General features: G+C 32.7%; 2 protein-coding genes and 1 non-coding gene across 5 annotated transcripts; all 3 read left to right on the top strand.

The window, feature by feature from the left end:
* Window positions 1-52,803: 52,803 nt before the first annotated feature.
* Window positions 52,804-62,204, top strand: LOC143190795 (uncharacterized). Its single transcript, XM_076395364.1, has 6 exons — window positions 52,804-52,891; window positions 53,845-53,851; window positions 55,931-56,210; window positions 56,496-56,852; window positions 61,992-62,033; window positions 62,112-62,204. Exons 1-6 carry the CDS (start codon window positions 52,804-52,806, stop codon window positions 62,202-62,204), a joined length of 867 nt encoding a protein of 288 aa, XP_076251479.1.
* Window positions 62,205-63,148: 944 nt separating this feature from the next.
* Window positions 63,149-63,221, top strand: TRNAA-AGC (transfer RNA alanine (anticodon AGC)). The gene has a single exon. It is a non-coding gene; the product is annotated as a tRNA-Ala (tRNA).
* A 62,615-nt stretch (window positions 63,222-125,836) lies between these two features.
* LOC143191803 (BMP-binding endothelial regulator protein) lies at window positions 125,837-500,240 on the top strand. Of its 3 annotated transcripts, XM_076397185.1 has the most exons (13): window positions 125,856-125,995; window positions 126,055-126,113; window positions 169,727-169,808; window positions 243,985-244,069; window positions 433,983-434,083; window positions 479,867-479,960; window positions 481,829-482,005; window positions 490,094-490,252; window positions 490,315-490,604; window positions 493,292-493,442; window positions 493,691-494,194; window positions 496,911-497,163; window positions 498,243-500,240. In XM_076397185.1, the coding sequence occupies exons 3-13, from the start codon at window positions 169,740-169,742 to the stop codon at window positions 498,394-498,396; spliced, it is 2,037 nt and encodes a 678-aa protein (XP_076253300.1). In that variant the 5' UTR covers window positions 125,856-125,995; window positions 126,055-126,113; window positions 169,727-169,739; the 3' UTR covers window positions 498,397-500,240. The 3 variants fall into 3 exon arrangements, with proteins under 3 accessions (XP_076253299.1, XP_076253300.1, XP_076253301.1); XM_076397184.1 differs by having other exon boundaries at window positions 125,837-126,113; XM_076397186.1 differs by lacking the exons at window positions 125,856-125,995; window positions 126,055-126,113 and adding an exon at window positions 139,223-139,554.
* Window positions 500,241-500,484: the final 244 nt, after the last annotated feature.

Genomic DNA, 500,484 nt, shown 5'->3' with positions numbered 1-500,484 from the left:
AGTCGAATCTTTTTTGCAGAAGCCCTATTTTGCTGCTATCTGTGATACCAAAATTATTTAAGAGATTGATGATAAAACATATAAAACCATTTATACAAATAACAGATTTTGAGTTTGGATTTCATTATCACCATTGAAAAATCGACCAAGTGCACATAGTAACAGCGGTTGTTGAAAATACATTTGAAGAACAAAGAGCCTTGCTATATTCCTGGCTGTATTCCTCACAAGGTTTTGACCGCCTATGATATTTAGGATTAATCTACAGGATGAGCAAATTGCTAACGCAGAATTATCGTTAACTGCTGGAATAATATCTTTTCGAAAGAAAATGTAAAGTATGAAGGGTAATTCTCAACTCTTAAACATATTTCGAATATATCGACACTACTGATATCCCAACAATAAAAGAAACACTACTGGAGGCTTTGCTGACGACACTGTTATCAAGACAAAAGATCTCTATCTCAAAAGTCTGTTTAAATATTGTAAATTGAGATTGTACTAATTATATCTTATGTAAGATATAATTAATAAAAAGAATTAATATTTAAGTGGCAACGTGGCAAAATCAAAATTTAGTGCGCATGCCAGGCGTCCCTATGGGTGATGGTCCTTTTGAAGTGCTGTGGACAGTGTTCATATTTAAACCTTTCGATTAGTTTAGAAAAAGAACAGATAGTACCGTTAGAGCCTTGGTAGCTCCAGCCTGCTACCACGTCCTATTCTTGAAATAAATTTGTTCTGTACTTGTAACAACATACACAACAGAATATAAATAATAAATATGTCGTAAAAATTGATTACTGAAAATGGTTTTTTATATAATTATTTCGAATTAAATTTTGACAAGACTTATGACATCGTTATTATCTTAAACGTATGTTACCAGTTAATTGCTTGTATATGGTATAACATTATTTAGAAACAATAAAAACTGTAAATATTGAGTTGCGAATGACGTTTATTCCATTGTTTATTTAATTATAACAAGGTGCTTTGTAATTTCGATGTTCTATGAATGTTTCTATTTTTTGATAACTAAAAAAATTTAATAAATTGCTTCACTATCACTTTTAGAATTTTTTTTGTTTGTTTTGCTTTGTAGCGTTGAATTACTAGTCGTTTTGATTTCTTAATGGAAATTATTTTTGCACTTATAAATCGTAGTAGCCTTTATTATGAACTAGTAAATTATTCTGTTTGACCTTAAGACAACTTGCGAGTATATTCCAACTAAACAGTACAGTTATTTAATATGTTCAGCTTTTTGGTCCAGGATGATATTTCCGGTGTAATCTATGATCGGTGCGTATGCCGAGGTGGATTTTGCTGATTCGGTATGAGTTATTTAAAAGCTATTGACACCTATATATTATAAGTAGTTATATACTATAACTGTGTAGTATTTTTTCCTTTTAAAAGTTCAGGCCTGTAATTTCAGACCAAAACTTAATTAATAGTCACATCACACAGTCACGTTTTACATATTTACAGGTGAATTCAAAAGCTCCCGGCCTGACACATAGATGGTGCTACTAGAATTAAATCCATATGTTTTTTAGTTAGCACTGACCCTCAAAAGATACGTGTATAAATTTGACAGCTGTCTGATCATTAGTTTGTAAATTATAGCATCTTGAGTCAAGCAACTTTTGTTATTGTGAAAAAATTAATGAAAAGGAATTTCGCGTGTTGATAAAATATTGCTTTTTGAAAGGAAAAAATGCAGCTGAAGCAAAAACTTGGCTTGATGCCGAGTTTCCGGATACTGCCCGAGGAAAACCAACCATCAGGGATTGGTATGCTAAGTTTAGACGTGGTGAAATGAGCACCGAAGACGGTGAACGCAGTTTAAAAATTCACAAAATGATTTTGAATGACCGTAAATTGAAATTGAATGAATTAGCAGACACTCTAGCAGTCTCATATCAACTAAATGTGTACATCATATCATTCACGAATATTTGGGTATGAGAAATCTCTTTGCAAAGTGGGAGCTGTGTGAGTTCAATTTTGACCAATAATAAAGACGAGATGATTTGGAGCTGTGTTTGAAGCGTAATAAACCCGAGTATTTGCAACATTTTTGCGATTTGCGATATATCACAATGGATGCAACATGGCTATATCATTTCACTTCGAAGTCCAATTGACAACCATTCAAGTGAACTGCACACAAGGAACCCGCTCCAAAGCGTGGGAAAACGCAACAGTCGGCTGGCAAGTTTATGGGGTCTGTATTTTGGCTCGCCCCCAGCGACTATTTCCTGTTCTTATATCTCAAAAGAATGCTCACTGGGAAGAAATTGTTGTCGAATGAAGAGGTGATCGCCGAAACTGAGAGCTATTTTGAAGCAAAGGACAAATCGTATTACAGAAATGCTGTATTAAACAATATATTTTTAATGTATACTGAAACGAATACACATATATCCAGTGTAGACATGGGGTACATTGTATTGTGGTTATACTTTTACATTCTGATATAATTCAACCTAGAGGTTCTTGAGCATTAATTTTCAAATTTTTTCTCTTAAAGCTGGTTTGGTGGCGCAGTGGTAAACGCGATAGGACGGTCCTGTTGGACTTTTGCGATAGTCGCGGGTTCGAATCCTGCTGCGGCATGGTTGTAATTTATGATTGTTTAATATTTGTGATTGTTCTAGGCAAGACTGTAAAATCGGACAAGGAAAATCATATCAATCATGCCAGTAACCAGGCTGGGTAAGTCCGGATGTCTTCTGGGATAGTTTCTAAAGTTGGTCGCTCGCCAGTCGGTAGGCTTAATGCCGAGGACCGAGGTTCGGAGCCTACGTAAGGTTGTAGGTCCAGTCACTAAAATCCAAGAGGTTGATGTGACTAAAATCAATAGAACTTTACTTTTTGTTTTAGATTCAACTGATACAACTATAACAATACATTTATATAGACTATAAGTTTTATGTACGATTTACAACCTCGAAATGACTGTTTAATAAAGTGGCTGAATGTAAATGTTAAATGATTGAAGCAAATCATATTTTCAAACGTGCAATTAATTTATTGCAAGCTATAAATTAGTAATAAATTGCATGAATGACAACGAGAATACTTATATTCTAATAAATATTAATGTTTCGATTTGAACATAACATGCACACATATGCATAAAGCATGATGTTACGGAGATTATTCTTTGTTATTATTAATATTTGAATATTGAATAATAATTAAACTTATATATTAATTTGGTTTAATTTTTTTTATAACGTCTTTATTAGATATGTTTAGTACAATCTTAATTTACAATTAATGTATTACTACTTTTTCTATGTACTTGGATTTATTCACAAGCAAGATGAGTGCTAGAAAATACATCAGTATGTATTCCTCAGTTATAAAATTTTAATTATTAACTTATAGCTATAGTTTACACTACTATATAAGTTCGTATGGTTTTGTTCGCTTCAATCTCCTGACATCCTGCGCGCTGTCCAGCAGTTGTATTGCTTTCACGTTAGTACGATTTAATAATCTACTTTCGTGTTTCAAGGCGAAATCTTGGATAACTTCGCAAATCCATTTGATTTCCAGGTCATCGTGCAGTTCTGCATTGGTTACATAGCGATAGACATTGGTAATCAATCGAAGAACCTTGTTTTGACAGCGTTGTATGACTAGTTGATTTGAATTTTTAGTGCAACCCCATATTTGGACCCCTAGGTCCAAATTGGCTTTATAATTGTATTATCGATCAACCTCTTTGATTTTAGATCAAGTTGAGAGTATCTTCCAACTAACCAGTATAGTTGTATTATTTTGGTTCTAATGTGTTTTGCTTTTTATCTAACGTGATGCAATTTGGTTTAATGGCTTATTTTCCGTAATTGCTTTGAATTTTAATATAATAACTTTAAAAGTTACTTTTCCCTCTAATTCCTTTTTAGCTTTATCTTTCTATCTCTATCTGCTTCATTTCTAATCGATTTCAAAAAAGGATGAGGTTCTATATTTGATTGTATATTTCTCTTAATACATGTTCGTCGATTTCTCCGTCAGTTATGGATATATTTGGAAGGCGGTCAGGATATTTTGGGGGGAAAGGGGGAAAATCGAGGGAAACCCTCAAATTTCAAAGGCATGTACAAAGATTTCACATATTTTTTGTCTAAAATAATCAGATATTTGTGTATAATGTTATTGCTGAATTGTTGTGACAGAAATAGATCAGTGTTCTAGAATTTTTTTTTAGGGTTTTAAAGAAGTAAAAACTTTAAAGAAGTAATCTTACTTAAACACTGAAGTAGGTATGACGAAAAAATATCGACATATCGACATATCGATATTAAAAAAAAAACTATTTATTTTTGGCCGATACTTTTCGATATATTTAAAAAAAAAGCATAATTTTTAATAAAACTTTAATACTGGTACTTAATTTTAAAGCCTAATTAAAAATATCACTTCTTATTGAAATATTTAGAAAATTTAGTTACGATATTTCAATATTTGTATATATTTCTTAAAATTACTGATATATCTTTGGTGAAATATCGATATTTTTAATAGTTGCATGTTGCAAAAATATATCGACATTTTTCTTCTCTGATATATCGATGTTTTTTTTTCGATGACCCCTACACTAATGTATTCAAGAAAAGAAGAGGCGACTGGACGAGTTTGGCAGGCTAGTTCGGTTACACGTTCGTACTTATCAGACAGCATTGTGTCCCTATTTAACTAGAATAAAAAGAAAAGGAAAATATTGGGTAATTCTAAAACGAATTTAAAAATTACGACAGGCAATACATTAAACATCTTTATGGCACATGTACAAAATGATTTTGGATGAACTATAGTACTGTTGCAAATATCTAATAACATGAATTTGAAAATAATCCATATTTATCAGGAATTGAAAATTTGGCAGTGAAGCAAAATCCAAAAATTTAATTTATGAATCATTGGGCGTCCAATTATTCGACGTATAGAAAAGACCGCTCATTATTTTCCTAGTATAATTTATTCATCATTTCAAATCTAATAGATTCCAGTGACCGAGAATCGTTTTATATCTCAATAAAGCTTTAATTGCATATTCTTGTCATTTGACTCACGGCCCGAGATAATACATAATAAAAACGATTAGTTTTGTTACAGGCTTTTTTGCGCTTCATGCATACAAATACATAATTATGTTGTCCTACGTGGGTTACCGACAGATATGAAATGATTAAAACATTAGTGGTCTGTTTACTGTGCAAAAAATCAGTAGTCCGTTAAAACCAAGCATGAATTATGTGTCACAAGGGTAGTTGAAAGAGTTCTTTCTCAACATTATTTCAGTTCATATTAATATGAATGTAAATTTACATCCTTTCAAGTTGTCCGAATCTCTCTTAGCAGTAGGAGCTTTATAACTAGCATTGGAAATTATCGACTAAAAATAGTAGAAACAGTCGATAGTCGCCAAATAATTGATAGTAAAAAACTAGCGATTACATTATTAATTACTATTTCAGTCAAGTGTATGCTTCTATTGTTTTTTATTTGTGATATCAGACAGAGATGTACGAATGCGAGTTTGTAGTTGGTGCCGAACCCAAACAATACAAAAATAATAATAAAATTTGGTGACATATACACAAAATTAAATTACGAACAAAACAAATCTAATTTGTCGCTGAGTACCGACTTCAAAGTGATTAGTCGGTAGTAGTTAAAATAAAATTGTAAATAAAACAATTGGTTTAGGTAGGTATTAAGCTAAATTATGTATATATAGTGGAATATAATCACTACATAGTATAAAACAAAGTCGCCTTTTCTGTCCCTATATCCCTATGTGCGCTTAAATATTTAAAACTACGCAACGGATTTTGATGCGGTTTTTTTCAATAGATATAATACATGCATAATATACTAAGGCAACATTGCTAATTTTAGAGGTTTCTAACGTGATGTCGTAAATTAACCTATTTTTTTAGGCTTATTTAGCAATTAGCAAAAACGCTGCCTAACCCTACGAGTTAGATCAAATTAATGTACTACAGTATTATACACCATAAAAAGGTCTACAAAAAGTCCGGGATGGTATATGTTTATCTTTTAGGGATAACCCACATTAACCATTTTTATTGTTTACTTTTTACGAGAGAAAATGGCTTATTTACGAAGCTATTTTAAGCAATACGGCATTAATCCTTATCGAATTAAGTACCTTAAATACAGTGTGCAATTAATATAGATCAATATGGTTCCTTACAGCATGTAAATTAAACAAATATTTTCGGAGATATTACAAATTTAAAATTTGCGTTTAAAAATGTGTAATGTAATAAAAATTGTATGAATTTAGATATTCCAAAGATAGCAGGAAATCTTCATAGTAAGTATAGGGGAAGAGGAATTGTTTTACTCCAAATTTAATGCGTGCAGGCCAAGGGCAGTAATGAATGAACCAAAAATACTGGATCGATTTTAATCATGTTTTCATTGAGTGACATAGGCATATATATTTTATGCCCGTGCAAAGTCGGAGCGGGCCGCTATGTTTTTATATACAACGTTCATATTTTTTCTGTAGTGTATTTAATTTAGTATTAGCATTGCACCCGTGCGAAGCCGGGGCGGGTCGCTAGTACTATATATTATGTATTATGCTTGGGGGACTTGGGTAATATGGATGACTCTCCTGGGCTAATCCATCACTTCTTTCAGCATACACTTGAGTGGCTTTTGATACCTGATAATGTTTAAGTAGTCTAATTTCATTTTAATTTGGGAGGAAATACATGTTGATTTCTTTATCTCGCCCAATTCTTTCTTGAGCGTTGTTGCAAGTAATATATTAATAATGGTAGTAATATATTAATTTTTAAATTTATATTGTATTAATCATACCTAACGTAAGATGTAATAAAACGTACAAAAGGAGGAAAACAAGAAACATATTAACAAAGCAATAAACGAGTTAATAAAAAACTAAAAAAGCATAAAGACAAATATAAAAATGCTTCGCAAAGTGATCTAGTAGCTGAAAGGTTATATAATTTTTTATAACTTTTATTTATAACAATTTAATAAAAAAATAGCATTTGGAAAGTGATTGAAGTCATCATAATTCATTAAATTAAAAGGGTCAAAAGTTATAACGCGGTGGTACAAGTGGCAGAATAATCTACAAAGTTTCATCATAAAAAGACCAATGTTTATGAAATTTATCTAGTACAAAAAATATAACTATATATTAATCCACTTTGCGAAAATGTTGCCTCTCTTTTTGAAGAAAATGGAGGCGTGAAATTTGGCACAGTTAAAGCTTATATCGAGGAAGAATTTTTAAACCTAAAATATTTGCGTAATATGCGCTACAAAAATATATATACCTAACTCCTTTTATAGACCTAAGTTTTAAAAATTAATGGTTAATTTAATGATTGTGAATACAATACATTCGTTTATATACATTTTTAATTTGTAAAATCAAAATTATTTAATTGGGATCGTTATTGTTTTAATATACATGCAAAACTCAAATATCCATTTCAAAATTGTTTTATTCATATATTCATTGTTTTCACATACAAGCATGTATTATTTTATATTCCATATTTGTGTTTACAACAAGGAAGCTGTTACGACTCTGAATATAATCTTACTTATGATACTTTGTTATAATGTTGTAGTAATTTAAACTTATAAATGCCTAGAAGTTAGATTTAGTTAAATGACTTAAAAAAAAGTTACAGAGTGTCCCGGCCTGACACATAGATGGCGTTACTAAAATCAAACCTATATGTTTTTTAGTTAGCACTAACCTTCAAAATATGCGTGTATAAATTTGATAGCTATCGGATCATTAGTTTGTGAATTATAGCAATTTGAGTGAAGCAACTTTTGTTATTGTGAAAAAATGGATAAAAAGGAATTTCTCGTGTTGATAAAATATTGTTATTTGAAGGGGAAAATGCAGTCGAAACAACTTGCAACTTGGCCCTGGACACAGCCCCAGAAAAATAAACCATCAAGGAGTGGTATTTTAAGTTTAGATGTGGTGAAATGAGCACCGAAGACGATGAACGTAGTGGGTGCCCAAAAGAGGTTGTTACCAACGAAAACATTTAAAGAATCCACAAAATGATTTTGAATGACCGTAAATTGAAATTGAATGAAATCGCAGACACTCTAAAGATATCAACTGAACGTGTACATCATATCATTCACGAATATTAGTTACTGTTATTAGATAAATATTATTACCTTAATAGATTGTGGACGAATTTCGACCACAAGGTGATCACTAGTATTTATTAGACTGTAAATGTAAAAACTGCATGACCCTTTATTGCAGGCACCTTAAATAAAGAGAGAAAAAATCGAAGCAAAAAAACAAATTATACGACTAATGATTGAGTCGCCTTGATGTTGAGATATCATCAGCGTCCGCCGTCGAAGCCACTGGTAAAAAAACGGATGGACGACGTGAAAAACAAAGCGGATCGCGAACGCATTATCCTTCCAGCACTATAACGAACGCCGTAAAAGCGATCGCGACAAAGAGACTCATCAATTTAATAAATTAGAATGTAAAAAATCGGAACGGTACGCGCGGAACTGTTCCTGGCGCCACTTTCGAAAAAGGAAAACCTAATTACGGCACCGCGCAACACTGCACGTGAACGGTTCGTTTTTGCGACGCGTGTGCGTCATTCCAGTACTGCCGTCCTGCGCGTACCCGCGACTCTCGAGCTCAATTTTCTAATGTCGCCCATTAAAGGTAACGAACGATATTGTTTGGACGGTCGTTATGGCGATTTCTGGTTAATCGAGTCTGTGGCGGCGAGCTGTCGTCTCCTTTTTTAGCCATCTAGTGAATGAATGGATCGGACCGGGACGGTTTGCTGCCTGTTAGCGTTTCCGAGACTCCGTCCGGTGAATTGGAAGTGCACGAAGAACTTATGAATTGATTTAGGAACGTGCGTGGACTGCAGAATGCGGTTTATGCGTCGTTTATAAACACGCCGCCCTTTCGGCCGATTGGTCTTTTTGCATAAAGAATCGGTGACTGATATAACATTAATTATCATGGATTTGGAATACAATTATGAAGACGAACATCGAAAAGAACGGCGCTGAAATAAACATAGGAGCTATATACAGTCCACACAACAAAGATACGAAATAACACAACTATAATACATAGGTTTATTATTGGAGGGGACTTTTATGATAAACACACTGCTGGGCTTCACTATCAATAATACCCGGAAAAGAAAACAAATTACTCGTTATTAATATAATAAATTGTAACAGATCATTTGAAAAGTCCTCGGCCTGACACATAGATGGCACTACTAGAATTAAATCTATATGTTTTTTATATTGTACTGTTTTGTATTGTCCTGTTTGTACTAACTAGAATTATAACATTTTGAGTGAGGCAACTTTTGTTATTGTGAAAAAAATGAATAAAAAGGAATTTCACTTGTTGATAAAATATTTCTTTTTGAAGGGAAATAATACAGTTGAAGTAAAAACTTGGCTTGATGCCGAGTTTCTGGACACCGCCCCAGGAAAATCAACCATTAAGGATTGGTATGCTAAGTTTAGACGTGGTGAAATGGTGGACGCCGAAAAGTGGTTGTTACCGACGAAAACAATTTAGAAATTTAGAAAATTATTTTGAATGACCTTAAATTGAAATTGAGTGAAATAGCACTCACTCTAAAGATATCAACTGAACGTGTACATCATAATCCACAAACATTTGTGTATGAGGATGCTCTGTGCAAAGTGGGTGCTGCGCGAGCTCACTTTTCACCAAAAGCAGCGACAACGCGTGGACAATGATTCGGAGCAGTGTTTGAAGATGATCAAGCGTAATAAACTCGAGTTTTGCGTTGATATGTGACAACGCATGAAAGCTGGCTCCATCATTTCACTCCGAAGTCCAATTGACAGTCATCCGAGTGGCCTGCATACAATGTACCCGCTCCAAAGCGTGGGAAAACGCAACAGTCGGCTGGCAAGGTCACGGCGTCTGTATTCTGGGATGCGCATTGAATAATTTTGACCAAAATTGCCAAAAAAACAGCCGCATTTGAAGAGAAAGAAAGTGCTGCTTCACCAAGACAATGCATCGAGTCACAAGTCAGTGAAAACGATCAAAAATCGAGCAAAAATCCATGAATTGGGCTTCGAATGGTTTCCTCATCTACCGTATTCTTCAGATCTGGCCTTCAGCGACTATTTCCTGTTTTTAGATCTCAAAGGAAAGCTCGCTGGGAATAATTTCTTTTCGAATGAAGAGGTGATCGAAATTGGGGCCTATTTTGAAGCAAAATACAAATCGTACTACAAAAATGGTATAGAAAAGTTGAAGGTTCCCTATAATCAGTGTATCGCCCTTGAAGTGAATTATGTTGAATACATTTTTTTAAAAAATATGTTTTACTATGGTAGGCTAAGGACTTGTCTATTGACCTGTTAACTATCATACAGGGCGTGAAAACGCTTACTTTTACATTTCTAAATTCATTTCATTTACTTTAATAAAATGAGTACAAATCAAGAGATTATGAGAACCATCATCACACTCCACTAGGCGTGATAATTTTGAAAATATAAGGAAGCCTTATTTTACCAACAAATTTACAAGCTGTGACACGTTTAGACTTATAATGCAAGAACAAGTCAATTTAAACATAAGACTCAAAACTATAGACGATCTTGAGCTGCAAACCCGAAATATAATTAAACAAGTCTGTTTGGTGCCAAAGAAGCTACCCCGATATCAAGAGAGAAATCAGAATATGAGGTAAATTATCCCCTTGAAATTACGAAATTGACAAAAGACGGACGAAAAGCTGGAAGACTATGGCACAGAACCAGAAATGCTCTAGACCAAACAATAGTTAATAGAATTGGTACTCAGACAAATCAAAGGATCAAAGAACATAAACAGAGTTGCTTCGAAAGATATGTAAGTAAATAAGTCCGGAAGCAGACAAAGATTGTTCGCTATGGAAAGCAACTCGGAGATTCAAAATAGCAAGTATTAGAGTACCGCCTATTAAAAATAATTTATATGAATTGATTCGAAGCAAAAACTGAATTATTCGCAGTACTTTTAGCTAAAGTATTCCAACTGAATGATATAGAATCTACAGCAGAGATAACTCCTGTTTATTAGCTCGATGTAGCTGTAAATCTGACTTCTTCAATGAAAGTTGCCACAGAAATTGTCAACAATCTTGATCCAAAAGAGGCTTCTGGAATTGATGATATTTTACCTGGGATATTGAAAGAGCTGTCGCAAAAGTCTATAATCATGTTGGTATGTATATTCAATGCCTCTTTGATATTAAAGCATGTCTTAAAGTTGCACGAATAATTATGCTGAAAAACCTGACAAACCAGCAGAACAATTTGGACCTTACAGGAAAATTTCGATACGGGCTCTGATGCCTGCGATATAAAAAATATTTGAGAAACTGCTGTTTAAACGTATTAAACCATTTATAGAAAAACCATATTTCCAGTTTGGACTTCGAAATCACCACTCGACAATCGACCACAATGCACCAAGTGCACAGAGTAACGGCGGTTGCTGAAAAGGCATTCGAAGAAAAGGAATACTGCCCTATATTATTCCTGGATGTCTCACAAGTTTTTGACCGGGTATGGTATTTAGGATTAATTTACAAAATGAGCAAATTCCTACCGCAAAACTAGTGTCAACTGATGAAATCATATCTTTTACAAAGACAATTTAGAGCCTTGCATGAAGAAACATTGTCAACACTTAAACCTATTTCGGTTGGAGTTCCACAGGGTAGTGTTTTGTGACCACTCCTGTATCTGCTCTATACTGCTGATATCCCAACAACAAAACAAATAGAACTTGGAACTGTTTCAGACTAGAAAATACAGCTTAATAGCTCAAAATCTGTAAATGTTAATTTTGCATTGCAGCGAAATGACAAACACTAATACCTCGGAATACATCTCGATGGTAGGTTAAATTGGAAACAAAAACCAGTTCAGATTAGACTCAAAGTTAAGCAACTGTAGTGGTTAGTCGGACGATAGTCTCAACTTGACCTAAAGTTAAACAAATTCGTTTATAAGCCAACTATAAAGCCAATTTGGACCTGTGGGATGCACACTCAAACATCAAACCAATCAGTAATCCAACACAATCAGAACACATATCTAGGATTAATTAGTAATGCTTACCGCTACGTAAGCAATCAAGAGCAGTACGATGACCTCGAAATCAAACATACGAAGTGATCCAAGATTTCGCCTTAAAACATGATATAAGTTTGCTAAATCGTAGCGACGTGGAAGCAATGCAACTACTGGACGAAGATTGGAGCAAACCAAACCACACGGACTTGTTTAGTGTATAAGTGTATACTTAACTTTAGCTCAAGTAGTTTAGTTTTATTTTAATTTGGGAAATACAATAGAACATTAGTAATAAATTAACTTCAGAGTTAAAATTGTACTTAGGATAACTAATATAAGATGTAATTAATAAAAAAGCAAGGCTAATAAAAATATTTTTATTGATTATTTTCTATTATTCTTTCCCAACTAATATAATTTCTATGACTAATATAAATCTAATTAAAATCTAATCGGTGTGCTGTAATAAATCTCCAGCAGGTATTAAAGTAAATGCCAGTATGAGTGTATAAGAAGAAATTAATTAACCGTCGTCGATATAAACGTAATTTGCATAAGAATAACTGTGAGAGAGTTTAATTGAAACTATCGCTTTTTATAGAAAATAGGCATTAACATTTATATTGCTTAATAATTTCCATTATAAGGATTACGTTAAAAAATATATAATGTTGCACCATTCTTAACAAACACATTATTTACGATGATTATGTAGTACTGGCATTAACAGTGTTTCGTGTGATTTCATTTAATTATTGCATTAATCTTCATTGTCTTGATGTTATCTTTGTAAGTGCAATTGAAGAAACTAAAAATAAGGAAGATTTTTAAAATTGTTGTCTAGATATTGTAGATTCTATATCATTCGGTTGAAATACGTTAGGTAAATGTTGTGTTAATAATTCAGCTTTTTCATCATTGCGTCGAACCTAACTAATTCGCGATTTCTAATAAGTGGTCTTTTAAATTTTGGAGTTGCTTTCCATAGCGAGTAATATTTGTTTGCTTTTGAGCTTAATTCACTTACATATTTCTTGAGGCAAGTTTGTTTATATTCTTGAATCTTTTAATTTATCTGATTACTAATTCTATTAAATATTGTTTTGTCTACAACATTTCTGGTTCTGTGCCATTCTCTTCTAGCTTTTCGTCTTTCGTTTACCAATTCCCTCAATTACTTCATATTCTGACGTCTCTCTTGATGTTGAGGTAGCTTCCTTTGCAGCAGACCGAATTTGCGCAATTATATTTCGGGTTTGCAGCTCAAGATCACTTATAGTTTTGAGTCTAACGTTTAAACTGATTTGTTCCTGCATTATAAGTCTAAACGTGTCCCAGTTAGTAAATTTGTTAGTGAGATTAGGCATCTTTGTTTTTTTTCAGAATTGTCAGGCCTGGTGTTAACCATAGTGGAGTGTATTAAGATGATTGTTCGCACAAACTTTCGATTTGTATTTGATTGAATGAGATGGCATTCGAAATGTAAAAGTCCAGTAGTTCTGGTGCTTTAATACTGTCGGTGGGCCAGTAAGTGCCACCAGTAAAAATGTAGGGCTTAAGAATTAATAATTCATTGGAAACCAATGGTTAAAATCTTTTTGTATAATTAAAACTCAGAGTTTTCAGATTTCACATTTCACATTTTCAAACACTTAAAAAAATTTAGAGATTACCATGAAAAATAATTTCAAAAATAATGCATATTTTCTATAACAAAGGGTTAAATTTATAAAAAATATGCACTCATAATAAGATAAATTGTTATTTCTGTAGAGAAAGCAATTACTATCCTAGTAAGCACGAACCCTTCGTTACAAAAGGTAATCACGTCTGATGCTCTTGTGTTTGCAGATGCAGGTGCACTGTCGTACTTCTCATATAACTCAAGGTGTGGTATTAAAAGTCGGTAAACGAATGTCATTGTCCTATCTACATATACCAGTTACATTCAGTCCACTTAAAATATGTTGAAGACTGAATGACAATTGCAAGAACTTCGCTTAAATCGAATCGCATTACTGACCATTAATATTTAATTAAAAAAGAACTTTAAAAGGCTTACCGTATTCGCGTATGACGGGAATATTCAGCATAATTCAGATAATATCTAAAAATTACAACAGATTAACTTGAGGAAGGTAAAGTAAATCTTCTTGTTTAAGAGGATACTTCGTTCTAGAATTTTGAAAAATCAGTTTAGTTTGCAGTTCTTAAAGTTTTGATTAAAAAATATATCCTAAGAGAATATTTTAAAAATCAAATAGAGAAATAGAGATTTAACTTTATAGAAATTTTGGGGCAGTGTTTCGCGACGTCCAATATATAGATGTCACTACTTTTAACTTAATACTTATTTTAATCGCTATGTAATGAGCCGCAATGGGATTTGATTGGTTCACTTCTTCTTTACAGTGCCTTTATAGTTTATTTATTTCCGGCACCACTTTTCCCATGGCTCCAAGAAGTTTCATACCTCGGTCTCCAGTTCGACCGCAGATTCCAATGGTGAGCCCAAATACATTACGCCATTTGCAAAGGAAATGGCGTATACAGCCTGCTATTTCCATTACTCTGCAGAAAAAGCAAACAGAAAGCGACGCTGTATAAAATGATAGTCCGTCCATTCTGCTTAAACGGAGCACATGTGTGGTACAGGTATGTCTCGGAGAAACAACTTCAACTGCTACAATATTCCAATCCAAAAAAGTTCGCGCGTTACTCAAAGCCCCATGGTTTATGAGGAACGTCAATACACACATCGATTCAGGCATCCCGTTTGTGAAAAATTTCATAAACATGCTCAGTGTGAGCTTCTCCATAGGAACTTTAGAACACGACAATACCTTGATAAAATCCCTACCCGTCCACAAACCCCGGTAGTAAACAAACTACGACAGTCCCAGTAGTAACCCAGGGTCTCTGTCGCCCGAAAAACAAACATATCCCGAACATGAAGCGACATCAGCTGAAGACCATTTGGTTCTAGCTGGTCAATCTATTAAAAAAAAACACCACTTTCAGTGTACCTAACCTAAGGAGCAGTTCATTTAGATTTTTGTAACGTTTAGGAGGAGAGGTTTATAATGGAGATTTAAATTGACCAATCCAATTACTTGAATAGCCGATTTAATCCACATCTGTATGTTGGGCAAAGTAAAACTTTGCGCCAGAGTCCTCTATTGAGTTGTATCTCTATATATTTATGGTTTACAGTGTTAAATTCATCAATTTTTAAATATTGGATAAACGAAAATTTGAAGCACTGAGTGAGTGTTATACCATCAAGGATTTTTGATGAGCTCAGAAGGCTGATTGGACAATAGTAGGAGTAGGTTTGGTTTCCCTTTTTCGGAATAACGGTAATATAGACGAGTTTTTATATAGGACGACAATGGATTCGATTATTTCTTGATTGGAAAGATAACGTCGATGAAATTTGTGTGATGATACGGTAGCTATAGTCCGTCCAAAATAACAGTGAACTCATATCATCAAAATTTATTACAAAGTCGCAATCAACTTTGACTTATAGTTTGTTTTGGCTTTGACAAATAACAAAATTCTAATATAAATAAAATAATGAATTGATAATTTTATCAAATATCATTTATTTTAACATTATAGTAGATCTAATGCATATATTATTGAAGAAGTTCTACAGTTAATTATAGAGCGACAATAGTTTATAGTGTAGTGTTGTTTACTTTAAGCTCCTTTCCACATAACTATAAAAAAAACTATGACTATTCCCTGCCAATTTCTTCTTCTCTGTCTTGTCATCGAAACCGAAAGTGCTATTGCAGATAATGCTTCTTTCCAAAAGTCCAAATAACTCTTCATCATATATCCTTCTCAACCAGCATACTCATTATAATAATTCTTTGCCACTCCCCATAGGATTCGATATTTTAATATTTCGATAGGTATTTTAATATTTCGATAGGATTCGATAGGATTAAATATGCGATGAAGGGAGGAAAGGTGTAACATTACTCTGCGGCCATATTCGTTTCAATACATTTTCTAAAAAAGTAAATTACATAAAATACAAATATTTAATTTGTATTTATCGAGTAACAAAACATTAACTCCCGCATGAACATCTGCGATGAAATATTAAAACATATTATGTCTAACAAAACTTAATCAAATGTTGTTCTTATTTTTACATTTTTCATCAACTTTTGTTGTGTTTACGGTTTTTTTATTATTCTCTTGCCATGAGTGGCTCAATGTTCCAATTTGGAGTGTCCAAGTTTCATTCAAGAATGCGATATTATATAAGGAATCTTCCTTAATTTGATTATATACTTTTAAAAATTCGATTCAATTAAAAACAATGTCTGGAAGTTTCATCAATGTTTTCTATGTTTAGACCATTTAAAATCTATATCTTCTAATAGCGTATGAAGGGATGATCCCGATCCTTCAAAAAGCTACATATTTCATTTGGCTTTCTGAAAATACTTCACAGATTAATATTTTTTCTGAAATAATTGTATTAAATTATGATTATATTGAAATTACTATTCGAACAGCACAATATCGAACAAAGGAGATCTTGATTTTTCACATGTGAGCGATTTATCTTTGGTGAATCTAACAGTATATTGTTTCTCACTTTGGATATATTTTAGTCATATCGTTCAGTCTAATATTCAATGAAGCTGCGACACGCTAAATGTATTTCCAATAAAATCTCATTTAAAGTTGAATAGTATCAATACTCACCTCCCTAACGCGTTTTATTGGTAAGAGAAGGCCTCCCATTATATCTTGTCTCTTGGTTTATAATCAGTAATTGATATTTCGAAGAATTTCGCAGACATTTGGCAAACAGGCGAATTTTATAGCTGTTTTGATTACATGTTCGGACGTGTCAAGTAGCATTCTACCTCTTTTTAACTAGAATAAAATGAGAATGAAAATTTGCGGTCCGATTTTAAACGAACTTGCAATCGGCAATAAATTCGACGGTGTGATGACGTGAGTTCACTGCTATTTTGAACAAATTATATTTTCTTGGTCGTTGATATTTGTTCTTGGACGTAGATGAATTCCTACGTTAAGATATATACGAATATTCGCGAATATTTATTTTACATTATTGTTATTCACAATTGTGTCCTAAAAAGCGGTAACAGTTTTATAATAAAATGCGAACGAGTTATTTCTTCCATCAAATCCTTGCAGAAAGTTCACACAACACATTTACTGTGTACAAAATCTATGAGCAATAAGAGGAATTTCTGATGATAACAGTAATGCTAGCTAAGCTCAAAAGTTTCCTCCTACCTTCTAGTCTCACTCAAATCCTGAAACCAATAAAATGTAGTTATATCCCGTCCAATAAAACAGTAAATGCACGGCCAGTGACCAACTTAAAGATGATCCCAGAAGACATCTTGTCTTACTTAGTCTGGTTACTGGCGCGGCTGCGATCATATTTCTTGTTGGGTTTCCATTGTTGCCTCTAAAGACATTTGCAATTACAATCACAAACGTAAAGTACATTTATGTCCAAGCAGGATTCAAACCCGCGACTATGGCAACAATAGGAGGACCGTCCTGTTGCCTTGACTCTTACGCCAGCGAAGCCAGACCTTCTGTCCTTTTTATAATTAAAAAGAACTGAAATGCTCTCTGATGCATGTAACATATAACCGAACCAGTTTATAAAATTTGCTTTGTTTTGGTGCCCGTGAACCATATTGCCAAATGTAATATTCGGCAAAACATTAATAATACTAATTAAATTTCATCATAAATTTTGATAACGTGCATTGGGTGTTTTAATGGACGAGCTATAGAATAGAACAAACTGTTTATTTTTCCTTCTAGTTATATATCAACAATTTAACTCATATCATTCTGCCATCAATACTTCCCTGAATTGACTTCGTCGAATTTCCAACACAGTACCCTAAACCGCCAATACTCAAAAATCGCTTCAGGAACATTGCTTTGGGTCTATTGAAGATATTAATAGTTGACTCGATGATTTGAAAACAGTTATATCCTTAAAAGTTATTAAATTAAACAAGATGTTAACTTAATTTATTTTTTCGATGATTATTTGGCTACGTCATAAATGACGATGATATTAAATCACAGCAACTGAATGTGTTGTAGAGTTTTAATTACTTTACTTAAATATTACATTCTATATTCTACATAATCAGTTACAACGAAAAACCATACTTGTATATTTTAGGCTAACAGATATCTATAGCAAAGTCCTGAGAATCAAAACGTTTGGTTTTCCTATGGCAATATCAAGAATTGCAGCTATATTTTTTTATTCCCAGAATACACTATATGTTAATATTCTAGAATTTGCATTGAAAACCGCTGAAGTTGTTTGAAATTTCTCAATACTTCCGAGAATCTGTTTATTTAGAGTATTGATTATTGTATAATACATTAATTTACTAGGAAATGAACTAGGAAATAATGTACTCGGCAGTCTGCCGTTATTTCTAAACACTTTTCTCAGTATATTCAGCGATTTTTTTTTAATTTGAAACTCTCTCAGGAAAGTGCATCAAGTTAATAACATTCATATTTAATGTCATTCTAAGACTTACTAATTGCTTTCCTACCACTTGGAAAGTGGCTCAAATCATTATACCTGGGGAAAAATAAAATGACGTCTCTTCTTATCGCCTTATAAGCCTGTTACCTTTGATCTCTAAACTGTTCGAAAAACTATCCATTAAGAGACTCAAAATAATCGCAGAGGAGGTAAAAATTATTCCAGATCATCAAAGTGTCATCACTCTGTTCTTGGCACATTCTTATATCTATCGTATACAGCTAACCTACCGACCCCAAGAAGCACTACTGTTGTAATATATGCTGACGATACAGCGGTTTTATAATCACATGAGGGTCCAATATCAGTCACAAGAAACCTTCAACTTCATCTTAACAAAGTCGAATTGTAGTTGAAAATATGGCGTATCAAAGCAAATGAGACAAAATATACCCATATGTTATTCACCCTTTGTAGAAGAACATGACCCTCAGTAAAATTGAATAATCGTTCCGCAAGAGGACAACGTTAAACATCTGGGAATGCATTTTGATCGACGTTTGACATGGAAAAAACATATACTGACAAAACGCTAACAGTTTGGGCTTAAAGTAAACCAAATGTATTGGCTGATAGGGCGTAAATCTAATGTATCATTAGATAACAAGGTTTTGCTGTATAAGCCAATATTTAGGCCCATTTGGACCTATGATATTGAACTGTGGGGTACTACTAGCAAATCTAACATAGATATCCTCCGGAGGTTCCAGACTAAAGTGTTGCGAGTCATCGTCGGTGCCCCATATTACGTGTCCAACAAAGTGATTCAACGCGATATCCCTTTAGAACCCATAACAAGTGTGATTTGAAGTGCTAGTGCGAAGGATTTTGAAAGACTATCAGTGTATCCAAATTTACTCGTCAAACAGTTAAATGTCCGCTATGACAGTGAAGTGCGTAGGCTCAAACGCAAACTATCATACTAACTGATTAATAGACACATGGAGTCAGATTTAATAATTTCTAGAATATATTAGAATAGTCTTTAGAATAAGTTAGGATAGACTTTAAAATAAATTAGAATCGTATCTAGAATTAGACTTAGATTATAAATTGTACATCAGATCACTTACTGAAGTGATCTTCTACATGTTAGGATGGTTATATTATATAACGGAAATCATATAATAATACTTATTATACGTTCTAAGAGTTTTTTTTACATGTTCTTTTTAGCGAAGTTTTGCATCAATATTGATTCCGAGATATTTAGCGTTATTGCTATTTTTTACCTTACACCCAGCTGATTTTAAAAACCTTTGCTGAGTTCAACTGGAATTGCCGGGGGGTGAGAGGATTACGAATTTGTTGAAAAGATGGTTCACAAATTTCGGTCACTGGTGGGGTGTCTTTCTCTGTATGAATTTGGGAGTTTGCTTTTTGACTTGCTTTTTGACTATGCTTGGCGCAACGTAGCTAGACCAAGTGGTTGACCCGAAGAGGGCCGCTGATATGATTAAGCTCTTGTAAAACAGAACTTTTATCATTGGAGCAAGTTTGCTTCGACGGCATTGAAGGGGGTTCAGAACAGAGGTGATTCCGTAACCTTTCGATACAGCTTAATTTATTTGGGGTGTCCGGGTGAATCGGCTGTCAGAAATGAGTCCTAAATAAGTGGCTTTATCGCGCCAAGGGATTAATGTTTTACACACCTGGAGCTTGTGTATCCTGACATCTTTTTGTGGTGAAAAGGTCGCGGCTTGAGTTTTTTTGGGGGTTAATTTCTAATCTCCAAAATCTTAGCCATTTCACGGCTGCGGAAAGTTAACCTTGAAGTCTTGTGCGCCCAGTCTGGGGAACGTTTTTTTTGTTCTAAATATATAGTTTTTGTGGATAGTTTTAATGTACTATTTTCACGTGAAGAATCTGCCTGAAAAACATCCCGTTTTATTGGAAGTCTATGCAAATGCGTTGAAAATACTTTGTGTGTTGTAATAGTGTTCATTTTCATTTTTAAGCTAAGAAAAGACATAGTTTGGAGTTTGGAAGTCACAAATCTGTAAATACAACTTTGTATCAAATAATTGAATATTTGCACGTGTGCTAAATGTATTGTAAGTTTATGTCTAAATGCGTAAAAATCTTATCCAAAAACGATAATATTTTGAATAACATATTATTTCAGTTTCAGTTAATAAACCATTTTTATATTGGAAAACGCGACAAATTAATTAACTTCTACTATTTTTCAGTAGGAATAATTTAAAATAGTGTCCTATCATTCAGGAATAATAATTTAAACTAAAGTGAATCTAATGTTTGCTTTAATTTAGTTAATAATTAATATAGCTACATCTATATAAAGTACGTGATGAATTTAACTTAAAATAAAGATAGGGGTTACATTTTTTTGCAAGTTGGCAGACCGAAAGTCTAGACTTTGTGAGTTAATCATGTTTTGCATTCATGTCAAGGGCTCGTTCGATACAGAATAGAGTAGATTTATGACATAGCCGAAATAATTTGTAAGAGGAATAGGATTAAAAAATTGTTATGCTCCAAGGATTTCATATGTTATCGGGATAATGTTTTTTGACTGTGGGTGTAATTTGCGGGATTTCTCCTTTGTTTCTTTATGTTTTAAGAGAAACTTAAATGTTATTTTGGTGTTGATGTAATTATACATAGTCTGAAACTATTAGAAAACAAAATTTATGATTTTAGGATCAACATTTAGCTTTTCTTGTAAATTTCTTGTTAGAAAAATACTTTGCGTTTAAGTTATGTATCAGTGTATCAACAACGATATCTAATTGCGGTGGAAATTATTAATATTATCGATTTAGCTAAAAAACATTCCCTCTCCCTTAAAGGCGAAATTCCAGATATTCGAAGTAAATTTATTAAATTTGAATAAACTAACTTGAAATTGAAATAAATAGTATGTATTGACGAAGGTACGTCTAAGGAATAGATACAAATACAAGGACAAATAAGAAAGGAAACGAAGGAGGGGAGGCAAATGGATAAAACGGTAGATTCCTAAATTGGAAATCGGAAATTGATAACACAGGTTTATAGATTCTGGTCAACTTTTGGACCCGAGCAGGTGAGAACGATTCTTAATGTTATTTGATACCTTGAATTCAGATCAATCTGTGTGTTAAGATTGGTTCCAATTTCCAAATACATGCATGTTGGCGGCACCGCGCTGTTCTAACGGCTGTTAGCTGACGACGTTGCCTTAAAGATCACTTGGAACTTAGAAATGTGGAAAAATCATTAAAAAAATACCCTCAAATATACGTATTTGCATATTCATATTCATTACAGTTTATTGGTCTATTGGCTGAGATGCAATCTGGATTCACGAAAGTTTGCTGTTGTTTATGTCTGCAGTCGATTAATGTCGTTATGTAATAGATTATGTGGCGGAATCATATTTTCTTTAAATTAATCTCCTAGAACAATCTGCCCGTAGGAAATAAGTATTATTATATGATTTCAATTATAACATATAATATAACTATTCTGACATGTAGAAGATCACTTCAGTAAGTGATCTACTCTACAACTTATAATCTAAATATTATTCTAGATATTATTCAAACTTATTTTAAAGTATATCCTAACTTATTCTAAAAATTGTTCTAGTTTATTCTGGCGATTATTAAATCTCACTCTACGTGTCTATTAATCAGTTCGTATGGTAGTTTGCGTTTGAGCCTACGCACTTTAATGTCACCGCGCACATTTAACTGTTTGGCTAGTGCACTGGGATGCACTAATAATTTTTTAGAATACTTAGTACTAACACTCAGTTTAGAGTCAGTTAACACTCAGAATCAGTTTGTTGGACACGTAATATGGGGCATCGACGATGACTCGCAACACTTTATTCTGGAACCTTTTGATGATATCTATGTTAAATTTGCTAGTAGTACCCCACAGTTCAATACCATAGGTCCAAATGGGCCTAAGTATTGACTTATACAGCAAAACCTTGTTATCTAATGATAATTTAGATTTGCGCTTTATCAGCAAGTATATTTGGTTTAGTTTAATCCCAAGCTGTTTACGTTTTGTCACTAGCCAACAAAATGTGTTTATGTATCTTTTGTGAACTGGGTGTTACTAAGCAACTTTGTCCAAGCGCGTCATATGCAAAAATCCAAGAAGGAATTATTTTCGGACCCGAAAAATAATGATTGGTACAAAGTTTACAAAATGTTTAACGCATGCTAAAGTAAGTAATTGACAATTTGATGCAAAAATCCCACAAGAACTGTGCTCGAATGTTTCTTAAAATACCCTTATTACATACGCATATACACATTTATATATAGTCTTCTTCAGCATTTTAAAACTATATGCCAGCTAAGCCATGCTGGGTCGAAATTATTAGATCTAAACCAGCAGTAATAAGAAGGGTTAGCTGAAGACACCAGGTGGGGCAGAACTTTCCATCAGAGCTGAAATAATGTATCATTCAACATTTTGCAAGGTGTAGCCGAACGTTCTTATGCAGAAGGATTACTTTGCTTCTATTACTCGCTATTTATGGTCTTTTATGCAACAATATGTCGATAGACATCTTTTTTTTCCTGGTAAGCAATGAAAATTTAACAGTTAGATTAGATTGTTTAATAATTGTTTATATTGTGATTTTGCATTTTTGCCCATACAGCTCGCTGAAAATACATGTATTCATCTAATAAGTTGAATAAGTGAGGCTGTAATAGTTAATTAAAAAACAATATTTGGAATTAAATATCATATAGAATGAACGGTATCAATATCTTGAGAATAAAAGTCCAAAGGGTATGGAGATTCCAAAAAAACAAAAAAATTCCAACGTGTTTACAAATTCACAGAATTATTCAAAAAACCAAAGAGATATAAAACATCAATTGTTGCTATAATTCACCGTTGATGTTGATTTATTCGTACATTCTATTCCGAATTCCAATCGAATAAAGAATATAAATTATCGGCATTACTAGATTACATAATTCCTTTGCAGTAACTTGTCATTGCGGGCATTTTTTATTCCATAAAAGTACTGCCATTCGTAATTTATCGATACACAACACAACAGTGAAATGAAATATGGTCCCAGAATAAACCGATGCATTAAATATCCACATGATTAAGAGATAATTAATACTTTATATGACTAATTTATAATCATTTTCATGTTCTCCATGTAAAATTATGTTAATTTATTAAATTAAGTAAATTTTTGTGGATTTTTTTCATTGGATCTTATAATTTATTTGCAACGTTCCGCCATAATGTGTTGTAGTATCGGTTTCCAATGGTTTACAAGACGTTAGATACGAAATAAATACATATTTAGGTCAATTCAAATTTAAATATGAGTATTTATCAACTCCAGTACCCTATTGTGGTTTTGAATTTGTTTAGAGAACTGATCTAATTCGGATTTCGTTGGTAATTTAAGATTTTCTCATTCACACACTCATTTTAACACATTAAAATCTACTAATGCTAAATAATGGAATATTTATACTTGAATTTTATTATAATCGCCATCAAGAACTTAAGAATATGAGTAGTATTAAGATAAAGGATAGTTATTAATGGTAATTGCTGTTAGTTATACTAAATCTTAGAACTTAATAAATATTTAACAGCTCTTGAAATATTTTTATATGATTACCAATCATGTCCATGTGTTCTAGGTGTTCATCGTAATGGGTGGTAGTTGATGAATGATAATATAATTGGAAATAAATGTTGTCATTCGAGAAGATGTTTGTCGTTTTAATTTTCTGGAAATAGTTTTTTTTATGAACACGTGTAAAATGTTAATTGTATTTTTACACTTATTCAAATTTGACGTGTCATTGTTATTAGGAAAAAATGGGTATTCCAAAACACTTGTATATTATTTTTTAATATGACATTTATCAGATATATTTACTGTAATCTAAATAAAATCATAATTTATTACAATTTTTCACTTGTCACACTGAAAAATCCTTTGAGTAATTATATGTCAATAATATATGTTATAACAATTCAATTGAAAAGTCCCCGGCCTGACACATAGATGTCGCTACTAGAATTAAATCCATATGATTGGGTATGAGAAAGCTCTGTGCAAAGTGGGTGCCAAAAAGACCAAAAACGACGACGAGCTGATGATTCGGAGCAGTGTTTGAAGATGATCAAGCGTAATGAACCCGAGTTTTTGCCTCGATATGTGATAATGGATGAAGCATGGCTCCATAATTTCACTCTGAAGTCCAATCGACAGTCATCCGAGTGGACTGCATACGATGAACCTGCTCCAAAGCGTGGGAAAATGCAGCAGTCGGTTGGCAAGGTTATGACGTCTGTATTTTGGGATGCGCATGGAATAATTTTCATTAACTACCTTGACAAACACCATCAAGACAGTGCACCGTGACACAATATCATTCTTTAACGTGATTTCTTCAAAACTAATGTACTTTAAGCCATTCCTTAATTGCAACCTTTATTTATGCCCTTGTTGGGATCTTCTCCACAAGTGTACTATGATATGGTAAATTTTCCATAATAGTAACTGATGGTTCCTCCAAATCCTTTAAAAGCTGATTTTGAAACCACTCTGCTCATTTCAAAACACCAGTGCTCCGAATCATTAACTCGTCGTTGTTTTTGGTCAAAAGTGAGACGCGCGGCATTCACTTTGCACAGAGCTTTCTTATTCCAGATATTCGTGTACTATATGATGTACATATTTAGTTGATATCTTGAGAGTGTCTGCTATTTCATTCAAATTCAATTTACGTCATTCAAAATCATTTTGTGGATTTTGTTAATTTTGTTAATGTTTGGTCGTCCACTGCGTTCACCGTCTTCGGGGCTCATTTCACCACGTCTAAACTTGGTATACCCTTGGTGGTTGATTTTCCTGGGGCAGTGTCCGGAAACTCGGTATTAAGCCAAGGTGTTGCTTTAACTGTATTTTTTCCCTTCAAAAGGCAATATTTTATCAACACGCTAAATTCCTTTTTATCCATTTTTTTCACAATAACAAAAGTTGCTTCACACAAAATGGTATAATTCACAAACTAATAATCCAACAGCTGTCAAATTTATACAATATATTAGGATTTAGGCTAACTAAAAAACATATGGATTAATATATATGGATACATATAATTCTAATAGCGCCATCTATGTGTCAGGCCGGGGACTTTTCAATTGACTTGTTATAACATATATCATTGACATATAATTAATTAAAGAATTTTCCAAAATTCTTCTGATTTTTTTTTAACATAACAATATTGTTTCGAAAGAACAATGTTATTTTGACAGCTATATCATCATTATGGTACAGAAAACTCTTCTAGGCCGGCAATCAATTAACTCGCGACACTGGAAACGTTCGAAATATATTGGACCGCAAATATATTCAAATTAAAAGGCGAAATTAACGAATTAATTTTTTTAGAGGTAGCAGAATTGTTGGATGAAAATATATGTGGTGACAATATTATTAAGATTTTCATTGTTAGAATACATTTACTCAAATTGCAGATTCTATTTGCGGGTGCGGACTTACAACATTAATATTATTATAATAACATATACTAAAGCAATAGATATTTTAAATTATATCAACTACTATACTTTGTATTTAACTAAATAAAATTTTCATTAAAATTCAATACAATCTTTTCTGACTGGTTTGTGGTTCAATAGAGGGAGAATGAACAATATTTGTATATTTAATCTGACGCAAACTGTTTATAGAGCAACACATGTTTTTTTTTCTGAGAATATTCTGAGAATATATATAATAAGCGTGCGGAAGAACTTTAAACGCTTAAAATGCCAGTTTTCCTGACAAAATAGTACTAAATTTTAATAAATAAATTATGAACCGTTTGATATTTTTTGATTATTCACATATCTATAAACAATTAAATTCAAAAACTGCTGATTCTATATTTTATTATAGAACATAAGATGATAGAGCTTGAAGATTCTGGTAAAGGTATCTACTACTCATAAAAATGTATACTTGCTATACTTATATAAGTGTTAAAAACATATGTTTCCTACACTTTTCTCATTTTGCAAATGTCGGAATAAGACAACAAAGGACTACAATGAAAATTTAATTCGCTCTAAAAATCAACTATTTTAACATAAGAATGAAGAAATAAATTAATATATTTGAATATTATGTTCGTGGAATGTAGGAAAAGTATATTCAGTATGTTCATACATAACAACATGCAAATTTTAACGTCGAAAATTTAAATATTTGAAAGTGAATACGATTCGAGATCAAAATCATTTTTTTAAAAATAAAAAAAAATATACTCTAGCATAATCATAAATCATCGGAAATAATTTGCAATAATGGATCACTTTTTAATATACGTTTGTATTACCTTTTCTGGCAGAAATTGATTGAAAATGGAAATCTAACGAGATTGTGCGATGATTTATAAAATATGCAAATGCAGACGGAAAATATAGGACTGTCGTCCGTGAAAATGACATGTATCGTTTGTCATTACGATTTTACTATTTATGGCCGTGCATTTGCATCTGAGCAGAATTTATATTTATGGCCGACTATCCAAGGTTTTAGAATATATTGCTAATTATATTTTATGATCTAGGTCATCTCAAGAGCGCGTCTAACTATTGCATCTAACAAGCGCATTTATTATCGGCATCGTAGAATTACAACCGTTCAGGGGATTACACGATTGTATCCTCGATAATTTAAAAATCTAACCTTAAAAAGCCGAGTCCAATAGTTACGCTGTGTTTATATTACTAATGGCAAGATTGTCTTTTATATTTTTTTCATACCTCGGTCGAAAGTACGTACTTTCGTTCCTAATAATAGGGAAGAAAGTTAAATACTTACTCCCTGTGAGAAGTACACCCGAGCCCTCTATAACGGTGGGAGGAAAGATTCTAGTGCGTATTTATACTCGTAACTAGGGATTATTTATTCTGTCGCTACAACAAATTGTTTACCGCTTCCATTAACGTTGCTATCAACCTTAAAAATAATCATCAATGTTGTTTTGTCGTCACTCAATTCAATAATATAGAAAAAAAGAACAATACGTTATCATCTAATGAATCCACGGACGAGGAGGATGTTATACGAAATTTTGATGCAGAAGCGATGATACATTGCCGAAGAAGTCTATTGATGTCGGGGGCAGGTATCAATAAAATCTTCATCAAAATTTAAAGTGAAATTAATAATGTACTTTCGACCGGCTATGGAAAAAGTTCGTGTACCAAACGGGCTCGTCATGCAGAGCCGAAAATTCAACTTTCGGCCCTTATGCTGTAATATACTATTTTATATTCGTATAAATTTATGTTGCTATATGGCAACTAGATACTGAAACATCATAGCTGAATATCATCATGTTTTTATCCTCAGCTTACCTTTAAAACCGACTTAAAAAAAGGAGGAGGTTCGGCTGTATACAGATTTTTTTAACGTGTTCGCCAATTTCTCCGTTAATGATTTTTTTTCAAAATTCATTTGTTATTCGAAAGAGTGCACTTCCTATTGGAACCAAGTTAAAATCTGTTGGTGTGAAGGGGCGAAAATCGAGGGAAAACCTTATATTTCAAAGGCACGTACAATGTTTTCACATAATTTTTATGTAAAATAATTAGATATTTAGGTATAATGTTATTGCTGAACTGATGCGACGAAAAATCGGAAATAGTTCAGTGTAAAAGCCATTCAGTTTGCTTTTTAAGCAAAGCCTGTTTCACATAAGAAGTCGTAGAAATGTTATAAGCAACTGTTTCTATGGTGTAACTAAAAGTTCAAACGAGGAGGTCGCGTGTTCGATTCCCAACAGGGCAGCAACTTTTTTTATTCCAGTTGGGTTGGAACATTTGTCAAATCACCTAAACCACATACCGGATCACAGGACCAGAAATGTCTTCCAAAAAACTCCTTATTTTCCATCATTGTTTCTTTATTCCTACTTTTCCTTATGCGGGCTGTCATTTAACTTGGGCTATCTATTATAGTACTTAATAAATTAACAAAGTAATTTATTGAGTAAATATCTGACACTAAAAAGATAAAAATAATATATTTTTAACAAAAAAATTTAATCGACTTCAAAAATAATCAAACTTAACACAAAAAAAAAGTTTTAAAATAAAATATATACTTAATAATATTTGTAATAACTAAATAAAAATGAACAAAAAATGTATCTATCTACTACACGTAATTTATATTCTACTATATACAATATTATTTTAACTAATACCAACTGATCAGTTTGAAGTCGGTGTCGAGCCTAAACAATACAAAAATAATAATATATCCTTGTGACATATACACAAAATTATTATATGAACAAAACAAATCTAATTTGTTGCTCAAGTCGGCTCAATTTTTTTGTTAAAAATATTTTATATATTTTCATATTCGTATAAATTTATATTGCTATATAGCAACTACCTACTGAAACATCCTTATAGTTGAATATCATAAGGTTTTTACCCGCAGCTTATTTTATTTAAACTGCGAATTTTTCTTCACATTTCTGATCTTAAACTTTATTTATTTTAAGCTTGATTTATTTGATTTTTGAATTATTGATTCCATTTCAACGTACTATTAATAAGGTACGTAATATTAAAACTGCTATTTATATTAACACCAGAAAAGTTAATGGTTGGTTTCTTGTAATAAATACAGGTATATAATATTAGGCCCTTGCGTGTATTCTGATCATTATTTCAGTGTAAATAGGCGTTATTGAAATATATTGGCAATATATATATATATATATATATATATATATATATATATATATATATATATATATATATATATATATATTCTTGTCTTTCCAACAGCATGGTGATACTATGTACGATGTTGGTTTGGCAACGATACAATAATCGACATACCTTTTGAAATGAGGACAAGGTTTCAAACATTTCAAAGGATTTAGCGGTTAATATAGAACCCTATTCCGAAAGCTTTAAAGGTGATGGCTAGTTTTTTCAGTATAAAGGGCAGATCCAGGGTAAGGGTAGATAAGTTTCCAGCACTTAGATTAAACAAGATAAGTATGATAATCTCCCTTAGAGTATAAAGAGGATAGTTAATGGGAAGGGATGTAATAAGTTAACAAAAAAAAATCCAGGATAAAATGACAGGTTAGGGTGGAGTAGTGGAATTTGATGACCCAGGACAGGCGGATAACTCCAAGGACAGGTCAGATCTAAGGAGTGTAGAGAAACAAGAAATGTCTCAATGAACGTTGCCACATCTAATCGTTCTTGCTGTTTTTAGAGCACTTCATTATTTTATGATTCGTAAAAAGTTGCTGTAATATATAACTCCTTCATATCTCTCTAGAATCGAAGTACCAGTGCGAAGTACTCTGAAAGACTATTAGTGGATCCCAATGCACTCGCTAAACAGCTAAATGTGCGCGATGACAGTGAAGTGCGTAGGCTCAAACGCAAACTACCATACGAACTTATTAAATAAAAATTGGTATTTTAAGTAGAAAAATGTTAAAACTATGGAATTTAATAGTTGTTATTCTTCTACATGTTAAGATGGTTATATTATGTAATGGAAATCATATAATAATACTGCGCATTTTCACAAATAGATATTGCTGGATAGATCACTATAACAGACAATTGAAAATTTCCCGGCCTGACACATAGATGGCGCTACTAGAACTAAATCCATGTTTTCCATCCAATTTTTTAGTTAGCCCTAACCTTCAAAAGATGTGTGTATAAATTTGACAACTGTAGGATCATTAGTTTGTGAATTATAACATTTTGAGTGAAGCAACTTTTGTTATTGTAAAAAAATGGATAAAAAGAATTTTGCGTACTGAAAAACTATTACTTTTTGAAGGGAAAAATACAGTTGAAGCAAAAACTTGGCTTGATGCCGAGTTTCAAGACACTGCCCCAGGAAAATCAATCATCAAGGATTGATATGCTAAGTTTAGACGTGCTGAAATGAGCACCGAAGACGGTGAACGCAGTGGACGCCCAAAAGAGGCTGTTACCGACGAAAACATTTAAAAAATCCACAAAATGATTTTGAATGATCGTAAATTGAAATTGAATGACACTCTAAAGATATCAACTGAACGTGTACATCATATCATTTACGAATATCTGGGTATGATAAAACTCTGTGCAAAGTAAGTGCCGCGCGAGCCGAAACAACCAAAAGCCAAAAACCAAAAACAACGACGTGTTGATGATTCGGACCAGTGTTTGAAAATGATCAAGCTTAATAAACCTGAGTTTTTGCGTCGATATGTGATAATGGATAAAACATGGCTCCGTCATATCACTCCAAGGTCGAATTGTCAATAATCCGATTGAACTGCACACGATGAACCCTCTCCAAAGCGTGGAAAAACGCAACAGTCAGCTGGCAAGATTTTGGCGTCTGTATTTTGGGATGCGCATGGAATAATTTTTATTGACTACCTTGAAAAAGGAAGAACCATCAACCGCGACTATTACATAGCGTTATTCGACGGTTTGAAGGACCAAAATCGCCAAAAACGGCCGCATTTGAAGAAAAAGAATCTGGCCCTCAGTGTCTATATCCAGTTCTCAGATCTCAAAAGAATGCTCGCTGGGAAGAAGTTTTCTTCGAATGAAGAGGTGGTCGACGAAACTGAGGCCTATTTTGAAACAAAGGACAAATCGTACCACAAAAATAGTATCAAAATGTCGGAGGGTCGCTATAATCAATATATCATTCTTGAAGGGATTTATTTTGAATAAAAAATAATAATTTTACCAAAAAAATATGTTTTACTATGGCATATTACAATTGAAATTACAATTACAATTAAATTTTTACAATTCTGGTTTAATGATCGAATTTTTCTAATCTACCTTTGGAACGTATTATTTGTTTTGTCCATCGGAGTCGCCAGTTTAAAAAATGTTAATAGGCCATATCTATCGTTCATCATTTGTTAATAACCGCCGAACAACGATTTGGAATTTTTCTCGATAGGTGGAACAATAATTAGGCTTGTACGATTAAATTTTGATTGATTACAGCGGTCGACGACGAATCTGATCGCATCGTAAATTCAACCGAATACCGTTTCGGAGCGGATCCAACACCGGGGTCCCATATCAATGCCGCGCCCTTGAAATTTTAATATTAAATAAAATATTTCATCGGTACCGGGCCACCATTTGTCAATCGGCGATGCGATATTATATTACCTTCCTTAAGGCCGGCCATCCTATAAAACAGATTTTGGAATTAAAACCGCGATAAATATCTCAAAAATGGAATAGACAACAAAATGCTTTACATATATTATTTGTGTTAGTTTAAGTCCTACCAGTTTTAATCTGGCTGGCCGATGACATTGATTAATCTTTTTCGATATCGTATCGACCTCAAAGCATGCCACACGCGCGTTTCTACATTCCCATTATTTATTATGGTTGCACTTGCGATCTAGCGGAATATCGAGTTAAAGGGTAACTTGTTCGACAATGTATGCTGTGTTTGTTCGTTTGTTTTATTAATACTGTGGAATGTTCACTGCTCTGATTTATTATTGGTTGGATGTCGGAGGCTATTGATGTCGTGTTAAGAGCAATTTCTAATATTGTCGATTTCTATTTACGGCAAACTACAGCGAATCTGTAATAAAATATCAACATAATTATTTTAATTAATGATAAGCCTAGAAAAAATATTATGGTTTGTCATATCAAGTTCAGAAACGATCGAGGCAGATGTACCGTCGGTGATCGAGAGTACTGTCAGTACTGAAGAGATCAGGTAGGAAAAAAATTATATCAGGAGAAAAATATTTTCCGATATAAGAATCACCTTTATCACAAAAATTCTTACTCGTATAACACTTACATTGATATAACTGACATATAGTCTATTCAAACTAATAGTGAACTAACGTCATCAAGATATTTCATGTATTGCCTATCAAATTCCTTTAGAATCGGACAATATTTCCCTTGTCATGTTATTCTAGTTATAATGAGACTCAAATCTATCTGACAAAAGTCGTCTGGTAGTCAAACGTCTGCAAAATTCTAGCGGCAAACCTTGTTTTAACGCTTGCTGATAAATTTTAAATCGCTGCTTATTATTAGTCCGACTGAAAATGTCGAGGCAATGTGACCAATGATGGAATCTTGAACAAATGTTAGATAGAATCGAAATTGGCAGCTTAGTTATTTACTTCAATAAAACTTTCTGAATATGGGATTATGATTCATGATGATAATCTCCAAGACATGTTGATGTGAGTGGAAACAACTAAAGGTTATTATCTAATTAATATAGGATAACCGTAGGCAATGTTGTTGTAGAGTGTGAAAGATACATGTGCACAAACAAGCGTGTAATTGTTGACAATATATTTGAGCATTTGGTTAAAATGTGTGAGGTGGGAAAGAATATTAACTGTTTTGCATAAGGGGAATACAGTGATTAAATCTAGTTTTATCAAGATAGATTATAAAGATAGTAACAGAACACACTTAGGAGGAATGCAGTGATATCAAAATAGCTTTACACGGAAGCAGTGGCCCAAAAGAAACAAGAACTAAATGTAAAATGTAAATATGCTCTTTAATCTAAGTGAAACATATTACTTGGATACAAAATTGTTAATATATAAGCAAAACCAAAATGAACTTAAACTCAGTGTTGATGTGGCGATATTGCCATTGTTTTGACGTTATCAATTCATTTGACGTGAATTCACTGTTTCTATTGAAGTTTCTATACATTCCCATTATTTATTATGGTTGTACTTGCGATATAGTGGAATATCGAGTTAAAGGGTAACTTGTTCGATAATGTATGCTGTGTTTGTTCGTTTGTTTTATTAATACTGTGGAATGTTCACTGCTCTGATTTACTGTTGGTTGGATGTCGGAGGCTGTTAATGTCTTGTTAAGAGTAATTTCTAATATTGTCGATTTCTATTTACGGCAAACTACAGTGTATCGGTGTCATATCAAGTTCAGAAATGATCGAGGCAGGTGGTGAATCATTGTTTCAACGTCTCTACGTTCTGATCATACAATTTTGGTGATCAGGAGAGTACCGTCAGTACTGAAGAGATCAGGTTGGAAAAAAATTATATCAGGAGAAAAATGTTTTCCGATATAAGAATCACATTATTACAAAAATTCTTACTCGTACAACACTTACATTGATATAACTGACATATAGTCTATTCAAAATAATAGTGAACTAACGTCATCAAGATGTTTTATGTATTGTTTATCAAATTCCTTTAGAATCAGACAATATTTCCCTTGTCATGTTATTCTAGTTATAATGAGACTGAATTCTATCTGATAGGTTCGCACATGTAACTGAACCAGAATGCAAAAGTCGTCTGGTAGTCAAACGTCTGCAAAATTCTACCGGCTAATATAAGCTAATATGAGATTGTGATTCATCATGACAGTTTTAAAGATATGGTGATGAGAGTGGAAGCAGTTAAAGGTGAGTATATATTATTGTAGATTGGGAAAGATACATGTACACAAAATATGTGTGTAGTTGGTCAGAATATACATGAGCATTTGAGTAAAGTATATGAAGTGAGAAAAATACTAACTGTTTTGCAGGTATGTCAATTGCATTAGAGATAATGCCGTGATTAAAATTACTTTTATCAAGAAAGATGTATACAGGTAGTAATAGAACACACTTTGGAGAAATGCAGTGATATCAGAATAACTTTACAAGGAAGCAGTTTGCCGAAAAAAAAAACAAGAACTAGACGTAAAATATAAATATGCTCTCTAATGAGAGTAAGATATATTACATATTACCGAACCAGCTCGCAAAAATCATCCGGTTGTCAAACGTCTGCAAAATTCTTCAAAATATTAGTTATAATAACTATAGGTTATAAACCGGCAAAAGTTGTTTTAACGCTTGCCGATGACATTTCAAATAGCTGCTTATTATTACTCCCATTGAAAATACAGACAGATAGAACACATTGAGTCTCTAATCAGATACTCCGTATAAGAACGAAATAATAGATATCCGCTCTTGCCAGTAAAATTCATTAGAGAGGTAAGTATTTTTATTGTTAAATATTAAGTTGCTATGGTTACTATTGAAAAAATATAAAAACATCTAATAAAATCAAAAGCTATTATTTCAATTTATGTATTTAGATGAGACATAGGTATGGGATTAATATACTAAATGATCACTCATGGCAAGATGATAATCCCTCGATAATATATGCATTAGATGTACTATAACGTTAAAATTAATTATATTTCTTAAAAATATTTTTATTAACAAAACTAAAATGAACTTAAACTCAGATGTTGATGAAATAATGCATACAACAGGCATCAATAGGCGGGAACATTGCCCTTGCTTTGTCATTAATTCAGTTGACGTGTATTCACTGTCTTATTGAACTTTCTATACATTCCCATTATTTATTATAGTTGCACTCGCGATATACCAGAATATCGAGTTAAAAGGTAACTGTTCGACAATGTATGCTATATTGGTTCGTTTGTTTTATTAGTACTAGAAAATGTTTACAGCCCTAATTTTTGTTGGTTGGATGTCGGAGGCTATTGACATTTTAGAGTTAGTTATTAGCAATTTCTAATATTGTCGCCTCCTATTTACTGCAAATCATGGCGAAACTATCATAAAACATCGACATAATTATTTTAATGAAAGGAAAGTCGAGAAAAAAGTATTATGGTGCATCACATTAGGTTCAGAAATGACCAACGTAGGTACAGAAACATTATTTGAACGGCTTTACGGTCTGATCATAGAATTTTGGCGATCAGGAGAGTACCATCAGCATTAAAGAAAACAATAATTTACCTTGGTCTTGACAGAAACAAAAAGAAACCTTCGTATCTTTTTAGAAACAATCAAATAAACAGGGAGAGTATTTGAAACATAATCATTAGTGATCTACCTTTTCGCCGTTTAATTTCAATACCAAAAACAATATTTTTTAGTTCCTAATCTTCAGAATTTGTAAGAGACCTAGGAACATTCTAGGTCCTTCATTTTGTTTAAAATATTAAATAGAATATATTTCACACAAACAACAAATAATGACCAAGAATTACATGTGAATATACTTTTTTTTCAACAAAAGCTAGCTTTTCGTCAACTACTTATATATATATCTATCGAACATATTTAAATCTGGAGTTCCAAGGTAGTACCAACAACAATAGAAACAATCCTTGGAACATTTGTCGACCACACAGTTAATTTGGCAAAGATATTACTCTCCCTAAGGCTGTAGAAAAAGTACAGATGAGAGTTAGTAAGAACTACAAGTGGATTGGCCTTATTAACTTTGTGTTGTGGCGAAATGACAGAAACCTATTTACGAGATTTTTGTATATCGTTTGACGGACGCCCGGTTCCTCAAGAATAAGCGGCTAAATAATTTGGCATGTATTTTAATTGTAGGTTAGATTGGCAAAAAAGGTAAGTTTTTCATGAGTCTCAACTTTACGTGATGTGGTGGCAGAAAAATTTTATCACTAAGTTCTAAAGGTTTTTGAGAAACATTTTTAAGCCCCAGAGTCAAGCTTTTCCTTAATGGCCAAGTGTTGTAACGTTTTTATCTTGCGCGACTGTCTAACTCATAGAGGGCACAGCAAAACTTCGTGTATCGTCCTTCAGTAAGTATAGCGACGATTTTTAAATCAACACAAATATTCCATAAGTATAGAGAATATTTAATTTTTTCGAGTAACACCACCGGGTTTCCATAATTTTCTTTAATATTTGTTGCATATGCAAGGGGCACAGATGGGTATTTATTACCATTATGGGGCAAAACTTTCAAACTTATTTTTGATGCATCAATAAAAAATCTCCATACACCTGGAATTTTCTGGAAAACTCAGTTCTTGAAGAAGCACTGCAGCATCATTACAATATACCAAATCATCTTCTTTAAAAAACTGACTTGTAAAATCTTCTTGTCTTGTGCGAAAATATGAGACTGCTTTTATCCTACAAATTCCACTGTTTTAATCTTGATGCGACTCTAACAAGATCATTTAAGTCACCTTGTTTAAGTAGATAATGTTCCTTTGATGGGCCGAAGATCCAGATAAAGTGTATGAATATGAAAATGTACCAGTAGAAAGAAAACTTGGTTGAGACTGTAGACCAAAGATATTTTAATTTCCCAATTTTTCGCTTTATTTGGTGGAACTGGAGGTAAAGTGTCATCACCAGGAAGGAATCGGTCTCTTAGCAGATGCGATATTCGGGTACACGATCTTATTATTTCTTTTGAAAATCCTCGTGTTGATGCAAAAATATCAATCATTTTCATGACTTTGCGGTTCACTCCAAATCATTCGAATTGAAAACGGCATGGATTTGCGACTTCCCTCAAGCCAGCCTATCAATGTTCTTAAGCAACTATTGCAACATATATTTGGCAGCCAACTTATCTCGCTCATCAATAGAAAATCCAAAATACAGGTGATAAGCTATTTTAACAAGATCTGTTATCGCATTTCGCTGTATTTTTAGAGAACTCACCACAAATTTAACAAAAACTGTCATGTAGGCTCTGTTTATGAAATTCAAGAAGAATAGAGAATATGAACTTTAGCATATTTTACCAAAATATTTTATACAAAACGTAAACAACAAGCAAAACGAAACAAAAATAAAAGAATAGCTTTCAAATAACTTTTGTAAAGTTACAGCGAATACTGCGCATGTGCGTATATAGTACCATAAAAATCACATTCAACACTCTAATTCTTTCTCATACAACTACCCAAAACCTATTTTCTATGTGTATACTCTGTTTATGAAGTTGAAGTATAAAAAAAATTGAAAAAACCTAAATTTTTTAAATAAAAAAAAAGACATACAACGGGAATAGATTTAGAGCATTAAAATCTTCATATTTATGGCATAATTCCTTGAAGAAGGATTTCGTTGCAGACCAGTGATAATTAATCAAAAAGTTAAATATCAGTTTATGGAAAAGCTCTGAGGTATAACTATCACAATATATTTCTTCTAAACTTTTCGTCCTTTTGTGTTAAAAGAAATAAATCAGTTAATATTATAGAAAGATAAAAATGAGTAAATGTTAAGGTAATAGAGGAATTTAAAAGAGACCTTTTAGTAATTATCCTTTAGTCACACTTGAAATCGTTTTGGCTCAGTTTTTCTGAGAAATTTCCTTATTGTCAGTAATGGGCAGGTCGGTATCTCCATCGGCTTTACTAGGGATAAAAATGTAATACTAAGGGTTGAATGGTCGTGGGTGGCTCTGTCTCGATTGATCGATCGTCAGATTTAGGTCATTCTTAGTGGCAAACGTTATCGTGTCTTATTATTTACTAACCTATAATTTTGGGCCGTAAATTTACTTAAGTTATTTCGGGTTGGTAGAGTGTTTTTCGTGTTATTTTTTGTAATTCTTGGAAAACGTTTTAGGCGAAAAATTATTTTATATAAATAGTTTGCAAAACAGAAAAAATATCGAAGAAACTGATTCGATGGAAAAATTCGATTCGTTTCTAATAATTAAAGAACATCAATTTGTCATTGTAAAATTTTTGTGTTATTTTGTAAACAGTTTTGGGAAATGAATCATAACATATTCTGAAGCTCTGCTCTGCTTTCAATAACCATCAGTTTGTTATGGACAATTAATCGTACTATAGCTCACTGGCGGAAAAAGAACAAGTGGATCGGCAAAGGATGTGATTAAGAAATTAAGAAACATAATTTATGTTATATAGATACCATCTAAGAGAGTGAAATTTCAAAGTGTTACACGGTAAATATTAATTAAAATTTTAGTTGCAATTTATGCAATTTCCTTTTTTAGAAATAAACTTGAAAAAAGATACATGGTAGATACATCAGATGGCTCAATATGCTTACATAGTATTATTTCTTCTTCTCTATCACTCATATACATCAGTGAATTCGTCTATCATAGTATCCTCAAAACTTAATTCATGTTATGAAATCCATTCCTTCATTGCAGACTTTGTTGTGTTATGATATGGTGCATGGTCCAAAACAATAACTGATACTTCTTCCAAGTTATTTAGCAATTGATTTTCAAACCAGAGCTATGGTTATAAACCAAGCTATGGTTCATGTATCCATGGTAGCCTCTTGGACTTGGAAGAAAATCCAAATTCTGCTTCAGAAATAAAAGCACTCTTATTCGCTGCATGAATAACAATATATCTCCACTTAATTATTTAAAAAATATAGTCTTACTTTTTTCCATCAACTTTTGTTGTTTTTACAGTCTTTTAGTTAGGGTTTTGCCAAGAGTGGCTCAATGAACCATTGTGAAATTTCCAAGTCTAGTCAAAATACACAACGTCAAATAATATATCTTTCTTGAATTTACTGTGTGCTTTTAAAAATTGAATTCTTTTCGTGGCTATATCTGGAAGTCCCTCTTTGGGGGTTATTTTTACAGCATTTAAATCCTGCGTTCCCTAACAATATATGAAGAGATTACTTACATCCCTCAAACAGCTGCATGTCCCTAAGTTTTTATGTGTATTTTCCAGACTAAGTATTTCCTATGAAATAATTTTATTAAATTTTATGTTTATATCGAAAAAATTGGTTGTCTACTCACTGTTGTTATTCATTTCGTGTATTTAATCTCGGATAGAGCTGATATCAAGGTGGTTTTGATTCATCACCTACTTCGTATATAGACGGGTTTTCTTAGGTGAATCATATTCATATTCATATTCATATGAACATATTGTTCTTCATTTTGCTAGAGATTTTAGTCATAATACCCACACTAATATTCAGCGCAGCAGCAACACGCTAAAAACACTTTCAATAAAACTGCAACAACATATACTATTTAATATCATCAATATTCACCTCTCTAACGGAATTTGATGGTAAGAGGGGGCCTCCATTATCCCATTTCTGTTCGAAATAACTAATTAAAAAGGCGAAAAGAGTTGAAAGACGCAATCAGTTTATGATCCTGTATGATCTAGTATGATATATTACGCACGGATTTTAAATTTACAACTTGTACTAGTAACAACTAATATTTTGAAGGATTTTCCAGGATTTTCGTGTTCGAACATATCAGAGAGCATTTTATCACTTTTTAACTAGAATAAAATGAAAAGGAAAATATTGTCTCATTCTAGAACGAATTTACAAATTGCGGTAGGCAATATTTTAAACATATTGATGTCGTATGTTCGCAGTAACTTACAAACTAAGAGTATACAAACTATTGTGGCTGAATAATTAACTCTGGTTGGGTATTTGGATAGTATATTAATTAGATGTACCATAATATTAAAATAAGTAATTTTAGAATTTACGTTAGAATTCTGTCATTATTTTATTGGATAGACTAGGTGGATTATGGATGGAACATTTTGGTTTAATACCCCACGTCTGTTAATGAATATTCAGTACGCTAAATTAGTAATTAGCAAAGTTAATGAAGATTCTCATTATTATTAAAAAGTGTAGTTACTTTATAGGTTAGTAAACTATCAAATATTTGATATTTACGACTTCCGAGTGTTTTATGGCAGACTGTAGGCAATTTTAAGCTGTTAAATTCTATTCGTTGGCGCCTCTGTGAATTTAGTTAAAATATATTGCCGTAATAAAAATTTACATTTCTTTGCATCGATATATCGTTTATTGTTGAAAAGCCCTTCCGGCACCTCGTCCAATTGGTATATTACATCTCAGAGAAAAAGTCAAGGTTATATTATAATTCACCACAAGCGTTAATGAGTTTTCTATAAAATGGCAGATCGAAATTGCGCTGACAAAGTTTTACGGCTTTTATGTCAATTGCTTAAGGAATAATTAGTACAAATAATGTGGGTGATTTTATTGCTCTATTGAGAAACTTTTGCCAAGGTTAGTTGTTAATAATCTTCAGTATAACAAAGAGTATCACTATTTGTTCTACTGACATTTATTTTATTAATTTATTTTACGCTTATTATTTTACATTGTGCTTTAGTAATTTAATTACATAGATTTCTTGTTTATATTGAGAGAAAATATATTGGTTACAAGAAATAATTTCCATTTTATCCGACTCGGTGATGTAATGTGTGGTGGAGTTGTAGGTTTGTTGTATATTTATTTACAAACATTAATGTAACATCTATTTAGGAACAATGATCTCAGTTATGTTATTACGAGGGTTGCTATTTATATTTTGAGCTTTCGCGATACCAAGTGTTGTTTTGCTTCATCTGACGTTTCCTATTGGAAGTTTGATCTTAACAGCCATAATATTCTTCAAAACCTTTTGTCGCTTGAGCAATATTTGAGCAATGTTTACAGTGATCAACGAAGAATGGAATCAAGAACAATGGAATGGAACCAAGAATGGTGTTAAAGCCCTATTCTTGGCCACTGTGAAATGCTGCACGCGAAATGAAGTTGCAAATTCGTCGAAAGATATTTGCATGAAACTTTAGTTATAGTTTTGTCATAACAAATTTGTTCAAGTTAGGTCTCGCATAATTTGACAAAAGCTCAAGAAGGTCTTCGTTTCAATGGATGAGGTAATGGCCAAGAAATGCAAACGCGGTGTATCAACAGTAGTGTATAATATCTGAACATGTAACGAATCTTGGATCTATGCGTATAAAGCCCAAACAAAACAGCAATGCATTTGTAGCGACCTTGAGGCTTGTCGAATTTTACATCCTAGAATAACGGCCTACAAAAGACCCAAAAATATATTATCCCAGATGTTCCTGATGAAGACTTGCGGTGTGCCAGCAGTGTTGACTAATAAACGATAACGAATATCAGGCAACTCCGAGACATTTATGTGGGGTATTATTGAAGGGTACTTTCAATCATTCAGTCACTGACCTTAACAGTGACTGACTTAACACCGCTGCCATCACTATTATCTACTGTATTTTCGATATTTTTATTTTACCAATAAATAACGGTAACAGAATGTAAACACCATGCTTTCATTTCACTCTACCTCCATTCACCGACCCATATAATAAACATCCCTAAAGATCGTATGGGTCCTAGTACTAACATTTGCTTACCAGTGAAGGATCATTTTTCATTATGGCAACGATAGTTCTCACATGTCGGCTGAATCAACTATCTATTTAACTGGGCAAAATGTCGAATTGATGGGTTATCCTCCGTACAGCCCTGATATGGGTCCAAACGATTTTTTTATTCCCATATATCAATAATAAACTTTATGTTCAACGTTTTTCGACGACTAAAGTAGTCTTCATTCTTGCATCTCGCTGCATTTTTATAGAATAAAAGTTGTCAACCAGTAAATTGGTTTCAATAAGGGCTTAAAACTATTAAGTAACCTATTCTAATATTCTAAATTCGATGTTTTTGACAGTTCTCTAAATAAAATAGCAGCTTCCTATTTAGCTACCTATTTAAAAATAAGCTACCGAAGATCATCAACATTTTTAGGAATTTGATGCTGTTTAATCATATCCTAATTGTCAGTTTCAGTGTCAATAACGAAATAAAAGTGGCGATTTTGATGCCAATGGCAACGAATTACCTGGAGGAGAAAAATATTTTGAGGACCATGAATTGCAACATTTACCGGACGAATACCCATCTACAACTCTCAAATATGAATAAAGAATTCTATTGTTTATGTTTGAGAAATGTTTACGGTTACGATTGAGAAATGCTTACGTGCTTTGTAAAAGACCCAAAAGGGTATGAGTGAACAAATTTATTGAAAATGCACTTTGGAAGTGTTTAGAACGGGCAAATTCAAAAAGAATTTTCTGTAGGGTACTGTAACTGGCGATAAAAAGACAATGCTCAGCATTAAGCCATGTAAAAGACATGGGATAGTACAGAGAGTCATTCACATTAACACCTATGTGAAATGTTTAAGGCCATTAAGTCTTGTTGTGCATATGATGTGGCGTCTTTAGATATAAAAGGCTATTTAACTTATTCTATATTCCTTGGTTTTGATATCCTAGATCTATTTAGATATGCGGTAAGGGGCGGATATATTTCTTGTTCTCTGATATACCGATAGTTTTCCCTGCGTACAACATTCCTACTACAATGTTTATGAGCTACAAATGCTGAATGAAATTGTTACTGCAGATGTCTACCGAGGTCTGTAGATATCTACCGGACCCATTTTACTGATGAAACATAGCTCTTTATAATTATTACTTGTTAAAACCGAGAAAAGCCAAAGAAATACAAAAGTGGATCGGTGAATAGTACTGTCAGCTGTGATATCATTATTTCGTCATGACTCTGCCATGTTGCCAGATCGGGAAACGTTTTAGATTGAAAATATATTTTAACAATTTTTATCTAAGAATGCCCTTATAAAATGAAAAAGTGAACTTAATAAATGTAACGACCCAATATTATGAATGCAGTTATTCATAGTGGACATTTAAACTAATTGTACAAATAAATCATTTGAAGTATACTTCCTTAACCCCTTTGTAGCCATTAATTTGACGATTTATTATTATTATTCTTTCAGATATAATTATTGCTATTATTTCTGGAAACAAGTTTAATAACGATTCTATATCAGTTATATCAATAAATGTAATAATATCTAAACTTGAAATTGTTATTAAATGCCGAAAGGTTTTCTAAATTTTGTTTTATACAAATTACTTTTTTCGATAACCAAACTAGACAAAAAGAAACTTAACTTAATAAAAGATAAGTATAAATTATATAAGTTATGTTTATAATTGTTGTTACGAAGTTTTATCCAATGATAATCATTTCTAATATCCAGGATAACGATGGGGAACATTTTATTTATTATATTGAGATATGTGTACTGTAATTTAGTTACATAATATTATTATATCATTGAGTAAAAGTTATTTTATTTTGTGTAGAAATTTGAATTATTTCACAGTGTTACATTTAAAATTAATTTCTTCGAAGTAATGAAATAATAACTATTTAGCTAATAATTAAGTAATAAATTTGAACGTTTTGAAAATCTTTCCTTTTTCTCTGTTAAATTTCAGACATCTTCATCATTAGTAAATTAGAGTGAATGAGAATTCAATGAATCTTGTTGTTTTATTTTATGATTATATCTAAATTATGTCTCAGAAATTTTCATAGAGTCTTTGAATAGTGTCCAAAGCAGTGTTTGTCCCATTCGTGTACCAATATATCCACCAATTGCTTCAGTGATGTTGGAGATGGATATCTATTCCCCACTATCTGCTCGAAAATCCTCCATAGTGGTTTATTTATGTTGTGATTTGACGATTGTGTTGGCCAGCGAAAATGCTTGATGGTATGCTGATGTTCCTTAAACCAAGACCGAAATTTTGAGCTCTGCTTGGGCCCATTACCATCTTATGGCAGTATGGCAGTGTTTCGCAGATCCTAATCATCATAAGAGCTTCATCATTCAAAATACTAAGATATTCATAAAAATTTTAAGATAAGTCCCCTATGCTTGACTGTAGAAAGCAGACGGTTCGAATTGTAGGATTCTTTTGGGATTCTCCATATTATTAACCTAGTCGTTTTTGGGAAACAATGTAAACGATAATTTATTGGACTATAGCAGATTCTTAGTGTAGGTTTTATGATCGTTGCACCATTTCTTTCACAGCTTAGCGTTGGTTTTCGTTATAAAGAAATGAAAATGAGCCTTTTGGAACTCCCACCTATTTTCTATTATTACTATATTTGTTGTTGTTTAGTATTGCTCAGGCTATTTATTTCTGTTCTCACTTTTGCCGCGATAGTTTTATATTGTTTGGTCACATATTTTTTAATATTCGGCGGTCTCTGTCAGCTAACATTGGGTTTTGCTCACTGTTCCTCTTCACCGATGATGTTTTATCATGTTTTGTGGACGTTGTCATTACCGTGAATAATGTCACCCACGGAACGTTAAATAATATGTGAGGTATTACAAATTTGACCAATTACTTGTTTGAACAGTCGCAGAGTGTGACGTGTTATACGGTATAAGGACAAAGTTCGATATTTTAAAAATAAAACCACCAATTTCAATCCTGTAAACTGTTTTTAATTATTTAATGCATGATCTGATAATACACTAAAATATATTTAAGATATTTTACTTAATATACAGGGTGTCCGGGTAATGATATGAAGCGGCTATATCTCAAAGATTATATTAGCTCTAAATTATCCACAAAAAAATATATCTAAATCGGCCAAAAGGAAAACCCGGACATTATCTACAGTTTGCCTAATGTTCGCTAGAGGGTGCAGGACCGCGACCCATCACAAAATATTTTTTTGTTGTTTTGTTTTTTTAAGGTAGTTCAAAAATATCTGTATTTACGTAAGACCTAAGGGTTTGAGTTTATACGTGTAAGAGTTTGCAAGAAAAAAATTTTTCAATTACAAGTATAACAAAATTGTCTTAAGTATGTAATAAGTAAGATTTGATGATAAGGTATTGACTAAATATTGATAATATAATATTGAAAAGATATTGTAGATTGAACCCGATTACTTCCCGATATCACATGTGGAGCAGACTGTAGCTCCTCTAGAGTTCTGTCTACTAACTCAGCTGCGCGTCTTCTTTTTGTTTTAATTAGGTTGGTCTATATCCAAAGATGGTGTTTCTTGTAAATTACTTAAAGTCGCCTGTGAGAACGACATACTTTCTCATATTTAGTGGCCATTCTTAACCTAAAAACCTTACTAAAATTCATTATTTTATCTTTTAAAGGTTTTGAGGGTTGAAAAATCTTGGATGTTATGCAAATCGAATTTCTAAAAACTCTAGTAAAATTTAAAATGCTGTGAGATATATACAAATTTACACAAATTTACACAAATATTTCTAAAGTGTAAAAAAACTAACACAACTTCGGGGTAGGTTTTTTCTATAACAATATGAAGTACTTACGAACTTGAAAAGAAGCCATATTATATAGAGAGTACAACGCTTGATATAAGCGTGATTCTTGGCTGATGTTGACATGTCTTTCAGGTTTAGAAGCGTTGCTAAACAAAACCGTGGATAAGCAAGATTATGTGAAGTTGTTATATTATTTAGTGACAAATAGTACATCACATTGTATGTCGCAGAATAATGCCTATATAACTTAAAAAACTTGGCATGTAAACTGAGCAATACAAACGCGTTATATTATTTACATAGAAGCATTGTTGGTAACATGGAATGGTGTTAAAATTATTTTGCATATCCACTGTAGGTATTAAATTATAGTATCCCAGTAATAGGAAGCAGAGGAAGAACGAGATATAGTTGCTCTGGTCTATTAGAGTGTTTGACAGCATTATACTAATGCTCGGTAATTGCAAACTATTGATTCCTCGCTGGTAAAGGTATGGTTGTTTCAGGTTGTAGCCTTCGCCACAATATTTCTTCAAAGTAGAGCTGCGGAATGTTTTTTTCGTGGCTGTGAAGGATTGTTTATAACTGCTTGGAAGAATACCGATTCGTATTTATTTAGGAGTATTTGATGATACTTTTGTGATTTGGGAACCTAGATGGTTGTAATTTGGGTGTTATATGAGCGACCATGCGATGTTGTAAAGCTCGTTTTCATGCAGGGCGCAATGTGTGACGTCGCCAGGCAGCCTTTCTTCCGTACTCGTGTCGACACATATACCATCAGACACAATTCACAATAAAATTTTACATTATTTTTACACTATTAATCTTACAAGGAAACTAGAAAACTGTCAATTTTACTGCTATTTCCCAAATATGGTATCGTCATTTTATGGTCATCATTTTGGAATATCAATTAATACGTCATCTTTAGCAAGTATGCCAAATATAAAGTAGCCTTGACATTTTTCTGAAAATTTGTAGCTTTTTATTTATCTCGCTTAATAGTTATATAATTTGAATAACTACATTATTACAGAGCGTTAGTTTACAAGTTGGGTATTGCGTGAATATTGTGAAAAAATTGGGTGCATAATTAGTGTCAATGTGTTTTTAACAGTTTTTTACTAACTGATTCCATATGTTTTTTGATAAAACTTTAATTTCACGATAGGAATAAACAATAATAAAAGGAAGAGGGTATATGTGGTAATATTTACCACTATTTTACCCTATTGGGTAAAATCTCATATTTAGTTGAAGAAAAATTAATTTCGGTTTTACTTAATAGATAGACGTACTTATTCAATGAAGCCATAGTATAGCGTTTTTGAGATCAATAGTATACAATGTAATAACTTAAACAACTTACAAAAAGCTATAGAAACTATTTCTCTTCAAAATGATGATTTCGGATTCATTTTTGATTTCAGTCATTTTCGTCATATTTGTATTTTTTACTTTCGAAAACTCAAATATTACTCACTCAATGTCATTTTTGAAGATTTATGTTATTTCGCGACACTACCACAGAATTAAAGAGCAATTATATAGTACTTTTGAAACCAAGTAGAAAAGAAGTTTACCCAGGACCGAGTTTCCAAGTGAATCGCTGTTGAAACGAGACGAAATTGGACTTTTTTAAAAATTAGTGTTACAGATGACATGAAGATGAACGTTTCATAAATAAGATGAAATGCCTGTATTGACGCCCATGAAGGTGATTCTTCCTGTTTATTGAGATTGAAAAGGTATTATTCATCAACTGATATCATTGATCCCAGCTAAGCCATTGAATCGATACTCCACTCTTAAGAACCAATGTGATTGAAGCATTTGTTGTCCTCGATTACAACTCAATACAAAATACAGCTTTAGTTCCTTTTGCAAAATGAAGATAAATCAACTAGGACCTTTTTATCAGCATCGGAAAGATGCAGGCAAGCATCCACTGTATTGACCGGATCTTACTCCCTCCGATTACTATTTGTTTCGATCTCTACAAAACTCTTATTGATGTAAGGCATTTAGTTCTATCTTTCAACATCACAGGACAAAAGGGCCTCAATAAAAATGACTTATATATCGGTGTTTTGAATTTATATTAATAAACTTGCTATAATATATAAAAAATCGTTTTTTTTTTGTTACACTACTCGTTGTTAGTTAGCATAAGTTACATTATTATTGTATATTTTCATTCAAAAATCTTGAAATAACCTTAGTTTCTTATCAGTTAAGCTTAGTACAATGTTAATTTATAAAAGTAATTTATAAATTTTGTTGTTTTATAAGAAGTTAAATAAGATTTAACACTTATATTCTATATAGGTTCATCTGTTTATAGGTCAAGTTGCGAGTATTTTCCTACCAACCAGTATATTTTTTTGATTCTAAGTCTGTTCTGCTTTTTATCGAAACTGTTTCAGCTAAGATGTTTCGGTGATCCTGCTTGAGGAATCGAGCATCTGCCAAGTGATATAGTTAGGTTTTTGTTATTTCACCTCAACGAAAAATTGACATGGACAGATTTGAATATTTTACGCCGTATTTTATAGTCTCCCGTGTATAATTCTTTTAGGTATATAATAGATAAAATTGTGCAAAGGTTAATTATTATCACTACATAGTACAAAACAAAGTCGCCTTTTCTGTCCCTATATCCCTATGTGCGCTTAAATCTTTAAAACTACGCAACGGATTTTGATGCGGTTTTTTTCAATAGATAGAGTGATTCAAGAGGAAGGTTTATATGTATAATACATGCATAATATACTAAGGCAACATTGCTAATTTTAGAGGTTTCTAACGTGATGTCGTAAATTAACCTATTTTTTTAGGCTTATTTAGCAATTAGCAAAAACGCTGCCTAACCCTACGAGTTAGATCAAATTAATGTACTACAGTATTGTACACCATAAAAAGGTCTACAAAAAAGTCCGCGATGGTATATGTTTTAGGGATAACCCACATTAACCATTCTTATTGTTTACTTTTTACGTGAGAAAATGGCTTATTTACGAAGCTATTTTAAGCAATACGGCATTAATCCTTATCGAATTAAGTACCTTAAATACAGTGTGCAATTAATATAGATCAATATGGTTCCTTACAGCATGTAAATTAAACAAATATATTCGGAGATATTACAAATTTAAAATTTGCGTTTAAAAATGTGTAATGTAATAAAAATTGTATGAATTTAGATATTCCAAAGATAGCAGGAAATCGTCATAGTAAGTATAGGGGAAGAGGAATTGTTTTACTCCAAATTTAATGCGTGCTGGCCAAGGGCAGTAATGAATGAACCAAAAATACTGGATCGATTTTAATCATGTTTTCATTGAGTGACATAGGCATATATATTTTATGCCCGTGCAAAGTCGGAGCGGGCCGCTATGTTTTTATATACAACGTTCATATTTTTTCTGTAGTGTATTTAATTTAGTATCAGCATTGCACCCGTGCGAAGCCGGGGCGGGTCGCTAGTAATGTATATTATATTAATGTATTTCAACACTTGGTATAGCAATCACAGCTCAGCTAAAACCTGTGTTAAATATGACGCTTTAAATTTCGTGCCATCGTGTTAAGCAATTTCTATCACAATAAATGATCAATAAACATGTCCGACTGAAATTTATTAACTTCTTCCTTATAAAAGTGCGATACGCTTCAATTTACTGAATGTGCTCATGCAAGAAACGTGATATTGTTCCAACTAGGTGATTGGCATTCTCTGACAGCTCCTTGATTGGCTACAGTGAACCATTAGTTTTTTGACTTCCAGGTAACACTCCGTAAAAATTGCGAAAGAAAAATTAAAGTATCTAGAAATATATTAAGTTAAATTATATTACGTTTGAAATTTTATGTATTTGTATATACCATCGTGTGTGTTCTTCATTATAGATTCTTTCAGTCGACTATAGTGACAACAAGAAATATTATTTGGGCGTTTTGCATAGTTTGAGTGCTAATGCTTAGTTTCTTTACGATCATAATGTATTTTTGTACAAGCCGTATATGGGTTTTGTTTTCTAACATTTTCGATATATTTTGCTTAAATTATTGTCCATCGGTAGCCGCTAGTTTTTCCCATCTTTCAGGTTATTTACAGATTCCATCTCGAAAGAACGATATATCTTTTGGGGCCATCCGTGAAAGGACCAATTTTTTGATATCTTCCTAACAAGTGAGGTGCTGTTCAGAAAAGCTACAGCTCATATGTCGGAACAAGTAGGAACCAGAAGGATCAAGGACTGAAGAATACGCTAGATGGAGTAGCACTTCCCCTTTTAATGGTTTTAAGTATGTTTTCACCAGTTTTGCAACATGTGGCCCAGAGTTCTCATGCTTCAGAATAACATTGTTTTATTTTGCTCGTATTCCGACCACTATTAGATATAGTAAATTGCTATATGGACATACGGAGTTCAATTATGGGGATGTTCTGCAAGGAGTAACATAAATAAAATAAAACATATTCAGAACAAAGTCCTGAGAGGTATTGTGGGTGCACCCAAATACTATAGGACTGATTATCTACATGGAGACCTTCAAATACCCGCAGTCAGTCAAGAAATCAAGATAATTGCAAGGGGGCAAGAGGAAATACTCCATTCTCACACGAATATTGAAATATTACAACTATTGGATAACACCAGAAAATGACACAGACTTAAAAGAATCAAACCATCTGATCTTGTGTACTGTTGTGTAGTGAGGTGTATATATTAAAAAATTCAGCAGTAACTTGTATAAACATTATTTCATCAGAGACTGAGGCCGATGGGTCCTCCTAGTTATATACCTAGATTTAAGTTATCATAAAGACAAATTATAGGTTGGACGGAAACGACTAGTAACAATAAATTAATTAAATACCAAGTTCCAAGTACTGTTTCTTTTATTGTTCGCAAATGACAGATAATGCTCAAGCTCTTACACTGATAAAAGGATCTGAAAATGGTTGCTGAAAATTTCCCTTAAACCACTGTCTGAGATACCAGACATTCGTCCAATTAAACATTGAATCCTCCGTAATTAATTTACACAAAAGTTAAAAATTCAGTTTTAATCTCATTTGAAAACCATTAGTTACCTCTAGTCAAATGAGACAGTGACCGATGATGATTAATACAAATGCTACGTAATCAATGTTTACTATTTAAATTATACACATCGTTATATTTTAATTGTATAATCCTTCAAAATCAATTGTGAAAAATAAGTAGCTCACGCGAAAGGAAATGACTAACTACATTTTTCGCATAAAATATTCATTACTTTCGTGGAACCAAAATGTATCATAGGTTTGTCACAACAATATCCCACTACGGAGGTATCTTATTATAGCAATAAAACGGCATGTTTTTCCGTTACCAGAAATGTTTGCAGCAATTTATCAGCTGGGCTAGTGAGTCATTAAATGCCGCGTATTGTTTTACATCTTTGCGTGTCGGACGCTGACAAAAAAGAGTCCGATTTTTTTCGACACTAATTAATTAAGGGGTTAGTCAAGTCTATTTTCACTACTTTTTCTAAAAATGAATTCAATGTGTTGAGAAAATTGTGAGTGTTGTCTGACTTTTCATAGATAAAATTGTAGGAACGACTTTTATTTATTGATTCTTTCTCAATATTTTTTTACTATTAAAAGAAATTAAAAATTATTCCGGATAACTATGGTACTCAGAATGTTGGTTCCTTTACTTTAAAAAGGTTTGAACCATAATATAAAGGAACTAGGCGACATAGTGGCTTCTTTCTAATTGTAGAATTTGTCGCCTTCGCGAATATTGTGTTTGTTCACTGAGTATTCTAGTTTTCTGTTCTTAAGTCCCTTTATTATTTATTAAACCTCCTTTTATTATTATATTTGTATAATTTTCTATTTGCTGTTCTTTATTCATTATTTTCTATTGATTATACTTATTTTATTATTCTCTGTTCATTGACCTCTGCTTATTAATTTATTTATCTCTTGTTTACCTCTTGTAGTTGTTGTCTATAGCTCTTATTTAATATAATGTCTCATTGAGTATTTGTCAGAAATGTAAGTAGTATGAAACAAAGTCGCCTTTTCTGTCGCTATATCCCTATGTGCGCTTAAATCTTTAAAACAACGCAACGGATTTTGATGCGGTTTTTTTCAATAGATAGAGTGATTCAAGAGGAAGGTTTATATGTATAATACATGCATAATATACTAAGGCAACATTGCTAATTTTAGAGGTTTCTAACGTGATGTCGTAAATTAAGCTATTTTTTTAGGCTTATTTAGCAATTAGCAAAAACGCTGCCTAACCCTACGAGTTAGATCAAATTAATGTACTACAGTATTGTACACCATAAAAAGGTCTACAAAAAAGTCCGCGATGGTATATGTTTATCTTTTAGGGATAACCCACATTAACCATTTTTATTGTTTACTTTTTACGTGAGAAAATGGCTTATTTACGAAGCTATTTTAAGCAATACGGCATTAATCCTTATCGAATTAAGTACCTTAAATACAGTGTGCAATTAATATAGATCAATATGGTTCCTTACAGCATGTAAATTAAACAAATATTTTCGGAGATATTACAAATTTAAAATTTGCGTTTAAAAATGTGTAATGTAATAAAAATTGTATGAATTTAGATATTCCAAAGATAGCAGGAAATCTTCATAGTAAGTATAGGGGAAGAGGAATTGTTTTACTCCAAATTTAATGCGTGCAGGCCAAGGGCAGTAATGAATGAACCAAAAATACTGGATCGATTTTAATCATGTTTTCATTGAGTGACATAGGCATATATATTTTATGCCCGTGCAAAGTCGGAGCGGGCCGCTATGTTTTTATATACAACGTTCATATTTTTTCTGTAGTGTATTTAATTTAGTATCAGCATTGCACCCGTGCGAAGCCGGGGCGGGTCGCTAGTCTTGAATAAAACAAAGGAACATACATACATTTAATAATAGGGATAATTAAATTAACAATATATAATATATTGGCAATAATAATGCTTTGACAGATATGTCACTATTAAATGATTATTTTAGTTTTACAACTATACTCGGTTTTGGACCTGAGTAACCGTAACAAGCTGTTTATAAAATAATTGAGGTCTGAATCTCAGTCAGCATACCATATAAAAAAGGATGACTTATTTCACTTTGTTAGATGAGATTTGGATATTTCAGAATGGGACATTGGATCACTCATGGCAAGACGATAGTAAAGGTAGTGGTAAGATAACAAAAGTTAATGAAAAATGGTAAACATTGGAAATAATCTTCGGTTTGGATGAACTCGCCGTATGTCACTCAATTAGATGCATTGCAGAAAAATTTATGGAATCGTGAACAACTGTTAGATAATTAATAATGTTAGATAAATTAACAGCTTAGTTACCCACTTACTGTGGGATTATGATTCAATGTTGACAATTTCCAAGACTGGGCGATGAGAGTGAAAAATTAAGGTTAGTATACAATTAAATGTGAGTATATTATATATATGATAACTGTAGGAAATCGTATTGTAGAGTCTGAAAAAATGTATGTGTATAAATATATGTGTAATTGTTCAGAATATACATGAGCTTTTGGCTAAAATATATGAGGAAAGACGGCATATACAGGTAGTAACATAAAAAATGAAGGAGAAATACAGTGATATCAAAATGTCTTCACAAGGAAACACTGCGCGGAAGGAAACAAGAACTAAACGTAATAAGCAAATATGCTCTCTACTGAAAGTAAAATAAATTACTTAGATTTACAATTCTTAATTAGGTGGATTAGGCCTCCAGTGAATATCACTACATAAGAAAAGTGCCTAGAGCTCTATATATTATAATTCTGGCGCTTGATACTTGGAGACAAAGGGATATTATTAAAAATAAATATAATACAGAAAGTATTTAAACATAAAAAAGCTACTTTCAAGAATATATTTGTGCTAAAAATGTATTACTTGGATATTTTATCACTCATTCTATAAATAGGTATTAAAATAATGAATATAACATTGTTATAAGCCTGAAATATTATTTAGCCGTAATGGTAAATTGCAGTAAGCTGTGATTTTCCTCTATGGCGAATGTAATAGGCGCCAGTTAATCAGCTTAAGTCTAGATAACTAGCATTCTACTGTTGTACACCGTATAATTATCCTATTTATACGTATATGTTTAATAGTTGACAAGTAAGTGCAAAATACAGCAATCAGTGGTATTTATAGTTGAGTTTATCTACTATAAAGTAACGACAAAGTTGTAGTTTTATTTTTGATTGATATAAATCCTTGGCAGTTTTTGTCATTTGTTTTCAATTTTATGCCTGTATCTTGAACGCATTAATCATGTTACTATCAACAAAAAAAGTTATAAATTATACGTAAAGTGAAAACAAACACTTTTTCTGGATTACAAAATTTGTGTAGTATATTAGTGATCTTTGGTTATTGTGAAATAAAGCAATTGCCTTTACCTATATAGCTTCCCAATTATATTTTATTTCTTTTATACGACTTGTGTGCTTTGATATTTTTTAACCGATTTCCAAAAAGGAGGAGGTTTTATGTTCGGCTGTATATATATTTTTTTATGTTTTCAATATTCTTTTTTATTCGAAAAAGTGGACTTCCGAGGTGGTCTCATTGGAACCAAATCAGGATCTCTCGGGGGGAAGGGGGAAAATCGAGGGAAATGCTCAAATTTGAAAGGCGTGTAAAAAGCTTTCGCATATTTTTATCTAAAATAATCAGATATCTGTGAATGATGTTATTGCTGAGCTGATATGACGGAAAATCAGAAGTCGTTCAGTGTAAAAGCCATTCAGTTTGCTTTTTAAGCACTATAAATATAATACCTCGTAGAAATATTATAGACAACCGCTTCTATGGTGTAGTGGTTAGACCGTTCAGTTCACCGCGAAGTTCGCGAGTTTCATTCTCGGCGGTGGCAAAAACTTTTTGCTATTGATTAGTTAGAACATTTGTCAAATCACCTAGGCTAGGTAGCGGACCTCGGGGCCTGAAGCGCTCCTTATGTTCAATCATTGTTTCGTTATTCCTATTTTTCCTCATACGGGCTGCATATTTACTTGGCTTACTCATTGTAATATTTAATAAAATAACTGCTTGATTTATTGAGTAAATATCTAACACTAAAAGGAGAAAAATAAAATATTCTTACAAAAAAATTGAATCGACTAAAAATTAAAAAATAATCTAACTTACATTTTTAATACAGAAAAAAAACATTTTAAAATGCAATATGTACATAATAATCGTTGTAATCTTATATATAAAAATGAATCGCAAAATGTGTTGGTAAGCGCATAACTCAACAACGCCTGGACCAATTTGGCCAAATCTTTTTTTAAAATGTTCGTTGAAGTTCAAGGATGGTTTTTACGGCGAGAAAAATTAGAATTATTGCTGGAAAAACCCTAAAAATAGCCCTTTTCTTTTTCCCATACAAATGATTTGTAACTAAAACGTAAAGTAACTTAATAGTAACGTAGTAGTAACTATAACTAAAAAGTCAATTTGAGCTTTATTGCTATGGTATAAAGTTCATATTAAATTACAAGCACTCACTGTTGTCTAAGCAATGTAGGTGTGTTCCTAACGTCAAAGATCATATCTATCAAAACAATGTGCGTGTGTGCGTTGGAGCACAGAATACATAGTTGGAGGAGTTTAATGTCGCGTTCCGAAACTCGTGTTTCTTTTGTATTAGTTTCGGCACGCGAGATAAAATGCATCAGTTTCCACGTCATTACATCAGTCAAACAAAAATCGCGTTACCAACAGTGTTTTATTATTTTTAATATCCAAATTTTAAATAAATAAAACAATTCGTACGGCTTAAAAGGATTTGAGTTCAAGTCATATCAAATTTAAAAAAAAGTTGTCTGTTACAGATGACTTTTGACAGATGACAGATGAATTGTCAACTGATACACGAAACAAATTCGTATATCATGTTTTGTGCAGAGTGTTTAGTTAGTTAGTGTTTGTTTAGTTCGTGATTAGTGAAAAAATAATTTATATTTGATATGCCTCCTATAAGACGAAGAAATTTAGGTAGAAGAACCAGAAATGCTATAAACCAAGCTAATTACCGATCTAATCGTACTGCACAGAACGTGACGACGGAAATGAACGTGAAAGAATTCGGATATCACAAACGCGTGAAGCGCGAACGCGACATTCAACTAATAATCGCGCAAGTTTGAATCGAGCTGCTTTCGGTTACGATGTGTCAATTGACTACAGTAAGTACCAATGTGTTGTTATTGGTTCTATGAACTTGGTTTGCTCACACTGTAAGGCATTAAAATACAAAAAAGAAGCCAATGGATTGTGTTGCGCAAATGGTAAAGTGAAATTGATACCATTGGATCCACCACCAGAACCATTGTACTCATTGGTTTCAGGAATAGGAACAGATTCTATACACTTTTTGACACATATCCAACAATATAACAATTGCTTTCAAATGACTTCATTTGGGGCAACAAATGCAGTTCGGGAAAATTTTATGCCAACTTTCAAGGTATGTATTATAGCAGTTACTCATAATTATTTTAGCGAACAAAATTTTCTGTCACCAAAGTTAAGATGTGTTACTAATCTTCAATTTCTTAATCATTACGAAATATATCACTTAGTCATCATATTATATGGTGATTCAGTTTCAGTGACACTTTTATTATATTTTATATTTTATAGATATTAGTTAAAACTAAATATATACTTTTTAAGATCAAATATTATTTAAGTTTGATCACTGACAATCCATTAATTTATACCACACCATAATATTTTTTTTTATTTACAGATACAAGGGCAAATATATCACAGAGCAGGTTCACTGTTACCAGTGTCAGATAGCGACAACAAATTCCTGCAAATTTATTTTATGGGCAATTCACCACAAGAAATTGATCTGCGTTGTGCACATAACAATTTAGTAAAGAGGTCTATTGTAGAACAATTACAAACTTTATTTCATCAACACAATCAATTGATTATATTGTTTAAAACTGCCCTGGATCTGATGCCATCCGATAATCACAAAATTGTAATCAGAGCTGATAAAACACCTGCAGGTCAACATACAAGACGTTTTAATGCACCAACTATTGATGAAATTGCTATCGTTGTAGTTGGAGAAAATTCGGAATCCCGTGATATTGTTTTACATCGTCGGAATGATCAATTACAACGTATAAAGGAAACACACCGCTCATATGATGCACTGCAATATCCCATTATATTTTGGCAAGGTGAAGATGGCTACGATTTATCAATAAAAATGATAAATCCCATTACAAGTAACTAAAATATTAGTTTAGCTATGGCGATAATATCTCAGTCACTATATTATGTATTTGAATGTTATTAAAACAAAATCTGTTTACAGGTTCTGAAACCAACAAAAAAGTCAGTTCAATGAACTATTATTCATACCGCCTAATGATTCGGGAAAATGAAGATAATCACATATTGAAATGTCGGCGATTATATCACAAATATGTTGTTGACATGTATGTTAAAATTGAAACGGAGAGATTAACATTCATCAGGTTCAATCAAACCAAACTCCGATCTGAAGAGTATATTCACCTTCGAGATGCGATTAATACTGATGGAAATGCACAGAATGTCGGTCGGATGACTATTCTTCCAGCAACATACATCGGAAGCCCTCGGCATATGCACGAATATGCTCAAGATGCCATGTCGTATGTTCGTCATTATGGTACAGCAGATTTGTTCATCACATTTACATGCAATGCGCAATGGATAGAAATTAAGCAGGAGTTATTCCCTGGGCAATCACCCATTGATCGTCATGATATTACAGCCAGAGTCTTTAGACAAAAGTTGAAATCTTTAATGAATTTCATCGTAAAACATAATGTGTTTGGTGAGACACGCTGCTGGATGTATTCTGTGGAGTGGCAGAAACGAGGATTGCCACATGCACACATTTTGATTTGGTTGGTTGAAAAGATAAGGCCAAATGAAGTTGATGCAGTGATATCAGCTGAAATCCCTAATGTACAAGTAGATCCTGGATTGCATGAGGTAGTTATCAAAAACATGATACATGGTCCTTGTGGAACTCTTAATCAAAATTCACCGTGTATGATGGATGGTAAATGTTCAAAACGATATCCACGGACATTAATATCGGAAACAATTACTGGTAATGACGGTTATCCATTGTATCGTCGCAGATCGACAGCAGACAATGGAAAATCAACAATTGTCAAATTAAATTAACAAGATATTGAAATAGATAATCGTTGGATTGTTCCATATTCACCCATTTTATCAAAGACATTCAAAGCACACATCAACGTTGAATCTTGCCATTCAGTGAAATCGATTAAATACATTTGCAAATATGTAACCAAAGGGAGTGATATGGCTGTGATTGGAATTGGTGCAGAGAATTCTAATGATGAAGTTACCCAATACCAAATGGGCCGCTATGTCAGTAGTAATGAAGCAGTTTGGCGAATATTTTCTTTTCCTATTCATGAGAGACACCCTTCTGTTGTTCACTTAGCTGTGCATTTAGAAAATGGACAAAGAGTGTATTTTACAGCACAGAACGCATTACAAAGAGCTGCTCAGCCACCATCTACTACATTAACCAGTTTTTTTGAGACATGCCAAAACGATGATTTCGCACAAACATTGCTATATTCTTAAATGCCAAAATATTATACCTGGAATCAATCCTCAAGGAGATTTATACGACGGAAACAAGGAAAACCAATTCCAGGATATACAGATGTATATTCCACCGATGCGATTGGCCGGATTTATTCAGTACATCCAAGCAATGATGAATGTTTTTATTTACGACTGCTATTAGTCAATGTACGTGGCCCAACATCATTCCAACAGTTACGAACTGTTGATGGTGAATTGTGTGGATCCTACAGAGAAGCCTGTCAACGTTTGCAATTGCTTGAAAATGACGCACATTGGGATCAAACTCTCAATGATGCTGTAATATCATCACACGCTCATCAAATACGAACATTGTTTTCTATAATCATATCTACATGCTTCCCATCAAACCCAATTGATTTGTGGATGAAGTACAAAGATTATATGTGTGATGATATTTTGTATCAAATACGGAATAGAATGGGAAATCCAAATATACAAATCAGTGAAGAAATTTACAATGAAGCATTGATTTCAATTGAGGACATGTGCTTGATAATGTCAAACAAACTATTAATTCTATTAGGCCTGACCGCGCCCAATCGTCCAATGCATGACGCTTTTAACCAAGAGTTGCATCGAGAAAGACTGTATGATCTCAACGCTTTGAAAGAATTAATTCAAACAAATCTTCCACTGTTAAATGAACAACAGAAGTATGTATTTGAAACTCTTATGAAAGTAACAAATGATGAAACTGGAGGGATTTACTTCTTAGATGCAGCTGGTGGTACAGGAAAAACTTTTTTGATTTCATTAATATTAGCAACAATTCGCTCACAAAATAAAATTGCACTTGCACTCGCTTCGTCGGGAATCGCAGCAACTTTGCTTGAAGGTGGTCGAACAGCCCATTCAGCACTAAAATTGCCATTAAATATGCAAAGCAATGAAACTCCAACCTGCAACGTTTCGAAGAACTCTGCAATGGCAAAGGTTTTGCAGCAATGTAAATTGATTGTTTGGGATGAATGCACGATGGCACATAAAAAATCCTTGTAGGCTTTAGATAGAACCTTAAAAGATCTACGTAGCAATAATAACCGATTTGGTGGTGCAATGATTTTATTAGCAGGAGATTTTCGTCAAACATTGCCAGTGATTCCACGATCAACGCCAGCTGATGAACTCAATGCATGTCTAAAGTCCTCCAATTTGTGGAAACATGTCAAAGTACTTCATTTAAGCAAGAATATGCGTGTCGAGTTGCAAAATGACCAATCTGGAAACATATTCTCTAAACAACTCATTGATATTGGTAATGGCAAATTTCCTATAGACATATTGACTGGCTGCATTAACTTTCCTCAAAGTTTTTGTCAGTTAACTCGATCAAAAGATGAACTTATTCAGAAGGTGTTTCCAGATGTTTCTCAAAATTACAGAAACCATGATTGGTTGAGCGAACGAGCTATACTGGCTGCAAAAAACATAGATGTAAATGAATTAAATTTCAAAATTCAAGAACAAATTACAGGCGAATTGAGGATATATAAATCAGTTGATTCGGCTACTAATCAAGATGATGTAGTCAACTATCCACCGGAATTTTTAAACTCGCTGGATTTGCCAGGATTGCCACCTCACAATCTTCAATTAAAGGTTGGATCGGTGGTTATAATGTTGCGAAATATCAACCAACCGCGTCTTTGCAACGGTACACGGTTAGCGATAAAAAAATTACTAAACAATGTGATAGAAGCAACTATACTCAAAGGAAAGTATAAAGGAGAAGATGTTCTCATACCGCGCATCCCAATGATTCCGACTGATGTGCCATTTGAGTTTAAACGACTACAGTTTCCAGTGCGGCTTGCTTTTGCTATGACTATAAACAAGTCCCAGGGGCAATCATTAAGTGTTTGTGGTATTAATCTAGGAAACCCATGTTTCTCACATGGTCAATTGTATGTTGCCTGTTCCCGTGTTGGAAAACCATCAGATTTGTTTATCTATGCGCCAGGTAATCAAACAAAAAACATCGTATACCACAAAGCACTACAATGATAATAATAATAATAATTATGATTCACATGATTAACAATAAAGTGATTACTTACTTTTCAATCCTTATATATGTTTTATTTAATTATTTTTTATTCACAACGCCCTATCACCAGGGTGATGGTTCTGTTCAGGAGAATTTTTTAAAATACGTAGGCACAAAAACTGCCACATTACAAATCTTTTTGACAGGACGAAGTCTGTCGGGTCAGCTAGTAACTAAATAAAATCAACAAACCTAAACCTTAGTAGTGATTGGTAATGAAGAAGAGTTTATTAACTCAGCTGTGTATAATTTAGAAGAATCAGTGAAGCATTAGAAAATTAGAAACATGGAATCCAAGAGAATTACAATACTAGTGAAGAATTAGTAAACTAGAAACATGGGGTCCGACAGAGCTACAGGTAGGATAAAAAGCTCTTGAAACCAATGAAGAAGAGTTTAGTGACAAAGTGTTAGAATTTGATATCAACACACAGCAATCAATCAGAATATCAATTCAACACAACTGGATCTAAAGTGGAAGATAAATCGAATTAACCTTCGTTCATTTTTTAAATGGAAATATTGGACTAAAGATCTATATCAGAAAATCAGAGGGTTTAATAACCGAAATATGATACCAACAATTAAATCAAGTATTATTCGAGTAAACTCTATTTAAGAAATTCATCAACATGTTGGCACATAAGATTAAATGAAGTCATGAACAAGTTACAGTTGGAGAGATTGGATTATGATTATTGTTTTTTTACCAAAGGTAGTAATTATTCGGTTGTATTCAATGCTGATGCATAAATAGAAGTACAGGAAGAGCAAACAGTAGATTTAGTGGAAAATCTTTATGGAGTACAAAAGAAGTCGAATTTTTTCTTTAAATCGGAATAGAAAAGACAGAAAGTGGTTAACATTTCGTCATTTAATGACTGCTAGAGGAAATATAGAAGATGTAACACTGATTAAAATTAATTTTAACATCAGCATAAGTGGAGAAATAAATTAAAATATATCATATGGAAGATTCAAATGCAGTTTTATATAAGTTTTGTTAATTACGAGATCATATCTAAACAGATCAATTTGATACACCAATGGAAGTCAAATTTAATACAGATGACAGTGAAGAAATAATTAAAGTTGCACTAGAAGCTGTAGATAGATTAGAAGATATTTAGATGGTACGAAGGACTATGGGCGATAGTGGACTTGAAGGAATAAGTTCTGAAGAATGGTATGGTAACTAACTAGGAAAAGTTTTAATGGATTTATACCATTTTATAAAGGCAGTCCAGTGGCATGGAATAAATTAATTTGAATTATATATATATATACTAAATAATTGGTATTAAAAATAAACAGTGTTTTGGCGGCTATTTCTAGGATTGTTCAAAGAGAGGATTATGTCTAAAGAAGAAAATTTATTGTTACGTTTATTTATCACATAATTGTGCAAACTTATTACTCACTATGTAGAAATAGAATAGTTCTAAGTAATTTTTGTTTATAATGTTAATTAAGTTAATTGCTAGATACATTTAAATTGAGATGGGGTGTTTAGTATATGATTTATAACGATACAAGAGCCAGTGTAGAAAAGAGGAAGAAGAATTAGTGGAGGGCGCTGTAATTTGTATCGAGGCTGTTCAAAATTCCATAAAAGAGCAGAAATGTAAATAAAATTTCTCAAACAAACATCCGTAGATAATCAACTACGACAATCCCAGCCGCAACCCAGGGTTTCTGTCCCCGCAAAACATTTCACTAGCCCGAAGCCGAAGCGACATCAGCAAATGACCATATGGTTCTAGCTGGTCGGCTTGGAACAAGAAAAAATATTTCTCTTTTGTTCTAAGGCCATAAGTGGTGTTATCAATTCCGTCACGTCCCGAATCATAAGTGATTCGTAACATATATTTAGTGCTCTGACTACTGCTGTGAAATAAACTGTGACTATATATTTAAGAAAATTTAAAAAATTACCAATCATGGAAATACGATTGTAATCGAGAAATCTTGAGTGTAAGCTCTGCTGTCTCTCTCGATGTTGAACATGCTTTTAACATAGTATTGCATAAAGTCCTTCCATGTAAAATAAAGTCACTTATATATGAAGGAAAATACTCTGATCTGAAACCGATAAAGTCTAGCGTGCCTCAACGAAGTGGGTTGGGGCCAGTACCTTATCACCAGTGATCTTCCCACAACATTATATACAGCAATATTAGCATCAGCAAAGACTGTATAGAGCTCAACCCGGATGCTGCAAACTTCTCTTGATGAAGTTTCTATCTGGACTGAACAATGCTGAATCAAATCGAATGAAGCAAAATCTACATACATTGAATTCGCAAAGAGAAGGATCACGCCGCAGTTTGTCTTTATTAACGGTATGCAAGTACCATATGCCAACAAAGCTGAAATACCTTGGTATCACCCTGTACGCCAAGCTTAGATAGAAGGAGAATCAAAGCCAACACCGAAGCGTCCAGACTTCTAAATGTGGATACTGTCATTAAACGTCTCAAACGAAAAAAAACCTTCTGAACTTGCAAAAGTCTGGACACTAAGTGATTAAGTCGAAAATACATTAGTTGTAGTTGTTTACCGATAGGTTATGCTAGATTAATAAATACATTAAAGTTCTAATAAATACAATTAAAAAAACCTAAATTTCAAAGATATTTTGAATGTATTATAGCAAAATGAGATTATCTATAGTGTTGAAACCAAGAGGCGTCGGGGGCGTAGCTCAGATGGTAGAGCGCTCGCTTAGCATGCGAGAGGTACCGGGATCGATACCCGGCGCCTCCAATACATTTTTTAATTTAATATAAAAAAATTATAGTAATCTAGGAATGCCGAAAAATTATATATTTTTTTTCAAAAATATTAATGATGTTTATTAGCAATATAACAAATTAAATAGTTTTAAATCAAAACTAATGAATCATATGAGATATTTCTATAAATATATAGCAACATTATATGAACAGAAAATTTAGAATAACCTAACTACTAAATAACTAACATTATTTCCACTTTGAAGAGGAAAAAATTCCCGTCAAATTATCTCCTAAAGAGCATACTCTCCCCTAGAGACCTCCAGCTCTCAATAAAACGTTTATCTTTGAAGAAAGCTCCAGGTCCAGATGGAATCTCTGCAAACCATATGAAAAACCTCACCAGCAAGGGAGTTTCCGAGCTGGCCAATGTCATTAATTCAAGTTAAAGCATTCCCCAAATAATTGGAAACATGCGCTTGATGCTGTTATTCCTGCCAGTTAAATCCTTCCGAATACAATATACATCCATCAGTCTGATTAGTTTACTCTCTAAACTTGCCTAAAACTTGCACTGACGCGCGGTGCGCGTAAATGCTGATGAATAATCCGGTTTCCGTACCAAACACTCAAGCCTACATCAAGCTGCTTGCATCGTAGTAACCATCGATCAGGCACTTATAAAAGGTCGCTAGTTTAGAGCCGTCTTTATAGATGTATCCAAAAACAATACATAAAGAAATCAATTCTAAAAAAGGTCCTGGTTTAGACCTAATAACTGGAAGAATCTTAAAAGAGCTATCAGGAAACTGCATCAAATTGATAACATTCATATTTAATGCCATGCTAAGACTTAATTACTATCCTAGCACCTGGAAAGCGGCTCATATCATCATGATTCTTAAACCTGGGAAAAAATCAGAAGACGTCTCCTCTTATCGTCCTATAAGCCTGTTACCCTTGTTAGCCTTGTTACCTAAAATAATCGCAGAGTAAAGAAATATTATTCCAGACCATCAATTTGGTTTCCGTAATAAACATGGAACAACAGAACGAATACATAGAAGAGTCAACCAAATTAACAAAAATTTAAATGATAAAAATATTGCCCCGTTGCATTTCTCGATATTTCTCAGGCCTTCGACAACGCGTGGCACATTGAACTGCATGTTAAATTGAAAAAGATTTTGCCCCATACGCACTTCGAACTGCTGAAATCGTACCACAATCACAGACATTTTATTGTCAAATAGGGTGACGAATACACTGACCTACACCCAATATATTCAGGTCCTCCGCAGGGCAGTGTTCTTGGCCCATTCCGACCTCGAGAAACACTATTGTTGCTGACGATACAGCGGTTATATCATCAATATATCAGCCACAAGAAACCTCCAACTTCATCTTAACAAGTCGAATTGTGGTTGAAAACATGGCGTATCAAAGCAAATGAGACAAAATCTACCCATGTGACATTCACCTTTGTAGAAGAACATGTCCATCAGTAAAATTGAATAATCATGAACTTCCGCAAGCAGACAACGCTACATATATGGGAATGCATTTCGATCGACGTTTAACATGGAAAAAACATATAGTGACAAAACGCAAACAGCTTTAAACTAAACCAAAAGGCTGATAGGGCGTAAACCTAAATTATCATTACATAACAAGGTTTTATGGTAAGAATTAGTACTTAGGCACATTTGGACCTATAGTATTGAACTGTGGGGTACTACTAGCAACTCTAACATAGATATCCTCCGGAGATTCCAGAATAAAGTGTTGCGAGTCAGTTTCAATGCCCCATATTACGTGTCCAACAAACTGATTCAGCGCAATATCCTCTTAAAACCCATAAAAAGTGTGATACGAAGAATTAGTTCGAAATAATCTGAAAGACTATTAGTGCATCCCAATGCACTCGCCAAAGAGTTTAATGTGCGCGATGACAGTGAAGTGCGTAGGCTCAAACGCAAACTACCATACTAAGTGATTAATAGACACATAGAGTGAGATTTAATAATCTCTAGAATAAGCTAGAATAGTTTTAGAATAAGTTAGGATATACTTTAAAATAAATTAGAATATTATTTAGAATAAGATTTAGATTATAAGTTGTACAGTAGATCACTTACTGAAGTGATCTTTTACATGGTTCTATTATATAACTGATGTCATATAATATTACTTATTGCCCACGGGCAGATTGTTGACGTTCTAGGAGATTAATAAAAATAATATTACTGAGTTATTCAGGGTATATGAAGGCCTAACATACAATACTTGACATTCATTCATTCATTATTTTTGTCGTTTGATGTAGAAACTTATGGTAATATTCAACATCATATCCCAGTGTTGATTTTGATGACAAAGAACGGAGGGTGGTGAAAAAAGTTCGAAACAATGGCCAATCCTGCTCAAACTCTTAAAGACAGCTTATCAGCTCATGAGTTAACGGTTTTTTTTTCACGAATGACTTACTTGTCGAATAATTATTTTTTGTATTATACTTGTCTGAATTTTCACAGAATGAAAACTGTTGGCTTGTGCAGTATTTCTAGAACCATGACACGTGTGCTAATAATGCATTGGTATGGTGGATTTGTGATTGTTTATTTATTTGAACAATAAACAACACATTTTACCATTACAAAATTTATTACCTGTACGAATGCTGAGACTATATTATGAATCATGATAGTAAAGTGTTTTTTAAATAAGTGGTCATATAATTTACGACGACTAAAACAAATTAAATATTTTTATGTTCTCCATGAAATAAATACAGATTTTATGCTATGAGTTTGTGTGATGTATTCATATTCTAATGAAAATTATATAGCTTAGCTATAGATTATTTAAAATTCTTGCTTCGACAATGAATAAAAGTTTCTTTTATATTAGCATTGTTAAATATTCAGGTCTTAGAACCGGCCATGTTTTATTACAATATATCTGTTTTCTTGTGGTGCCATGATAGATATTTAGGGAATTAAGGTGACGTTATTTTATCAAGTTTTTTGGTTTGGATAGTGCAATAGTTAAAGAGTCTTGACAGTTATTTTACTGTGATAGTCGTGGGTTTACATAACCCCTCAGAGCATGTCTTTTTGTAATTTTTGTTTTATTTAACATCAATAGGTATGGAGGTAAAATTGGTACCAATCTAGTCACGCAAATAAATAAGACTGACTTCTTCTGGGTTAGTCTTTAAGTTCATTACTCATTACTTGATAGATGTAACATTGAGTACCGTGATTCGAAGGTTATTTTATGAAGTTGATTCAGTTCAGAGATCCTTTAGTTTTAGTTTAAAAAAATATGGTATAGTTTTATGGTGGTAGTAAAAAGATGCGCAGTCAAAGACTGTAAGAGTAAATAGTTGAGTTATTCAGTGAGCAATTACTGGTTAATTTTAACTGCATAGCAACTGAAATGGAGATCAGATGACTTCAAGCAATTCCTGGCTAATTTCTGAAAAAAAAAATGGAAAGATAATCAGAGAACTGGTTTATCCAGATCTTTCACACTCTACAATAACAGATCTTGCTTGTATATATATCCTTCCCGATCTGCATGTCCATTGTAGTAATTTGTTGCCAGGTAGGTAGGAAGACGTAACACTCTGTAGCCATATTGTTCAGCCATCTGATCTAACAGGTCAATTGAAAAGTTCCCGGCATAAAACATGACGCTACTGGAATTAAATCCATATGTTTTTTAGTTAGCCCTAACCCTCAAAAGATGCGTATATAAATTTGGCAACTGTCGGATCATTAGTTTGTGAATTATCATTTTGAGTGAAGCAACTTTTGTTATTGTGAAGAAAATTGATAAAAAGGAATTTTGCGTCTTAAAAAATGTTGCTTTTTGAACGGAAATAATACAGTTGAAGTAAAAACTTTTCTTGATGCTGAGTTTCCGGACACTGCCCCAGGAAAATCAACCATCAAAGATTGGTATTCTAAGTTTAGACGTGGTGAATTGAGCATATTTCCTGTTCTCAGATCTCAAAAGAATGCTCGCTGTTAAGAAATTTTCGTCGAATGAAGAAGTGATCGCCGAAACTGAGGCCTATTTTGAATCAAAGGACAAATCGTACTACAAAAATGGTATCGAAAAGTTGATAGGTCGCTATAATCAGTGTATCACCCTTGAAGGGAATTATGTCGAATAAAAAAACCTAATTTTGCCAAAAAAATGTGTTTTACTATGGTAGGCCCTCCGGTATGTCCGACTTTTCAATTGACCTGTTACAGTGTATCTTTTGTAAGACTATTTCAGAAAAGTAAATTACATAGAACGAAGCTGTATAATACTAAATTTATTTTAACCGTAATGTTGCAACATAATGAAGATAATTTTTACCCTGAACTACACAATTTAGCGAACAATTAAAGGATTTATCGTTAAACGTGATGAATTTAGTAAAACATAATATTTTCTGTCGAGCGTTTCAATTAATTGAAGACATAAAAAACACCACGGCGGCTATAAATGCATTATAAAATGACTTGCCATTCCCGACGGTATATATCAGATATTAATTTATTAATTATCATAACAATGCTATTTCCCGTCCATAATCGTTCCTATTGGAGAGAAGAGATAAACATAGGCGTGGTCTTTGTTATGCTAATGAACCGCGCGAGGTAAATGTTTTTGCGCGATAGTGAAAAATCATGTCCATATATCATAAGCAATAAAGATAAAGATATTTGTTTTTCCGAAGTATTTTGTCCGTCCGTACATGTCTACGAATATGGACCTATTCGGCTATATGCTTCGTCGTCTAAATTTATGGCGCACACAAAACATAGAGATATATTAGGCCTATAAATTAGTTCTAAAGGATGTTTTTTAATATGAAGCTTTCTTGTGAAAAATCGGTACGATGTATTTTATTCAAAGTATTGTCCATCGAGAGCGGTAACTTTTTTCATCTGTCAGGTAATTTACGGATTCCCTCTCGAACGATCGACGTATCCTTTGAAGCTATCCACTAATCGAACTTGATTGATATCTTCATAAGAAGTGAAGCGCTCTTCAGACAAGTCACGACTCATATGTCAGAACAAGTAGCAATCAGAAGGAGTAAGGTCTTCAGAAAACGCTGGGTGGGGTAGTATTTCCCATTTAAATGTTTCAATAGTTTTGCAAAGCGTGGCCCAACGTTGTCGCGCTGAAGAATAATCTAATTGTGTTTCTGATTGTACTCCGACAGTGTTTGGCTCAAATACATCAATGGTAGTGGATGACGATCTGATGATCCCCGGCCTACTATAGTAAAACACATTTTTTTTGGCAAATAATTTTTTTTACTCAACATAATTCCCTTCGAGGTCGATACACTGATTATAGCGATCCTCCAACTTTTAGATATGATTTTTGTAATAAGATTTGTTCTTTGATTCAAAACAGGTCACAGTTTCGGCGATCACCTCGAAAATTTCTTTCTAGCCAGCATTCTTTTGTGGTCTGAGAACAGGAAATAGTCGCTGGGGACCAGATCTGGAGAATAGGTTGGTTGAGGAAGCAATTCGAAGCCCAATTCATGGATTTTTACAATCGTTTTCACTGACATGTGACACGGTGCATTGTCTTGGTGAAGCAGCACTCCCTTTTTCTTCAAATGCGGCCGTTTTTCGGTGATTTCGTCCTTCAAGCGGTCCAATAACACTATGTAATAGTCGTTGTCGATGGTCCTTCCTTTTTCAAGGTAGTCAATGAATATTATTCCATGCGCATCCCAAAATACAGACGCCATAACCTTGCCAGCCGACTGTTGCGTTTTCTCATGTTTTGGAGCAGGTTCATCGTGTGCAGCTCACTCGGATGACTGTCAATTAGACTTCGGAGTAAAATGATGGAGCCATGTTTTATTCATTGTCACATATCGATGCAAAACACGGGTTTATTACGCTTGATCATCTTCAGACACTGCTCCGAATCATCAAATCGTCGTTATTTATGGTCAAAAGTGAGCTTTCGCGGCACCCAGTTTGCACAGAGCTTTCTCATACCCAAATATTCGTGAATGATATGATGTACATGTTCAGTTAATATCTTTAGAGTGTCTGCTATTTCATTCAATTTATTCATTCATTAATTTCATTAATTTAATTAATAGTATTCAAAATATATTCGTCGGTAATAATCTCTTTTGGGCGTCCACTGCGTTCGTCGTCTTGGGTGCTCATTTCATCAAGTCTAAACTTAGCATACCAGTCCTTAATGGTTGATTTTCCTGGGGCAGTGTCCGGACACTCGGCATCAGGCCAAGTTTTTGCTTCAACTGTAATCTTTCTCTTCAAAAAGCAATAGTTTGTCAACAGGCGAAATTTCTTTTTATCCATTTTTTTGCAATAACAAAAGTTGCTTCACTCAAAATGCTGTAATTCACAAACTAATAATCCGACAGCTGTCAAATTTATAAACGTATCTTTTGAGGCTTGAGGCTAACTAAAAAACATATAGATTTATTTCTAGTAGCGCCATCTATGTGTCAGGTTGGGGACATTTCAATTGACCATTTACCACACTAAGCTGATATCACCATATACAGTGTATTATCTTGGAGTTATGGATGTTAAGCTTTGTAGTCCATGTTGGCGCATATTGTGTGAGTTGCTCACCAATTTATTTTCATACGATACAAAATACCCTACTTTTTTCCATGTTCTTCAAGCAATTGTAATAAATTTCTTGTGTTACTTTCAACAATTCTGGATGTTATTCTTGCGTTTTACATGGATCATCATCGAAGATTGAAATCCTCGTCTTATGGTCAAATATTTTGGCTGTTCAGAACGTTGCCATAAGTTTCACATATCATTCGATGACCTTCAGCCCCCTTTTTCTTAAAATTGAAGTAAAGAGGTAAACATCTCGCAAATGCTGTTTACTTGAGCGGAGTACGTTAGTGAGTCTTCAACATGAAGTCAGATCCAATCGTACCCAATGTTGTGAATGCTTTAAAATTAATTTAGAGGCCTCATAGATGTCTTCTGGGATGATTTCTAAGTTGGTCACTCGCCTGACGGTAGTTTTAATGTCGAAGACCGTGGTTTGGAGTCCACATAAAACTGTAGGTTCCGTACAGATAAATCCTCGTTGGTAAAAGGAGACTTTTTACGGAGATAATTTTTAAACGATAATTTTTGAATGTTCGCCTGCAATAAAAATATTTTATTTAAATCAATTACACATTTTCATCACCAGTAACAATACGATACAAAAAACCTTACCGATTGTACCGTTGAAGGAGCATTTCATACATGATCAGTCCCCTTTCAATGTCTATTGGCTTCAATTCATACGGCACAAAATATCCGAGCTATTAAAGCATTTAAAACATTGCCATAAGTTTGACACATCATTCGATGTTCTTCAGAAAGTCAAAAGGTAAAACTTACATAACAGGTCAATTGAAAAGTCCCTGGCATGATACATAGATGGCGCTACTGGAATTAAATCCATATATTTTTTAGTTAGCCCTAAGCTTCAAAAGTTGCGTGTATAAATTTGAGAGCTGTCGGATTATTAATTTGTGAATTATAATATTTTGAGTGAAGCAACTTTTGTTATTGTGAAAAAAAAATGGATAAAAAGGAATTTCGTGTGTTCATAAAATATTGCTTTTTGAAGGCATTCACCAATATTTGGGTATGAGAAAGTTCTGTGCAAAGTGGGTGCCGAGCGAGCTCACTTTTGACCAAAAACAACAACGAGTTGATGATTCAAAACAGTGATTGAAGATGATCGAGCATAATAAACCCTAGTTTTTGCATCGACATGTGACAATGGCTCCATCACTTCACTCCGAAGTCCAATCGACGTTTATCCGAGTGGACTGCACACGATGAACTCGATCCAAAGCGTGGGAAAACGTAACAGTTGGCTGGCAAGGTTATGGCGTCTGTATTTTGGGATGCGCATGGAATAATTTTTATTGACTACCGTGATAAAGGAAGGACATTAACAGCGACTGTTACATAGCATTATTGGACCGTTTAAAGGACGAAATTGCCGAAATACGGCCGCATTTCAAGAAAAAGAAAGTGCTGCTTCACCAAGACAATGCACCGTATCACAAGTCAGTGAAAACGATGTCAAAAATCCGTGAATTGGGCTTTGAATTGCTTCCTCATCCACCGTATTCCCCAGATCTGTCCATCAGCGATAATTTCCTGTTCTCAGGTCTCAAAAGAATGCTCGTTGGGCAGAAATTTTCGTCGAATGAAGAGGTGATCGACGAAACTGAGGCCTATTTTGAAGCAAAGGACAAATTGTACTACAAAAATGGTATCGAAAAGTTAGAGGGTCGCTATAATCGGTGTATCACTCTTGAAGGGAGTTATGTTGAATAAAATAACTAATTTTTGCCAAAAAAAATGTGTTTTACTATGGTAGGCCGGGGACTTTTCAATTGAAATGTAATCTTACTTACTTATCTGACTTACATATAAAAAGAAAAGGAGGGTTGATAATCAAAATTCAAATACAATACAAATTCTTATATAGATACTATAAATTTCTCTCTTGTGTTTTTAAGTATAACATATTTTGGATTGGATTTTTATTTACGGTTTTTTGGTTTATAAATATTAAGTCAATAGAATGTGCAGTTAGAAAATAAAGGTTAACTAGTATTTAAATAAAATGTATTATTCGCCGGCTTGGTGGCGAAGTGGTAAAGGCGATGGGACGGCCCTCCTACTGTTGCGATAACCGCGGGTTCGAATCCTGCTGGGGCATGGTCATAAATTTATGTTTGTGATTGTTTAAAATTTGTAAATGTTCTAGGCAAGAGTGTAAAATCCGTCGAGGAAAATGATCTCAGTCACGCCAGTAACCAGGCTGGGTAAGACCGGATGACTTCTGGGATGATTTCTAAAGTTGGTCACTCGCCAGTCGGTAGGCTTAATGCTGTGGACCGTGGTTCGGAGCCCACGTTAAACTTTAGGGCCCAGTCCAGGTAAACCCATAGTTGTTAAAAGGAGACTTTAAAATATATTTATAAAAAAAGAAAATAAATTATTAAAGTAATTTTTTTCATTTTCGCCAGTAATAAAAATAATTTAATAAAATCCTTCTTTTTAATTTCCCCTCGTTGTAAATATTGCCACTTGGCCTTCCCTCTGGTGGTACAGACGTACAAAACATGGCTACAACTTTATACGTGGGAGATCGCATTCTATGTCTCTTTATTTTATGCTGGCGTATTCAAAACATCTGATGCACGAATATGGAAATAAATACGTAGCGAAAATAACACGTGCAAATTCTGTATATTTTATAGCGAGCAAAAAAGGTCACGATTCCATTTATTTACATTTTCCTCCTGTTTACAAAATCGCATATCGGTTGTTTTTATGTTAATTGTATGAATCGATGCATAGTTAAAAATAATCAAGCCTAGAATTTATTGTTTTCTTATGGCTAAAATTTCTAAAGTGAATATATACACGATTTCGCCCTTTATTTATTAGATTAATAGTCGACGGTTTGTTGGTTTAGTCAATCAAATATAAATTTATGGGGTATAAAAATATATTTTTGTGGATAATAAAGAAGATCAAAACTTCTACTCATTTTTGTTGATACTAAGTTTCACAATGTTGATAAAGAGATTGTTTGGAATATATGTTCAGGTTAAAGTGTTCTATATTTGGGAAATATTCTAATTTTTAAACCCTCTGACCTTATGGCATCAATTCTTACACAATGTCAACCACTACTTCTTCATTGGTGGCTGTACATTTGCCACATGTTGTATTGAAATGTCTTCTAATAAAAAATCTTCTAGTAAAATAATACAGGCCTGAAATATACCTGGACGCCTCACAAGCTTTTGACCGGGTATGATTTTTGGGATTAATCTAGAAAATTAGCAAATTGTTATCGCGGAATTACTGTGGACTGCAGGAGTCATATGTTTTCGAAAGAAAATTTTTCGCCTGAAGGGATATTTTCGACACTTAAACCTATTTCGGCTTTTTAGAAGTTTCCAAGGGTAGTGTCTTGAGACCACTCCTATCTGTTCTACAGTGCTGATATTCCAACAACAAAAGAAAATGTACTTGGAACATTTGCTGACGAGGCAGTCATCATAGCAAAAGATATATGAAGCTGTAGACAAGTACAAGTAGCAGTCAACAAGATCTACAATTGGACTAGACTAGACAGCTAAATATCTATATCTTGACATATAACAAAATGACAAAAATCTATATATATATATATATATATATAATATATATATAAGCCATAGACTGTCTTACACCAATTAATAGGCTAGATGATAGTAATATAGAATCATAAAAATATTGATTGAATATAATCATTATAATAATCTAGAATAAAATTATGTTGTAAGCATGAAAAAAAAAACTTCTCAGACCAACTTATTATCGAACAGTTTTAACCCAGATATACTGTGCCAGTGAATAGCAATAGAACAAAAATATTGTGACCTGTTAATCTAATTTAATTGTAATCATAGTAAGTCATTATAAATTAGAATTAAGAACATATGCATGTCAATGGATATCAACCGAATAATGTCATTCAATAATTAAAAGAACTATGTACATCAAAGCCTTAGCTTACAGAATCTTGCATTTCTAAATAAAATCACATTAAAAATCCTGTAATTGGAAGACAATAAAATGGTTCTAATCAAAACAAACACTACGCACAAAAGGCATCATTTACTTACGATACGTTGAACTTGTCCCCATATGCAATAAAACGCAAAGAAAAACTTATAACAACTTACCAGATTTATTAACGTTGTAGATCGAAGAAATCCGATTATGAACTTTCGACATATAAAATTGTTTATCAAATAGAACAACGGGGCATTAAAAGGTCATCTGTGTAATAAAAGTGTTTAATTCAATACCGACGAAGTTACATCTTGGCTCTTTAATGAGTCGTTCAGTGTTTTGCGACCGAACGTTAATCTGATTCGTGATAGCGTGTCCATTTTATTGTTTCAGATTTTGTTTTTCTCGATCGTTGAATATTCATCGAAACGGTGGGTTAGCCATTGTGGTTTTTTAATTGTTTTAATGGCTTCCTTTTGTAACATGGTAGAAAGTTATATAAGGTATCGATATTTCTTTTGATTTGCATTAGAATTGCTTTATAAAATTAACTAGATATATCCGGCAAAAATTGTAATGCCACGTAAAGTAAATAGAGTATGGCTGTATAGTTTATAAGTTTGCATTAGGTGCTGGAAAATAGCCCAAATAATAATGAGTAATGATCACCGAAATTCAACCACAAGAAAAATCAACAAGAAAAATTTAAAAATGATGTGTTACTAAAACTTGTTTTCACAGTATTTCCGGTATAACATCCAAAATATCTCACTAACTTTTACTTATATTAAGATTTAATAATCAACAAAGTATTAATAAGTTTAAATTACTTACCACTAATAAAAGTATCATTTACCTCTCATTATATTTATCGGTTAGATTATCTATTGACCAATTAAATTTAAAATAAAACCCAAAATAATTTTTCAAAATAATGTATTCAAATAAAATTTTATATTAATACAAATATTATAAAATATCATAAAGCTAAAATATAAGTATATAATGAATATATATATAAAGAAATATAAACATCTAATGTGAATATAAGAAATGCTGAAATCTACTTGAATACATAATGTGTCTCCTAGCAAATATAATCAAAATTGTCTATATCAATTTTTTCATTTTTCATATTTCTTTAGTGCTATCAATTTAAATAATATGTATTAAATCTTCTTGTTCCCTCATTCTGAAAGCAGAGCAGCACAGATAAAAGTCTGTACCTGTTTATATTTTACTTGCTTGTTGAACGCAAAAATTTATTGGGACAAGTTACAATTATTTTTACAATGTTATTGTGAAAATTGTGGAACGGATCATTTAAACCGTTAATTTGTATGATGCATTGTATATGCGACAAAAAATTAAAATGTATGATATATATTAAAATTATTGTTGTGCTCTTATTATGGTAAAATCGAGGAGTTAAAGAAGCTTAAAGATCTATTAACAATATAATAAGACAACCTATTGTCTATAAAATCAAGCTCATCTTATTGATAAACAAATTGTATAATTTTATATTGATGTATTTTTTTAACGTCTTTGTTGAATAGGTTATCTCGATTAAGGAGCATTAAGCTAAAATATTAATTATAACTCTCTTAACCAATATAGACTTGTTTCAAGTAAATGAACCCCTTCAAAATAATTAAGTTTTTAATTGATGGCACTTTACAAGCAACTTTTTAGAACGTAACAAAAATGTTTCATGTAGTATAATCACATTTACCTTCAATGTAATTTTGCCACCGCTCAATTTTTACACATTTTGATTTTAAAGGGCGGGTAATGTGTATTCCTATGAATAACAATATATATGAATACAAATGCTTTATATAAATAATTGTACGCATACCGTATTGTACAGGTAAAGGCAATGCTGAGTTACATACACATCCTTAATATAGCTAACTTGGGTTGTTCCGTCCTAGGAAAACTGCCTCTGGTTTTTTTTATTTCCACACATATACTGGATACACAACACTTCTCAGAATGAAGATACAATATAATCAAATAATAGTGATTATAATTTAAAATGCTCATCGTATTCAATATCAGACTTTCTATAATTCAGATTGAGCATATTCTGATTTCTCGGTCAATGATGGACCGATTTTGAAAATTCTTTTTTTATTCGAAAGGGTGCAGCTCCGAGGTAGTTCCATTGGAACCAAGTTAGGATCTGTTTGGGGGAATGGGGGGGAAATCGAGGGAAATTCTCAAATGTCAGAGGCACGTACAACATTTTCACATATTTTTAGCTAAAATAATCAGATGTTGGTGTATGATATCATTGGTGAACTGATATGACGAAAAGTCGGAAGTAGTTCAGTCTAAGAGTCAATCAGTTTGGTTTTTAAGCACTAACAATATCATTTGAGAAGTCGTAGAAACATTGTTAGCAACTGTTTGTACGGTATAATGGTTAGAACGTAAAGGTCACATGCGATGATCGCGAATTCGATTCCCAACAGGGCAATAATTATTTTGGTCTAGTTTGATTGGAACCTTTGTCAAATCACCTAGACTAGTTAGCGGACCCCAGGGCCTGAAACGTTCCTTATTTTCAATAATTGTTTCTTTCTTCCTATTTTTCTTCATTTCAAATAATATTAATAGTAATTATTAATTATATTATCAATAGTATTATTATATATATTAATAATATTATCGATAATTCATCGTTATGGGGTTATGATGCTTACTGGATACTACACCCTAGCGAACGAGCTCGAGGAGGAATGGCTTTAATAATTAAACAAAATATACAACATTTCGAACAAGAAGAGATTAAAAATGAAAAAATACAAGCTACGATAACTAGTACTGAAAAAAACGAGGTTGAAATAAATATTGGCGCTATATATTGTCCCCATTTACTGGCCCACAGACAGTAATAAAGTACTTTTATTTGGGCTATTCATTCACTGTAAATATCTAACACTAAAGAAAGAAATATAAAATATTTTTAACAAAAAAATTGAACCGCCTTTAAAAAATACATAAGGAATTTATTAAAAAGTAAAAAATAATTAAACTTAGATTTTTAACACAAAAAAAAAGTTCTAAAATAAAATATGTACATAATAATCGTTGTAATAACTAAACAAAAATAATCAAAAACCTTATTTGACCTATCTACTACACGTATTTTATATTATACTATATACACAAAATTTGGCTTAATACCTACCTAAATCTATTTATCTATTTACACTATTATTTTAATTACTATCAACTGATCAGTTTTGAAGTTGCCGAGGCTAAACAATGCAATAATAATAATATAATTTTGTGACATATACACAATATGAAATTACAAACAAAAGAGTTTGTTATATCTCTTATATCTGCTCTACACTGTTGACATTCCAACTACAAAAGAAACACTACTTGGAACCTTTGCTGACGACACAATTATTATGGCAAACGACATATCTCTGTCTAGAGCAGTAGAAAAAGTACAAGTGGCAGTCAACAATATCTACAAATGGACGAAAGAAATTCAACTTAATAATTCCAAATCTATCCACGTTAATTTTGCATAGCGGCGAAATAATAAAAACTTAATTATATCACTCAATGGATGCCCGATTCCTCAAACAGAATCAGCTAAATACCTCGGAATCCATCTTGACGGTAGATTAAATTGGAAACATCATGTTAGACAAAAAGCAAAACACATTAGAACCAAAATAAAACAACTATACTGGTTAGTGGGAAGATACTCTCAACTTGATCTAAAGTGAAAGAGGTTAATTTATAAGACAATTATAAAGCCAATATGGACCTATGGGGTGGTTGGGGTCATCCAACGCTGTCAAAACAAGGTTCTTCGATTGATTACCAATGCCTATCGCTACGTAACGAACGAAGAATTGCACGATGATCTGGAAGTCAACTGGATTTGCGAAGTTATCCAAGATTTCGCCTTGAAACACGAATCAAGATTATTAAATCATACTAACGTGGAAGCAATATAATTGCTGAACAGCGCGCAGGATGTCAGGAGATTGAAGCGAACAAAACACTTCAAACTTATATAAAGTGTATATCATTTGTGTAAACTATAGCTATAAGTTATTATAATATTATAATTGAGGAATACATATTGATGTATTTTCTCTCACTCGTCTTGCTTGTGAATTAATCCAAGTACAATTAAAAAGTAGTAATAAATTAATTTATAATTAAGAGTGTACTAAGCGTATCTAATAAAGATGTTATAATAAAATTAATACGTGACAGAGATATTATTAAAATTATTATAAATTGTTATTTGTGGGTTTTTACTGATGCAAATCGATGGCATCGAAATTTCAGCTGGCTAACGTCATAGGCGCATTCCCTGTTGGCGCCACTGTCGCTAAAACGGCAAAGGACGGCAATTTCTAATGAGCCTAGATTGCATGATTAGTAATTTAATTATTGGACATCCAAAGGGGTATGGTGCTGTTCGTTTTTAAATTCAAATAGCGCCTGCCGTCTTTGGTTTGGTGCACGATAACATCGCACTACGTGAGAGTCGTTTCAGTTGGCGTAGTAGGCTTTGTAAAAAATAATATTTATGCGATGCAACTTATTTTAATCGCCCGAGAGTGAGCATTTGTTTTTGTTACTTCTTTGAGAATTAATTAATCGTTTTTTTTTGTGTAAAAGTTAGTTTTATTTGTTTATATTTGTTCTATGTATTTTTTCTAAAATATAAACAAGTATATGTAGCATTCAAGGAAATCATAAATTGTTCCGAATATTATGGTACTTAGAATTCCACTGACAGATGGAACGACATTTTAGACCTTTTACTTTTGGATTAATTAAGGAGATTGTTAAAGAACTAGATGAGATTGCCGTTTCTTTTAATTGTGGAATTTGTCCCCTCTGCGAATACTTAGCGACAGAAATAATTACCATGAATGACAATATTGTTGATGTCTTTTCGGGCGTTGTATTTGACAGATGTGATATCTTAACACATCCTAGGGATGTTAGAACTTCATAAGAGTTCATTTCTCAATCCGCAACGTTCACAGTCACTACCTTTTTCGTATTTTACTATGTTTTGTGCCGCCCAACCTGAGGTTCATCAAATGGTCAGTTTGTTCATAGAGTATTCCAGTTTTCTTTTTTAATTCTCATTTATTCTTTATTAAATCTCCATTCGTTATGTTATATTTATTAATCTTCATTTATTATATTCTATTCTACTGGTTTCATTTTCCTCTACTGATTTATTTATTTATCCATTTATTGTTATCTATTTTATTCCAGATAATTTTATTATTTCTTCGAATCGTCGTATATTCTCAATAATTCTTAAATAATTCAAAGATAATAGTTTGCAATGTGTGTAGTGGCTGGATAATGGTTGCAACTGTAAATATGAATTGACACTATTTTTTTGCAGAAACTAATGCTAAAGTGGTCAGAGTTACTGATGAGTTACCGATAATGTGTAATTATGATCTATGGATAACTTGAAACATACATAAACTCCACCGAAAGAGGCTTCTGCTAGCTCTTGGTGGTAGAGTATCTATCATGTAACCTTTAATTTTTTTCCTTGTTGTGCATTATCTTCCCTTCGTACCGTGTGTATATGTCATACTTTATCATTGCTGTCAATTATCGTTATTATCACTATTATCCATTATAGTTTGGTTGTTGGTTATATGTTGTATTTAGGGTTTATTGATATTCTGTTATAATTTTACATCGTGGAAGAACTGTCTACCAAATACCCAGAAATATAATACCAGATGTTGAACACAGGTGGGTGCCGGCAGCGCCAACTAGAACACGATAATGAATAGCTGGCAACCCCGAGTCGTTTATCTGGGAGATTATTGAAGGGTACCTTCGATCAGTATCTGATATTCAGTAACTGATCAGCGCTGAGTTCAGACTTTCCACCATCGACTGTTTAAGCCTCGCCTCCAGGTAACACCGCATCCGTTTCATCTATTTTGTAAATTCAACTTTTTTATACAGCTGCAATAAATAATGGTCACAAAACGTAAACACCACTATTTCATTTCGTTTTACCTCCTTTCACCGAGCGAAATAACATACCCTGAACATAAAATTTACGTACCTAGCCTGTTGACTCTGGCTTTTTCCCTTGTACGTATTGCACGTTCATTACAGTCGGAATTAGGGGAAGTGAGTGCACAATTCCAACAAAGTTACTTTTTTGTATATTAGAGAGTTTAGCTTTACTCTAGCGAGTACTACTAATCCTAATGGCAAGATGTCGTGAATCTACTTCCCTTAACCACATTGCATGTCCATTATTGCTAGTGTTAGTGTTAGGGTATAAGCTGGTACGTCGTGCGTTACCTTCCCTTCGTACCGTGTGCGCATATCGTACTTCGTCCTAGCATAGTTTATCATTGATATCAGTTACCGTTATTGTTTGTTTTATAGTGATTGTCCATCAATGTTATTGAGTACTATAGGCTAACTTTGTTGTTAACCATCCTGGTTATTTCATCACTGTTATTGCCTACTGTTTTGATCGTCTTTCATTGAGATTATCAGTACAATCCATTATCAGTATTTGTCGATAAATGTATTTATCGATACCATTATTTATCAGTACTATGATCTGTCTGCATAATTAATTACCCATACGTTTAGCTGCCAATGCACTAAACCGAAACCGCCTTACAGTTGTCCCCTGTGGATCGCTACTGCTACTGCATTAAATTTGAGGATATGGTACCTGCAGATCGGGCAGCCGTTAAATAACTATTAATTCGCGAGCTTCAGTTAACAAACGACTGGAAACTGTCGTATGTCGTTTTACCTCCATTCACCGAGCGAAATAACATACCCTAAACATAAAATTTACGTATCTAACCTGTTTACTCTAGCTTCTTCCCTTGTACGTATTGCACGTTCATCATAGTCGGAGTTAGGGGAAGTGAGTGCACAATTCCAACAAAGTTACTTTTTTGTATATTAGAGAGTTTAGCTTTATTCTAGCGAGTACTACTAATCCTAATGTCAAGATGTCGTGAATCTGCTTCCCTTGATCACATTGCATGTCCGTTATTGTTAGTGTTAATGTTAGGGTATAAGCTGGTACGTCGTGCGTTACCTTCCCTTCGTACCGTGTGCGCATATCGTACTTCGTCCTAGCATAGTTTATCATTGCTATTATATTACCGTTATTGTTTGTTTTATAGTGATTGTCCATCAATATTATTGACTACTACAGACTAACTTTGTTGCTAACCATCCTGGTTATTTCATCACTGTTATTGCCTACTATTTTGATCGTCTTTCATTGAGATTATCAGTACAATCCATTATTAGTATTTGTCGATAAATTTATTTATCGATACCATTACTTATCAGTACTATGATATGTCCGCATAATTAATTACCCATACGTTTAGCTGCCAATACACTAAACCGAAACCGCCTTACAGTTGCCCCCTGTGGATCGCTAGTGCTACTACATTAAATTTGAGGATATGGTACCCGCAGATCGGACAGCCGACTGGAAACTGTCGTATGGGGGCAAAAGTTATGATTGTAGCGATGGATGAGGTCGTTTCAGCCTAGAAGTGCTAAGCTCTCAGCATGTCGACCAGCTCTCGAACAATCGCGTTTACGAAAGAACTTGAGCTGAGTTGTTGTTTGTGGAATGATTGAGATATGTATTGCATGATTTCTGGAATGTTTTCCTGAATTTGATTATTTCTGACAAACCATGAAGCGTATAAAATTCTCCTGAGGAGCTTAATTTGGAAAACTTGAAGCTATTTCACCTGATTGTGTTTAACAAACTTGACATTAGAACCATTGAGGAGTACGGACCGAATTAACATCCTGTAAAATAGGCATTTAATGGAGATGGGCAGTTTGCTAGAAGGGCAGATCAGAAAAGATAGCAGGTTTGTTAACCCGAACCTTTCTGGATTGCTTTCTGCATTTGGGAATGCCAACCAAGCCGTCGGTCGAAGTGGAGACCTAGAAATGTGACGTTGTTCAGCCATCGAATTGTTGCGGTATAGATCTTAAGTTGCGAGACGCGCATTGCGTAACGCTTCTTATGGCAAAAGATGGCCTGGGTTTTCAAGGGGTGGATTTGCAACCTCCAAAATTTAAACCACTTGACCGCATGATCGTATGTTTTATGTGTAATTCTAATTTCATCATCGTCATTGAAAATTGGTTGCTCAGGTAAGTTTTTATTATTATTTAGGATGTTAGATTGTTTTATTAAATATAATTTTTATTTTACTTCCTGTGTTTAAAATTGACCCTACATATAATGGATTAATTCTCTATTCTATTTTTTGTGACATATAGTTCCAAAACTAATGTAATTGTAATACTACTTAATTTCCGTTTTTCAAGAGTTAAAACGAAATCTCATTATTTTCGTTGGCTTCTCTTGACGTCAATAGTTAACGTTATATAGCGGGGAAATTGGATTCTCAATTATTTTTCTGAGTTTAATTCGGTGGGATTTATAGTAGAATCTATTGTTTATTTATTGCTAGTATATTTTTTCTAGTTATTCTCGATAGATATAAAATCACGTGACAATAACGAATATAATAATATTTAATTATCTATAAAGAACTTTTTGATTTTTATAGTAACCCAAGCTCAAATGATATTCCTGAAAATGAGTAGTTTTGATTCCAATCCTAATTTAAGTGTCTATTGAAGTGTTAACATGTAGATGAGATTATATATTAAAAATCATCGTGGTCCGGAGATACGGCCACTTTCGGAACTATTCGTATATTCGTCGGCGCAATCTACTCGCCGCAAGCCGAACTGCTAAAAGTCGATGTTGCCAAATTTACAGCTAGGCTATTTGCTTTATGGATGTATTTTAGTAAAAAAAAAAATATTTAAGAAGACTTTCTGACATTAACTTTTATATTTTGTTTTGAAACAAAAAAATAAGAGTACATACGTTTTTTTAGTATTTAGTACAATATATAGTCTTGCTCTTAGATTTGGCAATACTGCATGGTATTGCAAGCCAAGCTTTTCTCACAAGAAGTGACGATTTACTGTATTGCTTTGATTAAACGTTAGGCATTTATTTGTTTAACTATTAAAGTGTTTGGGATGGCATTTTAAAAGTTATATTGTGATTTTTTACTTAAAAAGAACATTAACAATTAACATTACAGCGTTTTAATAGGATTACAAATATGGAGAGTAAAAGGTAGGTTTAGTTTCAGTTGTTACAAATATGATACATTAATTAAATGACTTAAATTTTGCAATGAAGGTAAAAAAAGGCTTTGAATTTTGAAAGCCACAGGACGATAAAGAAAAAAAATGCTTAAAGAATTTCTTAGAAAACAAGAAGTCAAGAAGCTTTATACCACTGTATAAGGAGTTATCATCAAGGTAGTATTTTCCATAAAATTATTTATATGATTAATATCTTACGAATCAGTGGACCTAAAGTGTAGTGTCTCAAATACGTGTTTACGTGACCAGACAAAAGGACTGCATCTCATTTTTATTAGTGTTTAAAATTATTTCATCTTATTTTACAACAGTCCTTTTGAAATTAATTTATAGTATTTATAGTAAAAAACTAGTGCTAAAATAACATAAGTGAAAAATGAAGTGCGTGAAATAAACAATGTATTTATTTTATTTTTTTTTATCATCTGGAAGTAAATTAAATAAAATATTAAAATATTAAAAAATGGCAAACCATAGCGATTCAACCAAATCACCTGCACACTTTGATATAAGATTAGAACAAACAGCAATAACGCAAACTCCACCATCAGAATGGACTACAGTCATTAACAAAAAACGACTGAGAAGTCCAGAAGAAGAAATCGCGAGGAAACAAACAAGAATCAGTGACTATTGGTTGCAGAAACCGATAGAGACAAAAAACAGTTTTAGCAACCTGTCGGAAGAAATTGAAGAGAACTTACAACCAAGCCCTGAAAAAGTTGTTCCCAAACCACCACCAATAACAGTCTATAAGGTAGGAATAATAAAAAACATCCATGACTTATTGAAAACCATTACTACGAACTACACAATTAAAACAGTGAGCTATGAAACTATTAAAATCCAATTGTTCGAAGCGGATCACTTTAAAGTTCTTATAAAAGAATTAGATGAAAGAAACACCCAATACCATACATTCAGGCCAAAATCCGAGAGAACATTTAAATTCGTATTAAAAGGATTACATCACGGGACGGACTTTAACACCATCAAGGTAGCACTAGCTGAAAAAGGCCACGAGGTCGTAAATATTCACAATATACGACATCACACGACAAAAAAACCTCTGCCTATGTTTTATATAGACATAAAACCTAATGGAAATAATAAGGCGGTGTATGAAATCACCAAATTGGAAAATAATATTATTAAATGCGAACCACCACATATAAAAAGAATTATACCACAATGCACAAGATGTCAAGCGCACGGGCACACAAAGACTTACTGTCGCAAATCATATAGATGCGTAAAATGTGCAGGAGAACATAAGACAGGAGATTGTACTCGTAAAGTTCGCGATGAAAAAGTGAAATGTGTTAACTGTAACGGAAATCATCCAGCGAACTACAAGGGTTGCGCAGTTCACAAGCAACTACAGCAGAAACTCTATCCTGCCTTAAGGGAAAAAAGGCATCAACAAAAACAATCCACTACTACCAATCTACCACTACCCACCAGAACAAGTCAACCAGACATAACTTATGCCCAAATAGTTGAAAATGGTTCAGCACAAAAACGAGAGACAACATCTCAACCTACTGAAACTAGCAACATCTCAAAATTAGAAAATATGATGGCCAAACTAATGGATCAAATGAGTACGATGCTTGGTCTACTCACAACCGTCGTAAGCAAACTTGCCTAATGCCTGAAACCAATAGCTACAAAATCGCCGTCTGGAATGCCAATGGGCTCCAACAACACGCCAGGGAACTAAAAATGTTCGTAAATGAACAAAATATTGACATTATGATGGTTTCCGAAACACACTTTACGGACAAGAATTATCTGAAAGTTCCTAAATATAAGATTTATCATACAAATCACCCTGATGATAAAGCACATGGAGGTACAGCCATAATAATTCGAGATGATATAAAGCATTTCGAAAAAGAAAAATTCCGCAAAGACTACCTGCAAGCCACCAGTATAACCATAGAGGAAGCCCATGGACCATTAACAATTTCTGCGATTTATTGCCCACCCAAACATAACAACAAGGCAGAACAATTTCAAGAATTCTTCAGTACGCTAGGTAATAGATTTATAGCAGGAGGAGATTATAATTCAAAACATTTAATGTGGGGTTCAAGAATAATAACCTCAAAAGGTAGAGAACTGCTCAAAGCCATAAGGAAACATAACTTACAACATATCTCTACTGGTGAACCAACATATTGGCCTTCAGACAGAAATAAAAAACCAGATACAATAGATTTCTGTATTACAAAAAATATTGATCCAAAAAAGTGTCAGGCAGAATCATGTTTCGACCTGTCTTCTGATCATTCACCAATAATAGTAACAATTTCTTCAAAAATTACCATCAAAGATAAACCCCCTTCTCTGTGCAATAATAGAACTAACTGGCCCTCATTTAGAGAAAACTTAGACCAAAATATCTCTCTAAACTTACCGTTACAAACTGAAATGGATATAGAAATAGCAGCAATAAATCTTACAAAAAATATACAGGAGGCAGCATATTCCGCGACTCCCAACAGTGAAACATTTCCAAGAAAAAATACACATATATCATGTACAATACAGAAAAAGATAGCAGAAAAAAGAAAGTTACGACGAAATTGGCAACAGCAAAGGACTGAAGAGAATAAAAGAAAATTTAATAGGGCCATAAAAGAGCTGAGAGATCTAATTCAAATTGAACAAAACCAAGGCATTCAAGAATACCTAGAAAACTTGACATCAACTGAGGCTACAGACTATTCGTTGTGGAAAGCAACAAAAAAGCTTAGGAGATCCCAGCAGCATAACCCACCTATTAAAACAAGCGAAAATAATTGGGCGAGAAGCAATAAAGAGAAGGCCGACATTTTCTCAAAACACTTAAAAAATGTTTTTAAACCTTTCCAGTCTCAGCTACATAAAGATGACGAAAATAAAATTACTAGCTTTCTAGATTCGCCATTTCAAATGGATTTACCGCACGAGAAATTAACGGTCAAAAAAGTTAAACATACAATAATGAGAGAGATTAATATTAAAAAAGCTCCTGGTTATGACTTAATTACTGGCAAAATTTTAAAAGAACTATCAGAAAAGGCTATAAAACTATTAACATATATATTTAATGCTATGCTACGAATTAATTATTTCCCTAGTATCTGGAAAGTAGCTAAAATATTAATGATACTTAAACCAGGAAAAATACCAGAAGATGTGACCTCCTACCGACCTATAAGTTTATTACCAATAATCTCGAAAGTTTTCGAGAAGTTATACATAAAAAAACTAAACTATATAATAGAAAAAAGAAAAATTATTCCAGAACATCAGTTTGGCTTTCGCAATAAGCATGGGACTATAGAACAAGTGCATAGACTTGTAAACCAAATAAACGCTGACCTAAATGCCAAAAGATATTGTTCGGCTGCTTTCCTAGACATATCTCAGGCTTTTGACAAAGTATGGCATACGGGCTTGCAGGTTAAACTAAAGAAACTTCTCCCTCATCCGGACTATCAGCTATTAAAATCGTATCTCACTGACAGACATTTTATTGTAAATCAAGGCGATGAACATACCGAATTAAATCCCATATATTCAGGAGTTCCGCAAGGTAGTGTACTGGGTCCAGTACTGTATCTTCTGTATACGGCTGATCTGCCCACCACAAAAATAACTACTGTGGCAACATATGCAGACGATACAGCAATCTTAGCATCCCATGAAGATCCAGTCACAGCATCAATAAACCTACAAACCCACTTGGAGCAAATACAATTATGGTTGAAGACATGGCGCATTAAAGCCAATGAATCAAAATCCACGCATATAACGTTTACCCTGCGTAGAAGAACATGTCCACCAGTAAATATCAATCATCGTCAACTCCCCCAAGCAGAGCATGTTAAATATCTTGGTATGCATTTAGATCGACGCCTAACCTGGAAGAAGCACATACTCTCTAAACGGAAACAACTAGGACTAAAATTATATCAAATGTATTGGCTCATTGGGCGCAAATCCAAGTTATCATTAGATAACAAGGTATTGCTGTATGAGTCTATACTCAAGCCCATTTGGACATATGGAATTCAACTATGGGGTACCGCTAGCAAATCTAATATATCCATCATTCAACGGTTCCAAAATAAGGTGTTGCGTGCCATTGTTGATGCTCCGTACTATATTTCAAATAAAGTGATACAACGCGATATTCCTCTAGAACCTATAACGAGTGTAATCCAACGTGTTTGTGTGAAGTACTTCGAAAGAGTGTCAGTGCATCCCAATGTACTCGCTAATCAGCTAAATATGCGACGTGATAGTGAAGTGCGTAGACTAAAACGTTTAACACCACCTGATCTGATTACTGGACATATGTAGAGTTTAGAATAAGCATTAGAATAAGTCTAATTAATTAAGATAATATTTTATACAGAAGATTGCTTATTGAAGTGATTTTCTACATGCCATGTATATATAATATAAACAGAAGAAATACTTATTGCCAATAGGGCAGATTGTGGACTCACGAAGAGTAATAAAAAAAAAAAAAAAAAAAAAAAAAAAAAAAAAATCTTACGAATGAATTTTAGGTAAGGTACGATAATTCAAGAAGGGTTACAGGCAAAAAATTAATTTATGTCTGCCTATATAATTTTTTTTTTGTTAAGAATGTTATAAGACTGAGTATTGAAGCAAATACAAGTAGCCAATATAAATCCCAGAATAATATTTGACAATTCAATTTTAACAAGGTAATAGGGAATTGTACATTTAACTAATTTCAATTAATCGTCCAAATTATAGGCTTTGCAGAAGTGCAGGAAAATATTGCATACCATTAATCCTGAAAATGTAGCTCTTTAGAAATGGATTGTACTTGCTACTGCTATATGATTTGTTGATAAGGAAAACTAATCTGCCAAAAGAGAAAAGCAGATCTAATACGAAATAAAAGAAAATACTTGAAAGTTATATACTAAAAAAGCACAAAATATTAACATCGTTGAGTTTTTAGGTACTTGAGTCTTGATTTTATTAATTATGCTGGTGTTTTTTAGACGGTAAGCTATTTTTCCATGAAATATATTAACCTTGCCATTATTTGGAAATTTTCTATTGCAACTTTTATTGTATTGTACACTAATTAATAGTAATTGGTGTGAGAAGTATAAAGGACTGTATCTACAAGAAAGTTGTTATGAAATTTTACTTATATATAATTCATTTGTAGTATTGTATATTCAATAATTCAAAAAATAATAATAATAAATAATTTATGGCATATTTAGGGTTCACTGTTTCGTTGTTGGGGCGATTAAACCGCGATTTCGGTTCACCAAATTATAAACTGTATTTTGAACTGTTTAGTGACTTCATTCACTTATTTTAATTTGTACAGACTATATGTGTTACTTTAAACGTTTGTTCTTATTCAATTCTTCTTGTTCTATTTTTCAATGCTTACTGTTTTCTCACTTATATTCAAACTTAACCTAACTTTTCACAAATGTCAAATACTACAACTAAACACATCGATGACATCGGAACTACCTTAACCATCGAGGAAAGAAATATTGCCCATCGACGTGTAAATCATACTTAATTAAAAACGTCTTTACATATAAAGACGCAACAATATCCTCTAATTATTAATGTTAAATTTTAAAATATATAAAAGAAATAATATAAAAATTTATTATTATGCTGTATTTTTCTTTTTGCCTCCTCTAAATGTTTCGTAAATTAATGTCATGTTCTTATTGTTTTTAACGTCATATTTACTACATATATATATATATATATATATATATATATATATATATATATATATATATATATATATATATGTATTGTATATATGATGCTTAATATAAAACTTATGAACATTATTTTTTATTTTAATAATATACAGAGTATATTTTACGCCTTTACAATACTAAGATTATTCAAATATTTCTAACACTAGAGACACGCGCGCCAGCGCAGTATAGTCATTCTGCCGGACCACGATGATTTTTAATGCATCCTGCAGATGAGATATTTCGGTTCTCTCTTGCCAATGTTTCAATTTTCTATCAATTCAATCTCATTTTCTAAAACTTTTTGAATTTAAAGATGTCTATACTCTAAGATATTCATATTTGCATTAATTGTATCAGAAATTTCCCATTGTATCTCCATCTCAAATTTTGAAAGTTCATTATATGTGATTTAAGCAATAGAACTAATATAATTTTACTTGGAATACAGTTATGATTTGTATTCAATATTTTTAATAACATTCGGTACATACTGGTGTTATATTGCTCAATATAGTTTTATAAAATATATATATATTGAAATACAACTGAGTAAATGTATCGAACGTAGAACAGTAGAGAGAAGGATGGTTGAATTTTACTTTTCTGCTGTTGAAATTCTGTTTCTGTTACGTGAAATTATTCTTTTATCAAATAGTCTGGTGTTTAATTAAATGTATTGTTTTTCAAAATATATTTTAGGTGAAAATTATTTATAAAAAAATTATATTAATACATAAATGAAGTAAAATAGTATGAATCATTAACAGTAATTTGGTAAATATTTGGACCTCTGATAAATTACTTATTTTAGTTAATTTCCTTCCTTATTAGTGATAATTTAAGGAGTCTTAAACGTATTTTATACAACCATGAAGTAATTCTTAACAAGAAACAGGTACGAGCTTTTTACAGCAGCATAGAGCACTGCGGTCGAGATAGCGAAATCCTGACGTAATTCTATTCAACAATCTTCGCATGTTTCCTTATTCAATGACTCGTTATACCAAAAACGTCCCTGAGAAGACGAGGGATGCGGCGCAGAGAGCCGCGGCGAAAATAAATTTTGCATAAGCGGCGCTGTTTGAGAAAAAATGGCGAACATTTATTGCTCGCCAATTACACGGTCGATTTTCTTCGTATTTATTTCATTAGTGCATTTGAAAAAGCTCCGGGATCGCGTTTAATTAATGCTTGAACATTCGTATCGGTTTCACAGTCGGAACGACCACGACTCATTTTTTTTCTTTGGGTCTCTCTCGGCTAATGAATTGGAGAATAACGATCGTCCGCCCAGTATGTGCACAGAAAATCAACTAATGAAAAAAAATGCATTACTGGCTAGTGGGGAATCGATTTGCAGTGGTTTAGGAAATGGTTGTTTTACTCCATGTAATTATTTTAATTAATTTTTTTCGTTGGTGTGTACGAAAAAATGCTTTGATATGGATTCATTGGACAGCTGCTACTTGTTATCTTACTTTTATACTAATTAATCATATCTGACAGTGTATTTTTAAAGTTTTATGTAGGCCTGTCAAGTAATTCGAATTTGAAGCTTTTCAAAATAGTTTTCCGAAATAAAAAAGATATAATGAAATACAGTTGAGTAATCGAATGAAGAATAGTAGAGGGAATAGTGGTTGGAATTTTTATTTTATCTGCTGTTATATTGTGATATAAATACTTTCAATACTCAAGTTTTATATACTCGGCTCTTGGCTGCCTTATTTTGGGTACTATATCTACTTTTGTGTACTTCTAACGGGTCAATTGAAAAGTCCTCGGCCTACCATAGTAAAACACATTTTTTTGGCAAAATTAGTTATTTTATTCAACATAATGACCTTAAAGGGCGATACACTGATTATAGCTCCAACTTTTCTATTTTTGTAGTACAATTAATCCTTTGCTTCAAAATAAGCCTCAGTTTTGGCAATCACCTCTTCATTCAACGAGAATTTCTTTCTAGCGAGCATTCTTTTGAGATCTGAGAACAGGAAAGAGTCGCTGGGGGCCAGATCTAGAGAATACGATGAATGAGGAAATAATTCGAAGCCCAATTGATGGATTTTTGCCATCGTTTTCACTGACCTTTGACACGGGACACTGTCTTGGTGAAGCAACACTTTATTCTTCTTCAAATGCGGCCGTTTTCCGACAATTGCGTCCTTCAAACGGTCCATTAACGCTATGTAATAGTCGCTGTTGATGGTCCTTCCTTTTACAACGTAGTCAATGAAAATCATTTCACGCGCATCCCAAAATACAGACGCCATAACCTTGCCAGCCGAATGTTGCATTTTCCCACGCTTTGGAGCGGGTTCATCGTGTGCAGTCCTCGGATGACTATGAATTGGATTTCGGAGTGAAATGATGGAGTCATGTTTCATCCATTGTCACATATCGATGCAAAAACTCTGGTTTATTACGCTTGATCATCTTCAAACTCGTCGTTGTTTTGGTCAAATGTGAGTTAGCGAGTGAAAGCGCGGCACCCACTTTGCACAGAGCTTTCTCGTACCCAAATATTCGTGAATGATATGGTGTATACGTTCGGTTGAAATCTTTAGAGTGTCTGCTATTTCATTCAGTTTCAATTTGGTTATTCAAAATCATTTTGTTGTTCTTTTGTAATGTTTTCGTCGGTAACAAGGTCTTTTGGGCGTCAACTGAGTTCACCGTCTTTGGTGCTCATTTCACCACGTTTAAACTTAGCATACCAATCCTTGATGGTTGATTTTCCTGGAGCAGTGTCTGGAAACTCAGTATCAAGCCAAGTTTTTGCTTCAACTTTATTTTTTCCCTTCAAAAAGCAATATTTTATAAACACGCGAAATTCCTTTTTATCAATTTTTTTCGCAATAACAAAAGTTGCTTCACTTATAATGCTATAATTTACAAACTAATGAACCGACAGCTGTCTAATTTATACACGCATCTCTTGAGTGTTACGGCTAATGAAAAAACATATGAATTTAATTCTAGTAGCGCCATCTATGTGTCGGTGCGAGGACATTTCAAGTGACCTGTTATCGAGTTCAGTTATTAGGGTATATAGTATTAAAATATATAATATATAGAATTCACCAACAACCAAGCTGTTCATATACAAATAAATATCAATAATACCATTAGCTCATACAATAAAAAATGTACTTTCGGATGAATTTTGATTCAACATTTCGTTAGAAAGAAGATATCAGAAAGAAGAAAAAATGACTCGAATACAAAAACAAAAAATGTGTTGGCTATTTGGAAGGAAATCTAAATTATCAATTTATTCAAGCCGATACGAAATCCTGAATGGAATTCAGTAATGGAGATCTACTGCAAGAAGAATATTAACATAATACAAGTCCTGAAAAATATTATAGATATATACAGATACTTTAGGAACTATTATTTACAGCGAGATCCTCAGATTCCAATTGTCATAGAACACCGAAGTACTGAAACTCTTACATAACAGTGAACGAGGACCATAGTCAAGATAACCAAACCATGCGAACTTGGATAGTGGTGTAGTAATGTGCAATAAATGGTAAAAAAACTGAAACGTGCTATTAAGTTTTAATTTATTAGGGATTAAATAAGGGACAAAATCCAAGATATTGGGAAATTGGTAGTAATAATATGTTAATAGGTTAAAAAAATCTCTTTCATGATGTTGTTTGCATTGTAGAACCGTACAGATTGTAAATTAGTGAAGAAGAGATAATAGTATTAACAACTGAAAGATAGCAGGTTCTGGTAAATCAACGGGATGCAGTTAAAACAACTGCAGGAATTCAAATATTTGAGATCACTAATAGACGAAATTAATGATGTATCTTCTTCTGAAATAATAAAGCGGGTTGGTCAAGCTGAAGAAGTTTTTGCTTCTTCAAGATTGTGCATATGCAAGAAAAGAAATTTTACAATCAAGATTAACATCCGCCTTTTTCGAACAGTTGTCTTCCTTCTGTAAGCTTGAGGATTTTGGTGCGTCAGAAATGAAGTCGTTCGTTTTAGGATGCAACAATCGCTGCACAGTTTTGACACAATGACTTTGAGGTTACAATGACTTAGATATTTTTGTCCAATGAATAGTGGAGGAATTCTTCACAGCAGGCGTCTTTGACAAATATATGGATCTCATAGAGAGATCTGCAAAATAGGGATCTAATATTGTCCAAGTCCACAATGGTTATGGCATGTCACCAACTGTGGCAAAGTTTGGTGAAGGATATTCAAAGTCTTCCGGCACCAATAGCCGTGTATTTGATGGAAAGGGTCTAAAATATTTTCTCTTCAAGTGCCGGCTATGTATTGATGATGATGATGATCTTTTATGTCTTTCTATTTCCAATTCATTGCTCATTTTTATTTTATACTCATTTTCTGTTATAATTCGTGATATGTTTCATAATTTTATTATTTACTTGCATAATTTTGTCCCCATTTTCCTGATATCGCAATTTATGAATTTTCCACTTCTTTTAACTCTTGGTTTGCAAGTCCCATTATCTTTATTTATTTGTATCTACTAATTCTCAGCCTCTCTTTTTGTCTTTCTGATATCAATTGTTCATTTTTAGCTTATGTAATCGCATCTACAAATGCTATAGTTTATCCAAATTCGGATCTTAGTGTATGTTCTCTTATTTTATAGTGTTGTTGATATATTCACCCGCATATAGACAGAAGTTTAGAAAAATGGTTCTACTGAATCCATCTATGGGGTATTTTTCCAAATCTAATAAAGGCATCGTTCGATAGTTACAAAACAATATGTTGCTTGTTGTAGTCTATACTCCGCACTACGTTTCTAATGTAGTGATATAGTATGATATTTCTCTAGAAATCTTAACGACTATAATTCAACAAGTTAGTGTTAAGTAATTCTAGGTTTGTAAATTAAGATATTGTAAAATATAATTACTAAAAAAATATTCTTTTGAAACAGTCGAATTTGTGCCTTCAACTTTAAGCATACAAGAACAAGATAGTACAGCACTAAAAAGGCCCAGTACTAAGTGTATATGTGGTAATATACACCATGCAAGCAAGAATTATTACATATATTTTTATTATTATGCTGGTGTATTATCTGAATTTTATTTAACGGTATCAGGAACCTGCTCTAATTCATTAGTGTGTGAATCTCCAGACCTTTTTATATTCTAAAGTATCATTTTTACCAACGAGACTTTATCTGGACTGGACCTACAGTTTAACGTGGACTCCGAACCACTGTCTTCGGCATTGAACCTACCGACTGGCGAGAGACCAACTTAGAAATCATCCCAGAAAACATCTAGTCTTACCCAGCTTGGTTACTGGTGTGACTGGGATCATTTACCTTCTCGGATTTTGCACCCTTGCCTAAGGACAGTCATAAACGTTAAGCAATCACAATCACGGCTATCGCAACTTTAGGAGGACCGTCCTGTTGCGCCAACCAAGTCGGCAATCTCTAGACTTATTTATTAACAAAAGAGTGTACAAAACCAAATTTAACGGAGATTCTCATTCAGATATTATGTTAGTAAATGATACCCTTTATTAAATTAATTATTTGTGTGCAACATCCTGTGCAAGACAATAAAATAAGGAAAATAGTGATTAGGTGTTGCTTGTTCTGCATGGTTGCATAATATATATAAAAAGAAACACCAACCAAAATTCAAATATGTAATTGTTATACCCAGTAAATTTAATTCTTGTATTTGTTAAGTATTTGTTGTTGTTTATTGATGTATTTTTTAAAGCGTTTCGTACAAATATATAATATATTCCTATATTTTTAATTTTCCCTTGTAATAATTATTCCAGCTTGGCACGCCCTCATATGATGAACACGCACAAAATTTGTCTACAATTTAATATATTGGAGATCGCTGTCTATGTTTCTTTATTTGATAGATATAGTTAAACGTTACAGAATATTGCTCGTCCACCATATTTGGTATTGTGTGGCCAACAGTGATAAATTGAATAATATATATATTTTCTTCATTCAATTTGCTCTTAATATCGCTCATTAAGCATTAATTTTTGTGTTTCGTTTTATATATATGGGGCGATGGTATTTTCTTACTGAATATCGTTTAAACTTTAATTAGATAATATTTGTCATTTAAAATAATTTTCATATTAATATTATTATGTAATGGTAAAAGTATGATTCTAACTCTGAAAGTATACGGTTATGTCCTTTCATTTTTCTGTGCGAGCATTCTACAATCTATTGCTAAATAATGTTGATTAATTAGTTTGTATTAGTATACGTTTTCTATTTGATTTCCTTTATCGTATGTTGGTTTATTTTGCATCATAATGTTTATACGCTTACATATGGTCATGTAAATTTACCTAACAGATTCTCTAAGATTTAGTTCGGGCGTCATACCTGTGATAAAGTATTTCTTGGTATTCATGACTGAATGTATAATTATTTTATAAGATGAGGTAATATAAGTAAATTAAATCTCCAGAAGAGGAATGCGCTCACCTTAACACTGAATAATAATTTCAAAATGACGAACCGTTCTAAATCTCTGTATTCTATATTAATTCGTAATCGTGCTTTATACAAGGTAACACAATTTCAGCCATATTTACTTTGTGCTGAAATTAGTAAGGTTTCTAGTACAGCTAGCTAGTTTATATCCGATGTAAGCTATTATATAATTTAATTTTAATTTAATTTTGCCAATTTTAGATGTTGAAATAAGACTTCGGAGAAATATTTCTAGATATGCTTTTTTTCTATCCCTATATCCCTATGTGCGTTTAAATTCATTCGATTCAAGAGGAAGGTTTACATGTATAATACATGCATAATATACTAAGGCAATATTGCTAATTTTAGAGGTTTCCAACGTGATGTCGTAAATTAACCTATTTTTTAGGCTTATTTAGCAATTAGCAAAAACGCTGCCTAACCCTACGTGTTAGATCAAATTAATGTACTATAGTATTGTACACCATAAAAAGGTCTACAAAAAAGTCCGCGATGGTATATGTTTATCTTTTATGGATAACCCACATTAACCATTTTATTGCTTACTTTTTACGTGAGAAAATGGCTTATTTACGAAGCTATTTTAAGCAATACGGCATTAATCCTTATTGAATTAAGTACCTTAAATACAGTGTGTAATTAATATAGATCAATATGGTTCCTTACAGCATGTAAATTAAACAAATATTTTCGGAGATATTACAAATTTAAAATTTGCGTTTAAAAATGTGTAATGTAATAAAAATTGTATGAATTTAGATATTCCAAAGATAGCAGGAAATCTTCATAGTAAGTATAGGAGAAGAGGAATTGTTTTACTCCAAATTTAATGCGTGCAGGCCAAGGGCAGTAATGAATGAACCAAAAATACTGGATCGATTTTAATCATGTTTTCATTGAGTGACATAGGCATATATATTTTATGCCCGTGCAAAGTCGGAGCGGGCCGCTATGTTTTTATATACAACGTTCATATTTTTTCTGTAGTGTATTTAATTTAGTATCAGCATTGCACCCGTGCGAAGCCGGGGCGGGTCGCTAGTATGAGCATATGTCATCAAATTCATATATGCATTATTAAGTGTATTTTTATGTCTATCCATTACCATTAAAACTGAAAAAGAACTAATGAACTTTGATACAACTGAACATCTATTTTGAAATATAACATTGAAGGCCCTCCTTAGACCACCTTCAAGGTTGCAGATTGATAAAATGTTTAACAAATCCTGATTTGTGAGTCATGGGATGGGTTTTTATAAAACTAGAGTAAGAAAAGGGAAGAGAATGTGAAGAATACATTAAAACACATGTAGGAATAAATAATTAATTAAGTTTTAATTTATATTAAAATCATCTAGAAATATGATTCAAGCCAAATTAGCTAAGATTCCAATGAAGTACGAGGAAACTTAACAATAATGCTGGTTGTAATGGAGGAATGTAACATATAATATTCAGCTATCAAATAAATTGAATCCACAGGTATAAGGTATGAAATAGAGGCTACACATTTTGCTGCATGGTTAAACGAGACCAAATTAGTGGATTGTATACTCTTCTCTAAGTCACAGTCTTAGTTTTTGGTCATATAGTATTTTAATTTATTTTACTAATGTATATATGGAAATATAATTTTTGTTTGTTGTGTTTTTTTATTTATTACATTGTTACTAGTCGTTAAACGTCGACTAAACTGTAATTTATCTTTTCAATAACTTAAATCTAGGTATTAATCTAGAAAGATTCATTGACCCTATCTTCGTCTTCAATAATGTTTATGTAGTAACACTACTATTTACTACTATTAAATGCACCTCACTACACTACACTACACAAGATCAAATAGTTTAGTTTGATTCTTGAAGTCTGTGTTCTATTTTGGTGCAATACAAGCATTGTAACACTTCGATTTCCACATGAGAATGAAATATCTCTTTCATGTCTCCTTGGCGTCTAGGTACACCCTCACCAATATGTCTCAGAATTTTTTTTAATACTTGTATTGTTTTTATATTAGTTTCGGTTTCAATACTTGCTTGGATAATAACAATTTATTACGTACTGATAATTAATTATATGTAGGTATTAGTATTTCTCTCTCTATAAGTTGGTAATATCTTATTGGTATTAATTTAGTTAACTGCGACATTTTTCTATTCCTGAAAATGAAGAAAAATGTAAAAAGGGGACCATTTTGACCTTCTATTTTATTTTTTTATTATTTTTATTTAATTATAACAATGTTACTAGTCGTATCGCACAATTTGTCTTTATTATATATATCACAACACAAGACATAACACTACACAAGATCAGATGGTTTAATTCTTTTTAGTCTGTGTCCTGTTCTCGTTCTATCTGAAAATTGCAATACTTCAATATTCTCATGAGAATGGAGTCTTTCCTCATGCCCCTTTGCAATTTTCTTGATTTCTTGACCGACTCTGGGTATCTGAAGGTCTTGATGTAGGTAATCAGTCCTATAGTATTTGAGTGCACCCACAATACCTCTCAGGACATTGTTCTGAAATATTTTTATTTTGTTCATGTTACTCTTTTACTTTTTTTTGTTCGTTTACAGAACATCCCCATAATTGAACTCCGTATGTCCATATAGGTTTCAGTATTTGCTTATATAATAGCAATTTATTATGTGCTGATAATTGTGATTTCCTTCCAATTAGCCAGTACATTTTCCTATATTTCAATTCCAGTTTTTCTCTTTTTATTCTTTATATATTCTTTCCATCGAAGTTTTGCATCAAGATTTATTCCGAGATATTGTTGCTATACGGAATAATAGCATTATTTAATGTTATTTGTACTTGTAGAGTCTGATTGTAGGTGAACTGTACGTGCACATATTTAGATTCGTTATTTTTTATTTTCCAAGATTGTGTCCAATTATTTATACTGTCACTTGCCTATTGTAATTTTCGTGAGGCTTCTTCACTATTGTCTCCGATAGCTATAATCGCAGTATCATCAGCAAATATAGCCATCGTAATATTCTCCATTTGTGGTATATCCCAGGTGTAGAGTACATAAAGCCTTGGTCCAGTACACTTCCTTGTGGTACACCTGCTTTAGCTTCTTTTATTGTAGAATAAGCTTCTTCTTGTTTGACTCTAAACATTCTGGTTGTAATGTACGATTTTAATAGTTCTGTGTATTGTTTTGGTACCATTTTCTGTAGTTTAAGAACAAGGCCTTCATGCCAAACCTTAAAGCTTGTGCTACATCCAAGAATATAGCTGAGCATACGTTTTTACTTTCGTATGCGTTTTCAATAACATGTGTTATTCTGCGAACATGGTCAATTGTTAAATGCTTGTTAATATACCCAAACTGGTGTGTTGTTATTAGGTTTTTTCTCTCTATGATCGGTTTTATTCTTTTAAATAGGTTTTTTTTCAAAAATCTTAGATATTACTGGCTCAATTTTATTGAAAGAGAAAATTTTATAAAAAAGTTATGAAATAAATTTACTTGCTAATTACTGGTTTCTTAAAATTTGTTTCATTAATAATAGATAACGTATCAGAATCGATAATTTACATTTCTTATCCTTCAATGTAATCCTTCTTGGGTACAATGCCTTTACATCAATTCCTTTCTAGTCACACAAACAGTTGTAGTGGGTTGACGGAACAGCATTCGATTCGAAAGTTTTCTTCAATTCAGATCTGAAGCAATTTTTTGAGTTTAGGGAATTTTGTCAGAGGTTGCACGATAAATTAGGTGAATAAAACAGCTGTCAATAAGCCAAGTCAACCAAAATTATTGTCATCAAATCAATCATTGTTAGCAAGGAATCAATGCTGTGTGAATCGTGATGAAAAATTCAGTTTTTGAATGAAACGTAAAAAATACACTCATATTGATATAACACCATGATTTAACGTCTCACCATTTCTTGATCGTAGCAATACTTATTTGTTTAATTGTTATATCATAAACCGTTACATACTTTTGTAATTTTTTTAAACGCACTTTATGTTATGGGAAACAAAATGCAGAAACGCGAAACAAAGGAAACGGTACAAGCACATGAATTACACATCGTTATACGTTTTTTCTTTGTTTATCTTTATTATTATCAACATAATAAGTTCAATTACAATACGATAAACACCAATTAAAATAATAATAAGGAAAATTTAAATGAGAATACGCGAGAAACATTGTATTCGTCGCCTGAATGCGCGTTTATCTATAAAGCTGTTGCGATAAAACCTTGAGAAAATCAGAAAACGTATATGTGTGTATGTGTGTGTATGCTGGCATGAAAGACGTATTCCAGGTCAGTTTTAACCTAGAACGTATTATTATATCGTGCTTATACGGGATTAATTATTGTAATTTTAGTACGTGATGTGCTTATATATGATACCAAAGTAATCTTAATTAATATAGGTGTGAAGATAATTATAAAAATTCTTAGAAAAAATGTAAAAACAAAGCGCCACACTTATAATTCATTCTAATCAATGTATTAGGCGCTAGGTATGTATTCTGATCATTTTAAAAATTAACTAATTGAGAAAAATTTGCTCAATGTATATTAATAATAATATATAATTTACTATTTTCCATCATTCTCTATAACCTGTGTTTTACCGCGTCAAGGAAAGATGTTTGGTTTTGATCCAATCATCTATCCATTTTCGCACTTTTTCAGTCCTAATAAGTCCAATGATACTTCGCATTTTCACCGATAGATGTCATAGATATCTGAACAAAATACATACAAGTGCCTAATAGAAGAAATAAGTAGAAACGTATGTTGTACCGCATCGACAGTTTTTAGTTTTTACAGTCATAATAGTTTGCAGGTTAGGATTGAGTTTTATATTATATATATTTTACTCTTTTCTTCACCACCTATAACCTAGAGTTCTAAGCGCGCTTTTTATATAGTGTTTTATCTTCTGGAAATTCTAATTCATTTAATTGACAGTTATATATTCAAGTAATGTATCTTGCTTTCATCTTAGAGTATATTTATCCATTTTATTAGTTCTTGTTTCCTTATCAAGTCATTTTGATTACTGTAATTTTCTTTAGTTTATTTAGCACAGTTGTTGTACAGGTATGTATCTGAGAGACAATTTGAACTACTCGAAGCATTCCAATCCAAAAAAGTCCGAACGTTGCTTAATGTCCCATGGTTTATGAAGAATGTCAACACTCACCTCGAATAAGGCATCCCGTTTGTGAAGAATTTCACAAACATACTGAGTGTAAGGTTCTCCATAGGCACCGTAGAACACGACAAAACCTTCATTAAATTCCTACTTATACACAAACCTCGGTAGTAAACCAACTACGACAATGCCAGTCGTAACCCAAGGTCTCTGTCGCCCGCAAAACACTCAGTATCCTGAACCACAAGAGACATCAGCAAATTACCATTTCGTTCATTGGTTTACCTAACCTAATATCCTGTCCATCATCCCGTCGACCACATGTATCATTTAACCCTGAAATATACAAGTTTTTATACAGCCGGTGTTTTCTTCTTCACAGTGTCTGATGAGTTCTGTGGAGTTTATCCAAACCAAAAGTGTGAACAATGCTTCTTTCCACATATCCATGTAGTTCTTGCTTGTATACTTCTTAACTTGAATATCCGTTGAAATAATTATTTGCAACACCCCATATCAACTCGATGGGAATGAATATTCAGCGATAGGGAAGAAGACGTAATATTCTGTGGTCATATTATTCAGCCACCTGTTGTTACCATGTATATGTCAGGCTTATTTCTAAAAAAGTAAATTTCATAAACACAGCTAAACTTTTTTTTTGATAACATCTTTATTAGATATGCTTAGTACAATTTAAATTATAAATTAATTTATTACTACATTTCATTTATACTTGGAATAATTCACAAGCAAGACGAGTGAGAGATAAATGCATCAATATGTATTCCTCAATTATAAAATTATAATATAACTTAAGCTATAGTTTACACTCAAGGAATACACTTTATATAAGTTCGTATGGTTTGGTTCGCTTCAATCTTCTGATATCCTGCGATTTGTCTAGTAGATTAGTATGATTTTGTAATCTTCTTTCGTGTTTTATGGCGAAATCTTGGATAATTTCGCAAATCCATTTGATTTCCACTTCATCGTGCAGTTTTTCTTTGGTTACGTAGCGATAGGTATTGGTAATTAATTGAACAATTTTGTTACAGGTTTATAGGTTCAAATTGGCTTTATGATTGTCAGATAAATCAATCTCTTTGATTTTAGATCAAGATGAGAAAAACTTTCAACTAATCATTATAGTTGTTTTATTTTGGTTCTGATATGTTTTGCTTCTTGTCTAACATGTTGATTCCAATATAATCATCAAGATGGATGGCGAAGTATTTAGCTGATTCTGTTTGAGGAATCGGACATCAATTGAGTGAACAATTAAACATTTCATTTATATTTATTGAGTAATAATTGGAAGTCCTTGAACAGCTGATTTTCTAACTAGAGCAGACTGGCTTGTCCTTGCTGCATCGATCTTGATGCCATTAACCTTGAATTCAATTGTTTTCATTCAAAGGAGTCCCCTTGATTTTGAAATTGAATTTTATCACATAAATATAGTATAATGGTTTTATTTATTCCCGTAAACTCTATTAAAATATGCGAATATAAAACATCCGAAAATCTACAATATTTTTAGAGCTTATGTTCGTTGCATCATTAAACAAATATGGAAATATATTCGACTATTTTTAAATAAATTAACAGATATTACATTGGAGGCTATACGAGAGCGATTAAATTGAATGGGCAGAAATTAAAATTAAATTATTAGTAATTAAATTTTATTATCTATGCGTAATTATTTATTTTATTCGCTGTATATTATATGTTAGTGTACGTGTAATTATATGCAGTTATGATACTGAACTGATGATAGGCTTTTGTAATTAATTAATATGTCCTTGTATAGATAGATAAAAATTTAGTATACGATTGGCAAAGAACGGTTACACAATTATATATTTTTCATACTGCCTGCTTAGTTTCTGTTCTTTAAATGCTAATTTCTAATTTTTTCAGTTAGCAATGTGGCATCACACAATTTTTGAGGGCGATCAGTCATATCCAATTCAGATACCGTTTTATTAGGTATAATTCTGTGAACGTCTCTTGCTACGCTGAAAAATAATCACAACAATTATTAGAAAGCTTATTCACCGAAAAGCAACTGTTTTCGATGGTTTACTATCCGATACCTTTAAAATAATCTTCAAAGCTTGCTGAGGTAACTAATATCACAAATTATTTCTATCAATCCGATTTCAAACTTATCAGTTGGTTGTAGTTAAAATAATATTGTAAATAGATAAGTAGGTTTAGGTAGGTATTAAGCTAAATTGTGTGTATATAGTAGAATATAAAATACGTGCAGCAGATGGGCTAGTTTTTTGTTTATTTCATTTTAGTTATTATAACGATTATTATGTACATATTTTATTTTTAAAGTTTTTTTTCTATTAAAAATCTAAATTTAATTCCTTATTTACTTTTGAAGTCTGTTAAATTTTTTTGTTTTTTAGAATTGTCAGCCCAAGTAAGTACAGCCCGTACGAAGAAAAATAGGAATAAAGAAAGAACGATTGAAAATAAGGAACCTTTTCAGGCCCCGAGGTCCGTTACCTAGTCTAGGTGATTTGCCAATTTTCCAACCAAACTGGAACAAAGAAGAAAGTTACTGCTCCCGTGGGGAATCGAACCCGCGACCTTCGCAAATTATAACATTTTTTCTATGACATCTCATATGATATAACTAGTTTTTACTCAAAAAGCAAACTGAATGGCATTTACACTAAACCAAATATCTGATTACTTTAGATAAAAAATATATTGAAACTTTGTTCGTGCCTTTGAAATTTGAGCGTTTTCCTCGATTTCCACCCCTTCCATTTTCCCCCATCAGATCCTGATTTGGTTCCAATGGAACCACCTCGAAAGTGCGCTCTCTCGAATAAAAAAATTTTGAAAATCGGTCCATAATAGACGGAGAAATCGGCGAACATACATTGAAAAAATATATATAGCCGAACCTCCTCCTTTTCCGAAGTTGGTTAAAAAAGGAAGGTAAATCAACTACCGCCGGTCAGTCGGTCTTCCAAGTTTATTATCAAAAATCGTTTAGAGATTATGATTAATTAGGATTCCAAATTATAAAATAAAATGACCAGATGCTGCTCTCTTCCTGCCTTCTAGGTCGTCGAAAGACGCCTCGTCCTTCAATTTTTATGACTGGTAATCACAGTTTTTTAATTTTTTATGCAATTCACAGGTACGGTCTTCTTTCCTTGATCCAAACAATATCAAAAACTGAAACTGTTACAGATTAAGGCCCATGGTATTTCATAATCACTGGTGCTCAGTTTAATCTGATCCATTCCTTCAATTACACAATATGCCCACTAGTAATTAAGAAAGTCTCAAGTCTCAATATATGTTCGGAGATATCTTGACATCAACTTTTTTTTTTTATTACTCTTCGTGAGTCCACAATCTGCCCTATTGGCAATAAGTATTTCTTCTGTTTATATAATATATACATGGCATGTAGAAAATCACTTCATTAAGCAATCTTCTGTATAAAATATTATCTTAATTAATTAGTCTTATTCTAATGCTTATTCTAAACTCTACATATGTCCAGTAATCAGATTAGGTGGTGTTAAACGTTTTAGTCTACGCACTTCACTATCACGTCGCATATTTAGCTGATTAGCGAGTACATTGGGATGCACTGACACTCTTTCGAAGTACTTCACACAAACACGTTGGATTACACTCGTTATAGGTTCTAGAGGAATATCGCGTTGTATCACTTTATTTGAAATATAGTACGGAGCATCAACAATGGCACGCAACACCTTATTTTGGAACCGTTGAATGATGGATATATTAGATTTGCTAGCGGTACCCCATAGTTGAATTCCATATGTCCAAATGGGCTTGAGTATAGACTCATACAGCAATAACTTGTTATCTAATGATAACTTGGATTTGCGCCCGATGAGCCAATACATTTGATATAATGCTTCTTCCAAGTTAGGCGTCGATCTAAATGCATACCAAGATATTTAACATGCTCTGCTTGGGGGAGTTGACGATGATTGATATTTACTGGTGGACATGTTCTTCTACGCAGGGTAAACGTTATATGCGTGGATTTTGATTCATTGGCTTTAATGCGCCATGTCTTCAACCATAATTGTATTTGCTCCAGGTGGGTTTGTAGGTTTATTGATGCTGTGACTGGATCTTCATGGGATGCTAAGATTGCTGTATCGTCTGCATATGTTGCCACAGTAGTTATTTTTGTGGTGGGCAGATCAGCCGTATACAGAAGATACAGTACTGGACCCAGTACACTACCTTGCGGAACTCCTGAATATATGGGATTTAATTCGGTATGTTCATCGCCTTGATTTACAATAAAATGTCTGTCAGTGAGATACGATTTTAGTAGCTGATAGTCCGGATGAGGGAGAAGTTTCTTTAGTTTAACCTGCGAGCCCGTATGCCATACTTTGTCAAAAGCCTGAGATATGTCTAGGAAAGCAGCCGAATAATATCTTTTGGCATTTAGGTCAGCGTTTATTTGGTTTACAAGTCTATGCACTTGTTCTATAGTCCCATGCTTATTGCGAAAGCCAAACTGATGATGTTCTGGAATAATTTTTCTTTTTTCTATTATATAGTATAGTTTTTTTACGTATAATTTCTCGAAAACTTTCGAGATTATTGGTAATAAACTTATAGGTCGGTAGGAGGTCACATCTTCTGGTATTTTTCCTGGTTTAAGTATCATTAATATTTTAGCTACTTTCCAGATACTAGGGAAGTAATTAATTCGTAGCATAGCATTAAATATATATGTTAATAGTTTTATAGCCTTTTCTGATAGTTCTTTTAAAATTTTGCCAGTAATTAAGTCATAACCAGGAGCTTTTTTAATATTAATCTCTCTCATTATTGTATGTTTAACTTTTTTGACCGTTAATTTCTCGTGCGGTAAATCCATTTGAAATGGGGAATCTAGAAAGCTAGTAATTTTATTTTCGTCATCTTTATGTAGTTGAGACTGGAAAGGTTTAAAAATATTTTTTAAGTGTTTTGAGAAAATGTCGGCCTTCTCTTTATTGCTTCTCGCCCAATTATTTTCGCTTGTTTTAATAGGTGGGTTATGCTGCTGGGATCTCCTAAGCTTTTTTGTTGCTTTCCACAACGAATAGTCTGTAGCCTCAGTTGATGTCAAGTTTTCTAGGTATTCTTGAATGCCTTGGTTTTGTTCAATTTGAATTAGATCTCTCAGCTCTTTTATGGCCCTATTAAATTTTCTTTTATTCTCTTCAGTCCTTTGCTGTTGCCAATTTCGTCGTAACTTTCTTTTTTCTGCTATCTTTTTCTGTATTGTACATGATATATGTGTATTTTTTCTTGGAAATGTTTCACTGTTGGGAGTCGCGGAATATGCTGCCTCCTGTATATTTTTTGTAAGATTTATTGCTGCTATTTCTATATCCATTTCAGTTTGTAACGGTAAGTTTAGAGAGATATTTTGGTCTAAGTTTTCTCTAAATGAGGGCCAGTTAGTTCTATTATTGCACAGAGAAGGGGGTTTATCTTTGATGGTAATTTTTGAAGAAATTGTTACTATTATTGGTGAATGATCAGAAGACAGGTCGAAACTTGATTCTGCCTGACACTTTTTTGGATCAATATTTTTTGTAATGCAGAAATCTATTGTATCTGGTTTTTTATTTCTGTCTGATGGCCAATATGTTGGTTCACCAGTAGAGATATGTTGTAAGTTATCTTTCCTTATGGCTTTGAGCAGTTCTCTACCTTTTGAGGTTATTATTCTTGAACCCCACATTAAATGTTTTGCATTATAATCTCCTCCTGCTATAAATCTATTACCTAGCGTACTGAAGAATTCTTGAAATTGTTCTGCCTTGTTGTTATGTTTGGGTGGGCAATAAATCGCAGAAATTGTTAATGGTCCATAGGCTTCCTCTATGGTTATACTGGTGGCTTGCAGGTAGTCTTTGCGGAATTTTTCTTTTTCGAAATGCTTTATATCATCTCGAATTATTATGGCTGTACCTCCATGTGCTTTATCATCAGGGTGATTTGTATGATAAAGCTTATATTTAGGAACTTTCAGATAATTCTTGTCCGTAAAGTGTGTTTCGGAAACCATCATAACGTCAATATTTTGTTCATTTACGAACATTTTTAGTTCCTTGGCGTGTTGTTGGAGACCATTGGCATTCCAGACGGCGATTTTGTAGCTATTGGTTTCAGGCATTAGGCAAGTTTGCTTACGACGGTTGTGAGTAGACCAAGCATCGTACTCATTTGATCCATTAGTTTGGCCATCATATTTTCTAATCTTGAGATGTTGCTAGTTTCAGTAGGTTGAGATATTGTTGTGTTGATATTCTCGTTTTTGTGCTGAACCATTTTCAACTATTTGGGCATAAGTTATGTCTGGTTGACTTGTTCTGGTTGGTAGTGGTAGATTGGTAGTAGTGGATTGTTTTTGTTGATGCCTGTTTTCCCTTAAGGGAGGATAGAGTTTCTGCTGTAGTTGCTTGTGAACTGCGCAACCCTTGTAGTTCGCTGGATGATTTCCGTTACAGTTAACACATTTCACTTTTTCATCGCGAACTTTACGGGTACAATCTCCTGTCTTATGTTCTCCTGCACATTTTACGCATCTATATGATTTGCGACAGTAAGTCTTTGTGTGCCCGTGCGCTTGACACCTTGTGCATTGTGGTATAATTCTTTTTATATGTGGTGGTTCGCATTTAATAATATTATTTTCCAATTTGGTGATTTCATACACCGCCTTATTATTTCCATTAGGTTTTATGTCTATATAAAACATAGGCAGAGGTTTTTTTTGTCGTGTGATGTCGTATATTGTGAATATTTACGACCTCGTGGCCTTTTTCAGCTAGTGCTACCTTGATGGTGTTAAAGTCCGTCCCGTGATGTAATCCTTTTAATACGAATTTAAATGTTCTCTCGGATTTTGGCCTGAATGTATGGTATTGGGTGTTTCTTTCATCTAATTCTTTTATAAGAACTTTAAAGTGATCCGCTTCGAACAATTGGATTTTAATTGTTTCATAGCTCACTGTTTTAATTGTGTAGTTCGTAGTAATGGTTTTCAATAAGTCATGGATGTTTTTTATTATTCCTACCTTATAGACTGTTATTGGTTGTGGTTTGGGAACAACTTTTTCAGGGCTTGGTTGTATGTTCTCTTCAATTTCTTCCGACAGGTTGCTAAAACTGTTTTTTGTCTCTATCGGTTTCTGCAACCAATAGTCACTGATTCTTGTTTGTTTCCTCGCGATTTCTTCTTCTGGACTTCTCAATCGTTTTTTGTTAGTGACTGTAGTCCATTCTGATGGTGGAGTTTGCGTTATTGCTGTTTGTTCTAATCTTATATCAAAGTGTGCAGGTGATTTGGTTGAATCGCTATGGTTTGCCATTTTTTAATTTTTTATTTTATTTAATTTACTTCCAGAGGATAAAAAAAATAAAATAAATACATTGCTTATTTCACGCACTTCATATTTCACTTACGTTATTTTAGCACTAGTTTTTTACTATAAATACTATAAATGAATTTCAAAAAGACTGTTGTAAAATAAGATGAAATAATTTGAAACACTAATAAAAATGAGATGCAGTCCTTTTGTCTGGTCACGTAAACACGTATTCACTACACTTTAGGTCCACTGAGAGACGGATAGCCGCATCTGTTATGCGTTTTTAACACTCAATTAAATAACCGTAATAAAATACTGGGTTTTTTTAAAAGAAAGGTATCTTTTTATAGCTTGGACCGTATTGAAAATACGTCTTCACCCTACGAAGGTTGGAACTGAACTGATTTCAACTTGATTGAAAAAGGATTTCTCTTAAAACGCATAGTTTATGGTAAATTAATAACCCAACAGTATTACTATAATCTTCTGCTGATCAGCTGAACGTAAACTATTGTGAGCAGACCTAATTAACACATGGAAATAAATTTTTTTGATCATCTATCCATCTAATTAACTTTCATCTCAGTCTATTAATGTCTCATATATTTGAGCTATCCCACTGGTTGCTATCTTATCTCAAAAAATGTATTGTGGACTAATTATTTTTAGTACCATATATTTTGCAATACTGTTGCGATAGTCGTGGCTTGAAATCCTGTTTGGGCATGGACATACTTTGAGAGATGAGAGAGAGAGAGATGTTTGTGATTGAAATTGTAAGTGTCTTTAGGCAACAGTGGAAAATCCGACAAGGTATAACCATACCAGTCACGTCAGTAACCAGGCTGTATAAAACCGGATGTCTTCTGGGATGATCTCTAAGTTGGACGTTGGCCAGAGGGCCGTGGTTAGTGATATACTGTTTCACATTGTACATTGCGTATATGGTAGCTAACCGAGAACTTGAGTTGTCAACTAAGCGCAGAAAGAAGAAAGCGTCATTCACATAAAACGAAAATTTTACTAGATGATAACAGGCGGGATGGATCTGCTACATGACAAAGGATCACTGACCTGGATTGTGGCTTTGACTTAAATTTAGCTGTATAAATGTATTAGCTTACAAGATCTGTTAGCTGATCTAATAAGTACTATTTTACATTCTTTTTAATTTCTATAGTATTATACAACTTCGCGGAGATTGGTTCTCTTCAATATACACCAAAATAATATGTTGTTAGCGAGCGATGATTGGTTCTGTCACTTTAGTCGAACTACAAAAATTTTTATCCTTGGCATGGATTACAAAAGGATGGTTTTGGATCGCCAAGGACACATATCTCGGTACCACATCGTACAATTCATATCTCTCTTCTAATAACCATATCCCTCTTATTGTCTTAATATATTCTCCACATTTTCTTCACTGTAATTATTTAAATAATAGTTTTAATATATCTGTTAAACCCGCTAAAGTATTTTCTTTCCAATTTTTATTTCTAACAATAAAGTTTTTTGATATATTTCAAAATCATAAAGCAGAAAGCATCTAATAATATCAAAATATTTTCCCAACTTATTTCTAAAAATATATTTTTGTAATTAATGCTGGAGAAGTAACTGCAATTAATACACTTCAATTTCATTCAATAAACCATTACGCTATTATAACATAAAAAAATAACCTTTCATTAAAAATTTGATGTTTTTATTATGCCTGGAGGGTCATAAATTAAGAATGCATTAAAATGCCATAAAGCACTCGAACAGCAATAGGCCATGATAATAAAGCGGAACTAAATTATCCGAGTTCAAATCAATTGTTCGGCTACTAGTAACGGGTCATGTTTTCGAAACTTAAAACGCTTCAGGTAGGAGAAAATAGCTTTCGAATAGGACCATTGAAAATTGTTTATTCTTGTCTTTATATTTATATTTGATAATTATTTTATTTGCACTATTTAAAGTTGAGATAAAATAAACCTTTAATTTAAATTAGAAACTTAAAGGATTTACATAGGGTTTAAATAATGCATAGAGTATTAACACTGCCATCCCAGGTATCAAGAACGCTAAGTATCTTGGGATGATCTTCGATGCAAAACTCCTTTTTAGGGTGCACATCAAAAACTATAGAAACGAACTCGAACTAAAATATAAAAAATGTATTGGTTGTTTGGAAGAAAATCTAAATTATCTGTACATAATGTTTGGCAATTAACTACTTTTTACTATAGACTGTTTTAGTCGCTATTTTTGGTTCGACTGATTTTACTACCTTTTGCTAGGGATTGTTTCAGTCTACTGTTTTTAATCGATATTTTCGGTCCGACTGAATTTATTACTATTTCTATCGACTGTTTTAGTCGTGTAGTTTTGGTGATTTCTTTGGGTCCACTAGTTTAATTTGAGTGATTTTTAATCATATATAGATTTATATGTAATATATATACTTTTATAATTTTTTTGGTAGTTTTCTTTAAAATAACAATAGATTGTGTATTAATATAACAGCATTTTGGAACTCTATTTTTCAAGATTGTTAATGTGATAGGGTAAAAAGTTTAAAATTGTGAATGATAAATAGTAAAATACTTTTGAATGTTTTTATGGCAATAATAGTTTTTTTTTTGATTAACTCTTTGGTTTCAATCTAACTCACTCCACTTTCGTTCAAGTCTTTTAACTGTCAAAATTTTCTTAAAATCTTGAAAACAAAATTTAGATTCGAAAGCTTCCAGAAATTGAATCGATTCGAAAAGATTTGAAGAAGTTTTTACGGTAGCAGTTAAATTTCGTTTAAAATATTAACCGTAAAGAGGTGATAAGCTATATACAATATTTACTCTAAATATTTCTAATAAATACATTTTATGATAGGAAAACTCTTGTTTGATATTCCACAATCAATTCCGTCAGTAGGTAAGGCAGATAAATCTTTTTTACAATCTATTTTTATTATTTTATAGTTTTTCAGTAGAATGGTGCATTCAGCCAAACGTTCTATGGTGTGAGAATATATTGAAGGAGAATCCTCAACTTCTGCTGTCTCCAATCCTCGATTTAAATAATTAGAATTTGGTGCAGTACTACAACTCCAAATTCAAGACACAAATATTGACGAAGAATGAATTTCATTTGAAGACGTTTGGATAAAAAGCTAGCTAGAATGAAAGAAATAATTGCACTAGGTGGCTACAACAACTTTACTAATTAAGCTTACTATTAAAGCTCTATTAGTTATTGTGCGATCATTTTTAATTATGTTATGGATTAGTTCTTTTCTATGATTAGGTATATATTTAATTTTTATTTGGTATTTATGGTTATTGAATATCTTTCTAAATAGTTTATCGTTCTAATGTATTATTTATTCTAAATCCTTTAAAATGAAATTATTATTTGCATGCTAATAGTATTCGGTAATCATTTTTTTCCTAAGTTAATATTTGAAGAGATTTATACATCTTCGTCTAGCTTATACTATTGTTAGAAAATATAACTGCTACAAGCAATTATCTCTGTCCTTTCCTCTCTCACAAACTATAGAGTAAATGATTCATACATCTTCGTCTGATATCACGAATGGAACAAAAAACAGTCAAACCGTGCATTTTACTGAACATAGTAATTACTTATAATTAATTATTAAATAGTATTTTCTGTCGCTAGTTTTTTGAGTATCGACTGTTTCGACTGTTTTCAATCGATAGTTCCCAATGCTAATTATATTATATATAAGTTATTTATTAGCATTTAGCAAAAAATCTAAAATAAATAAAATAGTACCTAAATCACTGCCCAAACTCATGTTGATTAGGAAATATCTTGTGTTATTTGCAGTTGCTTAATGAATAATTGTATTGCTTGTGAAGTATTATTGAGTTATTCAGTGTATGTAGAAGCTAATCAAGAAATGCTCAAAATCACATATTAGACACTCCTTACTTTTGTTGGTTGAAAAAGAGGAAAATGGATATCACATGAACTGAAGTCTATCGAAACAGACTATCGACTGTTTCGGCTGTTTTGCGACTATCGACTCTTTTGAGTGTTTTCAGTCGATAGTTCTCAACACTGACTAAAACCTATTTGGACCTATAACATAACATAAGAAAGTATAAAGTCAGGAGAATTATGATGGATGAAGTCAAATACTATAGGAACGATAACTTACACACTGTTATACAAGTAATTAAATGACTAATGAGAAAATTAGTGAGGTTAAGTGTGCAATTTAAAAAAAATGGATCTGAAATATAAGGAAACATATTGGAAAAAATTTGGTGGTGGGATTTTGATCAGGATAGTTGATTAGTTGAGATACTTTGCGGTGTTGGTTAATTGGTATGCAAATACCCATTCTAGATATTATTTCATTGAGTTTATTTATTAAGCATATCAATTAGCTTTAAAGGATATTTTTAAATTTGAAGTTTTACTCCGACAAATGGTTATGAAAATTGTGATAAATGAAAGTGAGTAATGTATACTAATAATACAAAACAGTCCAGCTAGTTTTTATAACTTAATATATCATTTCATATTCAAATGAATTAATTGATTAATTGGCAAAAGTATGAATCAATTCTGATGATTTAATTCATGTTAATAAACAATTTATAATTATATTCCTATATAAAGCCTATCAAAAACTTTAAAAATATTGGGCGATATGTCATATTTTAATTGTCCATATTGGTTTCAATGTTTTAAAATGGTGGTAATTCGGATGCCAATGTTATTTGTTTAACACACTTGTTTTACATTATGTGACCGTTATTTATTGAAATATTATAAAAAATGTGGAAAATACAAAATAGATAAAACGGATGGCAGCGGTGTTACCTGGTGACGAGGCTTGGACAGTCAATGGTGGCATATCTGAACCAAACGATGGTCGCTTACTGAATGCTCGAAAATACCCTTCAATAACATGCCAGATAAAACGTCTCGGGGTTGCCAGCTATTCGTTATCAAGTGCTAGTTGTTGCTGCTGGCACCTCGGCCGTGTTCAACATCTGGGATTATATTTCCAGGTACTTTGTTGACCGTTATTCCACGATGTAAAATTCGACATGCCTCAAGGGCGCTACAGATGTATAGTCATACTTTTGCATGACATGATCGGCCACATTTTGCAAAAGTTGTGAAGAACATTTTGTGGCCATTTCAAAGGGAAATTCTGATGTTTTCTTTGATATAATGACTACTGTTGGGTTGTTTTCTGACTTAGAATTTGAAAAGATAAAGATAAATTAAATAAGAAAGATTAAAGATTTGCTTTACAAGCTACTTTTCAGATCCGTCATATTATATGGATCTAACACTTGGTATCAGTTTCAGGCCTGAACTAGTGGAAAAGCTTCAGGTTAGGCAAAATAAACTTCTCAGGCAAACTCTGAGCGCGCCATGGTTTGTCAGAAATACCCAAATTCATCGGGAAACTGACACACCAGAAATAAGACATTCTTATACAAGAAATTCCATGCAACCGAAATCAGGTAACCCCGAAGACTATCCCCTCTAAAGCGGTTCTTCATGCCGCCAAAGGTTCTTATACCACAAAATAAAGCGGCTTCACGGGCAATCCTCTCTTATAAATTGAGTTAAAATCAGCAAGGAAACCTTTCCAGCTGGTAAATCAAGCCCAAAAAGAAAGGTAAGAGAAAACATTAGCTGATTACGTAAAAAAAGTCTTGCGTTTGATGTTGCTTAAATATACTTAACTATTATATATAACATTAAGCTACATAATATACAGTGTAATGTTCACTAAGTGCTCGGCTGACTATTTTGGAATTAATTAGTTTAAAAGAACCATAAGCTATCCATATTTTAATTAGTTTGAGCTCATTTTAAGAACAAAACCGAATAATATCAGCCATTAACCAAAATTTATATTGGTTGGTTCCTAAGGTAGGTTTTGAAAATGCTTTTAATATACTAAATACTTTGTTATGAATTTCTTCTGCCGGTTTAGACTGTCAACGAAGAATATTGCTTGGGTATCATATGATTTTAGCGACACAACTGAAGTTAACTCGCAATCACTCTAGATTCATTTTTCAATAAACTTGTAGTTATCTTCTAAATTAAAAAATTTCTTATATCGGTACGTTTGGGACATCGAATTCAGCAACTGTTTCGAAGACTAGAAATAACGTTGGCACAAAGATAGCTACGTTTCAGAGTATGAGTAAAATTTGAAAAAATAATATATTTTATTTATTATTTCTATTAAGAAATAAGGACCACAATAGTGTATCGCCGTAGATTTTTTAAAAGTTTATTATACATACAAGTTCAGGGTTAATAAAGCAGCACCTATTTCTGAAATTAAAATAAAATTAAACTATTTAAGATTATGTTAAGAGCAACTCTTATAGACTATATAAGTTAGCGTAATTTAATTCGCTTCAATCTTCTAATTTCCTGCGTGTTTTCCACGTTGCTGTCATTTAGTAACCTTATTTTATATATTAAGGTGAAATCTTATATCACTTCATAAATCTATTTGATTTTGAGATCATCGTGCAGCTCTTTGTTAGTTTCATAGCGATAAGTATTGATACTTAATCAGAGAACATTGTTATGGATGCGTTTTATTACTAGTTGGTTTAATATTTTAGTGCAATCCCATATTTGCAACCCACAAAATCTCTTTAATATTAGGCCAAGTTTAGAGTATCCTCCGATTAACCGGTACAGTTGCTAGATCTTGTTGATAATCTGTTACTTATACTTTTTCCAACTTTGTCGTCGGCAAATTTTCCAAGTACTGTTTATTTTACTTTTGAGATATCAGTAGTGCAGAGTAGATACAGGAGCGGTCCCAAAACACTACTCTGGGGAGAGAATGCAACTGCATGCTAGACATTTTCGAAAATATATAACACCAGTAGTTGACCATAGTTCCGTGGTAGCAATTTGCTCAATGTGTAGATCAATTCCAAGAACAGAGCTTGTGATATGACCAGGAATATTGCAGGGCGCTATTTATTTTAAGTAGGGAAATATTTTCAAGACAGGTTTCGAATAAAACTAAAATTGAAATTGCATGTGATCCTTGAAATTTAGAAAATTTTATGGAAATTGGATGAGATTTTACACACATTTGAAAACCTAATGTCAATATTAAAATTGAATTTTAAACACACTAACACAAAAATCCGTTTAAATGAGGTCGATTTTACAATTAAAGATTTATTTATACGGTTGCAAACGTTATTTGCAATTGAAACTGAATCAATTTACGTCATAGAGTGACAGGCTAATTTATATATTCAAACACCATTATCAGATGGGACGCAGAAATTGGCCTGCAGTGACGATATACTGACGCAATAACAATTTTGTTATTTTTCCGTGTTTGTTTATTAGAATGTTTGTTCCGTTATGGTGGGTGTATGTGCATACGTTTGTGAAGTCATTTATCGTTATTTGGTGCCATTGGTCTACAAATACGTTGCGAGGGTTTACTTTTTAATGTTCGAAGCTTTGTTCAGGGAAATTCATATAATGTATTTTATTCAAAATATGTCTCTAAAGACAATAAATTTTCTAAATCTCTCTAAAATTTACTAAGAATCTAGTAAAAAATTATAACAATCCGCAATATTAAGTCAGTCGCTGATTAAAATATTATGGAATAATGATTTTGTTAACATTTATGTTAGACATTTACATTTTGTTATAACGTCTCTATTAGATACGCTTAATAAATCTTAATTATACATTAATTTATTACTATTTTTCATTTGTACTCGGATTAATTCACAAGCAAGACTAGTGCGAGAAAATACATCAGTATGTATTCTTCAATAATAAAATTATAGTAACTTAGAGCTATACTTTACGCTAAACGTATACACTTTATATAAGTTCGTATGGTTTGGTTTGCTTCAATCTCCTGACATCCTGGACGCTGTCCAGTTAGTTGTATTGCTTCCACGTTAGTATGATTTAGTAATCTTCTTTCGTGTTTCAAGGCGAAATCTTGGATAACTTCGCAAATCCATTTGATTTACAGATCATCGTGTAGTTCTTCGTTGATTACGTAGCAATAGGCATTGATAATCAATCTAAGAACCTTGACAGCGTTGTATGATTAGTTGATTTGATTTTTAGTGCAACCCCGTATTTGCACCCCATATGTCCAAATTGGCTTTATAATTGTCTTATAGATCAACCTCTTTGAATTTAGATCAAGTTGAGAGTATCTTCCGACTAACCAGTATAGTTGTTTTATTTTGGTTTTAATGTATTTTGCTTTTCGTCTAACGTGATGTTAGACGCTACATGTATTTTAATTATTGGTGAAGATGCGAGGTATTAATATAGACCATAGTAATAACACCTAAACCTAGCCAAACACTTTTATATTACTATTGATCGTCAAGTTGTCGAAGTTCGACCGTAATTTAGTAAGTGAATGTTCATATTTTTCTCATAATAAAGGTAATAATTTAAAAATTGTATGTTAATTGTTTTTAATCTTACTAGATCTTTTCTTACTTTCATGTTAAAGAAATATGGAATATTAAATGAATTAATATATGTTTGTATATTAAAATGATAATGAACACAATTAGATATTTTATGTTTTACAATATAGAAATTATATGTATTATACATTATTTTGTATTTAAAATCTTAAATGAACAATAATTTTTCAAAACTTAGATCTATACGGTAAATAAAGAAAAAATAAATAGTGATATATTTGAATATTTTATTGTGACAATCGTTAAACTTCCAAATATTCATCTGTGGTTTAAAATCTTTACTAAAGTACTTTTAATAATTCATAATTTCTTTTATTTTCCCGATGTGCTTTATATATGCAAATTATATAGCTAATTTCATTTCATCTGCATATTTTCATTGCTTTATTTAACAGGTCAGTTGAAAGGTCCCCGGCCTGACACCATAGATGGCGCTACTAGAATTAAATCCATATGTTTTTTAGTTAGCCCTAACCCACAAAAGATGCATGTAAAAATTTGACATCTGTCGGACCATTAGTTTGTGAATTATAAGTTTTTGCGTACATATGTGATAATGGATGGAACGTGGCTCCATCATTTTAGTCCGAAGTCCAATCGATAGTCATCCGAGTGGATTGTACATGATGAACCCGCTCCAAAGCGTGGGAAAAGGCAACAGTTGGCGCGTCTGTATTTTGGGATGCACATGGAATAATTTTCATTGATACCTTGAAAAAGGAAGGACCATCAACAGCGACTGTTACATACCATTATTGTACGGTTTAAAGGACAAAATCGCCGAAAAACGGCCGCATTTGAAGAAAAAGAACGTGCTGCTTCATTAAGATAATGTACCGTGTCAAAAATTCATGAATTGGGCTTGGAATTGCTTCCTCATCCACGGTATTCTCCAGATCTAGCTCCCAGTGGCTAGTTCCTGTTCTCAGATCTCAAAAGATTGTTCACTGGGAAGAAATTTTAGTCGAATGAGGAGATAATCGACGAAACTATTTTAAAGCAAAGGACAAATCGTACTACAAAAATGGTATCGAAAAGTTGGAAGGTCACTATAATCAGTGTATCACCCTCGAAGGCTGATACACCACCTTCAATTGACCTGTTATGTTATATGACTGTTTACATCATTCCTTACTTATTTATTTGACTGTTCAATCTTTTTTCACTGTAGCTATCATATTTTTTATGTCAGTATATTTATTTATCTCAAGCTATGATTTTATGTATTATTCTGGTATCTTGCCATTGGAGATAGCTCCCTTTGTCTTCATAGCTTTCGTTACTCTATCGCCGTTTACTTTGTCTTGTCTCCCATAACAACTCATCAATAAATAAGGAATTAAATTAACAACATTCATTCAACCTCCAACACATTCACTTCAACATACATTTTAATTCTAGAGAAAATAAAGAAGAAAAATTATAATTTATAAATAATGACTTTTAAAAGTGACGACTCTGATGTCAATGATAAAAAATGACCTATAAAACCCAATAAGTTTAGAGGGAATTAATTGCAAGATTTATTGATCTTGATGGTTTTGATATGATTATCTTAAACAATTATTGAAATGTGCTTAGAGGTATGTAATAAACAATCAATTGGTTTAAATCAACTTAAACTGAGTTAGAACATAATATACCGGCTAGTGAGTATAGAAATCGTAACCTATTAGTCATAGTAAAAAGTAGTTTCTAAAGTTATAAAAAAAATATTTAAAAAAGCCCCAGGATATAACTTAATAGTCGGAGATGTTTTGAAAAATTTACCAAAAAAGGCCTTATAAGACTCGTCAACTCGATAACACAGGCATTTTGATTAAAACATCTCCCGGGAAAATGGCTGAGATTATTCCTAAATCATGAAAACCCCCAAATGAAGTTAAATCTGATCGACCTATTTCAGTGCTACTAGTAATACCAATGTATTTGAAAAACTTCTGTTAAAAAGGTTATAATCAATCTCATATAGGAAAAATATATCCCTAATAACTGCACATCAGTTTGGTTTTATGAGCAACATTCAACCATAATCACGTACATAGATTCTAAGACATTATAGAAAAAGCTTTGTTCAGATATATTCCTGGATATAATTAGCTCAAGCCTTGCATGTATATAAATGACTCATAGATAAACCCCAAAAGATGTTACAGAGGCAATGTGTTGAACTTTTAAACTTATATCTCAGCCAGGATGTTTAGAATTAAACAAGAAGACGCTTGCTAAGCTTGCTAAGTAACTTGAGATCAATCTACTCTGCACCACTGTTCTTGATGCTTCACAATATTCAGAAACGACTGTTATTTACTCAACTGTAACTGATGTAACCAATGTCAGTGTTGAGTTACTCTCGAACGAAATTTTGACATACAAAGACGATTATTATCATTTCCTTGTCCTCGCTAGCACGTGAGGTAGCTTGTCGCACATTTTCCCTTTGGTATTGTTAATAATAAAAGTATTGAAAGTTCGCGCACATTAACTTTGTGATTAAATTATAACAAATGTGAAATATGAAATATATATCTACATAGTTATACACAGTGTTATATAGTTAGAACAAATAGTTATTTAACATATATTGGCACATTAACTATGCCTTTTAGTTAGTTTGGCTTAATATACAAGAAATTTATGATCTAAATAAAATAATTAAACAAAAATACTGTTATCAAATATAATTTTTACGTTATATTATATATACTGTATATGTTATCGAAGAACAAAACAACTACAATTAATTATACAGTTATAATAGTTTGTAGGTTTGGATTGTGCTGTACATTAAACTATTTTTCAGACCACTTATGAGTTAGAGTTCTAGGTGTGTTTTTTTTACTAAGATTTGCTTATATTTTTCCTCGATGTATTTAATCGAGTTTATCCAAACCGACGCTGTTATTTATCATTCCTGTTTCCAGCATGAAGAATAATATATCTGCAATAAATTATCACTAAATATTTTGGCTAATAATAGCATAATCAATTGTTATCCCAACGTTTATCTTTTTTAATTAACTTTTGAATTCTTAACACTATTTTAATTATCATCTTGCCATGAGTGACCATTGGGTACATTAGTTCCCTTCTGAAATATCCTTATCTCATCTAAATACAAAAATTGAAACAATAAGTCTTGATTTTATCATTATTGATTTTAGTATATGTTTTTAAAAATTGTATTCTTTAAAAATCAAAGTCTGGAAGTTCCCATAATTAGCCGGTTTAGACGATCCCGAGTTTTAGCGAGACCAACGAACAACAATTCATTTTTATGTTGTTAAAACAGTTAATTTTTCATTACTAAACTGGTGGTGCCATATTCTACTGAAGAGAAGATACTTATTTGTACACCTAATATATAAAAGCCACTGGAACTCGTATATTACACAAGCGATGTTTTAAACAATTTCTTTTGAAATAATTATATTAAATTAAGTTTATATTGAAAACACTGCTCACTGTTTTTATACATTTCATATATTTGTATCCGTTTCATATGTGAACGGTTTCTTTTCGGTTTTATTTTTTAATATATTTCAGTGGCCGTGTCCATACTAATATTTAGTGCAGCTGCAATACGCTTCTTCGGTTTCGTGTTCGAACGTATCAAACAGCAAAGTGTCTCCTTTCAAATAGAATAAAATGAGATGGAAAATATTGCACAAAAAAATGTGTACAAATTGTGGCAGGCAATACCCTAAACATCTTGATGACATGAGTTCACTGTTATTTTGTATACATTATATGATATTATTTTTCGTTTGATTTTCATGTTATTGAATCAAGGTACCAGTGGCACTTTGTTTGGAAAGACGAAGTGGTTGCTCTTACTATTTTCCTCGCAATTCTTCTATATTACCGCACTATCTAAACTTTACGTGGATTTCTGCAAACATTTTAAACCTATAATTAGCCAAATCGGTTTAGCCGTTCTCAAGTTTTAGCGAGACGAACCAACAACAAGTCATTTTTATATCGTTAAAACAGATAATTTTTCATTACTTAACTGGTGGTGTCATCTTTCACTGAACGGAAGATATTTGTTTGTGCACTTAATATATAAAAACCACTAGAAATCGTATATTACACAAGGGATGTTTTAAACGTTCAAATATAGTTGGATATAAACATAATTTAAACCGTATAGTTCCGGTCCTAAATAAAAATGATATAAAGCTCGGGGGTTCCACGGTGGCCTCGCACAGAAGATACACACATTCAGCTTGTTTAATTTATTACGGCTATACTGTAGTTGCTGCACAGTGTTTTATTCATTTAGTAATTCTGTTATTTATTAGAATGAAATATTGTGATGGTATTAGGCTCGCCGGAATAAAATATTACGCGCCTTTTTTGTTAGATACGGTTGTGTTATAATGTTCTACATTATAATACAGATAATTCAATTAGGAGTTTCTGGTAAAAATGTCTTGATGCTAAACTACTAAACTGGATAGAAAAACAGACATTAAACATCCGAGAGAGAAGACACCAAAAAAAAAATTAACGACAAATAATTTTGAAAACCATTGTTTGAATTAAATGTTGAAATAAATTCAATAATATAATGAGTAAATGGCTGCCACGGTACTACTGTCAAATGGTGGAGTAATATATTCTAAGTAAAAGATTCTACCAACGTTTAAATCTAGTGTAGTGTTTTGATATCACAACAATAAAGGAAACAGCACTTGGAACATTTACCGACGACACAGTTATCGTTGCCTAAGGCTGTAGAAAAAGTACAAGTGGCAGTCAACAAGATCCTACTAATGGACTAGAAACTGAAAAATATAGCCCAATAGCTCCGACTCTGTCCAAGTTAATTTTGTGTTTAACAAAAACCTAATTTTATCACTTAGTGGACACAGCGAAATACCTCGGCATCTACCGCGATGACAGATTAAATTGGTCAGTCCGGTGGTACCCCTATCTTGACTTAAAATGAAGTAGAATGGTTTATCAATCTATTATAAAGCATATCTTGCAATCCAACGATGATAAAACACTACGTAACCAAAAAAGTACTTACACGATGATCTCGAAGTCAAATGAATTTAACAAGTCATCCAAGATTTCGCCTTAAAGCATGATTAATGAATGAAATAATTATGAAATAAGATTAATAAATCATAGTAACGTGGAACAGCTATTGGACAACACGCAGGAAATCAGATGAAGCAAAACCAAATCACACGAATTTGTACAGTGAATGTTAATTGTTATAAGTAGTACTTTTTAACTTTAACTCGTCTTGCTTGTCTATTTATGAAAGTACAACAGAATAGTGGTAATAAATTAATTTGTAAATAAATATTTTTCTAAGCATATCTAATGTAAGATGTAACTAATTACAAAATAATGCAATGAGCTGAGAAAAAATAATTTCATTTTTTACCACCCTGTTCAAAGCGAATTTACTACTGTAAGTTTCGAACACTGATCAGTGACATGTGTTGATCTTTTGTCAATTTCCTGCTAAATACATACCTCCGGCACTGTGTAAATTTTGATCGCATTACGAGGGCGGTTCGATAAGTACTTAGCTTCACCGCCAAATGGCGCCATTATCGCAAGAGAAACTTACTATCATGTAGAAGTGGATGTATCCGTTGATTTTAGAAAAATGGAAAAAGTGCAATATCGGTGGGTAATTTGATTCTTATTTTTGGAAGAGAAATTGCGAAGCGAAATTAAAGAACGCTTGGATGCTGTGTACCGTGACTTTCCTCCGATGTGACCGTCAAAAATTAGTTTAACGAGTTTCAACGTGGCTGCACATCGGTTTTTGATGTGCCACGCCAAGGTGCCCTGAAAACGGCTACCACAGATGATCTAAAAATCCACGATCTCGTATTGGCGGACCGACGATTAAAGATACGTGATAGCCAATGCAGTAGCCATTAATAAGACCGCGTGGGTCATATATTGCATAACATTTTGACTATGAGAAAGCTGTCGTCGCGATAGGGTCGCGCTTGCTCACTCCCGACAATAAGCCCAACCGTGACATTACTTCAGAGCAGTGTTTGACGCTATTTAAGCGGAATCCGAATGAGGTTCCGCGTCGTTTCGTGACCGTCGACGAAACATCGATTCACTGAAACACACCAAGAGAGAGACCAAGGGATCGTCCAAACAGTGGATTTCACCAAGCGAACGTACTCCTAAGAAGGCGAATTCAATCCTATTGGCCGAATAGGTGATGGCCATCATAATCTGGAATTCGCAAAGTTTGATCTACATCGATTACCTATGCCGCATTATTGTATTTTTTAAGGACGCGGAATTGAGGATAGAAACGGCCTCATTTGGTGAAGAAAAACGTACTCTTCCACCATAACAACCCATCGGCTCACACCTTTGCACTCACCACGACCAAACTGGTCGAATTGGGCTACGAACTGCTGCCCCATCCACATCTGTATTCTACAGATTTGGCCTTGGGCAATTGGGTTATTCATCGGCATGACAACGTTCGACCAGAATTTGTAAAACTGGTGAAAACATACTTCGAAATATTGAAAAATACGGACCTGCCGTATTCCCTAGATCTTGCTCCTTCTGATTACTACTTATTCCGACATATTCAGAGTTGTGAACCTATCTGAGCCACATTTCTTATAAAGAGAGATATATAGTTCTTCCAAGATGTAATCCGTCAATTTCCTGAGAGTTGGGAAAAAGCAGCGGTTATCGATGGACAATCCTTTTCTTCACAATACATCATCAAATTAAAAAAAAAATCCTTTAAAACGAATAGATATGTCTAAGAATATATTGTTATAGTCATAACAACCTCTACCTTATATTATAATTTTATAAAAATAATCTTTTTATACTCGAAATGCACTAGTCACTTGTCATCACTGGTTTCTTTAAAAAATCACTGCATTTATTAATATCCTAAAGCTGAGACAGAACACTATAACGCTTTATTCGGGATGCTTTCTTTGTTCTTTTTTTTATTTGTCAGCAAGATTGCCGATTGTATTAGTTATAAAATAATATTCTCTAATAAAGATTCTTTAAACAATATACGACATCATTGTTGTCATTATACTGTTCCTGTTTATAATGCAGTAATTTAGATAAGACCATTTGTATTAATTATTTTAAGATAAGTGATAAGAGAAAACGCAAATGTCCAAAACCTGATTCATTTAAATTTTTGTTGTTGCAATAGCGCCTAAAATTCAACATGTAAAGTGCTATTAAACATATTTAAATTTATTATTCCATAATACATAATTGTATATATAATCAATAAAAATTCAAACAATCAATTTTTCAATATAGATCAGCATAATAAAGAATTATTATATTATACATGCATTAATTTAATTTTGAAATATATACAACAGATGGCGCAAGATAATCTGTATCACACATGAAGAAAACAGAAAATGATCTGTTATTCATTTAAGCAATAGTTTACGATATATATATATATATATATATATATATATATATATATATATATATATATACATTCAAGAGTACGTTGCAATAATAAAAATAATTTATTTATGGGGGGGGGGGATTTGGCGGTTGGCAAAACACATACAGTATTTGCACGCTAGTTGTGGCAGAATTGGAACATTTTTTACTACTCTTGAATAAGGAGGGATACTATTTATTATATGTAGTATTATATTTTACGCCATGAAGAAATACAAATTTCATCCGGTCTCACCCAGCCTGTCTACTGGCGTGGCTAGTATGATTTTCCTTGTTGGATTTTGCACTTTTACCTTCTGGACAATCACAATTATGTACAATCACAAACATAAATTAACCACTATCTCTCAGTAGGATTTGAACCCGCGCCAATCGCAACAGTAGTACAGTCCTGGCGCCTTGACCAGATTGCTTTGTCGCAACTTTATATATTACAGATCGCCTTCTATGTTTTCTATATTTTGTAATATCTGAACTAACACTTTAGCTTATTAATTTTTTTATTATTTATTATACATTATATATAATTAGATTTTATTATTTAATTTAATTTAATCTTTTTTGAGCTTATTAATGCAGAAGTTATTGGCTTATATATCAGTTTTAAAGGATTTTTTTTATTTGAAGCTTTATTGTGAAAAGTCGGTACAATGTAATTTATTCAAAGTATTGTCTATCGATAGCCGGTTCCAACGGTTTTACAACATTTGGTCGAGTGTTGCCATGCCGAAGAATAACGTTGTTGTGTCTCTGCTTGTATTCTAGCTGTTTTTCGCACACTGCTCTGATCAAACGCATCAATCGTAGTCCATAGTGATCCTCAACTATGTTTTCATTAGATTTTAGCTCCTGATAATATACCACACCAATTTGATCCCATCAAATACTAAGTATTAGCCTAGAGCCATAAATATTCGGCTTTGGCGTTGATGTTTTTCACTACAAATTACATACTGTATGTCCTTCAAGCGATTGGAAATAGTTTCTTGTGTTACTCGCAACAATTTTACATATTCTTCTTCTGTTTTACATGGGCCATCATCGAGTAGTGCCTCCAAATCGCCTGATCAGAGAGCTCTTTATATTCGGTGTATATACCCGGTGTTTAGATTTTGAAATCAATGGAGCATGTTTGCTTTAGGGTTCACATAGCATTCGATGACGATGGAAAGTGAATCTTCCACAAATGCGCTTTACTCGGTACAAATTCATATATTTTTAACGGACTGAAGGATTGTCTTGTTCATACTTCAAAAGTGAAGCTTCAATATGAACTTGGTTACAAATGTACCCCATGGGATTCGATACACAGTGACACACATGTGTTGTAAATCCTTGAAAATTAATTTTTATGCCAATAAAACTGAACATTAAAAAACACTTTAATATATTTGCTTGTAAAAGTTTTTTTTAATCATTTTCAGAGAAATTACAGAAGTTTCAAACATGTAAGTAAGAACGCTTATGTTATCCTTATTTTAAATGATCTAATTATTTTTCATACGACTAATACGGACTCTAAGGTTAACATATTAATACCGAAATTTTCTCTAGTATAAACAATAATAACTAAACAATATCAAGTCGTTTTATATGATAATGTTGTACTTGTTGAAGTATTTGGAAAGATTTCAATAATTTTACATTATTTGCGGTTAACTAGATTTAACAATTTTAATAAAACTTTAATTACAATTAATTTTTATTATAATTTAATAATTTTAATTCCGAAAAGATAAATTGACGCATAAACCCAAACCGGCAGTATTTCCACATGCGCTTTTATGCGAGACCAAACGAGAACTGAAGTCAGAGTAAGCTCCCTGCATTGCGTGGGCGTCTCTACGCCGGAGAGGGAGTCGAACGCCAGAACGTTATCCTGGACAGCGAGCAATCAAAGGATTTGCCGGTCTACATACGGTTCAATCCTTGCTGGTGGGGAAACCGCAACAGCAACAGACCTCCACAACGAACCGTTACCAGTTTCGGACGTACGACGCTGAACGTAGCAGCACATTGAGCAGCGTCAGTCTTTCGTTTTTCTGCGTGCGCGCTACACACGGCGACGTGATTTTTTTGGCGGGAATCTTTCGATTCACTCTCTCGTTATTATTTTCCCATCGATTCATCTCGTTTTCCAGTGGGTGACGTTGGTTTCAGTTTAATGTTTGTTTAGTTGACAAGTTTTTGTTTTTCTAGTTGGTTGACACCGTCAAGTTACGGCAAAAAATTGCCAAGACTAGTTCGTCTGAATTTCTGTAAGTATTCATTTTTAAATATCATTAAAACGATCTTTCAATAATATATATCCCCACCATTTGTTTAAATATTTATGAAATATAGTAAAATATTTTATACTAATGAATTATTATAATATATTAATGAAATCATGACTTTTATTTTTAGAATATTATCATCAATACAATTATTGTAATTATAATATATGAAACATGAAAGATAATTACAGACCTTCACTTAATTAAATATTAATTAACAATGGTATATCATTTAGTGATTATATATAAAAAATATATTTAAAAATCATTGTTTATATCACTCATAGATATTAAATAATAACGTAATTTTTTTAAATAATATATACTGAATCACTTATATATAAATATATTATTATTCTATATTACATAAATTATTATATAAATGTATAATGCTCTAGTTCTGTATACTCTTTGTATATTTTTATTTTGAAAATGATAAGTAATCTTCTAAATTTTAGCAAAGAAAAAGTAACACTAATATGAGAAGTTATCCCGGAACTTACAGATCACTATTCGGAAAATCTTCATTTATACCAAAAATTGACAAAAACATATAATATAAAAAAGTATTTAATGTCAACCATAGTTATTATATAGCAATGTTAATTTATTTAATTATATATTATTGTGTATATTGTTTATTCCATATATACATAAGTTCATTTTTACGAATATAATAAATAAATTAATTTGGCGTTATCTCGAGATTTATTGATCAATATTTTGAAAATCTTCTGGTACACGTATAATCACCAATAAAATTAACCAAAGCCATAATTTAAAGTAAACCCAGCAATATTGTAATACAGATTTATACTATTTATTAAATAATAATTTTAATTTTTTTAATCAACTATTATTACAAGTGTAGTTACAAGACAAAAAGTGGTAATTTGTAATCTTGGAACTTATAGACAAGCACTCATAAACTCCCTAAAGAAACGCTTACTCTATATGCAAACTACATCTGATATGTTTGCCAAATAATAAATAATCGGTTAATTTATAGCGAAAAACAAGAAGGTAATAACATGAGGACTAATCCCGGAACTCATAGATCAACATTCTTTCAATTTTCGGTTATACGAAAAATCACTATACATTTTTAATTTGTTTCCAATAAGAAATATCGAATATGTTTGTAATATCATTCATAATTACAAAATAATAATGTTAGTTGACTTACAATCAATTTATAGTCATTAAGAAAAGATAATTTTGCTTAAATATCTATTTTTATTGTATAAGCAAGGTCTGGTATTTATTTTGGAAAAATAATAAATAATTTCTACGGAAAAACAAGCAAGTAATATCATAAAAAGTAATCCCGGAATTTATAGATCATTCTCTGAAACTTTATTTGCACGCAAAACTGCTAAAAAATTAATACAATCGAAGATATTGGAATTATTTTTGTTTCCATTTATAATTATTAAATAATAATTTTAATCTACTTAAAAACAAACTATTTACAGTTACTAATCACAAAAAATATTATTTAAATATCTTTTTATCCTATATATAAACAACGATAAATTATCTGCTAATTTCTATGGAAAAAGAAGAAAGTAAATTCAGAAGAACTAATCCCGGAACTTATAAATCAACAAGCTCTGAAACTTTATGTATACGAAAAACTACTAAAAAATAGATAGAATAAAAAATATGTAAAAGTATACAAAAGTATTTTTAATGCCATTTTTAATTATTAAATAATAATATAAATCTAGTGAAAAATAAACTATTTACAGTTACTAATCACAAAAAATATTACTTAAATATCTTTTTATCCTATATATAAACAACGATAAATTATGAAAAAGAAGAAAGTAAATTCAGAAGAACTAATCCCGGAACTTATAAATCAACAAGCTCTGAAACTTTATGTATACGAAAAACTACTAAAAAATAGATAGAATAAAAAATATGTAAAAGTATACAAAAGTATTTTTAATGCCATTTTTGATTATTAAATAATAATATAAATCTAGTTAAAAATAAACTATTTACAGTTACTACTTCCACATTCTTTCACTCTTGGGTTATAGGAAGAATTATGAAAAAAATACGAAAAGAAAACAAAGTGCTAACTTGAGAACTAATACCGGAACTTATAGATCAACATTCTTTCAATCTCCAGTTACATGAAAGATCCCTAAAAAATCGATAGAATAAGATATATTAAAAGTATTAGTAATATCATTCATAATTACGGAATAATAAAGTTAGCCAACTTAAAAACAAACTATTTACAGGTACTAAACACAAATAATTTTGTTTAAATATCTATTTTTATTCTATATAAAAACTTCATGTGATATTTTTTGCGAAAATAATAAATAAATTGTTAATTTCTATGAAAAACAAGGACGTGATATCGTCATAACTAATGCCGGAACATATAGATCAACATTATCATAAACTTTATTTACGCAAAAAAACTACTAAAAATGATAGAAATATGGAAAGTATTTGTAGTGCCACGTATAATTATTAAATAACAATGATAAGCTAGTCAAAAACAGACTACTTAAAGTTATAAATTACAAATAATTTTATTTAAACCTTTATTTTTATTCTCTGTATAAGCTACACCTAATATTTTTTCGTGAAAATAATAAATTGCGAATTTCTAGAGAAAAACAAGAAAGTACTAACTTGAGAACTACTCCCGGAACTTATAGATTCGTTTAATCTTCAGTTATACCAAGAATTACTACAAAAATTAACGAGTTAGAAACAACGAAAGTGTTCGTAATATTATTATAAACAAACTATTTACGGTTAATAACATAAATAAGTTTATTTAAACATCTATTTCAATTTTTTATATAAACTACATGTGATATTTTTTTGAGAAGATAATAAATAAACTACGAATTTCTAGCGATTAACAAGAAAGTGCTAACTTGAGAACTGATCCCGGAACTTATAGATTAACATTCTTTCAATCTTCAGTTACATGACAGATCACTAAAAAATTGATTGTATTTGCAATATCATTGATAATTATGAAATAATAATGTTAAAAGACTTTCGAAATAAAAAACAAACTACAGTTATTAAACACAAATAATTTTATTTAAATATCTATTTTTATACCATATATAAACTACATCCGATATTTTTTTGCTAAAATAATAAATAATCTGTTCGACCGAAAAAAAAAAGAAATTGTTAATATGAGAAGTGATCCCGGAACTCATTGGTCAACATTCCGAAATTCTTCGCTTACGCTAATAGCGCCGCTGGGTATGCCCGGATTTTTTTAAAGTTGATGACCACTTACCAACCTCTAGGTCGAAATTGCTAAAATTGTACAAAGTAATCTATGTACGAAACAAGCTATATATAATGCAAATAATCTGAACAATCCGAGAAGAATGCTAAGTGAGATTTATTTATCAGTAGTCGATGACCCTAGCTGGATGGAATTAAACCATGAAGCGGTTGATCTATATATGTAAGTGTGGTATTAATACGTTCGATTTTTATTTATATTTGTTGATTTTTTTCTAATAAAACTCTCGATGAAAAAGATATTGATTTTTAATGTTAATCGATGAGATCTGATGTTATTTTTAATAGTAAATACGAAATTTCAATACGTATACAAATATATTCCTTTAATACGACTTAATTTCTTTTTATAATCTTTGTTTATTTATACAAGCTTTCTTATTTTAATTAATAATTTGTAAAATAATATATTTAATTTTTCATTATATTCCCTTTAGGACTAATTCCCTTTAATATGAATTGATTTCTTTTTATTCCTTTCGATTATTAATATTTACTTTTTAATTTTAATTATTAGTGTTATATATAACATATATTATAAAAAAGTTTATTATATTTTTTCTAAATAAAGCCTAGAAAACCATTTAAGTTACATTAAATTAAGGGTATAGATTATTTTTTATATCTATTTTATTCTTAAGTGATATAATAATTAATTAGAGCCGCCGGGGTGGTGTAGTGGGTAGACCAGTAGGTTCATCCACTTTGCTACTAAAACACTGATAGTTGAAATATGGCTTTGGTATGGTTTTTGGTGTTTAGTTGTAGAAGAAATTATAATATTCTCTTTATCAAGATTTGATTCTCTTAATAGTTAAACAACATAATATTAATTAAATTTATCTTCGCATTATAGTTAGTTTTTATCTATTAAAAATATTTTTATTTTTATATGTCTGACATATTTTCTTTACCAGTAATAAAATATATTAAATTGGTAGTTAAATAAGCATTGTATGCTATTAATATATATTTAAACATTAATAAATAGCAAGGAGATAATATATTTTGTTATCTTGTATATTAAGAATTATATAAACACCTACCTATTAGTATTTTCATGTTTACATTTTAATGCTTTAGTTGAAATAGATTTAATGATCATGTAGTTATAACATCCAACAAATGCAAAAAAATTATATAAATTATATTATTTTTATTATATTTATATATTAAGTTTTATTAATTATTTGATATTATAGTGTTTCGTTGACCTTGTATTGTTCTTTCTCACTAATTATTCTTCGTTTTGTATAGTTGTTGTAGAGTTCTTGGCCTTCTAATTTCTAATTATTGGAGTTGAGATAATTTTAGTGATTGTTGCTATAAGTTTCATTGAGTTTCGTATTACTGGTGATAAGGATATAACTTCAGGTAGTTCATTTACTTGTTTGTATTTCAGGTACTACTTCGTGTTTATAGTATCTTTTAATATCATATTTAATTTAAATGATATTTACTGATCCTTTGTGTGGGTATATTTACTTTATGAACAATTATATGTCACTAATTTAACTATAATTATATATGTAAAACAATAATCTTCTACGATAAGTAAAATACCGTTGCATAATTTTTTTAAACGATCTATGATCGTTCAGTGTTTATTTTTGGCCGTCATTACCATAAACACTAGAATCCAAATAACAATATAACGCATTTTTTTTTCTATGATATTTTTCCTAATTTGGTTTCATCATTAGGTAAATACACGTTAATTGCTTGTGCTAATCACGGCTAGAAGATATGTTTAAGTTACTTAACAAAAGGTTTTTATTGTTATTGAAAAGTTATAAATTATTTATATGTTTTTATAAGGTACAGCCGTAGATTAAGTGTACTTCAATAAAATTTGTAAGATGCTGCTAGATTAATTAAGCAATAATAGGGTACTGTTTGGTATTATATTTACTGACAACCATAAAAACAAATATTTACTTATATTTACCTCGTGTATGTACATGACGACAATATCAATCTAATTTAAATATAAATACAAATATAATTATACATAGTCATTATTTAAAACCGTAGTTGTGTGGATTATTAGGGGCTTTGAAGGAGAAGCCGTCATTAATTAATTATTTTAATTTATTTTAATTCCAAGCCATTGACTTTTATCTTAATTCCTTCTGATATAATTACATAAATATATTTTCAGTAGCAATATTCTAACGTTTACTATCAGTAAGTCGAGATATTAATTAAAAATGAGTTGATATATTACAGGGGCTTTAAGAGAAATACATGATACTGTATAGATAGACATATATTTTATGACTCAATATTGAATTGAATCAATTCTTCAATCAAATCTTCAATTGAATATTTTATTCTACAATTATCTCATTGAATCTCTAAATTTCTTTTTGTGCAATCACTGAATGCTAAATCTGATAATTTTAATAGAAGATATTGTTTAGTCAAACGTTTGTTTTCTATTACAATTTTTCTTTTATTTTTAAAGTGTTGTTATGTATTATCTGAAGGATTGATCTATTATTTATTGGTTCAAATGAGAGGTTCACTACATCCGCAATAAATTATGGCTCCTTATTTGAATTACCTAATTTATGCTTAAAATAATCACACATACCTGTTTGTAAACTGATTTTAAAATTACAATTTGTAAATATTAATGTTTTCCAATAACCAAATGCCTGATATTGGTTCTTTTTATTAACCAAATAGTGGAGATTAGTGTTTTTATTTTCTATAGCGTTTTTAAAATGTATTAATAGAAATAGTGTATCACTATCAAAACAAAATATTTTGGAAATAATTATAAAATTAGAACATATTATTTTATTTTATGTAATAAAAACTATAATTTATGAAGATAATCTAATAAATACGACTCATGTGATATTTATTACTATATTTTTGTAAATAGATAAATACGTTTAGGTAGGTATTAAGCTAAACTGTGTGTATATAGTAGAATATAAAATACGAGTAGTAGATAAGTTAAATAGGGTTTTTGTTTATTTTTTTTTAGTTGTGACAATTATTATGTACATATTTTATTTAAAAACATTTTTAAAAAACGTTTGATTATTTTTTAGTTTTTAGTGAGTTCCTTATTTATTTGTTGAGGTCGGTTCAATTTCTTTGTTAAATATGTTTTATTTTTCGCTAGTTAAAGTTAGATATTTATTCAATAAATTACGCAGTTATTTTATTTAATATTTCAATGGGTAGGCCAAGTCAACGTAAAGCCCGTCTGAGAAAGAATAGGGATAAAGAAACAATGATTGAAAATAAGAAGTGCTTCAGGACACGGAGTCCGCTACCTTGCCTAGTGATTTTAAGATGTTCTAACTAAACATTAACCAAAAGTTATTGTCCTTGCCGGGAATCGAATTCGCGACCTCCGTTTGGAAGCTAGATGTTTTAACCATTACACCATGGAAGCAGTTTTCCACAATATTTCTACGGGGCCTTATATGCTACAGTTAGTGCTTAAAAAGCATACTGAATGGCTTTTGTACTGAACGACTTTCGACTTTCCGTCACATCAGCTCAGCAATAATATTATTGCACAAATATCTGATTATTTTAGATAAAATTAATAGTCTTAATTAAAAGTAATAGTCTTTCGTACTCTACACACTTCGAATCATACCCGTTATGGGTTCTATGGGGATATCTCGCTGAATCAGTTTGTTCGACACTTAATATGGGGTATCGACGATGACTCGCAACACTTTATTCTAGACCCTCTGGAGGATATCTATGTTAGATTTGATAGTAGTACCCCACAGTTCAATACCATAGGTTCAGATGGGCCTAATTGACTTATACAGTTAAATCTTATTATCTAATGATAATTTAGATTTACGCCCTATCAGCCAGTATATTTGGTTTAGTTTAACCCCAACTGTTTGCACTTTGTCACTATATGTTTTTCCATGTCAAACGTTGATCGAAATGCATTCCCAGATATTTAACGTTGTCTGCTTGCGGAAGTTCATGATTATTCAATTCTACGGACGGACATGTTCTTCTACAAAGGGTAAATGTCACATGGGTAGATTTTGTCTCATTTGCTTTGATACGCCACGTTTTTAACCATAAATTGACTTTATTAAGATGAAGTTTGAATTATCTTATGGCTGATATTGGATCCTCGTGTGATGATAAAACCGCTGTATCGTCAGCATATGTTGCAACAGTAGTATTTCTTGAGGTCGGTATGTCAGATTTCGGATTATAGGACGATAAGCGGAGTCGTCTTATGATTTTTTCACAGAATTTTTCTTAAGAATCATAATGATTTTAGCCACTTTCCAATGGCTAGGATATTAATCAAATCTTAGTATGACATTAAATATTAATTAATTTGATGACTGTAGTGGTTCCCCAATATATATATTTATATTATTTATTTAACTCAATATTATTCTTAACGTTTAAGAAAAGTTTTCATGTTTTTGCTAGGTTATTTTATCCAGAAATTATTAAAACCCGTTAACTCATGCATTGGGTTCGATTCCAACTAGTAAATTGCATACTCCAAGTCTGAATAAAAAGATTGAAAACAAAAACTTATGAGTAATTAGAGAAGTCATCCTATTTTTTTTTGAATAACATAAATGTGCCAGAGAGCAGCTACAAAATGTTGTTTATATTATAAATTCTTGTTTAATTAACTCTATCTGTTGTTAAAATATATTCTAGCTAAAGGAATACTACTTTACCGAACACTATAACTGAATTGATAACAGATTTATTTATAAATTTAGAACTGATAGGGGTCACGAGGATATGTGGCCATATACGTAACTTAAAACCAAGACATTGTGTTAAACATTAATTTTTTTCGTAAACCGTTTATTAGTTTATTTGTTTTTCTTTTACTGAGTTATATTTGCCGACTGTGTGCTTGATTAAATGTACAGCTGTTGTGTCCAATTGAAGGTTATGTTTTATTATAACACTGGTGTTCATTTTCAAATATATTGTGTCTAGATGGAATAGGTCGCCACATACTGATGCTGATTTTTGTATTTATTTGTAACAATAACCAAACCTTCCGAGAATCTGTGCTCTATTTTTTTTTGACATTTTTATTGCTTCTTTCTTAGTACTAGTACTTTCTCTAGACCTCCCAGGCTTTTTTTTTTAAATTTAATATGGTTGGATTTGAATGGTAAATTATATAATGCCAATAAAACTGTGATATTATGTGAACAACCTTATATTAAATAAATGAAGCCCCAAAAATATTCTTATGAATACTTAAGAATAAAATGTTAAATTGCATAATGTTATTTATTGCAAAAATGCATTTGCATTTCTCTCAATATCAAGTTTGACAATGTCGATAATTGATTTGGTTCTAGCCCATTTTTTATTACTCTATTTGCATATATTGCCTAGAATATGTTTTAGCTGCGATAGTGATTATAAATATGTTCACTTTCGGTGTGTATGCTTTCGTCTTATATCGTTATCTAAATGTGCTTCGTAAAAAAATCTGCTTTAGCCAGCTTCCTCTAACTTATAAACACCACTTACAATACTGGTGTAGCGAATTGAGGCATGTCGAATTTTACATCGTGGAATAACGGTCTACAAAATACCCAGAAATATAATCCCAGATGTTGAACACGGGCGGGGTGCCAATTGGAACCCGACACCGAATAGCTGGCGGCAACCCCGAGACGTTTATCTGGGATATTATTGAAGGGTATTTCATTCATTCAGTGCTCAACCCTCGTTCGGTTAAGACGTGCCACCATCGACTGCCCAAGCCTCGTCTTCAGGTAACTCCGCTGCCATCCTTTTTATCTTTGTATTTTTCTCATTTTTTATATTGTCAATAAATAACGGTCACATCATGTAAACACCACTGTTTCATTTCGATTTACCTCCATTCACCGAGCCACATCATTTACCCTAAAGTGGTGACCCCGACGTGATCTTTCGGAAAATTGGGTTTGGACTCGTGAATGGAGGGTACGTGGAACATGGTGTTTGGTATGTATTTTACGTGGCCGTTATATTTTTTTTTGTTTCAAAATTTTAAATATTTTTAATTCGATTCCTTTTCAATTTTACCTTCTAGATTCATTTTCATTTTATTCCGATTAATTTCATTATTTCCAATTCATTTTTTTAAATTTTTTTTTGTCAAAATTTTATTTCACAATCTTTTGGAATATATTTACGTCACTGCTTAATCATCAGCGTCTCGGCTAAACATTTCTTTCGGCGCTATGTTTAAATCATAATGTCTTCCTTCGCTCGCCGTCTCCGTCATAATGGCAGATATTTTGATTTAAAAGGCTTTGGGCAGCTTCGGTCGGATACCGTCGTTATTTGTTTTTTATGAATTAACCTAACGTATGTGACTACGGATTAGTCACAGAGCAGCTCCAGAAGCTAGGTACCGATTGCAGTCACCGTAGACTCGTCATGTCTTCGCCGAAGTACCAGAATTGCTAACGTCTCGTCGTCGAAGAAAATAAGCTACCACGTCGTCGAACAGTCGATCCTCCCACAGCGTCGATTACGGGAGCCCTGTCTGAAGAATAGCTTGTTTTCAACGTCGTCGATGGACCACATTCAAGTGCCAAAGCGACGATGATGCAACGGTATCTGTAGGACCGGAATATATCAACAGCCGTACCAGATCACAACCATTTCGAACTATCATATTTTTTCAAAGCCCAGTTTACACAGCACATTTTTTTTGGTATATGTTTTTTTTTTGTATTTGATATTTTTTGCAAACATTTTTGTATTTTTGTTGAAGTAATTTTATGTAAAATTCTGGCAGGGGAGTATTGTAGCGAATTGAGGCATGTCGAATTTTACATCGTGGAATAACGGTCTACAAAATACCCAGAAATATAATCCCAGATGTTGAACACGGGCGGGGTGCCAATTGGAACCCGACACCGAATAGCTGGCGGCAACCCCGAGACGTTTATCTGGGATATTATTGAAGGGTATTTCGGTCATTCAGTGCTCAACCCTCGTTTGGTTTAGACGTGCCACCATCGACTGCCCAAGCCTCGTCAACAGGTAACTCCGCTGCCATCCTTTTTATCTTTGTATTTTTCTCATTTTTTATATTGTCAATAAATAACGGTCACATCATGTAAACACCACTGTTTCATTTCGTTTTACCTCCATTCACCGAGCCACATCATTTACCCTAAACTGGCATTAGAAAATTTTGGTCATTAGTTATCATCGTTCATAAAATACGGAATTGGGTGCTATTGTTGAATCATTCTTTTTAAGTTTGTCTAAAGGAAGTAATGGTTTACCTTAGGAACTTGATTCACATAAATCCTTTCATCCTTAATTAACCTTATGGTTATTTCCATATTCTTCTTATGTATTCTATGTATGTCGTCTACACATTATAACGTTTAGGTGAGTTTCTTCCATGTCACCCGCAATAAAATCTAAAATCTAAATAAAGTTCCTGTTTGTGTGCTCATAATACCATAATATTATCATCTATAACGATTACAAAAGCTATATCATAAGTAAATCACGACCAATTAATTTCAAATACTAATAAATACATTTTGTCTTTTGAGCACAACGATTCTTCGAACCATTTTCTAACAAGCCAATGAATCAAAATCCACGCATATAACGTTTACCCTGCGTAGAAGAACATGTCCACCAGTAAATATCAATCATCGTCAACTCCCCCAAGCAGAGCATGTTAAATATCTTGGTATGCATTTAGATCGACGCCTAACCTGGAAGAAGCACATACTCTCTAAACGGAAACAGCTAGGACTAAAATTATATCAAATGTATTGGCTCATTGGGCGCAAATCCAAGTTATCATTAGATAATAAGGTATTGCTGTATGAGTCTATACTTAAGCCCATTTAGACATATGGAATTCAACTATGGGGTACCGCTAGAAAATCTAATATATCCATCATTCAACGGTTCCAAAATAAGGTGTTGCGTGCCATTGTTGATGCTCCGTACTATATTTCAAATAAAGTGATACAACGCGATATTCCTCTAGAACCTATAACGAGTGTAATCCAACGTGTTTGTGTGAAGTACTTCGAAAGAGTGTCAGTGCATCCCAATGTACTCGCTAATCAGCTAAATATGCGACGTGATAGTGAAGTGCGTAGACTAAAACGTTTAACACCACCTGATCTGATTACTGGACATATGTAGAGTTTAGAATAAGCGTTGGAATAAGACTAATTAATTAAGATAATATTTTATACAGAAGATTGCTTAATGAAGTGATTTTCTACATGCCATGTATATATAATATAAACAAAAGAAATACTTATTGCCAATAGGGCAGATTGTGGACTCACGAAGAGTAATAAAAAAATTTTTTTTTTAACTTCTTCGAAATTGGCGAAGTGCTGCTCTGCAAGCGTATATCCCATTGATGCAAAAGGCGGACGGATCAAAGTCTAGGGAGTAGGCGGGTGAGATAATATGCTCCATCTAAGTGCTTTCAACGTTTCCTTGACTGGTTTTGCTTTATGTAATGGCATGTTATGTGTGTGAATTACTTTATCGTGTCTCGGACAAGCCTTGGTTTAAATTGATCACTTGCTACTGACAAAGCAATCACTATTTTGCAGTTGTTCGTAGTACACCACACCACTTTGGTACCACCAAACACAGAGCATTGTCTTGCAATCAAAACGATTTCGCCCTGGAAGCGATCGGCCGTCTTCGCCAGGTGATAACCGCGATTTTTTGCACATGGGGGTTTCAAAATAAATCCAATTATCATCACCCGTCACTATTCGATGTAGAAATTACTTCCGATCATATCTTCGAAGCAGCATTTCATAGACGATTTTCGGATTTTGCATTTGCCTGTCACTCAATTGATGTGGCACCCTTCTTCATTCGATTATCCCAATTGCTCGTAATCAATCACCGGCAGTTTGGGTTGGGTCTTAACACAAGACCTCTTGAAGTTTCGCATCTTTAAACTACTAAACTACCAAAAGATTGTTTGTCTTACACACCGAAATCACCATTTTCGAAACCACGCCCCGCATGTTTTTAATATTGCATTGCTTTACTATATATATATATATATATATATATATATATATATATATATATATATATATATATATTCACTATATATATATGGCTCGGTGAATGGAGGTAAAACGAAATGAAACAGTGGTGTTAGCATTATGTGACCGTTATTTATTGAAGTAATATAAATATATGGAAAATACAAAATAGATAAAACGGATGGCAGCGGTGTTACCTGGAGCTTGGGCAGTCGGTGGTCGATGGCAGGTCTAAACCAAACGATGGTCGGGTACTGAATGAATGGAAATACCCTTCAATAACATCCCAGATAAACGTCTCGGGGTTGCCAGCTATTCGTTATCGGGTTCTAGTTGGCGCTGCTGGCACCCCGCCCGTGTTCAACATCTGGGATTGTATTTTTGGGTATTTTGTAGACCGTTACTCCACTATGTAAAATTCGACATGCCTCTATATATATATATATATATATATATATATATATATATATATAGATTATTTATTATCTATAAATTATTAATATATCGTAATAACGCGGCCAGTCAGTTTGCTTTGCTTTACAACGTGAAAGCTTTGATCTTCAAAGGTGCCGCCGATCGCTTGGTCTTAGTTTATATTAACATAATCATGCATCATTTTCATATTATCTTACATAAAACTACAAATGTTGTTTGACCAAAATCGATTGCATCAGCTGCTTCTGGTCGAACAACGAAAACAAAAATCTTTTCTTCTCGGGCCAAGCCAGCGTTTTTCTTCTTCGCACAAACGATATGGCGGGGATACGTCGATGCGCGTTTGTTTTTCCGTTGTGCTTGTTTCGTATGTTACAATGCAGATACGATGAATGTGGTTTTACGTAATTTTTTAGGATGGGCGTTGGAATAATAAATTAATTATCTGAACGCAACGGATTCTTATCTCGACTTTGTCATTTATTAATTTTCTACGATTGTGTCGATACATTATTAATTGTGTGACAACTTTCTTGTTAAACGAAGTGTTTTGGTAGTGGTATGATTGGTATGGTTATTGGTGTTAGCGTAGACTATTTTTGTCGGGATTTAAATATAGGTTGCTGTATTTCCTAGGCCCAGTGAGTATTTTACAACAGAATTTTTTTAAAATAATTTTATCTTACATTAGATATGCTTTCAACAGTCTTAATTTAAAGATTAATTTATTGCTATAGTTCTCTTGTGTTTTCATCAATACGAGCAATGTGCATTTCCCAATTAAGAAGTATAAAATAAAACTAAACTATTTAACTTAAACTTAAGAATACACTTATAAACTAAACAAATTCGTGTGGCTTCTTCGCTTATTCACTTCAAATTCCTGATTTCCTGCGTTTTGTCCAGTAGCTGTATTGATTCCTTTGCTAGGACTTCTTCGTGTATCGATTTGATTTCGAGGTCATCGTGCAGCTCTTAAGGCTCTTATAAGTATTGGTAATTAATCCTAAAACTTTGTTTTTTTTGGCTTTATCTTCTGTCCAGTACAGTTGCTCAACTGGACTACTGGTACAGTTGCTTTGATTCTAATCTGCTCTGCTTCTTGTCTAACGTGATGTTACCAACCTACCATCGAGATGTATGCTGAGCTAATTTTGCTTGAAAAATCGAGCATCCATCAAGTGATATAATCAGATTTTGTTATCTCGCCGCAAAATTTACATGGACGGCAGGATACGTGAAAAATGTAACTTTAAATATATATAATTTTTAAGAGGGGAACTATTTTTGTTTTTGACCAATATATCGCTTAGAAATGTTATTATTTGAGCCAATGCGTGAGCTCTTGCTTTATCGCCTTGGAGATTATTTTAATCTAGTTGTATGATTGTTTGCGAACATTGTTGGCAAATAGATGCGGACGAAACGGGCTACTGAGCTAATTTTTCTCAATTTCAATTGAGCAATTTCTTGATTCTAATGTGCTAATTGTTTTTACGGTCAAATAATCATATAATAACTGATGGGTGCTTGTCATATTGATGCCAAAAATGCCTCGATCCTACTATATGTCATATGATGATTTTTGCTTTATCAAATTGAGTACAGCCTCGATTTTGAATACAAATATGAACACAACCGAAGAGAACCTTATCTCAACAGGTCATACGTAAGTTAACCGATTTGCAACGTAGGTGGGATTAATAACTGATGTTGATGACTTAACTTATAACCATGACTTTCTACGCTTGCAGTTATTGTAAAAGATTCATTGTTCCCTAACAGTAACAACAGATACAAGATTCTATTCCATTTTGTCCCTGGTTTTAATTTTTTTTATTTAGAAGGCACATGCCACACATGTTACATACAACTAACAGGTCAATTGAAAGGTTACCGGCCTATCGTAGTAAAGCACATTTTTTTGGCAGAATTAGTTTTTTTATTCCACATAATTCCCTTCACTGATTATACCGATCCTCCAAATTTTCGATACTATTTTTATAGTACGATTTGTCCTTTACTTCAAAATAGGCGTCAGTTTCGGAGACCATCTCTTCATTCGACGAAATTTTTTTCCCAGGGAGCATTCTTTTGAGATCTGACAACAGGAAATAGTCGCTGGGGTCAGATCTGGAGAATACGGTGGATGAGAAAGAATTTCGAAGACCAATTCATGGATTTTGCCATCGTTTTCACTGACTTGTGACACGATGCATTGTCTTGGTGAAGCAGTACTTTCTTTTTCTTCAAACGCGGCCGTTTTTCGGCGATTTTGTCCGTCAAGCGATCTAACAACGCTACGTAATAGTCGCTGTTGATAGTCCTTCGCGTTTCAATGTGGTCAATGGAAATTATTCCATGCGCATCCTAAAATACAGACGCCATAACCTTGCCAGCCGACTGTTGCCTTTTCCCACGCTTTGGAGCGGGTTCATCGTGTGCAATAAACTCGGGTAACTATCGATTTAACTTCGGAGTGAAATGATGGAGCCATGTTTCATTCACTGCCATATATCGACGCAAAAACTCGGTGATCGGGCGCTTGATCATGTTCAAAAATTGGTCCGAATCATCAACTCGTCCTTGTTTTTGGTCAAAAGTGAGCTCGTGCGGCACCCACTTTACAGAGAGCTTTCTCATACCGAAATATTCGTGAATGCTATGATGTACACGTTCAGTTGATATCTTTAGAGTGTCTTCTATTTCATTCATTTTCAATTTACGGTCATTCAAAATCATTTAGTGGATTTTTTTAATGTTTTCGTCAGTAACAATCTCTTTTGGGCGTTTGGGCTATTTTCACCGTTTTCGGTGCTCATTGCACCACGTTTAAAGTTAGCATACCAATCCTTGATGGTTGATTTTCCTGGAGCAGTGTCCGGAAACTCGGCATCAAGTCAAGTTTTTGCTTCAACTGTATTTTTTGCTTTCAAAAAGCAATATTTTCAAACACGCAAAATTCCTTTTTATCATTTTTTTCACAATAGTAAAGTTGCTTCACTCAAAATGCTATAATTCACAAACTAATGATCCGGCAGCTAACAAATTTATACACGCATCTTTAGAGGGTTAGTTAGGGCTAACTAAAACACATATGGATTTAATTTTAGTAGCGCCATCTATGTGTCAGGCCGGGGACTTTTCAATTGAAATGTTATTACTTAAATTTTATTTCAGTTGAAAATATTTTTACATAAATTTTTTTCGTTTTATACAAATAATAGAAACAAATTATAACGCAATTAATTTACAATACTAATTGTGAAGTGACAAATCATATATTTTGCGTTATTTTATTTAAATAATGTAATTTCCCAGAAGAACTGCTAGAATAATATATTATTAAACATACTCATACTTTATTATTTGGTGAAGCAACATTTTTCAATACAACACTTTTATAAATAGATGATTTCATCAAGTGTGTATGATTATCCGAAAGAGCAAATTTATCCTTAGTCAAAACGCCTGGCCTTTCCTGCGCCAACTTCAATTTTACACATCTGGAAAAGTTTAATTATTCTAGTAACTAAAGATGAAGGTTATCCTTGGAGGTATTAATTTATTATTAATCATGTTGTATATGCACAGATGGCAATATGCGTATAAACCTTTAGTTCTGAAGATATCATGACATATTCTCAAATAGTGCCAATTTTGGGAAAAGTGGGTACAACCCCATATGTCTGATTATTTTATGCAGAAATATTTCATTATATGTTGACAGAACAAATTTCCTTCCAAAATAGCCAATACTTTTTCTAGTTTAATATTTAATTTTATTCTTCGCATGAGCTTTCCAGGATAGCTTCGTGTTCAATAGCATTTCAAAATAGTTCGCTGTGTAGGAATCAAGTAGAAAAATTATATGATAGTGGCATAATGTCGTTATCTTTTTTTACTGGATTCAGTAAAGTGGAATTTCAAATAAACTGGAAATTACCGGCAATAAGGAGCTGGTAAGGTGAAATTTTACTTGAGAGCTTTTCGTGTTTGTCATTTCAATGTCAGTTCCATAATGGGATATATATCAATGATTACAAGCTAAATCGAATCTGGATAATTTAAGTTCATTACACTTTTTTTTAGTTTTATGAACACTAGTTCATTTTTCATAAATACTATTCTTTCATCAACCAACTATGTATTATTAAATTCCAAGTTGTTTATTCCTTTCTTATGTTTCCTGTAAGACCGAATTAGGAAAATATTCTCATATCCAACAAAAATTGTCCCTGTTAAGGTGACGCATCCTTTGATAACATTTTATGCATTAAGTCCACGAATATATCACACATAATAAATTAAATTTCAAATAAATAATGCCTGATTAATGCAATAATTCGATTGTTCGGTTCTTAAAATTGATACCAAAAAGCTTTATATGAAATGATTCATCCAGTAAATACTATAACTAATCTACACAGGAATTATTTTATTGTTTTTTTTTTGAGTGAGACATTGCATGGAATTCATTATTTGTTCTTTATGAAATGATTTAAACAATGAATAGTTTTACATGTTCAAATAATAATATATTGGTGTTCATATATATAAGTTTTAAGTGGGTTTTGAGATTATTAGTCGTATTATTACTTTTTTTAAACTGTGAATGGTAACAATATTATTATCAATGGAGTACTGTACAAAGACTTGCTAAATAATGTTTTTGCCGCTATTAGATTAATTAGATGTGGATCAACTTTAGTACTGTAGGAATGTTCGTCGGGTCGGTCAATCGGAGAAATATGTGGCTGCCGCTGGGATTATTTGTCAGAACACTCACTACTATTTTTGGAAGGAATTTGCACGAGAACTGAAAACACTGGTTGAAGAAATACTGTTTATTTTAATATTAAATTATATATGTGGTCGACGGGAGAATTGAAAGGATATTAGGTTAGGTATAGGAAGTACGGTAGCGCTGTGGAAGTGATACTATTACAAGGGGATGGAGAAAAGAAAAGAGCGCGAGACGTCATCGTGATGGTCTTTTATAGCCTGGAACTGCATGGTACCAATTCACCGGCGTTGCTAACCTTTGTACTTGTTGATGAATTCTTGGTGGCCTAGAGGGTCGTGGCGGTTGCCACAGTACTAACGGAATTCAACATTAAACGAGTCACTAAATTCAATAATGCTGAAGTTCGGTAGTTATTATCAGTTGTTTTGGAGAAGTTCATTGATCAGTGCTTGTTTGCTATTTGGGTTATTTTTATTCGAAATATTGAGGAACTTCTGGCTTTAGTGATAGTTTAATCTGCAAACTTCAAGATTGAACAACAAAGTATAGATATTACTATGTTAAGAATAAACGTAATTTCAATGGTTTAAGCACAATTGATCCATTAAATGAAAATAAGTGATTTGTAAAAAACAAGAATGTACTTCAACATTTGTTTGATGTAGTTTCAATAGTATTATTAACTGATGTCCCATCCTATTTCATATGTTAAACGTAGTTATATGTAGTTAATAAAGTCGTATTAATTTGAATACAAATATTTGGTTAGTTTTATTTTATAGAATATATTGTGTTTTAGTCATATATAGTGAAAACAAATTTTCAGATGTATTTATTCACGTATAATATTATATGTATAATACAATTAACATAATTCTGTTTAGAATAATTTATTATTTAAAATGTTAAAATAAAAGCTGATATATATTACGAAATATGTATTTATTTTGGATGTGTTATAACCGAACAATAACTAGAATAAATGGGGAATGTAACTTAAAATACATGTGACCTAATTTTATTTGTTGTTAATTGGTGAACGTAAAAAAATCTTTGAGTACCAATGAGGACTGTACGGCGGGTGATCAAGTCGATATTCTGTTTGGTTAAATATTCTATTATTTGAGCCAATGGGTGAGCTCTTGTATTGCCGTGGTGGAGAATAATTGGAATCTTCTTCGACTGTTTGCCAATACAAGGGTAATCATCGGTTTCGGTGTGATTCTTCTTCAATGAACTTTTGTTGGGTTTAATGCTCGTCGTTGAAAACCTACACTGTTGATTTTTATTAGGTTTCGGGCTAACACGTATATATTGATGATTCGTCATCTGCGTAAATGTTATACACAGCTGTTGATACACTTTGGATGTGTATTTTTAACATTTCTTTGCGTCAATCGACATGAGCAAATTTTTAAGCTGATGTACAAATAATCATGCAGTTTCTGATCGATGCTTGTCATATTCATGCACAATAATGTCTCAATCTGACGGTCCATGTCACATGATGATTCCTGCTTTACAAATTTGCGGACAATATCACTTTTTTTGTAATTACTTGATTATAGCTTTATATAAACATAAGTGGGCGCACAAATATGCAATTTGTTATGAACACTCGAGCTATCAGGTGAAATTAAGTAGGTTTAAATTGTGCGAATTAAATGGATTTAGATACGCTCACCTACTAAAAGGTACCATCCTGGACGTGCAAAATATATTTTTAAACTTTGTAGTTGTGGCGGCAATATAAAGGGTTGAAGGTGCTTCTCTATCCATTGGTTAACATTTCAAGTACTCTGAGATACTAACGAATATAGCACTCTGTTCTGCGAACAACATGCTCTTAGTAGAAAATAAATCTACAAAGTTCAGTTTTAAAACAGTTCGTTAAATAAAACAAAACAAATAAATTTACATGTAAAAATGACTTAATTGCTGCATTATCACATGAACAATTAGTTGGAAAATATTAGATATTACATTAATTTTAAAATTTCCTTATTAAATATGGATTCCAGTCACAGCATCAATAAACCTACAAACCCACCTGGAGCAAATACAATTATGGTTGAAGACATGGCGCATTAAAGCCAACGAATCAAAATCCACGCATATAACGTTTACCCTGCGTAGAAGAACATGTCCTCCAGTGAATATCAATCATCGTCAACTCCCCCAAGCAGAGCATGTTAAATATCTTGGTATGCATTTAGATCGACGCCTAACCTGGAAGAAGCACATACTCTCTAAACGGAAACAACTGGGACTAAAATTATATCAAATATATTGGCTCATTGGGCGCAAATCCAAGTTATCATTAGATAACAAGGTATTGTTGTATGAGTCTATACTCAAGCCCATTTGGACATATGGAATTCAACTATGGGGTACCGCTAGCAAATCTAATATATCCATCATTCAACGGTTCCAAAATAAGGTGTTGCGTGCCATTGTTGATGCTCCGTACTATATTTCAAATAAAGTGATACAACGTGATATTCCTCTAGAACCTATAACGAGTGTAATCCAACGTGTTTGTGTGAAGTACTTCGAAAGAGCGTCAGTGCATCCCAATGTACTTGCTAATCAGCTAAATATGCGACGTGATAGTGAAGTGCGTAGACTAAAACGTTTAACACCACCTGATCTGATTACTGGACATATGTAGAGTTTAGAATAAGCATTAGAATAAGTCTAATTAATTAAGATAATATTTTATACAGAAGATTGCTTAATGAAGTGATTTTCTACATGCCATGTATATATAATATAAACAGAAGAAATACTTATTGCCAATAGGGCAGATTGTGGACTCACGAAGAGTAATAAAAAAATGGATAATATATAGTCCTTCCAATAAAATAACCAATGGGCATCAAGATGACGTCGAACATAATGCCAAATACAGTTCATAAAAATGCATAATTCGTTTTAAACTCGCATGGTATATTTCCTTCTCATTTCACCTTACTTAAAAAAAACAGACTGCTCTCTGATACGTCAGAACATGTAACAGAATCAATCTACGTATAAAATTCGATTTCTGTTGGTACTGGTCGACAGTATTGTCAAATGACTGCAAAATTTTTTTAAAATATTAGTGATAATAATTAGAGGTTACAATTATCGGCAAATGTTGTAAATCAAAATTGTAAGTTAATTATCTAATATGTTTTGATGATGTGCATTGAAGTTGTGTTATGAAGTTATTGTTTAGATTCTTTAACTATCCTAGTTTAAAGGTACGAATTTAAGGTATATTTTCGAATGAAATTAAAAGAAAGAAACAACCTTTTTATTTTAAATTTTTTTGTTGTTTAATATTTATAGAAAGTTTAAAAGAAAGAAAAGGGAAAAAGATAAAAATCTCAAAAATTACTGGCTGGTAATGTGGGTGGTGAAAAAATGGGGCTCCGTCGTTATTAGGATTGCAACCTTTTTACTAATCTAACAGCAATAACCAAATTTTTAATCTAGACAAGTGCTGCTATCATACAAAGTTAAACAATTTTTTTAATCCGGCTTAGTTGGTGCTGTGGGAAAAGTGACAGGACGGTCCTCTTTCTGCTGTGATCGGGAGTTCGAATCCTGTTGGGCATTGTCGCAAATTCATGTTTGTGATTCTTGGTTAATCGCCAGTCGGTAAGCTCAATGCCAAGGACCTTGGTTCGGAGCCCATGTATAATCTAGAGTAGTGCTTCTGAAAGCCTAGTTAGAAGTCTAGTTGAAAAATATTGGTAATGGTATATCCCTAAAGGGTTAAGAATAGTAATAAAAAGAGCAAAAGAGCACAGGTCCCAATTGAAAAGTCCCCGGCCTACCATAGTAAAACATTTTTTTTTGGCAAAATTACTCTTTTTATTCAACACAATTCCCTTCAAGGGTAATACACTGATTATAGCGACCCTCCAAGCTTTCGATACCATTTTCGTAGTACGATTTGTCCTTTGCTTCAAAATAGACCTCAGTTTCGGCAATCACCTCTTCATTCGACTTAAATTTCTTCCCAGTGAGCTTTCTTTTGAGATCTGAGAACAGGAGATAGTCACTGGTGGCCAGAACTGGAGAATACGGTAGATGAGGAAGCCCATTTAATGCATTTTTGTCATTTCTTTCGTCAAGCCTTTTCTTTTTCTTCAAGTGCAGCCTATTTCGGCGATTTCGTCCTTCAAACGCTATGTAATAGTCGCTGTTGATTTAGTTACCTTCTTTTTTCAAGGTAGTCCATGAACGCGAGTTCATCGTGACTCGCATCGGACTGCATCCACTCGGACGACTGTCGATTGAACTTCGGAGTGAAATGATGGAGCCATGTTTCATCCATTGTCACAAATAGATGCAAAAACTCGGGTTTTTTACGCTTAATCATCTTAAAACACTACTCCGAATCATCAATTCGTAGTTGTTTTTGGTCAAAAGTGAGCCCGCGCGGCACCTACTTTACACAGAGCTTTTCCATACCCAAATATTCGTGAACGATATGATGTACACGTTCAGTTGATATTTTTAGAGTGTCTGCTATTTCATTCAGTTTCAATTTACGGTAATTCAAAATCATTTTGTGGATTATTTTCGTCGGTAACAACCTCTTTTGGGCGTCCACTGCGTTCACCATCTTTAGTGCTCATTTCATCACGTCTAAACTTTTTTAAAAAACACGATTGCTTCAACTGTATTTTTTATTTTTCTTTTTTCCTTCAAATATATTTTATCAAGACGCGAAATTTCTTTTTATCCATTTTTTTCACAATAACAAAAGTTGCTTCAAAATGCCATAATTCACAAACAAATGATCCGACAGCTGTCAAATTTATACACGCATATTTTGAGGGTTAGGGCTAACTAAAAAACATATGGATTTAATTCTAGTAGCGCCATCTATGTGTCAGGCCGGATTTTTCAATTGACCTGTTAATATATAACATTGCCACTGTTACAGTACAGAAAATGAATAAAGCAGTTGATTACAATAATCTCTAGAACATATCTTTTTATCTTTTTATTCAATCTTTTTTTTCTAATTTCTTTTGTTAAATCTTATTAAATATCGAAGGTCGATCCAAAAGAAAATCCAGAAATAAAATAGATGATTTACTGAATGGTGTTTAATGATGACTTGAAACAAACTGACTGCATAAAAGGCAAGTTGCATATACGCCCCGCTTCCCCTTCACATCGACCTAATCAAAGCCTCCTTTGATGTACTTAGACAACGGAGCGTTAATTCGTAATTTCGACCTAGTCATTGTGAGTGCGTTTCGCTCGCCGGAGTAACGTACACGTATTTTCAAATATTTCGCAACGTTGCCATGGCATTGCGTATTACCATAAACAAACGAAACGAATCGTAACAAAAGAACGAGTCCGTACATGATTCTATAAGTAATCGACACATGATAACGTTAATATCGCGAACAATACGTACGGATTGGACGAAAAAAAATATCTACGGTTTCTATACCAGAGGCGCTTGTCGTCGTCGCGAGATTACCGCGACCATCTGTCTCCGTTTCCGATTTGCATAAGTTAATAATGATTCACGCTTTATTTTTTAATTGATTCCTGATGATAACGAGCATATTTGGAATAGTTGTGATCCGCGCCACCATATGTTTTTAAAGTGTTTACGTTCCTATTTTCTTTATGCTTTTTTAATTTGATTTAATTGTATGTTGATAAACTCGGATCTCTTTTTATCGTCTTTTGTTGTATCTAAAATGGATTGTATAATGCGAGGTGTGTGACGAATATGTGGATGTGTTCAATTTCATTCCTTAAAATCTTTTAGAATATTCTTTCATATTATTTTTTTATATATATTTTAAGTTCTCCGTTTACCAACTAGGGTTTCATATGGACTAAACCTACAGTTTAGCGTGGGCTTCGAACCACAGTCTTCAGCATTAAGCCTACGGACTGGCGAGTGACCAACTTAGAAATCATACCAGAAGACATCCGGTCTTACCCAGCCTGGTTAGTGGCGTGGCTGGGATCATTTTCCTCGTCGCTGTTTGCACTCTTGCCTAGGACAATCACAAATATTAATACCGTCCTGTCGCCCTTGCCGGTGCGCCAACCAAGCCGGCTTTATTTTCTTTAGTTTATTATTATTTTTAAAGTCATAATAATACTAATTCAAAAAAAACATCTGGCACTAGGGGTGTCTGCCACCGAGAAAAGATCGATATTTTTTTAAAAATAGGGATATATTTATTTATTGGAGAAAAAAATATCGATATTTTTTAATAAATCCTTACAATTAAGTAACAAGATATATTAAGCATTAAAAATTAAGTGCCAACATACACTAAACCTATAAAATTAAGCACCAATTCCACTATAATAAAAAAATTTAATAATTAAATGTTTTTTTTTTGTAATGTTTAGGAAATATATATATTTACTTTTTAAATATCGAAATTAGATATTTCGGCTTAGAAAAATATCGATATTTTTTCGGCATTCCTATCTGGCACGACGTGTGCAACTACTTATTAATATACCGATAGTCTATACAAATCTTGTATATCTTCGTAAATTCCTTTGATTTCGAGGTCATCGTGCAGTTCTTCATTGGTTACGTAGCGATAAGCATTGGTAATTAACTGTAGAACTCTGTTTTGGCAACATTGGATTACTGATTGGTTTTATGCGTTAGTGCAAACCCATATTTATACCTCATAGGTCCAATTTGGCTTTATGATTGACCAATTTCTTTGATTTTAGGTCAAGTTGAGAGTATCTTCCGACTAATCAGTGCAGTTTTTGACTTGACTTTGAGACTTTGACTTTGAGACTTTTTAAGACTTTGAGTGTAATTTGCCCTGCTTTTTGCCTAACATAATTTTTCCAAATTATCTTAATATTAATAATGGATGTTAAGGTATTCAGCTGATTCTGTTTCAAGAATGGGGTATCCGTCAGCAGTGTTATAATTAGACTTTTACAATATTAAATTAATGGACTGATATGCTGTATGATATGGTGAATAAGCTGTATTTTCCCATTTCTAGTCAATGTGTAGATTTTATTCACTGCCACTTGTACTTTCTCTACTGCTTTAGGCAGAGATATATCTTTTACCATAATAACTATGTTGCCTATAAATGTTCCAAGTACTGTTTCTTGTGTTGTTGGGATATCAAAGTTGCAGAACTGATACAGGAGTGACACCAAGACAGTACCCTGGGGAACTCCAGTTGAAATAGATTAAGTGTTGAAAATGTTGATAAAGATGGGTAGCAATTTGTTACAGATTAGTGTCAAATGTCATACCCGGTCAAAAGGTTGTGATATGTGATTTTCCGAGAATATTGCAGGACACTATTTCTTTTCTTCAAATGCCTTTTTAACAATTGCTCTTACTCTGAGCACTTGGTCGATTGTTTAGTGGTAATTTCGAAACGCAAACAAGATCTGCCATTTCTATAAATATACTTTTTAACAGCATTGATTTGATATCGCGGGTAGGTAAGTAAGGTAGGTAATGTAATTAGGCCTGCAAGATCCAACGTGTTCAGCCAGTTTGTCAGGTTTTTTAAACATACTTGTTTGAACATTATTTTCTGTTATAAATTTAATCAAACTTCTCACTACCTTGTAGGGGAACATTGCCTTATCCCATATATAGACTATTCTGATCTACTTTCTACAGAGTTTGTATATATGATAAGGTAAACCCAATTTACAAATATTTGTCAATATCCAACTGGCTGACAGAATGCCGATATCATTTATACAGACATAAGAAATACTTATTGCTAATAGAGCAGATTGTGCAATCACGAAGAGTAATAAAAAAAACTGTTTAGACCCGGTACGGACTTCAAACTGATTTTTATTTAGTTATTACAACGATTATTAGGTAAATATTTTATTTTAAAACGTTTTTTTTATGGTAAAAGTTGTTTATCTTTTACATTTTAGTGAGTTCCCTATTTATTTTTTGAAGCCGGTTAAATTTTTTGTAAAACATTTTATGCTTTTATTAATTGGTAATACAATTTTCAGGTAAAGATTAACTTTGTTGGAAAGAGACAACTGATTATTGGCTTACTTTAAGTACCTATTTTCAAAATTATTTACAATTGGTCTCAAAATATTTGAATGCGTTAGGAACATTTTATCGAATATGAAGGTTACATAATTTCAGATACAGCTCTAGTATAACTGAAAATGTATCGACTCTTAGATTGCTTCAATGATATGTCGTCATTTCATGTAATGTGATATTTGTGTGCTCCCTCAATACTCAATGATTATGGTTTTATATAATCGTTAAATGAGGTAATAATTTTTCAACAACAGCCAAAATACCAATAACATATTTTAAATATGAACTATTTTTTCTAAAGACTGTATAACAATAACACATTAGACAAAAAACAGAGCAGATCAGACTCATAATCTAAGAAATGTACTGGTTAGCTAAAAGATACTCGCAATATCATCTAAAATTAGAGATAATTTGGACTTACTGGTGCAAATATGGGGTTGCACTAAAACAAAAAACCTACTAGTAATTCAACGTTGCTAAAACATTAAAAGATTAATTACGTAATCAACGAAGAACAGCATGATGACATTGACATTAAAAGGGTTTACAAAGTTATCCATGATTTTGCATTAAAATATGATATAAGGTTACTAAACCGCATATTTTACCTAACCTATCGAATATAAGTTGTAATAAAAAAAAGTGATTTAAATTCCAATTATTTTAACGTAGGATATATTTTCTATTTTATATTATAGAAGATTTGGGAAAAAACACTTTTATGTATTTTTGTGAAATTTCGCAAACTGACAGTTTGTTTAGTAATCTTGACATGAACACACGATTTACCATTATAACGTGCAAAAAAACATCGAATAGTTACGTCCACTCTAGATTTAATCGAATAAATGTTTTGAAATTTCTTATTAAAAGTAGGAATCGTCGAACTATTTTAACACATGAGAATATATTTAATATCGGCACTTGATATATTTAGAATGTATCCAGCTGTTTTACTTTCCATTAGGCGCTAAATCAGAGCAGGATAAACTAAAAAGGCTGGTTATCGTTTGGTATTGATTAAAATTTTCAAATGTGAATCATCATCAGCCAATGCGAATTAATGTAAGATTATCTGAATCAGCTGACGACAGAATAAATAGATGGAGCAGCGTGAGATTGATCGCGTACTGAGCAACATTTATTAATATATACGTGTAAGTCATGTTGCTAAAGACCAGCTTGTATTACATAACGGTTTGGGTATGATAAATTGAATGGTGGTTTAATTAAGAAATATATTAGCGTTGGGAACTATCGACTGAAAACAATCGAAACAGTCGATAGTGAAAAAAAAAACTAGCGACTGAAAATAGTAATTACTATTTTCAGTCAAATGCACGGTTCGACTGTTTTTTTCAATACGTGATTTCAGATGAAGATGTTCTAACCCTTTCCTGTATAAATTATGAGATAGGGAAGGACGGAGATAATTGCTTGGAGCTTGGAGACGGAGATATACATATTCCTTCACGTACTAACTTTAAAAAAGAAAAGGAAAAAATATTTACTGAATACTATTAACATGCAATTAATCGTTTAATTTTAAACGAAGTAGGATTAATTTTATATTTGAATGTTCTGTAGATCTGCAAAAAGGATTGGAATTTTTCTACGGAATAGAATAATACCCCACAAATGGTTTATCGTATTTTAATATGTTAATAAATTAATCATTTTTTAATAATATACTACAATAAATATAGAAAATACAATAGAACTTAAACGAAACCTAAAACCTAAGGATGTACAATAACCATAAATACTAAATATAAATTAAACATGTACCTAATCATACAAAAAAAAATCATGACAAAACTAGAAATGGTCGCACATTAACTACTAGAGCCTCTTTAAATAACGTAAATGCTTTATATATTATTGAACGGAAATATTTTTTAACAATAATCGAGAGAGTAATCCAAATATTACCTATTATTGGCATAAAAACAATCAAAAATATTTTACTATTTATCATTCACAATTTTAAACTTCCAAATTCGTTCCAATATGCTACTATATTAATACACAAATAAGCAAATGAGCAAACTACCAAAATATATATATATAAGTAAAAAAATATATAAGTCAACTAGTAGATCTAAAAATAGTAACAAAAAGTACACGACTGAAACAGTCTATTGCAAAATAGTAACGAAATCAGTCGAACTGAAAATAGCGACTGAAAACAGTCGACTGAAACAGTCGATTCTAAAAAGTAGTCAATTACTAAACAATCGATAGTCGATTTCAGTCGATAGTTGCCAACACTAAAATATATCATACTTTTTGTGTTGTGTATTGAGGTTTCAATAAGTTGACTGTGACTTGTTTATATTCAATAAAACTATAATAAAAAATTAAACATCTTAAATAATTAAAAGCAGAGGTCAAAATAAATGATATAACAACTACTTACTCAATATATAAATTTTTTGATAACATCTTTATTAGATATGCCTAGTGCACTCTTAATTATAAATTAGTTTATTACTACATTTCATTTATACTTGGACTAATTTACAAGGAAGACGTGTGCGAAATAAATACATCAATATATGTTACTTAATTATAAAATTATAATAACTTAAGCTATAGTTTACACTAAAGGTATACACTTTATATAAGTTCATTTGGTTTGGTTCGCTTCAATCGTCTGATATCCTGCGGGTTGTCCAGTAGTTGTATTGCGTCCACGTTAGTATGGCGAAATCTTGGATAACTTCGCAAAACCATTTGATTTTTAGGCGGTCGTGCAGTCCTTCGTTGGTTAGCCATTAGTAATTAAACAAAGCATTTTGTTTTGGCAATATTTGCCCCCCACAGGTCCAAATTGGCTTTATGATTGATAAATCAATGCCTTTGATTAAAATTAAGTTGCAAGTATCTTCCCACTAACCAGCAGAGTTGTTTCATTTTGTTTTTAATGTGTTTTGGTTTTTGTTTAACATGATTTTATTCAATAAATGGCAAAATAAATAATGCAAATAAGTGTACGAGATCTTGAGGTCAAGGTATTCAGGTGATAATTCTGCAAGCATAATAAAAACGTACCTGAGCAATCAATTTTCAATGACAAGGATGAAATCAAAATATAATTGGAATATTACGTAGATAGATCCTTCATCATCATACTGGATCAAAATACTGGTAGCTATAATAGTACCCATAATAATAGTAAGGATAGATTAATATATCGACAAATATTGGTAACGAATGGTATTGATAATCTTAATAAAAGACTATTACAATGGTAGGCCACAAAATGATTGATTAACCAGGATGGTTAGCAATAATCTTAGTGCATAGTAGTCAATAATTGACGGACAATCATTATAAACCAGATAATACTGGTAATATAGAGTATAAAATAAGTGTATTAGATAGTTTAAATATATTTTTTGTTTATTTTTATTTAGTTATTGCAACGATTATTAAGTAATATTTTATTTAAAATGTTTTTTTTGTGACATGATTTTTGAACATTTCAATTTCTTCGGCCGATGAAAATCATTGACCACGTAGTTTATTCTTCAGTGATGGGGACAAAAAGAAGTCATTGGGCGCCAAATCGGGGCTGACCGGCGGATAACCCATCAATTCTATGGTTTGAGTGCTTAAATAGTCTCTTTTTGAGTGCTCACATTGTCATGTCATTTGTTTTCCTTATTTCACCGAAGATTTCTGGTGAACAAATGGTTGTGTAATAATCAGAATTTACTGTTCTGCGATCCTCTAGAGGCACAACATTTCTTTGCACTATTCGACACGAGCCTTTTTTTGTGCGATTGTCAAATTTTGTGGGATTCAACGCGAACATAACATTCGCACAGCTAAGTGTTCATGTAAAATCGCATATATGCAGGTGGAACTAATGCTTAGGGATGCCTCAAACTCACAATAGGTGACATGACGATCTTGCTTAATCATTTTGTACACAGTATCGATGTTTTCGGGCTCAACAGCCGATTTTGGACGACCTTCACGAAACTTGTCGGACAGCTACGACTACGACTGAATTCACTAAACCAGCTATACATGGTGGTTTTTGATGGAGCTTCATTGCCAAAAGTCCAAATTAAGTTGATTGATGCACTCTTGTTGTGATAATCCATGTTGAAAATCATAGCACGAAAATGTTTAGGGTTCAGTTCCATTTTTTGTCGAAACGAAACTTTTAACTAAATATAAACTTTATTCTGGAACAGTCAGATGGACTTGCAGTCGTTGAACAGTGTTGCCTATTCCCGAAATATAAATAGTGACCTTCCTATATATATATATATATATAAAAATATATATATATATATATATATATATATATATATATATATATATATAATGTTCCACAGACTATATTTAATATATAAATAATACGAATAATGATAATACTTTAATGAATTGGCTATCGGGGTATTACGAAATAACATTTTATGAATGCACTAACGTTGTATGGGGGGAGATAATGTAAGTATCAACAGCACCAGTCACCAAGTTGTTTATTTTGCACACACAATTTTTCTTATAGTTCGGTATTATTCAACTCTACAATTAATTAAAATTGATTAATTGTTATTTGGACATAGTTGCTGTTAAATACATTTTAATACTATTATAAAATTGTAATCGATGGTTATTATTAATGAGTATCTAAGAGCGATGTGGCCAGCAGTAGTAATACACCGATTTGACGATTTAAAACGAAAATGTGATGAAACTGGGAAGTGGTTAAATGTAATACACTTTAATTAATCGAGATAATTGGAATGGTAACGTCGAATAGTAATTTGTCATTTGATAGACGTTATTAGGTCGCAGTCTGATGTACATGTAACCTTTCCATGATCTATAATTAATAGGGAGATAACTATTAATATGAAAAATGAAATATTCCTGGTAGATTTTTTTTCGTGATTGGATAACCACCCACTAATACGTTATTTTAATAAAGGCACATACATTTAAGGGAATTATTTTTAATAATAATTTAGTCGTCTGGTTTAAGATGAATTGTAAAATTTTGTTCCTCTATATTTAATGTTGAAATTAGTGTTGGGAACTATCGACTGAAATTGATTATCGACTGTTTAGTAATTGACTACTTTTTACCATCGACTGTATCAGCTGCTATTTTTGGTTCGACTGATTTTATTACTTTTTACCAGTGACTGTTTCAGTCTACTGTTTCAATCGACAGTTTTAGGTCCGACTGATTTTGTTACTATTTACTATCGTCTGTTTCAGTCGTACTTTTAAAATTAGGTTTAGTCGTTTTTTTAAATAAAATAACTGTACCGGCAAATCGGAAGATACTCTCAATTTTACCTAAAACCACCTATCAGTCTATGATATATTTGGCAGTCTCTCAATTATGCAGCTGAACTAAAACGTTAAACCAACTAGTAATTCAACAATGTCAAAATAAAGTTTTTCTTTTAATTGCAAATGGTTATCGCAACGCAACCAACTAAGAACTACACGATAACCTCGAAATTGCAGACATACATAAGTTAATAAAATTAAAAACATGAAATAAGATTGCTAAATCACAGCAATGTGGAAGCAATACAGCTACTGACAACATACATAAAATCAGAACATTGAAGCGAACCAAACCATATTAACTTGTATAATGCATAATTATTTAATCTTAATTTAAGCTTAAGTATTCTAATTTAATTCAAATTTGGAAAATACATGCTATTATATTTATCCCACACTCACTCTGATTGCATATTTATGTAAGTGCCATAGAACAATAGTAACAAATTAATGTTATACATTAAAATTGTACCAAGCATGTTCAATGAGAGATGAAAATTAAAAAAAAATCTAATAATGTTGGTATACTGTATAGCCTCTTAATACTGTAATTTTTTTCTAACTTTTCAAAGAACAATCATTCTTTATTCCTAAAAATAAGAACGTAAATCCTAACTTATCCGATTATTCAATTTCGAAAGGCCCAGCATCCAAATTAGTCCGTATCATTTCAGCTACGAATAAAATACAAATTCGACAAACCATGAAAGAAACTGTCCCCACATGACAATTCATCATGAATACATAAATAACGGATTCATTTTTTCGGAATCGGATCCATTTATCTTTGTCACCCTGGGTTCCTCATACTTCTTTCCAACGTTATGTAAGCAGTTTCTTTAATGGAAACCTCTTTCTGTCAGCGTCCAGCATAAAAAAAGAATGGAAATTTATTATGTGCTAACACAATGGCTAACAAATGATAATAGACTGTTTCAGTCGACTGTTTTCAGTTCGACAGTTTTAGGTCCGACTGATTTTGTTACTATTTACTATTGCCTGTTTCAGTCGTACTTTTAGTTACTATTTTTGGTTCTACTTGTTTCATTCGACTGATTTTTAACTTTCTGGCCCTGTCGTCCTAGCCGCGACCTTAGTTATAAATGTACCCAATTTATGCTTGCATAAATTTATATGTAATATATGTAGATTTATGATTTTTATGGTTGTTTGCTAGTAAATAACAGTATATCGTATATTAATATTATAGAATTTTGGTACGATATATTTCAAGATTGTTAATGTAATAAGATAAAAGGATTAAAATTGGGAATAATAAATAGTAAAATGACTGTTTCTATGGCAATAATATTTCGATTACTTTCTGGATTTTTAAAATTTACATCTCAATTTCAATCTCAGTTTACTCTCAAAAATATTTCAACGCTAGTTAAAATATATTTGGCCTATAAATTATACTAAGTTCTTTTGTGATTTGAAGCTTTATTGTGAAGAATTGGTACAATGAATTTTATTCAAAGTATTGTTCATCGGTAATCCTTACTTTTTTCCATCTTCTAGGCAATTTACGGATTCCATCTCGAAACAACGATGTATATTTTGAGGCTATCCACGAATCAACCCAATTTTAGGTATCTTCATAAGAAATGAAGTGCGGCTTAGGCAGTCACTTCTCTTATATCGAAACAAATAGTAATCAGAGGGAGCAGAGTCTGGGGAATTTGGCGGGTGGGGTAGTATTTAAAATTTTAATGTTTCCAAGCATATTTTAACCAGTTTTGCAACATGTGATCAATTTGCGTTGTCATATTGAAAATATGGCATACAGTGCATCATCGAATGTATAAATTGGATTTCAGAGCATATTCTGCAGGTAACTTTAATTAACGATCTTTTATTCTTATTGAGTTTTTTCGGATTTTATCAAATTTTGTGGTAAATTAGTCAATTTGTACTATATTAACACGTACCACATGTGCACATGTATCTTAAGTTATTATAGGTGTTACATAAGTCTTAAATTAAGTTATGCCGCAATCCATTTTAGGTACATGGTATCAAAGTATGATTATTTTTATTTAAAAAATGTAATTTTCAAGTAGCATGGAGATATATCTCTACAAGTTGTTCTTTTTAGTTCAAATTACAATTTATATCCTTCTATGTATGTTTAGAACAAATTACTTTCTGGATTCAATTTCAGTCTATATGGGTAGCTAATTGTTTGTATTGTAACTTTATAACTTAAACTTTAACGTAAACTTTTTGTTTTGTCCTATATATATTTCAAACTTGAAAAAAGTAATAGATGGCTATGGAAAGTATATAAAGTATGTTTCAAGTTTGTAAAAAAAAACCGTTAGATCAAATACCGATAGGATCTAGGAATTGATATAGGTGTTAGCATCAGTTTTTATGGAACCTTGTTCATCATGATTTCCATAGTCGTAGAAAAAAATTAAAAAAAAAAAAACAAAAATCATTCTAATCTGTTTAATAAGTTGAATATAAATTAGACCTCTGGCGTAGCTATATATACACTTTTCGCCAGATTTATTCCTTCTTTACCACCTGTACGTTATTGTGAAAATAACAAAATTTGTTTTACTTAAACTACTGTAACTTTTAAAATAAATGCCAAATTTTTATGGCACTTCATCAATGGTTGTTTGAAGATTAGGATTATAAGGCCTCTTTTATGAATGCTTCTGACGTCATCTATATATCTTTACTCAGCCATTTCCGATGACCATTTATTGAGATCGATGTTGAAGATTGAAGTACTGAATAAGTATAAAAATGGAATGGTTGGATTGCTGTCAAGTTAGGATCCTTGCTGAAAAGTTGCAGTACATGATAATATTTTGGTTAATATATACATTACCATTTTTTCTTAACAAATGCTTTTTTTTAAAGAGAAAAAATGATTGTATTATAATGCAATCACCCACATAACAGATATTTTGGTTTATTTTAAACATTAGTATAATGCAATAAAGTCCCCTGTGATGTGTAGCGTACGAATCACACGTAGACAAATAAAAATCTAGTTCATTATCATTTTTATTAGCTCATATATTTGAACTTCTATACGTATACATGCAACGCTTCTTACATTATTCATGGAGGCAAAAGTTCTTTTTATTTATTTCCTAATTGCACTCCTTGTAATTTAATGTTTCCTATATAGAAAACCGCATTATTACCATTTTATTGCACAAAATAACTCCGCATACGTTAAAAAACCTATTACAGAATCAACAGCTTCGTATTAACAATAAAGGAATAGGTTAAACACAGCGACTATTATCATTTGCAGCGCCATTGTGTTAGCAGATAATAAATTTCCATTTTTTTTTATGCTGGACGCTGGCAGAAAGAGGTTTCCATTAAGGAAACTGCTTACATAACGTTGGAAAGAAGTATGAGGAACCCAGGGTGATAGAGATAAATGGATCCGATTCCGAAAAAATGAATCCGTTATTTATTTATTCATGGTGAATTGTCGTGTGGGGAAAGTTTCTTTCATGGTTTGTCGAATTTGTATTTTATTCGTAGCTGAAATGATACGGAGTAATTTGGATGTCTTTCGAAATTGAATAATCGGATAAGTTAGGATTTATGTTCTTATTTTTAGGAATAAAGAATGATTGTTCTTTGAAAAGTTAAAAAAAGACAGTTTTAAGGGGCTATACAGTTTACAAACATTATTAGATTTTTTTAAAATTTATATCACTCATTGAACATGTTTAGTACAATTTTAATGTATAACATTAATTTGTTACTATTGTTCTATGGCACTTACATAAATATGCAATCAGAGTGAGTGTGGGATAAATACAATAGTATGTATTTCTCAAATTTGAATTAAATTAGAATACTTAAGCTTAGATTAAGATTAAATAATTATGAATTATACAAGTTAATGTGGTTTGGTTCGCTTCAATGTTCTGATTTTCTGTATGTTGTCAGTAGCTGTATCGCTTCCACATTGCTGTGATTTAGCAATCTTATTTCATGTTTTTAATTTTATTAACTTATGTATGTTTGCAATTTCGAGGTTATCGTGTAGTTCTTAGATGGTTGCGTTGCGATAACCGTTTGCAATTAAAAGAAAAACTTTATTTTGACATTGTTGAATTACTAGTTGATTTAACGTTTTAGTTCAGCTGCATAATTGAGAGACTGCCAAATATATCATAGATTGATAGGTGGTTTTAGGTAAAATTGAGAGGATCTTCCGATTTGCCGGTACAGTTATTTGATTTTAAGTCTGATCTGCTCTGGTTTTTGTCTAACGTGATATTTCCAATTTAAACTTGCATCGAGTTTGATGCTGAGGTATTTTGCTGATTATGCTTGAGGAATCGGGCATCGGCTAGATGATATAAATAAGTTTTCTTTATTTCGCCGCAACGCAAAATTGACTTGGACATTGACAGATTTGGAACTATCAAGTTCTATTTTCCAGTCTCTAGACCATTCGTGGAGAAAGAAAAACAGCAATGAATGCAGAATAAGTGTCAAAAATGGCTAAAAAGGAAATTTATGAAAAATAGTTCCATAATGTACGAAAACAATTAACTGATTTTTTTTGTTGGAAGTGTTAAAATTGTAAAACACAGTATTTTAACTATTTTTATTCCAAATACAAATTACAAGATACGGTCAAGTGTTAAGTTATGTAAGTAGACTTAGTTAAATTCGAAAGTCGGTTAGAATAACTTGTGCTTGGTACTTGCATGTATTTTGATCAGCTATATCTATTGGTGCGAAATATCAATGTAAACAAGTATTAAATAAAGTAACCTTATTGTTAAATTCGATGGTTTGTTATTTTTTATTGATGAATCGATAATTTCCATGCATTTACATGCGTTGGGAAAGATCGCGAATTCACTGGAAATATCGTTTCGAATCATTTCAACATCGCTGATTCGTTTTTTGCCAGGTAAAAAATAATTTTCTGTGGCGTATTGTAACTGGCGATAAAAAGTGACTTTACTACGGAAAAACTAAGAGCAAAATGTTATGGGTTTATCCAGGAGATTTATCCACATCGAGAACGAAGCGAAATATTCATTATCCTAAAATATTTCTGTGTATATAGTCGGATTAGCAAGGCGTAGTGTATTACGTGCTGCTAAACCCGCATGAAACTGTTATTGCAGATCATCGACGTCAGTGGTACATATAGAACGACGTATAACAATAAGCAAAAAAATACCTACAATAGGGAGTAAAAGACGTAACCGTCTTCGTGAATGACCGAAGGTTTCAAGAATTGTGATAAATACACTGTTGCAGCTCAAATGGGTATTTCGGCAAGCATCGCTATTTTGACAGAAAGTTGAGAGAAAGTTGTAAGTTTTCTTTTTTTGAAGCGAAAAACTGACCAGAGTACCTTTATAACATTCAATCCAATACAAACCAGGAATTCTTAATAAGAAACTTTTAAGATGAAATACCATACCTTCTAGTAAAAATTATACAGAGACCGTATGTTACAAAACATGTGTATTATTTTCTATTTTCAGAACATAAAGTGTTATGGTCCACCTCGGGAGAAACAGTATCCAATAGGAGTGGCTTAATTAGGTTAAGGAAATAACTTGACAACTGAGTCAACACGACCAAATCAACGAACACCAGACATTCCGTTTGTTCGAATGCCAATTTTAGATTAATATTATCCAAACAGATAGACTCTATCGACATAAAACATCTAAATGAATCACACTTCACGCGCGACCTGCGGTGAATCGATGTCTTTGTTTCCGTAGGAGAGATGAACTACGTAATAAGCAACTTCAATGATATCATTTAAAGTAAAGGCCAATAAATGGAACGAGAGCCACATATATAGGCGCGTTGAATCACTTAGACGGCGCCATAAATTCATTTCGGTTCGCGGAAAATCGGCATATACATCTAATTTGTTCGATTCAGAATCGATATATATATGTAGCATTATTTAATGTCAAGGACAGTGAAATAATTTCCCGCTACGGTCAATAATAGATTGTCGGCGGACGTATTTCAATTAATTTTATCACCTTTGTCATCGAAGCGCATTTACAACAACTGTAATAAATTCCGTTTTAGTAGTAATGCGTTTTTTTTATCGAGTAATATATCTTATGGAATAAAGACTAATATAGAGTAATTAAAATAATTACACAAATATAGACGGTTTTGGACTGAGCCACTAAAAGCTTTTTATGCCGGCTTGGTTGGCGCAGTGGTTTCGATAGTCGCGGATTCGAATCTTGCTGGCGCATTATCGTAAATTTGTGTTTGTGATTGTTTAATACTTGTGATTGTCCTTAGACAAGAGTGCAAAATCCGACAAGGAAAATGACACCAGTCACGCCAATAACCAGGCTGGGTAAGACGCGATGTCTTCTGGGATGATTTTTAAGTTGGTCACTCGCCACCTAGTTGGTAAAAGGAGACCTTAAAATATATAAAAAGCATTTATAACGTAAATTGGGGGACTGAGTCAAAATCAGCTACACGTTTTTTCAAACTTGATCTAGTTTTTTAAATATTAATTCATTATTTTACTAGTTTTGGGCATTAATGGACATTTATTTAAAGTATAATTAATATCAGTAAAACAGAAATGAACAGAAGTTGAATTGAGTCTTCTAACAGATCAAATGAAAAGTTCCCGGCCTGACCCATAGATGGCGCTACTAGAATTAAATCAATATGCTTTTTAGTTGGCCCTAATCGTTAGAAGATGCGTGTATAAATTTGACAGCTGTCGGACCATTAGTTCCTGAATTATAGCATTTTGAGTAAAGCAACTTTTGTTATTGTGAAAAAAGGATAAAAATTAATTTCGCGCTATTGATTGTGACATTGCTTTTTGAACGGAAAAGGTACAGTTGAAGCAAAAACTTGGCTTGATGCCGGGTTTGCGGACACTGCCCCAGGAAAATCAACCATCAAGGATTGGTATGCTTAGTTTAGACATGGTGAAATAACAGCCGAACACGGTAAACGCAGTGGACGCCCAAAAGAGGTTGTTACCAACGAAAACATTAAAAAATCCACAAAAAGATTTTGAATGACCGTAAATTGAAATTTAATGAAATAGCAGACATTCTAAAGATATAAACTGAAAGTGTTCATCATATCATTCACTAATATTTGGGTACGAGAAAGTTCTGTGCAAAGTGGGTGCTGTGCGAGCTTACTATTGACCAAAAACAACGACGAGTTGATGATTCTGAGCAGTGTTTGAAGATGATCAAGCATAATAAACCCGAGTTTTTTGGGTCGATATGTGACAATGGATAAAACATGGCTCCATCGTTTATGGCAAAGTTATGGCATCTGTATTTTAGGATGCGTATGGAATAATTTTCAATGACTACCTTGAAATAGGAAGGACCATCCACAGCGACGATTACATAGCGTTATTTCACCATTTGAAGGAAGAAATCGCCGAAAACCGGTCGAATTTGAAGAAAAAAAAAGTGCTGCTTCACCAAGAAAATGCTCCATGTCACAACTCAGTGAAAACGATGGCAAAAATCCATGAATTGGGCTTCGAATTGCTTCCTCATCCACCGTCTTTTCCAGATTTGCCTCCCCAGGGACTATTCCTGTTCTCAGATCTCAAAAGAATGCTCGCTGGGAAGAAATTTTCGTCGAATGAAGGGGACAAATCGTACTACAAAAATGATATCGAAAAGTTGGAGGGTCGATATAATCAGTATATCACCTTCGAAGGGAATTATGTTGAAAAAAAAACTAATTTTGCCAAAAAATGTGTCCGGGGATCATTCGTCAATTTCTTCTTCAATGTGCCTGATCGAGTTTATACAAAACGAAGGGGTTATTTTAGGCAATGCTTCATTTCAGGCCTATTTCTAAAAAAGTGAATTATATAAAACTATTCCTCTTTCCAGCATGAAGAACAATATATCTGCAATGAATTATTGATAAACGTTGTGGCTAACAAAACTTAATTAATTGTTACTCCAATATTTACCTTTTTCCATCAACTTTTAGTGTTTTTACACTAAAAGTACTATCATCTTTTTATGAAACCCAATCTCCCATTTTGAAATATCCATATCTCATCTAAATATACAAATGGAAATAATAACCTTAGAATATAAGTTACTATAAACGTCTTCGTGATTTGTAATTGCGACACTAAATCCTATATCACTCAACTGTGTATGAAGAAATGTTCTACATCCCTCAGAGAGCTGCATATCTCTAAGCTTTCTATGAGTACTTTCCAGGCAAACAAACCGTTTCTTCTGAAATAATTGTATTAAATTATATTTATGATGAAATAACTACTCATTATTTTTATACGAGTACATTTCATATGTTTGATCTCGGATAGAATTAGCATCAAGCTGATCTTTATTTACCCGCTTCGTTTGACGACGGTTTCATCTCGGTGAATCTAAGATTATATTGTTTTTAATTTTTTTAGATTTTTTAGTGACTTTGCCCATATTAATATTTAGTGTAGCTGCAATACTCTAGACATATTTTCAGTAAAAACCTCTGCAACTTAATATTTGCCACTAAAAATGCTTACCTCACTAACTCCATTATCTCGTCCTGTTCGAAATAACTGATTAGAGACACAATCTGTTTCTGACTCTGACTATCTAATGGCTTCGGCATTTTCAACCATAGTAATAATAAGTAGCGATTTGATTTATTAAAACAAGCAAAGCGCTAAAACAACGTTTACCGGTTTATTACCTGTAGTTGTTATAACTAATATTTTAAAGAATTTTGCAGACGTTTGGCAATAGGACGACCTTTGAAGACTAATTCTATTACGTATTCGAACTTATCAGACAGCATTGTATCTCTTTTGAACTAAAGTAAATTAAGAAGGCAAATAATGTCTGATCTTAAAACGAATTTACAAATTGCGACAGGCAGTAAATTAATATCTTATTAATACATAACATCGTGAGTTCACTGTTGTTTTGAATAGATTATAGCGATGTGTATAATGTGTATATAAAAGAACTTTAAAATTAATTTACGTTCGCACGGTATATTCGATCGAATCGAATCCAAAATATAATCGTTGATTTTTTTCCGCGTTGCCAAATCCATTTTTTCCCCCCACCAGTTCCTTATAAAACGACCAAACCGTTTAGTTATTCGTTTGGTTGACTTTCAGCGCTTTAAAACTTAATTGTGCACGTAATATATTTATAACCAATCTGAATGTGTATAATTAATAGTAACTAATAAATGCAAAAACCGAGAACCAGTTTTTATTTAACATTTAAATGTAGTTTTAGGCACGTGAATTCCGAGTACCAGCCGGAGTACCTATTTAAATTTTTCTAGCGAGTAAAAACTGAATAGTTCGAAAATAAATGTTGGTCGCTTGAATTTTAATTAATATTTCGTAGCTCGTACGCATTTTATGTGGAAATATACCGGGTCTTCTAATGTCTAACGGTACGCGTATTATTATTGGATTGGTAGTATTCCTATCGGTTTAATAGCTGAAGATTGAATTATATTTTTTAGTATTGATGGCAGCAAACATAATTAATAAATTTCCTAAATGAAAATTAGGTACAGCTTGATATAATCCTCTGTAGTCTATCAAATATAGCAGTGAACGTCATCTAAATTCGTCAAATAACGCAAAATGGCGCAATGTTGCCGCATCAACTTTGAATTTAAGTTCACTTTGGCTTAAAAATTACATATAACAAAATTATGATGTAAACAATAATGTAGAAAAAACAAAGTTATCAAATATGATTTATTTTAATATCTAATGCATATATTATCCAACAAGTTAAACTTCGGTTAATCATGCACTCACAATACTTTGTAGGTTAGAGTTGTTTTATTATATTTAAATGGCTTCAAGCTTTTTCGACATAACCCATGTGGTATATTCTACCACATGGGTTATGAAAGTCACCTTACTTTCATCAAAGGGCATATTTATCTTTATCCCTTTTCTTCAACCAATTATTAGGACATTTTTGTTGGATTCATGTTTCTAGTATGAAGAGTCTACATCGTGTTTGAAACGAATTATTAAAAAATATTATGATATACAAAATTTACAACGTTAATAACAGTGTTTGTATCCTAGTGTTTGTAGTTTATATCCCTCAAAGTTACTTATACTTAAGTTTTGTATGGATACTTTCGATACTAACAGTTTTCTCTGAAATAAATGTACAGCGACCTTGAGGCATGTCGAATTTTACATCGTGGAATAACGGTCTACAAAATACCCAGATATATAATCCCAGATGTTGAACACGGGCGGGGTGCCAGCAGCGCCAACTAGAACCCGACGACGATTAGCTGGCAACCCCAAGACGTTTATAGACGTTTATCTGGGATGTTATTGAAGGGTATTTCCAATCATTCAGTACTCGACTATCGTTTGGTTTAGACGTACCACCATCGACTGCCCAGCCCTCATCAACAGGTAACACCGCTGCCATCCGTTTTATCATTTGTATTTTTATATTTTTATATTAATTCAATAAATAACGGTAACATATTGTAAAAACCACTGTTTCATTTCGTTTTACTTCCATTCACCGAGCCATCTAATTTACCCTAAAAATGTATTAAATTATGCTTATATACAAAAAATACTCGCTGTTTTTATATTTTTCATAAACTTAATCTTAAATAGTGACATAAAGGTATGTAGATACTTCGGTGAATCCAAAATTATTTTATTATATGTTTTTCTTTTTTTGAGATATTTTAGTCATACTGCCCATACTAAAATTCAATGCCCCTGAAACACGGTAAAATATTTCTAATAAAAATCGCAGCAGCTTAATATTTAATAGCATCAATACTTAACATTCTAAGACATTTTACTCGTAAGGACGGACCGCCATTATCTCGTTTCTGTTCGAAGTTATTGATTTAAGACGTAATGTGTTTCTGTTTTAACTGACTGTTATACAAATATTAAGCAGCTATTTGAAATTTACCAAAACAGGGAATTCGCCAAAATGTTTACCAGTTTATAATCTGTTATTATCACTAATGCTTTGAAGAATCAAACAGCATTGTATATATTTTTAACCGGAATAAAATGACAAGAAAAATACTATGCGGTATTAAAATGAATTTACAAACTGTAATAGGCAGTACATTATAAATCTTGATGACGCGAGGTCACTGCTACTCTGGATAGATTATATTAACCTAATAAAATAGCTACTATTAAATGTCTATCATCGCATATTTTATTACCCTTAAGAATAGATGACAATAATTTAATGTTGTCAAAAAAGTTTCATTGGTGAGACTTGAGAGTTCAGTGATGAAATGTGGGACGAATTATTCGGTGAAGAAGTATGTTAAGAAGGCTTTATTGTCTGAAACCTTTGGAGTTGATTTATTGCGAATGATAAATAAAGAAGTACAAGTACAGTGAAACTGAACCCTTGTCCGACTTGAACCCAAGGCCGCTATGAAGAGTTGCTTTCACTTCGCAGGTGGTAAAACATGATTCTTTTACGATAATCTCAAGAATAAAAGTCATCATCAACTGCATATGATAATATCAGAAGAGTGAACCGCTGTGGGTATCGACTAACCTGAAATTTGTTTTTACAATAACTTCGGTCTTCTTTTTAATCTTTATAGTAATTATTTTTATATGTTTATTAATACTACAGATTTCTTCTTGAAATATTCACTGCATTACGAGATCAAATAATTTCGCTGTTTTAAGCCTGTGTCCTTCTACATTTTATTTAAGATTTGCTTGGGTATTAACACCAGAGCCTCTGTTTCTATCTTTTTCCCATTCTTTATTCATTGTTGTTGTTGTATGTGTAATTTGATTGTAAGTAAATTCAATGTGCACCAATTTGGTTTGGTCAATTTTTATTCTCCATATTTTGGTTCAGTTATTTATACTATTACTCACCTATTGTAACTTTCTGGTTCCTTGGTATTTTGGTTAGAGTAATCCAGTTGCGGTTATCACATATATGTAAATTAGAAATATGAAACTATGCTTGTTGCATGTTGACAAGAATTATGACAATGCAAAATAACTTTGTCGCTTGTTATATAGCAAGCTTTTTGTACCAATGTTCAATGAACTCCCATGGTGGTTTATTTCGAATGAGCTTCCAATTTTTCAAAATGAATCGTGATTCAATTTCTTATCGTAAAAATATGAATTATTCGTATAATCAAGTGTTAAACAACCTAACCTAATTGTTAAGTTAGATTGTTTTGATATTTCTCTATATAAAATAATAATTTTTCTTTAATAACAATGAAATTTTTACAATTCATAAGCCCAATACTTTAAGTGACTTAATTTGAATTTTTAATCTTTTTATTGGCAAATATATTTTTCAAATATGTAGAAATTACACGAAATTAAATAATTGAAATAATTAATAATTTAGACAAAAATATTTGGTAAAATGTTAATATCAGTAGAATAATAATTTAGTTAGAGTTGGTTGGATCATCAAGCTAATGTTATCATCAAGGATCTCATTATTCATCATCGTGTATTAGATTCTCCAATTAATGTGCTATTATTAGAAAATTATTCAATTTTTAACCATCCCAATAAAATTAACTTTATTTCTTATCTTGGGTGATTGTAAAATATTTTGAAAGTAGTATTCTAATTTGGTTATCGATTGATTGCATTTTTCAATTCAAGTAGCAATATATCTCATAAATTATTTTTTTACAGGTCAAATGTTTCTATGATAACGACAAGATCTTTATCAACGAGTCCTAGATTTTGCGTGAACAGTTCTGATAGAAATCTTAACGTAAGTAACGACATTTTATTATCAAATCCTTAGATATAACTAAATTATACTGTAATTCGATGAAAAAATAACATGAATACTTATACGAATTATACACAAAACTATAAAAATAATTTCTCTAATCTGTCGTAAAATTATACGGATGCTTACAAATTCCATAAAAATAAATAATCATATACTAGCGCGGCATTTCTATTTCAAATTTAAAGACTCATATTATATATTTACACGTTTTTTTAACTAGAAAACGTTTATGTGTCACATTATAAATGCTTAATGTATTCGGTCCGTGGATGATCACCTTCTACGACAGATACTATTTTACTTATACGCCTATTAGAGCAAAGAATCATGTGCATTTTTACATATTCATATGGTTTTTACGACTCTCTGATAAAGCTATTTAAATAATTGGTTATTAGTGGAGTGCAATAAAATAGTATACGTAATATAAAACTGATTTTATTTGACAAGTTGCGAAATCTGACAGCCAATATCATCTGGTCAGTAGTTTAAACCAATAAAAATGGAATTAAAAGTTTATATGTTATATGTTGGAAAGTATAACGTTAAAAACTATAATTAATATGCCATAAAATTTGATATTTTAAAAGGGAAATACAATAAAACGATTTTAATGTGCTTAATGTTAGATTCGAAGATGTTTAAATTGATATTAAATTATACTGATAAGTGGTGAAGAAACAATACTAATGTTAATATTATTTTAATGAGGTTTATCTTATGTTTTGTGAATAACATTTTTTGTAACAGAAGAAACGATTCAAAATAAAATGAAAAGTAAATAAACTGCTTGTTTATTTTACTTATATTTCATTCAAGTATTTTTCTTAAAAAAGCTTATAAAGCTGTTTATAAAGATTTCTGATCAGAGTCCACATTTCATTTAAATGTGCGCATTGTCAGTGAAGCAGAAGAATACAAATTTGGCATTCAAATATCATTCAGCTCAAATCCAGAAGTTGGAACTGTCTTTATTATTATATAGTGCAGCTTATGTGAAGTAAATAAAATTATTAAAATGACTTGAATTATTAAAATGACTTCCAAATGATTTCTCCAACTTTAGATTACATTAAGGCTACAATTGTTATTAAGGTAAATTCAGTATTATAAGTACTAGTGAACATTTTGTTATTTTATTTATATGTTTCTTTATTTTGGTGAGCAAGGACAGTGACCAACATCAGGCGTCAAAAATGCATATAGAGTTGTCAGATTATTATCTTTGTATGCTATTCAAATATAAAAAATGTGATCATACAATTTAATATAAGCTGGTGCTCACGTGTTGAAATATTGTTTTCTTTTACAGGTTATATTCATTCTCCAACAAGTGTCTGTTTGTCAGATAGTATATTTGTAAATCTAGTAGTTCTGTTGTTTTTACATAGACTAACCGCTCTATTTTCTAATGTGCATTTTGTATTTTAAATAAAAATAGTTAAAATATATTATTTTATATTTTATATCTCAAATCCACTATAACAATATTTTGTATTATTTTACATTATTAGATTCATTTTAAATACATTCGATATAGTATTTTGTAACTTTTATTTTAATTAAAGTAAAACATGAATTTTGCCCAGCTTTTCATAATTAACGGATAGATAGAATAAAATAGAATAGCCTTTAGAATAAAATATAATAGTAATTAAATTAACTAAATTAAAGTAATAATCCCAATACTATTATGTGTGTACAGGAAATCACTTAGTGAAGCGGTCTTCTACGTATATGTACTATATAGACGATTATCTATATTGAAATATAAAATAAATTAATAAAAAACCACTACAAAGACGGGTTTACTTTATTTGGATGCCTCATTATTGTAGCTAAAATAATGAATATTAAGAAATACAAAAACTTAGGGCAGTGGTAAAGGCGACTGGACGGTCCTCCCACTGTTGCGATAGTGTCGGGTTCGAATCCTGCTGGGGCATGGTCGTATATTAATATTTATGATCGTATAACATTTGTGATTGTCTTTAGAAAAAAGTGCAAAATCCGACAAGAAAAAATATTCCAGTCACGCCAGTAACAATTTGTGTGCAACTTAATGCTGTTTATGTAAAACATATAAAATTCTGTCGATTGAATATTGATAATTTTAAAAAATCAATTTAATCTGAGAAACTATACAAAATTATTCTCAAAAAAAAAATCACTCCATAAAAATACCATCTAAAACAAGTACGTTTCTTTTCAAAAGTATAATATGTCGATATAATGTTAATAAACTCTAATTGATGAGTTCAATTACTTCATTTTAAATCAAAGAAAACACGACCCGAACTTTTCCTGTAAACAAGCGAAAACGAGACGTAAAAATTTAATTTACGAACGTATGAGAGAACAGAGGAATTTTATGGTCCGAGCTGTCGAGATACGATCTCTACCTGAGAAAACAATTAAATGCACACATTAGTAGCGACATCGATTGGTGATTAATATCGGAAAGTAATCTCATTAGGTGACGTTTATTGGCAAGGGATCCGTCGTTAAAATTAGAAATAGTTTTTGATGTGGAATTCCGCGTTATTTTTATTTACATTATTTATTGGGTTTGAGAATTTCATTAACAGCGTTCACGTAGGACATTGTCACGTTTGTGCGAATCAAACACAAATTAAAAGTATATTTTATGAGAAACAAACAATTCTGTTTAATTACACAAGTATACAGAATAGAAAGTGAAGGATTAAGACTAAAAAAGCGAAATTATAGATATTTGAATGGAGTGGGTGATGTCTGAGGGAATCATTGGAGTCTGTGGTAAAAGGACAACTTCACTTTGCCTTCACTTCAAACATGCCGTTCAAAACTGTAGCTTTAAGAACATTCCCCATGATTCCTTTTTTTTCAACAATCGCGTGACATTGTATTACTTTTGTCCATGTAAATGTTGAAGTAAAGTTATTGGTGAATCAATCTTCAATACTTACAGCCCAATGTACTTACCATTTAGCTAAATGTGCATTGTGAGTAGCCTAAATCGTTTACTATATAATCCAGTATGATTAATATATACTTTAGAATAATTTAACTTAATTAAGGTTTCGGATGTGATATTCTCCATGTCATGTGTATAGTAATTGCACAAATTAATATTTATTTCCCACTGAACAAATTGTTGTATCACTAAAGAAAAAATTTAGTATTTTAACTTCTTTGTGCCAATAACGAGTCCTCAGTATCCTCTTTCATGCCTAGATATGATGTCAATATGTGGTATATGGTTCTTCTTGATGATCGGATAATATTATATATTTTTACTTCAATTTCAACATCTGTGATGTGATCATTTGGTTAGCCTAGTTTTAACGCTGCTTGATACCAGATATAATAATTTTGTTGTATTTGAACTGTTAACAATCATTAGCACATATAACTTGGTTTTGATATTAGTTGAACCCAGTCCTATAAAGTAAAAGTTGATTATTACAGAAATATAATTAAAATTTTCCATGTTTACAGATTTGCATAAAGTGTTTGTTATTGATCCTCGCCAGACAAATATATGATAAACAACTATGTGCCTTGATGATCGCTGTTTAATAAATAGGTCAGCTACATAACAGAAAGTTGCAATGACTTTTTTTTTTAAATTCAAACTCATCTTACAGAAATTCCATTCGTAAAACGGTGCATACACTATATATATTTATATATATATATATACATATATATATATGTATATATATATATATATATATATATATATATATATATATATATATATATATATATATATATATATATATATATATATATATACTAGCGACCCGCCCCGGCTTCGCACGGGTGCAATGCTGATACTAAATTAAATACAGTACAGAAAAAATATGAACGTTGTATATAAAAACATAGCGGCCCGCTCCGACTTTGCACGGGCATAAAATACATATGCCTATGTCACTCAATGAAAACATGATTAAAATCGATCCAGTATTTTTATTTCATTCATTACTGCCCTTGGCCTGCACGCATTAAATTTGGAGTAAGACAATTCCTCTTCCCCTATACTTACTATGAAGATTTCCTGCTATCTTTGGAATATCTAAATTCATACAATTTTTATTACATTACACATTTTTAAACGCAAATTTTAAATTTGTAATATCTCCGAAAATATTTGTTTAATTTACATGCTGTAAGGAACCATATTGATCTATTTTAATTGCACACTGTATTTAAGGTACTTAATTCGATAAGGATTAATGCCGTATTGCTTAAAATAGCTTCGTAAATAAGCCATTTTCTCACGTAAAAAGTAAACAATAAAAATGGTTAATGTGGGTTATCCCTAAAAGATAAACATATACCATCGCGGACTTTTTTGTAGACCTTTTTATGGTGTACAATACTGTAGTACATTAATTTGATCTAACTCGTAGGGTTAGGCAGCGTTTTTGCTAATTGCTAAATAAGCCTAAAAAATAGGTTAATTTACGACATCACGTTAGAAACCTCTAAAATTAGCAATGTTGCCTTAGTATATTATGCATGTATTATACATGCAAACCTTCCTCTTGAATCACTCTATCTATTGAAAAAAACCGCATCAAAATCCGTTGCGTAGTTTTAAAGATTTAAGCGGACATAGGGATATAGGGACAGAAAAGGCGACTTTGTTTTATACTATGTAGTGATATATATATATATATATATATATATATATATATATATATATATATATATATATATATATATATATATATGCATATAATCTATGATCTCGTTGATCTATGATCTATATATAGTGCATAGATCATAGCATTAGTGACATTTTACTATTTGCCATATAATACATATAATGCCAGCTTGTTCCCCGTTTTTGCTCCCTTCAGATTTTATTTTCTAGATTGAACGAGGCTGGGATACAATAAAGTAAAATTAATTCGTCTTTTATTATCTTTAGGCTTAGAAATATATATTACACCCAGAAAAATGACAGGCGTTATCTCCTATAAATCTTTTGAAATAATCTATAGTATGGATTATAGTATGGATTTTTTAAAAAATTTAAATGAAATTGTGAATGATAAAATTAGAAATGCACTTTGAATGGGAGAAGCTGTACAAATGAGGAGCTGTCTTAAAATATATTTAACAATTCAGAAAAGTAACAGCTGGTTCTGTGTTTATAATTCAAAATGTATTTAAGCTTTTTAATGCCATTGTTTCAACATTTCTCTCATAAATAGGAATATATTCATTCTTTATACCGAAGTAATAAAAATGATAGTTTTCTGTTATAGTTATAGTTTTACTATTTTATTGCCGGACCATTATTTTGCATGCATAAATATCCAATAAATTCAAAACATATGTACAGACGATTGGGACATATGTATTCACGGCATTCAGTAGTAATAATATTGCTCGTTGTTATCCCGGATTAAGGACTATATTTGAAAAATCACAGAGACCCAGATGTATTGTATATTATTTAAATGTAAAGTTTATTGTTTTTGATTATTCAACATAACGATGGTAACAAACACAATTTAAATAAGCGAATAATTTAAATAACTAATCATGTTATGATGTTATGATAACAATGGGTATAAATATATGTAGTTATTTTCGAATACCATGTTTTCTGCTTGTTGATATTAATAGCTAATAAATATACGTGTCGATTAAATTCCAGATAAAGGCGACCTATGAGTTATTAAAATTCTAAACATTAAAGAGACAATGCACGTATTCATGATCACTTATATAATTAATAGAATTCTCCTTAGGAATTGTTAAGATATCCATATTAAGACGGTTTTTTTGTAAGTGTTGTTATTCTGTTGATATCAGACTTGGTAAAACAAATGTTGAGTTTGTTATCGTTACTATATTTCGAATGTTTTTGCTTTATTGTGCTATGTTATTTTTCTTGCTATTTTTAGATAAACTTAAAAGTAGCGTTGGGAACTATCGACTGAAAAATGTCGAAACAGTCGATAGTTAAAGAAATAGCGACTGAAAATAGTAATTACTATTTTCAGTCAAATGCACGGTGGACTGTTTTTTTTCCATTCGTGAGGTCAGACGAAGATGTACGAATTCTTGTCTGTATAAAATGTGAGATAGGAAAGGACGGAGATAAATGCTTGGACGAGTTAAAGTGTCTTTATATTCTCCAATGGTAATATAAGCGAGACAGAGATGTATATATATTCATTCACGTGATAACTTACTTATTCACGTAAATATTAATTTCTATTATCATGTAATAAATAATATAATTTTAAAGAAAGTAGGATTACTTTTATACTGAATGTTCTGTGGATGTGTAAAAAGGAATGGAATAATATCACCACAAATGTTTTATCCTGTTTTAATATATTAATTGCTATTTTTAAATAACATAGCATAATAAATATAAATAGTACAATACAACTTAAATGAAACCTAAAAACTAAAGATTTTCAATAACCATAACTACTAAATAAAATGTAAACATATCTAATCTGTGATGAACCTAAAACTACCAGACCTTTTTTAAATAAAAGTTTTATTTATTTTTGAACGGAAATATTTTTAAATTACTGTAAATATTGTCATGTTCAACTTTTCTCCCGTGAGGCGATTTCTTTGATCGTTAATTATTTGCCACGATTTTGAAAAAACATGTTCCCAGGGGACAGATGTTGCGGGTATAGAGGAATATTTTACGTGTAACTGACATAATTCAGGTAGTTTCATTTTATGGGTTTTTCAAAAATCCAATGGGTTTTCTAAACGCCCAATAAATAGAATTTCCCAATACTGCTAAATCTGTAAAGTTGCTGCAGTACTTGGAGTAATTACTTCTTTCATTCTAGCCATTTTTTATTAAAATATCTCCAGATGTCAATACATTCTTGGTCAGTAGTTCTTGAATTTCGAGTTGTGGAACTATATTTGTATTTTTTGAAGTTAGAATGGAAGATACATCTTTTATACGATAACTTTTTGTATTATTTGCAGTACCAAATCCAGTTTTTTAAATCTAGGATCTAGAAATGCAGATTTCCCGCATAACGTATTCATTTCTAAAATTGCCAGTCTTTATTGATGACATCTAATAGACAATTTTCAACAATAAAAAGAACAAACCTCGTATAAATCTAACAAACAACGTAAGTTAACGACATAAAGACTTCCAAACTACATCCTGCATCCTATCTGTTGCAGTTTATAATCATTATCTATATTAGAGGCATTGATAAATAATTATCGACGAAGTGCCTGTTGCTTCAACACTTAAATTAATTAAAATTCCTTTGTCTGCATTATGTGGAGGTAGATAAAGAGAGAATCAAGAATAAAATCGCTACTGGTTTTATTATTATGTAAAGTTAGTTTCACACTAGAAAAATAATGACGTCGCCATTAACAAATTTTGATTAATTTGTAATAAATAAAACCAAAAGATTTATGGTTATTTCCTAATTAGATATTTTAATTTAAATGCAACATAATTAAGCCACAAAGAACTCATAAATTAGGAGCCCGAATATATTTTTGGGCAGCTTATTATACGTGTGGGTTAACGAACTATCCAGAGTTTTGTCGCAGCTTTTTTCCTTTTCTTGATTCGCATGTCAAAGCATTATATTTCCCCTGTTTGTTGTGTCTGAGAAACGCTATACAGTCACTCTAATCGTAAGAATAAAAATGAAATAGTATTGGAGTATACGATATACGAGGGTTATATAATTAGTATTTGGCATTTGTAAGGAAAAACAATTTTGTGATATAATATTTTGCTTTTTCGTTACAAGTAATTACATTCAGGCAAAGATAATGTATTGTGTGTTTTTTATCTTTGTTATTCTTTTATATCATAGCTCTTGTTGTTCAAGTGCTCGTTATAAGCTATTTCTTAATATAATTATTGATTGCTAAAGTCTATTCAAAGTTACTTTGTGCATACGTCATCTAAATTTGTGACGGTAAAACGTCGCAGTGTTGCCGCATCAACTCTGAGCTTTCGTTGAGTTTGGCTTTGACATACAACAAAATTATAATCTAAATAAAATAATTGAACAAAAATGTTATCAAATATAATTTATTTTTTAATATTATAGTACATCTAAAATTACAGTTAATTATGCAGCCACAATAGTTTATAGTTTATTTATTTCAATTATTTCGTCACTGCTCTTTTAATTTCCTTCTTTGTTGTAAAAAAATATATTTTAGTTTATTGAAATGATTTTATCAAATAAACCACACAGCGAGCAGCACTACAAAAACACAAACTAGCAGCACTACATCTGACCTAGGTCAGACATTTATCATACAGACCTTGTATTACGAGAAAAATATTGATTCTTTAATTACAATTACTTTGACCGACACAAAATTTTGTTTTAAATTGTGAAACAATATTTCCGTTAGACTTTATTAAAATATTTTTTAGGGTAGAACATGTTAGACAGAACATTTTTTATGGCTGTAGTTCATAACATGAAAGTTAGGATATTAGTAATATAGAAAGTTAAATAAAGGACAATCTTTATAACCTTCTTTAATGTTCTATTTTTCAGATTGTTTTCGATGATATTTATCCCTGCCTGTTTGTCTGTTTCTATCCAAAACATGGATTTGGTCGGAGAAATCTCTGAGGAATTAATTGAACAGATATGTCCAAACCTTTGTCATCTGCATCTCTGGTTTTGTTCCTCAACAGTGTACTTATTGTCGCATCTTAAGGGAATGGCTTCAATTTTAATACAATCTGGATGGGAACATGAAGAATATGTGTTAAGTATGGAATTTGAAAGATCTTGAACTTACTGATGTAACAGTGACTAAGTGTCGGAGTCATATTTTGCCCAGATTGACAGAATAATTGTTCCAAAAACGCGGATTTTATTCTTCATTGTAATACCTCCGCGCTTCCACATACGTTTGCAGCTTAGCCGACTTAACTTACTACTCCAGCGGTCTAGGCCAGTACTTTTCAACGTACTTACAGTACTTGCTCCAACTGGGTTTGCTTGAGATTTAAGATAGCAGGCAATCAGTCAATTTTCAATATTTTAGTTTTTTCTTCATTAATTTTCAAGCCAATAGCGAATCTAGCGATTTCTGTTATGAAAAATGATAGAGCTTTAACATCTGTATCAGCGAATATAACACTATCCTTAGCAAATATTAGATCAATAAAGGAGATTGTATCATCATATGATCCCCATGTCTGAAAAGCTGAGGAGGGCCGACATCTCCTTGACGAACATTGTTAAAAGTATATATTCGAAATGTATATTTCAAAATATATTTCCTAAACTTTTTGGTACTACTGATATTTTTAAATTAACTATTTGTTGAATTATTAGTACATAACTGTTGTTAGATAAGAAATATATTGTTATTTCTAAATACACAACATTTCTTTAACAAAAAAGAAATGCTAAAACTGGCCCTAATCATTTGTGAAAGGTTATGATTTAATTTCAACACCAATTATTTTCGTAAATTATCAAAAATATTGTTTGTAAAACCAACAAAGAAACTGACGTCCTGAAATTTAATTTTCGATTCTACTAAACTTCGGTAAGCATTTAACGATATATTTATCTAATACTTGATGAAAAAGAATCTAGAAAAAAAACAAGGCTCAAGAAAATTTATGTGTTATTTACATGTCAATAAATGATTTCTAATGTGAATTATAGAATGGGCTATTATCTCTATAATTGAATGTTTTTTTAACCTTTGAAATCGAAGACATTAACAAATTGTATTTACGGATTTTTATTGCTGTTCACTCTTTTGAATGAGCGTAGGTCAAAGGCGACAGGGCGATATCGCAAAAATGAACTGTTGCGAGATATGCCATTCACAAAAAAAACAATTTGAAACTTCAACTATATAAACAACTTGCATACTAATTTATAATAGCGTTAATCAAATTGGAATTGATTTTTGTAACGGTTTGTCATCCGTTGAACAACAAACCTATTTTGATTCTAGTTGTTTTGACTTACCCCAAGGCATGGAAAAGTTTAATTGATAATATGTTTTTAACGATGTTAAGTCATAATAGTTTCTATTAAAACATTCCAGAGGTTATAAACGAATGACCAGCTAATTTGAATAATTCGTTTTTAAATATCTGTCTCAAACCAATTAATTACATATTGATTATCGATATATCGATATTTTCAATCCTACGAGGGTTGTCTTTTATATTTCGGGACTTTCACCACAGGGTGTTTATTATTTGGCACTGTATTTTCTTTGAAGGTCAATTATCTAAAACATTAAATCAATTCAAATTCGTATCAATTTTCGAATTAGTCTTACTATGAGTTTAGAGGAAGGAAGAAAGGAGATAGTTAATAAATAAAACTTAAAATATATAAACAGTTTTTATAGTCAATCTGGAAGTTTGAAAGAAAACAAGGCGGCGAATGACCAAAAATATTCGTCTGAAGAAACAACTAGTCCTCAAGAAAAGTAAAACTAGAACATTTTCATCACATTTTGTACTCTTGTTGGATTTGGTTTATCTAGGAAATATACGATTGATTAATTACATATTATGATGTTATAGACGCGTTTAAAAGCCTATTGTTCCAGTTTTTTGATGATTTCCTTTTTACTTTTTAAATATTGATTGAATTATATTAATCAAATAATTCTTCACGAGATCTCCAAAACTACTATCCATATTTTTAGTAAATACATATGACTGATAAGTTATTAATTTCAAAGTCTTAGATATATTTAGGCACAATTTTTGATGAAAAGAAGGACTTGCAATGATGTATTTGCCTAATTTATGTTATTTCGGTTATTACACATTTAAAGGAAGTGATATTAAGGTATATTATTAAAATATGTATTATTATTACGATATTAAGGACAAAAAAACCGATAATTTCAATTTTATCAAGGTGCCAATCTTTCTAGGGGTTGTTTATGTAGACACTTATCACAACCAACACTTAGATTATGTTGTTTATTAGTTATTTACATTAATATTTCGCATTCTCATAAATAGATGTTAGTGATTAAAACATACACAAGTACCTAATAATAAGCGTTGGGAACTATCGACTGAAAACAATTGATAGTTGCAAACAGTCGAAACAGTGGATAGACAAAAAACTAGTGACTGAAAATAGTAATTACTATTGGGTCCGGTTCGACTGTTTTTTTCAATTCGTGATATCAGACGAAGATGTACGAACCCTCTCATGTAAATATTCCTTCGCGTCCTAACTTTGAAAAAGAAAAGGAAAAATATTTACTGAATACTATTATCATGCAATTAATAATTTCATTTTAAACGAAGTAGAATTACTTTTATATTTGAATGTTCTGTGGATCTGTAAAATGGAATTGAATTTTTCTATGGAATGGAATAATCCCCCACAAATGTTTTATCGTATTTCAATATGTTAATTGCTATTTTTAAATAATATACTATAATAAATATGGGTAATACAATAAAATTTAAACAAAACCTAAAACTATATATGTACAATAACCATAAATATTAAATAAAAATTAAACATATAACCTAATCATGGAAAAAAACTAATTCATGTGATAATTTAAAATGATTGCACAATAACTACGAGAGCTTTTTAAATTAAAGTAAATGCTTTATTTATTATTGGACTTATCGTTCCAAAATGCTGCTATATTAATGTCCAGTAAATTATTATTTATAAGAAGACTACCAAAAAAATCATAAAACTATGTATATTACATATGAATAGATGTAAACATAAATTAGGTACATTTTTGTCAAGGTTGAGGCTAGAACGACAGAGCCAGAAAGTTAAAAACCAGTCGAATGAAACTAGTAGAACCAAAAACAGTAACTAAAAGTACACGACTGAAACAGTAAATAGTAAATAGTAACAAAATAAGTCGAACCGAAAATAACGATTGAAAACAGTCGACTGAAACAGTCACTACTAAAAAGTAATAAAATCAGTCGAACCAAAAATAGCGACGGAGACAGTCGATATTCGTTTTCAATCGATAGTTCCCAACGCTACTAATAATACTTAATGTGATATTTAAAAAATAATTATTTGACTAAATAATTATTGTTTTTTTATTGACCAATCTACTCAAGGCAGTTAATTCTGAAAATCCTTTATAATCTTAGTATTACTGAATGTATGATGATTGAACTCAATAGTCAGTCAGTGTCCCAAACACAAAAAATAAGCGAAATATAATGCTGTGACAAAACACTTGGTGGTTCGTTAACCCCCACGTACAACAAGCTACCCAAAATGTATTTTAAGCTTTTAATTTATGGACTCTTTGTGGCTTAATTATCTCTTGTTGAAACCAATAATTTCCTTCGAAAATGTGAATTTTTGTGTTAAAAAACTTACGTCGAGCTAAATACAAACAACAATGTGTTTTTATTAAAGCAAATCACAGGTTATTAACAAAGTAATCAGATGGAAAATGATTAATGTACAACGAATTGTTACCAATAATTAAATTGTCTTTATTACTGAGAGACCATTTAAAATAAACAGCGCCCATATATTTTTCTGATGTGAAACTTACTTTACGTAATTACAAAACCAGTAGCAGTTTTTTTTCTTGTCTCGCTCTCTCTCTCTATCTATCTCGAGATAAAGCGGACAAAACAATTTTAATTAATTTATCCACTTGTTATCGGATAATAAAATTTCAATTTTTCAATGTCAGAAAAATCCTTCGGCTTGGAACACTCTTTGTTTTCGTTTTTGTTTGCTCCACTATACAATAGCCGGCTAATTGTCCGAGATTATATCTTGCGTATAATGTAAGCGTATAAACTCTCTAGCGTTTATCAAGTAAAGTGTTGAAGCAATAGTCATTACTTTGATAATTATTTATTTATACCTATAATATCGGTAATGATTATAAGCTGCAGCGGATAGGACGCAAGGCGAACTTTGGAAGTGTTTATAACGTTAACATGTGCTTTTATTTATTAGTTTTCTACGAGGTAGGTTGGTAAAATGGGTTAGTAGGAAGTGTTAATAAAAAGTGTTAATTTAAGAGATGTTTTAAATTTGTGCTTGATTACGACCATAATTTGAATGAAAATTTATTAAATACAAGCGGTGGGGATGCTATTAGTAACAGAATATATCATAGGGGATTTGATGCTTTCAAAAATGATATTATACTGTTGGTCAGCTTTAAGACCAGAATTTCGAATATTAAATTAAACAATGACATCATAGAAGATAGCTTATGAACTCGTTGCCCATTATATATCTTTCATGATCTTTTTTTGCGTTTAAAGAAAGGCTTGCTAAAATATTGAAAAGAAAAGAGAGGAGAGCATTTAAGATAATATAATAGTTATATTTTATGTTTATGTTAACGAAACATGCCTGCTCAACATTGTATGTTTCTTTTATCAGTAGCTTACTAGTTAAACAATTGAATTGATGATATGGAATATAATATAATCTATGAATAAAGTAAATTATAATTTATATTTAGGAGCACATATCGAAAAAACCCGTTTTTTTTCAATTATATATATATATTTGTATTGAAGTGTACTATTAAATGTCAAAAGGAGCACCGAAATCACATATATATGTCGTCTACAGCACATCGGTTATCTAATAACGAGACGATTGTTAATAGTATGGCAAATCCATCACATTAGAACAAGGATAAACAAAACAGCTGGCCTCTCGTTTAATCTAGCCGGCTGTGTTTATGGCGAGGATTCGAATTCGTTCAAGGTTTACGACTCGGGAAATATCCTGAAATTGTGCCGGCATGGATTGCACTAATTCTGGGTCTCAGTTGGCGCTCTCCGACGAACTCGTGTTTATCGTTATCACAGATGGTAGCCACTTTTTCCGAAGCGCGATATAATAAAGGAGAGAAAGGCGTAACATCGTGTCTGGAGTCGTACAATTTGCTTGATTGATGCCGAACCTTGTTATAGGCGACGAGGGATTTATCCTCGAATTTTTCTAGTTTCATTTGATTTGTGTTGATTCAATTTTTTTTACGAAATTGGCATCAAAGCAATTCGTTTCATTTCATTTGTTTTCCCAACATCCTTGTTCGTAATATTTATAAGTATTGGACTATTTTTTATTAGTGTTCCTTTTGTTGTTTTATTACCTGATGGCAGATTGTTTCATTTTAAATTTGATTTAGATGGAGGCTGATAAGTTTCGAACATACAAGAACTGCGAAATGTAAATTCAAATGTATACTTTGATAAAAAAAATTAAGATGTTATAACCATAAATGTTACAAATAGGGTTATACCTTCTTTAGTTAAAAGATTTATCCAGTCTGGTGTTCCATAAGGTCCTCCACTCACCCATGGACTATTGAATATACTGGTCACAATACACTTCTCTGTGGTGCTCCTGCTTGTATTTTCCTCAAGTCAGAAGCGGCATCTCGTTATTTGAGTCTGAAGTATCTATCAGTTATGATCCTAAAAGTTTTGAATATTGGTCAGGGTTTGGGCTTTTAAATCTTATGCTTGATACTAACGTTGGAAATTATGGACTGAAAACAGTCGATACTAATAGTAATTACTCTTTTGAGTCGCTAGTTTTTTGACTACCGACTGTTTTACGACTATCGACTGTTTTCAGTCTCAGTAATTACTATTTTGAGTCAAATGCACGGTTCGACTGTTTTGTTCAATTCGTAATGTCAGACGAAGATGTACGGACCCTTTCCTGTATAAATTGTGAGAGAGGAAAGGACGAAGATAATTGCTTGGACCAGTTAATTTTATATGTGCTTATATTATCCAACGGTAGTATAAGCGAGACGTAGATGTATGATACATGGCTGATGTATGAGTTGAAACAGTAAAATACTAAGAACCAAACGGCTCAAATTTTGGTAACTGCAAATTAATCAGTCAATTTGCAATCACAGATCTGAAGAAGGTGGGCTAGCATCCAGAAATCTTCACCGATTCCGTTCAATTTTTTTCCAAATTTCGTGTATTCATGCCTATTATTTCTGTGCCTAGTTTCTTTAATTTGTTGTTTACATTATTGCTGGACTTGTTTATATAATTATGTATTATTTGAAAGAGAAAACTAGCAGCAACTAAACAATATGCGTGTAAAGTATGAAGTCTAAGAAGGAACAAAAGTTAATTTATGTTAAAAAATATGACATGACAATGTGACGTAGTTTCGGTAACTGCGATATGGGAAAAGATTGCCGAGCAGGATAGTGCTGCAATTGAAAAATTTTTTTAAATTTATATAATTGTCAGTGCCTTGAAAATAATATCAAAGGTATAATGTGTAAACATATTCAGGTGGTCTGTTTTTTTTATAAGAGAAGCAGCCTTACCACAGCCCTAACAGCAGAAATGTGAGTGTAATTTATAAGCAGTACTGGATATATATGGCATATATATATATATATATATATATATATATATATATATATATATATATGATATTACTATAGCGTTTCTGCGTTAGACCATTTTTATAAGATGGCCCAATCGTCAGCTTTTGATCATAATACCACGCTTTTGCATATAATTTAATAATTTGCTTGATCAAAACTTTGTCCGATGTCATTTTGCAACCATCTTATTCATCTATTTTGGTTTCGTTAGACTTTCCCATACTAAATTAAACCGAATCGAAGAATATTTTAAAGGCTACTCTTGGAATCGAATTTGACAACTGTTGCAAAGAGTGGAAATCACGTTGGCATACATGCACGGTATCCAAGAAAAATTATTTTTAAAACGATGAAATATATTTGGAAAAATAAGTGAAAACACGTTTGAGTCTTTTTGCGAAGGATACATGATTTTTACAGTATGGCTCATCATTAGAATACTTTTGTCGTCTTTTTATTTCATCCTAATTTTACTGATTTTCCTATATCCTCATAATAATAAAAGTACACTTCAATGAGCAACCGGCTTTAGAGATAATGCTTAGTAATCATGGATAATAAAAGTCTATCTAAATTTTAAAGTATTATTCGATTACTTAAATCGATTTTGCTTAACACTATGTGTTTTTTCAATGATCAGATCGAAAGGAGTCAGATTCTTCCGACAACAATCTCTTGATAAAAGCTTCTGATAAATCGGTTCGATTTTTCGGTTCATTTCTTAAGTTTTTGTTAATGGCGTTCACTGTAACATTTTAATAAAGCTCAATTTAATATTTTAAATCGGCCGGCTTGGTGGCGTAGTGGTAAAGGCGATGGGACGGTCTTCCTACTGTTGCGATATCCGCGGGTTTGAATCCTGCTGGGGAATGGTCGTAAATTTATATTTGTGATTGTTTAATATTTGTGATCGTCCTAGGCAAGAGTGTAAAATCCGACAAGGAAAATGATCCCAGTCACGCCAGTAACCGGGCTGGGTAAGACCGGATGTCTTCTGGGATGATTTCTAAAGTTGGTCACTCGCCAGTCGGTAGGCTTAATACTGAGGACCCTGGTTCGGAGCCCACGTTAAACTTTAGGCCCAGTCCAGATAAACCCATAGTTGGTAAGAGCAGACTTTAAAATATATATAAAAAAAATTAAAATATTTTAAACATATTTTTCAAATAAAGAAGAATTATATCAGTAATATTATAATTTTGGCACGTAATTCAATATGAAATCCATGAAAAAATTCCTCCTGTAAAATGCAAAATACATCACAAAATTATACGATACATAAAATCATATAAATTTTGCAGTTTATTTATATTTTATGAATCACTTGCTTAGCTTAACTACCAAAGTGGTTATTTAATGTCTTTTCATTACAATCGGCCTAGCTATCTAGTAGAGATTGATTTATGAATCAACTATGTATAAATGCTTGTTGTACCGAGTCACTGTAACAGATAATTTTATATTTTTATAGCAGTATTTTATTGGTGTATGTGTTCATTGTACACTCTTCAGTATATCAAAATATGTATTAATAAAGTCGAAGCAGTATCTAGATAGAAATTTAAATAGATAGCGCCTAATACTTATAGAAATATGTTACATTAATGACCCTGAGATGAGTAACTGGATAACTTCTCGGATGGCCTCTGAGTTAGTCGCTAGCCAGATGGTGATATTAGGTATAGCCCACCCTGAAAACTCAGCTCTTAAGTTGTTATCTGGATTAACAAAATAACAAATTTAATTAAATGAATCATAGTCGACACATAATAATATGATCATTAACGGCATGCAAATTCCATATGCCAACACAGCAAAATACCTTAACCATGCTCAGTTGGAAGGAGCATATAAAAAAGAAAGGACAAACTCAACATCAATTACAGGAAAATGTATTAGTTTCTTACTGGAAACTTGTAATTTATCAATTTGCAAGAAGCTTACTTTATATAAGCAAATACTAAGATCAGTGTGGAGCTATTGAATTCAGCTGTGGAGCTGCACTAGTGACTCCAATATTTAAGTGATAGTGATTCAAATAATTGAAAAAAAAAATGTGATGTTTTCAATGTATGAGTACAAAATGATATAGGTTGGAACATATTAGTTGCAGTTATTTGTTAACATAATATAAATATATACCGTAAATATAAAAATATCTTTAAATTGAGAACATTATTTTAATTTATTATCATCTTGTGTCATAAATATGTAAATCAGAATGTTATTATTGATAAAACATCGAAGCAACTATATCAATCTGTTTTGTGGTACTAGCCGCTAGTCGCTAAATTAAGAAAGATTAATATATTATGTTCTAAATTATTATAGTACGTAGACAATCTGCTGATCGTCTGTCGTCATAGATCATGTGTAGTTTAGGACGTATATACTTTAATATCGCGCTATTTTAACACTTTCAATTTTTTATTTTAATATTTTTAAATATTTAAAACTTTGTTTTAGTGATGGTAAATATTACATTTCTGTAACAGAAGTGTTGCTAAAAAATAACTAAGCTAATGAAAAACTTATTTAAACATTGTTAAATATGATTTTTTTTGGAATGACGTGAAATTCTCTTTAATTTTGGTGCATATTCATTTACAGATGGATAGAAAGCTATAAAGTGTTAGACGATGCTAATAATCTGGTGAAATCTAATACATTTTGAATCTTATTTTTACATTACTAAAGTCTATTTCTCTTCAGTGCATGTTCTTTTATTTAGAAGATATTACCCTATTTCTAATATTTATGATTAATTGTAAATATCGATAATACTTATTAGCCTAACGATTACGATGGATAACCAGAAATCAAGTTCATACCATTGTGGCGACCGCCACGACCCTTTAGGCCACCACCAATTCACCATCAATAACTACAAAGGTTGGCAACGCCGGTGGATTGGTACCATGCAGTTCTGGAGTATAAAAGGCCATCACGACGACGTCTCGCTCTCTTTCTTATCACCGTCCCCCTGTAACAGTACCACTTCCACAGCGCTACCGTACTTCCTTCACCTTAACCTAAGATCCTGTCAATCCTCCCATCGACCACATGTATCAATCGCAAGTTGAAATAAACAACTTTGATTCAACCAGTGTTTTTAGTTCCCGTGCAAATTCCTTCCAAAGATAGTAGTGAGTGTTCTGATAAACAATCGCAGCGGCAGCTACACATTTCGACCGACCGACCGACCCGACGAACATTCCTACACCATGGATAATTCAATTTTATTTATTCAAAGTATTAGCCATTTAATTCTATACATTTTTCCATCTCTCAGATTTATCGATGTCATTACAAAAGAACAGTTTCTCTCTTTAGCTAATTCGAGGCATTTTTAACTTCATCAAAATCGGGGAGGTGCTACTCTGTAAGAGTGTGCCCCATGGATGAGAAAAGCTGGGTGCTGGGTGGTGCCAGGTTTGGAAAGTACACGGGCACTATAAAAATATTTTTGAGTGGTTTTGCTGTATGATACGGCGCATTGTCTTACTGCAAAATTACCTTACCATGTATTCGAAGATATTGTGGAGCATTTTCGATCAATGTGACTATTCAAATTGACTATTTGTTTTCGGTAGCGATTAATATTAGTATTTCTCCAGGCTTTAGCAGTTGCGATTTATTATTGCAGATGTAATATACGACACTGTGTGGAATGTTCGCCAAGTCGGTCGGAATATATGGCTTTCGATGCGATTTCGCACGAGAACTGAAAACACTAGTTGAATAAAAATTTATTTCTTAATTGAATGATACATGCGGGCGACGGGAGAATGGGCAGGATATTAGGTTATGTAAAGGAAGTACGGTAGCACTGTGGAAGTGGTAGTGTTACAAGGGGGTAGAGAAAAGGAAAGAGAGCGAGACGTCGTCGTGGTTGTCTTAAATAGCTGGGAACCGCTTGTTACTAATCCACCAGCGTTGCCAACCTTGAACTTGCCGTAGGTGAATGCGTGATGGTCTAAAGGTTCGTAGCTGTCGCTACAATACTAAACAGTCTTTCACTGGCGAATTTTCGATTTTCTGATTACCCGTTATTCAATTCATGTGGCATCCATCTCTCCATCTTTTGGATCTTTCTCATCGCTTGTAATCGTTCACAAACTGCGATTCCGTTCACATTCAACTATTCTGCCAGTTGTTTTAGGTTTGTGTTAGGTCTTCATCCAATAACACCTGTAATTCCCCATTATAAACCGTTTTCGGCGATCTTTTAATGTGTAGAAATTGTTCGTCGGGCCGGTCGGTCGGTCGAAACGTGTGGCTGCCGCTGCGGTTATCTATCAGAACACTCACTACTATTTTTGGAAGGAATTTGCACAGGAACTAAAAACACTGATTGAATCAAAGTTGTTTATTCTAACTTACGATTGATACATGTGGTCGATGGGAGAATGGACAGGATATTAGGTTAAGGTGAAGGAAGTACGGTAGCGCTGTGGAAGTGGTACTGTTACAGGGGGACGGTGATAAGAAAAGAGAGCGAGACGTCGCCCTGATGGTCTTTTATACCCTGGAACTGCATGGTACCAATCCACCGGCGTTGCCAACCTTTGTAGTTGTTGATGGTGAATTGGTGGTGGCCTAAAGGGTCGTGGCGGTCGCCACAAATGAAACAAGCAAAGTAACGTGTGCCGCAAATGCACGTTTTCAGGTTTTCAAAGCTCGATATTTTAAAAAATGTATAAATATATAACTCTGTTGTTTTGGTGGAGCGTAACCTGTGTAGCTTTAAGATTAATGTTAATAGAATAAAATAACATATATCACACACATTATAATTAGGGAAATATCTTGGAGGACCACTACACTACACATGATCAAATGGTTTTATTCTTTTGAGTCTGTGTCCTGTTGTGGTGTTATCCAATATTTATATTATTAGATATTGACATGATAATGGAATCTGTCCCCATGTCTTCTTGCAATTCTCTTGATTTCCTCAGTGACAATCGCTGTCTCAAGGTCTCGTTGTAAACAATCGGCTCATTTACAGGGCTTCTCAGCACTTTGTTCTGGAATATATTCGTTGTATTTATATCTACTTTGCATAAGATTAACATAGTTGAACTACATATGTCCATATAGGTCTCAATACATGCTTGTATAATAGCAATTTATTATGTACTGATAAATGTCATTTTATTTCAATTAACCAATACATTCTGTATCCTATATTCATTCTTATATTTTAACTCCAGTTCTTTCCTTTTCTTTTTTACACGTTACATGGTCCTTCCAGCGCAGTTTTCAATTTGGATTAACTATCGAAATTGGGTATGTTTAGGGATTTGATCAGCTTATTTTCATGTTGTAAGGTGCCAAGGGAGAACCTCACCTGAGCATGCTCGTAAAGCATTTCACAAACGGGATGCTTGATTCTGGATGGATATTTGTGTTCCTCACAAATCATGGGGTATTGAGTAACGCGCGGTCTTTCTTGGATGTTAACACTTGGAGTAGTGCAAGTTGTCTCTCGGAGACGTACCCATACTACACCTGTGCTCCGTAGATGCAGATTGGACGGACTAGTATACTGTACAGAGCCGCTTTCTGAGGGATTGGAATGTTGCTTTTTCTGCAGATAAGTATGATACCATCTGGAGCCAGGGGATAGGGACTTTTTCAAGTAGGAGGCGGTATGCGCGGAAGTTATTTCGACGAAGGAACAGAATAGCCTGAGTTTTGTTCCGGTTAATCTGTAGTCGCCAGAATTTGTACCACGCAATTGCTTAGTTGAGTTGGGCGTGAAGTCTGTCACGGACGGCACCTGAACTGTAACCGGTGGTAAAGAAACCTGCGTCGTCTGCATAAAATGCTGTGTTTGATTGCTTGTGAAGTGAAAAATCAGCCATCTACAAGAAGAACAGGGCTGGGGTAAGTGAAGTTCCTTGAGGGACTTCTGCAGATATTTGTTTCCGAGAGGAGACCGCATCGGCGATCTTTACTTGAAAGGATCTATCATTCAAGTATGAGTGGATTATAGAAATTGGGCCATCCAGTAGATCAAGTTCTTTTGCTGTGAGGATTATACCGTTCTTTCACACTTGGTCGAATGTTTAGAAATATTGCTCCAGTTGTGCGATGTAGTACGTGATGGATGGTGTAGAGTAGATAAAAAATTGGCCCCAGTAAACTTCTTTGTGGTACACCAGATCAGCTGCTTTTATTAATAATATAATATAAAGAAAAATGTATTTATACCCTTCTATATTATACTAATATCCGAAGACCAATACCGTAATATTCGGTAATATTGGAAGATGGATATATAATAAACGATTTTTTTTATTTTGAAACGTATATATTTTCAATGCCTGTTAGTAACTGAAAATAATTTTAGATCAGGTCTTATACCATCGCCGCTCACCTATTAGAAACTATACTAATAATAATCATAGCACAGAACCGCAATGCAAATGTTTGTAATTGTACAATGCTATTTGAAACGACGTGGAAATATTAATTATGAACGTTACAACGTTACGACGCTCGTGCCGCTTTTCCATGATCGTTAAAATATATATATGAAGCTGGCATCCTTTCGAATTCCGTACGATTTTTAAATTAATCGTCGCTTTCAAGGCTAATAGATACTATTTTTATATTATCAAGCTTATTATTTTGCTATAAGCGTATACATATTATTATAGTTTCAATTTAAACATGTACCTGTTCAATGAGTAGTTAGAAAAAAGCACCCAAGGAGACAATAATTATTTTAATTTGCTATATATATCAGAAATTAAACTAGTTTATTATTTATTAAATTATTTCGAGGAATATAATTCATTGTTTTATATATAACAGGATATATTGAAAAGTAGTGCATCAGGAGTGTCACCAAAATTACCAAAGTTGACCTACAAGATCCTACAATATTTTTTTAGTAGGATTTTTGAACAATCTGGTAGGTGGTTGAACAATCTTCCTAATTCAAAATAAGTTATTTTCAGTGCAAAATATGTTATTCTAAATATTGCTCCAAAGTCTATATATGTTAATTAATCAGATTGGATGGTGTTAAACGTTTTAGTCTGCAAACCTCATTAGTCACTCACATTTAGCTGATAGGCAAGTACATTGATGTTCACTGACACTTTGTATTATACCCGTTGTGGATTCTAAAGTTCTTTATCTCTTTACATAGTATGTAGCTTCACTTTGTTTACAATTATGGCCAAATTAGATTTACAAAAGTGCCCGATAGGTGGATTCCATAGGACCATAGGAATAAGCATAAGTATTGATATATAGAGATTTGTATTTTGTTGTCTAAAGATTACCAAGTTTTAGTTTGATTAGTTTAGCAGGCATCCATACAGAATATTTTTTCTATTAATTACATCTTACATTAGACATACTGAGCTCAATCTTAATGTACAAGTTAATTTGTTACTACTGTTCTGTTGTACTTGCATTAGTAGACAGGCAAGGCGAGATGGTATTAAATAATACATCAGTATGTATTTTCCAAATTAAACGTAACTGAAATAAAAAACTACTTAAGCTAAATTTAAGAAAAGAAAGCTAAAGTTGGTTCGCTTCAATCTTCTGTTTTCCTGCGTATTGTCCAGTTGCTGGATTTCATATATTTTTATTATTCTTCTAAGTTGCTGTGATTTAGCAACCTTATTTCATGTATTATGGTGGAATTTTGGATAACTCTGTATATTCATTTAATTTCAAGGTCATCGTGCAGTTCTTCGTTGGTTACATAGCGATAAGTATTGGTAGGTTGGATTACTAGTTGGTTTGATTTTTTAGTGCAACCCCATATTTGTACCCCATAGGTCTAAATTAGATTTTCACTATGAAGCTCTATTTTCCAGTCTCTAGTCCACTTGCAGATCTGTTGACCGATATTTGTAATATTTGTAAAGCTTTAGCCTTTATTTATTCTTCACTCATCTTTGGTATTTAATTTTAAATGTTTAGTATATTTTGGTATTATATTATAGGGGTTATTTATGATTTTTTTGTTGTTGGTTCTAACGAAGTATACGGCGTTGATTGGTGGAAGGTACGGACGTTTCCATACAAGTCGCTGCATGATTACTTCGGCGTCTAGCTTCATATTACATCAATCCCACATTTACCATACATCAGAGCAATACTAATATGTTAAATTGTAAAACAAGAACATCAAATGTAAGATATAAAGAGAGAAAAATGAGTGTTTTATACGATTTTAAAAAATCGAAATCGATTTACTACGACAGCGCGTGACTCATACTCGACGAGCGCTGGAATTAAAATGACGCTCCGCGGTCTGAGTCTGGTGCTTCATTTGTTATTCGTCCGTTGTATAATCCAGTTGGACATGATCGCTTATCCCGACCAGCGTTTTTCGCTGTGCTTTTTTTCTCGCTCTCGCTCGTCTTTTGTTTGCGACATATCGCGTAACGAATTATAATTACGAGGAAGGGATTTGAATTTCTTGTCTGTATATGTATGCGGAGATCGGCAGATATTTGCATGTCTTTGTTTTTCTCGCGCCAGGTGTGCGCGATCGGTTCTCTACCGAACGGAAAAAAAGGACTGTCGGAGACTGGCTCGGGGAAAACGTGATCCATATAGATGTTTATTCCGGTTTATTGTTTTTCGAATGATATTTTGTCTCACTTTCCAGTTTATTATGTACCGATTATCAAAAAAAAGTTTATTCGAAAGAGTGCACTTCCGAGGTGGTCCCATTGGGACCAAGTAAGGATCTGATGGGGTGACGGGGGGAAATCGAGGGAAAACTTCAAATTTCAAGGCCACGTACAATAATTTCACATATTTTTTTATCTAAAATAATCCGATATTTGGGTATAATATTACTGTTGTACCAATGTGACGAAAAATCGGGATTGGTTTAGTTAAAAGTGAGTTATTTTGCTTTTTAAGCACTTACCATATCATTTAAGATATCGTAGAAACGTTGTAGGCAACTGCTTCTATGGTGTAATGGTTAGAACGTCACGCCCACACGCGGAGGTGGCGGATTCGATTCCCAACATGGCAGCAAATTTATTTGTTCCAGTTTGATTGGAACATTTGTTAAATCACCTAGACTAGGTAGCGGATCCCATGGCCAGAAAGGTTCCTTATTTTCAATCATTGTTTCTTTGTTCCTATTTTTCTTCATAAGGGAACTAGTTTTACTTGGGCTATCCTTGGTAATACTTATTAAAATAACTGACTAATTTATTGAGCAAATATCTAACACTGAAAAGAGAAAAATAAAATATTTTAAACATAAAAATTGAACCGACTTCTAAAAATAAATAAAGAACTCACTAATAATTAAAAAATAAAAAAACTTAGATTTTTGAAACAAAAAAAACATTTTAAAACCTTTTAGACCTCAGTTTCGGCGATCACCTCTTCATTCGACGAAATTTTCTTCCCAGCGAGCATTCTTTTGAAATCTGAGAACTGGAAATAGTCGCTGGGGGCCAGATCTGGAGAATACGGTGGAGGAGGAAGCAATTCGAAGCCCTATTCATGGATTTTTGTCATCGTTTTCACTGACTTGTGACACAGTGCATAGTCTTGTTGAAGTAGCACTTTATTTTTCTTTAAATGCGGCCGTTTTTCGGCGATGTCGTCTTTCAGTCCTCCTCCAGTCGTTCCTTCAGCTATGTAACAGTCGCTGTTGATGCTCCTTCCTTTTTCAAGATAGTCAATGAAAACTATTCCATGCGCATTCCAAAATGCAGACGCCATAACCTTGCCAGACGACTGTTGCGTTTTCCCATATTATGGAGCGTGTTCATCGTATGCATTCCACGCGGATGACTGTAGATTGGACTTTGGAGTGAAATGATGGAGCCACGTACCGTCCATTGTCGCATATCGACGCAAAAACTCCGGTTTATTACGCTTGATCATCTTCAAACACTGCTCCGAATCATCAACTCGTCGTTGTTTTTCGTCAAAAGTGAGCCACTTTGGGCCGAGCTTTCTCATACCCAAATATTCGTGAATGATATCATGTACTTGTTCAGTTGATATCTTTAGAGTGTCTGCTATTTCATTCAATTTCAATTTACGGTCATTCAAAATAATTTTGTGGATTGTTTAAATTTTTTCGTCGGTAACAACCTCTTTTGGGCGTACACTACGTTCACCGTCTTCGGTGCTCATTTCGCCACCTAGCATACCAATCCTTGATGGCTGATTTCCCTGGGGAATTATCCAGAAACTCGGCATCAAGCCAAGTTTTTGCTTCAACTGTATTTTTTCTCTTCAAAAAGCAATATTTTATCAACACGCGAAATCCCTCTTTATCCATTTTTTTTTTACAATAACAGAAGTTGCTTCACTCAAAATACTATAATTCAAATTTATACACGCATCTTTTGAGGGTTAGTGCTAACTAAAAAACATATGGATTTAATTCTAATAGCGCCATCAATTTGTTAGGCCGGGGACTTTTCAATTGACCTGTTAATAATTATTGTAATAACTAAGTAAACATAATCAAAATCATTGTTTAACCTATGAACTACATGTATTTTAATTCTACTATATACACACAATTTAACTGAATACCTACCTAAACCAATTTTTCTATTTACAATATTATTTTAACTACTACCAACTGTACTACCAATACACAACTTTGTTGGTATCAGTATATATAAATATATGGTTTATATTATTAGATACCTTTCTTACTGGCATAACCTTAAGAAACAGAAGATAAAACTTGAATATCATAATTTTAACTCAGTAAATCCAACAACAATCCTTCAAACTCATTCAATTTTCAACAAGTCAAAGCAATTTTTTTGAAATTATTTTTGAGAACAAGAAAATCACTCACGTTATGTTAGGCTGGTACGCTGCTTATTACTTTAATACGTTCTTAGTACCACTTGGTCTTAAAAAAGAGACAAAAATATTGAATTTCCGATGATATTATTTACGGTAATTGATTACACGAACTAATGTGACGATATTATTAATTTATTCAAGCGAGACAATCTTCAGTAGCCGCACAAATATTCAATAATTCGAATTAAATCTTAAAAGGCAACAAGCTATCGTATTACCAATGATATCGGTTTCATCTGTTCAGCTTGTTAATTGGAATTCTATGAGTGCATAGTAGCATACTATTTGATAACATATGGCATATTTAATTTAGCATTAAGATTCATTTAAATCTAATATATAGCGCGATGAGGTTGAGCGTAAAAATATTAAATAGAAACTGCCTTGATCACCTAGTTAGACTGTGATTTGAGTGATAATTATTAATAGTACATTATTATTTAATTAATTCTGTAATTGCTTTTAGTGCGCATTCGATAAATAAGTTAAGCTTAGAAATCACTACATAGTATAAAACAAAGTCGCATTTTCTGTCCCTATATCCCTATGTGCGCTTAAATCCTTAAAACTACGCAACGGATTTTGATGCGGTTTTTTTCAATAGATAGAGTGATTCAAGAGGAAGGTTTATATGTAAAATACATGCATAATATACTAAGGCAACATTGCTAATTTTAGAGGTTTCTAACGTGAGGTCGTAAATTAACCTATTTTTTTAGGCTTATTTAGCAATTAGCAAAAACGCTGCCTAACCCTACGAGTTAGATCAAATTAATGTACTACAGTATCGTACACCATAAAAAGGTCTACAAAAAAGTCCGCGATGGTATATGTTTATCTTTTAGGGATAACCCACATTAACCATTTTTATTGTTTACTTTTTACGTGAGAAAATGGCTTATTTACGAAGCTATTTTAAGCAATACGGCATTAATCCTTATCGAATTAAGTACCTTAAATACAGTGTGCAATTAATATAGATCAATATGGTTCCTTACAGCATGTAAATTAAACAAATATTTTCGGATATATTACAAATTTAAAATTTGCGTTTAAAAATGTGTAATGTAATAAAAATTGTATGAATTTAGATATTCCAAAGATAGCAGGAAATCTTCATAGTAAGTATAGGGGAAGAGGAATTGTTTTACTCCAAATTTAATGCGTGCAGGCCAAGGGCAGTAATGAATGAACCAAAAATACTGGATCGATTTTAATCATGTTTTCATTGAGTGACATAGGCATATATATTTTATGCCCGTGCAAAGTCGGAGCGGGCCGCTATGTTTTTATATACAACGTTCATATTTTTTCTGTAGTGTATTTAATTTAGTATTAGCATTGTACCCGTGCGAAGCCGGGGCGGGTCGCTAGTAAAATATATAAATGCGTTGTTAATATTTTAGCGTACAGGTGCGGTTAGATAAAGACAATATATTCGGCGATTTATTTCGGTACAAATGGAATCTAATTATATGCAGAAGAAATATTTATTTTTAGACGAACAGATATTAAAGATATTAAGCATTAAACAAGATCACAGTAAAAGATTTTAAAAAGAAAGAAATTCGCGTTGCAGGGTTACCTTCAGGTGTTACGAACAGTGGACACGTCTGATCACTCTCGAGAGTCAGGAACGGAAATCACCTCGAGGCGTCGCGTCATCCCCTAGCTTCATCACCCGAGGTTGCCACGTCGTACCCTCTGTCAGTACCACTTGTTGCCACCTCACCGTGGGTGCTAACTTCAGGTATGTGCAACGCCTCGAGCGGATCTGTGGGCTGCTGAGAACTGCGGGAAAATTCGAAACATCTGAAGGTCGCTACAATATAATTGGTACTTTTTTATAATAGCATGATTTTTTTAACTCAGTGATATATTCATACGACGAAATACGAAAACAACTTGTATTATTGCAATGTAAAATATATTTAAAAAATCATCATTATCATCAATAAAGTGCGCGTGCTCAAAGATGGTGAAAAGTCTCCGACCTGACACATAGATGGCGCTACTATAATTAAATTCATTTGTTTTCTAGTTAGCCCTAGCTCTCAAAAGATGCATGTATAAATTTGACTGCTGTCGGATCATTAGTTTGTGAATTATAGCATTATGAGTGAAGCAACTTTTATTATTGTGAAAAAAAATGGATAAAAAGAATTTCGCGTGTTGTTAAAATATAGCTTTTTGAAGGGCAAAAATACAGTTGAAGCAAAAAGTTGGCTTGATGCCGAGTTTCCCGACACTACCCCAGGAAAATCACCCATCAAGTTTAGACGTGGTGAAATGCGCACCGAAGACACAAAATTCATAAAATGATATTGAATGACCGTGAATTGAAACTGAATGAAATAGCAGACACTCTAAAGATATCAACTGAACGTGTACATCATATCATTTACGAATATTTGGCTGAGAAAGCTCTGTGTAAAGTGGGTGTCGCGCGAGCTCACTTTTGACCAAAACAACGACGAGTTGATGATTTGGAGCAGTGTTTGAAGATCATCAGGCGTAATAAACCCGAGTTTTTGCCCGATATGTAACGATGGATGAAACATGGCCGCAGCATTTCACTCCAAAGTCCAATTGACAGTCATCCGAGTGGATTGCACACGATGATCCCGCTCCAAAGTGTAGGAAAACGCAACAGTCGGCTGGCAAGGTTATGGCGTCTGTATTTTGAGATGCGCATGGAATGATTTTCATTGACTACCTTAAAAAAGGAAGGACAATCCACAGCGACTATTACATAGCGTTATTGGACCGTTTGAAGTTGTTGAAAAGCACATGCACCCTGTCAAATATCCATGAATTGGGCTTCGAATTGCTTCCTCATCCGCTGTATTCTCCAGAGCTGGTCCCCAGCGACTATTTCCTTTTCTAAGATCTCAAAAGAATGCTCCCTGGGAAGAAATTTTCGTCGAGTGATCGACGAAACTGTGAATACATTTTTGAAATTTGAGGTTTCCCTCGATTTTCCCAGTTTTCGCCGTTAGATCCTGACTTGGTTCCAATGGGACTACCTCGGAAATGCACAAAAAAATTTGAAAATTGGTCCATAATTGACGGAGAAATCGGCGAACATACAAAAATATACAGTCGAACATAGAACCTCCTCCCTTTTTGAAGTCGCTTAATAAAAGAACTTTTCAGTGTTTTGGGCATTTAATATACTTTTGCTGCACTTCGATGTTTTCATGGAAGTGGAGTCTTTCTGCATATCTTGTTGCGAATCTTTTAATGTCCTCTATGACAGAGGGTATTCGAAGGTCTCGTTGTTAGTTCTAGTTCGTAGTTAGTTCTCGTTGTTAGTAGTGTTAGGTGTTCCTAGAGTATCTGGGTGCATCTACAATTGAACTGAATGAATTTCATAGGTCCATATAGATTTTAGTATTTGCTTGTACGTCAGAAATTTACAATGAATGGATAATTTGCATTTTTTTTGTGTTCTACTGTGTATAAGCACTTAGCGATTAAGGAAAACTTTAGAATTTTTCTTTGATAATTACTTATTGTTTTAAGAGATTAACATTCAATGTCAGTTTTCAGATATCAAAATTCATGATATCAATTCAGTCCAAAAAGTAATAACCCACTTGTTTTAATAAAAACTCTCGGTCTGTTGAAATGGAGAGCAATCGCTGATGACTACGGCATATGACTCAGCTTGGGAACTTGACACTGAGCCAAGTATTTGTTGGTGAGTGACCTGCTGGAACGATTCCACTATAATGTCTTTAATATAGTAAATTTAATGCTCTATATTTTCGTTTTATTTTGGCTCCTAAACGTCCAGCTTTGTTTTCCGAATCAATTGAACACTTGTTACGTCTAGACCAATATATAATTTTTTCTCGGCTTTTTATTCAATAAAATATGTCCGTGTTACATCTGGCAGACAAATATTTCTACTGGATATATTTCAAATATATAAATATATATATATATATATATATATATATATATATATATATATATATATATATATATATATATATACATGAGCTAATGGTTTGACCAGGTTGGAGCAGCCCATTACTTTTACCTTTATTTCGAATTACGAGACCATACAAGTATATCACCTTCCTTTAGCGTAAATTTGGGTTTTGCAACTGTTTATGAAACTTCTCCGAGCTTCGACGATAATCATTTTCGTGATTTACTTCATTGTCTATAATTATTCATTTAAAAAATGGTTTGGTTTCGTTTTTTTTTCAGTAGCGATTCGTAAAAAGAGTATAGGAAGTGTGAATATTGTCATACGTACCAAAAATATTGCAATGTTGCCAATCTTTGACAAATTGTGTGTATACTTCAATATTATAATAAACCACATAATAGAATTCCTAGAATTGCAAATTACCGTAAACTTTCTCTGAAATATTTATAAATTTACGACTATGCCCCAACAGGACTAACTCGTGACTATCGCAACAATATGTGGGCCCTCCTGTCGCCACCACCACTACGCCAACCGAGCCAGCTGAAATACTATTATAAAGCAAGGAAGGATTTAAATTTGCAAAATAAAGTTAACAAACAATTCTAAATGAAAGCTTTAAGATCAAAAAAATTAATATTTAAATTTTATTTATGCATTATAATCGTGTTAAATAAGAATTTTGCTAAATTTATTTTTAGAAATGTGATCTATAATTTATCAGAAGCAATAGCAATTGTTAAATATCGGAATGTAAGAAAATATTTTTTAATGGAAAACTAGAAGAAAATTAAATACGATGTATGATAAAACTGTGGCAGATTCATCAATATATAAACATTAGAAGAACAAACAGTTGACGTTTGTTTCAAATGTTACCTACCATCGAGATGAATGCATAATGTGTGGCATCTTAAAATATCCTGGAACATGCTTCAACCTTTAACAATAGCAGACATTAAACATATGTGAACATGCATATATATGTAAACATCATGACCCTCAATAAATATTTAATTCAATTTTAAACGTCTTTTACATTTTTTGGCTTCTATTCCAAAAATTGTGCATTTCATAACGACCACAGATTGTATTTTATAAATAATATCGAGGGGATTTCTAAACATTGACTAATTCGTAGAATTGTTATTAATAACCGACCGATTAGTGTTATTGCAACATTATAAGAAAAAACAAATTCTTAAAAATGTTTGAGGTCCAAGTACGTCGGTGTTGCCTCTTACGGAAAATGCCATTAATTGATCGATAATTCATAATGTCGAAGATAAATTGACAATAAACTAGTCAAGGGAGCTTGCCATTTGACCCGCTCGATGTAAACAAATCACCATCGCTCTGCATTTAATGAGGTCGTAAGAAAATAATTCGATTTCAAATAGTCGTACTCGGCAGTTATCTCTGTCTCATTCCCGAATGGACCAGTATTCTTATATATTATTTATATGTTATCAGGGTAGGGCTGTACTAATTATTAAAAAGATTCTGACATATTAGTCGTTTTTATAAAAATGATTTTACGGGAAATGATTTTTACTAAACGAAGATATGACTGCACCATAAAATAATTTCCATTACTTTTGGAAAACAAACTACTAACGATTTTTTTTCTTTGTTATCCTCAGTAGTTCAAAAATACACCCAGTGGGCAATAAGAATTGTATATATATATATATATATATATATATATATATATATATATATATATATATATATATATATATATATATATATATGACATATAGAAAGTGACTTCATCAAGTGATCTGTGCAAAATATTATCTTAGTTTATCTTATTCTAAATGTTGTACTAAATTATATATATGTCCTATGACCAGATCGGATGGTGTTAAATGTTTTAGTCTACGCACTTCATGATTACACATTAGTTGATTAGCGAGCACACTGGGGTGCACTAACACTATTTTAAAGTACTTAATATAAAGATTGTGATTTAGACTCTTATGAGTTCTAGAGGGTTATCGCGTTGTATCACTTCATTTGAGATATTTATACTACGGAGCATCGAACACTTTCTTTTGGAACCGTTGTATGGCGGCTATAAAAAACTTCCCATCAACAGGCCATAGTTGCATTCCATATGACCAATAACAGTAATAAATGAATGATTGGTTATAGTTATTGCTTTCTTCTGTTTCTAACTTATGTTATTCCTTCACAACCTCTTGCCCTTGTAACTAGTTACTACGATTTTGTTTTTTAGTTATTTTTGTCATCTCCAATCATATCTGTCTTTCCCCGTTCTTTTGCCTCTATTTAAAATTTTATTAATAACAGTCTGACCTCTCTTTATTATGATCTTTTTTACTACTTATTATATATCTTTGGTAGTATAAGTGTATTGAATTTAAGAAATATTATATTAAATTATAAGACATGTTACAAGTTATACATACATTTTCACGTATCTATTTCAGGCGACGCGACAGTTTACCTACTGTTACGATAGCCGAGGGTTTGAATCCTATTGAGACATGGTCGTAAATGTATGTTTGTCATTGTTTATAATTATGATTCTCGAAGAGGCAATAGTGTAAAATGCGACAAGAAAAATGATGACAGTAACCAGGCTGGGTAAGATCGAATGCCTTCTGGGATGATCTCGAAGTTGGTCACTTGCTAGTCGGTAGGCTTAATGCAGAGTATAGTGGTTCGGATCCCACGTTAAGCAGTAGATCCAGTCCGGATAAACCCTAGTTTGTAAAAAGGAAACTTGAATATATAACAAAAGAAGATATTGTAATATCATGAAAAACTTCTTTCTTTTTTCTTATCTAAGATCATTTCAGATCTGAAATCAATAATATTATTAATATATAATTAATATTAATAATGAAATATAATCATATTTGAAAAAATAATTTAATAAATTAAGTAAAAATATATAAATAGAAAAGGTCATATAAAACTTACTTAACTATTAGTTTTTCAGAATAGGTAGTAAAAAAAGTTTTATTTGCTTTTAAACTCATACATATATCAACATATTTTTCAATAGCTGGGTACTGTGCCATACCCATGTACCACGTACCTTGTATAAAGTCTGTTAGTGAACGCATTATCCATTCAATCAATAAAATTGGCCTAACTTGTGTTCAAATTACTTCCTTTATAAGAAAACGCAACTTCCCATGTTAGGCATCTCTCGAGACTATATATTCCATAATACAACTAGCTGAAACAATTGATAGTTAAAAGTTACCTGGAGATCATTTCTCCTTTAGGTAGTAAATTCAATTTTAATTGAATTTATTAGAATTGCACTGATACAAAATTTGTTTAGTAATTGTACCGTTTTGTTAGATTTTTGATTTAGAGAAACAATCAATATATAATAATAGCCTTAAATCTATTTTTTTAATTACTAAGGACTAATTAATTAAGTTATAAACATTCAGCAAAACTACTTAATTTATTATTCACATTCAAGAAAACTTACCTGACAAACCTGCAGAACAAGTCGAATCTTAAAGGCCTATTTCGCTACTACCTGCAATATCAAAGCTATTAGAGAAACTGATATTTAAACGTGTTAAACATTTGGTAACGATACCAGATTTCCAGTTTGGTTTTCGAAATCACCATTCAACAATCGATCAAGTGCACAGAGTAACTGCGGCTATTGAAAGGGCGTTTGAGGAAAAGAAATACTGCCCTGCAATATTCCTGGATGTCTCACAAGTTTTGATCGGGTTTGGCATTTGGGATTAATCTGTAAGATGAGCAAATTGTTATAGCGTAACTATTGTCAATTGCTGGGGTCATATTTATTCGGAAGAAAATTTAGAGTATCGCACGAAATGGCGTTCTCGACATTTAAAAATATCTCGGCTGGAGTTCCACAAGGTAGCGTTTTAGATCCTCTGCTGTATCTGCTCCACACTGCTGACATTCCAACAACAATAGAAACATTTCTTGCAACCTTTGGTAATGACACAATTATTATGGCAAAAGATATATATCTGCTATATACATTTTTTGCTAGCAACGTTATGTAATGTTAGCGAAAATGTAAACTTACACTTAAAGAACAGTAAATAAGATGGAATTAAATTACGTCAGAACGATGTAATATTTTGAAATAAAGCAATAAAATTGGGTAAGATCGCATAAATTGTTATGAGACAGTATATGCATATGCTGGAAATATGCAAAATGTCGGTGTCTGTCTTTTATAACTACCGTATTCTGATGATTGGACATGAATTAATTATTGATATAATTAAACAATATTTATGACACGCTAAAAACTTCTTTCAACGTTAATTAATGACGTGATCAATCTGTTCAAGAACAATAGTATAAAATAACAACGTGACTACCGTTATTAATGAAAAACATAGATAAATCAATGTGATGTGACAAACATTTCATATAATGTTATACACTTTAAAAACAGATATTTTATGGTTAATAAATGTAGTGAAAATAGACACCTAATATGACGCCTATAAATTAATTATAAAGATTTTTTTTAATATGAAGCATTATGTGTTGCTTTATGAAGTGCAAGACGGGTGTTAGTATATTTTATTCAAAGTACTGTCCATCATTAGCATACTATATCCCGTCTTTCAGGCAATTTTTTTAATTCCATCTCGAATGAACCATGTATCGATCAACAAACTTGATTTCAATAATAGTGATTTAGCACGTTTAGAATTTTCTATTTAGTATTTTAAAAAATCTTATAATTTAATTTTGTAATTATATGAATTTTTGATTTAAGTCACTGAAAAGTGCTGAAGAAACCTAACTAACACCATAAGAAATTTATGATGAACCATATTTAATTACGTAATTACAGGGGGGTCACTAATTATATTTCGGGAATCGGGCAACATTGTTGTCATGTGAGTCCATCTGACGGTTCCATTGTAAAGTTTGGCATTTGTGACGATATACGTACTCAGAACATATTCTCGCACGGACGCTATTTGTTTATTTTATATTTAGTTGAAAGTTTCGTCTCAGCAAAGAATGGAACTGAATCGTGAATATATTCGTGCCATGATTCTTTACGATTTTCGACGTGGATTATCACAATAAGAGTGCATTAATCAACGTAATTTGACTTTTGGTGATGAACCTCCATCAAAACTCAGCGTGTATCGCTGGTTTAGTGAATTTAACCGTGGTCTTAGTTTGCTGTCCGACCAGCTTCGTGAAGGTCGTCCAAAATTGGCTATTGTACCAGAAAACAACGATGCTGTGTGCGAAATGATTAAGCAAGATCATTATGTCACCTATTGTGAGATTGAGGAGTCCTTAAGCATTATTTCCATCAGCATATCTGTGATTTTACATGAACACTTAGCTGTGCGAAAGTTATGTTCGCGTTGGATCCTACACAATTTGACAATGGTTCAAAAAAAGACTTGTGTCGATTGGTGCAAAGAAATGCTTAATAAATTCAATCGCAGTGCTTCGAAAGACGTTTATAAAATCGTGACAGGTGACTGGTACACAACCATTTGTTTGTCAGAAGTCTTCGGTGAAATAAGGAAAACAAACAAGAGACGCCGGATTGTTCTACATCATGACAATGAGAGCTTTCACACATCGGCTCAAAGAAGAGCCTATTTGAGCACTCAAAACATCGAATTGATGGGTCATCCTTCGTACAGCCCTGATTTGGCACCCAATGACGTCTTTTTGTTCCCATTCGTGAAGAATAAACTGCGTGGTTAACTATTTTCATCACCCGAAGAAGCAATTGAAGCGTTCAAAAATCATGTTTTGAAGATAATTCATTCGGAATGGAATAAATGCTTTAAAAATAGGTTTAAGCCTATGCAAAAGTGTATCGATCATCGTGGCCAGTACTTTGAATAACAATAAAAGATATTCGCAACGTAACTATTTGTTTTTATTTCCTATTCCCGAAGTATAAATAGTGACCCTCGTACTAACACTTGCATAATTTTCACTTACGATCTTAATTATTTAATCGCAAAGAATGCCATAAATACATTAGAAATTATATATCAACATTAATTAATACTATAGACATAATAAATTATATTCCGATATCTTATAGACATAATCATGGCGAGTGTTCAAGAGGTACTTGTTTATTTTAAACAAATGGCAATCGTGTCGAACGCGGTGATTCATCAGAAGTGATAAATGCCTCATTACCAGCACCACTCGAGGAAATCATTTATTTCCCCATCAAATATACGATTGCATATTTATATACAATTACATTTTCAACATATCAAACAAAATGGAATAGTAATAAAGAGAAAGTTCTATATATGAAAATGTGTTTTATTAAAATGAGTGAAATGTGCTGATGTCAAATATTCTATAGCAATTTCCAGAAAGTATCCAGATATTATTAGATACTCGTATGTATTTTTATCAACCAGATATATTACCCAGCGGCTAGATGGTTTGCTGGCTAAGAGTCTAGCTCGCCGACAATAACGTACTAAGTTTATAGCAAATTAACACACTACAAGCACAGCTATAGAAACTACAAATGGCGTCAAAACCTCGAAAGCGATAAAAAACACACATCTATTGGCGAAATATCAATGCAATTAACCTAATTGTTAATTTCAATGGTTTTGTTATTTCATAGAATTTTTTGTCATATTATATTCAAAATCACAAAACACTGCTGCCAGTAATATCTAAGATTTTTGAAAAACTCCTGTTGAAAAGAATAAAACCGATCATAGAGAGAAAAAATCTACTACCAACACACCAGTTTGGGTTTATTAACAAACATTCAACAATTGACCGGGTCCACAGAATAACAGATGTTATTTGAAAAGCCTACGAAAGTAAACAAGTATCCTCAGCTATATTCTTAGATGCAGAACAAGCCTTCGATAAGGTTTGGCATGAAGGCCTTGTTCACAAACTACAGAAAATATTACCAAAACAACACACCGAACTACTAAGATCGTACATTACAACCAGAATGTTTAGAGTCAAACAAGAAGAAGCTTACTCTATAAAAAAAGTAGCCAAAGCAGGTGTACCACAAGGAAGTGTACTGGCGCCGATGCTTTATCTACTCTACACTTGTGATATACCAAAAATGGAGAATATTACGATGGCTATATTTGCTGATGATACTGTGATTATAGCTGTCGGAGATAATAGTGAAGAAGCCTCACGAAAATTACAACAGGTAAGTGACAATATAAATAATTGAACACAAGCTTGAAAAATAAAAATGAATGAAAATAAATCTGTGTATGTGTATTTCACCTACAATCAGACCGAACAAGCCCCAATAACATTAAATAATACTTCCATATAGCAACAACGCTAAATATCTCGGAATGAATGTTGATGCAAAACTTCACAGGAAGGAATATATAATGAAGAAAAGAAAATAACTATAAATCACAATTATCAGTACATAATAAATTGCTTTTATATAAGCAAATTCTGAAACCTATATGGATATACGGAGTTCAATTATGGGGATATTCTCCAAAGAAAAACATAAACAAAATATAAATTTTTCAGAACAAAGTCCTTAGAGGTATTGTGGGCGTACCCAAATACTATAAGACTGATTACCTACATCGAGACCTTCAGATACCCACAGTCAGACAAGAAATCAATAGAATTGCAAAGGGGCATGAGAAAAGACTCCATTCTCATGACATTATTTAAGTATTGCAGCTTTTGGATACCACAAGAACAGGACAAAGACTCAAAAGTATCAAACCATCTGATCTGGTGTAGTGTTGTGTAGTGAGGTGCATATAATAAAAAATGCAACAGTGATATGTATAAACATTATTTCACCAGATTTAATTTTTTATAAAGACAAATTGAGTAACCTAGTCGGAATCGACTAGTAACAATGTAATAATTAAATAAAATTATATTCAATGTAACAGACGCGCATGAATTGAATTATTAAATTTGCATTTTCGACATTACTTACTTATATTGTTTGATTTCAGGAAACCCATCAAACACTTTTAGAAGGTTACGGAGTTATTAGTTAATAGCTGTAAAGCTTATGGCAAATAAACTCTATCGATTTCAAAATGTGAATACTGATTTCGACGTTTTAGATGTGGATATTTTGACACCGAAAGCAGAGAGTTTGCTGGACAGCTAAAAAAATTTTGAAGACGAGGATTTGAAGGAATTACTCGCTGAAGATTCGTGTAAAACAAAAGAGGAATATGTAGAACTGTTGGGATTAACACAACAAATCGTTTTCAAGCGTTCGAAGAACATGAGCATGACTCAAAAACTTGGATATTTTGTGGGGACCACCTGGTAATGCATCATCATCAACAGCAAAACCGAATATCCATGGTTCCAACCAATGCCCCGTGTTTGGTAAGATCAGGATTATATGATATTTTATGAGCTATTAAAAGCTAACGAAACCATCAATGGGGTTCACTATCGACTACGGTCACCTGTCGTATTCTTCAGAGCTTGTTCTTTTTGATTATTAGTTGTTCCGACATAAGGTGATAATAACAATTTTTTAATAGCGATTTTTCACAATGAAGTTTGAAATTAAAAAGAGTCATTTAAAAATAATTTATAGACCTAAATATTTATAGATATATTGTGCGAATTTTTCACAATAAATGCTTTTCTTAAGTAGACACTTAATCAGAATACATGCAAGTATGTATACCGCTAGCAAATCGAATATATCCATCATTCAACGGTTTCAAAATAAAGTGTTGCGTGCCATTGTTAATGCTCCGTACTATATTTCAAATAAAGTGATATAACGCGATATTCATCTAGGACCTATAACGAGTGGAATTCAACGTGTTTGTGTGAGGTACTTTGAAAGAATGTCGGTGCATCCCAATGTACTCGCTAATCAGCTAAATATGCGACGTGATAGTGAAGTGCGTAGACTAAAACGTTTAACACCACCTGATCTGATTACTGGACATATGTAGACTTTAGATTGAGACTAATTAATTAAGATATTTTATACAGAAGATTGCTTAATGAAGTGATTTGCTACATGCCATGTATATATAATATAGACATAAGAAATACTTATTGCCAATAGGGCAGATTGTGGAATTACGAAGAGTAACAAAAAAAAGTAAGTATATCCATAACTGCAATATTGTTTTAAATATGTAATTTGGACAAGAACGTTTAGATAATTAAGAGTTTCGTTCGAGTGAATATCAACTAACATGTTAATGGTACACAATATTAACTAAAATATTTTATTTGTTATTGTCGATTAATCACCATAACTGTCACCGATTGTTGACATAACTTTTCCCACGAAATTCAATAAATCAATTCTCTCTTCGTCCAAAACGTTAATATTTTTGTTTGTTTGATATTCATACACGGATAATTACTTCGTACTAATAACCGAGACGTTTATTCAACGTTACTTAACCTTCGCACTTATCTAATTTTTATATAAATAGTGAATTTATTGGCTTGAGGTCGACGAGATAATTATCCGCCAGCGATCATCCATCCAGCAACGGTCGTCGAGCGTATTTTGTTTCGCGCCTTTGATCGAACATTCCATCACCCGAAAAAAAAGAAAGTAGCGCTTACCAAATCCGAACCTGCTTTTACTTTTTATTCAAAACATATTGACCTTAATAATTGCAGTTATATCGAGATTGTTTTTATCTAACGGGTACACGTCGAAGAACGACGAGTCGTTCTTCCGAGCATTCTTGGAACGCCGCTCGGTTTTTGTTAAGATTCTAACCTTTTTAGTACCACATAGTGGTGTAATTGTGTGTTTATTTGTGTAGGTTATGACTACTCTGGTACTTCTTGCTCCACGTACTAATTCCTTTCGATTTTTTGGCTTTCCTGCTTCAGCTGATGTTTCGACTCTATTTTGAATTATATCTCTAATACTATTATTATATGATACTATATAATAGGAATTATTTTGAACCCAGGAAAGTCTTAAATACTTTATTCAATAATTAACAGGTCAATTGAAAAGTCTCCAGCCTGACAGATAGATGATGCTACTAGAATTAAATCCATATGTTTTTTAGTTAGCTCTTACACTCAAAAGGTGCGTGTATAAATTTGACAGCTGTCGGATCATTAGTTTGTGAATTATAGCATTTTGAGCGAAGCAACTTTTGTTATTGTGAAAAAAATGGATAAAAAGGAATTTCGCGTGTTGATATAATATTGCTTTTTGAAGGGAAAAAGTACAGCAAAAACTTGGCTTGATGCCGAGTTTCCGGACACTGCCCCAGGAAAATCACCCATCATGGATTGTTATGTTAAGTTTAGACGAGGTGAAATGAGCACCGACGACTGTGAACGCAGTGGACGCCCAAAAAAGGTTGTTACCGACGAAAACATGAAAAAAAGTCATAGAATAATTTTGAATGACCGTAAATTGAAATTGAATGAAATAGCAGACACTCTAAAGATATCAACTGAATGTGTACATCATATCATTTATGAATATTTGGGTATGAGAGAGCTCTGTGCAATGTGGGTGCCGCGCGAGTTCACTTTTTACCAAAAACAATGACGAGTTGATGATTCGGAGCAGTGTTCGAAGATGATCAACCGTAATAAACCCGAGTTGTTACGTCGATATGTGATAATGGATGAAGCATGACAATGGATGAAAGCTCCATTATTTCACTCCGAAGTCCAACAGACAGTCATCCGAGTGGACGGCACACGATGAACCCGCTCCAAAGCCTAGGAAAATGCGGCAGAAAGAAAAATGTCGGCAGGCAAGGTTATGGTGTCTGTATTTTGGGATGTGCATGGAAAATTTTTCATTGACTACCTTGAAAAAGGAAGGACTATCAACAGCGACTATTACATAGCGTTATCGAACCGTTTGAAGAACGAAATCGCCGAAAAACTGGCCGAACTGACGGAATATTTTAGTTATAGTTTTAGGAAATATTCAATAAATTAATTTGTTTACTATTCCGGACTTTTAACGACCATTTATTAAATTAAAAAGTATAAATCAAAGATAATCATAATATGAACTAAGTCTCTTGCTCGGGATCTTAGGCATTAAGGTCCAACAGTAATCACTCATCGTGCCTTCGTCCCAAAATCCTTGGTATGGCCTTTAACACATGGGTTGAAACTTCCCGAGCGTAACAAAGAAAACGCCTTTTTTTCATCAATCGTCGTCAAGAGCCGCGCAATCATTCCAGCTCTAACATTTCATTTCCACTTTTGTGGAACGATTTATCTCTTGCTTCAAAATAGGTCTGTCACCGGTTCTAATCCACTCAACTGATGATCATTTTGATAATAGATCCTGGTTTTCACACATCGACGCAAAAATTGCGGTTTCTTTAAACATGATCAAGCGCTGCTCAGAATCATCAATACGTTCTTGTTTTTAGCCAACAATGAGCTCGCGGCACCTACTTTGAACAGATCTTTCTCATAGTCAAATGCTCATGTAATATACAACCAACACATTCTTTTGATATCTTAACGATGTTAGCTAACTCACGCAACTTCACTTTTCGATAATTCAAAATTATTTTGTAGATTTTTTAATGTCTTCTGGTATTTCCACCTCATTTGGACATCTACTGCCATCTACATCATCATTATCTACCACGTTTGAAGTTAACAAACCAACAAACAAGAAACAGCGTAAAATTAAAACACGCAGTTGTTTTTATCCACTCTTTTGAAAATAACAAAACTCACTTTTAGCACAATAACACACAAATTCAGGAATAGAATATCATGGAATTTTAATTTTAATTGAGGCTTTGAGAGACATACGAGCTCCAATCTTGGAGTAATTTTGCAACAAATTATTGATTACATCCTTGTAATTAGGTGATTTTGTCTAGAAAGTTGTGAACAATACTTTGAAATGATGCCCATGCTTGATCAGGCCTTAAATATTTTGTAAACTCTGCATTAAACCATTAGTTTTCGAATATCAGGTCCGATACATTTATATAATATAATTTGTATCTCGACATATTGGTAATGTATCACTTTCCGTAACTGGAACTGACTTCTACACCCCTTCATTCTTCTTCTACACTGCTTTTGTTGAAGGATTCAGGAATATTTAGTTAATGATATTAAATTAACATAAACAATAAAAAACATAAAAATAAAATGACGGATAATAAATGACCATTGTTATACAAATGTTAAATAGCGTCATTTAAATTTAGGATATCAAAACGTCGCAATGTTGCCGCATCAACTGTGAGTTTTAGTTCAGTTTGGCTTTGACATACAACAAAATTGTAATCTAAATAAAATAATTTCAAAATAATCATAAAAATGTTTTCAAATATAATTTGTTTTAACATTATAGTATATCTAAAAACTATAATTAATTATGCAACCACAATAGTTTATAAGTTAGAGTTAAAAACTCTTATCACTATTGCTTTCAAGAATTTTGCATACATCTGACAATCAGACGATTTTGACAGGCTCATTCGTTTGAGGCCTAACTAATCAGACATTTTATCTCTTTTAGACTGGAATAACATGAGAAGGAAAATATTGTCTGATTCTGAAACGAATTACATTACATTAAATATCTTGATGACGTATGTATAAAAAACTTTGAATCAACTGTATATATATACTACGTGGATAATATTTTTAGATTAGAAAATATTCAGGAGAAGAAAATGAATTATTTTTGTAGAATAGTATTATATCAATTATTGTAACATATTTCTTATACCTGACATTATAAACGATAAATGTAACATATGCATATAATAAAATCTTTAAAATATATATGTATATAACGATGTTCGATGACACCGTCATTTAGAATTTCAAATAATAGTGTGCCATTAAAAGTAAAATATGATCAAAACTGATCTATTTTTTAAAAATCTGATTCAATAGTTTATATAGACAAGTCATCGCCTGAACATTTGGCTTATGACTAAAGTATTTAAAATGTAAATGAAATACATTTTTAGATTCTTTGGGTATGTTCTACTAATACCTGTAATATGTAGGTAGGTCTATAGGATGTGTCTTGTATGGTTGTTCATTTTAATATTCAGTACCCGTATTGGCCAACAGTTAAGAGTAATAATGTTATATTTCTTAAGAATTTAAATATTTATTTCTGTAGAAGAATAAATTGTTTATGCAAATATATACATAAGATTTTTTATATTGTATCTTATGTTCTTATGTTAGATATGTTTAGTATAATCTTAATTTACAAATTACTTTGTTATTATTGTTATATTGTACTTGCATTAATATGCAAGCAAGACGAGTGTAGGATTAGTACATCAGTATGTTTTTCTGAAATTAGAATCAAATTAGGGTAGACTACTTATGCTGAAGCTAAGAGTAACATATATTATATAAGTTCACGTAATTTTGTTTATTTCGATCTTCTACGTGTTCGCCAGTTGCTATATTGCTTAGACTTTGCTATGATTTAGTAATCTTATATCATGTTTCAATGCGAAATATTGGATAACATCGTAAAGATATTTGATTTTGATCATATTATCTTCGTTCGTTACGTAGCGACATGTCTGGATAATTAATCGAAAAACCTTGTCTTCACAGCGATAGATTAATAGTTCCCAACAAGTAGATGGTTTGATGTTTTAGTGCAATACTATATTTACAACCCATAAATATAATTTTCTATATAATTGATTGTGATTTATTTGATTTTGAGTCTTGTGAGTTGTCTAATGAGTGCCTATTTAGTTATAAATATTGAAAAACATATACGACCTAAATTGATTGCATTTTGATTCTTTTCATGAAATTGCTTCCCAGGTTAAATCAGGTTGCATTTAATGTAGTGTTTAGTATGTAGTAGTAAATAGGTCTTGTTTGTTTTTCTTATTTCACCGAAGACTTCTGGCAAATAAATGGTTGTGTGCCAATCAGAATTAACTGTTCTACGATCCTCTAAAGGTACTATTGCAATACGAACAGTTTTCCCGAAGAAACAGGCTACCATTTTCTTTGAAGAGCTTCGTGCGCGAACAACTTTTGTTGGATTTGGTTCATCTTAGAACACCCATACAGTCGATTGCTGCTTACTTTCGGGCTCATACGAATATGTCCATGATTCGTCACCTATCACGATTTTATAAACGTTTTTCGAAGCACCGCGATTGAATTTCTTAAGCATTTCTTTGCACCAATCGACACTAGCGTTTTCTTGAGGGATTGTCAAATTGTGTGGGATCCAACGCGAACATAACTTTCTCACAGCTAAGTGTTCATATAAAATCGCAATATGCTGGTTGAACTAATACTTCGGGATGCCTCAATCTCATAATAGGTGACATGACGATCTTGCTTAATCATTTCGCATACAGCATCGATATATTCTGGCACAACAGCCGATTTTGGACGACTTTCACGAAAGTCGTCGGACAGCGAACGACCACGATTGAATTCACTAAACCAGCGATACACGGTGGTTTTTGATGAAGCTTCAGCGCCAAAAGTCAAATTGATCGATTGATGCACTCTTGTGATAATCCACATTAAAAATCGTAAAATATGATCGCACGAAAATGTTCACGGTTCAGTTCCATTTTTTGCCGAGACTAAACTTCCAACGTGTCCGTGCGACAAAATGTTCTGAGTACGTATATGCGTGCAGTGCTGCCAAATCCCGAAATATAAATAGTGACCCTCGTATTAAGTCTTTCTTTCTTTAACTAAAATATCTGTGGCAGTACTTATTCAACGAGTCGATACTATAGTGCATTTGAAAAGCCATAGAGTCTTTCAGATATAGAAGTAGTAACACTCGACAGTTCATTTAAACTATCATATAAGCCACATTACTTTTTCTCAAACTGATTATATAGAAAATTTATTTCAGTCCTTCGAAATTCGAAATGAATAATCGTTTTCTGTTAAAAACTAAATATAGATAAATTGTACAGTAATTTTTACTATTGCGATTAAGGAAATTAATCGGACCACTCTGTAAGTTTCCAAGTCAAACTGTCTAGCTACTCCTATGATACTATAAAACTGATTGTTTGTTTAATAGTATTAAAAGCCACACTGATAGATATATATGTTAAACACGGTAGTTTACTTAGAGTTTTTTTTGCCAACTCGAAACGTTCCGAATTATTTTTTCAGTCTCGCTAATATTAGTCTATTTAACCTGTTCACAAATAAAATAATTGTCGACTATTGGCTGGCTAGAGAGAAGACTGGTATAGAATATAGGGAAGTGAACAGGATGTAGTATGTGATTGGTTCGTTATGTGCATGCGCATTAAGGCAATATGCATCTGATTTAGTTTATTATTTTTAGCGTTGGGAACTATCGACTGAAAACAGTCAAAACAGTCGATAGTCTCAAAATAGTCGAAACAGTTGATAGTCAGAAAAATAGCGACTGGAAACTGTAATTACTATTTTCAGTCAAATGCACGGTTCGACTGTTTTTTTTTATTCGTAATGTCAGACGAAGACGTACGAATTCTTGTCTGTATAAATGTCTGTTTGAATGGAATTCTTTTCAAATTACTGTTCAGGAATATTACCATTTTCAACTTTTGTCCCGTGAGGCGATTTCTTCGATCGTTAATTATTCGGCCAGATTTTGAAAAAACTCGTTCCGAGGGGATAAATATTGCCGGTACAGAGGAATATTTTACGTGTAAGTGATATAATTCAGGTAGTGTCATTTTATGGGCTTGCCAAAAATCGAATAGGTTTTCTAAACGTCCAATAAATAGCATTTCCAAATACTGCTTAATCTGTAAAGTTGCTGCAGTACTTGGAGTAATTACTTTTTTCATTCTAGTCATTTTTTAAAATCAAAATATTTTCAGATGTCAATATATTCTTGATCAGTAGTTGTGTCTTGAATTTCGAGTGGTGGAACTATATTTGTATTTTTTGAAGTTAGAATGTTAATATCCTGGATTTGATGGAATGTTACTCTTACTAACGATATAATTAAAGATATTGTGGGATGTCTTTCACCAGATATCTCGATAGTCATTATTTCAATGGGCTTTAGAAGTTAAATACATTCTGTTAAGATAGTCCATTCGTCAACAAATAATAACTCTGGTGCTCTTCTTAATAGCTATCAAAATAAATTGTTGAAATTATTGATTAACGTAAAGTTTTCCTATCAGAAAATGTATTTATTACAAATATTTAATATACTTTAATCAACAACTGCTACTGCAAAAATTTCTTCAAATCTTTCGGAATCGATGCAATTTCTGAAACCTTTAGAACCTAATTTCAACCTTAATTTTAGTTTTCAAGATTTTAGGAAAAAAGTTTTGATAAATAAAGGGCTTGAACAAAAATCGTGAAAGTTTATCGAAAAATTATTACCTGTTATACCAGCCCAAAGTATTACCTATTATGCAAGTCAAAAGTATCTTACTATTTATCATTTAAAATTTAATTTTTTTGCCCTCGAAAACTAGCGCTCCAAAATGCTGCTATATTAATTTACAATATATAGTTATTCACAAGCAAACTACAAAAAAACATAAAACAACATATATTATATATAAATCTATATAAGCATAAATTCGGCGTATTACATTCAAGGTCGCGCCTAGGACGACACAGCCACATTGTTAAAAATCAGTCGAATGAACTAGTAGAACCGAAAATAGTAACTAAAAGTAAACGCTGAAACAGTCGATAGTAAATAGTAATAAAATCAGTCGGATCGAAAATAACGACTGAAAACAGTCACTACTAAGAACAGTCGAACCAAAAGTCGATAGTATAAAATAGTCAGTTGCTAAACAATCGATAGACGATTTCAGTCGATTGTTCCCAACACTAATTATTTTCTAATTCAATGGTTAGGTTTTCACGTTCTTTTTTTTGTTTCTTATATATGGTCGTGAGAATTTAATTAAATTCAGAAAAAAAATAATAAAACACTTTTTTTTATTGGTAATTTAAGATATGAAGAAGTTATAGTGAAGCTGAGAAGACGAATTGATATATTCTAAGTCCATAAGCCCAAATTGGCTTTATGATACACACTACAGTTGCTGGACTTTGAGTCTAATCTACTCTGCTTTTTGTTTAACATGATGTTTCCACTTTAACCTACCATCGAGATATATTCCGAGGTATTTTGCTGATTCTGGTTGGTCCTGGTATGTCATTTCGCAGTTTTCGCAACGTCTCCGCATTGATTTATCTTGACTTTAACATATAATAATATTCTAATATAAATGAAACAATAAAACAAAAATAACGTTATAAAACGTAATTTAATTTAACATTATACTGCATCTAATGCATTTATTATCTAAGGACTTATTTTGCCATAATAGTTTGTAGGTTAAAGTTGTCTTATCTGTCTTGTATTTACATTAAACTCTTATTCACACCCCTTATCAGCTAGAATTCTAGATTTTCTTTTTTTACTACCTGTATACATTTCTCAGGCAATATTCTACCGACGATTTTCTCTGTAACTTCTGACTTAATTACTGCATTTACCTCGTATCTTTTTTTCAGACGAAATATTTATTTCTACCGAGTAACATTTTAAAATAGTTCTACCTGATGTTCCTGATTTTTCTGCAAAAAAATTCCCAGATTTACAGTGCCTTTTAAAATAATTGTATTAAATTATGATGATATCGAGAACAAAATCTCAAAAAAAACAACTTACTTTTTATAAAAATTTCATATATTTGATACCGCTTCGTATGTGGACGGGCTCTTTGATGAATATAACTTTACATCTTTCTTTACTTTTTTAGGGATTTTAGTTACAGTGCCCATACTAATATTCAGTGCACTTGCAACACATATTATATATATTTCCAATAAAAACTCGTCTGATTCTATTGTATCTTTAGACATTTTGTTCTGTTTTAGACAGCATTGTATGTCATTTTAACTAGAATAAAATGAGAAGGAGAAATACGATCTGATTTAAAACTAATTTACGAACTAATTGGTAATGGATTTGACGTCGTGATGACATAAATTCACAGCGATATCGGACAGACTACACGTCACAGGATCGAACGTAAGCGAGTGTCAGTAACTGTTACGGAATTTGACGCAAACCAGACTGGCCGAAAGTAAAAATTACTCAGCGTCGATGTGTTCTAACGTCGGAATATTCGATTTTGCTCGAAACGTAAATAATCGTAAATTTTCGCGTTTGTTTCGCCCGTAGACGGTGTGGCGTGTATTTATAAACATTTCAATAAAGCACAATAATTTGTTACTCTATTAAAATTATTTTGAAGCGTAACCTGCAGATATTTCAGTCTGACTCAAAACATTGTTCGCGGAGTAGCTACGTGACTTACATTGTAATGTTATCATTTTTTTTCTTCTTAAAATTAGCACACGTTTTAAATATAGGGTGGATCCTCTCTTGTTAAGATTTTTATTATTATTTAATTAATATATTGTTACTAATCGTTTCCGTCTAACCTACAATTTGTCTTTATGCTAACTTAAATCTAGGTAAATATCTAGGAGGACCCATCGGCCCTATCTCAGTCCCTGGTGAAATAATGTTTATACATGTCACTGCTGAATTTTTTAATATATGCACCTCACTACACAACACTAAACAAGATCAGATGGTTTGGTCCTTTTGAGTCTGTGTCCTGTTCTGGTGGTATCCAAAAGTTGCAATATTTCAATATTAGTATGAGAATGGAGTCTTTCCACATGCCCCCTTGCAATTCTCTTGATTTCTTGACCGACTGTGGGTATCTGAAGGTCTCGATGTAGGTCTCGAATCAGTCCTATAGTATTTGGGTGCACCCACAATACCTCTCAGGACTTTGTTCTGAAAAATTTGTATTTTATTAATGTTACTCTTTGCAGAACATCCCCATAATTGAACTCCGTATGTCCATATAGGTTTCAATATTTGCTTATATAATAGCAATTTATTATGTACTGATAATTGTGATTTTCTTCCAATTAGCCAGAACATTTTCCTATATTTCAATTCCAGTTCTTTTCTTTTCTTCTTTATGTGTTCCTTCCAGGGAAGTTTTGCATCGAGATTCATTCCGAGATATTTAGCGTTGTTGCTATATGGAATGATGTGTTATTTAATGTTGTTGGTGCTTGTACGGTCTGTTTATAGGTGAAATGCACATGTACAGATTTACTTTTATTAATTCTTGTTTTCCAAGCTTGTGTCCAATTATTTATATCGTCACTTGTCTGTTGTAATTTTCGTGAGGCTTCTTCACTATTGTCCCCGACATGTATTAAGATAACAAGATAAATAAAAAAGAGAAAAATGTGTACAATATATATATATATATATATATATATATATATATATATATATATATATATATATATATATATATATATATATATTTAAATTCCGAATAGATATGAATCCAGCAATTGTTACGTGGTAACAATTTGCTCATATTACAGATTAATCCCAAATGCCAAACCCGACCAAAAGCTTGTGAGACATCCAGGAATAACTAATTTTTATATGACTAATATTTATGCTTTAGTACCATGAAGTGAATTCTCTTGAATGAAGCAACAAATGGTTTACACTATATATTATTTTTCATTACCGCAATGGCTCCATTGTAACCATATTTTTGTCATATTCTGGAGGGATTTTTTTTATTTGAAGCTTTATTATGAAATATCGGTACAATGTATTTGACTAAAAGCATTTTCTATCAATAGCCGATAATTTCTTCCATATTCCAGGCAGTTTACTGATTCTCTTAAGGACTATGTATCTTCTGAGGTTATCGACGAATCGAACCATTTTTGGGATCGTCATAAGAAGTAAAGCGCTTTTCAAACAGGTCACGAGTTATATATTGGAGCAAGGTCTGGTTAATACCACGAATTGGTTAATACTTCCCATCTTAATGTTTTCACCTTTTTTCAACTTGTAGAATGATATTGTTGTGTTTCCGCTCGTATTCTGGCCATTTTTGGCATAATGCCATGGATCGCGATCCTTATTAATAATTTCATCCAGTAATGCCTTCAAACCTCGTCTTCAAATTTTATTGGTTGTCCAGAATGCTCATTGCCTTCGATGTTAAAATTGGTACTATTAAAGAGCATTCAATGACCTTCATGCAATGGCTGTAAATGTGATTGGATACTTCTCCTTACTTGAAACTTTTAGGTTTTGTTTCACTGGTTTTGTGTCCTATATAGAAATTATATGACAATTATATTTGTCTTTTTGCATCCTTATTATTACAGACATTAAATAGAACACGCGATAAAAAAAATAAATAAAAACAGAGCGCGTTCTGTTCAGTAAGTTAATAATTGTAACGGAAGGATTTAGGTACTTTTTTGTGGGGTTGTACCTTTATTTCACCTGAATCTGCTTTTGGCAAATCTGAGAGAGAAACTTAGATTAAGCTTCTATAGGAGTTCTAAAATTTCCATTTTTTGTCCATTTCCGCGAATAAATTAAATAACCGAATTTATTTACGTTTATTCTATTACTGCTAATTAATAACTGTCCGATTTATATATATTGAAATGAAATAACTTTTAACTTATATCAGTTTTTAGCAAACTCCAATGAATTTCGAATATTTAGATTATGTAGTTCCATGTGTTAGTTCTTGATAAAACATCACTGTCTAAGACATCAAACGAGGAATCTCGACGGTTTTTAATTTTCAACAAGTGCGTTGGATTTCAACGTCTGTTTACGTCTCTCCTAGTCTAAACTAAAATTGCGGTAAGATATTGGTAATTATAGATTCCCTATAACAATTATTACGCATGGTTTTTTGGGGATTTACTTTCTGAATTTATATCCAAAATAGCAGTTAATCTTGTTAACGACAGATGATAATCCAACTTTCGATGTTAGATTTTTATTTTCTCTTAATACCATAAATTACACAACCTTATAAACACCGATCAACTTTTGGACTAGACCGAATGAGAATGTCTCTTAACTTTATTTGATGCTCTTAACATTAATCCGTGAGTCAACATTAGTTCTAGTTTTCGACTTCACGCATAGTGGCAACACTGCGCTCTTTTATCGGCACGTAGCATTAAAAATCCTTTGAAACTTGTTGTTGTCCTGTGTTTGTGTTTTGGAAAGTGTGGAAATGCTGAGACAATCTTGCTAACTATTTCTGTTTCATTTTGTGTATGTAATATACTCGATAAATGTAGAAAAATCATTACAAATGTAATGTAAAAGATTGGAGCTCGAATGTCCCTCAAAATATTTTTGCCAAAGATTTTGGGACGAAGGTATTATGCGTTGTTAGTTTTGGATCCTAATGCGTGAAATATATTCCAAATATTATAAATGACTCAGTTCATACCTTTGTTCGTTTCGGGTTTAGACCTTTTAATTCGATATACATCCAATAACGGTCAAAAATTACAAAATACTTTGCAAGATTTATCGAATATTTCAAAAACTAGAACCAATTTAGAAAATGTACTGCTGATTTGGATTCATCCTCCCAATTTACCTTATAAATAGATTTTGCGTGTTCAGGCCCATAGCATAGGTTACACTATTGATTTGTTTTATTAATATTGATTGATCCGTCGTATTACTAAATGTAGATAGATTATTGACCTAAATTACCTTGAAAGAATAGACAATATGGTATTGAGATATCTATCTATATCTGCTGCACGTATTTTGCATTTTACTATATACTACCTAAATTTATTTATCTATTTACAATATTACTTTAACTACTACCAACTGATTAGTTGCCGAACCTAAACAATACAAAAGTAATGATATAATTTTGTGACATATACACAAAATAAAATTACAAACAAAACTGATCTAATTTTTTGCTGGGCAATGTTGTAAAGTCGATTCAAAGTGTTTCTGTTTTATTTTGTGTATGTTATATGCTCGATAAACGTAGAAAAATCATTACAAATGTACTCAACGATGCGCACTTGCAGTACATTGATTCTTTTACTGTAGTAAACACTGAACATGTGATTTCTTTAGGGAAGGAAGGTATTTAATTTATTGTGGAATATTTGTCGGACCTCATATTCGAAAACCAAGGGCTAACGCAAATTTTACAAAATGTTTAACGCCTGTGGTAGCAGCATGGGAATCGTTTCAAAGTGTTATTCACAACTTTCCCGGTAACAACTAATCACCAGTTTACAAGAACGTAATCGACAAGTTCTTGCAAAATTACCAAAATATTGGAACTCGAATATCCCTCAAAATATATTTGGCAAAGATTTTGGGACGAAGGCATTATGCGCGGTTACTTTTGGATCCTAATGCGTGAAATATATTTCAAATAGTATAAATGACTCAGTTCAAACTTTGCTCATTTCGGATTTAGACCTTTTAATTCAATAAATATCCAATAACATTAAAAATTAATAATTTGCAAAATGTATCGAATATTTCAAAAACTAGAACCAATTAAAAAAAGTCTCTGCTGATTTAGATTCGTCCTCTCAATTTACCTTATAGACAGCTTTTGTGTGTTTAGACCTAAAACCGTGTGTTAACCTTTTAATTTGTTTTATTAATTTTGATTTATCCATCATATTACAAGGTTTGCATAGGTTATTGACATAAATTACCTTGAAATAATAGACAATATGGTATCGAAATATGTACCTTGTTTTTTTCGTATGAAGTTATTATTATATATTAAAATCACCGAGACCGGACATTTTTTTTCATGTGTATAAATTCAATGTTAATATACCGCTTTGTTATTATTAAATTATTATAACGATCACACGAATTGAGCCAGAATTATACCTATAATATTACAAATTGGTACCTAATAGGCTATAAATTTGATACTTTATATGCTAAATCCGCAATAAAAAAGGTTTTAGTATAAGACGAAACCATTAATTTTGAAATTGTTGTTTTTCAAAGGCCTATAAACTTGTTGTCGTTGTAATAGTTCTAATTAATTGCGATTAGAATTATTTTTTTATGAAGTTATTATAATTTTTGGTGGAATTTGCACATTTCACTTTTGTATTTACTTCAAGTTAGTGTTTCCACTTATAGAGTATATTTTCAATCATCAATCAACAATTATCAATATATGACATCTTTCAATAAAAATATTTCAAATTGACATATATATAAACAAACGTTGTAAAATAAAGTAATAATTAACTATTTAACAACATAAACAAAATCATTTTACCGTTAATTTTAATTACGAAAATAAACCATCCATCAAATAATTTGCGTTTATTATTTTTATGCAGTTATTCAATTTAATAGTCTACTATAAATTTACTATTAAATGGCTGACTGGTTTTTTATTTTAGCTAATAAATAATTAGCAATAATTAGCATAATATACATAGAGTGAATATTTGTAAACCTAACATTCACAACAAAGAAGAAATGTAATTATTGCAAGTGTTTTTTCATTTAAAATTAATCTGAAACTTATTAACTTTTTACAAAAAATTTATTTGCTTATTAATTACATAATATTCCTGATATAGTTTAGTAGTACAAACAATTTGATATTCTAATTAAATAAAAATGTTACATATAGAATATGAATAATAATGATATGCAAAATATATGTTGAGACACAATCACATGAATATTTTTGTTTAAGAAAAGCTGATACTATTTTTAATGATAATTTTGGTTTCTTTTGGCCCGAAATCAAGCCATGAAAGTATATTGCCTGAGGGATTGGAAGATACTGCCTCTTAATGATCCAAAATGGCATATAACATTTTCAAATACTCAAAAATACAATATATCAGATATGCTCATTATTTAACTTCTTAAATTGTCAGTAAATAAATAATTCGCTAGCTTATTTCATTTCTCTAACTATTTTGATCAAAACTTATATATAGCGATATATGGAATAAACCTATTTTTCATGTTTATGTTGTTACTCTTTATAGTATGTCCATCTTATTTACATATTTACATATTTATCGATGATATAATATGGAGAATCCTTATATAGCATAATAATGTCGTAAAATCTTAAATCATAACATTTTAATATATCCTGTATTTATATAATTTAACCATTAGAAACATGTGACAGGTATTTAAAAATTATAAATATTGGGAAGCATGAATCAACAACAATTAATTCAATTTGATAAAATAATAGGTGAATTGGAAAGTCCCCGGCCTACCATAGTAAAACATATTTTTTTGGCAATTTTTTTATTTAACATAATTCCCTTCAAGGGTAATATACTGATTATAGCGACCCACCGACTTTTCGATACCATTTCTCTAGTACGATTTTTCCTTTGCTTGAAAATAGGCCTCAGTTTCGTCGACAACCTCCTCATTCGACGAAAATGTCTTCACAGCGACCATTCTTTTGGGGTCCGAGAACGGAAAATAGTAGCTGGCGGCCAGATCTGGAGAATACAGTGGATGAGGAGGCAATTCCAAGCCCAATTCATGGATTTTTGACACGGTGCATTGTCTTGGTGAAGCAGCACTTTCTATTTCTTCAAATGCGGCCATTTTTCGGCGATTTCGTCCTTCAAACGGTCCAATAACGCTATGTAATAGTTGCTGTTGATGGACCTTCTTTTGTCAAGGTTTTCAATGAAAATTATTCCATGCGTATACCAAAATACAGACGCCATAACCTTGCCGACTGTTGAGTTTTTCCACGCTTTGGAGAGGTTTCATCGTGTGCAGTCCACTCGGATGACTGTCGATTGGACTTCGGAGTGAAAAGATGGACCCATGTTTCATCCATTGTCAGATATAGAGGCAAAAACTCGGGGTTATTACGCTTGATCATTTTCAAACACTGCTCCGAATCATCAACTCGTCGTTGTTTTTGGTCAAAAGTGAGCCCGCGAGGCACCCATTTAACACAGAGCCTTCTCGTACCGAATCGTACACAATAAAAACAAAATACTATAACAGAAATTAGAATAATTACAATTTATTTTGATATAGTTTATCTAACACAATTTTTATAAAAGGGAACAACTGTACATAAATATTGATCAACAGCAGATTGTTGCATTGTATTTATATCCTTATTATATAATTAGATGAATATTAATAGATCTTGATCGATGATATGAAGATATCTTAATAGATGAATAGGTTTAGGTAGGTATTAAGCTAAAGTGTGTGTATATAGTTGAATTTAAAATACATGTAATACATAGGTTAAATAAGGTTTTTGTTTATTTTTATTTAACTATTACAATGACTATTATGTACATATTTTATTTTAAAAATGTTTTTTTTGTGTTAAAAAACTAAATTTGATTTGATTTTTAACTTTTAGTGAATTCAGTTGAGTCGTTTTAATTTTTATTTAGAAATTATTTTGTATGTTCTAAACCCGTTGCCATTTTATAAGTTATATAATGCTGCAGAAATCTATTCATTTACCGAAGGATATTTTTATATATAATACGAAAATCATTGAAACTATTATTAATTTTATTACTATTCTATGAATATACATAGACATATTTATTAGTTATGTTGTTTTATATTAGAAATGTCTTCCTGTCAAAGCAATAATAAATCTTTTGACAAATTACAGTGTTAAGTATTATAAATTGTTTTTACTAGCAGTTGTCCAAAATCGGCGTCTTCTTTATGGCGGTACGCGTTGACAAATGACACATATCCACTGAAAGAGTGTCTTCGCCCCGGTAACAAAAACCGTCAAAATCTCAAGGCTACATCATACGCAGTCAATAAAATAAACCGTTCAGGTCGAAGAATGATAAATTTTCATCGACTCCGTTCGGAACGCAAATATGATTTATGAACTTTTCGCACTATAAGGAGGTGTTAAATGGCATTCAGAGAGGCGTTTTATAGCAGGGGCAATTAACGGACGATTTTATGGATAGACGAAATGAGATCGTGTTTATTTGGTCGCGTGGGACGTTCCACATTTTTTCCCATGACCAGAAAAAATATTTTCGGCCGTAATTTTCCCGATTAGTTCATTACTATATTTAATTTTCTACAATGAAGTCGAATTGGACCACTTTGAAATTTGCCGAATATATTCGTTAACACGCAGACAAAAGAGATGAAGTCATTTAACTTAAACGAAAACTTCATGAACTCAAATTACATTTTTGCAGACGTTTTCTTTTTTCTAAAATTCAACATAAAAATTAGTAGATTGCTAAAAACAATATTAGATTTAGAGTTTAACTATTATGCCTTAACCATTCCTAGAGACGTGAAAAGTAGTTTAAGTTTAAGTTTTAAGTTTTTTACTTTAAGTATCCTATTAAATTTTTATTTTTTTATTATTATGTGGTACGATATTTGTGTTCTCTTAAATCGATACAACTTTGTTCCCACCCAAAAGATGTTACTTACAATATCACTGAAATCTCTTTACTATTACTTACTATTATTTTTTTACTAAATTGACATCCTCTACTAGTAACTACATAAGTAAAATATTCATAGAATATAGGTTCTGTCGCCAATGAGGTACATCCTATACTATAATTATTAATCTTCCTAATATTCTGACAATCTAGCAATCCAGTTACAGATACTGCGTAAACATATCAAAGTTATGTTCACGGTTCCCCATAGTTTGATACAATCACCATTTCAGATTGAATGAAATATAATCGATATAATTAACTAAGTACAATTAACACTAGTTATGAGTTGTTACTAGTGAAAAATTCATGTATCCTAATGCTTTCGTTCGAGCGCTGAATTTATACAAATAAGGAAGTCTACAGAACCAGCTACATTGAAAAATGGTTGATTATATGGCAAGGGACGACCAAGAACTCGTACTCCACTCCCCATATTTGCCAGGTTTTACTCCTTTCGAATAAATACTTCTCATATATTCTAATTCCAATATATTTTGGCGAAAATGTAAAGTATCAATGCAACTGATACAATCACCACCTTAGGTTTAATTAAATCTAATCGATACAATTAACTAAATACAATTGACATTATGTTCTTGTTACTAGTGAAAAAATTAATGCAACTTAATGATTTTATTCAAACACTGAATATGTTAAGATTGAAAGAGCAGAAAATTGTTCCCAACGAATCGTTAGGTATTTTCGTTAAAATAACATAGTTTTCATTGAAAATAAGAGTTTTTACTTTATTTGATGATGATATACGATGAGTTCTCCAAACCAAAGGAAAACTCTCTTCAGGGTAGAATATCATGGTACTTCTTGGCATATTAAGATGCTCACATAATCATGTAATATATATTTTTAATTATCAGTAGAGAAAGTACTCGGTACTGCAACACACTTTTGTTTAAATTTAGTTGCTTGATAATGCCTTTTTTTTGTTCTGGCCTAAAAACCAGGCGGTGGAATGCATGACGCATACCTGGTCGCGGAGACTTGCCCTGGAGTGACAAGTTGGACCGGGTTATGTGGGACTGCCTCTGGGCTTACCAATACACTAAACCGAAACCGCCTCACAGACTTGACCCCTGTGGATCGCTACTGCTACTGCATTAAATTTGGGGATATGGCACCCGCTGATCGGGCAGCCGTCATTGGGCACGAGGGCCCGGCGATTCTATTGATTCGCGAACTTGAGTTAACACGCGACTGGATACTGTCGTATGGGGATAAAAGTTATGACTGTAGCGACGGATGAGGTCGTTTCAGCCTGGAAAAAAGGGGGAGCTTGGCGGTGACGCGGTGCTAAGCTCCCAGCATGTCGACCAGTTCGCGAACAAGCGCGTTTTCAGAAGAACTTGAGCTGAGTTGTTGTTTGTGGAATGATTGAGATATGAAGTGCTTGATTTCTGGAGTGTCAGTTTCCCTATGGATTTGATTATCTCTGACAGACCATGGAGCGTTTAATATTCTCCTGAGGAGCTTATTTTGGAAAACATGAAGCCGTTTGACCTGGTTGAGTGTAACAAACTTAAAGTAGACATTGGATCCGTAAAGGAGTACAGACCGAATTAATGTCTTGTAAAATAAGCATTTGATGGAGATGGGAAGTCTGCTAGAAGGGCAGATCAGAGAAGAAGGTTTGCTATCCCCGAACCTTTTGGATTGCATTCTGGATTTGGGAATGCCAACCGAACCGCCGGTTCAAGTGAAGACCTAGGTACGTGACGTTATCCAGCCATGGAATTATTGCGGTTCCGATCTTAAGTTGCGAGACGCGCAGTGCCTAACGCTTCTTATGGAAAATGATGGCCTGGGTTTTCAGGGGGTTGATTTGCAACCTCCAGAATTTGAACCGCATGATCGAGCTGCTTCTGTAAACGTTCATGAATTGTAACTTCGAACCTGGCGGCCGTGAAGAAAGCAGTGTCATCGGCGTAAAACGAGATTGAGGTATGCCAGCATCGATTTGTTTATGACTGGAAAGTGATTCCTTGATCTTGACCTGGAAAGATCTGTCCGAGAGATAGGACTTGATGAGGGCGGTTAGGTCTTCTGGGAGGCCTAACCGCACGCTCTTTGCGATCATTCCGTCGTGCCAGACCTTGTCGAGGGCATTGGTTAAGTCCAGAAAAACTGCTCCAAGCTTTTTACGTTGGGCTTGACGATGCCACTCTCATTACTAAATTATATTTATCTATGACTCCATTCTACGTGGAGTTTTTCCAAAAAATGTAGTCAGAAACTACTGTATAATTTTAGAGTTATGTCTGTAAGAAACTGAGGTGTGCTGCTATTTGCTGTATAAACATGCGGAGCATATTATTGATGAGAACATTATAATGATGCCAATAAAAAAAAAGTTATAGCTAAACAGTTCCACGAATATGCCTGTTTTATTTTTAAGTTTGATTTATTTAAGATTGGTTATAAAAACGAAAATAAAATAACTATTACTTTTTTCTAGCTAACATATTCGACTCCTGTTGTTTTATTAGGTATATTTTATATGATTTTTACTTAGAAACGTTATAACATTGAATATATATCTTACCGTTTCTTCCCAATCCTCACATAGTCACCACATTTCGAAGATTGATTTCTGTCTGTATTTTATTATGTTTTACGTACTTTCATTCTCTTATGTAATTTCTTTATTGGGTGAAGATAATTTTCATTCAAACTATTTGATATTAAATATTTTAATAGAGAACATGGACATACGACCTTCGATATTATAATATATATTATAAATCCTTATAATTAAGTACCAAAATATTGTAAACTTTTATTTATTTTATTTTTTAATATTTCAAAGTCTCCTATTTATCAATTAGGGTTTGGGTTTATCTGGACCGGAACTACGGTTTAATGTGAGCTCCGAACCACGGTCCTCGGCATTAAGCCTACCGACTGGCCAGTGACCATCCCAGAAGACATCCTCTCTTACTCAGCCTGGTTACTGGCGTCACTGGCATCATTTCTCTTGTCAGATTTTGCACTCTTGTCTAAGGAAAATCACAAACATACATTTACAACCATGTCCCAGCAGGATTCGAACCCGCGACTATAGCAACAGCAGGAGGACTGTCCTGTCAACTTTACCACTACGCCAGCCAAGCCGGTTATAAAACATGTTTTAAATTATTTGAAAAATATTGATATATTATCCAAAAATATCGATATATCGATATATCGATATTTTTCCGTATCCCTACCGTGGCATTCCAAAGAGCAAAACTAACTTTATAACAACTTAATGATAATGTAATATTTTATATATGTTATAGTAGAAGTACTGGCCTAGACTATTCAAATTCACTGAATATAACATGTTTATATTGAATTACCAGCAGCTGCAGCATCAATATTGATAATTAACGATAGAAAATTGTATCTCCTTAATTAAAATATCAATTGTTTATCAATATTTGATCTGCGAAAAAGCTCGTGTAGCTTTTTATGAAATTGTTTATATTTTTTATAAAACTTTTGTTTTTTAAATATCAACATTCTCCCTAATTGTGGAGACTATTTTGCCATTTTTTGAATAAAACCGTGATTATATATTGGACCTACAAAATTAATTAGTTTTAAAGTATTTTTAGCTTTATTGTGCGAGATCATTACAATGCAGTTTAATGAAAATATATCTGTCAGTGATATTGGGAAAGATTTTATAACTTTCGTCTGAAATCCAATATTTACAACCTTACTTTGCTTGGTATTATCTTATTTCTCCTATAGTTAATCATTAGGCCAATTATTTGTGCTGTTACATGTTTCATTAGTTAATTAATTTCATTATTAGCTGATAAAGAAAAGATTAAGATTTTGAAAGACGTAAAACAAGCGGCGCGAAATAAAATTCCATACAATAATCCTTAAGATTCTCGCTCGAACATATTTCCATTTATTATTGCTTACGCGATTGAAACAATACACAGATCGTGAGTACTGTTCTAGTGGTGATGTGATTGAAAGGTGTTGTCTGAAACCGAACCGATGTATTTTAAGAAATTAGAATGGGTAATTATAACAACCAGCCCACCAGCATTTATCTTAATTACCGTAGGAAAATATACGGCGCTATTTTCCTATTTTTATGGCTGAACACTTAATATGTTATTCAAGTTTTTAATATTGTTGTGATATGAAGCATTAATTACTAAAATGAACGTTTAAAACTATCAATAGAGGGTTTATTTCGGTGATTTTAATTAACCTCATATTTTACCAAGATTTTTCATAGGAAAATACAATAAAAATTCCTGATATCGTTTATCACCATCAATTTATTTATGCAATAATATTGTTGTTGGTATATAATACTCAATACATCAATTTATATAATTTGACATGCTTATATATATTCCCAAAATATTATTTTTTATATTTATACCATCCAATAATCAGGAGAATGTTTTCATTCTATGCGGGGGTTGCTGTTTATATTTCGGTACTGTCATAAACTAATGTTGCCCTTTGTTTATCGATTTTTCTATCCTATTTTTATGAGTGAACGGTTAATATGTTATGCAAGTTTCTAATAGTGTTGTGAGATGAAGCATTTATTACTGAAATGGGCGTTTAAAAATATTAATAGAGGGTTTATTTCGGAGATTTTAATTAACCTCATATTTTACCAAGATTTTTCATAGGAAAATACCTGATATCGTTTAATACCATCAATTTATATATGCAATAATATTGTTGTTGGTATATAATACTCAATACATCAATTTATATAATTTGACATGCTTATATATATACCCAAAATATTATTTTTTATATTTATACCATCCAATAATCAGGAGAATGTTTTCGTTCTATGCGGGGGTTGCTGTTTATATTTCGGTACTGTCATAAACTAATGTTGCCCTTTGTTTATCGATTTTTCTATCCTATTTTTATGAGTGAACGGTTAATATGTTATGCAAATTTCTGATAGTGTTGTGAGATGAAGCATTTATTACTAAAATGGGCGTTTAAAAATATTAATAGAGGTTTTATGTCGGTGATTTTAATTAACCTCATATTTTACCAACATATTTCATAGGAAAATACCTGATATCGTTTAATACCATCAATTTATTTATGCAATAATATTGTTGTTGGTATATAATACTCAATACATCAATTTATATAATTTGACATGCAATATTATTTTTTTGCTGTTTATATTTCGGTACTGTCATAAACTAATGTTGCCCTTTGTTTGTCGATTTTTCTATCCTATTTTTATGAGTGAACGGTTAATATGTTATGCAAGTTTCTAATAGTGTTGTGAGATGAAGCATTTATTACTGAAATGGGCGTTTAAAAATATTAATAGAGGGTTTATTTCGGAGATTTTAATTAACCTCATATTTTACCAACATTTTTCATAGGAAAATACCTGATATCGTTTAATACCATCAATTTATATATGCAATAATATTGTTGTTGGTATATAATACTCAATACATCAATTTATATAATTTGACATGCTTATATATATTCACAAAATATTATTTTTTATATTTATACCATCCAATAATCAGGAGAATGTTTTCGTTCTATGCGGGGGTTGCTGTTTATATTTCGGTACTGTCATAAACTAATGTTGCCCTTTGTTTATCGATTTTTCTATCCTATTTTTATGAGTGAACGGTTAATATGTTATGCAAATTTCTGATAGTGTTGTGAGATGAAGCATTTATTACTAAAATGGGCGTTTAAAAATATTAATAGAGGTTTTATGTCGGTGATTTTAATTAACCTCATATTTTACCAACATATTTCATAGGAAAATACCTGATATCGTTTAATACCATCAATTTATTTATGCAATAATATTGTTGTTGGTATATAATACTCAATACATCAATTTATATAATTTGACATGCTTATATATATTCACAAAATATTATTTTTTATATTTATACCATCCAATAATCAGGAGAATGTTTTCGTTCTATGCGGGGGTTGCTGTTTATATTTCGGTACTGTCATAAACTAATGTTGCCCTTTGTTTATCGATTTTTCTATCCTATTTTTATGAGTGAACGGTTAATATGTTATGCAGGTTTCTAATAGTGTTGTGAGATGAAGTATTTATTAATAAAATGGGCATTTAAAAATATTAATAGAGGATTTATTTCGGTGATTTTAATTAACCTCATATTTTACCAAGATTTTTCATAGGAAAATACCTGATATCGTTTAATACCATCAATTTATTTATGCAATAATATTGTTGTTGGTATATAATACTCAATACATCAATTTATATAATTTGACATGCTTATATATATTCCCAAAATATTATTTTTTATATTTATACCATCCAGTAATCAGGAAAATCTTTTCATTCTATGCGGGGGTTGCTGTTTATATTTCGGTACTGTCATAAACTAATGTTGCCCTTTGTTTGTCGATTTTTCTATCCTATTTTTATGAGTGAACGGTTAATATGTTATGCAAGTTTTTAATACTGTTGTGAGATGAAACATTTATTACTAAAATGGGCGTTTAAAAATATTAATAGAGGGTTTATTTCGGAGATTTTAATTAACCTCATATTTTACCAAGATTTTTCATAGGAAAATACAATTAAAATTAATAATATATTATAATACCATAATTTTATTTATGCGGTAATATTTTTGTTGGTATATAATATTCAATACGTCCATTTATATAGACATGCTTATATAAATTCCCAAAATATTATTTTTATATTTATACCATCCAGTAATCAGGATAATATTTATATTTCGGTAATGTCATAAATTAATGTTGCCGTTTGTCTATTGGTCTTTCGGTGATTTTTCATGGCATTTGTTATCAACACATTTCAAGAAGCTAATATTATATGTTTTATTTTCAAGAATTATTCTTAAGAAATCACCGTTGTTGATTAATTCAAAACAGTACTTAGAAGCTTAATTTGGATATAAATTATGATATAAATGATTATTATTTACGAGCTTATTCAAGCAGGTAAACTTTAGAGCAACCCAAAGACATTTTTTGAACGTTGGATTCAGTCTAGGTATTACTTTTTATACTTTTTGTACTTATTCTATGGTTTTTAACTTTAACCCAAATGTTAAGTTATATTATTTCTAATTTATTGCCCTATCAGATAATATAAACTTTTAACTTAGTTATAAACTGTGCACAATATTGAAACACAATTATGTTTTTAATTTAACAAGGAAATCAAAAATAAAGAGAAAGAAATGTTTAAATATAGTAATAGTGCTGATGTATTAGCAGAGTATGGTAAAAATTAGATAATTGTAACTACGATTCTATTGTGGTTCTTATATAAATAGAATACATTAATTTGTTTACACAATGAAATATAAATTAATTATAATATATAATCCTTCTATATATATATATATATATATATATATATATATATATATGTTTTTTAACTCAGTTAATGATGTTTAACTGTATCAAAACACTATTCTATAGTGAAATTTATCAGATTTTCTACATGAGCTTGAAGCTTTGATGAGTTTATATTTATATTAGGAGTTTGAATGTAAATATTAATAAGCTGTCTAATCTGTTTATAAATATATATGTATATATTTTCGTGCTTATATTTTATTTATTAATACTAATTTCTCTTCCTTCATTGTATAAGTTAAGACCTTATATTTATTTTTGTTTGATACATCTTAAAAGCCACTTGAGTCTAATGGGTTGGTATTTATATAATTGCTAATTAGTTTGTGTGTGTTGAGCAATTTTTTTGTATCGTTTTTCTCTTGTCTTTGTATCGATTTTTAACAAGTGCGATTTTTTGACAGGAGACTTTTTAAAAAAGTGTTTTCATGATTTTCAAGATAATTTTTCTGAAAATTAAAAATTTTTTCCGCAGCAATTGGTACTTGAAGAACAATTTAATATTTGAAAAATTGGCTTCCGGATTAGAGTCGCGTTTATTGACCAAAAACGCTGAAGTTTCCCAGTCGTTACATATTGCATCTTCAGATGATACTGAAACTAAGCGAGTAACTGTCTCGGCTGACTAGCCAGTCTATATGAACGCAATAGTTTCAAGTTTACCTCTTAACTTCGTTTCATTTTTCAAGTATGTACTTCTTCCAACTTGGGCATTCGTCTAAATAAATGCCAAGATATTTAGCATCCGCTGTCTAGGGTTAGTTGACAATTATTAATATTCTCTGGTGGGCGTGATTTTCTATGTGGAATAAAAATTACATCTCTAAATTTTCTTTAAGTTTCTTTGATTTGCAAAGTTTTCGACAGTTTTTTGTGATCGGTAGGTCAGCTGTATATAGGAAATACAATATCACTTCTTTATGGAACTTCCGAATATATTTACTCAATGTAATTAAGTGAATTCGTCCTATCTCTTGGGAAAATATCTATTCGTGAGATAAGATTTTACCGACTGAAAATAAGGACCACAGAAGTTTCTTTAATTTAATGTATCTGTAATTAACTATTTACCAAAGAGAACCTGTCTATACACTTGTTCTATAGTTCCATGCTTATTAGTAAACCCACATTAATGTTCTGAAATAATATTTCCTTTTTCTAAGTTTTATGTATGATTTCTCAAAAACTTTAGACATTATCTATTGTTATACATATACATACTTTATATACTTTATACATTTATACATTGTGAGAAAGGAAAGGACGGAGATAATTGGTTGGAGCAGTTAATTTTATATGTTTTTATATTTTCCAACGGTAGTATAAACGAGACGGAGATGTACATATTTCTTCATGTACTGACTTTAAAAAAGAAAAGGAAAACAGGAAAACGTAATTACTGAATACTATTAACATGAAATTAATAATTTCATTTTAAACGAAGTAGAATTACTTTTATATTTGAATGTTCTGTGGATATGTAAAAAGAAATGGAGTTTTTCCTATGGAATGGATTTCCCAAAAATGTGTTATCGTATTTATATGTGTTAATAGCTATTTTAAAATAATTTACTATAATAGATATAGACAATACAATAGAACTTAAAGAAAACCTAAAAATTAATACGAAGTACAATAAACATAAATGCTAAATATACATTAAACATATAGATAATTATAGAAAAAAGAACTAATTGATGACATAATTAGAAATGATCGCACAATAACTACTATTGCTTTTTTTAAATAAAGTAAGTGTTTTATTTATTATTGAATGGAAATATTTTTTAACAAAAATCGAGAGAGTAATCGAAATATTACCTATTATTATCATAAAAACAGTTAAGAGTATTTTATTATTTATCGTTAACAAACTTTTTACCCTATTGTTAATGTAATCTTGAAAAATATCGTTCCAAAATCCTGGTATATTAGTTTACAATATATCGTTATTTACAAGCAAACTACCAAAAAAATCATAATAAAACTATGTATATTACATATAAATCTATGTAAGCATAAACTGGGTACATTTTTGTCAAGGTCGCGGCTAGGACGACAGAGCCAGAACGTTAAAAATCAGTCGAATGAAACTAGTAGAACCAAAAATAGTAACTAAAAGTACACGACTGAAACAGTCGATTGTAAATAGTAACAAAATCAGAACCGGAAATAGCGACTGAAAACAGTCACTGGTAGAAAGTAGTAAAATCAGTCGAACCAAAAATAGCGACTGAAACAGTCGATAGTAAAAATAAACAGTCGATAGTTTCCAACACTAATCGTAACTATTGAATATCTGATTTGGAAAAGAATATACCGTTTTTATTTCCTCGTTAAATCAAACTGCCAACTTTCGTTGCACATTACCGTACCGAAACAAAGTCAACAGAACGTAAAATACAGATCGTGCATAAAAGATTGAGATTCGCGCAGGGCCAGTGAATTCCCTTGGCGAACGAACCGTATTGTTCGGTAATGAATCCGGCCCGAATGAGAACCCGTAAAATACGACTTACTAATGACGCTCTTTCTTCCCGACCGAACCCTTAAATTATGGTTCGTTAGGTTCGCGTGCAGGCCGGTCAAATAGGATACATTAAAAATCATCGTGGTCCGGTAGATTGAATATACAGCGCCGGCGCGCGCGTCTCCACTGTTAGAAATATTTTAATATTCTCTGTGGCTTGATACGTCGTATTATTTCTCAAATTAAATGGGTAGCTTTCTGTAGTTTTCTGTGTGTTTCTGTGTTTCTGTGAAAATTACTGCATAATATTAAAATTTTAACTATAAATTCCATTCAACTATCAATCAAGTGCACAGAGTAACTGCGGCTATTGAAAGAGCTTTTGAAGAAAAGAAATACTGCCCTGCAATATTCCTGGATGTCTCACAAGCTTTTGATCGATTTTGGCATTTGGGATTAATCTGTAAGATAAACAAATTGTTACCGCGTAACTATTGTCAATTGCTGGAGTCATGTTTATTCGGAAGCGTCTTAGGACCTCTCCTGTATCTGCTCTACCTTTGCTGATGACACAGTTATTATGGCAAAAGATATATCTCTGCCTAGGACAATAGCAAAAGTGCAAGTGGCAGTCAACAAAATATACAAATGGACAAAAATTGGAAAATTCAACTTAATAGCTCCAAATCTGTCCACGTTAATTTTGCATTAAGGCGAAATAATAAAAACTTAATTATATCACTCAATGGATGCCCGATTCCTCAAGCAGAATCAGCAAAATACCTTGGAATCCATCTTGCCGGTAGATTAATTTGGAAGCATCACGTTAGACAAAAAGCAAAACACATTAGAACCAAAATAAAACAACTATACTGGTTAGACGGAAGATACTTTCAACTTGATCTAAAATCAAAGAGGTTGATCTATAATACAATTATAAAGCCAATTTGGACCTATGGGGTGCAAATATGGCACTAAAAATTCAAATCAGTTAGTCATACAGCGCTGTCAAAACAAGGTTCTTCGATTGAATACCAATGCCTATCGCTATATAACCAATGAAGAACTGCACGATGACCTGGAAATCAAATGGATTTGCGAAGTTGAGCAGGATTTCGCCTCGAAACACTTAAGAAGATTACTAAATTATACTAACGTGGAAGCAATACCACTGCTGGACAGCGCGCAGGATGCCAGGAGATTGAAACGAACAAAACCATACGAACTTGTGTGAACATTTAGTGTATATTATTAGTGTCAACTATAGCTATAAGTTAATAACTAATAAATAATTATAATTTTATGATTGAGGAATACATACTGATGTATTTTCTCGCACTCGTCTTGCTTGTTAATTAATCGAAGCACATAGGAAAAGTAGTAATAAATTAATTGTAAATTAAGATTGTACTAAGCGTATCTAATAAAGGAGTTATAAAAAAACTATAAATTAAAGGATAAAAAACAATGAACATTAACTATGCCATAAACCATTTACTAAACTACCACATATTAGTATAATACATATGTATTATATATAAGTAACAACTTCCTTGTAGATCCATTCCAAATGTTTCAATAAAACTTTTTTCCAAATAAAGGTAAGGTTAATATATTTTATTGAAAAAAAGGCTTACCCGCTAAAAAAAGCAGCACCATACTTAATGAAGTCAAGACTCAAATACCTAAAAACTCAATGATGTTAATATTTTGTGTTTTTTTTTAGTATATACCTTTCAAGTATTTTCTTTTATTTCTTATTAGATCTGCTTTTTTCTTCTTTGGTATTTTGGCAGATATACAGCTGTAGCAAATGCAATACTTTCCCAAATAGCTACCTTTTCAGGATAAATGCAATCTTTTTCTGCACTTAATTGAAGTTACTTAAATACATAATTCCCTATTACCTGGTCGAACTTCAATTGTGGCATATTATTGTGTGATTCATTTTGGCTACTTGTACTTGTTTCAATGTTCAGTCGTATAGCATTCTTAATAAAAAAAACTTATATAGGGACTCAAATTAATTTCTTGTCCATAACTCTTCTTGCCATATCTATCTAAAATTAATACATAAGATAATAATCACATCAATACTTTTATGGAAATTACTACCTTGACAATTACCCCTTATACAGTTGTACATTAAACTTCTTGACTTCTTGAAACTTCTTGTTCTCTGAAAAATTCTTTATGCAATAATATTTATTCTTTATCGTCCTGTGGTTTCCAAATTTTAAAGGCTTACAAATTCTTATAATATAGATTAGATTATTTAACATCGATCCGACAAAGATGCTGCCGAAATTCAGTATGTATGGATACCAGAATTAATAAGTTGAGGACACGGACAGGGCAGATGATCCTTTTTGTCATCGGTTTTAGTTGTGCAGCAAGCTCATGCTGAAATTTTCGTACATGTCAGTCTTTTTCTCTTGCTTCTAAGTATGTCTTATTACAAACTTGACATATTAATTTACTTTGACTGCAAAATTTTAGTTATTTAATTTATCCTATTTGTAACAGTTGAAAGTAAACTTACCTTTGATTCTCCATATTTATAAAACCTGTTAAAATGCTGAAGTATTAAATTAAAAGGCGTTCTTCTTAAGTAAAAAGGAACATTAAAAAATAACTGTATAAAAATTTATAATAATGTTTAATAGTTAAACAAATAAATGCTCAACGGTTAATCAGAGCAATACGTATACATATTTCTTTGGTAAATTTGATATATTGGTACATTTGGCAGCATGGACTTTTACCATTTAGTAGTCTAAACAAAGTAGTCTAAACTCTGCACCACGATGATTTTTACTGTATACTCGCGCTAACAGATACGCGATCGTCGTGTAATCTGGCCAGATGCAAATGAATATTTTACGTAGAATAAATCATCCGACCATTACCGCTATAAACACGAGAAATCAAATAGGAGTCGATTCGCGGCTATTTATTACGGCTGCTATCGATTTATCAAGGTGGCCATTCCCGGCATTACGGGAAACAGTACGGGACAAAGAAATATATTTGCTGCCGGTATGTAAAATGATTATTTCTTTATCCAGTTGGGGAATGCAATATGTAATCGGACGTTCATGCCATTTGTTAAGGCGATATCTCAACGAGGTGGAAGTGCACAAATAAGATTCCGCCTTTTTAAGTATTCGAAGTATTATCCATCGATATTGACTATGTCGATATCAACGATATCGATATCGACGACATTAATATGAGGTATAAATATATTTTTCCCAACTTTCATGCAATTTACGGATTCCATCTTGTAAGAACGATGTATCACTTTAGGCTATCTACGAATCGACCAATTTTTTAACCGACTTTGGAAAGGAGGACATTAATGTGTGTTCGCTGATTTCTCCATCAATTGTGGGCCGATTTTCAAAATTCTCTTTTTATTCGAGAGGGTGCACTTCCGAAGTGGTCCCATTGCAAATCGGGATCTGTGGGGGAAGGGGGGAAATTGAGGGAAACGCTCAAATTTCGAAGGCACGTACAAAGTTTTCACTGATTTTTTTTAAAATGATATTTGGATATAATATCATTGCTGAGCTGATGTGATGGAAAATCGGAAGTCGTTCAGAGCAAAAGCCGTTCAGTTTGCTCTTTAAGCACTAACTGCAGCATATAAGAACTCCTAGAAATATAGTAAACAACTGCTTCTATAGTATAGTGATTAATGCATTTAGCTCCTAAACAGAGGTTCCGGGTTCGACTCCCGGCGGGGACAATAACTATATGTTGTTGTTTAGTTAGAGTATTTGTCAAATCAATGGGTCAAACCTGGGGTCTGAACCGTTCTTTATTTTCAATCGCTATTCCTTTATTCCTATTTTTCTTCATACGGGTTGCACCTTTACTTAGCCTAATCATTGTAATCCTTAATAAAATAACTGCGTAATTTATTGACTAAATATCTAACGCGAAATAGAGAAAAATAAAATATTTTTTATAATAAATTGAACCGACATTAAAAAATAAATAAGGAATTCACTAAAAATTAAAAAATAATCAAACTTAGATATTTAACACACACAAAAAAACATTTTAAAATAATAGATGTACCTAATAATAATCAAAAATGTAATAATAATCAAAACTTTTATTTAACCTATTTACTACACGTATTTTATGTTCTACTATATACACACAATTTAGCTTAATACCTACCAACATCACATCTCACTCACTCACTCTCAACACATCATCACTCACTCAACAGCATTCTACACATAACCAAATGCCTTTCAATATCGCTTGACCTTAATTGATATAATACGAAATATCGAAGCTTTTCGATGATTCCCATTTTCTTCAAGCAAATGTAAATGGTTTCTTGTGTTACTATCAACAATTCTGGAGACTCTTCTTTCATTTAACACTTTAATTTAACACACATTAACGGCATATTTTGCAAATATTTTAATATGAATTTTTAGCCCTTATATATATTTACACAATGATTATGTATTTAGCTGGAATGAAAAGAGGCAAATACTGAATTAATGGTTGAATTAAATTTCTTGAAATCCGCTTGATTCGGTTTTATTCTGCTCAATTAATTCAAAATGATATCCTCGGAACATTTTGTTTTATTTAAGAAATAGCTAGAAGCTCAACGGTGTTTGATAAGACAGGGGAACTGATCGAGCCGACTGGTGTTCAAAATGTCAATGTTTGGTCATATTTTGTTACCGCTACCTGGCCTCTGGCTTACTTGAAATATGGAAAAACTTTTATAATTAGTCATTGATTAAGAGAGAAAATGATTTGCAAATACAGTATATTCTCAAAGTAGGCGTGACATATATGCCACCTTAAACAGGGTGAATCGAGGTGTTCTAATTCGTTTACTTAAATTAATTCCATTCACTAAATTCACTAAACTCACAATTCATGATAACTCGTGACTCAGAGCCGAAGCCACTTTCTAAACAACATTTTATTTAGATGACACAGCTTGCTTCAACACTGGTTACAGTACCCCCGCCACCCGCGAGAGAATTCAAGTCCAAATGAATCAGGCGACTGTTTGGTACAAATTCTAGTCCACCACAGGAAGGGGTTTCACGCCTACCGCCTTCAAATTGAAAAAGTCGTTATCCCCTGGTTCCAGAAGGTATCGCATCTCGGTCGTCAATTCGACCGTAGGTTCCAATTATCAGCCCAATTCCAATACACTATTTACAAAGGCGATGATGTGTACAGCCTACTATTTCCACCCCTGCTTAGAAAAGGCAAACTTCCAATCCCCCAGAAAGCGACTCTATATAAAATGCTAGTCCATCCAGTCTGCCCCTACAGAGCACAGGTATTGTACAGGAACGTCTCCGAGAGACAACTTGCATTACTCCAAGGGTTCCAGTCCAAAAAGTCCGCGTGTTACTCAATGTTCCATGGTTTATGAGGAACGTAAGCACAAATCTAGAATCAGGCATTCCGTTCGTGAATAGCTTCACCAACATGTTCAGTATGAGGTTCTCCCTTGGTGCCCTAGAACACGAAAACAACCTGATCAAATCCGTATCCATCCATAAACCTCGGCAGTTAAACCAAATACGATAATCCCAGTCGTAACCTAGGGTTCCTGTCACCCGCAAAACCTTCCTATCCTGAACCGGAAACGACATCAGTAAAATACCATTTAGTTCTAGCTGGTTATCCTGGAAAAAGAAAAAAATGTCCAGGGGGGCAGATAGAAAGACCCATATTAAAGATCGCCTTGATTCACTTAAATTGTAATTAATAAAGCAAATAATGTAATTATTGCAAAGTAAATGTATTTCGTTAATTCTCAACAAATAAAAGGGCTCCAAAGGCGGTACGCTACGAGAGCTATCGAAGAAGTCCAACGACGAAGAGAGAACTAGTTTTCTTATGAACAACTGACACGAGTTTGATTAATGACGGAAGTTGGTTTTCAGTTGCAGTTGGCAGTTGGTGTCTGCGGACGAATCATACTGAATAAAACCATGGTTTCTGCGTTCTACTATTTTTAGATTACAATAGTATATCAAGAGATATTTCCAAACTATGAAATAGCGTTTTCCTTTTTCGAGCGTCGAGATTTAATGAACAACCTTGTATATTTATTTGCATAATAATTTACGTGTTCTAATAGAGACATATTTCAAGCAATTCTGATAATAGTATAGAAATGTAAAAGGCATCTATTTTTAGAATGACCGACATATGTACATAAAACATTTTATTCGCCATAGGTGCTAATATACATACTATTTCGGAATACGTGTAATATTTCCGCGAACATGTACGTTTTATTTCATGTTCTCTTAACGCGAAACAAAATATCATTCGAACGAAACGCCATAAAACCCGTACAACCGACTAATTCCCCGATTTCGTACTTTCTATTTTATTAACGGCCGAACGATCTCCCGAAAAGAGTAGCCGTGGCAAACAAAACAACGATCCGGTGTCACGCGGCCCATAACCCACCCCCGCACACCTTGACTACTAAACTATATTTCTAGATTTAACGATTATTTTATTCGCTCCGAGCGTTCGGAGACGATTATCCGATAAAAAATCGCTTTGCAGTTTATAAGCCTGTCAATAAATCCGGATATTCCCATCCGAATATATGCTAATTAACCGATTCAGTAACACAGCCATCTAGATGTTTTATATGGGCGTTTTCGGGTATCGGAGAAATTTTATTTCGGTTATTAAATATTCGATAAATCATTAGCGGTTTTAATGGATATCGACATAAAAAGAAGTATATCACTTCTTAAATAGTGTCACAGATGTGTGATTTTTTAAATTAAAAAAATATAAAAATGTAAACTTAGATAAACATTACAATAAATACAAGATCTATATTATATTTTGTTATGCTCTATTTAGAATAAGTTTTAGAAAAGTGAAGCCTGTAACTCAGGCTTCAACATGAAGTTGGTTACAAATGCACCCGATACGATTTCATACGAAGTAATACATCTGTTTCAAATGCTTTAAAAATTTAATTTAAAAGCCGTATAATATATTGGGATAAAGTAATTTTTTAACAAGTATGTTGGTAGAAACATCATGTTCTATAATACACTAAAATATCAAGAGCTCTTTATAAAAAATATTAATTAATAAAATTGTTATAAAAAAACTATGTAATATGTAAAATAACAGATACATTAAAATATCAAGAGCTATTTATAAAAATAACTAATTTTAAAATATTTTTATATATGAAAAAAACTTTAACAGATACATTTTATTTATCAATATATACATATTATATTACAAAGTGGACAAAAGCAATATAAACATACAAGTCTCATACAAATATAATTAATTTTAACAAATCGAAAGGTTAATTTTGCTTAGGCTATCATGATCTTGTTCTAAACAAATTTGTATTGAAACTTTTTCTCTCTTTTTTTCCTTTGAATTATTTCCCAAGTTTGTAAATATTTTGGAAAGAATTCAATTAAACAATAAATAATTCTTTCATTGCTTAAACTTTTGCTGATTTTTTTATAAATTATAATCAATGAAATGTATTTAAAAGATCTTTTGGAATAACATGAGATAATAAAATTTGGGTAATGAAAATCTTATTAAAGTTTGCATAAGCATAGCAGATATATTAGCTATGTCTACTGAAAACTAGGTAGCATTCATGTTGTAGCCTTAATATTTCAAAATTGGTATTATTTCTTATTTAAAAATTTGATATACTTTATACAAATATTGTAACATACATATGTTTTTTGTTACAGAAAATGGATTTTTTAAGGAAGCGCCTATTTCTTCATACAGTCACATTTGTAATTTTCGTGACTCTTGCAGATGCCTCAAATATAGGTAAGTTTATAAGTTTAGGTGCAATAACTTTTAAAAGAATCTCAATAATTTCTTTAATTAATAAACACGTATGTTATTTTATTGTTTAACATATGGTTTTAGTTACAAAGTTTTACAATTTTATAGTAACTAACTTTTACATATGAAATATATTGACCAATCAGAATTTCGTAACGATTGCATATAATAAAGAAAAAGTGAAAGCGCACACTGAAGATATCAAAGAATATTTACCTACCTTTACGCATTCTAATTTGGTTTTTGTGTTGCTATACACACAGTACAAAAATATTTGTATTAATTTTGTAAATATTATACACAAACTAGAATCAGCCATTTCTAAATATATTAAAGGACATTTCAATTCAATGCCAAGAAAATTTATTTAAAAAATAATTTAAAAAAATTCTGTACAGATCAACTTATATTTGACATTAATGATATTTAGTGCTGCCATAATATATCGATTTTTTTTAGATGAAGTTATGACATAAGTTGGAAAATGGCTCAGTTCTATGGTTCGATAAAAATCAAATAGGTACCATGTATACTATACGTAAACTTAAAACATAAAATATAAAATAACAATGAATATAATTAGGTATGCTTAGCATAATCTAAATTTATAAATTAATTTATTGCTATATTTCTGTTGCACTTGCACCAATACACTAAAAAGAGGAATGCTTGAAAAATGCATCAGTAAGTATTTGCCACAAGAATAAGACCCACAAGAATAAGACCACAAAATATAGATATATTAGAATGGTATCTCCCATGCATTACCTGTGAACAAGTTTAGCGTTCATTTGCAACCAGAGGGAGCTATTGAAAATATGAATAGCGGGAAGTTTAAAATATTTTAATAACAATTACTGCAATTACTAATAACAATAATAATAATAATAATAGTAAAAATAAAAATGCAAGAAAAGTTTAAGTTTAAGTTGGGTTCGACGCCGACTTCAAACTGGTCATTTGGTAGTAGTTAAAATAATATTGTAAATTGATAAATAAGTTTAGGTAAGTATTAAGCTAAATAGTGTGTATATAGTAGAATATAAAATACTTGTAGTAGATAGGTTAAATAAGGTTAAGGTGTTAAAAATCTAAGGTAGATTATTTTTTATTGAGTTTCTTATTTATTTCTTGAAGTCGGTTAAATTTTTTGATTAAAAATATTTTCTTCCATTTGAGTGTCAAAATTACATGTTTTAGAAAATGTTTTATAAAACTTATGAATTGAAATTTTAAGTTAGAATTTCGGTTAAGTTATCACATGTTCAATACATTTCTGCATATTATCGTTATATGAGACGCAAAGCAGCTGTTGTATCGTAGCATATTTTATTGCTGAATTATTGTTAATATCTATCGTGGCTATTAAAGGAAACTAGCTACAGAAATCGCATTTTATGTGCGCGCATTGATAGCCTCGTCCGCTATCACCAGTTTTCCACTCAATTGGACTGTAAAATATTTTATGCTTTACATTAATAGGCGAAATAAATTGTTATCTGGCTCTTTGTACTCTGCACGAACTGCAACTTTGTACCGTTGTATATACATGATATTTTCAAAATTTAGCTAGAAAAAATACATTTTATTTTAAAAAATTGGTATATCGTATATTATTCAATATGTTTTCTATCATATTGTACAACTTTTTCTCATCTTTCTGATAACATGACAATACTGCCTAGAAAGAATAATGTTTGTTTATCAGCGATTCCATCAACATTCAATTTTCATACTTCAGCATTTCGAAGCCATCTTGGCTAAACCAAGTTATGATTAGAAGACGTTACGTCTGGTGAGTACATTGGACGAAGCAGAACTTCTCATTCGTGTTGCAACATATATACAACAAAATATAATGGACGTAAATATGTATACCCTACCAAACTTATAACTAGTTACATTATAATTTGTTCATATCTTCCATTGCTAATATAAAATTAGATATTGAATTTTTTTTAATTTCATTAAATGTTTATAACCTCTTATAAAAATTTAACAAATAAGAGAAAACATAACCGCTTCAAACATACTGCTTTTGCTGTCGATGGGGTAGAATGTTCTTCACCAATTTCTTCACTTTATCATTCTGGTTTCAGATAATCTCGATCACCTACTTTGTTTTTTTTTGTCTATGAAAGAAAGCTACCAATTTGTTTCATCACGTAATATTTAAAGGATATAGGTGTTTTGAGAACACAATTTAAATATGTTTGACGAAAATAAATTCAAATTGTCTATTTATATGAACTTTGCTCCGAAAATACAACTTACAAGTTACATCATGAAATGAATTATATGGTATTTGACGCGAATTATAAATGATACGCCAAATCGTAGCATTAATCATTGTTACTACATTTTTTTCGAATAAACATGCACGCCAAGGAATGCTCCTTCAACATTTGTTTTTACTTTTTTTATATATATAAATTCTTTCATTGTTTGTATCGGCTAGACAGTCTATAAATAAAAAATAATTATATAATCTTTAAAGAAGACAATAATAATTTCAAATTTTACTAATAGACGTAATGTTTGTAACCATAAAATGTTTCTGGTTGAAAAGTGTCCATCCCGTGGCTACTTCATTTTAATCTCTGTATAGGATGACCAGAACAAATCCACTGTGTAAGCCAGTGTGAAGGGTTATGGTATATCAAGAGCATTGATAAATTTTGTAAAGTTCTTTCAGCGAAATTTTGCATAATTATCTCGATATATTTACGAAATTTATGATGCCGAAAAATTTATTTATTCTGTGTTCGCATCGTATACAGATGCAAAAAGTATGTGATTGTCATTTTTATCGCCTTTTATTCGGATAAGATGGTTAAATCAAATCCAGTAAGCCATAGCCAAACGTTATTACGTATCGACAACACTGTTGCCTCTCCTGTGTAGATAAGGTAAACTATCGACCAGTGAAATTCTTGTGAATCACGCAGTAGTACCTGATAAACTTGCAGAACAAGCTGGATCTTACAAGTATATTCCGCTTCTACCTGCAATATCAAAACTACCTCAGAAACTGCTGTTAAAACCTATTAAACCCTTTATAGAAAAAACAGATTTTTAGTTTGGATTTCGAAATCATGACTCGACAACCTACCAAGTTCGTAGAATAGCAGCGGTTGCTGAAAAGGCTTGGCAGAAAAAAAATACTGCTGTTTTACATTCCTGGATGTATCACAAGCTTTTGACCGGGTGTGATATTTGGGATTAATCTACAAAATGATTATTGTCGATTGGTGGAATTATATGTGTTTGAAAGAAAACTTAGATACTCTTAATATTCCAATAACAAGAAAAACAGTACTTTTACGAACATTTACCGACGACATAGTTATCGTGGTAAAATATATTTCTCTACCTAAGGCTGTAGAAACGGTACAATTAGCATTCAACAGGATCTACAGATAGACTAGAGACTGAAAAATATAACTTAATAGCTCCAAATCTGTGGCATACATCTCGATAGTATGTTAAAAATTGGAAACATAATATTAATGTAAAATTCAGAGCAGACTAGACTCACAGTCACGCAACTGTACTGATTAGTCAGAAGATACTCTCAACTTGACCTAAAATCAAATAGATTGATTTATTAGTCCATCATAAAGCCAATTGGGATCTATGGGGTGCAAAGATGGGGTTGCACTAAAACGTCAAATCAACTAGTAATCCAACGCTGGTCAAACAAAGTTAAGGGATTTTGGACTAGAAGTATATTCAATGTTTAACAAACATATACAAGATAAAGTAACTTTATGAAATGAATTTCGGTCAGAATTGAGAGAACAAGTGAGCCTTAGTGCAATTGAAGTAATATTTCTCACTCATTCATTAAGAATCAAGCCTTTTGCTTTAGTTCAGCGATATTACCTGTAGGAGAACAGATCACTGCAGATTTGATCTACAACACCACCTGTATATATGCATATCTAAAACTCAGGTAAATAATTTAAAATTTATTATCATCTGAAGGAAAGAACAAACAATCTTGTTCGCTCTTAAATGCGAAAACCTTGTTTTTCTTATCCATGACGTTATCTTCGGAATACCATAAGAGCAAACAGTGACCGCTTCCCAGAAGGTTAATCTCGACGGTCTTGCCGGAAGGATATCGAGACCAACCTTGATTAACCGAAGAAAACAAGCGTCACTCAAGAGTCAAGAGATTTGTTTTGATTCGAATGCAAACATTCGACGATTTTCATCTGTTTTTCTTGCGTGACGTGCAAAACAATGCGTTCTTTGTTGGATCCCGGTTTCGTAAACATAATCCACGGTACATAATTAATCAAGTACGATAAAAGCGCCCTTCACAATTATTTAACATACGACGATGAAGTTATATAAGTTTGTACTTAAAATTTGATGAATAATTTATGAGAACTCAGTAGTTTATCAATGAGTTAAATAATTTTGTTTTGTTTTTTCAAAGCACTTTACCATAACAAAGCAATGTTAAACGGTGGAAATTTAGTAGTTCTTACATTGTATAATGATATCCTAGATTTTTATTTTAAACAGCTTGTATGTAAGATATGTTACTTTAACTTTTGGTAATGCAAGAATATTTTTTATAATTGCTATACTGTCTTGTGGTGACAAGTGACGATTCTATGTTCAAGTTTGTAATATTGGATAGTTTATCTACTACGGAATAATTTGTGGGATATTGTTTGTATTCGACCTTTTAACTCTTTGCGGCCTAGTGTGCTCGTGGTGAAGCCGCTTGAAAACAAATTTATTTCAAAATGCCTGATGTTTTCACCGCCAGGACACCTATTGTTACATGTCTATCGGTCCGCCCTACCGCTACCCTCCGGATGCAAAGGGTTAAAGGATTTTTTTTCTAAATTTTGAGTTTTAGGGTGAAAAATCGATACAATATATTTTCAAAATATTGTCCATCGATTTTTTGGTATCTCCATAAGAAGTGAAGAGTTGCTCAGATAGGTCACGACTGTAACCAGAAGAAGCAAGGTCTGGAGAATACCCTGGAATGTTTTCTCAAGTTTTGCAACAGGTGGTCAAGCGTTGTAATACTGAAGAATAACATTGTTGTGTCTTCACACGTTCACTTCAATGCTCAATTTAAACACATCTATTGTAGTCGATAGTAATTCTCAATGATGGTTTCATAGAGTAATATCTTCAAATCCTCATTTTAAAATTTTGTGATTGTCCAGAACGTTCTTTTTCTTCGGTGTCAAAATCACCACTTTTCAAACAAAATCGATAAAGCATGGTTGCCTACACACCATTCGAAAGCCTGCAGTTACTTTATTCTTCAAATTGCAGTAAAATATTTCGTTCGATACAAATTCAGACATTTTTAACACACTGAAAAATATTTTTTCACAGTACGACGAAATGACACATACTAAAAGGTGAGGCTTCAACATGAAGTTGGTTACAAATGTACCCGATGCGTTTTAATACAAAGTAATACTATCTGTTCTAAATCTTTAAAAATAATTTATAGGCCTGATATTTACAACCGATATATTGGGTCTGCGAAGAGTTTAGGAACATTTGTCTTGTTTTATTATAATTTGATGGGGAACTTACTTAAACTAAACTTCTTCCATTATTATCAACAAAGTTTCACAGGCTTAGCTCCATTAGGGTAGTTCTGCAGTGATCAGGATAGATGATCATTAGAGGGTTATTTCCTATCTTTTTGCTGATTAAGAGGGGAGTTTGATACGTTAGTGTCTTTTTGAATGATTTTTTTCGCCAAAAAGTGTTTTATTTCTCAGCATAATCTCCTTTTAATTAGCGGTTTATAGGTGTTTTATTTCCAAGTTTTATCATAGTGTCTAACTAATTTCTACAGATTTTGATTGATGTAGCGTCATGTGTTGGTCATGGATTTTTTTAAACAGATAATTTGAGAACCTGATGACTGAGAATCAAGTTCTTTCATCGTTTAGCGATAATTCAACCATTGTTTGGAAGAGAGATTTAGATTTCAAAGTTTCTATGAGGCTTTTCTGTGAGAAATTAAGGTGTTAAAAGCAAATAGGTACGTTGATGTGCGTTGATATATCGTAGTCCAGTAATACCTCTGTGAATTGTTTGATGGGTTTTCCTCTGGCGAGATTTCCATCTCTTTTTTGTCTTATTATCGCTCCTTTTTCAACAAGTCAACACATTTGACACATTTTTTCTTTTATGTATTTCCTTAAGGCTTGAGCTTCTTCATTCTCTCGGCAAATCGTGATGTTCTTCGGATTGGAATGTCAATTGACGCCATTTATCTAGGTACATTATAATATTTTGATGAATAAGTGTACTGCTCACAAAGGGATAACAAGGATATTCTGCCAAACCATGTGGCAAACTTGCCTCTATAAATTGAAATACTAATATTTGCAACTGTTATTTTAGGGACTGTTTCCACATTATAATAAAGTGCATTCATTAAAACTTGGAACAATGTATTGATTAGCATGGTTCATTGCCAAAGATTTGCGCAGATGTGAATGACTCCATATGTTTCTGTAAAAGCTGGAATTATAGTCCACATTTTTGGCTAATGATGGTCCATATTTCATTTCTCTCAAGCTCACCTGTAAACTGATAGTGCGTTCTCCAAAAAATAGATTCAGATTCGTAAGAAACATTTAATTTCACTTTTATTTTGTCTACTTTATTTATTTTACTTTGTGTACTCTTTTACCCTTTGGCATTTTAGCCCTGATATTTTATTTAAATGTATTCTATTTTACAATTATTAATTTCTTTATTTGTCATTACTGTCTTTTTTACATTTTATATTAAATACGGTTAGAATAATCTTAGTATATAAATTAAGTTGTGTGTGTTGCTTCCACGTTACTCTGATTTAATAGCCTTCTTAGATGTTTTACAGTGATATTTTAGATAACTTCATAAGTCCTTTTGATTTTGAGATGATGGTGCAGTTATTCGTCGGTGACTTAGCGGTTATTAATTGATTAACTTTGGTTTGGAAGCGTTGGATTACTAGTCCGTTTGGTGTTTTAATGCAACTCCATATTTGCACCCCATAGGCCCAAATATGCTTTATTATTTATTGATATTTCTTGTATTATTGTGTTTTCGCTGATATATAAAGCCGATCTGAATAGGTTTTGAGCTATTAAACTTTATTATCCAATATCTAGTCCATTTCTAGTTCGATAGCTCTCGAAAGAAATACTTTATTCTAATATTCTTTTGTTGTTGGGATATCAGTAACCTAAAGTAGATACATTATTTTTTAATTAATTGGTTACATTGTTACTAGTCGTTGCCGATTAATCTACAATTTTTCTTTGCAACAACTTAAATCTAGGTACATATCTAGGAGGATCCAATGGCTCTATCTTAGTCTCTGGTCTAATAATATTTATCTATTAACACTGCCGGTTTTCTATTAAATGCACCTCATTGCACTACACTACACAACTACACACTACACAAGATGTAATGGTTTGATTCTTTTGAGCCTGTGTCATATTCTGGTGTTAACCAAGAGTTGTATTACTTGGATATTGACATTAGAATAACCACTTCCTGTACAAAAATTTGTTAATAATATTAAATCCGTGAATTTATAAATTCCGAAATGAATTTAATTCTAAAAATGTCTATCTATTAACACAGCCGGTTTTCTATTAAATGCACCTCATTGCACTACACTAAACAAGATCTTAATGGTTTGATTCTTTTGAGCCTGTGTCATATTCTGGTGTTACCCAAGATTTTTTTTATCAAGTATGGGATAAATATATCGTTAAATGCTCACCGAAGTTTAATAGAATCGAAAATTAAGTTTCAGGATGCCAGTTTTTTTTTGTTGGTTTTTACAAACAATATTTTTGATAATTTATGAAGATAATTGGTGTTGAAATTAAATCATAACCTTTCACAAATGATTAGTGCCCGTTCTAGCATTTCTTTTTGTTAAAGAAATGTTGTGTATTTAGAAATAACAATATATTTCTTATCTAACAACAGTTATGTACTAATGATTCAACAAATAGTTAATTTAAAAATATCAGTAGTACCAAAATGTTTAGGAAATATATTTTGAAATATATATTTCGAATACAATGTTCGTCAAGGAAATGTCGGCTCTCCGCAGATTTTCAGACATGGCGTTTTAGCATTTCTTTTTTGTTAAAGAAATGTTGTGTATTTAGAAATAACAATATATTTCTTATCTAACAACAGTTATGTACTAATGATTCAACAAATAGTTAATTTAAAAATATCAGTAGTACCAAAATGTTTAGGAAATATATTTTGAAATATATATTTCGAATACAATGTTCGTCGGAAAACAATGAAGGAAATGTCGGCTCTCCGCAGATTTTCAGACATGGCGATCATATGATGATACAATCTCCTTTATTGATCTAATCTTTGCTGAGGATAGTGTTATATTCGCTGATGCTTGTTAGATTCGCTGACAGATGTTAAAGCTCATTCCATAACACATTCCATCATTTTCCATAACATAAATCGCTAGATTCGCTAATGGCTTGAGAATTAATGCAGGAAAAACTAAAATATCGAAAATTGACTGGTTGCCTGCTATCTTAAATCTGAACAAAACCCAGTTGGAGTAAGTACTGTAAGTACGTTGAAATAATTGGTATCATTAATACAAGTGCAGTGGCCTAGACCGCTGGAGTAGTAAGTTAAGTCGGCTAAGCTGGAAACGTATGTGGAAGAGCGGAAGTATTACAATGAAGAATGAAATCCGCCTTTTTGGATCGATTATTTTGCCAATCTTGGCAAAATATGACTTCGACACTTAGTCACTGTTACATCAGTAAGTTTAAGATCTTTCAAATTCCATACTTAAGACATATTCTTCATGTTCCCATCCAGATTGTATTAGAAGTGAAGCCATTCCCTTAAGATGCGACAATAAGTACACTGTTGAGGAACAAAACCAGAGATGCAGATAACAGAGGTTTTGACATATTTGTTCAATTAATTCCTCACAGATTTGTTATCCAAGAGTTGTATTACTTGGATATTGACGTTAGAATAAAGTCTGTCCTCATGTCTTCTTGCAATTCTCTTGATTTCTTGAGTGAGAGTCTGTATCTGAAGGTCTCGTTATAAGTAATCTGTCCTGTTGTTTCTGGGTACATCTATAATAGTTTTCAGAAATTTCTTCTGGAAAACTATGATAATTGTAATTTTCTTCCAATTAATCAACATATTTTCCTATATTTTCGCTATAGTTTCCATTCTTAAATTACATTTTACATCATGTTAAAAGGGTTATTTGTTCTGTTAACTGAGTTTGAAAACAAAACTTTCGTCAAAGCACCATCAATTAATCTAACCTGGCTCAAAAAATTGGTATAAAACTCTAAACAGCAGCCGCGTCAACGTATTTCGACGATGTTCCAGCCTCACATGGAACATAATTTTGATTCTTCATCAAATCAATGATATTTAATGGTATTTAAGATTAAAAACCCGTTCCAAGATCGAAAAAAAATGCCATTTAAACTTCTGCTATCAAACTCCGAATAAATACTCGTAAATATTCGACGGCTATGCAAATTTTATTTAACCACTTCCTGTATAAAAATTTGTCAATAATATTAAATCCGTGAATTTATAAATTCCGAAATGAATTTATTAGCGATTGCGTAATTTTTTCATTCGCTCCGGCTGACGATCGACTGGTTTTACAATTTAATTTATCTATATCGCCGATAAAGCTGATCTGCGATAAGGCGTGGTTTAAATTTCAGATGATGTGACAACTTACGACTTATGTGCTTCACATTAGAAATTATAAGATTACATAGAAAACGCTGTAAATTGTTTTACTTTTTTCTTTTATGGATGGGAGTGGAAATGAATTTTGTAGTGTCTTGTTTTAGATTAATTATTTTAGAAATATTTTATATAAGGCATTATATTAATTTATTTTCGTTATTTCTAAAGTGATTATATTTATTAAGGGATTACTAATTATTATGTATTAAGGTTTTGGAGGGTTTTAAAAACTAAAAAGTGTATTTTTACAATTTTTTTTTCGTCATTAAGCCTATAAGGATTTTTTTTATCTTTGAAGCTTTATTATGAAAAATGGATATCAAATGAAGGTCTGCTACTTTTTCCCATCTCTCAGGCAATTTGCGGACTCCATCTCGATATAATGATGTATCCTTTACGGGTGTCCACGAATCGGCCCATTTTTTATTATCTCCATAAGCAGTGTAGCGCTGCTTAGACAGGTTACATATCAGGTTATATATCGGAATAAATAATAATCAGAAGAAGCAAGGTCTGGAGAATACGGCGAAGGGGTAGCATTTCCCATTTTAATATTTTGAAGTAAGTTTTCACCAGTTTTTTGAAAAGGTGGTTGAGCATTATTATACTGAACAATTATATTGTTGTGGCTTTGCTCATTTCCGACTGTTTTACGCGGAGAAGTCGGTTCAAATGTATGAATTGCAGTCGATAGCGATCTCCATTGTTGGTTTTATCCGATAATACCTTCAAGTCTTTGTCTTGGGTATCAAAATCACCATTTTTAAAATATAGAATCCACTATTGTGCACCACATGAGCTTTTTCTTCAAATTCAAGCAAAAAGTAGAATATGTTGCAAATACGATTTACTCGATAACAATTTAGATTCAGAGTGAGAGAATTTTTAATACACTAATTTTTTTTGCTCACACTTTGACGAAATTATACATACTGATACATACATACAGTGAGGCTTCAATATGAAGTTGGTTACAAATGTAGCCGATACGATTATACGATAATATAGCGTAATACCATCTGTTGTAAATTCGTGAAAATTAATTTATAGGCCTGATATGTAACAGGTCAATTGAAAAGTCCCCGATCTACGATAGTAAAATAAAAAATGGGTAAAATTAGTTTTTTTTATTCAGCATAATTCCCTTTAAGAGTGGTATACTGATTATAGCGACCTTGCAACTTTTCAATGCCATTTTTGTAGTACGATTTGTACTTTGATTCAAAATAGGCCCTAGTTTCGTCGATCATCTCCTCATTCGATGAAAATTTTGAGACCTGAGAACAGGAAATAGTCGCTGAAGACCAGATCTGGAGAATACGGTGGATGAGGAAGCAATTCGAACTTTCAACACTTTCTTTTTCTTCAAAAGCGGCCATTTTTTGGCAATTTCTGTAATATATTTGAATAAAGTCAATCATTTTTAGCAGAAAATGTTCAGCTTCCAGTACTGCACAATTTTGATTTTGCTGCAATTGCTTTATATCTAATTGTTATCATTATTACATTTGACACCAGGTTTTGATAAACTACCTTGACTGCACACTTACTATATGTTTTATAAGCCATACAAATATACAGAGGTTTTAATGCATTGCCCTAATAATATGCGATATTTAACGTAATTTTTCATTATTTTTCTTTATTTTTATACTTAAACAATTAAGACTTCAGTAGCTATTGGATCAGTTTACATGCTTGATTGTGAAATACATTTTTGAGCGAACAGTAACAGGCTTTGTGCTTCTGAATAATTTGCAGCTAACGCCATCTATAGGGACAATAACGCAAGAACTATTTCCTAGATTTTAAGTAAAGTTTTTTTAAGGTAAAGGCAACAATAAATATGTATATATATATATATATATATATATATATATATATATATATATATATATATATATATTTATATATTTATTTGTTACATAATTTACATTTCCTGATTACATATTGGCTTCTTATCTACCATTGTATGGGTTATTCCAAACATTATACATTGTTCGTAATCCCTTAGCAACCGGTTCTTTTAATGTTCAGGACATGTGTCCCATTCATATAAAACTACAATAGTATATTTGATATTTATTAATTAGATTCTGTTATAACGCATGCCGTGAAAAATATTAAGTCGTTTCATTTACATTTTCTTCATGCTGTTCATGTTATAAAAATTATAATTTAGGGTCTGCATATTTAGTATTGGTCCTTAAACTTTAGGTGGTTTAAATACCTTATACTCATATATAACATATTTTATGTTTGGAAGACGTAGTAGACGTAGTTTAGATAGTTCAGAATAATCACTCAGAAAAATACGTTAATTGATCTTTTAAATCTAATTACATTTATATACGAAATATTATAAATTGTATTTAATTTTAAAAGGTTTTTTCAAAAAATTAATAAATTTGTTTATTTGTCAGAAATTACATTTGTTCAGTTCTATACTGACAAAAATTTTAGATCTACTTTATTTTTGACTGGTATTCAGCTTTAGATTTACATCTATAATAAATAAGTTGTAAAGCCTTTGCGGAAGTAAGTTTCTAAGTGCATCTAGTGCATAAGGCGGATCCAGTTTCTGCAGTCGATCTCCTTTTTACCAAAGAGGACTGGACTTACTATTTAACGTGGGCTCCAAACCAGGGTGCTCGGCATTAAACCTACCGACTGACCAGTGACCAACTTAGACACTATCCCAGAAGGCATCCGGTCTTACCCAACCTGGTTACTGACGTGACTGGGATCTTTTCCTTTGTCGGATTTTGCAGTCTTGCCTAGGATAATCACGAATATTAAACAATCACAAACATAAATTTACAACCATGCCCCAGCAGGATTCGAACCCGCGACCATCGGAAAAGTAGGGGGACCGTCTTGTCGCCTTCAACACTGCGCCAACCATTCCGGCTCGACTTTTCTTAATAAACCATGTTATGTTTAGAATTGGTTTTAGTTAAACAAAATTTATTTCCGTTATATTTGAAGCACAGGTCATAAATCAAGAGTTTCCGTCAGTATTTATTTTAGTCAGATCATGTGGTATTTGTTTTTTCTTTTATCCAGATCACTATAATGGTTTTCTCTCTCTTTTGAGCTACTTTCTGTGGAATATTTATTTATATTGTCAAGTAAATCGGGCGAATTTTTATTTTTCACAACACCAATAATGTTAGATAATTAACTATTAATCGAAGTGTCAAAGTATTGAGGGTCGCTATTTTGACTATTACCATTATCACAAAACCATTTTTTCCATTTTGTATTATTGAGTTATTCAGTGTAAAATAAGTAATGTTTGTTTATCCATGGAACGGTCAAAATTGCGTTTCAGTATTGAAAACTTATGGTAATGCTGCTCCATCATGTTTCAATCGTCGGTTTGGTTTGAACGATTTAAAAGTGCTGATATTTATATTAATGACAAAAGCAACCAGATAAGTTAGAATACAATGAATTGCAAGACTTATTGGATGAAAACTCAGCCAAAATTTTAAACAAACTTTCAGATAGCTTAGCAGTTGATGAATAAACTGTTTCCAGGTATTTACATGTGACGGAAAATATCCAAATAGAGGAGGAATGGTTACTACACGAGTTGACTCAAAATGTTATTCAAAATTTTATTAGTTGCTAGACAAAAATAACATCGATGTTGCCTGAATGTATATTCTACCAATTTTTTTCACAAATGCTTTTATTAGGACCTAATATAACGATTTAAGATAATTATGTCTCAACAAAGATATAACCGTCGTGTTTTCTTCAACTCTAGCGAATATTGGAAACTAAATTTATCCGATTAAGTTTAAAATATTATCTCAGTTCTGCTAATTTCAACTTACTATTTTGAGTCAGTTAATAATATCTTTTTCTTGTTTTCATATTGGTCGAAGTTTATCTAATTACGTCAGCAACTTTCTGATTTGGTGGAATTTCCAAGAGATTGTTGTGTTAAAATTACAAATTTTAATAGACAAAGAAAAATTACCGATATATCATTAGATCGTTTCGACATTATAATGCGATAAATAATAAAATTACCATTTTTTATGGTTATAAGTCAAATCGCATGTCGAAATCATTTTCATACGTCCGAAACATTAGCGTATTTTAATTATATATGTTTTCTGGGTACAAAAATAGAATTAGCGTAGTTCTACACATTTAAGGAAATGTTAGACGGGTTCTTATCACATTCCTCGAATGACGATTCCGTGAAATATTTTCACATTGTGTTTTTTAATGTAGATAATTAATGCCGGGGAAACAAAAATTCTGTACAAATATATTTTCGAGAATTGCCGCCATATTATTGCGATTTTGTAATCTCTGGTTTTTTTTTGAGATTTCAACAGTAACATTTTTAATACCGTTGGGAACTATCGACTGAAAATAGTCGATAGTCCCAAACATTGGAACTAGTTTATATTAAAAATCTAGTGACTGAAAGAAGTAATTACTATTTCAGTTAAATGCATATTTCCGTACTAATTTTGAGGGAGGAAAGGACGTATAATAATGAATAATTATATTTAATAATATTCTAATATAATAAAAGTATTTTTTTGTTTGCTAACAGTTTCATTTCGAATTAGATAAAATTATTTTTGTATTTTATATAATTGACTGGATCTTAAAGGTGAATTGAGTAATGACCACTAAATATTTGTATCTAATCTGCTCAATCAATCTTTATCAACTATTTATCTATGGCACCCTTTTTAAACACAATAATAATTTAAGTTATCCTTAATAAGGAACATCTTATTATCAAGAATATTATAATTCGTTGAAACTTGAATGAAAGAAATTTTAACATTCAAGAGGCTTGAACAAAAATCCAGAGACTGAGAAAATTAGAAAAGCCAATCAAAGACTCAATAGTTGCTAAAATAATATAAAAACAGACAAAATTATTTTTCTATTTATCAATCGAAATGTTGTTCTTTTTCCATATTATATTAATAAGTAATCTTAAAAAACCTGCTTTTTAGTCCCTTTATTTCTGTTTCTATTTTGCAGGTACCGTAAACTTTCTCATAATAGGTTCTGGGGGTTCCAAATTTCGTCAAACCCCTAGTGTTGTTTTTATAGTCAATTTATACAGAACAATCATTAAATAAAATGCTAAAATGATTCACTTTTACACGAATTGTAGAAGTTATTAGCGGCGGTAAAATTTGAATATATTACAAGTGGTAAACGTGCAAATCCGACATTGATGACTCGACATGGTCATGTTAGAATTGGGGATGGGCAAGTGGTATTTGTAGTAAAGGTAAATGAATGATTAATGTTTCTTTCGAAAGAGCGATGTTAATAGGTTATGGATATGGATGAAAACCTAATGTAATCTTAATCCAATAAGAATTGAGCCCTTATTAAAAGCTTTGTGACTCTATAACTCCCTCGTGACCGTTGGGTCTTCCAGGAATATACAACCCTTATTTGGAAGGACCATAAAGGAATAAGGTATACCATAAAGGTATAAGAGGTCCGATACTTATTATTATTATGATTAGATTTGGTCCTGTTAAAAGGTGTATGCTCATATGCATGAACGATAGGTGAATTCTCAAACTATATATGAATAGTAAATAGTAACAAAATCAGTTCGACCGAAAATAGCGACTGAAATAGTCGATAGTAAAAAGTAGTTAATTACTAAACAGTAGATAGTCAATTTCAGTCGATAGTTCCCAACACTACCAATGTTGTTTTACTATCGTTTATCCGCAATGGTGTCATATCCCACAAAAAGTTAGAAGTAAACCAAACCCTGCTTTTTAGTCCCTTTATTTCTATTTATACTTTGCAGGTACCATAAACTTTCTCATAATACATTCTGGGGGTTTCAAATTTCTTCGAATCACAAGTGTTGTTTTTATATTCACTCTGTACAGACCAATTATTAAAATAATATACTAAAACTATTCACTTTTACACGAATTTCAGAAGTTATGAGGGACGGCAAAATTTGAATATATTACGTACGTACGAAAGTGGTAAACGTGTAAATCGGACATTGATGACTCGACATGGGTATGTTAGAATTAGGGATGGAAAGGTGGTATTTGTAGTAAACATAAATGAATGATTAATATTTCTTTCGAAAGAGCGATGTTAATGGGTTATGGATATGGATCAAAACCTAATGGTATCTTAATTCAATAAAAGTTGAGCCCATATTAGAAGCTTTGTGACTCTATAACTCACTCGTGACCGTTGGGTCTTCCAGGAATATACAACCCTTATTTGGAAGGACCATAAAGGAATAAGGTATACCATAAAGGTATAAGAGGTCCGATACTTATTATTATTATGATTAGATTTGGTCCTGTTAAAAGGTGTATGCTCATATGCATGAACGATAGGTGAATTCTCAAATTATATATGAATAGTAAATAGTAACAAAATCAGTTGGACCGAAAATAGCGACTGAAACAGTCGTTGGTTAAAAGTAGTAAGATTAGTCAAACCAAAAATAGCGACTGAAATAGTCGATAGTAAAAAGTAGTTAATTACTAAACAGTAGATAGTCAATTTCAGTCGATAGTTCCCAACACTACCAATGTTGTTTTACTATCGTTTATCCGCAATGGTGTCATATCCCACAAAAAGTTAGAAGTAAACCAAACCCTGCTTTTTAGTCCCTTTATTTCTATTTATACTTTGCAGGTACCATAAACTTTCTCATAATACATTCTGGGGGTTTCAAATTTCTTCGAATCACAAGTGTTGTTTTTATATTCACTCTGTACAGACCAATTATTGAAATAATATACTAAAACTACTCACTTTTACACGAATTGCAGAAATTCTTAGGGGCGGTAAAATTTGAATATATTACAAGTGGTAAACTTGTAAATCCGACATTGATGACTCGACATGGGCATGTTAGAATTGAGGATAGGCAGGTGGTATTTGTACTAAACGTAAATGAATGATTAATGTTTCTTTCGAATGAGTGATGTTAATAGGTTATTGATATGGATAAAACCCTAATGGAATCTTAATCCAATAAGAATTGAGCCCATATTAAAAGCTTTGTGACTCTATAACTCACTCGTGACCTTTGGGTCTTCCAGGAATATACAACCCTTATTTGGAAGGACCATAAAGGAACAAAGTATACCATAAAGGTATAAGAGATCCGATACTTATTATTATCATGATTAGATTTGGTCCTGTTAAAAGGTGTATGCTCATATGCATGAACGATAGGTGAATTCTCAAATTATATATGAATAGTAAATAGTAACAAAATCAGTTGGACCGAAAATAGCGACTGAAATAGTCGTTGGTTAAAAGTAGTAAGATTAGTCAAACCAAAAATGGCGACTGAAATAGTCGATAGTAAAAAGTAGTTAATTACTAAACAGTCGATAGTCAATTTCAGTCGATAGTTCCTAACACTACCAATGTTGTTTTACTATCGTTTATCCGCAATGGTGTCATATCCCACAAAAAGTAAGAAGTATACCAAACCCTGCTTTTTAGTCCCTTTATTTCTATTTATATTTTGCAGGTACCATAAACTTTATCATAATACGTTCTGGGGGTTTCAAACTTCTTCGAATCACAAGTGGGGGTTTTTATATTCACTCAGTACAGACCAATTATTAAAATAATATACTAAAACTATTCACTTTTAAACGAATTGCAGAAATTATTAGGGGCGGCAAAATTTGAATATATTACAAGTGGTAAACGTGTAAATCGGACATTGATGACTCGATATGGGCATGTTAGAATTGGGGATGGACAGGTGGTATTTGTAGTAAACGTAAATGAATGATTAATATTTCTTTCGAAAGAGCGACGTTAATAGGTTATGGATATGGATCAAAACCTAATGGAATCTTAATCCAATAAGAATTGAGCCCTTATTAAAAGCTTTGTGACTCTATAACTCCCTCGTGACCGTTGGGTCTTCCAGGAATATACAACCCTTATTTGGAAGGACCATAAAGGAATAAGGTATACCATAATGGTATAAGAGGTCCGATACTTATTATTATTATCATTAGATTTGGTTCTGATAAAAGGTGTATGCTCATATGCATAAACGATAGGTGAATTTCCAAACTATATATGAATAGTAAATAGTAACAAAATCAGTTGGGCCGACAATAGCGACTGAAACAGTCGTTGGTTAAAAGTAGTAAGATTAGTCAAACCAAAAATAGCGACTGAAATAGTCGATAGTAAAAAGTAGTTAATTACTAAACAGTAGATAGTCAATTTCAGTCGATAGTTCCCAACACTACCAATGTTGTTTTACTATCGTTTATCCGCAATGGTGTCATATCCCACAAAAAGTTAGAAGTAAACCAAACCCTGCTTTTTAGCCCATTTATTTCTAGTTATATTTTTCAGGTACCATAAACTTTCTCATAATACATTCTGGGGGTTTCAAATTTCTTCGAATCACAAGTGTTGTTTTTATATTCACTCTGTACAGACCAATTATTAAAATAATATACTAAAACTATTCACTTTTACACGAATTTCAGAAGTTATGAGGGACGGCAAAATTTGAATATATTACGTACGTACGAAAGTGGTAAACGTGTAAACCCGACATTGATGACTCGACATGGGCATGTTAGAATTGGGGATGGACAGGTGGTATTTGTAGTAAACGTAAATGAATGATTAATATTTCTTTCGAAAGAGCGATGTTAATAGGTTATGGATATGGATCAAAACCTAATGTAATCTTAATCCAATAAGAATTGAGCCCATTTTAAAAGCTTTGTGACTCTATAACTCACTCGTGACCGTTGGTTCCTCCAGGAATATACAACCCTTATTTGGAAGGACCACAAAGGAATTAGGTATACCATAATGGTATAAGAGGTCCGATACTTATTATTATTATCATTAGATTTGGTCCTGATAAAAGGTGTATGCTCATATGCATGAACGATAGGTGAATTCTCAAATTATATATGAATAGTAAATAGTAACAAAATCAGTTGGACCGAAAATAGCGACTGAAACAGTCGTTTTTTAAAAGTAGTAAGATTAGTCGAAACAAAAATAGCGACTGAAATAGTCGATAGTAAAAAGTAGTTAATTACTAAACAGTCGATAGTCAATTTCAGTCGATAGTTCCTAACACTACCAGTGTTGTTTTACTAACTTTTATCCGCAATGGTGTCATATCCCACAAAAAGTTAGAACTAAACCAAACCCTGCTTTTTAGTCCCTTTATTTCTATTTATATTTTGCAGGTACCATACACTTTCATATAATAGGTTCTGGGGGTTTCAAATTTCTTCGAATCACAAGTGGGGGTTTTTATATTCACTCAGTACAGACCAATTATTAAAATAATATACTAAAACTATTCACTTTTACACGAATTTCAGAAGTTATGAGGGACGGCAAAATTTGAATATATTACGTACGTACGAAAGTGGTAAACGTGTAAACCCGACATTGATGACTCGACATGGTCGTGTTAGAATTGGGGATGGGCAAGTGGTATTTGTAGTAAAGGTAAAGGAATGATTAATGTTTCTTTCGAAAGAGCGATGTTAATAGGTTATGGATATGGATGAAAACCTAATGGAATGTTATGACTCTCTCGTGACCGTTGGGTTTTCCATGAATATATAACCCTTATCTGGAAGAACTATAAAGGCATAAGGTATACCATAAAGGTATAAGAGGTCCGATACTAAGGTGTTTAAATTTGGCCCTGATAAAAAAAATTCGGATTTGAACCAGGTCCAGCGACCATCAAAAATTACTTTATTGTCAATTTGGCCAACTTAAAGAATAAACTCAATTATTTAAAGGCAATTTCGTAATCGTAACCGTTGTAAAGTCGCATGTAAAACAGCGCTCTCCGTACGAAACTCGTTTTAAAATATTTCCCTTTATAAAATTCCAATCCGGTCCGTGGATATTAAAGGACGACACGGCGATGCACTACATTCAGCAATTACACTTTTATCGGCGAGACGATGATTATTAATTTTTACAGCCGACCAATCGACCGGCTCTATTTAAACGAATAAAAAACCTGAATTACAACTCTACGATGATATGCCAAATTTGTTAGTATAATTTAATTTTAATTTAGCTACTGGTATTCGTTTTCGAAAATGTTAGCAACCTAATTAACTATAAGAACTGTTTATGATTGTTTAATAAGATAACATGTCGCTGAACTTGCAGCATTAATTTACGGGCTACGGAATTCGGTAATGAAAAAAAATTGTGTTACACAGTGGAAAATTATCGTCTCCCATTATAGTCGTTATCGTTTTTTTATACGTAATGGCCTTTTTTGTATACGGTATAACTTACAAAAATATAGCTTGCTGTAATGAGATTTCATAAATTATACTTTCATTGGGTCTTCAAGTGCTATATGTCAAACCAACTTCGTTTTTTCGACATGATTTCATCATGTTACCAGAAAAATGGACAAGAGTTGTAGATAGTCATAGGAAATATTTTCATTTATATTTTTTGTACCGATTTTTCTCGTACTAATATAAGAAATGCTGCAGGTGGTAAAAGAAGCTCTTCAGAATGTGGCGGTTTATCCACCTATAATATCATGCAACCGTCTGTTTTAAGACTCATTGAATGATGAACGAGTGAGATAGGTTTGGTCTGCTTTTTAATAGGTAAAAACCTTCACTTCAACTTCACAAGTCACTTCTTCTTTCCTTGAATATAACAGTTTTTAAACTATATTAATAATTTTTATGTTCTAAATTTAGACATATTTCAGTCCTTTAATAAAGTGCGCCACACATGATTGCAGGTTAAATTAAGAAAACTTCTCCCTAATCCGGATTATGAGCTACTACAATCTTACTATTAATTAATTAATCTAATCATTTTACTGTAAAACTAGGCGATGAACATACCTAATCACAATATATTCAGGAGTTCCGCAAGGTAGTATACTGGGTCCAGCAGCATAGCTTCTGTACACAACCGATCTACCTACAAGAAAAATAACCATTGTAGCAACATATACAGACGACACTGCAGTTTTAGCCTCTCATGAATATACAGCCATAGCATCAATTAACCTACAAAAACACTTGAATCAAATAGAAATGTTGCTGAAAAGATGGGATTTAAAAGCCAACGAAACAAAATCCAGTCATATAACCTTTACCCTCCGTTGAAGAACATGCCCTTCAGTCTATATCAAAAATTGTCAACTCCCACAAGCAGAGGATGCTAGATATCTTGGCACATAGATCGACGCCTAATTTGGAAGAAGCACATACTCGCCAAACCGAAACAACTTGGACTTAAACCTTACCAAATGTATTGGCTTATCGGGCGCAAATCCAAGTGATCATTAGATACCAAGATATTATTATATAAATCTATACTCAAGCATATTTGATCATATGAAATCCAACTATGGGGAACCTCTAGTAAGTCTAATATATCCATTACACAACGGTTCCAAAATAAAATGTTGCGTGCCATTGTCGATGCTCCGTACTATGTTTTAAATGAGGTGATAGAAAGCGATATTCCTTTAAAACCAATAACGAGTATAATTCAACGTTTTTGTGTGAAGTACTTTGAAAGAATGTCAGTGCATCCCAACATACTCGCTAATCAGCTAAGTGTGCGAAGTGACAGTGCGGTGCGTAGACTAAAACGTCTAACACCATCTGATATGATTATTGGACATATATAGGCTTTAGAATAAGCTTTAAAATAATACTTATTAATTGAAATAGTATATTGATTCATTTAACCGGAATCAAATCAATTATCAAGAAAAGAGGATGCCTTAGATTGGCAATATTTTCGCAGTTACTCGAAGAATTTCTTTATGTAATTAAGTGAAATTCGGGTAAAAGTGTCGCAGCTGAAGCTGTAATGTCACAAAAGGTAGGTTAGAGGTATTCAGGGACCACTAGCCAGCATTAAATGCTTTACCGTTCAAGGTGTGAGGCCACCAAATATGGACTGAAGATGATGTAAATCAACATAATCTATAGGAATTTGGGCACAAGCCTGCAATTCCGGGTAAACAGTCACTAAAAGTTGATTGTAGTAACTCAGTTTCTCAACCGTTCATTACTGGAATTTGCAGTCAACAAAACTTACTATGGAACTTTAGGTAGATACAGTGACATTTCGAAAATTTTCAAAGATAAACTGGGAGACGAAGCTACAAGCGATCCTGAAAAACAATTTTACAACAACTATAATTTGTATACGTTACATAGACCACGTATGTCCCTGTTTGGTACATTTGGTCCCTGTTGAGTACATGGCCGTTTCATTGCAAGGGTCAATTGTTTTAAGATTGGCTGAGTGATAAATGGGCAAGATACGTTTGGGCTGTTTTCTGGTAAAAACCTTTGCATATGACTGAATCATCTGTGCCTGCCTTGTATTTGGTTTTCGTTTATAAACTGATCATTGTTACAATGCTCTCGGGCAATAACGAATTTAGATTTTTAAATGTAACCAAAATCTGGATCCTAGATTAGGTTTTAAAGTTTCATATATTTTGAAAATCTGTTGTTAAAGCTTATGCTTTTTATGATAACGAACATGTTCTTGAAGGTCTTTACAATACATATTGCAACATTTTTACAATTATGTGCTTGTGTTAATTGTACATTAATTTTAATATACAGTTCAAATGGCATCAAGTTCTTCGGGCTACATGTCCACTAACACAAGTTGCATTCAACATTGCGAATGCTCATTACCGAATCTTGATTGATTGGTCACAGTGATTTGTAAAGGCTGAATATTTTTATAATTCGATGTTTTGGTTGAGTTTCAAAAATGTTGTTCGTTGATTAATCTTAGCTGTTGACTTTCAGCCTAATATCAATATCAATGCTTCAATAAGCAATAATATATGTTTCCTATCAGAGTATACGTGTTATTGGTCTAAATTACCACTATCATCTTAGAGTATACATCTTTGCAGTAGAAATCTAACTCTTCGTTTTTGATGTATTATCCGTTAAGGAAATTCGTCCGAAGTTTTACGGTGATTCTGTATCTTTCACGTTAACCGTTAAAAGTGGGTGGCTGACTTTCACATGGAGAACGAATACAGACAGAGCAATTAATTAATAATTGAATATTACTCCAAACTTCTTGACCAGGTGAATGACAGAATTCGCGTAAAGAAGCTTGAGTTGAAAGAGAAACAAATATTCTGTGAAAATTGCGGGATTTGGTGCGCGGTATCACAACTATATCCCTATTTCGTTTTGACTTGATCGACTGCACCGATCGACTCGAAAAGGGTGTACCGCCATAGAAAAGGAAGACAATATAGTTTATTTTTTCCATGGTTTATTCCGTACAGGAGAGTGCGCATGCGCCAAATTCGGAGGTAGTTGTGAAGTAACGTATCCTGCTGTTGCCTAACATTATAATATTTCGCTCTGATCCGCTGAATAAAAATTCATAGTTCAGGAACTTCTTGGAAAACCCATTACCTAAAAAATCCACAACTGCAAATAATGACAAACTGAAGTTAATATATACATAATCTGATTATCATTGATATTCTGTATATATATATATATATATATATATATATATATATATATATATATATATATATATAACTGTTGGTTAAATTGAATTAAATGTTTCAACATGATAAATATTGGTTAGAATAAATATCACCTTTGGTTATAGACCAAAAGACCAAAAGCAAGGTTAAGAGTTATATAATTTGTAATAAATCCTTTTTAATAATTCCTTTTTGGAAATAATTTTTTTATATAAATTAAATAATGGAAAGGTGTTTAGATTATTTTAAACGATTTCTTAGCTCAATATGCAGGAGATTCTACATCCTTATGGTATCATCTAGAGATGCCGAGAAAATCCCGATATATCGATATTAAAAAAAAATTAAGAAAACTAAATATGTTTCTTCAACATTACAAAAAGCCATTTAATTATTTGTAATGTATAATTTAAATTGGTACTTAATTTAAAAAAAGATTTAATATATTTTGGTATTAGGGTTTATTATTTTGTTGATATTACAGTTAACAAAAATATCTTAATCAGCGCGATTTATAGATTATTATGCGGCTTTCGATGCGAAATCAGAAAACGAAGGCATGGCCGAAATAACGAAACTTGACCCTGATCCTGAAATATAGTTATTGCTACGTAGTAAAACTAGAAGTTAAATTGCAAATCATAAAAAAATGTAAACCACGAAAGGATTAATATATTAGCAGGTTGGCCATGGACATGGCGGATGACAATAAACACACACATAAATAATTTGGTGTAGAACATAAACGATATGTTCTTGGTCAGCATAATTAGTTTTTTTCCCATTCATAGTTTATTAGTTCGTTACGGATTTTATGAAGTAATAAATCGGTTATTATTCGGTGCAAGAATATTGTATGGGATATACGAAATAGCTTATTAATTTTATTAAATTATGTTTTATTATTATCAGATCGATCATTATGCAGCATCATGCAACTGGAATAAAAAAAAACAGGAGGGTTTCTGAAGCAAAATGTGATTTTCGGTTATTTGTCAATCTCTAGAATTATACAAAAAAAAGGTGAACATGTGCTTGATTTTTCTGCGGACCTGTTATGGTTTTTTGATTCGAATAACTTTCACTAGGATACATTACTCAACAAATATCTCCGGATTTGGCACATGCGCTTACTGGGCTCCGTTTATTTTTGAAACAGAGAATAATTAAAGTTTCCCGCATGGGTATATACAACTTCTTTTATACTTACTCCTTTTTATATATAAATTAATTTTTTAATAAATATACACAAATTTGATAAATAATTGATTTAATGTTGAAACTATATAAATGGGGGGAAATAAACATGGAATTTTACCGACTTGGTGGCGCAGTGGTAAAGGCGATGGGACAGTCCGCCTACTGTTGCGATAGCCGCGGATTCGAATCCCGCTGGGGCATGGTCGTAAATTTATATTTGTGATTGTTTAACATTTATGAATGTTCTAGGCAAGAGTGTAAAATCCGACAAGGAAAAGGATCCCAGTCACGCCAGTAACCAGGCTGGGCAAGACCGGATGTCATCTAGGATGATTTCTAAAGTTGGTCACTCGCCAGTCGCTAGGCTTAATGCTGAGGACCGTGGTTCGGAGCCCACGTTAAACTTTAGGCCCAGTTCAAATATTCCATTTTTAAAAAACACTAAGTTTAAATTAATTTACATATCGGAACAATTAACATGAACTCCAAGAACCAACTAAATAAACATTACCATAAAAAAGACCAAAATCGTTTAGATCAAACACAGCCAATATAGTTAAAACCAAACCAAAAAGCCACCACTATATATAAAAGCAGTGAAAATCTCCCAAAAATCCCAAAATATGATCAACAATGATCGCTACTGTAATTTTTGCCACTCTTCTTAATCCACAAACCCAATTTGACTGCCTCGAGCTTTCGATTAACATATTGTACATTTGCTAGGCTAAAACGAATGGATGATCGTATTTTAAAGCTGAAACAAATCTTAGTCAACACATTATTTTTACAAAACAATAGTTTATTTACCCTTACTCATATATAATAATGCATTGTATTTTCCTTGTGACTAGATCATTAGGGTATCGTTGATAGTTTTTTATTTTGTTTATTTGATTCAGGTCTACTTTTGTTAGCAAATTTAATTATTTCATAGTATCACTGTACACTATTCTTACATGTTAGCAAAATGCTGTTTAATTCTTTCTTCTCTGACTCTCTGAATTTCACATTCTTCGACTTCCACTCTCAACAAATTCGAGCTACATTTTACCTATAAAATAAAATTTATAAAACGTTATTTAAATATTATGTTTAAAATAAAAGTCTAATTATTACCAGTTACTACAATTTTTGCTACTATTCTTGATAGATAAACCTCATTAATGACTTGAGTACTTCCAAAACAACTAGAATCACTTTCTTCTCTGTTTTTATTAATAAATTTTGGCATATGTTGATATCTATTTGATGTGAGGTACTGAACTGTACTTAACTGGGGTACTGAAAATATTAACGAAAAAGAAGAAAGCAAAATAAAGTTGTCAAATATATTTCAACACTGAATATGACACTCGTAAAATTGATGTATTTTCCCTTTGCATTTCGGTTTTTTTCACACCACCAATGTGCTCTAAACGTACCTGTATGCATGGATGCTTCTCTAGTAAGCCTATTTTTCATCTAGTAACGTCTACGTCTTATTTGCGTACTTCAAACACTTGTAACATTGTGTAACAGTGTTAGTTCCCGTTCCTAATTATATAAAAGTGATAAGGAACCATGATATTATTACTGATATATACATATTTAACAAACCCTGTCAAACAGTGTTCGATAAAGAGTTACATTTTACATTATCTGTCATTATATGAGCTTTGAAAACATCACTGAACAATAGAACAATAACATAAATTAGTCAACCAAATTAATAAAAATTTAAACGATAAAAAATACTGCTCCGCTGAATTTCCCGATATTTCTCAAGACTTCGACAGAATATGGCACACTGGACTGCATGTTGAATTAAAAAAGCTTTTGTCTCATAAGCATTTTCAATTGCTGAAATTGTACCTCACAGATAGAGATTTTATTGTCAAACAGGGTGACGAATACAACACTGAATATGACAATCGTAGAATTGATGTATTTTCCCTTTGCATTTCGTTTTTTTCACAACACCGATGTGCTCTAAACGTACCTGTATCACTGACCTATACCCTATATATTCGGGTGTTTTCTGCAGGGCAGAGTTCTTGGCCCATTGTTATATCTTATTTATATAGCTGATCGACCTCCCTCAAGAAACACTACTGTTGCATGCTGACAATACAACGGTTTTATCATCGTACGAGGATCTAATATCAGCCATAAGAAACCTCCAACTTTATCTTAACAAAATCGAATTTTGGTTGAAAACGTGGCGTATCAAAGCAAATGAGATAAAATCTACCCATGTGACATTCACTCTTTGTAGAAGAACATCTGCAGTAAAAATTATATTACAGTACATTCAGTAAAATTGAATAATTATGAACTTCCGCAAGTAGACAACGTTAAATAGTTGGAAATGCATTTCAATCGACGTTTGACATGGAAAAACCATATAGTTACAAAACGAAAACACCTTGGGCTTAAACTAAGCCAAATGTATTGGCTCATAGGGTGTAAATCTAAATTATTATCATTAGATAATAAGGTTTTGCTGTATGAGTCAATACTTAAGCCTATTTAGACCTATGGTATTGAGTTGTGGGGTTCTACTAGTAAATCAAACATAGATATCTTCCAGAATAAAGTGCTGCGAGTCATCGTCGATGCCCCATATTACGTGTCCAACAAACTGAATCAGCGTGATATCCCCTTAGAACCCATAACGAGCGTTATTCGGAGTGTTAGTGTGAAGTACTCTGAAAGACTATTAGTTCATCTCAATGCAGTCGCCAAACAGTTAAATGTACGCGATGACAGTGAAGTGCGTAGGCTCAAACGCAAACTACCATATGAATTGATTAATAGACACATAAAGTGAGATTTAATAATTTCTAGAATAAGCTAGAATAGTTTTTATAATAAGTTGGGACATACTTTAAAATAAGTTAGAATAGTATCTAGAATAAGATTTTGATTATAAGTTGTACAGTAGATACATGTCAGGATAGTTATATTATACAATTGAAATCATATAATAATACCTATTACCCACGGGCAGATTGTTGACGTTCTAGGAGATAAATAAAAAAATACGTTTTGAAATGTGAAGTTTGAAGAAAGAACTTTGTCCAACATAGTGATGTATGATTGTGAATTTATGTGAAAAGCATTTGGCAAGGGACATGACATCCTTTATGGTGCTACATATTTTTTAATCTATCTGATATAGAGTGAATGAATTCCACACCATGGCATAATCGAGCTTTTGAATGGAATACTTAACAAGAAGTTCCCAACAAACATGTACTGATATTATTGACAATTGTCTAACTGAGTGGGTCTTCAACAATGAGCAATATGAATAAAACAACAAAAAAAGTACAAAGTTGAAGAAAGCATTCTCATTCATAAACAAAAAGACACTGATTCTTGTTTAATATTGAATGCATTGATCATCTCTTTGTTTTTCATGAAGTTTATTATCAAGTATGCCTCGTAAATTTTAACTGTGCTATGTTTATACGTCGTTACAATTCATATGGATTTTCCAAGACAAAAACGATGTTATCAGTTGATCTTAAGTGATTCAGGTAATCACCATCGATTCTTATTCCAATTATGAAAATGTTAAGGACACCAAGCCGGAATAAATGATAATAAGTAGACAAAAGCGATTTTGTATTCGATATAGAACGCCGAATATAATTAGACTTATCTATCGACCACAATAAAAAGAAGAAACCGAATTATTTTAATGAATATTAGATTGCCGAATGACCTTGCTCCTTTATATCCGATACATATTTCTCGAAACTTTTATTCAGATACTACACGTTATGTCATAGATTGAGTTAATTATATTTTAAATAAGATATTTTTTTATTTAAGCGCCTACTGGCGCTAGAGCACCGCGGTTAATCTTAAAAGTCAGATTAAGAATGAATTTATTTTTAACAACTATCTTAAGGGTTTAATTATAATGACTTAAAGACTGAAAAAAACGAACTTTTTTCTGGGAATTTATTCTTCAAAAGTTTTTAAGAGCTATTTGGTTTTTGTGACTTAATCTCTATTTTTTAAGCATGCTGAACCCAATTTTTTAAAATTCATTACATCTTACATTAGATCTTTAGCTTTGTACAATTTTAGAAGCTTTGTACAATCTTAATTTACAAATCAATTTATTACTACTGTTCTGCTATACTTGCATTAGTACACTAGCAAGGCGAGTACGGGATTAATACACCAGTAAGTATTTCATAAATTAAAATAAAACTAATCTACTTAAGCTAAAGTTAAGAATACAATTTTACACTAAATAAGTTCGTGTGGTTATCCTGTTGCTGTATTATTTCTACGCTGCTGTGATTTAGCAACTTTATTTCATGTTTTAAGGTAAAATCTTGTATCACTTCGTGTATCCATTTCATTTCGAGGTCATCGTGCAGCTGTTCGATGGTTACATAGGAATAAGCATTGGTACTTAATCGTACAACTTTGTTTTGGGTGCGTTGGATTTGTGTTGGTTTGGTAGTTGGTTCAATGTCTTTGTGCAACCCTATATAGTGCCTGATAAACCATTCTCTTTGACTTTAGGTCAAGTTGACTGTATCTTCGGACTAACCAGTACATTTGCTTCACTTTGAGTCTAATTTGCTCTTCTTTCCATCTAACATGATGTTTTCAGTTTAACCTACCATCGAGATATATTCCGAGGTATTTGGGAATCCGAAAATGACTTTGTTTGTGTCATATAACTACAGGTCTCTTAACAATAGGCTAGATAACTATTTTCGAGAAACTGCTTTATGGCATTTCTACGTATTTACTTTACCTGAAATAAGAGTTATTTGTGCAAAACTAATTGTAAGAAAAATTAATGTTTGAAGCAACGAAATTTTAAATGTACACTAAAACGCACCAAATCTGCTCGTAGTTAACAAATGTTGGTCACACTGGACGATTTTTATGGGTACAGATCTTATTGTGCATATGAGTCTGTAATAATTTTGTTCTTTTTTCAGTTATAAAATAATATACAAAAATATATTCAATATAATGTGGCTAGTTTAGTCGTACAAGTGTGCATGAAGTCAATACATTTTTCTCTGAGTTTCGGGTGCCAGCTAGAGAGAAGAAAATGGGTTTCTAGTTGAACTCACTGAACATTCGCTGTTGTTCATTACTGGCCATATGTTCTCAAAATACAAAGAAATATATTAATTTAATTCAAGTCTTCAAGAAGTGTCAATCAAATCTCATCATGGTTGGGTTAGGAAAGGCCAACATCAAACATTGAGTTTTTTGTAAATGAAATAGTTGGTGGAATATATTTAATAGAATAGAAAAGTAGCATATATTTGATTCAACAATGTGATTTTATCAAGTTCAGAGCTACATCATCAAACGTATATATCTTAAACTTGCTTTTGTGTTGGAGTAAATAACACTTTTCATAACATTCGAGGTTGGACTCTCATTTGTTTAATTTATTGTCTTTATGAGTAAAAATTAATATTCTGGTAGCGCTGCCAAATACATTTGCATCTGTATCGTTCGGTAGGTTAGCCATCGAAACAATTTTGATTTATCTTTAGCAAATATATAGCATTTGTTTTCAATAATACTATTCTCACAGTTCCAAGTGGCGATTGTGCTATCATTACCTAATCTTTTCTTTACGTAGGTTGCACAAAACCATTTTTTTAACTATGATAAATAAGATAAATAATCCAAATAAAATTGAAGAGAATAGACTTTACTCACATCTTGCAAGCTTAAGCTGTCAGGAAAATAGTCGAGATGAATATCAGTAAAATATGAAACCTAAAGCTTTAAATGCTTTTAGCATTCTTTTCACGATTTGTTTATAATTAGGCTTTTTTTGATTGGCTAAAAATATTTGTATGGCCTCTTGAATAGCAACTATGTTTTGGCAATTGATTTTACAAATTACTTCGTCAATTCTGACTATATAGGCCGCGGTGAGAAAAGAGCTAATTCCAAGTTATTGTAGGTTTCTTTGAGGTTTTTGAGATGCTGAACTGCTTTAATATTGTATTTTCCTGACGACCTGCATATCAAAATACATAGAAAAAAGTTTAAAATACTCAAACAGCTTCATAAATTGTATTGAGTAAGCATAAACATACTCGAATTCATATTTAAAAATGCTTTAAAAAATAAATGAGCATCGAACTAAAAATCGAAGTAGAAACTAAATCTCAATTAACATTTTTAGATATTACTGTGTTATGTATGTTTAACATTACGGTATTCACAATTAAGTAAGTGTTAAATAATGTAGTGGGGAAATGAAAAAAGAAAACTGTTCAACGACTGCAATATAGTCACGGAAACGGTAAATCAATTGAAAGTTTTAATAACGATCGGTAGGATAATCTAAGTTATATTTTACGACTTAATTGGATTTTATTATCAGCCGATTCAGAAATAAAGTACTGCTTGTCGTTATACTCATTTAAATATGTTCGTATGTTGTTTATAACAGTATTTCTTAATAAGGGCTCATCGATATCCATCATATGTTTTAATATATCCTTAATCATCATGCCTAAGTAATTGAGATATTATAGAAAACTGTACTTAATGAGGTAATTAATTATTGGTTTTATTCATAATATATGCTTCCATATTAATATATTTTAGTTTGTTTCATGACTTGGGTTGTTACATACATATTATTATATAATGTTTTTTTTTGTAATTTTAATAGTGATGTGTAAGTCTGACACCTTTTTCAATTTTGAACAGTATATTTTCTTCGAATGAATATTATAATTTTCGTTCAGATTTAAATGATTTACAACATATGATGTTACTGTGTATTAAATCCCATCGGGTATATTTGTAACCAACTTCATGTCGAAGCCTCACTGTTCTTCACTTTTAAGTAGGTGTCATTTTGTCGAAGTGCGTTCAAAATGTATGAAATTGATACCAAGTTAATCGCATTTGCGAGAAGATTTACTTTTTTTACTTCACTTTGAAGAAAATGGCGAGAGAAGGTCGTAGAATGCTGTGTGAAGCTTATTTCAACCATGCTCCATCGACTTCAACATGTGAATTGGTAGTTGGTTCAATGTCTTTGTGCAACCCTATATAGTGCCTGATTCTCTTTGATTTAGGTCAAGTTGAGTGTATCTTCGGACTAACCAGTACATTTGCTTCACTTTGAGTCTAATTTGCTCCATCTAACATGATGTTTTCAGTTTAACCTACCATCGGGATATATTTCGAGGTATTTGGGAATCGGAAAATGACTTTGTATCATATGACTACAGGTTTCTTAACAATAAGCTAGATGACTATTTTCGAAAAACTGCTTTATGGCATTTCTACGTATTTACTTTACCTGAAATAAGAGTTATTTGTGCAAAAAACTATTTGTTTAATAATGTTTAATTAATGTTTGAAGCAACGAAATTTTCAATGTTCACTAAAACTTACCAAATTTACGCGTAGTTAACAAATGTTGGTCACACTGGACGATTTTTATGGGTACAGATCTTATTGTGCATATGAGTCTGTAATAATTTTGTTCTTTTTTCAGTTATAAAATAATATACAAAAACATATTCAATATAATGTGGCTGGTTTAGTCGTACAAGTGTACATGAAGTCAATATATTTTTCTCTGAGATTCGAGTGCCAGCTAGAGAGAAGAAAATGGGCTTCTAGTTGAACTCACTGAACATTCACTGTTGTTCATTACTGGCCATATGTTCTCAAAATACAAAGAAACATATTAATTTAATTCAAGTCTTCAACAAGTGTCAATCAAATCTCATCATGGTTGGGTTAGGAAAGGCCAACATCAAACATTGGGTTTCTTGTAAATGAAATAGTTGGTGGAATATATTTAATAGAATAGAAAAGTAGCATATATTTGATTCAACAATGTGATTTTATCAAGTTCAGAGCTACATCATCAAACGTATATATCTTAAACTTGCTTTTGTGTTGGAGTAAATAACACTTTTCATAACATTCGAGGTTGGACTCTCATTTGTTTAATTTATTGTCTTTATGAGTAAAAATTAATATTCTGGTAGCGCTGCCAAATACATTTGCATCTGTATCGTTCGGTAGGTTAGCCATCGAAACAATTTTGATTTATCTTTAGCAAATATATAGCATTTGTTTTCAATAATACTATTCTCACAGTTCCAAGTGGCGATTGTGCTATCATTACCTAATCTTTTCTTTACGTAGGTTGCAAAACCATTTTTTTAACTATGATAAATAAGATAAATAATCCAAATAAAATTGAAGAGAATAGACTTTACTCACATCTTGCAAGCTTAAGCTGTCAGGAAAATAGTCGAGATGAATATCAGTAAAATATGAAACCTAAATCTTTAAATGCTTTTAGCATTCTTTTCACGATTTGTTTATAATTAGGCTTTTTTTGATTGGCTAAAAATATCTGTATGGCCTCTTGAAAAGCAACTATGTTTTGACAATTGATTTTACAAATTACTTCGTCAATTCTGACTATATAGGCCGCGGTGAGAAAAGAGCTAATTCCAAGTTATTATAGGTTTCTTTGAGGTTTTTGAGATGCTGAACTGCTTTAATATTGTATTTTCCTGACGACCTGCATATCAAAATACATAGAAGAAAGTTAAACATACTCAAACAGCTTCATAAATTGTATTGAGTAAGCATAAACATACTCGAATTCATATTTAAAAATGCTTTAAAAAATAAATGAGCATCGAACTAAAAATCGAAGTAGAAACTAAATCTCAATTAACATTTTTAGATATTACTGTGTTATGTATGTTTAACATTACGGTATTCACAATTAAGTAAATATTAAATAATGTAGTGGGGAAATGAAAAAAGAAAACTGTTCAACGACTGCAATATAGTCACGGAAACGGTAAATCAATTGAAAGTTTTAATAACGATCGGTAGGATAATCTAAGTTATATTTTACGACTTAATTGGATTTTATTATCAGCCGATCCAGAAATAAAGTACTGCTTGTCATTATACTCATTTAAATATGTTCGTATGTTGTTTATAACAGTATTTCTTAATAAGGGCTCATCGATATCCATCATATGTTTTAATATATCCTTAATCATCATGCCTAAGTAATTGAGATATTATAGAAAACTGTACTTAATGAGGTAATTAATTATTGGTTTTATTCATAATATATGCTTCCATATTAATATATTTTAGTTTGTTTCATGACTTGGGTTGTTACATACATATTATTATATAATGTTTTTTTTTGTAATTTTAATAGTGATGTGTAAGTCTGACACCTTTTTCAATTTTGAACAGTATATTTTCTTCGAATGAATATTATAATTTTCGTTCAGATTTAAATGATTTACAACATATGATGTTACTGTGTATTAAATCCCATCGGGTATATTTGTAACCAACTTCATGTCGAAGCCTCACTGTTCTTCACTTTTAAGTAGGTGTCATTTTGTCGAAGTGCGTTCAAAATGTATGAAATTGATACCAAGTTAATCGCATTTGCGAGAAGATTTACTTTTTTTACTTCATTTTGAAGAAAATGGCGACAGGAGATCATAGAATGCTGTGTGAAGCTTATTTCAACCAAGCTCCATCGACTTCAACATGTGAATAGTGGTTCCGACGTTTTAAAAGTGATGGGTTTGACACCGAAGTCAAAGAGCATTCTGGACTGGCAAAAAAATTAAAGATGAAGATGTGAAATCATTACTCGATGGAACCATTGTAGTGACCATGAAGCATGTTGAATTTTACATCGTGCAGTAGTACAGGATAACGGATATCTTGCAACCCCAAGACGTTTATCTGAGAGATTATTGAAGGGTACTTTCATTAATTCAGTGACTGACCACCGTTCAGTTCAGACGTGCCACCGCCGACTGCCCAAGCCTGGTCTTCAGGTAAACTCAGCGCCGCTACCTGTAATGTAGTTGTATTTTATATAACTTCAGTAAAGTAACGGTCACACTAACAACCACTGTTTCATTTCCTTTTACCTCCATTTACCGAGCCATATAAATACCCTCAACCATCAATAGAGGTTACTATCGACTACGATTGGTGTGTTTGAGTCGTGCATTATGCGAAAAATAACCGGAATATGAGCAAAGGTAGAACAATGTTATTGTTTAGCATGACTACACTCGACCACATATTGAAAACCGATGGAAACATTAAAATGGAAAGTGCTATCTCGCCCGTTGCATTCTTCAGATCTTGTTCCTTCTGATTACTACTTCCGACATATGAATCGTTATCTGTCTATCTTCACTTCTTATCAATATAACAAAAAATGGGTAGATTCTTGGAGAGCCTCAAAAGATAATGGAAGCTGGGAAAGAGTAACGGTTATCGAAGAACACAACTTTGAATAAAAGTCATTGTACTGATTATTTGCAATAAAGCGTTAAAAATCCCTTATAACTAATTTATCAGCCTAATGAGGCCTAACTGACAGCCCTTTAAAATAAAAGAATATTGAGAAATTAGAAGAATGAAAGGAGAAACAGTAGGTATTGAGACTATCTGAATCAGTGTATAGATAACATCATCAATAAAGTAAGCTATAACAAAGTAATATTCAAATTAAGTTCTACAATTTAATGTGGGAAAGAAAGGAATATCTTCAGATAAGTACACGGTATGTGTGCTATTTGGTTACATTATATGCTAAATAGTACATAACATTGTAGCAATATTCCACGCAGATTGCTTATCCTTGAAAATAACAGTTAGGAAACAACTAAAACATCCAAGAGCAACATTATAATAAGAAAAAAGTAATTTACGATGAACTACCCGAGTTCCGGAAGTCTCAACATAGGAAAAATAACGAAATAGTTCGGAGAAACAACCATAAAATACAGTACGGCAACATAAAAATAAAACCAGGGAGATCAAATGTGTACAATCATTATTTTTAAACTAGTAATTCGTATGCAAATGACAACGGAAGATATTTCCAACTAAATCTCGCATAAATAATAATTAGATCTATGCAAAATAAAATAAGATATTGCTAAAAAAATCGCTGTGTCTCCTTTCACTTCTTTGGCCTGGTATTATTGGAATCTTTTTTATATTATGTGTACCAAGAATTTATATTAATAACTCTAAGAAAAAATATTGATATTTTATATCCACTGAAACGAGATAGGTTATCTTTAGCAATAAGAATTTGCCATTGTATTAAGCTCCATTATATTTTTTCGGCATGTCTAAGTATATAAAATAAATAATAATATAAAAATATTTTCAACAAATGGTTAAAACTAAGATCTTATTGTCTTATATAGAGTAATATTTTGCCTTTTATATAATAATATAACAGATCAATCGAAAAGTCCCTGGTCTGACACGTAGATGGTGCTACTGGAATTAAATGAAGTTTTTTAGTTAGCCCCAAGCCTTAAAAGATGCGTGTATAAATTTGACAGCTGCCGGATCATTAGTTTGTGAACTATAGCATTTTGAGTGAAGCAACTTTTATTATTGTGAAAAAAATGGATGAAAAGGAATTTCGCGTGTTGATAAAAGATTCCTTTTTGAAGGGAAAAAATACAGTTGAAGCAAAAACTTGGCTTGATGCCGAGTTTCCGAACACTGCCCAAGGAAAATCAACCATCCAGGATTGGTATGCTAAGTTTAGACGCACCTAAGATATCAACTGAACGTGTACATCAAATTATTCACGAATATTTGGGTATGAGGAAGCTCTGTGCAAGGTGGGTGCCGCGCGAGCTCACTTTTGACCAAAAACAACGACTACCTTGAAAAAGGAAGTACCATCACAAATCACAATGCACCATGTCACAAGTCAGTGAAAACGATGGCAAAAATTCATGAATTGGGCTTCGAATTGCTTCCTCATCCACCGTATTCTCCAGATCTGGCCCGCAGCGGCTATTTCCTGATCTGACATCCCAAAAGAATGCTCACTGGGAAGAAATTTTCGTGGAATGAAGAGGTGATCGCCGAAACTGAAGACTATTTTGAAGCAAAGGACAAATCGTACTACAAAAATGGTATCGCAAAGTTGGATGGTCGCTATAATTAGTGTATCACCCTTGAAGGCAATTATGTTGAATAAAAAAAAACTAATTTTGCCAAAAAAATGTGTTTTACTATGGTAGGCCGGGGATTTTCAATTAACCTGTTACTCATCGGTGAATATTACTGTGTTAATCAAATGATACTACAAGATCTGTGACACAGAAAAACAGCAGGTCATCTTTTAATTACTGATAGTAAGTAAGGTATAGCCACAATGAAGCAACTTTTTCAAGCAGGCTGAAGATTGGATCATCGCAAGTGTCATTAATATTATAATATAGAATAAAGACTAACCAATTAACAAAAATGGAATATAGTTAACAATCTTTTGTAATATTTTCTACAAAGAAAAATATAGATGTGGAAATTTAAATGTATTAGTATTATTTTATAAGCAAGTGTTATGAAACAATCCTCTGAATTTTATTTATATTCACGCACTCTCATTACTCTATACCATATAGCCATATTGGGAATTGGCATTTTGGATTTTCTTCCAAGAAGCCAATATAGCTGTTTATATTTTAATTTGAGTTCGGCTAAATTTTTTTTGACTTGCCCCTTCCATTTTTAATTCCGACTTCAAAAAAGGAGGAGGTTTATTTGTTCGGTTGTATTTTTTATAATGTATGTTCGCAGATTTCTCCTACCTATACCGATTTATCTATTTATAATATTGTTTTAACCTCTACCAACTGATGATTTTGAAGTCAGTGCCGAGCCCAAACGATATTACAAGAATAATATAATTTTGTGACATAAACACAAAATTGAATTACGAACAAAACAAATCTAATTTGTTGCTCGTACCAATTGCAAAGTGATTAGTTAGAATATAGTAATTATGACATCTAGTCATGCCTAGTTATTTAGGACTATTTACATAAGGTATTGGTCTAGTCTATTAGGATTTTTATTAGGTTTTCTTGGTTTTTGACCTAGTGCTGTACCATCTCCAAATGTATCGTAATTCCTTCGGATTGTGGTATGTGATTGGTACAAAGCAGACAAAGGATAAGTCCAGGACGCTGCCTTGTGGCACTCCTGCTTGTATTTCGTTTAGTTCAGAATATGATATTATATTATGATATATATTAATATACCTACATATAGCTTTGGCGGCATTTTGTTTACTTAATATATCAATACTAAACCTTATCGAAGGCTTAAGCTATTTGTAGGAAAACTGCAGGGTATTTTTTTTCTTCCAAACGCTCTATGACATCCTCTATCTGTTTCTCAGAATCCAAACTGATAGTCTGGAATGGCGTTATTTTTTTTATTATTGGACTATATGGCTATATGAATATATAGATTTATGAATATCTTCAGTATTAATAGTAGTATATAAGATTATATGTCAGACTAATGAGACTATCGATTATTTTCGAATATCTTCATAAGGGAAATATTGCATCAGTGTATTCCATGGCATAAAACGAAACAAATTATATTGATAGTCACAAGTGAAATAGGTTTCCACACATTCTGTAAAATGTTAATGCAAAATTTCTACTTTATACCACCTGGCTGGTCATGGTTAATGCAATTGAAAATAAATCAAATAAAACTCTTCTAAAAGTAAAGGCGTACTAATGAGTCCTTTGACATTCAAAAGAAACATTTTATTTAACGACTTCACAATTACGGCTATAAATTAATATTACTAGTATTTAAAATGCTTATTGAACATTTATTATTTATCATAAACTATGTTCGGTTAATTGTGCAATTAATAATCCTGGGGATGTGTATAAGAGCCATATTCTATCAAGGTTGAATCTTACTTACATCCAATAAAACGACAGTAAGCTTTTAATTTATTAAAATTGAGTCGGCAATCGTCAACACACTTATTAAAATGGATACATTTTTTTTAAAACAGTTATCACCCAATAGATTGTCATTTATGGTAATTATTTTTAAAGGATTTTTAATAAGATCTATTTCATACTAAACTTGTTGAAATCAATAAAGTTTGAATAAAGGAGCAATATTTGTCTCTTAATCAAAATAAATACAATATAGGTACAACACTGACTGAAAATGTTCTAGGAAAGTGGAAAATGCCAGTGTTTTTTTAGTATTTTAATTAAGCATCAGAAAAATTCATTGCTCCGAAGGAATATCGATGTATCGGTCAAAATATCAATATTCTCTATTTTGAAGACCATAAACAAAAATAATTAATTTCTGGGATATTAGGTGCTTGCATGTATTAATTTAAATTAATTAATTATAATTCAATTAATTATAATGATTAATTCATTTAAACCCGAAGTGGATGTCTCCTGCATTCGAACATGAAACCGAGTCAGCCTATAAAATTCGATTTGGATTGACATTAGTGGACCATGTTGCCTGACATTTTGATTGTAAATAGGAAAATAATTTAGAGTGCATTTATGTTATATACTTTCTTAGTACCTCGATGCATGTTCAAGCCTTTTGAGTGTAAAACTGCTTTCATTGAAACTACTATGCGACTGTTAAATATTTGATAAAGATTGATTTGAAAAAATACGACATAAATATTAAATGATCATTACGCCATTCCTCTGTACAATCAAGTCAAATATATAAAAATTTATAACATACTTGATACAAAGGGAAACTATTCTTTCGGACATATTAGATTACAGCAATTATCTCTTTCCTTTTCTTTCACAAAGAAATCTCGATAGGGAATACATACATCTCCGTTTTACTTATGACACGGTTAAAAGAAACATTCGTAATCACACGTTGGAAAGAAATAGATATAAACAAATTACTTTTATTTTATTATGTCATTGTTACTTTCCAAACATTGAAATACTATAAGACATGTTTGGGTTATTTATTCTGTTCCTTTTTTCACACCATCATTTATCAATTCAAAATAACTTAAAGTATGTAATCTATAACATACAGCAGAAAGAATCAAAAAATTATCATCGTCCTTTCCTTTCTCAAAGTTAATACGGAAAGGAGTTAGTAAATCCCCATCTGTTATCACGAATAGAAAAACAACCGAAGCGTGCATATAAATGAAATAGTAATTACTATTTTTAACCGACTTCGAAAAAGGAGGAGGTTATGTTCGGATGTTTTTTTTTTAATGTATGTTCGCCGATTTCTCCTTCAGTTATGGACCGATTTTCAAAATTTTTTTTTATTCGAAAGAGTGCACTTCCGAGGCGGTCCCATTAGAACCAAATCAGAATCTGTTGGGGGAAAGGGGGAAATCGAGGGAAACGCTCAAATTTCAAAGGCACGTACAAAGTTTTCACATATTTTTTTATCTAAAATAATGAGATTCTCCTTCATAATGTATAATATTGTGAGCGAATGTGACGGAAAATCGTAAATCGTTCAGTGCAAAAGCCATTTACTTTTTTGTGAAGCACTATCCATAACGTATAAGACCTCGTATAAATATTATAGAGAGCTGCATCTATAGTGTAATGGTTAGAGCGTTCTACTCCCAAACCGGGGTCCTGAGTTCGATTCCCGGAGGGGACAATAAATTTTTGAAAATGTGTCAAATCACCTAGGCTAGATATCGGACACCGGAGACTGAAACGCAACTTATTTTTAGTCATTGTTCCTTTATTCCTATGTTTCCTCATGGGCATGGTCGTAAATTTATATTTGTGATTGTTTAATATTTGTGATTGTTCTAGGCAAGAGTGTAAAATCTGGCAAGGGAAATGATCCCGGCCGCGCCAGTAACCAGGCTGGGTAAGACCGGATGTTTTCTGGTTTAGGGTAAAATGATGTGGCTCGGTGAATGGAGGTAAATCGAAATGAAACAGTGGTGTTTACATGATGTGACCGTTATTTATTGACAGTATAAAAAATGAGAAAAATACAAAGATAAAAAGGATGGCAGCCAATTGGCACCCCGCCCGTGTTCAACATCTGGGATTATATTTCTTGGTATTTTGTAGACCGTTATTCCACGATGTAAAATTCGACATGCCTCAATTCGCTACACTGGTATGATTTTTAAAGTTGGCCACTTGCCACTCTATAGGCTTAATGGTCCTGTCCAGATAAACCCCTAGTCCGCAAAAGGATACTTTAAAATATACAAAAAGGAGAAAAATAAAATATTTTAACAGATAAATTGAACTGCGTTCAAAAAGTAAATAATGAAGTCACTAAAAATCAAAAAATAATCAAACAGATTTTTAACACACAAAAAACATCTTCAAATAATATATCAGTTCAGTTCCAACCTTCGTAGGGTGAAGACGTATTTTCAATACGGTCCAAGCTATAAAAAGATACCGTTCTTTAAAAAAAAACCCAGTATTTTATTACGGTTATTTAATTGAGTGTTAAAAACGCATAACAGATGCGGCTATCCGTCTCTCAGTGGACCTAAAGTGTAGTGAATACGTGTTTACGTGACCAGACAAAAGGACTGCATCTCATTTTTATTAGTGTTTAAAATTATTTCATCTTATTTTATAATAGTCCTTTTGAAATTCATTTATAGTATTTATAGTAAAAAACTAGTGCTAAAATAACGTAAGTGAAAAATGAAGTGCGTGAAATAAACAATGTATTTATTTTTTTTTATCATCTGGAAGTAAATTAAATAAAATATTAAAATATTAAAAAATGGCAAACCATAGCGATTCAACCCAATCACCTGCACACTTTGATATAAGATTAGAACAAACAGCAATAACGCAAACTCCACCATCAGAATGGACTACAGTCATTAACAAAAAACGATTGAGAAGTCCAGAAGAAGAAATCGCGAGGAAACAAACAAGAATCAGTGACTATTGGTTGCAGAAACCGATAGAGACAAAAAAGAGTTTTAGCAACCTGTCGGAAGAAATTGAAGAAAACATACAACCAAGCCCTGAAAAAGTTGTTCCCAAACCACCACCAATAACAGTCTATAAGGTAGGAATAATAAAAAATATCCATGACTTATTGAAAACCATTACTACGAACTACACAATTAAAACAGTGAGCTATGAAACAATTAAAATCCAATTGTTCGAAGCGGATCACTTTAAAGTTCTTATAAAAGAATTAGATGAAAGAAACACCCAATACCATACATTCAGGCCAAAATCCGAGAGAACATTTAAATTCGTATTAAAAGGATTACATCACGGGACGGACTTTAACACCATCAAGGTAGCACTAGCTGAAAAAGGCCACGAGGTCGTAAATATTCACAATATACGACATCACACGACAAAAAAACCTCTGCCTATGTTTTATATAGACATAAAACCTAATGGAAATAATAAGGCGGTGTATGAAATCACCAAATTGGAAAATAATATTATTAAATGCGAACCACCACATATAAAAAGAATTATACCACAATGCACAAGATGTCAAGCGCACGGGCACACAAAGACTTACTGTCGCAAATCATATAGATGCGTAAAATGTGCAGGAGAACATAAGACAGGAGATTGTACTCGTAAAGTTCGCGATGAAAAAGTGAAATGTGTTAACTGTAACGGAAATCATCCAGCGAACTACAAGGGTTGTGCAGTTCACAAGCAACTACAGCAGAAACTCTATCCTGCTTTAAGGGAAAAAAGGCATCAACAAAAACAATCCACTACTACCAATCTACCACTACCCACCAGAACAAGTCAACCAGACATAACTTATGCCCAAATAGTTGAAAATGGTTCAGCACAAAAACGAGAGACAATATATCAACCTACTGAAACTAGCAACATCTCAAAATTAGAAAATATGATGGCCAAACTAATGGATCAAATGAGTACGATGCTTGGTCTACTCACAACCGTCGTAAGCAAACTTGCCTAATGCCTGAAACCAATAGCTACAAAATCGCCGTCTGGAATGCCAATGGGCTCCAACAACACGCCAGGGAACTAAAAATGTTCGTAAATGAACAAAATATTGACATTATGATGGTTTCCGAAACACACTTTACGGACAAGAATTATCTGAAAGTTCCTAAATATAAGATTTATCATACAAATCACCCTGATGATAAAGCACATGGAGGTACAGCTATAATAATTCGAGATGATATAAAGCATTTCGAAAAAGAAAAATTCCGCAAAGACTACCTGCAAGCCACCAGTATAACCATAGAGGAAGCCCATGGACCATTAACAATTTCTGCGATTTATTGCACACCCAAACATAACAACAAGGCAGAACAATTTCAAGAATTCTTCAGTACGCTAGGTAATAGATTTATAGCAGGAGGAGATTATAATGCAAAACATTTAATGTGGGGTTCAAGAATAATAACCTCAAAAGGTAGAGAATTGCTCAAAGCCATAAGGAAAGATAACTTACAACATATCTCTACTGGTGAACCAACATATTGGCCTTCAGACAGAAATAAAAAACCAGATACAATAGATTTCTGTATTACAAAAAATATTGATCCAAAAAAGTGTCAGGCAGAATCATGTTTCGACCTGTCTTCTGATCATTCACCAATAATAGTAACAATTTCTTCAACAATTACCATCAAAGATAAACCCCCTTCTCTGTGCAATAATAGAACTAACTGGCCCTCATTTAGAGAAAACTTAGACCAAAATATCTCTCTAAACTTACCGTTACAAACTGAAATGGATATAGAAATAGCAGCAATAAATCTTACAAAAAATATACAGGAGGCAGCATATTCCGCGACTCCCAACAGTGAAACATTTCCAAGAAAAAATACACATATATCATGTACAATACAGAAAAAGATAGCAGAAAAAAGAAAGTTACGACGAAATTGGCAACAGCAAAGGACTGAAGAGAATAAAAGAAAATTTAATAGGGCCATAAAAGAGCTGAGAGATCTAATTCAAATTGAACAAAACCAAGGCATTCAAGAATACCTAGAAAACTTGACATCAACTGAGGCTACAGACTATTCGTTGTGGAAAGCAACAAAAAGCTTAGGAGATCCCAGCAGCATAACCCACCTATTAAAACAAGCGAAAATAATTGGGCGAGAAGCAATAAAGAGAAGGCCGACATTTTCTCAAAACACTTAAAAAATGTTTTTAAACCTTTCCAGTCTCAGCTACATAAAGATGACGAAAATAAAATTACTAGCTTTCTAGATTCGCCATTTCAAATGGATTTACCGCACGAGAAATTAACGGTCAAAAAAGTTAAACATACAATAATGAGAGAGATTAATATTAAAAAAGCTCCTGGTTATGACTTAATTACTGGCAAAATTTTAAAAGAACTATCAGAAAAGGCTATAAAACTATTAACATATATATTTAATGCTATGCTACGAATTAATTATTTCCCTAGTATCTTTAAAGTAGCTAAAATATTAATGATACTTAAACCAGGAAAAATACCAGAAGATGTGACCTCCTACCGACCTATAAGTTTATTACCAATAATCTCGAAAGTTTTCGAGAAATTATACATAAAAAGATAAACTATATAATAGAAAAAAGAATATTCCAGAACATCAGTTTGGCTTTCGCAATAAGCATGGGACTATAGAACAAGTGCATAGACTTGTAAACCAAATAAACGCTGACCTAAATGCCAAAAGATATTGTTCGGCTGCTTTCCTAGACATATCTCAGGCTTTTGACAAAGTATGGCATACGGGCTTGCAGGTTAAACTAAAGAAACTTCTTCCTCATCCGGACTATCAGCTATTAAAATCGTATCTCACTGACAGACATTTTTTTGTAAATCAAGGCGATGAACATACCGAATTAAATCCCATATATTCAGGAGTTCCGCAAGGTAGTGTACTGGGTCCAGTACTGTATCTTCTGTATACGGCTGATCTGCCCACCACAAAAATAACTACTGTGGCAACATATGCAGACGATACAGCAATCTTAGCATCCCATGAAGATCCAGTCACAGCATCAATAAACCTACAAACCCACCTGGAGCAAATACAATTATGGTTGAAGACATGGCGCATTAAAGCCAATGAATCAAAATCCACGCATATAACGTTTACCCTGCGTAGAAGAACATGTCCACCAGTAAATATCAATCATCGTCAACTCCCCCAAGCAGAGCATGTTAAATATCTTGGTATGCATTTAGATCGACGCCTAACCTGGAAGAAGCACATACTCTCTAAACGGAAACAACTAGGACTAAAATTATATCCAATGTATTGGCTCATTGGGCGCAAATCCAAGTTATCATTAGATAACAAGGTATTGCTGTATGAGTCTATACTCAAGCCCATTTGGACATATGGAATTCAACTATGGGGTACCGCTAGCAAATCTAATATATCCATCATTCAACGGTTCCAAAATAAGGTGTTGCGTGCCATTGTTGATGCTCCGTACTATATTTCAAATAAAGTGATACAACGCGATATTCCTCTAGAACCTATAACGAGTGTAATCCAACGTGTTTGTGTGAAGTACTTCGAAAGAGTGTCAGTGCATCCCAATGTACTCGCTAATCAGCTAAATATGCGACGTGATAGTGAAGTGCGTAGACTAAAACGTTTAACACCACCTGATCTGATTACTGGACATATGTAGAGTTTAGAATAAGCATTAGAATAAGTCTAATTAATTAAGATAATATTTTATACAGAAGATTGCTTATTGAAGTGATTTTCTACATGCCATGTATATATAATATAAACAGAAGAAATACTTATTGCCAATAGGGCAGATTGTGGACTCACGAAGAGTAATAAAAAAAAAAAAAATATAATATATGTACATAATAATCGTTGTAATAACTAAATAAAAATAAACAAAAACCTTATTTAACCCATCTACTACACGTATTTTATATTCAACTATATACACACAACTTAGCTTAATACCTACCTAAACCAATTTATTTATTTAGGATATTATATTAACTACTACCAACTGACTACTATGAAGTCGGTGCCGAACCTAAAGAGTTATATTAATTTAGATTTGTTTTGTTGGTAATTTAATTTTTTGTGTTGTTTGGGCTCGTCACCGACTTCAAACTGATCAGTTAGTACTAGTCAAAATAATATTGTAATTTGACTATCGACTGTTTCGACTGTTTTCAGTCGATAGTTCCCAATGTTAATTTTTTACATTTTTCTAAGCGCTTGCTGATTGAAACCAGTGCAGCTCACCGTAAATAATGCCCTTCTTCCTTTTACACGACTCTTTTGCATATTCAAAGCTAGTCTGGGATATTTTAATTGTTTGTTTACTGTTATTTTCAGTGATAACCGGTCGACATGGAATATTCTTACTATTTAACATATAATGTAACAAAATAGCAGAAACATCTCCTGAACCCGCTTTATAATATCGCGTTATCCATCTCTGCGGTTTCCTTCACGGTAATGTGAATATCATTGTACCTAACCGACTTCACCGGCATTAATATGTATCGATCTTTTCGCATGATAGTAATATTTGAAGTCGGAATAGCGATCTTACCTTCCGCATACTAATTCGCGTGATTAAGTGCGCCGATATGCTAATACGAGATGGGTATTTTGTTAAACGCGGGTAAATTTGCATGCCCACCATAAACAGATAAGGAAAACATTCGTGAAATTGCCGCGATCGTTCATCGGGCCCCATTAAGACCATCAGATGGGAACATTAAGAACACATTATTTCGCAAAACGACCTAAGTAGTTTTATCTGGGCGCCGATAGGAGCAGGTCACCGGTTGATGGTCTTCGTATTTTTTTACTGCCTTTATTATCCGACGGTCTGTCCGGCGCAATGACTTCTTTTGATCACGTCTCAACCCAGCAACTACCTGTTGTGTGGGAATTGTCCCATGGGCAACAGTTCTTGTTAGCCGAGAATAAACAGTCGATAAGAAGACAAGGAACTTCTTATGGGATTATAATAAAGATATCCATATACAAAGGTCAGTTTATGGGTTTCGAGTGTTGTTTATCATCGGTCGGGTTACAGGTGCTGGGCGGTATAAGCTGTCAACCTGAAATGGTAATTAAGACGGGAAAATTTTTTAATTAGTATTCTTCGAAATGCGAGCATAAAAGTTGATTATTAATTAACAAAATGTAATATCAAAACTTTTCGAAAAATTATACATTAAGAGATTAAAATTAATCGCAGAGGAGAGAAATATTGTTCCAAACCATCAATTTGGCTTCCGTAATAAACACGGTACAATAGAACAATAGAACAAATACATAGATTAATACATAGATTAATCAACCAATTAAAATTAACAAAAACTTAAACGATAAAAAATATTACTCAGCGGCATTTCTCCATATTTCTCAGGCCTTTGACAAGGTGTGGCACACTGGACTGCACGTTAAACTGAAAAGGCTTTTGCTCCATACGCACTTTCAATTGCTGTAATCGTACCTCTCAGACAGACATTTTATTGTCAAACAGGTTGACGAATACACTGACCGACAGCCCATATATTCGGGTGTTCCGCATGGCAGTGTTCTCGGCCCATTGTTGTATCTTATATATACAGCTGACCTATCGACCTCACGAAATACTACTGTTGCAACATGTGCTGACGATACAGCGGTTTTATCATCACACGAAAAAAATCCACAAAAAACCTCCAACTCCATCTTAACAAAGTCGAATTGTGGTTGAAAACGTGGCGTATCAAAGCAAACGGTCCAAAAGTACGGTCCAATAACGCTATGTAATAGTCGCTGTTGATGGTCCTTTCTTTTTCAAGATAGTCAATTAAAATTGGTCCATTTGCATCCCAAAATAGAGACGCCAAAATCTTGCCAGTCGACTGTTGCGTTTTCCCACTGCTTGGAGCAGGTTTATCGTGTTCAGTCCACTCGGATAACTGTTGATTAGACTTCGGAGTGAAATGATGGGACCATGTTTCATCCATGACACTGCATGATCCAATACTGCTCCGAATCATCAACTCGTCGTTTGGTCAAAAGTGAGCTCGCGCGGCACCCTCTTTGCATCGAACTGTTAGTTGATTTTCCTGGGGCAGTGTCCCGAAACTTGTCACCAAGCCAAATTTTTGCTTGAATTGTGTTTTTTCCCTTCAAAAAGCAATATTTTATCAACACGCGAAATTCCTTTTTGTCCATCTTTTTCATAATAACAAAATTTGCTTCACTCAAAATGGTATAATTCACAAACTAATGATCCGACAGCTGTCAAATGTATATACGCATCTTTTGAGAGTTAGGGCTATCTAAAGAACATATGGATTTAATTCTAGTGGCGCCATCTATGTTTCAGGCTGGGGACGTTTCAAGCTAGCATTCAAAATAACATAATTTCATATAACATATTAAACATACCGCGGATATCTCAACCTATATCATATAATATAATAAATTAATTATATATACTTAAGGATTCTTGTGCCCGTATAGAATATCAGTTCTGCCGAAAAATTATCACAGGGCATGCCTTTCAGACGACGATCGAGACCCTCCTTAATATCCACGCCACACTGTAATAAAGCTGTAAATTCACAAACCATCTCGTCGCGTTCCTTTGCCATTTAATGATGTAAATAGCAAATTATACTAATAAGGCCCTATTCGACGTTATGTATTAGCGACCCCCCTGAAAAGGCATTTTTGAACAACATAGTTATGAGTGTTTCATTGAATGAAAATACAGTGGCGTAGTTAATATATTTTATTATTAGTCGCTTTGATGATTTCGGTTAAATAAATTAGTTGTTATATAATTGTGGCTAGTTTCTATGGCATTTATATTAATGAATAATTGTAATAATACAAATTGTAACTTAATAGTTGTTATTATTTCTTAATATAATTTATATATTTTCTTTAACTCTGCAGCAGTCAAATACCTCGGAATATATCTCGATGGTAGGTTAAACTTGAAACATCATGTTAGACAATAAGCAGAGCAGATTAGACTCAAAGTCAAGCAACTCTACTGGTTAGTCGAAACATACCCTCAAATTGGCCTAAAATCAAAGAAATTGGTTTATCAGTCAATTTTAAAGCCAGGTTGGACCCATGGGCTGCAAATATGTAGTCCCACTAAGAAATCAAATCAACTACTAAACCAGCGTAACTAAAACAAAGTTCTACGATTAATTATCAATGCTTATTGCTACGTAACAAACGAGGCGCTGCACCATGACCACAGAATTAAATGGATACACGAAGTGATCCGAGATTTCACCCTAATAAATAACACAAGGTTGCTAATGCACAGCAAAGTGGAAGCAATACATCTACTGGACAACATACAGGAAATCAGAAGATTGAAGCGAACCAAACCACACGAACTAGTTTAGTGTGTAAGTGTATTTATAAGTTTAGTTTTAAGTAGATTAGTTTTATTCTAATTTGGGAAATACATACTGGTATATTAATCCCGTACATGCCTTGGTTGTATATTAGTGCAAGTACAACAGAACAATAGTAATAAATTAATTTATAAATAAAGATTGTACTAACAATATTTAATGTAAGATTTAATTAATGAAAAAAATTAACTCTGCATTATTATTTATGAAGCGATTAAAAAAAAATTTTTGGTTAACGATTAACTCTGAAAGGAAAGATTAGCAAAGGATTTAATTCAGAATATCTTAACGTTGCTACAAAAATGAAATGTTAGAGGTTGATCATAATTGCCTTTTGGCAAAGTTATTGAAATTACACGTACACTTTTTTGAAATTTGAGATTTGAAAGAGTTCAGATACTTATAAAGAAAGCCATTCCAAATAAATTGAAACATATCCTAATCGGTTTGGCAGTAGCCTAACCCATAATAATTTTCCTAAACATTCATCACTTCAGAAGGCAGTGCTATAAAGCTATCCCACAAAAAATAAGTCCGAAAATTGCACTTATGTGTGTGTCAGTGGCTTTTAAATCGTTGAAACAAAAACTGATTTCGGAATTCGGATTGACGGAGTAGTGTTATCATAAGTTTCTAAAAGTACTGAATATGGTTCTCCGGCATATTTTCTGATATAACAATATTTAATAACATATTAACATAGTTTTTGGAGAATTGCGACATGATTCCTCACATCCTTTCTTTTTTTCACACAGCACAGTCCTTTTTTTGAAATGTGTTGTATTGAAAAGTTTCCAGATATCCTTTCTGTCGCCCCTGGGTTATTTATTTTCAGCGGTGTGAGATTTTTTAATAGACTTCTTTTGAAATATCGCATTTTAATAAGTTTGGTACATCGGGTTCATAGTTTTGATAAGAGGTTCATAGATTTGATAGAGGAATACTTCGCACTAAAAGTACTAATATTTTTGTTGGAAAAGTCCAGATTTTAACCCCAAAAAATCTGCATTGATGATAGTGTTTCATTAATGTGATACATTATATTGTGATACGAAAATATCTGGACCAGTTTAACTTAATGTAACATTTAATGTTTTATACTTATTCTATTTAAATTAGTAGAGAATTAATGTCGGCCATCAATATGATTAGTTGACAATCCCCTTATCGTAATCATTAGTGTATTCTTTAATAGTCAGCAAATTAATAAAACTAAATTTAAAATCTTTTTAGACAATAAAAAAATGTTTAGCCCTAGGTCATTACTATACAATTTTGATGCGTCGCTTTCATTTTAGTTGGGGTGAGACATCTTGGCCCGTAATCCCGCTGTTTTGCGCATAATGCTTGGCTCATATGCATCAGTTGTAGTCGATAGCGACACCCATTGATGGTTTCATTAGGTTTTTGCATCTTATAGAATACCACATCAAGCTGATCCTACTAAATACAGAGCATTAACTTGGAACTGTGGACTCGGCTTTGTCGTTGATGTTGATGACGGATGATCCCCATGATTTTATTCACTTTGGAATATCTTAATGAATACACTTTTCATGGCCAGTAACAATTTCGATGCAAAAAACAATTCCGATTTTGCCGCTGACCCGGCATTTTCACTCATGACCAAATGCATTTCAATGTTTCCTGGCGTTAATCTTCCAGCGACTTTAAATACTATCTTTTGTTGATCCCAACAATTCTTCTTAATATTCATACGTTTTACACGAATCATCATCGAGTGATGCATTCTAATCTTCACATGTTTTTAGCTTTCTAGAACACTCTTTGTGTTCGGTTACAAAATTTAGGAAGTTTTAAAATGTTGAAACCAATATTTACATGTTGAAATCGATGGAATATGACCGCCAAGAACTTCACATACCATTCGATCAACTTCCACCGTCTTTTTCTTAAAATTGTAATAAAAAAGTAAAACTTCTCGCAAATGCGATTTAGTCCGTACAAATTCAGATGTTTTTTTGTTCTGGTCTAAAACAGGAATGCGTGACGCATACCTGGTCGCGGAGACTTGCCCTGGAGTGACAAGTTGGACCGGGTTAAGTGGGCCTCTAGACTTAACAATACACTAAACCGGAACCGCCTCACAGTTAACCCCTGTGGATCGTTACTGCTACTGCATTCAATTTGGGGATATGGTAGCCGTTATTGGGCACGAGAACTCGGTGATTCTATTCTTCTAGAAATGAGATCCATTTCATCGCTTGCCAAGTTGAGACGGCCTTTACCTCCTTGCATACTCTGTTCACCTCCCTTTTGTCAGCATCATTAAGAGTGAATCGAGCTAATCTGTATAGACCATTTTTGATGCGATTTTTAGGTTTAAGAGAAGCGGGAAGGTTGTTTCTCCACAGTTGGGATTGTGATGAAATATCGATTGTCGCAGATTCGTGAGCAGACTGAATATTATGAGTTAGCTTGAGTACGAATTCCTCGAGCTGTTAATCAAGGTGGAGTGTTAATTTTCGGAATTGGATCGGATTCCATAGGAAGAGATTAGTAGTTCTTCCAATCGGTCTTCTTCTTGAATCTTGTGAGTGGAACTTGAGTGGTGGCGCAGTTTCTGAGTTTGAGAAGGACCGAAAGATGATCAGAGTCTAGTTCATCAAGGACCCGAACTTCGAAAGGGCGATTTACGTCTTGAAGAATAAAGAAATCAAGAACTCTGCTCAAGCTGCGCCTTGAGAAGCTGAACTGGGGTGATGGGTTCACCTGGCAGGGCAAGGCCGTAACCCAGACCTGCACTTAGAGCTACAATATTCAGATGTTTTCAACAAACTGAAAATTTCTTTATTCATCCTTCGGCGAAATGACACGTACTAGAAATGAAGCTCGGTTACAAACGTACCCGATGTGATTTAATACACAGTAAGACCAATTATTGTAAAGCCTTTACAAATAATTAATAGGCCTAATAAAATCGATGGTATTTGAAATGTCGATTTTTTTAGAGAATTCTAATCATCCAGTCTTCAAAAAAATATATCTCGAAAATTAGGGCTGTTGCAAGTAAATATCGATATTGTAAAAAAAGTATCGATATTCCGTGGGACTTTTGTTCTAGTGGGAGACCATTGAAAAAAATCGAATACTGAATGAAAAGATTAAATGTACGCTACTGGCAAGGAATGGTTTAAATGTTAATTGAAGAACAAAAAGAATTTTTTGGGATCTTTTTGTACCTCTCGCGATTCTCCCAGGTGGTCAAGCAGTTAATATTGTGTCTAATGGACATCGGTCCGGCTCGGGTTTCGGTTTTCGGCCCCCGTTCCTTTGTTCTTATTGCTTTATAGCTTCCCTTTTTAGAAGTTTTGTTTATTTGCGGTTCGGATTGTTAAAATATTTACATGCTCCTTTAGTTCGCTGGATTATCGCGGGCGAGTTTTTCACAGCTGATTATCGGCTAGAAGAATGTCGAAAATCTTTATTGGATTCCGAGGGAATTTCTCGGATCGCGAGTTTATTGCGCCCATTTTTCATGCCAGGTGTGATTCTTTATCAGCTTATAAACAGATTTATGTTTATTCTAAATTATGTTGTAATATCAGCATTTTGGATTTATGGCAGTTAATCTCTGTGAATCACTGTTGGCCATAATAAATTTGATTTCTTTCATTAACATATTTAGCTGGGCTAACGTTTATGTGATTAAAACATCATTGCTAGTCGTTGCCGATTGTTTTTAACAATATCTAAAACTAGATATTTATCTAGGAGGACTCATTGATTCTTACTAAGTGTCTAAATAAATAAAGCTTTCTTGCGTATTAATGAATGCATTGCTGTACATTTTCTATGAAATATGTCCACTAGATAAGTTTTTTTTTTGTTTTTTATTAATCGTCAACAATCTGCCCTTACGCAATAAGTATTATTATATGATTTCCGTTATATAACATAACTATCCTGACATGTAGAACTTATAATCTAAAACTTATTCTAGATCCTATTCTAACTGATTTTAAAGTTCATCTAACTTATTCTAAAGACTATAACTTCTAGAGATTATTAAATCTCACTCTATGTGTCTATTAAACACTTCTAATGGCAGTTTGCGTTTGAACCTATCGCGCACGTTTAACTGTTTGGCGAGTGCATTGGGATGCACTAATAGTCTTTCAGAGTACTTGGCACTCACACTTCCAGTCACACTCGTTATGGGTTCTAAGGGGATATCGTGCTGAATCAGTTTGTTGCACACGTAATATGGGGCATCGACGATGACTCGCAACACTTTATTCTGGAACCTCTGGAAGATAGCTATGTTAGATATGCTACTTGTACCCCACAGTTCAAAACCATGGGCCCAAATGGGCCTAAGTATTGACTTATACAGTAAATCCTTGACATCTAATGACCATTTAGATTTACGCTAGTACATTTGGTTTAGTTTAAGCCCAAGCTGTTTGCGTTATGTCACTATGTGTTTTTTCCATGTCACACGCCGATCAAAATGCATTCCCAGATATTAAACGTTGTTTGCTTGCGGAAGTTCATAACTAATTAATTTTACCGAGGGACATGTTCTTCTACAAAGGGCGAATGTTACATGGGTAGATTGTGTCTCATTTGGTTTGATACGCAACGCTTTCAACCAAAGTTCAACTTTGTTAAGATAAAGTTGGAGGTTAGTTGTGGCTGATATTGGATCCTCGTGTGATGATAAAACCGCTGTATCGTCAGCATATGTTGCAACAGTAGTGTTTCTTGAGGTCGATTAAGTCAGCTGTAAAACAATTCAATTTGTTTCTTTATTGTTATTTTTAAAAAGCACATGATACACATATTACTGCTAGTATATACAGAGGATGAACACTATAATATGAACAACTGACAAAAACACACTAGTTATTTATTAATAAAGTTTTGAGTCACCATTTGCTTCTAAAACAATTGTAATTCTTCGCGGAATAGTGTCTGAATGTTTTCCAACGGAACGTTTTCCCATTCTTGTACCAAAACATCCTCCAATTGCTTCAATTATGCTGAAGATGGAAATCTACTCCTAATTATCTGCTCTAAAAATCTCCATAATGGTTCAGCTATGTTGAGATATGGCAATTGTGCCAGGAAAGATGTTTGATGCCATTCTGAAGCTCCTCAAGCCAGGACTGAAACTTTCTAGGAGTTTATATTATCTTCTTGGAATATAACAGGGTTTGTTGGCCATATACTAGTCGTAGTACGAACTTTATCATTGAGAATGTCGAAATATTCATTCGTAATAATCCGGCCCGTGATTTGAAGGAGTGAACCAGCTGAGTACCACGATATTGCCTGTGGGAAGTAGAGTTAAGATCGTAGGTTTCTTTTAGTCTTATTCATACATAAACCCGACTGTTTGTTGGAAATATTGTAAACGATGATTCATCTAACCATACCATATATTTCTAGTCATCGAATGTTCAACATTTATGATCGTTTTATTATTTCTTTCTCAGCTTAGCGTTGGCTTTTGTTATAAGTGGTTTCAAAATCGCAGCTCCTCCATGACTATTTTGTGCTTTATCGAGCTTTTGTCACACTGTTTTTATCGAAAAAGTACTACTCAAATGATTGTTGAGTTTTGTCGTCACTTTTGCGTCGGTAGTTTTACGTTGTCTGGCTACAATACTTCCTAATATACATAAGCCTGTATAATTCATTTCACTCACTTTTTCTCATCGCTGATTATGTTTTATCATCTTTTTTTGTACACTATCATAAAGAACATCTGAGAGATCACACATTTCACCGGTTGCTTGTGTCAACTATCACAGAACAGAACGTATTATACACTAAAATATAACCCATAAAACTTGGCATGTAAACTTAGCAATACATACGCATCGCATTATTTCACGGAATCAATGTTGCTAGCATACAACAAAATATCCTGTATTATGTGGGGTTCATAGTATTTTATCTGCATTGTAGCAATTCATTATCTAGTGTTTTTTTCTGAATATTTATACCGATATGCTAAGATTTCAAACCCAAACCTAATTGGCATTTGACTTTTAATCTCCCCATTTGTGCACTCCATATAGTTGATTCCACAGTTTCTCAGTTATTTTAATACGGGCCTACTTTTAAAGAACACGTCTTCCTACAGCTGATAAATATAGACACATATTCGAAGTAAATTATGTTTTGTTATCAATATTTTTGGTTTTATAGTAAATCTGTATGAATCATTATTAACCACAGTTTAACAAGTTTTAATCTTTTATCTCGTATTATGGTTTGGCTTCCTGTTTTGGCGATAAAACATAATTTAAAGGAACAGCCTAAATTGATTGCCAAACGATTTAATTATAGGGTTATTGTACTCGGTTTTACATAAACCCCTTAAAATTTTATATTTTAACGATTAAGTACTATAGTAAATTAAAAGTGTACTACATAATCATTGACATGTTTACCTTGCACATTTTTCGTATTAACAATCACTTGGTTTCTTTCGCCTAAATCCTGAAATAGCAATCTCTATTGATTGAGGTATATTAATTAAAAATAATTAATCTTACTAGGTATATCAAACATTTTTTGAAATTATTTTATTCATAACGATTTTTTTTTGTTACAGGTAAGGCGATTTTGAATTAATTGGTGATATTTATTTAGATTGCAAGAAAAATATTAAGTTAGGAAGCAGGTAAGTTAATCCATTTTTCTTAAATGAAATATGTAAATTCGCACAACTGTAATGCAAAACATCATTTTAATGACCGAAAACACAAATTGATGTAGCTATGGGAATTGGAGATTCTATTAATATTTGATAATATCTAAAGTATTCATCATCGAGGTTAATTGATAGCACAATTAAATTTTGTTGTATCAGTTATATTAGTGAGGCCTATGTTAAGTCACTATAATGTAGTCAGTGAAAAATATATTTTTGGAAAAAAAAAGAGTTGACAACACGAAAGTTACGGGAAAAAATCATAAGAAATCTCAGTTGGTGTTAGTGTATATTAATTTGTAGGTATGTTCGTCTGGTCGGTCGGAATGTGTGGCTGTCGACGCAATTGTTTATCGGAACACTCACTACTATTTTGTGGAAGGGATTCGAACAAGAACAGAAAACACCGGCTGAGAAAAAACTTGTTTATTTCTTTGAACTTAATGTAAGTGAATACGTGGTGGCCTAAAGGGTCGTAGCAGTCGCTACATTACTTCCCTCCTAGTGGAGCTGTCATGGAACGTACCTCCATGTGGTGTAGGTTCCTGAGTACACCAGTAATAACGCAATCAATCGCCCAGGGACTGCTTATGAGATGGGGATCCAACCTTAGTCAAGAGTTTTACGGGATCAGCTGCCATAGAAGGAGTAACAGGACGTAGTTCGTCTTGGGGCATTCTGATTTGATCTAAGGTAGCTATCAGTGTGCTGCCTTACGTGTTCCCTTTCGTGCTGTAAGGGTATTAATGCGTTGATGTCATACATTATGGGCTTCTGTGGTATTCCTCTATCGTGTTAGTCTCGTAAGTTAACGTCGACCACATCATGGTGATGGGTTCCTCGCGCTATCCTTCTATGAACGTGTCGAGCACCTGTCGAGTGGATCCTGTTGAGCTGGTTTGTCCGTTAGGCACTTCGATCACGTCGGGGTCACCAAATGTAGGAATGTTCGTCTGGTCGGTCGGAATGTGTGGCTGTCGCCGCGATTGTTTATCGGAAGGAACACTTACTACTATCTTGTGGAAGGAATTTGCACGAGAACTGAAAACACTGGTTGAAGAAATACTTGTTTATTTTGATTTAAATTGATACATGTGTTCGAAGGAAGAATGGACAGGAGATTAGGTTAGGTGAAGATAGAATGGTAGGATATTAAGTTACAAGGGGTAGAGAACAAAGAGAAAAGAGAGCAAGACGTCGTCGTGGTGGTGTTTCATAGCCGGAAACCGCATGGTACCAATACACCAGCTTTTCCAACCTTTGAACTTGATGTGGGTGAATACGTAGTGGCCTAAAGGCTCGTAGCGGTCGCTACAAATTCGTATCTGGTACATTGTAACCAACTTCAGGTAGAAGCCTCACTGACAGATTTCACTTTTAGTATGTCATTGCGTCGAATTGCGAATAAAAACTTTTTTAGAATGTCTAAATTTATACCGAGTAAATTGCATTTGCAGGAAGTTATACTGTTATGTTGAATGTTGTGCGAAGCTTGTGACAACCAGGCTCCATCGATTTGAATATGTTAATACTGGTTTCGATGGTAAATAAGGCTTTGAAAGTGGCGATTCTAACACCGAAGACAAAGAGCATTCCAAACAGCCAAAATGGAAAAATCGAAAACGTTTGGTGATCCATTGCGATAAACAAAAGCGATAATTCTGGTTATGTATCAATACCAACGACAAAGCCGAATATATTATAAAATATGTATTGTATTTGGTGGGATGAGCTTGGAGTGGTGTATTATTAACTGCTAAAATATAATGAAACCATCATTAGGGATCACTGCGCGAAAAATGGCCGATACACGAGCAGAGACACAACAGTTTTAGTCTTCAGTATAATAATTCTGCACCACATGTTGCAAAACCGGTGAAAAAATTGGAAACATCTATGGATGGAAGGAGCTACACCACCCGCCGTATTCTCTTGATCTTACTCTTTCTGATTACTACTTGTTCGGACATATCATGACAGAGTCCAGACACGTTCTTGCAGCGCTTCGCTTCCTATGGAGTTATTAAAAAATGGGTCGTTTCATCGTTTTTTCGGGATGGATCTGCAAATATCCAGAAAGATGCGAAAAAGTAGCGTAGTAGCTGTCGATTGACAATACGATTGCAAGTAAAATATGCTTAAGATCTGATCTATAGGCCTAATATGTTTCACTAGATAACTACGTCAATAACTAGTAAATAAAAAGTCAAAAATTACATCTAAGGTAAATTTAACACGATCGCTGCTAATCTGTGATCAAATACTTACCCTAGAAGCCGACTACGTTTTTACTGTTTACAACAATTAAATATTCCTAATAATGTTTTTTAACGTGAGTCCAGTGTAGATTTTCATACTTAAAAATGTATATATTTTGTTTCACGCGCAAGAGCGTGATCGGCACAGAGGTGAAATAATGTTACCGATGGCCGCATAGCGAATGAAAATGGACAGAATAAGAAAATACATTGCTGATTAGAACATATAATTTAATATACCCTAGCTTAATTCTATATATAATGAGAATGAATCAACTACGAAAATAAAATTTTAAAAAATTCAGCAGAAAAACGAGAGAAAACAACTAAGTAAATGTTATTACAAACAAACAAAATATTTAATCAAGTAAATTGAGAAGTCAATAGAAATAAATGAACGACCATAAGCTAATACACATTTTCACGAAAACTCACAAAATAAATAAAAACCCTATTTAGATAAATCATAAGAGGTCACTCAATGCTAATTCTTGCGCAGTCCAAACAGTGACCAGGATATGCAGTACCAAGACATGCAGTGCATACATATACAGCCTCTTTTCTGTTTTTTGTAACTAACAATTTTTACATTGCTTTCTCATTAGCTTTCCTGCATTTTTCTCCTCTCGTATTTGCAAAACATATTCGCCGATAACCGCTCTGGAAGTAGATTTGAACGGAGGCTTTAGTAAGTTTTTTATGACAGACCGACGAAAGTCGTAAATTGGAATACGATTGCCTAAATATTTATTGTAAAGTTAGGGCACGTTTCATATTTATTTTTCCACTTTTAGGACGAAAGAACCTTGACATATCTATATTTCTTCCGCCATATGCAATTCTGTAATACAAATGAATCAAAAAGGAAAAATAGAAACTGCAGGTACATGACTCTCCTATGGTCTTCAGAAAATGCCAATACAACTGTACGAGTACATTGATAATGCCGAACTAAATACAGGGCTTAAAAAGACCACCGCACATCTAACGCGCCGGAGCGTAATTGGCGTCCAATGAAAGCATCACATTACGCGATAACGCGTTATAGTAGCGAACGTGTTCAAAGAAGTATTATAATGTTTATATTAAATCTCAAAGATATTTTCCAAATGTGTATTGTACTTTGATTTGAATTAATGTATTATATAATAGAGATTATGGTTTTTACTATATGACAATGACAAGGTACATTTGATAAAACGTTTAAAAAAATCACTATCTTAATTTTCATTATGAGAAACTTCACTAGGCATTTTAGCATATATTAATAACCGGCTTCCTCGCTATAATAAAAAAATCAAATTCATTATGTCCATGTATAAGCTGAATAAAACACTGTTTTTAATATTCCATGCCGTATCTATTTTTACGTCTATTCCGTATAAACGACACGGAACACGTCATTAGTTAAAAGATAGTATTTAAATTTCTACTTAATTAATTAAACTGCTTTTTTTGAAAAATTACTTACATGGTATTACTGCCTATAACCTTCGCTCATCATCCGAATCCAATCTTCGAATAAATTTTTAGCGATGACGTCAAATATTATAGTTTGTTTTTTAAGCGTCGTTCGTGTCTTCTCTCCGTGTGTATGTTTTTTTTCACGTTTTCGGGAATTTATTGATGTTTTCTTTCGGTGGGTTGCGATTTCGCGTGTTTTAAATATTCAAGTCCGCTTATATCGAGTGGTTTTTGATTGATATGCGAATGAATTGTTTTTTTTTCGTCGATCGGTTTTTGGTCAGGTATTCGGTTATTTAAATGCGATTGGTGGTTGTTTGAAATGCGTGTTTTGGTAGAAGTCGAGGTTAGTTTGTTGGTAAACAATTGGACCATTTTAATTTATTATTGGTTTGTTTTCTTGTCATTTATGCAACAATACGTTGTCGAATTGGCGTCAATGGACCTCTGCATTAATGGTTTTAATTCGGTTTTAGCAGCTCGTATTAACTTTTATAGTATTTTCTAAATAACAGTAAACTAACGTCATCAAAATTAAACAAAATAAAGAAACAAAAATAGTGTTATCAATATAATTTCTCTTATTATAGTACATCTAATACATATATTATTGGAGGGCTAAAACTACAATATACGACAACAATCTATTGAGTAGGGTTGTTTTATTATATTGACATCTCTCCAACTGTCGGACGGGAAGAAAGTTTCCCACCGCCCGTGAAGAATAATTCTAGGCTTGTTTTTTAAGTAATGGTATCCTCTGGCTGCCTAATCTCCCTAATTAACAATTATATATCCAAGTAATGTGTTCTACTATTACTAGAGCTCATATCTTTTAGCTCTTATCTCCTTCGATGGTGTGTTTCAACTCAGTTTGATATCACTGTGTTTTTTTATTTCTTCTGCTACTATCTGTATACATCATTATTGATAAAATTAATCACTGAATTCTCCCTAATGCATTTGCCATATCTTCAAAAGAGTTGATCTTTTTTCTTCCCACATTTTGACCAAATACTCATGTATATTCTGAACAATTACTCACATATTTACTGGACATAAATCTTTCACACTCGTAGAGTACGATTTGCTACAATTATCGTATATTAATACACACCTTCAGTTGTTTCCACTCTCATCACCTTCTCTTGGAAATAATCAGCATTGAATCATAATTTCATATTCAGAAAGTTTCACTCAAGTGAATAACTAAGCTGTTCATTTTCAATCTATCGAACCTTTGTTCACGAATTCATCATTTCTCAATTTCTTCTTCAAGATGTCTGAGGTCATTCAAACCAAGGGTAGTATTTATAGCCTATTTACCTGCTTATATATATATATATATATATATATATATATATATATATAACATTAAATCTAATAATCACGATAAAATGTAAGTAAATAAAGCTGTATGTATGCATGCGCCAAACTCGGATTATTCTCTATTTTACCATTAAATGGAGCTCAAAATGCGCATGAGTCAAATTCAGAAATAGTTGTGGAGTAACGTATGCTCAAGACAAGAGAATATGTATTCCTCAATTATAAAATTATAATATCTTATAGCTATAGTTGACACTAAAGGCATAATACACTTTATATAAGTTCGTATGGTTTGGTTCGCTTCAATCTTATGACATCCTTCGCGCTGTCCAGCAGTTGTATTGCTTCCACGTTAGTATGCCTTAGTAATATTCTTTGGTGTTTCAAGGCGAAATCTTGGATAACGTTTGCAAATCCATTTTATTTCCAGGTCATCTGCACGATTCTTCGTTGGTTACGTGACGATAAGCATTGGTAATCAATCGGAGAACCTTGTTTTGACAGCGTTGGATGACTAGTTGATTTTCAACCCATATTTGCACCCCATAGGTCCAAATTGGCTTTATAATTGTATTATAGATCAACCTCTTTGATTTTAGATCGAATAGAGAGTATCTTCCGACTGTAGTTGTTTTATTTTGTTTCTAATATGTTTTACATATTAACATGATGTTAAGCAATACATATGCGTCGGCTTATTTACAAGGAAACAATATTACCAATATGCAACAAGAACAACAAGATATTAATATTGAATGGTCTGTATATATCTGACCTAATGAAACCAACTTTTTCTCTAAGAGCCACGTCGTGTTACGACAAATGACTCGTTTCAAATTATGAAACAGATTGTTTTTTAAAAACGTTCTACATGTTTACGAGACGAGAGCGTACTAATAACCTTATCCATTCTTCCGATAGCAAAAGTCAAATTGTTTAATAAAGAACGTCCTTAAAGATAACATCGACATGTCTCGGGGTATATTTTATGGTGTTTACCAATCTCCGCCACTTGATAGTACAGAATGTATCGTGCCCATGTCTTAAGTGTTTTCGTTTTATCGCGAGACAACGCGAACCATAACAGTAAAAGAGATTTATACGCTTTAATTCGGCTGATAACTTAAATTGTCTTTCGGATGATTTTTTAAAAACGCTCATAAATTCTCCTCCATTGTTTTTCCCCGAATGAGTATGCGGAGCGTCCTTGTCGCTTATCCGAGACGATCTGGTGCTTTGTTTTGCCCCCTATATATTCCGGCCGGTCATCTTATTAAGATGAATTCATTGTGGGTCATTTTTGCGGATATTTACGTCGGAATATTCTAAGTTTATGGTGATTAGAGTATGTTATTATGCGAATGAGGGATGCATCGCCATTTTGGACTAAGAGTTGGTATCATTGTACTGAACTGCCACAAGAAATTTGGATAGATTATTTTTTATTTGGATTAATTTCAACAATCTGCCCAGTGGCAATAATTATTTCTTATATATATTAGTGTATAAGGTAAATTAGGAAGCTGAATATAAATCAGCACTCATTATTTTACTATTCTTGGCCATTAAAGGCCATTAAAAAATGATGAATTAAAAACTATAAATCAGAAATGAACAGAACCGAGTCTTTTATACTGCTTAGGATCTGTTTCACGCCTTTCGGTTAAAACGACAATCAAGATGTGGATGCAGAAAATGTATTTTGAGGACATTCTATATTACCGTGCTAAATATTTTATTATTAATCTTTCTCTAAAGTCTATGTGAGCATCCATCCTGTATCAGAATAATTAGCGATAACAACAAACTGAATTGACCTTTGTAAATAGAGTGGTATTCCCCAGGAGACAAAACGATTTTACAGAATTATGGAACTCCCAATACTAAAAGAGAACCCGAAAAACCGGCTGTAAACTAGTTCAAGAGATCCTACTGAAAACAGGTCCAATTCCCAAAATAAACAACCGCGAACAAATTAAGGAAGCAATTACCAAGCTCACAAATGATATTCAAAATACTCACAAACAGGCAACGGTCACAATTCCACCTCCGCAAGGCAATTACAACACTGTGGGACCCACTCTTCAAAGACTTGACGCGCCCGCAGACATATGGAGAATCTCGAAAAGTCTAGTGGGGATAGTCAAAAAATTCCCCCCCTGAAATCTGAAGGGTCAGGTAACTTCGTAGTCTCAGACAGCGAAAAAGCCGAGCTTCTGGCCGACTTGTTCTAAAAACAAGTGGAATGCCTACCTTTTAAAAAGGGAAGTGGCGCCACTCGGAACCAAAATCGTCAGAGAGGCCAACAATTTAGGGAAAATAGTGCCTCCAAACTACCTCCAAAACTATCTACTTTCACCAAAGGTGTTACAAAAAATCATCAGCCATCTTAAACCTAAAAAAGCACCTGTATTCCGAAAAAAGGAGCAGATTCTTCGCCTTCAGACTACAGGCCCATCAGCTTGCTTAGTTCAATGTCCAATATTGCTGAAAGAACGATCTTTTTGCAATCAACCGGTTCACTGAGCAGAACCATATCATACCAGATGAACAACACGGATTCAGAGCCAAACATTCATGTGCACATCAAACTACTAGATTGGCCGCAGAAATTCACTTCGCCAAAGTTTGGCACGACGGCCTAATACACAAAGCCATCGAAGCAGCTTTACCCGAAGACCTGACAAAAAGCCACATATCTCGGCCTCATCTTTGACCGTAGATTCCTATGGTCATCACAGATAAATAAAGCAATCTCCAAAGGCTACGGTGTCGCCACAGTGCTTAACCCTCTCATCTATAGAAAAAGTAAATTGTCTCGGATGATTAAAGTTTTGCTTTACAAGTTGCTTATCAGAACTAGTGGAAAAGCTTGGTATCGGTTTATCAGGCCGGAACTAGTGGTAATGCAAAATAAACTTCTCAGGTAAACTCTGAACGCGTCATGGTTTGTCAGAAATACCCAAATTCATCAGGAAACTGACACATCAGAAATAAGACGGTTCGGTTTCTCCTTATACAAGAAATTCCGTGCAACTTCAGCTCTATTCACCAATTCCCATATCAGATCCCTGCCAGAAGCGTTTCCAATCAGGTAACCCCAAAGACTATCACTCCAAATGCGGTTCTTCATGCCGCCAAAGGTTCTCATACCCCTAAATGAAGCGCCTTCACGGGCAATCCTCTCTTATAAATTCAGTTAACATCAGCAAGGAAACCTTTTCAGCTGGTAAATCTGGCCCAAAAAAAATTCGACGCTCTTTTCTTCTCCGGGCTCTATCAAGTAGCTGCTTCGTCAATTGTAAGTTGTTAAACACTCGAATAAACCATAAATAATCCCGTTAGTTTCTATCATTTTACCACGTGCTCATCCTCAATTCTCACATCTATATCTGTCCTATGCACTTTACTGTCATCATGCACATTTCACTTGCATTAACAGTCTTTCGAAGTACTTAACGCTAACATTTTGAACTACACTACTTATTTAATTGTTGAATGATGACTCTATTAGATTCAGATTTTCTGGACTGTTTCTAGAAACAAAATAGAAAAACTTTCGTTCGAGGATCTAGGCGTATTTTACATTTAATTGTTATATCGAGTAGTCGTACGATTATAATATTAGTGCTAACGTTTTCAACATGAAACACATTTGGGGAAATATTTTTTAAACAGAAAAAAAAGTAATTGGGGTTGGTACTGAAATCACATGATATAACTCCACGTGATTTATTCCTGCCTTTCTGGAAGTTAAAGCTACTTCTTCTCGAATGTTTTTATGAATAAATAAATATTATAAAGGAAAACCATAGAGTAACTGAACATCTGCTTTGAAAGTGATAATTATAATTTTTTATGTGTTACTCAATAAGTGTATACTTTTAACACAGGATATATGCTGAAGAGCTTTATGTAAAAATGCAATGCTTGGCTAAAAAATATAATTACAAAATACAGAGAGGATAATATAAATTCGTTGAGATATATTTAAATTAATTTTTCCTGATTTCTTTTCCCATCTTTCTGGTTACGTCTTGAAAGAATAATTTATCTTGAGATACTCTAACCTTCGGTGTCTTTAAACTAGATAACAAGAAGTGGAACTATAGCTGGTAAATGCGGCCTCTTGGATAAATAATTGCATTATATAGGTTTTAAATATTTTACATATTATCAGAGTATTTATGTTCAAAAACTGTTTTAGTGATATCGGTCTTATAATCAATGTTGATATTCAACTATTATAAGAAACAATGTTATTATTCTTCTCGACTATTCTTTACATTTGGGACATTTGTCATGTATTAATATTTATTGCTAGTGTTGTAGGATGCATAAACCTTTGCTATATTTTGATCTTGCAGTAATACTTGAAAAAACACACGTCAGCTTAAAATAATATTGTGCACTCAATTGCTTTCTTTCTAGATTATATTCTTTATTCTTTTTCTTCTTCTTCCTCTTCTTTTTCATTTACATTTTTATCAACTATGGCTTTTTTGGATTGAACCTACTCTTTACTGTAGGCTCCGAATCATGATGCTCGGTATTAGACCTAGATTCGGTCAACGATCAACTAGATGAAATCTAGTCTAAGCCAGCCCAATCACTAGTGTGGCTGGAATGTTGGTAATGTAGATTCATCGATATATCAAATTTACATGCAATCTATTCGGATTTTACACAGTTTTACTATTACAATCGCAAACATGTATGTAACATGTAGTATGATAACATATTTGTTTGGTTTCTTATCCCCTATATGGACACACAAAGGCAGTAATTCCATGCCGGATTATTGAGCAAAGATAAAATATGTTGTTTACCTTTTGGCAAAATAGCAAATAATGAAAGAAACAAAGCCTGATGATTTTTCTTCTCTTTCGTATTAGCGATATATACTATTTACTACTTTCCAGTAGAAATTTATTTTCTTTCTCTATGAATGGATATTTTTGACCGAATGGCTCTTTGTTCACTACTGTGTGGGCGAGAACAGTAATTGATTCATAATTTTCCGTCTATCTGTCTCTATTTTTGGGACAATTCCCCATTACTAATAATAGTTTTTCGAATATTAATGTTTTATTTAATGTGCCTCGGTCTGACGATAATATTTCTCAAAATGTAGGTCACCTAACAAAAGGCCTAAAATGAATGGGTAGACAATGTTATTTTCTTAAAGGCTTTTACAAAGTATAATAGATAAATGATTTGAATCAATGACATTTACTACCAACATTAACAAAATTAAATTTATATGTCTTAATCTTAATTATTACTAATACTTATTTACTAATTGACTAATTGATGTTTAAACGTTTATTTTATATTTTTTAAAAATGTGCTATTTGTAACAGTTTATTTGTTACAAACCAATACAACAAAATATATTTTATGCTTGCATGTATTTTGATCAACGGATATGCTGGTGAAATGCGAACTGTTAAACAACCTAACCTAGCCGTTAAATCCGATGTTTCTAACATTTTTATACATAAAATAACAGTTTTTCATTTAGTTTTATTCAGTTATTCAGTGAAAACAGATACTAATCATGGAACGATCAAAATTACACTCTTGGCGTCTCCGTCATACACCAGTTAGCGGTTTTGGTGTCTTAATGATCTGAAGGTAGTGAAAGACGAAAGAAGAATTGAAAAAAGATGAATTAAGAATTGACGAAGAATTGGGAAATAATGAATTTCCACATGATTGAATGACAATATGGTCAGAAAGATCGGAGAACATTGTAGAAAATTCGAATATTTTGATTAATTTAAGAAATTATTCTCAAAATCCTTGCTATTAAAGTGACATAATGGTCAGAATAATGCAAGTACGTAGCAGTGTCAATTATAATTATAAATAATATTTTAACACAATTTTATTAACAGATAATTTGAAAAATCTACCAAGAAAAATATATTTTTTTGGCAAAATTATTTTTTTTATTCAAAATAATTCCCTTCAAGGGTGATACACTGATTATAGAGAGCCTCCAACTTTTCGATACCATTTTTGTAGTACGATTTGTCCTTTACTTCAAAATATACCTCAGTTTCGGCGATCACCTCTTCATTCGACGAAAATTTCTTCCCAGCGAGCATTCTCTTAAGATATGAATACAGGAAATAGTCGCTGGGGGCCAGATTTGGAGAATACGGTGGATGAGGAAGCAATTCGAAGCCCAATTCATGGATTTTTGCCATCATTTTCACTAACTGGTGACACGGTGAATTGTCTTGGTGAAGCAGCACTTTCTTTTTTTTTCAAATGCGGCCGTTTTTTGGCGATTTCGTCCTTCAAACGGTCCAATAGCGCTATGTATGATTTTTTTAATGTTTTCGTCGGTAACAACGTCTTTTGGGCGTCCACTGTGTTCACCGTCTTCGGTGCTCATTTCGCCACAACTAAACTTTTTGCTTTTTGTATTTTTTCCCTTCAAAAAGCAATTTATCAACACGCGAAATTCTTTTTTATCCATTTTTTCGAAATAACAAAAGTTGCTTCACTCAAAATGCTATAATTCACAAACTAATGACCCGACAGATGTCAAATTTATACAAGCATCTTTTGAGGGTTAGGGCTAACCAAAAAAAAACATATGGATTTAATTCTAGTAACGCCATCTATGTGTCAGGCCGGCGACTTTTCAATTGACTTGTTATAAATACAAAATGTTTGTCGGTAAAAATTGGTTATATCGTATTTAAAAAAGAATATTAAAAGGTTTTTCACAGTTTTAACAGACACAATAAAAAATGGAGAGAGAAGCATTAAGCGCCCACCTGGCATAGGACGCAGCAGGATTGACGATGACAGCGAGGAAATCCCGTGAGCTTGGTCGGATGATTTTTCATCGTGTCATACGCACCATATGTTCCCGTCGACGACGAGATATACTCCGGACTATTCGGGATCGAGTTAATCTGAATGACACAAGTCGAGCTTCGGATTTTTTCATGATGTCACGGGAGATTTATTTCGTACATTCGTTAAATATTACGGCGCTTTCGCTGAATCTGGTTTAATATTATTGCCCTATTTATTAAAGGGGTACAAGATTAATTTGGTTATCAAATTTTATTATACCGTCCGCCAACAACTCCATACGGATCGTTACAGTTAATTTATAATCGTAGAACTTTCACCATCATATGCTCAGTCACTGATTCTTTGTAGATCATTACGTGCCGCATTATTTTATTAATTAATTTAACTTAAAAAATAACAGTGATTAAAACAACTTTTTTTAGATTACATCTTATTTTAGATGTGCTTAGTACAATATTAGTTTATAAATAAAATTATTACTACTGTTGTGTTGTACTTGCATTTTATAGTAAAGCTAGTGCGGGATTAATACATCAGTATATGTTTCCTATATTGAAATAAAACTAAACTACTTAAGCTAAAGTTAAAAATACACTTATACTCTGAAAAACGCCACGAACCGTTTAGTTCACTTCAATCTTCTAATGTCCAGATGGTGTGTTGTCCAGTGGCTGTACGTTGCGGTGATCTAGCAACCTTATTTCATGTTTTAAGACGAAATCTTAGATCACTTCATATATCCATTTGATTTCGAGGTCATTGTGCAGCTTTCCGTTGGTTATGTAGCGATTAGCATTAATAATTAATCGTAGAACTTTGTTTTGGGTGTATTGGATCACTAGTTGGTTTGATCTTTTAGTGCAGCCCCATATTTGCACCCCATATGTCCAAATTGGTTTTACGATTGGCTGGTAAACCAATCCCTTTGATTTTAAGTCAAGTTGAGAGTATCTTCCGACCAACCAGTACAATTGCTTGAGTTTGAGTCGAATCTATTCCAATTTAGCCTACCATCAAGATGTGTTTCCAGGTATTTAACTGTTTCAGCTTAAGGAATCGGACATCTGTCAAGTTATGGTTATGATAAGGGTTTCATTGATCGATGTATTTCTTATTTATTCAATCAATTCTTTGGTATTCTTTGATTGATTACATGAGTACATGACTATGATGATTACATGTTGTTAACATTATGTTGGATTATACATTTTGAAATAATGGAAGTATTAAATAATTAACTATTATATAATTGTTATAATAATATGTAATTAAAAATATAAATAATTTTGAAATATATGGAAAATGTAATATGTAAAGGGGAGGGAGACTAATTGAGGAACAAATAGTTGTCCATGGGAAAAAGAAAAATAGAATTGTATAAAAGAGCGCCGAAGAACCAATTTATGTATTACCGATTCTTTCATCAATGCCTATTTTTAAGTTATTACGGCTCTTTGTGATGTCCAATATCGGCGAGGTTATTTTATGGTGGACCACCCGTACCCCATCATTAAGTAATCAGGGGCGGGCTGGCAGGGGGTTAAGAGAGTATGGACCGCCTGCCTGGCCTGTTATACCTTTCTTGTTAAGCTTTTTTCTACAAGGTGAAACATCTTTTTTAAATTTACGCTTTTCACAATTAATTGAAAATAATATGAAATGGATTTCAGGATAATGCCATTATATACAAATAATAATATTTTTTATTATTAGAAATGTAGTAAATTAACACTAATTAGCTATTTGTTTTTATCCTAATTTTAACAATTTTCAAATTACAAAGTACTTATTATGCGATAGATACTTTGGTGTTAATATCTATGTCACTATTTTTAATGTACACTGAGTTTTACTTATAACTTCACTGAACTAGCTGAAATGGTTTTACTCTTTTTGATATTCTGACTAAACTAGCATTATCTAGTAAAACTTCGGATGGGCTGTCACTGGGCATAGTCCTTGATAACGTTATCGATTGTTTCTACCTTCAGCCCCTTATACAGATTGTCGTTACGAATGTACCATGGAGCATCAACAATACCTCCCAGTACCTTTTTTTAAATCTCTGTATGATATTTCGATTCCTTTCGCTGGTACAATCCTACAATTGTCAACAACACCATAAGTTATATTGGTCAAGCAATACTGGTCAAGGAGAAGAATTTTGATCGTATGCTTTAAAGCCTTTTAATGCCAAACTTTATGGAAAACTTGAGCAACTTCTAAAATTGCAGAACAAAATTTATTTCTTTCCAGTGATTTTTCTATGGCATTGGTGGTTCAGTGAACCTGATCAAATGTAGAATGAATTGCTGTTTCCGGAAACCAAATTGATGATTCGGAATGAGATGCTTTTCCCCAATGATTGGTTTTTTCCTTTTCAGTAGATGAAGTTTCACTACTTCCATTAAAGTTCGAGGTCATCAATTGGAGTTCCTCGTTGGTTACGTAGCCATAAGCATTGGTAATTAATGGAAGAACTTTGTTTTGACAGCGTTGGAATGCTAGTTGGTTTGATGTTTTACTACAACCCCATATTTTTATCCCATAGGTTCAATTTGGTTTTATGATTGACTGATCAATCTGTCATCTGAATTTAGGCCAAGTTCTAATTCCGAATTTGGTCTGCTCTGCTTTTTGTCTAACACGAATGAATTGATGTCGATAGGATCATAACTAGTTGATAATTTAATATAAAATAGTAATAAGCTTGTAAAAATATTATTTATTCTTGTTCTTTATTTAAATATTTAGAATTAAAGCTGTAAAATCGAGTTTGTTACTAATGCCAAAGAGAAAAAGTGGATTACTAACAATGATTTTAAACATTTATATGAAAATAAATTAGTTGTTCAAAATCTAAGGAGATCAGTACTGAGTTTCTTGAAATTTGTAGTAAATCTGGTTTTATTTTGTTCTTTTATTTTTATTTATTTTATTAAAACAGCTAGATGGATTATAATTTGTATGGAATGAGAATCTTTCGTTTTTTATTTCTCCTGAGATATATAAGATAAAGATAAGAAAAATATTGAGAAAATGTAGCTATAATAAATTATTTTTCTATTTAATTGTTAATTAGTGTTTTGAACCCTTTTTTCGCTCAAGGTAATATCTACTAAAGAATTCCAATAGATATTCACATTTTTCTTAAGAAGTTCGGTGACAATTTGGTATAACTGTGGTATAATCCGAATAATTTAAATTTTATCGTCTTAAACGACGATTTTCGGTTAACTGGGGTTTTTAGAGGCTGTAGTTATATTTGCTTCATATAATTTCAGTGGTCAATTAACATTATCTTTATTGCAATAACTAGTCCAAGGAATATACCACTTTTTTCTGATTAATCAGATGAAGTTCCTGTATTAGTTCAACTTATGAATTATTTTGGTGACCTTATATACAATATGTCTTCAGAAATAAATAGCCATGTTGTGATAGTCTAAATTATTGTGAACATCGAATATTTAACATGTATTAGCCATTACTAGCACTTATATATTTTTATCTTCAGCTGAACTAACTTTTTCTAGTAAAATAATACAACGTTTCTATATTACATATCAATTAATTTTCATGAAAACTATACGTAGTACTTATAAAGTGCGTAGATTTGAGAAAATTCAGAATATCATCTATATTATCTTCAAGAGATAAAAATATAGCTTCATTAAAAATATCTCCTAGGTATGTAGCATATTACTTCATAAGAAAAGGTGCTTGTTCATCATAAAATATAATATTTATTTGAAGCCGTACCTGAGAACCAGTCAACGGATCACCCTGTAGAGACCACTTGAATGAAACTGCTTCCAGGGGTCCTTGACGTGTCGGCACTAAAGAAGATGTTGTGACCATTTCAACGGTTTTGTTCTTTGTCTAGATGTTTGTTTAGATAACGTTAATGTTTGAGAAAGGTTTACTCCCATGGAGAATGTTTTAATCGATTTCTGAATGGGAGCAAGATGCTTTTAACATTAAGCAAACACTAACAGGTATACTGGAATCTCTTAAGTAGATGTTGACATATTGATAATGACTAAGGCCGTACCGATAGAAGGATTTTGGGTGGTGGTTTCGGAGATTTTTTTGACTTGATTTATTGTTTCCGAAAAAATTGGTTTGTTCTTGAGAAGTACTAATGATAATGCATTATTTACATAGTTTTGTGACCGTACATTAATACATTTTTTAATTTTAGTATTTTAACGTGACTTTATAAAAGGAATTAGAGTGACATTGTATCGATACTTGCTTGTTTTTGTGTTCAACTCTAACTTGCTAGTCATTTACTTATTATGTATTGTGAAATTATTTATTATTTAATTATGAACTAATATTACTTATAATGAACTTATAACTATTAACTATTTTTTAATTATGAGCTAGATTCTCTAATTGATCCGCTTTTCATCGCCATTAACAATACGATGTAGGTATGGAATATATGATGGTACATCCATATCCATATTTATATAAATATCCAAGCTTTTTGATTATTCTCATGTTCTTCAATTAATTCGAAATAGTTTCTTGTGTTACTCCCCACAATTCTGCATATTCTTCTTGAGTGTTACACGAATCATCATCGATTAATGATTCCAAAACCACAATCTTAAAAAATTACTCTTCAAATTTGTTTGGCTTCCTGTTAGAAGAAGGTCTTTTGTTTTCGTTATCAAGGTTACCATTTTTAGAATGTCGAAACCAGTATTCACATGTCGATATCGACGGAGCATGGTTGCCGTAAGCTTCACGCAGCCTTTTATTAGCTTTCCTTGCTTTTGTATTCAAATGAAAGTAAATCTTCTCGAAAATGTGATTTACTTGATGAACTTGTACCGAAGTTAAGATATGTTCAATGTACTGAATTTTTTACTGACACTTCGACGAAATGACACATAGTGAAAAGTGTGACAAGCTTCACTTTCCAATGAGGCTTCAAGATGAAATTGGTTACTAATGTACCCGATGCGATTTAATACACAGAAACATCATCTATTGTAAATTCTTCAAAATTAATGTATAGTCCTATATCCAAATACAGTCGATATTGATCTAGATTTGCAGGTTCAAGAAGAACAACATTAAGAAAATACATTTACCACAGGACACAGCCCAATATTAGGGCACTAGATTTCGATTTATAATAATTACTGAAAAAGGAGTAATTATGTTCTCATTTAGTATGTCAAGTTTAAGCAAATGTTCCTATGTTGTGTTTGATTTTCAGTTGGCCTAGAACAAGTAGCAAGTTTTTTTCATATATTTAATATAATCTGACTAATATTTTTAAAATACTAAACTATCTATAAATAATAAAATAGTCAGTAGTATTATACTATAATAGTTGTGAAATGTTCCTTAAACGGCCACGTCCAGCATATAAATGTTGGTTTTTCAGAAAATTAATATTAAAATATCATTTTCAAAACGAACTTTATTTATTTACCAATACAAATTAATTTATTTCCAAATCTCATTTGCATATTTTATTATTTATATTTATAGTAGCTCGTAAGTTAAGTGCTTACTTCTAAGGTAGAATAGCACGTGCTATAAAATTACCAAATTTGCATGGAGGCATAAGAAACGACAAGATTATCGTTCATAAAATAAGATGTTTACTATATTATTTAGGAATTTTTATAAGAGTGGTTTTATGTTACAACTTTTCTCTGGGGAAATGTCCATAGTCTCAAACATATTTTATTGAAGCTGCCAAGCAGTTTAAACAAATAAAAATTATTTTATAGATAGAGTTATGCAAGTAATTAAATTGTACGTGTAACGTATTCATTGTTGTTGTCTGTTTTACGTGCTAAACGTCTCCCTATTGCATAGTTTAGATCTTTAGTCGTTTACTATGTGGTTGTGAATGACAATATCTGCTGTTTTTGTTAATTGTATTTTGGGGTGCTCTGACACTTTACAAAAAATTTAATAGAAACATTACACAGATCTGGAATAAAAAGACTCTTTGAGTATTTTTAATTCATTCGTATGTATTTTGGTATGCTGAAAACAAAAATAATATGGAAAACAATTCTAGGGGTAAGGATTTTCAGTCAGAATAAATTGGTCTATTGCACCAATAAAGAAGATCTGATTGATGAATTTAAGATCCAATTCGATACGGCACAATGAAGTACTTTCATTGATTCATCAAAAAGAAGCCTTGAAGGATTTCTACTTCATAACAGCAGTTTTATTGCTTGCATTCTTGTAGATTACTCTGTAAACTTCAAAGAAACCCACAAGAACTTAAAATATGAAGGCCCTTGCTTTTTGTATCTATTGTATAGTAGAGACCGAAGAAATTACAGAACCAAAAAGAATTGACCGCCATGGTAGTTCTAAAAGTTCTAAAAGTTTAAATTTATTAGGGTTACTAATTTACTTGTGGATAGTTCTTTTACATTCCAATGACACTTGTTAAGATTCATTGTCATTTATAGTATGGAAAAGTGTATGTTCAAAAAAAATACGAAAAATATCTCCAGTAAAATTATTTAAATTTTTTCAAAAGTATTATTAGTCAAAGAAATTATAAATCAACACTAGAAAAATATTATATTTCATAACATTAAAAGTATTTTAAATACAAACTTCTATATAAAACGAATAAATATATTAGCGAATGTGAATATAACTGTATATTTGTATCTTAAAAAGATAAGAAAACTATGGAGGCTTTTATGAGAGAAAGAATTTTACAATTAATGTTGAAATTGCATTTATCCAAATTCAATTTGCCAATCCTTGAAATCGGATACCTGTAGATCCGAGAGAACTATTGTAGCATGGAACATTTCCATTCATAACTTGCAGCCAGGACAATATATTTAAAAAATTTACACATAATCGCATTAAGTTCATTTTAAATCCAATCGGAACCCGATTTGCAGCGAAAATTTTATTTCGATTTAACGAGCTTTTCGCGTGTTCGAAACCTGTCGTTGACCTGTCATGACTACCTGTCGACGTGACACCCATTTTAATTTATTCCTCACGCAATCAATTTAATAATTTTCTCTCCAGCCACTGGCTAAAAGGTACTGATTACAGAAAATGTTCATCTGAATTACTCAGTATAATTCTGATATTTTTTATATACATTTTAAAGTCCCCTTTTAACAAGTAAGGGTTTATCTGGACTGGACCTACAGCTTAACGTGGACTTCGATCCACGGTCCTCGGCATCAAACCTACCGACTGGCGAATGATCAACTTAGAAATCATCCCAGAAGACATCCGGTCTTACCCACCCTGGTTACTGGCATGACTGTGATCATTTTCCCTGTCGAAACTCTTGCCTAGAACAATCACAAACATACATTTACGACCTATATCCATCAGAGGAATGTGATAACTGATAATGTCTGTTAAATAATACTTGTTTATACCTTTTAGTAGACAATGTTAAAGAGGCAAAAAATCTTGGTTAATGAACCACAAGACAAATTTATTATTGTTCTTCGGCAAATCTCAATCCAGTTCAACCAGATGATTTATTTTCGTTGTAGGTCAATATAATGTGGTAGAATAGGGACATCTTTGCCATTTAGAGCGACATCTTTAGCTGCAGAGTCTATTCTCTATTTTCTTTCTATACCCATATGACTGGAGACTCAGAAAATCGATAATTTTCGCTTCCATCCAATGATAATATGGTAGATGTTATAGATACGAACGATAATAGGGTGTCTGAAAGATGCATCTTCATAATTGCCAGAATAAAGCTCAGGCAATAAATACAAGTCAAGCAAAGACCGGATTCAATCTCCAGTACAATTTGCCGAGCCTTCCAGATAGCTGCTAATTCTGCCGAAAGTATGGATGAAAATTCATGAAGCTTCTCAGTTTTTTTTTATAGAAAATTCAGCAACAGCTCTTCCTACTCTCTTGAGCGACTTCGAAAAGATTTTTGACGAAAATTCGGCGTATAAAACTTGGTAGCTTGGATCAAAATTATCAGTACTGAGCTGCTAGGAATCTAAGGTAACGATGGAAAAATTTATAATGGAGATAATCTGAAGTTGGCGTCAAGTTTGTCTATATCAAGGTCGATCAGTTCTGTAGTATTAATGAACTGAGTTTTAAAATATGGTACCCAACATGATGCTGCAATGGGTCTGCTTCTAGTTAACAGATTTATTATGTTATTACTTGATGATGTAGATCAAAGACTGTATTAGGCATATGTAATAAAAGTGTAGTAATAAGTGTTAAGAAATGTTGTTTGATATAGAAAATGTTGTCCATTAATTAGGTCAAATCTTTTAAATTTTCAATACTTTGCGAATATTCCAAGGTTCAGTCCTGAAATACCTTTTATCTTATAGTAAAATAATTAGAAGAGCAGCATAGGTAATAAAAACTGTAAAAATATTTCCGTAGCTTTTCTTTAAGGATTAATTAAGAAAACATTAGCATTTCCTTCGGGCGAACACATTTCCACTCGGTTAATTAACCGCCTCACCAATTATAATACTTAATTCTTCTTCATACACCATGCGGAATCGTAGATTTGCGATGTCGACTTGAACTAAATGAAAACAACACCTGGACGGTCTGTTATTACACCCGTCTGGCGCGATCTTAAACATAGCTGAGTTATGTCAAGAGTGCAACTAACCAGTAATTATGCAAATAACCGTACGAATAGGTTTTTCTTTTCTCCCCGCGTCAGCCCGATACTTGCCCACATGTCGGACCGTGAAACGTACTCGAACGCGGACTGACAGTCCGACCAGATACGAGCATCTAAAGAAGGTCATTATCGCGATATCTAGTAAATGGGAAAAAGTCGATTGGTCGGGATTATTTGTCGACTGACCGCTAATTGTGCTGATCAGATAGGAAAGCATTCTTCCGATCGTAAAAGGAGTTAATTGAAATTTACGTCGATCCTCTTACGTCCTTGTTAAATAAGAAAAATTCACTATATTTATTCGACTGACGACGAACTAATTGGCCTCACGAATATGGCCATCTTCCGATGGGTTTTCGTGTAACTTGATCAGCTTCGGATTTGTTTAATTACTGATTTTTTGTCAGTATAAATTTAGGGTTACTATGTAGTTTTTCAGGTATCTGTTTAACTTGTTTTTTTTTATTCGGTCTTCTTGTATACAGCTGACCTACCGACCTCAAGAGCCACTATTTTTCTATTTATACATTTTTACTAAAAATACAAAATAGAGATCCAGCAAGCAGCTGCTGAACTAAGATGTCGTTACATGTTAACTGGAAAACCAACTTATTGGCCGACTGGTCAAGAGAAAACCCCAGACCCCTTAGATTTCTGCAAAGTAAGAAACATAACATACAACTATATAAAAGTCGAAGAAAATTTTGAGCTAAGTTCGGATAATACGCCAGTGATTTTGACATTGAGCGAAAATACAATAAAAAAAGAAAGAAATCCAACGTTAATAAACAAGAGAACAGACTAGGAAGGGTTTGATGAATATTTGAAAAAACGAATTCAACTAAATGTACCTCTCAAGACAACTGAACAATTATATTTTGAAGCAGAGAAATTCGTACTAGACATTCAACAAGCTGCTTGGAATAATACTCCAGAAATTAAGAGTACAATTAATAAACGAATTAATTTTCCAAAAGAAGTGAAGAAAATGGTAGCTGAAAAACGAAAATTATGAAAAATATGGCAAGAAAACAGAACATCTGAAAATAAAAATACTTTAAACAATATAACCTAAAGACTGAAAAGGGAAACACGGGAAGTCCATAAACGACTATCTCAAAAATTTAACAGATGATAAAGAAACCGATTATTCACTCTGGAAAGCCACGAAATATCTAAACAGCTCATGTCTACACAGTCCACCTATAACAGAACTATGTGGAAATTGGACACCTGACAATCACTAAAAAAAACAGAAGCATTTGCTGAATATCTAAAAAAAAACTTTCAAACCAAACGAAACTAATATTTAATATAATTTGCCGGACATAGAAGCCGAAAATTCGATGATTGAATTAGTCACACCGAAAGAACTAACCAAAGTTATTAAAACTGACATTAAACCCTGGAAATAACCAGGATACGATTTAATAACAGGAGAATTACTGTAAAAACTACCAAGAAAGGGATTTATGAAACTCACCAACTCGATCAATACAGCATTTAGATGTTTTAATCTAGGCAATTTAATATTCAAGGCATTTGGAAGATGGCGGAAATTATAATGATGTCAATGAGGGAGGTATAAATGACCGTGTTACTCTCACAAAATATAACCCGCATAGCTTTGAAGCTTGATTTCAGCAGAATAAAATCACATATGTATCAAATCTTAACATATACATATATATTATAGAATTTTCAACATTATAGAAAAACCAGTAATGACTTTCCGGCTCACCTACTATATGATGTACCATAACAAAGTCTCATACAGCAAAACTAATCAAATAACTGTTGAAATTACTCGGATGGGAAGATTCGTCACTCCTGTCGTAGTGTCCAGACCTGTCTCCATCCGACTACCACCGATCGATGGGCCTCGCGCTTGCAGAACAGGACTTCGACGATTTCGATAAATTAAAAAATATCTCGATGAATGGCTTAGCTCAAAGGAGAGACTGTTTTTTGTTGTAATGGCATCGATAAATTGCCTGAAAGATCGGTGTTTCAAACCAATAAATCTTCTTTTTCCAAGACAAAACTTATTGAACAACTTAAATTAGTGTTTTGTTTTGTAAGTTATTTTTAGACCATACAATATTTTAACATTTTTTATATAAACAAATTATACATCATTGGAGATGAAATCGGCAGCATTTTCTAAACTAAATCAATCGAAAAGAAATATGCTTGGAGATGTTTTTTTGGCAAAACAAGCTGTGTTGGCTCGTAAATCGCAAAAGAAGAAAGGAACGTAATAATTTCGCTATTTCATTCGACAATAATTCTATATCAGCAGGAGCTCTTTATGTAATGAAATGTTATAAACAGATCGTCGATTCAGATTTTTCCAAGCCGTATCAAAGGCCCAGCTTTCAATATAATTTAGTAAATGTTAACAGTTGTTTTGATCATAATTTTTTGTTTGAATCTTTGAACCGGATAAATAAATAAGTGCATTCGGTTGAAAGGTGTTGATTTTGGTTAGTTTCATTGCTTGTTTGCTCGTACTAAACTGGAAAACAGTATTTTGAAGGTTGTTAAATTTAATGGCTGTTTTATTACTTTGGATTGGAATGGACGCGTTGGTGAGGGTATCAGTTACATTTTATATACTGTTTGATACTTAATAAAAGTAAATCTTCAGTGATTTATTTAGACGATGGGTTTTAAAACCAAATTAAACCAACCGTTGCTTCATATCTTAGTTTTGATATATTTTATTAAAACTTTTGTTGTAAAATATTACTAGATGAATAAATGTTAAAAAGAATAGGAAAGAACTGGAGTAAAAATATAGGAAAATGGATTGGTTAATTGGAAGAAAATTACAACTCTTAGTACTTAGTAAGTTACTATTATACAAGCAAATGTTAAAACCTATACGAATCTAAGTAATTCAATTAAGGAAATGTCTTACGCGACATAGGATATGCATCTAGATATCATAGGACTGATTACTTGCACTGAAATCTTCAGATTGTCACTCAGAAAATCAAGGGAATTGCAAGAAGACATCAGGGGAAGCTCAATACTCTCATGTTAATATCGAAAGTATTGCAACTATTGGATAACACCAGAGCTAGATACATACTCAAAAGAATCACACCATTTGATCGTTTCTGGTGTGGTGTAGTGGGATTAATTTATTAAAAAACTACAGCGTTAAATCATAAGCATTACTAGATTAGTGACCCAATTGGGAGCGACATATAGAGATAGATATATACCTAGATTTAAGCTATTGTACAAAAAATGTATAAAAATAACCAACACAAACACTGATTGAAAATATATCTGATTAAGTATTAAATAAGTATTTTATATAAATAGGATATGTAAATGAGAAATTATATATTGTTAAGAAAAAGAGATTCTTTCTTTTATTCGCTTCGCAATTTATTACTGAAGATCTAAGAAGTTTTGTTCGATTTTAGTAAACAAATTTAAAAGGAAAGTAAAAATTCCTGCAAATAATATTGGTCAACTGTGGTTTTATTGCTTTTGATGTATGAGTGGTTTACTTTAGTTCTTTGGTCCGAATAATTAATTTTTGAATCATCATTCTCATATTATACTGAAAAAATCATAAAATATGATAAATAATATTAAATAATAAATAAGCATATATTCAAATAGCAAATTATTACTGATATCACCTTTTTTCAGAATACTGTGTGAATTTGTGTTCATATTTACTCTAAATGTTTTGAGACTTGCCAACATCTCTTGTATAATTTCTTCATAATTTGTTTGTTAGCGTCACTTTCAGATACTTTCGACCATAGTTACTTAGTTATTCATCACAAACAGTTAGTAAAACTAAGTTATTTAAAGAGCCTATTTAAATTGTTAATTATTTTCAATATAAAATACGCTGAAATTGTAAAAACTAGAGCAAATTTAGTAATTTCATGAACATATTCGAAAAATGTAGAAATCTGTAGACGTTCAGGGCAAGTAGACTTGTTTCTGTTGAGGTGTGTTATGTTTAATTGGATTATAATTCAACATCTTTGTAACTGACAAAAATGCTAAGTATCCGGTGTTATAGATGAAATTAGAGCAAATACGACTGCTGCAGTGCTGGAGTAATAAGCCGAATTGGGGAAAACTATTACAGTCTAATTTATATAGCCTAAATTATTCTAAATCCTATGGCTGCAAATTATGTGTTTTTTTTTCGAGATCGTATTAAAAATAAGGTTATTTAATTAGTTTTAACATTTAAAACTCTTAATAATGAATGTCCAATTTAAAGAAAAATTCACAGATGCAAATTGCAATGGTTTGTTATTTACAACATATTTGATAATTTTTTTTTGTAACATCTTTATTAAATACGCTTGGATTAATTCGATATAGCTATATTGGTTATAGGTTCGCTTCAATCTCCTGATATCCTGCGCGCTGCCCAGCAGCTGTATTGCTTCCACGTTAGTATGATTTAGTAATATTATTTCGTGTTTCAAGGCGAAATCTTGGATAACTTCGCAAATCCATTTGATTTCCAGGTCATCGTGCAGTTCTTCGCGCTGGTTACGTAGCGATAGGCATTGGTAATGAATCGAAGAACCTTGTTTTGACAGTTGATTTAAATTTTTAGTGTAACCCCATATTTGCACCCCATAGGTTCAAATTGGTTTTATGATTGTCTTATAGATCAACCTATTTGATTTCAGATCAAGTTGAGAGTATCCTCCGACTAACCAGTATAGTTGTTTTATTTTGGTTCTAGTGTGTTTTGCTTTTTGTTTTACATGATGTTTCCAATTTAATCTACCGTCAAGATAGATTCCAAGGTATTCAGCTGATTCTGCTTATATTCGATAAATAGACAGTTCTGTTGGGCGACTGGTTGAAACATACTAAAGTCAAAAGTACTGTTTAAGTTACATGAACAAATCTGAAAAATACGACTTACAGAAATCCACGTCCTGCGGTAACAATAGTAATTTATTAATTGAGTGGTAGATATTCTACCTTCAGCCTTCTGAAGCCTTCAAACCCTTCATGAGAGCCAGTAAATATTTCGATGTCTATGAATCCTGAGTTAATTCGATAGATAAGGGAGACTGTAATAATAATAGAGGGATTTATATATTGTGAGCTCAGTCATGAAGCAATAAACAAAAAAAATGAACCGAAAAATTAATAAGGAACTCTCTAAAAATTAAAAAAGGATCAAACTTTGATTTTTAACACAAAACTAATTTTTAAAATAAAATATGTACATAATAATCGTAATAATTAAATAAAAATAAACAAAAACCTTTTTAAAGCTATATACTACACCTATTTTATATTCTACTATATACACACAATTTAGCTTAATACCTATCTAAACATATTTATCTATTTACAATATTATTTTAACTACTACCAACCGATCATTTTCAAGTCGGTGGCAAACCGAAACAATTATATTAATTTAGATTTGTTTTGTTGGTAATTTATTTTTTTCTATATGTCAAAAAATTATATTAATTTAATTTCATTAATAATTATATTGACTTTGGGGCCTCTGCATCCACTTCAAAGTGACTATCGAATGATCTAGTATTATAGATTTATACTTGGACGGTAGGTCCTTTCAGGACCTTTTCTTCCTCTCGTAAACAAATCTCCGCAGGAGTCCCGCAAGGTGCTCCATTAGCCCTAGCTCTACAAACTTTCCCACACAGCATTTTATGCAGATGATAAATAAAGAAATAAAATAAAATAAAGTCCTTATCCCATGGCTCCAGAAAGTTTCGTACCTCGGCCTCCAGTTCGACCGCAGATTTCAATGGTCAGCCCAAATACAGCACGCCATTTGCAAAGGAAATGGCGTGTACAGCCTACTATTTCCACTACTCTGCAGAAAAAGCAAACCGCAATCCCACAGAAAGCGACACTGCATAAAATGCTAGTCCGTCCAATCTGCCTAAACGGAGCACAGGTGTGGTACAGGTATGTCTCGGAGAGACAACTTGAACTGCTACAATATTCCAATCCAAAAATGTCCGCGCGTTACTCAGAGCCCCATGGTTCATGAGGAACATCCATACACATCTCGAATCAGGTATCCTGTTTGTGAAAAATACGTGAAACATGCTCGGTTCTCCGAGGTTCTCCATAGGAACTTTATAACACGACAACTCCTAGATAAAATCCCTATCCATCCACAAACTGCGGTAGTAAACAAACTACGACAGTCCCAGTCATAACCCAGGGTCTCTGTCGCCCGCAAAAATCAGTTACCCCGAGCCTGAAGCGATATCAGCCGAAGACCATTTGGTTCTAGTTGGTCAATCTGAATGGGAATAAGTGTACACAAATCCATCCATTTAGTATCAGGAAATTAATGGAAAAAGTTACAAAACTCTTCTCAAAACTCTGTCTTTATAGTGACATCTTTATATCTTCAATATAGTCATAAACGAGACCTGTCAGGCTCGACAACAACATCTCCAACGCCGCTAATTTTAGACGACCGCTGGAATTTTTCACGCCTCCCAGAAACACCTGTACGTCGTGTCAAACGCGCTCCTCGACTTCCCAGTGAAAGTTCGACCGGAGGCAATCGACGAAACAAAAATACCAACCGTAGGAAATCTTATCTCGATGCAGCTCTTTTGTCTAACCGTAATTGAATAATGGCCGTTCTGATACGCGCAATTAACCTCGCCCAGAAGAGATCCGACGATCGACCGAATTCGAGGCGGTTTTTGTGGGTTATCCGATCTGGGGGGAACCAGAAGCCGACTGGGTCGATGCTATCTGAATTGAAATATGACCGTTTTGTATGGCAATGCTCGAAAAGTAACACGTTCGTTATTGCAGGTGTTGTTTCTGTATACCTGTTTGGAGATTAGCTGCGTTAGATAATTTGTATTTTTCGCCACTTGCGTGAAAGTAGTTGTTGGTGAACGACATGATTTATGTGCTTTTTTGTATGCTTGTGTTGGTAATGGGACAGTGGGTAATAAGTTAATATAATAGGCGTGTAAAAAATTACACCACGTTTTTATGTTTCAATATAAATTGTCATAATTTTCTTATATTCACCCCAGTTAGATTATAATAAATTTTTGCTTCATCAACAAGTCTTCAATCCAGTGTGGACTGATATTGTTCAACTCTAAGGTTGTACCAGCCAAAGCAATATGAATATCATCTAAAGATTTCAAAACACGGTGCTGCGAAGTATTGTTGATGCCTCATGGTACATTCGTAATGATATCAGGACCTGAAGATAGAAATTGTCAATAACATTATCAAGGATTATGCCCAAAGATATGAACAGAGGCTCCGTCAGCACGTTAATGTTGATTTTCTCCAGCACCTAGATCCTAATAACTCAATCACAAATAAAGTAAAACTACTTGATTTAATTCAGTGAAATTATAAGTAAAACTCAGTGTACATTAAAGCAGTGACATAGATATTAAGCCCAAAGTATATATTGTAGAATAAGCACTGTAATTTTAAACCGTAGCAAATTAAAACAAATATAAATAGCTTACTAGAGTTAATTGACTGGATTGCTATAATAAATAATTTAAAATATATTCTCAAAAAAATCAGAAGCGGATACAGGATTTTGGTTTAGGTAGCTTGACCACGCCATGTTGTATGAGGGTCAACATTAGAATAACTAAATCACGCCTTAGCTTCATCTATTATCTAAAAATCTATAACCTCGAATTTTCCTTCTTCTTTTCTCATTTTAATATAAACATTACTTAAAGGGAAGCCACTAGGGAAATACTAAATTAAATCAGATTCCTGTGATCAACTTAAATCAACAGATTATCACTAAAGAATACAGAATAGCCTTGGTCCTATAGAACCACTCATGTGCACTCACCTCCAAGACAAGCAAATTATCTCCGATGATTAATATTCTGCTTTACAGGTCGTTAATAAGATCTGAATACCGAGCAAATGAATTAAACAAGTGGTACCGATATATTGGTTCCGCCCAAATGGAAAAACTTCATCTTCGTCTCATTATTCAGTTCAAAAAAGTCGAGGTTTTAGCCTTTTCATAAGGCCATTTTGAGAAAAAAATGTAGAGGATTGTGATTTTTAAACATCAAAACAACCGTAGCATAGTTGGGGAATGAAACGAAATGAGTCACTGAAATTGCAATGGTTTGGACATGTCTGTCGAATGAAAAATGGAAAAGGAATTACTGGAAGGCTTCTTTGACGATACCAATGTTTTGGATGAAATATACAGTATAGTGAACAGCTCCAAAAAAATAGCGGCCCGCTCCGACTTTGCACGGGCATAAAATATATATGCCTATGTCACTCAATGAAAACATGATTAAAATCGATCCAGTATTTTTGGTTCATTCATTACTGCCCTTGGCCTGCACGCATTAAATTTGGAGTAAAACAATTCCTCTTCCCCTATACTTACTATGAAGATTTCCTGCTATCTTTGGAATATCTAAATTCATACAATTTTTATTACATTACACATTTTTAAACGCAAATTTTAAATTTGTAATATCTCCGAAAATATTTGTTTAATTTACATGCTGTAAGGAACCATATTGATCTATATTAATTGCACACTGTATTTAAGGTACTTAATTCGATAAGGATTAATGCCGTATTGCTTAAAATAGCTTCGTAAATAAGCCATTTTCTCACGTAAAAAGTAAACAATAAAAATGGTTAATGTGGGTTATCCCTAAAAGATAAACATATACCATCGCGGACTTTTTTGTAGACCTTTTTATGGTGTACAATACTGTAGTACATTAATTTGATCTAACTCGTAGGGTTAGGCAGCGTTTTTGCTAATTGCTAAATAAGCTTAAAAAAATAGGTTAATTTACGACATCACGTTAGAAACCTCTAAAATTAGCAATGTTGCCTTAGTATATTATGCATGTATTATACATATAAACCTTCCTCTTGAATCACTCTATCTATTGAAAAAAACCGCATCAAAATCCGTTGCATAGTTTTAAAGATTTAAGCGCACATAGGGATATAGGGACAGAAATGGCGACTTTGTTTTATACTATGTAATGATAATACTATCGTAAAAATGTATAACACGATAAAAAACAATAATACCCTTTCTGACCATTAATTCGCGTTTTATTTTATTGTTTGCATTCATTACTGCAACTTCTAGCATCTAGTTTATTTATGTTATAAAAGAGTCAAGTTTATTGTCACCAGTTCCTCTTTCCTATTGAATATTTTTCATTGTGTGTAAATTTTAGAAATTGATTTGTTCGGTTATTTTAAGTTGTTTACCAGCTCGTTCGTATTGTTTAAATACAAGAACAAGGTGATTTATTCATGAGGAAATAGTGGAACAATATTTTGGACGAATTGACTAGTAAAATAACGAAACTCTGTTAACATTTTGGTTTTGAAAATATTGAGAACCAACATGTTATCATCTAAAATCCATGACATACCACAACAAAAAATATTACTATGGCTACAATTGCTGATGACACTCTGATACTTGCTATTGAAAACAATAGCAAAGAAGAAACCGGGTAACTGCAACACGCAAGTAGTAATATAAATAAGTAGACTCAGATATAGAAAATAAAGGTGAACGCTTATTGAATAATACTGAATTTTCCTATAACCAAACTGTTCATATATCGATCTCAAAAAATAAATTGGGAACTCAGTAAAAATCAAAAAATAAACTTTTTAGTTAATGATTTTTAACACAAAAATAAACATTTTAAAATAAAAATAAAATAAACAAAAGCCTAATTTAACTTACCTACTACACGTATTTTATATTCTACTATATATACACAATTTAGCTTAATACCTACCTAAGTCTATTTATCCATTTACAATATTATTTTAACTACTACGAAGTGATCAGTTTGAAGTCGGTGCCGAACCCAAACAATTGTGTTATTTTATATTTGTTTTGTTGGTAATTTAATTTTTTGTAAATGTCATAAATTTATATTATTATTTGTGTATTGCTTGGGCTTTGGCACCGACTTCAATAAGGCCTCGGGGTCCGCTAGAACAACAAAAATTATTGACGGCGCCGGGAATCAAACCCGCGACTTCCGTTTGAGAGATAAACGCTTTAACTATTACACTGTAGAAGCAGTTAACTACAATATTTCTACGAGGTCTTATATGCTATAGCTAGTGTTTAAAACGAAAACTGCTTGGCTTTTGCTCTGAACGACTTCCGACTTTCCGTCACATCAGCTCAGCAATAACATTATACGCAAACATCTGATTAGTTCAAATAAAAAATATGTGAAAACTGAAACAAGTCTTTGAAATTTGAGCGTTTCCCACAATTTCCCCCTTTCCACAACCGATCTTGACTTGATTCCAATGGGGCTACCTCGGAAATGCATTCTTTCGAATAAAAAAATTAACGGAGAAATCTATGTTCGCCTATACATACATTAAAAAAATATATACAGCCGGGCATAGAACATCCTCCTTTTTCCAAGTCGCTTAATAAGTATGAATTATACTATTATCCCATATAGTAGCAACGGTAATTGTAATGGTATGAATCTTGACGCAATTTGAAACTACATTGAAAGGTGCATATCAAAAAGGAAAGGAAACTCAAATGAAAATATAAAAAATGTATTGATTATGTTGAAGAGCATTTAAATTAAATTAAATTAATTTAATTAAAAAATCCGTATATAGTAAATTGCTGCTATACAAGCAGATACTAAAACCTATATAAATTTACTGAATTCAACTGTCGAGATGTTGTGCGAGAAGTAATATCAACATAATAAAAGTATTTCAATAAAGTTTTTAGAATATTGTGGATTCCATGTGCTACTAACTCTATTTTATTAGTGTCCAAGTAAGAGCCAATGATTTAATGAAGACTAATTATAAGTTAATCAGCAAAGACTATTAATAATATATTAATAAAATTTTGAACAAATACATACTAAGTAGCTACTTATTGAGAAGATATGCTTTTACAGAATTCCAATTTCTTTTCGTAGGAGGAAGGAAGGTTCAGATATTACAAAGATTTGTAAAAATGTACATGAGAACGTTTATATGATTAGTAATAATAGTCATATAAATCTTAGCCATAATTGCTGGTCAACTAATTATATTCCTTACCACTAGATATATTTAGAAAATAAAGTGGATTTTTATTGTATTATAACCTATTTACTTATAATATCGCCCATATTTTTGAGTTCAATAGTCTTGTTTGTCTATATTTGATCATGTGTATAATCCTTGGTAAGATATGGACTTTGCTAGGTTCTATTCTTGTATTAGTTTTAATTTTTTCTCGTAGTTATGAAACATCAATGACCCGCTGTTGTTCATAGTTTATATTGTAGTGATTGTAACAAGCATATATTGCGACAAAAGGTGGTTTCTTTGAATTTATATTGGAATATTGGTGATCTAGACACAACAAAATAATTGTAAAATATGAAACAGTACTTTTTTTAATAGTAATGTGAATGTCAAAGCAATTGGGATACCGATTCGTAGATTATATTCAAGGCGATAACACAGACGTTCATATATACTGGTTCTGATTGTAAAATTATTTTTCTTCATGTAATTTCGATTTTTTTATGGAAAATATTATAGCCTATCTTGACATCAGCTATATTTTTAAAAAAGTTACTTATATTATGTAGAAATTCTGATTTCTACTTATAAGTATCGATACATTGATTTTGATGAAATACTTTGTGTGATTTCGAGTTAGTCCCAAGAGAGTTTAGATTTACAACTGAGCCTGGTAGCGGGCGTTGCGATAGAGTTCCAGTAATATATTTTATATTATCGATTATAAAACGATCCCATCCAATTTTTTTAAAGTAATAGTTTGCATATTCTCTTGACAATCTTGAATTTCGTAATGTCATCATTATGAATTTCATTAATTGGATGCCATTGTGAATTTATAATTGTGACGATCTCACGATATTTCTTTTATATTCCAATTAAATTGTTCCATCTAAACGAAAAGCCAAATATTCGGAAGGGACCAAGTAAGTCTTGAATGAAGTTGTTTTTAATTTTGTTTCGTTTTTTAATAATTAAGTGTTTTGTCATAAAGCTTTCAATAGTTGCCATTTATGGGCTAGAATTAAGAGTAGAACTAGACTTGGCAGCAGATTGATATATATTAGGACAGAGAACTATTAACTGAAAATTATAGAAACAGGCGATAGTCGTGAAATAGTAAAAAACTCGCCACTTAAAATGGTATTAACTAACGCAGGTTTCTATTCGCTTCTATTCGGTGGTGGTAACGCAGGTTTCCATTCCGACGTAAGACGGGATGGGGATTATTGTTTGATATTTTATGCTGTACATATCAGTTCATTTTAAATTATTTTAATTTAAAATTAAATAATGTAATAATTTAATTTATCCCAAATAAAATTAATCGTATTTTAATATTCTGAAAGTAACAGTATATATTTCTTTCGAACTTGAGAACAAGAGAAGAGAAAATTGCTGTAATATTTTACCTTCACAATAACAGTGTAATTTTGAATGATGTAAAGTTATTTTTATATTTTATATATTTAACTTGATTGTAAAGATAAGCGGAGTGATGACCTATAAATATTTGTATTATATTTTCTCAATCAATCTTAATCTGTCTTTTTAACGCCTTCTCATACTAAAAACGAATGACAATACGTTGCGCTACGGCAGTCGGCACTTGACGTTCACTCATGGTCGTAGCAGGCGAGTGAAACATGCCACACTGTTCGTAAGGGACCCAGCTATCACATATTCAAGCAACGACTACCAAAACATACCTAAATTTGACTCCGTCATATTTGAACGACCCTCGTAGTATAAATTCGGCACAATCCTCTCAAGGACGCGACTAGAACGGCAAAGCATGAACGTTAAAAATTAGTGGAATGAAACTAGTAGGTCCGAAAATAATAAACGAAATTACACCACTGAAATAGTCGATAGTGAAAAGTAGTGAATTACCAAACAGTTTTCAAAATATATAGCTATAATATTTCATAGTTAGTTTCATAGTTGAGTATTGATGTCCAATATTTTTGACTGTACCTCCTAAATTGTTCCTTATAAGATAATCGACATATATTCACACAAGGAAGACACAATACCGTTTTATTTTTCTTTTTTAACTGCTTTCTGATCAAAACGAGCCCCATAAAATGAATGAACGCCGTACAATGCCAGAGGCTGCGTTATTTATTGTTTCCTTTACCGTATTGGCAGCGAACGACAATACTTACTGTTCGATGGCACATTTTCCTAACGGAATTTCCCTCTTAAATTAACCACAGTCCGGCGCGTAGTCGTGGAGATTTATTGCCTGGTTCTCGGTAGAGTCTCGATTAACCCTAGAAATCAATTGTTCTGTAGAGAAATTAATTGGTGCCCAGTAATTATTTATCGACATGTGCGAGTTTGGTCTGAACAACACAAGTGTGAGCACCCAAAAGCTGTTTATAAGTTAATTATGAGGGCCGAATAAAAATCAGAAACCCGCTCTTTAAAAGTTATTATAAATATATTCTAAATATATTTTCTAACTATTCACTAAACTCGTTATTTTACTATTTTTTACTATTAGTGGCTTTTTATTGAATTAAAAAGTATCATAAGTATCAGTAAATCAGAAAGAAAAGAAGTTGGACTGAGTCCTTTATCCTGCTTGCGATATTTTTCACGCATTAGGGTTCCACAGTAACATGTCAATTAAAAAGTCGCTGGCGTGGCACATAGATGGCGTTACTAGAATTAAATCCATATGTTTTTTAGTTAGCCCCAACCCTTGCAACACGCGTGTATAAATTTGACATCGCCTCGGATTATTAGATTGTGAATTATAGCATTTTAAGTGAACCACCTTTGTTATTGTGAAAGAAATGAATAAAAAGGAATTTCGATAAAAAAGGATTTGATAAAACATTGCTTTTTGAAGGGAAAAAATGCGGTTTAAACAAAAACTGCCGGACACTGCCACAGGAAATCAACTATCAACGATTGGTATGTTAAGTTTAGACGTGGTGAAATGAGCACCGAAGACGGCGAACATAGTGGAGGTTGTTACCGACGAAAGTATTTAAAAAATCCACAAAATGATTTTGAATGACCGTAAATTGAAATTAAATTGAACTCTTCCATCTTTTTCCTTTTTCATGTTTGTTTAGTGTCATCAATTTAATAGGATCTATCAGAGTTCTGTCTTTTTGTTTGCTTATACTGAAAGCAAACTTTGAGTCTTTCGCTCTTAATATTATGCTCACCTGTTTTATTCAAAAGTATATAACACACCTTGTTCTCATTTTAATATATTATCTGAAAGATCATTATGGAATGGACAATTGAAGGGTTTTTAATTTACTTTTTTTAAAAATATTTGGCTAAAAATTTTATATGTTATCGACGTGGTAGAATCGCTGAATAAAATATGGCTCAAAGACTTACCGATAGAATAATAAAAAAAATTTTTGGAGTCTGGTGCACGAGATATTGCCTTGTCTCTATAGAATCAGTCTTAATTTGTGGGTCTACTGATTTATTCGTAATTGTATTTGTAAACAAAAATCACACTCAATTTCTTTTTTCAAAAGTTTTACTAAATAACCTAGATGTACGACTATGGTACAACGTATAACTTTGTTTGCTCTTATAGGAACATCTCGACTGAAGTTATAGAGTAAAGTAAGTAACGGTAAGAATGAGCAGAAAGGGGTATACTGGTTGAATGAATACAAACTTTACTATTACCTTCTGGAGTGTGTTCATATGTCGAAGATACTTGCTTCGAACACCTTGGTTGTGGGCCTTAAATGATGGAAATAGGCACTATAAATATAATAAGACAGTTTAGAAATTAATGGTAACAATTATGAACATAAATGTGACTGACTCCTTAAATTTACCTTCTATGTTATTTTGATTTTGATCCACTTCCATTTGTACATATTCTGGGCTTGTGGTATTATTTTCGCCATCACTAAATTGTTCATAACTACTTAAAGGAAAGTTTAAATGTATCAGTAAAATGTCTGACATGGTAACGATCATAAATCTGTTTCATGTTTAACCCAACCAGTTTAGGATTTTTAATGTTTTCTACTCATTTCTTAAAGATTCCCAGGTACTTTTTCAACAGAAAACGATAATGCATTTCCTCACAATCTGTGAATCCGGGCACACAACAATTCCTAGAACGAGAATGTATTTGATCTACCAACTTGTATATACTAATAAAATAAAATAATAACTTAATGTATAAATGTTATAAAAAGCTATCCACACTATATTGGGCACATTGAAAATGGCGTACAAAATAAACAAACCATAGAAAGAAATGAACCAAACACATCCCGTCGCGGCTCTTATCATAGCGAATAAAACAAGTAATATGTCAAAGGTAGCGACATCTACATGTTGGACGTCGCGAAACATTTCCCCAAAATTTCCTATGAAGTTAAATTCTTATTTCTCTATGAATATAGTTTCATATAGTTTTTTTATGTTTTATTCTATGCGGGAGGGTGCGCATACGCCAAACTCGGAGATGTTGGGGAATAATGTATCCTCATTAAAGTAGGTAGGTATCATATACCTTGAGAAATAACGAATTTATTAATAAAACAATCAAAAGAAACGACGGGAATAATTTCGATATTTAACATCAATATAATAATAAGCTGAAATAAAAGTTAACATTATATATGAAAAATGGAATCTATTAATATGGAAATGACTAGTTAAGGATTTGATCGTGTATATTAATAGAAAAGTATTTTTGTATAATTTGAATAATAATGCAGTTGATTACATAAATTACATTCAACGGCGATATTAATAAATAAAATATGTGTATTTGAATAACGTGTTTATTATTACGAGTATAATTCCTTTGTGACAAAAATGATTTAATTTAAGACTGTTTGGTAACGGTAGTCTTTTGTGCTCGTCTCACATACGTTTTCGTAAATATCTAATATATGTATTGATATAACAAAAAATGTTAAATAAATTAATTAAATAATGGTTATAATGATTTAAGAAGGTCAGAGGTGTCATTATAACACTGCCATCCTCCGAAAAAATGCCAAAAATTTGTAGATAGTTTGATAAACAGAATCGTAAAGATGTTAAATCTGAAATTCCGTTGTGAAGGAGAAGATTCATGACGCCAAAACTCATTAGATATTTAAATAGTAACCACCCTTTCAATTTTTGGTAAAATTGCATGACATTAGATAGCAGCATCAGTTAGATAGTCTTCAAAATAACCGTTTTGATCTGATTTTCTGGAATGTACTTTCAAACGCTGTTTGTTTTGGTATTAATCGCGTCAAAGCGATATCATTGACGAGATATTACAAGATTTAGGTATTAGAAGAAGTAGATTTAGTTCCCTAGAGTATAAACTCTAGTGTTCAAGATATTTTAGTTGGAATAAAAAATATGTAATAAATATTTAACACATTGGTATATGATTTTATTATTTTTACTACATTGCTTATTACAATAATCAACAGAGCCGGCTTAGTGGCGCAGTGGTAAAGGCAACAGGACGGTCGTCCTACTGTTGCGATAGCCGCGTGTTCGAATACTGCTGGGGCATGGTCGTACATTTATGTTTGTAATTGTTAAATGTTTGTGATTGTCCTAAGCAAGAGTGTAAAATCCGACAAGGAAAAGTCACTCCAGTAATCAAGCTGGTTAAGACCGGGTATCTTCTGAGATGATTTCTAAGTTGGTCACTCGCTAGTCGGTAGGCTTAATGCCGAGGACCGTAGTTTTAGCGTATTTTTTGACGCTCATATAATTGGTAAAACATCTCATACAAGCTTCAATGGTAAACAATGAACATCTTTCCCTCGAACAGTTGTGTGCTATTTGTACTTTGGGTCACAAAGCATATTCAGAACATCAGATTGCATAAAAACGTTAGAAATTCATATAAAGATTTACATTAATTAACCTAATCTTCAGCGTATAAATCAAGACTGGAGATCTGAACATACCATATCTACAACAAAGATAAGCTTTTGTAGTGTTGCCGAAAAGCTCAACGCTTGGGTCAGTATATTATCCTTACATTAAATGAAATGTCAGTTTCCACTACAACTCTAAAAGGCTATCACTATCTGCTGGCCTAAGAAGATGCTTAGCAGCCAAAAAGCCGAGTGGTCATAAGAGAAATTGACTGAAGTAGCTAAACTAAATAAAAAGTGGATAAAAAACTGGAATAAAAGGTACAATAGATAAATGAGACCCAATTTCGAATATTTGGACCTATTAGAGGTATTTTAGTGCACCAATCAAAAAGTGAGCTTCAGAAGCGTGCATTGTGTAGACTATTAGTCACAGCATGATGGTTTGTGGATATGCCGGCAATAGTAAGTCCAGTCATATGATTAAAATTACCGACTGGCGAGTGACCAACTTAGAAATTATCCCAGAAGACATCCGGTCTTACCCAGCCTGGTTACTAGTTTGACTGGGATCACAAACGACCATGTCCCAGCAGGATTCGAACTCGTCACCAAGACCTTATAGTTGTACATGAACATTACTACAGGTCATTGGACCCAAACCACTGCGCTTCACCAAGAACCATTTCAAATAACGTCATTTCATAATTGATTAATTTGCACAAAATCACAAATGTGGACATAAGGAATTTAATTATGGCGATATTCCGCAAAATAATAAATAAATACAATACAAGTTTTCCAGAACAAAGTCGTGAAACATCTTGTAGGCGCACTCATATACTACAGGACTGATTACTTCCACAGGGACCTTCAGATACCGACTGTCACTCAGAAAATCAAGGGAGTCGGAATGATTAATGAGGAATGTACTTGGAATAAATTTAAACTATATAATAATTAATAATAATTTAAGTCAAAACCGTCTTTATCAGTAGTATTTGAGAAACTTTGTGTACTTTAAAAAATGGAAAATAATATTTGTACACCAAATATATCATTGTATATAAGATATTGTTAATAAAACACACAAAAAACGAAAATACAATAAATTAAGCCTTATATAATATACGATTCTCCACTCTCGGCACGTAGCTGTCAATCAGTGTTAATCAATGACATATTTACAACTCAACTGTTCTTGTTTTACGAGGAAGTTCATCTTAAAAATATCTAATTACACAGTTTCTCAGTAAAACATAATAACATTATGGCTTTCAAAATTACTAACCAGGTGCTTTTTGACCATATTATTACTAAACATTATGTTGATTTTTTTTTATTGAATAGAGATAAAGAATGATAGATACCTCCTTGATAATATATAATATTAGCAAATCATACGTTTCTTAAACTAAACCTAGTTTATATTATATGTATAAAAAAAGAAAACGTGGAATATAAAATCATATAATTAATGGTTATAAAATATATTGCTATTCAGAATGAAATGTATCATTTATAGTTATAGAACCTGATACATAATTATATTATTATAAATAAAATGTGCAAAAATAACATTTAATGTCTTACAAATTATATATTGTTCATTGGTCTATAAAACGAAATGAGATAATATTAGGTATCCTGTTTATTTTTAAAGGTTATCTTACTAGAATTACTATTGATTATTGTTGAGAAATTCTATTTCTTTCAATCAAACTGTCGTTATTTCTATAGGATTCTATTGTTCTATAATATTTTATGATGTTAGAGGATTTTATGATTAAAATGTAGAATATTCATTGCAATAATCCAATCTTTGGCTCAATTTTCAGTTCGAATAGTTCTGTATGGGCAGTATTTGTCTATCTCTACCTATCTAGGTATATTTTTTATATTAATAAATTGGCATGGGTATAAAACTCACCGTAAAATACGTTAACGTCAACATATACATTTTGCTTTGTTTACAATGGAATTTGGTTTTTTAACCAAAAGGAGGAGGTTCTATGTTCGACTGCATAACACATATATTACTATAATGTATGTTCTTCGATTTCTCCATCAATTATGGAACGATTTTCAAAATTCTGTTTTTATTTGAAAGGTTGCACTTCCGAAGTGGTTCCATTTTCAACTAAGTTAAGATCGGTTGGCAGAAGGTGGATATCGAGGGAAACCATCAAATTTCAAAGGCCCCTACAAAATATTCACATTTTTTTTTAATAATCAGATATTTGTGTATAATATTATTGCTGAACTGATGTAACGGAAGACTGGAAGTCGCTCAGTACAAAAGCCATTCAGTTTGCTTTTTTAACACTAACCGTATCATATGAGAAACAGTAGAAATATTTCAGGCAACTACTACGTTCACGGCGGGGGCGACGAGTTTTTATTTTTTTTCTAGTTTGGTTAGAGTATTTGTCAAACCATCTAGGTTAGGACCCCGGGGCCTGAAACGTTCCTTATTTTCAATCATAGTTTCTTTATTCCTATTTTTCCCCATTAGGGCTGCATCTTTGCGTGGCCTACCCATTGTAATACTTAATAAAATGCGTGTTATTAATAACTAATTGAGTAAATATCTAATTCTAAAAAGAGACAAATAAAATATTTTTAACAAAAAAATTGAACGAACTTCAAAATATAAATAAGGAGCTCACTAAAATTAAAAAATAATCAAACTTCGATTTTTAACATAAAAAAAGCATTAAAAAATAACATACGTACATAATAATCGTTGTAATAACTAAATAAAATAAACAAACACCTTATTTATCCTAACTACTACACGTATTTTATATTCTACTATATACACACAATTTAGCTTAACAACACTTTAATTGAATGATGATTCTAGAACTAGTCCTAATTTTTTATTTGCACAGTAATATTTTGTTAATTATCTACCTGCATCTGGTTTATTTTAAGTCCAAGTAGTTTTCGTGAAAAGGCATGTGCTTTTTCTAATACCTACGACTGATAGAGTTGACAACTATTAATATTCATTAGTGGACATGTTTCTCTACGCAATAAAGCATTTAATGTGTTTTTACAAATATATTGAAGGTAGTTCGGAGCGTTCATTATTTTATTTTTTATATAACATTTCATTGGATGAAAGTGCAAATAAGTGAGAATCTTCTTTAACTAGCAGCTATATTAACTGTACATGCCACACTTTATCAAGAACCTGAACTATCATAAATCTTTGTAAATGTATGCGTGTAAGTACAAGTGGCAAAAAGCTTTAACTTGACTGAAGCTATTCGTCTATTACATAACAGGAAGAAAGACCCACTAAATTATCCCGAAAAAGCTTTTTTATCTCACGGCTTTAAACGTTCCAAGCTCCCAAATTTTATTATGGTCGACTGGCCTAGATCAAAATTTTTACCCGCATATTTTTTTCGGTTTTATTTTATGGCTAGAGCACCAAATCGATTTCGGTAATTTTATGGTTTTGTCGAGATTCTAACGGAACAAACATCTTAATTCTTTGAGATTTAGGGTGGATAAATATTTTCCTTGTTCCGTTTTCGAACAATCGCTCTTGTCTGCTGCAGTTGGGAGAGGCAGACATTACGGCTATTCGGTTTGTCTGTTCCAGACAGATTGATTCCAGAGAATTTAATTTACATCGGTTATTTATAACATCAATTTTTTAAAATTAATTACATCTTACAATGGATATGATTAGTACAATCTTAATTTAGGAATTAATTATTACTTTTGTTCTGTTGTATTTGTATTAATACACAACCAAGGCAAATACGGGATTAATATTTTAGTGTGTTTTGGTTCGCTTCAATTTTCTAATTTCCTGCGTGTAGGTCAAGTAGTTATATTACTTTCGCGTTCCATATCCATTTGATTTCAAGATCATCGTGCATCTCTTCATGGGTTGCGTAGATATACACATTGGTTTTGACTGTATTTGACTAGTTCCAATTTGGTTGCATAATTGACTGAAAAACCAATATTTTTGACTTTAGGTCAAATTAAGAGTTTCTTCCGACTAAACAGTAGAGTTGTTTAATTTTGAGTCTAATTCTAATTAAACCTATCATCGAGATGTATGTAGAACTGATTATACTTCACGAATCGGTTCGGTCACGTGATATAATTAGGTCCTTACTATTCAATTCGATAAAACCAAAGTCCTAGCCAATAAAAAAGATTATTTGAAAATAATAGTATAATTTGTAGAAATAAACATCTGATATTACAACAGCTTTAATAGCAGATGTTTTAATACCATCGTGAAAATGCAATATGTAAGAATATTTTTTTATTGTAAGCTATCAAAATACGGACAATAAAAATATTGTTTATTAATAATTTTAATTAATATAAAATAATATACAATATTTTAGAGTAAAATTAAAATTTCAACAGTCTTTACTAGTGTTGGGATCTATCGACTAAAATCGACTATCGACTATTTTGTAATTGACTACTTTTTACTATCGATTATTTCAGTCGTGTACTTTTAGTTACTATTTTTTGTTCTATTAGTTTCATTTGACTGATTTTTAACGTTCTGGCTGTGTCGTCCTAGCCGCGACCTTGACAAAAATGTACCCAATTTATGCCTACGTAATATTTATATGTAATATATATATAATTTTATGACTTTTTAGTTTGTTTCCTTGTAAATAACAATATATTGTATATTAATATAGCAGCATTTGGAACGATATTTTTCAAGATTCTTAATGTAATAGGGTAAAAAGATTAGAATTACGAGACTTATTAGGTTACAGGAAACGAAAAATATTTAAAAGCAGAGAAAATGTCCACCACATGAATTGATTGATAATACCACTTCAAACCGTTTCAACATTAACGTTTTCGTTGCTTGCCAAGTCAAAAATGACAGTTTCCAGTAGCGTATTGCTACTAGCAATGAAAAGTGTATATCGAAGTATACACCGAAGCGGAATATTCATAATATTCATTGGAGCTGTTGATACCGAATGAAGCTCTTGCCGCAAATATCGCCATGTTGCCAAAAATATTTCAAAAATTGATAGAAAATTATTAATAACATTTTGGTAAATGTTTATCGAAGTTCAGTTCCAACCTTCGTAGGGTGAAGACGTATTTTCAATACGGTCCAAGCTATAGAAAGATACCTTTCTTTAAAAAAAACCCAGTATTTTATTACGGTTATTTAATTGAGTGTTAAAAACGCATAACAGATGCGGCTATCCGTCTCTCAGTGGATCTAAAGTGTAGTGAATACATGGAACAACCGACCTATAAATTTATTACCAATAATCTCGAAAGTTTTCGAGAAATTATACATAAAAAAGCTAAACTATATAATAGAAAAAAGAAAAATTATTCCAGAACATCAATTTGGCTTTCGCAATAAGCATGGGACTATAGAACAAGTGCATAGACTTGTAAACAAAATAAACGCTGACCTAAATGCCAAAAGATATTGTTCGGCTGCTTTTCTAGACATATCTCAGGCTTTTGACAAAGTATGGCATACGGACTTGCAGGTTAAACTAAAGAAACTTCTCCCTCATCCGGACTATCAGTTACTAAAATCGTATCTCACTGACAGATATTTTATTGTAAATCAAGGCGATGAACATACCGAATTAAATCCAATATATTCAGGAGTTCCGCAAGGTAGTGTACTGGGTCCAGTACTGTATCTTCTGTATACGGCTGATCTGCCCACCACAAAAATATCTACTGTGGCAACATATGCAGACGATACAGCAATCTTAGCAGCCCATGAAGATCCAGTCACAGCATCAATAAACCTACAAACCCACCTGGAGCAAATACAATTATGGTTGAAGACATGGCGCATTAAAGCCAATGAATCAAAATCCACGCATATAACATTTACCCTGCGTAGAAGAACATGTCCACCATTGAATATCAATCATTGTCAACTCCCCCAAGCAGAGCATGTTAAATATCTTGGTATGCATTTAGATCGACGCCTAACCTGGAAGAAGCACATACTCTCTAAACGGAAGCAACTGGGACTAAAATTATATCAAATGTATTGGCTCATTGGGCGCAAATCCAAGTTATCATTAGATAACAAAGTATTGCTGTATGAGTCTATACTCAAGCCCATTTGGACAATGGAATTCAACTATGGGGTACCGCTAGCAAATCTAATATATCCATCATTCAACGGTTCCAAAATAAGGTGTTGCGTGCCATTGTTGATGCTCCGTACTATATTTCAAATAAAGTGATACAACGCGATATTCCTCTAGAACCTATAACGAGTGTAATTCAACGTGTTTGTGTGAAGTACTTCGAAGGAGTGTCAGTGCATCCCAATGTACTCGCTAATCAGCTAAATATGCGACGTGATAGTGAAGTGCGTAGACTAAAACGTTTATCACCACCTGATCTGATTACTGGACATATGTAGACTTTAGAATAAGCATTAGAATAAGACTAATTAATTAAGATAATATTTTATACAGAAGATTGCTTAATGAAGTGATTTTCTACATGCCATGTATATATAATATAGACAGAAGAAATACTTATTGCCAATATGGCAGATTGTGGACTCACGAAGAGTAATAAAAAATGTTTATCGATTGTAGCATTTTTCTCATTAAATGCATCTTTAAAGTGAACAAATTACCAGAATAAGTTCAAATATCTATAAATGATAGAATGTATTGAGTAATTAATATTATTACATGATCCTATCGACTATTTGATGATGATTGATGACGTTTGAAACCGGATACCATATATCAATCTCCGTAACCGATAATTTACTGGAATATGTTTCGTATCATCCTCGAGCGATACCCCAACAAACCCGTATATTACGGAATTCGCCTAGGAGCAACCCAATTTCATAATTTATCTTGTCCTAAACGAGAGACACTTTGAATTGCAGAACGGCATCTTTTCCTGTCATTACGGAACCCGCCTCTCTTCTTTCCCTTTCGCGCGCGTTTTCTACTAACGTATAAATCGCGGAGAGTGCCGTGATCTAGTCGGGCTGACAGGCGTCAGAACGGGACGAGCCGTAGGTCCGTAACGCGTATCCATTTGCATGATAAATAGATAAGCGGGCACTGCCGCGGTATAGAGATATTTCACAATTTTTTCGAAACATGATACGCCGACTGAAGGAATAATTTGCGCCCGTTTATGTTCGGAAAACGCGTAGATTTCTTCCAAGAATAAGTGGTGTTGCATTAGTGTGGTAGGCGTGTAATAAATCTATTTCTAAGTGAGCGACTATCGCTCGTGGATGTCCTGACTTATCTCTGTTCCATACAAAAGTATTATTCGAATTCGAACAGGTCCATTGAAAAGTCCTCGGCCTACCATAGTAATACCGAATAATGTGTTATTCGGCAAAATAAGTTTTTTATTTAACATAATTCCCTTCAAGGGTGATACACTGGTTATAGCGACCCTCCAACTTTCGATAACCATTTTTGTAGTACGATTTGTCCTTTGCTTAAAATAAGCCTGAATTTCGGCGACCACCTCTTTATTCGACGAAAATTTCTTCCCAGCGAGCATTCTTTTGAGTTCTGAGAACAGCCAATAGTCACTGGGGGCCAGATCTGGAGAATACGGTGGATGAGGAAGCAATTCGAAGCCCAATTCATGGATTTTTGCCATCGTTTTCACTGACTTGTGACACGGTGTATTGTCTTGGTGAAGCAGTACAACCTTTTTCTTCAAATGCGGTCGTTTTTCGACGATTTCGCCCTTCAAACGGTCCAATAACGCTACGTAATAGTCGCTGTTGATTGTCCTTTCCTTTTCAAGGTAGATTATTGCACGCGTATCTCAAAATACAAATGCCATAACCTTGCCAGTCGACTGTTGCGTTTTCCCACGCTTTGGAACGGGTTCATCATGTGCAGTCCACTTGGATGACTGTTCATTGGAATTCGGAGGAAATAATCGGCATTGAATTCATGACCCCATATTCAAAAAGTTTCACTGAAGTGAATAATAACTAGGCTGTTTATTTCGCAATATCTTTTTCAATGTGTCATAGAAGTTATCCAAACCGAAGGAGCTATTAGCCTTTCCTGTTTCCAGCATAATATATCTGCAATGAATTATTGATAAATGTTATGACTAATAAAACTTAAGCAATTATTATTCCAACGTTTACCCTTTTACATCAACTTTATTTGTCTTAAAACTATTTATATTATCATCTTGCCATGAGTGACCGTTGAATATATTGGTCCCATTCTGAAATAATGTCTCATATAAATGTACAAAATAATTTTTTTTATTTTGTTATTATTTCGTTATTTAATTTATATTTGGTCAGTTTTTAAATATATTTTACTATATTTATACATTTTTAAATCGTTATCGCATTCATTTTAATATACTCCTAATATCTAAAGATTTTTGAGGGGAGGGCATCCAATAATAATATTTCATCCCCATTATATCTAAAAATATATCAAAAGAGTGAAATTAACTTGAATAAATTGATAGCGGCTAATAGTGTTTTGTTGACTTGATTCTATATCTATGGTGATCTACTATTATCTATATTGAACTGCATCTATGTTAAGTAAAATATATAAAATACCTAGCAAAAATTTGTAGTTCTTCTTCTTTCTACTTTCGCAATTTCGTTATTTAATTTATATTTGGTCAGTTTTTAAATATATTTTACTATATTTATACATTTTTAAATCGTTATCGCATTCATTTTAATATACTCCTAATATCTAAAGATTTTTGAGGAGAGGGTATCCAATAATAACATTTCATCCCCATTATATCTAAAAATATATCAAAAGAGTGAAATTAACTTGAATAAATTGATAGCGATAAGTGAGATTGTTACTTGCTAATAGTGTTTTGTTGTTGATTCTATATCTATGGTGATCTACTATTATCTATATTGAACTGCATCTATGTTAAGTAAAATATATAAAATACCTAGCAAAAATTTGTAGTTCTTTTTCTTTCTCCTTTCGCAGTTTTAATCTTCAGAAAGCAAATTCTTTATCTGGAGATTTATTTTTATCATATCGGATTTGTAATTTTAGTTCTATGTAAATATTTAAAACACTTATTTTAATTTAAATTGTTGCTCTTGTGCATTTATTAACAATGAAGATGGCTACGTTACTCAGTTATTTTAACGACTGAACAGAAATCCCTGCCTTAACAGATTTACTTAATAATCCAATAATCAATTGAATCCAATGAGTCAGATAACAATTTCAATAATGAGTAACCTTAAACAAGGGCATTTAATAATATCAATTATATTTACCTGATGTGTTTACAAATCAAATTCGTTGGAAATATGGTATGTCGTCAAGACATTTTGTATACGACAAGTGATTCATTAGTTATAATTCCCCGCTAATAATAGCAAACAAATAAAGATAATGAACTATGCATGTGATCTTCATATATGTGACATTGCAATACAATGGAACGTTTAAGCATGGCCTGCAAAGAATCCGTGGAAGGTCGATGACTTAACATCTTCAGCTTGAGCCATTGCACGGCGTTGCCAACGTGTCTCATTTTACCGTAAAAGAAAATCTTAATTAACCGTGATTGGTTTGTAATAAGTTAGTTAGTATGGGCGATGTTCGTTTTGTTTTCTCTCTTCTATATTACGGGGATAATGTTACTTAGTTGTATCCGACACCTCCAACCACAATGATTTAAAAAAAAACGTGTTTGTTTTGTAATAAATCTAGTTAGTATAGTATAGATATATGTATCAGTACCAGTATAAAGATAATCTGAATTAATAGGAATCATGATATTCTGTAATTTTGTTATAGCAATATGAATCCTATTGCTTTGGATTTTTAGAAATTAAATACATTAATAAAATAAACCACCAGCAAATTTTTAACAGGTAAAAGAAATTTAACGCCTTATAAAGTCTACTTACAAGTATTATTTTGGTATGAAGGTACAAGAATTTTGAAAATAGTTAAAAGATATAAAACGACAAATAGCTTTTACTGGGTGAGAGATTTGGCGAGAACATATATACTTTATAACTAAGTGTTTACATAACCTTTTTTTTGGTTTAAAAATGCATTTATTGATAAAAACTGGTACAATATATGTTAACAAATATTTTCTAACATCTGTTACTGTCTATCGCTGGTCTTTCCTGGAACATCCCGTTCAATTGGTTTAATTGGCATCGGTAAAACTTGGTGTAAGAATTTCATTACATTTTAGCAGATGGTAATACACCACACCTAGCTGATCCCATTACAGCACAACATGATTTTATGGCTATGAATATTCTTCCTCAGTATTGACGTAAATGACTATCCTAAATTACCCCATGATTTTTTACATTTGGGATTGTCACCCTATATTCACCTTTCATGACGTGCCACAAAACATCACAAAAACTCTTCATTTTGTCTGGTAAGCGATGAAACCGCGATTAATTTTATGACGATTGATTGATTTTATCTTATCCATCGCATTTAAAATCGCATTCTTAAAATGCTGAACTGTCTGAAAGCTATTTGAGAATTTGAGCTGCATTTTCGACCAATAATTTTTCGCCATTTCAAAATCCTTGGAACCAAAACTGATAATTAGGATATGCTAGAACGGCATCACCGTACATTTTTAAAAGTGTTTGATGGGCTTCGGCATCAGATTTCTGCAAATCAAACAACAGAAGTATCAAGTAACAACTAAAATGAAGTTGTATATTTAGTTGAATATGTAGTATATTGTTGATTTCTAATGAAATCATTTATATCATATAAAATGTGTTGAAAATTAAAAAGAATAAGAAATTATTAAAAACAAAGTAGCTCATAAATCAATTTAAGTATTGGCTATATGTTAGTTAGAATTCAATATATAGAATAATATGAATGTTCTTCATTCCATGGTTTTTATTTCTTCTATTAACTATGACTAGAATTACATTAGATTGTGTTACTTTGTATTACATTGGATACATTTCACCAACTACATGTTGAAGCTTCAGAGGTTTCCCACTGGGTAAATCGACTTAGTAAATCGTGTTTTCTGGAAGTTTTATATTTTTGTTTAAAGAAAAAGGCATCTGTAGGTCATTGAAGGCTGTGTGAAGCTTATGACAACCATACTCCATCTATTTCAATATGTGAATAATGATTTTGACGAATTACAAGGAATACTTTTGATACTGAAGACAAAGAGCGCACTGGATAGCCAAAAAAAAAATAAAGCCCACAATTTACCCATTGCTCTAACTGAGGAATACCAAACATCATTATAACTGTGATAACTCATAGACTAAGTAAAATTAGGCAAAAAATTGATATTAGTCAGTAACTTGTTTTTCAATGAAAATTAAATACATTTCTTGCGGACTTCTATGACGAACTCGATTTTGTTAATGGAGGTTTGGCATATGTAGACGGCTCGGAAGCATTAAAATGGGAAATGATACTCCACCTGCCTTATTCTCCATATATTACTCCTTCTGTTTACTACGTGCTCCGACATATGTGTCGTGACTTATCAAGGTAACGTTCTTTCGAGATCACATTCCTAAATTACCTGAAAAATTATAAAAGTAGCGGCTATTGCACTTTGAATAAAATACATTATTCCGATTTTTCACCATAAAGCTTCAATTAAAAAAAAACTTTAAACCTATTTTATAGACTAATATTTAACCTTATTGATTTAGTGCTATTTTAATTAGTTATATGCTAGGAATATATTCTCCACAGCTCTTTACACTGTATTTTTTATTTATTTGAATTTTAAGATCGTATCTGTTGTGTAAAAGCCATTTTGTTGGCCCGAGAAATGTCTTGGGCGACCTTGAGATTCGTGTCACCAACGCCGCCCACGATCCGTTGCATAATCGACCCAAATTGCAGAAAAGGAAATGGACACGAGACCTGGCCGTACATCAGTGCCAAGCCAGTCCAGAACAACTGTTTTCAAACAGCTGTTATCATTCGATTGCATTGCTGTCAGAGTGCATAGGCGTCGATCCCGCCGCTATAGCGACAATGTATCGCGGTGTAAGTTTTTTTTAACTTAAATCTCAAGGTCGTTCCGATGATATTTTAATTGTCTCGTACCAACTGATATTCCTTCCGATATATTGTAAAAAATAAAGGATATTTAAAGTGATATATTTTTTGTTAATTGGCTAGATGACTATTTTGAAGAACTACTTTATTTACTTTACCTGGGATAAAAGTTTCTTCTGCAAAATATGAATTTGAAAAAAAAGTTGACGTTGGAAACGCCAAACCGAATCTGCGTGTGACATAGTTGTTTTGGTCGTACTGAACGGAATTACATGGGTAGTTTGTTCGGAGCAATAAGATCATTCTAATTTAATTAATTTAATTATTCTAAGTACCTTTAATTATGTCTAAAATGTACCTTTAATTTAATATCGAGATATACATCATTGTTGATAACAAATGAGGTTAGACCTCATTTGGTTTGTTAATTGTGTACCTGAGTTCTTAATTATGTTGTTTTTTTTTTTCGGATATTAAATAATATAGGACATTTAATATTATTTGACTGATTGAGTCGTATAGGTGTGCATGGGGTCAGTATATCTTTCGACAAGATTCGAATGCCAACTAAACAGAAGAAAATGGGCTTCTAACTGAACTCACTGCACATTCATTACTAATCATATATTTTCAAAGTATAAAATTTCAAAAACATCCTTAACCATTAAACGTATATAATTTAAACGTTATATTTGTATTGTAGTTGCTATCGACTATGTAAAATGAATATCTTGGTAGCCCTCCCAAGTCAATCTGCATCTGTATCTTCACATTTTTTTAATAGGTTTGCCATAGATACAATTTCAATATTTCTTAGAAAATATAGGGTACTTGTTTCTAGTAATACTATTGTCATAGTTCCCAAGTAACGATTTTGCTATTATTAAGCACTCTTTAGAATTATTAACTGCATTTATTAATTTTCTTGCCAAGTGTTATACTGATAATATTTTTATTTTCTTCTATATTTTATCATATTTTATGGTTAAAGTGTCTGGAATACTCACTCAATCGTGTAAGAGTTTTAGTATATTTTTTAAACTATTATTTCGGTTACGGTCGCACAGTACTGTCATTATCAACGAATATATAGTGGGCAAATTTAGGTTATTTCTCTTGATAAATTCCAGTTCAATCTTTTCGATTATCTTGTCCCTCCGTTGATGACACAAAACCAATATTTTAATTATGCTCATTACTTATAGCTAGCTCTATAATACAGCCAATTCAGGTTCTCTTAATGCATGACGTCAGAAAGTTGCAACAAAATACTAATATAAAAAAAATAATGAAACAAAAATATAATGTTATCGAATTTAATTCATTTTAACACTATAATACAATTTAATTCATGGGTTATAGAAGGGCGTAAATTACAGTTATAATGCCACAATAATTTGTAGGTTTGAGTTGTTTTATTATGTCTATATTGAACGCTTTTCCACACTACCCGTGGAGTAAAGTTCTAGGAGGCCTAATCCACCTAACTAAGAATTGTATATCCAACTAATGTATTTAATTTTTATTGGAGTATATTTTACTTTTTAGGTTTAGTTCTTGTTTCCTTAGTTACTGAGTTTCCATGTTACAGTTCCTCATTTTAAGTATTTTTAATATTACGGTATTTCTACGTATCTTCTCCTATTACTACCTGTATACATTTATCTGTGTTCATCTGACTATAGGCCCATCAGCTTGATTTGTTCATTTTTCAAACTTGCCGAAAAGCGATATTACACGCTTTAAAGAGTTTCACAGACACGCACCAGATAATCCCAAACGAACAATTTGGTTCCCGCTCCAAACACTCGAGCCTTCATCCAGCTTCTCGCGCAACAACCATCCACCAGGCATTGAGAAAAGGTCCCAAAGCTGGAGTCATCTTTTTAGATGTTTCCAAAGCTTCTGAGCAAGTGTGGCACAACGGTTTCTTCTTCCAAGCAAACCAACTTCGTCTACCGAATGACCTAATCTCACTAAGTTATTCACACTTGAACGGTAGATCCTTTCAAGTGAGGATCGGTGACGCAGTCTCCTCGAAAACAGATCTCCGCAGGAATCCCGCAAGGTGCTCCATTAGCACCAGCCCTGTTCCACCTTTATATGGCTCATTTCCCTCTACACAAACATTCTCACACAGCATTTTATGCAGATTTCACAACTTTCCTTACCACCGGTTACAGCTCCGACGCCAGCTGCGACAGACTTCAAGCCCAACTAAACCAGGCGATTGCCTGTTACAAATTCTAGCGTTTGCAGATTAACCCGAGCAAAACTCAAGATATTCTATTCTACCGTAAGAAGAAGTTCCGCGTTTATCGCCTTCAAATCAATAAAGTCCTCTGGCTCCGGAGGGTATCATAACTCTCAAAGGAAGGTCTCTTGTTCGACCGCAAGTTCCAATGGTCAGCCCAAATCCAGCGCGCTATCTGCAAAAGCAATGGCATATACAGTCTACTCTTCCCACTCCTCTGCAGGAAAAGTAAACTCTCAATACTCCAGAAAGCCACACTCTGTATAAGATGCTAATCCGTCCAATCTGCTTCTACGCAGCACATGTGTGGTACAGGTACGTCTCCTCCATTACTCAATCCTAAATGGTTTATGAGGAAGGTCAACTCTCACCTTGAGTCAGGAATCCCTTTCTTGAGGAGTTCCACGAACATGCTCAGTGTTAGGTTATCCCTAGGCGCGTTAGAGCACGATAACAACTTGATAAAATCCCTACCCATCCACAAACCCCGGTAGATAACCAACTACTACAATTCCAGTCGTAACCCAGGGTCTCTGTCGCCCCCAAAACACTTCTCTATTCCGAACTCGAAACGACATCAGCAAAAGACCATTTGGTTTTAGCTGTTCCTTTTGGAATAAGAAAAAAAAACATTTCTCTTAATTATATTCGATTTTCCTCTACATCTTCTCATTTAGCCACTGTATTCCGTCTGCATCCATATCATCTGCAGAAAATTTAATTACCATTCACTTTTACTTGTGCTGCGCAAGTGCTTCGTCATTTCATAGCACCAAAATTATTTTATTTTTATAGAATAAAATTAGTGATTTTAAATGTTAATATTCATATTTTACATCAATTTTTACTGAAAATGAAAATGTCGAAACATACAAAACACAACTAAATGAATATAAATAGAAGCATAACGACAAAAGAAAATGTAACATAGTTTGCTAGTCTAGGTTAAGACACATAAATGTGTTTAATAATAGAATTAATGGACATAATTGATAGAAATTATGGCGTTTCGCGTGAACGTTTTCAAATTGCTTTAAATATAGTTGTTTTTCCTTCGTTTCAATGCAAACAAGTTATTTCGTTTTTGCACTATTCGACATAAAGTTATTTCGTTATTTTTTTGCTCTGTTTTTGTTTACATAGGTGTTGGAATAGAATATATTAATTTAATCTACTTTTTTTTTGTTTCAGGTAAGATTCGCAGCCATGTTCCACATTGTTTTATTGGTAATGTATACTTTATCACAATAATTTGTAAATGAACTTTAAAATAGCCAACTTTAAAATATTTTTGCTTATAGAAAACCTTTTAGATTGATATTTTTATAACTATTTAATAAAACACACAATTCACTGTGGAGAAAATTTCTAGAAAATATCATAATTTAATGTACTATTGGATGTTTGCATGTTTTCTGATTTTTTTTACATCAAAAAGACATTTATTGAGATAATATATTATTTTGATTTAGTCAATTCACATCCTTAAAAATCTATAGCAATAGTTTCATTCGGTTTTAACATTTCATTTCGGTTTTTTTTTCAGCTCATAACATAATACACTATATCTCGCTGCACTACTTACAATACCTATATTGTATATATGTCAATATGGATAGCTTTCCCGGACTTATCCAGGACTTTTTGCTCTAAAGATTCACGCAGTATGCCACAGAAAGCTGTTTTTTAGCTTGGAAAGCAATGAATCGGCGATGTTGAAATGGTTCGACGTGACATTTTATTTTATTAGTCAATCCGTATCGTATTTCTCTCCTTTTGAAAATTTCTCATCGCATGTAAACGTCTGGAGATATTTGCTCTACGAACTGCCAAAGTTTCTGGAAGTTCTTGATCTGGGTTTTCATCTAATAAGTTTCGTAGTTCGTTATATTCGAAATTTTTTGATCTTTGAGACCAATCTTTGTCAATAGTAATACCAAAAGTCTTGCTGTAAGTAATACTAGGCACTTGATTTTTATATTTCCTTGATTATAACTGCAAAATTATAACTGTTTTTTTATTAAGTTAAGACTTTCAATAAGTTTTCTATGGTAGTTATTGTTTTATTTTTAAGATTGGAAAGATAATATGCCATTGGGTTGACCCAATTTTGGATATTATCATAAAAGTGGACATTTTTCTCAACTTTGTTATATAGAATCGATCAAATATGGTAACCATTACTACGAATAGCGTCCTATTGTCTTTACTACATCTAATCAAGCTCTGTCAAATCACCAAATTAGTTAAACAACTATTAAAGCTCTTCTCAATCACTTCAATTATAATTCACAGCGATCTCTCGTGATATTTCATGTTCATTTTGACCTGCTCATTGTAAACCACGCCAAGTAATAGAGGAATTGAAGCATTTTCTGAACTGTCTTAACAGTTGTATCTTTATTTATAAGAGAGCATGGACACATCAACTGTTGTGGTATACCTTTGCAAACTTCCAGTTGCAGATTTTCTTTAAATGGAGTATATATAGCGATATAATTTCTCTGAAAACAAGTGTATTGCTCTACGGGGAAATAGTGTACATGCACACTGAGTATCAAGCTATGTATATGATTTGTATATGATTATATTACCTAATTATTTCAAAATAACCAGAATATGCAATCCTATATTTTATATTTAAACCCATTAAACATTATTAATATTTACAGTAAAAGTTTCGATCAATGTTGGAAGGCTATATGTTAAAAAATATGTATACAGATTATGATCTTTGTTGCTTGAATGCCTCAATAAAACGAAATACACGAATAATAAATATTACATTATCTCGTATTGCTTAAACTTTAACACAACACGACTCAAATGTGGTTTTCGTCATTATTCTCATTTTGCGTGTTTACGATACGGTCTATTTCTTCCTAATATAATTATAAAATTTCCTGACGATGATTATCTTTCTATCATTCTCTTTATCATTTATCTTGCCCCATCAAACGATTGCAACTGTAGTATAAGATATTTAGTAATATTCCTATGTTCAGGTTCATTTGCATTTAAATAATCCTGTGCATATTTTTTAAACTCATATCAATTACTACGACAAAAGTGTTGGATATTTGCATTAAGCACACATAATGATGTATAATTTTGAAGAAACGCTAATGCTGTTATAAAGTAATGATGGCATTGAGGAAATATTGAAAAATATTGGAAATAATATATTATGATTTTCTATTTTAGGTTAATAAGTAAATATTTTCGATATATTATGATAAATACTATAGTTTTGTTTATATAAAAACCACAAAACACATATATTACGACTTGTTTTTAACTATTTATCACTGGTGCACTTCACATAAGTAAAACTCAGCACTTTTTTTTACACGTATTTTAAGAATTTTCTTCTTTACAACTTCTTGGTACGTCCACTGTTATCAAGTAGCTGTAATGCATTTTTATGTACTACGATGTTTTTATGTTCTAGCAATCTTACTTGGTGTTTTTGGCAAAACCGTTTAATTTGTTTGCCGACGGTAGCTATCCCTACCTTATCTTGTTAGTTTTTATTTCTTATATATCATAGGGTGGTCATAATGATACGAAGAAATGATAATTTGGATTCGATGAGCCTTATACAAAGTTATTGCTGAACGGATGTGACAAAAAATCGGAAGTAGATAATCGGAGGCAGTAAGCTTTTCTGTTCTAGATAGATTGCAACATTTGTTAAATCACTTAGACTATGCAGCAGACCAAAGGACCTGAAACGTTCCTTATTTTCTATGATTATTTATTTGTTCCTATGTTCTTTGTTCAAAGAACTTAATCTATACAATAAATTAATTAAAGTTTTTTCTAATAAATTGCATTTATTTGTTGCGTTTTTAATGCGATAAAAATTCTGAATGTTTGTTTTTATATTCGGGATCTAGCCCCCAGCGAATATTTCCTGTTCTTAGATCTCAAAAGAATGCTCGCTAGGAAGAAATTTTCGTCAAGTGAAGAGGTGATCGCCGAAACTGAGGCCTATTTTGAAGAAAGGGACAAATCGTACTACAAAAATGGTATTGAACAGTTGGAGGGTTGCTATAATCAATGTATCACCCTTGAAGGAAGTTATCATATAAAAAAGCTAATTTTGCAAAAAAATTTGTTTTACCTGGTAAACCGGGGACTTTTCAACTGAACTGTTACATCTAATGTTCAAACAATTTCGGAATATATCTAACGTCCCCGGTATGTCGACATGTAAAAGATCTAGATCGCTGCTTCTAATGAATAATTAATCTATTGATAATCAGGTGATAAATCAGGATCACTAATTAAATGCGATTTGGTAAACGTATTAATTAATATGGCGGCAATTAGGTATTTGTCATTGCCTCCATCGCTATCAATCAATACCATACGAACGACAAAAAAATGTTAACAAGATAAAATTGGATAGCGGCAGTTCAAGTTGTCACTTGGTCGCCTTTTTTTACCTGCATTCCTTCAATAACACACGATAAAACAATGTGAGCGTAATTAATGTCAAATTCATTTTGTGCCTGTGATAAGAATGTCCAGTCGGGTTATTTATTTTTGATCTCTCGGCGGAGCGGTGTAAGGCAATGGGTGTAGAAAGCGTTTATGTTGTTATGAATAGTTGAATAACGTTGCATAGTGGACAATAATAATTTCAGTTCGACATAAATTTAGAATATTTATAAATAATATATTGGTTATCTTGATTTGTTATTACTGCGTAATCTTCTAAACTAACAAACTGAAGAATCCTTTACCATGATCCATTTTGGTGGAGAATTTTAGTTTACTAATAAAAGGCGAAACATAACATCAAAACCTTGGCATATTTGTTTTATTAAGGGAGCATTCTAGTTAAAAAATTGAATTTTTTATGTTTTCAAAGCCCCTAACCTTTTCATCAGAATATACTATTAAAAGGATTTTTCAAAATTTAAATGATTTTTGAAGATATAGCTGTTTTAATGGCGCGGTATCTAACCGGTTTCCTAGTTAACTCGAATCTTGAGGGGATATTCTGAGGCTAAAAATTTGCAAAAGACCATTTTTTAAAAATTCCTTCAAAGCTTAATCCCTTAAGAATATGGCCTTAAGGGATTTTTTCAGAATTTAAATGATTTTCGAGGATATATATGTTTTAATGGCGCGGTATCTAAACGGGCTCGTAGTTAACTCGAATCTTGAGGGAATATTCTAGCCTAGAAATTTGTAGAAGACCATTTTGTAAAAATACCTTCAAAGCTTAATCCCTTAAGAATATGGCCTTAAGGGAATTTTTCAAAATTTAAATTATTTTCGGAGATATAGCTGTTTTAGCTACACGGCATCTAAAAACGAAGCTTTAAACACGTTTTTCTCGAAACTACTTTTTCCGAGTCAATTAACATGATATCTCAAGCTCTATTGTACCGATTTAGTTGAAATTTGATGCTAGCCTTCCCCATACATTATTCTAAGCATGGAAGTAAACGAAACTGTGAAACAGGAATTTGTTAATATTATTATAACCCGATTTTTCATTGTGGATTAAATAAAGTAAATTTAATGAAAGTGTAGGTGTAATTGATCAATCAATCCAAGAAATTGAAGAAAATCGTTTTTAATTTTCAAGTGACTTAGATTGAAACCTACTCAAAACATTTCATGTCAACCGTTTGTACTGTCCCTACATGGGACATTAAACTATAATAGAAGCAGAAATACGCTAGACTTATTCTTCAACTTGACAATACTCTTATTACATTACAAATACTATTGTTTAGCTAGGCAACTTTAAGAAAGATCTTCAAAATTTTTAGGAAGAATAATTGTTAGCAGAGCATATTAGACTTTTTTTTTTATTACTCTTCTTGAGTCCACAATCTGCCCTATTGGCAATAAGTATTTCTTCTGTTTATATTATATATACATAGCATGTAGAAAATCACTTCATTAAGCAATCTTCTGTATAAAATATTATCTTAATTAATTAGTCTTATTCTAATGCTTATTCTAAACTCTACATATGTCCAGTAATCAGATCAAGTGGTGTTAAACGTTTTAGTCTACGCACTTCACTATCACGTCGCATATTTAGCTGGTTAGCGAGTACATTGGGATGCACTGACACTCTTTCGAAGTACTTCACACAAACACGTTGGATTACACTCGTTATAGGTTCTAGAGGAATATCGAGTTGTATCACTTTATTTGAAATATAGTACGGAGCATCAACAATGGCACGCAACACCTTATTTTGGAACCGTTGAATGATGGATATATTAGATTAGATTTGCTAGCGGTATCCCATAGTTGAATTCCATATGTCCAAATGGGCTTGAGTATAGACTCATACAGCAATACCTTGTTATCTAATGATAACTTGGATTTGCGCCCAATGAGCCAATACATTTGATATAATTTTAGTCCTAGTTGTTTCCGTTTAGAGAGTATGTGCTTCTTCCAGGTTAGGCGTCGATCTAAATGCATACCAAGATATTTAACATGGTCTGCTTGGGGGAGTTGACGATGATTGATATTTACTGGTGGACATGTTCTTCTACGCAGGGTAAACGTTATATGCGTGGATTTTGATTCATTGGCTTTAATGCGCCATGTCTTCAACCATAATTGTATTTGCTCCAGGTGGGTTTGTAGGTTTATTGATGCTGTGACTGGATCTTCAGATTAGACTTAAAATCAAAGAAGTGTACATCTTAGTTGGAAGATACTCCCAACTCGACCTAAGATTAAACACATTTCTTATCAGATAGTTATAAACCTACTTAGACCTATGGGGTGAAAATATGAAGTGGCACTTAAACATTAAAAGAACTAGGAATTCAACGATGCCAACATAAATGTATTCGAGTAATTGTCAATGCTTGTTACCATTAACCAGTGAAGAACAGCTCGGCGACCTCGAAATCAAATGGATCAACGAAATTGTATATGTTAGCAGTATACTAAATAGCTACTGGATAACGCCCAGGAAATCAAAAAATTGAAGCTAACTAAACCACACGAACTTTTATAAAACGTTTCTCTTAACTTAAAGCTTTAGTACTACATACTTAACTATCCCGCTACTATAACTACTCGCTTTGCTTGTATGCAGGTATAAGTAAATAATCAGAATAAATTAATTTATAAGTTAAGATTGTACTAAACATATCTAATGTGAGATGTTTTTACAGGCCTTTAAAATAAGTATTAAAATTACAGAAGTAGTGCCTCAAAAATAAATTGAATAAATTGATTCCAAATTAAAACAGTTTTTATTATTAGACTAGATAGTTTTCAGCCAATTTAATAGTTGATACAAAGCCTAATTAATTATAAAACGAGAAAGAAAACTATAGTGTGGTTTGTTAATATTAGAGGACACATAAAGGAAGGAAGTGTCATCAATTGTTATATTAGGAAACATAAAAAAGAGGTCAATATCATGAGATGATAAATTTCAGGAATATATCACGGTTCATTATAATTCTCATAAATAGACTTCCGCTTCTAACGACAACCGACTTGACTTTTAACGTCGCCTATTTATTAATTTTGCAATGCAGTTTCTAATTTTAGATACCGTATCGGCTTGCACTATAAGGTTAACCACTTACAAGAACAGCATTTAATTTACCTTTCATCAGTTCCTGAGGTCGTCCGTCTGAAACCAGATTACCGCTAATAATTTCAGATTAAGAGCTATAATTTTCTCGAAACTGTGCAAGATCCGCGGGGATTTCCTCGTACTCGCCCGGTGATTAGTCACCGATGAAATGTGGCTAAACCAATCTGGGTTATTGATCTGCTGGTCGTGATGAATCAACATTGCACTTGGATATCCTCACGCCAACCATCCGTCCATAAAATTGGCTTCAGTTGTTTTAGATGGAAACCTTCAGTCTTTATACTGATTGTTACAATTTATACAACAATAATTGTTTAGCTACTTAACAGGTCAATTGATAAGTCCCCGGCGTGACACATAGATGGCGCCATAAGAATTAAATCCATATGTTTCTTAGTTAACCCTAACCCTCAAAAGTTGCGTGTATAAATTTGACAGCCGAATTGACAGAATTGACAGTCGAATCATTAGTTTGTGAATTGTAACGTGAAGCAACTTTTGTTATTGCGAAAAAAATGGATAAAAAGGATTTCCCGTGTTGATAAAACAATGCTTTTTGAAGGGAAAAAATACAGTTGAAGCAAAAACTTGGCTTGAGGCCGAGTTTCCGGACACTGACCCAGGAAAATCAACCATCAAGGATTGGTATGCTAAGTTTAGACATGGTAAAATGAGCACCAAAGACGGTGAACGAAGTGGACGCCCAAAAGAGGTTGTTACCGACGAAAATATTTAAAAAATCCACAAAATGATTTTGAATGGCCGTAAATTGAAATTGATAAAATAGCCGACACTAAAGATATCAACTGAACGTGTACATCATATCATTCACGAATATTTGGGTATGAGAAAGCTTTGTGCAAAGTGGGTGCCGTGGGAGCTCACTTTTGACCAAAAACAACGACGAGTTGATGATTCGGAGCAGTGTTTGAAGATGATTAAGCGTAATAAACCCGAGTTTTTGCGTCGATATGTGACAATGGATGAAACACGGCTCCATCATTTCAATCCGAAGTCCAATCAACAGTCAACTGAGTGGACTGCACACAATGAACTCGCTCAAAAACGTGGGAAAACGCTACAGTCGGCTGGCAAGGTTACGGCGTCTGTATTTTGGGAAGCGCATGGAATAATTTTCATTGATTACCTTGAAAAAGGAAGGACCATCAACAGCGACTATTCCATAGCGTTATTGGACCGTTTGAAGAACGAAAAGTGATGCCTCACTAAGACCATGCACCATGTCACAAGTTAGTGAAACCGATTACAAAAATCCATTAATTGGGCTTCGAATTGCTTTCTCATCCATTGTATACTCCAGATCTGGCCCTCAGCGACTATTTTCTGTTCGCAGATCTCAAAAGAATGCTCGCTGGGAAGACATTTTCGTTGAATGAAGAGGTAATCGCCGAAACTGATGATGTTTTTATGTCTTTATCTTATGAAAAGGGATTCGATTCAAAATTATATCTAGGTTAGTCTGAAACAGTATGACGTAGTTTGTTCTTCTCTGTTATATCTTAATATATACAACACAGAAAATAAATTGAAACACCTGGAAAATCTGTGAGCTTCCGTTTATTTCGAAATCGCGGTAAGAAAAACTCGTTATGTTAATATTTAGACATTTTAATTTAAACAGATAGGCTAAAAGAATCGTTAATGATCTTTAATTGGTTTCTTTTTGTTTTAAATATTCATATTTTATAGGATAAGATGGAAAATTATTTAGAATTAATATATTGAAACTATACGTTGATAATGTTAAAAATTATGTAATCTCGTAAAATTATATATTATTAGTTATAACATTAATAAATAGATGCGTTTATTATTATAATAATCAAAATAAGGACATTATTTATTTTGGAAAATTTTTATGGTACGATTTATGACTCTGTATTCATTTTGGAAAGATTTTCTAGATATTCAAGGATCTATTGTTTATAAAGGTTTACATAATTATCATATGATTACTATTGAGTAATGCCCATCGCTATTCACGCCACTATTTGTTTTTCCTTTCTATTATATATTCTAGAACTTCGATCAAGTTAAACGATCCAGTGCGAGAAGAAGCTTTATGGTTACGAAAACCATAGAAATTGTTTAAATTTTAGTGGTATTGATCACTTTGTCTTGTTCCTTTTTTTAAATGACAGCTTTCCTGAAATGATCTTCATGTGTATCAATTATAATTGGTTTTTGTTTTTTTTTTGATGAATTATTTTTGTTCGGGCTTCGAATTAAGTACTTTTATACTTTAAACTGATTAACCTGTGTCAGTTGTATAGGAAATGAGCTTCTTTTATCTTCTTTCTATATTGATATATAATAGTACAGTGTTTATACGAAGGGGACGAGAACATAAACGTATATTTAAAATAATACATTAATAAAGAAATTAAATTAATAACAAAAACAGGGGGCTAAAATTATAAATACTGTATGTACAATTTAAAGATGAACACCAATAAAGGACTACAAACACAACCACAACGAAGTAGCACACATCTGCACCCATAGGGAAGTGGTAATTGTTATTTGGTCAGTAACACTTAACTTAGGATGGGCTATATTCTATGGAGAAAATCAATTTCTCGTAGAAATCCGAGGAGTCTGTCTGTATTTTCTCCTGTTCAGGCCTTTCTACAATTTTGTAGCCCATACTTAGTTCTAATCTGAGTCGTGGACAGTCGTTCAGTATGTGGTAGACTGAAATAGGGCACGCTGACAAAACTCACAGTGAGCAGGTGGGTTTGAAGTCATCATGGGACCATGCGAGAGACGACAGTGGCCCAACTTCACTCGATTCAAAGCTTTAACCTCAAAGAGCCTTTTATGGTTGGCCTCCTGGGCCCAACTACCTGTATGGACACAAACATTCTGAGAGAAGGCTGCCGATTTAGACGCACTATCCGCGCGCTTATTTCCCTGATCCCATTCAGATAGAGTACGGATGATTGACAGTGAGTCGGTACCAGGAGATGGTTGAACTTCTGTTCCTGGAAACATTCGAGAGCATTTCGATAGGCGGTCAGGATTAGCCATTCTTTGAAGGATTGTATGGTGATGTAGTATAAAGCTTTGAATATCGTGAAGAGTTCAGAGGTCAATACTCAACCATGTTCAGGGACCTTGAAAGGGAATTCCCGGTTGTCTGGTATATAGATGCTTACGGTCAAGGTAAGGAGTTCACAGAACTTGGACCGAATAATGTAAGGACAATGCTCTCTTTTATAAAATTGATATAAAAATGTAAGTTTATGAAGGGGGTAGTGGAGGTTTAAGGGGGAAAATTGGTATAGTGGACAAGGAGAGGATGCAACAAGCTAAACCAATTGTTGAATTATGAGTTGAAAATGGGTTTTAAAATGTTTTTTTTAAGCTTTCCTTTTACTTTGTTAAATTTTGAGTGAGAAGGAAATAGTCTGGAGACGAAAAACTGAGCTTCTTGGTACAAAATCATATTAACCAATGAACAATTTGGGCATAGTGTAAAACAGAGTAAATATTGACATATGTTTTGGTTTCGAGAAAATAACCCTATTTTTTCCTTGCAATTTATTTATTACTACAAATATTTGGAATGATAAATATGTGTTTAACAAATTGAAACAACTCAGTGTCATATTACTATTAACTTTATTTAATTCATGGGACAATGTAAATATTTCAAAATGTATTAAAGGCATCAAACATAAAAATATCCAGCCATACTGTACCACACTGTACTCTACAATTAGATTTTTATCTTATTTTCCATTCGTATAGTTACACAGATATTTAGTCCGAAAGATCTTTGGACCTTTATCATATTTTCTATCTAAATATAGAGTAAAATGCATGAAATATCGAAATTTTTAGAAAAGAATTACTTACCTACGTTATTCTTTAGGCAGCCTCTATCACTTCACTACTTATTTTTTCGAAAACCTATCCCTATGTGCTTGTCAGCAAGATTATTATTACATATTTACATTTATTTTTATTATTTTATTAGTTTATTATTTTAAAAGATGCTAGTATAATATTTTCATATTTGTACTGTGACTCTTCTAACTAAATCTTCTTGTAATCAATTTTCAGTTTTTTTTTCATATTACTTGTGTCTGATATGATTTCAGCACAATTAGCAAGCGTTTCACCTTACCTTTAAAACAGTGATCTATCTATATAATTCTTTTTTCTATCCTAGAGGAATGAATTACTTGACGTCTATATTTATGAGCTAGTGCCATCTAATGGAAGTAATATTTTTAATTTATATTTTTACTGTCCTTTCCATAGCGAAATTTCCACATATGGAGCTGGATATGTATTCTGATGGTTTTCAATTATTTTGTGATCATTAAAAAATTGTAAATTTCTTCAGAAATCTAGAAATAGAATACTAAAGTTGTATAAACATGAGAGTTTTATAAGATATTTTTACCATAATCTTCAAAGGAGTTGTATTTCAATATTATTAATATTATCTTCTTCCTTATCATAACTTTTATTGATATTCTTTAAAAATCGATCAAATAGTACATGTTATTTTGGCTGTAAACATTACTTTGCAGAAAAAGAACACTGTACACATATCCTCGAATAACGATTTACAAGATATTTTATTTTGTTATGCTATTGTGCGTTTATGGTTGTAACAAAAGGATACCAGCCTCCGAACCAAACAATGGAAATCCTCAACAAATTTTTGGAGACCGGAACTTTCCGAAAGGAACCGAACGGAAAGCGGTTGAGCATCATCCCCGAATACTCCCGTCTGGTCTCGCACAGAGTTAGAACCATAGACTTCGTTCATATTTTTACTCGCCATAAGAAGAATAAAATGAAACTGAACACTAAATAAGCTGAAACATATGGCCAAAATCCGCATCAGTAATTCAATTCGTTTCGAACGCATTGGTGCTGGTAATCCTCAGCATATCTCCGTTTAATTCCGTTTCACTATCCCGAAGTCGCACACCTGCGCTGCACAGATGTATCGCTCGCGACGTGCCTTGCGCGTTTTTTTTTCATTTTATAGCATGCCTGTTACATTTGACTTCGCAGTGTCAATTGGGACACCTAATGAGGATGATTCTTCGGGTTTTTGGTTCTATTTTTAACTATAGATCGAGTCTATATTAAGATTTGGAATATTTTTTTTGCTTTTGGTTATCTGAAAGGGATATTTTATTTAAAAAAAAAGTTTAATTTGTTTATAGTATATTGGTTGTAGCATGAAAATCCATGTGTATCGATATTAATGAAATTCATTATGATTTGTTCACAAATAGACCGAAAATATATTTGGTTAATTCATGAAAACACCCAACCAACATGTTTTTTTTTTTATAATAACTTCAAAAATGTAAAAACATGGAATGACAAATTTGGCTTACTACGTCCTTACTACTTTACTACTTGGTAGAGTCATTTCCCCTAGTGATTAAATTTATTTTTGTTTCTGCCTTTTTTCTTTCCTTCTTGGGCTAATATTCCCTCATCAAAATAAATCATTATAAATCATAAATATTATTTCTAAACTGTTGGTCAATTAGTCTTCTTTAATAAGATGGAAACTAATTAAACTCTGATGAAACATTGTTGAGTAAAACTTATTTTAAAGTAAAATATATCTTATGTATAAACATCTAACGTTATACATGCTTAGTACAATATTCATTTACAAATTAATGTATTACTATCGTTCTGTTGTACTTAAGTCAATGCAGAAAGAAATAAGACGACTGGGAGATAAGTACATTAGTACGTATTTCGCAAAATAAGACTAAATAGGGCTACTTAAGTTAGAATCCTGAGTATACAGTTATACACTTGTGTACAAGTTGATGTGGTTGGGTTCGCTTCAATCTTCTGTTTCATGCGTGTTGTCCAGTAGCTGTATAGCTTTCTCGTTGCTATGACTTAGTAATCTTATTTCATGTTCAGTGTCAGATCTTGTATAACTTTGTAAATTCATTTGATTTCGAGATCATCGTGCATTTATTCTTTAGTTATGCAATAAGCATTGGTAATTAATCCTAGATATTTGTTATGGATTAGTAGTTGGTTTGATATTTTAGTGCAATCCTATATTTAAGTTGATAGCATCTTCTCTGTTCTGTGATCTGCTCTGTTCTTTGGTTAATGTGATGCTAAAAATAATGGCGTGATATAATTTAACAATAGATTGAAAACTACTGAGTTTGAACACTAGTTATATATATTTTATCAATTAAGTTTTGCTTCGTAATCTGTATAATATATATTATATGAATAATAAGTATGGGATATAATTATGATTACTGCAACTAAACCTTAAAAATAGTTTACTGCATTTAAGTATTTTTTTAAGTAAAATAATACAATTTAAGAATGTTTAACAAAAGGATCCAATAAGATTTATTTCTAGTTACTTCAAATAAAAAGCTTTTAATACGTTCAGTTGGCGTTTTCTATGAATTCGTCTGCTATATTCAAAATTTTCTGGTTAAAATTTTGCTGTATATAAAATTTTGAATAACATTTTGAAAGATGATGAATTATCATTAAGAAGATGTTTCAGAAATCAGTCCAAAAGGAGGCTGTTGAATTGATCTTCCTATTGGTATATTGGCAGCGAAGAAACATATCGATATATGGTTTTTCTAAATATTGATATATAGACTTTATATTTTTAAGAAACTATCGATATATCAAAGAATAAAAAATATCTATGTTCCTTTTTAAATAAATATTGATATAACGGCCCAAGATATATTGATATTTTTCAAATATTCTAAAGATTGTAGCGATTTCTTTGAAATTATTTAAAAAATTTGTTTAATTTTTTAAAATTTTAATATATCGGGCAAAAAATATCAGCCATAAATCAATCATCATCAATATATTTTTCATATATATTCGAACACGCGACTATCGACTAACAGCAGGTGGACAGTCATGTCGCCTTTACCACTACGCTAACCAAGCCGGCATATTTATTTTTAATATGGATATATAGATATTTTGTCGGCATTCATGCAGAATATTTTAGAAAACAATAAAACTATTTTATAGGTAATATGTTTATAAACATGTTTATGTTCTTTAATATTATGGTCTCGTAATAACAAGGGGCCTTTTGTTTATGTGACATAGTCATAATAAATTATGTTACAATAAATAAAACAGACTGTATTGTAAAAAAACTAAATCGTCAAGGTTGTGTGTCTGGAATACATATCTTTTAACATCAATCTTTTGAAAATCATATTCAAAAGAACCAAAATGTTACCTAACGCAATACACTGTATATGTTGCATAGATTTCTTTTATATTAACTGATAGATTGCCTTAGATTTTAATCAAGCCTTGTTCAATGTATCTTGGCACAACTTTTTTTTATTATAATTTTGTGTTGTGATTAAAAAAATACAACTCACAAGGTATGAATCAATCAATTTAATTGAAAGCACGCACTTAAATTAACATGTTCTTCAGATATCTGGAATGTCATATAGTGTCTTTTTTTTTCGAGGTTTTTAAAAGAATTTTCGAAATTATCGATAATCAGATTAATCCATAAGGAGAGATATACAATAATAGATCTGCAAATATTATATTAACAATTGACCTTCCTAGAACAGTATCACTGTCATAATTAATTAAATATCGTTATCGTTATCGTATAAATTTTAGAATATCGTTACTTTAAAATTCTCATTAATACAGCTCTGCAAACACTAAAAACGTTCATTTTTCACAGCGGGGTTTCTCTTTCTATATTTTTACTGGTGCGAAGGATCTGAAAGGTAGCTCTGAAGCGTTGAACAGTAGTCTAGTATCATTGAAGCACTCAACGATCCTTGGTATCTCTCCTTCATCTTTTGGCCATGTCCTGGTCAATTCGCCCACCTTGCTCTTCATTCACATCTCGTAAATTTTATGCAAAGTAGTCGAGATAAAAATGTACTTTGGGATTAATTAGGTTATGTTTGATATATTTTAGCATTTTTTTGACGACTTGGGTAACGGGTTAATTGAAAAATCCCCGGCCTACCATAGTATAACACATTTTTTTTGGCAAAATTATTTTTTTTATCCAACAAAATTCCCTTCAAGGGTGATACACTGATTATAGCGACCCTTCAACTATTCGATACCCTTTTTTGTGGTACGGTTTGACCTTTGCTTTAAAATAGGCCTCAGTTTCGGTCATCATCTCTTCATTCGACGAAAATTTCTTCCAAGCGAGCATTCTTTGGAGATCTGAGAACAGAAAATAGTCGTTGGGGGCCAGATTTGGAGAATACGGAAGCAATTTATAGCCCAATTCATGGATTTTTGCAATCGTTTTAACTGCCTTGTGACACGGTGCATTGTCGTGGTCAAGCGGTGTAATGTAATAGTCGCTGTTGATGGTCCTTCCTTTTTCAAGGTAGTCAATGAAAATTATTCCATGCGCATCCCAAAATGCAGATGCCATAACCTTGCCAGCCGATTGTTGCGTTTTCCCACGCTTTGGAGCGGGTTCATCGTGTGCAGTCCACACGGATTACTGTTGATTAGACTTCTAACTGAAACGATGGGGCTATGTTTCATCCATTGTCATAAATCGACGCAAAAACTCGGGTTTATTACGCTTGATCATCTTCAAACACTGCTCCGAATCATCAGTTTGTCGTTTTTGGCCAAAAATCAGCTCACAGAGCTATCTCATACCCAACTTTTCGTGAATGATATGATGTACATGTTAAGTTGATATTTTTAGAGTGTCTGCTATTTTATTCAAATTTAATCATTTTGTGGAATTTTTAAATGTTTTCGTCGGTAACAAGGCCTTTTGGGCATCCACTGCGTTTACCGTCTTCGGTGCTCATTTCACCACGTTTAAACTTGAAGCATACCAATACTTGAATGTTTGGGGCAGTGCCCGGTAACTCGGTATCAAGCCAAGTTTTTACTTCAACTGTATTTTTTCCCTTCAAAAAACTGTATTTTATCAACACGCGAAATTCCTTTTTCACTCAAAATGCTATAATTCATGAATCGACAGCTGTCAAATTTATACACGCATCTTTTGAGGGTTAGAGATAACAAAAAAACATATTGATTTAATTATAGTAGCGCCATTTCGAGCCCGTCATGGTCATGATGAATTATAGGTTAAATATCTGAAACTAAAGAATATATAATATCTTCCTGTCTTTTGCTTTTCCTTCACTATATCTTCTTATAAAATATCTTCCTTTACTCTTGCGTCTGAGGGACTTTAAAACGTTGAAGCGATGTCATATGACTAATTTATATATATTAATATTATTTATTATATGAAGCAGTGGTAAACGAACTTATGAGGAGGCATCAATCTTTCTTGGATAACAGTCTTTTCACAAAATTTAAGCTCCATTGCCAGCTAGACCTTTTTGGTCTTTTTCGTCAACCATGGTCTTCATAGTTTTATTCGGAGAACCAATCCTATGTTCTTGAAGGTTTTTTTTAAGGTATACGAAAGAGTTTCTACTAAACCTCGCTATGTTTTGTTATTTATTGTACCTTGTTGTAGAAATCTAGGAAGAAGTTCTTGATTGCTCATTCGTAGGCCAATTCATTGTAATCTGCGTCTTTCATATGTGCTTCTGTTGTACTTAACAACTTGATTCCCTAATTTGTTGTAAGAGGTTACTCAAATGACTTCATTATAAGAAGTTTAGGATACAAGCATTAAAACCCTTATCTTCGTAGATATTGATACTAAATATTCGAATAGTGGTGTATTCCCTATCTCTATGTGGTTACTATTTGTAGTAACCTTTTTGTTATCAATATCTTGTTAGTTTGTCTAATTATCACAGATATTGTTCCTTTTATTAATTCATATGTTAATATCCTTGATAATACCAGCATTTTTGACGTTTTATATCGGTTCCTGTGATGTAAATATGATGGTGATGATAATAAAAGAAGAAACTGAATAAATACCGAACACTGTTGATAAATGGGTCAAATTTGCCTGACTAATGCGGGAAAACCTCCACAGTCGTCCAGGAATCCAATATCTAAATCTCTTCCCGCCAGAACCAAAGCTTCCAGTTCCGTAAATACAGAAGACGTTTAAATACGCATTTCGCTTGCCAAATCCCCCATATGTCTCCATATTCGCCTACATTAAGTTATTAATTTTCGGGAATTCCCATTTATTCAGACGGTTATTAATTTAGATCAAATCTAAAATAGATACGTGGAACGCAGAGACGGGGCGCGCAGCATTAGACAAAAGTAGAGTGGCAAAAATAGTTTTTGAATTGGGTTATCCATCAGCAAGACCTATTTTTATGGTCACACTCATTTTGCAGAATTAATGAAGAACTTATGTCAGGCATCTTCGCTTTGTAGGTTTATAACTGGTCATGGAATAATATTAGAATCAGGAGATGAAGTAATTAGGTCCGTGAATTCATTGTTACAATTTTTTTATTTGAATTTACCAAACATTGTGACTCAAAAAAACATTGAAACATTGTGAATCAAATTTGTGACTAGATATTCATTTTAATTACGATATTTGTTAACTTATAACATACGTAAATTATTAACTGAACACTAACAGTTAGAACACTTGTTTCTCAGCGATAGGCAATAAGATTTTTTCTATTTCTTTCTCATCTTTCTTCTGCTGCACAAAATTTTAGCTGTAAAATTAACATATTTGTATCTCTGTTTTAAAATTATCATCATAAAATGTTGCACTAGGTTTGGCATTAATACAATTTTCAAGAGTTTTAGTCTCACAACTGGTGATCCTGCGGTTATTGGGAAGTCTTTAGGCTTATTACCTGCACTTATTAATTGTCTTTCAAAGTGTTATACAAATAACATTTCGAACTTCATCTTCTTCAATATACTTAATTACTAGATACATCACTATAGTATAGCGACCTTGAGGCATGTCGAATTTTACATAGTGGAATAACGGTCTACAAAATACCTAGAAATATAATCCCAGATGTTGAACACGGGCGGGGTACCAGCAGCGCCAACTAAAACACGATAACGAATAGCTGGCAACCCCGAGACGTTTATCTTGGATGTTTTTGAAGGGTATTTCGAGCATTCAGTAACCGACCATCACAGGTAACACTGCTGCCTTCCGTTTTATATATTTTGTATTTTCCATATTTTTATATTACTTCAATAAATAACGGTTAGATAATGTAAACAACACTGTTTCATTTCATTTTACCTCCATTCACTGAGCCATATCATTTACCCTAACGTGATCTTTCGCAAAATTGAAATTGGACTTATGAATGGAGGGTACGTGCAACATGGTGAATTTTACGTGGCCGTTACATATTTTGTTTCAACATTTTCAATATTTTTAATTCGATTTGTTTTCGATTTTAGTTTTGTTCCTTTAACATTACATTCGTTCAAACAATTGTTCCTCATTAAATTTTATTTTAGTGCTGGAACAATGAACCTTAAATTTTATTTCTTTCACAATCATTTGAACTCTAGAAATATTTACATCACTCGGATCGGATACCGTTGTTATTTGTTTTTTTCTCAATTACCGTAACGTATGTGACTACGGATTAGTTATAGAACAGCTCCAGAAGCTAGGAAGCTAGGTGCCGATTGCAGTGACCGTAGACTCGTCATGTCTTCGCCAAGGTACCAGAATTGCCAACGTCTCGTCATCGAAGAAAACTATCGAAGCTACCACGTAGTCGAACAAGCGCACCTCCCACAGCGTCGATTACGGGAGCCCTGTCCGAAAAATATCTTGTTTTCAATGTCGTCGATAGACCACATTCAAGTGCCAAAGCGACGATGAAGCAACGGTATCTTTAGGACCGGAAGATATCAACAGCCGTACCAGATCGCAACCGTACCAACCACAACCATTTTCATTTATCAATTGTAACATATTCAAAGCCCTTTTCATGCAGCACGTTTTGTTTGGCATTTGTTTGGTTTTGTATTTTGTATTTGATTTTTTTTTCATACATTTTTGTATTTTTATTTGTTTAAAATAATTGTATGTAAAATTCTGACACGGGAGTATTGTAGCGATCTTGAGGCATGTCGAATTTTACATAGTGGGATAACGATCTACAAAATATCCAGAAATATAATCCCAGATGTAGAACACGGGCGGGGTGCCAGCAACGCCAATAAATAACGGTCTCATAATGTAAACACCACTACTTCATTTTGTCTTACCTCCGTTCACCGAAACCCTAAAATAGTATACAGGGATTAATATATCTGTATATATTGCTCAAATTTACTTAAGCTGTAGTCACTAAACCAGTTTGTGTGGTTTATTTCGCTCAATCTTCTGAATTTCTACGTGTTATCCAGTAGTTTTATTGCTTCCACATTGCTGAGATTAACAATCTTATTTCAGGTAAAGTGAAAACTTGTATCACTTCGTAAATCCATTTTATTTCGATATCAAAGTGCAACTCTTCATTGGTTACGTACAGATAAGCATTGGTAATAAATCGTAGAACTTTATTTTGGTTGCATCGGGGAACTAGTTGGTTTGATGTTTTAGCGCAACCCCATATATATACTCCACAGGTCCGAATTGGCTTTATGATTGACTGATAACCAATCTCTTTGATTTTAGTTCAAGTTGAGAGTATCTTCCAACTAACTAGTACAAATGTTTTCGCCTAATCTGCTCTGCCGATTACATGAACATGATATTTCCAATTTTACCTACCATTGGTAAATCGGGTATCTGTCAAGTGGTATAATGAGGTTTTTATGATTTGCAATGCAAAATTATCGTGGACCGATTTGGAGTTATTAATAGTCCATTTGTAGATCTAGTTGACTGCTACTTTTAGTTTTTCTATAGACTTAAACTTCTCGTTGTTAAATGTTCCAAGTGCAATTTCTTTATTGTTGAGGTATCGGCAATGTAGAGCAGATATAAAAGTGGTCCCAATACTAAGTGTTGAGAATGCTCCTTCATGGGAGTTTCTAAATTTTCTTTCAAAAAACCTGATTCGAACAGTTGACAATAATTCAGGGATAGACATTTTTTCATTTTATATATTAATCCCAGATTTCATACCCGATCAAAAGGTTGTGAGATGTCCCGAAATATTACAGAGCAGTATTTCTTTTCTTCGGATGTAGTCACTTGTGGACAATAAATATGCCTGATAATAGAAAATTCATATTTAATGTTCTTTGATCTTCTATGTCTTAAGCATAATCCCATCCAGTTAGTCCGACTGTTTTGTAAGAATTAATAATAAAGCTGCTGTGTAGTATGGCCGAGTTATTTTAACTATTTATCTTATAAACATTTTTTATTTTAACTAAATAAACATAAAACATCGAAATATATTTAACATTGCTCTCCTTCGGAAATATTTACATTCATTTACATTTCAATATAGTTTTAATATGATTCAAGTTATAAAACGTTTTTACTACTTTTTCTACATCATTTCTGATGACGTAAGACGAGTTGGATATAGTAAACACCAGACCATAACTGCATCTTCAAGCAAGCCTATTTGTTACACCGAATCCAATATAATTAAGTAATTTTTCTTTAATTATGATCAAATAAATGTTGACTATTTTCGATATTTTCATCCGAAAATATTTACATTAATTTACATTCAGAAATTGTTATTAATTTTTATATTTCGAGAAATGTGGTTCAACGACTTGGGACATAAACACACCCAAGTAACAGGTTGTAGATAGATCAGTGCTTCTTGAATTCCCCGTCATTAGCAGCGTTTTATCAACAATACCTTTATGGTGATATTAAAATTATATTTGTGGAATTTTATCGTGATCCGTATCTATTATATAAGGTTAAAACGGGCGGAATTCTTTGAAAGTGTTCTATTTAATTAGACTGCGTCGTTCATTAAGTAACAGAGAATCCGTTAATTGTTATTGAAATTGTCGTTAAAATACTATTGCGTTATAGAGGACATTCCACTGAAGTTAACATGTCCAAGTTAGTTATTCGATATTCTTGAACTTTACCATATTCAGTAAGTTCCTACCTGGTTAGGCAGTATTCAAATAAAGTATTTGGAGAATTTGTTAAGAAATATACTACATTTGAAATGATATGTAATTTGATCAAGTTGTTTTGTAGTGAATGTTGAACTATTGAGTGAATAACTAATATATTATCTCATAATAAATAAGCAGAATTGTTCCTCCCTTCTATTTATTTCCATTGAACTTAGATGATGAGGATGGCCTGAAATATTAAGGAATTATTAAATATTACATTAGGTACTCAGACATACTAGAGTGCTAAACAAATAACTCTACGACAACCGTTATTTTTCAAGAAATTTTACATCAAATTATTCAAAAATATTAACATAATAATGCGAGTTTATTATTTAACTAGTTCGGAGGGTTATATTCCAAAATATTAATGGTAATACGAACTGGCTTCGAAGCCGTTGAGCTTCATATCATCTCCTAGCTTCTTGTTCAGTTTCAGCATCATGGCGGCAAATCCAAGTCTCACAAAAGCCTCATGGCTGTACTGCTGTCAATTAGTCACAATATGTCTCTGACATAGAAAGCAATTTTCCATATAGAAAGTTGTAAAAAAAGTTTTGCATTTTGGAAGCACCAGAGTACGCGACAAGCATTTACAATTACAAATTATTATCAGAAAATTTAACATAAATAATTAAAAATAACACTGTATAATAATATATAAAAACTGATTTAACACTTGAATACAAAATTCAAACAACACTTAATTATTATTACCACATATACACTTAGTTCTTGCTCACTTAACTGTGGTATTACGTGGTTTCTATTTGCTTGAAGTTGAAGGCAAAGATTCATTTTCTTTCAAAAGAGTCTATGGAGAAACATATGTAATAATTTTTAGTTTTCTAGTATCTCAAGCTACTTCTTTTGAAACAAATATTTTTACTTACTTCTGGTTCTTTTTGAAGATTCTAATATGAGCTGTACAACTTCTGCTGACGCAACTATTGAACTCGGGAGTCTATATTTTCCTTTTCGATAGGTTGAAGTAAAGCATTTTATGTATTTTAATTCAATGATGTATATCAAGTTTGATGAAAGTCTTACTATTTAAATTTTAATTCAGAACACCATTTTAGTTAACCAATGTTAACATTAGAGTATCGCACGAAATGGCACGTTCTCGACATTTAAAAATATCTCGCCTGGAGTTCCACAAGGTAGCGTCTTAGGACCTCTCCTGTATCTGCTCTACACTGCTGACATTCCAACAACAAAAGAAACACTTCTTGGAACCTTTGCTGATGACACAGTTATTATGGCAAAATATATATCTCTGCCTAGGGCAATAGAAAAAGTGCAAGTGGCAGTCAACAAAATCTACAAATGGACAAAAAATTGGAAAATTCAACTTAATAGCTCCAAATCTGTCCACGTTAATTTTGCATTAAGGCGAAATAATGAAAACTTAATTATATCACTCAATGGATGCCCGATTCCTCAAGCAGAATCAGCAAAATACCTTGGAATCCATCTTGACGGTAGATTAAATTGGAAGCATCACGTTAGACAAAAAGCAAAACACATTAGAACCAAAATAAAACAACTATACTGGTTAGTCGGAAGATACTCTCAACTTGATCTAAAATCAAAGAGGTTGATCTATAATACAATTATAAAGCCAATTTGGACCTATGGGGTGCAAATATGGGGTTGCACTAAAAATTCAAATCAGTTAGTCATACAGCGCTGTCAAAACTAGATCCTTCGATTGATTACCAATGCCTATCGCTATGTAACCAATGAAGAACTGCACGATGACCTGGAAATCAAATGGATTTGCGAAGTTGTGCAGGATTTCGCCTTGAAACACGAAAGAAGATTACTAAATCATTCTAACGTGGAAGCAATACAACTGCTGGACAGCGCACAAGATGTCAGGAGATTGAAACGAACAAAACCATACGAACTTGTGTGAACATTTAGTGTGTATTATTAGTGTAAACTATAGCTATAAGTTAATAATTAATAAATAATTGTAATTTTATAATTGAGGAATACATACTGATGTATTTTCTCGCACTCGTCTTGCTTGTTAATTAATTCAAGCACATAGGAAAAGTAGTAATAAATTAATTGTAATAATAATAATAATTAAGATTGTACTAAGCGTATCTAATAAAGATATTATAAAAAAAAATGTTAAGATTTAAAATCCAATTTGAAATGCAAGCCTTCTTGTACTTAGGTAGGAGCTTACAAGATTCCTCATTAATTTCGTTAACCGGCTTCAAAAAAGGAGGAGGTTCTATATTCGGCTGTATATTTTTTCCAAAGTTAATTTTTTATTCGAAAGAGTGCACTTTCCAGTTAGTCCATTGGAACCAAGTTAGGCTCTGTGATGGGAGGGGAGGGGACTGGTGGTTGGGAACCGTGGGAAAACCTCAAATTTTAAAGACACGTGAAATGAATTCATATATTTTTTATGTAAAATAATCAGATATTTCTGTATAATTGTTATTGCTGAGCTGATGTGACGAAAAATCGGAAATAGTTTAGTGTAAAAGCCATTCAGCTTGCTTTTTAGGCACTAACCATATCCTATGAGAAGTCGTAGAAACCTGATAGGCATCTGTCTCTAGAGTGTAATAGTTAGAAAGTTAAACTCACACACGGAGGTCGCGGATTCGATTCCCAACAGGAAAGGAACGTTTTTCTTCTATTTTGGTTGGAACATTTATCAAATCACCTAGACTAGGTAGCGAATCCCGGTGCTTGAAGCGTTCCTTATTTTCAATCATTGTTTCTTTATTCCTATTTTTCTTCATACGAGCTACATCTTTACTAGGCCTACCTATTGTAATACTTAATAATATAGCCGCGTAATTTAATGAGTAAATATCTAACACTAAAAACAGAAAAATAAAATATTTTTACAAAAAAAATTGAACCGACTTCAAAAAATAAATAGAGAACTCATAAAAAGTAAAAAATAATCAAACTTAGTCTTTTAACAAAAAGAACAACGTTTTAAGATAGAATATTAATAACTAAATAACAATCAGTTTGAAGTCGGTACCGAGCCCTCAAATAGTACAAAAATAATAATATAATTTCTTGTCCTAAACAAATAATTAAATTAGGAACAAAACAAATCTAATTTAATATAACTCTTTGTTTAATGTAACTGGCTGCAAGTCGATTTAATTTTTATTTTGTAAAAATATCTTATTCTTTACATTTTCATTAATTTCTGAAAGTAAGTTTAACCCTCATATCACGACACAAAATTTTTCAATTAATCGAATTAAAATATTTTCTCCAGTATACAAAAGTGTCTTTATAAATATATATTTCATTAAAACTATTCACAAAAAAAAAACTCCAAAGATTTCAAATATTTTAAACATTTCAGACCTAAGCCTAAAACTAAAAACAGTAAATCTGTTAATTCTTTTTTGCTTTTATACCTGCGGCCCTCTGATGGTTTCGAAGCATAACCTGAACATGTTAACGATTGTTCTCATTTTATTTTCCTCTCTACGTCTTTTACTATGATTTCAGTTGTTGGAAAGATCAAGAACACCTTGATAGTACGAAACTTTTTATCTATTTTTCTCAATGTAGGAATATTATACTTAGGAATAATATTCTTTTCAATATCTAGAAGATAAGTTTAAATTTAAACTGATTTTTATTGCTAGCTTCGACCATAAATAACGTTGATAGCAAGATTTCTAAAGATTTTTGCTAGGTAAGTTATATCTTAACTTAAATAACTTATTTAGGGTTTAAAAACAAAAACGTTATTTTAGTTTCAAACCATTTTATTTAACTGAAAAAAGAGACGATTTATTGTATTGGTTTAATGTAGATGAGATCGTTATAATGTAGAATAACCATGTCACTAAATAGTAGAGCGATTTCTTATAAGGGAAGGAAGGGCTAGAGGGAAGTAAGGGGTTACATTTTTATGGTATACCCTGTAGTAATTACTTATCCAAGATATATTGAATCCAATTTCTACTCAACAGTCTACAGCTGAGTAACTGAGCTATTGCAATCCACATTTCGTAGACGTTCGGTTTCGGTTCGATACCGTCTGTTTAGTCCTATTCAAATATAAACGAAGCACTTATAGTAGCAAGCACGTTACTGCACACATCATATCACTTCACTAATCCCCATAGTATTTTAGAATATGCAGTACCGTACCAGGCACCAGGTACGGTATATCACTACATAGTATAAAACAAAGTCGCCTTTTCTGTCCCTATATCCTTATGTGCGCTTAAATCTTTAAAACTACGCAACGGATTTTGATGCCGTTTTTTTCAATAGATAGAGTGATTCAAGAGGAAGGTTTATATGTATAATACATGCATAATATACTAAGGCAACATTGCTAATTTTAGAGGTTTCTAACGTGATGTCGTAAATTAACCTATTTTTTAGGCTTATTTAGCAATTAGCAAAAATGCTGCCTAACCCTACGAGTTAGATCAAATTAATGTACTACAGTATTGTACACCATAAAAAGGTCTACAAAAAGTCCGCGATGGTATATGTTTATCTTTTAGGGATAACCCACATTAACCATTTTTATTGTTTACTTTTTACGTGAGAAAATGGCTTATTTACGAAGCTATTTTAAGCAATACGGCATTAATCTTTATCGAATTAAGTACCTTAAATACAGTGTGCAATTAATATAGATCAATATGGTTCCTTACAGCATGTAAATTAAACAAATATTTTCGGAGATATTACAAATTTAAAATTTGCGTTTAAAAATGTGTAATGTAATAAAAATTGTATGAATTTAGATATTCCAAAGATAGCAGGAAATCTTCATAGTAAGTATAGGGGAAGAGGAATTGTTTTACTCCAAATTTAATGCGTGCAGGCCAAGGGCAGTAATGAATGAACCAAAAATACTGGATCGATTTTAATCATGTTTTCATTGAGTGACATAGGCATATATATTTTATGCCCGTGCAAAGTCGGAGCGGGCCGCTATGTTTTTATATACAACGTTCATATTTTTTCTGTAGTGTATTTAATTTAGTATCAGCATTGCACCCGTGCGAAGCCGGGGCGTGTCGCTAGTAACATATATAAGACTCATCAGCATTAAAAGATACAGAAAATATTCTCACGGAAACAGGAAGATGCGTAAAACAAGAAAAAATCTATATACGTTTTCATGCAGTAAAATTCTCGATGAAGTTGGCAATTAGAAAATTTTCTGTTTTAAAAATAGCTACACCTAATTACATAAAGGTAGGTTTCAGAACAATGGTTTGAAGAAATGCTGACTGGTAAAGAAACGCGAGACGCAATCCAAACAATAATGCACAATTATTTATGAATAGAGAAGCAGATGCAATATTTCAGAGTTCGGATGTTTTAACAGCGGCTGTTGCAATTGTTCCTAGCCGATAAGAATGCGAAAATAATTACAATTAATTAGGCAAAGGTAATAAAACGAAATGCCATTGTGTTAGGAGAAGAAACGCACCGTTAGCAAATAACGTTCGGTTGTATTGTTTCGAAATTGGTTACGTTGAATTTGTTCGTTCTATGCATGCTAATAATTAATAATAATTTTCAAGCAACTATTGGAAACCTTCCTTGAATGTATATGGTGGAAAGTTTCGAGTTCCGAGAATACATTTTAATCCATCTAGTAGACCGGTATTACAGTACGTGAGGATATTTTACACAATAAAATATGTTTAACAAAAAAGTGAACCGACTTAACTGAATAAATTGAATAAAAATGAACAAAAACCTTATTTAACCTATCCACTACACGTATTTTATATTCTACTATATACACACAATTTAGCTTAATACCTACCTAAATCTATTTATCTATTTACAATATTATTTTAACTACTATCAACTGACCACTTTGAAGTCAGTGTCGAGCAACAAATTAGATTTGTTTTGTTGTATTAATTAATTTAATGTTGTGTATATGTCATACGATTATATTATTATTTTTGTATTGTTTGGGCTCGGTCGGTTTAGTATCAATAGATAAGTCGATGGATAGATAAGTTCTTAAGATAAGAGATTAATAAAAAATAATTGATAACTGTGAATGATGAGTGTCTTGGATGCAAAATTATTTAGTTACCATATATTGCAGGACCTCAAACATTGTTTAGAATTTATAAAAAAATGTTGATATTTATCTGAAACAAACATCGATGCCAAAACATCGAATAAATTATAAATCGAAATAAATTCTAGTTCGATTAGATGACACAGAGGGCAGATAATCCTTTTTGTCATTAGCTTTAGTTGTACAGCAAGCTCAGAGTGAAATTTTCGCATGTTGGTTTCTTTGTCTGGCTGTTGAGTTGGCAAAAGTTTGCACTGCAAAATTTAGGTCATTTTATTTATCCTATTTGTGATAACTGAAACTAAACTTATCTTTGACCCTCCATATTTTTATTCCTATTAAAACGTTGAAATGTGAAATGTTATTAAAAGGCGTTCTTTTTAAATAAAAAGGAACGTCAAAAATAACTTCAAGCAAAAAAATCCATAGCAAAGACTTTAATAATAAAAAAATTAATCAGAGCAATTCCACTTCTTATTTGAGAAATCGCTTAGCTTGCGGTACTTCACAATATTGCCAAATCTGAACGCAAGGACTATAGATTTATGTACTATATATTCAAAAAACGTATCTACTCTATTGTTCTTTTTTGTTCCAAAATATTTGTCAATTTCAGAAAGTTAAATAAATTTGCCGCCAAAAATGTTTCGCCTACCAATATACGAATACTGCCGAAAGTAACCGAATCTCCGGACCACGATGACTTTTAATGTACCCTCTTACCGATTCCCAGGAAAATATCGCTCTTATTCCACTCTGTATTTAATGCAAAGTAGCAGGTGTGCTGTCGTGTACGTAGCGTAGAGCCACGCTGCCTAGCCTATGTCGAGCTTAAAATAAAGTGCTACGGTTTGAATTGCGAGCAGCGGGAACGATCACAATAACAGTGTAAATAATGTTGGCTGCAGGAACTAGATGCGACTTTTTGCCGTGCCATTACGGCGCATTGAATCTTATGCCGATGTCCCCGTCGGCTATTTTTTTGCGGAACCGACGGTTTATCGACGACGGCCGGGGTTCTTTATTGTTTCCGTTCTTTTATGTTGGCGATTAGAAACTTTTTCACTTATACGCATCGATCACGTATCGTATCTCGAAGAGATAAGGCGTGTTTGTAGGAATTCTTCGTGCATTAACGGGCTACGATTTACATCGAGACTGTAGTCGAGTCCGTGGTCGAGCCAGTAGTTATTGAAAATGATTCTTTAACTAGTATATATTTATACAGAAGCGAATCTCGTATTAAAAAAATATATGATGACATGAAATCGATTCGTCACAATTCCAAACCAAGCGGATAATATTCTACCATGCCTCAATCCCAATAACTGTTCTGAGAAGATTGCAAAATAGTTACTTCTAGGGAAGTTCCGGATGATTCCACTTTTGATATGATTTTGTTACTAGGGAAATTCTTAAAAGATTCCCTTGTTTAATTCGATTAAGCTTGTAGAGTTGTTTTTAAACCAAGGGCGTGAGATAAAATCATATTTTATAAAAGAATATAAAATTATCAGACATCTTAGATATATAAAAAGAGATCAAAATTAATGATGTAAGAACTACTTACTCAATAAATGACAAACTAAACAATGCAAATAAGCCTGTGAGATCTTGATGTTCGAGGTGGTCGGGTGATAATTCTGCAAACACAATAAAACAGTTTTCAATGATAAGGGTTTACATACAAATACAAATGACAAGTTTTAGGTCTAATTGTGATGACCAAGATAACAGTTTGATTTTTTAGAAAAAACATTAAAAGTCGAAACATCAATTGATTGATTTAATTAAAAAATTATGACACACTAATGTAATAAAAATGATTCATTAATTATAATACAAAAAAAGGCCATTTAAATAAAATGGATGGTCTAACGGTTTGCTATTATACTTGGCCCGAAACACTTTGAAAAGAAATGCAGAATAAGTCTTCTGTTTGAACTTTACTTCTCTTAAGAGTCACCCAACTTAGCCTAAGATCAAGAAGATTGGTTTAGCGGTCATTTTAGTAATCCAGTGCCTTCAAAACAAAGTTCCTTGATTAATTACTCGTGCTTCTGGCTCTGTAAACAAAAAAGAAGTGCACTATGACCTCGAATGCATAGGGATCTACGAAATTATCCAAGATTTTGTCTTAAAACATGAAATAAAGTAACTAAATGACATTAACGTGGAAGCAAGACTACGTGCAGGATATCAGAAGATTGAAGCGAACCAATCAACTTGTATAGTGCCTGTGTAAGTGCTGCTCTTAACTTTAGCTTAAGTGGTCTAGTTAAGTTGGGATCCAGATGTTGAACACAAGTAACAGTTTTCTAAAATAGTGACATTTGCTGACATAACATAATATCCAGAATTTTCTTTAAATATGCTTTAAATATGCTGTAATCTTTTTATCAGCGGCACTCTAGCGGCTTGGCAGTACACTGAGATCTTTGCTACAGGTGTGCCCATTTAAGTTCCCATTCTATATTTCACTTTTTTTGTGTGTAAGATGGTATAAAATATTACATATAAAGTAGAACGGATCGTAATTTATTTGATAATATTGTATATTCATTGTTTGTCTTAGCTGCCGCTCAGATCTCAGTATAAACCATGATAGATTACAAACCATCGTGGTCCGGTAGATTGACTATACTGCGCAGGCGCACGTGTCTCCAGTGTTAAAAATATTTGAATATTCTCGGTATTGCTTGGGACATCACGAGTGGGGTTGTTTTTTTATCTATAACCAAACTTTTGATATCGGCATAGTGTTAGTCTTCGAGATGTAAAATATACTCCGTATTAGTAGTTAAAATAAAGGGTAATGTTCCTAAGTTTTGTATTACCTTGTTTAAATGATCTTTAAAAAAGCAGTAAGAATATGACATTAGTTCACGAAATATTTTAGAGGAGGTAAAAAGAAAAGTACAGCATAATACTAAATTTTTATATTATATTAATTTATATATTTTATAAAAGTTATTATTAATTTTAAATTATAAATTAGTGGATATAAAACAATGAGTATTAACTATGCCAAAAACTATTTGCTAAATTACCACATATTTGAATATACAATACTACAAATGTATTATATATAAATAAAACTTTATAACAACTTTCTTGTAAATCAGTCAATCCGTATGTAGCTAGATCAGACACTCCTTTATACTTCTCACACTAATTACTAATTAATTACAAAACAATAAAAGTTGCAATACAAAACTTTTCCAAATAAAAGCAAGGTTAATATATTTAATGCAAAAAAAGGCTTACCGTCTAATATCATACAGCTGTAGCAAGTACATTATCCTGTCCTAAACAGTTACATTTTCATTTAAGTAAATAGCCTAGCTGTAAATTTGGCAACATCGACTTTTAGAGTTTCAGTTTGCGGCTAGTAGATTGTGCCGACGAATATACGAATAGTTCCGAAAGTAGTCGAATCTCCGAACCACGATGTTTTTTAATGTATACTGTATAAACCGCGTCAGGAAGATGCAGTGCAAGAAATATATGTTTACCCGTATATCGTGCTATAGAAATAGGTATAGATAAAGTTAATATGACCCAATTTCTGAACTGTTCCTTCAGGATAATCAGTTCGTTATCAAACAGGTCACGATTCCGCAGCATCAACTTTATATTTCATTTGTAGTTTCCTGCAACGACCCGAACTATTATACCGGGTCTATTTTAAGCACGGAAAGTTTTTCACTTCGCAATTACTATAAAAAATAATAGCCAGTTAGGTTTTTACGGCCTTTTTCGATAGATTCAGAACGGGTGCCAACAATATAGTAATTTTCCCAATCGTTCGTTTGTAAACATAGAAAATTAATTTTTTCAGCGTTGATGTGGTTAATTTATGGTATTTATTATGATGCCGTGTTATTTATTGCTTCCTGGTGTTGATTTAATGAAAGCCGTGAGGTGATTCTGATATTTTCATTAATTTTATGGTCTTATTATTTATTCGTTTTGTTCGAAAGCAGTAGCTTTTGTGTAAAACCATATTAATGGCTGTTATCGCTTTATTAAATATAAATAATATTTCAACGGTTTATGTGTATGGATGATATCATCTTGAAGGCAATATTTCTTCGGTGCTGTGTTTTACCATGCAGTAAAATGTGCTATAGGATGGATGATGCTATTTTATTGATGTTATGGTTGGATTTGTCATTTGTAGTAAATCTGCTTTACATTTTATCAAAAACGGTATCGGGAATAGTCAATAAAGCACAAAATATTATAACAGTGAATAATCAAACTGCCAAAATAATTTTGAATGCATTTCTCAGAATTGGTTTTAGTTCTTAGCATGAGTTCTATTTTATATCCTCAATCGACTGATAACGTGCACCTAGAATAGGTCATTTGAGTTATGGAAAGTGTAGTCGAACACTAAGTAAGGGTTTTCTTTTAGTTTCTGAACTTTTCGACGAATTTGTCCTCTTTTTCAGATAATTTTTGGACTTTTTTAGTCATTTTAGGCTTTAGTTGAAGATGTTGATGGCCACTTAGAGCGACTCTGCGGGGTTTCTGCAACATTTTCAACTTTTGTTTCATTCGAAATTCCATTGGAAATGATGGCTTTATGACAAATTGTTTGTTCGATGTTTTTATCTGTCTATCTATCCATCTATATATATATATATATATATATATATATATATATATATATATATATAAAGGCATGTCCTTGAGGCACGACCTTGAGGCATGTCGAATTTTACATAGTGGAATAGCGGTCTACAAAATACCCCGAAATATAATCCCAGATGTTGAACACGGGCGGGGTGCCAGCAGCGCCAATTAGAACCCGATAACCAATAGCCGGCAACCCCGAGACGTTTATCTGGGATGTTATTGAAGAGTATTTCCAATCACTCAGTACTAGACCATCGTTTGGTTTAGACGTACCACCTTCGACTGCCCAAGCCTCGTCTCCAGGTAACACCGCTGCTATCCGTTTTATCTATTTTGTATTTTCCACATTTCATTTTTATATTACTTCAATAAATAACGATCACATAATGGAAACTCCACTGTTTCATTCCGTTTTACCTCCATTAACCAAGCCATCTAATTTACCCTAAATATATATATATCTGGTGGTTTAGATGCAGTATCATTAAAAAAGGTGCTTCTTCGAATATAGCTTAAATTTTGGAAAAACAGGTAGAGTGATTTTGTCAAATTTCTATATTATATCGACATCCACTTAAGTAACAATTATAGGGAATAGAGTTTTGTTATAACAATTGAGAAATTTAACATTACAAAATATTTATTAAAAGTAGTATATAAAAAGTATCTAATTTACTAATGAATACCCTGCCAAGTTTTGGTAGGGCCCATTAGCTAAAAGCCTCAATAAGATATGGATGCTAAACTTTATATATACAGGTCACCTTCTGAATACACTGTTTGTAATAAATGTTCAAAACTACTGTACCTTCTTGGTTAAAACTCTTTTAATTTCTTCTTTACCATATATGTTTGCAAGGCTGTCTTCCAGAAGGTTTTCATTTTTGCTACGTCATAATACATTATTATTAAAATTATATGGATCGACATGGCTAGTAGTCCTATTTATTATTGGTAAATTTGATTTGATGCCACCTTTGTTTGTCTGATTGGTGTCTAGGTGATATTATTGGCAGGGAAGTTTTAAATTTGTTTGTCTTTGGTCTTAGTGGTTGGTGCTTACTAGAGAGTAAAGTATAGATACATATTAGCAAATACAGTATATTGTTGAGATATTGCTGATGTAAAACTAAGAAGTCATAGTCTAATATAGATCATCGTAGATCCCAACATTCCATGTATTAAACATCACCATTATCATACGTCTGTATGTTAAAGACATTAACCTTTGGACAGGACTTATTGGTTGGTAACGATGGTTGTTTTATTCGTTTATATATTGAATTAATTCAGAAGAGCCATTCACATAAAGTATTGCTGTGTATGTGGTGGGATTAGCAAGATATAGTATATTACATGCTGCTAAAACCGAATGAAACTGTTACTGCCGACTAACATCTACCAACGTCAATAGAAATAATTGAGTAAAGCATTGTTGCAAGAAAGACCAATTATAATAAGTAACATAATCAAAACTATTCTCTTACTTAACGCTAGGATACACATTACATGTGTTGTGATAGATATATTGATGCAGCTTGACTGGAGAGTTCACTCATCAGACATTCTACTTACCATTTATTATTTGCTCAGATCGATGCAGAATAGCTTAGGTAGCTCATTGTTTAGAAGAACACTGAATTGCACTGAATAATATCAAATTAATATCGTTCTTTCGACACGGTATATTGCCAGAAAGATGGACAAAAGTTGTACATAATTATGTAAAACATTTTTATTACCTAATATATATTGTACCAATTTTTATTAGAAAATTAAGTGAAAAAACAAAAAGAATACATGCAAGAACATTGATGAATATTGAAAGATTACGACAGCAGATAGCATTATTGGAATTTGAGTATATCGAATACTGCATGCTAGCTGCGAATCTGTTCATGATAAACATATGATACATTTAAGGAAAATATCCATCAACTATGCTGCAATTTTAAGAGGATGATTACTATAGTAGAATTAAATCAACTCTAGCTGAGCTTTTCATACATAAGTGATAATGTACTGTATTTTTAGATATGTTAAATAATATCATCGATCTAAAAAGTAATTTTAAAGGAGATAGTGTTACTACTTCATGTTGAAGCCTCACTGACATACTTCACTTTTCAGCATGTGTCATTTCGTGTCTGAATTTGTACCGAGTAAATCGGATTTGCGGAAAAGTTTTACTTTTTTACTTCGCTCTGAAAGAAATTCCATCCATCGATTTCAACACCTTTATGGTGGTTTCTACCTAAAAACAGGTTGTTTTGACACTGAAGATAAGGAATATTCTGGACAGCTAAAAGATTTGAAGGCATTACTCGATGAAACCATTGCACATACGACATTAAAAGTACCCACCCCCGTATTCCTCAGACCCTATTCCTTTTATTTTTTACTTGTTCCTTTATATGAGTGGTGGCCTATCTGAACAGCGATACACTTCTTATCAAAACATCAAAAATCGGGTGGATTCATGAATAGTCGCAGAAGATACATCGTTCTTTCGAGATAGAAACCATAAATTGCCTGAAAAATATACAAAAGTAGCGGCTATCAATGGACAATATTTTGAATAACGATTTTTCATAATAAAGCCTAAAATTAAACAAAAATATCCTTTAAAACTAATTTACAGGTCTAGGAAAACGATATAAATTATATGTTACGTTTTATAATTTGAATATATAGGTTCAGACACTAAGATCGAAAGTTAACATCCAGACCGATCTTAATCCAAAAAATGATTTTAAAAATCATAAACCAGTATATTGAAAACATCGTTTCACGCGGGGTATCAAGTTTTACGCTATGCCAGACGGTCTACATGTTTCGGATGGTTTATTTTTTCAAAAATACTGATGTAAATTTATGTGAGACTTGATAAAACATTTTGGCGAATCAAGGCTAGAGCTCGGCCCACTAAGTGCCAAAAATAGATGGGGGGATAGAAAAGGAAAATTAATGTTGCGTATAATTTTTGTTGTTTTCCGATAATAGGTTTTGAGAAAAAAATGCTTAATGAGTACCACAAGACATTTTTACTTTAGAATTACTTCTTTATATAACGCTTTCATTAACATAGAGGATATATAGTTTATCTAATAAACAGTAGTAAGTAACAAAATGTACCTTCTTAATAACAATCAGTGATCGTACTGAGATGGAAATTCGACCACAATTTATGAAGTTAATTAGGTTAATCATTCACAATAATTAATAATTAAGTTAATCATGTTTCTCTGTAAAGAGAAATACTGGAAATAAAAAACAAAACCATAAATGACTATCTCAGAAATTTAACAGATGATAAAGAAACTGATTATCCTACTGGAAAGCCACAAAATTTCTAAAGCGCTCATGTCTACACAGTCCATCTATAAGAGACCTATGCGAGAATTGGACACGTGACAATTGCCAAAAAGCAGAAGCATTTGCTGAATATCTAGAAAAAACTTTCAAACCAAACGAAGCTAATTTGGAACATAATTTACCGGACATTGAAGCTGAAAATTCGATGATTGAATTAGTCACGAGTAAAGAGTTAACCAAAGTTATTAAACCTGACATTAACCCCGGAAAATCACCAGGCTACGATTTAATAATAGGAGAATTACTGCAAAAACTACCAAGAAAGAGAATTATAAAATTCACCAACTTGATCAATACAGAATTTAGATTAAAACATGTTCCAGACAATAAAGATGGCGGAAATTATAATGATCCCAAAACCTGGGAAGTCACCAAACGAAATAAAATCCTATACACCTATATCACTGCTGCCACTATTATCTAAGGTTTTTGGAAAGCCCCTGTTGAAAAGAATAAAACAGATCATAGAGAGAAATAAACCTAATACCAATACACCAGTTTGGGTTTATTAAGAAACACTCAACAATAGGCCAGGACCACAGAATAACAGATGTTATTGAAAAAGCCTAGGAAAGTCAAAAAGTATGCTCAGCTATATTCTTAGATGTAGCACAAGCCTTCGATAAAGTTTGGCGTGAAGGCCTTGTTCATAAACTACAGAAAATGCTACCAAAACAACACATCGAACTATTAAAATGATGCATTACAACCAGAATGTTGAGGGTCAAGCAAGAAGAGGCTTACTCTACAATAAATGAAGCTAAAACATGTGTACCACAAGGAAGTGTCCTGGGACAATGCTTTATCTACTTTACACTTGTGATATACCACAAATGGAAAATATCACGATGCCTATATTTGCTGATGATACTGCGATTATAGCTGTCGGAGACAATAGTGAAGAAGCCTCATGAAAATTACAAGAGGCAAGTGACAATATAAATAATTGAACACAAGCTTGGAAAATAAGAATTAATGAATGTAAATCTGTATATGTGCACTTCACCTATAAACAGACCGTTTAAGCACCAATAACATTAAATAACACTATCATTCCATATAGCAGCAACGCTAAATATCTCAGAATGAATCTCGATACAAAACTTCGCTGAAAGGAACATATAAAGAAGAAAAAAAAAGAACTGGAATTGAAATATAGAAAAATGTACTGGCTAATTGGAAGACAATCACAATTATCAGTACATAATAAATTGTTAATATATAAGCAAATATTGAAACCTATATGGACATACGGAGTTCAATTATGGGGTTCAACAATATGTTCTGCAAAGAGTAACATCAATAAAATACAAATTTTTCAGAACAAAGTCCTGAGAGGTATTGTGGGTGCACCCAAATACTATAGGACTAATTACCGACATCGAGACCTTCAGATACCCACAGTCAGTCAACAAATCAAGAGAATTGCAAGAGGAAATACTCCATTCTCATACTAATATTGAAGTATTGCAACTTTTGGATACCACCAGAACAGGACACAGGCTCAAAATAATCAAACCATCTGATCTTGTGTAGTGTTGTGTAGTGAGGTGCAGATATTAAAAAATTCAGCAGTGACATGCATAAACATTATTTCATCAGATACTGAGTTAGGGCCGATGGGTTCTCCTAGCTATATACCTAGATTTAAGTTAGCATTAAGACAAATTGTAGGTTAGACGGAAACGACTAGTAACAATATATTAATTAAATAATAAAAAAAAAATTTTCTCTCATTACGCAGTAAAAGGAATAAAAAAACTAACAATAATCCCAAGAACTAACACTAATTAACATTTTGACATAAATGGCATTTAATTAAATCTACTTCTAATTTCTATTTTCAACTTACATTTCAATAAGCAACAAATTATTCATAGGATTTGTAGTGACCTTGAGACATATCGAATTTTACATCGTGGAATAACGGTCTACAAAATACCCAGAAATATAATCCTAGATGTTGAACACGGGCGGGGTGCTAGCGGCGCCAACTATGAAATGATAACGATTATCTGGCAACCCCGAGACGTTTATCTGGGATGTTATTGAAGGGTACTTTCGATCATTCAGTAACCAACCATCGTTTGGTTTAGATGTGCCACCATCGCTCAAGCCCAAGCGTCGTCAACAGGTAAACCCAGCGCCGATACTTTTCATTTATTTATTTTTCCTTAATATTTTATATCGTCAATAAATATCCGTCACATAATGTAAACACCACTGTTTCATTTCGTTTTACTTTCATTCACTGAGCCATATTATACCCTAAAGTTTAAATCACTATACCACTGAACATTATACACAATATCATAAGCAAGATTATTTTCAGAACTGTAACAACTTCAGAGCATCAAATATAAGTACACATGATCTTTCTTTACTTTCATGTTATAAACATAAATATTGTATTAAAACATTGAATATATGAATAGTACAATTTTGAAGTTAAATATTAAGTTTTCAAAACTTTGGTTATATTTCTATATTTCATCCATATTTCTCACCGAAAATATAACACACCAGGCGGATTAAAATAATAATTTCTTTAAATACATTTTTAAATAATGCATCATTTTTGGTTATATATTCTTAGCCTTCTTTCTTTTATATATTGCTTTCTACTTTGTCTTCTTGGCCCACGTAGGAACTAACAACTCACTAACCATATTTTTATAACATCTTTATTAGATACGCTTAATTATAAATTCATTTATTACTACAATTCATTTGTACTTGGATTAATTCATAAGCAAGAATTCACAAAAAATACATCATTATGTATTCCTCAATTATAAAATTATAATATACTATATAATAAACTTATTATAGTTTACACTAAAGGTATACACTTTATATAAGTTCGTATCGTTTGGTTCGCTTCAATGTCCTGACATCCTGCGCGCTGTCCATCAGTTGTATTCCTTCCACGTTAGTATGATTTAGTAATCTCCTCTCGTGTTTCAAGGCGAAATCTTGGATAACTTCGCAAATCCATTTTATTTCCAGGTCATCGTGCAGTTTCTCGTTGGTTAAGTAACGATAGGCGTTGGTAATCAATCGAAGAACCTTGTTTTGACAGTGTTGAATTACTAGATGATTTGAATTTTTACTGCAACTCCATATTTGCACCCCATAGGTCCTAATTGGCTTTATGATTGTCTTATAAATCAACCTCTTTGATTTTAGATCAAGTTGAGATTATCTTCCGACTAACCAGTATAGTTGTTTTATTTTGGTTCTAATGTGTTTTGCTGAAACATGATGTTTCCAATTTAATCTACCGTCAAGATGGATTCCAATGTATTTAACTGATTCTGCTTGAGGAATCGGGCATCACTAACAAATGAGGAATTAAAATGAAGCTATTTTATAATTGCTGATATTCTTTGCAACATTCATTTTAACTCTTGATGCACAAATTAACGTATTTATTACCTGTAATATTCAGTTAGTAGTTTGTTAAGAAATGCACCAATAAAATATACAGAAAACTCTTAATAACTTTTAGAGATATCTTTATCACAATTCTTTACTTTGTCTCCAGAACCATATTATTTACTATCAGTGCTTAAGCAAGAACAATTTTTATAAAGTTCCGTATTTATGGTCAAATATTTGGCGAACTTCTTGGATTGGAAATATAAGAAATGTGGAAGAGTAGGAGTCCCAGAAATCAGAGTAACTGACTCAGATAACTCAGAAACCATTGGATGTCAGTCCTAGCAAAACATATTGGCTATGAAGTATACACTCTCTTCAAGATGATTATATGTAGTGATAATCATAGTACCAGATGCACCGGAAAGTTATTACCGGTTTTTCTGACAGATGTCGCTAAGCTTAAGTACACAGTGTTATGATATGATACATATGTCATTTTATTCTACTGACATCAAGCTTCAAAGCTGTACAGGTTCTATTTTGTGAAAGTAACACCATCATAGATTTATGCATGTCTGAAAATGTTAAGTTTCGCGCCTGAAAACGTGTATTTACTGCAGGTAATTTTCTTATTTAATCAAAAGAAAAAAGCGTCTGAAAGTCATCGTTTGTTGGTAGAAAATTACGGTGAACATGCTCTAACCTTAAAGACTATGTGCCATCATCGACTGCCCAGGCTTTTTTCAGGTAACATTGCGCCGCTCCCTTTTATCTATTTATATAACGGCCACTTAATGTAACCATTACTATTTGATTTAATTTCACTTTGATTCACCGAGCCATATAATTCCCAAAACAGGATTCATTTGAATTAGGCATTAATTGACATTAAGTGAATTAATGGTTAAGTGATTTTACAGTACGATAACGCGCCGTCTCAAAGCAAACCAGTCAAGGAGGCCTTGAAAGCACTTGGATGTGACGTACTATCGCACCCGCCGTACTCTCCAGACCTCGTCCTTCCCGTTTTGTACGGCAGCACTTCGCCATTTTCGAAGAAATTAGACAAAAATAGGCTCAATAAATGGTATTGCTCGAAGGACAAACAGTTTTTTAGGAATAGAATCCATAAATTACCTGAAAGATGGACAAGATGTATAGAATCTGGCCAAAACTTTTAATAAACAGTTATTTCCATTTTCTTGAAAATTATGTAGTTTTTTTTTTCGAAAAAAAGGGCAATGACTTTTCGGTACACCTGGTAATTATAACTTTAATAAAATTTATTATTAGAAACTTTTTTATATAACAATCACTAAACCGAAAATTATTTATTGCGAACCTTATAATAAAGAAACTAACCTAATTTATGTAAAAATTATTGAAAATCCTACAACTATTTTTATGATAATAACCACTTAATTTATTCGAACGTTATCTAATGTTTACATTTTATAACATATACTTAATTGTTTTCAATATGATCTTTACACAATATTCAAATAACAGACCAAAACGTTTTGCTAATAGCAGCGATTTAGCGGAATTATTCCACCTAGAATATACGGCATGTTACACCATATAAATATAAATCCTCCTCCACTACCATTATTTGGTGACATTTCCAATTTTGATCGCTTGTTATAAACGGTAAAATTAGGAGACAACTAATAATACCGTCACCTCCATATACGTAAACTCGCACGAATTACCATAATGTTCTCCTCGCAAGTCCGGGGAAACAATAAGATATGATCGCTGCATAATTTTTTCTTGTAAATGCTATCCCACGCCAACTAGGAAATGTACTTTCAGACGTTTCGACTCTACTATTTATAATACCCGGCTGAATCCAAGTGGTTCACTGAAAACCAGAACCAAATAATGAACAATGAATAATTACTTCGTATACAAAGGCTTCGGGATGTTTTTTTCTTTCACGTAATATATTATTGCTATTTAAAATTCAGGTATTGTTCCGCCTTATTCCGAACTTATGCCGGTTGCCCATGCGTAGTATTCGAAGTGACAATTAATTTGATATGGCCATTTTTGGATTTATTCCGATTTACGTGACCGTAAAATGACAAATGAGTGAAAAGCTTTTAAAAAACATTGATCGATTATTGGGCTTCGACGGTCTATACGATACGATTCGACGATTGATTGTTTATAACAACGATTTCGGATACACGACAATGACCTATAAAAAATTTCGAGGAAAAACGATAATTATTTTTGTGGAGTCGTTCGATTGCTACCGCTGATTTAAATCTAAAATTAACATAATTGGACCTCCAGCGTCTAATATATAGCAGAAAGTTAAATGCCACAACTTTGTAAAATATAAATATGATATTATCGAAGAAAAGTACTCACTAGTTTGAATTTTAAAACAAAAACTTATCTAAGAGAACATTTAAATTGAAACTTATATTAAGGGTGATAGAATATAATATATAGTCTGTACAAATCAGCAGTGAACTCACGTCATCTGAATTGATGATGCAACGTTGCCGCTTCAACTCTGAGTTTTAGTACATTTTCACATATAACAAAATTCTAATCTAAATAAAATAATTAAACAAAAACACGGTTATAAAATATAATTTATTTCAACATTATAGTACATCTAATGCATATATATCGATACACACCACCTATGAGGTAGAGTTCCAGGTGCGTTTTTTTATGTAGTGGTATCCCCCGAAGGCCCAAGCCACCTAATGAACGATTGTATATCTGAGTAATGTATTTTATTTTCATTAGAGAGCATATTTAATCTTTACGCTTAGTTTCTGTGCCCCTCGATACAGTGTTTCCTTGCAAAGACATTTTGATATCACCGTATTTCTCATTATTTATTTCTGTTAATACCTGTATACATCTTTCTGGGTAAAACTAAATTTAATCACTGCATTCTCTTTAATGCACTTGCCATATCTACAAAACAATTAGTATTATTTCTCCCTCAATACATTTTAAACAAACTTTCATCAATTCATTTGGTTTTCATTTTCATCATTTCATTTAACAATAAAAGAGATTTACACATACAGTTAAAGTATGTTAATTATATACTGACCTTTAGTTATTTCCTCTTTCATCACCCTGTCTTGGTAATTGTCAGCATTGATTCATAAACCAACGTTCATTAAGTTTTATTCAATCACTGTCACTTTCAGAATCACTACTCAAGTGAATAACTAAGCTGTGTACGTGTACATCATATCATTCACGAATGTTTGGGCACGAGAAAGCTCTCTGCAAAGTAGGTGCCGAGCGAACTCACTTTTGACCAAAAACAACGACGAGTTGATGATTCGGAGCAGTGTTTGAAGATGATTAAGCGTAATAAACCCGATTTTTTCCGTCGATATGTGACAATGGATGAAACATGGCTCCATCATTTCACTCCGAAGTCCAATCGACAGTCATCCGAGTGGACGGCACACAATAAACCCGCTCCAAAGCGTGGGAAAACAGTCAGGCAAGGTTATGGCGTATGTATTTTAGGATGCGCATGGAATAACTTTCATCGACTACCTTGAAAAAGGAAGGACCATCAACAGCGACTATTACATAGCGTTATTGGACCGTTTGAAGAACGAAGTCGCCGAAAAACCGCCGCATTTGAAGAAAAATAATGTGCTGCTTCACCAATGCACCGTATAAAAAATCCATGAATTGGCCTTCGAATTGGTTCCTCATCCACCGTATTCTCTAGATCTGGCGCCCAGCGACTATAACCTGTTCTCAGATCTCAAAAGAATGCTCGCTCAGTGGAAATTTTCTTCAAATGAAGAGGTAATCTGCGAAACTAAGGACTATTTTGAAGCAAAGGACAAATCGTACTACAAAAATGGTATCGAAAAGTTGGAGGGTCGCTGTAATCAGTCTATCACAATTGAAGGGTATTATGTTGAATAAAAAAAAAATTGACAAAAAATTTTATTTTACTATGGTAGGCCGGCTGCTTTTCAATTGACCTGTTATGATGTGGTGCATTGTCCATAATACTATAGATGGTTCCTCCAAGTTCTTTAGAAGTCGATTTTCGAACCACTGCAAAAAAAGTTATGGTTCATTTCTCCATGATAATCAGTGTTATACTTAGAGGGAAACACTAATTCATCACCAAGAATAAAACTATTCCTGTTTCCAGCATGAAGAACTATATGCCTGCAATGAGTTATTAATACATTTTATGAACAAAACTTAATCGATAGTTTATCTTTTTCCATTAACTTTTGTTGTTTTTACACTATATTTATTATCATCTTGTCATGAGTGACCCAATAAACCATTTTGAAAAATCCATATCCCATCTAAATATACAAATTGATATAATGATTCCTCCCTGATTTCATTATAAGTCTTTAGAAATTATATTGTTTTAAAAACAATATCTGAAAGTTTCATTAAACCCCTTCGTGGGTTATCTTTACACCACTTTAATCCTATATTACCCAACAGTGTATGATCCACATGTTCTACATCCCTCAAATAGCTGGATAATTTTCAGCTTTTTATGGACACTTTCCAGACTAACCATTTTCTCTGAAATAATCGTATTAAATTATTAATTATTTAATGAGCTCCAGATTATCCAGCTACCAGATTTCTTCTTCAACTCAACCAACAAATGTAACCAAATAACTGGATAATACCACATTATGGACAGACTTAGAATGCAATCACAGTTATTATGGTAAAAGATGTATCTCTGTCTAAGGCTGTAGAAAAAGTACAAGTAGCGCTAAACCTGATCTACAAATGGACTAGAGACTGGAAAATATAACTTAATAGCTCCAAATCTGTCCATGTTAATTTTGCGCTACAGCGAAATGTCAAAAACCTAATTATATCACATGACGGATGGCCAATTACTCAAGCAGAATTAGCTAAATACCTCGAGATATATCTGGATGCCGGGTTAAAATGGAAACATTTTGTTAAACGAAAGGCATAACAGATTAGGCTCAAAGTCAAGCAACTGTACCGGTTAGTCGGAAGATACTCTCAATTTGATCTAAAATCAAAGAGATCGGTTCATCAGTCAATCATAAAGCCAATTTGGACCTATGGGGTATGGGGTTGCAGTAAAACATCAAACGAATGCTTATGGCTACGTAACCAATGAAGAGCTGCACGATGACCTCGGAATCAAGTGGATATACGAAGTCATCCAAAATTTCGCTTTAAGCATGAAATAAGTTTGCTAAATCACAGAAACATGGAAGCAACACAGCTACTGAACAAAACAGCAGAAAATCGGAAGATTGTAGCAAACCAAACCACACGAACTTGTTCAGTGTATAAGTTAAATAAGTTAATTTGGCAAATACATACCGATGTCGTAATCTTGTACTCGCCTTGCTTGTGTATTAAAGCGAGTACAATAGAACAGTAGTAATAAATTAATTTGTAAATTAGGATTGTATAAGCGTATCTACTGTTGTAATTGACAACAATAATACGTCTAGAGAGAGCTTCGCTCATAAACACAAAATATAACCACAAATATCTCCTTAACTAAATTTGAAATCAAAAGATGGAAAATAAATCTGTCATCTTTTTACCAGCGACCGTCTGAGTCAGTAGAGACGCACAGTAAGAACATGTTTAAAGGTTTTTTTTTTTGTTCTGGCCTAAAAACCAGGCGGTGGAATGCATGACGCATACCTGGTCGCGGAGACTTGCCCTGGAGTGACAAGTTGGGCCGGGTTATGTGGGACTGCCTCTGGGCTTACCAATACACTAAACCGAAACCGCCTCACAGTTGACCCCTGTGGATCACTACTGCTACTGCATTAAATTTGGGGATATGGCACCCGCTGATCGGGCAGCCGTTATTGGGCACGAGAGCCCGGTGATTCTATTGATTCGCGAACCTGAGTTAACACACAACTGGGTACTGTTGTATGGGGGCAAAAGTTATGACTGTAGCGACGGATGAGGTCGTTTCAGCCTGGAAAAGGGGGAGAGCTTAGCGGTGACGCGGTGCTAAGCTCCCAGCATGTCGACCAGCTCGCGAACAAGCGCGTTTTCAGAAGAACTTGAGCTGAGTTGTTGTTTGTGGAATGATTGAGATATGAAGTGCTTGATTTCTGGAGTGTCAGTTTCCCTATGGATTTGATTATTTCTGACAAACCATGGAGCGTTTAATATTCTCCTGAGGAGCTTATTTTGGAAAACTTGAAGCCGTTTGACCTGGTTGGGTGTAACAAACTTGAAGTAGACATTAGATCCGTAGAGGAGTACGGACCGAATTAACATCTTGTAAAATAAGCATTTGATGGAGATGGGAAGCCTGCTAGAAGGGCAGATCAGAGGAGATAGCAGGTTTGCTATCCCCGAACCTTTTTGGATTGCTTTCTGGATTTGGGAATGCCAACCGAACCGCCGGTCGAAGTGAAGACCTAGGTACGTGACGTTATCCAGCCATGGAATTATTGCGGTGTCGATCTTAAGTTGCGAGACGCGCAGTGCGTAACGCTTCTTGTGGAAAATGATGGCCTGGGTTTTCAGGGGGTTGATTTGCAACCTCCAGAATTTGAACCACTTGACCGCATGATCGAGCTGCTTCTGTAAACGCTCATGAATTGTAACTTCGAACCTGGCGGCCGTGAAGAAAGCAGTGTCGTCAGCGTAAAAGGCGACGTCAATATGCTCTTTTCTCGGCATATCTGAAATAAAGAGATTAAATAAGGCTGGGGCCAGCGGGGAACCTTGAGGTACGCCAGCATCGATTTGTTTACGACTGGAAAGTGACGCCCTGATCTTGACCTGGAAAGATCTGTCCGAGAGATAGGACTTGATGAGAGCGGTTAGGTCTTCTGGGAGGCCTAACCGCACGCACTTTGCGAACAATCCGTCGTGCCAGACCTTGTCGAAGGCTTTGGTTAGGTCCAGAAGAACTGCTCCAAGCTTTTTACGTTGGTCAAGAGCATGATGGATGTGTGCAGCCAGACGGGAAGCTTGATGGACGGATGAGTGGTGAGCGCGAAAGCCGAATTGTTCATCTGGAATGATGTTGTTTTCCTTTGTGAAAGAGTTGAGAGCGTAGAGTATTGCCCTCTCGGCAAGCTTCGAAATGGCGCTGAGAAGGCTGATAGGCCTGTAATCAGATGGAGATGATTTTGCTCCTTTCTTGGGTATAACCGCTATATGTGCGTGTTTCCAAGACGCCGGGAAGTGTTGCAGTCTCATGATGGAGTTAATAATGTTTGCCAGTTCTGCGAGTTGCTTATGCGGGAGCTTTTTTAACTGGGTAATCGATATTCCATCGAAACCTGGAGATTTTTTGGTTTGAAGTTTGCCGATCATAGTCTGTAGAGACTTTGGAGATACAAAATGGTTGAGAAGAAAGGCGGGGGTTACTGGTCTTTTGACGGAGTTGGATTCGTTGATGACAGTGTCAATGTCTTTAGTTTTAGTGTTCTGTGCGGGTGGGAGGCATTTCATTTGAGCTTCGTAGGTCTCTGCAAGGAGCTCGACTTTTTCTTGGTCAGTGACTGCAAAATTTCCTGTAACCGCTGACTTCAGGGGAGGGATGACATTGTGCGTCTTCCCCACGAGGCATTTGGAGACACGCCAGAAGGAAGGGGGGCCATCCAGCCTTTGGTCCGCGAGAAATGAGTTCCATTTCATTGCTCGCCAAGTCGAGACGGCCGCCCTTACCCTCTTGCATGCTCTGTTCGCCTCCCTTTTGTCTGCAGCATCAAGGGTGAATCGAGCTAATCTGCATAAACCGTTTTTGATGCGAATTTCACGTTTAAGAGAAGCGGGAATATTGTTTTTCCACGGCTGGGGTTGTGATGAAATTTTGACTGTGGAAGATTCGTGAGCAGACTGAATATCGCGAGTTAGCTTGAGTACGGCTTCCTCGAGGTGTTCTGATGTGTTAATTTTCGGAATTGGATCGGATTTCAGGAGAAGAGATTGGTAGTTTTTCCAGTCGATTTTTTTCCTGAATCTTGTTAGTGGGACTTGAGTGGTGGCGCAGTTTCCGAGTTTGAGAAGGATCGGACGATGATCAGAGTCTAGTTCGTCAAGGACTCGAACTTCGGAATCGCGATTTACGTCTTGAAGAATAAAGAAATCAAGGATTCTTGCTGCGCCTTGAGAGACTGTACTAGGGTGATGGGTGGGTTCATCTGGCAAGGCAAGACCGTAGCCCAGATCTGCACTTAGAGCTACGATGGCGTTACCTGCGGGATTCGCTCTGGAGCACCCCCAGGTGGGGTGGTGGGCGTTGAAGTCGCCACCTATTATTTTCGGAAATTTTCCTTCGACGAGTGATCGGTATTCGGCATAGTTGAATGCAGAAGATTTCCTGTACAGGGATGTAATCACGAAGGGACGTTCTTGGATATCGATTTTAATGGAGGTTGTTTCGAAGTTGTTTACTGATAACGATGGAAGGAGCTCGTGTTTGACTCCTTTTCTGACGAGAATGGCGGTTCCACCGCCTCGACCCGGAGTTCTATCGTTTCTGTAGACAAAAAAGTGTTCGAAAGAGAGACGATGCGAAGGTTTCAGGAAAGTTTCCTGGATGAGCACGATGTCGACGTCATAGAATGTTATGACGTCCTCCAATTCCGCTTGCTTTCCGCGTAAGCTATTTGCATTCCATGTCATCAGTATAAGAGATTTCGGAACAGCCATTTCGAAGAGTTAAAGGCTGCTGAAAGTTATAGAGACAGGTAAGTGTTACCGCTTAGGCGGCGACATTTGGAAAAAGACGAGCAAGTTGGTGAGCCAGGGCGATCACTTGTAGGAAAGCCTGCGGGTCAGTAAACGCCTGCATGGTGGAGTTAAGGTCCGGTGTATTGGTTGGAGCAGGAGTTTGAGTTGGAGCAGGCTGGGTAGCGCTGGCTAATTTTTGGGCTAGCTTTCTGCCACCTTGGTTACTCCATGCAGAACCTTGTGGAGGTCTGGTTTCGGTCGGAATTTTTGGTTTTCTTGGAGCAGGACGGCAGGTGCATCCGCTGAAGTTTGCGGTATGAGTTTCACCGCAGTTGCTGCACTTTGGAGGTGCTTCTGGGATTTTGGTACAGGATCTAGTGTCGTGATGCCCGGCACATTTGACGCACCGTGGGGGGGCTCGGCAATATGAGCTGGAGTGCCCGAAAAGCTGGCAGTTGAAGCACTGCACTGGCTGGCCGTTTCCTCTCTGGACCTCGACCTTCACTGTGATGACGCCGAGTTTGGTCATATATATGATCTGTCGCTCTTCGCGAGGGACAACTACCTGAACAATTGGTAGTTCTGTCCCGGATTTTAATTTCCATCTTTGCACAAATTTGGGATGGAAGCCTTGATCAAAGAGAAGTTCACGTACTTCGTCAATGCAGAGTGATTCTGGGATGTTTTTTATTATTACCCGGAATGCTCTCTCCTCCGGATGACAGAAGGAATGGTAAGGGTAATTCCTTTCCTCGAGCAGGGTAGTAAGTTTACGGTAATTGTCGCTTGTGGCGACGAATAAGAAAATGCCGTCCTTTTTATTTCGGGTTATAATGTCTATTGATTGTGCCTTAGTAATTCTAATGAGCTCCATGAACCTCTTCTTATCACGGAGCACTATAGGCGGAATTTTTTCCTTTGGGGGACTTTGAGAAACAGTCGCCGAAACGGTTGGCACTGTTTTTGCTGTGGAGGTTAAGACTTGTTTAGTGACCTGGCTACTTACCTGCGCAGGCTGGTCTTGGGTTGGTCTTGTGGTAACTTGTTTCGGTACTGGCTGTGGGGCCGTCTTGGTGGTCGGCTTGTTTTGCACTGGTCTGGTGGCAAATTTTGTAATCGAAGGCTGTACGTTAGCCTTGGCTTTCGATTGGGTAGATTTAGTGGCTGGCTTGGCTACCGGATTGGGTTGTGATTTGGGAGCCTGTTTTCCCTTGTTGCCGGCCTTCGGCAGCTGGCTTTCCTGAGGTGGAGTGACGGGCCCTCTTTTCCTTTTTCCCACCAAGGTGAAACCGTCTTCTGAGTCTTCAGTTTGGTCTAAGTGTTGTGTCGGTTTAGCTGGTGTCTGGGACTGAATTTCTATGGCAGCGGGAATCTTTACTTCCATGGCATCTCTTTGATGCTTCATGAATTGTGTTATCGTAGCTGTGAGAGTTTTTATTTCTTCCTTGAGCTCTTCGGAAGCCTTTTCTCTCTTTTCCAACTTTTCCGTCTGTTTGTTCAGGGCGTCTGTTTGGGCTTTTGCGAACGTTTTAAGGTCAGCTATCTGCTTTCGCAGGTCTTCATTCTGTTTTCTCAATTCCGTTATAAGCACTTCTCGGCTGTCTTCTGAAGATGGTCCATTTGAATTTGAAACACTGGGATTATGTTCAGGAGGCGACGTCGGCTCTGACGTACATGACGCCATTGCCTTGTCTGTAAAAACGCCTTTTCGGCGCTTACAGACGCTTTTTTTTTTTTACGTAGGCACTGGTGAAACGTGATAACGGGTCGACCGTCTTAGGGAAAGTTTCGGGTAATTCTCGGAAGCGCAGGTAGGTTCGGCGGACCGGACACGACCGTTCTCTTCGAGAGCTAGCACGGAACTGTTGTTTAAAGGTGTGGTCATTTGAGTTCCCATTCTATATTTCTGTTTTGTTATAATACTAAAAAACTGTTACTTTATGCATAAAATGTCAAACCCGTCGAATTTATCAGTTATGCTAGATTGTTGTTGTATGTTAGATTGGAACAGTTGCTTTCATTAATACATCCTATTTTCATCAATAAATATCGTAGTTCAAAAACTACATTGAAGTTAATATATAATGGGCATATCCAGCTATCTCTCGTATCCCATTTTTCTGTATTTCTTGGTTGATCATAGTCCATAGGGATAACTTAAGTTGGGATAATAAACAATTTAAGTTGCAAAAAAATTGATTTCAGTTTTAAGTAGCCAAAATACTTTATATTGAATTATTCACTCCTAATTTTAAAGGGAGACATCGGAGACTGCTAACAATATAATAATTATACATGATGGTGCCTTAAAAGAGGCGACCATTCCATGGAATAAATCTGTCAGGAAAATACAAATAAACTGAAGCAGAATATCCATCGAATTATCGCAAAATTATATATCTAACACCACTACAATCAATAAATAAATTTCCAGTTAATTTTTTTCGTTTTCGGTAAATATTTTTCCAGTGAAAGTACTGATTCATCATCGCGGTTTCGTAAAAATAATCAAACGCTTTATATTATTTAATATGATAACAAATATTAAGCAGAAACTAATATTTTTCGAGTTAATTTCGCGGTTATTATGGTTTGGTTTCCTTCGCAATAATATTGTCCTGATATATCTTCTTTAATTACGAGGGTGGTCTGATAAGTATCTGGTCTAGATACTACTAGCTAATAGCTATATACTAATAGATAGTAATATAATAGATACTAATAGCTATATGATAGCTATGAGAGCTATGATATTATCTGTGGAAGTTAAATAGTCTGTGAATAAGTTTTTTAAACAATTTCCTTATTAAGCCTTTAAATTAGTTTCAAAGGATTTTTTTGTATTAGCCATGTAATTTTTGAGCCATATTAACTAATCTGTAGGGTGACCCATAAATTGTCACCGCTTTACTTTCTTCAATATTTCTTAAGATTGGAGCCGAACCTCCATAATTTCAGCTGCATTTCAAGTTCATAATATGTTTGATTTTTAAATACTTAATTCTTACACAATACTGTAAATGTATCAGGTCTATACGTACCTTTTAAATGATTTCTAACAGATGGTGTTATTGTGAATTAAATCACATCGGCTGCATCTATTAACGTACGTCATATTGCAGCTTCACTGACAGTATTCGCGATTCGGCGCGTTCAGCGCGTTGAAAATGTCTGAATTTATACCGAGTAAAAACTTTTGTGGGAAGTTCTACGTTTTTACATAAATTTGAAGAAAATGTCACCTGGAGCTCTGCGAATGATGTGTGAAGGGTATGGCAACCATGCTCCATCGATTTTAACATGTGAAAACGGGCTTCGACGTTTAAAAAGCGGTCAATTTGACACCGAAGACAACGAGTATTTTGGACAACCAAGAAAAAATTTAAAAATTGCCTTCGAGTACATTTCATACCTTAAATCCGAGCACTGTGTGAAAAATGACCGTAAAACGAGCAAGGGCACAACAGTGTTATTCTTCGGCATGACAACGTTCCACCAAATGTTGCAAAATCGATGAAAACATGCTTGGAGACATTAAAATGAGAAGTTCTAATCTACCCTTAGTATTCTCCAGACCTTACTCCTTCTTATTACTATTTGTTCCGATATATGAGTCGTGACTTGCCTGAACAGCTCTTTACTTCTTATGAAGATACAAAAAAGGATCGATCCGTGGATAACCTCAAAATGTATATCGGTCTCTCGAGCAGGAATCCGTAAATTGCCTGAAAGTTGGGAAAGAGTTGGGTCTATCGATGGAACAGGTCAATTAAAAAGTTCCCGGCCTGACACATAGATGGCGCAACTAGAATTAAATGCATATGTTTTTTAGTTAGCGCTAACCCTCAAAAGATGCGTGTTTCCGGACACTGCCCCAGAAAAACCAACCATCAAGGATTGGTATGCTAAGTTTGGACGTAGTGAAATAAGCACCCAACACAGTGAACGCAGATGCCCAAAAGAGATTGTTACCGACAAAATCATTTAAAAAACCCACAACATGATTTTGAGTGACCGTAAATTGAAATTGAATGAAATAGCAGACGCTCTAAAGATATCAACTGAACGTGTATATCATATCATTCACGAATATTTGGGTATGATAAGGCTCTGTGCAAAGTGGGTGCCGCGCGAGCTCATTTTTAACCAAAAACAACGAGTTGATGATTCGGAGCAGGGTTTGAAGATGATCGAGCGTTATAAACCCGAGTTTCTGCGTCGATATGTGACAATTGATGAAACATGGCTCCAACATTTCACTCCGAAGTCCAATCAACAGTGATCCGAGTTGACTGTACACGATGAACCCGCTTCAAAGCGTCTGAATTTTGGGATGCGCATGGAATAATTTTCATTGACTATATTTAAAATGGAAGGATCAGCAACAACAACTATTACATTGCGTTATTAGACCATTTGAAGGACGAAATCGCCGATAAATAGCCGCATTTCAAGTAAAAGAAAGTGCTGCTTGACTTAGACATTGCACCGTGTCATAAGTCAATGAAAACGATGGAAAGATCCATGAATTGGGCTTCGAATTGCGTCCTCATCCACCGTATTCTCCAGATATGGCCCCCAGCGACTACTTCCTGTTCTCAATTCTCAAAAGAATTCTTGCTGAGAAGAAATTTTCGTCGAATGAAGAGGTGATCGCCGAAACTGAGGCCTATTTTGAAGCAAAGGACAAATCGTACAACAAAAATGGCATCAAAAAGTTTGAGGTTCGCTATAATCAGTGTATCACCCTTCAAGGCAATTATGTTGAATAAAAAAAACAAATTTTCGTAAGCCGGGGACAATTAACCTGTGAGAATAAAATACATTGTACCGATTTTTCACAATAAAAGTTTTGAAAAAGCCAAATTAAGAAATTATATTTTTATTTTCTAGAACAAAACTTATTAAAGAATCTGGAGGATATTATTACACTATAGAAAATATATACTAATTTTTAAAATAGCCATTTTTTAGTGGCGCATAAAAAGCTGACCTAGTAAAATATAATACACAGTAACGTAACTGTGAACTTTTAGAAATACACGTACATAAAATACATGAAATATTATATTCCTTTCTGTTTCTACTGACTAATAAAACCGGGGTAATTTAATTTTATTAATTTCATTATGAGCACAAATAACTTTAAGAACGCAATATAAAATATTTAACGATGTAATATTTATTCCTTGCTTAACTCGATCTGGGATAAAGCTGAAAAAAAGAGAAGCAGCCGCGCTTGCGACACAAACCGAGATTTCATTAAAAAGATACCCGCGATCGCCATCTCCAAGGTAAAATTCGTGGGTACGTAGACCGGGTTGAATGTACATCCAGTCGGCTGTGATTCGCGGTGGGTATTAGTGAATTATTGTGTTCTATTGTTCTTGGAAAAGAGGAAGTAGTTATTTTTACCACTGCCATTCAAGAAGCTGCTTGGAGGAGTATTCCTTTTATTGGTCTAAAAGAAATTAGAGGTCTGATACCCGGAAAAATTAAACTTGAAGTAGATGGCATCAATCCAAAAACCTACTTGGTAAAACCTTGCTTAATAGGACTACAGAGCAACTAATTAGTTAAGGAAATTAAATAAATAAAAATTAGCCTCAAACGCTGTATACCTTTCAAAATTCTCTGTGAATAATAATGCAGAATATTCATTCTGGAATGTTATAAACCTTCCATAGCTTAAGTGCCTCCTCTTAGAAAGCCTAATCGAGGTTGGGCTCGAAATAATTTTGATATATTTGCAAAATATCGGTAAGAAAAAATCCTTCCCTACCAAGAGAGGAATTATTAAGAAATTGATTGTAAAATGCCTCAAACCTATTCTCGAGCAAAGTAAGCTGGTACCATCTAACTGGTTTGGTTTCCGAAATGCCCAATCCTTGGTCAAGTATCCTGATGTGTTTCTTGATGTTGCATAGGCATTTGACAGAGAATGATATAAAGGCTTTCTATATAAAATAAAGCCACTTATCCCTAAGAATTTCTACTTGCTATTAAAATAGTATTTGATTAATTGATACTTCCTTGTTAAACATGAACAAACTTATTGCAATTTCAACTTGATAAGGGCTGCCGTCCGTCAAGAAAGTGTGTTGGGACCATTACTTTATCTCCTTTACCTCAGTGATATCACCACAGTATTATATAACTGATACGTTTGCTGATGATACAGCAATATTTAGCAGTAGCAGGGACTATCAACCCATAACAAGCCTATTTTATATCAGCGGATACTGATACCAGTATGGAGCTATGTAATTTTCATTTGCGGGGTTGCCCCATTGATTCCAATGTCAAAGTAATTCAGAGGCTCCAAAATAAGATGCTGACGTATATTATGAATGCCTTGACATGTTCGCGTTTGTGACCTCCATTGCGACCTAGAAATTGATATGGTTGCTCACCACGTCAACACGGAAGTATCCAGACTTCTAAATGTGGATAATATCATTACACGTTTTAAACGGAAAAAACCTTCCGATCTTGTAAATGTTCGAACACTAAGTGATTCAGTGGAAAATATATTAGTTGTAGTTGTTTATTATTATATTATGTTAAGTCAGAATAAAGTTAATTGTCTGCTGTATTACTGGTTTTATTAAATGAAATAGTAAAAACAATAAAAAATAAAAATAATTAGATTTTTTCATTAATTACATAGCGGCAACTATTGGTAATTATGTATAAACTTTGTTTTGCCAGCATTGGACACTAGTCGGTTTAATGTCTTAGTGCAAATAAACTTTATTACAGACTGCTAAATTAGTTTATTTAATCTTGGTCCAGTTTGGAGGCTTTTACCACTAACCCGCACACACCCAACCAGGTGAAACGGCTTCAAGTTTTCCAAAATAAGCTTCTCAGGACAATATTGAACGCTCCAATGGTTTGTCAGAAAGAATCAAATTCATAGGGACACTGACACTCCGGAAATCAAGCACTTCATATCTCAATCGTTTCACAAACAATAACTTAGCTCAATTTCTTCTGAAAACGCGTTGGTTCGCGAGCTGGTCTACAGCACGGCGTCACCGCTAACCTCACCCTTTTCCAAGCTGAAACAACCTCATACGTCGTTGCAGTCAAAACTTTTGCCCCAATACGGCAGTATCCAGTCATGTGTTAACTCAAGTTTGTGAATAAATAGTTAGTTTCACTATCTGTTATTTCGCCGACTCCTTGTGCACAACAACAACTGCCCGATTAGTCGGTGCCATATCCCCAAATTTAATGCAGTAGCACTAGCGACCCACAGGGGTCAACTGTGAGGCGGTGTCGGTTTAGTGTATTGGTAAGCCCGGAGGCAGTCCTACATAACCCGGTCCAACTTATCACTTCAGGGTAAGTCTCCGCGACCAGGTATGCGTTCATGCATTCCACCGCCTGGTTTTACGCCAGAACAAAAAAAAATAACCGGTACAGTTATTTGATTTTGGGTCTGATCTATTCAGTTTCTTGTCTAACCTGATGTTTCCAATTTAAACTATCTTCAGGATGAATTCCCAAGAATTCCTGATTCTGCTGCTATTAACCATGTTTTTTCTTTTTTCCGCAACGCAGTATTAACACGGGCGGGTTTTGAACTATTTAGCTTTTTTTCTAGTCTCTACTTCATTTGTGGATCTTGTTGACTTTCATTTGTAGTTTTTCTATAGCTCTAGACAGAGATATGTCTTGATCCAGAATGAATGTGTAATAAATTGAGATGCTCCAAGACACTACCCTGTGATACTCCACCCGAAGTAAGTTTGAACTTTGATTATAATTAATTAAAGCTATATTTATGGCGTAGGTACCGCGTCTGCTAACAGTAGAAGGAAAACGCATTCAAATGGGACTTCAAACCGAATTTTAAAGATTTGGCCCATCGGTTCTTGCCTATCGATGAACTGTGGACGGATATTATTGTAACTGTTTAATAATTAAAGTATGAATTGTTTTGACGTTTGACGTATGAATTGTTTTAGCTCCCTACGATTTTTCAGACCTCTCAGACATCAAAGAAGAACTATTTCCTTCGGACCTACCTTTAACAAAGCAAGAAGAAATAATGGCCGATTATGCAGTGAAAATTAGAGAAATGTACACATGAAATTAATTAATTTTATTCCATCACGGATAAAGAAGCAATAATCAAGTTTGTATAACGCCAACTCCCAATAGGCTCTTCAGAATTAAACAAGTAGAAGAATTATCTGAACTAATAGAAATACAAGCGAAAATGTCGAAAGGCAGCGTTTTAGAGCCCATCCTCTATCTGCTTTATATTAGTAATATGGTGTTATATTAGGGATATATGATATAGTGCGATGGCTATATTTGCAGATGAATCAGCACTGTTAGCAGTGGGCAAAAACCAAGAAGCATCCATAAATAGACTACAGGAAGCTAGCAATAAACAAATAGATTGGACCAAAGAGTGCAGAATATAATAAAATTAACTAAAATATGTTTCTATTAATTTAACCAACAAGAAACTAAACAACCCACCAGCCTAGAAATTGAATAGTGCTGTAATACCATTTGTAAATAGCAGGCCAAAAAGAAATTAGCAGAACTAAAAATAAACTATAAACAGCTATATTGGCTCCTTGGAAGAAAATCCAAAATGCCAATTCACAATAAGATACTGATCTATGATCAAGTGTTCACACCAATACGACTACATGATATAGAGCTATGGAGTGTACGCGGGATAGCAATATAAAGAAGGCACCTTGATATGTACGCAATGAAGATTTGCACCGAGACCTGGAAATTCCTACAGTCAAGGAAGAAATTAAAAAGATCGCTGGGAAGCACGAAGCCAAGCTACACCTCCATGAAAACCCAAAGGCGCTTCAGTTGCTGCATGGACGATACTCTAGTCCTAGACTAAAGAGGAGTAAACCTTGTGTGATAGCGCATGAGTGAAGGGATGTAAGATGTTAGAACGTAACTAAGAATTGTCGCTAGATGGATTATAGTGCGTAAATTGTAATAATAATTGTTAGCAATAAATAAATGGTTGGTCTATGAGACTAGTTTTAATAATAAATAAATTTAAAAATATATATAACGCAAACTATCTAATCGAAATTCATTTCTTACGTCCGATATCGCCGAATTAAAGAGAGAACAATTCGATTTAATGATCTCACACCCGAAAGATTTCGAAGTCGAAGTAGAAATTTGGTTAGGCGTCAAATATGTATATGATATGTAAATATATTCCGTCATATTGCACACCTGTGAATACTTTATACTTTGCCCGTCAACTGATAAATGTAAAGTTAATTAAATCTCTTGACACAATTATTTTTTTTACCTCGGTGTAATTAAATTAATATCCGAATGTTTATTGTGGATTTTGAAATTCATAATGTTATTTCTTTCCCGTCGGAATGCATTAAACTGTCAAAATGTTCGTTAACCCATTTGACCGCTACATTAATTATCTTCTTTTTGTTTCGGTTATATTTGTACGTGATTTACTTTCACTTAGTATTTTTATCACGTAATGTTATCGAATGTTATGTGTCACTTCGTTTATAGATGGACTCAAATGGAATTTGCACAGAAATATCAGCAATAAGTTGCATTTTTTCGTGTTTCCTTTTTATTTTCTGTTGTTATACTTTATATTCTTGCATCAGTAAGCGTTTTCAAACATGTTTCAATAAGTTACATCAAAAAAATAATTATATAATAATTATTATCCGATACAGTAACAATGCTAAGTACCTTAGGATATATCTTGAAGCAAAACTTCATTGGAAGCAGCATATCAGCAAGAAAAGAAAAGAACTATAATTAAAAAGCGAAGAAATATAATGGTTATTTGGAAAAAAATCAAAATTATCCACTCATTTTACTTTATTAAAGACTAAGCAAGGGCCGATGGGTCTTCCTAAAAAAATGCCTAATTTTATATACAGCAGAGACAAATTATCAGTTAATTAACAACGACTGCTATTAGTACATTAATAAATAAAGAGATGGTTCTTATGAATTAATGTAGTCCAATCTTAACGAATATTGACTATTGTTATCGACTATTGACGAATAGATGATGATGCACGAACTTATCGACTAATCTGTAATTTCATAATAAACACGTATAGTTCGATCATACTTGTTCTATAAAACATACTTAACATTTGCCACGTCAAAGTCGTCACATCAATTAATTTTCGTGAATATCTGCGGTTTATAATACTGATTAATATCTTCTTTATTATATATTATAGTTTTTTTTAAGTAATATATAAATATGCGGAATATTTGAATAAGTCTTTTGGTTCTTAACATATATTAAAGCCAAACCTTTTGATAAACAAATCGATTTTAATTTTATATTTTACTGATTTCGTGCGATATTTTTTTTGAATAAAAGCGAATAAATGTTTTCTAAAAAATAAATATACGAGGGTTATCTTTTATATTCCGAATCGCTGAACAGGAATTGGGTTTTTAATTTATTGTTATATTGTTACTAAAAGTTTGTAGCACTTTTCAGTATTTTTGCCATTTAATACACTTCACTGCACAACCAAACAAACTCAGAGATAAAAGTTTTCGTTTATGACAAGAATCCGAAGGACTCGTAAGTAATTGTGCCTATACCACCTGCGTGAAGAATTGTGAAATCTCCTCAGGACATTATCCTAAAATACTTATGCTGTGTTGATATTATCGTCATAATTAAATACCATACAGGCCTATACATGTTTTAGTATTTGCTTGTACAACTGCAACTTGTTATGCACGAATAATTTAAATATCTTTCAAATAATGATTACATTTTTTGTATTTTATTAGCTGAAAAGTTCATATTAGAAGTATAAGTTTACCACAAAATTCATCGATCATAGTAGTCATCAATTAATGGTGATTATAGTGCTGATAATAAACATATTCTAAAAAACCAACAAGAAAACCATCCCGTCACATAAAGCAGCACGCTAGCAAAATATGTGGCATGAAGCTAAAGCAGGCGTACCGTAAGGAAGTGTACAGAGCTTCCAATCTTTATGTACTTTACACTTGTGATATACCACAAATGGAAAATATTACGATGGCTACATTTGCTGAGGATACTGCGATTATAGCTGTCGAAGACAATAGTGAAGTACTTAAGTTAATAGTGAACAACTTAATACACTTCACTGCACAATTAAACAAACTCAGAGATAAGAGTTTTCCTCTATGACAAGAATCCGAAGGACTCGTAAGTAATTGTTCCTATACCACCTGGGTGAAGAATTGTGAAATCTCCTCAGGACTTTATCCTAAAATACTTATGCTGCGTTGATACTATCGCATAAATGAATACCATACAGGCCTATACATGTTTTAGTATTTGTTTGTACACCTGCAACTTGTTATGTACGAATAATTTAAATTTCTTTCAAATAATCAACAAATTTTTTGTATTTTAATTCCAGTTATGTTTTTATATGCTCTTTCCAACAAAGTTTTGCATCGAGATTCATCCCACGAAAATATTATGAACCTCTATTGACCACGATTCGACGGCGAAAAACGCCATAATACGAGCAAAAATACAAAAATGCTTTCTACCAGCCATATTCTTCAGATCCTGCCTCTTCTGATTACTACTAGCTTCGACATATGAGTCGTGACCTCACATTCGTTGATGGCCTTAAAAGATATACTGTTCTTTGCAGTTGGAATCCTGAAATTGCCTGAAAGAAGGGAAAAAATATTAACAATATTTTGAACAAAAACATTCCACAATAAAGGTTCAGGTTTAAAAAAATCAAAATAAAACTAACTTCAACATTGGATAATGACTGATTGCAATATTACATAGAATAAAATCAAGAAAAAGCACTGTTCAAACCTTTCAATAAAAATAGGTATATGAAAGAATGAAAATTGGAATTTGCCACTTCCACAATAAATATAGTAAAATCTCCAGTATTCCCTTATTATTAAAGTTTCACTTTGTATTTACATATATAATTTACAACCTATATTCTGATTTAACTATAGCCTAGATTTAAGTGCTGCTATTATGGTTTTTAAGTTATGTAAACAAGCAATTTACATCTACTACCTAAAGTGGATTTATATACCGCTAAGCAACCAGCGGAGTAATAGGCATCAGCTCCGGTGTTTGTTCGTTTATTTTCAGCTTCCTTGTTCTTTTTTTACAACGGGCATCTACTACGAAAAGCAAACTACGTCCGCACCAGAAAAACTTCATGTGCAGTCATTTATTTCCACTTTAATTATCAGAGAGTAGAAAATTAAATAACCATTACCCATGAAAACAATTATTTGTACGTATATTTATGCTCAGAAAAACCCCCGTGTAAAATAAAACCGGACAAAAACTAATTCTGTGATATCCGCAGCGGCAAAAGCTCCAGACGCAATAGTGCGTCTCCTAAATTAGTATCAATTACCTCTTTTTCGTGCAAGAGCTGCAATTGTGCAGGGTATTTGTCTTCAGGGGCCAATCCTTTCAAGAAAACTTGCTCTCGGTACGTGCAATTTGCCAAATGGCGTTCGTCAATCGCACTGGTCATCTAGTTCGTAAATAAACCCTCAGGAGATGAGATGTCATTGTATAACAAGAGCTTACTCTACGGTTTGGACTTTTTTAGATCCGATTGGGTTGGATTTGGTTTGTTTTTTTTATGATTTGCAGACATATTCATTAAAACATTATACTTAGTTAACAACATTGTTTCTACTATATTATTAAATAAATTAATGTATTCAGTAAGTATTAGATGCCACACACACACACATATATATATATATATATATATATTTTTTTTTTTGTTTCTTTTTTATTTTAAAATATCATTTTAGAGAAAAATTGGTACTATATTTTCTAAAAAAAATATTTTCCATTGTTTTCTCACTTTTCATATATAATAGGTTTCTAACAACATGGTGATAACACGTCGGAAGGACTATGTTTTTTTTTTGGCAGCGATCCTACCATAAATCAAATTTGGCACTTGTTCTTGTACTGTTCATATTTTGGTTATAAATGGTAGGCAATAATGAATAATTCATTGATTTGTGAATACTGTCAAAATAGCTATTATAACACTTTTAATTTGAACACACATAATAATAGGTCATTACATCCAGGGGCGCATCCATATATACTAATTCTTATTTTGCAAATTTGATTCAGTTCTATACCAAATTTATTGTATTTTAGGCATAATTGACTCTGTGAAAGTAGAAATACAGATAAATATGACTTGATGTCCTTGAAAATCACAGCTCGATTAAAATTGAACAAGAAATATTGAATCACTTATAAAAACTATAAATTTCCTCATTTTTTCTTTACAGAATTATTTTAAAATGAAAGATGTATATAAAATGTTCTTTATATTACATTTTTTAATATTACAGATGACGAAAAATATATCCAAACATTTTTATTTGGGTGTTAACAGAAATTACAGATAATTTATTCTATTTGTATTATATTCCTCAAGTATACTTATAATTTTCAACAACTGGCAAATTCAAATGCTTGTGCGCATGCCAGGATTCTTCAGAATTAAGCTCTTATGTTGTCATATAATAAGACGACTTTATGACTGTAATCGCTATTGTTGGTCTTTTTTGCAACAATAAGTCGTTCAATTTATTCAATTGTCATTGATGGACATTGGTAGACATTTGTTTCATTCGGTTGTAACATACCACACCTTGTTGTGTGTGTCTCGTATATGGCTCTCCAAGACCAACCCATAGCTCTTTGCACTTAGTATTGTCAAAACAGATCCACTTTCCATCGCCACTCACAATACGCCACAGAAAATTCATCTTCTCTTGTGCGGAAACGAATTAAACCTTTTGAAGTGAAACTTTCAGTCATCATCACATCTTTTAGATCCCATTTTGGTGATTCAGCAACTACTAACTGTCTGAAACCTAAGATTTTGATTGTCTTCAATTTTTTTTTTGACATCAGTGACATCAATATTACAATTAATTATAATATATATATATATATATATATATATATATATATATATAACTTCAAAACTATACAAAAACGAAATGAAACAGTGGTGTTTACATTATGTTACCGTTATTTATTGAAGTAATATAATAATGAGGAAAATACAAAATATATAAAATGGATAGCAGCGATGTTACCTGAAGACGAGGCTTGGGTAGTCGATGGTGGCACGTCTAAACCAAACGATGGTCGGTTACTGAATGATCGAAATACCCTTCAATAACATCCCAGATAAACGTCTAGGGGTTGCCAGCTATTCGTTATCGTGTTCTAGTTGTTATTATATTGATTATATTAATTATATTTCTGGGTACTTTATTGACTGTAATTCCACGATGTAAAATTCGAAACGCCTCAAGGTCGCTACAACTATTTGTAAAATAGAATTTGCTTTAATCATTACGTTTGAAAGAGCTCGATCTAACAGTTGTGAGACTTCAACAGTGTTCAAGTATCGCAGGCTAACATAAGGATTGGCAGATAATATTTCTTTCGAAAGAGGTGGATTTTAGTCTTCATTGTAATTTCCTCTCTTCGTCTCCTCTACAGATACCATTTTCCCAGTAAAAGTTCCTGCAACTGGGCCGATTTCGCTTTTTTACTTCGGAATCAGATGCCGCCTTCTTCTTCAATATTACCGAATATACTGGCAAAAACACGCACTTAATTGTGCAACGGTGACTCATCCGGATTATGAGCTTCTATAATCTTGCCTCACAGATCATCATTTTACTGTTAATCAAGGCGATGAATATACCGAATTACATACAATATATTCAGGGGTTCCGCGAAGTAGTGTACTGAGTCCAGTACTATATCTTCTATACACAGCCGATCTGCCTACAACAAAAATAACTATTGAGGCAACGTACGTAGACGACACAGCAATCTTAGCCTCTTATGAAGAGCCAGCCATTGCATCAATCAACCTACTAACAGCCAACGAAACAAAATCAAGTTATATAACTTACACACAGAGTAGAAGAATATGTCCACCAGTCTATATCGATAATTGCCACTATAATCGATACTTCTGCAAGCAGAGGATGCTAAATATCTTGGTATGTACCTAGATCAATGCCTAACTTGGAAGAAGCACATACTCGCCTAACAGAAACAACTTGGACTTAAACTGTACCAAACGTTGCCATATCGGGCGCAAATCAAAGTTATTATTAGATAACAAGATATTACTGTAGAATCAATAACGAGTCTAATTCAATATGTTTGTGTCAGTGCAGCCCAATGTAATCGCTAATAAGCTAAATATGCGATGTGAGAGTGATATGCGTAGACTACAACATATATAGAACTTAGAATAAGACTAATTAATTACAATAGTATTTTGCACAGGATATCACTTAATAAAGCGATTTTCTACATGCAACGTATGTATAATATAAGCACATCAAATACGCATGTCCCTCTGGGCAGGTTGTCGACCTACTAAGAGTAATAAAAAGAAACAGTGCAACGACTGTGAAAATCATTTGGCATAGTTCTTAGCTGAAAGGTTCGTGTTAGAAGTGTAAGTTTGCCACAAAATTCATCGATCATAGTGGTCATCAATCGATGATGATTATAGTACTGATAATAAACATATTCTAAAAAACCAACAAGAAAACCATCCCGTCACATAAAGCACCACGCTAGCAAAATGTGTGGCATGAATCTAAAGCAAGCGTACCGTAAGGAAGTGTACAGAGCTTCCAATCTTTATGTACTTTACACTTGTGATATACCACAAATGGAAAATATTACGATGGCTACATTTGCTGAGGATACTGCGATTATAGCTGTCGAAGACAATAGTGAAGTACTTAAGTTAATAGTGAACAACTTAATACACTTCACTGCACAACTAAACAAACTCAGAGATAAGAGTTTTCCTCTATGACAAGAATCCGAAGGACTCGTAAGTAATTGTTCCTATACCACCTGGGTGAAGAATTGTGAAATCTCCTCAGGACTTTATCCTAAAATACTTATGCTGCGTTGATACTATCGCATAATTGAATACCTACAGGCCTATACATGTTTTAGTATTTGTTTGTACACCTGTAACTTGTTATGTACAAATAATTTAAATTTCCTTCAAATAATGATTACATTTTTTGTATTTTATTAGCTGAAAAGTTCATGTTAGAAGTATAAGTTTACAACAAAATTCATCGATCATAGTGATCATCAATCAATGGTGATTATAGTGCTGATAATAAACATATTCTAAAACACCAAAAAGAAACCCATCCCGTCACATAATGCACCACGCTAGCAAAACAAATAGTTGTTGAAACAAAACAAATAGCTGTTGAAACAAAACTAATAGTTATTTCGGCATAATCCACCGTATACATAACGTTTCAAACATAACAATACACTTAAAACTATTGCGCAATTAGATGGAAGCATAAAAATCTTCCGAAAATGTCAGATCTTACCAAAATATATAGATCCCAATGAAAATAATCAGAGATAAACGACTCGTGCGCTCAAATTCGAGGCACAACCGAAACGTGATCGCAATAACAACGAAAACATCAAAATATTGCCAAACCGCGCACATCTGTCCGATTTCGTTGAAATCGCAAATTGCAAGCGTATGGTTAGTTAGTTGTACTATATACGTATGTATAATTACTAGAACACAACAATTCACTAATACCTGCCAAGTATCGTAGTCGACTGGATGTATAGTCCATCCAAAATAACAATGAACTAACGTCAACAAAATATAAGATGTCACAACGTCGCTATGTTGCCGCATAAACTATGACGTTTAATTAATTTTGGTTTTAACATATAACAACATTCTAACGCAAATAAAATAATGAAATAATAATGTCATCAAATATCATTTATTTTAGTGTTAGAGTACGTTCATCGTAGAGGGACTTATCCAAGTAATGTATTTTATTTTCATTGGAAATCGTATTTACTTTTTTACGTTTAGTTCTCATTTCCTTCATTGCTATTATTGTACTTCACTTTACCTTATCAAATGATTTTTGATATGAGCATATTTGTATATATACCATATATACCATATTTGTATAAATGTGTGAACTGTTAACAATTAAAATTTTTCGTTCTAATTTTCATCCATTTGTTCTAGCTATCTGATTTAATTACTGCATTCGCCCAAACACATTTTTCATTTAATCTATAGAAGAGTTAGTATCCATTCTTTACACCTACATTACAACCAACTGCTCATTTATATCTTAAACAACTACATATATATCCATGCACTAAATTACTAAATTGTTAATTTCTATCAATAATTTTTTCACGATTCCACTATTTGTTAATTTCTTCTTTTTTTCTCTGATGGAGTTTATTCCAACCGAAATGGTTATTGTAGATAATAACCTTTTCCACATGTTCACACAGTTTTTCATTGCATATCCCCCTCGACCAGAATGCCCATTATAATAATTCTTTTCCGCCTGCCATAAAAATTAGATACGATTAAATGTGCAACAATAGTCAGGAAGACCTATTTCTTTGTGGTAATATTTTTCTATCATCTGATCTATGTATAGTGAATGATGATTTAGTGCATCAAGTTTATTTATAAAAAAGTAAATTACATAAAACCCAAATATTTAATGTATATTTACCGAGTGACAATTTGAAATAGCTCTCCTGCGAAAACAAGCATATTCATTAATTTTATGATAATACTTCCCAGATTAACAGTGTACATATATTGAGAACACAATAACGAAAAAAACAACTCTCTTTTTTCATATATTTCATATATTTGATTCCGAATAAAGCCAACATCAAGGTGATCTTGATTCGTCAGCCACTTCGCATATGGACGGTTTCTCTTTGGAAAATGTAATATTACTTTGTTTACTTTTTGAGAGATTTTAGTCACAGTGCCCCTACTAATATTCAGTGCAACTGCAACACGATAAAAATATTTATAATAAAACCGCAGCAACTTAATGTTTAATTGTAGCAATGGTTACTTTTTTAAGGTATTTTACTGACAAGAAGAGGCCGCTATTATCTCGTTTCTGTTCGAAGTAACGGATTAGAGACGCATTCTGTTCATGGGAGATTACAGGGAAGTGAAGAAGATGTAGAATATGATTGGCTCGTTCTGCCCATACATATTTCGATAATCTACATCAATTATTGTTTACTATTTTACTATCTGCTAATTATAATTATAATGATCCCACAACCTGGGAAGTCACCAAACGAAATTAAAGCCTATAGACTTATATCACTGCTGCCAGTAATATCTAAGGTTTTTGAAAAACTCCTGCCAAGAAGAATAAAACCGATCATAGAGAAAAAAACCTAATACCAACACACCAGTTTGGGTTTATTATGTTATTGAAAAAGCCTACGAAAGTTAAAAAGTATGCTCAGCTTTATTCTTAGATGTAGCACAAGCCTTCGATAAGGTTTGGCATGAAGCTAAAGCAGGCGTACCATAAGGAAGTGTACAGAGGCCAATGCTTTATGTACTCTACACTTGTGATATACCACAAATGGAAAATATTGCGATGGCTACATTTGCTGAGGATACTGCGATTATAGCTATCGAAGACAATAGTGAAGAAGCCTCACGAAATAATTGGACCCAGCTTGGAAAATAAAAATTAACGAAAGTAAATCTGTGCATATAAAGTTCACCTACAATCACAAGTACAAGCACCTATTACATTAAATAATACTATCATTCCATATAGCAACAACGCTAAATATCTTGGAATGAATCTTGATGCAAAACTTCGCTCGAAGGAACATATAAAGAAGAAAAGAAAAGAACTGGAAATGAAACATAGGAAAATGTACTGGCTAATTGGAAGAAAATCACAATTATCAGATATATAATAAATTGTTATTATATAAGCAAATACTGAAACCTATATGGACATACGGAGTTCCATTGTGGGGATGTTCTACAAAAAGAAACATAAACAAAATACAAATTTTTCAGAACAAAGTCCTGAGAGGTATTGTGGGTGCACCCAAATACTATAGGACTGATTAGCTACATCGAGACCTTCAGATATCTACAGTCAGTCAACAAAACAAGAGAATTGCAAGGGGGCATGAGGAAAGACTCCATTCTCATACTAATATTGAAATATTGCAGCTTTTGGATACCACCAGAACAGGACACAGACTCAAAAGAATCAAACCATATGATCGTATGTAGTGTTGTGTAGTAAGGTGCATATAATAAAAAATACAGCAGTGACAGGTTTAAAGATTATTTCACCAGAGAGTGAGATAGGGCCGATGGGTCCTCCTAGTTATATATCTATATTTAAGTTATGATAAGGATAAATGGTAGGTTAGTCGGAAACGACTAGTAACAATGTAATAAAAAAATTGTTAATTATATGATTAAGCATTTTTGCACTTGTTAAAAAAAAACACTGGATTTTTATTGGTGTTGATATGGAGTATATGAATACATATTAATTCCAGTATCTGTTTGTATACTATATATTACCAATACAAGATTCTTTCAGAAACGTAATTGTAATTATATCAAAAAAATCAACAGAATAGAGGAATTTTCAAAAATTCACATAATGGCCGAGAATGTAAAAAGTAACTAGTTATCTAATACTATTTAGTAGGATATGTTGAATTTGTATATATCAATGTTTTAATTTAGAAAATACGTTCTGAAGAAATATAAAATCTTTTTGGAAGTGCTCTCATGCAGGATGAAATACTAAAATGGCTTCCAATTTTGAATTTTATTATTCTACAAAAATAGACTATGCTCTATACACTTATAGTTATTCTGAAAAGGACAGACAAATCCGTCAATATTAAATAAAATTCACTGTTTCTATGACATAAACTTATTCTTAATTAGTATAATAACAATAAATATATTACGTTAAAGGAAATTCGAAGCCAACATCAAAGTGCCAATAATATTTAATAATTTGCTAATGTTCTTGGAGAATAAATAGCTCTCCAATAAATTCTAGACGTAGTTTCGAAAACAAACATCGAAATATTGTACAAGAAGCAATTAGGAAACCAAACAAAAATTGTAGCGAGCAATCACGCCACAACTTTAATAGACCTGATGCAATAATACGTGTTAATGCACATTTACTATTTATTTAGTCTAGGATTATAATTTTCAGAACTGTTTGTTTTTCCTTCCCGGTTAACGGTTAATTTACCCGGTGTGTAGACACATGTAGTCTAGGACAAGCGATTTTCGAACGTGTAGATTTATTGTTCGTCCTATTTCTATTAATTTCTTGTTTAACAACTGATGGTTGGTCCGGTTTCGTAAATGGTCATTATATGACCATTTTAGATACTTATGTGATGGCAGTTATTGATGCCGATGTTGAATTCAACACGGAAAGAATTCCTAAAAAAGACTCCTTGCATTGATGATATTTCGCTTGGATTATTGAAAGAGCTGCCTACGAAAAGCAATCGTCAATTTGACATATATATTTAAGGCCTGTTTAAGGCTGAAACATGTTCCGGAATGTTTTAAGGTGGCACAAATAATTATGCTTATTATGCTTTAATTATGCCGCATCATAGAGTCCCATTTCGCTGCCACCTGCGATATCAAAATTATTTGAGAAATTATGAATAAATCTGTTTTGAAAAACCCAAAAAATAAAACGAAATTACCTCAATACAATATTTTAATATTTCATTATTTAATTTACTCGTAGTGTAATACTACTGGTACCACTGAACTTCAATACTCTAGATTTAATACATTTTCTTAATTTAAGAGAGAATCTGGAAGACTGCCGAAATATGCTTCTTCGTTTACTGCTCTATTACCTCTTTATTGCCTCTTTTTTTTTAGCCATCCAACCGTCGATCCATTGTTACACTTATTTCATATAATAATACTGCTTGCCAGCGAAGCTGTGCTGAATCGGTTTTAGTAAATAATAAGTGAAACTTACTTGCTACTCTTATTCATACCCTTCACTCCACTTACTACTCTTTTATAATACAAACCTACTATAATATAAATTCCTTTCTATTTTCATTTGTGCCATATTTTTGGGCCAGAGGTTGTTTTGATAAAGTTTGGCATGAAGGTTTAAAGCATAAGATAAAAATGCTTCTCCTTAACTAACCTATAATTTGTCTTTACAATAACTTAAATTTTGATATATATTTAGGAGGACCCATCAGCCCTATCTTAATATGTCTGGTATCATAACATTTATGTATTAATACTGCTGTTTTTATATTAAATGTTCCTTTGTCCTACTGTTGTGATAGCCGCGGGCTCGAATCCTGCTGGTAGTAAATTTATGTAGGTGATTGTTTAATATTTGTGATTGTCCTAGGCAAGAGTGTAAGATCTGACAAGGAAAATGATTCCAGTCACGCCAGTAACCAGGCTGGTTAAGATCGGATGTCTTCAGGAATGATTTCTAAGTTAGTCACTCGCTAGTCGGTAGACTTAACCGAAGACCGTGGTTCGGAGTCCACGTTAAACTGTAGGTCCAGTCCAGATAAATCCCTAGTTGGTAAAAGGAGACTTTAAAATATAATTAAAAAAAAGAACAAATGGTTTGTTTTTTTGAGTGTTGGTGTAATCCAAGAGCTGTATTACTTCTATATTGACATGAGAATGGAGTCTGACTGCATATCTCTTTGCAACTCTCTTGATTTTCTTTGTGACAGTCGGTATTAGAAGTGCTCGTGTTGCTCAGTGCACGTATAAACACTTCTCAGGACTTCGCTCCCGACAGCTTGTTGCAAATAAATCCGGCAGCAAGAATGGCAGTGTTTTCAGCAAATGTAACCATCGTGATAATTTCCATATGTGGTATATCACATGGTGTAGAGTAGGTAAGGAATTGGCTCCAATACACTTCCTTGTGGTTCACCTGCTATAGTTTCTTTTATTGTAGACTAGGTTTCCTCTGACTCTTAACATTCTGACTGTAATGCAAGATTATCATTTTGTTTCGGTAACATTTTCTGTAGCTTATGAACGAAGCCATCATGTCATACTTTATCAAAGGCTTGTGCTTTCAATTGCATCTGTAATTCTGTATATCTGGTCATACAAACCATCAACTGATGTGGAGGTATTAGGTTTTTTCTCTTTATAATAGGTTATATCCTTTTCAATATAATACTGGTAACAGTAGCAAAAGATAAAAATAAGAATAACGTATTCCACTAACGCGTTACAATCTATATGTTCGACGCTGATTAAAATGACATTTGTACATCATTAGCGGACGCCGCGCCATTAATATAAAACTAACGATCGAGATCGAGCGGCCGTCTCTCATATGCAGAATTATAACCTGTCAGTCGTTGAGCATTAAAATCCGTCCGACGAATCCCGTTTTAAAGAAAAGCTGTCATTGATAGATCGACCCACATCTCGTCGATCGCTACTGCATACGCCATTATCGTCGTATCGCATCGGAGCTGAGGGCTCCCGGCGCGGAATCTCGAAACTGTTACCATTAATTAAATTGAAGTGTGTGGTACCAGGCTTTTTATCGCTTCCATTGTGTGGTACCAGCTTATTAATAATGCATAACGTGCCATACGACCGACACGTGCAAGCAGTTACCTTTGCGAGTAAAAATTCTCGAACGTATATGGGGGGACGAGTTTTTCGGCGCACGTATTAATAATAATATCTTGTTCTATTCGTAATCACGACACGGTGCGTCTACAATTTTAATAACACTATGTGACAATTTTTTTTGTCCTATAACATTAAATAAAACGGCTTCCTTTTATATATTTTAAAATGGGCCTGGATATACGGTCTGACATGGGATCCGACTAGAGAGTAACCAACTTGGAAATCATCCCAGAAGACATCCGGTCTTACCCAGTCTGGTGACTGGGATGAATATCCTTGTCAGATTTTGCACTCTTGCCTAAGGGCAATCACAAACAAATTTATGAGGATGCCCCAGCAGGATTCGAACCCACGTCTATCGCAACAGTAGGAGGGCCGTCCTGTCGCCCTCACTACTGCATCAACCAAACCGGCACGACTTTTTAACCGACTTTAAAAAGCAGCAGGTTCGACGTTCGGCTGTATATTTTTTAATCTATGTTCGCCGACTTCCCCTTCGATTATGGACCGATTTTCAAAATTCTTTTTTTATTCGATAAAGTATTCTTCCGAGGTGCTCCCATTGGAACCAAGTTAGGATCAGTTGGGGAAGGGGAAGCAATCGAGGGAATACGTCAAATTTCAAAGGCACGTACAATATTTTCACATATTTTTGATCTAATATAATCAGATATTTGGGTATAATTATTGCTGAACTGATATGATGAAAAAAGTCATTCAGTTTGCTTTTTAAGCACTAACCGTATCATATAAGTCGTAGAAACACAGTATGCAATTGTTTCTATGGTGTAATAGTTAGAACGTTAAGCTCACACGCGGAGGTCATGGGTTCGATTCTCAACAGAGCAGCAACTTTTTTGTTTTGTTGGAACATTTGTCAGATCACCTAGACTAATTAGCGGGCCCTAATGCCTGTAAGATTCCTTATTTTCAGTCATTGTTTCTTTATTCCTATTTTTCCTCATGCGGGCTGTACTTCTACTCGGGCTATCCATTGTAATACTTAATAAAATAGCTGTGTAATTTATTGAGTAAATATCTAACTCCAAAAAAAGAAAAATAAAATATTGTTACAGAAATAAATTGAACCGAATTCATAAACTAAATAAGGAACTCACTAAAATATGAAATATAATCAAACTTAAACTTTTAACAAAAAAAAACCGTTTTAAATTAAAACATATATCTAATAATCGTTCTAAAATATTTAATTTTAAAGAGGTTTTTTTTGTTTGTAACTGTATGAACACAAAACTAGGTTTTCGTAACACGTAGCATTTTAAAGCAAAAATACCGACTGTTAATTTAGCATCACTTAATTGCTTACAAAAATTTGCATTAAACCAAGTTTTATATGTAAGGACGGAAGAATCACATTTTCTTGTGGAATAAGAGGTTCATATCTAACGTTTCATTTGCCACAAAGTTAATTTCTATTAAAAAAATATTTCTTCTTTTTTTCTTAAAAGTGAAGAAATATTGTTTTGGAAAGATGTTTTGGTCATCATTAAAAAATCTACTCTGGTAGCACTACCAAATTCAATTTTTTTATCTAGGGTTAACAGGTCAATTAAAAAGTCCCCGGCCTGACACATAGATGGCGCTACTAGAATTTTATCGATATTTTTTTAGTTAGCCCTAACCCTCAAAAGATGCGTGTATAAATTTGACAGCTGTCGGGTCATTAGTTTGTGAATTATAGCATTTTGAGTTAAGCAACTTTTGTTATTGTGAAAAAAATGGACAAAAAGGAATTTTGCGTGTTGATAAAGGATTGGCATGCTAAGTTTAGAAGTGGTGAAATGAGCACCGAAGACGGTGAACGCAGTGGACATCAATAGGTTGATATGGATAGGACAACAAGTCTAACAGCTACGAGCAGTACTCTAACTGGTAGAAAGGTTGCTAATTGTCCATTTTGTTTATAACGATTTGAAAAGAGAAATTTTTGATGTCAATAAAAAATGGCCTGGAGTAGTAAAAAATGTTAAGAAGCAAGACTTATTGGACGAAAACCTTGATTAACTCTTAAAATATTTCACATAGCTGATAAGTTGAGGAATCAACTATATCTACTAACCTTTATATGTGACGGGAAAGATACAAAAGAAGGGACATTTGTTTTTATTATTGAATTATTACTAGTCGTTTCCGACTAACCTACAATTTGTCTTTAGGATAACTTAAATCTAGGTATACCTATAGCTATACCTACTTATAGTTATATATTTGGTTACCTCTTTCAGCGTGACTAATTCAATCATCGATTTTTCAGCTTCTATGTCCGGCAAATTATATTCAAGTTTCGTTTGGTTTGAAAGTTTTTTCTAGATATTCAATAAATCCTTCTGCTTTTTGGTGAGGATGGAAAGTGAAATTGAAATACAATTTCGAACTGTTTCAAAATCACGATTTCACTGCTTTCCAGGTAAGAAAGGAAGGATTTTCTGTGGCGTGTTTGGGCCTTCATGGGTTAGTCTAAAAGAGTATGGCGACCGCCACGACCCTTTAGGCCACCACGAATTCACCACCAGCAAGTACAAAGGTTGGCAACGCCGGTGGATTGGTACCCTGCAGTTCCAGGCGATAAAAGACCATCACGACGACGTCTCGCTCTCTTTTCTTTTCTCCATCCCCTTGTAATAGTACCATTTCCACAGCGCTACCGTACTTCCTCTACCTAACCTAATACCCTCTGTCAATTCTCCCGTCGACCACATGTATAATTTAATATTAAAATAAACAGTATTTCTTCAACCAGTGTGTTCAGTTTTCATGCAAATTCCTTCCAAAAATAGTAGTGAGTGTTCTGACAAATAATCGCAGCGACAGCCACACATTTCGACCGACTGACCGACCCGAGGAACATTCCTACAAGAACCATCTACATTGACACTGGAGGGGATTATTCATAACCATAAAATCGTATTGTGTTGATAGTGATGATGGTGGAATCCGCAAGGTGTATTGTGACACCATTTTAAAGTTGTGAGAGATAGTGTAATGTAAAATACCCTGTTGAAAATTGAATGGGAAGTTCCGCTGGATCCAGCTTACTGTAAGGTGAAAAATGTATAATACATGCAAACAAAAAATCGAAATATAATTTCAGCGTAATACCAACTAAACTTAATATTGTGATTATTAGTTTCAAAATACGTTCAAACTAATCAAACTAAATATTTGGTACATTAGTATATGCGAACAAAAGATAAATCGAAACCCTCGTAGAGACACAAACTAGGACAAGGGGCTTATAAAATCGACCTGACCTACTCAACAGCATTCGGATTGATAATGTTTATTTGTACGTATTCTTTCTAGTCGAGAGTGGCGTTCTATAGATTGGGCCCGACAAGATGTCGGTTAATTAACATTCCGAAAAACCATTCGAAACGTTCGCGTTTCTGTATCTGAAAAAAAAACATCCTTAATAAGTTGCAGTAGTTGTTTGTTAAGATTGATTGATTGATTGTTGGTTCGTTTGCGTGTAATAAACGAGCGCAGGATTGGGACCAATTTAGAGTTGACGAGAGACGTTTAGTAGGTCGCTAGTATATCGTGGATATTTATAGTAAAATAGGTTCCAACGCATAATTGAAAATAATCGTAACAATTTTCACAATTTTAAGTCAGATTTGAATTATTGCTTGATATTTATTTACGGTGATTTCAGATAGATCTACCGTTATAACTAGCAGAGTAAGTTTTCTTTTAATTTTACAAGTATACACGGCTTTGGACTTGAGCAACCATAAGGTAAATTGGTAATCTGAATCTAAATCTGTAGCACTTTTTAAAAATTGGTTCTGGTTTCTGGAAAATTCAATACTTTTATTATTTTACTGTTTTTTGACGGTCACTAATTAAATTAAATAGTGTAAAATAGAAATGAACAGAGGTTGAATTTTTAGTGTTTTATACTTGGAATCTGTTTCGATTTTCGCTATAAAATATCTTGGTGTATTGCCGCCCTTTGCTCATCGCTCGTGTCATCCAAGTTGTGTGGGAAAAACATCAAGATATGAATGTAGAAAATTTATTTTTAGTCGCTTTCATTACTCGCCGTTGATGAAGACGAAGGTTTTCAGGAATGTTTTGCATTTGTACATGGAGCAAAATAGCAATGGTGCTTTAGGCTAAATGTGTGAATGGAGGCAAAACAAAATGAAACAGTGGTGTTTACATTATGTGACCGTTATATATTGGCAATATAAAAAAAATGTGAAAAATACAAATAATAAAACGGATGGCAGCGGTGTTACCTGGAGACGAGGCTTGGGCAGTCGATGGTGGCACGTTTAAACCAAACGAGGGTTGAGCACTGAATGACCGAAACACCCTTCAATAACATCCCAGATAAACCTCTCGGGGTTTCCGCCAGCTATTCGTTGTCGGGTTCTAGTTTGCGCTGCTGGCACCCCGCCCGTGTTCAACATCTGGGATTATATTTCTGGGTATTTTGCAGACCGTTATTCCACGATGTAAAATTCGAGCGTCAAGGTCGCTACAGTGCACTCTCTTTAAGTGATACTGATAAACCAGGATATTTATGCATGCTAATTTTTTGCATTCATACCGATGACATTCATCGAACAATTGTAGCAATCATCTACATAATTTTGCTGTCCTCGCCATAATGTTGCCACGGAAAATGATAAGTATATATTTAAGCAAATAACCACTTGTGCAGTTTGGTTCTGCACACGTTAGAAAACAGTTTTTTTACTCAGAGCTTCTCAGTGTTTAATACAACGAAACCAAAGTACTGCAAATACGGATCTCTGAGTGGATTTATCATGATTTTCTACGTTTACCGAACACACAACCTGCACAAACGTAACGAAAATATTTTAAATCTATTTTGCGACGACTTTAACATATCGTAATCATTGATGAATGATCCATGAACCAATGAAGCTCTGGAGTTTCATGGTCCGTAGAATAAAAATGGGGTGGATTTTGCAGTCCTCGTTTTTGATCAGAGTGTTTTGGTGTTTATAAATCTCAAGACCTCCAAATCTAAAAGCTATCCTCCAAGGCTAAATCATTCATTTTAATAAACTAAATCTTGTGGCCAGTAATCTTAAGTTGATGTTCTTTTATCCTTGTATTTATCATCCTCTTAGTTTATAGATTTGTACACAGTCTCTTTCTCATGTGAGTGTGTGGTTTGGATGTAACTTTGGTATTCGGTTTCTTTAGCACTCTGCGAATGCGGTATTTTGTTGCATGAAAAAAAGGAAGAATTACTAGGGATTTTTTTTTACTTTAAACTTCTTATCTACTTCTGTTTCCTTTCGCATAGGTCAGCACTGGATGTTCTTATCCGTTTGTAGAATTGATGGATCACTATCCGTTTTGACTCAGGCCACTTCTGAGGTGATTAAGATTATTTTGTAAAGAATCCGTCTTTACAAAAAAAACTGATAAATTAAGGAAATCATATTTGTCCATTTTCTTTTTGTAATTGGTGCTCATGTGAGGTAGCCTGCAGCTATCAGTCTCTAGGAATAAACTTTCTGTATAGCTAATATCCTAGCTGACCATTATCCTATCCCTATATGATGGAACTTTCCCAATCAGACAACATCGCCAGTCAAAATATTGTTCACACCTCTTAATAGTATCCCTAGGAATTCTAGCAAATTCTTATCGTTAACCAATGAAACGACGTATCTACTAACACCTATTATACTGTCTGACATCAGACTTTCTGGGTTCGAGTTCGGCACTGACTTCAAACTAGTCAATTGGTAGTAGTTGAAATAATATCGTAAATAGATGTTTTTATTTGTGTTAAAAATCTAAGTTTGATTATTGTTTAAATTTTAGTGAATTCCTTATTTATTTTTTTAAGTCGGTTTCAGTTTCTTTGATAATAATTTATGTACTTACTTTCGTAATGTAAAATGAAATCTAGTATATAGGAACTAAAAATAATGTTATTAAATTGTTTTCTTTTATTACCAAGATTAATTTAAAATGAGTAATCGTTTAATATCATTTTTTGGGGTTATCTAAAAGTTAACAAAATACTAAACAACTTTGCATGAGTAAACTTGTTTATAGAATATCACATATTTATGTATTATATAATTCGCACAATATGGTAGTTGTTGCTAATTATAGAAAAAGTTAGATAGATACAGGATATTTGTTTTCTTTGCTCACGATAGTCGTTTTAACATAGCATAAACAAATACTTTTAATTATATGTTAAATATCAAATATAAATGTTAAATATTGTTAAATATCGAGCTAATGAGGACTTTTTACGGTTTTTGATAGTCAGTAGTATTTATGAGCAATAAACTTCTATCAACACATCGGTTTGTGACCGCATCAATAAGTTATTCTCGATAAAAAATCTCAATTTATTAACCTCTCAGTTTTTTTAAGATCAGACTAAACTAAATTATTATATGAATATTGTTATTCTTGTATTCTTTTTGATCTTTTCCTTTTTTTATTACTTTATACCTACTGACGAAAACAGTTACTATTCAATCTTTAAAAACCATTTAAAATTATTTATTGAATAAACTAGATTAGATTTTCATTCGACGAAAATTTCTTCCCAGCGATCATTCTTTTGAGATCTGAGAATAGGAAGTAGTCACTGGGGGTCAGATCTGGAGAATACGGTGGATGAGGAAGCAATTCGAAGCCCAATTCATGGATTTTTGCCATTGTTTTGACTGACTTGTGACACGGTGCATTGTTTTGGTGAAGCACCATTTTCTTTTTCTTCAAATGCGGCCGTTTTCGACGATTTTGTCCTTCGAACATCCAATAATGCTATGTAATAGCCGCTGTTGATGATCCTTCCTATTTCAAGGTAGTCAACGAAAAAGTAAAGTAAATTATTCCATGCGCATCCCAAAATATATACGCCATAACCTTGCCAGCTCACTGTTGCGTTTTTGTCACATATCGATGCAAAAACTCGGGTTTATTACGCTTGGTTATCTTCAAACACGGCTCCAAATCATCAACTCGCCGTCGTTTTTGATCAAAAGTGAGATCGCACATCATCCATTTTACACAGAGCTTTCTCTTACCCAAATATTCGTGAATCATATGATGTACACGTTCAGTTGATATCTTTAGAGTGTGTGCTTTTTCATTTAGTTTCAATTTACTGTCATTCAAAATCATTTTGCGGATTTTTCAAATGTTTCCTTCGGTAACAACCGCTTTTGGGCATCCACTGCGTTCACCATCTTCGCTGCTCATTTCACCACGTTTAAACTTAGCATACCAATCCTTTGATGGTTCATTTTCATGGGGCAGTATCCGGAAACTGGGCATCAAACCAAGTTTTTGCTTCAACTGTATTTTTCCCTTAAAAAGCAATATTTTATAAACACGTGAAATTTCTTTTTATCCATTTTTTTTACAATAACAAAAGATGAGTCACAAAATGCTATAATTCACAAACTAAAGATCTGAGAGCTGAGGCTGGGAACTTTTCAATTGACCGGTTAGGTCGAAAAGCAGATCAGGCACGTCTCATTTTCTAGCCAAAGGATGGGACACTGTCACATTGTCTCACGCCCATTATGCTTAGGGATGTAATAAGAGGTTTTCATGACGGTACGCAGCAGTTTATTTTGAAGACTCGGAAGAAATGTGTTCAAATATGAATAATTTATTAATTTTAAACATCTAACAATGCATTTAATTTGTTCTACATCGAATTTTTGTGATATTTTCGCGATTCGTATATTCAGATCCATTGTTGAAGTTGATTTGAATGTAAATTATATAAATTTACATGCTACTATAGAAAGCAGTACAAGCTACTATATTATAGTTAATGTTAATACATTTCTTATTTAAATCAGTTTTCTACTCTAATATCTATGGATATTATGCGTACAGTAACTTAATTTTGTAATTAATAGTTATCAGAAATCATTGCTTAAATAATCCAACGGCAGCCTACATGAATACGGTGCATACAATTCGTTCACAATACAACCGATTCACATTATTCATAGATCAGGACTTAGTTCGGCTTGGTAGCCCAGTAATCGCGCTAGAACAGCTGCTTACAGCAGATCATTTCGTAATAAGCATGTTCATAGAATGAATTATTAAAATCCACCTTGAAAAATAAGGCCACCTTTAATACTAATCTGTATATTTATATATTTGCAATTTTCAGCTGCCAGCCTAAGCGGATCAAACCCAAATCATAACAATATGAGTGGTATATATTGTTTTTTTGCTAATACGAAATTTTATGGGGCACTGAATCGTAATGTGGCTATTAAAGATATAATTACCTTCGAATCTAGGAATTTATTTTTCTACGGAACATAAAATACTCAACTTTCTAGCATTAGTAATGTATTCGTTATAGTTAAATATAGTTTTAGTGAAATATTACTACTTAGATAATATTAACAAACATACTTTTGTATATTTGTATATATTCATCCATAGCTTTTTAATTAATCATATAATTTGGGCGATATTCTGCCAATATGTCTACTCTAAATTATTTTTCGATTTTTTTTTGAAATATTTACTTTTTATTTACTTTAAAATCATAGAGAGAAAAAAACTAATACCAACATACCGGTTTGGCATTCAACAATTGACCAGGTCCAGAGAATAACAGATGTCATTAAAAAAACCTACGAAGGTAAAAAAGTATGCTCAGCCATATTCTTAGATGTACCATAAGCCTTCGATAAGGTTTGGCATTAAGGCCTTGTTCATAAACTACAGAAAATCTTACGAAAACGACACAACGATCTACTAAAGTCGTACATTACAGCCAGAATGTTTAGAGTTAAGTAAGAAGAACCTTACTCTACAATAAAAGAAGCTAAGGCTGTTGTACTGCAAGGAAGTGTACTGGGGCCAATGCTTTATCTACTCCACACTTGTGGTATATCACAAATGGAGACCACACGAAACAACACGCAAGGGACAATATAAATAATTGCACACAAGTTTGGAATATAAAAATTAACGAAAGTAAATCTGTGCGTGTGCAGTTCACCTACAATCCGACCGTGCAAGCACCAGTAACATTAAATAACACTATCATTCCGTATAGCAGCAACGCTAAATATCTCGGAATTAATCTTGATGCAAAACTTTGCTGGAAGGAACATATAAAAAAAAGAACTGGAATTGGAATATAGAAAAATGTATTGGCTAATTCTGAGAAAATCACAATTATCAGTACATAATAAATTACTATTATATAAGCAAATACTGAAACCTTATGGACATACGGAGTTGGATGGGGATGTTCTGCAAAAAGTAACATTAATAAAATACAAATTTTTCAAAGCAAAGTCCTGAGAGGTATTGTGGGTGCACCCAAATACTATAGGACTGATTACCTACATGGAGACCTTCAGATACCCACAGTCAGTCAAGAAATCAAGAGAATTGCAATGGGGCATGAGGAAAGACTCCATTCTCATACTAATATTGAAATATTACATCTTTTGAATACCACCAGAACAGACTCAAAAGAAACAAACCATCTGATCTTGTGTAGTGTTGTGTAGTGATGTGCATATATTAAAGAAATCAGCAGTGATATCTATAAACATTATTTCACCAGAGACTGAGTTAGGGCCGATGGGTCCTCCTAGCTATATACCTAGATTGAAGTTATCATAAAGACAAATTGTAAGTTAGTCGGAAACGACTAGTAACAATGTAATAATTAAATAATAAGAAAGTATGTATATGTATATAGAACATATAATATATAAATTAGATAAATAACGTTTTGAAGCGATGGAATAGGAATCTTTTTTAGAAAGTAAGTTAACAGGGATAATTCTCAATACAATACCGCAGCTCTGATCTCTAAGAATGGTACTGGCAAAATTACGATGGTTTATGATAAAAGTCAACATAGAAATTTCCCGAAATTTGGGGATCATTGACACTTGATATTGAAGATTAGGGTCTCAAGGAATTTCCAAATACATTCATTTATCATTTATCCCGAATTTGGAAAATAGCCGACGCAATCCAGATACCGCAGGAACAATTACTTATACCGAGATATTTTGGATTCCAACTGACATAGAGGAAATGGGTAAGGTTCCACTTCCATGTTTACTGCGAAGTGATACAACTCTTGGACAACATTGATCTAGGACGACGACTTAAGAGAACCAAACAGAAGAGGAAGAAGAAGTTAGAACACTAAAAAATGCCTTTATTTTAGTTAACTTATTTTTTTCACTTTATTAGAGACTAGTAATAATACATTAATAAACTAATTATTGAACTTAAAATTTCCTTAAGATTATAAAAACAATAGCTGATAAAAGTGATATATAACTCATACAAATTATGGTTTATAAAAACAAATTGTAGGTTAGACGGGAACGACTAGTAACAATATATTAATTAAATAATAATAAAAAAAATATTATTTTGATACTATTTGGGCTCAGCTCCGACTTCGAAGTGATCAGTTGGTAGTAGTTAAAATAATATTGTAAATAGATAAATAGTTTTAGGTGGGTATTAAGCTAAATTGTGTGTATATAGTAAAATATAAAATATTTGAATGAATATTTGAAAAAGCACTTTGAATGGTTAATTCAATTTTTAAGCCAAGTCCAACATCATGTAGAATGTAATTCGTGCTCCAAAATTTACAATTACAACTATATGAATTAAAAGTTACTAGGAGCAAAAATTGTAAACTAAATTAAGTTATCAACAATTGTTTATCGATATTCTTGAGATTATGTTGCGGTGTTCTTAAAATGTATCTTAAAAATAAGTGTTACAGTGAAAATAAGTAATACCATTTATACCAGTGCAACTGATTCGTTCATCGCTCGTCACAATACTCTTTAGAATACTCTCCTTTCCACCTTGGGAGCATTGAAATCACGATGCTTAAACGGATATTTCACATAGAATGTGAACGATTGGAAACAATTGATACATCAACTGTTAAAGTGCCCGAAAGACTTAATTTTAAATCGTTGAACGACAGAACATCACTGTAAATTTGAAAAAGTTTTTGATGAGTCTTTGTAACAGAGTTCTTCAAATAACAACAAAATTATTGAATATCCAAGTAGGAATTTTCAGCCTGTTTAGCATGTGTGCTAAGTTTTTTTAAATTAGTTCTTATATTAGATACTCTAAGTATAAACTTAATTTACGAATTATTGCATTAATACACAAGCAAAACGTGTACGGGATTAATTCATCAGTTTATATTTACAAAATTAAAATAAAACTACTTAAGCTAAAGTTAAAATTACTCTTATACACTATATTACTTCGTGTGGTTTGTTTCGCTTCAATCACCTTATTTCCTGTGTGTCGTCTAGTATCTATATTGCTTCCACGTTGCCGTGATGTAGCAACCTTCTTTCATGTTTTAAAGTTAAATCTTCGATCACTTCGTAGAAGCATTGGGAATTAATCGTAGAGCTTTGTTTTGGGTACGTTAGATTACTAGTTGGTTTGATGTCTTAGTGTAACCCCATATTTGCACCCTGTAGATCCAAAATGGCTTTATGATTGACAGATAAACCAACCTCTTTGATATTAGGTAATGTTGAGATTATCTTCTGACTAGCCAGCATATTTGCTTGACTTTGAGTCTAATCTGCTCTGATTTTTGTCTAGCATGATGTTTCCAATTTAACCTACTATCGAGATGTATTCGGAAGTATTTAGCTGATTCTGCTTGAGGAATCGAGCTTCCGTCAAGAGATATGATTAGTTTTTCCTCATTTCACAGCAACGCAAAATTGTCTTTAGCCAATTTAGAGATCTTGTTGGCCGCTACTTGTACTTTTTCTACAACCTCAAACAGATATACATCTTTTGTCACGATAATTATGTTGTTTGCAAATGTTCCAATTACCGTCTTTGATTTTTTCCTTATATTTGTATTATGATAATATGTCGGACCATTGAAATTATAAAAAAGATAGAGCTTAGATACTCTAGAAGTCCCTCAAATTTTAAAACACTGGAAAATTCACATGGAGCTATATATAGAATATATGTTGAGGAGTATAATAATTAGATATTTATAAATTGAATATTAATATTTCATCACCTCGTGTTCATATTTTATAGTTACACCTCACTTATCAAAACTATATTCTGGAAAACATCTTCTAAGAATTGACCAATTAGCCGGTTCAGATATAAATATTGACATTTTTAATGTACGTTATTTCAGCGGAAATTTATTGTGTTTTTCTTTTCTTTTTCAGCGGGCCTGTTTAAGGGGAAACGAGAGTCTTGTTCCGAAGAAGGAGAACGTGTACCGTTGGCCATCTCCCAAGCCCAAAAATGTTATTTTTGTATCTGTAAAGTAAGTATAACGCGCTATTTCTGCAACACAAAAACAACACCTCCACCCATAAACAGTTTTAATTTATGTAAATATATAGCATTCGACAAGAGATGTTTTACATGTTCCAACTAATTTAGTTTGAATTTTATTTCAACTCGCAGTAAAACAAACGGAATATTAGCATATTTAATTAACATCCTTTGTCACTTAAAAAAACAAATAAGTAATAAAACGGCAAAAATCGCACGGTCCTAGTCATCTACATTGTAAGCAAATGAAGCAATTTAACAAAATGCAACGGTAGGCATGCGGACTTTTACAGCGGTGTGTGTAGATTGATTAGTACGATTAAAGTAATTGTTTTATGCAAATATTTAAAGTCCACTACGACAGATATTGCTGTTTGTTTTAAAATTTAAATGTAGCGTTGTTATAGTTCGTAAATAAATTTTAATTCTGAATAGAACTCTAGCGAGACTATGAAAGCGTCTCCGAGAAGATGGCTGAGAATACAATAAGGCCAATTTATTCCTACAACGTGCGGCAAAAGTCCCGCTATCATTTCGATTGCCTATAACTTTAATAAAAGAAAAGATAAGTAAGTTTGGTTTTCGTAAAGTTTATTTGGGGACCGCGATTCGCTATGTAACTTTCGGCTCTTTCAATAAGGCATACTAAATCGCCACTTCGCGAAATTAGTCTTCGTGTAAAACGTCATTCAATAATTGATTTGTTGAAGGAGCTGTGTGTACTGTGGCCCCATCTTGACCAAACCAAACCACATGTCTTCTGGTCCTTGCTCTTCCATTTCAGACACAAGAAAATTTCGAATCAAGTCTGAATGAATGAACTTGAATGAATATTGATCCCGTTCAACAGTAACAGTAACTACAACACCTTGAATACCACATCATATAGTGTTTTTTTGTGGATGCAATTATTGTAGTTAAGTGTTGCTCTCAATATTATAAATGAGTCCTGATTCTTAAGTAAAGTCAACAGCAACAACAACTATATAATAAATTTTATAACGAAGTATAAATTATCAATAAAAATATTTCTCCACAATTCAGATATTAAATTTAACGATAATTATTATATCGCATTGTATTTTAATGAAAACCAATAATCTTACGGTATACAATAGCCAATCAGGTTCTTTTCGTTCTAATGAAAATGATACGCGGTAACATCTACATTTTATGTCTCGCCATAAATACGTTGTCCAACTTCAAACAGACCTGTCCCAGCACTATAGAGACATTGGAGGCAACTAAATGTTACAATAAAAATTCCTTTACCTATTATATAGAAAATCTATTGCCTTGTTCGCAATAAAATAAACAGCTCTGTCCGTTGCAAATTAGGTATAATTATTATTACATTATAGTAATTATTCGAACTGTGAGACTATTAAATCGATACCAATTTAATTACGAATAATATAACATGAGTTGTTTTTCTGCTGTATGTTAGGTACGTTCGTGCATATTTATTAGCCGTCGTGTGGAGTGGTTTTATTGTGGCTTTATACCACAGTGTTTACATGGACGATGTGAATAATAAAGGAATATTTTATTTTATATAACATAATATATCAGGGATCTCCATTATTATGCTTCATGCTTAACATTTTGAAACAGAAATAAAATAAAACAAATTATTAGGGACCTCACCCTATCATAAAAAGCTGGTTGTGTAGAATTCCCACTTGATGTGGTTTTTAAGGATATTGAATTAACTTGGAGATATATTGGTTGGGAAAAAACTATTCTCGTTTTCCTTTCGTTTTTCTTCGAGTTGTATAAGAATATAAATCAAGTGAAATATAAAAAAGAGAGGTATAACTACAGGGGATGGGCAAAATAATATGAAAACCTGACATATACATAACATTTATTTATTAATAAGGTCTTGAACTACTATATGCTTTTTTATATATTTTAAGGTCTCCTTTTTATTACGAGGGTTTATCTGGACATGACCTAGGTGTTTAACGTGGGCTGCGAACCACGGTCTTCGGCATATCGCATATCGGTCTATCGACTCGCCAGTGACCAACTTAAGAGACTATCCCAGGAGACATCCGGTTTTATCCAGCCTGGTTACTGGTGTAACTGGGATCATTTTCCTTGTCAGATTTTCTACTGCTGCCTATAAAGACATTTACAGTTGCAGTCACAAACTTAAAGTTCATCCGTGCCCCAACAGGGTTCCAACCCGGGAGTATCGCAATAGTAGTAGGAGCTTCCTATCATCTTAACTACTGCGCCAACCAGATCTAACATTTGCTTTTAAAATAGATGCAATTCTTTGCGAAATAGATTCATGGAGTATCTGAATAATTTCCAATGGAATGTTGTCCCATGTGTTATACCAAAATATCCGATGTTGTAAATTTACTCCTGCTCTAAAACCCCCATAGTGATTCAATTGTGTTTACGTCTGGCGATTAAGCTGGGCAAAGAATATTTGCTATTCTGATGTATTCCTAAGACTGAACCTCTTTGGCTTTGTGTATGGATACCCTATCATCTTGGAATATGGAAAGGTTTGACAGTAATACGAGTTTATGCTAGTCATAGTAAGAACTTCATCACTGATGTCGAGATATTCATCCGGAGTAATACGATCAATAATGTGAATGAGAGGACCAGCTGAATACCAAAATATTGGTTCCCAAACAATAGCGGGACCTTCCTCAAGCTTGACTGTGGGAACTTTATTTTGGGGTTTTCCATCCGATTATTCATTAGACCATACCATATTCTTCCAGTCAATACCTGTCTAGGTTGTATGATGGTTGCACCACTTTCTTTCGGAGCTTAGTCAATTCATATATGTTAACTTTATTAGAGCTCCCGCCGTACTATTTTTTATCGAGACAGTATTACCCAAGTAAGTGTTCTGCTGTCACTATTACAGCCATAGTATTATAGTGTTTATATTTGTAATTTATAGTTTTAAGTTGTCTGGTTTAAAACCTTTTTAATATTTGCCATTATTGCGGAGGTTCGATATGTGACAATGAATGAAACATGGCTCCATCATTTCACTCCGAAGTGCAATCGACAGTTATCCGAGTAGACTGCACACAATAAACCCGCTCCAAAGCGTGGGAAAACGCAACAGTCGGCTGGCAGGTTTATGGTATCTGTATTTTGGGATGCATGGAATAATTTTCATTAACTACCTTGAAAAAGAAAGGACCATCAACAGCGACAATTATATAGCGTTCTTGGAGCGTCTGAAGGACGAAATCGCCGAAAAACGGCCGCATTTACAGAAAAAGATAGTGCTGCTTCACCAAGACAATCGAAAAGCTGGAGGGTCGCTATAATCAGTATATCACCCTTGAAGACATTTTTGTTGAATAAAAAAAACGAATTTTGCCAAAAAACTATGTTTTACTATAATAGGCTGGGGACTTTTCAATAAACCTGTTATAGCTACATTGTATTATGTTTTCATCCAAGAAATTAATATAACTCGCTAAATTTTGTTTTCATCTCAGTAGTTGAAATTGACATAAAATATCATCCTTAAATTCGATATTTTGTAAATTTCAATAACTTCATTTTACTTAAGATTAGTACCCACTGTTGTACGATAATGCATCTATTGTCTTTAGTTGTCTTATTTTTTCTATTCACTGACATAATTTTTCATTCCTTTCGTTGTCTTATATTAAATACTTTTATCCTTTTCCTATTATTTCTTTCTATATACCAACAGATATCATGTCCATTGTCATTCATGTCAAATATTTTACTCTATTACCCTGTTCTGGATATTGTTATATTTTAAATATGTTGATATATTCTATTTGTCAAATATGAATGGATTTGCTTAAGATGATTTGTTAGTGCTTGGGCTAACATATGACTTTTATTTATGCTTCTTAATGGTATTTATCTACATGGATTATGTCAGTGCCGTTTGCATAAGTTGATATTGTACTATGTTGCAACTCAAGAAATGTACGGTACTCTTACTTTTATTTTCCCTTTCATGTGTATCCCTGAATGCTCTATCCGATATTAAATAAGTATTAGATTTTAATAACTTTGCGAACTATCGACGCGACATCTTTCTTATTTTGTAATTAGATTCCTCATACCTTATACCTTTGCCAAAAACCTGCGACACCTCAGAAAAACGCAGAACATTCTATTATTTCCAAGATCAGGAAAACACTTTTCAGTCGAAAACAAATCCATGCTGGCGTACCTCAAGGTTCCCCTCTGGCCCCAGCCTTATTTAATCTCTTTATTTCAGATCTTCCGAGAAAAGAGCACATTGACGTCGTGTTTTACGCAGACGACACTGTTTTCTTGACGGCCGCCAGGTTCGAAGTTACAATTCATGAACGTTGACAGAAGCAGTTCGATCATGCGGTCAAGTGGTTCAAATTCTGGAGATTGAAAATCAACTCCCTGAAAACCCAGGCCATCATTTTCTATAAGAAGCGTTACGCACTATGCGTCTAGCAACTTAAGATCGACACCGCAATAATTCCATGGTTGGATAACGCCACGTACCTAGGTCTCCACTTCGACCGACGGTTCGGTTGGCATTCCAAAATCCAGAAAGCAATCCAGGAAGGCTCGGTGATAGCAAACCTGGTATTTTCTTTGATCTGCCCTTCTAGCAGACTTCCCATCTACATCAAATGCTTATTTTACAAAATGTTAATTCGGTCCGTACTCGTCTACGGATCTAATGTCTACTTCAAGTTTGATACACCCAACCAGGTGAACGCTTCAAGTTTTTCAAAATAAGCCCCTCAGAAGAATCTTAAACGCTCCATGGTTTGTCAGAAATGATGAAATTCATAGAGAAACTGACACTCCAGAAATCAATCACTTCATATCTCAATCATTCCACAAACAACTCAGCTCTAGTTCTTCTGAAAACGCGCTTGCTCGCGAGCTGGTCGACATGCTGGGAGCTTAGCACCACCAGGCTGAAACGATCTCATCAGTCACGCTGCAGTCATAACTTTTGCCCCCATACGACAGTATCCAGTCGTGTGTTAACTCAAGTTCGCGAATCAATAGAATCGCCGGGTTCTCGTGCCCAATAACATCTGCCCGATGAGCGGGTCAACTGTGAGACGGTTTCGGTTTAGTGTATTGGTAAGCTCAGAGGTGGTCCCACATAACCCGGTTTAACTTGTCACTCCACGGCAAGTCTCCCCGACGATGCATTCCACCTCCTTGTTTTAGGCCAGAATAAAAAAATATTTTCTGATATCCCCTCTTATATATAATATCCCCTGTTTTCTTTCCCTCATATCCTGTCAACCAAGGTTCGTTTCTATCTAAAGCCAAAAAATTGATCTAATTCTATTATCAGTATTTTAATTATTTATGTTACTTTTTTAGTTATTTATGTTTTTTGTATAATTATTTTTCATAGTTCATGTACATATTTTATCTAAATAATGCTTATTTAATCTGCTTGCTTCAAAATATTTCCTGCAATCAACTCAACTACAAGGAACTTTTTTAAAGTTAATGTTTTCTTATATTTTCGTTGTAATTTTGAGTTCTAAGTCTTTGTAAGATCGTCACCTTTTATAATAATATTCTCGTAATTAAGGGTGTATCTACCCCCATTCAGCTGTAATATGTATTTATTGTTATAAGTTACGGGTAATCCTAAGATTAGCCCAGGATATTATCTATCTTCTTGCCCTGTTGGTGTTACAGGGCGGTACGGTCACCTTGGAACGTTTAAACTACTTAAAAACTCACGCACGTAATAGGCATTGATAAACATTCAATAAACAATAACGTTTATAATATATACTAATAATATTAGTAAGCAAAAACCTGCATATTAATCTCAATAACTACAGGTAATATTATAAAATTTATCCTACATAATATTTCGGATCGAAAATTCGAATAGAAATATTTATTGCATCGAAATCGTATATTCGTTAAATTATCTTAAGCACGAGAAGAGCATGATACATTATATTTCAAACAGTTTAATATGTTATATAAGAAAAAATAACGTAAACAAAAGATCATCGGCAAGCTGAAAGTGATTGATGAATGACACACATATCAAATATTGATATGTTCATTTTCTGGGAATTTTCTTTTTGATTTAGTTTAGTTCAAACAAACATCCCGGTCTGTTTAGTGCGTTCCTTGTTTAAAGAGGCATTTTTTTTCTGAAAATTCGATAATGGGTTGACGGTTTTTAGCTAGAAGTATATTATTTTATATTCTATCAAGAAAATATTTTGACAAACCGTACACTACTATGGTCAAAAAGTAACGCTTTTGGGACAAAACTGAAATGTTGTATACCTTTAAGGAACGCAGATATCCGAAGAAATTAAATCAGGTTTTAGGAAATTAAATAGGTCATTTGTGGAACTGGAGATCACTTAAATTTTTTTGAAAAAGAATATTTTGTGAGAAGTTGTTCGGTTTTAATGGTGTCTTTTCGTTCTACAATTTTTTGGCCATTGTATGCTGCGTGATGACCAAACAAATAGATCCATTCCCAATGCTTTTATAATCTATACTGTTTTGTGGAATGATTTTTTTTAACAATATACATTTCATTTGGTTAAAATACTGTCATATGTAATATGTTATTTTCTGTGGTTGTTAAAATGGATTGGTTAAAACATTTATATTTGTAACAAACTAATATTAAAATAAACTGAAACTGAAGGATCGTTCATTTCTCTTTGACACACTTTACCTCTGCTATCTAATTGGCAAGCAAGTTAAGATCTTGCGGTTGAATTGGAAACTAACTCTGAGGTATTAGTATAGATATTTTAATGCTAATTTCCCATACTATCATCATTGATTACATATTATTTGGCCGAAGTGCAGCATATTTTTTCTTACTCTAAAAAAAGCTCCATTTCCTGTTGTGCTTAAAGCTATAAATAAATAGTTGATATGTTCGGTTATCAAAATAACGGATTCAGAATATATTTTCTATAATTTTATTATCCTAAGAAGTGTGATGCACTATGATGCTTTTCTCAAGGATAATAAAGGATATTAATTCCCTCCATGTATGAGTAATTAAGTGTCAACGGCATCCATCAAGCTGCGTCCAAATCCCCATACATTGAACACCAATAACACAACAGTTGTTACATTTATCATCTTGATTCAATTGAAACAACTGAATTTTGAAAATTGAGTCTCTCTCTATATTCTCTTATTTTCTAAATTGGCGATTTATGGTCGGATTACAATGTAGTATTTAAATAAAGTAAACAAACTGCAATAGAACATAATAACTGATTTCTCTGAAGATTTCACAACAGCTGTGTCAATACCACGGCCGTAAAAAAGTTGATAAGCATGTCCAAGTGCTTGGGGTGGACCAGTTCCTCTAATAACCTTGGCATCCCGAGTTGTTGTCTGGCTACGATCGGAACGAACATATATTATTCTTCTTCTATTATTCACTTTTACGCGATTCTTATGAACGTTATATAAAATTAAACTTTACCCCAGGAACTATATTCACAAGATCTTCTATAAGAGTGCTGAGCTTGTTTTGCTGTCCTTCTAACATAATATTCACATGCTGTGACCAGGGTTGGGCAGTATTTGAATTACTTGTAAATGAAGAACCAATACATATTTGTATTTAAATTACTTCTTAGAAATGTAATTTTTAATTAGCCTTTCAAATACCTCATTCTAAAATATCTTGTAGTTAATACTTTAAATATTTTCGCCTTCTGATTACATTGTAAATTAAATGCATTTATAGATCTTATCTATGGGTGCGTTGTAAAGAATATAATTCTCAATACATGTTTTGTTGTCTCTCTAACATAATATTCACATGCTGTAACCAGGGTTAGGTAGTATTTGAATAATTTGCAATTTAAATTCCAATACATGTTTGATTTCATTTACTTCTTAGAAAGGTAATTTGTAATTAGTCATTCAAATATTTGATTCTGAGGTATTTAGTAGTTAGTGTTTCAAATACTTATATTCTTACTAGTGTTATATACTGCACTACACACTGCACCTGTCCTGTAAGTCAAATCGTCAAGTATCTTATCCATTGTCATTGTGATTCACTCCATATGTACATCTACGATGTCGGATGATGGCGACACGGATGCGATGATGACCTGAATTAAGTGAATGCTGTGACTTTATGAATATAAATATTAATTCAATTATGAAACATAATTCCCTTCAAGGGTGATACACTGATTACAGCGACGCTCCAACTTTCGATACAATTTTTGTAGTACGATTTGTCCTTTGCTTCAAAATTCTTCCCAACGAGCATTCTTTTGAGATATGAGAACAGGAAATAGTCGCTGGGGGCCAGATCTGGAGAATCCGGTGGATGAGGAAGGAATTCGAAGCTCAATTCATGGATTTTTGCCATCGTTTTTACTGACTTGTGACACGGTGCATTTTCTTGTTGAAGCAGCACTTTTCTGGGATTTGGTCCTTCAAACGGTTTAATAACGTTATGTAATAGTCGCTGTTGATGGTCCTTCCTTTTTCAAGGTAGTCAATCAAAGTTATTCCATGCGCATCCCAAAATACAGACGCCATAACCTTGCCAGCCGACTGTTGCGATTTCCCACGCTTTGGAGAGGGTTCATTGTGGTCATTCCATTCCGATGACTGTCGAGTGAAATGATGGAGCCACCTTTTATATCACATATCGACGCATAAACTCGGGTTTATTACGCATGATTATCTTCAAACACTGCTCCAAACCATCAACTAAAAACATCTGAATTTATTTATAGTAGCTCCATCTATGTGTCAGGTCGGGGACTTTTCAATTGACCTGTTACAGATAAACAAGACGATGGATTCATTGTTAGTTGCAAAAAAGAACAGTGATCAACCACAGATATCACAAATAGAGTTAGAGTCAGCCTCTTAAACGATAAAAGTAGAGAGCCTATTATTTGTGAATGCTATCCAAATATAAAGAAATGTGTTTGTACAATATAGCACAAGTTTGTGCTCATTGTCTTATTGACCCCGCAACAAGAGCCTGTTTATCCGATAGTACATTTAAAAATCTAGCGTTCATAAAAGAAAATGCTTTTTTTAATAATTAATAGCACGGAGTCGATTAGTTCATCATGTATTTTTAATGGATTGGAGATTCTGTATTTTGTATTTTAGTTCAAGTACAGTATGTAATTTGCCCAGCTCTAGCTGTGATAAATAACTTAAAAGTAGCGGTTTGCAAAGCACAAAACTTTTCACTCATCACTAATTTATACAATTAACCATTATCGCTCCAAAATGTCGAAAATACGTCATCGTAGATGTGCTTATATATAAAAAAATTATATAAGACGGATATGAAAAAGTGAGATATTTAATCTGAAAAAGGAGAGAAACCCAATATATTTCAATCGAATCATATGTATAACTTGAAAGACACTCTTCGATTAATTTCACTGCAAATCTCACGCAGGAAATAACAATCAGTACATCAGGAAGCAATTTAAGTGTTTTTGTATTTACATCGCGTGTAGAGCAAAAATGAATGGCTCGGGATGTATGATGAATTAAAATGTAATGTTTAATTTATCGTTTCCATTGCATAGTGATTAGGTTTTTTGTATTCATATTAAAATGAAATTAAAAAAATTGTTAGGCATAAAAATAATTGTACGCGTGTAAAATGAAAAATACAATTCATTATAATAATGTAGTCAAATACATTTTTTCTCATAGTTAATTTACTTTGATGTATTATTTTATTTCAAAAGTTCACATGGTTTTAGTTTGTGTATCGAGTGCATGTAAATTGAGTTTACGTTATCAGTTCAGTTAATTATATCATAATTCTCACTCACAATAGTTTGGACTGCTGAATATTTGATTGGAAGTGAGAATTTCTATTGATATATTTTCAAATATAAGTATTATCAGTTTAAGTCATATTTATAACTATTAACTATTTATTGTGTTCGTTAATTACATTTTTATACATCATTTTGAAAATTATTACTGATGTTTAACTTATGTGTTGATATCATTGTTCTATGCAGTATTCGGGCATGTTTTTGTTCAAAAATATGTAAAGTGTAAAATTCCTATGACTTCAATACGATTATTCAGACTCGCCATTATTAAGTGGTGCCACCTTCTTATTGATCTTGATATCTTCTTTCGTAAACATAATCAGCGCTTCTCCAATGAAGTGGATACTAATCCAAACCATTCCTGACTCTGAATAATGTCCAAAGTCTTTTTTTGTCTTCTGATAAAGTTTTCTGATTAGCAGGTTATAGTTTAGGTATTTAATTAGAATCATAGGACATAAAACTCGATTGAACAATGCCAGACAGTAAATCAAAGGAGAAATTAAAAAAAAAACATAATTGTATTCACAATTACCTAATCGAACAAAGTATACAAATGGCTAGAAGATATGCCGGTTAATATCTAAACGAACAAAAAAATAACACATATCTCTTAGAATAATTAATATCTAAGGGAATTATATTGGATAAGAAGCTAGGCTAGAAAGTTCGTGAGAAGGGGAATAAAGAATACATAGGACATCAAATTTCTTCTGTGTAGTTCTGTGCGTAAAGAAATCTTTAAGCCCACGTGGCATCCAAAATACGGATTGCTCCAAGAAAAGCAATTGATTTAAGCTTAAGCACTTAAGAATATCAAATCTTTTGAGCTGGTGTAGTATGATCATAGCTTTGTGTACAGGTTAGTGTAAACAATGTTAGTGTAAACAAGTTATTGAAACCTATGGATTTCTAATGAGAACAATTCTAACAGTTATATGTTGACTTGAGCTTATTTTGTGGTGATTTTTGTGATTTTATTCATGGGTCCTTCTAGATTTTGATTATTTCAGCAGCAAACTGTATTGATATTCTTTGGATTCGTTATGTTGATTTATGTCTCACGTTAATGACAATAACAGCTCTTAAACATATTTAGCTAAACATAAGTTTAAACCTAAAAGATAGGATTTATAGGAAACACAAAACATTTAAGACACGTAAATATTGAAAAATCGGATTTCAGAGCCGAATAGGACTTATGTTCTTCAAATATGGGGTTGCACTTCATTTACTACCCTAACGCTGTCAAAACAAAGCTCTTCACTTAATTACCAATGCTTACCGTTATGTAATTAACGAAAAATTACATGACGACCTCGAAATGAAATGAATTTACGAAACTATACAAGATTTCACCACAAAACATGTAGTACGGTAACTAAATCACAGCAACGCAGAAGCAATAGAACTACTGGATAAAACGCAGAAAGAAAAATAAATGATTAAAGCAAATCAAATCACAGTAGCTTTTGTTCACATGTAGTTTTTTTTACTTTATTTTGATAGTCAAATTTAATTTAATTTAGGAAATATAGGTGTTGTTTTACTGTTACTGAAGTTTATTTTGTTGCATCACACAACTTATAAAAAAGGGCTTCCTCTGAAACCTTAAATTAATGGCTTTTAACTAACACATCTGTTTATATCAAGGTCGGTAATGTTATCTATGCCTAAATAACATATATCCCTAAGTCTATATAACAGGGTATAATTGAATTGACTCCTACCTGACACATAGATGGCGCTACTAAAATTAAAGCTTCAGAAGATGCGTGTATAAATTTGAGTGCTGTCGGATCATTAGTTTGTGAAATATAGCATTTTGAGTGAAGCAACTTTTGTTATTGTGAAAAAAATGGATAAAAAATAATTTCGCGTACTGATAAAATATTACTTTTTGAAGGGAAAAAATACGGTTGAAGCAAAAACTTGGCTTGATACCGAGTTTCCGGACACTGCCTCAGGAAAATCAACCATCAAGGATTGGTATTCTAAGTTTAGATGTGGTGAAATGGGCACCGAAGACGGTGAACGCAGTGGACGCCCAAAAGAGGTTGTTACCGAAGAAAACATTAAGAAAATTCACAAAATGATTTTGAATGACCCTAAATTGAAATTGAATGAATTAGCAGACAGTCTAAAGATATCAAGTGAACGTGTACATCATATCATTCACGAATATTTGGATATGAGAAAGCTCTGTGCAAAGTGGGTGCCGCGCGAGCTCATCAATCATAATAAACCCGAGTTTTTGGGTCGATATATGACAATGGTTGAAACATGGCTCCATCATTTCACTTCGAAGTCCAATTGACACACATCCGAGTGGACTGCACACGATGAACCTATATATTGAAATGTCTATATATTGGGATGCGCATGGAACAATATTCATTGACTACCTTGAAAAAGGAAGGACCATCAACAGCGACTATTACATAGCGTTATTGGACCGTTTAAAGGACGAAATCGTCGAAAAACAGCCGCATTTGAAGAAGAAGAAAGCTGCTTCACCAAGACAATGCATCGTGTCACAAGTCAGTGAAAACGATGGCAAAAAATCCATGAAATGGTCTTCAAATTGCTTCCTCATCCACCGTATTCGCCGTAGCTGATTCTTTCCTGTTCTCAGTTCTCAAAAGAATGCTTGCTGGGTTTTCGTCGAATGAAGAGGTGATCCCCGAAACTGTCACCTATTTTGAAGCAAAGGACAAATCGTACCACAAAAATGGTATCGAAAAGTTGGGGGGTCGCTATAATCAGTGCATCACCCTTGAAGGGAATTATGTTGAATAAAAAATACTAATTTTGCCAAGACAATGTGTTTTACTATGGTAGGCCGGGGACTTTTCCATTGACCTGTTATAAGGGAAATTTGATTTCATCACGAAAAACAACATCCTAAAATTAACAATGACATCAAGTTGATTCCGTATATGAATTTTCCCAATATCTAATATTTTTAGTCAGACGAATCGCTGTTTGTTTAACCGCCCCCATTTTCCGGAAAATCCTGAACTCCCGGGAACGTCAGGGAATCGTTCGATTTTGAATCAGTCCGCCCATACGCCAGTCGCTTGACGTCCTGTGATCGAAACGGTGTGTTAAACGCCAACTTTTAATTCACAATACGTCAGCCATTCATTTTTGTTTTGACACGCGACAAAAATATAAACACGCTTAAATTGCTTCCTGGTTTACTGATTGCTGTTTCCTGTGCGGGTTTTGCGGTAGATAACAGTTTCATTTTAAAGCATGGTTTTTAAAGAAGAAGTTCCCATATTGTTATTTATATTGTCTCATTTAAATGATATAAAATGTGGCAGTGCTTTCAATGTATAATTGGATTTGGTTACCAAACACTTTATAGGGTTGTTTTTAAACCCAGGGCTAAAAACAAATTTATCTAATAAAACAGACAAGTTAAATATATAAAAACGTAGGTCAAAGTTAATGATATAACATCTACTTCACTACATAGTATAAAACAAAGTCGCCTTTTCTGTCCCTATATCCCTATGTGCGCTTAAATCTTTAAAACTACGCAACGGATTTTGATGCGTTTTCAATAGATAGAGTGATTCAAGAGGAAGGTTTATGTGTATAATACATGCATAATATACTAAGGCAACATTGCTAATTTTAGAGGTTTCTAACGTGATGTCGTAAATTAACCTATTTTTTTAAGCTTATTTAGCAATTAGCAAAAACGCTGCCTAACCCTACGAGTTAGATCAAATTAATATACTACAGTATTGTACACCATAAAACCTACATCGTCCGCGACGGTATATGTTTATCTTTTAGGAATAACCCACATTAACCATTTTTATTGTTTACTTTTTACGTGAGAAAATGGCTTATTTACGAAGCTATTTTAAGCAATACGGCATTAATCCTTATCGAATCAAGTACCTTAAATACAGTGTGCAATTAATATAGGTCAATATGGTTCCTTACAGCATGTAAATTAAACAAATATTTTCGGAGATATTACAAATTTAAAATTTGCGTTTAAAAATGTGTAATGTAATAAAAATTGTATGAATTTAGATATTTCGAAGATAGCAGGAAATCTTCATAGTAAGTATAGGGGAAGAGGAATTGTTTTACTCCAAATTTAATGCGTGCAGGCCAAGGGCAGTAATGAATGAACCAAAAATACTGGATCGATTTTAATCATGTTTTCATTAAGTGACATAGGCATATATATTTTATGCCCGTGCAAAGTCGGAGCGGGCCGCTATGTTTTTATATACAACGTTCATATTTTTTCTGTAATGTATTTAATTTAGTATCAGCATTGCACCCGTGCGAAGCCGGGGCGGGTCGCTAGTCTCAAATAAAGGCGAAGATAATGGTAGGCAATAAAATAGATAGATTAACCAAAATGGTTAGCAATAATCTTAGTCCATAGTAGTCAATAATTGACGGACAATCATTATAAAACCGAGAATAATGCCACCAAACAATATGTAATGAATAATAGCGATAATAGCAATAATTGATAGCAATGATAAACAGTGCTTGGATGAACTATAATATGTGCACACGGTACGAAGGGAAAGTAGCGCGCGACGTACCAGCTTATGTCCTAACATTAACAATAATGACGTGCAAGAGATCAAGGGAAGTAACGCGCGAGGTCTGCTGCCACTATGGTTAATAGGCCTTGCTAGGATTAAGCTAAATTCTCAAAATAAATAATCAAATACATGAACAGTACTATTACTAGTGCACAGTAACAAAGCACCAATCGAATACAGTCAGTAAAAAATACATTAATTTGGAATCAAGTGTTACATTAATGTCGAAAATAATATTAATAATTTTAAAATCGTTTCATAGAATTTTAGTTCCTCATTTATGAGTGAGTTGTTAGTTCTTAAGTGGAACAAAGAACGCAATAGTTAAACAAAATCTATAGAAGACAAATTAAGTATGAGCTATCTGCAAGATTGAGATCGAAGAGTGAAATAAATAAGGAAGGAATGATACAATTTAATTTAAAATGTAAGTAAAGAAATTATTTTTTTAAACAGCCTTGTATATTTATTGTTTTGCTATATATATTTTAGGTGAGAACTATCGATGAAGTCTATATGAATACATAAATGAAGTAAGGAAAATAGGCGGCAATGAAAATTAAAATATCTACATAATTTATTAACAGATTATCATTTAATTGATTATGTGATTGATTATGTTATAAGATATATGACAATATATTTTATAACATTTTATTGTTTAAACTTTGTATCAATTATTTTAACTATTTTACCATAATTAACATTAATTAACCTAAGATATGAATGATCAATAGTTATTTTAATAACTGTAAATACATTATTATAATATACATTTCTAAATTGTAAGAAACAAATAACCTAATTAAGTTTGTTATTGTTTTAATATACATACTAAAATCAAATATCAATTTAAAAATTGTTTTATTTATATATACTCTATTTTAATATACTAACATATATATTATTTCATTTATTATTCAAAATGTATATTTACAACATAAAAACAAAGAAGGAAGTTGAAATTGTTACAGTTCTGAAAATAATCTTGGCACTACTAGAATTAAATCCATATGTTTTTTAGTTAGCTTTAACTCTCAAAAAATTCGTGTATAAATTTGACAGCTGTCGGATCATTAGTTTGTGAATTATAGCATTTTGAGCGAAGCAACTTTTGTTATTGTGAAAAAAATGGATAAAAACTAATTTCGCGTGTTGATAAAATATTGCTTTTTGAAGGAAAAATATAGTTGAAGCAAAAACTTGGCTTGACTTTGCTTGTTAATGACGAAAACATTTAAAAAATCCACAAATTGAAATAGAATGAAATAACAGATACTCTAAAGATATCAACTGAGCGTGTACATCATATCATTCATGAATATTTGGGTACGAGAAAGCTCGGTACAAAGTGGGTGCCGCGCGAGCTCACTTTTGACCAAAAACAACGGCGAGTTGATGATTCGGAGCAGTGTTTGAAAATGATCAAGCTTAATTAACCCGAATTTTTGCGTCGATGTGTGACAATAGATGAAACATGGCTCCATCATTTCACTCCGATGTCCAATTGACAGTCATCCGTGTGGACTGCTGGGAAAACGTATTGACAAGGTTATAGCGGCTGTATTTTGGGATGCGCATGGAATAATTTTCGTTGACAACCTTGAAAAAGGAAGGACCATCAACATCTACTATTACGTAGCGTTATTGGACTGTTTGAAAGAAGAAATCGTCGAAAAGCGACCGCATTAGAAGAAAAAGAAACTGCTGTTTCACCAAGACAATGCACCGTGTCGCAAGTCAGTGAAAATGATGACAAAAATCCATGAATTGGGCTGCGAGTTGCTTCCTCATCCACCGTATTCTCCAGATCTGGTCCCCATCGTCTATTTCCTGTTCTCAGATCTCATGTTTTCAAGAATGCTCGTCTTCGTTCTCAAGAATGAAGAGGTGAACGCCGAGACTGAGGCCTATTTTGAAGCAAAAAATCTTACTACAAAAATGGTATCGAAAAGTTGGAGGGTCGCTATAATCAGTGTATCACTCTTGAAGGGAATTATGTTGAATAAAAAAACTAATTTTGCCAAAAAAATGTGTTTTACGACTACAGGCCGATCAGTGGTACAGATTAGGATCCGTATACAATCACCTGGTATACAGGTTAATTCTTTACAATTCTCAATACCTAGAATTCAGACCATCAATTTATAATTGTTTTACAAGCAGTTGTTGATTGATTTTTTATTTTATTGACTGACAGACACGTACATAATTTAGCGTTTCAGTGTTTCGTTCTGCCGCCCGAACCTTCCCATCATCCGTCCATTCACAAGTTTCCAACCACTAATTGCGTTGTGTAAATATTATCTTAGCCGAACAAACAAAAGATATAATCTAATGAATTCGAATAACTTGTCCGGAACCTCGTCCAAGTATTTTATTAATAACACTATTAAATATTAGACGCTATTGTGACGCGACATATATAAATTAAACATAAACATCACGACATTTTCATTAGGACAATTATGAATTGTTCGATTTCCGAGAAGAATTATTAAATAAAATATCACTTTTAATCAATTACCGGTGTTTACATTATCCCTCGGCCAACTAGCACCTCTCAATTCACACTTCGCAGAACTGTGATGTCCAAGACTCCCACCAGGCCACGTTTCCATTAATAAAATTAGCGCGCAATTGGTGGTTCCACGAAATTGTCGTTAAACGAAATTCCGCAACGGATGATAACGGAAAAAAAGCACGCTGTCTGTAAAAGTGTGGCGAGGAGCGATAATTTCGGTTCGGAAAGAAGGTCAATTGAACTAGTAACGATAATGCGGAAATATAAATAAAGTAAATACCAGGCATGATAGGCAATAGAACCGTTCGTTATTGTTTAGTAAAACATTATGTAGTTGTTGAATACAAAATACGTTTAATACTAGCATTAGGAACTATTGAATTAAAACAGTCGAAGCAGTCATTAGTCGCAAAACAGTCGATAGTCTCTAAACTAAACTAAATGCAGGATTCCACTGTTTTTACCAATTCGTGATGTTAGACGAACATGTACGAACCCTTTCCTGTATATATTGTGAGAGAGGAAAGGACGGAGATATATGCTTGGAGCTAAAATTTTATGTGTTTATATTTTCCAATGGTTGTATAAACGAGACGGGGTATATATTCCTTCACGTACTAACTTTAAAAAAGAAAAGGAAAAAAGTAATTACTGAATACTATCAACATGCAATTAATAGTTTCATTTTAAACGAAGTAGAATTACTTTTATATTTGAATGTTCTGTAGATCTGTAAAAAGGAATGAAATTTTTCTATGGAATGGAATAATACCCCAAAATGTTTTATCGTATTTTAATATGTTAGTTGCTATTTTCAAATAACACACTATAATATATATAGACAATACAATGGAACTTAAACAAAACCTAAAAACTAAAGATGTACAATAACCGTAAATACTAAATGAAAATTAAATATATACCTAATGATACAAAACAAAAACTAATTCATGACATAATTAAAAAGGATCGCACAATAACTACTAGAGCTTTTCTAAATAATGTAAATTCTTTATTTATTATTGAACGGAAATATTTTTTAACAAAACTCCAAAGAGTAATCCACATGTTACCTATTATTGCCATGAAAACAGTCAAAAGTATTAATAGTCGATAGTAAATAGTAACAAAATCAGTTGGACCGAAAATAGCGACTGAGAACACTCGACTGAAACAGTCACTGGTAAAAAGTAGTAAAATAAGTCGAACCAAAAATAGCGACTGAAACAGTCGATAGTAAAAATTAGTCAATTACTAAACAGTCGATAGACGATTTCAGTCGATAGTTCCCAACACTACTTAATACAGTTTTTATTAAAAGTTAATTTATCACTAATTTTCATTTGTATTTGGATCAATTCAAAAGCATAACAGTGAATTCACGTCATCTAACTATATGACGTCAAAACGTCGGAATTAATTTTGTGTACGAAATACTTTTATTTCTTGGTTAATAAAATACAGACATTCCACAACACATTATAATTGTCACTATCTTTGGCAATATACAAGGTGTTACAATGGTGATTACAACAACATTAGTCTATGTGGTATTCATTATTTAATACAATATCGACTTTAGAGTAGCAAATTAGCTATGTTAACGCAACAAATCTGTCTCTTTATATTTTCCTTGCGATATCAACCCGAACAATGACGAATAATGAACTCCTCAAATAGAATCGCTCTTTTTCTCATTTTTTGTAAAATATCAAACTGGACTTTAGTCACAGGTTTAACATCAACAATAATATTAATATTTTGACATGTTACTTTAGTAACTCAATTTGGCAATTTGGACAGTCACAAGATATAAGCAGAAGCATATCACGCGTTGTCTTATTCCCTTATGTTCATTCTTCTCAAGATTCAATAACACACATCACCACGTCTCGGCTCAAACAACAATTAGACAGTTTCAAGTAGATAGTATCGATCTCAATCATTGCTCTCAAGTCTTGATATATGTATATATATATATATATATATATATATATATATATATATATATATATATAACCTCAGTAACCAAAGTCACAGCTATTGACTCAAATAACAAGCAGTCTCGTGCTCGATTGTTATTTTTCTTAGCCTAAGCACCTAGCGACCTTTGCCAACTTTCATGGCCTCAGGATATTGTCAATATTCGCGCTTTTTGCTCATTAGAGCTATCATACGTTCACATCAACTATAGCGACTTTTGTCTTTAAGTTCCAGTTCATTCCCATCGCAAAACATCACTTTCATTCACTAATCTGATTTGTCCCTCAGACTCTTGCACCAAATTTACAACAAATTTTGCTTTCCTACTCTCATCATAACATCACTTCTGTTTCACCGATTCTTAAAACATTTTCATAATTCGATTGTCGGTATTTTATTGTATATATGATGAAATTACTTTCTAATCATATTCTTTCTACTATATCGTCTCTCGTTTCATAATGCTTATACGATATATTCGCTCTTTTCCTGTTATATCGTCGATTTTGTCTATTATATCGTCGAATATTCAATAACTTCGGTTTCATCGCTTGTCTAAGTCTTTGCAGTAAATAAACCTGCATAATCGCCAGTTATTAAACTTGCCATTTTCAAAGAAATATAAATCGATGTATGTATCAATTTATTACATTGTACTGCATACGCAAGCCTAGCGACATCTGTTAGAAAAACCGGTAATGACTTGTAAGTGCATTTGGTAACAACATTCTAATCTAAACAAAATAAAGAACGAAAATTGTTATAGAATATAATTTATTTTAACGTTATGATACATGTAAATTATGGTAACGCGTGTATTGTCGAAAAAATTAATTTAAATATAAATAATGTACTTCGATTAAAAATATTAGTTAAAAAAACACTATAATTTCAGTTTAAGTGATACTACTAATTATTCTAACCCAATTTTGCCCAAATCTGAAATAATTTTACCATGCGGTTTAGTTTCAGTCCTCTAGCAGTTTTCTTATATATTTTATATAACATACACATTTCTGTTATGTAAACTATATTAAGTTATATATTAGCACTTATTTCTATTAGAATTAATGTATTTGGTTATTATGATTTACTGCTACTTTAATCTATTGAACTAATAGTACTGAACGAGTGAGTCCAATTTCTAATATTATATAATAGACGACAGGACCGTTCATTAATATGTAATTATAATTAATTTTTTCGTTGGTATTTTAATAGAAAATTTTTGGTATTGGTTATTTGGTTTAGATAAATATCAGTTTGGACAACAAATGTTTTGTCACAATACGAAAAATAGTGAGGAAAATGTTTACATACACCTTTTTATGACGGATTTCGATTGTCCAAGGTGCTGATCATTATATAGTAGTGCAATGTTTGCATTACCTTTTGCCCTAAAATGTTAAGAACATTTCCCGTAAGCGAATGATGTATATGTTATTTTGTATATACTTCATTTAAGTTTGTGACGTTAAAACGTTACAATGTTGCCGCATCAACTCTGACTTTTAGTTCTGTTTGACTTTGACAAACAAAAAAAATATAATGTAAATAAAATAATTAAACAAAAATGTTATCAAACATATTTAGTTTATTTTAACATTGTAATACATGTAATGCATATATTATAGAAGGACTTAAAATTACAATTACGAATACGTGTATAATAATTTATAGATTAAAGTTCTTTTATTATATTTACATTAAACTCTTTTCCACACCACCCATGAGGCAGAGTTCTAGGCACGTTTTTTATATTGTGGTATCCTCCTAGAGGCCTAATCCACCTAATTAACAATTATATATCAAAGTAATGCATTTTATTCTGATTAGAGAGCATATATTCCTTTTTACATTTAGTTCTTGTTTCGTTCGATAGTGTGTTGACTTATCAAGTTATCTTAATATCGCTGTATTTTTTTATATCTTCTGCTACTACCTGTGTACATCGTTCTTGATAAAATTAATCGCTGAATTCTGCCTAATGCATTTACTATATCTACAAAACAGTTAGTATTCATTCTCTCCATACTTTTTAACCTAATGCTTATGCATAAGTCTGAGCAATTACAATCATATCTGTGCACATACACATCTTTTACGCCCTACATCACCATTTTCTACTATTATATTCTATTAATAATGTGCATACTTTAGTTGTTTCCACTCTCATCACTCTGTCTCAGGAATTTCCAGCATTGGGCAGCATTATCATCTATCCTGAAAGTTTCCTTTAGTCACTTTCGCTTCCTGAGTCACTGTCCAAGTCAATCACTAAACCGTTATATTCCAATTTGTCTAAAGCATTTTCACGATCAACCCTTTATTAATTACTTCTTCTGTATGTCTTATCGAGTTCATCCAAACCGAAGGAGCTATGGTCAATAATGCTTTCTTCCACATATCCAAACAGTTCTTGATGCAAGATCATTCTCGACCAGCATATCAATTATAATAAGTCTTTGCTACCCCCATATCAGCTCGATTGCATTGATATAATCACTGTATATAATGGGGAGGAAGTCGTAATAGTATGTCACTATATTGTTCAACCATCTGATCTACTTTTTTCGGGCTTATTTCTAAAAAAAATAAAAATTTTAAATAGTTCATTCTGTAACATGGTTTCTTCAAAACTTATTTTATGTACCAAGCCATCCCTTAATTACAGCCTCTGTCGATGTCCTTGTTGGGATATTTTGCACCAGTGTATGATATGGTGAACTGTCCATAACAATAATTGATGGTTATTCCAGGTTCTTAAAAAGCTGATCTTCAAACCACTGCAAAAACAAGCCATGGTTAACTATTACGTAGTTTTTATCAAAAAAAAACTGGTAATAACTTTCCAACACACATCCACATCTACATGTAAAGTGAGCAATACATACGCGTACGATACGTATGATTTACATGCATTATATGGAAGCAGTGTTACCAAAATAGGAGAAGCACTATACTGCTTATCGTGCTTGTGAATTAATCGAAGTATAAAAGGAATGTTGTAATAAATCAGTTTATAAATTTAGATTGTAATTAATGAAAGACGTGATAGGAATATTGTCGTTTATATTGTTTTTAACGTATTAGGTCCAAAGTATAAATAATCTTTTTCCTGTCCGTCTGATGTGTTGCCATTCATGGTAATTATTTCTGTAGTTAACTATTCGCAAAAGCGATATATTCTACAATCAGAAAGAAGCGGTAATCCTGCCTAGTTTCCTGACATTATCGTTCAAACATTTTTTAAAAACACTTGAATGACCCAAAAATTTAAAGTTTTAAAATATCGAATTCTAAGTTCCATGGATATTGGGAACGATTTATGATTTCCTTGAATGGTACTGTCCTTGCCTGTGTTTTAGGAAAAAAAATCGTAGAGAAAATATAAACAAATACAGTAATTATCGCTCTTACAGTAATAAAAAATAAAGTAGGACATTAGTAGTTTAAGTGCTTCTTAAATATTAGATTCAAAGTATGAATAGTCCTCCCCGTGTTCCTTTCGTATTAAAATTAAATACATAAATAAGGCTCTGTCTCAGTGAAGATGGATTTAATTATATCGTTAGGCTAATAAATCGGTGACGATTAATCGAAACTGGACTTGTACGGGACCGATCGTTAGAAAGATTTCGACCGTTCCTCATCTACCGATCGGAATGCTTCGGAATAAACATACATACACACACACACACGCCGCTAGTGACGCAACGAGGCAAAGTATTTGGCCGACGGCAAGACAACAACGCTACAGCGCGAGAAGACCTTGCCATCGGCGTACACTCTTGAAATTAACGTTCCGAAGAATGTCCCGCGAACGGCCTGCCGAGGTGGTTTTATGTTGTCTTTTTAGGTCGATCAACAACATTTTCAATAGCGTATAGACCTCGCAACCGCGAAAAATATCTACGTACCCGTTTTTTTTCTTCTGGCGGTTCTCTTCTCGTTTCGTACGTTACTTTTGCGAATTTCGTCGACACGTACCCGCATTCCGAACTGGATGCCGCCAGTTACGTATTGTTTGACATAACGCGCTGCTGCTGCTTTCGGTGCAGGTTTGTTTCCAATATTTAAAGAGCGCTATCGGATAAACAAAAAATATTTTTCTATGGGTGATTTCACTGTTCCGTTTACGTATTTTTTAACCGACTTCAGAAAAGGAGGAGGTGCTGTGTTCGGCTGAGTACACGAAATAGTCGCTGGGGGCCAGATCTGGAGAACACGGTGGATGAGGAAGCAATTCGAAACCCAATTCATGGATTTTTGCCATCGTTTTCATTGACTTGTTACACGATGCATTGTCTTGGTGAAGCAGCACTTCCTTTTTCTTCAAATGCGGCCGTTTTCGGCGATTTTGTCATTCAAACGATCCAATAAGGCGATGTAACAGTCGCTGTTGATGGTCCTTCCTTTTTCAAGGTAGTCAATGAAAATTATTCTGTCCGCATCCCAACATAGAGACGCCGTAACCTTGCCAGCCGACTGTTGCGTTTTCCACGCTTTGGAGCGGGTTCATCGTGTGCAGTCCACTCGGATGACTGTCGATTGGACTTCGGAGTGAAATGATGGAGCCATGTTTCATCTATTGTCACACATCGAGGCAAAAATTCGGGTTAATTAAGCTTTATCATCTGCAAACACTGCTCCGAATCATCAACTCGTCGTTGTTTTTAGTGAAAAGTGAGAGCGCGCGGCACTCACTTTGAATAGAGCTTCCTCATACGCAATTATTTGTGAATAATATGATATACACGTTCAGTTGACAACTTTAGAGTGTCTGCTGTTTCACTCAATTTCAATTGACGGTCATTCAAAATCATTTTGTGGATTTTTTAACTGTTTTAGCCGGTAACAACCCCTTTTGGGCGTCTACTGTGTTCACCGTCTTCGGTGCTCATGTTACCACGTCTAAACTTAGCATATCTATCCTTCATGGTTGATTTTCCTGGCGCAGTGTCCGGAAACTCGGCATCAAGCCAAATTTTTGCTTCAACTGTATTTCTTCCCTTCAAAAACAATATTTTATCAACACGCAAAATTCTTTTTTATCCATTTTTTTTCACAATAACAAAAGTTGCTTCACTCAAAATGCTATATTTCACAAACTAATGATCCGACAGCTGTCAAATTTATACACGCATCTTTTGAGAGTTAGGGCTAACTAATAAACATATGGTTTACCACTGCGTCAATCACGCCGGCTTTTTTTGTGGTTATTAGTGTAGGACTTTGTAAAATTCATAATAAATCCAAATCACCTAAAACTGATTACTGATCACTGATATTTTCTTATATAAGAAATATTAAAAATGGCGGTACAAAACGTAATTTTTTATGTAATATTTCTAATAAGATTCTGAATTTTTATTTTTTATTGGGTTTTTTACATATTCGGGATTGCCAACAAAAAAGGTAATGTTTTAGAGAAATGTGTTTTATCTTATGTAATTCTTATGTGATCGAAGATAAAATCTAAAATTTCTTGGAATTGAAAAATCTATCGTTTCTTGTAATTTTATACTACTTTCCAATTATTATTTCTTGACACATATTCTACAGGCGGATATAATTATTATAGTAAATTATAGTATTATAATTATATATATTATTATGTAATTATTAATACACTTAAAGTAGGTTTTGTTCTAGTTTAAAAAATATTTATTACAGAAAAATATAAAAACCATTAACAGTTAAGTGTTATGTATTTTTCTGAAACTGGCCGTTGCCCGGAAAGACACTTATTGACTATTTTTCAAGGGTTAGTTTTCCAAATTGTTAAAAGAATAACTTTGATGCAATATGTCGGCTGCGATTGAAAGAATAAAAGAAGTTCTGATTAACTCTTTAGATTATTAACATTTTAATATTCCCTTGGGATCTTAATGTGAAACACTTATTATTAACATGAGAAAAACATTCTATTGCTAGTATAGTTACTAAAAACAATAGTGTAGTATATTTAAAGCATTTTTGTATGTGCGTCATCGAAATTTGTGACGTCAAAACGTCACAATGTTGCCGCATCAACTATGAGTTTTAGTTAAGTTTGGCTTTGACTTACAACAACATTTTTAATCTAAATAAAATAATTGAACAAAAATGTTTTCGAATATAATTTATTTTAACATTATAGTATATCTAAAAACTACAGTTAATTATACAGGCACAAGTTTATAAATTAGTTTAGTTAGAGTTATAACCTCTTATCACTACATTCAAGAATTTTGCATACGCCTAATAATTGGACGACTTTGACAGGCTCATTGGTTTTCGTGTTCGAGCTAAACAGACAACATTGTGTCTCTTTTTAACTAGAGCAAAATGAGAAGGAAAATATTGTCTGATTCTAAAACGAATTTACAAATTACTGCAGGCAATACATTAGATATCTTGATGACGTATGTATAAAAGAGCTATGAATAGACTTAAATTAATAAAAAAAAAGAATTACTAAGAGAAAACTCCTTCTAATTCTGTACCAGTTGGAGGAATATTTAAATTGTTGTATGTCACTGTCACTTATTAACGAAATAACTGTAATAATAATTTTTTTGTCGAATTTTACATCGTTACCTTGAGGCATGTCGAATTTTACATCGTGGAATAACGGTCTACAAAATACCCAGAAATATAATCCCATATGTTGAACTCGGGCGGGGTGCCAGCAGCGCCAACTAGAACCCGATAACGAATAGCTGGCAACCCCGAGACGTTTATCCGGGATGTTATTGAAGGGTATTTCGACTGAATCAGTGCTCAACCATCGTTTGGTTTAGACGTGCCACCATCGACTGCCTAAGCCTCGTCACTCGGTAGCACCGTTGCCATCCGTTTTATCTAATTGTATTTTTCACATTCTTTTTGTATAGCCAAAAAATAACGGTCACATAATATAACCACCACTGTTTCATTTCGTTTTACCTCCATTCACCTAGCCTCATCTTTTACCCTAAAAAAGTTACAATGTCAGCTATCAATAAAGTACCCTATTGTTAATTAAATTTTCTTCCTTGCCCTCTACATAGTCAATTATTAGACCCTAATGCTTTATCAAAGCCTTCTATTGCATATTTTAGACCCCATGAACTGCTCTACTAATAAGACCATCAATAACATCTACATATTGCTTATAATTTGCTTCTAGTCCTTGATTAGTATATCTAAAAAAATCCACTAAATATTCCATGAAAATACTATGAATATCACGCACTAATTAATGCTTTTGTTTATTTTGACATGGTTTTTCTAATGGTACTATATTAAATCACATTCCGATGACAGCTATTATCATAAAATCAAATCCCAGAGCACAGTTCGGGTTTTTTTGTCAATATTAATTTAGTATTAGAATTGAGGATTAATTATTAATGAAGCAATGAATGATTAATGAAGTTGTTGGTGATTTTGTATAACGTATACCCAGAGATTTGGTTCTCTTAAGTCGAATTTTATCATGAATTTTATGTTACGAATCACTTATTCTCCGGGACGGGACGGAAATAATAACTTTATACACATTTATATACATCTATGCTATTTTATACATTTTTGAACAGCCTCTGTATAAATTACAGCGGCCTCTACTAGTTGTTTTTCTTTTCTACATTGGCTCTTGCATTGATTTAAATCATATATTTAACACCCTATCTCAATTTAAATGTACCTAACAACTTAACCTAATTAACGTTATAAAGTTGCCAGAGTATAACTATTACATTATACAAACAAATGTGTTTGAATTTAAAACTGTTCTATTTCTAACAGGTCAAATCCCCGGCCTACCATAGTAAAACACATTTTTTTGGCAAGATTATTATCAGTTTTTTTATTCAACATAATTCCCTTCATGAGTTATACACTAATTATAGTGACCCTCCAACTTTTCAATACCATTTTTGTAGCACGATTTGTCCTTTGGTTCAAAATAGGCCTCAGTTTCGGCGATCGCCTATTCATTCGACGAAAATGTCCTCCCAACGAGCACTCTTTTGTGATCTGAGAACAGGAAATAGTCGCTGGGGGCCAGATCTGGAGAATACAGTGAATGAGGAAGCAATTTGAAGCCCAATTCATGGCTTTTTGCCATCGTTTTCACTGACTTGTGACACGGTGCATTGTCTTCGTGAAGCGGCACTTTCTATTTCTTTAAATGCGGGTGTTTTCGCCGATTTCGTCCTTCAAACGGTCCAATAATGTTATGTAATAGTCGCTGTTGAGGTCCTTCATTTTTCAAGGTATTTAATGAAAATTATTCCATGCGCATCCCAAAATACAGACGCCATAACCTTGACAGCGGACTGTTGCGTTTTCCCACGTATTGGAGCGGGTTCATCGTGTGCAGTTCACTCGGATGAGTGTCGATTAGACTTGAAGTGAAATGATGGAGCCATGTTTCATCCATTGTCACGTATCGACGCAAAAACTCGGGTTTATTACGCTTGATTATCTTCAAACACTGCTCCGAATCATCAACTGGTCGTTGTTTTTGGTCAAAAGTGAGCTCGCGCGGCACCCTCTTGGCACAGAGCTTTCTCACACCTAAATATTGGTGAATGATATGATGTACACGTTGATATCTTTAGAAAGTCTGCTATTTCATTCAAATTCAATTTACGGTCATTCAAATCATTTTGTGGATTTTTTAAATGCTTTCGTTGGTAACCACCTTTTAGGCGTCCACTGCGTTCACCGTCTTTTTCACCGGTACTCATTTCACTACGTCTAAACTTAGCATACCAATCCTTGATGGTTGATTTTCTTGGGACAGTGTCCAGAAACTCGGCATCAAGTCAAGTTCTTGTTTCAAGTGTATTTTTTCCCTTCAAAAAGCAATATTTTATCAAAACGCGAAATTCCTTTGTATCCATTTTTTTCACAATAACAAACGTTGCCTCACTCCCTATGGTTTAATTCACAAACTAATGATCCGACAGCGGTCAAATTTATACAAGCATCTTTTGAGAGTTGTGTGTCAGATTGGTGACTTTTCAATTGAATTGTTATTGAAAGCTATATGCTGCCATAAAGAAATAATTTTTTTATAAATAAGCATTTTTATTTTTACAGATACCGACACAGAATTTTATTGTATAAGAAATTATTGTTATACTGGATCATAAATTTAGTGATTCAAAATGAAATGTAAAGGGACCGGCAACGGTTTCATATAACGCGACCTAATATTTAGATTAGCGTCACCATAATGTCGTGAAATACGCCTCGAAATTAATTTGAAAATCTTTTAAATGCAAAATAAAACAACTTTCCTTATTTGAGAAAAAAAAACTGTTGTTTAAACACATTTAAATGCCCGACGATATTGACATTGCAACACAACCATCTACATATTTAACGTTCTCGTTTTATTTATTTAACTTTTGTAGTCCATAACACGGCTTTAATGTATATTCGGATGTTTCTGCATAAAATAGTCATTTTTTTCGACGTTTAACAGTTCCTATTTAACACCTCATTATAAATTTTGATTGTATCATGTTGTTAAAATATTACAACATTTTATACAATTTTGTAAAAGCGCTATTAGAAACATAACTTTCACGTCTCCAATAATTCATCTTTTGTTTTTAATTATGTTCGTATAGATAGAATTTTGTCTGTTTTTTCTGCGTGGGAATTCGTTGCCTAAATCGAATTTCCACAAGCATTAAATTTAACGTGCCACCGTCATTTGAATAATGGATTTTCTTTGACGAATTAAAAATAGCACATGAAAAATATGAAGGGAAAAGTACTAAACGCATGAAAAATGATATGAAACATATAATAGAACAACATATTCACAGGGCTTCATACAATAAGTCTAAAATAGTGAGGGTACGTCACAATATCCCAATATTGCCGCATCGACTTTATTTGTTTATTTAACAATATTCTATTGCAAATAAAATAACGAAACAAAACTTATATTATCAAATTTAATTTATATTAATATAATAGGACATCTAATGCATATATTATCGAAGTATTTATCTCTAGTTAATATTGCCACAATAGTTAATAATCAATAGTAACAGGTTAATTGAAAAGTCCCCGACCTGATCATAGATGGTGCAACTAGAATTAAGTCCATATGTGTTTCAATTAGCCCTAACCCTCAAAAGGTGCGTGTATAAATTTGACAACTTTCGGAACATGAGTTTGTGAATTATAGCATTTTGAGTGAAGCAGCTTCTGCCCAAAAAAGACGCCCAAAAGATTTTGTTACCTACGAAAACATTTAAAAAATCCACAAAATAATTTTGAATGACCGTCAATTGAAATTGAATGAAATAGCAGACACTGTAAAGATATCAACTGAAACTATACATCATATCATTCACGAATATTTGGGTGTGAGAAAGCCTTGTGCAAAGTGGGTGCCGGTTGAGCTCACTTTTGACCAAAAACAACGACGAGTTGATGATTCAGAGCAGTGTTTGAAGACGATCAAGTGTAATAAACCGGAGTTTTTGCATCCATTTGCGACAATGGATGAAACATGGCTCCATCATTTCACTCCGTATCATCGTATCATCCTTGAAGGGAATTATGTTGAATAAAAAAAATGTGTTTTACTATGGTAGGCCGGGGACTTTTTAATTGACCTGTTAGGTTAGAGTTGTTTTATTATATTTACGTTGAACTATTATCCACACCATCTAAAATATAGAGTTCCTTTTTTATGTAGAGGTATCATTTGAATGTATAATCCAATAAATTATCAATCTTATATCCAAGTATGTGCTTTTATTTCATTTCAAAGCTTATTTACTTTTTTACTTTTAGGTCTTGTTACTTTCGTCCCTGTGCTTTGATTTCACATTTCCTTATCAAGCTATTTTAATATGCATGTATTACTCCCTCTTTCGAATACTTGAACACTTGTTCATGATTCCAACATTTGTTTTTTCTTGCATCATGGATGGAGCTCATCTAAACTGAAGCTGTTATTATAGACAATGTTTGTTTTTACAATGTTCAGTATAATAATTCTTTACCATCCCCTACATCTATTCGATAACATAATAAATTACATCAAACCCAAATTATTTAATTTTTATTTATCGAGTGAATATTTGAAAAAGTTCTTCCTCAAAAAGCTGCATATTCCTGAATTTTTTTATTCCTGAAGTTTCAAATACTTCCCAGATTAACAGTTTCCCCCGAAACAATTGCATTAAATCATATTTATCTCAAGAACACAATATCAAAAAAACTAGTCATTGTTTTCATGCATTTAATATGTTTGATTCTGAATAGAACAAACATGAAGGTGATCTTCATTCGTCACCCGCCTCGCCTGTGAACGGTTTCTTTTTGGCGAATCTGACATTATATTGTTCTTCACTTTTTGAGAGATTTTAGTCACAATGTCCGTATTAACATCCAGTGCAACAGCAAGACCATAAAACTATTTCCAATATAATCCGCAGCAACTTAATATTTAATACTATCGATACTTAGCTCTTCAACGTATTTTACTGACAAAAGGGAGCATCATTGTTTCGTTTCTGTTCGAAGTAAAAATAATTAAGGAGTCAAAACAACGTTTTCCAGTTTATAACCTTTAATTATAATCACCAATGTTTTGAAAAATTTTGCAGACATTTGGCCATCAGGCTAATTTTATAGCCTGATTCAGTTACATGTTTGGATGCATCAGACAGTATTCTATCTCATTTTAATTAGAATAATATAAGAAGGAAGAATACGGTGTGATCTTCAACATAAATTTACAAACTGCAATGTGCAATAAATTCAACGTTGGAATGATGTGAATTCACTGTTATTTTCGATATATTCTATACATGGCGTTCATATTGGCGATTACTTTAGCAAATGTTGATATGCTTAGGTACACTTAAGTATGGTATGTTTTGATATATATGTCATTTAATTTTATTGATATCAAGCTTTAAAACTATACATGTTATATTTTATGAAAGTAACGCCGTCATAGATTTATATTTCCTTGAAAATGTCAAGTTTCGTGCTCGAAAACGTGCATTTGCGGCACGCATTATAAAGAACGTTCTGGTTAAAGATGCGAAACTGCAAGTGTTATTGATGAAGACCCATCCTAAACTCAAAAGCATTAGCAAGAGCGCTAAATGTAGCCCAAGAAACGATTAACGACCGATTACGCTGCTTAAAAAGTATAATCAGAACTCCGAACAGACGGCAAAGTAATTTTACAGCACCATAACGCACACAAAGTCTCATGAACGATACCCAGTACAACTCGCCGTACTCTCCAGCCCTTATCCCATTCGATTATCAAGTTCTCGCGTCAATGTCAGAGCAGCACTTCATCAATTTCCAATGATTTGAAAAATGGTTCGATACATGGTTTTGTTCAAAGGACAAACAGTTTTTTGCCTCAATAAATGGAACAAATTACCTGAAAGATGGGTAAGACGTACACAGTCAATTGGTCAATACTTGTATAGTTTTTTTCGGAAATAAAACCGGTAATGAGTTTCCGGTACACTCCGGTATGTTAACATGTTTTCTTTCTGCATTAAATAGTCATTTTTTCGACGTTCAACAGTTCCTGTTTAGCACCTCATTAGAAACTTTGGTTGCATTATGTTCGTAAAATATTACATTTTTAATAATTTTGACCAATAATTCATCTTTCGTTTTTAATTATGTTCCTATAGATAGGATCTTGTCCGTATTTTTCTGCGTGGGAATTCGATGCCTAAATCGAATTTCCACGATCATTAAAATTAACGCGCCACCGTCATTTGAATAATCGATTTTCGTCGAGGAATTAAAAATAACATATGATGGTTCTTAACTGTGGAAGAGCGTTAAAATATTCTCACGCCGTAAAATCGTCTTCCTTATTTTGTATTATTCTCAACAAAATATGCCGGGATGGTCGCGTTTTATTAGGTCTTCACCTCTGTTACGGTAAGCGCGATATTTAACAACATCAAGCCGTGCCTTAACTGTTAATTATCCGAACATCTGTAAACGATTTAATTGAATGTGATTTGCTAGGAAAGAAATTGTATATAAATGAGTTTTTCTCGCGTTACTATGCCTAACTTTTTTTTAAACGTAATGAATTTATTTTCCTTTGAATATTTAAATAACGTTTATGCTGATATATTGTTTGCGTGAATTCTATCTCAGATCATCGGAAGTAATAAATTCTTTTCAAATGTAATGTTTATTCTTTACGAAAATTAGTAATAATTTATATTTTCTAATTTTACAGTATCTCTATGCTACTTTAGGAATTATTTTATTACTCTTAACAACATTAGTTTGACGTGATATGTCTTAAAAACAAATATTTTAATTAACTTCTACGAAAAACAAAATCTAGCAGCCACATTATCACGTCAAATCAGCTTTCGTAAAAACATAGAATTCAATTTAACATTGCCAAATTAATCCTAATTAAAATAAAAGAAAATTATTGGATACAACGTGAAAAATGTCTCGCTACCATTTTGATTCCCTATAACTACTACTATAACTTTTCTCAAAGAAAAGATAAGTAAGTTTGCTTTTCATAGAAAGATTATTTGGACTTTACATTTTTGATGGTGACCGCGATTCGCTATGCAACTTTCGGCTTTTTTAAGCCATTTTTCATGACATGTCCTGCAACATCTGAGGCTTGATTTCTTCTATTTCGTGACGAATTTTGTCTTTAACATTTGGGCCCTATTCACATAAACATTTGATTTAAGATTATTTTAAGTTTATATAAACTTTTTTTTTGAATTATTTAACCATAAGAAAAGGTCTGGATCCGAAGATGCTAAATCGCCACTTTGCGAAATTACTCTTCGTGGAAAAACGTCATTCAATAATTAAATTGTTGAACGAGCTGGTGTGAGGCCCCATCTTGCTGAAACCACATGTCCTCTAGCCCTCGCTCTTCCATTTCAGGCACAAGACAATTTTCAATCACGTATTGTAACTGTTTACCAATATCAGCAAGTGCAACATTGGTCATTTTCAAAAAAATAGGGAAAAGTGATGTTTCCAGTATGACTACCACACCATACAGTTGTTCTTAGTGGATGCAATGATTTTTCATGAATTAACTGACGATTCTGTTCCCCAAAACCAAATCTTCTGTTTATTGACATGTCCACTGAGAAGAAAATGGGCTTCATCGCTCATTATTAATTTGGACGAAAAATTTCCAATTTCTCCAGACAGCCTTAGGATTGCGTTACTGTACTCGATCCGTTGGTCAAGATTTCTCGGTAGCAATTTTTGGACTAACTGACTTTTGCAAGGGAAGATTTTCAAATCAGTTTTTCAAAATTCAACTTAAACTGCATGTAGAAATATGTAAGTGGAAACCACGTGTCCGAATTAATTTTTCTGGAGACTCTGCAGCACTATCGCGCACCAGAGCCACATTTTCAGTGTTACGAGACGTCCGTTATCTTCTAGAACAAGACCAATCTGTTGTCGTACCGTATTGCTGAAAATTCGCATGTAAACGATAAATTGTGGTTTTGTAAGGCACTGGACGGTTAAGATATTTTTGACGAAATTTCCTCTGTATGCCAATAATGGAATGATTATTTTCAATAAATATTGTCACTATTTCTGTTTGTTTTTGTGGCGTATATTTATCCATAATAAAATTTGGACGTCTACACAACACAATGGTTTAATGCGATACTGAGCTAAACATCACATAGCCAAGATGGCGCTAATAAAAATAGTAGCAGGACTTTTGCCTCATCTGTTATGTGTTGACCTGAGTATCTTTTTATATATAAAAATATTACTTTGTCTATTGCTGATGGAAAATAATTAGACATGTAATTATTTTCCATCAAGATTAGGTGAGGAGAAATTACTGTTTACCATACAAAAATAATTTCCCCCTAATACTAGTCTCTGCAGTAAATCTAAAAGTCAAGATTCGGGTTTATGCTGAACTTTCTTTTGTACTTCGCCAAGTCTGGACTTTGCGGCCTGTAAAATACAGGATTGTCTTGATATCATCGCTGAATGGGCTACCTTTACAGCTTTTAACATTTTAGCGTCAAAATCATATATTATTAATTTTTGTAGAATTACCCAAAGAAGAAACTATCCCAACTACCCTGACTCTGGATAATCGCAGGCTCTTATGTAGACTCTATCTAAAAAGGACGCAAATATTTCATCACTAAGATATTATAAAAACTTTGCTCATTATAAAAATAAATCGAATATTAGCGTGATATAATAAACTACAATTAAGTTCACACCAACAATTTAGAAATCATTTCTTTGAATCCTATCAGAGTATCCAAATAGTGACGGTTTTTTATACGGATGCCACTAAGTTCTTTATAGGAGTAGGAGCTGCAATACATTATAAGTTGCCAAATAAACACATCAGCCTCAACATCATGTCTTCTATGTTCATTATTTTTACTGGTGAGATGTTCACAATAAAGGAGACCCAGAACCTTATAATCTCCTAAAACCTGACTTAATGACTCGTAAAACTCACTGAAAATTATCGATAATGTATATTCCTCCCTCAGTGGTGTAAATATTTGAAATATACTGTCTGGTTATCTTTCTAAATTGGCTATAATCTCTGAGGAAGTGCCAATAAAAATTTCCTACAAATGATAAATACATTATTTAATAAAGATCTTTCTCCATTTATAGATCGTAAGATAGCCTGGTGGAGCTTGAGAGGGACCTGTTGAAGGAGGAAAACAAGTTTTGGCTCATTAAGAACGACCCATTCCTCATATCCCTTGCTAATTGTTTAGAAAAGAAAGTTTTACAAATATAGTACTAGTCAAACAATCTAGAACCAATTAGAATAGTAGTGATTAGTAAAAAGCTATTTCTATTATCACTGCTACTGTTAAAACATGCTACAGCGTAACGTTATTGAATAATATTACTTGATGCTGTTGATGCTGGATCTTTAAAACCATTTATTATGAAAAACCAAAATTACGTTTCCTCCACTCTCTTTGATTCTTCTTTTGTGAGTTAAATGAGACAGAGAATCAAAGACTTGATTCAGAAGAGTGAAGACTACAAATATTTAAAATACGTTTCTGAAAATTAGTTTCTTAAATTTTATATTGGCTACGTAATCATAAAGCTTTTGTGATGGATGGTAGTGTCTAGTTGTTTTCGATAAACACATTATATGGGAAGGTGTGGAATGATTAAAAGTGTCATTTATTTTCTTTAGCGGTAGAGATGTTAGAAATGTACAATTAGAGAAACATAGAAAAAATATTAGTTTTATATTTAAGTCAAAAGAAAAGTGCCACTGAATATCGTACCAAGGTTTCCGACAGTCACAGTGATCAGACTTTGTTAATTGCAACATCCTAAACGTTTTTTGATAAAAAATTATTTAAAATTATATATCAAACCGAAGTGTTTAAAACCTTTTAATTTATACAAGGCCCGAATACCTCTCGTGCCGATCTAATATCTTCTGATGTCAATAGCGACAATAATTAGAAACCGTAATAGCTGTATTATCTGATAAACTTTAAAGAAGTAACATAAAATCTTTAACATCCACTTTGATTGCTGCGATATCTTAGGCGCTAATCAAAACAAGGTCACGTTAAAAAGTAAAATTCGGTCAAACACGTGCAAAAAAACTAGATTGACAAGTTACAAGAAATCTTATACATATAAAATAGGCATTCCATACTTTCGCATAGAGATAGATGTAGAAATTGTAATAAGAATGTTTTTAAATAAAATATCGACTGAAAATTTCAAAGTTGTATCAAAACTTTATAATTTTGTCGTAAAATTCTAGTTTTAAGGAAATCGAAAAAACATTTTGTATATTTATACACCATCGTCAGCAGATAGCTGCTAACCTCCACCAGTGTTTTCTAGTGTTTTGTCTTGTGGATCCAATAGTTCTTATTCTCTCATTCTCGGATGTATATTGGTAATTATATAAGTTATGAAATATGTAGAACAAAAACAAAATTATTTACTTCAAACTATTTGAAAAACATTTGCTCAAATTTACGAGATATAGCTTGTATGCTATAGCCATTCCTGTATTCCTTTTAGTACTGGTGTTTTCTGATTCGAATAGTCCATAAATGAGCAACTGGGATTTTCTAATCATAACAATGCATAGTTAACGGACCTAGAGAATAATCAGTCTGACGTTTTGACCTTAAAATTTCAACTGTCATAACTTTGCCATGACTCCACTAAACTATGTTGAAGTACGCCAACTATGTCGAAAAACTACAGAACGATTACCAATCCACCATAAACTTGTCTTATTTTCTTGATAAGTAAATTGGTCTTGGTCAACATATGTCGCATTTGCGCATTAACATGACGTTTTTACCAATATCCAGTGCTTTGTTAGTCGCACTATATAACATATTTATAATATCCCACCTCCAGTGTTCTTCCTTTTCCTGATTAGTTTTTCTAACTCGAACTAATTCAAACATTGATTTCTGTCGCTATAGACCTATAGTTTTTGACTGCATTCCAGCAAAATATCATTTGTCACCTTCAGGTTTTACTTTTTTGTACTCTATTTCCAGTTAGCTCAGGTCATGTAAAAATTAATGAAAATAAAGGTTGTAGCGATATTCAGATAATAATGTAAATCCATAGTCTAAATGAATCCTCTATCAAAAACAAAGATATTATAAAGAAACTAGTAGAATGAGAGGCACTGAAAAAATTAAGATAAAGCAAAAAAGGGACTATAAAGGAATAGAGGCAATATTTCGAAAAACAATGAATTTGTTATTATCCTGTAGTGACCATAGTAGATAAAAGATGTTACTACGGATGATATATCTGAGTGATTTCAAAATTTCTTTTTCTTTGATCACACTCTGTGAAACATAAATAAGATTACGAGTTTTGAATTCCCGATTCCGTTGTTAAAAACGTTTTTTATTGATATGGTTGTTACACGTCACATTCCTTAGTAACAGTGTGAATACTATTTACGTTTAAAAGGTGTATTACTCTGCAATGGCAGCCGATAACCTTCCATACCTATTGCATATTCAGTGATTTTGAAAGAACTGTATGAAAATATAAAACTTATTTTACAAATACATAGAATACAACTGGAAAGTTTGTGCTAAATTAATCCTTAAATACGAACCTCTAATTCCACAAGAAAATATGATTCTTCCACACTTATATATAAAACATTCATGGTTTCATGAATCAACCAATTAAGTGATGCTAAATTAAAAGAAAGCATTTTTGTTGGCCAACATATAAGAAAATTTATAAAAAGTAATGAATTCGATGAAAATCTTGCCACGAAAGAATTTTAGGCAATCTTAAAGCTGAAATTGGTGAGTTCTTAGTGACTTGTTACAAAAATTGAAAACGATGGGGTGCAGAATGCCTTTAAAAATAAATTTCTTCCATGCCCATTTTCCCTATCTTTTAGAATGGTGAGTGACGAACAAAATGAACGTTTTCACCAGGATATGAAACAGAGAGAAGAGCGTTATCGAGGAAGATCGACTGCTAAAATGATCGCAGATTACTGCTGGTTTGTAATGAAAGACAATTCTATCGTTAACAAAAGGAAAAGTTAATATTTCCTCATTTTCTTTAAGAATATATGGTTAGATTTTTCTATTGAAATATATTTGTAAATATATATTATTATTTTTTTTTAATAAAATTAATAATATAAAGAAATAAATATGATTTAAAATTTTCATACTGTCTGTATTTATTTATAGTAATTTATTATAACTTGTATATAATGATAATACGTAATAATACGTAATAATAATAACTTGTAATAATAATACGTGTTACAAAAAATCCGTTTTGTTTGCACCACATACAATTTAACAAAAAAAAATCATTTTATTTAATGTTTTGGAACAAAAAAAAGTTGTCACACAGTTATGTTCTTCAATATTGAAATTGAAATCTAAATGATCATTGGTCCACAGTTATATGAAGGCCAAAGATTACTCTTCAGAGCGTTACAATAACGTTATTTTGGTTTAAAATTTCTTTCAATAAGAGGAGACAACATCTCACACCTCTAATGATTTCAGTCATAATATTTCGTAAAACTGATTATCACAAAGTGATAAAATCACTAAAAAAGATGATATCAAATTGCCACTCAGTAGCTTTTATTCGTTCTCAATAACTCTTTAGCACTTTTTCGGAACATCTGCTATCGTTTAAAAAAATCGTTTACTTCTATCTGTATAGAGGAAAATTACATATCATTTGAAATCATTCTTACACCTAAGTCGTCGTTTGATTCCATGTGCCAATACTAATAATACCACCGCCGTTAAAACCTTGAAAGACTCGTCAAAAATACATCTCTTTGACTCTATAAAAATATCCTAATTTCAATTCCGAACGTAATAAGTACCAGGCCGTTGTAACCAAACAGAAAGAAAAAGACATCCATCGCACACCTGGTATTATTTTGAGACTCGTATCTTTGTCCGTTCTTTAATTAAATTTATATGTATCGTATTTTGGTCGATCCTCGATGAATATTAATTAATGAGGGGAATTAATTCATTTTTACGGACGTAAGGTCGGAATATCCTTGTAGAATGTGTAAATTATAATATAATTTTGCAAAATGTATTAAAATTCTAATGTTACGCGGTTTGTTTTGGTGTAAACAGGCTGTAAAATCTAGTAGGTTAACGGGTTATATTTTTTTTATATATTTATGAATTTATTAGGTGCCTGCATGTATTTTGATCAAAAATACCTGTTGGAGCAAATATTAATTATCAGTATAAACAACATTTAAATAACCTAACAGATTTTTTTTATGAATCTCTTAGAACGTCAACAATCTACCCGTGGGCAATAAGTATTATTGTTTGATTTCCGTTATGTAATATAACCATCCTAACATATAGAAGATCTCTTCAGTAAGTGATCTACTGTACAACTTATAATCAAAATCTTATTCTAGATACTATTATAACCTATTTTAAAGTCTATTCTATAAAGTTAATCTAGACATTATTAAATTTCACTCTATGTGTCCATTAATCGGTTCGTATGGTAGTTTACGTTTGAGCCTACGCACTTCACTGCCATTGCGCACATTTAACTGTTTGGCGAGTAAATTGGGATGCACTAATAGTCTTTCAAAGTACTCTTTACAAAGTAATCACACTCGTTATGGGTTCTATGTGGACATCGCCCTGAATCAGTCTTTGTTGGACCGTCTGAAAAACTGTCTTTGTTGGACACGGAATATGGGGCATCAACGATGACTCGCAACACTTTATTCTGGAACCTCTGAAGGTTATCTATGTTAGATTTGTTAGTAGTACCCCACAGTTCAATACCATAGGTCCAGATGGGCCTAAGTATTGACTTATATAGCAAATCCTTGTTATCTAATGATAATTTAGATTTTCGCCCTGTCAGCCAATACATTTGGTTTAATTTAAGCTCTGTTTGTGTTTTGTCACTATATGTTTCTTCCAAGTCAGACGTCGATCAAAATGCATTACCAGATATCTAACATTGTCTGCTTGCGGAAGTTCAGAATTATTTAATTTTACTAGGTAGGATAGGGTAGATTTTGTCTCATTTGCTTTGATATGCCACGTTTTCAACTACAATTCGATTTTATGAAGATGAAGTTTATGATGATGTTAAGATGAAGTCGGAGGTTTTTTGTGGCAGATATTGGATCCTCGTATGATGATAAAACCGCAGATTCGTCAGCATATGTTGCAACAGTAGAGTTTCTTGAGGTCGGTAGGTCAGCTGTATATATAAGATATAACAATGAGCCGAGAATACTGTCCTGCGGAACATCCGTATATATGGGCTGTAGGTATGGCTGTGGGTCAATTTAACGTGCAGTCCAGTGTGCCACACCTTGTCGAAGGCGTGAGAAATATCAAGAAATGCAGCTATATTTTTTATCATTTACGTTTTTGTTAATTTGGTTGACTATTCTATGTATTTGTTCTGTTGTTCCTCCGTGTTTATTACGGAAGCCAAATTGATGGTCTGGAATAATATTTCTCTCTTCTGCTATGAATTTGTATCTGCTCTTAATGTATAGTTTTTCGAAAATTTTGAGATGACAGGTAACAGGCTTACAGGACGATAAGAGGAGACATCTTCTGACTTTTTTCCCAGATTTAAGAATCATAGTTAATCAACAGTAAATTTCTTATGTGGCAGATCCATTTGAAACGGAGTGTTAAGAAAGTCAACTATATTATTTTTTTCTGTTGCGGATATTTCAGATGGGTACGGATAAAATTCGATTTTAAGGGTTTAGAGAAAACTTCCGCTTTATCTTTATCATTCCTAGCCCAGTTATTGTCAATTTATTGGGTGGATTATGTTGTTGAGTTTTTTGTTTTTTGTCACTTTCCACAGAGAATACTCCGTTGCATCAGTTAGCGTTAAGTTTTCTAAGAGTTTTGAATTCTTTGATTTTGTTCCATATTTATTAGCTCTTTCAGCTCTTTTGTGGCCTTGTTAAATTTTCTTTTGTTTCCTTCTGTTCTGATTTGTTGCCAAGTTTTTCACAGTTTTCTCTTTTCGGCAATTTTTTGTTTAATTTTAGATGAAATATAATTATAATTAAACTTTTGATATGTCGCTCTATTAGGTGTTGCGTACCATGCGGTCTCTTGTATAGTTTTTGTTATATTTTTTGCTGCTATTTCTGCATCTCTTTCTGTTTTGAGAGATAAATTTAGTTAGAACAAACTGTCTAATTTGTCTTTAAATAAAGGCCAGTTGGTTTTAGTGTTATGCAAAGAAGGTGATTTTGTTTTGTTGAAAATATTTGAGTTCACTCTTATAATAACTGGTGAGTGATCAGATGATAGATCGAAGCAGGATTCAGCTTTGCACGTTTTGGTATCAATATATTTTTAACACAAAAATCTATGGTATCGGGAATTTTATTTCCGGTCAATTTATCTGACGACCAATATATTGGCTCACCAGTAATATGCTGTAAATTATGTGCTTTCATTTCTTTGACCAATTCTCTGCCTTTTGGTGTTATTAGTCTACAGCCAGCAGGCAGCGTGTTAAAGAAACCATAGTGTTATTCTGCCTTATTGTTGTGTTTAGGTGAACAGTATATAGCACTAATTGTTAATGGCCCATGCATTTCTTCAATAGTTACACGGGTGGCTTGTAAATATTCCTCGCTGAATTTCTCTCCTTCACAGTGTCTTGTGTTTTCATGGATAATTATACATGTTCCTCCATGTGCTTTATCATCTGCGTGTTTTTTGTGATACAGCTTGTATTTTGGATTCCGTAAATAATTTCTGTCCGTGAAATGTGTTTCGGATACCATTATGAAACCTAACAGATATAGTCTGAAACTACAGTTATTTAAGAAGCCACAATAGTTTGTAGGGTAGAGTTCTCTAGAGGCTTAACCCACCTAATAATTGTATATCTAAATAAGGTATCTCATTTTCATGTTAAGTGCTTATTTCCTTCGCTATTGTTTTTTTTTCAAGGCATTCACTATTTCTCCTTAGTTTCTTCTGTTGCTACCTGTGTAAATTTTTCTCGATAAAATTAGGTTTAATCGCTGCATTCTACCTAAAGCGTTCGCCACACTTGCAAAACAGTTAGTATATATGCTGAACCTTTACACACATATCTATGCAAATAAATCTTTCAGACTATACAACAAGATGTTCAACAGTTATATTAATTATATACTCACCTTTAGTTGTTTCCGCTTTAATTACGCTGTCATGGTATTCTCAGTATTGAATTATAAATTCACATCCAGAAAGTTTCATTCACTCGCTGTCATATTGTGAGCCAATGTCAAATCTGTTAATTTCCAATCTAACACTTTGTCAATTACTTTTTGTGTGTGTCTAGTGTAGTTCATCCAAATCGAAGCGTATTATTGTTATTTATTACTACATCTCATAACAATTACGTTTGATTGAAAATACGGTGATAGAAAAGAAGACGTTACCTTCTGTGGTTACATTGTTCAGACATCTGAACTACTGCGTAATTTTTTTTTATGATCATTATTAAAAAAATACATTATATGAAACCCAACAAATTTGTATTTACTAAGTAACAACTTGAAATTCTTCACCCTTTAACAGGATATCTTTAAAATTTAATTTTTTAATTAGAGCCTTTGATAACCACTTGTTGGAATCTTTTTCTTGGATTCCTGTTTCCAGCATGAAAAACCATATATCTGCAATAAATTATTAAATATATTATCATTTACAAACCCAAATTAAATGTTATTCTAACTTTTACCTTGTTCCATCGACCTTTGATGACTTTACACTCCTTTTATTAGCGTTTTACTATTTTTTTTTTAAATACCTATATCTGTACACAAATTGAAATAACAAGTTATCTGTTCTAATTTTATCATATGTTTAAAAAAATACAATTTTAAAAACAAGGTCTCGAAGTTGCATTGGACCTCTTCCTAGTTATCTTTATACTGTTTAAATTATATGTTTCGTAATAGTACTCGAAGTGATGACTTATATCCGTCAAGGGACTGTACATCTTTAAGTTTTCTATTGATGCATTGTATATAAACCCTAGGGCTATATAAATAGCGCATTCGCCTATAGAGAGATGTCTCTATAGCGGAAATCATGCATTTATTATTACAGTATCTAGCATTGTGTGTGACAAAATGAAAATTATATATAAAAAAATATACAGCCGGACATATAACCTCCTCCTTTTTCGAAGTCGGTTAATAATTCTTCATTCAGTTAACAATAATATGGTGAATGCGCTATGATATTTGAAATTATATAACATATTTGGTATTGTATCGATATTTTATAGAACATTTTGTAAATAATGAGAAATATTAACAATATCAAAAGAAATGCCAATGATACTAGAGAAATATCAAAACTGTTGAATTTGGTAGTGTAGATTTTCTTTAAGCCTAACAACAATAGAATTACAATTAACAGATGGCACTGATAACAATTGTTAGTACTTAATTGTAATGTTATAGAGGGACCCGACCAAATATATTATATAAATTTAGTACAGAAATTATATTATTATTATTATATATTAAAGCTTTCTTTCGAATTTAGTTAACAAATTTGACTTCTATGCGAACTCTATTTTGTTATATTTATATAAAGAATTCTGACAATTCTGTACCTAATACTGCATGCGTTGAGTTTCGATAAATGATGGGCAATTACGTATAGCAAAGAACGCCTAAAACTATTCTCCAATTAATTTGGCTCGCGTAGATAAGGTAACATCAATCATCTAATTTATAGTTCTAGTTTTGGAGCGATATCTCTATGTTGGATATTAATTTTTTATTAATTCAGTTTTATATCCATGTCCCATTCACCCTTTGTAGAAGAACTTGACCCAGTAAGAATGAATAATTATGAACTTCCGTAAGCAGGGAACGTTAAATACCTGGGAATGCATTTCGATCGAGCATAATTTACGAGGGTTGTTGAAATATTATCTAGAAAAATACTCTGACACATTCATTTACTATTGAAAAAATCTATTGTTTTTCTAGGTATTTTCCCTCACTAGTTACGCATTTTGTCCATTTTTTTGGAAGATTTTTGATGCCGGTATCGAAGAATTCCTTGGGCAACTCGGACAGCCAGGTGCGCATGAGCTCCTCTACCTCGTCGTCGGTATTAAATCTTTGACCTTCGAGGGCTTCTTTTAGTGATCCAAACATATGGGAGTCGCAGGGTGATAAATCGGGACTGTAGGAGGGGGGGGGGTGTTCCAGTACCTCCCACACTAATTCCGATATTGTAAGATAAGTTATAGATATTGTATCGAGCGTGAAACGCGCGGTATGAGGGCGAGCGTTATCCTGGAGAAGAATCGCACTTCGTGTTGGGATACTCCTCCGTTTCGAGCGATAAGCGTGTTTCACCTGTGTTTTCAGAAGGTTAGTTGGGTGCGTAGGAAATGGACGTACAGCCCGTCCCGTTGGTCCCAGAATATGGTACACAGAACCTAACCCGCGTACCTGGATGTCTTCGTTTCGACTGACGCCCCTTCCTCCTAGGAGTGTTATAGTGTACCCATGTCTCGTCTGTAATGACGATTCGCGTTAAAATATTTTCCCTCGCCCCTCGTATCGCGTCAGCAAGCGGTGACAAACTTTTAACCACGTAATTTTTTGGTCGAAGTTCAACAGTTTAAGAACCCACTGCGCCGTTATTTTGCGATATTGAGGGTGTTCGTGGATGTCTCGAACACTCATCCTACGGTCCTCCAAAATGAGTGGTTCTACGCGGCGAATGTTGTCTGGTGTGATGCTGGTTTGCGGTCGACGACCATGCGGCTCATTATCGAAGGTTTCACGGCCATCCTTGAATGCTTTGGCCCATTTAAACACGGCAGCCCTATTAAGGCACTCTTTACCGAACTGATTTTGCAAACGCAGAAAATTTCCGTTTTTTTAATTTCTTCCCACACTAAAAAACGAATGACAATACGTTGTGCTATGGCGGTCAGCACTTGATGTTCTCTCATGGTCATAGCACGCGCGTGCTATGACCATGACATACGCTACCGACCAAAACTATGCCACACTGTTCGCAAGGGACTCAGTTATCACATACTCAAGCCACGATCTTCAAAACATTCATGCGCGCCATCTACAGCGTTTCTCTCCTTCATATTTGAACCGCCCTCGTAGAATAGTATCTAGATTTAGATTATAAGTTTGAGCAGTAGATCACTTACTGAAGAGATCTTCTACATGTCAGTATTGCAGTAGGCCCATGGGCACATTATTGAAGTTTTAAGAGATTAATTTAAAAAAATAGTTTTAGTTATAATAAAACAAATATTTTTTGTTAAAATGCACCGTGTAAAGCCCTTTAATTACTTTCAATTGATTTTTTGCAAAATATTGCACCTTTTCCAATACTTTTATGGATTTTTTTAGAATTATACGTTTGATTTGGAACTTTAAAGTCTAATCTGCAGTCTAGCAATCCACAAAGTATTACAGATATCGAGAAGACGTTTAGAGGATAATGTGTAAAACAGTTAAAAGTTACTGTGCTTTGAAACTTAGCCAAAAAAGTAAAGATGATATCTGTACAAGCAATAGCGAAATTTAAAATTTTGTGAGCTTACCTTTAAATTTAACTGATTTATTAATAGTATTTTGGTTTTGTGAAACTTAAAATAAAAGTTTAAAATATTAAATGTTCTTAGATACCTAACAACAAGTGTTTCAGTTTTATTATTAACATATATTTATATGTATAATATATTGTAAAAAAGCTAGTTTGTTGAAGGTCAACAGCTATTGTGAATTTATTGTGTAATATAAGAAGGATAATTCATTCAATATGAATCAATGAGTATTACAACAAATATTCTTGCGAATCGATGAAGATGAAAACGATGATTAATAAAAACTATTTATTCATATTCTATCTTAGATGTATAAATTTGGACTTTTAATTATTTTGTTTTTGCATACTAATACGGAATGTGCAAAATACATAAATACACACTTCCTAAAATCGTCGGCAAATATTTAAACAATTGAAGGATACGGCTCGGCCACCTTTTTTTTCTGGTGCTTCATTCAAAGCAGGCCATTCGTCTCAATTTGCAAGTAGTTTCTTTAAGAAATATTCCTTTATCGGGAAATTTACATGTAAATTGCGATGCATGTTAATTTCTGTGCAAATTAACATTGTAAATATTTTTGAGTATTCGCGGTCTAGACAAACACCGACAAAAAGTATTTGCTAATGAAACAGCCGCTGCCATGGAATTTAACGTTGTTATGCGTCCCGAAAAGATAATATTATTAAACGTGTTTTGTTTTGTTTCAGAATGGATACGTAGAATGCAACAGCAACTGTCCTAGAGTGGATTCGTGTTTCATGTATGAAGAGAAGAGCGATTGTAACTGCAAGATATGCAAAGGTATGATTTCTTCTTTATACAAATCTTCACATATCACAAACATAAGCAACAAAACATACGTAGTGTATAATCCGTTCAATAAAACAGTTGACTCATTAATTCACCAATTACTAATTGTGTATCCAAATAATATATTTTACTTCCATTAGAGATAATATTTACCATTTACCTTTAGATCTTATTTCCTTGGGTACAGTGTTTCCTTGTAGAACAATTTGGATATCACTGTATTTATCCTTAGTTTGTTCTGTTACTACCTGTATACATCTCTCTTGATAAAACTGTATTTAATCACTGCTTTATCCTTAATGCATTTGCCATATCTGCAAAACAGTTAGTATTCGGTCTCTCTTCACGCATTTTAAGCAAATGTTCATGAAAATCTTTCACACTCTTCAATAAGATTTCCTACAGTTATATTAATTATATACTCAGTTTTAGACGTGTCCTCTCTCATCACCCTATCTTGTTATTGTTATATCTTGGAAATTGTTATCTTTGAATCATAATCCCATATTCAGTGATTTCTTTCTTCTTAAATCTGATTAAACCTTGATTTACTTGACTGTTTCTTAATTCATGTTCTTTAACTATTTGGATAATTATTTTAGTGTTTCTGTCCTTGGTTCAGTAACTCTTTCATTTTAATTTTGCCAACTCTATTTTCAATTTCGCTAATTCTAGGTTCGCTACATTCTTCAAATCTTTAATTCTTTGGCGACTTAATTATTCTGTTCTGACTGTTCTTTTTATAATTCTGTTGTTCTTCAGTTCTGTATTAGAAAATTCTGATGTTATATTCTTCGTTATTTAATTAGTTTTAATTATTTTGTCGTTTCTGTTGTTCTTCTTAGGTGCACAATCTTTAGTCAATTCTGTTATTTGTATCAATTCTTGTCTGATGGCAAAATCCTTAGGTAATTCTGAATCTCGCTGTCGATGCATTGTGTTTTATCCTCCTAGGGTTATTGGTGGTGGATTAGAAGGCTGGTTTAAGATAACCCTTTATATATCCCAATTTCTCCGTAAATATTTCTCACGCCGGTAGAACACTTACGTAATGGGCTTTTAAGGATTGCTCGAAAATTCAACGATCTCGGGCCTTCTAGTTGTTTATAGTTATAGCCACCATAAGGGGTCCTTTCAGGCTAGCAGGTGTAACTTTCGACACGGTTCGTCTATCCTCGGTACCTGAACCCTCATTATCCAGAATATTCGACAACGAGCCGATGGTACGACCTGCTACATTCTTGGCCATGGTGCCTTTCTTATATTGACCTAGCTTCACTAGACATTCGATATGATGCAATATTTTATATTGATTCAAGTCACAATTCTTTTACAATGCCACAAATATTACAAAAACTCCAATAATTAGGCGATTAATTAAAATTAAAGGATTTTCTTAAAAATAAGTAAATGTAATTACGACTCAGCAATTGTTCTGATATTAATTATTTCAGCTATTTTAACTATTATAACTAAACAACATCGTTTTCCTCTGCAAAATCTAACAATATTCGTCTTCCTGATCTTAGTGTATTTTGATTTATCTTATTCTTTTATATGCTCTATCGAAATGTTAAAAACTGTGCATCCAGTTTCTAGTTTTATTATTTGTAAGTATTTGGGTATTACCTTTTTGTATAATTTGTGTGTAATTTTTATTGGTACATGGTATTGGTACAAGAACTACAGTAATAACACATAACATATTATATTTATTGTTTGAAAATTAATAGTATCTGGAAAACAACTCAATAGGGTAATATGAAATACATTATTTTTATAAATTTTGTGGCTAATAATTTAGTATTTATGATTCAGGAATAGTATGACTTAATATAATAAGTATATGATATTTTCAGGATGTTATTACAACGGGAGATACTATGACAGTCACACGGAATGGACCGATCCCGCGAATCCTTGCAATATTATAAGATGTGAAGCAAGTATTATTACGATTTCCGAAATGCGATGCCATACACCATGCGCAAACCCTTTGCCACCGGAGCCTGGAAAGTGTTGCTCAACTTGTTCAGGTAAATTTAAACATCTGTCTCACTTTGAGGGATAGAGGATTCTGGCTCTACTCTCTTTTATAATTCTTTTTATCATCTTTTCATATTTTTCATATCATCTGAGAGCTTGTAATAAATAAAATGAAATTTAGTAATTTTTTGGAAATTTAACTTTAGCGGATTTTTTTTTCTTGTCTTTACCTCTAAGGTTTTCATTGATTTAGTTTTAGTTTGCTGATTTGAGAGATTCTGTGGAGTTAAAACGATTCATACTTTTAAATACAGTAGTGCATAGTGGCGTTCAGGAAGAGCATTTTGATTCCTAACCAATTAGATTGGCTGCTATGTAGTTATGTACTGAATATTTTAACGGAAAAATGATCGTCAGTTACAAGAAGATTTAAAGTGTTGATATTCAAAAAAGAAACATTAAAATTAGTTCACAACATTTATTTAAATTGTTACTAATTTAAAATTGTAAAAATTTTGTAAGAAATAAATAAATCAGAGCAGAGAGTTGATGAAATTATTCATTATATTAAACATGATTGTTAAAGGTATTAGAAAGTATGGTGATGGTACTTGTAGGTAGGTAATTCATTATTATAATGACTACTGATCAGCCAGTGCTCAAAATTCGACCATATTTTAATATTTTAATCTTAATGTTTTTTACATAAGAGTAAATAGAATAATTTGAAAATTATATATGTATGTATGATATATGATATTAATTAAAGTAATATATGTTTCTACGTTATCATAGTAATATTAAAACGACGAAAAAAATGGGCACTTAGTTTTAGAATTTAGAAAGTTATATTAATTTATATCATTTATTTATTATTTATTAACTTACTGATTGAAGGTAAACAGAGTAAAATAGAATATATGAAAGAGCAGTATATGTCATCGTATTAATTCATATAGTTACTAAAATTCTGTGAATCAGACCATCGCATATAAGTACGATTATATAAGATTATTCATAGGGAATGTGTGAATAAAACAATTTTGAATTGTTCCTTGACGTTAGTATGTATGTCAGAAAAATATATATTTAATGATTGTAATAAGTATCATTTAATGAACTATTGGGTTTTTGAAAGTTATGTATATTAAGTAAATAAATAAAATAATTGATTCAAATAATTAACAAGGTTTATTAATTCAACATAGTTACATATTTTATAACATAAATTACAGTGAATAATAAAAAATATCTTCTATTTGTCTTATGTGTTTCTTTCACGCAAATTATGTAAATTGTTTCAATTTTGTTGCATATTTACACTCCTTTATATATATATATTCATATCACATTTATCTTTTACTCTATACTCTTCACCTAAAATATGTAATGAAAAACAATAAATGTAGCAGGATGATTTAATAAGAGAAAAATATCTTAATTTCTTGACATAAGTTTATAAATAAAACGACCACTAAAACAGTAGCTGTAATGTACTATTATTATATTTTGTTTCTTGACAGTAAATTTATTTATTTCAAGATATTATTTTGTCTGATATTTTTGCATCTTGCCCTTGCATTCATTGGTCTTCTATTATTTGCTAATACCAATAAATCTATATATAAGAATCGTAATGGCTTTTACAGTTACCTCTGGTACAATGATATACTATGTCTCCAGAAACATATCAATTTCTATTATTTCTAAAGCAAGAATAATTCTTCTTAGCAGTAATTGAAAATCTTCAAATTTGAAATGGTTTGGTTAACATTTATATTAGCGTTGGGAACTATCGAGTGAAAATGGTCGAAATAATCGATAGTCACAAAACAGTCGAAACAGTCGATAGTCAAAAAACTAGCGACTGAATATAGTAATTACCATTTTCAGTCAAATGCATGGTTCGAATGTTTTGTTCAATTCGTGATGTCAGAGGATGATGTGCGAACCCCTTCCTGTATAAATTGGGAGAGGAAAGGACGGAGATAATTGAGCAGTTATTTTATATGTGCTTATATTTGCCAGCGGTAGAATATAACTTTAAAATTACATAATTAGAATTACCTTTATATTTGAATGTTCTGCAAATTTGTAAAAATTAATGGAATTTTTCTATGAAATGCAATAATACCCCACATATATTTTATCGTATTTTAATATGTTAATTGCTATTTTCAAATAACATACTATAATAAATATAGACAATACAATAGAACTTAAACATATACCTAATTATAAAAAAAACTAATTCATGGCATAATTAAAAATAATCTAAATGATATAAGTGCTTTATTTATTATTGAACGGAAATATTTTTAAACAAAAATCTAGAGAATAATTGAAATATTACCTATTATTGCCATAAAAATAGTCCAAAATATTTTACTATTTATCATGCACAATTTTAATCATTTTTTTCTTTAAATATATGGCTCCAAAATGGTGCTATATTAATATTCAATATATTGTTATTTACAAGCAAACTACCAAACAATCATAAACAATATATATTACGTATAAATCTATGTAAGTATAAATTGGGTACATTTTTGTCAAAGTCGCGGCTAGGACGACAAAGCCAGAATGTTCAAAATCAGTCGAATGAAACTAGTAGAACCAAAAATAGTAACCAAAAAGTACACAACTGAAACAGTCGATAGTAAATAGTAACAAAATCAGTCGGACCAAAAATAGCGACTGAAAACAGTCTCTAGTAAGACTAGTCGAACCAAAAATAGCGCCTGAAACACTCTAACTAAACAGTCGATAGTCGATTTCAGTCGATAGTTCCCAATACTACTTTATATTATGAATCTGAAAGGTACCTTGTAAACAGATGATTCTTGATATTCTCTAATTTAGTTATTCTATATCAAGACGAAGTTTTCAAAATTTGTTATGTTTTCCTTTGACAGGTGAATCCGGTAAATCAGATACGTTGCACAGTTACATTGCATTGTTGTACAATTACAGAATTTGTTGTCCCTACAAAAAATGCAAAATATATCTTAAAGTTATACCAGTTGATATGTAGATTACTAAATGAGAATAATGTTGATATTAGTAATGTATCTATTATTTAAACAACACGGAAATTTAATAAAATAACTTAATAATATCTCGTAGGCAAAGATAGAATTAAAGTACAAAATCATCTGAGCAAAGAAACCACTTAGAGCACAAGCGCGAATGTTAGATAACCATTGTCGGAAATTATTTGTTTGGATTTCATAAAAAAAGAGCAGCGGAATGTATTTAAGAATTTGTGTAGTCATTAATATTTACTCGGAAATTTTTTGAATGTAAATCTTGCATACCTCCAACACATTGGACCATTGTACGAGTTTACGAATGTCCTTCGTTTAGATCAAATTGACAAACATATTTTAATAAGTTAAATAACCTCATGAAAAGTTTCTTTGACTTGAACAAATACTTAACAGTCGATGTTAAATAATTTGAATTCCAGATGTAATTAATAATCATAACCAGTAATATTATATCACTATTCAATAAGTGTGACTAAGAAAAATAAGCGGTCTAAGAAAATATATTTTTTTGAAACTGTATGGTTTAATATAATTCAAGAATTGGTTCAAAATAAAATATTTATGTTAAACTTTAAACTATTGTTAATTCGGCGTTTTAAACGAAACAATGTAACTTTTTTCTCTGAAGATACGATTTCGATCTTTTTTATTTCGATATCCTTCATATGAAATGAATAAGAAATAGTAAATGAAACATAAGTATTTCCATTATGTACTCCGACTATTGTGACTTATTATTTTTGTGAATGTATTATACATGATCACACAATCATTCCAGTGCCGCTCTAATATTTCAATACCACTTTTGTAGAACGATTTATCTTCTGCCTTTTCTCACCAGTTGTTGGTTCCGGAGCGAAGTGATGGATCAATCTTTCATCCATTGTCACATATCAACGCAAAATTTCGGTTTGTTACCTTTAAACACTATTCGGAATCATCAATACATTCTTAGTTTGGTCAACAGTGCGCAAACGCGGCATCCGCTTTGAACATAGTTTTCTCATAGTCAAAAGCTCATGTAATATAAAACCAACACATTCTTTAAATATCTTTATAATGTTAGCCTTCGATCAATCAAAACGATTTTGTGAATTTTTTAAAAATCTTTTCTGTTGTTCCATCTCATTTGGACTTCCACTACGTTCTACATCATCGATGTCTCTACGACCACTTTAAAGACAGCAAAGCAACGTCTTATTGTTGTTCTTGATGGAGTGGAGCCCTTGTAACACTTTTCAAGTCATTGCTTCGCTTGGACGGTATGTTTTCCCATCAAGAAGCAGTTTAAAATTGAAAAAAAGAAATTGTTTTTGATCAATTGTGTATCACTCAGCATAATAACGCACAAGCTTATGAGTAGAAAATCTTGAATTTTCAAAAATGGAATGAACCATTAAACTCGCTCTCTTCATATTTTGACTATACATGCAAGTAGCGTAAATTCCCGCGAACGTTTACATGTCCGCAGACCCTTCCAATTTCATTTGATGAGTCGTATTAGTTCTTAGAGAATGAGCACATAAATTGAATAAAGAAGCATGTGGAGCATTTGCGTACGGTTGCATCTTGTTTTTTTGTGTACTGTTTTTGGTGTTTAATTTTACAGGTTTGTAAAAATATTTTTACTGGTTACTTTTTAAAATGTTCATTTACCAATATTTTCTGATATTTTTCGTAGGTGTTGCAAAAAGATATCGAATTATCGATATATTTTATTCTCTTTTATAGTTAAGGCATGTGGAAGACGAAAAATGATCTTTCTTTTGCTTTCAATAAAATTTCTGTAACTTGTTGAAATGACATGATATTTTGATATCTACTATTGATGTACTCTGAATCAGTAGTATGAAGAAATAGTAAAGTAATATAGTACCATCTATGAGTAAGACTGGAAAGACGATTTTGACTTTGGTTCCAAATAAATTTCCAAAGTATAGCATAACTTTTGGGAATGTTCAAATGGAAGCAAATGCGCTTTAGTGTTTTGGTATACTTTATGACATAATATTAATAATCTGTTTATTTTAGAAAGATTGACAAATAAAAGTGATATGCTTAAGACAACATTTCGAAGCATTTTTGAAATCAGTCTGCCAACAATCGTCAATGTGCTACAAGATCCCATTTCTTACGTTTTAAATAAAGTAAAAGCGATTTAAAATATTTTCTTCAAAGGAAAGCGTACGGAGGGTCCATCCTAAACTCATTTAAAACTAACTTCATATAAACAATATTCAAATTATACTTGATCTATTTCATATGTTATTAATTTTATAATAGCAGCCATGTAAACTATTTTTTTGTTTTGGGAAATATTTAATTAAACACTTCCCTTTATATCAATATCTCCACACAAACAAAAAAAATATTATGAATACAAATTTCATTCATACAGAGTTGTTTCTTTTGCACTAGCTGTGAGTCATCAGAAATTGTAATGTCAATGGCGCTAAATTTTAACATTTTTATATTCCCAGAGATTGCAATTTGCAAGCTTTGGGAATTTAAACCAGAATAATTCTGTCAAAAATTTTCTTGTCATCTTAATTTGGTACTTGGTGTCGAACTGATGGGCTACATATTGATCTTTTTGCTCATTTGATTTGATGGTATGTTCTCGTTAAGATTTCGTAGATTTCTGTTGTTTGCCTGCTAATCTTCTCATAGCATATTCAACTGTAGACATTTTCAGATCTTTTTAGATGTTTCAATTATATTGAATAATGGTTGCACCTTCAGATGTATTAACTTTTAATAGCACAGTCTTTAATTTATTTTCTCATGTTTCTTTTACATTCATTATATTACTCCATTTAGGATATGTTTGTGAAAATTGTGAATTTATATTTAGACTAATACTCAGTTATATAATTTATTTCTAGTCACTATATTAAACCGAATTTATATTTATCCTCATATGTAAAATTTGGCACTATAAAATTAATTGACACCTTGCCAATAAAAAAAGCATTATAATAAATATAATAAGAATAAATAAAAAACAATTGAATTTAAAATAACACAACATAAATAAATCAAAGCAGTTTTGTTTCCTTGGACGACTATGATAATATTTAATGCTAATACACTTGAACAAAATACATCCATTATAATAAATTTACGTAGGTGTAAATCAAGAGCTCTTTTCAAACGTATCTCGATTTTTTCTGATGTCACTTTTTATGGTATATTATAAAATCTGTATCAACAATGTTTCACAGTTAAAGTACTCATAAAAACGCAGACATTACTATCTAGTATCATTGTATATTAATCGATCGACTAAATTGTTGCATACAAAACGAAACACAGATAATAGTAATTCAAAAAAAAACAGCCATTGTCTATTGTATTTTTTTTTGTATAGGCAAATTTGAAAGGGAGGCGTCAAAATTTGAAATTAAAATAAATACAAGCGAAACACAAGAAAAAAATGGCTTCCAGTTCGTTTTTTTACGTTGCGAATGGAGAGCGTGTTCTTGAGTGTTATTGTCTTAATGGGTCAATCGGAATTCCATTGGGTATCATGTTTGTCTACAGGTTTTCGTAGCGTTCTAGATGGATTTTATTACTTTAGTAAAGATATCGGGAATGCTTCTTGTTCTACACATGCCCACTCGTTATTAGTCATCTAATCTGGTGTGTTATTTATGGTAATTGGTGTATATTATTGCTTAAAAATGTTAAATTTATAATTTAAAGCTATATCTACATTTTATGAGATAAATATATATATATATATATATATATATATATATATTATATATATATATGTAACATAACATAACATAACATATTGTTATTGACCAACATAATGTAACCAACATATTGACCAACATAATGTAACATATTGCTGATCAGTTTTCAAGACATGTCGTATTCTCCAGTTTCATTTTTATTCAGAATAAATTTATTACTATTTTTGCTAGTCCTCTTTTTCTTCTATGTATTTGTTATAGTCATTATTTGAACCCTAGTTCTTTGTTAACTTTTTTGTGTTTTTGCTGTATTTGCATTTCCAACTTTTAATTCCAACAATTATTTTTTCCTTGTTAATTTTACAATCTTACTCTTTCTCTGTCTATATGACTTTAAAAAATCTCTGTTTCTGGCAATATGGTGATACCTTGTTGAAGGAACAGTGTGAAGTGGCCTAATCATGGTTCTATTTTCGCTCTTCAGCATGTCAAAACCGTATGTTAATGATGACTTTTTGCAACAATACGTTGTTTCAGTCCAACCAATTTTAGTATCTTTAGTATCTTGTAATATATTGCAAGAGTTATGGCCATGGATAATTAATGTCGCATTACATTTTAGTGTCGATGTGGATATGGCTTGCTCTTTTGGACTAACGCATGCTTTTTCAAGGTAGTCAATGAAAATTATTCCATGCACATCCCAAAACGCAGACGCCATAACCTTGCCAGCCGACTGTTTTCCCACGCTATGGAGAGGGTTCATCGTGTGCAATCCACTCGTATGATTGTCGATTGGACTTCGGAGTGAAATGATGCGGCCATATTTTATCTATTGTCACATATCGACGCAGAAACTCGGGTTTATTGCGCTTGATCAACTTCAAACACTGCTCAGAAACATCAACTGGTCGTGTTATTTTTGGTCAAATGAGCTCGCGAGAGGCGTGTGCGTGTGCACAGAGCTTTCTCATACCCAAACATACATGAATGATATAATGTACACCTTCAGTTGATATTTTTAGAGTGTCTGCTATTTAATTCAATTTCATTTTAGGTCATTCAAAATTATTTTGTGATTTTTCTAAATGGTTTCGTCGCTAACAACCTCTTTTGGGCGTCCACTGCGTACCAATCCTTAATGGTTGCTTTTCCTCTGGGTCAGTGTCCGGAAACTCGGCATCAACCCAAATTTTTGCTTCAACATGCGAAATTTCTTTCTATCCATTTTTTCACAATAAAAAAGTTGCTTAGCTCAAAATATTATAATTCACAAAGTATAGCATTGTCTATAAATAAATAATATGTTCCTAATTATAAACTTAAAATCGTCAATTGTCTAGTAATTTATTTACAAATATTTGAATATTTGTTATGTTTTTAGAATGCCGAATAAATGGTCAAAAAGCTGCAGAAGACCGAGACGTGGTATCTGATGATGATCCCTGCCTCAAATGTCGTTGCAAAAATGGACAATTAATTTGCACCAAGAAAGCTTGTCCCGTACTACCATGTAGTATTAAGTCTCAACACAAAGTACCAGGTACAGAGTTTTATTTCTTTGAAGAATAATTTTCAACTATTGTATCATTATTCTGTTTCCAGGAGAATGTTGTCCGAGATGTAATGGTACCGTGAACTTTTTCCCCAAGGACAACTTCTGTATCTTACAGGCTAATATGTATCATGTGAAATCCAACCTAACCTTAGATAGGTGCACTAATTGCAGATGTACGAATAGTACTAACGTTTGCCATAGAATCACCTGTCCAATATTAGATTGTCCTTTAGAGGAACAGAAACTGTTCCCCACGCAGTGTTGCCCGAAATGTATGCCAAGAGCAGCAGTGGAAAGGGTTCAAACCAGCTGTGTATATCGTGGAATTGACTATAAGGCAAGTGCAGTTATATAGCTATATTTCATTAATATCTGTGACTGTTTTTTTATTTTAACAGTTTTAATTAGTCATCTCCTTTAGATCATTAATTTGTATAATACTGAGTAAATAGTTATTGTAATATACCGAATGTAAAAACATTCGCGCAGGATATAATATGAAAGGAACGCGTTTATTTTTATTACGTATTTTCAATAGTAATATCAATTGTGAACATTGCGAAATATCAATAACTGTTAAACTTAACGATTACCATATTGACCTGCGTAAAATAACAGTTTCCCATTGGGTATTATTGAGTTATTCACTCTATTTAATTTTTCAACTAATCGATGATAGGTAAAAATAGTATTCTCAATAAACCATCAAACAATTTAATAAACTGATGCTGATGCTGTTCCATCTATTACGACAATCCAAAATGTAAAAAGTCATGGGCAAGTTCAAGAGGATCATCCATATCGGTATTGAACGCTAATATTCATGGTCACAAAAATTTTGCTGTGCATATGGTGGGATTAGTAAGGTGTAGTGTGTTTAAAGTTGTTAAAACCGAATGAAACTTTAACTGGAGTTGTCTACTAACGTGGTTTAGACAAACTGAAAGGCGCAGTGTTGTAGAAAAGCAATAAAAATGATTATACGAAAAGTTTTCTTCTTCCACGACCACAGCTTGCAAAAATTGTGAACGATACACTGTTCCAGCTCGAATGCGTAGATCTGTTGCACCCAATCTACTCACCATGTATTACGCCTTGTGATTACTATTTGTTCATATCGATTCAGCAGCAGCCTGGCTAGCCCACGATTTCAAAATGCTGAAGAAGTACGAAAATGGTTTGAAAATTGCATCGTTATTTTTCCACCGCATCGCCATATTTCCAGATAAATTAACTATTGATGTGTATTTTGAATATTAGTATTTTTTTCGCCAACTCATGGGGTATTTTGTAAATTTTATACTTATATAAATTATTATTTTATATAAATTTAAACTTCAGTTTAAAAATTATATAAGCAAATATAATATTAAATTAGATTTTAAAACAGTCAGGATTTTACTAATTTAGAAATTAAAGCATCATTAATTATGCAGATGCAGTTCTACCCTTCAAATCTTCTTAAAATTCCAATTGAGTTCCGAATCTATTCATAGGCAATTAGTAATATTTCGACCCCATTTTATATGGAAATTTCGAATTGTGGCTGTTGAACTTGAAATTGTACTGTTTTAATTGTGATGTTCTATAATAGTCTTGCTTAGCTTATAATATTAAGACATAAACTTTTAACAAGGATGCATTTCTTTATTATGTGCTTTGTTACATATTAAAGATTTCATACAATATGCATTACACTGAATCGAAATTATTTTATTCAGAAACAATTACCATATATGATTTAGTAATGTACAAAATGTGTTTCAAAATAAAGAGGATTAGGATACTATACCATAGAATTCTTAAATTAACAAAATTATAACAATTTATGTTTCGAGTATTAGTCTTGTTGAGACTCCATACGAAAGTCAGCATTTCCAATCACGTCAGGTCAACTAACTAACTAACAGTCTGTCTAAACCTTTAGATGGGGTTCAATTTGATTCATTGGAAAGTAACATGTTCTGAACAGGTCAAAATCACATGATGCCACATCAGGTGAATATGGTGGTTCGTTGATGGTATATCACGACTTTTAGTAGAAAGTCATAAGTTTTCATGGCAGGTCGATCATGCGGTCAAGGGGTTCAAATTCCGGAGGTTGAAAATCAACTCCCTGAAAACCCAGGCCATCATTTTCCATAAGAAGCGTTACTCGCAATTTAAGACGCAATTTAAGATCGACACCGCAACAATTACATGGCTGGATAACGTCGCGTACCTAGGTCTCCACTTCCACCGACGGTTCGGTTGGGATTCCCAATTCAAAAAACAATCCAGCCTGGTTCAGGGATAATAAATCTGCTATCTTCTCTGATGTCCCCTTCTAGCAGACTTCCCATCTCCATCAAATGATTATTTTACAAGATGTCAATTCGGTCCGTACCCCTCTACGGATCTAATGTATATTTCAAGTTTGTTACACTCAACCAGGTGAAACGGCTCCAAGTTTTCCAAAATAAGCTCCTCAGGAGAATCTTAAAAGCTTCATGGTTTGTCAGAAATAATGAAATTCACAGGGAAACACTCCACTCCAGACACTCCAGAAATCAAGCACTTAATATCTCAATCCTTCCACAAGTAACAATTTAACTCAAGTTCTTCTGAAAACGCGCTTGTTCGCGAGCTGGTCGACATGCTGGGAGCTTAGCACCACGTCATCGCTAACCTCTCCTTTTCCAGGCTGAAACAACCTCATCCGTCGCTGAAGAGGCGACCGCTATATGTATGAAATTTTGAGTATTCTTGTTTACGGTGATTGAAGTTTTGATGGTATTTAGTGATTGTCACAAAGTTTAATCCGGCATGATTAAAGCATGTCCTGGTTAACTACAAGTTAACTGGAAAGTTTTGATAAAGATCTAGCCGTAATTTAATGTTAAATAAATCATATTAATAAGATGTGTTATTCTTTAAAGGTCTATTTAAATGGAACATACTTTGTATATTAGTAACATAATTCAATGCTTATTATTCATTGTTCCTTGTATCTACGTAATAATATAATAAGATTGCGTTAGGTAGGATGGTCAAGAGTGGCCACTAGACATCTGCAGTTCCTGTAAATGCAAGGACGGCAAAGTTAGCTGCGTGAAGACAAGATGTAACACCACTTGTGCCTTTGGCTTGAAGAAGATTCAGCTTCCCCACGAGTGTTGTCCTGTATGCGTTGAAGGTTTGTTAATATTTACTTTTTTTGTTTACTATTAATTACTGTCTTATAGAAAATTGTTATATTTTAAACCTAATTAAACTCATTCACATTGACATTCGCATTGTTAAACAATCACAAAGATAAATTTACTAACATGTCCCAGCAGGATTCGAATTAATTATGTCTTTAACTGGTTTATACATAGCTAGGATTGCTTATATATTAATTATTTGTTGACTATATGAAGTTAAAAAAATATTTATTTTCAGAAAACGGTGTTTGTATGGCTTTCGGAGACCCCCACTATAAATCATTCGATGGCAAAATTTATACATTCAAAGGAATCGGGAAGTATCAACTGACCAAAGACTGCAGCGCCAACACCTTCTCGGTGAAAGTGGCCAACTCTTTAACGAATAATTCAACGACAACCAAAAGGGTAGCCATCAGTTTTGGAGACACACGTCTGAATTTGCAGCAACGTGGTCGAGTGAAATACAACGGAAAGCGGATATCGCTGCCTTATAAGAAAGAAGCGAAATTCAGAGTCACCAAAACTCGCGATCTGGTAGAAGTTTTCTTGCAGAACGACGTTCGAATCCTGTGGAACGGCCGTGGGTTTTTGGAGGTTTCCGTGCCACCAACATACAAATCGAAACTTTGCGGTTTATGCGGAAATTTCAACGGAAATGTTCAAGACGATCTTCAAACGAAATCTGGGAAGGTGGTCGATGATAAAGATCTACTGAGTTTTGGTACTTCATGGTGTGTTGGTAAGTATTTTATTAATGGATAAACAAGAATTAGAAAAAAATAATATTATTAAAATGTTTCTTCCAGACCAACCATTAATGTACTAATTAACAAGTCAATTAAAAAGTCCCCAGTCTGACATATTGATAGCGCTACTAGAATTAAATCCATAAGTTTTTTAGTTAGCCCTAATCGTCAAAAGATGCGTGTATAGATTTGACAGATTTCGGATCATTGGTTTATGAATTATAGCATTTTGAGTGAAGCAACTTTTATTATTGTGAAAAAAAAATGGATAAAAAGGAATTTCACGTGTTGATAAAATATTGCTTTTTGAAGGGAAAAAATACAGTTGAAGCAAAAACTTGACTTGATGCCGAGTTTTAGGATACTGCCCCAGGAAAATCAGCCATCAAGGATCAGTATGCTAAGTTTAGACTTGGTGAAATGAGCACCGAAGACGGTGAACGCAGTAGACGCCCAAAAGAGGTTGTTACTGGAGAAAACATTTAAAAATTCACAGAATAATTTTGAATGACCGTAAATTGAAACTGCATGAAATAGCAGACATTCTAAAGATATCAACTGAATGTTTACATCATATCATTCACGAATATTTGGGTATGAGAAAGCTCTGTGCAAAATGGGTGTCCCGTTGGCTCACTTTTGACCAAAAGCAACGATGAATTGATGATTTGGTGCAACGTTTGAAGATGATCAAGCGCAATAAACCCGAGTTTTTGCGATGATATGTTACAATGGATGAAACATGGCTCCATCATTTCACTCCGAAGTCCAATCGACAGTCATCCGAGTGGGCAGCACACGATGAACCCACTCCAAAGCGTTGGAAAACGCAACACTCGGCTGGCAAGGTTATGGCGTCAGTATTTTGGGATAGAATAATTTTCATTAACTACCTTGAAAAAGGAAGGACCATCAACAGCGACTACTTCAAAGCATTATTAGACCTGTTGAAGGACGAAATCGCTGAAAAACGTCGGCATTTGAAGAAAAAGAAAGTTATGCTTCACCAAGATAATGCACTGCGTCAAAAATCCATGAATTGGGCATCGAATTGCTTCCTCATGGACCGTATTCTCCAGATCCAGGTCACGATGCAAATCTTTCTTGCATTGCTATTCCGGGTTTAGTCCCCACGGCTCTATTGGCTTGACACCTAATTGTAGATTATTGTGAATTGGCATTTAGGATGTTCTCCCAAGGAGTCCAAATATAGCAGTTTATATTTTATTTTGATTTCGGCTAATTTCTTTTTGTTAACTAGTATCACCTCTAAATATTTAGCACTACTTACATATAATACTATAGCACTATTCAATTTCAAGATTGGTGGGTTCTTAATTTTCTTGTTGGTAAAATTAATAGGAAAAGATTTTAGCTTATTTATTTTTATTCTCCATTGTTAGGTCCAATCGATCAGTTTATCGCTAGCTACCTGTAGTCTCTTTATGGATGCTTCTTAGTTTTTGCCCACTGTTAACAGTGCTGAATCATCCACAAATGTAGCTATCACAATTCCTTCGAGTTTTGGTATATTACTAATATAAAGTAGATAGAGGATAGGACCCAGGACGTTGCTTGTATTTATTTTAGTTTAGAATATTCTTCTTTTTGTTTAATTCTGAAGAGTTTATTGGAGATATATGATGCTAGTATTTTACTTGTTGTTAATATACAAAATTCTTAGTAGATAAATAGTTAATACGATTTGACATTATTAGGTTGTTTACCAAGCTTTGCACTTTAGCACTTTCCAGTATGCATAAACATATTTCTGGTTAAAATCTGCATTAAATCTGTTGGTAAGCTTTACTATGCTTATTCTAGGGAGTTGTTTTAAAATTTTTACAGTGATTAAATTTAATCTCTGAAAAAGTGATTTTTTGGGTTCAGGTTTATTCTTATCTCATTGGTTACTGTTATCTCTTGGGGCTACTGGTGTGATAATTTGTGATTTTAAGTTATCACTACTAGTTACCACCGAGTTTGTTGCCACCTTCTTCTTGCTTGTATTTTTCCTTATTATTTTTAGCTAGTTCTCGAATTTCTGCTGCATAGTTTACACCTTTTGTAGTGTGTGTAATAACTTTATTATTTTAGTATGCTGCTTTTTGAATAACCCTCGTAAAATTTTTAATTTTTTCTTGTAGATGCTCTATTGTTTTAAGACTGCTTTTCAGGTTGATGATGCTGGAGGTCCATCCTCAAACTTTCCCAATCAGTGGGTTTCTTAGTAAGGGTACCATTTCGTATCCTTTTTATTACACTTTCGCTTAGGATTAACACAGTTGCTGAATAATCAAAGTTAAGGTCAAAGTTTTCTTCTATTTGTATAAAATTGGGAGACGCTTTTCTTGTTATAAAAAAATCTAACATATCAGTAGGCCAATATGCAGGCTCACCTGTTGTGTGGTAATTACAACTCCTTTCTTGAATTTCTTGTCTTAGCTGTTTGCCTTCGGTTGTGGTCAATCTTGCATCCCGGTTTATATGTTCAGAATATAAAGTATTCTGGAATATTGTTCTTTTTTGATATTATTTTTTATGTTATGTTTTAGGCGAATCTAAACACTTTTTGTTTAGTCGACATTATTTAAACTATTGTTAACTATCTATACTCTTCCTTAAGGTGTATTTCTTCATAGTGGTTTATTTTCTTACTTATTACAATATAAACAGGAATACATTTCATAGCTATTAACATTGTTGCAGGAAACAAAACCGAATGCGCGAAGAAGATCAAGCCGATTAAGATGTTCTGTTACAAAAACCGAATGAATCTGTGCCACCATCCGAGGAGCAAGACTTTTATGGATTGCGAATCGAAACTTAGTTACAACAAATACGATAAGGCGTGTAAAATGGACATGTGCCATTGTCCGAATAACAAGTGCTACTGCGAGAGTCTGATGGCATATGCAAGGGAATGTGAACGATTAGGCATTAACATTTCAAACTGGCAGAGGTGAGCGGAATCTTATATACTATGATGTGTTGGAATTATTTCATAGTGTTTATTATTGGACGGAGAAATATCTATAAAGAGATATCAAGATACGGCTGGGATGTAATTATATCAATCGTTTTGAGAAGTATTAATTAGCATTAAGTCAAAACATTTTTTGTTACATTTCATCAAATACACACAATTTATATGAGGTTGAGGTTGCTAAATTAGTTGACTATATAATATTTCTGTACTAGTGATTGTTGTAAAATATCTATTTCACTCTCTTCAATCATATCAAGTTCTTGATCACTGAGACTTGCAGAATCCCCAGACCGTTAGTTATCATGAAAATTAAAATCACCTGTTTTAAAATAGTTACTTTTTCATTCAAACCTTTTTCGATATATTTTGCAGTTGTGCAGCTGTTTGAATTTCAGTATCTAATATTACCAAGTATCAACAATAAACCTGCATGGACGACATTTTTATTTTGAGATTTGTTTTTGGTAAATACACATATTTTTTATGAAAAATTGGTATTCATTGTTGTTTTTAAAGTATTGTCCACTTCTAACCACTACTGATTTTTCGGAGAATATTTAGTTCTATTTTGAAATAAATATTGAACTTCATATGTTTTCGGTCAGTACATGCTAGTAGAAGGCACATTTTCGAATATCTTTATAAAAATATTGTCCCTTCTCATTTAAATCACGTGTTTTGAGCAAATGATAACATTGTGTGACAAGTGAACGGTGAGTGACAAAGCGTTCACCTTCGTCACCCACCGTTCCGAGATTAAGGGGAAAAATATAAAAGAGAATACAAGAAATGTATTTTAAAGATATTCTGGACCCAACTGTTTTACATTTTTGTAACACGTCATTTAATAAAAACTCAGAATTTTCAGCTTTCTTTATTTTTTTTCTTATTTTAGCAATCTTGCCTAGAAATTCATAAATTATTGAAAGACTAGAGACGGATGACGTAAGTTTACTGTTATTTTGAATGGAGTACATGAATATTTTATAGTTCCTTTTAATCCTAGACACTTATTAAATGTACTTATTAAATAATAATTAATTTTTTTTCAGAGAAACAGACTGCGACAATCATCATTCTCGACGAATAACCAATCACCAGAGGAGAAAGCACCACAAATTCTTCAAACCGGATCCCTTCTCCCTAACCCGAATCCCCAATATTAGGAGGAAGTCCTTGGAGCGCACACCGATGCCCATCGAATAAGAAAGGAATCAAACGCAGTGCGGTCGAGATTTGAACGGTTCTACTCCAAAAGCGGGCTATTTACTATTTTAAACCCGCGAAGTCGGGCCATCGAAGCTGCTTGGAGACCACTGTTTGAATTTGCTGCCTTATAGAGACTGCTAGTCAATGACAGTATTTAAATCTATCGCCTATATAGAATTCCACACAGAAAAATTATATAGTGCATCAAGTTATTATCAGATTTAACGAGTGAAGTAGCCTTACAATTATTACCATAGTACTTTGTAATATTCCTGTTTTCTGGGAATTAGTTTCGTTAAATGGATAGTAAGGTGAATCTTCATCAGTTTTAACTTCAAAACAATTTAAGATCTCATTAGCTAACACTACCAAAGAAAATGTTTTCTCAGGCCTTAAAATACACGTTATATCCGTACATTTTAAATTTTATCAGAAGTTAAAATTAATAGTGTTGTGTGTGACAAGCATTACGAAGCTGCATTAACTGTAGTCCATGTTAGATTCTTGTAAATGAATGTTAGTAATATCCAGTTTGGATTATATAATATTAACTAGAGGCCAAATTGGTAATTTGGAAGGCTGACAAATTTTTCTCATATTGTAGATTTTAATGACGATATTTCTGTGTGGAAATAGTTTATGCTACATGTATATATTGATTTTTAAAAACAAGTATTAAAAAAGCCGCGTTTGTTGCATCGGGGGAGACTCGTTCATTGTTTTGATACGGATGATGCTGACGATGATGCGCTTTTTATGTATATATCGGTTGTACCGTTTTAAATTTCTGTTTAATGTAAACCAATTTAATGTTGCAGTCATGATTTGATGATTTGGATGATAATAAAAATTCAACAGGCTATTGAGATAATCGCAGAAGCCTTTTTCGCTACTATTGTGTTTTGAAACTAAATATTTATTTATTTAATCATTAAATTATTATCATGCGTATAGTGCCTTTCTAACATAAAACGAATTTTGATGTACTGGAGATAATCGGCGACTGGGGATAATGTGTGTGGGTAGATCAACGTTACTTCAGTACGATGATGATGGATAAAAAAAATGTGAACTTTTTTTATTACCAAAGACATTTTATTGTGCATTTTGTTTTTAGAATATCTTTTCGTGATTTGATTTGCGAAAGTAATATTTTGTATATACGTTTTAGTATGATTATTCGCGTTATAACTTTAGTGAATTTACTGTACTTTTATATTTGGAGGATCTCTGTGGTAAATGTATAAAGATCGAGTTGAGTTGTTCCTATTTGTTGAATTGACGAGACGAGCTCTGTTTTAACTGGATGTATGTAGAGGACACAACGTTGAAATGTTTACAGATTATGTTAATATTGTAAATACAACTCTTATTTAATGTAGTGTAACTGTTCTTTTACTGGTTCCTATTTGTGTATTATTTTTCCACTTTTTCGATGCGGATTTTTAAAACTTTCTCTCTGCCGATTTTAATTAATAGATTCTTAACGTTACGTTTGATATTGAACATCAATGTCCATGAAACCAGATCAATTTTCAATCAATAGCCAATGAATCTCACGTTTACGTTTACTCTTCGTCCACTTTACTTGTTTCTTTTAGTGTTTAAGTAACAGATCGAACTTTTTCTCGTTATATTAAGTATTTTAATCGATTCACAAGATAAATAGCAACTGTATGTTTTTCTATTAATGTAGAACGCACCGCTGTATATTAATAATTTATTCATATTTTTGCATTTTTCTATGTTCTGTTGCGTTAATAGGTATTTTGACGATACACTAAACTATATAATTGTCAACTAAAATACATAATAATTAAATAAACTCTAATATTAATGCATTTGATTGTTATTTATTTTCCCTGATACAACTACCTACCAAAAGCCAGAAGTTATCCCTCTTCTATAGGTTCTGGAGTTAGTCAATCTTCTTTTTAATTCATGAAGAATACATGATGAGTGGTAAAAGCAATTTAAGTCTCACTAGGTAACATCACCAAAGAAACTGTTTTCTCAAGAATAAAATATCAACTTATATCCGTACATTTTAAATGTTATGAGAAGTTAAAATTTATTGTACTGTGG

Source organism: Rhynchophorus ferrugineus, unplaced genomic scaffold (genome assembly GCF_030347505.1).
Source record: "Rhynchophorus ferrugineus isolate W39M unplaced genomic scaffold, kcgeb_rfMv2 rfM2, whole genome shotgun sequence".
NCBI lineage: Eukaryota > Metazoa > Arthropoda > Insecta > Coleoptera > Curculionidae > Rhynchophorus > Rhynchophorus ferrugineus.
This window is presented reverse-complemented; position numbering and strand designations above follow the sequence as displayed.

Excerpts from the sequence above, each read along its gene's own strand:
- LOC143190795 (XM_076395364.1), top strand. The coding sequence starts at position 52,804 with ATGACTTATTTCACTTTGTTAGATGAGATTTGGATATTTCAGAATGGG. Across the intron at positions 56,853-61,991 it reads ATTCGGAATCCCGTGATATT|AGCCAGTGTAGAAAAGAGGA; the intron begins GTTTTACATCGT and ends TAACGATACAAG. Across the intron at positions 62,034-62,111 it reads AAGAATTAGTGGAGGGCGCT|ATAATCAACTACGACAATCC; the intron begins GTAATTTGTATC and ends AAACATCCGTAG.
- LOC143191803 (XM_076397184.1), top strand. The coding sequence starts at position 169,740 with ATGATAACGACAAGATCTTTATCAACGAGTCCTAGATTTTGCGTGAAC. Across the intron at positions 479,961-481,828 it reads TAACTGCAAGATATGCAAAG|GATGTTATTACAACGGGAGA; the intron begins GTATGATTTCTT and ends TGATATTTTCAG. Across the intron at positions 494,195-496,910 it reads TGGTACTTCATGGTGTGTTG|GAAACAAAACCGAATGCGCG; the intron begins GTAAGTATTTTA and ends ACATTGTTGCAG.